Consider the following 415809-nt stretch of genomic DNA (forward strand, 5'->3'; position numbering starts at 1 on the left):
AAAGTAATACAAATGACATCAAACCAATAAAGACAACATTCATGTTTATAATATAAAATTAATGTGGTAAGGTTGATTGAACTAATTTATAGCTGAACTGCTTGTATCATAACATGTTCATTTAGTATATATGAACACTATGTGAAAGTGTAATGCCACAACATTATGTCTTGTGAAAGGAGCATGAAAATAAGATAAAAGAGATTCAGATGTGTAAAGAGTCATTTTCCACTGATCTGCTTGTGAATAAAACAGGACAGAAAATATTTATGTAATGTACACTCTGGCGCACACAACAACATACAGTGGGTTACAGCATATATACATAAACATAGATGAAGACTAGTATGTGGTATACATCACCAAACATGGTGTCAGGAAATGTTTATCTTACTCTCACATTAAAGCAATGTCGAATCCAGGATAGAATGTGACAATATAATGAAGAGGATAATTGCTACTCACCATATGGCAGAGATGCTGAGTCACAGAAAGGTAGCTTTCGAAGAACAAGGCTTTGTCAGAAATAGACAAAACACACACACACACACACACACACACACACACACACACACAGCAGCCAAACTGCCAGCAGCAGTGCATTATGGTAGAGGGAATTGTATCAGGGTAAGAAGAAGGCTATGGTGGGGAGGGGAAGAAATAGCAGGGTAGGTAAGGTGGAGGTGAAGTGCTGCTGGGAGTGTGAAAGGATGAGGTGGAGAGTAGGACAGGTAGGTGCAGTTGGTAGGTTAGATGGAGGACAGGGGAGAGAAGGGGGATAGTGGAAAAGGAAAGAAGTAAAAAGACTGAGTGTGTTAGTAGAATAGAGGACTGTGTAGTGCTGAAATGAGAACAGGATAGGGGCTAGATTGATATGGTCAATGACTCATGAAGGATGAGGCCAGGAGGGTTACGGTAATATAGGATATCTTGCAAGGAGAGCTCCCACCTGTGCAGTTCAGAAAAGCTGGTGGTGATGGGAAGGATCCAGATGGCACAGGCTGTGAAGCAGTCATTGAAATGAAGGACCATGTAGAATGCAGCACAGTGGCTGCAGCTTAGCTTGTAGATCACATGACTGGTTTCACAGGTTGCCCTGCATTTGCAGGGATTGGTGATGTTTGTGACTGGACTGGGGTAGGTGGTGGTGGGGGGAGGAAGTATGGGACAAGTCTTGCATCTAAGTCTATTACAGGGATATGAGCCATGAGGCAAGGGATTGGGAGCAGGAGTTGTGTAGGGATAAATTAGGATATTGTGTAGGTTTGGTGAGCACCAAAATACCACTGTGAGTGGGGTTGGAAGGATAGTGGGTAGGACAGTTATCATTTCAGGGCACAACAAGAGATAGTCAGAACCGTGCGAGAACGTAATTCAGTTGCTCCAGTCCTGTGTGTTGCTGTGTCATGAGGGGAATGCTGCTCTGTGGCCAGACAGTGGGACTTTGGAAGGTGTTGGGTGACTGGAAATGTACGGCATGGGAGATCTGTTTTTGTACAATGGTGGAAGGTAATTACAATCTGTAAAGGCCTCAGTGAGAATTCTAGTATATTTTGAGAGGGACGGTTCATCACTACAGATGTGATGGCCGTGGGAGGCTAGGCTGTATGGAAGGGTCTTCTTGGTGTGGATGGGTGGCAGGTGTCAAAGTGGCCGTTTTGCTGGTGGTTGGTAGATTTGATTTGGGCAGGGGTACTAACATAGCTGTCTTTGAGATGGAGGTCAAAATCGCGGCTGGTGGCTTGATGAATTGAATACTGCCAAGCGAAGCATATGGGGGCGCAGATGTTGAGGTTCTGGAGGAATGCGGATAGGATGTCCTCACTCTTGATCCAGATCATGGAGATGTCATCAATGAATCTGAACCACATGAGCGGTTTGGGATTCTGGTTGCTTCAGAAGGATTCCTCTAGATGACCCATAGCTCTGCCCCATATATATTTGCGGGTAAGTCTTCAAAGGAGAAGTAATTGTGGCTGATGATAGCGACTATAAAGGAGATGCCTGGTTTGGAATCCATCAGGTGTTGGGAAAGGTAGCATTCAATAGTGGTAAGACCATGGGCATGAGGTACATTGGTGTAGAGGGAGGTGGCATCAATAGTGAGGAGCAGGGCACTGTATGGTAAAGGAACAGGAGCTGTGAAGAGTCTGTGGAGGAAATGGTTGGAATCGTTTATGTAGCTGCGTAGGTTGCAGGTAATACGCTGAAGGTGTAGGTCTATGAGAGAAGAGATTCTCTCAGTGGTGGAACAGCAGCTGGCTTAAATGGAGCATCCAGAGTGGTTGGGTTTATGGACTTTTGGAAACATGTAAAAGGTAGGAGTGTGGAGAACGGTAGGGTTGAGAAGAGAGATAGGCTCTGTGGAGAGGCTCTGGGATGGCGCAAAGGTTTGGAGGAGAGACTGTAAATCCAGCTGTATTTCTGGAATGGGGTCACTGTGGCAGGGTTTGTGGGTGGATGACTGACAGCTGGTGGAGTCCTGTCAGGTAACCCTTGCAGTTCAAAACAAAAGTAATGGAACCTTTGTCTTCAGGTGTTATTCTAAGGTTGGCTTTAGTTTTTAGGTGGGGGTGTGAGGTTAGTTTGCATGTTGAAGGATTTTGGGAATGATGGTGAGACAAGGTTCAAGGTTAAGAAATTCTGGAAAGTTAACAGGGGGTGATTGAGGGCAGTGGGGGGTGGATCATGGTTGGAAGGAGTAGTGAACTGAGTCAGTCAGGTTTCAGCACTGGTATTTTGTTGAGTCTGGCTGGTAGGTTTGGTGGCGAAAAAATGTTTCCACTCTAGGGACTGTGAGAAGGAGAGAAAGTCTTAAGCACATCCAGCATTCAGGTTAGACGGTGAATGGGGGAGTGAGGATGGGGGGGGGGGGGGGGAGTAGCAGAAAAGGAAAGAAGTAACAAGACTGGCTACGTTGGTGGAACAGATGACTGTGTAGTGCTGGAAAAGGAACAGGGGAGGGGCTAAAAGGGTAAGGACAATGACTAACAAAGGTTCTGTGTGGTGGCTGCCACCAATTCCATACCAAGAAGCCCCTTCCATACAGCCTAGCTGCTCATGGCTGTCACATCTGTAGTGAAGAGCTACCCCTCTGGAAATATACCGAGGATCTCACTGAGGCCTTTATGGATTGTAATTACCCTCCAACCTTGTAGAAAAACAGATCTCCCATGCCTTACATTTCCAGTCACCCAACACCCCAAAGTCCCACCATCTGACCTCAGAGGAACATTCCCCTTGTGACTCAGCTTTTATCTGCCAGGAAGTTTCAAGGGACATATTGTCACCATACCTGCCTGTTTCATCTGATTTGGCTCTTTGAGAATTACTTCCATGTCTCAAGCTCAAAATTCTGTTCAAATGAAGAACTAACAATCAAAGCTGATGGGTATTGAGGAATCTGATTTTCAAGGTGGGATTAAGGCATTGGAATATCATTAGACGAAGTGCATTAATGTACAGGGAGACTCATAAAAATGTTGCACTGAGGTAAGTTTCTCACCTGAGGCCCATGTTGAACAGTGACATCAAATGGGTCTCCGATCTTTCTTGCTTCTGCCTTAGCTTTTGACTTCTGTACAAACTCATCATATATGCTCTCATGCACAAAAGTTCTTGTTCCTGCACAGCATACTTGTCCTTGATTTACAAATATAGCATCATGTGCTATTTGCACAGCTTCATCAACTGCAACAATTAATTTTTACATTTGTTTTATTATATTTAATTTACAAGTCATGCAAAAATCTGTAAATATCTAAACCAATACGTCAAATATCTCACCAGCTCACATACATCAAAATATACTGTTACCTACAAATTATGGCTCATAGGTACCCAAAACAGAGTGCATCAGAACTGTATGCTCCCTTTTTGGAGACATCTGGGAGGGTTATGTCAACAGACAGCAAGTAACGATATTTACACAACCAATAAGGCCTCTGGGCATCATGATGTGAAGGACTGGGACTCGCCAATCAAACAATACAATACAAATGACTAATACTCATCATGATGCACAATAAATTGTGCAAAATGGAAAAAGAGCTTTCTGCAGGTGAGTATCTACAGCTGTTACATAATTTGAAATAAGCATGTTTGTGACATCAATTGTACAATTGTATGTTTATTCTCTATCAGTTTTGATTATTCTAATCATCTTTGCAGGAGGAAAACACTGTGCATCACTGGATCAAACACACATTTCTGTCAAACATGACACAACTAAATGTTGAACGTATACAGGGTGTTTCAAAAGCGACTTTACAAAGTTAAAAATTCATATAAATTTAAGGAAAGAAGATATAGAGCTGGGTTTAGTGTTATTTTGTAGGGAAACACATCATGCTTTTTACCTTAAACTAAATATGTTGGGTTTGGTTTCCATTGGTTACCCAGCACACATGCCAGCAGAAGTCAATTTCTTCCCAAACTTGCTGTAACATTGCAGGTGTAACTTGCTCAGTGATGAAATCGATGAGGATGACCAAGAATGAAATGTTTACTTCAAGCAAGATGTTGCACCACCCCACTACCTGGCTGACATCCAGGATTTTGTCAGTGACCGCTTTCCAGGTCAATGGATTGCCCATAATGCGGCAATTGCATGGCCCCCAAGTTCCCCAGACACAACACCACTCGATTTTTTAAAATGTGGTTTCATCGAGGATATTGTGTTTGTACCTCCTGTGTTGGCTTCTCTACCTGAACTTAGAGCAAGAATTTACACTGTCATGTTGACAAAACATTGTCTCACTCACTCAATATTGCCAGATGAGCTTGGAGGACCTGATGATTTCCCATGTCTTACCAAGCACCCTGTTTCTACAAAACATTTATGCCATTCATAAATTTTAGGCCTACTAGGAGGATCTTTTGCATACTTGCTATGGAAATTACGCTGAACTGTTGCCACCGACTTTGATTCTGCAAATCAAAACACACAGCTGCCTTCATCGGATCAGTAAAGGCAGCCATCTTTAATGCTACTGCTGCTAACACTCATTACAGTGCAATTCAGCACTAGCAAGCTACACAAGACAAACCTTTATGTATTTCCTTACAAACTGACACTACAGTCACCTCTGTAGGCACTATGAATTAATTTATATGAATTTTCAAAATTTTAAAGTCCTTTTTGAAACACACTGTATAATTATAATAGCAACCTGTCTCAACAGTCCATATAAATGTGCTGTGCCTTGGCACAATTACAATATTGTACACTTGGTATCACCAAGTATGCACTACTGTAATTGTGCCAAGGTACAGTGTGTTTATGTGGACTGTGCTAAGAAGACTGTTGTTATTGTTGTTGCGGTCTTCAGCCCAAATACTGGTTTGACGTAGCTCTCCATGAAACTCTATTCTGTGCAAGCCCCTTCATCTCCAAAGACTACTGCAGCCCACATCTTCCTGAATCTGCTGTATCCATCTCTTGGTGCCCCTCTACAACTTTACATCCCAGACTTCCCCCCAACACTACATTGGTGATCCCCTGGTGTCTCAGAATGTGTCCTATCAACTGATTCCTTCTTTTGGTCAAATTATGCCACAAATTTCTTGTCTCCCCAATTCTGTTCAGTGCTTCTTCATTAATTACATCATCAACCCATCTAAACTTCAGTATTTTTCAGTAGCACCCCATTTTGGAAGTATCTATTCTCTTTTTATCTAAAGTGTTTATCGTCCATATTTCACTTCCATACATAGTTACACTCCAGACAAATACCTCGAGAAAAATTTTCTAATAGTTAAAACTATATTTGATGTTAACAAATTTCTCTTCTTCAGAAATGCTTTTCTTGCCACTGACAGTCTACATTTTATATCCTCTACGAAATCTTCATGGCATATCAGCCGAGTTTTCTTTGGTTCCCTTTACTGCTTGTTCAATGCACATACTTAATAACATCAGGGATAGCCCAAAGCTCTGTCTCACTTTCCTTCAACCACTGCCTCTCTTTCATACCCCTCAAGTGGTATAACTACAAGTTGTAAATAGCCTTTTGATTCCTGTATTTTACCTCCCTTACCTTCAGAATTTGAAAGAGAGTTAGCTTTCTCTAGGTTTACAAATGGTCTAAATGTAGGTTTGCCTTTCCTTAATCGAATCTTCTAAGGTAAGTAACAGGGTCAGTATTGCCTTTTGTGTTCCTACCTTTCTCCAGAGTCAAAACTGATCTTCTCTGAGTTCGGCTCCTACCAGGTTTTCCATTCTTCCATAAGGAATTTGCATTAGTATTTTGCAACCATGACTTATTAAACTGATAATTTGATAATTTTCACACCTGGCAGCAACAGCTTTCTTTGGATCGGAATTATTATGTTCTTCTTGAGTTATGAGGGTATTTCACCTGTCTCATACATTTTGCACATCAAAGAGTGTAGTTCTGTCATCGCTAGCTCTTCCAAGGCAATCAGTAGTTCTGACAGATTATCATTTGCCCCTTGTTTTGACTTAGATCTTTTCTGAGCTTTATCAAATTCTTTCACAGTATCATATCTCCCATCTCATTTTTATCTACATCCACTTCCCTTTCTATAATATTGCTTTCAAGTTCACCTCCCTTGTATAGACACTCTATACATTCCTTTGACCTATCAGCTTGCCTTCTTTGCTGAGGACTGGGTCTGAGCCCTTGATAGTCATATATCTGCTTCTCTTTTCCCCAAAGGTTTCTTTAATTTTCCTGTAGGTGATATCTATCATTCACCTCCTGCCAATCTCCTTTTTTAAATGTTTGTATTCCCTTTTACCTGCTTTATTTGCTGCATTTTTAAATTTTCTACTTTTTTCATTTAAATTCAATCTCTCTTGTGTTACCCAAGGATTTCTACTAGGCCTTGTCTTTTTATCCATTTCATTCTCTGCAGCCTTCACTATTTCATCTGTTAAAGCTATCAATTGGTCTTCTACTGTATTCCTTTCCCCTGTTCTAGTCAGCCACTGCCTAATGCTCTCTCTGAACAACCTCTTATTCTTTCAATTTATTCAGACCCCATCTCCTTAATTTTCTACCTTTTTGCAATTTCTTGAGTTTTAATACAGTTCATAAACAATAAATTGTGCACAGAGTCCAGATCTGCCCCTGGAAATGTCTTACAATTTAAAATATGGTTCGTAAATCTCTAACTGTAATCAATCCGAAACCATCTGATGTCTCTAGGTCTGTTCCATGTATACAACGCTCTTGTATGATTCTTAAATCAAGTGTTGGCCATGATTAAATTATGCTCTGTACAAATTCTACCAGATGCCTTTGTCTTTCTTTCCTATTTACCTACTATTTTCGCTCCTCTTCCTTTTCCTACTGTTGAATTCACAATTAAATTTTCATTTCTTTTAACTATCTGAATAATTTCTTTTATCTCATTGTATATTTATTCAATATCTTTATCATCTGCAGAGCTAGTTGACATGTAAAGTTGTACAACTGTGGCAGGCAAGGACTTCATGTCTATCTTGGCTATGATATTGCATTCACTATGCTATTCATAGTAGCTTTCCCTAATTCATATTTTCTTCTTGTTGTTGTGGTCTTCAGTCCTGAGACTGGTTTGATGCAGCTCTCCATGCTACTCTGTCCTGTGCAAGCCTCTTCATCTCCCAGTACCTACCGCAACCTACATCCTTTTGAATCTGCTTAGTGTATTCATCTCTTGGTCTCCCTCTACAATTTTTACCCAAATGCTGCCCTCCAAAACTAAATTTGTGATCCCTTGATGCCTCAGAACATGTCCTACCAACCGATCCCTTCTTCTAGTCAAGTTGTGCCACAAACTTCTCTTATACCCAATCCTATTCAATACTTCCTCATTAGTTATGTGATCTACCCATCTAATCTTCAGCATTCATTCATTATTAAACCTACCCCCGCATTACCGCTATTTTACTTTGTATTTTTAACCCTGTATTCACATGACCAGAAGTTCTGTTCCTTCGCCACTGAACTACACTAATTTGCAATGTATATAACTTCAAAATATCTATTTTCTGTTTTAAATTTTCTGACCTTATTATGACAATTACATATGTTCTATATTTGGTTGGGTCATATTTCACAAAAATGTATGTTCGATTTATTGATGTACACCATTTTTCTCCTGTGAGAAAAAGGGTGAACTACAGTCGTAATAGGTTGCAATACCCTTAATGAACACTTTATAATTAATGAATACTTTACACACTCTTCATTTAATACAATTACGAAACAAAGAACCAAAAAAAAATCTCTTGGTCAAAAATCACATCAAAACTATAAGTAAACTTAAAAACTCAAAAACAGAGGATTACTGTGGTGTTAGTAACAGTGTTATTAAATGCATAACCTCTGCAGTCATGATGCCACTAACATATTGCACAAATCATATTTCTGATGAAGGTGTGTTTCCCAAATGTCTGAAAACGAGTCACACTCCCAGTCTATAAGAAAGGAGTTAAAATGCATAGAGAAGAAATAAAATCTTTGAGGTTTGCCAACGACATCGTAATTCTGTCAGAGACAGCAAAGGACCTGTAAGAGCAGCTGAACAGAATGGATCGTGTCTTGAAAGGATAATATAAGATGAATGTCAACAAAAGCAAAACGAGGATAATGGAATATGGTCAAATTAAATTAGGTGTTGCTGAGGGTATAAGATTAGAAAGAGAGAAACTTAAAATACTAAATGAGTTTTGCTATTTAGGGAGTAAAATAGCTGATGATGGTCAAAGTAGAGAGGATATAAAATGTAGACTGGCTATGGCAAGGAAAGTATTTCTGAATAAGAGTAATTTGTTAACACTGAGTATAGATTGAAGTGTCAGGAAGTCTTTTCTAAAAGTGTTTGTATGGAGTGCAGCCATGTATGGAAGTGAAACATGGACAATAAATAGTTTGGACAAGAAGAGAATAGAAGCTTTCAAAATGTGGTGCTACAGAAGAATGTTGAAGATTAGGTGGGTAGATCACGTAACTAATGGGGAGGTATTGAATAGGATTGGGGAGAAGAGAAGTTTGTGGCACAACTTGACTAGAAGAAGGGATCGGTTGGTAGGACATGTCCTGGAGCATCAAGGGATCACAAATGTAGCATTGGAGGGCACCGTGGAGGGTAAAAATTGTAGAGGGAGACCAAGAGATGAATACACTAAGCAGATTCAGAAGGATGTAGGTTGCAGTAGGTATTGGGAGATGAAGGAGCTTGCACAGGATAGATTAGCACGGAGAGCGGCATCAAACCAGTCTCAGGACTGAAGACCACAACAACAACAACAACAAGCTTTCAGAGTCTGAGGCTCCTTCTTCTGGCAGAAGAGCTGAAGGGGAAGGAAGAAGGGTGAAGGAAAAGGACTGGATATATTTAGGGAAAGGGGTACAGTTCAGAAAAGTCACCCAGAACCCCGGGTCAGGGGAGATTTACTGGACTGGATGAGAAGGAAAGACTGATTGTTGGGGACAGCACCAGACAAGATTTGAAAACCTGAAAGCCTAAAGGTGGAAGACAGGGTAATATGCAAGACAGAGATTACTACAAAAACATTGTGTATGATTTAATAACAGTAAAAAGCTAAGTGCATGGTATGTAACAGAGGTGGGAGGGGAGAAGGCAGAAAACACTAATCAAAAAATGAAAGATGTAGGAAATTAAAATGGAAAGAAGAAAGGAGTAGTTACTGTGAATAAAAGCTGAGACTTAGGAGTTAATGTGCAAGGTGTGTTCAGAAAGTAAGGCGACTTTATATTATTATAAAAAGAATATTTATTTATTCATCAATATTCATGTTGTTCCCTTCAAAGTAATTCCCTCAGTTACAATACACTTGTGCCAACACTTCTTCCAATCCTTGAAGCATTTCTCATAAGCACTTTTTGGTACAGCCTTGAGTATTTCCAACAATGCAGTTTTTATTTCCTCAATTATTGAAAACCTTCATCCTTTCAAAGGTCTCTTCATATTCATATTCATATTCATATTCATATTCTTTATTCACCATTGACCACCAGAGGTGGAATAGGCAATTTACATGGATATAATATAACACTTTCCTTGAATAATATCTTAAAGCTAAATGAACATTGCAAATAGTACCCATAGATGCTAACATACACCATAACATAAGATAAATACATTCAGTGACATCACATAATGAAATACTTAAAAATTAATGTCAATTGATTTTATATTCATAAATTCTGTTATATTGTAAAAAGGATTGATTAGTAACCATTTTAGTAGCTTGCTCCTGAAGCTACTTATGTGAGCCGACCGAGAAGAAAATGTAAGTTTATTAAATATTTTTATACTATTGATTAGATGGGCATTTCCTGTTCTTGTCAGCCTGTGCCTAGGTATGTCTAATTTTGTTTTGCCTCTGGTATTATGGTGGTGTATGTTTTCTCTCATTTCGAAATCTGCTATATTATTTTTTGCATACAATACTGAGGTGTATATATAAAGATTAATAACTGTTAATATTTTCAGCTGAATGAACAGTGGCCGGCAGTGCTCTAATCTACCAGAATTGCTCATTGCCCTTATCACTTTCTTCTGAATTTTTAGAACTTCAGTGATGTGAAGAGAGTGTCCCCATATCAGCAGTCCATATTCTATATGTGACAGAAAGAGTCCAAAATAAATAACTCTTAAATATTCTTTCGTCACTAGGCTTCTCAGTTTCCACATTAAATACATAACTCGAGACAATTTTGTGCAGATATGGTTGATGTGTGTTTCCCACGTTAACTTAGAATCTACATGAATTCCTAGAATTTTAACTGCTTCACCTCTATCTCTTTTGACAATCCAAGTATAATCTGCTGGTTTTTATCAGGATTGCAAAGCAGTGTATTTGATGAGAACCAATTTAGTGCCGCTTCCAGGCCATCTCGCATCATATCTTCCAGAACTGACATGTTCTCATGCTGAGCAAGCAAAGTTGTGTCATCAGCATAACAGATAACAGTATTGGGGATACAATGGGGTAAATCATTGACTGCAATTATAAAAAGGAAGGGCCCAAGGACAGAACCTTGTGGAACTCCTGTCTTAACATCTAGCAATTGTGAGGCAAACTGCTTCCTATTGTTTAGGTATGATTCAATTACTGCCAATGCAGAGTCTTGTACACCATAGAATTTGAGTTTTGCAAGTAAGATATGATGAGAAATGCAGTCAAATGCCTTACTCAAATCGCATAAAAGAAGTGATGCTTTATTTTTATTCTCAAAGGCTGTTATTACTTCATTCACAATTGAAAGAACAGCATTGGTGGTATTTCTTCCCTTGCGGAAGCCGAATTGACTATTAGAGAGTAAGTTATGTGACTCAACAAGAAAAAGTCGCAGGGGGCCAAATCTGGTGTATATGGTGGCTGAGGCATGATTGTCATGTCATTTTTGCCCAAAAAATCTCTCACAAGCAATGATGAATGAGCAGGTGTGTTATCATGATCCAAAAGCCATGAATTGTTTTTCCACAATTCCACGTGTTTTTTGCGTATTGCTTCTTGCAAATAGTGCATAACTTCAAGGTAATACTTCTTATTGAGTGTACGACCTTGGGGAAACAATTCATGATGCACTATGCCACAGAAATTGTAAAAAAAACAGTGAGAAAAATTTCGACATTTGAATAAACTTAGCATGCTTTTTTCAGTCTTGGCTTTCCGGGATGCTTCCATTGGGAACATTGGACTTTTGTTTCAACCTCATAACCATAAACCCATGTTTTGTCCCCAGTTATGACCCTTTTGACCAAATCAGGATCATCATTGATGTCATTCAAGAGCTCCTGAGCAATGCTCATGCGACGGTTCTTGTGATCAAAATTAATAAGTTTTGGAACAAACTTCGCTGACACATGCCTCATGCCCAAAACATCTGAAATAATTGCGTGACATGAGCTGACCAACATGTCAACATCCTCAGCAACTTCTCTTACAGTAATTCAATGATTTTTCAAAACAATTTCCTTCACAGCTTCAATGTTATCATCTGTTGTTCATGTGCTGGGGCATCCAGAGCAAGGTTTGTCATTGGCATCTTCTCTGCCACCTTGGAGGAGCTTGTACCACTTGCAAACATATTTTTTTTTTTACTTAGAGCAGACTCACTGTATGACACTGTCAACAGTTCAAGTGTTTTAGAGCACTTGGTTCCATTTTTCACACAAAATTTTACACAAATTCTTTGCTCCATTTTTTACAATAATTGAAAATTGCCAAGCACACTAAAACATGTCTAACCTTTCTATCTGTCAAAAACATACAAAGTATGTTGTACACTTGAAACTGTGAACATATGTCCAGGAATGTGTACCAAGATAACGAAAAAAAAAAAGATTGATAATCGAATGTCCATTGCCCACAAAATTTGAAAAGTCAGCTTACTTTTTTGAGTAGCCCTCATAAATTGAGGCTAGGTGGGTGGTGAGAACCAGGGACATGTTGTAGTGCTAGTTCCCACTTGCAGAGTTCTGTGAAACTGGTGTCTGGGGGAAGAATTCAGATGGCATGTGTGGTGAAACAGGCACTGAGGTCATGACTCATGTTGTGCAGCATGCTCTGCAACAGGATATTGTGTATTGCCTGTATACATCCTCTGCCTATGCTCATTCATCCTGACTGTTAACTGGGTGGTAGTCATGCCGATGTAAAAAGAAAACAGTGTTTACATAGCAGCTTGTATATAATATGTGTCATAACACAGGTGGCTCACCCTTTGATAGTATATGTTTTGCCAGTTACAGGGCTGGAATAGGTGCTGGTAGGAGGGTGCATAGGACAAGTCTTGCAGTGGGGATGGTCACAGGGTAGGAGCCATAGGGTAGGGATATGTGTGCAGAAGGAGTGTAGGGCCTGACAAGGATATTGCAGAGATTATAAGGGCAAGGAAAAGCTATTCTAGGTGTGGTGGGCAAAATCTCAAACAGAATGGATCTCATTTCAGGGCTTTATGAGTTAGCTTCATGAGTATGTGCCCATAATTTTGTTAATGGTCATATTTATTGTGATATTTACAACTAGGTAACACACTGGATTAAATTCAAAAAATTCACAATGAAAAATAGGGGTTCCTATGATTTTGCATTTGGTGCATATTACACAACATGTTACTGCATATGAAATTGAGCTCTACCAGTCTCTAATCTTAGGAAAATTCATCTTATATAGCACACTCACTTGTGATCGTGAAGTACAGTGATAAAACCAGAATGACATATCCATAACATACCTCATATTTCATAAATGGTTTGAGATATCGAAATGAGATTTTGTCAAATGATTGTATGCACAGAGCAGAGTATTGCGCTGTATGGTACCTACCATGTTATTCCACTAACTACAGACATTTTCAATGAAAGAACATAGTTTTTAAGGGCCATCAATACCAGGTGAAACGAGAAATGTTGTGGGTTCTAGAAAAACGTAAATGATGACATTTCACATTTATTTTTATTTTGAGAATGTGCTTTTTTGTAAGCTATAGTTTTTTACTTGTCCTCAGTTCCTCACTTACTAAGCTAAATAAATCACAGTTTCAGAATTCTCTCACAGCTGCATCTGCACAATGTGTTAGCAATATGACATTGTGTACACTCTGCTGTGTTTTGGCAAAAGAAGCGTCCTTTACCATGACAACAAGAGAAATGTATGTTCTAAAATAATTTCACCTCTATGATACTTCTCTGAAAGTTAACAATATTAGGAAAAATATAGAATGTTAAGATGACCTGCTAAGTTTCAGACAGGCACAATGAAAAGACTTTTACAAATTAAAGCTTTCAGCCAAAGCCTTCTTCAGCAAAGAAAACACACACATATTAACACAAGCAAGCAAATGTCATGCACACATGATTGCCACTAGTCCAGTCAGAGCTGCCAGTGATAGCAGTCATGTGTGCATGTGTGGTGTGCTTGCTTGTGTCAATGTGTGGGTTTTCATTGCTGAAGAAGGCTTTGGTTGAAAGCTTTAAAGTGTAATGGTCTTAGCATTGTGCCTGTCTGCAACTCAATGGGTCATCTTTAGGATAGGTAGTAACCTATCTTTCTCAATAACATAATCAATTTTTGAAAATATAATTTAATTGGATAGTTAAAAAAATGTATTCACCAAGTGTTGGCAGGAGAACATACATACAAAAGGTATTAAAATTGCAATGCTTTTGGAGTCAATGGCTCCTTCTTCTGACAGAAGGGTTGAAGAAGAAGGACAGGTGAGATTTAGGAAAAGTTACCCAGAACCTTGGGTCAGGGGAGACTTACTGGACAGGATAAGAAGGAAAGATTGATTGTTGGGGACTGCACTGGATGAGCTTTGAAAACCTGAGAGCTTGAAAGTGGAATATAGGATAATATGCAAGGAAGAGATTACTGCCAAAACATCATGCAAGAGTTAAAAAAATAGAAAGCTAAAAGGGAGTGAAGAAAGTAATAGTTATTGTACAGAAATGCTTAGACCAAAGAAATTAATGTAAATTAAGGCCAATGGGATGGTGAGATTCAAGGACATGTTGTAGTTTCAGATCCTACCTGTAGGGTTATGAAAAACTGGAATCTGGGGAAAGAATCCAGATGGCATATGTGGCGAATCAGGCACTGTGATCACTACTGTCATGTTTTAGAGCATGTCATGCAACAGGATACTGTGAGTTGCCAGCATACACACTCTGCCTATGCAGATTCATCCTAACTGATAACTTGGTGCTGATCATGCCGCTGCAACAGGTAACAGATGGTATACATAGCATGTGTTGTTTCACAGGTGGCTCTCCCTATGATAGTATATATTTTGTCAGTTACTGGGCTGGTATAGGTTGTAGCAGGAGATTGCATAGGGCATGTCTTACTGTGAAGATGTTCACTGGGGTAGGAGCAAAGAGTGGGTGGGGGATGGGTGTAGAAGGACCACAGAGTCTGACAAGCATTATGCAGACATTGGGAGGGGAACAAAAAACTATTATAGGTGTCATAGAAAGAATGTCAGATAAAATGGCCCCCTTTTGAGGGCATGATTTTGGGAAGTCGTAGCCTAGTCAGAGTTGCTGATTAATGCATTCAGGGCCAGTATAATAGTAAGTGAAAAGTGATGTATTCCTAAACTGATTTTTGGAGGGATCAACAGTATGAGGATTGGATATGTTGGCCTGTGAAATCTGCTTTTGAATTAGGCTGGTGGGGTAATTATGCCCAGTGAAGGCTGAAGTGAGAATGGTGATGTATTGTTGTATAGAGTCTGCATCTGAACAAATACATTTTCTTCCAATACTGAAGCTGGATGGCAGGGAACATATGACATGTAAAGGATGGCCACTGTCAAAATGTAGGAACTGTTGTTTGTTAGTAGTTTTAACGTGAACAGAAGCATTTAGTTGACCTTCAGTGAGAAATGTCAAGGAATGTGGCATGTTATTTGGGATAGGATCATGTGAAATTTAATTGGGAGAATGTATTTAGAGATTCCAAGAATGTTAAAACATCAGCCTCATCATGAATTCATATGGCAAAGATGTCATCAATGTATCTAAACCAAACCAGGGGCTGAAGGCTTATAAATCCCAGGGAAGCCCCAACCAAGCATCCCATAAATAGGCTGACATAGGAAGCAACCATCCTGGTTCCCAAGGCTGTGCCCCAGATCTTTACACATGCCTGTCCTTAAATCGGTAGCACAGCCATGGGAACCAGGTTGGTTTCTTCTAATGCCAACCTTATCATGGGCTGCTTAGAGGGGCCTTGCCTGGGATCCACAAGCCTTCAGCCCCTTGTTTGGTTTATATACATTGATGACATCTGTGCTATATAGACTCATAGTGAGGCTGACCTGTTAAACATCTTGGAATCTCTAAATACATACTCCCAGTTAAATTTCACAGGGTCCTATCTGAATACAATGCTACTTTCCTTTCACTCATATCTTCCTCACCAAAGTTCAGCTACACACTTCTGTCCACATTAAACTTATTAACAAACATTATTACCCCACCAGCCTGGTTCAAAAACAAATTTCTTGGACTGGCTTTGAACGTATTAATCAGCTACTTTGACAAGGCTATGACTCCTTAAAATCATGGCAACAAATGAGGTGCATTTCATCTGACATTTTGCCCGCTAACCCCAGAATACCTTTTCATTGCCCTCCCAATTCCCACAATATACTTGTCAGGCCCTTCTGCACCCATCCCCCTACCCTACGGCTCCTACCCCCGTGAACATCTCCACTGTAGGACATGTCTTATGCACCCTCCTGCTACCACCTATACCAGACCAGTAGCTGACAAAACATATACTATCAAAGGGAGAGCCACCTGTGAAATGACATTTGCCATATATACCAGCTGTTATGTAAACACTGATCAGTCTTTTACAGCAGCATTACCACCACCATGTTATCAGTTAGGATGAATGGGCATAGACAGAGGGTATATACTGGCAACACACAACATCCTGTTGCAGAACATGTTCTACAACATGACAGTCATGACCTCTGTACCTGTTTTACCACACTTTCCATTTGGATTATTCCCCCAAGACACCAGTTTCTCAGAACTCTGCAGGTGGAAACTGGTGCTACAATATGTCCTTGATTCTTACCACCCAACTGGCCTTAACTTACATTTATTTCTTTATTCTCAGCATTTATTCACATTAACTATTCATTTCTTCACTCTTTGTTAGTTTTCTGATCTGTTTATTTTTTGTTGCCCCCTCCCATCTCTACCACATACAGTGAGGTTTTTTTTCTTATTAACTCGTGTAGAATGTTTTGCAAGTAATCTCTTTCTTGAGAACTACAGCGTCTTCCACTCTTAAGCTCTCTCTCAGGTTTTCAAATGTAGGCTGGTGCAGTCCCCAACAAATAGTCTTTCCTTCTCATCCTGCCTGGTAAGTCTCTCCTTACCTGGGGTACTGGGTGACTTTTCTGAATTCCACCCCTTTTACCTAAACCTCACCAGTCCTTTTCCTTTGCTGCTCTTCCTTCCACTTCAACCCCTCTGCCAGAAGAAGGAGCCACTGGCTCTGAAAGCTTGCAAACTGGAATACCTTTTATATGTGTTTTTTTCTACTGCCACTTGTTGAGTAGATTTTTTTATCTATCCAATTACATTAAATCAATCCTTTTCCTAATACTGTTGATATTCCAACCTGGAGTTACCATTGCTTGTTTCTCTGTAAGTTATATATGGTTAACAATTCAGGTGAAAATAATTGCTGCTTTTGTTGCATTTTTAGGAGAATTCTTTTTAGATACTAACTGAAGGAGAGGTGATCTTTTTGGATGGTCATCATGCAGTGTGGGCATTTCTCCTACAGTATCTGCTCGGAAGGCCCACAAATACCACTCTCCCCATGCTCATCCTGCTGGCTGTGTATCTACCAGCCATGTTATCCTGCACACACTTTAAATAATTTATATGTCAAGAATAAGTTGGAATAAGAACTACATATTATGGTTGTGTCAATGGTAGGAATATAATCACTACCTAGTGAGTATGTCCTGAAACCAATGTACAATATTTATCAGGCTGGCTGGCAGCTGCATGTATCCAGAACTTCAAGGGTCAAATGACTACATTAAAGGGTACTGTAGAAGTGCCACAAAGATTTTCCATTTAGTAACCAGAATTACATTGGTGAGAAGGCACACAAGACAGATAATTAAGCACATGTGTTGACGATAAGTGTTGACATAGGGCAACGAATGTTATCACAAATTTTATAGTTTGTGAGCAACATTATATAACAGTTAAGATAGTTAGGATCAGATATATTGATTAGATACAAAATGAAGAAATGTTGGGGGAAATGTTGGAGGAAACTGATAAGGGAAGATACCAGTAGGAATTGTTATCAGGAGTGTAGCCAAGAATAGTTATCCCATCTATGGATAATATTATATGAATTAAGTTAGAAAGGAGTATTCGAGTTCAATGTCCCATCAATGACGAGGCCACTAGAGATGGAGCAGAGATCATTGGTGAAGCAGAAGCTCAGGTAATAGAAGGATGTAGAAGAGAAACCTTTTCAACATACATGTTCTTGTTTTCACCTTAATTAGTTTAGAGAAAATGTAGGTAACCTATATCTGGGTGGACAATCAGGGATTTCAATTCTATTCTTCCAAAATGTTAGCACAGTGCATCAAGCACTGTCTGCTCAATGTGACTGAATGAAAGAACAAAAATGGCACAAGTGTATTTTTTACTCACCATTGACATCACCTAGAACAATAAGAGGACTTTTTCCTCCAAGCTCTAGAGATACTTTCTTCAAATTAGATTTTGCTGCTGCTTCCATAATTATCTTTCCCACCTACAAAGTAAATATAAATTAAATAAAAATTAGAAAAGTTCTGTTCTCAAATATATAGCTCCATTTGAAACTAAAAGTATATAATAATGTGTTTTTTTTAAATATTTAATACTGTCAATCTTATTAAATATCATGTAAAATATAGCTATTACAAAAATAAAATAGTCTTCAGAAGAAAGATTGAGATTATGTTAAACTTCACAAGGCTATTCTCAGCATGGTTATATTGGAAATAGTATTCCTGCAGATTCCTTGAACACAGACACATTGAACACACATCTAACATTCTATGAATTTCAAGAAGGGGAGACACTTTAATGTTATAGATTATAGATACCAGCATCTTCTGCATTCATGCATTTTATGGTTATCCCACAAAAGGCAAAAGTTCTCATAATAAAATTCTCTCAAGCTTTCAGCTGGTTCAAGTAGTTTAAAACAAACAAGCTTTGATCTGAATGCTCCTCACCCATTCTCAAGTAACTTTGTAACTATGCCCAGAGGACTGTGCAGTGCTGACAGGCTACTGTGTAGTCCTCTGTCATATGGCATCATGTAGATGCGGTATGGAGGGATATGGGGTCAGCACGCCACTTTCGGCTTTCCCCACCTTGGAGCCACTACTTCTCATTCAAGAAGATCCTTATCTGGTATCATGAGGCTGACTGTATACTGTTCTATTTCTCCCAACAAGAAAAAATCCCTGGTAGTATCATGAATAGAACCTGGGCCCTCTGTGGAGGCACACCCATTGTCAAGTTGTGACTCTCTTGTGGTTCCTGTTGCCATCCTTATATACCCATGCTAAGTCCTTTGATGTCACTGGTGCCCACTCCAGCACAAAATAAGGTAATGTTTTGACTGCATGACAGCTGCACCCACTTTAATCTTCCTATACCTGGACCCCAAGCTTTGCTTAGCTGCAGACTGCTGTCTTTTTTGGGGCTGTTGTCAGAAATTTTTATCTTCATTGCTTCATTTATAATGTGGTCCCAAAAACCATTTGTTCACTTAGTAACAGATGTTTCACTGAATACAATTCAGTGGCCGTTTTCCAGACCACATTTTTCTACTGCTGATTTCTCAGGGAAACACAGGCCAAAATGGCTCTGGTACTCTATGCAGCACTGTTCATTAGTGCAATCTGTCTGCCTAACATAAAACTTCCACACCAACACAATACGTTGTATATTCCTGGTGTTGTAAGGCCTACATCCTCTTTCTTTGGTCTCACAAGTTGTCAAATTTTTGGTAGTGGCCTGAATACAATCAATTTTATGCATCTTTAGGAGTCTGCTTTTCTTTTCCATTACCGAGCAACAGAATGGCAAAACACAATTTTCTTCATGTCCTCCTTGAGGAACCTTCTGTTTATAAGGCTTTCATGAAATAACTTCCAAAATTTGTCAGTTGTTGTAGTCATTCTGTTTGAATACTTTTCATAAGAGGGTAGTTCTTTTTGAAGTGTATGAAATGGCTTCTGTTTTATGTTTCAAGTTTCTTAGAATGCAAAATTTCTGTGCTGAGTGCTGGTAGCTGGATGCTTGCAGATACCAGTCTTTTGGCTGGGTTTTTGGTAAACACTGTTCCTGAAACATCCATTTGCTTTTCAGCAGACAAGAACATCAAGTAACAACATGACATCATCCTTCTATACCTCCATCATGAACTTGATGTGGTCATGGATGATGTTGCTGAGGTTCACGAACTCTTCCAGCTTTCCATGTCCATGAGGCTAGACAAAGAACATGTCCTTGGTATCACAATAAAAGCATCTAGATTTTGTGACAGCTGCATCCAGGACAATATCCTCAAAGTATTTCATAAGTATGTTAGCTATATTTGGAACCATGGCCTCTCCCTCGCTATGTCATCTGTGTGGTTAAAGCATTCTCCACTGTACACCAAAAAATGAAGTTAGAGTGTACATAAATAAATCCACTACAGTGTTGTCAAAAAACTTGGAGAGAGTTATATAAAGTATTTGTTGGGAAGGCATGTGAATAATAAGACTACATCAAAGCATAGCATGATATTTCATCCTCCAGGGCACAGATGTTGAATTGAGCTGATGAAGTCAGTCATATTCTTGTTATGGTAACCCATGTGCAGGATAATGAGGCTGATCAGATGTTTTCTGAGTCAGTAAACCAGAGATCCAGTGGTGCTCAGGATGGGCTGGCCATATGGCTGTGTCCTTCTTATGAGCTTTTGGCTGGTCATGAAATGTAGGTGATCAAATGACAGAGGAGAGTTTTTTAATGTTACTCTCTTCAAGTGATGTCTGCTTGAGAAGCTCTTATGTCTGCCTCATTATTCTGGATAGTATGTTTCATCCTTTAGCTTCAACAGGAAGTTCACAACATAATAGTTTGGCATAGTTGAGAAACACCTAACCAAAAGCTTATGGGCTTTAAGCAATTTGACAAGTCTGGAAGTTTGTGAACATTTTGTTGGTATATACCCCCATCAGACCATGCATTTGTACAAAAGTTCTCATCTTTTTGTATTTATACTTGTAAGACAATAACAATGTGACTATCACCCTGGATTCTCAAGGGTCACAGAATTACATCTACATCTACATGTAGATTTATAGTATTTGTACAAGGAGACTACCCCTGATTTTCTCTTCAAAATGTATTTTTGAAATATCCTATGTGTGCAACAAAATTTCATTACAATTTGCACTGATGGGGTTAGGTGTGGGATAAGGGGGAGGAAAAACATTTTCAACTTCTTACACTGCCACCACAGCTACATGACAATTTGTATTGATGCAGTAAGCAAGGGGCAACCATTGTTGATGTGTGGCTTGCCTTGATCATCTCCTTAAGAACCAATTGCCTTGTGCACTTTTAGTGTTTGTTGGCTGTTGTGCATTAATTTTTTTGTGTTACTATTGTTTTAGTTGTAAAAGAGGTCATCTGAAAAAATATTTGTGACCGTAAAAGATTTTGACACAGACAGCACTGTGTGTGAGTACTTTGAATTAGAGCTCTATAGTATGGGTCTGATTTTACACTTTCAAGAATGGTAGACAGAAGAGACACCCTACGTAACAGTCATGGGCATAAGGATGTGAGAACTGAAAAGAAAAGGAAGGAAGAGAGCTATGGTTGGGTATCAACAGATCATTCTCTCCTGGGAGGGGGGGGGGGGGGGGGGGGGGTTGTGACAGACATATGACCACAGTGGACACATTCTAGTAGAACATAGTACACAGGTGTATCCATAGTTATCATGAATGAGAGAAATACTTTATCTCAAACAAGCTTGTTTTTAGCCTCAAAGACATAAAGTTATTTGATGGAAGGAAGTCATCTGTTGTAACCCACATAGTAGCCTGGAGATACCAGTATCTGCATGGTGTGAGGAAAAATTAATTCATTGACATCATGTGCCTTGATAAGAATTTGGTCAATCTATATCACACATTAATAATAGGATGAATAGACCACACAGCTAAAGAAAGAACAAAAACACTGATAGGAAAAGGTAAGATAATCATCCATCATACTGTCTCAGGTCATGACATCATTGCAAACAATTTATTTGTATTTTTCATTCCACAAGACAAGATGATTATCATGAGATGCAAATTCCAAGGTTTTCATAGAAATTGTTCCTAGTTTGCTGTTGCAAAATATTCCCTCAAATTCGATTGTAGTAACGGGCAATGTGCCGTACCATTTTGTGTCAGACAAAGCTTCAGTAACACAATGGATGGGAGAAATTAAATATTTTCCTCCGGATACAGAGCATTTTTCTATTGCAAGAATTTAAAGGTGACATGAATAACGTGGAGTTAATCGAACTTGTAAAGCTATACAATCCAAAATCCCAACATACCAGTCTAATGAACCGGCTGCAGCAAAAGAGCATAGTGTAATCAGCTTTCTTCCATCCCATGTTCATTAAAATCCTATTGAACTTATTTTGGCCCAGGTAAAAAGTTAAATGCCAAGAAAAAAAGTTTATTTGTCAGTGAGTTGGAAAGGTGGTGTGAAAGTTACTGTGAATATTACTCCCCAGTATGGTCTCAAATTGTGAATCACATCAAAAAGGTAGTCAAATGAATATTGATGCATGAAAGGGTGCTGGAGGAACAAACAGATGGTCATTTTTGCAGCTGCTGCGTCAGCTCTGAATCTAAGGAAGAGGATAGCAATGATATCTACCACGCAATCGTGCAGCTCACACGACAGTCAAGAGTGCTTAGAAATAAAACAATGGAAACTCCAGCATCTCTGGCCCAAGATGGTGGAGTTGTCAGTCATATGTGTATGAGGTGTGCTTGCTTTTGTGTGTAAATGATGTGTGTTTCTCTTGTAATGATGAAGGCTGTGGCCAAAAGCTTTATGTGTCTTTTAACTGTGTCTCTGCAACTTAAAATGTCTTCTTTGTGGTAAATAGCAATCTGTCTTTTCCTGCACTGTTATACTTATGAGTTATTCAAAGATTTAAGTACCCTCTTCAGCACTGTCATATGTTTTGCACTGAAGAATACTTTGCAGATGGTTGGCTTTGCATGAGCTGAAAACAGATGTGGCACACTCATCTTATGGTGTCACCCTGTGTATAACCATCAAAAGTCATAAATCATTTTAATGACATGATAGGAAAGGAGAGAATATTCTCCTTGACACCAGGGTATGTGGAATTTTGGATCAATGAAATGGTGGACACAGCAGCCAAGGAGGTTTGAACAATAACTAAACATACAAAGTAAATGAAATACTTAAAAAGTGTTATATAGAAAACCAGAGCAACAGAAGGGAAAATATGCATAACTAAAGAACTATTTCTGCCATTTTAGAACTATGAGAACTTATTTCCTAATCTGAAGACTGCACACATACCAATAACAATAATTTTCCTCAAATTTCATCTGAATGAAATTGTCCACATTAATTATATGTAGAGTATGACCAAATCTGTCTAAATATTACTCAGACCATTGTTTCATGAAATTCAACTTTCGGGTGATAATTTTCAATATGCTCATTGCAGTAGTACATCTATATTTCCTGAACGACAGGTTAACGAAGAATAACTAATGATTGAAAATATTTTACAGCCTATAAGCAAGAATTTCAGCTGCGCTAATTAGTCATTATAGAAACACTGACATATAGCATTAGAAAGACCAGAATTCATACTTTACAGTAACATATTTTAATTTTTATGAAACTAATTAACTAATCAGATTACTAGTGCCGAAGTTTGCATCCAACTACAATTACTGTTGCCATTTAATTTTCATGTTTGACATTACACTTTTGTTACCCTGAATTTTCTGGACTGAATGATATTTCTTCATTAATCATTTAATCAACCGTAAGAATTTGCATAATACATCATAATTTCAAATATGGCTAATGTACTTATTAGTAGGTAATTCCCAGTGTAAACACACAAAATGGTCCTGTAACCTTTTATATTTCATTAACAATGCATTTATTACGCAAACCAAGTTATTGCTTACTGCAAAACTCAACCATTCTAATAAATTCCAACCTAGTAGTTTTATAAATAAATATGTATTTCCTGAGATTATAACAAATCCATACCTAAGTCTTTCAGAAGCCACCTAACCCAAAAATCACTACTCCCACACAAGCTAATACCCGAGCAACATCTGTGTATTGAGAAGTCCACCACTAACATTTGTACAATTAACATCTACTTTCACCCATGCACTAACATACATTATCTTTCATTAACTTCTTTGAGTGAATATGGGAAAGCCTCTGTTGCATGCATTATGCATTTTAAGCTACATGATAGATGCCTATGCATCTGTGTCTTATAGCAAGAAATTGGTGTGTAAACTGACTATGTAAACTGAAACCAATGTTGTGTTACTTTACTGTCAGAACTTTGTTATAAATGGACACTGTGAATAGGTGGAAACTGTCATACAAATGAGTAAGATAATGGGAGTGTTTGCTTGTGAATAATATTTTATTTAAGGGATGCAACTGGCAATTGTATTGTGAAATGTGACAATAAAGGTGGAACAAGTCAAATCAATGAAAATTGTTGTGTATGTTAATGGAGACACAGCAGTTAATGATCAACCATCAATGCAGAACTTGATATAAACTAGATACCACAGGTACGTACTTTTCATGCTCTCTCACTATGGAAATATGGGATAACTTTCTGAGGAAATTGTGGAGCAAGTTCAATATCCTTTAGCTTACAAAAAGGAAAGTAAGAATAATGGGCGGAGTATACCAAACATCATTTTAGAAGGTATTTAACTAAAATTAATTTCTCTTCTTACTGCTATGTACATGTTAGAAACGAAACTTGTGAAGGAAAAGGTGAACAGTAATAAATGCTGCATGTCTGGAAATGAGTTGAGACTAAAATACTTATGTACATGTATGACAGACCATAGCAATGTTTGAGAAAGGTATAATCATAAGCATAAAACCTCATAATGCACAAACCAGATCCAAAAAAATAGTAATTGACAAGACAAAAATTGTAATTCATCAATTGATGATTATTTGGTTGACCACAGCTTCTAAACTTTGACACTATTTTTTTATCTTGTCTTTAATTGCATGTAAATGCTTAAAGATGGATAAATAAATAAAACAATATAGCAACCATTTTCAGAAGTATTTAGATTTTGATCATTTGTTGTTGTTGTTGTGGTCTTCAGTCCTGAGACTGGTTTGATGCAGCTCTCCATGCTACTCTATTCTGTGCAAGCTTCTTCATCTCCCAGTACCTACTGCAACCTACATCCTTCTGACCTGCTTAGTGTATTCATCTCTTGGTCTCCCTCTATGATTTTTTCCCTCCATGCTGCCCTCCAATACTAAATTGGCGATTCCTTGATGCCTCAGACTATGTCCTACTAACCGATCCCCTCTTCTGGTCAAGTTGTGCCACAAATTTCTCTTCTCCTCAATCCTATTCAACACTTCATCATTAGTTACGTGATCTACCCATCTAGTCTTCAGCATTATTCTGTAGCACCACATTTCAAAAGCTTCTATTCTCTTCTTGCCCAAACTATTTATCATCCATGTTTCACTTCCATACATGGCTACACTCCATACAAATACTTTCAGATATGACTTCCTGACACTTAAATCTATACTCAATGTTAACAAATGTCTCTTCTTCAGAAACACTCTCCTTGCCATTGCCAGTCTACATTTTATATCCTCTCTACTTCGACCATCATCAGTTATTTTGCTCCCCAAATAGCAAAGCTCCTTTGCTACTTTAAGTGTCTCATTTCCTAATCTAATTCCCTCAGCATCACTCGACTTAATTCGACTACATTCCATTATCCTCGTTTTGCTTTTGTTGATGTTCATCTTATATCCTCCTTTCAAGACCCTATGCTTCCGTTCAACTGCTCTTCCAAGTCCTTTGCTGTCTCTGACAGAATTACAATGTCATTGGCGAATCTCAAAGTTTTTATTTCTTCTCCATGGATTTTAATACCTACTCCAAAGTTTTCTTTTGTTTCCTTCACTGCTTGCTCAATATACAGATTGAATAACATCGGGGACAGACTACAACCCTGTCTCACTCCCTTCCCAACCACTGCTTCCCTTTCATGTCACTTGACTCTTATAACTGCCATCTGGTTTCTGTACAAATTGTAAATAGCCTTTCGCTCTCTGTATTTTACCCCTGTCACTTTCAGAATTTGAAAGAGAGTATTCCAGTCAACATTGTCAAACGCTTTCTCTAATTCTACAAATGCTAGAAACATAGGTTTACCCTTCCTTAATCTAGGTTCTAAGATAAGTCGTAGGGTCAGTATTGCCTCACATGTTCCAATATTTCTATGGAATCCAAACTGATCTTCCCCGAGATCGGCTTCTAGTAGTTATTCCAGTCAACATTGTCAAACGCTTTCTCTAATTCTACAAATGCTAGAAACATAGGTTTACCCTTCCTTAATCTAGGTTCTAAGATAAGTCGTAGGGTCAGTATTGCCTCACATGTTCCAATATTTCTATGGAATCCAAACTGATCTTCCCCGAGATCGGCTTCTAGTAGTTTTTCCATTTGTCTGTAAAGAATTCGCGTTAGTATTTTGCAGCTGTGACTTATTAAACTGATAGTTTGGTAATTTTCACATCTGTCAACACCTGGTTTCTTTGGGATTGGATTTATTATATTCTTCTTGAAGTCTGAGGGTATTTCGCCTGTTTCATACATCTTGCTCACCAGATGGTAGAGTTTTGCCAGGACTGGCTCTCCCAAGGCCGTCAGTAGTTCCAATGGAATGTTGTCTACTTCGGGGGCCTTGTTTCAACTCAGATGTTTCAGGGCTCTGTCAAACTCTTCACACAGTATCGTATCTCCCATTTCTTCTTCATCTACATTCTCTTCCATTTCCATAATATTGTCCTCAAGTACGTCGCCCTTGTATAGACCCTCTATATACTCCTTCCACCTTTCTGCTTTCCCTTCTTTGCTTAGAACTGGGTTTCCATCTGAGCTCTTGATGTTCATACAAGTGGTTCTCTTATCTCCAAAGGTCTCTTTAATTTTCCTGTAGGCAGTATCTATCTTACCCCTAGTGAGATAAGCCTCTACATCCTTACATTTATTTGTCCTCTAGCCATCCCTGCTTAGCCATTTTGCACTTCCTGTTGATCTCATTTTTGAGACGTTTGTATTCCTGTTTGCCTGCTTCATTTACTGCATTTTTATATTTTCTCCTTTCATAAATTGAATTCAATATTTCTTCTGTTACCCAAGGTTTTCTACTAGCCCTCGTCTTTTTACCTACTTGATCCTCTGCTGCCTTCACTACTTCATCAATCAAAGCTGTCCATTCTTCTTCTACTGTATTTCTTTCCCCAATTCCTGTCAATTGTTCCCTTATGCTCTCCCTGAAACTCTCTACAACCTCTGGTTCTTTCAGTTTATCCAGGTCCCATCAACTTAAATTCCCACCTTTTTGCAGTTTCTTCAGTTTTAATCTACAGGTCATAACCAATAGATTGTGGTCAGAGTCCACTTCTGCCCCTGGAAATGTTTTACAATTTAAAACCTGGTTCCTAAAGCTCTGTCTTACCATTATATAATCTATATGAAACCTGTTAATATCGCCAGGCTTCTTCCATGTATACAGCCTTCTCTTACGATTCTTGAACCAAGTGTTAGCTATGATTAAGTTGTGCTCTGTGCAAAATTCTATCAGGCGGCTTCCTCTTTCATTTCTTAGCCCCAATCCATATTCACCTACTACTTTTCCTTCTCTCCCTTTTCCTACTACCGAATTCCAGTCACCCATGACTATTAAATTTTCATCACCCTTCACTATCTGAATAATTTCTTTTATTTGATCATACATTTCTTCAATTTCTTCGTTATCTGCAGAGCTAGCTGGCATATAAACTTGTACTACTGTAGTAGGCGTGGGCTTCATGTCTATCTTTGCCACAATGATACGTTCACTGTACTTACCCGCATTCCTATTTTCCTATTCATTATTAAACCTACTCCTGCATTACATCTATTTGATTTAGTGTTTATAACCCAGTAGTCACCTGACCAGAAGTCTTGTTCCTCCTGCCACCGAACTTCACTGATTCCCACTATATCTAACTTTAACCTATTCATTTCCCTTTTTAAATTTTCTAACCTACCTGCCCGATTAAGGGATCTGACATTCCACACTCCGATCCGTAGAACACCGCTTTTTCTTTCTCCTGATAACGACATCCTCTTGAGTAGTCCCCGCCCGGAGATCCGAATGGGGGACTATTTTACTTCCGGAATATTTTACCCAAGAGGACGCCATCATCATTTAATCATAGAGTAAAGCTGCATGCCCTCGGGAAAAATTACGGCCGCAGTTTCCCCTTGCTTTCAGCTGTTCACAGTACCAGCACAGCAAGGCCGTTTTGGTTATTGTTACAAGGCCAGATCAGTCAATCATCCAGACTGTTGCCTTTGCAACTACGGTACGACTATCTGTATCGCTGAGGCACGCAAGCCTCCCCACCAACGGCAAGGTCCATGGTCATGGGGGGGGGGGGGGGTTGATCATTTATTTTATCATTTCAAATTTCATTGATTCCTGTGTGAATTACTTCATGTGGTATCTTTTATTTCCTAACATATATTAGCTTTGTTGCTATACGAGGTCCATTCGAGTTCTAAGGCCTCCGATTTTTTTTCTAATTAACTACTCATTCGAAATCGATGAAACTGGCGTTACTTCTCAAAGTAATCGCACTGCAGACGTACACATTTTTCACAACGCTGACGCCATGATTCCATGGCAGTGGTAAAGGCTTCTTTAGGAGTCTGTTTTGACCACTGGAAAATCGCTGAGGCAATAGCAGCACGGCTGGTGAATGTGCGGCCACGGAGAGTGTCCTTCGTTGTTGGAAAAAAGTCACTAGGAGCCAGGTCAGGTGAATCGGGAGCATGAGGAATCACTTCAAAGTAGTTATCATGAAGAAACTGTTGCGTAACGTTAACTCGATGTGTGGGTGCGTTGTCTTGGTGAAACAGCACACGTGCAGCCCTTCCCGGGCGTTTTTGTTGCAGTGCAGGAAGGAATTTGTTCTTCAAAACATTTTCGTAGGATGCACCTGTTACCGTAGTGCCCTTTGGAACGCAATGGGTAAGGATTACGCCCTCACTGTCCCAGAACATGGACACCATCATTTTTTCAGCACTGGTGGTTACCCGAAATTTTTTTTGGTGGCGGTGAAACTGTGTGCTTTCATTGAGCTGACTGGCGCTTTGTTTCTGGATTGAAAAATGGCATCCACGTCTCATCCATTGTCACAACCGCCGAAAAGAAAGTCCCATTCATGCTGTCATTGTGCGTCAACATTGCTTGGCAACATGCCACACTGGCAGCCATGTGGTCATCTGTCAGCATTCGTGGCACACACCTGGATGACACTTTTCGCATTTTCAGGTCGTCATGCAGGATTGTGTGCACAGAAATGCCAACTCTGGAGGCGATCTGTTCAACAGTCATTCGGCGATACCCCAAAACAATTCTCTTCACTTTCTCGATCATGTCGCCAGACCGGCTTGTGCGAGCCCGAGGTTGCTTCGGTTTGTTGTCACACTATGTTCTACCTTTATTAAACTGTCACACCCACTAACGCACTTTCGACACATCCATAACTCCATCACCACATGTCTCCTTCAACTGTTGATGAATTTCAATTGGTTTCACACCATGCAAATTCAGAATATGAATGATTGCACCCTGTTCAAGTAAGGAATACGTCGCCATTTTAAGTATTTAAAACAGTTCTCATTCTCGCCTCTGGCGGTAAAATTCCATCTACCATACAGTGCTGCCATCTCTGGGATGTATTGACAATGAACGTGGCCTCATTTTAAAACAATGCGTATGTTTCTACCTCTTTCCAGTCCGGAGAAAAAAAATTGGAGTCCTTAGAACTTGAAGGCACATCGTAATTTGCTAACAAGTAAGTATACATTATGTTTAAAATGTTTAAATCAATAAGTATCAAAACAAAAATTGCAAATATTTACCTCTGTGGAGCCAGTAAAGGCTACTTTAGTAATGTCTGGGTGTGAGGAAATAGCAGCTCCTGCAGTTGGACCGTAACCAGGTATGACATTTATGACACCATCGGGAAACCCTGCCTGTGAAGATATGATTTAGCAAGCTCAGCTACAACAGTAAAGATTGTTGAGGGTGTTGGTAGCTTGCTAAGCAAGTTACCTCTTTAGTGAGGGCAGCCACATGCAGTGTTGCAAGAGGAGTCTGCTCTGCGGGTTTTAACACAATTGTACAACCAGTGGCGAGTGCTGGGCCCCACTTCCACATAGCCATTCCGAGAGGGAAGTTCCATGGAATAATTTGTCCTACTACACCAATGGGTTCCTTCCTTGTGTATGTGAAGTAAGGACCATCTGAAATAGTGTCAAGAATTAAAATGATATAGAAACCTTGGCTGAATCTACAGTAATGCTATATTTACTGATTCTCTATATTTAACACGTGTAAAATTTATGACTAAAAATTTACAGTGAAAAGCAGAAAAATCTGCAGAGGGCTGAAGTGTAATGTAGGGATTAACGGTTGATTTTCAATACGCACAAATGTAATATATTGGCATAACCACATGTGCTTCCGTGGTCAGTGCCATGAAGATTAAAATGGTGCAGTATCATGTCATTGTGTAACATACTTTGAATGTTAACTACAAAAATGTCTTTTTTCCATAATTCAATGGATGCCTAAAGGCAAGAATGGTTTTGCAGGAGGGAAGGTGGCACTATTTATTGCTGTCAATTCATGTCAATACGTAGCATTAAGGCCCAAGTTGCCAGAGTTGGCAGTCGTGTGCATGAGGTGTGCTTGCTTCTATGTATGACGCGTGTGTGTTTCTCTGTTTCTATTTTGCTGATTAAGGTTGCTGTCATAAGTTTTGTATAAGTGTCTTTTAACTGTGCCTGTCAGCAGCTTAGTCTAAACACCCATAGAGGAGCTGTCAGTACATTTATGTTCACACCTGGAAGATAACATGTCTGCCAAAAGCCACGTACTGATTTGCAGGCTATCACCAATCATAGACAAGCCAGATAGCCCAAGAATGGCTTCCCTCCTACCCTCTCCTGTCACACTAGCCTATTGTATTCTAATTCTACAAATATGACATAATGACAGTGATTATCTGCAATAAATAAGAGCACCTCTCCTCCAGCAAAACCAGTCTTGCCCTGAGGAAGGACATTGTACCATCAAAATTTTGGCTTTATAGTTTATATTCAAGTTATTATACACAATCATGCAGGACAACATTCAGAAGAGCTTTAATCATGAAATGTAATGTATTGTGCATAAATAGACAGAAAACCCTGTAGCTTTGCAATTACACAATTGCTGAAAATCACTGGAAGTAGTCACATCCATGAAATACCTGCAAGTATATGTACAGAATGACTTACAGTGGAATGAGTATAAAAAAAAAACAAGTAATTGGAGATTCATGTATGATAGAACGAGTAAAGAAATTAGCCACACTGACAAAGAATTATTTAATGGGGGCCCTCTATGTGCTCAACTGATACAATGTCTACATGACATTATGAATGAGAAGACTGTTCCAAAACTGTTTATATTTTTTACAAGTATTTTATAGTGCAGATGATTATATAACTAAATAAAGTGAGATGATCATAAAAGCAGAGAGTGACAGAGTGTAGGAGCAGATAGTGGGGGGATAAAAAGGCAGTTGACTAAATAAAGAAATTCTGACAATGTGAAAAAGAAAGGTTGTTTAACTGAGGTTACGCTCATGAGGGTAGAAAGAAGTCGGGATATGTTCAGGAAAGATGATCCATCTGACCCATGTGGTGGAAAAGATACTCAGGTCTCTTGATTTATACTGTAGAACATTGACAGCAACTGGGTAATTTGTGTCTGCAAGAGTGATAGTTGTTCTGTGTCCATTCATGCATTCAGGCAGTTTAGTGCCATCACTCTGTACAAGAAATTGTGTATTGAGCATACATTTTTGTCAGTCAATATGCATGGCTTCACATGTTTTGCTCCATTTTATGTGTTGGACTATTAAATGGGGAGTGGAGGCTCAAATGAGTGGTAGTCACAGGGTAATAGAGCAGGTTTTACTTATATATTACTTAAATTATTTCCTTTAAGTTGTACTATAGAGGCTACATATTAAGATTTCAGGGTAAGCTACTGACTGGTTTCCCATAGCAAGCACACACTCTGTGCATAATGTAATCTTATGAACCCCAATAAGATTCAGTTAATTATTCAGCTGTGTAGCTGTATATTGTTAAGTTACTTTAAATGAAAAGTTGAGAGCTAATGTGTAGAAATTACAATGGGAGGATACAACTGTTGCACAATCTGAATCTAATATTATCGGATTTTGTTTCATGTGTTACAAAATACAAAACTGAGCAATTTTTTTTTCTTTTTTTAAATAAATTGTAAGAATAAACATCTGGAATGAAGCAATGTCCTCACCTAAAAATTCTGTCCAGAGCTTACATATGTTAAGATTTCTCATCTTATCTGGTTGACATTTAGAAATAACATTATGCTTGCATTATTAGCATCTTTCAAAATGTATAGGACAAAATTTAATGTTATATGTACGAATTTATGTGATTTTATTAACATTTTCCTATATAGTCAGTCACACAGATTCATTAGTCAATGTTCTTCCTATTGATTTGAGAAAGTAGCTGCAGTTAGACTAGATTTTATCATCACACTTGAGATTATTTCGAATAATCTATTTTGCTAACATAACAGAAGAATACTGTAGATGCTAAACTTTGTTGATAAAATTAGTACTTCGCTATACAAGAATAGCAAAGTAACAGAAATCTTTTGTGACATGATAATGGCCTTCCACTAGGTAAACCACACTTTGCTAATTTACACGCTATGTTAAGTATAGGATTACAAGTTGTGTCCTACTTGAGGCATAAAATATAGAGGGAGAAAAGTAATTATTTCTTCAATAGCAGTAAAATGTTCTTAACAAGAAAGTACATGATTTGCCCAGCAATATCCACTCTTCATTAGTTCTGCTTGCCAACAATACATGTTCATTCATTGAACATTGTGAAGCAGAAAAAAAAATCCCTGAATGCACTAACACACATGATAACTTAAAACATAGTTCCAGCCATATGGTTTGACCCTCAACATTTCAAAAGCACATTTTGTACTATTTAGGATCCAACAGTCAAAATGCCAGGAAATAAAAATAAGCTTCAGAAATAAGAAGATAATGAAAGTGAATCCATCAGATATGTAGGACTAAATCCAGATAAGAATTTAAACTGGAATGTGCATCATGTGAACTTAAGTTGTGCAGCATTACATTTGTAATGCAAATATTATCCAATGTCATTGAATGGACACTTAAAGATTGGATACCAGAGATATTTTGAATCAGTAGTGAGATATGACATTGTTTTTGAGGAAGTTCTAGCAATATATGCACACAAAAAGGCAGGTCCAAGAGTTCCAGAACCTGTACAGAAAATTCGAATAGAGATCAACATAAACATCATTTCTGCCCTTTTTATTGCTCATGAAAACCACACATTGCAAGTTGTACTACCATACTGTGAGACCTTCATAGTTGGTGGTCCAGACTGTTATACACACCAGTACCTCTAATACCCAGTAGCATGCCTCTTGCATTGATGCATGCCTGTATTTGTCATGGCATAATATTCACAAGTTCATCAAGGCACTGTTGGCCCAGATTGTCCCTAGTCGAGTGATGTCATCATCCTCATGGAAGTCATTCACAAGATGTGCACTATGGGGGCGAAAACTGTCATCCATGAAGATGAATGCCTCGCCAATCTGCTGCCGATATGGTTTAACTATCGGTTGGAGGATGGCATTCATGTATTGTACAGCCATTATAGCGCCTTCCATGGCCATCAGTGGCATAGGTCAGCCCCACATAATGCCACCCGAAAACAGCAGGGAACATCCACCTTTCTGCAGTCAATGAACAGTGTGTGTAAGGCTTTCAGCCTGAACAGGTAGCCTCCAAACATGTCTCCGACGATTGTGTGTTTGAAGGCGTATGCAACAGTCATCGATGAAGAGAGCATGATGCCAATCCTGAGTGGTCCATTCAGCATGTTTTTGGGCCCATCTGTACCGCACTGCATGGTGTTGTGGTTGCAAAGATGGACCTAGCCATGGGCTTTTGGAGTGAAGTTGCACATCATGCAGCCTATTGTACACGTTTGAGTCATAACACAACATCCAGTGGCTGCATGAACACCGTTATTCAACATGGAGGTGTTGCTGTCAGGGTTCCTCTGATCCATAATCCATAGTTAGTGGTCATCCACTGCAGTAGTAGTGCTTGAGCAGTGTGAGCAAGGCATGTCATCGACAGTTCCTGTGTGTCTGTAGCTCCTCCATGTCTGAACAACATCACTTTGGTTCACTCCAAGACACCTGGACACTTCCCTCATTGAGAGCCTTTCCTGGCACAAAGTAACGATGAGGACACTATCGAACCATTGTATTGACCATCTAGGCAACGTTGAACTACAGACAACATGAGCCATGTACCTCCTTCCTGGTGGAATGACTGGAACTGATCAGCTGTCAGGCCCCCTCTGTCAAACAGGTGCTGCTCATGCATGGTTGTATACATCTTTGGGTGGGTTTAGTGATATCTCTCAACAGTCAAAGGGACTGTGTCTGTGATACAATATCCACAGTCAACATCTATCTTCAGGAGTTCTGGGAACAAGGGTGATGCTTTTTTTTTCCGATGTGTGTATCTTGTATACTTAAGCTCCGGAACAAAATGGTCAGAAACAGGTTTGCTGAAAATGTTGTTTATTATTTGAAACCTCAAACTTTCATCAGTCCCCTCCCTCTACACACACACACACACACACACACACACACACACACACACACACACATATATATATATATATATATATATATATATATATATATATATATATATATATATATATATATATATATATAATGATGTAAATAAAATAGAAAGAAACTTCCACATGGGAAAAATATATTAAAAACAAAGATTCCAAGACTTACCAAGCGGGAAAGCGCCGGCAGACAGGCACATGAACAAAACACACAAACACACACACAGAATTACTAGCTTTCGCAACCGATGGTTGCTTCTTCAGGAAGGAGAGGGAAAGACGAAAGGATGTGGGTTTTAAGGGAGAGGGTAAGGAGTCGTTCCAATCCCGGGAGCGGAAAGACTTCCCTTAGGGGAAAAAAAAGGACAGGTGTACACTCGCACACACACACACACACACACACACACACACACACACACACACACACACACACACACGGATGGATATGTGTTGCTAAGATGGTTCTGTATATGGAGTCATGTATATTGAAAAATAAGCTAATTGATACTCTAGGAAAGGGATGTTCCCACTCAGTGGAAGAACTGATAATTTAATTGGGAAGTCACTGATTATTATCATTAATATTCTGTTACTATAAGTTTGTATTCTCACTGTCATGCTGATGGAACAAAGTCTCTGAAATGCATTATAAATCAGAAAAATTTAAATTTAGTGACTGATTATGTTGCATCTTATACATATCTTAGGCAGTCACAGAAACAGCTTACCAAATATTTGCAGATGCACTGGACTGTAAAAAGAAAGTTGCAAAAACAGAGAGATCTATATCACACAGTATTAAACCTGATTGAACAGTGTGATTTAAATTGGACAATAACTGAATAGTTTTTAAGATAGGCATGTTATTAACTGAAAATTCAGAAAGTAACATAAAGCTGCACTCTCAAAGAGAACTCTTCATTATGAGCTGTTTAAGTGATATGCTCCTTATTAGAGCATATGGAATTACCTGTAGGTATGAAGTATGCAGAGCCATTTTTCTCCTCCTGCATATGAAATGTTGACAGTATTTACAAAACAGTTTGCAATTTCTTAAGCTATGGAATGAACCTATTTTACTTATCAGTTTGAAAATTTCATTGTCACAAATCCTCATCAGCTATCTACATCCACATCCACACACTGAACACCAATGTGAAATGCATGACGGTAGGTATTTCTCATTGAGCTCTGCTGGTATCTTAGACAATGTAAAAAAAAAAAAAAATATTTAAAACATTTCTCAGATCCATAAATGACAAATGGTTAAGCTGAAATAAGCCAAGAGGTTATTTAATCAAAACCTAACATTTTAGTGGCGTAGTGTAAAATATAGCTTCATCATCTTGCATTTAAATTGCATCAGTAGAGGTCAATTTGATTTTTAAAACAGTGACCTACTTATTTCTCTGAATGCTGTAAGTTCTGATTATGAAATATGATGACGTATCTCATTATAATGTCTCCCTACTTTACTGTACTTACCGGTAGGGATAGTTTTCCCAGTAATCTTGTCACACCAACCCGCATAGTATCGAAGAGTAGTAGCTGAAGAAGTTGCTTCATAAAAGGAACCATAAAAGAGTTTGCCTCCCTCCAATGTTAACAAATTTGCTATCTGTTGTGCATCTCTCTCAATTAAGTCAGCCAACTGAAATGAGAATATTATTATTTTTTCTACTGAATAATTTACTTGATAATGAAAAGCAATACAATTGCTTGAATAAGATTTGAACTCAACCATGCTTTATTTGATGCAGTTGAAATGAAAGTACTGTGCCCTTGCCTTCCTCTGATCTTAGAAATGGCTCACCATTGTAAATGGAAAATGTGGGATCGAACACATAAGGCGAACTCACAATCACATTACTAAATTTAGAAAGAAGCTTTTAACCATGATGACTGACATACACCCTTTGAAATTCTGAAGTTATGAGAAATTAAATACAGGAAGCTAAAGGTAATTTACAAACTGTAAAGAAAGTACACCACAGACCTTAATTGAGGGGAAGTGAGATAGTGAAGTAGCCCATCTCTTCTTGTCACTCAGTGCAAGCACACAGTAAGCAGTAATGGAAGCAGAAATTTATAAATGAAACTGACGAAAAGGGAGAAGAGATAATATCATTAAGGTTTGCCAATGACATCATTGTTCTGCCAGAACAGCGTATAATAAGCCTAAATAAATCACTACAATACTAACACATACTATGCGTACTGCAATACATTTTGCGTCTTCAGCTCCAATACTGTTAACTGTTGGTAGGGCCTATATATGGCAGCGATATGATAGGTGATAGGGAGGGCTGTTTCCAAGACTGTCACAGAGCATGTGTTTGGCTGCTTCTTTATATTTCTTGTTAACTGGTCAGTTATGATTTAAAAATAAATTTTAATAACTTGACAAAATCACAGTTTTAACCTTTAAAAAGCATCAGACACTTGATTAAAAAATGTTGATTTTTGAAGCCAAAAAGATGTTTGTCTAAATAATCTATAATGTTTTTAGTAGTAGATGGTTATACAAAAAAAGTCAAATTTCAAAACAAAATAACAAAAATTTATATGATCAATGCATGATTTTCACTAATCTGGTGGTATTTGAAAGGTGAAAATCTCTCCTTAGAAATTTTATAATGAACTCTTGGACAGTGTAACTTTAAGCAAGATCAGCTTCGTTACATCTTCACTAAATCCTCAAGGACAGCCATTGATAACATTTTTATAGACAAATCAAAGGAACAAAATCATATTGTAAAACCTGTAATAAATGGACTGTCAGATCATGACATGCAGCTCCTTGTTTTAGATGTAAATTCTAAGCAGATTATCAAGACTACTAAATCTGAGTACAGGACAGTATTCAATCAACCAAAAATTGAGTGTTTTAGAAAACTGCTCAAAGATATGAACTGGAAAGATGTTTATAGTGCACATGAGATGAATGAAAAATATAACACATTCATGAACAATGTCAGTACCATGTTTGAAAACTTTTCCTCTAAAAGTTACTCAAATTAAACAGAAGTCTATAATAAAACCATGGATCACACAAGGAATAAAGATTTCCTGTAAGACAAAAAGGAAAATGTATCTGTCGACCAAGAAGAGCTCCAATGCTGATGGATTAGCTAAATACAAGGAATACTGTAAAATATTAAAAAAAGTAATTCAGACATCTAAACAAATACACTACAAGAAGAAGATAGCAATGTCAGGGAACAAAATAAAAACAATATGGGATATAGTGAAAGAGAAGACTGGTAGAACCAGAAAGGAACAGGAGCTAATAGCACTAAGGGTAGATGACACATTAGTAACCGATGGGCATAGTGTGGCAAATCTATTTAACATGTCTGCTTGTGTCTGTGTATGTATGGATGGATATGTGTGTGTGTGTGTGTGTGTGTGTGTGTGTGTGTGTGTGTGTGTGTGTGTGTGTGTGTGTGTGTGCGAGCATATACCTATCCTTTTTCCCCCGAAGGTAAGTCTTTCTGCTCCCAGGATTGGAATGACTCCTTACCCTCTCCCTTAAAACCCACATCCTTTCATCTTTCCTTTTCCTTCCCTCTTTCCTGACGAAGCAGCCGCCGGTTGCGAAAGCTCAAATTCTGTGTGTGTGTTTGTGTTTTATTCATTGTGCCTATCTACCGGCGCTTTCCCACTTGGTAAGTCTTGGAATCTTTGTTTTTAACAAGTACTTTATATCCATTACTGATAGAATGGGATTGTCAGGATCAGTAAATAATGCCCTTGAATCTCTGAAACTAGCCTTTACAATTAGCTTCAGGTACATGAATATGTCACTCACTTCACCAAAAGAAATAACTTCCATAATAAAATCTTTAAAACAAAGCATTCTACTGGTTACGATGAAATATCAACAAAGTTAATTAAGGCATGTTCTTGTGAGTTTAGTACAATTGTAAGTTACTTGTGTAACCAATCAATTATAACTGGGACATTTCCTGACTGGCTGAAATATGCAGATGTTAAGCCTCTATTCAATAAAGGGGATAAAGAGATGTATTCAAACTACAGACCAATTTCACTTTTGCCAGCATTCTCAAAAATTTTAGAAAAAGTAATGTACAGGCAGCATCTCAACCATCTGACCACAAATAACATATTATCAAGAACACAGTTTGGATTTCTGAAGGGTTCTGATATCGAAAAGGCTATTTACACCTACAGTGAAAATGTACTTAATTCATTAAATAACAAGCTACAAGTAGCAGGTATTTTCTGTGATTTGTCAAAGGCATTCGATTGTGTAAACCACAACATCCTTTTAAATAAATTAGAATTCTATGGTGTCACGGGCAGCGCTGGAAAATGGTTCAAGTCATACCCTGCTATCAGGAAATAAAGGGTGTCAGTGCAAGGGACTAGTGAATTAAGTCATCATCAGAATGGAAAGAAATTACATGTAGTGTTCCACAAGGATCCATCTTAGGGCCATTGCTTTTTCTTGTGTACATTAATGATCTCTCATCAGTTACACTGCCAGAAGCGGAGTTCATTTTGTTTGCAGATGACACAAGTATTGCAATAAATAGTATGTCGAGTGTAGTTCTAGAAAAATCTGCAAATGATATTTTCATGGATATTAATGAATGGTTTAAAGCCAACTCATTGACATTAAACTTTGAAAAGACTCACTACATGCAATTCAGAACCTGTTAGAGGTTTCCACCTAGCATATCCATAAAGTATGAAGTAGAGCAGATAGAAGAGGTTGACAGTCTTAAATTCGAGTGTTAGCAGACATAGGCGACATAAAAGTGAAAAAGCTTGCATACTTTGCCTACTTTCATTCCATAATGTCATATGGTATAATATTTTGGGGTAACTCTTCAAGTCAAACAAAAGTTTTCAGAGTCCAAAAGTGTGTAATACGTATTAGTTGTGGAGTAAACTCACGGACGTCTTGTAGAAACCTCTTCAAAGAACTGGGTATACTAACTACTCCCTCTCAGTATATTTACTCCTAAATGAAATTTGCCCTAAACAACATATCTCTTTTTCCAACATACAGTTCAGTTCATACATACAATACCAGGAACAAAATTGATCTGCACAAGGACTTAAAAGCACTTACTTTAGTTCAAAAAGGGGTCCACTAGTCAGGAACACTCATCTTCAATAATCTGCCAGCAAACATAAAAAATTTAGTTACAAATAAAGATCAGTTTAAAAGGAGCCTGAGAGACTTACTAGTGGCCAACTCCTTCTACTCCATTCACGAATTTTTTAATATAAACAAATGATGTGTTGTATATATTTATACTATTAGTATTGTTATTTCAGCATAAAAAATAAAAATAAATAAATAACATGACATGTTCCACATCCACGAGGATGTCCTCAATGAATGGAATGAAAAACTAATCTAATCTAATCCAACCTAACTTTCTTTGTGGGCTTTGATAGCAATTTAATGTATATAAGAGTCTGGTATATTGTTCTTCGCAGCTAAAGCTTGTTTATTTTTCTATGTCCAATTTGCAAATGTCTTTTAGTTAACTTTTAATTTGGGAAATAGATAAAGTTAGGATAACATATAACAAAAATTTTATATTAATATTCATAACAGATTAGTTGTATTTTTCTGAACTTGCCTTATTCATTAGCTTTGCTCGTGCTGAAGCATCCATTTCTCTCCACACAGACCCTCTTTTGAAGGCAGCCTTGGCTGCAGCTACTGCCTTGTCCACATCAGCCTGTAATAGGGAGCCAACATTGTCATTTCAGGTTTACCATGTGGACGGAGCTTACAGAAAGGCTGTGTGTGTGTGTGTGTGTGTGTGTGTGTGTGTGTGTGTGTGTGCATTAATCTGTGTGCCTCCCGTGTAACATGAGTTAAATCAACATTCTGAACCAAATGTATCACTGTGTGAATTTTGTTGCAGTCATTACTTAGAGCCATGCACACGCGCACGCACGCACACACACACACACACACACACACACACAAACACACACACACACACACACACACACACACACACACACACACACACACACACACAGTTGCTACAGCAAACCATCATGTTTTAGCTGTTAAGAATAGGACCAAAATACATGACAGAATAATTACATATTAATTAGGAAAGCATTCCAGTTTGACCATTGAAAGTACACTTAAAGAGAATCTTTGGTCCAAAAAATGAATACAATCAACTACATAAAACTAACATTTTTAAGTCAGTAGAAATATTTTCTATTGATCTTAAAATAACCAACTTGTGTCCTCATCGATACTACTGTGTATTGGCTTCAAAGGTATGCAACAAAAAGAAAATGTGGCTGCCACACACAGGTAAAGTCACACATTTCCAAGCAGCAGCCTCCAGATGGTACTCATAAATCAGGACCACTTTCTGCTTCCATACCACGCCCAGCAGTATATCGTACTCATCTACTGAGGGTGTTGCCAGGTGGCATAGTGAGTGCTGTTAACTGGGGACTACATTGCTTCAACCTAGTACTAGCAGAAATGTGATCCTTCTACCAACAGGAAGAGAAGACAATATGCTGCAGACATTGTGCAGTCAGATGACAGCAGCCAGCTCTGAACAGTTCCTGCAATTATGCTACAGGGCACACTTCTATGAGTTCAAATCTGAAGACTACATTCTGATTTAGCAGTCATTGTTTACAGAGAATTAGGACAGCTGAATGAGTGTCTGCATAATACTTTGACAATATCATAGACAGCCAAGTTAATTAGATTTCACTGTATTAGGTGCCATGTATCAAACTGTTAACAAAATTACTAAGTAAATTTGTGTGATCCCAATATTAATAATTGTTATAGGTTATTTCGTATTTTGTACCCATATTTCTATTCTAGTGCAACACTATCAAGCAAGCATTGAAGTACTAGCAGTTTCCCATGTGCCATGCTTTAATACACTATACCACAAACAAGTTTTCTGTTACCAAGGATGTTTGGGCTGAATAAATAGTAACAATCAGTTAAAACACCCACCAGATAGCATGATAACTGGAGACTATAAAGTACAACATTTATTAATAGCAGTATATAATACTAATTATCCTCACCATATCTAGCTCAAGTGAGGTGAATTCCTGGACAAACAATGCTGCATTGAGGAACTGCTGAAAGTCTAACCTCCCTAGAATGTTTTGTTCATATTTTTTTACTTTTCTACAGTTTTTAAATAAGAGAATAATTCAGAAGCCAAAATAGTTTACTTAGTGTTTTTCATTTCCTTTGAACAAAAAAAACAGCTCTAGTTGTTTCCTTCTCAAGCACAATGTGGCATGATATTACCTTCTACATCATGAGAACATTACTCTCAGGTGCCATGTAAATTCTAATGGAAGGGAATGTAACCACTTACCTTATCTCCTTCTGAAACTTCAGCAATCTTCTGTCCTGTGGCAGGATTTATAACAGGAAACTTTTTTCCAGAGGCCGAATCAACAAATTCATTGTTTATAAAAAGCTGCAACAGGATAAGAATTTAGATAAGTTTTCTGCACTGTGTTAAACATACAGGAAATTCTATATAAAGAAGGACTATCCATCTAGGCAGGTAACAACAGAATATTTTACATTGTTTTCAAACTTCTATAGACAAATTCATTTCCCTGCAGCCCAGCTTGAGTATGTCCCGCACCTAATTAATGAACAGCACAGCAAAACACATGACACTCACAGTCTGCAACAGCACAGTGACAGTTTCAATTCTCCCTTGTAGCACTAGTTTTCCTGAACTTCTTATCCTTCAGTATAACCTCCCATCCCTCCACTGTCATGGATTTAGATTCTGCTAGCCTAACCTCCTCTCACTACCACTTAACTACCTCCTTGGTGTTTGCTTGATTTCCACCTTCTTACATTATTCTCCCCAAAAGACATATCCTCTGTTCTCTCAATTTATCATATTTTCTCTCTTTTCTTTGTGCTGCTATCACTCTCCTATAAATCACTTCCTATTTCCTCCCAGAAGAAGCAACCTAAGGCTCTCAAAGATAGGTATCTTGTTATCTGTTTTGTGTGTATTTCTAACAGTTGTAATGGAAGTTGCACTAGTTGACAGTAAGTAATAGCCAACATGTAAGCCTATTTGAATTTAATGACATTTTCTGAATTTAATTTTCTTTTTGATGCAGTTAACTCCCTAAATTTATTTATTCATAATGTTCCATGAACCCCATCACTAAGGACAATCATCTGGGATATGGGAGGAGTCAAGGTGTACCTCAACAAGGACTTGAGATTGTTTCAAAACTTACTCTATTTATTGTATTTGTAATAAAGCATCACTATACTACTATATACTGTTCATTGATTTTGATTTTAAATTTGATATAATAAAAATACAAAGAAGTCCACTAACTTGAACAATATTAATGCTTTCATGACTATACTAAATATCAGCTACTTTACTACTTTTGTATTTGTTTCCAATTGCTATGATATGTTGTTATAATCTGTTGTCAGCTGCTATGTGCTCTGTTTCTCTCTAAACACTGTTTTCATCCATCAAATTTACCACCTGTGTAATAAAGTGCTGTCAGAACAGAAAGTATTCCAATCACCAATAAATAAGAATTAAAAATGTGCTCTTGTGAGGTTAATATTTACACCATCCTACTGATATTTAGCAAAATTTAGGAATTACGTATAGAGTGTAAAAACAGAATCCTGTTTATTACATATAGTAATGCTTGTCATGCACTTAATAGGAATCTTCACCCATGAATCTATATAATAACTTGTAAGAGTGGCTAATAATATATGTTTTTAAAAGGATGAGGAATTTGTAGTGCTTTATAATTTACTGCTTTATGCCTGATGGGATCTAGTTACCTCCAGAATACCTTGACCCCAACACGAAGCTTGATCAAATAACATAGTCAACTGAACTTTTTTTTGTATATTGTACGTCTATTTCTTTCATCCATATAAATCTTAACAGAAGCTCAGAACATAATTTATAATCAGGTGCAAAAATTCTTAAAAAGGAAACTGAGAGTCTTCAGACATTTCTAAAAAATTAAAAGAAATATGTAGACTGCTAATACTATAGATCTCTCTGAGCTATATCTGAAACAATTTTCACGGTAAAAACAGCTCTATTTGTTTTAGAATATTATTTGAGAAATAAGAATCAATGTACTTCAAAGTATTTTGAATATTGCCACGTTCGTAACATTAGCCCATTTGTTGTTTATGAAAACTATGGTAATGCTTACAAAGCTTTCAGTGTACATCTGAGTCCATCAGGCTGATGTTATTTGTTATGTGTTGAGGAATTCCCATACATTGTAATTTATTATTATTAATTATTATTATTATTGTTATTATTGTTATTATTATTATTATTATTATTATTGTGTTTGCATCTAATATTTTTATGAACAAAATAAGTCAATTTCAGCAAGGATTTCCACTCTTATTATGTTTTCTGCATCACAAATTGATTAAATTTCTGTTCTGTACATTGAACTGACCTTCTAGATCCTATTCCTCTGATTTGCGATTACTGGGGTTTGTTTGGCCCAGTATATAAAGACAAAGGAAAATGTGTACAACTAGATAATAGGTCATTTACAATTTTCTTTTTTGAAGCAACTCTTTTTTGCTGATTATGGTTTAATAGTTTTAGTTATATTTTGAGTATACTAGGTACTGAGTATTTTGACCTCATTTATTGTTGATATACAGAGTCCAAGATTAATAATAGTTAGTTGCTAGATATTTGGTTAACAATATCTTTCTCACTGTTTTAAGATTTGTTTTGCATTGTTTAACACCTTAAAGACCCCTAACTTAGACATTACCTACAGAGTACATTAAGTGAATGAATGGTAAAGAACTAATAGTCATATGCAATCTATGTCCAAGTAAATTTATAACTACTTTAGTTCTGTAAGCTTCAAAATTCATACTCAACTTTGTTTATAAATGGTGCTATTCCCTTGTAAGATGTAGTTTTCTCTCTTGCATTTTTATTAGCCATTAATTCTGTGGTAATAGGAATCCCTCTCATAGGATAGAGACTTGATATTAGGTGTAGATAATGAAATAACTGGCCACTGTTTGTCAGTGGCAATTCTTGCGGACAGACAGTTTGTTGGTTGTCATGCCCACATAGAATGCAGCAGAGTGGTTGCAACACAGCTTGTAGATCACATGACTGATTTCACAGGTAGCCCTCACTGAAATCTTCACAGACCTAATTATCCTCCCAAACTTGTACAAAAACATATCTCCCATTCCTTATCTTTCCAGTCTCCCACCACCTCCCAAAGTCCCACCATCCGGCCACTGGGAAGCATTCCCCTTGTAACTCAGTACCACCCAGGACTGGAGCAATTGAATTACATTCTCCACCAAGGTTTCAACTATCCCTCACCATGCCCTGATCCTACCCACCCCTCCCACACTGTTATTTTGCCATCTACCAAACCTACACGATATATTCGTACATCCCTACACAACCCCTGCTGCCAACCCATTGCCTCATGGCTCATACCGCTGTAATAGACCCAGATGCAAGACCTGTCCTATACATCCTCCACCACCACCTATTCCAGTCCAGTTACAAACATCACCAATCCCAGTAAAGGCCAGTCATGTTATCTACAAGCTGAGCTACAAACAATGTGATGCATTCTATGTGGACATGACAACCAACAAGGTATCTGTACACAGGAATGGCCACTGTAAAACTGTGACCAAGAAACAAGTGGACCACACTGCTGCTGAGCACGCTGCCAAATATGACATATTTCATACCAATGACTGCTTCACAGCCTGTGCCATTTGGATGCTTCCCACCAACATCAGCGTTCCTGAATTGTGCATGTGGGAACTATCCCTGCAATACATCCTATGTTTCCATAACCCTCCTGGCCTCAACCTTTGTTAGTCACTGCCCTCACACATACAGCTGCTTCCCTGTTCCCATTCCAGCACTATGCAGCCCTCATTTCACCAACACACCACCCAGTCATTTTACTTATCTCCTTTGCCATTACCCCCCTCCCCTCCCCATCTCTCCCCTCCCCTAACCCACAGCACTTCACCGTCCACCATCTATACCCTACTATCCCTCCCCACCCCAGCCTCGTCATTACCCCCACCCAATTGCCACTCTCATCATGCACTGGTGCTGCTGTTTGCAGTGTGATTTTGGTTGCCTGAGACTACATTTGTGTATTTGAATTGGATTTGTGTGAGTGTGTGTGTGTTTTTGTGTGTGTCGTCTGCTTTTGATGAAGGCCTTACTGGCTGAAACCTTTATTTGTGACAGTCTTTTTGTTGTGCCTATCTGCGACTTAGCATCTCTGCTGTATGGTGAGTAGCAACTTTCCTTTTCATAATATTGTTACATTCCATCCTGAATTTTCCATCATTTGAATTAATGACATATCTGTTTGTTAAACACTGACTTCCAAAACTGTTATTTATAGCTTACAGAAGTAAGATGGTGGCCATCTGTGATGCACAAAATGAGTAGAGAAGAACTGCTCCATGCTAAATGTCAGTTCATTATCAAAACTATGCATAGTTACTTCCACACAAATTCTCATATTATCTACAGTTTTCAAGAAGCCACTGCACAACATTACTGCACTTTATGATAGTTGATGAACTTTCTCACATTTAAGCATTGGCTTTGACTAGCTTCTGACTGTTTCTAGTTCTATACTAATAACCAAAGCCAAACAACTGAATCCACAGGAAAGGCAACAGCTTTTAATAGCTAATGATAGTTTAACAGTATGTCCCAGGATTTGTCATGAACCCATTTGCTGTTCACAGGGAGTTCTGTTTCAATGTAATACTCAAACTTATCTCACATACAAAATTAAGCTTCAAAATGTCACCAGCTGTTCTCCACTTCTTTTGCACACTGTTAGAAACTTCCCAAGATGACTGATGACTTGGGTTATTGAAGTTACTACTATACTTCACTTAAACAGCCCCTTTGTCAAGTAAGAACTTAGTCTAAATCTAGTAGGTTTTGAATGATTTTACATATTTTATGAAATTTTTCACCAGCTGTGATTTTTAATTACTTTGTGTTTTTCCCATAAATTCTCTGTTACTGTGTCAGCTGAGTCATTAGTTATATTTATGTTTCCATACACAATGTTTTTTTATGTGAACCTAATTGACAGATAATGATTAGACACAATACATTGGTCAAATTGTATTGAACAATACAGGCCTACAATGTTTATTACTGAACTTGTATCTAAATACAATTATTTTTGGGCATAATCACAGTAACACATTTTTAATCAGTAGAGTACTAGTTTTCTACATCAACATATACATACAACCACAAGTTACCATATGGTGTATGGAAGAAGAAACCCACTACTACTAGTAATTTCCCTTTCTGTTCCACTCGCATTTTGAGTGAGGGACAAAACGATTGTGTATGTAGATGAAGTGGTGGTAATATGGCCCTGTAACATATATGGCCCCCCTTAATATCTTAACAACATTTAGCTGAACTCTAGTGGTGATAGCTGGAACTAGTCTACTAGTATCCTCACTGGCCTGTAGGAGCACTGGAAGCAGGTCAGTACAGTGGTTGAGTGACAGTGAGGTTATATTTTTCAAGCTCCTGTTCAAAACTTTGAGAGGTATGTGAATTTCACTTTATTAAAGTACCACTGTTGGTTGATACTTAGATGTAAGTGCCATGCATACAACCTAAAAAGTACTGGCAACTGTTACAAATAGATTAAAAGGTGTGGTATTATTTCGTTTAAGGTGACTGTAATACGGCCCCCAACAGTGTTTCTAATGTGGACCTTGGGGTCCATATTATGAGTAGTCCATAAAATGTTTTTATTTTTGTTTTTAGGTGCCTAGAACTAATCTGGCACCTAAACCAACCCCCAATAGGCAGGTGTGGGATAAAAACAAAATGTGATAGGCTGTGGCTGCTGTTGTATCCCAAAAACAACTCTGTGCTGGTATGTGTGTGAGGCTAATACCCCACAGGTGGTATATGTTGAAACTAAAAAGGTCAGAAGAAAACCAGCTCTACCAGCATCCCTAGAAAATGAACTAGTGGATTACTTACAGTATATGGAGGCCAAATTCTATGGTTTTACTCGTATGGGTGTTAGAAAAATGGCCTACCAACTTGCAGTTAGGAAAGGAATTGCAACAAACTTCAGAAATTAAATTGCTGGAAGGGCTTGATTGACCATTTTCTTCGATGTCATCAAGATAAGCTTTCAATTAGAAAGCCTACTGGAACATCATATGCTCGAGCAAAAGGCTTTGCCCGTGAGAGAGTTAACTCATTCTACAACTTGCTACAAGCTGAGTACCAGAAATATAAATATCCAGAAGATCATGTTGTATGTTACATCAATCAAACAGGCCTTAGTATACTTCAGACAAAGACATCGCAAGTAACAGCAAGCAGGGGTAAATGTCAAATTTGTTCTCTGACTGTTGCAGAGTGCAGGTCTCTAGTAATGGTCATCTGTTCGATAAGTGCAGGAGATTCTTATGTTCCCCCAATGTTCATATTCCTGAGAACGAATATGGCAGACGTTCTTATGAAAGGTGCTCCTCCTGGGTCAGTTGGGAGAGCCCACCCGTCTGGTTGGGTACAAGCAAACCTATTCATGGACTGGTTGAAACATTTTGTTGAAAAAATGGCTCTAAGCACTATAGGACTTAATATTTGAGGTCATCAGTCCCCTAGACTTAGAACCACTTAAACTTAGCTAACCTAAGCACATCACACACATCCATGCCTGAGGCATGATTCCAACTGTGACTGTAGCAGCAGCGTGGTCCCGGAATGAAGCGCATAGAACTGCTCAGCCACAGCGGCCAGAAATTTTGTTGAAAAAACAAAACCAACAGAGACTTCACCTATTCTACTAATCCTTAATGGTCACTTCTCCCATGTAAAGAATACTGATGTGGCAAAAAAAAACTTCATTGCCATTTCCTCACTGCCTTCACACACAACACATATGCTGCAACCCTGAATCGTACTTTTATGGGTGCATTTAAGACTCACTACAGCGAGAATATTCGTCAGTTGATGCTCCATGAAATAAAACCTGTTGGACCCTGTGACATAGCGTCTCTCTTTGGCAAGACCTACCTCCAGTGTACAACTGGCATTAATGCAGTAAGTGGGTTTAGGATAACAGGAATTTATCCCTTAGAAAGAAATATATTTCAAGATGATGAATTCATCGCTGGGGAAGAAGTCCCGATTCCTACGCCTGCCGACCAACCGAAACAACAGGAACCCAAAAAGATTGTTCAGACTTAAGGGGACCTTGATGCTATTGAAATTGATGACCATGAGCCTATTAAAATTGCTTTTAGTGTATCTCCAAGAGATATGCATCCCTGAAGAAGATGAAAACATCGTCTCGTGGGCGAAAATTGTGTGTTACAGTCTTGTGACAGGATCTCCATATAAAAACGAATTAGAAGCTTACATAGAAGAGAAAAAAGCTGCAGCTAATCTTCATGGCCGTGGACGCGGTCGACCGATATTAATAGTTATCAAAAGGAACTTGACTTATGATATATCGCAGCCAACTTGATCTGGAACCCAAACCCAAATTCATAGTAGAAGGCGTGGTGAATCTGGCTGTGGAAGAAGTGTTAGTAAGAATAGTCGACATTTGAAGAAAACTTTGATTAAGCAAGAAGAAATGGACAGCGATGACTCAGATTGTGTTGACGATGACATCATGGTGCTCTCAACTGGTTCTGGTCATCCTCCATGTGACCTTCCGGTTGGTGAACTCCAGCCAAATAAAACTGATGCTCTTTGCCTATTCTGTGACGGGAAGTTTTCAAATGATGTTCGGGGTGAATTGTGGGTGCAATGCCTAATGGGCTCACAATGAATGTGTGGGGCAGAGAAAGAGGACTATGTTTGTGACTCCTGTCGCTAGTACTGTGCTACTTTGTACTTTTATGGTTTTATACTACGTAATAAATACGTATTTTTATTAAAAACCAATTCTTTGTTTTTCTTGCAGCAAAAAATCCTTAAAATATACTGGGGGTCCATATTACAAACACCATGGGGGCCATATTAAGTGCACATCTCGTTTGTATTCAAATTTATCATCTTTCGGAAACAATAATAAATACATTCTGTCATTTTAAGGAATTTAATCAATATAATGTCTTCGTTAATTGTCAGTAGAGTATAACTATATCAATTGAGGTACTATTATTGTATTAGTGTACAATATTTTATTGAGAAACAAACTGGGGGTCATATTACCACCACTTCCTCTGCATTCGTACCACCGCAACTCTTTCTAATATTCTTTCAATGGTTCTGATGCGAAATGTGCGTTGGCGATAGTAGAATCATTCTGCAGTAGGCCGCAAGTGTCGGCTCTCTAAATTCTCTCAATAATGATCCACAAAAATAACGACATCTTCCCTCCAGTAATTCACATTTGAGTTGCCGGAATATCCCCGTAATACTTGTGTTTTGTTGGAAACTACTGGCAACAAATCTGGCAGCCCGCATATGAATTCCTTCGATTCTACCAATAAATCTAAGTTGACCATTCGCCTTCTCTACTACAGTCCTTACATGCTCATTTCAATTCATATTGCTTTGGAACGTTACGCCTATATATTTAATCGACATGACTTGGTCAAGCAACACACTTCTGTATTCGAACATTATGGGTCCGTTTTTCATGCACATCTGCATTAACTTACATATTTTGATCATACACTAACCATTTTCAAAAGCCCCACATCTTTCGCAGCAAGTAGTAAACAGAGCGTACGTGACAGGTATTCAACAACGATATCATGTGCACTTTGTTCTTCATATGATGTAAGACTTGTGGTCACAATATAAACCAAGTGCCAGTGGTTGTGTCCTTCAAACATGAACGGAATTAGATAGTTAATGTTAAACAAATTTCACCATAGATATACAACTCTTTTACTTCTAACTTAATGAAATTAGCTGGGTTCAAAAACAAGTTGTTAAAGGCAGTTGCATTGTATGTTTCACCATTGCTGGGCGCTAACTATTAGAAATAAAGCAAAGGTGGGTGTCAGTCATCTTAGGTATTCTCAATTAACGTCTTTTGGACTCAGACATTTATCTGAAGTCAGCAGTATAAGTGTAACTAGAGTCTATGATATAGCTTTCAGCTGCGAAGCACAAATATCTGCAGACGAAACAATGGTGTTCTATAGAACTGCAACAACAGTGAAGTGTCGCCATACACAATTGCAAAATCGCGTAACGTGTTTGGTTGAGGTAGATGCGCGAAGCTGTTGCACCAAGCCCTCAGTAATTGGCAATGATTTTCTTTCATCGTCTCTATTTATAGTAGCAAATACAAACACATTGCTGTTGAGCTTAAAAACTATTTTTTTTCTGTTTCTTGAATCCATCTTTAGTGATGGCCCAGGTAACATACCGTTACTACGAACTGTGTACTATATAAAGCACCAAAATTAAGAGAAATCGGGGCTCAAGTAGAAGCATAACAGGCGGCCAATCTGCTACCTCGCCATCCTTGAATGGGTTGTAGATACAATGCTAAATCCTAATCTCCCTTACTTCCTACCAAGAATGGAATGGGAAAAGTAGCTCATTATGCTGGTACATAGTGTCCTGTCTATAGGTACAATATGGCGTTTACAGAGTAAAAACGTATATGTAGCTGTAAAAAGACTGAGTTAACTAATGAAATGATTTAACATCTCTGAAGATTTTGCTACTGAAAATCCGGTTTAAAGGAGATTAAAAAAACTGAAAAGAAATAATAGTAGTAGTAGTAGTTTATTCATCCAGAGACAAAGTACATTGCATGGATTTCGTCCAAATATATATATATATATATATATATATATATATATATATATATATATATATATAGGGCGAACAATACTATACAAAATACAGATGTGCATAGTAGACTACATAACATCAGACCACATTGAAATAGCACGTACAACTCTGATTTTTTACATTGATGTATGAGAAAGACTTTTTACATAGAATACACAGTTGATATTTAGATATAACACATATAAGTAAAGCACTTTTGTACATATTATTTATTTAGATCATAGCAACAGTCAGATAAAAATTACTGTTGGCATAGCGTACATAAATATAATTGTTTAGTATGAAGCTATTCCAGGTATTCTTTTACACTATAATAGCAGTTGGTCATTAAAAATTTGAATACTGCTTCTTTAAATGAAGACAATTTTTTTATTTCTTTTATCTTTACCGGTAGTTTGTTATAAATCTGCTTCCTTGTATGTTTGTTTGTTTCTGCGCCAAAGCCTTGTTAACTCTTTTTATATGAATGTCATTGCACTTTCTTGTGTTGTAAGTATGTAGATCCGAGTTGGATTGGAAATTGTTAATATTTCTTCTTACATTAATTATACTTTTCTGTATGTAGAAGCATGGTAGGGGTAGAATATTCAGCTGTTTAAATAATTGCTTTGAAGGAGTTAGCCTAGCTAACAGCTCGTTTTTGTTGAGTGAAGATGGTTTTGAGATTTTTCTTATTATGCTCGCAGAAGGCGAGGTCATAGGTAATAACAGAATGTATATAAGCAAAGTAAACAATTCCGCTACATTCCCTACTACATACAAAACTAATAACACGCAAAGCAAAGCAAGTAGAGCTTAACTTATGCAACAGATTCAGGATATGGGATTTCCAGTCTAAATTTTCGTCTATATGTACACCTAAGAATTTTGTGGTAGCAACTCTCACATTTTCTTTATTTTGTATTCTGAGATCTAGATCAGAGTGTGACTTTGCTTTCCTGTAATGGATATAATTAGTTTTAGAGATATTTATGGTTAATTTGTTCACTTCAAACCAATTTTGCAAATATTCTATAACTCTGGTTGCAGATGTTGGCAATACCCGGTTTATGTCAGTTACTACAATGTTTGTGTCATCCGCAAACAGGGTTATATGAGTACCATTTGGTAGAATCTTGATATCATTTATGTAAAGAAGAAATAGGAGAGGTCCTAGAACACTCCACTGCGGTACCCCAACTGGCACCGTCTGAATATCCGATCTGTAAACAATACTTTGGTTTTTACTGTTTGTTGTTGCAATTTCTACTACCTGTTTCCTATTATGGAGATATGACTAAAACCACTTTTTAGCTACTCCTAGTACACTGAAATATTCTAATTTGTCTAGCAGGATATCATGTTGGACAGTATCAAATACCTTTGAGAGGTCCAAATTAATTCCTATTGTACTGTTGTTCTTATCTAGCCCCATTACAATATTTTCAATGAATTGGGTGATGGCTGACTCTGTACTCATTCCTTCGTGAAAGCCGTGTTGGTTTACAGACAATAGATTGAATTCTTTGAGGTCATTTTTAATTCTGTTTTTCATGACTTCTCTATTACTTTTGAAAATACCGATAATAAAGCAATTGGTCTATAGTTTCCCACTTCATGTATATTGCCCTTTTTATACAATGGTTTTACTTTTGCAATTTTTAATAGTTGTGGAAAGACACCTTCTGAAAATGATATGTTTATGATGTGTGTGAGTGGGTCTGATATGACACTAGCACATCTCATCATAACTGAGCAAGGTATCTCGTCAATCCCTGAGGACATTTTATTCTTCATTGTTTTTATTATTCGATTAATTTCCAATTTGTTCGTGGGAGGTAGCAATAATGAATTAACACTTTGTTCTTCTGGGATTGATGTTCTACTAACCTAAGAACAATTTTTACTGAGATTGATTGGACTATTTATGAAGTAGTCATTTGCTAAAGTAAGATTTCTGACTAGCAGACCTTGATCATTTTTTAAAACAAAGTCATCTGGATTTCTAACATTTTTGCTTGAGCCAATTTCTTTTTTTACTACATTCCATATAGCTTTCGATTTGTTTGCTGACCCAGCAATTACATTGTCATTATGCATTGTCTTGGCTTTTTTGATCACCTTCCTGTAAATTTTCTTGTATGTCTTAACATAATCTGTGAAGTGTTCATCTTTGTTATCTTTTTTCAGTTGACTGATATGTTTTAGTGTTTGACTAGATGCCCTAATAGCAGGTGTTATCCACTGGCTTATGTTCCTAGGCATGACATTGATCTTTGTTAGCTTTTTTGGGAAACACATCTCAAATAGGGACATGAATGTACTAGAAAAAGCATTGAAAGATTCCTCGGTTGTTGTTTGTGCAAAGACATCTTCCCAGGTTTCATTAGCTAACAACTGGATGAAAGTATTCACTTTTTCTGTATAGAAGTGCCTTTTGTATCCCCACTTATATTTTACTACCTTGGGGATAGAGTAATTTATGTATGTTAATAGTGTATTGTGATCCGAAAGACCTAAGTTTACGTTTAGTGGCTCAGTGATACCATTCTCCATATTTGTGAAAATATTGTCTAAAAGAGAAGATGACAGTTCTGTTATTCTGGTGGCATCTGTAAAGAGTGGTTTCATGTGGAAGCTGCTGAGTATACTCAAAAGCTGTCTTTTTTCATCACTTTCAATTAACAGGTTAATATTTAAATCTCCACATAAAAATAATTTCACTTCATTTCTATAAAAAGTGTTTAATGCTGCTTCTATTTTTTGAAGAATATGTTTTTGTCGCCCAGTAGAGATCTATATATTGTAATGACAACTAGTTTTTCACTCTTCTCCTCAGTTTTTAACTCTATGGCACATGATTCATGTTTTTCTATATTTAGATGGTCCAATTCTGTTTTCACTTTCAACTGCAGTCCTCCTCTAAAGTAAATGCATACCCCACCATTTTTAAAAACACTTCGGCAATAATGTGATGTGTTAGCAAAGCCCGAGTAGGCATTACAGGAAACCAGGGAAAATTCTCTGCTGTCTGTCCTTTCATTTGTTGCCTTCCGAACATTTCTTTTCTCTTCCGGCGTAGTGCGTTAGGATACTTGAAGATTTAACATAAATTGGACATTTGCCTCCTCAGCTTTAATTTGCTTTGATTTGTTACATTGGCCTACCCACTTAGTAATGCTTGCTGGTCGCTCATATGTCTTATTGAGCTGCTCTACCTTCGAATGTAGTAGGGCCTACAGAATGATGTGAAACAGATCCACTCCTTTCAGTTCTGTTCTCACTGATGCGTCCTCTACAATGCTTTTTGGAATATGTAGATTGGTACTGACAGTTTTCTGTTTACTCCTTGTGTTACTGTTATTGTGTGGTCGTCAGGCATTCGTAAGCATGCCGTTATAATATTGCATGTACTTATTTTCATTAAATAAAACTTCCCTTCACAAAATTTTTCATATTAATTATGCGGTATTAAAAAGTTCAACAAAAGATATGGGTCCAAGACGTTTCATAAACGTTAAAAATGGAAGTAGCACCTGGAAATCCAGAGTCAGTAAAGTTACGTGAGTGCCGAGTTTATTTTTTACTTTATTTTCTTCAGTTGATCGCTCGCACGTACAGGCCGCCATTTATTTTAACAGTCAGGCCTAAAAATGAGTGTTTACAACCTCATCTAGACTCCCAGTATTTGAAAAGTTGCTCGAGGAGGAAACATATTCGACGTGGAAATGCGACATCCATAACGAAGTGTGAGTACTTTCCTGGATATGACGAAAGTGGACGATTTTTGGAAGAAAAGAGACCAAAAATCACATTCCCTCTTTTTACTCTTCATGGACAAGACAAATTATTGCCACATACGGGTCAAGAATACGGCAGCAGAAGCTTGAACGGATTTAGCAAAAGCACTTGAAGACTCTCCCTGAGAGTGAAATGTGTTTAGGAATTTGCTCCTGGCTGGATTACCCGATCGTTATCAACCTATGATTACGGCACTTGAAAACTTGTGGCGCATATACCTCCGGAGATTCTATAAAGTTGTCTTAAGATGGCGTCTAGTACGGTTGTGTGTAGTGACAAAGTGAACAATAATTACAGTTGTGCCTTAAAAAAAGTGTCTATGGGAATTGTAGTAGTGAAATCGGGAAGCTAAAAGAACGAATTTCAAGTTTACAAAAAACTGTGGACGTTTTAAGATATGACATTTCGCGTTTAAGAAACGAAAATGCTGAGCAGCTGGAAGTCCCTCGCAACATGGCGCCAATTGTAAATAATCAGTCGATTACTCGACAAACAAGAGTAAAATTTACGAAAATACGTGTTGCGTGTGTAAAAAGTACACTTTCAGTGACAGGATGTGCTTAGCTTGCACTAAAATATCAAAAGTTGCGGAAAGGAGACATGCAGAATCGGAGAAATTCCAGTGTGTAGCAACTACATCTAACGAACAAAACGCAACGTTGAGTCGAAAAGTTTCAGGATTCTGCTACTGTGGACATCGTGTCTGTAAAGGAATTATGTGCATAAAATGTGAAACTGTGTTTCATTTCTCTTGTGTAAATGTGAACTCTTAAACAAAAGTTCTGGCTGTGTATGGACGACGAGTTAGGACTAGACTTGAATAACAAAGACTGTACTTACGATATAATCAATGTGTTCATTGATGATGAGGTTAAAGAATTAAAAAGTAAATCTGACAAGCTCCCGCGACAGAAGTTACAAAATGATGGTGAAATACTCATAGACAAAAAAAAGGTTCCAAATCATGCGAAAACGAAAACTCTATAAGCGAAATCGCTGCAAAAACCAATCAGTATATTACGCCAAAAACAACATCTAAAGCTGTGAAAAAAATTGCTAATGATTCCTCGTTATACATTACGACAAAGAACAGGTTTGATGTGCTACAAAAAGATGAAAATTGTGAACAACGAAGCACTGAGGTAAATAAAAACTTCATAGTTCAAGAAAACAGCATAAGTAGCAAGAAACATTCGTACAACAGACACAGCAGTAACATAAAAAGCTCATCTAAACACAAAAAAGAATAACAGTGTTTGCAGACAGCCATGGGCGATCACTTGCAGCTAACTTAATTCATCAAAGTCATAATAATTTCGTAATCCAAGGAAATGTTATACCATGTGCACCATTAACTTCAATACTTGAAAGCTCTTACAACTTACAGAATCTCACAATGAATGACACAGTTCTAATCTGGGGTGGCACAAATGATGTAGCCAAAAACGAAGCAGACAAGGCATTAAATGCTACAACATCAGCATTAATTAAGCTTCAGCACACAAATGTAATCATAGTAGGGATACCCCATAGATATGATTTTGAAAACTGGTCTTGTGTGAACGATGAAACCGGGTGAACAAATAGGAAAATAGTGAAATCTTTCCAAAACACTCAGTTTGTAATAGTCCCTCAGAACAGAGACTGGTACACTTCTCACGGACTACTCCTAAAAGCTAATGGCAAGGAAGAAATGGCCAGAACTTTACTTGCAGTCATCTCTCCAAAAAATCAACTAAAGCCTACAACATCACTTGAGTGGAAGGATCCAGATGGAACTGAGCAAATAATACCACAGCAAGAAAAAGTTACAGTATCAGAAATCAACCACAATGTTGTCAAGAAGACAGTAACGAACAATTGAGTAGGAAGATCAGTTTGCAGCAACAGGATATTCAAAAGTCCAGAAACACATTGTGCTCCTAGAAGATCCTCAAGACCAATAAAACCCAGAGTTCAAAGTGACATATTTTTGTGGGAAAGTAAAGCAACTAACAAATTCCCAGGAGTGGGTAAAAACAACTTGCCAAGCCAGCTAGTTAAAAGAACAGAAGCTGTGGCATCAACTGCAGACTCTTCAGCATCACTTACTCAATCAAATGTGGTGGAGTATACAACTGCAGTTACTGCAACACCAGGCCGTTCGGCCACTCCTCGGACTGTACGGAGCAAGAAGGCACCGCAACAGCTACCTTGACAACTAGACAGACAGAAGCCAGGTTGGGTAGTAGATCGAGAAATGAAAGATCGCCAAAGAACAGGAACATTTTTAATGCCTGGATCCAGAACTTATGTAAGTGAACCAACTCAGTGCATTTTAAAGGAAGATAATCAGAGTCACCAGTTAAAAATACCACTAAGGCTCATGCACCTAAACATACAGCACCTTAGAAATAAGCTTAATATATTACAGGTTTCTGTAAATGAACAGTCACCTCATATAGTGGTGTTAACTGAGCATGGATTAAAATCTGATGAAATTATTTACTGTAAACTAGAGGGCTACTCCTTAGCAAATAGTTATTGTAGACAGCAACATAAAGGTGGTGGTGTGGCAGTACACATTAGTGAGAATCTCAAGTACAAGAAAATAAACTATCTAGACCAGTACAACAATTGATTGAAGTGACAGGCATTGAAGTCCACACCAAAGAGTGTAGAGAGGTTATGAGAAAACATAAAGTTATTGGGATTTATCATCCACCAAAGGTTGATGTAGTTAGCTTCATAGACATATTTAGTACAGTAGTGGGACGTTGTGGTCCCAGTGACCTAACTATACTTGGTGATCTGAATATTGAGGCAAAATCTTCCAGTTTGTGTCATATGAGATTAATAGATACTCTTAACTCATATAATCTCATAAATGTAGTAAATAGTGATACCAGGGTAACAAAGTCCACATCTAGCAGAATTAATTACTTTATATTATGTAAACATATTAAAGACAGTGTTAGGTGCTGGAACATGGATTTTCACAAGCATCCCAAAAATGACAAAAGTTATCGAAAATAAAAGAATCCTAAAAGAGGGTAACATCCTTGGCCTAAGAAATAAATTAGCTATACAGGACTGGGATCTGGTTTACCAGACTGAAGGATCTGAAAACAAATGGGCCAAATTCTATGATACTATGCTAAGACACTTTGACAGATGCTGCCCTGTTAAGAAAATACAAATAGTGTTCACCCATAACCAAAGTGCAAAAACCAACAGACTGATACTTCCAGCAAATATGATAAAACTCAGGAAAAACATCCAGGACCTGGATGTTTTACACAAGTCAACAAACCTGCAGGTTTTTAAAGCCAAGTACAATGATGCCAAGAAAATCTTTAAGAAAGAGCTTTCAAATCTAAGAAAACAGATATACAGCAGTGAAATAGCTCAATCAGACAATATAGCCAAGACCTCATGGAGAATTGTAAATCAATTTCGCAAAGCCACACCGAAGCCAGAAACTAAAATTGTAAATATAAGACATGAAGGAAACACGACTAAAGACCCTAATGAAGTCTCCAATGTTTTCAATAAATACTTCATATCTGCAGCTGTTAGTCCAGTTAATAACACAATTGTGAGTAGTGAGGTAAAGCTCTGCACCTTTGAAGAACCACCTTTTGAATTCAAACAAGTAAGCGAAAAAGAAATAGGCAGGATAATAAATAACCTAAAGAATAAGTTTTCATCTGGATGGGAATGGTTTGAGTAGTATTGTGATTCAAAAATGTAATAAGGAATTGGTTAAAATAATCACCCACCTGGTTAACTGCAGTATCAGAGAACATACATTTCCAAATGTATTGAAATGGAGCACAGTTAAACCAGTGCATAAAAATGGATCCAAGGAAGAGGTTTCAAATTTCAGGCCCATATCATTAATACCTGTCTTCAGTATAGTATTTGAAGTCGTGCTGCTGACACAACTTAGTGACTATTTCTTGAAAAATAAGTTCCTAACAGAGACACAACATGGATTCCGAAAAGATCATAGTACTACTACAGCAATTATGGAATTTCTTCACAAAACATATGGTACCCTTGATCAAGGAATGCAAACAGCTGGCATATTTCTACACCTTACTAAAGCCTTTGACTCGGTAAACCATGAGTTACTTTTAAGTAAACTTGAGTCATACAATGTAAATGCTGCATCTGTGCAATTGCTGGGTACATATTTATTTAACCACAAGCAGTGAACAAAGCTGACTTACAAAATCAATAATCAGATCATTAATTCCCAGTCCAAACATGAGACAGTCACACAAGGTGTACCCCAGGGCTCAATTTTGGGCCCTTTCCTTTTCCTAGTGTACATAAATGATATAGAGCAACCTTTCAACTCCCAATTGGTAATCTATGCAAACGATACCTCACTGTTACTTCTTGGTAAACAAAATGATGAGTTAATGTTGGTAGCAACTGAGGGACTACGTCAAATAACTACTTATTTCCAAGGTCAAGGTTTGAAAGTTAATATCAGTAAATCTCAATTATTGCCATTTAAACTTACAAACTCACACCAAACCTTTATCAGTAACATACGTGGAATTGAAGTAGTGGACACAGAAGGCTGCAGATTTCTAGGTATTCACCTAGATGAAAATCCAAGATGGGTAAACCATATCAAATTTTTATGCAATAAAATCAGCAGTTCATTACTTCTAATCAGCCAGTTATGAAAAGTAGTTCCACATCAGACATTAAAAACAATTTATTATGGAACCATTTTTGCACACATTAATTACAGGATAGAAATATGGGGTTGTGCTGCCGACATACATATGAACTGAACATTAACCCTACAGAAAAGAGCAATCAGAATTATCCATGGATTAGGCTATAGAGATTCATGCAGGGAAATCTTTGTTCATCATAAATACCTCACAGTCTACTCACTGTATCTATACAAATTAATTTAAATTTTTGTGACACATCAAAACAAAGCAACAAAGTGCTCTGATATGCATGCCTATAATACAAGAAATGAAGACTGCTACTACAGACAAACAACAAAATTAAAAACAACAGACCATAGTCCATGCATTAGTGGTCAAATATGGTACAACAGATTACCAAGCTCTATAAGGTGCCACAAAGGGAACTCATTCAAAGTGAAACTGAAACAAGCTCTATAAGGTGCCACAAAGGGAACTCATTCAAAGTGAAACTGAAATATTTCTTGATTGACAAGTGTTTATATTCTTTAAGTGAATATTAATATTAAACTAAAATAAATTATATATATATATATATATATATATATATATATATATATATATATATATATATATATATGTGTGTGTGTGTGTGTGTGTGTGTGTGTGTGTGTGTGTGTGTGTAAAATCTGAATATTTGTAATAGGTACGATGTAACACCCAATATTGTGCCTTATTGGGTACAATGGTACATTTGTATCGTGTATATGTAATCACATATATATATGTGACTGTACTAAGCTTGTAAAAATGCTATGAAGTTCGCAAAAGACACTAGTTGGTGTATCCATGCAAAAAAATACAATAAATAAATAAATGAACAAAAATAAAACTACTACACAATTCCCAAATGTGAAGACTCAAATGGAAATGAAAAATTGGTGTTCTCTCTCAATGAACTATGTCAAACAGAACACATTATTAAATGGTCCAGAAATCATGCTGAAAAATATTGTTCCAGCAGGGAGTGGGGGGGGGGGATAAAAAGTCGGTTGACTTAATAATGAAATTCTTCTAATAGAAAAGAAGGGATATTGGTTAACTGAGGTTATGCCCAGGAGAGTAGCAAGAAGTGGGCATATGTTCAGGGAGGATGATCCATATGTCCCATGTGGGGGATAAGGCACTCAGGTCTCTTGATTTATACTGTAGAGCATTGACAGCAACTGGCTACTGGGTGTCTGCGAGAGTGATAGTTCTTTGGTGTCCATTCATGAATTCAGCCAGTTTAGTGCAGTCACTGTGTATAAAAACTGTGCATTGAACACACATTTTTGTCAGTCAATGTGCATGGCTTCAGACGATGCTGCGCATTTGATGTGTTGGACTATGAAGGGGCAAGCGTTGACTGATGGAAGTATAGTCACAAGGTAATAGATCAGGCTTTACTTGTAAATTACTTAAATTATTTCCTTTAAGTTGCACTACAGATGCTATATATTAAGATTTCAGGGTAATTAAAATTTGGTGGTCATATTTTACAACGTATGGTAATGAACAGGCTAAAAGGTCAGATGATTCTGAATGTGAAATCATGTCTATTGAAAAACAAGCTTCTTGAAAAGCTGGGAACGGGATGTTCCTACTCAGTGGCGAACTAATTGTTTAATTGGGATGTCACTGATTATCAGTATTAATATTATGTTAATATAAGTTTTTGTTCTAACAGTCACGCTGATGGAACAAAGCCTGTGAAATGCACTGTAAATCAAAAATTTAGTGACTGCTTATGTTGCATCTTAATTGGTCACAGAAACAGCCCAGCAAATGCTTGAACAGGTATACCGCCGGTTCATAAGCGTCCAACGGGCACAATATTCTGGCGATCAGACATGTCGCCATCGTCAGGTGCGCTGACGAACTGAGCTCCTGAGGGCGGCCGGCACTTTTAACCCCCCCCCCCCCCTCTCCCCGCGGACCGCTCTCTTCGCCGTCCGCGCCCGCAATCTCAGCAAGACTTGTGACCCCGCATTGAATGTAATTACGAAGACTCTCAGTAAGAAGTACGAACTGGCGACCAGGGCGGAGGAAGCAAGCACATCGACACTACGACAGATTCCGACGCCCACGTCTTCGCGACCGCCAGCGCGCGGGCGCGGACGGCGAAGAGAGCGGTCCGCGAGGGGGGGGGGGGGGGGGGGGGGAGGAGATTTAAATCGGCCGCCCGCCCTCAGGAGCTCAGTTCGTCAGCGCACCTGATGATGGCGACATGTATGACCGCCGAAATATTGTGCCCGTTGGACACTATGAACGGGCAGTATATCCGTGGACTGTTCGAGCAAAAAATACGCCGGGAGAAACTGAAGAATCACAGCCTAGCAAATATTTGTAGACAGATTCGACTGTAGAAAGAAAGTTGCAAAAACAAAGACATCAATATTTAACAGTAGTATTAAGCCTGCGTCAACAGCGTGATTGAAATTGTGCAGGAACATATTTTTCAAAAATAGATAACTGAATAGTTTTTAAGACAGACATTTTATTAATTCAAAATTCAGAAAGTAACATAAACCTGCACTTTCAAAGAGAACTCAGAATGCTTCAACTGAATGTAGGAGAACTGGTCCATGCTAAATGTCTGTTAATTATCCAAACTAAGGGTATTTACTTCTAGACAAAGTCTCATGTCTTCTACGTTTTTCAAGAAGCCTCTGCACTACATTATTGTCCCTTTGATATAGTTGTTGACTTTTCTCACATTTAAGCGTTGGCTCTGCCTAGCTTCTGACTGTTTCTAGTTCTGTACTAACAACCAAAGCCCAATAACTGAATTCGCAGGAAACGCAACAGCTTTTAATAGCTAATGATAGTTTAATAGTATGTCCCAGACTATGTTATGAACTCACACATTTGCCATTCACAGGGACACAGACAACACTAAGTTTCAAAATGTCACCAGCTAGTCTCCGCTTCTTTCGCGCACAATAAAAACCTGACCAAGATAATAACCGGCTTGGTTTGGTATTGAAGCTACTACTATAAGTCACTTAAACAGCCCCTCTGTCAAGTAAGAACTTAGTCTAACTCGAGTAGGATTCACCAACTCTAATTTTTTTATTCCTTTGTGTTTTTACCATAAATTCTCTGTTACTGTTTCCACTGAGTCATTAGTTATCTTTATGTTACAATACACAATAATTTTCTTTTGTGATGTGAACCTAATTGACAGATAATGAGAGACACAATCCATTTATTTTCAACAATACATGGTTGCACCATTTATTACCGATCTTATATGTAAATAAAATTATTTTTGGGGCATAATCACAGTAACACACTTTTAATCAGTATGGTACCAGTTTTCTGCATCAAGAGATACATACTTCACGAGTCCCCATACGATGTGTGGCAGAGGGTACCGTGTACTACTAGTATAAATTCCTTTTTCGTTCCACCCGCTATTTGACCGAGGATAAACTATTATCTACACTCCTGGAAATGGAAAAAAGAACACGTTGACACCGGTGCGTCAGACCCACCATACTTGCTCCGGACACTGCGAGAGGGCTGTACAAGCAATGATCACACGCACGGCACAGCGGACACACCAGGAACCGCGGTGTTGGCCGTCGAATGGCGCTAGTTGCGCAGCATTTGTGCACCGCTGCCGTCAGTGTCAGCCAGTTTGCCGTGGTTTACGGAGCTCCATCGCAGTCTTTAACACTGGTAGCATGCCGCGACAGCGTGGACGTGAACCGTATGTGCAGTTGACGGACTTTGAGCGAGGGCGTATAGTAGGCATGCGGGAGGCCGGGTGGACGTACCGCCGAAGTGCTCAATACGTGGGGCGTGAGGTCTCCACAGTACATCGATGTTGTCGCCAGGGGTCGGCGGAAGGTGCACGTGCCCGTCGACCTGGGACCGGACCGCAGCGACGCACGGATGCACACCAAGACCGTAGGATCCTACGCAGTGCCGTAGGGGACCGCGCCGCCACTTCCCAGCAAATTAGGGACACTGTTGCTCCTGGGGTATCGGCGAGGACCATTCGCAACCGTCTCCATGAAGCTGGGCTACGGTCCCGCACACCGTTAGGCCGTCTTCCGCTCACGCCCCAGCATCGTGCAGCCCGCCTCCAATGGTGTCGCGACAGGCGTGAATGGAGGGACGAATGGAGGTGAGCGCCACAATCAGGACTGCATACGACCGAGGCACACAGGGCCAACACCCGGCATCATGGTGTGGGGAGCAATCTCCTACACTCGCCGTACACCTCTGGTGATCGTCGAGGGGACACTGAATAGTGCACGGTGCATCCAAACCGTCATCGAACCCATCGTTCTACCATTCCTAGACCGGCAAGGGAACTTGCTGTTCCAACAGGACAATGCACGTCCGCATGTATCCCGTGCCACCCAACGTGCTCTAGAAGGTGTAAGTCAACTACCCTGGCCAGCAAGATCTCCGGATCTGTCCCCCACTGAGCATGTTTGGGACTGGATGAAGCGTCGTCTCACGCGGTCTGTACGTCCAGCACGAACGCTGGTCCAACTGAGGCGCCAGGTGGAAATGGCATGGCAAGCAGTACCACAGGACTACATCCAGCATCTCTAAGATCGTCTCCATGGGAGAATAGCAGCCTGCATTGCTGCGAAAGGTGGATATACACTGTACTAGCGCCGACATTGTGCATGCTCTGTTGCCTGTGTCTATGTGCCTGTGGTTCTGTCAGTGTGATCATGTGATGTATCTGACCCCAGGAATGTGTCAATAAAGTTTCCCCTTCCTGGGACAATGAATTCACGGTGTTCTTATTTCAATTTCCAGGAGTGTATGTTATTGGTACGACCCCTATCTCTCTAATCTTACAGCACAATCGTTCTGCAGTCAGGGTCAAATGCCAGTTCTTTAAATTTTCTCAATAACGGTCCTCAAAAAGAACGTCGTCTTTCCTCGCCTGATTTAAATTTGATGTGCCGAAGAATCTCCATAATACTTGCGTGTTGTTTGAATCTGACGGTACCAAATCTAGAAACCTAAGTCTGAATTGCTTCACTGTCTTCCTTTAATCCGACCTGATGCAAGACTTGAACAGTACCCAACAACGGGTCGCATTACTGTCCTATATGCGGTCTCCTTTACACATAAATCAAGCCCTATTATGGTCCTTCCGTCTTCATTCCATTTCATATTCCTTTGCAACGCTATGCCTCGATATTTAATCGACGTGACTTGTTCAAGCAGACTCCACGAATATTGTATTCGCACATTATGGGTTCGTTTTTCCTAGTCATCTGCATTAACTTACATATATTGGTCATACACAGGCCATTTTCAAAAGCCCCACATATTGCGCAGCAAGTAGTGAACAGAGAGTACATGACATGCATTCAACCACGATATCATCTGCACTTTGTACTTCGTATGATGTAAGACATGTAGTTGCAATAAAAACCATGTTTCTGTGATTGTATCCTTAAAAAATAAAAGGAGTTAGATAGTCAATGTTAAACACATTTCTTCAGAGATACACTACCGTTTTAATTCTATTTCAATGAAAGTAGTTGGGATCGAAAACAAGTTGTTAAAGGCAGTTGCACTAGGTCTTTAACCACTGTTGGGCGCTTCACTATGAAAAATAAAGCAAAGCTGGGTGTCAGTGACCTTACGCATTCTCAGTTAAGTCTATTGGATTCAGACCTTTATGTGAAGTCGACAGTATAGGCTTAACTAACTACAGTAGAGTCGACGAAATAGCTTTCAACTTTGAGGCTCAAATACCCGCAGGCAAAAGTTGAACAATAGTGAGGTGTTGCCATAGATTATTCCAAAATCGCGCTACATGATTGGTTGAGGTAGGCGCGCGAAGCTATACCGCCAAGCCCTCAATAACTGGCAATGATTTTCTTTCGTCGTCTCCACTTACACAGTATTTGCAAACACAGAAACATTGCCGTGAGCTTTTAAAAAAAAAAAAAAAAAAAAAAAAAAAAAAAAAAAAAAAAAAAAAAAAAAAAAAAAAAAAAAAAAAACATTTTTTTCTGTTTCTACAATCCACCTTCAGAGATGACCCAGGTGACATTCCGTTATTACAAACTGTGTATTGCACACCCCAGAAAAATTGAGAGAAATCTGGTCTCTAGCAGAAGCATAACGGGCGGTCAATCTGCTCTCTCGCCATCCTCGAATGGGTTGTACACACAATGCTAAACCCTAATATTCTTACTTCCTACCAAGAATGGAATGGCCGGCCGTTGTGGCCGAGAAGTTCTAAACGCTTCAGTCCGGAACCGCGCTGCCGCTACGGTCGCAGGTTCGAATCCTGCCTCAGGCATAGATGTCCTTAGGTTAGCTAGATTTAAGCAGTTCTAAGTCTAGGGGAGTGACGACCTCAGATGTTAAGCCCCATAGTGCTTAGAGCCATTTGAACCAAGAATGGAATGAGAAGAGTAGCTGATTATTCTGGTACATAGTGTTCTCTCTATAGGTACAATATTGCGTTTGCAGAGTAAAAAGGTATATGCAGCTGTAAAAAGACTGAGTTTACAAATACATTGACTTTAAAGGAGTTAACATATCTGAAGACTTTGCTATTGAAAATCCTGTCTAAAGGAAATGAGAAAAATAAAAATTAAAAAGAAATAATGTTAGCAAAGCCCAAGTAGTCATTACAGCAAACGAGCGAAAATTCTGTGCCGTCGGCCCTTTAATTTGTTCCTTCTGATCATTTTTATATACCAATGTTTTTTTCAGCTTCCAGAACAATTCCGGCAGAGTGCGTTAGGATACTTAAGAATTTAACATAAATTGGACATTTGCCTCCTGATCTTTAATTTGCTTTGATTTGTTGCATTAGCTTACCCACTTAGTAATGCTTGCTGGCCGCTCGTATGTCTTATTGAGCTGCTCTAATCTCAAACATAGTAGTGCCTACAGAATAATGTGAAATAGATGCACTCCTTTAAGTTCAGTTCTCACTGACGCGTCTCCTATAATGCTTTTTAGGACATCGGCAGTTTTCAGTTTACTCTTTGTGTTATATGTTATTCTGTGGTTGTCAAGAATTCATATGCGTGTAATTATAATAGTGCATGTAGTGATTTTCGTTAAATAAAATTTTATTTCACAAAATTTTTTCACGTTACTTATGCGGTACTAAAAACGCTCAACCAAATGTATGGGCCCAAGACGTCTCATAAATGTTAAACATAGAAGTAGTGCGTGGAAATCCAGAGTCAGTAAAGTTACGTAAGTGCCGACTTTCTTTTTTACTTTATTTTCGTCAGTTGATTGCTCGAACATACAGACCGCCGTTTATTTTACCGTTCAGGCCTAAAATGAGTATTACAACCTCATCTAGACTCCCAGTATTTGAAAAGTTGCTTGGAAAATTATTCGACGGAAATCTGAAGTGGAAGCGTAATTTATCCACGGCGAAGTGTGGGTTGTTAAAGAGAACCTTCCTTCGATTGCTACGAAACTGGGCGATTTTTGGAAGAAAATAAATTCGCATTCCTGGATTGTACTCTTTGTGGACAAGACAAATTATGCCCACATATGGGATACGAATACGGCAACAAAAACTTGAACAGTCCTGGAAAAGAGCGCTTAAGAGTCTAGCCTGCTTAGAACACAAAGCACAACCAAATTAGGTAATTCCAAGTAGGTAGACGAATACTGCAATAGAATCATAACGCCCGCTTTTAAATTAAATGAAATGGAGTACCCAGCGAGTGAAGAGCTCATCGGAACTTTTCTCCTGGCTGGATTACCCGATCGTTATCAACCTATGATTATGGCACTTGAAAACAGTGGCGCACGTAGCACCAGAGATTCTAATTAAGTAAAACTATTACAAGATGTCAAACCTGAAGTCATACAGAAGACATTACTAAATGGTACAAGTGCAACAAACAGAACCATACTGCAAAATCTGGTTCTGGCAAGAGCGAAAAAGGAGGGAGCTCATCAAAAAATAACGATGAAGATAACGTAACCAGGAAACAGTCTGACCACAAGAAAGCCTTTCTTGCAGCTGACCCTTAACAGTCACAAGAAAGGGAGGTGTGTTATTTAGATTATTGTACCTCGATTGTGCGACTGACGATGGAGAGGAGCTCCATAATACCAAACCACGTAAAGCTCAGCGATCAGCATATTAGGTGATGGCTTAATAGCAGAGACCTCTAGATGTTTCCATCTGGCCTATGCTGTAGAGCAGTAGAAGCAGAATCATCTGACGTTCTTTACATCTCAAAATCTACCGTTAATTTGCTCTCAGTTAGTAAAACTGTAAGCAAAGGGCAGTAAGTATTGTTTAATAAAAAGGGTCGACTTATCTGCGAGCTAGAAGGTGAACTAATTGCCAGAATATAGCCTAAGAATGTTATGTATTGTTTGAATACAGGTAAAATAAGTAAGGGAGTGATTGTACAGTTGAACTTCCCATTACGAGTCGATGTCAGTTTAAGGGGACGTGTGGGATTTGTAAATTGATATTGACAGTTTTCTGTTTGCTCCTTGTTGTTTCTGTTACCCTGTGGTCGTCAAGCATTTACATGTGTGCAGACACAGTAGTGCACGTACTGACTTTCGTTTAATAAAACATTCTGTCATAAAGTTTTCACGCTAAGTGAATTCAAAATGCTCTCGACTGAATATTGTTATTTTTGTTACTTAAAGTGATTCCAAATGGTGCACATTACCTGTGTGTATTTGAGTGCTGGAGCTTTGTCAGCCATGATGGATAATGAAGGAAGGTGGGACAAAGACTGTCACAAATCGGCACAACCTGGCAAGAGGGAGGCGTACTGACTGCAGCCAGATTTCTTGCCTATTTTATAAAACACTTGGAGTTACGTAACGCCAGTGACAAGCATCATAAAGATAAAAAGAAGTCGGTTCAAAGATAAGTAAACTCTACGTCTGATAGGCCTACAGAGAGAAGTAATAACAAGACACAATGCGTCACAGATGAAGGTCAGCTGCGACTTTTTTCGTCTTTATATGAATTCCACAAGTCACCGTACGATGCATGGCGAAGGTCATGCAGCAAGTATGGGCAACCTTAGGCGACCCGTGGACCTAATTCACAAACGTATTTAGGGGCGAGGGGGCAGTCCTCTTTGAAAACTTCAAAAATCAATTTTTTGTGCTCAGGATGTTCTCTGGGATGTCTATTGTAGAGTTCGTCCAAAGTTCTCCAGAAATTCCGTTATCGAGTGACAAGGCGATTTGTGAAGTGCATTGGCGCCGGACGGATACGCCAGATACCGACGAAACTGGTGACCCTTTTAGTTTGACATGTTATCGCTTGACTTGTCGGAACGATGCTTCGGATGTTAGACTCAAAACGCCGACGGAAGTTTTAACGGTTGCGCCTGGTCTCGGGAAACCGTTCACAGTGGGAAAAAATGTAGACATCGCGGCCATTGTGGCAGTATCTAACTTCAACGTCGGCCTAACAGGTATTTTGGAAATTATGAAAGTACAAGGACTTGTTACAGCCTGTTACAGCTTCTGCACAAATGCGAGCGAAACGCGTATCGCGCAGAGTAGCATTTAACAGTAACTGCCAAAGAGGCCCACAGGACCACCACGGCCTCGAAAAAGATGGAGGAGGTCCTCAGTTTGGATCTGGAAGGATTGCTGTATGGTCCACGGATCGCTGATTAGATGTATGACTAACCTAACTAAAAAAAAAATTAACCAAAAACTGAAAAAAACTTTTTTCTCGAAACCGTGTATTTCAGATTGGCGGGAAACATAACTTTAGAATAGTATGCACCATCTTGATCACATTTTAGTGCCGGCATTCTAAATTGAGTTCTCTGTCACCTTTCGCAGTCGTTTTGCGATATCTTCAGAAGTTTATTTTCGGTGCAAGCTTTTTTTCCTACGAAATAAATGATATTTTGTTCAATGTCTCAGCATATTAATATTTTCAGTAATTATTCTAAGTATGCTGGTAGCAAATATACTGAAAATGACTTATACATAATTATTAGGAGAGATACAGGAATTCATGTCGATGACCAATATTATGAATGCAAGGAGTCCTTCCACCCGGTACAGTGGGTACAGGGAGCGTCCGATATGGAAGCAAAAATGATATGTTAAAGATAAAAGTATAAGGAATATAACTATATCATCAGATTTAATAGGCTATTACTTTTTATTTTTAATTCAAACAAAAATTGCAAGTATCACCTGCACTACTGGCCATTAAAATTGCTACACCAAGCAGAAATGCAGATGATGAACGGGTATTCATTTGACAAATATATTATACTAGAACTGACACGTGATTACATTTTCACACAATTTGGTTGCATAGATCCTGAGAAATCAATACCCAGAACAACCACCGCTGGCCGTAATAATGGCCTGGATACACCTGAGCATTGAGTCAAACAGAGCTTGGATGGCATGTACAGGTACAGCTGCCCTTGCAGCTTCAACACGATACCACAGTTCATCAAGAGTAGTGATTGGCGTATTGTGACGAGCCAGTTGCTCGGCCACCATTGACTAGACGTTTTCAATTGGTGAGAGATCTGGAGAATGTGCTGGCCAGGGCACCAGTCGAACACTTTCTGTATCCAGAAAGACCCGTACAGGACCTGCAACATGTGGTCGTGCATTATCCTGCTGAAATGTAGGGTTTCACAGGGATCGAATGAAGGGTAGAGCCACGGGTCGTAACACATCTGAACTGAAACGTCCACTGTTCAAGATGCCGTCAATGAGAACAAGAGGTAACGGAGACGTGTAACCAATGGCACCCCATACCATCACGCCAGGTGATACGCCAGTATGGCGATGACGAATACACGCTTCCAATGTGCGTTCACCACGCTGTCGCCTAACAGGGATGCGACCATCATGATGCTGTAAACAGAATCTGGATTCTTCCGAAAAAATGACGTTTTGCCATTCGGGCACCCAGATTCGTCCTTGAGTACACCATCGCAAGCGCTCCTGTCTGTGATGCAGCGTCAAGGGTAACAGCAGCCATGGTCTCCGAACTGATAGTCTATGCTGCTGCAAACGTCGTCGAACTGTTCGTGCAGATGGCTGTTCTCTTGCAAATGTCCCCATCTGTTGGATCAGGGATCGAGACGTGGCTGCACAATCCGTTACAGCCCTGTGGATAAGATGCCTGTCATCTCGACTGTTAGTGATACGAGGCCTTTGGGATCCAGCACGGCGTTCCGTATTACCCTCCTGAACCCACTGATTCCATATTCTGCTAACAGTCATTGGATTTCGACCAACGCGAACAGCAATGTCGCGATATAATAAACCACAATCGCGATAGGCTACAATCCTACCTTCATCAAAGTTGGAAACGTGATGGTGCGCACTTCTCCTCCTTACACGAGGCATCACAACAACGAACAGCAATGTCGCGATATAATAAACCACAATCGCGATAGGCTACAATCCGACCTTCATCAAAGTTGGAAACGTGATGGTGCGCACTTCTCCTCCTTACACGAGGCATCACAACAACGTTTCACCAGGGAACGCCCGTCAACTGCTGTTTCTGTACGAGAAATCGGTTGGAAACTTTCCTCATGTGAGCACGTTGTAGGTGTCGCCACCGGCGCCAACCTTGTGTGAAGGCCCTGAAAAGCTAATCATTTGCATATCGCAGCATCTTCTTCCTGTCGGTTAAACTTCGCGTCTGTAGCACGTCATCTTCGTGGTGTAGCGATTTTAATGGCCATTAGTGTATTTTTCAGATGTTCAGAGACGAGCCCTCGCACGTCGACAGCACACTCCAAGCGTATAAAGTCAAAACTATAGGGTGCGTGACGTGGACGTCATACGGATACGCGCCGATACGAATGGCATCCATTTCCCGATCGCCACACCAACAAATTATGCCTCAAAACATGCGTTTCTGATAGCCTACTCATTTTATGTTCACCTCATCTTTAGATGTTTACACTTATACACATCGTGAGCATTGTTTCTTTATTTAAAACAAAAGCGATCTTAAAACTTCCGCTGCAAAATTGTGCAACGCCGTTAGTAAAGAAACAATGCAAACGATACGTAAATAAACGTGAACATCTGAAGATGACGTACCAGACATCCTGAAATGTCATCATGGAAATATAAACACGTATAACAGCAATTGTCTGCAGCTAATTCATAATAAATTACCTTTAATGCCAACGATGCTGTGTTCTAATATTTCCACATCTGACGGGAATTACTTACTAGCGCTAACATGAGAAAGAATAGAAAAACAAAATACGGCAATGAAATAGGCAATGCCAGTTGGCAAGCAATTTGTCATTTTTAGCCACAGGCAGGTGATTCGAGTGTTTGTGGATATTAACACATTAGATTTCAAACAATAGCAGCAAGCAACTTAAAATACTTGACAAAAATACTTTTGATGACTGGTGGCATAGGCAAGGGTTGTTTCTGTAACACTAAATAAATTAAGCCATCATTACTTTGTTCATTTTAAAAATTTTGAAGTCTAAATCGCTTGAACTTAGCATGCATCGTTTGTATTATACGTATTGTGCACAAGACAAATAATAAAAATGTGAACAACGCTCAACACGAGAATATTTTGGTCAGCGTCAGTACTGTTCAATATCTCTGGTATTGACAATACAACAATAGTCACCTTCAGACGGTCATCATATTGACGTATTGACAGTAACATTGAACGTGTGAAGGTCCGTTAACATCCGCGTAACGTTTCTACCATACTTCCTACATCGCTTAAAGGTAGTGAACGGTTTGCCCCACTCCCTACGCGCACGAGAAAAAAAGGGCCACAACTTCGAGCTCAGACTATTTCTGAAATCCAGCGACGGCGATATGGCATTATGCGTGCACGGAGTTAGCAGGTCTTTCACTGATCTGCGCCATGAGGTGTAAAACCTGAGGCGACCCGAGCGTCGGCGGAAATATCCTAAAATGCGTCCTGGGTGTGATACAATAAATTCTTTCGCGGACCCGACTGAAACCAACTGCGGGCCGGATTGCGCAACCCGTGGTATACACAGTGATTCCGTGATGATGTTACAGACTTCCAGGGATAACGGAGAAGGGCAAATGTATCAATATGAGGTAATTAGGTAAGGGACGCTGGTCGGGTTATAAGCGAAAATCGTTCTGGTACTTCTGACAGTGGACGTCTTCTACTGGAATCCTCTTGTTCTCCTTATTTTGGGAGGAAGTAATATGAACCAAAGAAGAGAAAATCGATTAGTAAAAATGGGCTCTAAAATGTGTACTTGAGAGATTTGAGCACTTGTTCAGTACAAAAGTTGTGTTTCATAGTAGAGAAGTGCTCATAGCTCTTAGGCTAAGCCCAAATTGAGACGTGTATAGCACGTGTGACATGATACGACACTACAGGGCGGCACGCACATTCCGCCAAGTCGTGCTGGCCCAGGGCATATTGCGACGCGTACACCATACTTGGCACGCGCCGACTGGCAACGGTCTGCGCTGACAGAACCGAAGCCCGCGCAACCTGTTATCTTTCTCAAACGATTTTACAGAAACTATTCACTGAAAATATTTAATTTTCGCCTTACTTGTAGCGTTATATGTCAGTTCCGTGGCGAAGTGCCCGTCATCTCACCGATGGTCTTGCTTATTGTGATGTACACATTTTAGTAAGAGACTACGCAAAATTCAAAAAGCTTGCAACGAAAATTAGATTGCGTTTAGATTTTGCGTTTAGTACGTATTAAACCATATGTTGCTGAATATGAAATTTAGCTAACATATTGAAGTTTTGTTTAGACTTGGGAGGAGGTCTCTATCTGTCCCCGATCTGAAGAAAATGTATCCTATGTAGCGCATTCACTCCAGATCTGATGCACACGGGAATGAAATATTCTTACATCCCTCGTATCTCCTAAACCGCTCGAAACGTCGAAACGAGATTTTGGCGAGTGATGGTACACAAGAAGGAAAGTACTTTGCCAGTTCGTTGTTGTTGTTGTTGTTGTGGTCTTTAGTCCCAAAAATGGTTTGATGCAGCTCTCCATGCTACCCTATCCTGTGCAAGCTTCTTCATCTCCCAGTACTTACTGCAACCTACATCCATCTGAATCTCCTTAGTGTATTCATCTCTTGGTCTCCCTCTACGATTTTTACCCGCCACGCTGCCCTCCAATGCTAAATTTGTGCTCCCTTGATGCCTCAAAACATATCCTACCAACTGGTCCCTTCTTCTTGTCAAGTTGTGCCACAAGCTCCTCTCCTCGCCAATTCTATTCAATACCTCCTCATTAGTTATGTGATCTACCGATCTAATCTTCAGCATTCTTTTGTAGCACCACATTTCGAAAGCTTCCATTCTCTTCTTGTCCAAACTATTTATCGTCCATGTTTCACTTTCATACATGGCTACACTCCATACAAATACTTTCAGAAACGACTTCCTGACACTTAAATCTATACTTCTTCAGAAACGCTTTCCTTGCCATTGCCAGTCTACATTTTGTATCTTCTCTACTTCAACCATAATGAGTTATTTTGCTCCCCAGATAGCAAAACTCCTTTACTACGTTAAGTGTCTCATTTCCTAATCTAATTCCCTCAGCATCACCCGACTTAATTCGACTACATTCCATTATGCTCGTTTTGCTTTTGTTGATGTTCCTCTTAAATCCTCCGTTCGAGACACTGTCCATTACGTTGAACTGCTTTTCCAAGTCCTTTGCTGTCGGTGACAGAATTACAATGTCATCGGCGAACCTCAGAGTTTTTATTTCTTCTCCATGGATTTTAATACCTATTTCGAATTTTTCTTTTGTTTCCTTTAGTGCTTGCTCAATATGTAGATTGAATAACATCGGGAGGTTTCGAGGTTCGAGTCCTCCCTCGAGCATGGGTGTGTGTTTGTCCTTAGGATAATTTAAGTTAAGTAGCGTGTAAGCTTAGGGACTGATGACCTTAGCAGTTAAGTCCCATAAGATTTCTCACACATTTGAACATTTTTTGAATAACATTGGGGAGAGGCTACAACCCTGTCTCACTCCCTTCCCAACCACTGCTTCCCTTTCATGTCCCTCGACTCTTATAACTGCCATCTGGTTTCTGTACAAATTGTAAATAGCCTCTCGCTCCCTGTATTTTACCGCTGCCACCTTTAGAATTTGAAACAGAGTATTCCAGTCAACAATGTCAAAAGCTTTCTCTAAGTCTACAAATGCTAGAAACGTAGGTTTGCCTTTCCTTAATCTTTCTTCTAAGATAAGTCGTAAGATCAGTATTGCCTCACGTGTTCCAATATTTCTACGGAATCCATACTGATCCTCCCCGAGGTCGGCTTCTACCAGTTTTTCCATTCGTCTGTAAACAATTCGTGTTAGTATTTTGCAGCTGTGACTTATTAAACTGATAGTCCGGTAATTTTCACATTTGTCAAGACCTGCTTTCTTTGTGATTGGAATTATTATATTCTTCTTGAAGTCTGAGGGTATTTCGCCTGTTTCATACATCTTGCTCACCAGATGGTAGAGTTTTGCCAGGACTGGCTCTCCCAAGGCCGTCAGTAGTTCCAATGGAATGTTGTCTACTTCGGGGGCCTTGTTTCAACTCAGATGTTTCAGGGCTCTGTCAAACTCTTCACACAGTATCGTATCTCCCATTTCATCTCCATGTACATTCTCTTCCATTTCCATAATATTGTCCTCAAGTACATCGTCCTTGTACAGACCCTCTATATACTCCTTCCACCTCTCTGCTTTCCCTTCTTTGCTTAGAACTGGGTTTCCATCTGAGCTCTTGATATTCATACAAGTGGCTTTCTTTCCTCCAAAGGTCCCTTTAATTTTCCTGTAGGCAGTATCTATTTTGCCCCTAGTGAGATAAGCCTCTACATCCTTACATTTGTCCTCTAGCCATCCCTGCTTAGCCATTTTGCACTTCCTGTTGATCTCATTTTTGAGACGTTTGTATTCCTTTTTGCCTGTTTCATTTACTGCATTTTTATATTTTCTCCTTTCATCAATTAAGTTCAATATTTCTTCTGTTACCCAAGGATTTCTACTAGCCCTCATCTTTTTACGTACTTGATCCTCTGCTGGCTTCACTACGTCCTCCCTCAGAGCTACCCATTCTTCTTCTACTGTATTTCTTTCCCCCATTCCTGTCAATTGTTCCCTTATACTCTCTCTGGAACTCTGTACAACCTCTGGTCCTTTCAGTTTATCCAGGTCCCATCTCCTTAACTTCCCACCTTTTTGCAGTTTCTTCAGTTTTAATCTACAGTTCATAACCAATAGATTGTGGTCAGAATCCACATCTGCCCCTAGAAATGTCTTACAATTTAGAACCTGGTTCCTAAATCTCTGTCTTACCATTATATAAGCAATCTGATACCTTCTAGTATCTCCAGGATTCTTCCTTGTATACAAACTTCTTTTATGATTCTTGAACCAAGTGTTAGGTATGATTAAGTTATGCTCTGTCCAAAATTCTACCAAACGGCTTCCTCTTTCATTTCTTACGCCCAATCCATATTCACCTACTATTTTTCCTTGTCTCCCTTTGCCTACTCTCGAATTACAGTCACCCATTACTATTAAATTTTCGTCTCCTTCACTACCTGAAAAAAAATTTTTTTTTCATCATACATTTCATCAATTTCTTCATCAACTGCAGAGCTAGTTGGCAAATAAACTTGTACTACTGTAGTAGGCGTGGGCTTCATGTCTATCTTGGCCACAATAATGCGTTCACTATGCTGTTTGTAGTAGCTTAACCGCACTCCTATTTTTTTTATTCATTATTAAACCTACTCCTTCATTACCTCCATTTGATTTTGTATTTATAGCCCTGTATTCATCTGACCAAAAGTCTTGTTTCTCCTGCCACCAAACTTCACTAATTGCCACTGTATCTAAATTTAACCTATCCATTTCCCTTTTTAAATTTTCTAACCTACCTGCCCTATTAAGGGATCTGACATTCCACGCTCCGATCCGTAGTACGCCAGTTTTCTTTCTCCTGATAACGACGTCCTCTTGAGTAGTTCCCGCCTGGAGATCCGAATGGGGGACTATTTTACCTCCGGAATATTTTACCCAAGAGGACGCCATCATCATTTAACCATACAGTAAAGCTGCATGCTCTCGGGAAAAATGACGGCTGTAGTTTCCCCTTGCTTTCAGCCGTTCGCAGTACGAGCACAGCAAGGCCGTTTTGGTTAGTGTTACAAGGTCAGATCAGTCAATCATCCAGACTGTTGCCCCTGCAACTACTGAAAAGGCTGCTGCCCCTCTTCAGGAACCACACGTTTATCAGGCCTCTCAACAGATATCCCTCTGTTGTGGTTGCACGTACGGTACGGCTATCTGTATCGCTGAGGCACGCAAGCCTCCCCACCAACGTCAAGGTCCACGGTTCATTGGGCGGGGGGGGGGGGGGGGGGGGCAGTTCGTAAACACACTGAACTTTCTTATCTACGACGATATATCAGAAGTACTTCCTGTTTTATTTTTCCATTCCAGCACTCTGGTCGCCAGTTACTTGTTTAATGAGACACTCTGTTTCAGAATTCTGTCACAATAGCTGCTGCAAAAAAGAGTTCGTGCAAAAGAAGTACTATCAAACCTGTCAACAAGAGAAATGTGGCCGTTACTAGTAAATTGTGATGCTCCTTCGAATGAAAAACGGTTAACAAACCACACAAACATACATCGCCAATTCTGTTGACATTTTGGTTGAATCTCATAACCCATCGTATTTTTTACACTGTGCGACTGGAATGCAAACTTACCAAAGGATTTTATTCATTTTCTTCTCTGAGCAGTATCAAAGTTTTGATGAACGTACTCTTCAGGCGGAATGACACGCACATACCAGATGCTGGTTACTCTCTACGTCTTGCCAAACTGACAATGCGCGATTCGCGGATAAAATAGTTGTTATTGATAGAAGTAAACAATTGGTATGTGGCACAACACAATGGTCAGTGTATCGTCAGCAGCTGAGAATAATGCCCGCAACAGGAATGCGGAAGCTAGTCAAGTGTGCTTAATCAGAAGAGGTATTCACGTCGTTCGAAAAACATTGCTCATTTTGTCAGCAATACACTTCAACAAATTAAATATATCATATCACCACACTCTTTCACGATACTCACACTTTCGTAATAATACCAGCCCCTACTTCATTTGTGTAGCCTGTTGTATAATTAGTTTATTAATGCTGATAGTGTGTATGTGACCACTGAAATGCTTTTTCACGTCGCGACGATCCGATTAAAACATTGTTATTCATGAGGGCTTCTCGACTTTTTCTAGCTTGCAGTAGAAATGTGCTGTCCACATGTACGTAGTATAATGTCTCTCATTACATCCATATCCAAATAATGATAGTGAAACTTGTGTACTTCATATATCGGACACTTTTGACCAGGAGCACAAGGGGGTCATACGTGTGAAAATTACGCCTTTTCAACTTTTTGTAACAGATTGTTGAGATACTCCAGCATAACAGGCAGCAAGTATACAGGGTGGACCATTGGTCGTGACCGGGCCAAATATCTAACGAAATAAGCGTCAAACAAAAAAACTACAAAGAACGAAACAAGTCTAGCTTGAAGGGGGAACCCAGATGGCGCTATGGTTTGCCCGCGAGATGGCGCTGTCATAGGTCAACCAGACATCAACTGCGTTTTTTTTAAAATAGGAACCCCCATTTTTTATTACATATTCGTGTCGCCCGTAAAGAAATATGAATGTTTTAGTTGGACCACTGTTTTCGCTTTGTGATAAATGACGCTGTGATAGCCACAAACATATGGTTCACAATTTTAGACGAACAGTTGGTAACAGGTAGGTTTTTTAAATTAAAATACTGAGCGTTGGTACGTTTGAACATTTTATTTCGGTTTCCCAATGTGATACATTTACCTTTGTGAACTTATCATTTCTCAGAATGCATGCTGTTACAACGTGATTAACTGTAAATACCACATTAATGTAATAAGTGCTCAAAATGATGTCCGTCAACCTCAATGCATTTGGCAATACGTGTAACGACATTCCCCTCAACAGCGAGTAGTTCGCCTTCAGTAATGTTCACACATGCATTGACAATGAGCTGACGCATGTTGTCAGACATTGTCGGTGCATCACGATAGCAAATATCCTCCAACTTTCCCCACAGAAAGAAATCCCGGGACGTCAGATCCGGTGAACGTGCGGACCATGGTATGGTGCTTCGACGACCAATCCGCCTGTCATGAAATATGCTTTTCAATACCGCTTCGACCGCACGCGGGCTATGTGCCGGACATCCATCATGTTGGAAGTACATCGCCAATCTGTCATGCAGTGAAACATCTTGTTGTAACATCGATAGAACATTACGTAGGAAATCAGCATACATTGCACCATTTAGATTGCCATCGATAAAATGGGGGTCAATTGTCCTTTCTCCCATAATGCCAGCACAATACATTAACCAACCAAGGTCGCAGCCGTCGTGAATATCCGTTGCCCAATAGTGAATATTAAGCCGGTTTACGTTACCGCTTTTGGTGAATGACGCTTCGTAGCCAAATAGAATGGGTGCAAAAAATCTGTCATCGTCCCGTAATTTCTCTTGTGCCCAGTGGCAGAATTGTACACGACGTTCAAAGTCGTCGCCGTGCAATTCCTGGTGCGTAGAAATGTGGCACATCGATGTTGATGTAGCATTCTCAACACTGACGTTTTTGATATTCCCGATTCTCGCACATTTTTTCTGCTACTGATGTGCAGATTAGCCGCGACAACAGCTAAAACACCTACTTGGGGATCATTATTTGTTACAAATCGTGGTTGACGTTTCACATGTGGCTGAACACTTCCAGTTTACTTAAATAATGTAACTATCCGGCGAACGGTCCGGACACTTGGATGATGTTGTCCAGGACACGTAGCAGCATACGCCTGTTGGGCATTTTTATCACAATAGCCATACATCAACACGATATCGTCCTTTTCCGCAATTGGTAAACGATCCATTTTAGCACGGGTAATGTATCACGAAGCAAATACCGTCCGCACTGGCGGAATGTTACGTTTATACGTTTGTGACTATTACAGCGCCATCTATCACAAAACGAAAAAAGTGGTCCGACTAAAAGATTCGTATTTCTTTTCGTACTACGCGAATATTTAATAAAAAAATGGGGGTTCTTATTTTAAAAAACGCAGTTAATATCCGTTTTACCTATGACAGCGCCATCTAGGGGGGCAACAGTAAGCGTCATCTGGTTTCCCCCTTCAAGCTAGACGAGTTTCGTTCTTTGTAGTTTTTTCGTTTGATGCTTATTTCGCGAGATATTTGACCCGGTCACTATCAATGGACCACCCTGCATAACCTTGTTTTACTTTCCTGCCTTGTTTCTAGATCACCGGTTTTTATAATATTCCTTACTTCCTTATTCAGTACCTCTTACGTTCTGAAAACATCGTGGAGGCAAAAGATATACTCCCAATAGCTAATGGTTTACCAGTTATTGAACTGTGCATTGTTCTTGACAAAAGAATAAACAGACAAAGAGTATATTGATAGGTGTAACTGATAACTAATATGTATTAACGAAAAGAAATGGAGCGCTTAAACGGCGAAAAATGAAAAGTACTCAGTGACAATAAAACTCAGTATACCGTAAGGCTGATTATTTGCAAGGGCAATACATATACATCCACTGACCATATGGCCATGCCGAAGTGAGCGTATGGCAGGACTGCCTTTACGCTCCCGCCTCCCCCCTACCGCAGTGCTCGTGTGACGAGCGGCGCGAGAAACTGTGCCTCAACCTCAACGCCGCGCGACCTGGCGTAGGCGCGTGTCGCATCCCAGTCGCGTCGCGTCGCAATTTGCGCGCCACACGCTATACGCGTCTCAATTTGCGACAAGCCTAAAATGGTAGGGCCGGCCATACTTCTATCGGGCCGAGTGTGCGTGCCCTGGTTCCGCCTGTATCTCTTTCGTTCGTTGCTTTCCGGAAGTACTCGGTACAGCGCGACACTTGATTTTCTATTGCGGTGCGAAATTTTTCGTTCGGCACAACTTTCTTCATTTCGGCAGAATCGTGGTGTCAACGGTGATTATCCATCGCTATTTGATCGTAATATGAAGGACGTTCACAGGTCCGGTGGATGTTTGGACAAAAACAGGCAGTCTGGCGATCCACCGTCACAAGTCTTTAAATGGGAATGACAGAGGAGAGGGATGAGAATTCTCAATGTTAATTATGTAGTCTCACAAGTAGTGGATACTGAAAATTCGCTACGAATCGATATTGTAATACCACGCAGAGAGACTTTAAAGATGTACACTACTGGCCATTAAAATTGCTACACCAAGAAGAAATGCAGATGATAAACGGGTACTCATTGGACAAATATATTGTACTAGAACTGACATGTGATTACATTTTCACGCAATTTGGGTGCATAGATCCTGAGAAATCAGTACCCAGAACAACCACTCTGGCCGTAACAACGGTCTTGATACACCTGGGCATTGAGCCAAACAGAGCTTGGATGGCGTGTACAGGTACAGCTGCCTATGCAACTTCAACACGATACCACAGTTCAGCAAGAGTAGTGACTGGCGTATTGTGACGAGCCAGGTGCTCGGCCACCATTGACCAGACGTTTTGAATTGGCGAGAGATCTGGAGAATGTGCTGGCCAGGGCACCAGTCGAACATTTTCTGTATCCAGAAAGGCCCGTACAGAACCTGCAACATGCGGTAGTGTATTATCCTGCCGAATTGTAGGGCTTCGCAGGGATCGAATGAAGGGTAGAGCCACGGGTCGTAACACATCTGAAATGTAACGTCCACTGTTCAAAGTGCCGTCAGTGCGAACAAGAGGTAACGGAGACGTGTAACCAATGGCATACCATACCGTCAAGCTGAGTGATACGCCAGTATGGCGGTGAACAATGTGTGTTCACCGCGATGTCGCCAGACACGGATGCGACCATCATAATGCTGTAAACAGAACCTGGATTCTTCCGAAAAAATGACGTTTTGCCATTCGTGCATCCTGGTTCGTCGTCGAGTACACCATCGCAGGCGCTCCTGTCTGTAATGCAGCGTCAAAGGTAACTGCAGCCATGGTCTCCGAGCTGATAGCCCATGCTGCTGCAAACGTTGTCGAACTGTTCGCACAGAAGGTTGTTGTCTTGCAAACGCCCCCATCTGTTGACTCAGGAATCGAGACGTGCCTGCACGATCCGTTACAGCCATGCGGATAAGATGCCTGTCATCTCGACTGCAAGTGATACGAGGCCGTTGGGATCCAGCACGGCGTTTCGTATTACCCTCCTGAACCCACCGATTCCATATTCTGCTAACAGTCATTGGATCTCGACCAACGCGCGCAGCAATGTCGCGATACGATAAACCGCAATCGCAATCCACAATCCGACCTTTATCAAAGTCGGAAACGTGATGGTACGCATTTCTCCTCCTTACACGAGGCATCACAATAACGTTTCACCAGGCAACGCCGGTCAACTGCTGTTTGTGTATGACAAATCGGTTGGAAACTTTCGTCATGTCACCACGTTGTAGGTGTCGCCACCGGCGCCAATGTTGTGTGAATGCTTTGAAAAGCTAACCATTCACATATCACAGCATCTTCTATATGTCGGTTAAATTTCGCGTCTGTAGCACGTCATCTTCGTGGTGTAGCAATTTTAATGGCCAGTAGTGTAGTTCACAATGAAAGAGCAAAAAATTGCAACAACTGACAGACGGCGTTATTCGTTCTGTAAAACATGCAGCACTTTGTGCTAAGTTTGAAGGCATGCAGCACGTGAAGATATTGGTGGAATGAACAGTAAAATGTCTGATATCGCACGCCTCGTTGCACGTCAGTTGCTACTGGTTTCAATGTACTTGAAACGTATAAAGACTTAATATATTACTGCAAATCACGTTGGCTAAGTCAAGACCGGGGACGATTTTTCTATTCAAAACTCGTTATTATTAAATGTATGAAACAAAAAGGAACGAAAACTAGAATATCCGAGATGAGTTACAGCTCTCGCATTTTAAATGGACTGGTCTACAAACTGCCCACAGTAAGACACTGCAAGAAGGGGAACAACTGAATTACAGCTCTCGCATTTTAAATGGACTTGACTGCAAACTGCCACAGTACGACAGTGCAAGAAGGGGAACAACTTCCTGATTTGATGGGGATGCATTTAGCCCTCTATTGCATGATTTTTTTTTTAGGAAACCCATAAAAACATATCTGGGGGTAGGGTCTGACACACAAAATACTTTTGGATAGGTTAAACATAGAAATTGTGATGTAATTTTGATTTATTCAATATTTTAGGTTTGGCAAAACCATGCGTATGTCAACAAACTTCCCAGAAAACTCACAACACTTTTATTTACAGATATGTATAAAATGACTTAGGGAAGATACACAAATGTGCTTCTACATACATTTATGAATAGTTTTAGGTGAAAACTGTTACTTTTCTGTTTTCAAAAATATAGTTTGTCATATTATTCAACATTAGATACCTCATTTCATCACTCAGGGTGAAATTTCAAAAAACAGTTTTATTTCCTGTGAAACATAAATGAACCTTGCGTTTCGAACACTTCGCTCTCACAATTCCATTGCTTGATGGAACTTTTCACCTTCCTTTGATATCCTTAATAGGTAAATATCCTATGCCATCTAGCCGCATATCTTTTACTGGCAATGCAGCTGTTGGTCCTTTCTTTTTCTTCACTGTATAGACTGTAGGCTCTCTCAATGGAATTGATTCTAGGTCTTCCTTGCTTTCTCGCCTCACTTTCCCCCTGGAACAACAAACCTCTACCTGTGGCCTTCTTGATTTCGCTAAAACGAGTATGCTTTTCCAATGCATTCCACTTGATAGTGCATCTCTTCTGTAAATAAAGCTATCATTCACTGCCATCAGGTCTAGAATATGAAAAAATATTCTGTAATATCCTCTTTTGGAACGTATCTGTATCCTATACAATGCTAGAACTGAATCCACAAGATCTACACCCACGAACTGATTATACTCTATTACTACCCTGGGGCAAGGCACCTTGACCGACTTCTTCAACTTCTTGTCAAATCCTTCTACTTCAGTCATTGGATTCGCTCCCACAAAATTGCTGAATAATGTCACAAATCTGTTATGCCACTTTACATCAGAATATTGCGTATTTCCATGGAACACTGTCTTTCATCTGTTGCACCTCTTCCAGATCCCTTCATTTTCTTGTCAGAGCCGAACGCACGTCCCTTTAGACGGTTGGAACAAACAGTGCCTAGGCTGTAGATTCCTCTTTCTGCCAGTTTCATTTGCAGATTTAAACTACAGAACCAGTTGTCAAAAAATATTATACAATTCTTGTGCTCAGGTATAAAACTAGCTAGCCTAGCAACATTTCCACTGACTTCTGCGTCAAAAAGCTGCTCATTTTGGTTAGTTCTGCCAGTATACAGTTCAAAGTGGTATACTACGCCATTCACATCAGATAGTACAAAAATTTTATATCTCCATATCTTTGGGTTTTTTGTTTTTTTATTTTTATTTTATTTGCACTGTTTCATTGAATGACGCCCTTTGAATGGTATAATCTGCCCGTTAAGGCTGAATTGTTCCGGCTTCTGTAGCACTTTACACTTAGAAACAGTATGGTCATTTGTATATAGGATCATACCCTGGCTCTCCTTTGAGTATTGTTCTCAAATTACCAGCATAATGTATGTTATTCTTTACTTGTTCAAAGCGATTTATACGCATTCTATCAGCTACAATGGGAACTCTAGTCTCAGGATTCCAGTAATCTCTAGTATAAGGGAGCCTGATCTAATTCTTGTCTGTCAAGTTTCAGCCCTTTTGCAGGATTTTTTTCTATGGATAGTCTGTTTGACTCCTCAACAATAATGTGCAACATTTCGCTTCCAAGAAACGTATGAAAATATTCTTTCTGACTGCAACATGAGAAGGGATGTCAAGTGTATCAGTCCATTCTGGGATAACTAGTACTTTCCGGCATTTCTTCTAACTACACGTTTGTTTAGGCCTTTTATTTGGTTTTGGAGCATTATTTTCTTCTGGCATTACAATGTCATTTCGATGCAACACATTGCTTTCGTCTTGTTATTCCTGTTCCTGTTCTTTTCCTCTTCTTCTTGTTCTCCATCACTGTCATCGTCACTCTCAGAAACAACTATAGACGAAGCTCCATGAGGAATATTGCGTCCAGCGCTTTCATCCTCTGAATCATCTGCAAATACTTCTTCACTGTCAGTGTCGCCCAATTCCCAATCGTCACTTTCTTCAGGAATATTCCTAACTGCCGCTGAATGTCTGCCACCACAGAAGCACGAAGCTGGAATTGATCCCATGTCTACAAAATAAAAGTAATAACAGTAATAAACAGCATTGTACTGAATCCGCTTGAGTTGAGAAAGGTTATGTTTACATTGGCAAGATCGTAGTGTTGCCTTAAGGCAACAAACCGAAAATTCAGAGTAATTATATATCATTCAGTTACAGAGACATTGAAACATTATCTGAGCTATCTTTATGCATCATTTTACATACCTTAAAAATATAATTTCTTTGGGTGTCATCTAAGTGGCAGAAATAATTCACTTTTTCCGCTGCTGTAGCGTGTGATTACATATAGTGGATCTCCAGCAACGATTATAGATTATCAATAGTTTCTGCCGACATAACGACGCTAAATACAGTCAAGCTTAACATTATACATAAATTTATGGTTTGTCGCCATATGGCAACAGCATGCAAAAAAGGGTTGCAAAGAAAATGGCTTTATAGAAGGGGCACATTTTGACAAAAATGTTCCAGATCCATGAGCTCACTGCCGTTAAAGATAACGTGAGATTTGAAGAATTCATTGTTGCCTTGAAAGAATAACACAGGTAGTTTCCTAAACTGTCAATCTTACATCTATTTTCGAGATGTTTTCGAGACTATTTGCCGCTTCTGTGCAGGTGTAACTGATTGATCTGTAAGGTCATTCCCGTTTTAATGGCAAATCCTTTTACGCTAAAACTGTCCAGCACGCCTACATTGTATCCCTCGCGTAGAATTTCTCCGTCCCCATAATGAGGATGCAAAAGTGCTTAATATTCAGAGCAACATATTTGTGTGAAAGACCTTTCTTCGATTACGAAACTAAATAAGTCACGATTATGAGGCAACTTGCGGCGAAAATCTGTGAAATTGTCCTCGTGTGTCCGTGTGCCAACGGTTTGTACCAGGTGAAAATTGATGATAATCAAATAATACCGAAAATTGGTTTTGTTTGAGATCTTTGATGTTGAAAAATATTAAATATCAAACCAAGTCGTATCAGTGCGACTGCGTAGCCATTTAAATGCGGTACGTTCGCAGTTTCCCCCTCTTTCCGCCTCCTCACTGCCAGACAACATGGTGTGATGGAGGGGAAATGTGCCACGAAGCTGAGCCCTAAGGCACTGGCGCCACAGGACGGCCCGCGGAGCGAAACCCTGTCTCATGGTATGCCCCTTACAACCCACGTTTACTGGACAGGTTTTTTCTTGAAACTTCCTGGCAGATTAAAACTGTGTGCCGGACCGAGACTCGAAATTGGGACCTAGGCAAAGGTCCCTAGTTCGAGTCTCGGTCCGGCACACAGTTTTAGTCTGCCAGGAAGTTTCATATCAGCGCACACTCCGCTGTAGAGTGAAAAATTCATTCTAGGTTTTTTCTTGTTCTAGTCTGCCCTATCTCCTCCCAAAAGTCTGCAGAACAAGAAGTCCACTATCAGAAATTTCATAACGATTTTCGTCTATAGCTTCCGACTCGTTTGTTTTCTGCTGACCAGTGTCTCTTACTTCAGATTGATACAGTTACATTTCTCCATCATTCCTGAGCGTTTGTAATATTAACCCAGGATGTCCCAGTTTAGTGATTGTACCAAAGTTTTCACCATCGTCCCCTACTGCCCCCTCCCCCCCCCCCCCCCCGCCCTCCCCTTCTCAATGCACAATCCTACTCCATTCGCATATTGTGTGTGGGAATCGAACTTTATGTGGAATCGAATTTCTTTCATCTTAGCATTACGCTCATTTCGTGAGAGCCGGCCGCGGTGGTCTCGCGGTTCTAGGCGCGTCGTCCGGAACCGTGCGACTGCTACGGTCGCAGGTTCGAATCCTGCCTCGGGCATGGATGTGTGTGATGTCCTTAGGTTAGTTAGGTTTAAGTAGTTCTAAGTTCTAGGGGACTGATGACCACAGCAGTTGAGTCCCATAGTGCTCAGAGCCATTTGAACCATTTGAAACATCACTGCGTGAGACATACTTTGGAGGAAGTAAGAAGCTTCTTGAACCGTTCTCAGAATTTTGCGTAAAAACACAAATCTAGGCAGATGGGCTTGATATTGCAAGGCGGGCCACTTGCAACAGTGCGCTGATCAAGCGTTGCACTACAGTGATTGTCGAACATCGCTGTCTGCCTGCCGAGAGATTAGTGAAGCCAGGGGCATTTCGGCATGCGGCGTTCGTGACTTTAGCAGCCACAACACCGTCCGCTTTTGCGTGGATAAACACTGGACATCTGGCCAGGTACGTAATCGGAGCAACAGTCAGTCGAATCGGGAAGTGATCGAGCCGGCGTTCGTCAGCTTCCACCGCGAGGCTGCTCCGGTGCAGCGTCATCCTGACACGGGCTGGTTCTAAATGGCTCTGAGAGCTATGGGACTTTACTGCTGAGGTCATCAGTCCCCTAGAACTTAGAACTACTTAAACCTAACTAAGCCAAGGACATCACACACATTCATGCCAGAGACAGGATTCGAACCTGCGACCGTAGCGGTCGCGCGGTTCCAGACTGCAGCGCCTAGAACCGCTCGGCCACATCGGCCGGCTGACACGGGGTGGAGTCGGTGCTGGATGGACCAAGCGTCGAATTGAGACTGTCCTAGGCACCTAGCCACCAGCCAGACTCAAGTCCAGGGTTCGTATATAGGAGCCTCCGTCGCCTCGCTAAGGGCCGACCGCCAGCAAACCTCGCCTGCAGCCAAGCCCAGCCGTGCCACTGTGTCCCGTAGGTGAGGGAGGATCGTTGGCCATCTCGAAAACGAATCTGATGTGGGCGCAGGACCCACGCTTCCCGGGATCAGAAAAAAAGGACCCACTGTCAAAAAAAAAAAGTAGGATCCACGCTCAGGTCTGGGAAAAAGCATCCACGCCTCTAGCGAACAGGGAAAGGAGTCAGCGCTTCCAGTCAAAGAAGGTAGTAACATTTATATGGTACTTCTAATCAAAACAGTAAAACGTTAGTCTGTCGTAAGTCAATAGGAAAAATGGCTCTGATTATCCGGTACGTTGAGAGCAGAAGAAAATGGACCTCTGATTCCATTCGTCTCGCTTTTTTCCGAAATATCCCGAAAGTTTTTTGTTTGAGACATTCACAATTTCTCAACAGGCTATTTCTCCTATTTCTCGTATTTCTAATGGAAATGTGAAGGACATCCTTCTGTACAGCAGTGGAAGTTGGAAAGTAGATAAAAAGATAACATCACAGTTACAGAGCTTCATAAGTAGGTGTCTACGGCGCATAAACAGTGTCTGGTGGTCAGAAAAAATAAGTAATGAGGATCTCTGGAGAAAAACAAATCGGACACCAATAGAAGAACAGATACGTGAGAGAAAGTGGAGACGGCTTGGACAAAAATCGAGAAAGCCATATGGACTAATCGAAAAGGGAGGCATTGGAATGGAATCCCCAAGGGACAAGGAAGAGAGGCAGGCCTAGAGGTACGTGGAAAAGGTCGTTGAAAGGGGAAGAAAGGATAATTGACGAGAGCTTGGCAAAATTGAGAGAAATGGCAAAAGGCAAAGGTCCTGCTTTTTTTGTGATTACACTTGGCTAAAGCATTTTAGGCTACTGGATGCATGATTCGAAATTTACTGCTCGTTGCACAAGAATAATATACCCCAGGAAGCACGATTTGTGCAACTTCCTCTACAATTTTTGCTTATTTACAGTTAATGTTTTGCACTGTTAGTAGTATTGATTCATGTCCACTATTTTATCATGCCAACACGAAGGTACACTTTTAACAGAAATATAAAAGGTGAGTTTACCTTTATCACTGGCAACAGAGAAGATGTAGAATTTGCAAATCAAACTTTGCTATAGGACATGGTGGAATGTATGACTTTGTGAATCATGGTAAGATGAAGAAAGATCGCCTGAATGTTCAAACAAAAATGCACTTCCTAATAAAACACATAAAAGTGAGAATTACGGTGACAGGGCAGCAGAATTAACTACGGGGTGTTCAAAAAGTCTCTCCGCAGTGCCTTATGATTGTTTGCAGCGCGTTCCGTGTGATTGTTCGCCCTTCAAGTGGACTCTCCCAACATTCCACTGTTTCGTTTATCTCAGCCAGCGTCAGTAGTATCTTTGTTGCGTGTCGTTACGTGTTGACGTGAACGTTTAATTTCTTTGTTCGTTTGTTACGTTTTTGTCACTGTTAAAATGCTAGCCATCGAAGAACGTGTGTTTTTAACCGAACAAGTGTTCAAAGCTGGCGGTATATACACAGTTTCAGTTCGTCAACATTTAGTTCAGTTTCCCCGGAGACAGCACTCCCACATGCGATACTGTGCGAGATTTGACTAACAAATTTCAAAGTACGGTTCAGCGACAGATTCACCGAGAAGTGGTCGTCCTAGCGTTTTGTCTGAGGATAAACTACTCGATACTTCCGATAAAACGTCCATGAGTCCGAACAAGTCTGCAAGAAAACTCTCCCAGGAAATCGATATTAGTGTCGGAGTGACCCACACAGCTGTAAGGAAAAAATTAGAGCTTTTCCCATACAAAGTGACAGTCGTGCAAGAACTGTGAAATACTGACAGTGGCGAGAGACTGCATTATTGTTAATGGTTCGAAAATTTCGTTCAGCAAAATGGAAGGAATTTTCTTAAAGAAACGTTTTTACTGATGAGGCGAGGTTTCATTTATACGGGTACATGAACTATGTAGAGTACTGCAAATCCACTGTGTATTCATGAGGAACCATTTCATTCTGTGAAAACAGAAGTTTGGATTGCAATTTCTAGACGACGGATTGTAGGTCCCATATTTTCCAACGAATCAATAAACGCACAACGATACTGCAGTGGTATTCTGTACCCATTCATAGGAGAACTTGTCTTAAGTGAAATACTGAACGGTTATTTTCAACAAGATGGTGCAACCGCGCATACAGCTCGCGTTTCAATGTCACTGCTTGCTGATGTTTCTGGTGATCGCATAATTTCACAGGGACTTTGGCCTCCACGATCGCCTGACCTAACACCACCTGACGTTTTCTTCTGGGGTGCAGCGAAAGCAACTCTCTATAAAAACCGTCCAAAATCCATCGATGAATTGAAAACTGCAATATCCACTTTCGCTGCTTCTGTTACGAAGAAATGTTACAACTTGTGTTTGGAAACATGATTAGACGAATTGAATTGTGTGTTCAACAACAGGGGGGACACTTTCAACATTTAATGTGAAAATTTGTAAGTAAACGTGAATATTCAATAAATTAATAACTTGCATTTCAGTGAGTTTCAGTTCGGTATATTCACTGCAGCACGCGCGGTTAACACTCATACGGCAGTGTGGAGAGACTTTTTGAACACCCCGTATAAGAAGTTATTTTGGGATCATCTGAATGCATTACCCAAAGGTAAACTCGTAAGTCCATTAAATTTTGTCAGTACAATTTGTGTCCCGTTTTCGGCCTCAATAGTGACAAGTTTTTTTCTATACTTTTTAGTTATGGGAATAACAATGAAAACAATCGATTCACGCAGTTGTTGGAAAACAACCGACTCATTCGGTTGCAGCTTTACGTATCGACTGAATTATTCATTCATTCTTTTGCGTGAAACTAATCTGTGGGTGCAACCGAATGCAAACGGTCGTACAGTTGGTCGGACTACTGATTCATTCTTCTGAATGAAACCAGTCCCTGAGAGCAACTCAGTGATAACAGTCGAGTCAATCTGTTGTAGTTTCAAGTGCCGGTTGGATTTTTGTTCGTTCATTTATTTATTTTTCGAGTGAAAGCAGTCTATGAAAGCAATCACACAGAAACATGCGACACTGCTCTAGCTTTGCAATTGACTGAACTATTCATTAGTTCTTCTTATTTTTGTGCAACTGAAAAGTCAGTAATTGTTTTTCTGTTGGATAACCACGTATTCATTCTTTCAAGTGAAATCTCTCTTTAGTGTTTTAGCCGTCTGAGCTATCCACCCATTCTTCTGACTGAAACCAGCCTACAGCTGACTGCAGACTTTAGACTTTCCTCGTGACGCTTCATAAACTGCAGAAAAGAGAGGCCGTTGACGTCGCTATTGACATTTCTTTGCAGAACGCACCACAAACATGACACAGTATTACTTGGAAACACATGATTACACTTTGGAGTTTGTACTTCGTGCTACTTACAGAAATTCTTATGAACTGATGAGAAATATTTTTACATTTACGCACCTGATTATGACAAGTGTCTTTCTATAAGAGTTGAAAGAATTTTTACTGACTTATGAAATGCCATATGGCTGCTGAATGATGTTTCCATGTTTTACTCTGTATATATTTGCTTATTTTATTTGCTATGTAGTTTCTAGCTGCGCTGTAGCATTGGTTTTGTAACATAAAATTTAATACATATGCTAATGTGAACACTTTCTGTCAACAGATCCATTAATTAATAATTTTATGATCCACATTCTTAAAAAAAAGAGCACGAGGAAAGGAAAGAAGCATAACCAAGAGAAGTGACTAGTAACAGGAACTTTTCAAAGACTTCTTAATTTTTTTGGCTAGAATAAGTTGTAGTGCTCTACTTTAGTGATAAGATGTAACATTGACATTAAGATGTGAATAGACATTTACCTTATTTGCGTTGCTGTCTGCTTGTGAATTCTCATGTTTAGGTATAAGTTATTGCATTTGCTGCTGCTATTTGTAAGGCATTGTCCTACTGAATTTTACGTGGTATTACTCTGGTAAGCCGGTTTACCACTGATTTATTTCTCTTGTTTGGTGCATATTTCCTTATATTAGTTGTAATGTTGCATTTGCTTTACTAATGTAGATTTACTGCTGCTTTCTTTGCCAATTTGCATTTTTTTGCCATTTCTGCTTGTGTTAATTGTTTTGTGCGGCTGCATTGCCTCGTTCTCTAGTTTTTGTATCTGAGCTCAGTAGATTTAAGTTAGTTTAAAAAGTGGTATATAACCAGGGAACAGAGACAACAGGTTTAGGTAGGATTTTCTTGGAAACAAATGATGAGGTGAGAAATATGTGAAAGCATAACTCCAGAAAGCATGCTTAGATAGAACATTTTTTTGGGAACAATGTTAAACTAAGGGAGATCTCCGAGAAAAAATGAAGTTTTGGTTGGAAAGGAAGTACCTTGTCCTTTCCTTTTTGTGTTACTCTGCTATGTTTTTATGTACCCTTGTGTGTCTGTGTTTTCCCTGTCTCTGTGTGTTTACCTGTCAAGATAAATTTGGTAGAATTTTTTTTTCTAATACTGAGCTGCATTCCTTACGATGAGGAATACTGTTATCCTCAAACGTAATCTGTTTTTTACTTTGAAAAGATATTCATACATTATTTATTCTGTTCTGTTTTCCTTTAATGCTCATGTGTCAAGTTAATGTTCATAGGATATTCTCATTTTTTCATTTATTTACTTGTCACAATTCCTGTAATACTCATGTTATCCCTTATTCCTATTCTTTTTTTAAAGTCTGTATTACTACAAATGTTGTCGGTATTATCTTGTTTCTGACTGTAATGATGTTTTCTGTGCTTTTGTAATTGTATTCTTATGCTGTAAAATTGTAATTGTATATACACCAGTCCTTTAAGTTAAGTAAATAATAGGGATTCATTTTACTGCACACATTTCTGTTGGTCATATTACATGTATAAAATGTCAGAGGTTATATGACTGTGTTAATGCTTGCACGTGTGTTGATATTCAGCAAGGGACTGGTTAACAGCATTGCTGGTTCAAAGGATATTGCAAAAAGTTAGTGAGTGCACAAGTGTTGGCTTATGGACTTGCTATATTATCCGCAAGACTCTTCAAATGTGATAGTGCACCCGCACAGTCGCAATGGATGGCTGCTGGCCATCTCTTCAAGGACTACAGTGGGTCTGCAAAAAAATGGCTCTGAGCACTATGGGACTTAACTGCTGTGGTCATCAATCCCCTAGAATTTACAACTACTTAAACCTAACTAACCTAAGGACATCACACACATTTATGCCCGAGGCAGGATTCGAATCTGCGACCGTAGCGGTCGCGCGGCTCCAGACTGTAGCGCCTAGAACCGCCCGGCCACTTCGGCCGGCAGTGGGTCTGCACCTTTGGGTGACCCATTACTATCATAATCTCAACAAGAAATACTGTGGGTCTGCTCTGTGGTGACCTACTAATTCTACCAATATTCTTCAAGACTTCGACTGACTCTGCGGTGGGTTTGCTCTGTTATGGCCCATTACCAATCTTCATGTCAAGAGTCAGCACTGTTTTTCCATTGAGAGGACAACTCTACTTCTTCAAGGCTGCATGGAGGTCCACTACTTGTGTGTGCATTTTCTTTTACTGCTCAGACTTTGTGCATAAAACTGTCATAGACTACTCTTCTAATGAATGATTAGCACTGTCTGTAGGGACTGTGAGGACAATTTTTGCTTTTGACCAACAGTATATCACTAACAGTATGCATTTGATCTATTTGATATTGTTAATTTCAAAAAGAATTAACAAATTAGAATTGACCACTGCCAAAAACAAGTTGCAGATTTTTTTGAAAGGAACAGAGGGGCTATGTAAGCAGGGCTGTTTATGTGTTTGTATGTTGTTAGCGCTATGTAGCGCTCTGTATTAAACCTCTGACTGCGCTGTGTGCACTCTGTAAGAGACACTCTGTGGCTGGTCGGACTTGCAGTTGGAGGTGTACAGCCAGCAGTGATGGAGTGGTTGTGAGTCGTCGCCACTGATGGAGGTTAGAAGTTTGAAGTGTTAGCGAAAGCAGACGATCTGGACGTGTCTGACATGGAGATTGAATATTATTCAGCATTATGTAATTTTTGGTATTGGATGTCACGAACGATTATATATTTGTTTTGAACTGGATGTCATATTATTAAGGTAAAAATACGTTGTCTGATTTGAAACAAAATCTTCCCTTTGCTAACCGCATGCCTGTCAGTAGTTAGAGCCTTCAGTAGTTAGAATCTTTTATGTAGCTGACAGTATTGGTGCTTGCGGCATTGCTGTAGTTCGGGTAATGAAGATTTTTGTGAGGTAAGTGACTTATGTAATGTATAGGTTTTTGTCAGAATTTCTTCTTAGTCAGGGCCTTTATTTTGAGTTAATCTGAAAGCAGTCAGATCGCGTTACCGTTGAATATTGTGAGTAATTAATGAAATGGAAAAGTTTGAGTTCTGTTTGTCAGGGCAAATTCAGTAGGTCAGTGTTGTAATGATAAAGACTAGCAAAGTGTCACCTGTATTCACTTTCAGTTTAAGTAAATATTTTATTAAGAAGTTTCATTTGGTAATGGCATATTGAAGAATGCAGTAGGGCAGTGCACATTTTCCATTACATTTTTCTGCGTTTATAATCTGATTATAAAGGATACCAGGGAGATAGGAAATGAAGATCTGAATGCTTTAATCTTTGCTGATGAGCTAGCTGTCTGGGAAGAAATAGAACTAGAGGTACAGGGAAGATTAGATGAATGGAACTTCAAGTTTAAAGAGTATCAACTGACAGTAAGCAAGAGAAAAACTGTAGCAATGGTCAATAGCTATGAGCAGGACGTCAGCCCAGGGCAATATGATGCTAGATGCAGAGAAAATTGAATGTGTGGAAACTTTCAATTACCTTGGAAGTACAATATCAAAGAATGGAACTGGCTAACTAGAAGTGTGGAACAGAGTAAGAAATGGATGTAAATTTTTTCAACTTTTGAATCTTATGTGGGACCAAGGATATCCTGCGAGAGCCAAACAGACCAAGTTTAAAACGTATCTTCTGTCGATTACGATATACAGCTTAGAGTGCTGCGTAAATAACGAGACAGAACTGAGCAAGTTACAAGCATGAGAAATGAAGCTTGTGCGATCGACCTTGCAGAAGAGTAAACGAGATAAAATTAAGAATGAAGCCATCAGAGGAGAGATCCAGGTGGATCTGTCAGTGACTGAGAGGCGGAGTAATAGACAGCTCAAGTGGTATGGGCGTGTGAAGAGACTGAAGGATGACTGCCTGCCAAAACAATACTTGAATAGAAATACTCAGGAGAAAAGAACATTTGGACGGCCCAGAAAGAGACGGCTACGTTAGATTCAAGAAGATTTGAAAACTTGAGGAAAAAACTGTGAAAGAAAATCGAGACAAGAAGAATCTCAAAGCAAAATGGAGGCAAACTGTTCACGAACACCCCACCTGGCTGGCTTGAAGAATACAAAGGTGATGATGATGATGATGAATGCAAATAGGAAAGAAATGTGATTGACACTTGAAATCAGTAGTTGGGAAGGTGAATGGAAAACTTAGTTTTGTTGTGTGAATTGCCTCTGGCACAGTACGGTGCATTTGTAAAGCACCACTTACAAAATACTAATGTGAGCTGTTTCATTCCTGGTGATGACAGGAGTGATATATTTCTCGCAAAGGACCTATCGCTAATTTAGCTGCTCATGAATACATGTACTCCCATTTATGATATTAGAATGAATTTTATATGACACTCTGTGGCACATCTTTCTGATCTCCATGCGGTTTTGACCAGTGGATTCATTTGCAGTGTATACGCTCGAAAAAGTGAAAGACTAGCGTTTCACGTCTCGTGGACAGAGTTTTAGCTAGGATACGACAAGGATGGAGAAGCTGTAATAACATTCACTTTAATGGAATTTTAAACCACACTCCTCTAAAATATGAGCGCAGTGAATGCACCACATCATGTTTCTCTCGGTCAAATATTGGAGTTTCGCCTCAAGCACTGTACTACAAATTTATCCATTTATTATTCAAATGAGACTTTCTTAGAGTAACACCAAAGCGGTTTTTTGTGCGAATGGTATTATCTGCGACAATCCAATACCGGAAATCACGTAGCCATCAACGTCCTTGATATGATCTTTGTACTGTTCTCTTGTCATCTGACATGCCTATGTCATATCCGCAGCTGCCGGTGTCACGTACCTGATAATGCGATGAGCTGGCTTCTTTCTGTAGAGAAACACTCATATCCTCCATAAATCATGCGAGAGAGGGCTGCATATTGCGCCATAGTTTTTTTATCACCTAGCCTCTAGAAACGTTTCCGTTAAAGAAGTTTGAAAGGTTAAACGAAAACACACAGAAACATTGTTTCCTTATGTTGCTTGTAATTAAACTCAACCATCAGTCTCCATAAAATTCCTTTTGGAATACACTGTCAGAAAAATAAAATGTGATGTACATCTAAAGACAAACAAATGATGACACAGGCCAACGAAAATTTGTTTTTGAAATTTTTTTTTGCTTTGATAGCTGATCTTTATAGATTTTTATGAGCTGAATCCATATCTATCCTTAGAATTTTTTGTATCACCCATAAGTTTCGAGTAAAATGCTTTTATTATATAGTATAAAAATCCTATGCTATATGGTAAACGGGGAAATTATTGAAACGATTTCTTACAACATAAGCATGGTTTGTATTTACAGTAAGATACTTAAAACAATGATTTGTGTTAGTAGAGGTTTCACTTGTCAGCCGGAATTGGTTTGTATTTTCTTTCTCTTTTTTCTTTTAAGCTTCTTGTGTGGCTTTTTCTACGATGAGTCGCTTGCTGAACTTCTCAGTGAAGTGGCCAACAGTAGCCCCCCCATCACGTACATCAGAAAATACTTCTGTTGGAATAGAATTTAAATCATCTGGTGGTTCAGGAACCGGCAAATTTACACCATGCCCTACTGGTGGGATGGCGGATGGAAGGTTGTTTTTCGAATTATGACCAGTAATATCAACACTGCAAAAGTAGCAATCATCAGAATGATTTCTCAGCTCCCTCCATATCACAGGAACAGCAAATCTAAAGTCTTTTTTTCTCCTTTTTGGACCATTTTCTCAGATCTTCGAGACACACATAACATACCTTATGCGGCGCCCTAGATTTATCTTGATCACCAAGCTTAGATCCAAAATATGACAGATAAACCTTTTTCACAAAGTCTGTAATGTTTCTTTGGTGTTTCTTAATCACAAGTTCACCACAAATATAACAAAAACTGTCAGCAGAGTTTCTACAATCACAATTAGACATTGTACTGAGCACATGTACAGGAAATGGGAAAGTGAGGTTAGGATGACAGTAAACAAAACACTATCTGTTAACACAAAAGTAGAATCGACCTTTCTTTGCCAGCATTGCTACCAATGTGATCTACATTCATTACACATCCTTTTAAAATTATTTTAACTATATAATAGCTCCTAAATTCTTTAAAAAATCGCTTAATTTAATAAATTTGACTGTAAAATATGAAGAAATGGTGGGTCATATAGTTTTTTAAGTATCATATTTGAATTTCCCACCATAAAAATCTAAGAATAAGGTATTTTCAGCAAAAAAGTTTTTCCATTGCTGGCCTGTGTAATCATTTCAGAAAAACTGGATAAATTATTCATGAGAAGAAACTTAACAAATCGAAGGAGAGTAAATAACGAGTCGGTCCACCTCTGGTCCTTATGCAAACAAATATTCAGACTGGCACTGAGTGGCAGCGTTGTCAGATGACCTCCTGTGGCATATTTTGGCAAATGTGGTAGGTCGCCAAAATCCCGAGCAGGTTGGAGGGCCCAGCCCATAATACTCCAAACGTTCTTAGATGGGGAGAGATCCAGTGGCCTCGCTGGCCAAGGTAGGGTTTGGCAAGCACAAAGACAAGCACTGTCTCGCTGAAGTGTACACCCAGGATGGCTTTTAATGAAGGGCAACAAAACGGGGCATAGAATATTGTCGACATATCACTGTGGTGTAAGGGTGCCTTGATGACAACAAGTAGCACCCCACTCTATCACTCCTGATTGGTTGTCGAGCTGTACGGCGAGCGATAACCAGGTCAGTATCCGACCGTTGTCCGAGGAGTCTCCAGAAACGTCTTCGATGGTAATCGGGACTCAGTTCGAAACGGGACTCATCACTGAAGACAATTCTACTCCAGTCAGTAAGATTAAAGGCCTCAGACGCGTCTGGAGACGCCCTGGACAGCGGATGGATACCAGCCTGAGTGTCGCCCGCCTTATGGCCAAACAACAGGAGTGACAGTCTGGGGCGCCAATTATGTTCACAGCAACACCCCTTAGGTTATCATACAGCGCATCCTTACAACGCAGCGGTACGTCGACAATACTCTACGCCCCTTTTCGTTGCCGTTCATGGCAAGCCATCCTGGACTTACATTTCAGAAAGATAATGTCCGCCCACAGACCGCTTGCCTTCGTGCTTGCCAAATCCTACCTTGGCCAGCTAGATCGCCGGATCTCTCCCCAGTTATGAACGTCTTGATCATTATGGACCAAGTCTTCCAACCAGCTCGTGATTTTGACGATCTAACGCACCAATTGGACGGAATTTGCCACAATATCCAACAAATCTGCCAATCAATGCAAAGCCAAAACTGCTCATTTACAGGCCAGAGGTGGATCAAAGTATTACTGACTTACTCAGTTTGTGAAGCTCTTTCTCTTGCATATTTCATCAAGTCTCTCTCAAAGTGTAATCATTTGTTTGTATGAAGATGTACATTACATCTACCGATTTCCGCACCATTCAGATTATTCCTTCGTGGCGCATCTGTTTTTTTTTCTTTTTTTTCTTACTTCAGTAGGTGTCCTAAGCTAAAAATGTATGAACTACAACTTAGTTGTGTCTTGGCTTTAAAATAAGGCATAGTTTGCATAAAAGATACCTGTTTAAATGCATTTCATAGGTCGTACTTGCAAGTACATCCTCAGAACAGGATGAAAGACAAACAAATACAAAAGTAAACAAGAACGTTTAAAAGAAATCACTACAGTGACTCAGGAACTCAAAATTACTTGTAAGGCAAATGACTGGTTCATGAACGCGCTGGAGAAAGCACGTTCCACGAGAATTGAAAGGATAACAATACATCACCCTCGCAATAAACAACCTAAAATGTAGTGGAACACGAAATGCTCTTGGGGTATTACTTTAGAACTCAGTATTACGAGAATTTAAACTGCAGCGCACAAAGTAACTGTACCGAAAAACACGTCGATGTCAGGGGGACAAGATTCTTATTAACAAAGCTTGGGAGAGTCTCTCTGCTCTTCGCTGTCAGGCGATGCTAACTGTTGCGTTTCGGAATTCGTTTCTTGGCTTGGAAATTAATTAAGCCTGGCGCAGCTTCGCCAAACTCAGCACGAGAAGAAGGATAACTGTTAAGAGAACATTCAGGGGGAGCAGCAGAGCACGAAAAAAAAAAAAAAAAAAAAAATCTCCACGTAATAAAATCTGCCGTCCGATCTCTCCAATAACAGTAGTGCCAAGTAAGCACAGAGAATATACAGGGTGGTCCATTGATAGTGACCGGGCCAAATATCTCACGAAATAAGAATCAAACGAAAAAACTACAAAGAACGAAACTCGTCTAGCTTGAAGGGGAAAACCAGATGGCGTTATGGTTGGCCCGCTAGATGACGCTGCCACACGTGAAACGTATGTCAACTGCGATTTTTAAATAGGAAACCCCATTTTTATTACATATTCATGTAGTACGTAAAGAAATATGAATGTTTTAGTTGGACCACTTTTTTCGCTTTGTGATAGATGGTGATGTAATAGTCACAAACGTATGAGTACGTGGTAGCACGTAACATTCCGCCAGTGCGGACAGTATTTGCTTCATGATACATTACCCGTGTTAAAATGGACCGTTTACCAATTGTGGTAAAGGTCGATATCGTGTTGATGCATGGCTATCGTGATCAAAATGCCCAACGGCCGTGTGCTATGCATGCTGCTCGGTATCCTGGACGACATCATCCAAGTGTCCGGACCATTCGCCGGATAGTTACGTTATTTAAGGAAACAGGAAGTGTTTAGCCACATGTGAAACGTCAGCCACGACCTGCAACAAATGATGATGCCCAAGTAGGTGTTTTAGCTGCTGTCGCGGCTAATCCACACATCAGTAGCAGACAAATTGCGCGAGAATCGGGAATCTCAAAAATGTTGGTGTTGAGAATGCTATATCAACATCGACAGCACCCGTACCATATTTCTATTCACCAGGAACGTCGTGTCCAGTTCTGCCACTGGACACAAAAGAAATTACAGTACGATGACAGATATTTTGCACGCGTTTTATTTAGCGACGACACGTCATTCACCAACAGCGGTAGCGTAAACCGGAATAATATGCACTGTTGGGCAACGGAAAATCCATGATGGCTGCGACAAGTGGAACATCAGCGACCTTGGCAGGTTAATGTAGGGGCGCGGCATTATGGGAGGAAGGATAATTGGCCCCCATTTTGTTGATGGCAATCTAAATGGTGCAGTGTATGCTGATTTCCTATGTAATGTTGTACAGATGTTACCACAAAATATTTCACTACATGACAGAATGGCGATGTACTTCCAACATGATGGATGTCCGGCACATAGCTTGCGTACGGTCGAAGCGGTATTGAATAGCATATTTCATGTCAGGTGGATTGGTCGTCGAAGCACCATACCATGGTGCGCACGTTCACCGGATCTGACGTCCCCGGATTTCTTTCTGTGGGAAAGTTGCAGGATATTTGCTATCGTGATCCACCGACAACGCCTGACAAAATGCGTCTGCGTATTGTCAATGCATATGCGAACATTACGGAAGACGAACTACTCGCTATTGAGAGGAATGTCTTTACACGTATTGCCAAATGCATTGAGGTTGACGGACATTATTTTGAGCATTTATTGCAATAATGTGGTATTTACAGGTTCAAAAATGGTTCAAATGGCTCTGAGCACTATGGGACTCAACTGCTGTGGTCATTAGTCCCCTAGAACTTAGAACTACTTAAACCTAACTAACCTAAGGACATCACATACATCCATGCCCGAGGCAGGATTCGAACCTGCGACCGTAGCAGTCGCACGGTTCCGGACTGTGCGCCTAGAACCGCGAGACCAGGTATTTACAGGTAATCACGCTGTAACAGCATGCGCTCTCAGAAATGATAAGTTCACAAAGGTACATGTATCACATTGGAACAACCGAAATAAAATGTTCAAACGTACCTACGTTCTGTGTTTTAATTTAAAAAACCTACCTGTTACGAACTGTTCGTCTAAAATTGTGATCCGTATGTTTGTGACTATTACAGTGCCATCTATCACAAAGCGAAGAAAGTGGTCCAACTAAAACATTCATATTTCTTTACGTACTACACGAATATTAAACAAAAAATGGGGGTTTCTTTTATAAAAAATGCAGTTGATATCCGTTTGACGTATGGCAGCGCCATCTAAAGGGCCAACCATAGCGCTATCTGGTTTCCCGCTTCAAGTTTCGTTCTTTGTAGTTTTTATCGTTTGACGCTTATTTCGCGAGATATTTGCCCTGGTCAAGATCAATGGACCACCCTGTATATAAACTAAAATAAAAAATCTTGAACTTCTCTGACGACGATAATTTTCTTATTATTTCATGTAATAAAAACAGCTACAGTTATTCTTTTCCCAAAGTACTCATTTCGATCAGCTTCAGTCGACGTTGGAAAACTAGAACAAATCTGAAACCACCCTCAGTAGCCTGAAGGCAGATGACTTCAAGAACCCATGATGTTTCAGTATACTGCAATGAGAACTCGGTGACTATAGTTTATACAACTACTTATTGCACGCTATTTACACGCAGGAGATTTTTCCACCAGAGATGTGACAAGGAATAATTTTCGAAATCTAGCACTCCTAGGTCACCCATCCAGCCTCACCGTAATGGTATGGGCACATTTAGTTTTGCCAGTACCAAAAAACTCTGAGTAAAATAGAACTCTGTTGACGTGGTATTTGAAAGTATCCAATACAAAACTAAGAATTCTGACCTTTGTCTCTGACTCATGTTTCAGCGATTTACACTCTTAAATAAGTGATGTTACATTTTAGTTCAAATCATCGTGCATATTCAGAGTTAAACTTACATTTTCTACGATTACTTTGCCGACCAGACTGTTTGCCCGTTTTGCATCCATTTCCATAAGCTGACGACTTGAACTATTAGCCCGTTGGTGAAATCTACTATTGAAATAATGTCTAAGTTGTTGCAGCAATTCTGTTAGTGATTTATTAAAACCTTCCTCCACGTGATGTATAAATGTTATCTTACTACAGGGTGGAGCAAAATAGATGTTAGAAAGTATTCATTAACTGTGATTTAATTATAGGTCGTTAATGATTCTCCTTGCGATATTGTTGCACTGCAGATCTGAAAATTATGTGGCTCACTCACCAATGTTTCAGTTAACATTTCAGAACGGAAGTACTAACATAGCAGTATTTGTTGATCGTATTGACATTTTACGCACATTCTATACATATGGCTGTAGTGAGACGCTCATTCAACAGTGCATTGATCCAAGAGCAGTACCATCCGAAATGACCATTTTCAGTGAAATTACGGTACAGAACTGAAGTCAAATTGTGATGACAGAATTAAAGAATCTGCGATACAGATTTTTTTTTGGTACAGGTTAATGAATTTTTTGAAAAGACCAGATCCATACGCAATTCCAGAAACGACCAGTTAGGACTACCAGCCTCAAATGTAATTCTGAAGAATGTGGGACGCGTGCGAATCTTATTCGGTACAGAGTCCACTACATCAAATGCTGCACAGCAACTAGAATATCACGACGGGCTCTCCAGAGGATAATTAGAGACAAACGTAACACTTTCCGTCGCAAAATTCAACAGTGCCAATCGTTGAAGGACAAGCAAGCGGAGTGGCGATATTCTATGAGATAACTGGAGCCTTTGGATATCGAAAGCCAGCACGGATCAGATCTGGTTTAGTGATCAGGCACACTTCCATCTCCAAGTGTACGTCGACATACACGACTAGCGCAACTGGGCTACTGAGAATTCGCACATTCAAGCTGCTGCTACACCTCGTCAACAAAAAGTCAGTATTTGGTGCGTAGTCAATGCACAACGCATTTTTGGGCTCATTTTTATGGAAGAACCTGTGCCAACAGACGAATACACACAGTTACTGGAACACGAATTGTTACCGGTTGTACGACGCGACCGAATGTTCGGAAACTACTGGCTGGTGGAGTAAACAGCAAGTCCATATCGTACTGCGGACATCTTGGATTTCTGTCAGGAGACATTCAAAGATCAGACCTGTGGCCTGAACACCTAAGAATTCACTGGAGATGATGTGGAATGGCGCCTTTATAGCCCTACTCTAAACCCGTGTGATTATTTCTAATTGGGGGTATCTGAAGGACACAGTCTTCAAAGAGACATCTTCAACACTCCAAGCTCTTGGTATTGCATTTTTCCAGAGAGGTTTATGCTGTATCAAATAATGTTCTTCGGAAACTCATCACAGAATTAAATTCGAGGTCCTACGCACTCACTGCTGCAGAAGGAATGCACTTCTGTATTAAATTTCACGCTGTCTGCTACAGCGTAACATGATAGCAAGAATCTGTCACCTCATGCCATGTTGTATTGGTCTTTCTGACACCTAATTTGTTCCAACCGGTATACAAAGAGGTAAAAAAAGTCATGAGATAACTTCTAGTCGCCGGCCGGTGTGGCCGAGCGGTTCTAGGCGCTTCAGTTTGGAACCGCGTGACCGCTACGGTCGCAGGTTCGAATCCTGCTTCGGGCATGGATGTGTGTGGTTTCCTTAGGTTAGTTAGGCTTAAGTAGTTCTAAGTTCTAGGGGACTGATGACCTCAGATGTTGAGTCCCATAGTGCTTAGAGCCCTTTGAACCATAACTTCTAGTCGGAAATCCTTTTGCCCAAAGTAGTGCAGCAGCTGGACTTGGCGTAGACTCAACAAGTCGCTGAAAGTCCCTTGCAGAAAAACTGAGTCATGCTGCCTCTGTAGTCGTTCATAATTGCAGAAGGTGCAGAAGTGGTGCCGGTGAAGGGTTTTGTGCACGAACTGACCTCTCCATTTTGTTCCATTAATGTTCGATGTGATTCATGTGGGGCGATATTGGTGGTCAAATCTTTCGCCTGAATTGTCGCGAATGTTCTTCAAACCAGTCACAATGGCCTGATGATATAGCGCATTGTCATCCATAAAATTCCATCGTATCTTGGGAACATGAAGTCCATGATTGATGTAGATGGTCTTCAGGTAGCCGAACATAGCAATTTCCAGTAAATGATTGGTTCAGGTGTACCAGAGAACACTTTCCGTTACATATAAACGCATCCCACAACATTATGGAGCCACCATCAGCTTGCACACTGCCCTGTTGACAATATGGATGCATAGCTTCGACCGTATCAGACGCGCGGTTACAGACTAAAGCGCCTAGAACCGCTCGTCCACATCGGCTGGCCGTTGAGCTCAGGCCGTCGGACACTGCGTTGCCCATGGTAAGAGATGATATCTGAAATTTAGTTTTATCGGCACACTCTTGATATTGTGGATCTTGGAACGCTTAATTTCTCTAACGATTTCCGATATGGAATGTCCCATGCGTCTAGCTCCAACTACCTTTCTGCGTTCAAAGTCTGTTAATCGGTGAGACCATAATAACATCGGAAACTGTTTCAAGTCAATCACCTGTGTACAAAAGACATCTTCGCGAATGCACCGCCCTGTTATACCTTGAGCACGCGATGCTACCGACATCTGTATATACCCATATCGCTATACCATACTATACTAGTACAGGGTGAAAATTATTGAACTATATGAAAAAAACATAAATTAGTTACAAACTACGTCGTGGACACACTTTATTCAACATGTAAAAGTCAGTACAATTAGTTGGATTTAGTCCGCAGCTCGTGGTCGTGCGGTAGCGTTCTCGCTTCCCACACCAGGGTTCCCGGGTTCGGTTCCGGGTGGGGTCGGGAATTTTCTCTGGCTCGTGATGACTGGGTGTTGTGTGCTGTCCTTAGGTTAGTAAGGTTTAAGTAGTTATAAGTTCAAGGGGACTGATGACCATAGAGGTTAAGTCCCATAGTGCTCAGAGCCATATGAACCATTTTTTTTATTCGGATTTAGGTTATGACGTGTTCCATATGCCTGCCATCATTGGCGATGATGGGACGCGGACGAATTGCGAAATTCTTCATTACCCACTGAACTGTTGGAAAATAGATGCCTCCTGAATAGCTGTTTGCAGCTCAGCAATGGTTTTGGGGCTATTGCTGTACTCCTTGTCTTTAATATAGCCCAACAAAAAGCAGTCGCATATGTTCAGATTCGGAGAATATGGCGGCCAATAGAGGCCCATGCCAGTGATTTCGGGGTACCCCGAGCCAGAATACGACCCCCAAAGTGCTCCTCCAGGACATAGTCTCCTGCTACTATGGGGTCGAGCTCCGTCTTGCATAACCACATCTTGTGGAAATCAGGGTCACTTTGAATAATTGGGATGAAATCATGTTATAAAGCCCTCACGTACTGTTCGGTATCATTGTGCCCTTAAGGAATGTCGCACCAATTATTCTGTGACTGGACATTGCACACCACACAATCACCTGTTGAGGGCGAAGAGACTTCTCGATCGCGAAATGCGGATTGTCAGTCCTCCAAATGCGCCAGTTTTGATTATTGACGAACCCATTCAAATGAAAGTGGGCTTCGTCGCTAAATCACACCATACTAACCACACTAATTCCCATCATGCCCTGCGGCCGATCGTGCAGTTTTAACGTCCTAACGCAAACCATTCAGAAGTTATGATGATTTTATTTCATGTAGTTCAACAATTGTCACCCTGTATTAACCCGGTTGCGTCCACTTTTCTTCCACACAGTGGCATGTAGTACATTACGTTAACACTTTTCAGACATGCTTACGTCTGACACTGAAGATGGATGCAGTTCACCAGATTAGTAAGTAGTTGCTGGTGCCTGCATTCGGCTACACGCCGTGGTGGCGGCGGTATCGTCCGATGTTGCTGCTAAGTCTGTGGCTACACCGAGAAGTGCGACGGCAGCCAGGGGAGCAGCAGCAGCAGCAGGTAGGGGTAAAAACAGCTAACGAAGCAAGATCAGTTTCTAGTATTGAGCATACACCTCTAACGCAACTCCCAGGCTTCTCTTTTAGTTACTGAAGTCTTCCCCCAAGTGTTCACTGTACATTTGCACCATTCTCGTGACCCTAGTCACAGGGAGCCACGTATATCGTTTTCCGGACTTTCTCGGCTTGAGTGGTAATTGAACGTGGCGCATGTTCGACGTTTTCAGCATAAGTAGGAAAATCGCTCAGGGAAGATGCAGGGAGGGCTCAGAACAGAAAAAAAACTTCCACTAATAAAATCTGCCTCCCGATCTCTCAGCCAACAGAAGTGCCAAGGAAGCAGAGAAAATGCATACAATAAAAATAAAAAAATAAAAAAAAAATAGCAGTGAACTTCTCAGACGGTGGGAGTCTTATTTCGTGTAATAATAACAGCCTCATTCACTCTTCTCCAAATGGAATCACCTAATCAGCTTCAGCCGGTACAGCAAATTAGACCAAATCTACAACTACCCTCAATGACTTGAAAATAAATCACTATAAGTAACTCTAATTCTGCAACGTTAACTCGACGAATGTAGTTCACACAAATATTTATTTCATGCCATTTACTTATCTGTTGACAAAATCAAATTTCCCCTTAACAATTAATAAACTTTCCATAAATAAGTAGCTTCTGCGAGGTCTATGGTCTACGCAGTTACGTGCTGAATTTGTGATGACCATGGTCACGTCTTATTTTGTCCCCATTACCCAGCGACGTGAAACACAAATAAAAACCACTTATGCAGAACTATTCAAACAAACAATCGTCGGAGACGTGTCTGGAGGCAATCTGGTCAGGATGAACGTTTTAGACACACTGTCCAGCAAGTGCAGCAAAGTGGAGGTTGCCTGCTGTTTCGGGGTGGCATTATGTGGGGGGCGACGTACGCCGTTGGTTTCATGGAAGGCGCCGTGACGGCTGTATGATACGTGAATGCCATCCGCCAAATAATAAAATATGATAACAAACACGGAGTACGTACACGTTCTTCTGTTAAACCATCCAACAAACCAAAGTGTACTGTAAGTCGACTGTGGCAGTAAGGTGGGGAACGCTACATAATATAACGGACATACACTGAGGTGACATAAGTCATGGTACAGAGATATGCACATATACAGATGGCGGTCGTGTCGAGTATACAAGGAATAAAAGAGCAGTGCATTGACGGAACTGTCATCTGCACTCAGGTGATTCACGTGAATAGGCGTCCGACCTGATTGTGGCTGCACGACGGGGATTAATAGACTTTAAACGCGAAATGGTAGCTAGAGCCAGAAGCATGGGACATTCTATTTCGATATCCACAGTGTCAAAAGTGTGTCGAGAATACCAAATTGCAGGCAGTATCTCTCACTATGGACAACGCAGTGGCCGACGGCCTTCACTTAACGACAGAGAGCACCAGCATTTGCGTAGAGTTGTAATTGCTAAGAGACATGCAAAACTGCATGAAATAACCGCAGAAATCAATGTGGGACGTACGACGGAAGTATCCGTTAGGACAGTGGGGCGAAATTTGGCATTAATGGGGCTATGGCACCAGACGACAGTCGCGAGTGCCTTTACTAACAGTACGACAACGCCTGCAGCATCTCTCCTGGGCTCGTGACCATATCGGTTGGACCATAGACGGCTGGGAAACCGTGCCCTGGTCAGATGAGTCCCAATTTCCGAACGGTAAGAACTGATGGTAGGGTTCGAGTATGGCGCAGACCTCACGAAGCCATGGACCTAAGTTGTCAACAAGGCACTGTGCTGGCTGGTGTTGGCTCCATAACGTTGTGGGCTGCGCTTATGTGGAATGGACAGGGTCCTCTGGTGCAATTGAACCGATCATTGACTAGAAATGGTTATGTTCGGCTACCTGGAGACCATTTTCAGCCATTCATGGACTTCATGTTCCCAAGCAACGATGGAATCTTTATGGATGACGACGCGCGATGGCTCCGAGCCACAGTTGCTCGAGATTGGTTTCAGGAACACTCTGGACAATTCAGAATGATTTGGCCACCCAGATCGCCCGATATGAGTACCATCGAACATTAATGAGACAAAATCGAGAGATCAGTTCATCCACAAAATCCTGCACTGGCCACACTTTCGCAATTATGGACGGCTACAGAGGCAGCATAGCTCAATATTTCTGCAGGGGATTCCCAGCGACTTGTCGAGTCCATGCCACGTCGAGCTGCTGCGCTATCCCGGGCATAAGGAGGAGGAGGGGGAGGATCTTAGTGTTTAACGTCCCGTCGACAACGTCATTAGAGACGGAACGCAAGCTTGGGTATTGGAAGGATGGGGAAGGAAATCGGCCCTTTCAAAGGAACCATCCCGGTATTTGACTGAAGCGATTTAGGAAAATCACGGAAAACCTAAATCAGGATGGCCGGAGACGGGATTGAACCGTCGTCCTCCCGAATTCGAGTCCAGTGTGCTAACCACTGCGCCACCGCGCTCGGTGGCAAAAGGAGGCCCGACACGATATTAGGAGGTACCCCATGACTTGTCACCTCAACGAAAACATTTTTGTACTATTAAGTGAACTTCCTCCTTGGGTTGGTGGGACTTCATTGTGCAGATCACGAAGCATGCTTCTCAAATTCAATGGCATTTTTCAGTCACGTTCCTTATGAGATTTTTTGGGTATGAACTCTTTTTGCAAGAGTTCCTACACAAATTTAAAACTTACTATTTTACTCAGTGCTGTGTGCCATTTCTGAACTGATAATACAGTTAAGTTAGAGTTCAGCAAGTAACAAGATATCTAGAAAAGATGAGCAGTTGACATCACACCTGTTGGTTTACTGTTAATTCATCAAATGATTGTAGATTCATTCAAAAATAAATAATCTACTTTCATCTTCTCGTAAGTCTAAATGCGGTGTCACGAGAGCTCCTTTCGGTAGTCGTGTACTAACAACTGGATGAGTCCAAAACCTCATGTCACGTTCCCAATCTATTGATAAACGAAATAAGCAAACACTGCCGTCTTTATTCCGCCTGCGTGCATACTGGTTGGCTTCCAATCTAATACTGCTGCGCAATTGTCGCTGCGATAAATAAATGTCGTGTGACTAGGGCCTCCCGTCGGCTAGACCGTACGCCGGGTGCAACTCGATTTGACGCCACTCCGGCCATTTGCGCGTCGATGGGGATGAAATGATGATGGTAATGAGAACAGAATACCCAGTCCCTGAGCGGAGAAAATCTCCGACCCATCCGGGAATCGAAGCCGGGCCTTTTTTTTCTAATCTCATTTTGTTCTATATTGTTCGTTGACTTTGTTCGTGGCGGACATTCGACGACACTCTTTCAGGTTGTTCGTTGATCCGTTCACTCAGTTTTTTATTACAAAGGGTAGCTAAACCCTCTGACCGAAGAAAACCCTGAGCTATCGTGCCGGTTTTTTTGTTTTTTGTTTTGTTTTCGTTGCGTTTGGTCTGGGCGGACGTCACATGCCATCCGTTCAAATTGATTCCTTTACTCAGTTTTTTTTTATTATTATTATTACAGGGGACCACGAACACGCTGAGCTACCGTGCCGGCTGACGCGCGGTTGTTCCTCGCTCGTGTTTATGGAGCCTTGTTAGGCGTTTGAGCCAAGACAAGTGTACTGTCACGTGTACTTATCTTCAGGCTTCTGGTGCCGAGCCAACCCCACTCACGCACTGCAGTGCACTTGTTATCTGCACACAGCAGCAAAACTGAATCTGCTGGACGTCTGGGACAAGCTCTCTTTTTTGGCAATGTGTCACTCTTGTTGCGCAACGGTCTTAGCGTTGGACGACGTGTGTAATTTACGTCCTGATGGTGCTACGAATAAATAATCTGGTTGATAACGCAGGAAGCTCAGTGAAGTTGTTCGCTTACTACACTGTTGCGTATGGAAAAGTAGGGACACAATAAAACGGCAGTTGGCAGTCAATATAGGTGAATGTAATGTACTGTTCAGAAATATGAGAAAGGATCCTTTATTGTGATTCCGTAAATTTTCCCGGCGTCATACATGTTTACGTTCTTCACGGGTATGCTGCCGGTTAAGATTGTCTTCACTACACGCTATTTCGGCGATCCATATGGCCGCAGTCTTCGGGTGACATAGCTGAGTATACAATCACGCCAGAACTGATTGAACAGTAGAAACGGCGTCCGCTTTGTATCCTGGGTACAGGCCACTGACAAGGCGAAGGCCTCAGACACGGCCAAACGATTCGGCGCAGATTTGATACGTCGCTTGTGTACAACCTAAAACGAAGGAGTCTAAGATATTTTGGATCAACACCCACGCGTTTTTGAGAAAAACACCCCTAAAGGTTATGACGAGCGATCGACTCAAAGTTGGCGGCATCGATAGATAATTGTAAATAGAGCATTTTTCATCACCAGGTATGGGGTCCGAAAACGCATACTTTTTCCAGAGATCGAGGTAAGAAACTTTTACAACTGCCGCTTCTAAACACCTATGGTCAACGCTTTTCGCCGACAGCGCCGATAGCGCAACGGCCAAGGTTGTTGTTGAAGTCTTCAGTCCTCAGAATGGTTTGATGCAGCTCTGCATGCTACTCTACACTGTGCAACCTTCTTCATCTCCCAGTACTTACTGCAACCTACATCCTTCTAAATCTGCTTAGTGTATTCATCTCTTGGTCTGCCTCTACGATTTTTACCCTCCACACTGCCCTCCAATGGTAAATTTGAGATCCCCTGATGCCTCAGAACATGTCCTACCAACCGGTACCTTCTTCTTGTCAAGTTGTGCCACGAACTCCTCTTCTCCCCAATTCTATTCAATACCTCCTCATTAGTTATGTGATCTACCCATCTAATCTTCAGCATTCTTCTGTAGCACCACATTTCGAAAGCTTCTATTCTCTTCTTGTCCAAACTACTTATCGTCCATGTTTCACTTCCATATATGGCTACACTCCATACAAATACTTTCAGAAACGACTTCTTGACACTTAAATCTATACTCGATGTTAACAAATTTCTCTTTTTCAGAAACGCATTCCTTGCCATTGCTAGTCTACATTTTATATCCTCTCTACTTCGACCATCATCAGTTATTTTGCTCCCCAAATAGCAAAACTACTTTAGTACTTCAAGTGTGTCATTTCCTAATCTATTTCCCTCAGCATCACCCAACTTAATTCGACTACATTCCATTATCCTCGGTTTACTTTTGTTGATGTTCATCTTATATCCTCCTTTCAAGACACTGTCCATTCCGTTCAACTGCTCTTCCAAGTCCTATGCTGTCTCTGACAGAATTACAATGTCACCGCAAACGTCAAAGTTTTTATTTCTTCTCCATGGGTTTTAATACCTACACCAAATTTTTCTTTTGTTTCCTTTACTGCTTGCTCAATATACATATTGAATAACATTGGGGAGAGGCTACAACCCTGTCTCACTCCCTTCCCAACCACTGCTTCCCTTTCATGTCCCTCGACTCTTATAACTGCCATCTGGTTTCTGTAAAAATTGTGAATAGCCTTTCGCTCCCTGTATTTTACCCCTGCCATCTTTAGAATTTGAAAGAGAGTATTCCAGTCAACATTGTCAAAAGCTTTCTCTTAGTCTACAAATGCTATAAATGTAGGTTTCCCTTTCCTTAATCTTTCTTCTAAGATAAGTCATAAGGTCAGTACTGCCTCACGTGTTCCATCATTTCTACGGAACCCAAACCGATCATCCCCGAGGTTGGCTTCTATCAGTGTTTCCATTCGTCTGTAAAGAATTCGTGTTAGTGTTTTGCAGCTGTGACTTATTAAACTGATAGTTCGGTAATTTTCGCATCTGTCAACACCTGCTTTCTTTGGGATTGGAATTATTATATTCTTCTTGAAGTCTGAGGGTATTTCGCCCGTCTCATACATCTTGCACACCAGCTGGTAGAGTTTTGTCAGGACTGGCTCTCCCAAGGCCGTCAGTAGTTCTAATGGAATGTTGTCTACTCCCGGGTCCTTGCTTCGACTTCGTTCTTTCAGAGCTCTGTCAAACTCATCACGCAGTATCGTATCTCCCATTCCATCTTCATCTACATCCTCTTCCATTTCTATAATATTGTCCTCAAGTACATCGCCCTTGTATAGACCCTCCATATACTCCTTCCACCTTTCTGCTTTCCCTTCTTTGCTTAGAACTGGTTTTCCATCTGAGCTCTTGATATTCATACAAGTGGCTTTCTTTTCTCCAAAGGTCTCTTTAATTTTCCTGTAGGCAGTATCTATTTTGCCCCTAGTGAGATAAGCCTCTACATCCTTACATTTGTCCTCTAGCCATCCGTGCTTAGCCATTTTGCACTTCCTGTTGATCTCATTTTTGAGACGTTATGTATTCCTTTTTGCCTGTTTCATTTACCGCATTTTTATATTTTCTCCTTTCATCAATTAAATTCTATATTTCTTCTGTTACCCAAGGATTTCTACCAGCCCTCGTCTTTTTACCTACTTGATCTTCTGCTGACTTCACTACTTCATCCCTCAAAGCTACCCATTCTTCTTCTACTGTATTTCTTTCCCCCATTCTTATCAATTGTTCCCTTATGCTCTCCCTGAAACTCTGCACAACCTCTGGTTTAGTCAGTTTATCCAGGTCCCATCTCCTTAAATTCCCACTTTTTTGCAGTTTCTTCAGTTTTTATGTACAGTTCATAACCAACAGATTGTGGTCAGAGTCCACATCTGCCCCTGGAAATGTCTTGCAATTTAAAACCTGGTCCCTAAATCTCTGTCTTACCATTATGTAATTTATCTGATACCTTTTAGTATCTCCAGGCTTCTTCCATGTATACAGCATTCTTTCATGATTCTTGAACCAAGTGTTAACTATGATTAAGTTATGCTCTGTGCAAAATTCTACCAGGCAGCTTCCTCTTTTATTTATTTTCTTAACCCCAATCCATATTCACCTACTACGTTTCCTTCTCTCCCTTTTCCTACTCTCGAATTCCAGTCACCCATGACTATTTAATTTTCAACTCCCTTCACTACCTGAATAATTTCTTTTATCTCATCATACATTTCATCGCCGGTTGCGGTGGTCTCGCGGTTCTAGGCGCGCAGTCTGGAACCGTGCGATTGCTACGGTCGCAGGTTCGAATCCTGCCTCGGGCATGGATGTGTGTGATGTCCTTAGGTTAGTTAGGTTTAAGTAGTTCTAAGTTCTAGGGGACGAATGACCACAGCAGTTGGGTCCCATAGTGCTCAGAGCCATTTGAACCATAGATTTCATCAATTTCTTGATCCTGTGCAGAGCTAGTTGGCATATAAACTTGTACTACTGTAGTAGGCATGGGCTTCGTGTCTATCTTAGCCACAATAATGCGTTCACTATGCTGTTTGTAGTAGCTTACCCGCACACCTATCTTTTTATTCATTATTGAACCTACTCCTGCATTACCCCTATTTGATTTTGTATTTATAACCCTGTATTCACCTGACCAAAAGTCTTGTTCCGAAAAATTACGGCTGTAGTTTCCCCTTGCTTTCAGCCGTTCGCAGTACCAGCACAGCAAGGCTGTTTTGGTTAGTGCTACAAGGCCAGATCAGTCAATCATCCAGACTGTCGCCCCTGCAACTACTGCAAAGGCTGCTGCCCCTCTTTAGGAACCACATGTTTGTCTGTCCTCTCAACAGATACCCCTCCGTTGTGGTTGCACCTACGGTACGGCCATCTGTATCGCTGAGGCACGCAAGCCTGCCCACCAACGGCAAGGTCCATGGTTCATGGGGGGGACGGTCAAGGTAACTGGCTGCGAATCTGGAAGAAACGTAGTGAATGTTTTTGGTTTGTATTTTTCCATATCTCAATTGATAGGGATAGGATAGTTAATAAGCTAAGTAAATCAACAAGGAATGATAATAAGGTAGGCAAATAAATTTCTCAAACCTCTTGCGATAGTAAACAACTAAAATGTTACTCCATGTCACTTTACAATGGCTCTTTCAGTCACTGTTACGTGTCCTGACTGTTCTTCGAACAACTACATGGATAGTACTTGTCATATCAACATTCGAAACAAATATACTCAAGGCACCGAGAGCATCTAATGAATGCAATCTTTCGACAGCTACACTGTTCCTTCCCTATGATGTGACGAAGACGCAACCGGGACAACATAACTCTACCCGCGTGCATTGTATCCCGTGCCTCGCTGTAAACAAGCGTCGCACGGTTGGCTATCTGTGATCCCTCGTAAGGAGGTAGCAGCACTTTTACTCGGAGTTGTTTTCATATGACAAGGCTTAAAAGTTTAATAGTTTACTAACTCACGGCGTCTGGGAAATTAGTTTGCGTACCTTATTATTATCATTCCTTATTGATTTACTTACCTTGTTAACCCTCCTATCCCTATCAATTGAGATATGGAAAAATACAAACCAAAAGAATAACATCCGCTAGGTTTCTTCGAGATTCGAAACCGGGTTTTGCGATCTAGGCCGTTGCGCTATCGGCGCTGTCGGCGACGGGCGTTAACCATGTGGGTACAGACGCGGCAGTTGTAAAAGTTTCTTACCTCGATTTCTGGAAAAGTATGCGTTTTCGGACCCCATACCTGACGATGAAAAATGCTCTATTTACAATTATCTATCGTTCCCGCCAATTTTGAGTCGATCGCTCGTCATAACCTTCAGGGGTGATTTTCTCAAAAAACGTGGGGGTGTTGACCCAAATATCTTAGATTCCTTCGTTTTAGGTTGTACAAAAGCGACCTGCCAAATTTGAGCCGAATCTGTTGGCCGTCTCTGAGGCCTTCCCCTTGTGAGCTGCGCGAGAAGCGGAAGAGCTGCCCCCTGAGAAGGGAAGAATTGCTGCGCCGCCGGCGGTAGAAACTGGCGAAAGTGATAAATCGCAAATTAAGATGTAGCGGACCGAAAACCAGACCGTTGTTGTTTCGTATCAGATAAAATAGTGTTCCATATCTTGCTTAAAGAAAAACCTTTATCTCTAAACTACATGTTATGGCCTTCAGTGGGACAATGTTCGGCGACAGCAGATTTTTCGTGCTGGAGCAAACGTATGTGACGCTGATGTTTCACACATCGATCGTGAACAGTGCGAATAGTCTGTTCAACATAGGCCTTTCCACAATGACAGGAAGTTTTATTAACTCCAAGCTTTCTCAATCCCAAATTATCTTTAACAGATCCAAACACGGCTCTAGTCTTGGCCAAAGGTTAAAGAATATTTTTCATATCATATTTGCTGAGAATACTAGAAATTTTTGAAGAAATACTTCCAGCAAACGGCAGAAAAGCAACTCATTTACTAGTGTCCGGCGCTGGTTCATTTGATGGTCCAAACTGATAAACACGATTAATTTGATGATCGCTATATCCGTTGAGCTTGAAGACAGTCTTAAGATGATCCAGTTCCTTTGTCAAATTTTCGGTATCAGAAATTGAATAAGCTCTCTTGACCAATGAATTTAGAATCCCATGCGATGATGTGGTGGACGAAACTCGTAGACTGAAGATAGCGATCCGTATGTGCGGGTTTATGGTATACGCCATGTCCAAAGGTACCATTTTCTTGTTTGTGTACTAGAACATCCAAAAAAGGTAATTTGCAATCTTTTTCAATTTCGATCGAAAATTTTATGCGCGGATGAAGCCACTTAAAAAGATCTAAGAGTATGGAAGCCTATTTTATTTGATCGGCCGTTTCTTGAGTACTTCCTGTCAATACAGGTAGAGAAGACCCAAAGCAGTGCTAGTATGAAAACAACAATAAAAGATTCCGAATTTCGATAAACTGCTGCTGTAAGAGGACTAAGTTCATGTACGAGAGTCATTCTGAAAGTAACGCCTCCTACTTTGTGTGGTGACTTTGGATGTCTGCGTCAGATGTCGATGGTGTAGTGCTAATGCTTGAACCTTCCTCTTTCATTTGCAGATGATTCCGTTGTTCTGCTGTAGTTGGCGCCAGCAGAGTCTGATATGGACGCGTATAAACCAGCGATGTGTGCCTGAATTCCTCACTGCCGAAGAAATTGCGCCGATTGAAATCCATTAACGCTTGCTAAAGGTGTATGGAGACGGTACAATAGACATGAGTAATGTGAGGCGATGGGTACGGCATTTGCAAGAGTGTGGGAAGGGTATGCATGACAAGCCGCTGCTCGGTCGACCCTGCAGAGGTGTTATCCCTCGCAGTGAAGAGCGTCTCCATCAATTCATCCATGCTGATCGACGGACAGAATTGTGCGCGAAGCTAAATGTCGTCTGTAATGACTTGGAAACAATGTTGGAACATCTTGGTTATCACAAAGTATGTGCGAAATGGGTCCTGCGGATGCCTACAGAGGAACAAGAAAGCCGTCGAATGGAAATTTGTTGCGGCCTGCTGGACCGATATTAAGTTGAAGGTGACAATTTTCTGAATAGCATCGTCACCTGAGATGAGACATGTCAGCACTACGAGCCGGAATCCAAAAGACAGTCCATGGAATGGCGACGTGCGAATTCTCCTCAAGGAAGAAATTGCAGATACAGCTGTCTGCGGGCAAAGTGATGTGCACAGTCTTCTGGGACAGCCAGACCGTGGTTCTTTTGGATGTCCTGGAGACTGGAGAAACTTTCAATTCAGTATGCTACAACACGACACTGGCTAAGCTGAAAGCCCGAATTTCTAGGGTAAGGCCAGAGAAGAAGACCAGCTTACAACTGTATTACGATGTCGCCAGGCCCCACACTAGTTTTGCGACCACGCAACTCGTTGCAAAATTCGGCTGGACTGTCTTACCGCATCCACCATATGGTCCCGATTCCATCTACTTGGGCCTCTGGAACATGGACTACGAGGCGAACATTTTCAGCATTCGGATGCTGTTCTCAAAGCTGTAAGGAAATGGTTAGCCTCCGAGTTTTACAAGCGCGACATGTAGGCTCTGCTTCATCGTTGTAAAACCGGATAACGAATGATGGTGACTGTGTGGAAAAACGACAATCTGTAGCTGAAATATTCCTCTGTTTAGTTGTGCTGGTGTGATTTATGTATCTCCCGTAGTTTCCATGAATAAAAATAGGTGACATTACTTTCGGAACGATGCTCATAGTCAGGGCGAGAGGTTTATAAAGATCGTCATCAAACACCGAGAGATAGGTTGTGAATGACAGGAGGCTTTACTAGAAAAAAAAAAAAATGCGAGAGCCTACATTCCAAGAAGAGACAGGCAACATAGTATGTGTGGACTTCAATAAGTAATGCAGCACATTTTTTTCTGAAAGCAGATTGATTTTATTCAAGATTCCACTACACCACATTACTCCCCACTCTTTTCGCTCGAAAACCCTGTTTTTCAATATAACATCCGTTCAATGCGACTGCCTTACGCTGTCTTTCTGGTACGACCTTATGCCCGCATGGTACCACTCTACAGGCCGACGTCAGAGCCAACGTCTTGTTGGATCAATAACCTCCCCATCATTCATGTACTGCACCCTTCATTCAGCCAAACAGACGGAAGTCGGAAGTTGCGAGACCTGGGCTGTGGAATGGACGAGGAAGAATAGTCCGCCGCGCGGGATTAGCCAAGCGGTCTCAGGCGCTGTAGTCATGGACTGTGCGGCTGGTCCCGGCGGAGGTTGGAGTCCTCCCTCGGGCATGGGTGTGTGTGTGTGTTTGTCCTTAGGATAATTTAGGTTAAGTAGCGTGTAAGCTTAGGGACTGATGACCTTAACAGTTAAGTCCCACAAGATTTCACACACATTTTGAAGAACAGTCCAAGGAAGATTCGCGAATTCCTCCCAATTGCACAGACGTGTGTGAGGCAGTGTGCCGACGAACGCGCTGAAGTTGTTTTTTTAAATATTTTTTTCAGTTTAGTGAGGGTGGCACAATACACTTCCAAGTTGATCGTTGTACCGCGAGGGAGGACATTAAAGTCCCAGGAGACCATGAGAGGGTCCGCAGGTTCCAACATTGCATGAGTCACAGCTGTGCGTCGTCCGCCGGCATGTGGGACTTTGAAGTCTGTGCGACCTTGTTGCGATGATGACAGACGCCTCGCCCAACGACTCGCCATGCTTTTGCTTACTACCAGGTCTGCCTAGACATTCTGCAAGCGCCTACGAATATCTGCGATACTCTTGTTTTCCGCCAAAAGAAACTCAGTGACAGCTCTGTGCCTTGAATGCACCTCCGTTAACAGACGCCATTTTGAAGGCGACATACAGCGTCGCCGCCTTCCGGAGCTTTATGAAACTGTAGGGGCCGAAGCGGGAATATTCCACTATGTCCCACAAGAAGTCCGCATTTTTTCAACCGAAACTGGCAGAGAAAAAAATGCGATGCATTACGTAATGAACGCCTCTTGCAGTTCCCCAAGACGAAGACACAAGTTGTGAGACTCGGACTGGTAGACAGTGATGGAAGCTTTATTCGGCGCACAGAACTGTATGGTGTGAATGGCTCTTAATGCTGAAGGTGACCAGGAAGCGAGATACTCACGTCGGAACCAGTGTCGATGTGAAAATAGTGTTGATAGATGTAGCTGAAGATACAGAATCTGTTGCCATGTGGTGACGGTGTGGAAGATGCTACGTTGACGCGACGTAAAATGAGGCGACTTGAATGGCCTTTGCGATTCGGAGCACTTGTTGCAAATCGCACATCACGTCTGGGTAGTCGCACAGTAGTGGGGGTTTCGTGTAGTAGCGCCGAACTTCTTGTGGAACCAGCAAAACCGTCTCCTTACCGGCACACCAGTGATGATCTTAAGGTCACTGCAAACTGAAAAGCTCGTTAAACAAATGCGATTTACATTTTTGGATCATTTCCAGTCGTTATACTATAAATGTAATGAGTAATGAACACGTCTCTTGATCATTATGGATGTAGAAAATGGTTTTCTAAAGAATGTTGCCATTGTCACTATCGCCAAAACAGAGTTTCACAAATCAGGAAACAACACAGCATTGGTTACAAAACGTGTACATTCTGCAGAGACTTTGCAATTTACGAATAAGGCAAAGTTACGAATAAAGAAAGTACGATGTACCAAGAAACCACACTCAAAGACAGAAAACGCGGCTCAAAAGCCGTGAAGAAAATTGAACCAGAGGATATGTGCAGTGCATGATCGATTCCTACTTGTGCTCACGTGAAACAAGAAGCAAATGTTATGAGAACGTGGAATAAGGAACACAAAACGGTGACAATAATGTCTGCAATAAGTCGTCTTTAAGCAAAATTGGCATTAGGTATATAATTAATATAGGGACAAAGAGTACCATCTACAACTGGAAGGTAGACAATTTCTCAATCAGCATCTCGTTATTTTACAAAATCTTTATTTACGATGACCGGTTATGGTAAAGCAGGGTTACCGTCATCTGATCTGTGAACAGTGTACAAAAAGTATACAGCACATTAAATTAGGAAAAACAGCGTACAGTGTCATAAATATAATACATAGAGTGAATCATTATTGCACACACCTCGGTAAAGATACACTATGTGGTCAAAAGCACCCAGACACCTGGCTGAAAATGACTTACAACTTCGTGGCGCCTTCATTCGGTAATGCTGGAATTCAATATGGCGTTGGCCCACCCTTACCTTTAATGACAGCTTCCACTCTCGGAGGCATACGTTCAATCAGGTGCTGGTAGGTTTCTTGGTGAATGTCAGCCCATTCTTCATGGAGTGCTGCGCTGAGGAGAGGTATTGATGTCGGTCGGTGAGGCCTGGCACGATGTCGGCGTTCCAAAACATCCCAAAGGTGTTCTGTAGGCTTCAGGTCAGGATTCTGTGCAGGCCAGTCCATTACAGGGTTGTTATTGTCGTGTAACTACTCCGCCACAGGCCGTGCATTATGAACGGGTGCTCAAACGTGCGAAAGATGCAATCGCCATCCGCAAATTGCTCTTCAACAGTTGGAAGCAAGAAGGTACTTAAAACATCAATGTAGGCCTGTGCTGCGATAATGCCACGCAAAACAATAAGGGGTGCAAGCCCCCTCCATGAAAAACACGACAACACCATGAAACCACGGCCTCCGAATTTTACTGTTGGTACTACAAGTGCTGGCAGATGATGTTCCACGGGCATTCGCATTACCCACACCCTGCCATCGGATCGCCACATTGTGTACCGTGATTCGACACTCCACACAACGTTTTTCCACTGTTCAGTCGTCCAGTGTTTACGCTCCTTACATCAAGCGAGGCGTCGTTTGGCATTTACCGGCGTAATGTGTGGCTTATGAGCAGCCGCTCGACCATGAAATCCGTTTTCTCACCTCCCGCGTAACTGTCGTAGTACTTGCAGTGGTTCCTGATGTAGTTTGGAATTACTGTGTGATGATCTGGATAGATGTCTGCATATTACACATTACGACCATCTTCAACTGTTGGCGGTCTCTGTCAGTCAACTATATGCAAGATCCAGAACTGATGATTTTGTACGGTAGAGGATAAGACTTGTGTTTACTACCACATTAATATGGTATGTGGTTATACAACAAATTGGACATCAGTTTTACAGCAGAGAACTGTAATTGAGGATGTGCCTTTGTGTATTTCATGATGTGTAGACCACATTTGCAGGGTTTAACTGCCAGTGCAATAAGATTCCTGTATGTTTTTTCGGTCTGTACAAAATAGCTTTGCTGTTGAAAGCCTCGTCTGCAGAAAATGGTGGACAGTGCTACCACACTGGCAGCAGCAGCACTTTAGCAGGTAAATTTAAGAACAACCAGTCAGAATGCTCCATTCACAGGACAGCCTTTGTGTCTGGCATAGCAACCTCTACAGACAGGTTCGAAAAAGTTGGGGGTAAAGTGTCTACTGAATGTTCCATGATATCTGAGAGTAATGTGATGCCTTGTTCGAGTTTTCAGAGACATGTCCAAGCAGACCTCTGGCGGGATGCTGTCCCTCATATGCCATTGTGATTTTAGAGCATCTCCAGACTAGCAGCTGTAGGACACCAAAAATTCCAGCCATTTTTTCTCGTCTGTATGACAGTGCTTCGAATTCTGTTTGTGTAATTGTCCCGATTTTCCCATCTGTGCTTAGAGAAGTGAGGAAAAAATAACTTCAATGACTCCAGCAGCGGCAAATATAAAACTAAACCCACTCACCATTTTAGAAACGCGAGGAACACCACAGCAGCTGAGGGAACTTAGAAATTTTTCTCCCTCTCTCCTGTAGTGCATTCAAACAAGCAGCTAAAACACGAAAACTGTTGAGTGTCCTGTTTCGAGTTGCAAACATATTTATTTCAATTTCATAATATCATTGTTTTGGTGTATGAAATCAGATACTGCAGCTGATATCGGTTTTCCCACAAAAGCGTGTCTCAGGGAGCTTTCACAAATCTGCAGCGATATTTTTAGAGTCGGTGTTCAAGTGTGGTGGTGGTGATATTGAACGGAATAAAACGTGTAATTATTTAAATATTGCCGTGTAATCTGCAAATCTCTCTCTCTCTCTCTCTCTCTCTCTCTGTCTGTCTATGTGCAGTCTTACACTTAGTTCTTGTGATATCTTCAAGTTACGTAAGCGACAAAATTCTGCAAAACCATATGTAATAACTCCTGAAGCAGTTCGTGTTCTTATGACAAAAGGTATCCGTGCACCAGGGATGGGGAGAAGGTAGGCCACAGGTATTTCCAAGACGACAGGAAGTGCTCAGCGGCTACGATGTGACCGTGCCACAGGCCGGCGCGCTCCCTGACTGTACTGTAAGCTGGTGCATTGACTCTCTTCCAGCAGGATGCAGAGACCCTGGGGTGGACGTCTTGCCTCTTGTGATTCGGAAGACTGTCTGACTGGACTTTTATCGAATGATTTGCAGTTACAGCACATGCATTTATCAGCATGAGTTGCGAAGTGTAACTTAGCCCCATCTTCATTATTTCGTGAAGCATATTCGTGTTCACCAAATATCAATGCTATTGACACAGTCGTCAAATGGCAATATACTCCTCCTTCTCCAGCACACACATCTCGTCCACTGAACACAGTACACAATTATGTCCGTCCTCGCAGTCCAGTAGCTAGACACGAACAGGGTCCTTTTCCCACGATTTCTTCCCACACTGCCATCTTGTATTTTGTCACAGGAGGGGAGAGTGGGAAGGGCGAAAGCACTGTCTGGTGGCAATGTTGTGAACTAGGGCATCTGAACTCCGGACCTCATGGGGAACGCACTGGATGGAGCTACGGCCTATGACAACTCAAATTATTTAAATAAACAATGCATACTTACATCCATCCTATCTGGGAGCCCAGCACAGACTGATTCCTTTTCCTGCCAATTTCCAAATGGGGGAGGGGAGGGGAGCAATGCATACAAATTAAAGACTTACATGTGTACTATCCGGTAGCTCAGCATAGACTGAGTCCTTTTCCCGTCAATTTCAACATAGGGGAAGGGGGAGAGGGGAGGAGGGGGGGAGGTGGTGGAGGGGAGGGGATAGGTAAGTGGAGGTAGCCCAATTGACCTATATTCTCGACAAAATTTGAACTTCCCACCATGACGTCACTGTGACATTTCCACATCTACAGCCGCCATAGTGAATAAATTTTTTAACAATGCAGTGTGTGGTGATGCTCTCTTTGTCCCACTACTACTGCAAAGTCACACACTTTTCAGGGAGGGATAGATTGCTCTAAAGGATTATAATTTTTAAATGCAGACAACGAATCAAGCTAAAACTTATTTTGACCAGCTACTGGTCAAAAGCAGTGTTAACACCATAGCTGCAGTTGTCTTATGTTTCTTTTCCCACTCTTTGCCTTTCGAGATCGCACACACGAGAAAGGATCGTAGGAAGCAGAGCGCCTCAAACTTTCTACAGCACAATAAATAAATTTTCTGCCAATTTACCATCTACGCCTAGATTACCAGTCGACAAACTGCAGACGGATGTGTCAAGCATTGATGTTAGTTGATCCTGAGTCAACTCTCTGGCATAACTAATTTTCAAGGTTCCTTTCATATACATTTCCTCTTCGTATCTCGACTGGTCGGAGCTGAAAACCAATTCATTACTGAACGATGAGACAATTTTGTTTACCACATCCAAAAATTTTCGGGATGATTCCGCAGTTTTCTGTTCATTGTCAAGTTTACACTTTGTCTTCCAATTTTGTAGCATTGTTTGAAGTTATATAATCAGCCAGTGCTTCCCTTGAAATCACTGAAATCTATGTCGCATGCAGTTTGATGTGCTGTGTGGATCACTATCATGCACATCCTGTAAATTGCATTGATCAACCTTGAAATGCAGGTTTTGTAACATGTGCCTTGTCCTCCCTTGAATATCTGCAGTTTTTGCTACGCACTACACTGTCGTATTGCTGCATATTTATACGAAATATATTCATAATTGTTTCTTTACTGTGCTGCGGGTAATCTTCCATATATGTAATTATGTTTAGTACCCGCTCATCGACAAACGATTGTCCTTTACCGCGTTTCTCTGGAGATAGGATTTGTGGCTCCCTATCCAACAAGGATGATGACTTGGCTTGACACCTGTTTCAGTATCACTTTCATTTGTTAAACACGTATTGTCGTCATTGTACTCTCGATATACACTGTCCACACAGTTGAACATATATGACACCACACATTCCACTGACTCATCTTGCATGAATGCTAATATTTCATCTGTCACTTCTTTTCACTCTGCGAACTTCCCTGGGTTCCTTTCTGACTAAATGTCAACTTTGGCAACTGTTGCGGTATATATAAAGCAATATTCGCTTTGTATCAACACCACTAGCACTTTAGTGAAGTTATGATTCAGCCGTAGGTTAAGCAGTTCAACTACGCTCGATAGCATCATGCTGTGCTCACCATTGGACACCTCCAGTCCCGACCCCTCTTTCCACTAGCAGTCAATATTGTGATTCCATGGTAGATGGTTCAAATGGCTCTGAGCACTATGGGACTTAACTTCTGAGGTCATCAGTCCCCTAGAACTTAGAACTACATAAACCTAACTAACCTAAGGACACCACACACATCCATGCCCGAGGCAGGATTCGAAACTGCGACCGTAGCGTGCATGGTAGACAATATGTAGAATTCCATAAACATCATTGGCTTTTTCCGACCTCGACTCAAGAGGTTCCTTGTAAGATGCTGTGTTGGAGTCTGTGGGAGCAGATAAATGAGAAATTTGCGTCACAGTGGAGGCCAGATGGCGGTGTGTGGTAGCGATCTCATCCAACACCATGCAAATGGTTTGTAGTATCATTTCAGTTTCATTCCGTAGGTGTAATGACTCTAACCTGTGTCGAAGGGGGAATCTTTGCAGCTGGGGCAGTGATATGACACAGTATTGTTGACATTCGTCACTTATGTTGTGATACTCCATACCTTCTAAGAGAGAGGTAGTGGAAGGTACCATGGGACAGGTGCCCTTGACCGACGACACCAGACATGGAGCGACTGCTGTCTTGCTATAGTCTGCCACATGCTAAATCTGGCGATGTACGAAAGTGTCGGAGGCAGTCAGGCCCGATCACCTGTGCAGTGACGTCTGAAATAAGAAATTGTGATGAAAACTACTCCCTGAAGCCTAGATCTAAGGTGCAAGATGCTGATCGGTAGACGGCAATAGGGGAGTCATTCGCCATGCAGAGGTGGATGGCAGGTATGTTGCTCGTCACTGGAGAATGTCCTTGGGGTGGGGTACTCCTATCAGGAAATGAGTTGTGAAAAAATGTTCTGTATGTGATCAAAGATACAGCCTCGTTGTAGTCTGCTGAAGAAGTGGCACACAAAACTTTTCGTCGATATTGCAAGATGAGGTCACTTGAAGTGTGACTGCAATCCAGTGTGCCTGTTGTGGACCGCACTTTGGTTTTGGGTAATCACATAGTGGCTGGCCGGTGTGTGCTGAATCATCTGAAACGTCCCCTTTGAACAATTTTTACACGACTGTGCTTAAACTGACACACAATAATTTTTGGCGCAACGCAATCTGACTATCAAAAATCCCTACAAAAGAATGGCCCTGACTAACATTAACCTATACCTTTCACAAATCACTTACCTCACAAAAATCTTCGTTACTCGAGCTACTGCAATACAGCGAGCGCCACTACTGCCAGCTAAATAAAAGATTCAAACTACGGAAGTCACTAACTACTGATAGGCACAATTAGCAAATGAAAGGTTTTGATAGAGAACAAACAATGTATTTACCTTAATAGTCATAATATATATATCAGTTCATGACACCAATTCTTACAAATTTCAAAACTCCGCCATCTCTCTCCCCACGTCCACCACTGCTGGCGGCTCACCTCCAACTGCGCAACGCTACGCGCTGTTAGCATCCAGCTGCCGCTGCCCAACACTACAATGGCAGACAACAATGCAAACCAGCCACAGACTGCACACAGCACAGCCAGTGATTTTCATACAGAGCGCTACGTGGCGTTACCAATAAGAAAACGAAACAGCCTACTTACACATCGAACTGTGTATGGAGACAGCTGAGCTGTCCCTGCACAGCAACGTCAGTGCACGAGTTATGGCTGCTGATTGTGTGAATGTTTGTTGTGGTCAGGAGAAGATCATTGTCTTCTGTGTTGGAGTTCGTGTCACATGGTTCAGCCGCGCCTAGATGTTTAGCACAGTGTAGCTGTTGTGAGTCATGGTTGGAGGCTTTGTTATCTGCGGTGTTTACACATTCTTGGTGCTGCAAAACAGTAAAAAACCCTGTCTGCTAATAATAAATTTCCCTTCTGGTCATTCACAGTCATGCGACAACATTTCCTAATTAAGATGAGGTTAATGTCCACCAGAGTATATAACTGGCGCCAAAGTTGTTAAGGCGTCCTGTTCGCGAAAGAGGTGGCTGTAGTGTACACTTCGCAGCGTGTTTGAGCAAAGAGACGAATTTTGCAGTGTCGTCTGAGAGGCCGTGGATCGCCAGAAAGCACTAAGCGATCATGAGGCACTACAGATCTGTTGAGAATACCCATATGCTGTGCGGGTGTAAGTTAAGTAGCAGTGTCTGAAAATTTTCCAACTGCTTGGATCATGTGACGCTGTGCAAAAAGGTTGATCGAGGTTAGATGCTGTGGAGTAGACACATCAACATCGGCGACCATTCGAGAATTTGCATGTCAAGAAGCTGGTGCATAGTTTTAGAATGCCATGCATGCTAAGTAAAATCTGAAACGAAATCATCCAATACATTGTATACAGGGATACATTGTTCGGCACCGTATATAGCATAATCAGCACCAGTGATACTGCACTGAGAGTGATTGTTTCCCTGCTTGAACTGCGTCAGTTGTCGAATATTTCCCAGCGAGGCAGTAAAACACATCCGTGCTAATGTAATTGTTTTGTCATAGGAATTTCGATGCTCAGTACCTGCAAGATGGCTCCATTGACGCCGTGATGTATCTGAGCTGGGAACATAGAAGCGTCGAACTGAGCTGTACATGGTCATTGCGGATCACCTATATATAATGCAACCCAGCATGGGATAATGGTAATGTGTTGTAACAACACAGTTACATATACCATGATGCACTTTACACTGAGATGACAATGGGATACCGACATGCACATATACCGATGGCGGTAGCATCACATACACAAGGTTTAAAAGGGCAGTGGATTGGTTCAAATGGCTCTGAGCACGAGGGGACTTAACTTCTGAGGTCATCAGTCCCGTAGAACTTAGAACTACTTAAACCTAACTAACCTAAGGACATCACACACATCAATGCCCGAGGCAGGATTCGAACCTGCAACCGTAGCGGTATCGCGGTTCCAGACTGTAGCGCCTAGAATCGCTCGGCCGCCCCGGCCGGCAGTGGATTGGTGAAACTGTCATTTGTACTTAGGTGATTCATGTAAAGATTTGTCCGACGTGATTATGGCCGCACGACGGGAATTAACAGACTTTGAACGCCGAAAGATAGCTGGAGCTGGACGCAGGGGACAATCCATTTCGAAAATCGTTAGAGAATTCAATATTCCGAGATCCACAGTGTCAAGAGTGTGTCGAGAATACCAAATTTCAGGCATTACCCCTCAGCTCGGACAACGCAGTGCCCAACAGCCTTTACTTAGCGACCGAATGCATCGGCTTTTGTGTAGAGTTGTCAGTGCTAGCAGACATGCAATACTGCCTGATCATAATCAATGTGGGACCTATGACAAACATATCCGTTCGGACAGTACTGAGAAATTTGACGTTAATGGGTTACGGCAGCAGATAGCCGACGTGAGAACCTTTGTCAACAGCACGACATCGTCTGTAGCGCCTCTCCTGGGCTCATGATCATATCGGTTGGATCTGAGACGAGAGGAAAACCCTGGCCTGGCCAGATGAGTCCCAATTTCAGTAGGTAAGAGCTGATGGTAGGGTTCGAGTGTGCCGGAGACTCTAAGAACCCATTGACCCAAGTTGTCAACAACGCACTGCGCAAGCTGGTGGTGGTTCCATAACAATGGGCTATGTTTACATAGTGTAGACTGAGTCCCCTGGGCCAACTGAACCGACCATTGACTGGAAATGGTTATGTTCGGCTACTTGGAGATCATTGCAACCATTAATGTACTTCATGTTCCCAAGCAACGACGAAATTTTTATGGATAGCAATGCATCACGTCACAGGGCAACAATTGTTCACAACTTCTTAGAAGAACATTGTGGACAGTTAGAGTGAGTGAACGATTTGGCCAAGCAGATTGTCCGACATGAATCCCATCGGACATTTATGGGACCTAATCGAGAGGACAATTCGTGTACAAAATCCTGCACCGGCAACACTTTCGCAATTATGGACAGCTACAGAGGCTGCATGGTTCATTGTTTCTGCAGGTGACTTCCAACGACTTGAGTCCATTCCACGTGAAGTTGCTGCAAAACAGCAGGCAAAAGGAGGTCCAACGAGATATCAGGATGTATTCCATGACGTTTGTCACCTGAGTGCACTCTTTAATAGACAAAGCGCGTACATGTCTAAGTTCCTGCAGGCATTACGTGCACTGAATTGTCGTTCCTCATTCACTCCACACCAGGCTGCTGTAACTAATTAGGAAGTTTCCTCTCTGCGGCAGCTGCAGTCGCTAGTGGAGTCCCCAAAACCACTAACAATATTGCGTAGGAATGCCCAATGAGCGAAATGATGACATTAAAACAAAAATGCAGTAACAATCATCTCTTTGACTTATGTTACTTTGAATTAGGGCGGGCAGTACATCTGCACCTGACTTCTGAACCTTGCTTATTGGATGCAAAGGTCACACAATGGTTAAATGCTCACAGTTCACCTCATATGACTATGTTCAAGACTTCCTGAATAGGGAAAATCATTTTTGCCAGAACAATCTTTTTTGAAAGAATAAAATCTTTTCTGATATTATTTGACCGGCAGCACTCGCCTCACACCCGACGCGAATATTTCGAGCTTCTTCTGCTGCCTTCGCCCTTCTATTAAACCCACAAGCAATTTGGCACAAATGTTAGATACTGTCTATTTGAGACTCTGCTTTATAATGCTTAAACAACGTTCATAAGATTCAAATATGCCAAATCGTATTCGTGACTGCAAGACAAGTACTATAACTTCAAATTACAAAACGATTTGCGAAAGGATTTAGATAAGATATCTGTATGGTGCGAAAAGTGGCAATTGACTCTGAATAAGAAAAAGTGTGAAGTTATTCACATGAGTACAAAAATAAATCTGCTAAATTTCGATTAAGCCTTAAGTCACATAAATATGAAGGCTGTAAATTCAACTAAATACTTAGGGATTACAATTACAAATAACATAAATTGTAACGATCACATAGATAATATTATGGGTAGAGCAAACCAAAGACTGCGATTCATTGGCAGAACACTTAGAAGGTGCAACAGCTCTAATAAAGAGACTGATTACACCACGCTTGTCCACCCTATTCTGGAGTATTGTTGTGCGGTGTGGGATCCGCATCAGGTGGGACTGACGGATGACATCGAAAAAGTACAAAGAAGGGCAGCTCGTTTTGCTCTATCGCGAAATAGGGAAGATAGTCTTACAGACATGGTACGTGAATTGGAGTGTCAATCATTAAAACAAAGGCGTTTTTCGTTGCGACGGGATCTTCTACTGAAATTTAAATCACCAGTTTTCTCCTTCGATTGTGAAAACATTCTGTTGGTACCCACCTACATAGCGAGAAATAAGAGAAATCAGGGCTCGCACAGAAAAATTTACGTGCTCGTTTTTCCCGCGTGCCGTTCGAGAGTGGAAAGGTAGAGAGACAGCTTGAAAGTGGTTCATTGAACCCTCTGCCAGGCACATTATTGTGAATAGCAGAGTAATCACGTAGATGTAGATGTAGATAAGTATAGTCATAGTAACAAAGGCATGTTGTGTAACTGCAAGACGTTCACCCGGTTTACGGAGGTTATTCCGTGCGGAAAATCAAACTACAATAAGAAAGAATTTTATGCTTACGAATGCGAGAGCAGAAATGTGCCCAAGCTACTTTCTCTTGGCCTGTAGCGGGTGACCTGTTGGTGCTCTAGGAGGAGCATAAACTGTCCCGGTATTGACGCAGCCACGAGGTTTCTCGTAGGAGATTTTGCTATTACTGGTGAATTACAAAGTGAAGAAAATTGTCTTTAAGGTTCCATCAGACTGGTACCTGTACCAGATAGCTGAAATACGGTTAATAAATAAAGGAATAAGTGGAGTAGAACACAGTCCTTTGCGTTTACATTGTAGGGCGTTTACCACTAGACCACGAACAGACATGGCACTGTAACAACTCACGCGGAGGACAACAATCCTCCAGACACTTCCACATTCTACAATGTTGCCAGATGATGCAGATGGTCGGACTTAGCTTTCTGTATGACACCAATTTTTTTTTTTTTTCTGTCAGATATTCCAATCCACGTCTCGGGTACGCAGCTCCATTTTTTTCAGAAAGGAGATGGGTCAGTCATGGTTTGGGCGTCAACAATGTACGAATATCAGACGCCACTCATCACGATAAAGGATAATTTGACGACTGCGCCGTGTGGGTACCAGATGCTCCAACATACTGTCCTGCTCTACAGTCAACATAAAGGCGACGAGTTCGTCTTTCGACACCATAATGCACGGGCACACGGTGCATATATAGTGAACACCTTGCTCAGAAGTCAGCAATTAATCGGATGGCATAGCCTGCGGTACTTGCTTGTATGAAACTAATTAAACATGCTTGGGAGCGGCTAAAACTTGCGATGGTCGAAGCAAGAAGCCTCCTCACATTCTTGATCGTCCCAAGAAGGCAATTGTCAAAGCCATCTTGTGGGTAGTATATCAATGGGAATCCAAGCATTTTAAAACGCACAGGGTGGAGCAACAAGCTGTTGAATATTACCGAGCAGTAGATTTTGACTTCACAGATGTGCGTTTTCGAGCAAACTGTGTTTATTTTGGTAATTATATTGTTTTAAATTAAAAGTAAACTGGTGATAGAATGAAGGCTTTCACGACCGTATGACATTGCTGCTGGTAAAGCTTTCAGGAGTCAACAAGACTCAACGGCGGAACAACGCCTCTGAAGATGTCTGGAGCAGTTCTGGACGAAACGATGGGAACAGCTGTTTCATGGGCCACGACTTTATACCCCGGAAAGTTTACCAGCAGTATAAGCAAAACATTTTTGCTTTCATGAGGTTTGTCATTTCATTCTCTGTTCCCCTGGAATCTACTTCTACACACCGTCGCACATACGAAGATTGGGCAAACGTTTGTTGATAGTTTATGTAGGCATTATGATGATAACAAGTGAGACTAATTTTCGGATTTTACCATGGAGACTCTTGCATTTAACTAATGCTAAATAGACACTCTCTTTCAAATCTGCAATACAGGGTGGTCCATTGATCGTGACCGGGCCAAATATCTCAGTAAATAAGCGTCAAACGAAAAAAACTACAAAGAACGAAACTTATCTAGCTTTAAGGGGGAAACCAGAATGCGCTATGGTTGGCCCGCTAGATGGCGCTGCCGTAGGTTTAGTTAGACCACTTTTTTCCCTTTGTGATAGATGGCGCTGTAATAGTCACAAACATATGGCTCACAATTTTAGGCGAACAGTTGGTAACAGGTAGGTTTTTTAAATTAAAATACAGAACGTAGGTACGTTTGAACATTTTATTTCGTTTGTTGCAATGTGATACATGTACCTTTGTGAACTTATCATTTCTGAGAATGCATACTGTTACAGCGTGATTAACTGTAAATACTACATTAATGTAATAAATGTTCAAAATGTTGCCCGTCGACCTCAATGCATTTGGCAATACGTGTAAAGACATTCCTCTCAACAGCGAGTAGTTCGCCTTCCGTAATGTTCGCACAAGCATTGACAATGCGCTGACGCATGTTGTCGGGCGTTGTCGGTGGATCACGATAGCAAATATCCTGCAACTTTCCCCACAGAAAGAAATCCGGGGACGTCAGATCCGGTGAACGTGCGGGCCTGTCATGAAATATGCTATTCAGTACCGCTTCGACCGTACGCAAGCTATGTGCCGGACATCCATCATGTTGGAAGTACATCACCATTCTGTTATGCAGTGAAACATCTTGTAGTAATGTAGGTAGAACATTACGTAGGAAATCACCATACATTGCTCCATTTAGATTGCCATCGAGAAAATGGGGGCCAATTATCCTTCCTCCCATAATGCCGCACAATACATTAACCCGCCAAGGTCACTGACGTTCCACTTGTCGCAGCCATCGTGGATTTTCATATTATGCCAGTTCTCGTTACCGCTGTTCGTGAATGACGCTTCGCCGCTAAATAGAACGGGTGCATAAAAATCTGTCGTCGTCCCACAATTTCTCTTGTGCCCAGTGACAGAACTGTACACGACGTTCAAAGTCGTCCCCACGCAATTCCTGGCGCATAGAAATATGGTAAGGGTGCAGTCGATGTTGATATAGCATTCTCAACACGGACGTTTCTGAGATTCCCGATTCTCGCGCAATATGTCTGCTACTGATGTGCGGATTAGCAGCGAGGGCAGCTAAAACACCTACTTGGGCATCACCATTTGTTGCAGGTCGTGGTTGACGTTTCACATTTGGCTGAACGCTTCCTGTTTCCTTAAATAACGTAACTATCCGGCGAACGGTCCGGACACTTGGATGATGTCGTCCAGAATACCGAGCAGCATACATAGCACACGGCCCTTGGGCATTTTGATCACAATAGCCATGCATCAACACGATATCGACCTTTACCGCAATTGGTAAACGGTCCATTTTAACACGGGTAATGTATCACGAAGCAAATACCGTCCGCACTGGTGGAATATTACGTGTTAAAACGTACTTATACGTTTGTGACTATTAGAGCGCCATCTATCACAAAACGAAAAAAGTGGTGCAACTAAAACATTCATATTTCTTTACATACTACATGCATATGTAATGAAAAGTGGGGGTTTCTATTTAAAACAACGCAGTTGATATCCGTTTGACAGCTCTATCGGGCCAACCATAGCGCCATCTGGTTTCCCCCTTCAAGCTAGACGAGTTTCGTTCTCTGTAGTTTTTTCGTTTGATGCTTATTTCGTGAGATATTTGGTCCGGTCACTATCAATGGACCACCCTGTATATACCGTCTGATCAGAAGTATTTGGACGCCGCTTTGTATTTTGGAAATGACCAGTATATGTCACGAGGGTCACGCTCGCCAGTATAGAAGAAGGTGGGCAGCACTGCGTTGGCAGTACTGAAGCAGTAATAACAGAACGAATCGATGGGGAGAGCTTAGGGACTTCCAACGTGCGCTAGTCACTGGCAGTCGCCTGAGTAACAAATCCATTAGGGACATTTCAACACTTCGAAAGCTGCCCTTATCGACTGTTGATGTAGTGATTGTTAAGTGAAAATGTGGAGGAAGAACCACAGCTAAAAAAGGTCAGGCAGACTTCATGATGTTGAGACCGAGGTTCAGTATTCACAATGTTTCTGGAGAGGTTCTGCAAGACAAAAGAAAGCTCGTTAGGTTATGTTAAACTTCAGAGCCATGCTGTTAGTTTCCCCTTACTTTGAAGGATAAGTTCATTATTAATTGTTTCCACAAGGACGAACTGTATTCGTTGGCACTATCTGGACGTGTGCGACACCTGCAAGAAAATGTGAGAAGAAACCGGCCGGAAATGTGGCGATACAATTCGCAGCTCTTGCATCAGGAAAATACACCGTCACATTCCCATCTGTTGATGAGTGACTGTTGCACAAAAAACGAAATCACTGTGCTGCTTCATCCTCTCCAGACTTGGCCCCAGCGGACTTTTTTTTATTTGCGAAGTTGAAAACCCCGTTGAAAGCACAAAGATTCGGAACGATAGACGAAACAAAAGAAAATTCGCAGACGGCGCTTCGCGCGATCCAGCAAAAAGTACACAAAGACTGCTTCCGAAAGCGGTGTATCAGTTGTGGAGAAGAGTGTTTTGAAGGAGACGAAGCGTTATAAGTACAAAGTAAGCGTAGACAAAAATTTGTGGATAACGTTATCGGAATTTTTTGAACAGACCTCGTATGTCGGTTATTCTGATGATATAATGTATTTTTTTCCCTGTCTTTAACGTAAGAGAACTACACTCGTCGTCGATTACGGCACGTAATTCAACATGAAGCCCATTCAGGGATTCCCGTTACTTAAAAAATACCCACATGCACGTCTCACGCGATTACCTTTTGAGGCGACTGGAAGCTCGAGAATATTTTATTGTTTCATGTTGCCGCTAGACGATGCTTTCGTACAAGGACCATTCGTGCCCTAGTATTTAGTATCGAATGTAAACGGCGTTCTTGTGTATATAAAGAGTCTCAACTAGGTACTACATATTAACTCCCAGAATTACAAACACAACGCTTTACTTCATTCACAACTGGACTACCTAGCACCAAAACTGAAGGAAAATGACGAAGAAACTATAACAAGGGCTGCTGCAACGTAACAATACACTACCTTGCGCAGTTAGACGATGAAAACATCTATTAAGGAAAGATACCATGTCTTGTATTTTCCTGATTTTCTTTCTCTGCCCAGAAACAATCGAATGAGCTCCTTCGATAACTGAGGTGACTGTTAACTTAGTAGAATGACTACATGAACTACAAATGAATTTGCAAGCGAGAATACAAATCTAGTACAAGGGGTAGCGGTAAATGAAACTGGGAGGGGAGTCATAGATAATAGAGAAGTTTATGCTGCCTGATCAATTTCTGTGTGCTGTTAATCCCAAGTGAAAATTCGTCGCAGCGAGAAGAAGCACGGTATTTCACATGTTTCCAATAAAGTAGTCATTAAAATGAGAATGGAGACTAAACAAGATTCAGGATATACTATCTACACGTAAAAAGAGAAAGAGAGAGACAGAAGACCGATTACGTGAGTGTTAGTCACTCACATTTCCGTTATTACCAAAATAAATATCTGCTCTAACGATCTACATTTTGCGCTCAAATATTACAGCTTATCGGTGAATATACTTGTCCTTCCAGGATCAACATACTTGGTAATGTGTGAATCATTGTATGAGACGTTCCAGATAGCCAAACGGACGAGGTTGGTGATGCTTTGCTAGACAGAAACTTCGACGAGCTGCAACTACGCAGCAGTTAACTGAAAGCCAAGGCAGCGTCATTTAGTATCGCGATACATTCAAACTCGTTCTAGGATTCAGTCACAAAAAAAAACAGCCCAGATGTTGTAGGGGGCCTTCACCAGTTCGATTTTTAAAAAAACTATCATCTTAATCTAGGCGAAAATTCGCATTACGATTACGGTGCACTGGTTACCCCATATGTTTATCACAGAGCGTAAATGACAGTTCTCACCGAGCGGTTCTAGGCGCTTTCGTCCGGAACCGCACAGCTGCTACGGTCACAGGTTCGAATCCTGCTTCGGTCATGGAGGTGCGTGATGTCCATAGGTTAGTTAGGTTTAAGTAGTTTTAAGTCTAGGTGACTGACGACCTCAGATGTTGAGTCCCATAGTGCTTAGAGCCATTTGAACCATTTGACAATTCTCAGAACGTGTAACATATTTAGCTGATGCTTTAGGGTTTCGGGGCCCATTTCAAACATAATGTTCCTCATCAACCATTGTATATCATTTCAAATGGGATGGTTTCTTCATGGGACCGCTCAAGACACCGCTTCAACCAATTCTGTCTTAACTTACGAAACACACAGGATGAGAGAGCTAAGAATGCCGACCTCAAATACATTCAGAAGGAGTAAATGCACTGAGGTATGGTTTCCGCTGAGTTATGGGGAGAATGTGGTGATTTTTCTGGCATACGTAAGTATTTTTTCAAAGTTATCAGCGTCTGAATTACGGCACGTACTTTTTTAAAGGGAACTTTACGGTATGTAGAGTTTTTCTGTGGGATAGGAGCACTTCAACGACTTAGCACGTATATGGAACTTGATGAAGAGTAACATGAAAATGTCGCCATCAGGGGAAAATATGTCACAAACGTCTATCACACTGTACCAAATGTAGGGCCGTAGTTATGATTGAGTAGTTGGGAGGAGGGTGGGAGGAGGAAGGGAGGGAGGAGGGGAGAGGATCTGACTTGAGCATACTTTTCGGTTACTTCATCAGGGTGTAGACGAATGGTGAGGCTCTTACAAACAGACAACAGTGCTACAGCAGACAGCATTATTTCCAGTGCTGTTGCACAAATAGTTCTTTCGTCTTTTTAATGTTGAGAATGTCCTCTGTTGTTGCTGTGGGTACTGTAACAGTAGCCAAAAATTTCAGGGTATGATTTCTATTAGGTAGAAAATATCCATTGCAATGACCTAAAGCTCCGAGAGCACCTTCAGGTCGATTGGCCTTTGGTATTTTATTCCATATGCAGTTCCGCAATTACATTTCTGACTTAAACCCACTTTCACCAACATGTAGTGTGCGAAAACTTGTAGCAATGGATTATATGTCGGAAAAAATGTTCCTCAGTGCTCTGTTTTGGCAAAACTGAAGTTAATGCGCAATTCAGTGACGTATTATTCACAAATCTTTCGCTAAGCTGCGGTGTTATGTTGTCGAATAATGGAATGTGTATATTTCATGTGAAATAAACCTCTGCAATAGTGGCCTCACGAGGTAATCCCATATTTGATCCGTGTCTTTGTTGTGAAGTAATACGACGGAGCAGTAGCTTGATTCTGACTTCTCCTGCTACAACCTTTATTTCAGGCAATAGTCTTTTGCATTTGGAATCCGCAGTTTCTTATATGTCACTCAAGACGTCACAAACATGTTATAGGTATTTAGTTGCCTGCGAGAGATCAAGTCCAGTTTTCAAAGTGCTGTAGTTATAAGCAAAGTTATTGTGAACATTTCGAGCAAAAAGTGAGACTAAGAATTCACTCTTGTCTAATACACAAAAAACCTGGCTGGTCTTAGCCGATGTGTCTAGATTCTGGTTCTCTTTCAGCATTCCCAGAATTTACAAGATTGGAATGTAAGTATTATTAGTGAATCGAGTCTTTCAGCCCTTCTCATACGCTCATCACAAAACCCCGCAAACTTTTTCTTGTAGAATGTTTCTATTTTGTAAGGCACACTTAACGAAATTTATGACTGAGGACACTGTACCTATGCAGTTTCGAAGTAGTTGAACAGAGAAAGCATAAGACAGAGTCAGATTAATATCGTGCCTGTAGTGCACTTATTTAGCTTGAGGAAACTTTTCATACATTACTGCTCGCGCCCCTGGAAGCAGACACGGACGCCCTATCACAGCCCCACTCACACAAATACAATGTGTCAAGTTTGTCCGTGGTCACTGTCGGTAACCTTCGATCTGTTCGGTCACGGGACTGGAACAAAATCTAATAAAACTTCCCTAAAAACATAGCTGTCGACCTCAAATGATCTTTCAGCATAGCATAGACACAGTGACGTTTGCTCTGTCCCTGATATATCGCCTGATATATCGCGGGTTTCATCTGCCAAAATACAAAAAAAATTCTGTGACCTATTTATTTTACTGATTAATCTTTCTTGAATTAAAGATCCATAAATGGATATTATTTCCTTCTGGGTACTCGACCATGTGTAAAGTGCATTTAATGATGAGGCTTTTGTGTGCTTTCTGAGAGTCTCGTCCCCATATTTCACACGCATTCTCTGTATCGCTCTGAATTGCCGTCATTACAGTCTGGTTCGGTGCTATCCAGTTGTATAGATCCTGAAACATTTGTCCCCAGAAATGGTATTTCCTGTCTTGCCAACAGCAGGACGGTTTCAGTGTGGGCACAAGTCTTTGTCTACTCTTTTGTAATTTTATTTTAAGTGTGGACTTCATCAGAGTGATGACGTCTTCCCATTTGTGAGTAACGTTGGCAACAAAATTGTCTAATAACAAAACATTCATTTTATGTTTAAGACCTTTGTTCTTGAAATTTCCTGGAAGATTAAAACTGTGTGCCGGACCGAGACTATAATTCGGGACCTTTGTTCCTGTTTCCTGAACACTTAACGTGCATCTTTCCGTTTTGTAAATACCCTCCGTGCAAACGTACTGAGGTACTGGTTACTACCCTGTCCAGCTCGTTCTTTACCAAACATAACACAATACTTTTACAGGGCTCCATTTAGTTTTAATGAGCGCACCAATCAAGCATAGTCTTTTAGCCACTGACGCTGGCAACGCAACTTTTTTTTAGGCTCCGTGAGAAGAAAGGCAAAATCTGTAGATGGTATCCAAGATTCGGTAACAAGCTTCGTCGTCAATTTCCAGGATGCTACTCCAGGCGGGTCTAAAATGCATGCGCGCAACGGAAAATATTGAACGCTAAAATGATTATTTGTTCCTGTCTGACTATCCCCTGGAGCAGATCTTAGGATCTCTTAATGCTCTTTAACATATAAATTACAACCTCAACATAAATGAATGATTAAGGCAACTAATACTACTATATGATAAACGTTGTTTCTTATTGTACATTTATTGTAGATTAAAAAACAATCCTTTATATTTCAATTGTCTATATTTCCTGACAAAAATTGCTGATCAATTGCCCACCTCTGTCCCCTTTTAATGGCCACGCGATCTAACGTAAATAACGCGAAATGACTGACATCGTCTACGTACCAAACACCAGAAGACACTACTTTCAAAGCTGATCTACGGTGGTGTGGAGCCTCAGTGGAAATAAACTAGCGTGATCACAGCTGTTTAGCTTTATAGCCCTAATAAGCCGAAGCAATTAGCAATAGAACTCCAGCCACAAAATAAAACTCTTTCAAACACTAGGAGGGCAGAAGGCACTCATCTCACTACTGTCTTCTCCTCTCTGTGTTCTACAGACGAGAAACGCGAACTCCCAGCCACAAGAACAGAGTTCAATTAACGTCTCAACGTAAGTATAGGCAGAAGAAGTGCTCTCAGTCACTGAACGCTGTGCGATGGCAATGGAAATACCCGGAGGCGAAGTCCAGAATCGTGTAAGTTCGTAACAGTACAGTGCCTAAGCGTTCTAACTATAAACTCTCCTGAGAGCAAAGACAGCAAGTCCTACTGTACAAACAAAGCTGATACTAAGCCAGCGTCACACACTGGCGTTCAAAAACGGAAGACCTCTTCCTCTCCACTGCTGGCTTCCCAGCAAGACTTGGTTCCCCTCCCTCGTAACTGGAGAAGACGAATCATCTTCACGAAACCACGGAATATTCTACGTCTCTACAGATTCTTCAGAACGCCGACTAACCATATTTTAGTCTTTTGTCGTCTACCGCGGAAAGTTTGCAAGGAAATACCTATACTCATACAATGGTACGCTTCTGACTAAAAATCCTTGGAAATAACCCAGCCTGCGTGATTTCCGGGGTGACGCTTCCTCATTCCTCTCAGCTGCGTCCACGATTTGCAGAGTTCCCGGGTATCCTTCCGGCCTAGCTACAATATCGGCCAGCCGCCGCTGTATGTTTTTCCGCGCCCTGGTGTCCAGACTCTCCGTCTTCGCATTTTCTGTGTCAGGGAGGACCAACACACCTGTGTGGGCTTTTTCCACCCAGGGCTTGAGTTCTGCCTGCCGTTTCACTTCCACTGGCGTTCCAATCTCTACTAGTATAGGCAATATTCATTACGCCATTTTGATAATAAAGACACTTCGTCACCTTTTATGCAAAAACGTTAGCAATTATTTACAAGGCATATGTGACAATGTCCGACTTCTTTAAATATTCATATATACGATGACAACCTATCAAATGATACTTAATTGTGGTTGTAGATAATGGAGAAGTATGTGGATGAGTGCTTGTGAGGTGCGAAATTATAGTCACCTTACAAATTCACGATCGACAGGTCTGTGTTTTATGTAAGCGCCAACACCTTACACATCAAAAGTTGAATCAAGAGAGGAAGACGTACGTGGAACTTCCACAGATTCTGGACTTTTTACTTCAAATGGTTTAAATGGCTCCAAGCACTATGGGATTTAACATCTGAGGTCATCAGTCCCCTAGACTTAAAACTACTTAAACCTAACTAACCTAAGGCCATCACACACATCCATGACCGAGGCAGTATTAGAACTGCGACCGTAGCAGCCGCGTCGTTCCGGACTGAAGCGCCTAGAACCACGCGGGCACATCGGCCGGCGGACTTCATACCTTGGGTTCTCTGTTGTTAATTCAGAAGCAGTACCCTTAATACAAATAGTTGTTGATTTTATTGATTCACCAGTATGATCTAGACGTACATGTTTCCTTGTAACTAAGTTCCATATTGTACTGTCGTCGGTTGATTTTACAAGGGAAGATGCTTGCAAACATCACCTCCAGAGTCCATCCCAACAGGTAGGTCTAGAATGAGATAAAACATTCCGCTTGATTAGCTCAATGAAGCATAGCACGACAAGATTCTCTCCTGCTTGTTTCAGGAGAGCTGGAAAGATTCTATCTGGCCCAGATGACTTGAACAGTTGGAATGTTCCCACCGCCCATTGGATTTTCTGAAGTCGACACATTCCTTGGCCGCTTCTCAGTCCTCTCTTCGAATGCCTGAGAACCATTGTCTCTCATGGATTGCATTCTGGTCTGTGTTATCCCTCAGAGCATATTGAGGGAAGTGAATTTTGAGGAGCAATTCCTGTGTCTCATGTACTGTCTTTGTATATTCCCCATCCTCCTTCCTCAACGTACCTCCTGGATTAGAAAGTACTCTAGTAAGGATTTTGTGAAGTCTCTCTTGAGCAGCTGTGTCCTCCACTTTCTCACATAAAGCATTCGAGGACGCCTCCTTTGCTTGTCTAATTGCAAGGTTGTAGTTGGCGAGGGCCTCACAATATTATGCCCATTGTCCTTCACGTTTCGCAAAGTTAAAGGGTCTTTGCACCTGTCTTCTTTGCATTTCCAAGTTGTTGTTCCACCAAAGCACACTCCTATTTGTGACTCAGCAGTTGTCCTGGTATGAGGTCACTATGGCAGAGGTTACAGCCTCTGCTACTTCCTCAAACTCTACTGGACTTCTTATCGAGGTTTTAATTTCCGATAAGCTTAAGTCAAGGTTCCTCCTGTACGTCTGACAGTCTGTGTTTCTGGGATTCCTATAGGCTGTGGTCTGTCTGATTCCCATTTCAACCTTGAATTTAATATACATGTGGTCTGATGAGGATGGCTCTAACACCATATGCCACTGTTTGATGTAGCTGCCCATCATCATGGAACCAAAGGCTATGTCAATTACTTCTTCCCTTCTGCTGTTCCTGAATGTAGGTTCGTCACCCCTATTCAGGACCTCCAAGTTGTTAGACAGGAGAAATTCAAGAAGGTACTCACCTCTACTGTTGGTGTCCTTGCTGCCCCACACTATGTTGTGGGCACTGGCATCGCATCCAACCCACCATCTGTCTCCTCACCTCCAAAGGAGAAGGAGAGCTGTCTTCGTAAGGAAGGTATGCTGAGGCCAAAACAGTTTCCCTCATGATACCTTCCTCACGTTGCTGCATCCTGATGGTCACCATGTACCTGGAACAGAAATCCACCTTTGACATGACAGAAATTCCATTTCTCACATAATTGCATGTTCTGGAGTTTCTTAGATTTCTAGCATAAATCAACCTATCTCCAGTTCCACTGAGGCATGATACATCCCCTTTATATAAGTAGGGTTGTTGTATTAGGACCACGTCCACTTCCTGTCACCCCAGGTGATGGCTCAGGGAAGCAGTATCCCCTTTACTGTGCTGCAGGTTAATCTGCAGCACCTCAGTTCTCCATCTCGCTGCTATCATTGCTTTTGAAGTTCTTGATTACACTGACGGCGACCTGCGAGAACCTTAAAAACAATTTCAGGTCTTGCTCTCGCATCGCCTTCAGGGACTTCTCCCCAACCTCTAATAATAGGGTTCGTTCTTCCGGTACAGCCATCTGGTTGATTACTCTCCAATCCTTTGTCGAGACTTTAGGGTTCTGGACCCCTATTTTCTCGAACAGAATCTTTTGAGAGACATCCTTAAGGATTTTTGGTACCCATATTGATACCTTTGCGGTCTTATGAAGCTCAGCTGTCACCTTGGCCAGCATCTTCACATCCTCCCATGGGGATATTATGGGCACCTTATCCTTGAGCCATTCCATGGTATGCACCCCCTCACAGGCGAAAGTTAGGCCCTCCTGAATTTGGGGCCTGGAGCAGAGCCCCCCCCCCCCCCCCACCAAACTTTTCAGAGAGGGCCATCTGCACGAGCTCCTCCTGCTGCGAGGTGATGCTTACCAGTGGATAGCCTTCTTGGATAACCACCATACTAAAAACCGAGACTGCAGTACTACAGGTCTGATTCCCTATTTCTTGCCTCGACTTTTTCTGGACTCACTTATCCTGAGAGGAGGGAGTCTTAGATTCCTCCCTTATCCTCTTGTTACCTGTCTTTGACGTTGAGGGGGCTGTGTATCCCCTTTGACCAGAGACAGTTTTTTCTTGGGGGTCTTGGGCTCAAGCCCTTTTAATTCCCTCCACTGTTGTTTGAGAAGCCATTCTTTTCCTTCCTTTTCTTCCTGTTCTCTGAGAAGTTCCCTCCTCTGGACCCCAGACAAGGCTTTAATCTTGATCTGGTCCAATTTCTCAGTTACAGTTCTCACTTCTTCCTCAGGCCTAGACCCTGATTTAGTAGTGGGAGTGCATTCCATCGGTCCTGACCCCGATGTTTGGTTGTCTAAGGTCTCAGTTTACCCCCAGCTTGTTTTAAATTATTTTCATCAGTCGTGTCCATCTTGGTCCCACGAGATTTGGGGATCTACATGGTCCACACCACGGAAACCCCACACGGTGTAAGGCTACTTACTCAGGGAGATCGCCTGGTATCCCTGAGGCTCCATTTGTGACACATCTACTCATGTGCCACACACCCCTGGGCATGGACCGCATCACACCTTGGGTTGGGGATGGGAACTGGGTAAGGACTCAGAATGGATAAGGAAGACAGAATGTTGTGGGATACTCTTAGTCTGGTCCATTAGCTAAGGCCTATCCGATAGTAGGTCCTCTACCTTTGGCATAGCCCTCAGCTTCATGGAGATATGCAATCCTCTCTACCCACATGGACAGTGATTCATCATGGTGGTGTCCCCTGGAGAAGACAATGCAGTGCCCGATGGCCTTCACTTAACGACTGAGACAGGAGCGATTGCGTAGCATTGTCAATGATAACAGTCTGCAGCTCGTGGTCTCACATTCGCGTTCTCGCTTCCTGAGCACGAGGTCCCGAGTTCAATTCCCAGCGGGGTCAGGGATTTTCATCTTCCTCAAGACGACTGGGTGTTTGTCTTGTCCTCATCATTTGATCACCATTCATGAAAGTGGCGAGAATGGATTGAGAAAAGTTTGAGAATTTGTACGGGCGCTGATGACCACACAGTTGAGCGCCCCACAAACCAAACATCATCATCATCAGCGCTAACAGACAAACAACTTTGTGTGAAATAATCGCAGAAATCAGTGTCGGACGTACAACGAATGTATCCATTAGGACAGTTAGCGACATTTGGCTAATTGGTTATGGCAGCAGGTAACCAACGCGAGTGCCTTTTCTAACTACAGAACATCAACTGCGCCATCTTTCCTGGGCTCGTGACCCTGTCTGTTCGACCCTATACGACTGGAAAACCGTAGCCTGGTCAGATGAGTACCAATTTCAGTTGGGAACAGCTGATGGTAGGGTGTAGGGTTCGAGTGCGGCGCAGATGCCACGAAGCCACGAACCCAAGTTGTCAACAAGGCACTGTGCAAACTGGTGGTGGCTTTATAACGGTGTGGGCTGTGTTTACAGGGAATGGACTTGGTTCTCTGGTCCAACTGAACCGATCATTAAATGATTATGTTTGGCTGTTTGGATACCATTTGCAGCCATTCGTTTATTTCATGTTCCCAAACAACGATGGAATTATCACGGGGCCACTTACTGTTCACGACTGGTTTGAAGAAAATTCTGGACAATTCGAGCGAATGATTTGGTCACCTAGATCGCACGACATGAATCTCATCTAACAATTATGGGACGTAATCGAGAGGTCAGTTCCTACAATACTTTCACAATTGTAACAGCTGTAGAGGCACTGTGACTTAGTATTTCTGCAAAGGATTTCCAAGGACTTGTTGGGTCCATGCATGCTACATCGAGATGCTGCTCTAGGCTGGGCACATGGAGATTCGACACGATATTGGGAGGTATCCCATAACTTCAGTCACATCGATGTAGATTTCCTGTTAGTTCTAATTTCAGTTGACAATGAATATTGATTTTATACCATAAAAAACTATCGGCGACTTTTCCATCTCTTGCAACGTGGAATCTCTCATTCCTAGACAAAAAATTAACACGAATTTTATTGCTGAAAACTTAATGTAGTTTAATTTTGTGGAGGAAAACATTTGCGCTACAAACTGTGGTTTTTATGTTATTCAGTAGAAATATAAAAAAATTACCATTAAACGTCCCCACATCCTAACGCTCACACACCAGGATTTTTAGTACGTTGTTCAGAACAGTTACTCTTAGCACTGTAAAAAATTTGCGACTACCCGACTTCTTTCCCCTTATTTTCCTTCGTTGACTGGGTTGTTCCGTGAACTGTTTGTTCAGTTCTAGCTGTGAAATGCTGTCCAATGAAACTACAAGGTAGTGGAAATGAAATTCATGTCATTTACGTCAATTATACATTTTTTACATGAGTAATTTGTGAGTTAGAAACACACGCACAGTAATGAACGAGAACAGTCAATTGTCACCCAGTTACAAGCAGAGTTCCAGCATAGTACTTTGCAAACATAAAACCTCCCTGCATACTGCTAATTTCGTATAGGCTACTCAGAGGACTTGAAAGCGTTTCTGGAAAGCAAACCCGATCAACTGCAGGACAAAAGATAAATAGCTCATTGATCGTACCTCTATTTGTTGACACTTACTCTGTGTTTAGGGAAGGGTATTTCTGAATGCAAACAAATCTTATAATGTCTGCTACTCTACTGGCACCTGTATTAACGTTGCATAGAGACGCAATGCTGTAGCAACGTACACTTTACTTAATTATGTGTTCAAAACAGCAGCTGAATCACACTGATATTCCGATAAGTTCTTTAAGTACCGGTAGTGAGATATATTACACTTGACAGCTGTGTCCAAAAGTAGTTTTCAAAGTCCAGAGGATGAAACACTCCAAAAAGCCGATAAGAGAAGAGATACGAAACTCTAAATACATAAACATCTTGAGGACATGACTCACGAGTCGAACTGAACAGTGAGAAACATGTGATGCAAATATTAGATTATATAAGATTAGATGTACTGTCAGTTCCGTAGAACCTTAGTGAGGAGATCCTCAGAGATGTGGAACATGTTAGAACTGATTTTGCGTTCCGCTTTTCGTCTCTTAGAAACCACAATAGCACGAAGCTTATTGCTGAGTTACTAAAACAGCTGCATGCAGCATCTAACACACAGACGAAAACCGTAACAAACACACATATTTCTGCCCGTCAAACAAAAAATTCGTTTTCAAAGCTAACACTCGCAATGCCTTCAACTGGATGTGGCACCTTCTGTGAACTACGTCACTTCCCGTGTTTCGCTGTCGCCAGAGTCTGGTTGTCACGAAACGCATCCTATAAAAATTGTTCTTTTCCTTCACGTCTTCATCTACAATCTCTCCGTCACGTATAAGTACGACTTAATCTTTGAAAGCTGCAGTGATTTTCTTCGACATGCATAGTCCCAACACTAAACAAATTCTTTTTGATACCTGGTACATACCAAATATTTTCGAGACGTGCCTCACTCCATTTGCCGCTAACTTACATCTACATCTACATACATACTCCGCAATCCACCAAACGGTGCCTGGCGGAGGGTACCTCGTACCACAACTAGCATCTTCTCTCCCTGTTCCACTCCAAAACAGAACGAGGGAAAAATGACTGCCTATATGCCTCTGTACATGCCCTAATCTCTCTTATCTTATGTTTGTAGTCTTTCCGCGAAATGTAAGTTGGCGGTAGTAAAATTGTACTGCAGTCAGCCTCAAATTCTGGTTCTCTAAATTTCCTCAGTAGCGATTCACGAAAAGAACGCCTCCTGTCCTCTAGAGACTCCCACCCGAGTTCCTGAAGCATTTCCGTAGCACTCGCGTGATGATCAAACCTAACAGTAACAAATCTAGCAGCCCGCCTTTGAATTGCTTCTAAGTCCTCCCTCAATCCGTCCTGATGGGGATCCCAAACGCTCGAGCAGTACTCAAGAATAGGTCGTATTAGTGTTTTATAAGCGGTCTCCTTTACAGATGAACCACATCTTCCCAAAATTCTACCAATGAACCGAAGACGACTATCTGCTTTCCCCACAACTGCCATTACATGCTTGTCCCACTTAATGTCGCTCTGCAATGTTACGCCCAAATATTTAATCGACGTGACTGTGTCAAGCGCTGCTCTACTAATGGAGTATTCAAACGTTACAGGATTCTTTTTCCTATTCATCTGCATTAATTTACATTTATCTATTTTTATAGTTAGCTGCCATTCTTTACACCAATCACAAATCCTGTGCAAGTCTTTGTTGACAATAACAGTATCAACCTGGCGACTAGCCATTCTTTATCATTACCCAGTAACACATGCTCCCCAGTCACTAGACACAGCTTTGAAAACCATTCCCATCGAAAAGTCATATGACGCGATGCACCACTGTCCAACAGCCGTACATCTGACTGATCATGTTGAAACCACATAGCATATGTCTCTCTTGACTTTCTGACAACACGACGGATGTTATCTGATGACACAAAAAATGCACACCCGGATTTATTTTCTCCACTCTTACGTTTCTCTGTCTCTCGCTTTTTCTTACGGGACTCGTGAGCTATATGCTCACACTTCTTGCAGTAAAAACACTCGTCATCTGATTTTGTTTTTCGTTCTTGTGAACTTTTGGTTTTATCAGGATATCTTGCTTTTTCCTTTTGTCTGTTGATGGACATCACTGCAAATGCACCAATTTCTTCATCACTCATGTTCAACTGGGACTCTTCTTTGATGAGACGTTTCGTCAAAGTTTCTGCGGTATTTATAGCTACGATGCCACAACGTAGGTGCGCTCTGCTAGGTTGGCACTACGACACCGACACCGACGACAGCGCCCTCTAGCCGGCGCTGTGCAGCTCTACGAGCGCCGCTCCAGATTCTACCCATTTGATGCCGAGCAGACGACCAAGCAACATTGTTTGTATTTCATAGTGGGCGAGCCACTACAGAGAGGTACTTTTGCGAGCTTTGATACGTCCAGCTTCGCACCTACGTGCTCCTCAGTGCAAAACTATGTATTCATATTCTTCCTATAGTAAAGATGATTTAAATTTACCCGCAGTACAGAAGCATTTCATCTTTTCCTGCTCCTACTCACTGTATGCCATTGTTAAACCACTGCATAAAAAAGGGGATACGCGTGATGTCAACAACTACCACCCAATCTCTCTTCTGACTGCCTCATCCAAAATTCTTGAAAAAGTAATGTGTTGTAGAGTAGCTTCACACCTTTGTGAAAATGAAGTTTTAACAAAATGTCAGTTTGGTTTCCAGAAGGGTTTTTCAACGGAAAATGCTATATATACTTTCACTAATGAAATATGAAATGCTCTGAGTAACCGGAAGTCACCCATTGGGATTTTTTGTGCTCTATCAAAGGCTTTTGACTCTGTAAATCATGGGATACTTCTACATAAGCTCAAGTACTGTGGTATGAATGGGACAGTGCTCAAATGGTTTAAATCATACCTAACTGGAAGAGTGCAGAAAGTTGAAATAAGTAGTTCACATAATATGCAAAAAACTAATGATTTCTCAAACTGGGGAACAATCAAGAATGGGGTGCCGCAAAGATCGGTCTTGGATCCTCTGCTGTTCTTAATATATATTAATGACTTGCGATTCTATATTCACGAAGATGCAAAGCTGGTACTTTTTGCCGATGAGACAAGTATTGCTATCGCACCCAACAGACAAGAATTAACTGGTGAAATTGTAAACGATATTTTTCAGAAAATCATTAAGTGGGATCTAATTAAACTTTGACAAAACACAGTATATACAGTTCCACACAGTAAATGGAATGACACTATTAATAAAAATAGACTTCGATCATAAATCGGTAGCTAAGGTAAAATCCCCCCCATGAACCATGGGCCTTGCCGTTGGTGGGGAGGCTTGCGTGCCTCAGCGATACAGATGGCCGTACCGTAGGTGCAACCACAACGGAGGGGTATCTGTTGAGAGGTCAGACAAACGTGTGGTTCCTGAAGAGGGGCAGCAGCCTTTTCAGTAGTTCCAGGGGCAACGGTCTGGATGACTGACTGATCTGGCCTTGCAACATTAACCAAAACGGCCTTGCTGTGCTGGTACTGCGAACGGCTGAAAGCAAGGGGAAACTACGGCCGTAATTTTTCCCGAGGGCATGCAGCTTTACAGTATGATTAAATGATGATATCGTCCTCTTGGGTAAAATATTCCGGAGGTAAAATAGTCCCCCATTCGTATCTCTGGGCGGGGACTACCCAAGAGGACGTCGTTATCAGGAGAAAGAAAACTGGCGTTCTACGGATCGGAGAGTGGAATGTCAGATCCCTTAATCGGGCAGGTAGGTTAGAAACTTTAAAAAGGGAAATGAATAGTTTAAAGTTAGATATAGTGGGAATTAGTGAAGTTCGGTGGCAGGAGGAACAAGACTTTTGGTCAGGTGAATACAGGGTAATAAATACAAAATCAAATAGGGGTAATGCAGGAGTAAGTTTAATGATGAAAAAAAATAGGAGTGCGGGTAAGCTACTACAAACAGCATAGTGAACGCATTATTGTGGCCAAGATAGACACAAAGCCCACGCCTACTACAATAGTACAAGTTTATATGCCAACTAGATCTGCAGATGATGAACACATTGAGGAAATGTATGATGAGATAAAAGAAATTATTCAAGTAGTGAAGGGAGACGAAAATTTAATAGTCATGGGTGACTGGAATTCGTCAGTAGGAAAAGGAAGAGGAGAAAACATAGTAGGTGAATATGGATTGGGGGGAAGAATTGAGAGAGGAAGCCGTCTGGTAGAATTTTGCACAGAGCATAACTTAATCGTAGCTAATACTTGGTTCAAGAATCATAAAAGAAGGTTGTATACATGGAAGAATCCTGGAGATACTAAAAGGTATCAGATAGATTATATAATGGTAAGACAGAGATTTAGTAATCAGGTTTTAAATTGTAAGACATTTCCAGGGGCAGATGTGGATTATGACCACAATCTACTGGTTATGAACTGTAGATTAAAACTGAAGAAACTACAAAAAGGTGCTAATTTAAGGAGATGGGACCTGGATAAACTGAAAGAACCAGAGAGAGAATTACAGGGAGAGCATAAGGGAACAATTTACAAGGATGGGGGAAAGAAATACAGTAGAAGAAGAATGGGTAGCTCTGAGGGATGAAGTAGTGAAGGCAGCAGAAGATCAAGTAGGTAAAAAGACGAGGGCTAATAGAAATCCGTGCGTAACAGAAGAAATATTGAATTTAATTGATGAAAGGAGAAAATATAAATGTGCAGTACATGAAGCAGGCAAAAAGGAATACAAACGTCTCAAAAATGAGATCGACAGGAAGTGCAAAATGGCTAAGCAGGGATGGCTAGAGGACAAATGTAGGGATGTAGAGGCTTATCTCAGTAGGGGTAAGATAGATACTGCCTACAGGAAAATTAAAGAGACCTTTGGAGAAAAGAGAGCCACTTATATGAATATCAAGAGCTCAGATGTAAACCCAGTTCTAAGCAAAGAAGGGAAGGCGGAAAGGTGGAAGGAGTATGTAGAGGGTTTATACAATGGCGATGTGCTTGAGGACAATGTTCTGGAAATGGAAGAGGATGCAGATGAAGATGAAATGGGAGATACGATACTGCAGGAAGAGTTTGACAGAGCACTGAAAGACCTGAGTCGAAACAAGGCCCCCGGAGTAGACAACATTCCATTAGAACTACTGACGGCCTTGGGAGAGCCAGTCATGACAAAACTCTACCATCTGGTGAGCAAGATGTATGAGACAGGTGAAATACCATCAGACTTCAAGAAGAATATAATAATTCCAATCCCAAAGAAAGCAGGTGCTGACAGATGTGAAAATTACCGAACTATCAGTGTAATAGGTCACAGCTGCAAAATACTAACGCGAATTCTTTATAGACAAATGGAAACACTGATAGAAGTGGACCTTGGGGAAGATCAGTTTGGATTCCGTAGAAATGTTGGAACACGTGAGGCAATACTGACCTTACGACTTATTTTAGAAGAAAGATTAAGGAAAGGCAAACCTACGTTTCTTGCATTTGTAGACTTAGAGAAAACTTTTGACAATGTTGTCTGGAATACTCTCTTTGAAATCATGAAGATGGCAGGAATAAAATACAGGGAGCGAAAGGCTATTTACAATTTGTACAGAAACCAGATGGCAGTTATAAGGGTCGAGGGGCATGAAAGGGAAGCAGTGGTTGGGAAGGGAGTGAGACAGGGTTGTAGCCTCTCCTCGATGTTATTCAATCTGTATATTGAGCAAGCAGTAAAGGAAACAAAAGAAAAATTTGGAGTAGGTATTAAAATCCATGGAGAAGAAATAAAAACTTTGAGGTTCGCCGATGACATTGTAATTCTGTCAGAGACAGCAAAGGACTTGGAAGAGCAGTTGAACGGAATGGACAGTGTCTTAAAAGGAGGATATAAGATGAACATCAACAAAAGAAAAACGAGGATAATGTAATGTAGTCAAATTAAATCGGGTGATGCTGAGGGAATTAGATTAGGAAATGAGACACTTAAAGTAGTAAAGGAGTTTTGCTATTTAGGGAGTAAAATAACTGATGATGGTCGAAGTAGAGAGGATATAAAATGTAGACTGGCAATGGCAAGGAAAGCTTTTCTGAAGAAGAGAAATTTGTTAACATCGAGTATAGATTTAAGTGTCAGGAAGTCGTTTCTGAAAGTATTTGTATGGAGTGTAGCCATGTATGGAAGTGAAACATGGATGATAAATAGTTTGGACAAGAAGAGAATAGAAGCTTTCGAAATGCGATGCTACAGAAGAATGCTGAAGATTAGATGGGTAGATCACATAACTAATGAGGAGGTATTGAATAGAATTGGGGAGAAGAGGAGTTTGTGGCACAACTTGACAAAAGGAAGGGACCGGTTGGTAGGACATGTTTTGAGGCATCAAGGGATCACAAATTTAGCATTGGAGGGCAGCGTAGAGGGTAAAAATCGTAGAGGGATACCAAGAGATGAATACACTAAGCAGATTTAGAAGGATGTAGGTTGCAGTAAGTACTGGGAGATAGAGTAGCACGGAGAGCTGCATCAAACCAGTCTCAGAACTGAAGACCACAACAACAACAAGGTAGAATATTCAAAATTTCTAGTTGTATGCATTGATGAGGGGTTGAACTGGAAAAAAACACACTGAGGATCTGCTGAAACGTTTGAGTTCAGCTACTTATGCTATTAGGGTCATTACAAATTTTGCCGATATACATCCGAGTAAATTAACTTACCAAGCCTATTTTCAGTCTGTGCTTTCGTATGGCATCATATTCTGGGGTAACTCATCATTGAATCAAAGAGTATTCATTGCACAAAAGCGTGTAATCCGAATAATTGCTAGAGCTCATCCAAGATCATCTTGCAGATCATCTTGCAGATCTTCACTGTAGCCTCACAATATATATATTCACCTATGAAATTTGTTATTAACAATCCGAACGAATTCAAAAGTAATAGCAGTGTACGTGGCTACAACACTAGGAGAAAGGATGATCTTCACTACTCAAGGTTAAATCTAACTGTGGCTCAGAAGAGGGTAAATTATGCTGCCACAAAAGTCTTTGGTCACTTAAATAATAGCATCAAAAGTATGACAGATAGCGATACAGCATTTAAAAGCAAATTGAAAGAATTTCTTAATGGCAACTCCTTCTACTCATTAGATGAATTTTTGGATATAGTAAGTGGGTAATTTCTCCAACCCCCACAAAAAAAATATTAAGTGTTATGTAATATTTTGTGTAATGTAATATCTTGTATAGACAGCTTTTATTAACCTGATACGTTCCACATCATTACGAAGTGTCGTATTCATGTTCTATGGAACAAGTACTAATCTAAACTTCCCACACTCGACCTACCCTTCAGGTTACAGGAGCAGACCCACGCGTCACCTTCCAGGCGGGATACAAAAGCTGGCGGCGAGGATGGGATTATTTTCTCTGCTTTTACCTATGTTATTGCTCGGTACTGCTTTAGCTTTTGTGTGATATCCCCGTATGACTTTGTGAGTGTATGACTGCTTCCCCTAGTTGTTATAAGGTTTTCTTTTCTGTAAACCATGGGGTCGCCACAGAAACAGGCGTCACTCTCCGATCTTGTACATGTTCAGCCTCAGCAAATGACGCAGCTCCTTGCAGCCATAAATGGACTGGTAACACTACAAACTGCAGCTACTACGGCGCCTCCGACGCCACCGCCTGTACCGACGCCTTCATCGCCGCCATTTCGTGCCTTCAATCCTGACGATGAACGCTGGCCAGAATACATCGCCCAGCTCAAGTCACACTTCGCAGCATACAACATACGAGGTACAGAGCGGCTTGCCATTTTCATTTCCAATGCCGGTGTTGCGTAATACCGTGTGTTCATAAAATTGTATCCCATCATCCGCCCAGAAACTAAAACTTACAACGAAGTGACTGATGCTTTGAACTCCCACTTCTGTGGCAGTGTAAATGTGGTAGCTTCCCGCCTCAAATTCTTTCGCCTCCAGCGTGGCCCTACTCAGTCCAATAAATCATGGTTAGCGGACCGTCAGGGACTAACTTCTGATTGTGACTTTAATTGCTCATGTGGACGCTGATAAGTGGATATAATGATTAAAGACGCTTTTGTGCAGAATGTGGCGGATCATTGTATCTGCAAACAAATCCTAAAATTTAAAAGGTCGTCTTTGCAGGAAGTAATGGACTTGCTAGACAGAGAAGATACATTAGACGTGGTTACTTATGCGTTCGACGTGACCCCGGGTGTGTGTACTGCCCCAGCACAGCCAGCCACGCGCATGAAAACAAGTTTCACGCCGGGCACCTACTACGAAACTGAAATCATGTCCGAACTGCTTTTGTGCCCACCCATGGGACATTTGCCTACCCCGTCAACGACAGTGTTATTTTTGTAATAAGAAAGGATATGTGCAAGCTATGTGTTGTAAGAGAAACTCTCATTCCCAATTTGTCTCCCATTCGCGTGACTCGCTTGGGCGTCACCGCAACGGCAACCGCCGTGATCGTAATTCACGTCAGCCTATGGACGTTAATGCCATTTATTCAAAGCCTACTGCTTCACGTGCGTCAACAGCTCGTCGTGTGAATCAAGTTTTACCAGACACTTCCTCTCGCATTCAGCGCAATGCGAGGAAGTATCTTGTGGCTTTGAACATTTGTGAACATCCTGTTCACATGCAGCTGGACACTGTTGCGTGAGTTTCTTTACTGAACAGATCGACGTTATGCCTTGCTTGGTTCGTCGTTCACATTCCACACTGACTGCATTTACTGGACAGGAGATATCAGTGCTCGGCATGTGTAGTTTGCAAGCCACGTATGGTGCAATGACACGTATAGTGTCTTTCCATGTGCTCCGCTCTAGTGATGCTACGAACATTTTTGCCGTGGACGCATTTGAACTTTTTGGCCCCACAATTCAGGACAATGCTAGTGACCATGCAGACGGTGTTTCCGCACTGGACCATGATTTTGCTGGACTCTTTCCTGATGGCCTTGGTTGTGCCACGGACTTGGCAGTGCATGTTGTAGTTAAAGACAATGACATGCCTTTTTTCCGGCGCGCACGCCCGACACCGCATGCACTGCGCGACGCCGTAGCTGTTGCACTTCAGCTTTTGCAAGACAGTGGTGTCATTGAACCTGTTCCTGCTTCGCCATGGGCGTCGCCTATAGTGTGTGTGAAGAAACCAAATGGTCGTCTCCATACTTGTGCTGACTTTAAGTCTACAGTAAATCCCCAGACACTGGTAGCTACGTTTCCCTTACTCCATCCTGAAGACAGTTTTGATAAGCTTGGTGCAGGGAAATTCTTTTCCACGATTGACCTGCAGCACGCATACTTCCAGATTTCTTTTGACGAACAGTCGCAGCGCTATTTAGTTATCAACACCTACCTTGAATTGTCCAAGTTTCGCCGCCTTCCGTTCGGTTGTGCTTCGGCTCCTGCTATTTTTCAGTCTTACTTGCAGCACTTGTGTGCCACTGTCCCTGGTTGCTCAAATTATGTGGACGACATTGTTGTATCAGATCGCACCTCTGACGAACATTTGCAGAATTTGCGTGCCTTATTTACTGTACTTTTGCAGGCAGGACTAAAGTGTAACAGACAAGTGCAATTTTTTTCAAACTGAGATTCAGTATTTAGGACATATGATTAATGGACAGGATATCCATCCCTCCCCGTCACATCTCAGTGCGATTAGAGACTTGCCAGCATCCAGGAACTTGACAGAACTTCAGTCTGTTGGGCAAAATTATATATTATATTCGGTTTATAACAAATGCAGTACAGACTGGAGCGCCTTCGCATCGCCTTCAGCGTAAGAACGCTCCTTTCGTTTGGTCTTCAGAATGTGATGCTGCTTTCCACAAGTTCAAATCTGCTTTATTGCGTGATCACTGTTTGATTTCTTTCGATCCCTCCAAAGCAGTTGTTTTGGCTGTCGATTCATCTTCCCACGGCATCGGAGCGGTCCTCTTGCGGCGCATTAATTCTGTCGATCGCCCTGTGCTTTTGCGCCCAAGTTGCTCAGTTCTGCCCAGAAAAACTATTCTCAAATCGAGAAAGAAGCTATAGCTATTGTATATGGAGTGACTAGGTTTCACGATTTTTTTTTGTTTGGCCGCAAGTGTCGCAAGTTCTATTTGTTCACCGGCCATAAGCCTTTGACGTCGTTGTTCCTTCCATCAAAGCCAGTTCTGGCCCGTACTGCACAAAAGCTGCAATGTTGGTCTTTGTTTTTGTCTGACTACAATTGTTTCGGCCTACAGCCCAGCATGGCAATGCTGATGTTTTGTCTCGTCTGCCTATCGGTCCTGACAGTGTTTGATTCTTCCGAACTGTCCTGCATGTTTATTGATGCATGATAAGGAATTAGCTGATGGTTTCCTGGTGGATTTTCGTCGCATTGCTTCCGCGATAGTCGCCGACACTTCTTTGCAGATTCTTTTGCAATGCTGATGTTTTGTCTCGTCTGTCTATCGGTCCTGACAAAGTGTTTGATTCTTCCGAACTGTCCTGCATGTTTATTGATGCATGATAAGGAATTAGCTGACGGTTTTCCGGTGGATTTTCGTCGCATTGCTTCCGCGATAGTCGCCGACACTTCTTTGCAGATTCTTTTGCAATATATTCGTACTCAATGGCCCACATCTGCTACCAAGATTAGTGATCCCCTTGTACCGCGTTACTTTGCGAAACGTCACAACTTGTCTGTACAGCACGGTGTTATCTTGTTACGAACTGACAATGATCAGTCTCGTGTGGTTGTACCTTGTTCGTTGCAGTCGGAAATCCTCCGATTGCTGCATGGTGGTCATTGGGGTATAGTGTGGACGAAACAATTAGCGAGTCATCACTGCACCTGGGTCGGTACTGATAAACAAATTGAAAATTTGCTTGCTAATTGTCTCTCGTGCGCGAACACGGCGACAGTGACCAACCGCGGCTGCAGAAGACAGATGGCAACGCTGCCGCCTGCAGTCGGTGCGTTGCGGAACGCAGCGACAGACAAGGTATGCAGTTGCCGGGAACAACTGCGCGAGGCGAGATGTCTGTTAACACCACCGCTGTTATTGCGCTGTTGTTGGAAGTGGAAGACGATGACATTTTATTGTTGCATTCCAGAAAAAGATGAAGCTTGTAATGCCTTTATACACTCCTGGAAAAGGAAAAAAGAACACATTGACACCGGTGTGTCAGACCCACCATACTTGCTCCGGACACTGCGAGAGGGCTGTACAAGCAATGATCACACGCACGGCACAGCGGACACACCAGGAACTGCGGTGTTCGCCGTCGAATGGCGCTAGCTGCGCAGCATTTGTGCACCGCCGCCGTCAGTGTCAGCCAGTTTGCCGTGGCATACGGAGCTCCATCGCAGTCTTTAACACTGGTAGCATGCCGCGACAGTGTGGACATGAACCGTATGTGCAGCTGACGGACTTTGACCGAGGGCGTATAGTGGGCATGCGGGAGGCCGGGTGGACGTACTGCCGAATTGCTCAACACGTGGGGCGTGAGGTCTCCACAGTACATCGATGTTGTCGCCAGTGGTCGGCGGAAGGTGCACGTGCCCGTCGACCTGGGACCGGACCGCAGCGACGCACGGATGCACGCCAAGACCGTAGGATCCTACGCAGTGCCGTAGGGGACCGCACCGCCACTTCCCAGCAAATTAGGGACACTGTTGCTCCTGGGGTATCGGCGAGGACCATTCGCAACCGTCTCCATGAAGCTGGACTACGGTCCCGCACACCGTTAGGCCGTCTTCCGCTCACGCTCCAACATCGTGCAGCCCGCCTCCAGTGGTGTCGCGACAGGCGTGAATGGAGGGACAAATGGAGACGTGTCGTCTTCAGCGATGAGAGACGCTTCTGCCTTGGTGCCAATGATGGTCGTATGCGTGTTTGGCACCGTGCAGGTGAGCGCCATAATCAGGACTGCATACGACCGAGGCACACAGGGCCAACACCCCGTATCATGGTGTGGGGAGCGATCTCCTACACTGGCCGTACACCTCTGGTGATCGTCGAGAGGACACTGAATAGTGTACGGTGCATCCAAAACGTCATCGAACCCATCGTTCTACCATTCCTAGACCGCCAAGGGAACTTGCTGTTCCAACAGGACAATGCACGTCCGCATGTATCCCGTGCCACCCAACGTGCTCTAGAAGGAGTAAGTCAACTACCCTGGCCAGCAAGATCTCCGGATCTGTCCCCCATTGAGCATGTTTGGGACTGGATGAAGCGTCGTCTCACGCGGTCTGCACGTCCAGCAGCACGAACGCTGGTCCAACTGAGGCGCCAGGTGGAAATGGCATGGCAAGCCGTTCCACAGGACTACATCCAGCATCTCTACGATCGTCTCCATGGGAGAATAGCAGCCTGCATAGCTGCGAAAGGTGGATATACACTGTACTAGTGCCGACATTGTGCATGTTCTGTTGCCTGTGTCTATGTGCCTGTGGTTCTGTCAGTGTGATCATGTGATGTATCTGACCCCAGGAATGTGTCAATAAAGTTTCCCCTTCCTGGGACAATGAATTCACTTTGTTCTTATTTCAATTTCCAGGAGTGTATAGAAGTAGAACTGCAGAAGGTAGTTACACAGCACTGATAAAAAGACATTTGTTAGGTGATGAAAATATCTTCAGGAGCTACTGTCGTTTGAATAAAAGACAGTTTAATTTCGTGCTCAGTTTTATTAAAGATGACATAATGCCACAGTGCCTAAGAAACGCAATAAGTGCAGAAGAAAAATTATATTTGACGCTGAGGTAAGTCCACAAAACGTTATACATTATTAGATTACGCTGCAGTTCCAAGACTTCGTTAGAGAGTTGTGGAGGTTGAAGGGCTGCTGTTATCACTTGGCTGATGTGTATTGCACTGTGCAGCCATTATTTCATAATCAGAAACGATCATACTAATTTTTCTTATGGCTTCTGCCTTATAAACTGTAGGTAAACTCCTTACAACTGTGGTGACGTGGTGGAAAAATAAGTCAATATCATCATCTTTGTGTTCCATAAACGTTTTTAGTAAATGTTGCCTAATTTCATCCCTTTCTTTCCACATTTGTAATATTGTATCATAATTACTACGAACTTGACTGCGTTTTCTTTGCCGTGCTGGCACATAACGTTCATCGTTTGTTACCACAGATGTTTCACCACTATTTCCTATTGCATGTGTTTCTGCCGTATCTTCTTCCTGTGATGCCGAAAGGTCCAGTTGACGAGTTCGATCTCCACTGTCTTCTTGGCTTTCTTGTATTGTTGTCTGTGATGATGTCAATGTAATATTTGTTCCTCCAGATCTGTGTTGTGCAACACTGTCAAGGAACGATAGCTGTTTGTGTCTTTTTGTTTTAGAATTTTTTGAGGCAGCAGAGCCCGTTCCTAATTTGCTTTTCTTCTTGAACCTCTGGTAACCGTTCCTTAAAAATTTCCACTTCTTCTTACAGTCATCACCTGCAAATGGAATTTAAATTAGCTGTATGTTTTCGTTTGTTTCAGATTCTTGGCCACAGGCAAAAGTTACCGGTCTTTATCATTTGCCTATCGTATATCACCATCTTACATATCAAGAGTTGTTAAAAATGTTTTGAAGATATTAAGAATAAGGCTGCTGCCTATGTTGTGCCACCTTCTACTGAAGCAGATTTCAGACTATTGAAGAAGAATTTTGGCTTAAATGCAATATACCTAATTGTGTAGGCGCTATAGATGGATGTTCGCATAAGGGCACCAGAGAAAAGTGGATCTCTGTTTTTTAATTACAAACTTTATTTTTCAATTGTTCTGCTGGCTATTGTGGACGCAAATTGTAAATTCATTAGCGTTGATGTCGGCGCTTACGGAAAGGGGTCTGATAACGGTATATTTCAGAAATCAGCTATGGGCAAGAAAATAGCCGCAAAGGAGTTTAATACACCTCCACCAAAATGTTTGGCAGGCACAAATGTGGGTATATTCGGCCAGTAAAAGCAGTCTGCGGTCGCTATGCGGTTCGGCGGCAGCGGCACTACTGCTCCCTGACCGGATGTGCGCCCGCATCTCGTGGTCGTGCGCTAGCGTTCTCGCTTCCCGCGCCCGGGTTCGATTCCCGGCGGGGTCAGGGATTTTCTCTGCCTCGTGATGGCTGGGTGTTGTGTGTTGTCCTTAGGTCAGTTAGGTTTACGTAGTTCTAAGTTCTAGGGGGCTGATGACCATAGATGGTAAGTCCCATAGTGCTCAGAGCTATTTGAACCATTTTGACCGGATGTGCGATCTGCCGCCGAAGCAGGTATACGGCGGCAGACGAAGCTGCCGCCGCGTTCAGCACGCCTCACATTGCAGACAATGGCAACCAGTGGTGCAGCCTGCAGCCGGTCGGTGCGGTCTGCGGTCGTGTTCTCAGTCGCACCTTCTGCTCGCCGCCAGCGCTTCTTTGCATGGCCGAGTCCTATTGCGCCTTGGCAGTGTGTTCAAATTGATTTTGCGGGTCCTTTCTGGAACACCCGTAGTTTGATAGTTATTGATGCGTACAGCAACTTTCCTTTTGTTGTACCTATGACTTCCACTACATCTGCCAATACTGTTCTTGCTTTTACGGCTATTTTTTGCATTGAGGGCCTTCCTGAAGTTATTGTCTCCGACAGTGGCCCCCAATTTGTGTTTTCCGAGTTTGAAGCGTTCTGTGCTGCTAATGGCATCGCCACCTGACCTCAGCCCCGTTCCACCCCCAGTCGAACGGCGAGGCAGAACACTTTGTGCGTAAGAACCTTCAACATCGCAGCGCGTCAGCAATCGTTGGTTAATGTATTAAAAAAACTAAAAACCTGCCTCGATTGCGAAAAAAGCACCTATTGTTGAGTGTTAACCCAGGTTTCGGCGTAGATAACTACACCTTCTTCAGAACAACACTAAAACCCACAAGTGCCTAAGAAGACCTTTGCCAATGATTAAAAGAACACCATAGCTAAACATTTATAAATGAAAAAGAAAAGGAAAACACAAACAGCACACACGTACAAAGTCAAAACCACTACTTAAAGGTGTACGCTCCACCTCACACCGGCCTATGTACGATGGGCCATGACCCGCCATAAACTACAGCTACAAACGGTCGCTCACTTACTAGCCTGACCCGCTATCTATGCACATGCGCAAGACAAGGGAAGTTGCTTGAATGCGCATGCGCTTACGAATACAAGAAAGTTTATACATGGGTCGGGGCTAAATAGCCCATATATTACCAACCGTGGATCAACGTGTATCAAAAAATGAAATGGATAGAACAAGAGACGATCTAAATAGGAGATGAAACCTAAGGATAACCACACACGGTAGATTACGCTAGTAAAGAAACTTATATATGAAGCTACCTATGAAAACAAGAGGAACTCTTAAAAACTCTACCTAAAGTCAGTAGTTAGCCTAGGGGGGGGGGGGGGGGGCTGAGGGGACGTAATCTAAAGACGTCGTGGTAATAAAGAAAATAGGGATAAAACGTGAGGTGTTTAACGGGGTAAAATCACCTTCATCATAAAAGGAAAATGAGGATAAAAAGAAAAAAGATGTGCGCTCGCCAGTCAACGCGTGCATGTGATAATCCCCAGGTCATCAGATTTACAAGTATTAGTAGGAGTTGGTCATTGAGGATATTGTCTTTAACATGTTGCAGATGCTTAAAGATCTGCATTTCTTCCGAAACATCCAGTTTTAAGCCCTTAACCTCGGCATGGAGTAACTCGATATTAATTGGAGGGCTCGGCCGATGAGCCGTTTGCACAAGGTGTTCCGCATAAGTAGAGCCCTTAGTACCATCACTGCTTCTAGTAGGAATATGCTCTTTATAGCTGAGACCCAGAGCTCGCCCCGTTTGCTGGATGTGAAGTTTTGGACGATCCCCGCATGTAATTTTATATACTCCTGGTTGGGAAAGTTTATCGCTCTTACTCTGCAAGGAGTGAATTAAATTCCTATGTAAACTATTATTAGTAGAATAGGCGACTCTGAAGTTATGAGCTCTGAGTAAACGCCCCAATTTGTAACTTATATTGCCTATTTAAGGGATAGATATCGTTGCCACCTGTTTGTCATCTAACGCATCCCCTAAGATGGAAGACGTAATATTATTTTTATTTATTTTCTTGCTATACATCTGTCTTGCCAACTGAGGCCTATAGCCATTATTTATAGCAATATTCTCAAGTGTGACCAGTTCAGTTTCTGCCGCATCTGGTGCAAGAGGGATAGCTGTAACTCGATGAATATTAGAAAGAAAAAAGGCCATCTGATGGGCGTATGGATGGACCGAGTCTGTAGGTATAATATTGTCTGAAAACGTGTTTTTCCGAAAAATATTAAATTCAATGCGGTTGTCAACCACAGTTAAAGTGAGGTCCAAAAAATTTAAAGACCTAGTATCGGATTCTCGCTCAATTGTAAAACTGATATTACGCTGAAGCTCATTAAAAATCGAAAAAAATATGGTCTACATCATTTTGAGAACCATCAATGATTAATAGAATGTCGTCAACATATCTTTTGTAAAATTTTATTTTTCTAAGAATCTCTCTGTCACTGGTAAAAAAATCAGACTCTGGGTAGTTCATAAAAATTTCTGATAAAATGCATGCGCATTCCAGTAATTTCCCTTGTCTTGTGCATGTGCATAGATAGCAGGTCAGGCTTGTAAGTGAGTGACCGTTTGTAGCTGCAGCTTGTGGCGGGTCATGGCCCATCAAACATAGGCTGGTGTGAGGTGGAGCGTACACCATTAAGTAGTGGTTTTATCTTTGTACATATGTACTTTTTGTGTTTTCCTTTTATTTTTCGTTTATAAATGTATAGACATGGTGTTCTGTTAATCATTGACAAACGTCTTCTTAGGCACTTGTGGGTTTTATTGTTGTTTTGAAGAAGGTGTAGTTATCTACGCTGAAACCTGGGTTAACACTCAACAATAGGTGATTTTTTCGCAATCGTGGCAGGTTTTTAGTTTTTTAATATGTTAACCAACGATTGCTGATGCACTGTGATGTTAGAGGTTCTTAAATTCATACCAGCCGAGGTGTCAGATGCAGCAAGTGGATACTTAGATGTTATTCTGAAAAGAGCTAAGGCAAGCATGGCCATTGACTTTATTAAACGGTGTAGAGTGCTCAACCTCTCCTCAAGTTTTATTGATGGTCATAGGTAAATCCTGCCGTAAAATGCCAATCCTTAGATAAGAATCACAGAATAGGATGAAAAAGGACACTTTTAATGACAACACAATAATAATCACATACATGGAACAAAATTTGACCTGATATTCCATGCATATAATGCCCATCAACATAGGCCACTTATTTATGTATCTATGTAATTTTTAATTCAAACAACACACCACAATTTTTAAAAATAGGGAGGGGTGGGGTGAACTGGGACATGATATAGCTTAACATATTATTTTATACACTGTTCCATCACATTACATAGGAGGATGAAAAGGGATGCCGGAGAAGATTTTAAAATAATTTGTAAATGCATCAAGCAGTGTAAAGTTAACAGTACCTTATGACAATGAATTAAATTACATTTTACAAAATGAACAGGAAACTGAAAAAAGTTAATCACTAAAATTCAGGAAATATGAAGTAAGTACACAAACTTATTGCTCACTGTCATTCATGGAGATTAACATTGAACTTCATTAGAACTCTTTGAAGGAGTTATGGATGAAGTAGACCATTCTACATCTCAATGTCTCTCAATTAGGCCATGGTCTTTTGCCTCTGACCTCTTAAGTTGATTCTGAGTTGATTTTGATTCCAGTGAATTTGACAAATGATGTTCCGTTGTATTTCTCATTTCTTACATCTGTCATGATGCCTATGAACCATGTGTGAGAGACCTTTTTAGATGAAGTAGCACAACATTCACTAAAGTTCACCACAATCCAGTCATTTTCCCCCATCTGGAGTCCATCTAACCTATAAATTCTATTTCAAATTAGTACTGGTTTTGTATTAAGTAATATAAGATGAATAATAAATAAGGGCAGGTGTTTAACTGTCCTTTTTACCTTGACTAATAACAAAAAGTACCTTAAACATGACTTTCAATTTATTAAAATAAATAATGAGGATATAGTGAAAGAAACATTGTAGAAATAAAGTATCTTATCATACTTTAAAAGTACCAATAAATGTAAGGGTATGAAATTAATATTTACCTTTTATTGCAATACAAGTTTCTAGCTACACCAATGACTATGCACTAGATGGCCAATAGAAAATAAAAAAAAAAGCTAGGAAATGACACCAGCAGTGTGACTACTAATTGAGTCTAATCAGCTGCTAAATGTGTCTGTGTTAAAAATTATAATAATAATACATTTTATACATAAACGTAATTTTACTGAATTTTGTACCTACTCATGCTAGTGTCCCTTATCACCCCATTCTATGGTATGTATTCACTTGGCAGCCATTCACTGTTTGTGATGGCCAATTAACCTGAGGTATCCATCTCATCAACTGGCAAGATAAGCCCTGGTCTTCAGACATTCAAGGTCACAGTGAAATACAAAAGTGGACACAAACACAATGTTGTCAACTGCCTTTTAGGGAATCCTTCTGCAGAATGCAGCAGCTGGATGAAATCTCAGACATTGCTGGATTAAATACATCACTGCTGAACAGACGCAATAACCAGCACTGCTGAAAACCATACAAGCCTCGAAGAGAGAGCAACCAAGCAAATAATAATTCCATTTAAAAAACAAAGCATTCTATAAGCAGAACTATGATCCATTGACACAGAAATGATTTCTCATTACCCCATCTCATCTGCGACCAGCTATCCTCACAAAGTCACATCCTGACACAGTGTCAGTGATTAAATATCTATGTGTAACATTTCAAAATGATATGGAATGGAAACAGCACACCAGGTTGATGGGTTGGAAGTCAAATGCTTCACTTTATATTGTGGGGAGAATTTTGAGAAAGTGTAGCTTATCCATAAAGGAGACAGTGCTACAATGCTAGTGCAACACATTCTTGAGTACTGATTGAGTATTTGGGATCCCTCCCAAGTTGGATTAAAAGAAGGTATTGAAGCAGATCAGGGGCATGCTGCTAGATTTATCACCAGTGGGTTTGAATAGCATGCAAGTACTACAAAAATGCTTCATAAACTCAAATGGTAATGACTGGAGGGAAGACAACTGACTTTCTGCAATGCACTGTGGTGGAAATTTAGAGAACTGACATTTGAGGCCAACTGCAGGTCGACTGTACTGCCACCAACATACATTTCATGCAAGGACCATGAAGATAAGATACGACAAATTATGGCTCATATGGAGGTTTAATAATGAATAAAAAAATAGGAGCGTGAATAACCTACTATAAACAGCATAGTGAATGCATTGTTGTAGCCAAGATAGACATGAAGCCCACACCTACTACAGTAGTAAAATTTTATATGCCAACTAGCTCCACAGGTGACGAAGAGATTGAAGAAATGTATGATGAGATAAAAGAAATCGTTTAGATAGTGAGAGGAGACCAAAATTTAATAATTATGGAGGGGGGGGGGGGGGGAGACTGGAATTCGATAGTAGAAAAAATAAGATAAGGAAAAGTAGTAGCTGAATATGGAATGGGAGTAAGGAATGAAAGAAGAAGCTGCCTGGTAGAATTTTGCACAGAGTGTAACTTAATCATAGCTAACACATGGTTTAAGAATCATGAAAGAAGGTTGTATACATGGAAGAGACTGTAGACACTGGAAGGTTTCAGGCACATAATATAGTGGTAATACAGAGATTTAGAAATCAGGTTTTAAGTTGTAAGACATGTCGAGGGTCAGATGTGGACTTTGACCATAATTTTTTGGTTATGAACTGTAGATTAAAACTGAAGAAACTGCAAAAATGTAGGAATTTAAGGAGAAGGGGCCTGGATAAACTGAAAGAACCAGAGGTTGTAGAGAGTTTCAGAGAGAGCATTAGGGAACAATTGACAAGAACAAGGGAAAGAGATACAGTAGAAGAAGAATGGGTAGCTTTAAGAGATGAAATAGTGAAGGATGCACAGGATCATGTAGGCAAAGAGAAGAAGGCTAGTAGAAATCGTTGGATAACAGAAAAGATATTTAATTTAATTCATGAAAGGAGAAAATTTAAAAATGCGGTAAATGAAGCAGGCAAAAAGGAATACAAACATCTCAAAAATGAGATTGACAGGGAGTGCAAAATGGACAAGCACGGATGGCTTGAGTACAGATGTAAGAATGTAGAAGCATATATCTCTAGAGGTAAGATAGATACTGCCTACAGGAAAATGAAAGGGACCTTTGGAGAAAAGAGAACCACTTGTATGAATATCAAGAGCTCAGATGGAAAACCAGTTCTAAGCAAAGAAGGGAAAGCAGGATATAGAGGGTCTATACAAGGGCTATGTACTTGAAGGCAATATTATGGAAATGGAAAAGGACGTAGATGAAGATGAAATGGGAGATATGATAACTGCATAATGAGTTTGACACAGCTCTGAAAGACCTGAGTTGAAACAAGGCCCTGGGAGTAGACAACATTCGATTAGAACTACTGATAGCCATGGGAGAGCCGGTCCTGACAAAACTCTACCATATGGTGAGCAAGATGTATGTGACAGGCAAGATACCTTCAGACTTCAAGAAGAATATGCAGTAATAATTCCAATCCCAAAGAAAGCAGGTGTTGACAGCAAACTATCAGTTTAATAAGTCACAGCTGCAAAATACTAACGCGATATCTATACAGATGAATGGAAAATCTGGTAGAAACTGACCTTGGGGAAGATAAGTTTGTGTTCCATAGAAATGTTGGAACATGTGAGGCAATACTGACCCTATGACTTATCTTAGAAGACAGATTAAGGAAAAGCAAACCTATATTTCTAGCATTTGTAGACTTAGAGAAAGCTTTTGACAATGTTGATTGGAATACTCTCTTTCACATTCTGAAGGTGGCAGGGATCAAATACAGTGAATGAAACGCTATTTACAATTTGTACAGAAAGCAGATGTCAGTTATAAGAGTCAAGGGACATGAAAGGGAAGCAGTGGTTGGGAAGGGAATGAGACAGGGTTGTAGCCTCTCCCTGATGCTGTTCAATCTGTATATTGAGCACACAAGCAGTAAAGAAAACAAAAGAAAAGTTGGGGTACGGCATTAAAAAATTTTATGGACTTAAATAAGAAGCACTTTTGTGTTTTTTTATACATGTATAATTGGGGGAAGGGTAGATATCACTTGTAGGAAAATTAGAGGCCTGTAGAAAAAGAGAGTCAACTGCTTGAATATCTAGAGTCCAGAGTGTAAGCAGTACATTGCAAAGAAGAGAAAGTTGATAGGTGGAGAAATATATAGGAGGACAATACAAGGGAAATAAAGTTGAAGGCAACGTTATAGAACTGGAAAGAGGAAGTAGATGAAGATGAGGCAGGAGATATCACACTGGAAGAAGAATCGACAGAGCATGAAAGCCTTAAGTCAAAAAAAAGGCTTCTGGAGTAGACAACATTCCATCATGGCTACTGATATCGTGGGGAGAGCCAGCCATGACAGAACTATGTCACCTGATGTACAAATATTTGACAGGCAAATACCCTCAGACTTCAAGAAAAATTCAATAATTCCAACTCAAAAAGGAGCAGAAGCTGACAGGTGTGTATAATAATAACTCATAGTTGCAAAATACTGGCATGAGTTATTTACAGAAGCATGGAAAACTGATAGAAGCTGACCTCAGGGAAGATTAATTTGCTTTCTGTAGAAATGAGGGCAAATAAAGTTGATAATGACCCTATAACGTCTCTTAGAAGATAGGTTAAAGGAAGGCAAATCTACACATATAGTATCAAGAAAGGTTTTGACTGTCTTGACTGGAATACACTCTTTGAAATCTGAAGGCAGCAGGGTTAAAATACAGGAAGCAACTTGTAAAGTAACTAGACACCATTTATAAGAGAGGGCATGAAAGGGTAGCTCTAGCCAAGTAGAGACTGAGACAGCATTATAGCCTGTCCATGATGTAATGCAATCTGTATATAGAACAAGCAGTAAAGGGAACCGAAGAAAAATTTGGAGAAGGAATTAAAGTTTGGTTCAGTTCTATCCTCACTTCAATCCAAACTTTTGCACAATTCTATGCTTACAGATTTCAGCACTGTATTTGACTCTAGGAGCCATAGGATTCTGCTAAAAAGTTATATTTATATGGTTTTTTTTATCAAATGTCATCTTAATAGTATATGTGACCAATATTTGATCTGATTTTATTTGGCTTTTTATTTGGTCCTATTGATTACATGATATACAAAGGGTGTACTAATAATATGGAACAAATCAAGTAAAATAATACAAAATTGTGTGTGCATAATGTTTAAAACAGCAGAATAAATGGAAAACACAGTTTTATCCCAGTGACACAAATAAATAAACTTACTTTCTATCATTATGATTTAAATTAAAATACAAAATTTTTGATCTTCATTGCAAAAGTAAGTTCAGGTGATTACTTGATAGAGTGGAATAAATGGAAGCACACATTTTAACCTATGAAACCTATGATGTAAATAAATTTACATTTTATCATTATAATTTATGTTAAGAATACACAATTTGGTCTTCATGACATAAGTAAAGATTTTATTATAACAATGTTTTAATGTTTTTTTACTGAGGTGGTTTCCTCCATTTTTATTCTGTATTCGAACATTATGAAGTACCTTGAAGAAAATGATTTATTGACACTTAGTCAGCACAGATTAAGAAAATATCATTCTTATGAAACACAACTAGCTCTTTATACCCATGAAGTAAGGAGTGCTGTTGACGGGGATGACAAATTGTCTCCATATTTTTAGATTTCCAGAAGGCTTTTGACACCATTCCTCACAAGTGTCTTCTAACCAAAATGCATGCCTATTAAATATAGCCTTAGTTGTGTGACTGGATTCATGATTCCCTATCAGAAAGGTCACAGTTTGTAGTAATAGACAGAAATTCATTGAGTAAAACAGAAGTTATATCCGGCATTCCTCAAAGAAGTGTTATAGGTCCTCTACTGTTCCTGATCTATATTAACAACATAGGAGACAAACTCAGTAGCCATCTTAGATTGTTTGCAGATGATGCTGTCATTTACCACCTTGTAAAGTCATCAGATAACCAAAAAGAATTGCAAAATGATTTAGATAAGATATATGTATGGTGCAAAAAGTGGCATTTGACCCTGAATAAAGAAAAGTATGAAGTGATATTAAAAACAAAGATTCCAAGACTTACCAAGCGGGAAAGCACCGGTAGACAGGCACAATAAAATAACACACAAACACACCCACACAAAATTTCGAGCTTTCGCAACCGGCGGCTGCTTCATCAGGAAAGAGGGAAGGAAAAGGAAAGATGAAAGGATGTGGGTTTTAAGGGGAGGGTAAGGAGTCATTCCAATCCCGGGAGCGGAAAGACTTACCTTATGGGGAGAAAAGGATAGGTATATACTCGCGCACACACACACACACACACACACACATATACATACATACATACACAGACACAAGCAGACATATTTAAAGGCAAAGAGTTTGGGCAGAGATGTCAGTCGAGGCGGGAGTGTGGAGGCAAAGATGATGTTGAATGACAGGTGAGGTATGAGTGGCGGCAACTTGAAATTTGCGGAAATTGAGGCCTGGTGGATAACAAGAAGAGAGGATATATTGAAGGGCAAGTTCCCATCTCCGGAGTTCGGATAGGTTGGTGTTGCTGGGAAGTATCCAGATAACCCGGACAGTGTAACACTGTGCCAAGATGTGCTGGCCATGCACCAAGGCATGTTTAGCCACAGGGTGATCCTCTTTACCAGCAAACACTGTCATGCGAATGGACAGTTTGTTGCTGGTCATTCCCACATAGAAAGCGTCACAGTGTAGGCAGGTCAGTTGGTAAATCATGTGGGTGCTTACACACATGGCTCTGCCTTTGATCGTGTACACCTTCCGGGTTACAGGACTGGAGTAGGTGGTGGTAGGAGGGTGCATAGGACAGGTTTTACACCGGGCGCGGTTACAAGGGTAGGAGCCAGAGGGTAGGGAAGGTGGTTTGGGGATTTCATAGGGATGAACCATCCACCTAACCTTCGTAACCTCCACACTTCCGCCTCGACTGACATCTCTGCCCAAACTCTTTGCCTTTAAATATGTCTGCTTGCATCTGTGTATGTACGTATGGATATGTGTGTGTGTGTGTGTGCATGCGCGTGAGTATATACCTATCCTTTTTACCCCCTAAGGTAAGTCTTTCCGCTCCCGGGATTGGAATGACTCCTTACCCTCTCCCTTAAAACCCACATCCTTTCATCTTTCCTTTTCCTTCCCTCTTTCCTGACGAAGCAGCTGCCGGTTGCGAAAGCTCGAAATTTTGTGTGTGTGTTATTTTATTGTGCCTGTCTACCGGTGCTTTCCCACTTGGTAAGTCTTGGAATCTTTGTTTTTAATATATTTTTCCCATGTGGAAGTTTCTTTCTATTTTATTTACAAAGTATGAAGTTATTCACATGAGTACTAAAAGAAATCCACAAAATTTTGATTACATGATAAATCACACAAATCTGATTGCTGTAAATTCAACTAAATACTTAGGGATTACAAATACCCTGAATTGGAATGATCACATAGATAATGTTGTGAATAGAGCCAACCAAAGACTGTGATTCATTGGCAGAACACTTAGAAGGTGCAACAGGTCTACTAAAGAGACTGCTTACACCATGCTTGTCCGCCCTAGTCTGGAGTATTGCTGTGCAGTGTGGGGTCCACATCAGATGGGATTGACAGATGACATTGAAAAAGTACAAAGAAGGGCAGCTCATTTTGTATTATTGTGAAGTAGGGGAGATAGTGCCACAGACATGATATGTGAATTAGAGTGGTATTCATTAAAACAAAGGCATTTTTCTTTGCAATGGAATCTTCGCATGAAATTTCAATCACCAGTTTTCTCCTCCGATTGTGAAAATATTCTGTTGGCACCCACCTACATAAGGAGAAATGATTATCATGATAAAATAGGAGAAATCAGGGCTTGCATAGAAAAATTTAAGTGCTCATTTTTCCTGCGTGCCATTTGAGAGTGGAATGGTAGAGAGACAGCTTGAAGGTGGTTCATTGAACCCTCTGACAGGCACTTTATTGTGAATAGCAGAGTAATTACGTAGATGTAGACTACTTGGAGTTCTATGAATTTGGAAGGATGGTCTCCATAAAATGAGTTTGTTTATAAAACATTACTGCTTAGTGAAATATTTTAATCACACACAGAAGAAGCAAGCATAGGTCTGATGATATGTTAATTCTCTGGGTGCAAAGGCGTGGTGCAATTACCAAGTTTATGATTTTGGATGATTTTAATCCATTGTATTAGTTTTAATAGAAGAGAAAAAACTTGTCTTAATTTGGATTATCCAATGAACAAAGGTGTATCTGGAGAACAATGGTTTGTTTTGGCTCCAATACAATTAATTTATATCATTTATAGACAATAGAAATCAACTATACTAGATTAAAGACTGAATTTTTGATATCCTGTAAACTTGAAACATGCACTTTGTACTGTGTAACAACTCTCTAAGTACCCTGTCAATATCAAGCCATTAGCTACTTGTTAAGAAGTCACATAAACATTACTCTGATGCAATTAAGCACCACCAGCTTTACACTGTCAAGCGAAATTAACAAAGGTGTTGTGCCATTTCTAAAAGATCTGCATATTTTTGATTCCTGCTCCGAAGCGCCAGATCATAAGCAGTCATATTTTCATTGTCTTGTGCACTAGCATCAGCACCTGCATGAAGCAAAATGTGTGGAACTGATGATTTCATTAGGAGCCAATTGTCACTTGCAGCCACTAGAATGAGGGATGTCCTCCCTTTTGCATCTGTTTGATCCACAGGAGTTTGTAACTCCTCTAAAAAATATTTGATGACCGCACAATTTCCAGATAGAACTGCACGATGAAAGGCAGAGTACCCTTCATTATCAAAGGTGTCTACACTTTTCCCCATGTTCAATACCTGCTTCAACATTTCCACACTGGTTTCAGCTGCAACATGTAGCAGGGTTGTCTTGTGTTCAGGGTCCCACCAACAGTCCAATAGGTCCATCCCCATGGAAATCAGGTGCTCCAGTATCTGTTTACAGTGTAACACAAAGAATGAAAAAAATTAATTCTAGAAACAATAGGTTCATCTAGTTACAAATTTGTACATGTAGTATTGTTAAGAATATTGAAATGTGTAAATAAATAAAAAAGATATGACAAGTGATATTTTTAGTAATATTGAGTACAAGTTGAAAAATCTCCTTGATCAATTTCATTTGAAAACCAAATTTGAATCGCATACTATATTGACACTTTTAATATTGCCAATTAGTACAGAAATTCCACATTGTGTTGTTGGCCATACACAAATTTACTAAGCTAATCAGAGGAGATACTGACCATGTGATGCGCAATGCTGTAGCATGTGTGGTAGTACCCTCAAAAATGTGCATCGTATAGTGGTATTGATGGAGAGATTTACTGCTTAGTCTTAGACAAATGTACTGCAGAAAAATGACAGTGAGACTGAAGACATTGTATTTAATCTCAATGCTCCCAATCATGATAAAAAACTTCCAAACTATTAGCATGTGGTAATTTCTTCCCCTTGCAGTAGATGAGGAAATAGTAGCACCAACACACATTAACTTATTGAACACAACTTTAATTGCAAATATTGAAAACACAAAAACACAGAATTCAAACCAACCTGTGCATGAAAACAAAAATTAAGTTGAACCAAAGAGTCTGTTCATTCAAAGCACAAAGGTGCTGTATGAGTGGTTGATAGTCATCACAAGCATTTCATTTAGACATGGTGATGCCCACAGAGGTAAAATATATGGCATATAGGCACATGCCATCTATCTGATATACTAGCATCTATCTGATATACTAGCTGCTGAGCAGTTCAATGAAGTACATCTATTACATTCATCTTTTGCATTCTTACACTCCCATCTGAGTTATGGACTGCTACTATGGGATAATTACGTAGCCTCAAAATTAGTGTTTAAATCGCAAAATGAAGTTATCAGGTGCATTTCAGGGCTTAACCAGTGTGAATCACATAGAGATTATTTCAAACAACTAAATATAATAAAAGTACCTAGCCTGTAGCCTATATCCATAACTGTCTTGTTTTTGTTAAAGAAAACTTAAGTAAGTATAACCTGAGGACAATCCAACACCATAACAAAAGAAATGGGCATACAACTAATGTGCCATATGTCAGGCTGGAATAGACCCATAACAGTTACAAATATCTTGGTCTTGTCTACTTAAAAAAAAAAAAAAAAACTGGCTGAAAATGTCTGCACAGTATCAGTAAATAGATTTAAAACTAGTATTGTGAAATGGATGAAAAGTAAATTGTTTCACTCTTCTCAAGCATTTTTTAAGTGTGTGGTAAATGATTTTAATTTCATTAACATATAAATAAACAGCAGACTTTATTTTATAACCATTTTTATTTCATGTATCTATTTTATTACTGTCTAATATTTATTGTGAATTACCTTTTAATTACTGATCATCTTTGTCGTATATTTACCTATGTAGAGAATTTTTCTTGCAATTGCTCTAATCTGTAATCGTTTGTTGGTATGGTCATTTACTTAATTATACAGTGCATCTATCTTGTAGTTACTGACATATTCTGGCACCTGACAATGTACTTAAGGGGGAAGCATTTCTATTTCAGACAATTGAAACTCCAGGTAGGAATATCAACAATGTAGGAAACGATAGACTGCTAGATATTGCAAAGATGACACAGTAAAGTACAAGACACCATCACTTAGTTTTGAGCCACCACCTTTGCCAGAAAAAGAGAAACACGTGCCATTCATCCACACAAGCAAGCATAGCTCATGCATATGTAAATTCCAAATCCATCAGGTCAGGCCAGACTGCAACTATCATGTGGAATGGAAGCAGCAATCTGGAGGGGGCACAGAAGAGGAAGGGATAGCAGTGTAAGGGTGGGGGGGAAAAGGAGCACTGTCTGGAACAGTGTGCAGGGGCGAAAATTCCAACAGCTGCAGTGTCAGGAGGCTGTAGGGCAAGGAGGTGGGAAAAATGGAGGGAACATGGAGAGGAATGGGGAAAAATGAGTGGGTGCATTGGCAGAGGATGCAAACAAAGAGGGTGGGAGATGAGAATGGGGAGGAGGTGATAGGACAGAGTGGGTTGTAAGTGTTGGGTGGAGGGTGTGGGAACAGTGTGTTATCATAGGCTGAGGCTGGGGTAATTACAGGAGCAAAGAATGTGTTATAATGATAACTGACATCTGCAGAGTTCAGAAAAGCTGGAAGTGGAGGGGAGGATCCAGATGGCTTCGATAGTGAAGCAGCCATTGAAATCAAGAACGTTATGTTCAGTTGGATGTTGTGCCACAGGGTAGACTACTTCCCTCTTGGCCACAGTTTGATAGTGTCCTTTCATGTTGGTGGTCAGCTGCTTGGTAGTCATACCAACATAAAAAGCTGTGCAAGGATTTCAGCAGTCTGACAAATGACATGGCTGGTTTCACAGGTGGCCCAGCCTCTTATGGCATAGGATAAACCAGAGAAAGGACTGGAACAGGAAAAGCTGGGTGTGTGGATCAGCCAGGTATTGTTGCACCTGCATCTTCCACTTGGATGTTATGCTTCTGTCAAGGGGTTGGAACTGGGAGTGGCATAGGGGTGGACTAGTATGTCGCAGAGTTTTGATTGGCTATGGAACACCACTTTTGTATGGCTGGGAAGGGCCTCTCGTGACATCCCTCATTTCAGTGCATGATGATACTTAATCAAAGCCCTGGTGAAGGATATGGTTTAATTGTTCCAGTCTGGGGTGATATTGGGTGTTGAAGAAAACACTCCTTTATGGCTGGTTGTTTGGGGTGGTTGGAGGATTGGGGGTGCCAGGGGTGTCATGGGAGATCTGTCTGCACACTACATTTGAGGGATAGTCCTATCTGTGAAGGCCTTAATGAGACTGTCAGCATATTTGGTAAGAGTGTTCTTGTCACTGCCAATATGCTGTCCTCGGGTGGCTAGGATGTATGGGAGGGATTTTTTGGTGTGAAAGGGATGACAGCTGTGGAAATGCAGATACTGTTGGTGGTTGACAGGTTTAATGTGGTCGCAGGTACAGATAGTGCCCCCTAAGAAGGTGGAACTCTGGGTTGAGGAGGACCAGATGAAGTGGAAGGGAGAGAACATGTTGAGGTTGTGAAGGAATGACAATTGGGTGTCTTGGCCCTGAGTTCAGATCATGAGGATATCGTCAATGAACCTGAAGCAGACTAGGGGTTTGGCATTTTGGGAGGCAAAGGAAGGTCTCCTTTAGATGGTCCATAAACTGGTTGGCATACAAGGGTGCCATGCGGACCCATGGCTGTGCTGTGGATATGTTTGTATACATTCCCTTCAAAGGAGAAGTATTTGTGGGTTAGTATAAAGTTAGTAAGATGTATAATGAATGAGGTAGTGTGTTTGGAGTCTGAAGGATGTTTAGGAAGGTAGTATTCAATAGGGTTACAACCATGATCATTAGGGATGTAGATGTATAGGGATGTGGTGTCAACAGTGATGAGTAGGGATTCAGATTAGTTGAACTATAGGAATGGGATCACTCTGGTAGAGGTTATAGGTAAAAAGAGTCAGATAATTAGCAGTGTCCTACTGCCAGGTAGTCACTGCAATTCACAACAACAGTGGCAAAAGCTTTATGTACAGGTAGGATGGTTAGGTCAGGATTTGTTTTAAGGCTATGTATTGCACCAAACGAACCAGATCTTTCAGCGGGGCTTTAATTTCATATCACCATGCCCTGAAATAAGGGACATCTACAGAGTTCCTTCCTACCCCTCTTAAAGTGGAGTTCCATGGCCAACCCAACCTCCACAACATTCTAGTCCATCCATATGCCATGTCCAATCCCAAACCCCTGTTACAATTATCATATCCCTATGGAAGACGCAGGTGCAACAAGAACTGACCAATCCATGCACCCAGGTCTCCCTGTTCCAGTCCTTTAGTCCTGTCTTGGGTTTATCCCACCCCATCAGAGGCTAGGCCACCTGTGAAAGCAACCATGTCATTTGCCAGGTCTGCTGAAATCCTTGCACAGCTTTTTATATTGGTATGACTACCAACCAGCTGTCCACCAGCATGAAAGGCCACAATCAAACTGTGGCCAAGAGCAAAGTAGTCTACCCTGTGGCACAACATGCAGCTGAACATAACATTCTTGATTTCAATGGCTACTTCACTATCCAAGCCATCTGGATCTTCCCCTCCAACACCAGGTTTTCTGAACTTTGCAGATGTCAGTTATCATTACAACACAGTCTCTGTTCTCGTAATTATTCCAGCCTCAGCCTGTGGTAAAACATTGTTCCCACACCCTCCACCCAACAGTTTTGACCTGCTGTGTCCTATCACCACCTCCCTCTTCTCATCTCTCGCCCCCTTCATTTGCCAACTTCTGCCAATGCACTTACAAATCTTTCCCCACTTCTCTCCTTTTTCACCCCACTTTGCCCACCTCTCTGCCCCACAACCTCCTGATGCTGTGCCTGTTGGCATTATAGTTCCTGCACACTCTGCCAGAGAAACTCCTCACTCCCCCCATCCGCACATTGCTATTCCTTCCCCTTCTGTGCCCCCTCCAGATTACTGCTTCCATCCCACAAAATAGTTACATTCTGGCCAGAACTGACGGATTTGGCAGTCATGTGTGTGTGTGAGCATGTTTTCTTGGGTGAATGAATGGTGTGTGATTCTCTTTTGCTGACAAATGTTGTGGTTGTAAGCTTATATGTGAGTGTCTTTTAATTGTGCCAATCTGCAACTTAATGTGTTACCTTTCAAGCATTTGTATTTTGTATTTACCTGTAAAAACATTTCATTCAGATACAAAAAGTGGGATGAGAGATTAATTTGTATCAGAAAAATAACAAGTTTGCCACCTGGTTGTGTTATAGGCCTTATCCACACAAATCAGTACAAATCTTAAAACACCTCAATTTTATGGAGTAGTATAGTGACACTAGCGTGCAATATAACTTGTTCAAAGTCTTTAATGACCAGAGCACTGACATAATGTAAAACCTCTTCGTATTTCTTTAACTTGGTAATTTTTTTTGGTGCTGTTTAGAGTTTGTAAGATATCCCAAAATAATGACAAAACTGTGGTCTTAGTAAAATAATCCAAGACATCATTTACATTGTAAATTAAGTTTTTGTGTGACCTTTCCATTAGTCAAAGCCGTGCACTATCTTCTCACACATTATTACACACCAACATAACCTTTACCAGAAAAAAAACTGCCTGAATGCTTAAATGCAGATTGTGGAGAAATGCAGGAACCAACAACCCTACTCCTTTTATTTACATTGAAAGATAGGTTGAAGAAAGGCAAACTCACAGTCATAGAATTTGTAATTTTAGAAAAAAAAAACGCTTGACAATATTGAATGAAATACAGTCTTTTTAATCTCAAGTCATGATAGATAAAAATAATGTGTGGTGTTGGTAGGTCACATCAACCATTTAAAGCATGATCTTTGAACTCTAACTGCTCTGATGAGCTGCCATGTTAATGTTCCAGTCAGCCTTTGTACCTTGTACAGTGTACACGCGTATCTTTCTTTGTGCGGAAATATATGTATGTATAAATATTTATGGGAACAGTTTGTTGCAGATACAGTTATCCGTATTCCCATTTCCCATATTGGTGACGCCAAAGTTTCTACGTCTTCTGTGACTTCTGCGCCGGCTGTGTGGAATCAACAGGTTTTATGTTTGTCGCCATGGCTGCCTCACCCAACATTTTATACGAGGATTTGGAGGCCCAGATACTACTACCAGGCCACTCCTATCCCCTGCCAACAGTTGTTTTGCTGCTAATGGACAGTGATTTGTGATCTCCGACAAAGTTAACCTCAAACTTTGCAGTTCTACAATGGCCAACTGTTACGCTGTTACCTCAAACAATGGACTCAGGTTTCATGTCGCCAGACTGTGCACGCCAACATGTGGAAGGTGAAGTGGACGATTTCCAGAATCGTGTAATGTTTGATCACTCGTGTAGTGTTCAAAGAGACCCAAATTCACACACGTGCTTTGATCCACTACGAGCTGCAACCTCGGATACAGTAGTGTCGTGTGCAATGCCGCCATTCGTGCAAAATGCACACACAGTTAACTGCTATCAAGCTATGCCAGCTTTGCCTTTCTCACAATTTAGTAATGGAAATTTTTATACACTTCTGGAAATTGAAATAAGAACACTGTGAATTCATTGTCCCAAGAAGGGGAAACTTTATTGACACATTCCTGGGGTCAGATACATCACATGATCACACTGACAGAACCACAGGCACATAGACACAGGCAACAGAGCATGCACAATGTCGGCACTAGTACAGTGTATATCCACCTTTCGCAGCTATGCAGGCTGCTATTCTCCCATGGAGACGATCGTAGAGATGCTGGATGTAGTCCTGTGGAACGCCATTTCCACCTGGCGCCTCAGTTGGACCAGCGTTCGTGCTGGACGTGCAGACCGCGTGAGACGACGCTTCATCCAGTCCCAAACATGCTCAATGGTGGACAGATCCGGAGATCTTGCTGGCCAGGGTAGTTGACTTACACCTTCTAGAGCACGTTGGGTGGCACGGGATACATGCGGACGTGCATTGTCCTGTTGGAACAGCAAGTTCCCTTGCCGCTCTAGGAATGGTAGAATGATGGGTTCGATGACGGTTTGGATGTACCGTGCACTATTCAGTGTCCCCTCGACGATCACCAGAGGTGTACGGCCAGTGTAGGAGATCGCTCCCCACACCATGATGCTCGGTGTTGGCCCTGTGTGCCTCGGTCGTATGCAGTCCTGATTGTGGCGCTCACCTGCACGGCGCCAAACACGCATACGACCATCATTGGCACCAAGGCAGAAGCGACTCTCATCGCTGAAGACGACACGTCTCCATTCGTCCCTCCATTCACGCCTGTCGCGACACCACTGGAGGCGGGCTGCACGATGTTGGAGCGTGAGCAGAAGACGGCCTAACGGTGTGCGGGACCGTAGCCCAGCTTCATGGAGACGGTTGCGAATGGTCCTCGCCGATACCCCAGGAGCAACAGTGTCCCTAATTTGCTGGGAAGTGGCGGTGCGGTCCCCTACGGCACTGCGTAGGATCCTACGGTCTTGGCGTGCATCCGTGTGTCGCTGCGGTCCGGTCCCAGGTCGACGGGCACGTGCACCTTCCGCCGACCACTGGCGACAACATCGATGTACTGTGGAGACCTCACGCCCCACATGTTGAGCAATTCGGCGGTACGTTCACCCGGCCTCCCACATGCCCACTATACGCCCTCGCTCAAAGTCCGTCAACTGCACATACGGATCACATCCACGCTGTCGCGGCATGCTACCAGTGTTAAAGACTGCAATGGAGCTCCGTATGCCACGGCAAACTGGCTGACACTGACGGCGGCAGTGCACAAATGCTGCGCAGCTAGCGCCATTCGATGGCCAACACCGTGGTTCCTGGTGTGTCCGCTGTGCCGTGCGTGTGATCATTGCTTGTGCAGCCCTCCCGTAGTGTCCGGAGCAAGTATGGTGGGTCTGACACACCGGTGTCAATGTGTTCTTTTTTCCATTTCCAGGAGAGGTACATCAAGTTCGCCAGGCTCAACCACTACATCTGTCACCCAGTTTCTCGACCACATGGGCTCGAGCTCACCCAGCAGCACTTCGCCTTCCAGGAACAATGTGACTGCTAGCAGGTTTCACCAGTGTTTTATGGTCCTACCTCACAGGGCGCATTTCCAATGTGCACAGAAAACTCTCACTTTTGACATACCTAGTATGTCCCCCCCCCCCCCCCCCCCCCCGCACTCACGAGCGCCATATTACCGCTTGCTCCTTCTGCAGTACCGTCTGTGCCTGCCACGCCAGCCTTCCACGTCATTTCCGAGATGGACAATTTAAGTACTGTGCCTTTAACCTCTGGTCCAGTTTATGGGCCTACCTCAAGTGCTGCTCACCCGTTAATTCCCATGGTACCAATTGTGCCTGCCGCGTCACACTTACATGATTCATCTGGGACATTGCAACCGGCTGTTGTTTGGGACGTGTTTGATAGTAACGTGCCCACGCCAGTAGTGCTGGGTTACAGAACAGCCTATCCTACCACAGGACAACAGGCCTTCCAAGATACGCCGTAGCCACCCCCCCTCCCCCCCCCCACCCCAACCCCCGCTCCTTTCCCTTTCCCCCTGGTTGTCTGCTAAAGCTACCTCCTTTATATGAGGAATACCCCGTTTCATGGTTTGCACTTGTGGAGCACGTTTTCAAGTTACATCAGGTGACTAACGATGACTCTAAATTCCTATGTCTCGTCATGCACCTCCATGACCACTCAGATTTAATTTGTGACCTCCTCCTTTCGCCACCGCTACCACCAAAATACGAGTTCACCAAGAAGACAATATTGTACCAACTCACCCGCTCAGGACAGGAATTAATAATCTAGATCCTGTTCAAGGAACAGCCGGCGGACCGCACTCTGTCACAACTCTGGTGCCGCCTTTTTCTACTTGTGAATAAACACATGATGCCGGACGTTACCCAGTGCGTGGTATGGTCTGCCAAGTTACCTACTGACCTGCAGATAGACCTGCTACCACACTCCTTCGAGTCTATCGGCTCTCACCTTCGCATCACAAATCAGCTGTTTGCACTACTGTGACAAAAGCAACCAGCACACCTCTCACCGCTGGTTGGCACTACGACGCCTGTTTACTGGCTGTCTGCTGGCAGAGGCAGGGCTCGTTCCACCTCCACATCATCTACACCCACTGGGTAATACTTGTTTGCTCTCTCCTTTTTCCGAGCACTCAAGAATTGCACATCCACCATACGTCCCAGTTTACATTCTCGAAAGACAACGAGGAGAAACCTCCTCCACTGTCACAATCACCGTCACCTCCACATCCGGCTCACCCATACTGTTGGTGCCGCAAGATTTTCGGGGATGAGGCCAAGAACTGTAGATTACCTTGCCAGCATCCAAACACCGAGCACAGGATCTAAAAGATGTCAAGTCCTGCTGGGAACTTCACAGGTGTCCTCAAACATGGCACTCCGTCCACTCATCCTCTTGGCCAAGCGGTCATTTGTACAGGACCGACATTATGTTGTGGCTTGTTTTCCTTGCCAACACAGGTGCTGATATGACCATCATACCTACATCGTTGGCTCCTCCTGTTTTTTCACCAACGAAGTCGCTTTTACGCGCTGCCAACGAATCAACATTACAAACTGTCGGCTCTGCTAAAGTTAAGGTGCATCTATATCTTTCTCTACATTTCCCGTGGACCTTTTACATTGCCGACATTCACAAACCAATTCTCAGTATGGATTTATTGTCCCATTACGAACTCTCCTTGAACATACGAACATAGTCCAAGGCTCAGTGCTACACCACCCTTCGGACATTCAGATACCATGCTCAGGCACTTATGCTCATCATTCCGTTTCTGTCGCAACATGTGATTTGGTTCATGAGTGCTCCATCCTTGTTGACAAAATTGTGACCTGCATCATTAATCTACTGTCAGAGTATGATGCAGTGGTGCAATTCTGTCGACAAAATGACAAGTTGAAACAACATATTACTCACACTTTCGACGAGCTCACTGTGGCTCATACCTCGCTGCTGCAACTGCAATACACAGTTCCTTCACCTGATCAACCTTCATCAGCAGACACCAGCAAGGACGCTCAACAGGTTAGTTCAAAAATGTTCATTGCATGTGATGATTCGCGTTCAGTGATCTCTGCACCCACCACACACCCGCTATGTGCAGTGCCATGTGTTTCAAATGGTGTTTCTAATGACAGTCGCATGCATGATGTAAACATGCCCACCATGCAGGCAGCTGCCCCACTTGTTGGTAAACATTCCCCCTCTCTCATGTGCCAACCATGTGATTCGGTGGCCATCGCCATTCCCCACGTGACGCCAATGCCTCTCTCGCCCGTGACAGTTACCCAAGCAAAGCTAACAACAGACAGTCAATGCGTGCCCCGATTCTCTCTGTGCTGCGAGCACAACTGACCTCTCCAAACAAGCGCATGCCGCACTTACATTATAGGCATGTGACTTTCGTGCTGCCTTTTCTCACTCACGCTAATGGCTACACCTCATTGCGCCCCACCCGTCCCAAAAGTTCATGTCAGGACATTACTCAGCCTCGTGTGCAGTTCTCAGTCTCTTCTGTCACTGACGGAATGACACACAAGATAATTACCACTGCTGGCCCTCCTATTGGGCACAAGGTTAGATGCCTCAACTCCATTATGTTGTGCATGGCCTGGTTTTACTCCTTCATTTCTTCTCTAAAAAACTGTCTACAGCACAAAAGAAATATTCTGCTTTTGATAGAAAACTTCTGTGGTCTCTGAAGTCGTCAAACACTTTCACACTGACATTGAGGGTCATTCTTTCTTCACCCTTACTGACCACAAACCACTGGTGGACTCTTCTGCAACCCTCCCGAGGACCTACCCCCTTGGTGTTTCCGCTACTTTGACCTGGTCTCTCAATTCACTACGACATGCACTACATCAAAGGCATGAAAAACATCCCCACTGATTTCTTTTCGGGGATCAATACTGTCTCACACATCATCAATTTATCTGACCTCACCACTCTCCAGGCCTCTAACAAGAAATCTCATGCTCTTCTCATGGATCCTCCAACATTGCTTGTGTTTACCAAAGCCAAGTTCCCCGGCGTTTCAGAAAAAGTGTGATGTGACTCTTCTACCATCACTCTGTGGCCATTGCTCCCTTCCATGTTGCACCGACAAGCCTTCGACACCTTGCATAACCTCGCCCACCCTGGCATTCGCACCGTCACACGCCTCATCATCGAGCATTTCGTTTGAAAAAAGGTTAAGCAGGACTGTCAAACCTGGACATGCAGCTGCAATTCCTGCCAACGCAACAAAATTGGACATCACATCTCTGCCCCCCTTGGTGAGTTTGACATTCCGCAAGGACGTTTTTGTGATGTACATATCAACCTTATTGGCCCTCTGCCACCGTCAGAGGGCCATAGATATATCTTCTCCACAATCGACCGCATTCATGTTGGGTAGAAGCTGTTCCTTTACCCAGCATCACAGCAGAAACCTTGGCCAAGGGATTTGTCTCATCACGGATCTCTAGGTTCAGTTGCCTGTCCACTATCACCACCGACCAGGGTCGACAGTTCGAGTCTGCACTTTTCATGATTCTATGTAACTTTTGCAGTATTAAAAAAGTTTTTAAACAGTCTACCACCTGCAAAGCAATGGTTTAGTGGAACAAAGGCACCGCACCCTTAAAATAGCACTCAGTTGCCATGACTGCCTCTGGTCTGAGGCACTTCCTTGTGTGATACTCGGTCTTCATTCGACCTTTACACCTGACTTACTTGGAACCATCTCCAAATTCATTTTCAGCAAGAACCCGGTTCTACCTGGGAAACTTATCCTGCCTCAAGTACCCGAGGATTTCCCCACCTCCCCAGACTTTATTATACTAATAATGCACACCCACTTTAGACACGCACGGCTACACCCACATGTCAGTCATTCCACACTGCACACTTATGCCAACCGCACTCAACACATGCACCCACATTATGCTCAGGGACGATTCTTACAGACAACCCCTGCAATCCCCGTACCTCGGCCCCTTGGAAGTACTCTGGAAGGGTGTGGCAACATTGACATTACGGTTAAAGATAGCCCACAGACCGTTTCGCTACACAGGATAAAGCCTGCTTTCATGGACCCTGATGCCCCTCTGCTGTTCCAGTCGGACCGCCTGGACAAATTTTCCATTGCTGAGCCCGATAATGAGTTAGCTCATCCCATGGTAGGGTCTTCTCCATCTGATGATTCATCACTTCAAATCGTGGGTTTTCCAAGCATGTCATCATCAACCCCATGCACAGGTTTTGATGATGTTTCATTTAGTGGAGATACTTGCTCCTCCGACTTTCAACTTGTGCTGCAATGTACCACCCAACCACATTGACGACATGTCGATTGTCGCTTTCAACGACAGTGTGCTTGTGCTCCTTACAGACACTGCAGACTCGACATTCAGCAAGGAACTAGATGTCAAGATAGTGCATAGCCTGTCCCTCCACCGAGTGTGTTATCCATCAAGAGCTTGTGCATTCATCTCCTTGGACAGCTTGATCTGCATTAGGGGCAGGCATGCTCCCATGCTGCACCCCTCCCCACACCTCTACTCCCGGGCCAGCTGACGCATCGTCCACCCCCGCTGGTTGTCTGATTATGATGTGGACCTGCAGCCCATCACCGCGCCTTTGCATACTGTCCTGAGATGCAGCTGCAGTCATGCACTTGCCCACCGAAGGCCGACGCTCACACGACCTCCCCTCAAGCCCTCACAGGTCACTGCAATCTGTACTGCAGGGGTGGGGGGGGGGGGGGGGGGGGGGGGGGGGGAGCTGTGTGGCATTAATAGGTCACATCGTCCAGGTAAAGCATGATCTTGGGACCCTAACTGCTCTGACAAGCTGCCATGTTAATGTTCCAGTCAGCCTTTGTACCTTGTACAGTGTACACATATATCTTTCTTTGTGCTGAAATATATGTATGTATAAACATTTATGGGAACAGTTTGTTGCGTATACAGTTATCCATATTTCTGTTTCCCATAAGAGCAACAAAAGGTTGTCTAAATGAATAAATAAAAGCTTCACTGTCTGCTGATGTAACAAGAATTTTTTCAGAAATACCAAATAGAAGGTGAACTGAATTGAATGAGTAGTTGTCTTGAAAGGAGGTTATAAAAAGGGACACAAATAAAACAAGAATAAAGGTGTGTGATTGAATTATGGAATGTGATGCTGGGGAGGGGGGATGTGAGTGGTTTAGAAAATTAGGAACTGAAAGTTGTACACAGAGATTTGAGTCCACACAAAGGCTTACCAGCAATCAGTCTTCCCACACACCATCTGTGATTGGAACAAAGAAATAAGGAAAGTGACAGTGATATAAAAAGTACCTCCCCCCCCCCCCCAAACCATATATAATAAGGTGACTTGTGTAATATAGATTACAGATGCAAATATAGAGTATAAAAATAAATATAAGAATAAGCATGTGGCTCCATAAACTTTTCCAGTGCAGTGTAATAATTTGTTGAATTCATTTCGGATCTCCAGCTGGAACATCTCATCATTTGGACACAATATTTCAGCAGTCTACTTGGCTGCCATCTTCAGGTGAGTAGGCCATCACACTATCTCACCGGAACAGAAATCAAACATGCCATAGCAGCTCCTTGATACACTGACTGTGGGTGCACCACATATGCACAAAAATAACTGTGCTCTAGCAATAAGCACAACATCACACCTATGGTGAAAGCTCGCAGGAATGATAAATCGGTATCAAACACTACTGACAGTTTTTGAAGACCAAGACAAGGACCATTGTTTCTTAATGTCAAACAGAACAGGCGTCCAACTCTAACTTAAAGGATACCCCTTATCTCTGTTTATAACATTGCCAGATAGCCATATTTCAATGGCTTCTTTCACTACACAGTTACAATACCGTGATGCAGGGGCAACCACTTGTGTCTCATAGTACAATATTTTGTGTCCTTCTGTAATACAATGTTCCACCACTGCAGATTTTTCTGGCTAAAATAAACACATGTGGTGATGATGCTCCACACAACCATCCTGGACTGTACGAATTGTTTGTCCAATATAGACTTGCCCACAGTGGCAGGGAATGGAATATGCTTTTAGTATTAAATTTCTTTAAAATTCTACCTATTTTTCAACATGTGCTCTCCGCAAAAGGTAGGAAAGCTACCGATTTGCTTGTATCTTCTGTTGGTTCCTGCAAAGGTAAAATCTTGGAGCCTGATGGATATGATGGTCAGTGTAACCATTCTGCTTGAACACAGCTTTTAGACAGTCCAGTTCAAGTGTCAAACTATCTGCATCTGAGATGGCGTAAGCTCTTTTTACCAATGTAAATAGGACCCCTTTGCATTGGTACGATGGATGACAACTTGATGCATGAAGATATCAGTCCACATACATGAGCTTACGATAAACACTATGTCCTAATGTCCCCTCATTCCTCCCATAGACCAAGACATCTAAAAATGGAAGTTTTCCATCCTTTTCAACTTCCATCATGGACTTCATATTGGGATGCAGGCAATTAAAATGATCTAGGAAATAATCTAGACATCCCTCCCATGTGGCCATACTACAAATGTATGACATTTCTCCAGAAGCAAGTTGGTTTTAAGAATGCGATCTTCAGCGGCATGTCATCAAAATCTTCTGTAAACAAATTGGTGACTATGGGGGATAATGGACTCCCTACCCTTTTTTTTTGGGGATAGTCTATATTAGACAAACAATTTGCATGGTCCAGGATCATTGCGTGGAGCATCATCGCCACATGCATTTATTTCAGCCAGAAAAAGCTGTGGTTCTGGAACATTGTCTTACGGAAGGACATAAAATGTTGTACGATGAGACACTAGTGGTTGCTCTTGCGTCGCCGTGTTGGGCTGTGTAGTGAAAGAAGCCATTGAAATATGGATGTCGTACAGTGTTATAAACAGAGATAAGGGGTATCCTTTAAGTAAGAGTTGGAACCCTGTGCTGTCTGACATTAAGAAATGACAGTCATTGTCTCAGTCTTCAAAAACGGTCAATAGTGTTTGATATTGATTTATCATTTTCACGAGCTTTAACCAGTGGTGCACTGTTGTGCCTGTTGCTTGAGTGCAGTTATTTTTGTGCATACTTGGTGGACCCACGGTCAGTGTATAAAGGAGTCACTGTGGCATGTTTGATTTCTCTTCTGTTGAGATAGTGTGATGGCCTACTCCCCTGAAGATGGTGGCCAGGTGGACTGCTGACATATTGTGTCCATATGATGAGATGTTCTGGCTAGAGACCCAATATTAATACAACATAAGAATAAGCAATCAGTCATCTATATTTCATTAATGCATGGCACACATAAACTCATAATAATGCAGCTTATTTCAGTAGCATTCGACCTACCGTTCTTTTACCCATTTAAGTACATACACACAAAAACAGATCTACATAAGTGAAGCCACATTGTTACTAAATGTTTGAGTGGTTGACCAGGGAGGTTCAGTGTTGTGGAGAGAGAAAATAGCTTGACCATGTGCAGGGCATCGTAAGTAATGGGAGACAGGGAAGGGCAGAAGGGCACTCTCAGTGACAGTCCAGAATGATGACTGAACAAGACAACGCACGTGTGTGTGTGTGTGTGTGTGTGTTTGTGTGTGTGTGTGTGTGTGTGTGTGTTGTGTGTGTGTGCGCGCACGCGCGCGCCCATTTGCACGTGTGATTGTGTGTGTATTTAACCTGGAAAACTAGCTGTAAGTCAAACACCATTACATCAGTCAGGCAAAAGATACCAGCTGCCGATCCTCATTTTTTTATTACAATTTCTATCATGAACTTTACAATTTCATAAAATATGAATTTAACATCTGACATATTATGAATGCTTCACAAAACAAATATCATATGAAAACAATGAAAATGAAACATAGTCTTGTGGAATCACTGTTGCAGGACTGTACTGCCTTGTTTCAAAAAGCAGCTCTATGGTAACACAAGATACATATATATAATTTGTATTAGCATACCTTATTATCCCCTGCTGCAACAGCCAAATGGATTGCTCTAACATGATACTCCCTCTGAGCAGGTAAGAAATCTGCTCCCGCAACCAGCAGTAGCTTCATTGCCTGCATCAGAGAGCCAAGTTACATTTTTATTCCTTTTCATCATAAGAATTGTATGGGCTGATTACATATTAGTTTTTAAAGGATAATAAATTTTTGCTTCGGATATAAAACCACTGTGTACATTATACAGCTGATTTTTGCTATGGTTTCTGTATGCTTAATTAGAATGTACATTTCTGTGCCTGCAGCCTGTCATGAGGGAATATGTAACAAATCCAGGTATGGATTCATGTACACATTATGTTTCATAGATCCCACCATAAAAGTTTCCCTTCATGGATGTGGAGCAATAACAGTTATACAGTAACATGTAGAAGTAACTACTCAAGCTACTTCTGTGAAGTGTCTTAACAACAAATTATGATTAATGATAATCTACTCACACTGAAAATTGGGAAATCACTTGTAGCTTATCTTATATATGTTAGTGTATGTATATCCAGACATAAACAGCTACTGCTCCTCCTCTTAAACTGCACAGTTGCTGTTTTTCTCTCATACTTTAAACAAAGCATTTATGAAACTTCATACAGAACACTATCAGCTGCCTATATACCGGCAAAGCTAAGATCATTTTAATAAAAGCATTACAGTAAAGCAGGACTTACAATCCTGTGTTTCAATATTCTGATAAACTGCAGGAGGAGTGGCTAATAAAGCATTCTTTCACTTTCTTTTTGAATAGTTGATGATTTTCAATTTTTTCCCTGGTGTCTACTACCAACCTGTCACAGACTATTGCACTTGATTATGAAACTCCTTTCTGAACTTTACATGAGGGTGCATAATCAAATTACTGTGGTTGTGAATTACACAATTCATCCTAAATTTACTCTTATTATTAACCACAAATACTAATAAGAAAAAAATGATTTGGCACACAAGTGTAAGATTTCTGAGGACCTAGAAAATTTTTCCAAAGGTTGTTTGTGTGTCAACTGTACATAATGTCAAGTGTACACAATTCTGATAAACAAATACATTTTTCCAGTCAGCTGGTCTGAAAAAGATTTTTAAGCACAAAAGATTCAGGGATACATGTAACCTGTGAACCAGCTGTCAGCTTGTTCCACTACTCTCCTATCAGTTTGTAAGCATCCAGTCTGTACTACTTCTCAACATGGAGACACAAAGACAAAAAGCATTGGCTTAATTAAGTTTGAAGCCTCCTGTGGTCAAATGTACATAGACAACAATGTGATTTCTACAGTAGTGCATGTGAAGCACCTGATCTGAATACTGCTGGTGACAACCACAAACAGAAATTTCAAACTGAAAGTTTTGTGATTGTCCCAGACAATAAATGATTTTCAAAATACCATTTATTGTAGTTATTTGAAGTTGTAGATGAAATATGGGAATGATGTGGATTGCATTTATGAAAATATTCCCTTAAATCAAACTGTTAAATTATTGCCTAAGGTACTGAGGATGCAGCGTGAGCAGCTTTTAATTAATTATTTAGGCTAGAATCATCATAGAAACTAGTATATAAAAACGTGAAAAGTGCCAGATCTTTAGCTTTCAGCTTCTTCACCTCACCACATTAGTTGTGTGGCAGTAGTTATTATAGTTGTGAAGATATGAGAGTTTGTCATGGTCTCCATCACATTGTAGTGATCACCAAGATCTCTTGTCTCTTTTATATTAATCTATTTTTCAAGAGAAAAAATCAAGGTCACTGCATAATGTTTTTGAGCTTTCACAAATATTCTTGAACATTTACAAATAACATTTTGGGTATACTAGAATACTCTTGAATGATCTAACATACAAACTGGAAATTACACATATTACATTGATCCACAATCTGGTGAAATCACCTTAACTGATGAGTTGAGCAACATGGTAAAAACAGAGGAACGACTCACTGAAAAAATTTATCTGCTTATAGAGCAAAACTACCTAAATGAAGAACAGTTGTGTGAGCAAATAATTTTAGTGAGAAACATACTCATGAATACTGGAATTCTGTAATTAAAGAGGCTGTAGAAATAAGAATGTTTGAGAAGAACTTGATCCGTGATAGCTTATATAATCTTAGCAGTGCATGGAAGTGAGCTCTTGGAGTGGAGAAAATACAGAGATATTCATCACAATGTGCACGCTACTACAGGAGTGGGGCATCAGCATCACAGCTGTTGACACCATTTTCAACAACATTATGCAATTTCCAACCAATTGGAACCCATCTACAGGCTACATAAGGCAACCACAGCAGCAGCTTTGATGGTCAGTTGCTTCTGATCAAGACAATGGAGGTAATCATCAAAAGCTTAAGGTTTTAACTTGAACTGACACAGGAAGAAGTCCAAGTAAGTTTTGTACAACAGTGCCATCATGATAGACTTTGTTCTGAAAAATTATGTCTTTTAACAAATAAATCATTAAGTACAAAACATGATACCACAGGAAGAAAAGTATTTAAATCCACTGAACCAAGACAAAGCTTAACTTTCCAGAAGAATTTCTAATGTCACTTAATGTTCTTAGTAGGCCATCACAAAAGCACTCCTAAACAGCATCACAGAAGTGGAAATACTAACTGGAACACAAAAATAATTATTCATGCCAACAGAATGACTATCAGTGCTGTGGAGTAAATTTAAAAGACTTGTGTTTTTTTAAACATGTGTTGTTCACATGTGAAACAGCCACAAAACTGTTCACCTTTGCATCTATAGGCAATGTAGCAATGTAGTTCATAACAACATACAATGAGTAAGTTAAAAGCTACACAAATGAAATGATTAATCAAACTGCTTTCAATTACAAAAACAAATTGAAAAATTAAGTGGGTTCTTTGCTTGTTTTAGAACTAAAAGTAATACTGACCCTGTCTGTTGGGTTCATTACAGTAGTCTGTGCTACTATCTTTAACATGTTGATGGCAGACATCAGGCAAAAAATTAGAAATTAACTAACATTCAAAAACAAAGGAATGCCTGTAATACGACAAAATATTTAAACCCAGGGATATAAATTCCAGTTAACACCTGCAGTTACACTTTACAGGTTTTAAATTTTTTGAGTATCTTAATAAGTGATAGAATATATCTAAAAACAAAGATGATGTGACTTACCAAATAAAAGCGCTGGCAGGTTGATAGACACACAAACAAACACAAACATACACACAGAATTCGAGCTTTCGGAACCAGTGGTTGCTTCTTCAGGAAAGAGGGAAGGTGAGGGAAAGATGAAAGGATGTGGGTTTTAAGGGAGAGGGTAAGGAGTCATTCCAATCCCGGGAGCGGAAAGACTTACCTTAGCGGGAAAAAAGGATAGGTATACACTTGCAGACACACACATGTCCATCCGCACATACACAGAGACAAGTAGACATTTGTAAAGAAGTGATAAGATTAATAAGTGACAGCATATAGTGAAGTCAGAGAAGTTACATATTTGCAGAAACAAATTTCTTATATTTTAAATAGTTCAGTGTTGTGGAAGGTTTAGTCCTCAATTTAATAAACAGATGTTTCAAAATTGGTACATGACTTATCTTGCAAGTTATTCACAATGAAGCAGCACTGGAAGTTGTAAACAAGAGATATAGTAGCACAATAAACTAAAAAATAGACAACTTTAAAACTGCTAACTAATACTAATAAATCTACAAAACTAATTATAAGATGAAGTTCACAAAAGTTAGTTTAAACACACAAGCTGTTAAAGTTACTGAGGACTATTCCAACACTGATCTTCACACAAAAATGTTTGAATTTTATTAGTGCAAGTCTTGAAATATGCTATGCTGGCGAATGGGAATAATGGATACTCTAACCATCTTCCTGATCCAAGGTTAGGATAGACATTTTCTTTCAATAATCGAATCAATGAGGAGACTGCTGACTAAAAAAAAAAATAAATAAATAAATAAATAAATAAATAAATAAATAAAATAAAAAATAAAAAAATAAAAAAACTGTGTTATTCTTTTGTCTTGTTAGCTATTTCTTGCTTTGATTATTGCTGTTAAGACCATTGGTGAGAAGGTCCTCTTTCTCTCATTCTCTATGTCTCCCTAACTGTAATATTCTGGAACTCCTATGTTTTAAATGTCAGGCAAATATTTTTCCAAGTGTGTTTATTCCCAAGTAATTACAATGACACAGGTTCTCATTTAATATTGAAATTAATAAAACTAAGTTCAGAAAAATAAATTCGGTGTCTAACTTCCAGATTATATGTAAATCACTGAGATTTAGATGAACTGTTCTTGTCAAATATTATGCCATCAGCAAAATATATCCCCCTTTCATAAATCCTTATTTATATTATTCACAATGAAATATTCTGTCTACCAATATGCTCACTAATATTTACTCAAATACTGAACAAATTGACATCCATGTAATAATGAGCATCACAAAAAATTTGAATAAACAAAGATGCAAGATTAAATGATTCAGTGCATCATAACAACAAAACAATTTGTTGTGTTGCACAGTGGTTTAAAGTAAGTAAGCATGTATGAAAAAAATCTGAGGTAATTACTTACATCAAAATTTTTGCATTCAATTGCTGCTTGGAGTGCTGTTCTTCCAGCACAATCCTGCGTATTAACATTGGCACCTTGTTTTAGCAATAACTTTACAGACTGTTTTTCTTTGACAGCAAGCATCAATGGTGTCTGCCCACCATTGTCCTGTTGATTGATCCCCATTTCATGCTGCTCTTTTCTCTCATTCAGCAGTAATTCCACTGCCTCAGCACGGTGGGACTGAGCTGCCCAGTGCAGAGGCATCCGACCATTTAAATCCCTCTCTGTTACATCTGCTCCAGCAGCAATCAGAGTTTCCATCGTCTGAAAAAAATTTCCTTTGAAATGTTTATAATGTGGTGATTGATATGAAAAATTACCCTTGTCACTGTTCGAATTAATGTGAAGAGATCATGTTCTGTTCAACTGAATAGCAAATCTCAATCAATAAAATTCTTCTTTTGCTACAAATATCTTACAAGCAAGTCCCAAATGCACCAATTGTAATCTGACTTCATATTTATGTGGGAAAAAGCAAATGACAATTAAAAATAAAATGTAAGGAAAATCCCAATCATGTTATATTACATAATTAAAGGTAATGCAAATCTAGTATATCACCATGTTCATTCAACTTGTAGGGAAAAAAGATTACATCAATGGAAAACCCAGGGAGTAATAAAACATGTATATGAGCGGAAATAGGAAAGGTACTGAGCAACACATGGAAAGTATGATAAATCATGTATATTGAAGTCCTTTTTCACAGCTAAGGCACACACACACACACACACACACACACACACACACACACACACACACACACACACACACATTGTCTCAAAATGCTGCAGCCTGGCGGTAGTAATTTTGCATGTGCTGAATGGCTGCTGGGGGAATAGAAGTAATATGAAGTGGGATGAGTGAGGAACAAAAAGAGAGTAGAAACATCATGTCAGTACAGAACATGTAGTTGCATGCAGAAGTGTGGCAAATAACTAGGTAGAGGGCAGAGTATGGGGCTGCTGAAAGCAATGCCAAGACAAAAGTGCAAAGGGACAGTGAAGGATACAGAGATGGAGAGAGACAACGTCAGGGTTTGGTGACTCTCCTTCAAAAACAATTTCCTCCACTTCCAACCGCTGCTTAAATTTTCTATGCTTTGTCAATATCATAGTGCAGAAACCTCTAAACAGAAAGTTCCAAACATATACAAACCACATCTTAAAAAAATAATTTTCTTGGTAGGAAGATTTAACAAGTGAGAGGTCTTAACTTGCTTTTAGGACATACCTGCACATCAGTAACATTTAGTACACAGGTAATTTCCTTATGAACAAGCATTATTATTTTTATATTCAACTACACATGTCATATTCCACCAATCATCTGGTGGAAAGAAGGAAAAAAATTGATCCCAATTAAAGGGCAATATAACAAAATGACATAAAGGTACTAATTATTATAATACCAGTAGCCTGCCATGGCCTCACTTTGGTAACTCTAAATATCTACACTCGACGAAGTGTCCATAATATGTAGTGGTATACACAAACCTTCCTCAAGAAATTCTCTGTCTATTACTAGAAGTCATCGAGACTCCATTACTTCATGAAATTAGCCTTCACAAACAGACAGACAAACATGGTGGAGGACTTTAATTAATAATATATTTGGCTACAGTATACAAAAACACTGCGCGAAGTGGTGGTGCGGTTAGAGGCACGATGTTACTAATTGCGCGGCCCCTCCTGCCAGAGGTTCGAGTCCTCCCTCAGGCATGGTTATACGTGCTGTCTTTAGCATAAGTTCGTGTAAGTAGTGTGTAAGTCTAGGGACTGATGTCCTTAGCAGTTTGGTCCCTTAGAAATTCACACACATTTGAACATTTATACACAAACCATCACTCTGTCTATTAGTGAGAACCATTTCAAAATCTGTGCATTAGTTACTGGGTTAGCAATTACATACAGACAGAAATACACTGTGGGGGATTTTAATCTGTACTTCTATACTAACATATTAAGCCAAGATGTTTAACTTCATTCCTGTAAATCTCAAAAGGTTCTTAACCAATTTACTTCAAATTTTTATGCAATTCTTATAAATGTTCAGACGAACATAGGCTTATAAATGTTCAGACGAACATAGGCTACGTTGAAAGAAACATTCCACATGGTAAAAATATATTACAAACAAAGATTCCATGACTAACCAAACAGGAAAGCGCTGGTAGATATACACAATAAAAAAACACACAAACACACACACAAAATTTCAAGCTTTCACAACCAATGGTTGCTTCGTCAGAAAAGAGGGAAGGAGAGGGAAAGACAAAAGGATGTGGGTTTAAGGGAGAGGGTAAGGAGTCATTCCAATCCCAGGAGCGGAAAGACTTACCTTAAGGGGGAAAAAAGGACACATATACACTCGCACACACACGCATATCCATCCACACGTATACAGACACAAGCAGACATATTTAAAGGCAAAGAGTTTGGGCAGAGATGTCAGTCGAGGTGGAAGTGCAGAGGCAAAGATGTTGTTGAATGACAGGTGAGGTATGAGTGGTGGCAACTTGAAATTTGCGGAAGTTGAGGCCTGGTGGATGACGGGAAGAGAGGATATATTGAAGTGCAAGTTCCCATCTCCGGAGTTCTGATAGGTTGGTGTTAGTTGGAAGTATCCAGATAACTTGGACAGTGTAACACTGTGCCAAGATGTGCTAGCCGTGCACCACGGCATGTTTAGCCACAGGGTGATCCTCATTACCAACAAACACAGTCTGCCTGTGTCCATTCATGTGAATGGACAGTTTGTTGCTGGTCATTCCTACATAGAAAGCTGCACAGTGTAGGCAGGTCAGTTGGTAAATCACGTGCGTGCTTTCACACATGGCTCAGCCTTTGATCGTGTACACCTTCTGGGTGTCTATCTACCAGCGCTTTCCTATGTTCCTAGAGAAATAGTGTTCACTGAAAAAAATGTGTTTTTTTGGTTCAGTTCTTTTCCTTTTTGTTTGACAGTTTGGTATTAAAGTTTGTAAGTAGGAGATAAATAAGTGGTTCTCCCTGAAAATCAGATCCATTTTTTCTACAAATTTGGGGGCTTCCAGGGGGCAACTGAACAAGTGATGATGCAGATTTACCACCTACCTATCACATTTTTGATGGACTTCTCTGAGTGCCATTTTGCCTGCAATATTGTACTTACATGTAATTGTGTTGATTTTGGATCTAAGACAAGGATTCACACTTAAAAATGATCAGCAGTGGCAGAGCAATACAAGGAATAATTTTAACTGTGATAAAAGCAGAAACAGCTGACCAAAACAATAATAAATAAATACATTAACATAGAAACGGTAACATTAGGTGAAATTGCAAAAGTGAATGGAAATATAGCCTCTGCACTGGTTAATACCATTAAATCTCTACATGAGTTAATTTTCAGAACAGTTACAGATGATATAAGAAATCAGAAATGCTTGAGAGAATTTTCTGGCTTTACTTTTCAATCAATACCAACATGTCATGAACCTGAAGCTAAGAAGTCATTCATTGAAGTATCTTCAGAAGCAGAGTTAGAAGCAATCTGAAATACATCATGTGATCAAAAATATCTGGACATCTCCAAAAACATATATTTCTCATGTCAGGTGCATTGTGATGCCACCTACTGGCAGGTACTTTATATCAGAGACCTCAGCAGTCATTAGACTTCATGAGAGAGCAGAATGGGGCACTCTGCAGAACTCAAGGACTTTGAACATGGTCAGGTGATTGGGTGTCACTTGTGTCATAAGTCTGTATGTGACATTTCCTAAAGATCCCTAGGTCCACTGTTTCTGACGTGATAGTGAAGTAGAAACTATGAAGGGGCACATACAGCACAAAAGTGTACAGGCCAAACTTCTCTGTTGATTGACAGAGCCCACCGACAGTTGAAGAGGGTTGTAATGTGTAATAGAGAGACATCTATCCAGACCATCACTCAGGAATTCCAAACTGCATCAGGATCCATTGCAAGTACTATGACAGTTAGGCAGGAGGTGAGAAAACTTGGATTTCATGGTTGAGAGGCTGCTCATAAGCCATACATCACACTGGTAAATGCCAAACGATGCTTTGCTTGGTGTAAGGAGTGTAAACATTGAATGAGTGAACACTGGAAAAATGTTGTGTGGAGTGATGAATCACAGTATGCAATGTGGTGACCTGTGGGTGTGGTGAATGCCCAGTGAATGTCATCTGCCCCTGTGTGTAGTGTCAACAGCAAAATTTGGAGGTGATGGTGTTAGAGTGTGGTCATGTTTTCCATGGAGGGGGCTTGAACCCCTTGTTTTTTGCATGGCACTATCACAGCACAGGCCTACATTGGTATTTTAAGCACCTTCTTGCTTCTCACTGTTGAAGAGCAATTAAGGATGGTGATTGCATCAGTCAAGCATGATTGAGCACATGTTCATCACATGTTCAAAATGTATGGCATGTGGTGGAGAGGTTACATGACAATAACATCCCTGTAATGGACTGGCCTGCACAGAGTCCTGACCTGAATCATTCTTGCCAGGCCTCACTGACCAACATCAATACCTCTCCTCAGTGCAACACTCCATAAAGAATGGGCTGCTATTCCCCAAGAAATCTTCCAGCACTGGAGTGAACATATGCCTGCAAAAGTGGAAGCTGTCATCAAGGCTAAAGTTAGGCCAACACCATACTGAATTATAGTATTACCGATGACTTGAAAGTCATTTTCAGCCAGGTGTCTGGGTATGTTTGATCACATAGTGTATACTGTGTATAGACAATGGGACAAAAATATGAAATTACTACTGAGATTTGTTATTATTTACCCAACATTCATGGACTTGTGGTGAAAATTCAAGACGATATACAATCTGAAGATGATTGTGATGATACTGACGATGATAAGAGGATGCAGATGGGTAGTGATAGAAGACTGAGTTTATTTGAAAAGATTATGACAAAAGTATCTGATTTAGAAACAGGTGATAAAAGTGATTCTCAACACATTCACAAGATCAATGTAAATTTTCTCTGTCATTCATGACTTGCAAATTCTTGTTTTCACAAAAACGAAAATATTACTTGAAAGTTTGGCTATGCTTTTTATTCTGGGTAATAAGGTTATCACTTCATGAACTGCACTGAAAGAAGCTTTGCAGGAAGAATTTTACATAGGAACAAGTGCTGTGGAGCTCTACCAACTGTTGTCTTGATGAAAGAAGAAGTGAGAAGAGTCTCTTAGAGGATATTTTCTCATTGTGAAGGAAATTGCTTGCTGTGCCGATACAGATAATGACTCACTCTTTCAATATGTGACTGATGAGCTAGGATGTGACTCAGGCATAAAACTACTACTTTATGGCACTGGAAGTGTGAAAGTGTTTAAGAGAAAAAAGGCATTATGAAAGAGCTGTGAAGTCACTGCTGTAAAGAAATGCTGGTAACAAAGGTTAAGCAATGAAAGTTTAAACTCCATTAAGAAAGATGGCAAGGATTCAAGTATCAGAAATACTAAAACAAATAATGAAACAAAAAGTGTTTCAGTTGTGGTGCCAGTGGTCACAGGTTAAGTGATTGCAACCACAAGAGCAAGGGAAAGAGATGCTTCAGTTGCAGTGACTTTGGCCATATTTCTTATGAATCCATGAAGGAGAAGAATAACCAAATGGTGAAAATGAACGTATGAATTGTTAAGGAGAGTATTAACAACTGTAAGTTTAAATGTGTCCAAAGAGATGAAGATGTTGGATGACTGTGGCAGTCAACACAGTTCATCAAGACAGGATGTTTGTTTGTAAGGTTATAAATGCTTCAAAATTGCAATAAATAGATATGGTCTTGGCAGAAGTTGGGAGAAACTTCATCTCTCACAAGCGCATTTTACAGGCATTGTTGAGATAGATTATGTGAAAATTGAAACAGAAATTTACGTGGTTTCTAGAGACACTACAAATTTAAAAATGGTAGTTGGGGAACAATTTTCTAGACCAAATTGAAGCTTGAATAAACAAGGGTGGAGTTACTATTATTAAGCCAGAAGGGGAAGCTCGTTTTATGTGTATCCACACAGCAAACAAACTAGAATTAGACACTGGAAGGTCTGTGAATGGTGAAACAAAGGAACACATCAAAGATTTAGTGACCAACTACAGCTAAACTAAGGCAAAGTCTACTAATGTTGGGATATTGACTGTTGTGCAAGAACAGCAAGCAATGTTAAGTAGCCCCTGAAGATTGCCACCAGGAGAGAAAGATATTGTTGACAACCAAGCCCAGATGTAGCTTGATTAAGAAATAATACAACCAAATTCATCTAAATATGCTAGCCATGTTTTAGTTGTAAAAAAGAAAAATGGAGAATATTATGTTCTACAGACTGCAGAAAATTAAACAATATCATAGTGGAAGATCATTACCCATCACTCGTTGTAGAAGACCTTTTACATAAACTGTAGATGCCTGCATCTTTTTCACATGAGACCTCAAGAATAATTCTTATTACTATTATTGTTATTTATTTGTAAAAGAATTTGTTATTTTTTTATTTGTTTTATTTATTTATTTATTTTAAAAGGAAAGCTGAAAATACACCTTGTTAGTGAGACTCAGAGCACTTCCAATTCAGGGAAATTCCATTTGGATTATCAAATTTATCTGCAGTGTTCCAGTAATTTACAAACACTGGCTCAAAAGAACATCATTTTTATTTAGATAGACAATATTAAAACACCAATAAAGAGTGATGATGAATCAGTTCAACAGCTTGGTTTAGCGTTAAAAACTGCAGCAGAATATGACTTGGAAATTAATTTTGCAAAATGTCAGTTCTTGAGGAGAGCTGTTGACTTTCTTGGTTATATTATACAATGAGGACTAATCACATCTTCTTCTGAGAAAACAATAGCTGTTCAAAACTTCCCAGAAATGAAATCTACTGCAACAACACAAAGTTTCCTAGGTTAAATAGGACACTTTGGAAAGTTTATCTCAAATTACTCTGCAAATGCAAAACTATGAGAGATTTAATGAGGAATAATCAAGAATGTAAGTTTGAAGAAGAGCAGAGGCAAGAATTCAAAATGCTCAAAATATTCTTTCATTGGATCCAGTTTTGAAAAACTACATTCAAACCTCAAATCTGAACTACACACAAATGAAAGAAAACTTTTTTAACCATGTTGTTACAAAAATCTCCAGATGATGACAATTTCCATCCAGCCTCGTATGTGAGTGAAAAACAACACCTCAAGAGGAAAATTACAGTCATTATGAGCTTGTAGTTTTAGTCACTGTTAATACCTTACAGAAATTCCAGGTTTATTTACTAGGAACATATTTCGAAATTGTAATGGACTATGATGCATTCCAAAAGACTGTGGATAAAAGTGACTTGTAGCCAAGAATAGCTAGAGGGGCTTTAGTCTTGGTGGAGTATTCCTACTCCATAGAATGCCAATCTGGTTCTAGGATGAAACTTGTAGGTGCCTTTAGTCATTCTGTGAATGTACTGTTTGGTTTCACAGGTGGCTTAGTAGCTGGAATCAAGAAAACAATAATGATTTAGCACCAAAAAAGAGCATTCTCAAAGAACTGCCTTAAGAAAACTTTTTAATGAGAGACAGAAATTTTTTAAGTTCTATGACAGACCAGAGACTTTAGTGAATTCACAGATTATGCAGTGTGAAATCATCAATCTTTTGCATGAGAAAGGTCATTATGCAGTTAAGCAAACTGAAAAGGAAATAAATCAAGATGGTTGTATACCAGATTTGACAGAAAAGGTGAAAAGTGTGGTCTCCATTTTTATAAAATGTTTAACTTTGAATAATAAATCAAAAAAGAATTAAGGTTTCCTTCATCCATTATTAAGGAAAAGTGAGCCATTATATACTTATCACATGGATCATACTGGACCACTTCAATCAACATACAATGGATACATCACCATTCTAATTGCTATTGATGTGTTAACCACGTGTACATGGCTATATCATGTAAAAACTACACAATCGACAGATGCAATTAGTATGACAAAATTACAAAAAATTAATTTTCGGAATCCAGTCCAAATAATTACCAATAGAGGGATTTGCTTTACTACTCAAAAGTTCAAGGAGTTTTGCATTGCAGAAGGAACAGAGCATATTTTAATAACAACAGCACTTCCTAGAGCCAATGGACAGGTTGATAAAATCAATTCTACTTTGGCTAAAATCATTGCTAAGCTTAATACTGGTAGCCCTGAAATGAAATGAAATGTCGTGTGGCTAGGGCCCCCCGTCGGGTAGGTCTTTCGATTTGACGCCACTTCAGCGACCTGCGCGTCGATGAGGATGAAATGATGATGATTAGGACAAAACAACACCCAGTCCCTGAGCGGAGAAAATCTCCGACCCAGCCAGGAATCGAACCCGGGCCTTAGGATTGACAGTCTGTCACGCTGACCACTCAGCTACCGGGGGCGGACCTGGTAGCCCTAATGAATGGTACAAGGGGATACCATCAATTCAATGTACCATGAATTGAATGTACCACAGAAGAGTTGTGTAAAAACCATTTGAACTTTTGTTAAGAGCTGAGATGTACATAAAGAGTGATCTTCACATCGCAAAATTATTAGAAGAAGAACGTATTAATTAATTTGAAAAGAAATGCAGGAAACTCAAAGAAGAGGCTAAGCTACAAATCAGCAAGATGCAACAAGCAAACTGTACTAGCTTCAACTAGCATTGGAAGAAAGCCTCCAAGTACAAAATTGGTGACAATAAAATGAACACAAACTGGGTGATGAATCTACAGCCCTATAAGTTACAAAAGTTAAAATAAATTACACCCATGGTGTATACCGAGAAGGTGTTAACCGCAACAGTCCAAGAACTACAACAACATTTGGTGAATTTATGCAACCCTGGCCAGGTGACTACTCATCATCTGAGTCAGATGATTGGCAAGATGAACGAATGTGGGATTTGGATGGGGGATTTATTGGTTTCCAACGTCTCAAAAATGAGATCGACAGGAAGTGCAAAATGCCTAAGCAGGGATGGCTAGAGGACAAATGTAAGGATGTGGAGGCTTAACTCACTAGGGGTAAGATAGATAGAGCATACAAGAAAATTAAAGAGACTTTTGGAGAAAAGAGAGCCACTTGTATGAATATCAAGAGCTCAGATGGAAACCCAGTTCTAAGCAAAGAGGGGAAAGCAGAAAGGTGGAAGGAGTGTATAGAGGATCTATACAAGAGCGATTTACTTGAGGTCAATATTATGGAAATGGAAGAGGACGTAGATGAAGAAGAAATGGGAGATACAATACTACGTGATGAGTTTGACAGAGCACTGAAAGACCTGAGTCGAAATAAGGCCCCGGGAGTAGACAACATTCCATTAGAACTACTGACGGCCTTGGGAGAGCCAGTCCTGACAAAACTCTACCATCTGGTGAGCAAGATGTACGAGACAGGCGAAATACCCTCAGACTTCAAGAACAATATAATAATTCCAATCCCAAAGAAAGCAGGTGTTGACAGATGTGAAAATTACCAAACAATCAGTTTAATAAGTCACAACTACAAAATACTAACACGAATTATTTACAGACGAATGGAAAAACTGGTAGAAGCTGACCTCAGGGAACACCAGTTTTGATTCCGTAAAAATGTTGGAACACGTGAGGCAATACTGACCTTACGACTTATCTTAGAAGAAAGATTAAGGAAAGGCAAACCTATGTTTCTTGCATTTGTAGACTTAGAGAAAGCTTTTAACAATGTTGACTGGAATACTCTCTTTGAAATCATGAAGATGGCAGGGGTAAAATACAGGGAGCAAAAGGCTATTTACAATTTGTACAGAAACCAGATGGCAGTTATAAGGGTCGAGGGGCATGAAAGGGAAGCAGTGGTTGGGAAGGGAGTGAGACAGGGTTGTAGCCTCTCCTTGATGTTATTCAATCTGTATATTGAGCAAGCAGTAAAGGAAACAAAAGAAAAATTTGGAGTAGGTATTAAAATCCAGGGAGAAGAAATAAAAACTTTGAGGTTCGCCGATGACATAGCATTTCTTTGAGGTGGATCAGGGGAACCAACCTGGTATGCACCTACTGGATTGTGGGAAACTGCCTAAAAACCATGTCCAGGTATGCTGACACACCAGTCCTTCATCATCAGTCCACTGGGCAGAGTTGATCTGGGGCTGCCATGCCTCCCTATCCTGGAATCGGTCTGGGTGGATAACAAAAATAAACCAGGCTCAAGGTCAGAGAGAAGGAGAAGAGGAGATGGACAGAGAGGGAGGGAGGAACTTCCAACAAATAATTATCAATTTCGAAACAATGCTGGGTTTGCTGATGTATAATATGTACACATTAAATTGTTACCTAAACATATATTTCATTGTATCCCTCATAAAGAATTAATATACTAGGCAGGATATTGAATACATGTGTACTCATGTGTCTAATCTCTTCCCATCCTAATGTTGAGCCCCTTAAGTCACTTTATAATTACTAACAATTTCTTCTATTGTTTTCTCACTGAAATTGTTAATTATAATACAAACATCACTTTCAAATAAGTAGCAGCTCCACTTAATAGGCATAAATGCTTTGGTGACCACATCCAAGCATAGCTCAGGCCACAACATTCTGTTGAATACCATTAGGTGGCAATTTTCTGAATGCACAAGCCACCTAGCACACAAAAATTGGACTCTTGTTACTTGTCCCTTGACAGAGGCTGCTTTCTGTTGTCAATTTCTAGAATTTTTTAGAAAGAAACAGTAGTGAACATAACACCTGTTGTCACGACTGGTCGAGAAAATGTGTGATTGCATGGTCATTAGTTTTGCCCATGCACTCATTAGCTTTTACAGTTATTATTCTAAAAATATTTCTTGTCTGTTGAGTCAGCAAGAAATTTTGGAAACTCAGAGGAAGAATTTGATGATTCTCGATTGGAGAGAGAAATATCAGAATGGAAGATTCATATTCAGGTAAACTGCAGTGTGCTACAATTTTTCATCAGTAATACTGTTGCTATGGGTTGTGCTGCTGTAATTACAATTCAGTTCCTTTTTATCCTTTCTTATTTTTCTTTTGTCTGAGTCTCATCCATTTTATAGATAAATTTCGTGTTCAAGCATCCAACACAAGTTTACAAGATTTGGTTGGAGAAGACAATCTACTGGCAAAACAAGCAGGGAAGAAACACACTCGTATTGCCTTGTTTGGACATACCTTCTCTGCAAGCCAGAATACTTCAGATGTTTCCATATAAAAGTGAATTACGTATGTAATTGCCCAATAACTTACCTCACACCAGATTTTTTTCCTTTTTTTTAAGGATAATTATACTTTCTGTTACAATACCATTATTTATCAATTATTTTAGTACATATTACCCTTTGATATGTATCAAACACATATGTGCCAGTAATACTTCAAATAATGGCATGAATGGCTGATCTTCTAGGTCCAAAATTTTCCGAAGTGGCTGGACTCCAAGGTATTGGGTGGATGGTTATTCACTTCTACACTAGTATAGGCATGCATATTTAAATACAGAGATATGTAAACAGCCAGAATACAGCACTGCAGTCAGCAATAGGATAGTATCTCCAAGGTAGTGATGAACTGGAGATTTTCCCATACAACCATTTCATGTGAGTGCTATGAATACCAGGAATCTGGTAAAACATCAATTCTCTGACATGATGACTGGAAACATGCTTACTGGTCAGATGAGTCTCATTTCAAACTACATCGAGGGGATGAATGTGTACAGGTATGAAGACAACCTCATGGATCCATGAACCCTGCATGACAGCAGGGATTCTTCAAGCTAGTGGAGGCTCTGTAATGGTGTGGGGCATCTGCAGTTGGATTGATATGGGATTGCTGGTATGTCTAGATGTGACTCTGACAGGTGACACATATGTTAGTGTTGTGGTTGGCAGGAGAGCCAACCGTGTTTTTCTAAAGGAGGCCGAAATGCACGCATCTCAGCTCACGCAGGCTGGCATGAGGTCTGGAACATGACAAGGGAATTAGAATTGAGAGAAACGGATGTAGCTGGTGGAATACTTAACTTTAATCCATTCATGGAGAACGTCGCTCTTTATGGTACATGATTCACAATATCAATAGTACGAATACTGGCGCCATGCTAGGTTGTAGCAAATAACGTAGCTGAAGGCTATGCTAACTATCGTCTCGGCAAATGAGAGCCTAATTTGTCAGTGAACCATCGCTAGCAAAGTCAGCTGTACAACTGGGACGAGTGCTAGGAAGTCTCTCCAGACCTGCCGTGTGGCGGCGCTTGGTCTGCAATCACTGATAATGGCGACACGCGAGTCCGACGTATACTACCGGACTGCGGCCGATTTAAAGCCTACCACCTAGCAAGTGTGGTGTCTGGTGGTGACACCACAGTTAGCATCCTGTCTGATCACCTGCATCCATTCACGTTCATTGTACATTCCGCCGGATTTTGGCAATTCCTGCAGGACAAAGTGACACCCCATAAGTCCAGCATTGCTACAGATTGGCTCCAGGAACACTTCTCTGAGTTTAAACACTTCTGCTGGCCACCAAACTCCCCAGATATGAACATTATAGAGCATATCCAGGACGTCTTGCAACATCCTGTTCAGAATAGATCTCCATTCTCCATCCCCTCCAATATTCTCACAGGTTTATGGACAGCCCTGCAGCATTCAAGATGTCAGTTCGCTCCAGCACTACTTCAGGCATTAGACAAGTCCATGACACATCATGTTGTGGCACTTCTGCATGCTCGTGGGGCCACTAATTAATATCACGCTGGTGTACCAGCTTCTTTGGCTCTGTAGAGCACAACAAATAGGATTGGAGCTTGTGGATCTCCATTGGAAATTTCTTCTCAGCCAGAGTCTGTTCTCTTGAGTTGCATTGCTCGACCTATCGTCTTTTTTATCCCACCAATCTTCTGACTGGTTAGATGTGACCACCCACGAATTTCTCTCCTGTGCCAAACTCTCCATCTCGGAGTAGCACTTGCAGCCTACCCCCTCAATTATTTGATGGATGTATTACAATCTCTGTCTTCCTCTACAATTTTTATCCATTACCACTCCCTCTAATACCATGCAAGTTATTCCCAATGTCTTAACCGACATTCTACTATCCTGTTCCTTCTCCTTGTCAGTGTTTTCGGTATATTGCTTTCCTCTCCAATTCTGCAGAGAACATCCTCATTCCTTATCTTATCTGTCTACCTAATTTCCAACATTCTTCTGCAGCACCACATCTAAAATGCTTCGAGTCTCTTCTTCTCCAGTTTTCCCACAATCCATATTTCACTACCATACAATCCTGTGCTCCAAATGTACATTCTCAGAAATTTCTTTCTCGTATTAAGGTCTACATTTGATGCTAGTAGAATTCTCTTAGTCAGGAATGTCCTTTTTGCCAGTGCTGGACTGCTTTTTATGTACTCCTTGCTTTATGTCTCATGGTTATTTTGCTGCCTACATACAGAATTCCTTGACTTCATCTACTTCATTATCACCAATCGTAATGTTTAGTTTCTCACTGTTCTCATTTCTGCTACTTCTCATTACTTTCATCTTTCTTGGATTTACTATCAGTCCATATTTTGTACTTATTAGATTGTTCTTTCCATTCAGCAGATGTGTAATTCTTCTTTACTCAAACTGAGGATAGCAATGTCTTCAGCAAATCTTATCATTGAAATCCTTTCACTTTGAATTTTAACTCCACTCTTGGACCTCTCTTTTATTTTCATCATTGCTTCTTTGATGTACAGATTGAACAGTAGGGGTGAAAGACTACATCCCTCACTTACACCCGTTTTAATCTGAGCACTTGATACTTGATCACTTTTATTATTCCCTCTTGGTTCTTGTACATATTGCACAGTACCCGTCTTTCCTATAGCTTACCCTTGTTTTTCTCAGAATTTCGAAAATCTTGCACCATTTTACATTGTCAAATGATTTTTCCAGGCTAACAAATTCTACAAAAATGTCTTGAGTTTTCTTTAGTCTTCCTTACATTATCAACAGCATGTCATAATTACCTCTATGGTGACTTTTCCTTTGATAACACCATCATCTAACACATCATCTAACACATCCTCAATTCTCTTTTCCATTCTTCTACTTATTATTGTCAGCAACTTGGATTTATGAGTCGTTAAGCTTATTGTGTGATAATTCTTGTACTTGTCAGCTCTTGCAATCTTTGAAAATATGTGGATGATATTTTTCCAATAGACAGATGGTATATTGCCAGAGTAATACACTCTACATTCTACATTGTTGCACTTCTCCCAATGGTTTTAGAAATTCTGATAGAATGTTATCTATCCCTTCTGCCTTATTTGACTGTAGGTCTTCCAAAGCTCTTTCAAATTCTGATTCTAATACTAGAGCCCTTGTCTCTTCAGTATCGACACGTTTCTTCTTCTGTCAAGTAATCAGACAAGTCCTCCCCCCCCCATAGAGGTCTTCAATGTATTCTTTAAACCTGTCCACTCTCTCCTCTGCATTTAACATCGGTATTCCAGTTGCACTCTTATTGTTACCATCCTTGCTTTTAGTTTCAGGGAAGGCTGTTTTGACTTTCCTGTATACTGAGTTAGTAATTTCACATTTTTCATGCAACCATTTCACCTTAGCTTCCCTGCACTTCCTATTTGTTTCATTCCTACGTGACTTGTATTTCTGTATTCCATAATTTCCTTGAACATTTTTGTACTTCCTTCTTTCATTGATCAGCTGAAGTATTTCTTCTATTACCTACAATTTCTTTGCATTCACCTTCTTTGTACTGACTGTTTTCTTTCCAGCTTCTGAGATAATTCTTTTTAGAGTTACCCACCCCTTTTCAACTGAACTGCCTACTGAGCTATTCCTAATCACAGTATCTACAGCCTCAGAGAACTTCAAGCATACCTCTTCATTCCTTAGTACTTCCATATCTCACTTCTTTGCACACTGATTCTTTCTGACTAATCTCTTAAACTTCAGCCTACTCTTCATCACTACTAAATTGTGATCTGAGTCTATATCTGCTCCTGGGTACACCTTAGAATCCAACATCTGATTTTGGAATCTCTGCCTGACCATGATGTAATCTAACTGAAATCTTCCGATATCTCCTGACCTTTTCCGTAAATACCTCCTCCTTTTGTGATTCTTGGACAGAACATTCACTATTACTACCTGAAATGTATTGCAGAACTCAATTAATCTTTCTCCCGTAACCCTTTCTTCTACTCCTTCCCCTATGTAGCAAACCATTTTTAGATTCTTTTTCTGCTATCAGTGTTATAAATCAGTGATTTGCAACACCGTCAATTCCAAAAAATGTGATGCATTCTGAGCAAGTATCATGTCCTGTACGATCACAAAATATACCAAATGGTGATATTTTTTAATGTATCACATGCACTACTTGGTAAGTTCTGAGGGGAGCAATCTTTCTGGAGAAAAAATTGTAGAGGCCTAAGTAATTTTTTTTCCAAATATGATACAACTCTTGAGTATGTTATACTCATCTCCAGCTACATTTACATGGGTACTCTGAATTCACACTCAAGTGCCTGGCAGAGGGTTCATCGAACCATTTTCATATTACTTCTCTACCGTTCCACTTTCGAATGGCACGTGGAAAAAAGAAACACCTAAATCTTTCCGTTAGAGCTCTGATTTTCCTTGTTTTATTATGATGATCATTTTTCCCTATGTAGGAGGGTGTCAGCAAAATATTTTTGCATTCAGAAGAGAAAGTATGACTGCCATACTAAACTCGCATATCATATCAGTGACACTCTCATCCCTATTGTGCGATAACTTGAAACAAGCTCTCCTCTATCAATCCACCTGGTAAGGATCCCATACCTCGCACCAATATTCCAGCAGAGGACAGACAAGTGTAATGTAGGCTATCTCTTTAGTGGGTTTGTCACATCTTCTAATTGTTCTACCAGCAAAGCGCAGTCTTTGTTTTGTCTTCCCCACAATGTTATCTATGTGGTCTTTCCAATATAAGTTGCTCGTAATTGTAATTCCTAGGTATTTAGTCAATTTGACAGCCCTTAGATTTGTGTGATTTATCGTATACCCAAAATTTATTGGATTTCTTTTAGTACCCATGTAGATGACCTCACACTTTTCTTTGTTTAATGCTAATTGCCACTTTTCGCACCATACAGAAATTCTCTCTAGATCATTTTGTAATTGGAATTGATAATCTGATGATTTTACTACATGGAAAATTAGAGCATCATCTGCAAACAGTCTAAGGGGGCTGCTCAGATTATCACCTAGATCATTTATATAAATCAGGAACAGCAGAGGGCCTATGACACTACCTTGCTGAATGCCAGATATCACTTCTATTCTACTTGATGATTTACCATCTATCACTATGAACTGTGACCTCTCTAATAGGACATCATAGATCCAGTCACACAATTGAGATGATACTCCATATGCATGCAATTTGATTAATAGTAACTTGTGAGGAACGGTATCAAAAGCCTTTGGAAACCTAGGAATATGGAATTGATCTGAGATCCCTTGCCGACAGCACTCATTACTTCAAGGGAATAAAGAGCTAGCTGTGTTGCACAAGAACAATATTTTATGAATGCGTGTTGGTTAAGTATCAATAAGTCATTTTCTTCAAGGTGATTCATAATGTTTGAGTACAGTATATGCTCCAAAATCCTATTGCAAATTGGGGTCAGTGATATGGGTCTGTAATTCAATGGGTTACTCCTATTTCCTTCCTTGAATATTGGTGTCACCTGTGCTGCTGTCTTTAGGTACAGACCTTTCATCAAGTGAGCCCTTGTATAAGATTGCTAAGAAAGGCGCTATTGTGTCTGCATACTCTGAAAGAAACCTGATTAGTATACCATCTGAACTGGAAGACTTGCCTTTTTTAAGTGATTTGAGTCGTTTCACAACACCTACGATATCTACTTTTTACGTCACTCATGCTAACAGCTATTGTGGTTTCAAATTCTGTAATATTTACTTCACCTTCTTTCATGAAGAAATTATGGAAAACTGTATTTAGTAGCTCCACTTTAGTGGCACCATCTTTGGTAACATTTCCATCGCTATCGCACAGTTACGGTATTGACTGTTTTTTGCCACTGGTGTACTTTACATATGACCAGAATCTCTGTGGGTTTTCTACCATATTTTGAGACAATGTTTCATTGTGAAAACTATTAAAAGCATCTTGCATTGATGTCTGCACTAAATTTCGAGCTTCTGTGGAACTTAGCCAGTCTTGGGGATTTTGTGTTCTTCTGAATTTGGCATGCTTTTTTCATTGCTTCTGCAACAGTGTTCAGATGTGTTTTGTGTACCATGGTGGATCAGTCCTGTCTCTTATTAACTTATGCGGCTTGAATCTATCTATTGATGTTGATATTGTATCTTTGAATTTGAGCCATATCTGGTCTACACTTACATAATTAGCTTGCTTATTTTGGAAACTGTGTAAAATACTCTTATTGGACATGATTTCGTCCAAAAACGTGCATCATTGTTCATACTAGGCTGATGAACCCACTCACTTGTGAACTGGAATGAAGTAATTGTGAACAATTAATGAGAGATGTCTTTTTTGAATTCAACAGTTTGCATTTATTTGACCAGTAGCATATGCTTCATGTGTTTTGTGTACCATGGTGGATCAGTCCTGTCTCTTATTAACTTATGCGGCTTGAATCTATCTATTGATGTTGATATTGTATCTTTGAATTTGAGCCATATCTGGTCTACACTTACATAATTAGCTTGCTTATTTTGGAAACTGTGTAAAATACTCTTATTGGACATGATTTCGTCCAAAAACGTGCATCATTGTTCATACTAGGCTGATGAACCCACTCACTTGTGAACTGGAATGAAGTAATTGTGAACAATTAATGAGAGATGTCTTTTTTGAATTCAACAGTTTGCATTTATTTGACCAGTAGCATATGCTTCATAACTACAACTATGTCTACTTCACTCAAAGACAGAGAATGAAATCTTACATTCAAATTTTTATCATTTTTTTCATCAGAGAATGTAAAGGACCACAGTTTCTCTGGATAAAAATTGTCCACATGACTCACTGATTGTACCTAACTTTCAGTAACAAATATATAAATTCTTCTAAAATAGTAATAACAATAAAAATAATAATCAATCAACTCCTGACACTGAGGGCGATGATGTACGTGATATTACAACAGGAATAAAAATATTTACAGTACCCCCGTAACCTTTCCCATAAAGAGGGCTAGTAATGGCATACTTTATATGGTGGAAAACATTCCATATGGTAGTGTAGCACTACCTATGTCACTATGAACATAACTACCAGCTCAAAACAACTATTCAGGGTTCCATTCAAACTCCCATCATAATTATTATTTTAAACATTTAGAATGTTGCATGTTTTAGAAAAGGATATCAGTCCTGGCTGTAATTGATTAAATTATTGCAAAATGATAGTTCCAATATAATTAATCACTTCTTAAACTCATATAAAAGAAGCAGTCATCAGGTTTTAATTATCACTTAATACATGTCCTCAGTCTTGGTACTATACACACAGTCAAACTTGACACTTTGTGATGAAGGTGCTGGAATAGGCAGAATCTCTTAGAGTCACTCCCAGAATCTCATATGCATAATGTCAAGTTAGTTGACATTGAAGTCCTTGCACCACAGTACCACAGCTCACCACTAGTGGAGCACTTTATCAATGTGGTGTTAATTTTTTTCTCCTCTAATGGTTGACTTCTCTACAACAACAACTGGTGAGCTATGATATTGTGGCACAGTGATGTCAATGTGACCAGGACTGTGAACTTATGTTTGCTAATAAACAAAAAATAATTATGGAACTTATGGAACTTCATTTCTTAGATGCAATAATCAAAACTGTATCAAGAAACTTTTAAAAACAAAGATAACATTTAATACTTTTTATTCCTGATGGTCAGTTTCAACAGTTAATATTATCATCTTCTGATCTTCAAAAAACTTTCTGTTATACAGCCTGTTCCATTATGACTGTATCACACATTCCATGTTTATGTCATAGTAGTAGTATGTAGTATATACAGTCATAATGGAACAGGGCATATAACAACAAGTTTTTTGAATATCTGATGATGACAGTATTAACACTTTAAACTGGTTATCAGGAATAGAGAGCATTGAATGGGATCTTGGCTATAAAAAGTTTCTTAAAAACAAGTACACATCACACTTCCTAACACTAGTCATGAGAAATTTCAAAACTTTATGACTAGCCTTATACTTATTTCATGTAATCCATACTTTTAGCCATCCTATATGTACACACACACACACACACACACACACACACACACACACACACACACACACACACAGGGTGCCCCTTCTACAGATCATCAGACACATTTTCTCTGGTGTTTTGTCAGATATCTGTAATTTAGTTTTCACAGCATGTAGTTGGAGTCAGCCCAAACAAATGTTGCTCATCAAGTCTTTCATGCAATGACCAGTGCAAACAGAAAGCATTGGTTTGTTTTCCATCATGGGCAAAATGATTTGTAACATGTAATTTTATGTGCTCAATAAATTAACAGTCCCAATGTAGTCTAGTGCAATATTTGTAGCAGCAGTTACCAAGCATCATTGCTGTGTGGCACACCACTCAACATGGGCCAGGGCAGTGCTGTCACTGCTGTAATACTGGCTACTCTTCCTCTTTTACTGTCCCTGCTAATATGTATCAATAAAACAAATACTGCGCTACACCAATTTGGGACTGCTTAATCAAGTTAGCACATGAAACTGTGGTTTAAACATCATTTTACTTGTAGTGTAAAACAACTGACACTTGCTATTAGCACTGGGCATTGCATGAAAGACTTGATGAGCAGTATCTGTTTGGGCTGACTCCAGCTTCACATTACAAAAAAGAACTTAGAGGTATCTGCTGAAATGACAGAGAAAAAGAAAATGCACCTGACCACACTTATGGAAGACACCCTGTGTGTGTGTGTGTGTGTGTGTGTGTGTGTGTGTGTGTGTGTGTGTGTGTGTGTGTGTGTGTGTGTGTATTATCTTTCAGCAATCAGCTACCTTTCCATCAGCTACTCACCAAACAGTAAACTGTCACATTTACAAACTTACATCATACTGCAGATGAAAAATAGGTCGGCATCTTGTTTTATAACTGAAATAAAATGTTGTAACTTCGTCAAAGGTTGCACTGAGAAGTGTCCTCCTTTATTTCCTGATGGAGACTAGGTTCTCTAATGTCTGTCCTATGTTGTCTATTTACTGTTTTTGAGTTGGCTGCAATGCCACTTTGATCATGACTGCAGGGTCACTTTTTGTACACAGGCTATCACTTGCATTTGTCACATAATACAGATAGTTTGAAAATGGACACAGGTGTCTGAACCTAGTCACCATCAAGAAATAAAAAAAGATACTTCCCAATGCAACTTATGATGGAATTAGAATCATTTATTTCAAATGGTCACAATGACATAAATGTTTGACTACCTCTGAATGTGATCCATGAGCTCGTCTGTCTTCTTTTTTTCATTATTTTATTTATTTATTTTTATTCAAGAATCAAGTTCCACAGGAACAAATTGAGGAGCCAATGTGCATGGTAACAGAACAGCTCATGACATGAGATTACACCAGAAAAGTTAATAAAAAGTAATGTAAAATTTATACTTATTGTATACAGATCACAAGTTGCTGAATACATACTAGCATAATCAATAATTTAACACAAAAATTTGCTTAATTTTTTTACAGGAGTCCCTGACGAAATAGAATGGTTTAGCCATAAGGAAATTCTTCAATTCAGACTTGAAAGTTTCAGGATTAGTGCTATGATTTTTTAAAGTCTTGTGGTAGCTTTTGGGAAATTGATGCAGCAAAATACTGTACACCTTTCTGCACAAGTCAAAGAGGTGCATTCCAAATGCAGACTGGATTTCTGCCAAGTATTATCTAAGTGAAAGCTGCTAATTGTAATTGTTAGCAACAAATGACATTAAAGAAAATACATATATATAGAGGGAGAGAGGCCGATACCAGAATTCCCAAAGTCCTGGACAGCGGCCAACAACAGGTTAATGAACTTACACCATATATTGTTCAAATTGCCCATTTACGAGCAAAAAATACTCTTTGTGAATAGGAAGAAGTATGCCAGAACATAATTCTATGTGCTGTAGATGAATGCAAATAAACAATGTAAGCTAATTTTTGTGTTGGACTACCACTTATTGCAGATACTGTTCTAATGGTAAATATAGCAACATGTGGTTTTTTAACTATATTCTGAACATGATATTTCCATAACAGCTTACCATCTATCTGAACAGATAGGAATTTTGACTGTTCAGACTTACTATTCATATGCCCATTGTGTGAGAACTCACCACAAGCAGAGACTCAAGGCTGAGACTGCAGTGGTCACCTCATTACTATCCAGAATAATCACTAACTGCCTCATAATTAACTTCTTAATTTCTTCCCTCATAAAACTATAGGATAGACACTGTTTTTCACAATGGTTATGGGATGATGTAGCAGCATCTGCATGATCCAGTGAGGAAACTCTTTGGCCAGTGATACAGCTCTAGCAGAGCAACAATCTCTAGCTGAGTTCATTACTGACTACTGTTATGTACACCTGCGTTCAGATATGTCTCCATCTTGCAACAAAGTGTAGGTCATTGGTATTTGTGCCATTCATTATTCTGTCTGAAGCATACTAACCTATACCTACTCTACAGTGCTAACACAGCAAAAAATGATGCTATCAGCTGCGAACTATTTCACATTCATCAACTAAGATCACTCGCTACAATAATGGAGCCTCTCACAACCTTAGTGTTGAAGACATGCAGTTGTAAGACAGTGACTTCACAGTATTGAGTTCAGTGCTCCACAGCACCAGCAACAACCCTGGCCTTCAGACAAATGTGAAAATGACACTTTCGTTTGCAGTGCCAGTGGTATCAACAATGACCTGTATGCAGAAGAACAATGTGTATCAATTAATATCCTCCTGTATGTCATGAGCTATGAATACCATTCATCTTCTCGTGATGAGTTAGTGCTTAAGGAGACCAAAGAGCAAAGGTCATCGGTCTCCTATTCACGGCTCAGAACATAATCAGTGTACCCACTCTGTCTGCGTATACATTACCTACTGTGTGTAGGTATGAGAAAGTGTTCTAAATGTTTTGTACAGCTGTATCTGAAACAGAACGTAGGAACCAGTCCAGTATTTACCAGTGGGAAACTGCCTAAAAATGCCATCCAGACTTAGGAGGGAGGGGGGGGGGGGGAGGGGGAGGCCTCACCAACCCCTCATTGTTAATCTGCTGGGCAGATTCGATCCAGGGTCAGCATACGTCCCCATCCAAGGAGTGGTTACATTAACAAGTGCAGCTTTCCAGATGGGTACCATTCTTCTACAATCAAACAAGACACTCCTCAGAAAATCACTATGCATAGATAGAGACTGATGTTGTTGAAACACATGGTACCTTCCACGTTGCAGAGCTTTGAGCTCTGTGCTGTAGCTTTCACATTACAGTTTGACTGTTGTCATTCTCTGACCAAATTTAGTGCTACATGAACCACATAATTTTCACAGCAGCACTGTGCATCTTCATTCATTAGCTTTTCACCCCAAACAACATGACATGTCATTTGCTATCACTGAGTGTATTTTTCACTGTTATGATATTTCTGACGTAAATAACCTTACTGTGTCACTCAGTGAACATGCATATCTCAACAGTGGTATTACATTGTCATCCCTGGCTATCAAACAAAACATACAGTGTGGAGAAGACGGCACTCATTCAGCCTCTTGCCTGAACACCGGAACAGCAAATATGTCAAGGTATCTATGATGTGCATTAGGACACAAAAACACATTCTCAACTCAGGAGATGCTTGTGCCATTTAACTGATATGGTACTGATGCCAGATCACACTTTTTAGACGCTGTGGATTGTGAAATTACCCTCTAAGCTACAATTAGCAACTACCTCAAATGAGCATGAACCAGTGGATAGAAGATTAATTGTAGCAGACAGACTTCTCACAGTATTACAGCATCAACATAGCATCAATTCAGCTGACAAAAATGACCAGCCATGCACTCTCCAGGGTACAAGCAATGACATGCAGCAATAATCAGCCAAACAATTCCAAGTGTGTGCGAACCTCACCAAAGATGACGTCACTCCCACTCATTTGGGTGCGACCTTCAGCCAGCCAAAGTAAATAGAGTGGCTGGAAAGCACACACTATGTGCTGATAAAAAGATGTGACCACACCTCTGGTGGTTCCATGCACATTTTGGTGATAAAGCTCACAATTGCATGGCATTCTGCAACTCACCATATGGAAAGAATGATATGCAATAGGCGTTCCAGATCACTTCACCATTTTCAACTTGCCTAGCATCTTCATATGTGAGCCAATCTCCTTATATATCATCTTCATGTGGCACACTCTACCTCCTGGACTACACATACAACCAACATTTTCTCATTTGGGGTCTGTGGAGAGCATAATTTCATGTGAATTACCACTGACAGAAAAGAATTTGTGTCTTTCAGCTCCATGAGGCAAATGATTTACACATTGCAGAGTATGGAACCACACCCCTAACCTTGCTCTTTGGATTAGAAGACACTTTCTCTTGGGAACTTTGCATTTCTAAGACATTTTCATCTCTCCCCCAATTTGGCTCTTGGAATTCTTCCACATGACAGCGGCAAATGTTCTGTGGCCAAAATTACTGGTGCTTCACTGTCACTCATCCAACCAATGACTACAATCCTCAACTCAAAAACTGTCAGTTTTTTTGACACATACAAATTCTATCACCAGGTGCAAGAAAACAGCCAGTCATCAGCTCTGGAATTACAACAAACTACCCAGCAATACTTCAATATAAAGAAAGGAACATTTTGCCTATATGAAGAGAACCACTCTATACATGGCAAAATTCACACATCAGCAGACAAGCCAAGTGCTTGAAACAGCTTTCTCTGAAGAAACCTCATTATTTCGTTTTTACCATCACGAATGCGTCAAACGACATAGGGCAGATGGCAGCAGATATTCACATGTCACCAGAGCAACCAGCAACAAATCCACCAGCATCTGTACAGGTTCATCAAGTGCATTTCTCTTCCAGTATCTGTGCACTTGCAGTGTGTGTTTCCCCACCTTCCCTAACCCTTGTGTGCAGTTCAAACAGTGTGCTGTCATCAGTGGTACAGTCTATAAGATAAACACCATGTCGGGTCTGCCAGACTGACACAAGGTGCGCAGGCTATCTTCGGAGAGACTGTGCAGCCAAGATGGTCATAAAGGACTTATTGCAAACTTGGACTGTTAGACAGTAGAATAGTGATTGGGCCTCACTCTTTCAGGATATACCAAAGAAAGATGGCGCCAATGACTATGTGGCCTTTGGTTCCTTTAACGCAACAGAAACCCTATCGTAGTTTTATATTATCTTCCTAGTTTGATTCTTTGTCCATTATATCTTCTAGTATCTCTTACTTGCTAGTACAATTCCATTCCCTAGGAATTTCATGAATAGTTGCTTTTTTGCATGAGTGATTTCTTGTCTTAGACAAAAGTAAACTGCCAAAATAAATTACAATTTACCATTCTGTCATCTGCATTTTTCCAGTTTGGCTTCTCTGCAATACAGTCAATATACACTAAGTTCAGACAATTTAGACTTCTAGCCTTTTTTAAAAATGAATGAAGAAATCATTTATTAATTTATTTAGTGTTACAGAAACAATCAATGACTATACGACCAGTCATCAAAAGTATTTTTGGAGAAATATTTCAGAAATGCTTGCTAATAATGTTTGTGGATATTAACACACTAAATTTTAAACACTCAAATGACCTGCCTGTGTCCAAAAATTGTAAAGTTACTCCTAATTGCCTGTCGACTGAGACTGCTTATGCCATTGCCATATTTTGTTTTATTATTCTTCCTCATGTTAACATTAGTAAATAGTACTTGACCATTGTGGTCATATTTTAACACTATATTTGTGCAATCTGAGGGTAATTTATAGTGAATTAGCTGCAACCAATTACCTTTATAGGTTTTTAGTCTTCCAAGATGACATTTCAAGACGTCTGGCATCCCAACTTTAGATGTTTACATTTATTTAAGTGTTGTGAACATTTTCTTTACGAGCAGCAATACAGAATTTTGCAATTAAATTTTTTAAGACAGAAGCATCATAAGTAAACATTGTTCAAATTCTGTAAATAAATTTAAACATCTGAAGATGTGTTGAACATATTTTGAACATAAAATAAATGTACTATCGAAAACATGTTTCGAACCATACTCTGTTGGTGTGGCGTCTTGAGAAAGGAGCACCATTCACATCAATGCTTTACCCCATAAACATCAACAACACAGATGCTATAGGTTTTACTTTATACGCTGTGAATACTACTGTCACATGACGTGGTTAAGTGGCCTGAGAGCTTAAGCAACTATGTGAATCAGGCCCACAGATCGCCACAGGATGCCCATGCCTGCCCTAAGGTAAGATAGCTCTCCAAAATGTGACCAGTGAGATGACTTAGAACATTTGTATTGTAATACAAATTTACAGGTATTGCTTTTTATATTTTTGAAGTACAATTCCTTTGCACTTCAATTTATACTGATTTTACAACTTAATAAATGTGATTTTACACTCTGTTAGTTCTAAAAAAGACATATATTTTCAGTTTCTGTACTTTTCACACTGAGCAGGGTAGTGCAGCGGTAAGCACACTGGACTCTCGCATTCAGGAGGATGACAGTTCATACCTGTGTCTGGCCATCCTGATTTTGGTTCCATCACTTCGCCACATCTCTTAAGGCAAGTGCCACAAAGGTTCCTTCAAAAGGATATGTGTTTTTATTCTTCATCCTTACCTAGTACAAGTTTGTACTCTGTCTCTAATGACTTCAGTGTTGATGGGACATTCAACACTGATCTCCTGTCCTCTTGCTGTACTTTTCAGATGATCTTTGACAACTACAGTACTTCAACATACATACCTTCAGGCTTCTCACATTCTTGGGCTGATATGAAAATGCATGCAAACTGACAAAGAGATTTTTTGGTTTGAATAAGGTATAATAACACTGAATTTATTTGTTGTATTTTTTTGCATGTTGCTGACTACTCACTCAACTGATATTATGGTAATGGGACTCTGATCCCAAAGAAACTTTTGATTTTCAAAACTGTACCATAATTGTTTTCTGAATGCCTTATTTCTTGTTATATGGTTATCTTTAATAGGCTCATCCTATATGAAAATACATCAGTGTCCTCTACTATTGCCTGCATTGTAATATTTATGATTTATACTGTTTTTATGTAAATAAAAATCTCTGCTTAAAAGTTACCCTTTCTATCACTAAAGCTAACACTTTTAATAAAATTCTCAGAAATCAAGACTTACAGACCCAACAGATACCAGATTTATGTTTGTAATGAACAACTATTATCTGTTTATCATCACACAACACTTTTCATAACTGCATCACCTTTTTAGTTTCTCCTTAATATCTGTACCACCAAAGTAAAAATCTAAATTTCACTATCACTCGTATAATATGTGGGACTTTCTAACAGGCAACAGGTAGCTTTACTTATTTGTAGGATTTTAAAGTAACTTATTCCTAACAGTAACATATTTTCCAATGCCTCTCTCTGAGACTCAGCCATACCTTTGCATCTCCTTCTGCAGCTGCAATATGGAGAGGAGTCTTCCCTTGTTTGTCTTTAGCATTGAGGCTAGCACCTGATGTCAATAGTATCTGAACAAGAGTCTGTTTTATTGTGTGAAATGAAGGCAACTGTACAGCATACATTAGAGCTGTCTCTCCATTTTCATTCTTTTCTTCAATTGTAGTAAGTTTTTTATTCAGTATATACTTCACTTTGTCAAGTGTATCTCTTCGAGCTCTGACTGCACAATGCAGAATATTATTACCATTATTATCACAACCAATCTCTTGTTGATGCTTCTCCATAAGAAATTTAGTGATTTCAAAGTTATCAATCTCAAATGATGTATGTAAGGCTGTCTTGCCATTTTTATCTCTTACTGTTAAGTCAGCTCCAGCATTAATCAGTAGCTCTTTCACCTGTAAAGGAAAATACCAAAATAATTTCATGCATAAGAGACTACAAGAAAACAACAGTTATATACGATTCATCTGATAGATGTGGGAGTTTCAAACAATAGTCAGTCCAGAATGGAACAAAAACAATATTATGAAAAGGCTAGATTGCTTATCACCAAATAGAGGAGTCACTGAATCACAGTCAAGCACAATGAAAGGGCCAGAGTGGCCATCACAAATTTAGACACCTGCTGCCTGCAATCCATAGTGAATTGCCCACTTCATAGCTTTGTTGCCACATACTCACTGTTAATAGAACACCACCAGCTGAATTTTTAGTGTTTCTGTGTGATATTGTGTGTTCTTGTGTAGTTTCAGTCTTCCATGGAATAGTGCATTGACATGTAATTGGCAGTGAGCAAAATGTAGGGGCAAGGGTAGTGATTCTCCATTTGGTGTGTGTAAAGGGTGAAAAGACATTTAAAAACAATTAAGGTGTTATATCAAATGTACTGACATTTTTTACTGATCAAGCTGACAGCCAAGAAGCCACAAATAATTTAAATTCAACACAAATTCATAAAATGTATAATTTTCCACATTAACAGTGCAGTAACATCAGCAGAATCTGTAGATGCAAGCACATATTTTGATTCTCCATATAAATAAAAATGGAAATCTATGGAATTTGATGATTTTGACACAAAATTAGTGCATACAACTGTACTGATGGCTAGAAAAATACAGGGAGGTCACCATGAAGAAATTAACTATTGTTGCTCAAAGGTCTGTGTTGCTTATCTTCCCTACTCATTTGATTTTAGGTTTAGGTAGTGTAATGATGAATGAAAATTTTTAATGGAATGCAGAGACATTGTAACAGGAAGAATAAAGTTTTGTGTACACTTATTGTAATATACTTTGATGAAACCTGGATTCCACAAAACCATATGGACAAATGTATTTTGGTGGGTTTCAATGGGCCTGCAAGTACCTACAGTTCTTTTATATAGCATATATTGACAATTTAGGTGATGGTGAAGTGACAAAATGTCAGTAAGAGATGCAAATAAAATATTTTCAGGATGTAGGGAATATTATCAGTCGTATTGACATGAGCCATCGAAACAAAAATACTGGCAGGGGGACACAAGTACTTGCACACTTTCGCACATGGAATCTATCATAAATAAAATGCATTCATGAGTCACATAATACAATAATGATGTTTCAGATGTTAGCAAAATTAATTTTATAGTTTTCTTAACAATTTTCTCAGTAGAAGTTTCTAAAGGTCCAAGACGACATAAATTCATCAGCAACACCATTTTTTGTTACAAAGGCAGAACAGTTTCATACCTTTACATTATTTAATTTTTTATCTTGGAATGCTTTTATGGTTTCATGACAAAACATGTATTATACATGTCTATAAACTCTTAGCATGCTCATATTTTTTTTCAGTCTAAATATGTTCTGTATTTTCAACATGTTGAAGTCAAGGATTACTTTCTTCAAAATTTCTTGTAACATTAGTTTTTGTTTTCCTTCATAGCAGCTGGCAAGAATTTTCTGTTGGAAAGTACTCTATCTTATTCTAGACTAAAAATATAGATGTATCTTTTTTCATAGTTTTTACTAACATATGAAATTATCACCAACTGGCAATGCAGCAAAGTCGTGAGATGACCTTGAAATGCCTATTTTCATGATGGCAGCTATACTAAACATTTATAACCTTTCAACCAAAAGGCTGTTTTCAGAAATAGTAGGAACACACACATTTACACAAGCACAACTCTTATACACTCGGCCATAGTATCTGGGTGTTGTGGTCGACTGTGGACTGGAACTACATCTGAGCAGCAATCTGGGATAGGTGGTGGAGGTAAGCTGGAGGTTATGGGGGTGGAGAGAAGGAGAGGATAGGATAGGGCTCTGAGGTGCAGAGTCACGAGGTTGTGCTGAGGGTTTGGGAAGGGGAGAGGTGAGAGGAGAAAGGTAGAGAAAGGAAACAGACTAGTAGGTGCACTTGCAAAATGAAGGCAAGTATATTGCTGGAGTTGGAGCAGGGCAAGGGATAGATAGGTGGAGGACTGGGACTGGCAAAGTTTGAGTGGGAGTTTGTTAGAATGAAGGATATGCTGAAGGGAGAGTTCCCATCAGCCCAATTCGGAAAGGGTGGTATTGGCAGGAAGGACCCAGGTGTTGCATGTTGTGAATCAGTCATTGAAGTGAAGACACGCTCTTGCATACCATATTCAGCAACTGGGTGGTCCAGCTGTCTCTGGGCCACAGTCTGCCAATGGCCATTCTTGTGGAGAGACACACTCTTGCGTACCATGTTCAGCAACTGGGTGGTCCAGCAGTCTCTGGGCCACAGTCTGCCAATGGCCATTCTTGTGGAGAGACAGCTTGTTAGGTGTCATGCCCACATAGAAAGAAGCACAGCTGCTGTTGCTTAGTTTGTAGATCATGTGGTTGCAATCATGGGTAGCTCAGCCTTTGATGGGATAGGATATGACAATGACATGACTGGAGCAGATGGCAGTCAGGGGATGTATAGGACAGGTCTTGGAGTAGGGATGGACAAGGATATTGTGCAGGTTCTGTGGTTGGCGGAATACCACTGTGGGAAGGGTGGGAAGGATAGTGGTTAGGATATTTCTCATTTCAGGGAATGACAATAGGTAGTCAAAACCCTGACAGACAATGTAATTCAGTTGCTCCAATCCTGGGTGGTACTGAGTCACATGAGAAGTGCTGTTTTGTGGCTGAACAGTGGGTATGTAGGATGTGGTAGGGGACTGGAGAGACAAAGCACAGGAGATTTGTTACTGAACAATGTTTTGAGAATAATTTTGATCTGTGAAAACCTTGGTATATTTGGAGAGGGACCATAGATGTGATAACCACTAATGCCTAGGCTGTATGAAAGGGACTTCTTATGTTTGATATGGATGGTGATACTTAAGTAGCCATCAACAAGATTGAGGTCAATATTGAGGGAGATGGCTTATCATGTTGAGGAGGACCAGGTGAAGTGAATGGGAAAGAAGGTGTTCACCCTCAGTCTAAATCATGAAGACATCATCAATGAATTTGAATCAAGTAGGAGGCTTGGGACTCTGGGTGGTTAGGAAGGATTCCTCTAGATGGCCCATGAACAGATCGGCATATAATGTGCCACAAAGGTGCCAATTGCTGTACGACGGTTTTTCTTTTTTTTTTTTTTATTTTTTATTTTTTGTAAGCGACTCCTTCAAAGAAGAATGAATTATGGGTGAGGATATAATTGGACATGATTGCAAGAAAGGAAGTTGTCAGTTTGTACCCAATTGAGCTATCGAAAAGTTACTTTTCAAAAGCGGCAAGTCCATTGAGGATGGTAGTGTGGTCGGTGGCATCAACAATGACAAGAAGGATACCAGGTGATAAGGAACAGTAACTGTGGATAGCTAGTGGAGGAAATTGTTGGTGTCTTTCATATAGGATCTTAAATGGGTGACAGGCTGAAGGTGTTGGTCCTTAGCCAGAACCCAGTCCCCCACACTGTTCCTGCATTAGTGCCTACCTCATGGAATCCCCTGCAGATGGCCTGACCATCACATTATGTATCTCCAGCTGCAACTACTGCTTCCACAATGACCTCTACCTGTTGAGATTCCATCAGACCACCACCAATTCAGTCCTGCAAAACCATATAAATCAGGCCTAAACCCCTTCCCAATAGCTCTCCTCCGTCTACAAAATTCTGCTGCTCTGAAATCCAAAATTCCAACACCCCAGTTTCAACTTCCAGATAGAAACTTAGCAGCATGCACAATGCCACCTCAAAAATCTTTACAACCTGTTCATCTCCTACTGCCACCTTGGGCAACTGCTATTCACCAACTATACAAGAGCCTCCAAGCCTCTCCCCACATCCTCTCACAGCCATCAAACTATGCCTTGCAGACTTAATACATTTACCTCAACCTCAGAAACTCTCTCTAATCACCACATAAAATGTAGGACCCAAACAGACCCAAAACACAGTCATGAATCTGTCTTCCTAAAGCTTCAGTCCAGTGGAAGTATCAAACCTTTCCAAAGGCCTTACCTTTTGCCCACTCCTAAATTTAACCATGCTACACTTGCTAAACCCCTTCTCTCCTTCTCCCAGTACGTACAGTGGAAACTCTTTTTCACCACAAACCCTATCAATCATACTCAAACAAAAACCAATATTGAAACCTGCCTGACTCAGTTCACTCTTCCATCCTACCATGATTCACATCCAACTGCCCACAGACCACCCCCTGTTAAGTTTCCAGAAATTCTTAACCATGAGGTTTGTTTCATTGTCATTCCAAAAATCCCTCAATATGGAAACCAATCTTACATCTGCAGAAAGAGGCACAATTGCTTATCTAAAAACTAATCCTTACCTTATAATCCTTCTTGACAGCAATGTTTCCATAACTGTTGTTATTAACTGCAGAAATTATTTGGCAGAGGGACTCGGTCAGCTGTCAGATACATCCATCTACATGTCCTGCCACTGTGACCATATTCAAAAAATCCAGAAGGATCTCCATACCCACCTCAAATCCTTGGGACCATTCCAGCCCCCCCCCCTCCCCCCCCCCCCCCCCCCCACGTGCCTCCTTCTCTGCTCAACCCTACAACTCCCACATTCCTACCTCCTATATGCTTCTTAAAGTCCATAAGCCCAACCACCCAGGCCACCCCAATGGGGTTGTTTACTGTACCCTCACTGAAAGAAACTCTGTTCTCATGAACCAACACCTTGAGCTTGTTACCCATGATCTACTGCCCTATCTACCTCTGTCGACTCTCCACAGTTACTTTTCCTTCACCATACCGTATCCTGCTCATCACTGTTGATTCCACCTTACCTCTACAAAATGCACATGGTATTGCTGCTATTAAACACTACCTTTCACAGTGCCCAACTGACTTCAAACCTACAAGCTCTTTCCTGGTCACCTTAACAAAATATAACCTCACCCTCAGTTACCTATCCTTTGAAGGGATCATCTACAAACAGATCCATGGTACAGCAATGGCCACCTGCATGACACCATCCTATCCAAAACTGTTCACGGGCCATCTAGAGGAATCCTTTCTAACCATCAAGAATCATAAACCACTCACCTGGTTGAGATTCATTGATGGCATCTTTGTGATCTGTACTGAGGGTGAGAGAATCCTATCCACATTCTTCCAGAACTGCAACATCTTCTTTTCCAGTTTCTTCATCTGGTCTTCCTCAACCCAACAAGCCACCTTACTCAATGTTGACCTCCATCTCAATGGCAGTTCCATTATACCATTGTGCACATCAAACCTATCAACACCACCAACAAAATCTACACTTCAACATCTGACACACTTTCCAAACCAAGAAGTCTACATCTACATCTACATATATACTCTACTAGCCACCAAGTGGTGTGTGGCAGAGGGCACAATTCATGACAAAAATCATATTTCCCTCCCTCTCTTCCACTCGCAGATTGTGTGAGGGCTAAACGACTGTCTGAATGCCTCATTATGAGATCTAATTTCCCTTATCTTTGAATGGTCTCTTCCAAAAAGCATAGGCATCAGTGGTCAGTGCATTTGTAGTGACAAGCAGTTCCTCTCCAAATATGCAAAGAATCCCACTGAGGTTTTCAGAGACCAAAATTATTCTCAAGACATTTTTTAGAAACAAATATCCCACACTCTATTATTCCAGGCCCCTAATGCCTCCTACATACACACTGTCCAGCCACAAAGGAGCTCTTCTCTTGTGACTCAGAGCCACCCATGATTGGAGCAACTTAATTATGTTCTCCATTAGGTCTTTAGCTACCTCTTGTCATTCCTTGAAATGATAAATATCCTAACCACTATCCTCACTACCACTCCCATACTGGAATTCTGCCACCAACCAAATCCATGCAATATCAAATGGTTCAAATGGCTCTGAGCACTATGGGACTTAACTTCTGAGGTCATCAGTCCCCTAGAATTTAAAACTACTTTAATCTAACTAACCTAAGGACATCACACAAATCCATGCCCGAGGCAGTATTCGAACCTGCAACTGTAGTGGTCGTGCGGTTCCAGGCTGTAGTGCCCAGAACCGCTCGGCCACTCCCGCCAGCTATGCAATATCATTTTGCATCTATACTTCAAGAGCTGTCCCACAGATCCTCCAATCACCACCTACTCCAGCCCTGTATCATGCATCTCCTATCCATCAAAGGCCAGACTACCTGTGAAAAAAGCCATATGATACACAAACTAAGCTGCAACCACAGTGCTCCATTCTATGTGGGCATGACACCTAACAGGATGTTTGTCCACATGAATAGTAACTGCCAGACTGTGGCCCAGTAACAACTGGACCATCCAGTCACAGAACATGTTGCCCAATATGATGTGCTTGAGTTCAGTAACAGCTCCACAGCCTGAAACACCTGGATCTTTCCTAGCATCACCACCTTTTCTGAACTGCGCAAGTGTGAACTCTCTTTTCAGCATATCATTCATTCCCACAAACCTCTATCCTCAACCTTTGTTAGTCTCAGTCCTCCATCTACCTATTCCCTTCCTTTTTCCCACCCCAACACTATATATACCTTCATTCTGCCAGAGTACCTCCTGGTCTTCTCACTTTCTCTACTTATTTCCTCTCCCCTGTCCCTTCCTTGCTCCTCCTCCATCCCCTCCCCCAAGTAGAGTGTCCTTACTCTGCACCTAGTAGCCCCCTCGCCCCATCCTGTCCCCACTATCTCCCTGCATGCTCTCACTCTCACAGGCAGCACAACCTTTTCCCTCACCTGTACCCTGCCAGCCCTCCTTCTCCATGCTGCATACCTCTTCCTGTCCCCCACTGTCTACCTTGTATTGCAGCTCACATCAGATGCAGTTCCAGCTGCCCAGCCCACAGTCAGACAACAGTAGCCAGAGACAGAGGCTGTGTGTGTGTGTGTGTGTGTGTGTGGGTGGGTGGGTGTGTGCACGTGTGCGTACGTTTGTGCTTCCTATTTACAAAGGATGCCTTTTGGCCGAATGTTTAACTGTTTGGTAGTCTTTTCATTGTGCCTGTCTCTGACTCAGTGTCTACTCTGCAACAGCTAGTGACAAGTCTACATAATGCATCACTTCAGACAGTGCTGCCTAGCAGTGAACATTTGGCAGTTTTCAGACTGGATAAAAATTAATACTCTTACAAGTGACATAACATATGAATAGCCAGATTGTATTTTCATGAAAGCAGCATTGCAAATTAATACTGTATCACAATAAACAAAATACATGCCCACTCGCAACTAGTTTCCCAATTCTGATGCTGTTAATTAGGATTCAAAGCTAGGATTTTTTTAATAACACAGAACAAATCAGAATGCTTATCAGACTCATAGTCAAAACCAAACATTATAGGGAATGCAATGCAAGTTCACTCTCAGTGAATGACAGGAGATAGAGCAAATTTACAGGTAAAGGCTGTGTCTAAATCAACTGGGTGAGAGGGATACGGATGAATAACATAAAACAAAAGTTAACTTAGTAAAAATATTGAAAAATTATGAACTACATATGTAGAAAAGAGATAAAGTATAACAGATAAGTCAGCCACTTACCAACCTACAGTCCTTACGTGAATGTATGGCTAGCATGACAATGGGAGTCTTTCCATAGACATCTACAGCATTTACATTGGCTCCCAAACTGATGAGGAGTTTCATAACCTGTCAAACAATTACACAGGTATTTCAACCGTAAGGAAACATTTTGATTAAGTACATCAACTTCACGTAACTTGATCAACTTCATACACTGTTCTTAAAAAATAATATCATAGATAAAAATCTCTGTAATATATTCTGTAATGGATAACCCATGACTTGTGATATATCAGCAGGGGACCTGTCACAAATTGGAGGCACTTCAGAGTGCATTGTTTCTAACCAAACTGATCAATTCTTGGAAACAGGAATCTTGTGGTCCACTCAACAAAAATAATAAAAAAGACAGTAAATCTTCAAACATATCACAAATGTAGGGTCATATGCACTAATGTGATAACCCACTTCTAGATCAACAGTTCCCATAAGTTTCTGGTTCCACTAGCTGTCAGCCATCACCTTCATACATGCAGCAGCCATTTGGATGCCCCATTAGCATGGCCATCATCACATAGCCACTGCTACCCCTGCTCGTCAAGCTTGTGATGTCTCTGGCGCAGAGCGCCCTATCTTTGGGAACCTTTTCCCTTGGACTAGCGAGTGTGGTGTGAACTTTCTGCTCCTGATATGTGTAAGAGCCATAATCGTCATATGTACAGGTGTTTGATAAATGCATATTTCATACCGAAGTTAGTTATCTCTCAACTAATCTCCCATAATGACCATAGTGGTGCCCCTGATACCATTGACGTGTCATCCAGTGTTATTTGTGCTTGTTTTCATCATTCACTCACATCACATACCAGACTTCATTGTTTACGCCACAGCGCATCTACCTGTGACTTTCAGTGTATGTGTAATGGGCCCCATTGACTCTGCTGATTGCGACCATGAGTGGACAAGTGTATCTCCTTCGAACTTGGTTAAAAGCGATCAGCTATAAACACTGGCCATGCCAGCGGCCACCTAACCTTAATAGTGGGAGGTCATCTCGAGGTGTGGCAGGGGGCAAAAGACATTCCGGAGGGCTGAACGGAAGGCCTCTCCGGTTTGTCTGATGAACCAGTTTCAGGCTCTGTCTCTGGCTGATACTGATCTTCGGCTGGACATGGCTGCTTCTCCTGTTCCAGAGGCTGCCCCTCGGTCTGCAAGATCCAGGCAGTCACATAGGGTGGGCTTACTGGTAGTTGGGAGCTCCAACGTCAGGTGTGTAATGAGGCCCTTAGGGATATGGCAGCAGAGGGGAAGAAAACCAATGTGCACTCCATGTGCATACTGGGGGGAGCCATTCCAGATGTGGAAAGGGTCCTTCCGGATGCCATGAAGGGTACAGGGTGCACCTATCTGCAGGTGGTCGCTCACGTCGGCACCAATGATGTGTGTCGTTATGGCTCAGAGGAAATCCTCTCTGGCTTCTGGCAGCTATCTGATTTGGTGAAGACTATCAGCCTCGCTAGCAGGATGAAAGCAGAGCTCACCATCTGCAGCATTGTTGACAGGACTGACTGTGGACCTTTGATACAGAGCTGAGTGGAGAGTCTGAATCAGAGGCTGAGATGGTTCTGCGACCGTGTGGGCTGCAGATTCCTTGACTTGCCCCATAGTTTGGTGGGGTTTCGTGTTCTGCTGGATAGGTCAGGAGTCCACTACATGCAGAAGGTGGCTACATGGGTAGCAGGGGTTGTGTGGTGTGGACTGGATGGTTTTTTGGGTTAGATGGCCTTGGGCAAGTACATAAAGGGTAACAGCCTCAAAGGGTGCGGGGCAAAGTCAGGACATACAGGGACCAAGCAGCAGTCGGTATTGTAATTGTAAACTGTTGAAGCTGCATTGGTTAAGTACAGGAACTTCAAGCGCTGATAGAAAGCACCGAAGCTGAAATCATTACAGGTACGGAAAGCTGGCTGAAGCCAGAGATAAATTCTGCCGAAATTTTTACAGAGGTACAGACAGTGTTTAGAAAGGATAGATTGCATGCTACCGGTGGTGGCGTGTTTGTCACTGTTAGTAGTAGTTTATCCTGTAGTGAATTAGAAGTGGATCGTTCCTATGAATTATTATTGGTGGAGGTTACACTCAACAACTGAGCTACGTTAATAATTGGCTCCTTTCATCAACCTCCTGACTCAGCAGCATTGGTGGCAGAACAACTGAGAGAAAATCTGGAATATATTTCACATAAATTTTCTCAGCCTGTTATAGCCTTAGGTGAAGATTTCAATTTACCAGATATAAACTGGGATGCTCAGATGTTTAGAATGGGTGCTAGGGACAGAGCATTGAGTGACATCGTGCTGAGTGCACTATCCGAAAATTATGTTGAGCAATTAAACAGAGAACTGACTCATGGAGATAACATCTTGGACCTACTGATAACAAACAGATCCAAACTTTTTGACTCTGTAAGTGCAGAATAGGGAATCAGTGATCATAAGGCCATTGGAACGTCCCTGAATATGGAAGTAAATAGGAATATAAAAAAAGGGAGGATGATTTATCTGTTTAGCAAGAGTAATAGAAGCCAGATTTCAGCCTATCTAACAGATCAAAACAAAAATTTCTGTTCTGACACTGACAATGTTTAGTGTTTATGGAAAAAGTTCAAGGCAAACGTAAAATGCATTTTAGACAGGTACGTGCCGAGTAAAACTGTGAGGGACAGTAAAAACCCACCGTGGTTCAACAACAAATTTAGGAAACTACTGCGAAAGCAAAGAGAGCTTTACTGCAAGTTTAAACGCAGCCAAAACCTCTCAGACAAACGTAAGCTAAACGATGTCAAAGTTAGTGTATGGAGAGCTATGCGTGAAGCGTTCAGTGAATTTGAAAGTAAAATTCTATTTACCAACTTGACAGAAAATCCTAGGAAATTCTGGTCTTACGTTAAATCAGTAAGTGGCTCAAAACAGCATATCCAGACACACCAGGATGATGATGGCATTGAAACAGAGGATGATACGCGTAAAGCTGAAATACTAAACACCTTTTTGCAAAGCTGTTTCACAGAGGAAGACCGCACTGCAGTTCTTTCTCTAAATCCTCGCACAAATGAAAAAATGGCTGACATCAAAATAAGTGTCCAAGGAATAGAAAAGCAACTGGAATCACTCAACAGAGGAAAGTCCACTGGACCTGATGGGATACCAATTCGATTCTACACAGAGTACGCAAAAGAACTTGCCCCCCTTCTAACAGCTGTGTACCGCAAGTCTCTAGGGGAATGGAATTTTCCAAATGATTGGAAAAGAGCACAGGTAGTCCCAGTCTTCAAGAAGGGTTGTTGAGTAGATGCGCAAAACTATAGACCTATGTCTCTGACGTCAATCTGTTGTAGAATTTTAGAACATGTTTTTTGCTCGAGTATCATGTCGTTTCAGGAAACCCAGTATCTACTCTGTAGGAATCAACATGGATTCCTGAAACAGAGATTGTGTGAGACCAAACTTGCTTTATTTGTTCATGAGACTCAGAAAATATTAGATAGAGGCTCCCAGGTAGATGCTATTTTCCTTGACTTCCGGAAGGCATTCGATACAGTTCAGCAGTGTCGCTTGATAAACAAAGTAAGAACCTATGGAATATCAGACCAGCTGTGTGGCTGGATTGAAGAGTTTTTAGCAAACAGAACAAAGCATGTTGTTCTCAATGGAGAGATGTCTACAGACGTTAAAGTAACCTCTGACGTCCCACAGGGGATTGTTATGGGACCATTGCTTTTCACAATATATGTAAATGACCTAGTAGATAGTGTCGGAAGTTCCATGAGGCTTTTGCGGATGATGCTGTAGTATACAGAGAAGTTGCAGCCTTTGAAAACTGTAACGAAATGCAGGAAGATCTGCAGCAGATAGGCACTTGGTGCAGGGAGTGGCAACTGACCCTTAACATAGACAAATGTAATGTATTGTTAGTACATAGAAAGAAGGATCCTTTATTGTATGATTATATGATAGCAGAACAAACACTGGTAGCAGTTACTTCTGTAAAATATCTGGGAGTATTCGTTCAGAACGATTTGAAGTGGAATGATCATATAAAATTAACTGTTTGTAAGGCAGGTACCAGGTTGAGATTCATTGGGAGAGTCCTTAGAAAATGTAGTCCATCAACAAAGGAGGTGGCTTACAAAACACTCGTTTGACCTATACTTCAGTATTGCCCATCAGTGTGGGATCTGTACCAGATCGGGTTGACAGAGGAGATAGAGAAGATCCAAAGAAGAGTGGCGCGTTTCGTCACAGGGTTATTTGGTAAGCATGATAGCATTACAGAGATGTTTAGCAAACTCAAGTGGCAGACTCTGCAAGAGAGGCACTCTGCATCGCAGTGTAACTTGCTGTTCAGGTTTCAAGAGGGTGTGTTTCTGGATGAGGTATCGAATATATTGCTTCCCCCTACTTATACCTCCCTAGGAGATCATGAATGTATGATTAGAGAGATTTGAGCACGCACACAGGCTTTCCGGCAGTCATTCTTCCCACGAAACATATGCGACTGGAACAGGAAAGGGAGGTAATGACAATGGCATGTAAAGTGCCCTCTGCCACACACCATTGGGTGGCTTGCGGAGTATAAATGTAGATGTAGATGTAGAACATGGAAAGTGCCCATCACTTAATCACAACATGGAGGACGTTCCAGTTAAAGGCATTGCGGTCTGTCCTTCATGTACATGGTCACGTTTGGGATGGCTTGGCACATCAGCAAATTTCCAGGATGGTGAATTGAATATTACAATGCACAGGGTAGCACATTCTCATTTACATAGTGTTGCAGCACCCTCCGCGCATGCCGTTTCGGCAATGCCAGTCACCTCGACTGCGTCAGTTTTCACAATCATTGCACCATGGTCCCACCGTGCACCTTTCACTAGCTTTCATAATGCCACTGGCTGTTCGGCCCACGCAGGTTCCTGCGTCTGCCGCCCCATGGCTCCACCACGACCACCCCACACCCGCTGTTGCAACGGCACCAGCCTTTACATCCAAGCTGCTTTCTTCAACAGGTTTGCCGACTGAACACACCTTACCGGCTTATACACCCACCGACACCTCTGCTCCCTCTCTACCATGTGCTGCATTCACCCAATTCCCCACCCAGACCTTGGGTGACGCACCATTCACTGCTAATGCTGTTTCAGCATTGGAGGTGTCCTGCTCCATCCACACCGATCTCCAGCTGTTGGTGCAGACCTAACATGTGATATCAGGCAGGTTCCCTAAGCTACCTGCTTGCAAAAAGACAACCCAAAAACTTGGTTCGTCTTAGCGGATCACCTCTTGGACATCCACAGAATTTCTGGCAATGGTGCCCATTTTGTCTGCCTGATGAGCCATCCCCACATACATAAGGATCTCATCTGCAACTTGCTCCTTTCACCACCCACCTCACACAAATATTCAATGGCCAAATCACTGCTCATCAAGTGCCTTTCCTGCCCTCTGGTGGAGGCTGTCCATCACACTATACACGAGGAGCATTTTGATGATCACACCCATTCACAACTTTGGTGGCATCTACATGCTCTAATCAATGACCGTGCATTGCCTGATGCCGTCTTTGGACATTGTGGATGGTCAAAATGCCTTCAGATCTGCAGATTCATCTCCTGTCTCATGTTGCTCACTCATTCGAGGCTCAATTACTTTGGAGGATAAGGCTTAAGCCATCATTTATCACCGATACCACCTGTCATGAACAACATCTCTACCATCCTAGTCAGTTGGCACACCTGTGCTTTTAATCTTCATCTATGAGGGAATGGGAGTAAGCGAATTGGCCCAGGAATATGGTGCCCAATACATCTCCACAGGAGGAGGCAAACACGCTGGTCAAGATAGCAATGGAACTCTTCAATACCATGAAGATGTCTGTTTGGCTATCAAAATTTCTTAAGGCTTTTCCCCCAAAGATTTTGAGAAACTTTGGGTAGCAGAACCAGAAAGTCTTCACAGAAGACTGGATGGTAATTGACTGGAGATTTGCATCTGACAGCCAAAACCTTTGTGGTGGAGGTCAGTGAGGAAATCTGAGGGCAATGCAAGAGCAGGACCTAAGAGTTTATTTAGGGCTCTCACAGACTACTGTCAGGGTAATTGAGGGCATTAGAAGTGACAGTGTCACCAAGCTGGTGGTCGAAAGTGTTGCAGATAAACCCTCAATACAGTAAGGTTACAAATTCTGCCTTGAGTTGCCTCCTGTGCAGACAGGGAAATGGCCTTGGTGGAACTGGAGGTTAGCCGATTTATGTTTTATAAAAAGTAATACATTTATGTCAAGAATGGTATTTCATACACCCCAATGGTTAACTTCTGTTCCTGGGACTTAGTGACCATCAGGATGAAACTGCATGAGGAAGGGAGCACAAGGGAATTTGTATTGGCCTCAGCTTATCTCCCTTGTTAGCATATGCTCCTTCTACCCAGGAAGCATCTGGTAGACTGCTCTTTGAAGCTGATAAACAACTGCTGATTGGTTGTGATGCCAATGCCCACAGCTTGCTGTGGGTAAGCTGTGGGTAAGCAGCAAAACCAAATGCAGAAGTGAACAGCTACTTGAATATCTATTGGTGAGCTATTTAGAGATCTTGAATAAGTGCAGGGGAACCATCTTCAGGAACAGAAGAAGGGAAGAAGTAACACACATAACTTCTGGGGCCATCTTTATGGGTAGTTGTATCAAACAGTGACATGATGCGATGGGGCCATCCTCATCAGATAACCCGTCTATTATTAAAATGGGTGTTAAGAACACCTTGGCCTACAGGGACCCTTAAACAACAGAGTGGAGCTCACATAGGAAACATGTAAACTCACGTTCATCTGAAGTCAAAACTTCAATAAGAAATCTTGTAGATTTAGAGGAAAATGGAAGATGACATGACGTGTACCATCAAGATTTCATACGTAGAAAATTACTCATTTACCAAAAAATGCACCATGAGGCATGTATCTAGGTGGAACAATAATCTGAAAATGCAAAGGAAGCAGAGAAAAAAAGTTATCAGCTTTGCAAGAAGCAACTGCTGGTTGCGAAAGCTCGAAATTTTGTGTGTGTGTTCGTGTGTTATTTTATTGTGCCTGTCTATAGGCAGTTTCCCACTTGGTAAGTCTTGGAATCTTTGTTTTTAATATAAATATTAAAATGCCTGCATAACTAAACATTAAGTTCTTTAAACCGTGTTATAGTCTATGATCGAGCCTATAAATGAATACATTAGTGAAAAATTAAAATATTGTACTCTGTGATTTCCAGTCAGTGCAGCATAATGAAGAGGTGTCCTGCCCTGATGATCCATGATGTCTGGTCTCATACCATGTTCGATCTGTTCTTTAGCAAATGCTATGACACGAGGTGGTACCTGCAATGAAACAATAAATGAGTACAATTTTCTTGGGTCATGAGTGATAATGAATTTCTCTCTCTCTCTCAACTTTTTACCAAATAATAAAGAAAGTTTAGAAACCCTACAGGGTTTGACACACCTAAACCACTACCTAATTGCTTTATTTTATTTATGGCATACTTGTTCTGCATACCTACATGTCTGAGGAAGTTGCTTGGATGTGGAATGAGTCAATACATGGAATATAAATATCAATCCTAAACAGTAATGCCTACAACAGTAACAATCCAGTAGTGGTAATGAACTTTACAAATAGTAGTATGTTCAACATCTTCTCTCTCTCTCTCTCTCTCTCTCTCTCTCTCTCTCTCTCTCTCTTTTTTTTTTTTTTTTTTTTTTGTAGCCCCTTAGATTCAAATACCGATTATCATGGATTATTATAGTTATTTATTTATTGCTTATTTAGCCTGGCCAGATTATGGTCTTAATGCACTCTCTTGCATTTGACCAGGAACAACACTTACCAAAGATAATAAAAAAAAAACACTTACAATAACAATGACAGTAATAACCATAATTATAATAATTGTCATTTATCATAATAGTAGTAGGAATAATAATAATACTAACATAAACGGAATTTATAATGATATAGCTTAGTTTACCACATTTGAAGCCATGTTTACTACTACCAGAAGTGGAGGGGATAAAGAAAGAACAGAAGATTGAAATGATTGTGACAGTGGCTGTTAGGGAAGAAAAGGATATAAACAGAGAGCTCTGCTGACATAGGGTAGGGAAAAGTTGTTGGGGAGCAGACTGACAAGACTGAGCTATGTAGACTATCCGATAGACAGCTGTTGTGACTGAAGGTAGAGAATTAGCTGTCTTTTGAAGTTAGAAAGGAATTTAATATCTCTGATATGTTGATGAAGATTGAACTAAAGCTGTGTTCATGACACAGAAAATGATTTAGAGAACATGGCAGTGTTATGTGATGATACAGACAGGATTTTACTTTGTTGAGAACAAGTATTTCTGCTATGCTTTTCAGATAGTGGTGGAAGAGTTGAAGACTAAAGAGGGAGTGCAATGATTCAGAAATAAACAGAGTATGATAGTCTCTATGCTTATTGGCATTCAGCCATGATAACTGTTAGTAGAGTGATATGGCTGAAAAAGCGCACATCACAAATATATTGTATACAAGCATTCATTACCAGTTCCAGACTGCATGAGCTTTCATACAAAAGTCCTTAGAGAATAGCATCACCATAGTCAAGTATTGGGGATAGTAGTTTCTTTATAAGCTCAAAAGGAAATACTTTTTTTATATTTCTGTAATGAGGGAAGTGACACTGACACCTTCTTACAGACTGCAGTCATCTTTTCAGACCACTATAAGTGATGGGGCAGAATTATCCCAAGAAGAAGAAAATGTTATTTCTGAGCTATTTAGGATTAATGGTGGAAGAGATTCTCTGATCTGGGGGGGAATAAGTCTCCTGTGAGTGACTAAGTTTTTGCACATTCAGATAGGGCAAGTAAAACAGAATTTACACATTGGATGGCTGTGAACATTTTCGTTGGATTTGCACTTAGATATAACTGAAGGTCATCAGCTTACAGGCAATATTTGCAGTGGGAAAGAATAGTTGACAGATCATTAACATAATATATTATAATGAGAAGATTAATGGGCTCAATACTGATCCTTCTGTTCCTTGTGGACCCCTAATACTGCATCCCTCCATTGCAATCTTTTTGTTCCAATCATTACACACTATTGGACAGATGTAATGTATGATTAGAACCTTCTGTACAACACCTGCAGAAAAATTTTGACTTACAAGATAGCAGGTAGAATGTCCAAGTCAACAGCTTCAATGGAAGAAGACATTGCAACAATGAGTTCTCTGACACCAGTTATGTGGACACAGTGTCACCTCTGGCAGAGCTCTCACTTTTTCCACAAGCCAGACAACCCTGTCAACAACTACACCAGCAGTGATGGGCCACATCAGTGGCAGCACCATTTCCTATCTTCCTTCACCACACATGCATTATGTGCCCTCATAGTCTTGCAATGTACCACAAATGCAAAAGGGAACTCTTAAAGCAAGTATGTTTTAGCAGATCCACTGCAAATGTGCCCATGGAAGGGAACCCAGTGAGCAATAAAACTGTAGAAGTGCAAACTTCTGAGAATGCAACCTAGCAAATATACTTCATAAGCAAATATCACTGAAAGTACCCCTTGACAATGGTGCTTCTGTTTACATGCTAAACCAGCTTACTTACTTAAGTTTAGGATAGCTGCCCTTGCAAGCAGTCAACTAATTTTTGGGCCTATGGACTATATAATGTGCAATTGTTAAGAAAACTTTCAGTATTACTCATTTACAACAACATCACCCATCTAGTAAATATCTTTGTGGTTGCTGACTCCAAAGTGGATTTACAGTTCATGAAACACTACATGCCACGAAATTGAAGCGAAACAGTATGATAATAACACTAATAATACATGCATATGTTACCGTTGGTTGAAGCCTTTGATTTGACTCTGCATAGTAGATTTTGTGGTCACATGGGTTGCTTTATTAATAAAGAATTAAATTAATTTCACCTGATACACAAAGTCAGAATAAAATATCTGTTACGTTCGACAACAGGTGCAACATGTAAATGATGTTTCCCAACAATGACTTTAAAGTTCAAAATAGTCTCTTTTTATTCACTCCCCCACAAAATAAACAGCAGACTCATGGAACCTAATTGTGGTGTTAATTAGTTTTATAAGTGATTTGAGCTCCCATATAGAGTTTAGAAACCGACTATAAATTTTGATTAAATTCACTGCAAAATTATTTCAAGTACAAGTGTTCACCAGAGGACAGTGCTCTTAGGCCAAACCAGGGCTACTTGCAAGAACATAAGTGCAACTGACACTGAACAAATTTATTAGTCGACAGACACAAAATATTTAAGGGTTCACACTGAACAGAGTCCAATTCATTATGAAATTATTCTTCATTCTGACTGGCTCTACTCACAAGGACACATATCCAATTGATGCTTGATGTAATTATTCTAAGTTCATGTGACCATATAAGTGAACTGAAATCTATAAATTCCACGAATTTACATCATTCAACTAATAGGAGATTTCACCAGTCCAAAATACAGCTTTTGATTTATACATGCTTATTAGAACTAGAGGTGTCAGAAATGCACACTAAAATGCTGATTAAAGTAATACATTACAAGACATTTTTGGTTAAGATGTACACCGATAATCTTAATTAAAGTGATTACACATTTCATATCATGACAACAGTGTTAATTTTTGTTAACTGAGCATCAAACATTTACAATATATACAAATATTCACATTGGTAAAAATATCTGAGCCCAGTGGTACAATGAAGCTTAGTGATGACTTTTATCTACATACTCCACAAGCCACCATATGGTGCATGCCAGAGGGCATCATGTACCACTATTAGTGATTTCCTTCCCTATTCCACCCACAAATGGAGGAAGAGAAAAACAAGTGTTCTTATGCCTAAGTACAAGCACCAATTTCTCCTGTTTTGACTTTGTAGGCCCTATATGAATTGTACAATTGTGGCAGTAGTAATTCTGCAGTCTGTTCTTTAATCTTTATCAAAAGCGTTTCACAAAAAGAACATCATCCTCCATCCAGGGTCTCCCATTCAAATTCACAAAGCATCTCCATAAGACTTGCATGTTACCTCGATCTGCTGGTAGTAAATCTAGCAGCATGCTTCTAAGTTGCTTCAGTGTCTTCCTTTAATCTGACCTAGTGGAGATCCCAGAATCTCAAGCAGTGAAGAAAGGGTTGGAAAAGTGTTCTCTCTCTCCCAATAAATTGAAGTCAACCATTTGCCTTCCTACTCCTGCCCTTAGAAGTTCATTCCATTTCATGAGATGATAAATGTACAACCTGAAATGGAACCGAGAAGTACTCTTTGCAAAATTGGGCTGTGGCACCTTATTCAGTAAAATCAAGCTACCAGAGGGATATTTTCAAATTCCCTCAGACACAGCATCACCTACCCTCCCTCATGCTCAAGACATCACACGACCTCAACTATTACAATCAGTTAGCTTTTGGAATCTCATGAGCCCTTACCATTTTCCAGCATTTTGTACATAAATGACTACATGTTACTGTTAAGTGTGTTGCTTACCACAATGAGATCTTGGTTACACATTTTATGGACCAATTACTTCAAGGCATTCAAAGCTGTGCTGCACATCATGAAAATATCTTGGTTCAGGTAAGACTCCAGAGGGCCACCTTCACAACCTCAAACTCTTTTTGCAGAGACTGGTGAAAAAAGGACTCAAATGCAACCTGCACAAGTTTTCTTTCAGGTAACCATCCTTCACATATTTGGGGTTCACACATTCCGCCATAATGTACGCAGACAAATGGAAAATTATTTCACAGTGATCAGACTGCATGCAGCCACCCATGAAAGTAAAATATCTATAAGAATTCTGAGTAAGGTCAACTATTATGACCACTTCACTGCAAATGTAGCTAAAATCTCTTACAAAATAAAACAGCTTTGACTACAAGGTGTATTTTGAATGATCACCAAGATGTCAGCAAGATTTCAGGCTTTGAAAGATTACCACAAGCAGGCACCACACTTGACAGCAAGCACCCCTTGCCCGCCACTGGTAGTAGGAACTGATAGATCCCCCTATGGTATAGGTACAGTACTGTCCCATATGCCGATGAGCCAAAATATTAAGACCACCTGCTTAATAGATTGTTTGCCCATCTTTGGAATGAAATATATCACTGCTTCTGTGTATCAGGGATCTGATAGTCTGTTGGTAGGTTTGAGGATGTATGTGGCTTTAGATACCTACACACAGGTCATGCAATTTGCATAAATAATGGGCCACTGATTTGTGTATGCAGTGATGGCACCCGACAGGGCCCCAGGTGGGTCCACAGGATTTCCATCAGGTGAATTTTGTCTTTGAGGCATCAACATGAGTTCACTATAAAGCTCCTCAAACCACTGTCACATGGTTCTGGCTCAAAGCCTGAACAGTTATACTGCTGTAAGATGATTTCGCCATCGGGCAAGACGTCAAGCATGGAGGGATGCAGGTGATTCACAGCTGTCACCATTTCTTCGATTACCTTTGTTACCATGTCACGTGCTCACACCACCAGGCAGCATCTATGATTGTGGTGGTCAGTGGACATAATGTTTTGGATTATCAGCATACAAGGTGCTATACAAAATTTTCTCGACTGGTGCTGCCATCGGTTGAAAACCTTACCTTTGGAGTAATGGTCACCATCACCCTTGAAGTAGTTCCCACCCACACATACACACTAATCCCAGCACTTCTCCCACTGGTCAAACATTTTCTGGAAGTACTGGTCTTTGAGGGTTTTTATCACCACCAGTGATACTTCTTGAATCCTCACTAGAGTGTCGAACTGACGGCCTTTCTACTTGAGTTTCAGTTTTGGGAATAGAGCGAAGTCTCAAAGTGCCAAATCTGATAAGTACGGTGGGTGGGGTACAACTGCATGTTGTTTTTGGCAAAATGATCCTGGTGAGCAAGGACGTGTGACAGGGTGCATTGTCGTGATGCAGCTGCTATTCCATTGATGCCTAACTTTGGGCTGTTGTCGCCACATGTTTTCACAGAACCATTGCAAAACGTCACAATAGTACATGGAATTCACTGTTTGGTTGGGTGGAATGAATTCTTTGAGCACAATTACACTGGTATCAAAGAAAATGATGATGATGCCCTTCACTTTGCTCTTCACCTGTCTCACTTTTTTGGGTCTTGGGGAGCCCAGGCTCTTGGATGATTGTTGCTTTGTCTCTGTGTCATGCTCTGTGCCCCAAACACTTATTGAATCACTCCAAGGGTCTCTGTAGCACTTTTCCTGAGATTTGCACAGAATTTGATACACATGCACTGTTCTGTTCACAAATCCATCATAAAATTGCCACACACCAAACACAGAGTGTTACGGAAATCACTGTGGACACACAGCACTTCCTCCCAGCTGAATGTCACTCCGCATGCTGACTCATCAGATATATAGCTCTCGCCACCTTTCGGTGCAAGACCTACTATTTCTAGTTTCCAGATGGCAGCAGTCCTGAAAATTTTGGATCCCACCTTGTAAATACCCCAAGGGGACACAGCAATCTGATTCATGTGCTTCTAAGGCTTTTTCTGCCTCCCAGCAACACTTGTAAACAGAATGAGAGACCCTCACTGTCATCTACACTCTCTGTACAATAACAGCTGACAGTGTTGCATAATAACATGAATATCACAGATACAGCACCCTGTCATCTGTTGAACATGTGTCCTGTGTGGAATTTTGCCAAGAATTTTCTGACAAGAAGAGAGGAAACTGATTTGGAATACGAGTATAAGCACCAATGCAATATATTGCCGATGCTATTAAACGAATTTTACAACCATTTTGAATGGAGTGAAAGAATAGTTAAGTATTTATGCTAACTGATTTTCAATGGATATATTTAAAATGTTAAGCATAAATGCCTGTTTGTAATGAAATGTAGTTGGCCGTATATGGACTCTGAATAGAGCAGCTGGGCTCACTGAGAGCATGGAGAGGATTTTTTGGGTGTCTTTTGCTGGTGGATGCTATAACATGACTACACATGAATGAGTCTGGAGTGTAGTAGATGGGAAAACAGCTGTAATGAACCATACAATATGATACATCTTTTGCCCTTTTAATATTTTCTAATACTGATAATGCATTTTTTCTCAATGTCAATACACTGGTTTATTTTGATGTTTGTGGACTCATAATTTTTATATCTAGCTTATTTATCTTCTTCCACTATAAAAAAATATCCAAAAGTAATTGATCATTTAAATCTCAACAAAATGTAAAATATTCTACTTAGTTTTTCTGAATTTTGCATACCTTGCTCTCCCCACTCCACCCCCCACCACCCACCCTAATCTAACCTCACAACTGCACTTAGCTGCCTGACCCTCTCTCCACCTCAACCCTGTTCACACTCCCACAGCTACACCAGCACTTTACTGTCCCCATCCCCTACACTGCCAGCCTCGGGCATGGATGTGTGTGATGTCCTTAGGTTAGTTAGGTTTAAGTAGTTTTAAGTTCTAGGGGACTGATGACCTCAGAAGTTAAGACCCATAGTGCTCAGAGCCATTTAAACCATTTTTGCATGTGTGCGTGTGTGTTGCCTATTTTTGACAATGGCCTTGTGATGAAGCAAGCTGGGATCTTTTTAATTCCTCTCTTGTTTTGCCATCTGACTCCTAAAAATTCATTTTTATTATTCTTGACTAATTAGTATTAACATATATGAGTATAATCTGCATTTTCATAAAAGAGAAAGATTGGCCCTCAGTTTTAAAGAATATAGCACCAGCTCTAGTTTTGTGCTTAGTTTTATGTATGTAATTGATTTTCTAATTTATTTTGACTATTCCTAGTTAGTATCTTTTGTTATAGGATGAAATCAGTATTGTTTTTTAAGTCAAAGTCTTTTGCAGAGTTATAAACAAATATAAATTCTGTACTAATTATAAACATTTGGAAGACGAAACACTGGCATTCTTTAAGTACTTATTTGGCTCTATTTGTAAACATGTTAGAAAAGCCAGCAGTTAATTAATTCTAAAGTAATTACCAGTTTTGTCAAAAGTATTGTTTGCATAACTATATCTGTTAACTTCATGATTAAACAAATAATTCAGCATATCCCTCATGGTAGGAGAAACTGTTTAAAAGATTGAATTTTTTTTATGTATTACTTAATTGAATGAGGTACGTTTTAATTGCAATTTCTGTAAATTAAACATTAAACAATATGTAGTTTCAATGCCTATTATTGTCATGATATATAAGGTCCCGATTTTTGGTTCCGAGACAGTCAGTCCATGGTGGATTTTCAGACAAGAAACCTGTATTAGTTAGAACACCAACAATGAGTCAACTTAACTGTGAAAGTGTAACCCAAATAGGCCTTGTGTTAAAAAATTGATAGTTTCAGTTCAATTTATTTGAAAGACTGTGAACTGTGTGGTAAGTTTTTACTGCTCATAGATGTTCAACTGTAAACTGTTGTAGCAGTATGCTGCTGTATGCCTGCAAAATTTAATGAGGCTTATCAAAATTTGCCAATAGTTAACTGGCCACATAACTGTGTAATATCGTGAGGAGGGGTGGGGGGTGGGGGTGGGGGGGGGGGGGTGAGGGGGGCGGGGTTCGTGAACAATAAAAGTAAAGAACTCTGAAATACAACTGTGCACCTGTTGGCTACGTCATTTATAGTAGTCAGTGTTGAGCCCCCCCTCCGCTCTACCCCTGTTTTTCAACCAGTATGACAACACAATACGTCATCACTGAGGAAAATCAATGAAGAAATAAAGCAGGTGAATGTGTCACAGCTTTGTTGGCCTAAATCTCATTTTGTGACAGTTCTCTTGTTGTGCTTATCGGAGACTCAGCATCTCTGCAATGTTGTAATTTTTGTGTATTTTCTTTTTCATGTTCAACCAATCTGGAGGACTAATGGAAAGTAGCTCTTTAGATGATGACTCATGAGTTTCCTGCAACTGAATACACATGGCTGCAAAAAGTAAGGTGATTGCTTTTGAAATTTTGTATTTCATGCACTGCATTTCAGAAAGTGAAGATAAATGATCCTAATTTCATATTAATAGTGGATGAAAGTGTTGCATAACTGGTTTAAGTTCTGAAATACAATGTGTGAACAATGAGGTGAATGGTGAATGGTGGACCCAATTTCTTCATGAACATAGCAACTAAAGCAGAATAATTTATCATGATAAAAGCCATTTTCATAAGTTGAAATTTGATAAAATATCAGTGTTATAAAGGGTGTTACAAAAATCTACGGCTAAATTTTCAGGAAACGTTCCTCACACACAAAGAAAGAAAAATGTTATGTGAACATGTGTCTGGAAACACTTACTTTCCACGTTAGAGCTCATTTTATTACTTCTCTTCAAATCACATTAATCATGGAATGGAAACACACAGCAACAGAACATACAAGTGTGACTTCAAACACTTTGTTACAGGAAATGTTCAAAATGTCCTCCGTTAGTGAGGATACATGCATCCACCCTCTGTCGCATGGAATCCCTGATGTGCTGATGCAGCCCTGGAGAATGGCGTATTGTATCACAGCCATCCACAATACGAGCATGAAGAGTCTCTGCATTTCGTACCAGGGTTGCATAGACAAGAGCTTTCAAATGACCCCATAAATGAAAGTCAAGAGGGTTGAGGTCAGGAGAGTGTGGAGGCCATGGAATTGGTCCACCTCTACCAATCCATTGATCACTGAATCTATTGTTGAGAAGCGTATGAACGACTGAAATGTGCAGGAGCTCCATCATGCATGAACCACATGTTGTGTCGTACTTGTAAAGGCACATGTTCTAGCAGCACAGGTAGAGTATCCCAAATTGATAGTACTTTGAAAAAATTTCCTGAAAACCTGATAGAACGAGCTATTGGTCACGATGAGCGAATCGATACCACATTAAAATCATTCACAGAACAGCAGTCAAAGCAGATTGTGAATACACTTGATAAATTTTCTGAACATTTCAGATCCGAGCTCAATGAGCTAAAATAAAGATTTGGTCAATTTCAACAAGACTAACAAAAATTATCTGAAAAGGTAACACAGATTGGTACTGATCTGCTTGATGTGCAGACAGCCCAGTCAACTTTAGAGAAAACAGTTAGTCAAATTTCAGAAAGAGTTTAGAATTTGCCACTACAGAGTGCAGAAGAGATTCAGACGCATTTTGTTAACCAAGAAGAGAAAATAGTTACAGAAGCTAATCAATGGTTAGAACAAAAAGATAAAGAGATTGTCGAAAACTTAAATAATGAATTGCTATTGGGTGATAAAGCAGGCAGGTGTTATAGTATCATCTGGTTCTATTGATAAAGTAGAGAATTTTAATTCTGAATTTCAACAAATGTCAGATAAAGTAAAAAAATTACAGGAGATGCAGGAGATTAAAAATTTCAATCAGGATAACCTTCCTGCTTCTCAGGAAAGAGATACATGTTACGGCAATAATCACATAGTTTCATCATACAGAGAATATGTACAAAACAAAACACACTAAGCAATATTTTGCCAGGCACAAATAACATAATGCTACAGACTACAAATATATTAGCAGAGGAAAGCTTAATTGAGCACAGACAACTGTCAATCTTCATTCAAGACAGCAAAACACCTCATCTAATGATGTTTATAAAATCATTTAGAGATGTGCTTCTGAGATTGTGGTATGAACAGAAAGATTGCATTTATACTACTCTTCATAAAAGGAGATGCTGCTCTCTGGGCAACAGAGGCTGCAGAACAATGTCATACCTTTGACAATTTGAAAAAGCTTTTTTATAATAATACTGTTCAACCAGCATGCAAGAAAGGCTTAGGAAAGAAGTGTACAATCTCAAACCATATACTTGCAAATTAGGTTCTCACAGGGAGTACTTCAAAAAGTATATAAATAAAACAAAGTACTGGGATGAGATAGTGTCATACAAAAATGCAATAAGAATTTTAAAACTGAAACTTCCTTTGAGTATCCGAGACAAATTGATCAGTGTAAGGGAAACTGGCCTAGAAAAATTTCTGTCAGTTAGATTCAATTGACCTTATGCAGGAAGGCATCAAAATGAATTGGTAACCAACACATGCATGATTCACACTGCACAAATACTAATACCCATAATGGAAATGGAAAATGGAATCATGACACGCGGAACAGTGGAGTAAACCCACAAGAGAGACGCAATAATTCTAATGATCACTGATGATACAATAATAACAGGGTGAACGACAATGGATATTTTTCTAACTTTAACTATAATAATAATCAATCCTATGACAACAATAAGAGGTGTAGGAGTAAGAATAACTTCCAGCAGAGATACCAACAAAATACAAACCAGAATGTGATTATTATTGTAATTTCAATGAAAATTACTGGCATAGTAACCAACCAGGTTGGTGTCAACAAAAGATGGACCACCTCCTGGAATAAATCAAAATCAGAGTGATGTATGAAGTAATCAACCACATCAGAACCACACCAGTTGCACACCCCAGCAGACAAATGATATTTGGATACTGTAAGAACAACAGGAACCACATACAAACACAAAAAAACTAAAAGCGATCTCATTACACTCTCCAGTGTTGGTCACATATCTGAATGGGGGCTACACAAAAAACACAAATAATGCAACACAAAATACTCATATTATTAATTATTCTATTGACAATAATTATAATGGTAATGACATTATGCAGATCATGGTTAATGCAAACTGATCTGAAACAATTAAACTGCTTAGAGATAATGACAAAAAAGACGTTAAGGAAGAATTGTGCACTTAAGTAAAAAAATGTAAACCAACTCAGAATGAGACAGTCCACATTTTTTTTACTTCAGTGCACAATTCTTCTTTAATGTCATTTTCGTCATTTTATCTAAGCAGTTTAATCATATTTCAATGGACAGGGAGAGGGTGGACAAGGAGCTGGACAGAGAGAGAAGGAGCAGGAGCTGTACAGGGATGGGAAGGGGGGAGGTAAGGAGACGGACAGAGGTAGGGAAAGGAGGAAATGGACAGAAACTTAAGGAGTGGAGGAGCTGTACAGAAGGAGGAGGAAGGAGGAGACGCAATAATAGAAAACTGGAATGAGTACATACCTGGGCAAAACTGAATACTCAGCAAGTATTTAATCATTAACAACAAAATGTGTTGTCTATAACACTGATAAAAAGAGGCTCTCACTATAACAATCATGAACTAATATATAAAATATGTGGATTCAAAAGTCATGAGTTCCAGTACTTCCATACATTAGATTTATTCATTCACAACTCTGTGGAAAAGGTGGCCAGTAAGTATGGAGGGGATGGGGACAACAGGAATAAACTGAGTAAGAAATTCATGGTGTCAACAGAGACTAGAACAAGTCCAGTAGAGAAACAGTTAACAGAAAATTCAAGTTCTAATTTAGCTACAGAAAAAATAGTCCTTTTATTATTACAAAACATTCTGACAGCAGTTCATTAAGTGTATCAATAACCATTATATACACTGTATGAGAACAATAGTACCATACTGCTTTGAAAGACAAGAATGTATGATTAACTGAATTTACCTTTCGACAGCTGGCAGCCAAGTGAAGAGCTGTCACACCACAGTTATCCATCACATTTCGATCAGCACCAGCCTTCAGCAAAAGGTCCAGTGCCTACAAATGACAGATCACACAGGATAAAGCATTATTGTGCATAAGTGGTAGAGAGATACATCTAAATTTATGGATGTGGAATCATAGGAACAAACTGTGCTATAATTGACAATTACTGATGTTCATGCACCATATTTAACAAAACTATATGAGTATTTTAAATATTGATATGATTCTGGTAAGTTTTGGATGGAATACATCTAATTTAAAGAGTAAAGGTAGTTACTCACTGTAGAGCTGAAATGCTGAACCGCCAGCTGCTTTATGAACAAGACTTAAAACATAGTTGAGCTCTCAGACGATGTTCTTACTTGGAGCTAACTGACAGCATGGAGTGGGAAGAGGGGTACATCATACATCCACACTTAATCTTGAAATCACTCTCCATGAACCAGCTATGAAGAAGCACTCCACCCCCCTTCATCACACATTCAAACATCTTAACCAAATCCTGCACCAGAATACCAACTATTTAGCATCATGTATGGAAATGATCATCATTCCTACAATATCTCTCCATCCCCTGCCATCCAAGGTTGTATTCTGCTACCCAACCAATCTCTAAAATATCAACATGGGTTACATTCCTGTGGAACATCTAAGAAAAAGATTTGTCCTGTTCACCATCCAGCAAATCCTATTCCAATTTTGACACAAGTGTATCTTACACTATCAAAGGCAGGGCTACCTGTGAAAGCAGTCACAACAGTTATGAACTCTGCTGTAACTTTTGAGCAGCTTTATAAATAGGCATCACTACCAACCAGCCATCTAGTTGAAAGAATTGACATAGTCAAACTGTGCCAAAAGCAAAGTTCACCATTCAGTGGCAGAGTGTGCTGCTGAGCATAACATGCTCAGTATCCAAAGTTATTTCACAATGCACACCATCTGGATCTTTGATCATCACTCCTGTTCTCTCCCACATACCAGCTTGTATGTATTACATACATGGGATTACCTTTGAAACATTCCTTTGATCCTGTAATCCTCCTGTCCCAGTCTTGACTAGCCTGTCCCACAACCAACTCTATTTCTGCTCCCATGTTTCCCATTTCACCCTATTAATTTACACTGACACCTTTCTTTCTACAATCCTTGTCTTCCAAGTTCTGTGTCTCCCTCCCTCACATCCTCACTAACCACTCCTCCACTTCATCATACGATACACTCACATAGTGCCAGAGTGAGCTAGATCACCAGTGCCATATTTCTGTCACATCTCTCACAATCTCTGCATTCCAGCCATTAGCTCCTCTTTGCTCCACTGTTCCCTCCACAGTGCTGCAACCTTTCTTCATTTACCCTTTCTATCCAACAAAACCCTAACCTCCAACAATTCGGCTGCAGCACCAGATGATGTAATCAGCTTGGACAATATGTGTGTGTGTGTGTGTGTGTGTGTGTGTGTGTGTGTGTGTGTGTGTTTTGTATCACTTTGTTTCCAAAGAAGGAAATCATAAATATCTTGAACAATTCTTGTATTTAGCCCTACACATCTCCAGAAATGAAATACAACTCTGGAATTTTGTAATGTGTATTAATATCTTCAGCCTAAGATATTCATTTCTTATGACAAAACATTAATCCTTCGATAAAATGACAACACAAGAAAATGTAAAAATCAATCATAGTCTACAAAAATGAACATATTATTAATGATCAAAAAATGAAAGATTGAAAAACTTCAGGCATTTAGTCAGTAATTTGCAACTAAAAAAAGATAAATACTCTACCAATTAAAAATTGTAATAACTCACTAATTCAGAGGAAACTGAAGCAGTGGATATGAAAGGATACCTTAATTTAATAACAAAAGTAAGAAACAATAAATTCTAACACACAATGGTTACCTCCAATGGAATAAAAGCTAACATATACACAAGAACAAAAATATGTATTTTTGACATTATGAAAACAGCAAAAATAGTGAAAACATATAACACAACATACATAATTATTTAAATGACACTAAAGCAATCCTTATCTTAATTCTGTGGCCACACTGTACTGTTGGATAAAATTTATTTCAAATATGGCAGTATTTAGATTTAAACAAGCAGACAAGAGCTCCTTTCTTTATTCTATTACTGTGACATAACTGGATTATCTTTGATATTTTTAAAAAGACAATCAGAGTTTATCCTCTTAAAATAGAAGTTTAGTTTTTTCTGCTATGATGGTGTATACAGTTTTTTTCTGTCAATACATATTACTGTGTTTGATACAACAATTTTATTCTACTCCTACAATGGTTATGGGTCCAAGCATCCTAATAAGGAAATCAGAAAACTGTGTTTCTGTCTGTTAGCTGATCTAAAACCTAGCAAAGACACAAAACAGCTTCCCAATTGTGGCCCTAAAATTGTTTAATGCTCTGCCTCATCACATTCAGTCTTTACCATGGGAGCAGTTTAAAACTACTATTTTGTGCAAGCTAAAAGAGCAACCCTTCTACAAAATTGAAGAATTCTTCTCTAGTAATATAATAGTGTTTACTTGAGCTGCAGCTCAGTTCCATGACTCCAACAGCAACTGTTATATTTAATTTCATTATATACTTGTATCTATTTTATAGTTGTGATATTATTGTAATCTAATTTATAACTTAAATATGTCTTGTGGTATTAAATTACTATCACAGTAGAGTTGCATTCATGTACCTACATCTAAATCTACAAACATACTCCGCAATCCACCAAACGGTGTGTGGCGGAAGTTACCTCGTACCACAACTAGCATCTTGTCTCCCTGTTCCACTCCCAAACAGAACAAAGGAAAAATACTGCCAATATGCCTCTGTACGAGCCTTAATCTCTCTTATCTTATCTTTGTGGTCTTTCCGCAAAATGTAAGTTGGAGGCAGTAAAATTGTACTGCAGTCAGCCTCAAATGCTGGTTCTCTAAATTTCCTCAGTAGCAATTCACAAAAAGAATGCCTCCTTTCCTCTAGAGACTCTTACCCGAGTTCCTGAACCATTTCCATAACACTCGCGTGATGATCAAACCTACCAGTAACAAATCTAGCAGCCCACCTCTGAATTGCTTCTATGTCCTCCCTCAATCCGACATGATACGGATCCCAAATGCACAAGCAGTACTCAAGAATAGGTCGTATTAGTGTTTTATAAGTGGTCTCCTTTACAGATGAACCACATCTTCCCAAAATTCTACCAATGAACCGAAGACGACTATCCGCCTTCCCTACAGCTGCCATTACATGCTTGTCCCAATTCATATCGCTCTACAATGTTACGCCCAAATATTTAATCGACATGACTGTGTCAAGTGCTACACAACTAATGGAGTATTCAAACATTACGGGATTCTTTTTCCTATTAATCTGCATTCATTTACATTTATCTATATTTACAGTTAGCTGCCATTCTTTACACCAGTCACAAATCCTGTCCAAGTCATCTTGTATCCTCCTACAGTCACTCAACGATGACACCTTCCCATACACCACAGCATCATCAGCAAACAGCCGCACATTGCTATCCACCCTATCCAAAAGATCATTTATGTAGATAGAAAACAACAGTGGACCTACCACACTTCCCTGGGGCACTCCAGATGATACCCTCACCTCCAATGAACACTCACCATTGAGGACACTGTACTGGGTTCTATTACTTAAGAAGTCTTCGAACCACTCACATACTTGGGAACCAATCTCATATGCTCGTATCTTAGTTAGGAATCTTCAGTGTGGCACCATGTCCAAAGCTTTCTGGAAGTCAAGGAATATGGCATCCATCTGATACCCTTCATCCATGGTTCGCAAGATATCATGTGAAAAAAGGGCGAGTTGCATTTCACAGGAGCGATGCTTTCTAAAGCCGTGCTGACACATGGACAGCAACTTCTCTGTCTCAAGGAAATTCAATATATTTGAACTTAGAATATGTTCAAGAATCCTGCAACAAACTAATGTTAAGGATATTGGTCTGTAATTTTGAGGATCTGTCCTTCTACCCTACTTATATACAGGCGTCACCTGTGCTTTTTTCCAAACACTCAGGACTTTACATTGGGCAAGAGATTTGTGATAAATGCAAGCTAAGTAAGGAGCCAATGCAGTAGAGTAGTTTCTGTAAAACCGAATTGGAATCCCATCGGGACCTGGGGATTTATTTATTTTCAACCCATTCAGCTGCTTCACAACCCCAGAGATGTCTAACACTATGTCCTCCAATCGGGAATCTGTATGAGACTCAAACAGCAGTATGTTTGTACAATCCTCCTGTGTGAAAGATTTCTCAAATTCTAAATTTAAAGTTTCAGCTTTCATTTTGCTGTCTTCTGTTGCCAGGCCAGACTGATCAGTGAGTGATTGGGTGGAAGCCTTCGAACCACTTACTGATTTTATGTAAGACCAGAATTTCCTTGGTTTTTCAGCAAGATCTTTTGCTATTTTTACAGAAGCATGAATCTCTACTAACTTTTGCCTGTCCTCATTCTCCCAATCTTTCTTGTACAATGAGTGCAACTGCCTTTGCTTCCTGAGCATTCTCCGAATTACGCTGTTAAACCATGATGGTTCTTTTTCATCCGTAACCCACTTTTTCGGCACATACTTGTTGAATGCATGATTTACAATGTGTTTAAAATTTGCCTATAATTCTTCCACATCCATCGTACCAGACGTAGATGAAGTTGATTCATTTACATTTTGATAATGTTGTATCTTGAGGCTGTCTGTCCAGTTGTGCCTGGTGAATGACATAGCACTGGTAATAAAGATATGTGTGACAAAGGTAAAACATTTGCCAATAACTACTGTATATTTCTGGTGCAACGCATTTGGAAAACATTAACTGACACCGAGCTGAGTTCATGAACACATAGAAAAGAAAACATGTTCTCTTAACAACAGTAAGTCAATTAAAGAAATTGACAGGTATGATGGAGAACAGGCACAGCACAGAGAAACTAAACTTTGTGAATTATACTTCCTTGTCAAACCAAATGCAAATGATTTAAACAGATTCTGATTTGTGGACTGTAATTGAGCTTGTCAAGATGGAACCTGGTAAAGGTGCATCATTTGCTGACAAAGAGACATACATTAGTATATCATTTCAAGGTAAGGCACAAACAAAAATTGTAGTCTCCAATTGTAATGAACAGTAGTAGCATATCCTAAAATTTGACAAACCCAAAAACAGTATGGTTAGACCTTAGAAAATGGTATGCCCCAAAGAACAGCATATTTCACACCACATAACTGAGATGGAAATTATACCCACTAAAACTGAAGAATTCTGAATCTATGGGAAATTATCTAGGACTGATAAACAAAACTTTAGCATATCTAAAGAACATTGCTTACAAAACTGAAAATGGAGCTTGTAACAGAATTGCTGAACACATTTCATTTTCATGAAGTGTCAATATAGCCAAGGCACTATAATTTAAAGTTAAGAATATTAAAATTGATTATTATAACCATACTTATTGCTGTACATAATCATTCAAAAATTAAAATTGACAGAGAAATGCTTTTATCTGTTGTTGTTGTTGTTGTGCTCTTCAGTCCAGAGACTGGTTTGATGCAGCTCTCCTTGCTACTCTATACTGAGCAAGCCTCTTCATCTATGAATAACTACTGCAACCTATATCCTTCTGAATCTGCTTACTGTATTCATCTCTTGGTCTCCCTCTATGATTTTTACCCTCCACACATCCCTTCAGTACTAAACTGGTGATCCTTTGATGCCCTCAGAATGTGTCCTACCAACCGATTCCTTCTTCCAGCCAAGTTGTGTGAAACATTCCTCTTCTCCCCAAATGTATTCAGTACCGCCTCTTTAGTTATGTGATCTACCCATTTAATCTTCAGAAATTCAAAAGCTTCTGTTCTCTTCTTGTCTAAACTAGTCATCATCCATGTTTTACTTACATACATGGCTACTCTCCATACAAATACTTTCAGAAAAGACTTCCTGATGCTTAAATCTATATTTGATGTTAGGAAATTTCTCTTCTTCAGAAATGCTTTCCTTGCCATGGCCTGTCTACATTTTATATCCTCTCTACTTCAACCATCATCACTTATTTTGCTTCCCAAATAGCAAAACTAATTTTCTTCTTTAACTGTCTCATTTTCTAATGTAATTCCCTCAGCAATACCTGATTTCATTTGACTACAATCCATTATCCTTGTTTTGCTTTTGTTGATATTCATCTTATATGCTTCTTTCAAGACACTGTCCATTACGTTTAGCTGCTCTTCCATGTCCTTTGCTGTCCCTACAAAAATTGTACTGTCCTTGGCAAACCTCAAAGTTTTTATTTCTTCTCCCTGGATGTTCATTCCTATTCCAAATTTTTCTTTTGCTTCTTTTACTGCTTGCTCAATATACAGATTGAATAACATTGTAGATTGGCTACAACCCTGTCTCACTCCCTTCTCAACCACTGCTTCCATTTCATGCCCCTCCACTCTTATAAGTGCCATTTTGTTTCTGTAGAAATTGTAAATAGCCTTTTGATCCCTGTATATTGTCCCTGTCACCATCAGAATTTGAAAGAGTGTATTCCAGTCAACATTGTCAAAAGCTTTGTCTAAGTCCACAAATGCTAGAAATGTGGGTTTGCCTTTCCTGAACTTATTTTCTAAGATAATTGGGTCAATATTGCCTCACATTCCAACATTTACACAGAATCCGAGCAAATCTTCAGTGAGGTCGACATTTATCACATTTCCATTCGTCTGTAAAGAATTTGTGTTAGTATTTTGCAACTGTGACTTATTAAACTGATAGTTTGGTAATTTTCACTTCTGACAGCACCTACTTTCTTTGGGATTGGATCAACCTTGTGTAGACCCTCTATATACTCCTTACACCTTTCTGTTTTCCCTTCTCTGCTTAGGACTGGGTTTCCATTTGAGCTCTTGATATTCATACAGGCGGTTCACTTTTCTTCAAAGGTCTCTTTAATTTTCCTGTAGGCAGTGTCCATCTTACTTGTAGTGCAATATGTTTCTACACCCTTACATTTGTCCTTTTGCCAGCCCTGCTGGGCCATTTTTGCCCTTCCTGTTGATCTCATTTTCCAGACTTTTGTATTCCTTTTTGCCTACTTCATTTACTGCATTTTTATATTTTCTCCTTTCATCAATTAAATCCAATATCTCTTCTGTTACCCATGGGTTTCTACTAGCCCTTGTCTTTTTACCTACTTGATCCTCTGCTGCCTTCACTATTGCATCTCTCAAAGCTACCCATTCTTCTTCTACTGTACATCATTCCCCTGTTCTTGTCAATTGTTCCCTAATGCTCTCTCTGAAACTCTCTTCAGCCTCTAGTTCTTTCAGTTTATCCAAGTCCATCTCCTTAAATTCCTACCTTTTTGTGGTTTCTTCAGCTTTAGTCTGCAGTTCATAACCAATAAACTGTAGTCAGAGTCCACATCTGCCCCTGGAAATATCTTACAATTTGAAACCTGGTTCCTAAATCACTGTCTTACCATTATATAATCTATCTGAAACCTTCCAGTGTCTCCAGGCCTCTTCCGTGTATACAACCTTCTTTCATGATTCTTAAACCAAGTGTTGGTTATGATCAAGTTATGTCCTGTGCAAAGTTCTGCCAAGGGGTTTCCTCTTTCATTCCTTACCCCGAGTCCATATTCACCTACTACTTTTCCTTCTCTTCATTTTGCTACTATTGAATTCTAGTCCCCCATGTCTATTAAATTTTCATCTCCCTTAACTATCTGAATAATTTCTTTTTTGCATCAATCTCTTCATCATCTGCAGAGCTATTTGGCATATAAACTTGTACTACTGTGGCAGGCATGGGCTTTGTGTCTATCTTGGCTACAATAATGCATTTACTATGCTGCGCATAGTAGCTTATCCAAGTTCCTGTCCTTTTATTCATTATTAAACCTACTCCTGCATTACCCTTATTTGATTTTTTATTTATATACCTGTATTCACCTGACCACAAGTCTTGTTCCTCCTGCCACTGAATTTCACTAAATCTAACTTATTCTATACATTTCCCTTTTTAAATTATCTAACCCACATGCCTGATTAAGGGATCTGATATTCCACTTTCCGAACTGTAGAACAGCAGTTTTGTTTCTGCTGATAATGATGTCCTCCTGAGTAGTCCCCACCTGGAAGTCCAAATCGGTGACTATTTTACTTCTGGAATATTTTACCCAAGAGGATTCCATCATCATTTAACCATATAGTAAAGCATGTCCTTGGGAAAAATTATGGCTCTAATTTCAACTTGCTTTCAGCCAGTACCAGCACAGTAAGGCCATTTTGGTTGATGTTACAAGGCCACATCAGTCAGTCATCCAGAATGTTGCTCCTGCAACTATTGAAAAGGATGTTGCCCCTCTTCAGGAACCACACATTTGTCTGGCCTCTCTACAACTACCCCTCCATTGTAGTTGCACCTACAGCACGGCTATCTTAATCACCGGGACACAGAAGCCTCCCCATCTACAGCAAGGTCCATGGTTTATGGGGTTGAGTTATTATCTATAAAATATACAGGGTGCCCAAACAGTCTTTCCCTGATTACATAAATTGATAACAGGCTAGAAGTAATATACAAATATGAAACTTATGTCTAATTGTTTACAAACTATCAATGTTTTTTTCACACATCAGTAAACTTCCACATGAGCACCCTTGGTAGCACATAGCACATCTAGGTGATATTTAATTTCCACCCACACATTAGCCAACACCGCTGGAGGGATCGATTCAATGACTGTGGTTATCCGATGCCGCAGGGTTTCAAGATCTGCTACACGTGTTCAATAGACCTCGTCCTTGACATAACCCCAGAAAAAGAAGTCTAATGGGGTTATGTCAGGAGAGCATGGAGGCCAAACTGTTAGCCCATCACGACCAATCCATCGCCCAGGAAAGGTCAAAACGAGATAGGCATGGACGTCCAAATCCCAATGAGGCTGTGCACCGTCTTGCTGAAACAAGACATCGGGGTGATACTGAAGCAGCTGAGAAACAGCATACAGTTGCAACATGTCCAGACACACTGCAGATGTGACGGTAGCCTCAGCAAAGAAGAATGGCCCGATAATTCAATTATGCAATAGCGTGCACAAACATTCACCTTTGGACTGCCTCTGGTGCACTCCATGACCTCGCCAGGGAGTTGTGAACCCCAAATGTGCACATTATGGCGATTCACTACTCCACTGACAAAAAAGGTCGCTTTGTCGGAAAAGGCAATTCATCTGAGATAACCATCATCGTCCTCAATACGTGATAGCATTTCGACTGCAAAGTCATATCGACATGTACTGTCATTGGGCAACAATGGAAGTGGAAGTTTACTGATGTGTGAAAAAAACTTTGATAGTTTGTAAACAATTAGATACCAGTTTCATATTTGTATCTTACTTCTAGTCTGAGTTATCAATTTATGTAATCAGGGAAGACTTTTCGGACACCCTGTAATTAGTTGGCTGTATCTCTTCGGTTACAAAAATTGACTATATCAACTTCACATATATGTCATTGTATGTAAACTTTGTATATCTTTGTAAGAGTCAACAAATAGTTGCAGTGATGGACTAAGCTGCTTTCGGTCTGTCTGGTGTGGTTGGTCTCTGGAGCTAGAATGTTTAGTCTATGAACTGAAAATATTATAAAAGCTGCAGTGTGTGTTACTTAGTGTTAAAACGAATTGAACATTCATTAAAAAGTAGAGGTGAAGTAAGTAACCTCCACCATAATATTATTTCAATGTAGATATTGTCAAGTTATAACCTAACTATATATCACAGGAAGGGGAATCTACTATCTAGACAAACAGCCAAATAACAATTTCAACATAAATGAGCATAAATTTAAGTATAAATAATAAACTTTGATTATTCTGCCTGCATTTGTTCATATCAATATGTATTTATTGCGCAAATGCATACATCAGTAGTTCATGAAGGGATTGAGTAATTGCAGCTTTTTGTAAGTGTGCTACAATTAAAAGGTATCTGCTTGCTGCAGCTACTAGATTTTATAAATATAATGCAGATAAACATTCTGTAAAGTCCTTGAAAGCTAATACCAAAAAAACAACAGCTACAGAACAATGTATCAAAGGACATCAAAAAAACAAGCAAAGAGTCAACACATAAAGATACTTGTGTTATTCATAATTGTCACAAAGTTGGGTCACATATCCATAAATTGTCCAGGAAAGAAGAAATTTAAATGAGAGCAAAACGAACAAGATGCTGTTAGTACGAGTGCTTCATGTGGCACAGTCACAATAATAACTGGATAGTTGATTGTAGGGCAACTCACCACATGGTCCTAAATAAAATTAATTTTTCAGTTGTTTGTAAAAGTATTTTAGCTGAGTTCATAACTTGCTAATGGCAGAAAAACATAAGCCATGGGGAAAGATACAGTTAAGGACACTGTTATTTAAACATGAAGATTTGGCCACAGTCTAATACATGTTGAGAAATAAAGAAATTAACACAAAATCGTTATACTTATGATGTCATCAAATTATGCATGTCAGTAAGACACAATCAATAAGACAGAAAAGGAAGCAGTTCTGGGATTAGACTGTGTAAAAGGTGAAATAAAACTATCTGATGATTTTCTGAAAACTATATTTAGAGATTCTATGGAAGAAACCACTTTAGAATTTGTTCATAGTAATATTATGATTCCTATTGATCTTCCAACTTTGGGAGCCAATAAAAAATGGAAAAGAGGGTTTGGCATCATTGGCCAGGAGGCCCCGTTGCGGGGCAGGTCCGACTGCCTTGGTTCAGGTCTTATTACATTAGATGCCACTTTGAGTGAACTGCATGCCGGATGGGAATGAAATGATGATGAATAGAACACAATACCCAGTCCCTGAGTGGAGAATATCTCCAACCCAGCTGGGAATCGAACCTGGACCTAAGGGACAGCAATCTGTCATGCTGACCACTCAGCTGTTGGGGTGGACAGGGAGTCAATAGATATTTAACTAGTGTTTTGGGTGATGTAGACAGATAGATATTTGTATGTATCTTTAAAAAAAGATGATTTATTTAAAGAATTCAAGAAATGAAAAATTCAAACAGAAAAAACAATAAATACTTGAAGAGAATCTGCACTGACAGTGGCCTAGAATGTTATTTGTGCAAATGGTTGCAGTGCTGTGAATCTCAAGGAATTTGTCATGAAAAAACTATGACTTATACACTGCAGCAAAATGGTGTTAATGGATATGGCAAGGTCACAGTTGCTAGGAAGAAATTTTCCAAAATGTTCTTGAGCTGAGCTAGTGTCCTCTGCAGCATACCTAAGAAAACATGTTACAAACAGACACAACAATGAAAAAAGTCTTATGAACTGTGGACGGGTAGAAAGCCTAGTGTGTAAAATTAACATTGAATAAGATGCTTATTATCCAGTCATATACTGTAATGGAACTGGTCAGTGCACCACTTCCTCCCCCCCCCCCCCCCCCCTTGACGGAGTTGAATCTGATACACATTAGTTTACAATACTATACAATGAGATTGAAGCTGTAATTCTCCATTTATTTGGCTGTTACAATCAAAATGATCACACATTTTATAAACAAAAAGGAAGGACAACATTAACATAAGATTAATTATCTTATGAGAAACAATGATTTTTATATTTTCACTGTATTTCAGTCATTTCTAAATCTGAAGTCATGAATACAGGGTGTCTCAAACCTTTTGGGTCAAACTGAAACAGATTATATAATGAATTATATTGAGATAGGGAACCAGTGTTCGGAAATGCATATTCATTGTGTTGCAGACATACACAGCTTAGTAACAACGAACCTCATAGTAACTGTTTAAAGTGATGACTGCCAGTCTTAATACATGCATGTCAGGGGTGCATGAAGTTCTGCTGCACTCTCTAATGGTCCCCAGTGTCTGTTGTACCAGGAGACAGGTAGCTTGGGCCATAGCAAGAAGATCTTTATTTATTTTCTAGAGGGTTTCATCAACCAATGTCTTGACATAACCCCAGAGGGAAAAGTCCTTAGGTGTGAAATTCAGTGATCCCTTCCAATCCAACAATGAGTGTACATGTTGTTCGAGCACTCTACATGGTAACACACCTCACAACAGACACATCACAAGCTGTCTGAGGCAATGGACAACTGGCACCAGGGATAGTGGTGTGCATGTGGCACAGGTTAATGTGCTAGTGTAACACATGCAGTCATCACATGAGACACTTGCCACAAGATAAGCTGTGTACAGTATGTCTGTTTGTAGGTCAGGGCTGTATACTGTTTATCACCCATTGCCTGTTACAGTATACAACAGACATTTGGGATATTTGCGAGACTGCAGCAGAACTGCATGTTCCATTGCAATACATGCATTGATACTGGCAGTTGTCACTTTGAACAATTACTGTGAACAGTGTTGTTGTTAAGCAATGTATGCTGTGTATGTACATAACACAATATAACTGTGTATGTACATAACACAATATATTTGCATTTATTGGATAACAACTGGTTCCCTATCTCCACATATCCATTTGTGGACACTCTATCAATTGCTTCCATTTGGCCCAAAAGGCTTGAGAAACCCTATATTTAAAATTCAAATTATGATCATACTAATTGTCTCCATAATCATTGCAAAAGATAAATTAATAGGTATATGTTTTTCTCAATGAAATATTAACAAAGTGTAATTCTTTTATTATACTAATTCTGTTGAATGTACTCATATCTTTGCACTACAATTGATATACATCTGTTCTTGTTAAAAAAGCAGCATAAGCAAGGTTTTGGTCTGAGGGAGTTGCAATTGTTGTTTGTAAGTCATCAGTTTTTGTGGTGAGTTGGAAGGGCTGTATTATGTTAAATACACAATTAATAACTTGAATGCAAAATGTTAATGTTCCATAATAATATTTATTAATTTGTTATGAACCAGTTTTCAGCTTCTTAGACAATTGTCAGATAACTAAATGTTGAACAGATAGTCCACACAACTCCAGCAAGAACTCATAACTCTACAAAGATATGTGACATTTTAAGACTATATTGATACAAAACACAAGCTTCTTGTAATACCTAAAGAGACACTGTACCAATAAATCTTACATTACAGTACATTCAGATATTTAAACTATGTGAGTGTATAAAATGGAAATGTTCTACAAGTGAGTAAAAGCACAGGTTATTATGTCATATGGACAAATTGGTGAATGTGATGAACTGAGCAAATAAAGGGAGCGGAAAAAAGATGTCTCTGGGCTGTGGGTGTGGAGCAGTTATAACAAACTTATTAGCTAATGGTGAGAGGAATAACAAATGGCTGCTATTTGAAGAAGGGTGAGTAGTGGAACTGTGTTTGATCATTAAGGACAAGGTCAAGATTCTCTGATTGGTATTTATCAATGGCCAGAGAATCAACTAAAGTTAGTTTTCTCTCTTTAGTTCCTTTCTGGAGGCCACCTCATTTTACATCATATCAATGACTTTCATTCAGAGCATGTTCAGCAAAGGTGGAATCTTTAATTCTCAGCCTCCAACTCTTTTCATGCTCAGTCAGTGTAGTGGTTATAGCCCAAACTGATTGATCTACATATAATTTGCCACACAGATTCCAGGAAATTCTATAAATTCCACTCTGCTCTATAGGTGGAATCTTCTTTTTGCCACTGAACAGAATATGGGCAACAGTATTCCTAGTGTAAAAAGTTGCAGTACACTTCCTGGAATTTAGTTTCCCGGTGACAACCTGTGAAGTCCTACCCACATATAGCATTGGGGCCCATTTGCTATCAGTGTGTTTTTGTGCTATCTGAGGTGGATAAAGTAGAGCTGTTATTCTCTGTCTCTTCTTTTTGCTGAGTTATTTGTCAATCAGTTTAAGACTAAAGCCACTACTGAATGCTAGATCTTCAACTATTTTCAACTCATTTTCAAAATCTGGTTTGGTTTGGGGTACAGATGGTAGGTGCTGCACCATGGAGTGGAAGGCTGCATGTTTATGTGTTGTGGGATGCTGGGAACTGGCTGGTATTAATGTGTCTGTTGAGGTTACATTCCTGTATAACTTAAATAAATGCTGTTGGTTACTGATGTCAATTATGAGGTCTAAAAAGTTGATGGAGTCACCTCCCAACACCATTGTAAACTTGGTGTGAATTCAAATACTGAAACAATTTATTTTATTGTCTGGTGGTACCTGCCCAAAAGCACATTACATCATCTATATACCTAGTCCAATATTGTCTTTTAGAACTTAGAGGTTCTTTATCTAAAAATGACTGCTCAAAATTATTCACAAACATTTTAGCTAATAAGGGACTGAGTGGGGACCCCATTGCTAACCCATCTGACTGAGTGTAAAGAGATTGTTGGAACTGGAAATAATTCTACTTTAAGCACGTTTCAGTTGCCATCCTGGTATCTTCTGTCTCCACTGGATTTGTTCCACATTTCTGTAACCATTCTGTTAAAATTTCCATTGCCTCTGCAACAGGAAACAGGCTGGTAACATCAAATGAGACTAGTTTTGTGCTAGGTGGAATGGTTACATCCTTTAGATTTTCACTAATGCAAGTGAATTGGGTATTCCAAATCCTGGCTGAAATTATTTTTTCTTTAATTAGTGAATCTGGCTCTTTTGCTAATTTATGACGAAGTGCTCAAACTGAAGACATTACAGGCCTTACTGGAACACTTTCTTTGTGAAGTTTAGGTAACCCATATAACCTGGGTGCTATTGGATTCATGTTTGTGAGGTTTTTGCCATCACTCTCAGTAAATATGAGTTTGCAGTTTTTAATAAGGTTCTTCACTTACACAACATATTTCATTGTGGGATCATTAGGTGCCAACCGCAGTGGCCGAGTGGTTCTAGGTGCTTCAGTCTGGAACCGCGCAACCAGTGCGGTTGCAGGTTCGAATACTGCCTCGGACATTGATGTGTGTGATGTCCTTAGGTTAGCTAGGTTTAAGTAGTTCTAAGTTCAAGGGGACTGATGACCTTAGATGTTAGGTCCCATAGTGCTCAGAGCCATTTGAACCATTTGATCGTTAGCTAACAAAGGGAACTCTACAGGGTTGATGAAGGTAAACACTTTTTCAATATATTCTTATTTATTAAGTACCACTAAATTGTTGCCCTGTGTGGCAATCACATCTTGAGAAGACAGCTTTTCTTTAATATGTACAACACTTTTTACTTCCTACAACTAGTGTTGAACATATCTGTATTTGCAGTTTTAGGTTTTGAGCACTAGAATGACTGAGTATGAAAGGAGTTGGAGACAGAGAAAGAAAGATTCCACCTTTGCTGAACATGCTCTGAATGAGTGTCATTCATGTGATGTTCTCCATAAAGGAACTAAAGGCAGGAAACTAACATTTCTAGAAATTCTGGCCATTAATAAACACCAATCAAAGAATCCTGACCTGATCCTTAATGACAAAACACGGTTGCACTACTAACCCGTTCCGTTCATCACATTTATCAGTTTGTCCATATGACATAATAGCCTGTGCCATTACTGACTTGTAGAGCATTTCTGTTTTATACACTCACATAGTTTTAATATTTGAATACACTGTAATGTGAGATTTATTAGTTCAGTGTCTCCTCAGGTATTACAACATGCTTGTGTTTTGTACCAATATAGTCATAAAATGTCACATATCTTTGTACAGCTAAGAATTCTTCCTGAAGTTGTGTGGACTATCTGTTCAACATTAAATTACCTGACAATGATCTGAGAAGCTGAAAGCCAGTTCACAACAAACTAATAAATATTATTGTGAAACATTAATATGTTGTATTCAAGTTATTAACCTGTCTAATCTCCTCCAAGAACCAACGGAATATTCCATACATACAATATACAAACATTCAATGACTTATTGTTTGCCTAATATATGCAGATAGAAAGTCTGCAGATATTTTTTGTAGCCATTGCAGGAAGGAATTATCCACTAAGACTAATGTGCTAAAAACAAGAATGAGAAGAATCTAGAATTATCATCAACAAACAAGCAATATTAAGCACATTTTTTTAGTAAAATCACAGAAGAGAATTAACTGTCCTAAACCCTCTCAGGTTCGTGGTTAACATAACAGAACATTTTCTGATTCCAACATATACACACTTGTTGCATATATTGGATCAGTTCATATAAATAATAATTTTCAAACATTTTTTAAATATATTAATGAGGGAGAGTAGGTCAGAACACCCAAAAAAAGAAATAATTCTAAATTATCTACAAGAGCAAAAAATGGCATTCTTATAGGAAATTCTCTTTATGGCCATTGATAAAGGACCTGGATGCCATAAATGAAACAGGTTATAGAATCTAGGGTTTGTATATGCAAAGAATTTTGGCATGGCAGGTACTCAACTGAAAATAAGAAAGAGAAAGAATTTATTGATCTGTGCAATGAAGGAGCATTACCATTTTCAAGAACTGAAGAGGGAATATGAAATGTAAAAGAAAATTCAAATACTAAACAAAAATTTTGTTGTTCCTTAGACCAGGAGAAAAATTTGAAGGAAATTGAAGGCAATCAGAAACTTGTGGAATGAACTGAAGCTTCACAAAATTGATCCAGTCCAAGAACGAACATAACAAGAGAAAATGTGTTTCAGCAAATGTCATCCAATGACACTTCATTCCAAAGGAATGGCTTAAACCAGAGAAGCAGAAGTAAACAGTGTGCAAGGGAAGGACAATGATGAACCACTATTGTATCATGAAGCAGTTAATTCTTTCTGATGAAAATGCAGAATGGATCCTTGAAGAATAATTATGCTTGAAAATTGGTTAAGGTACCATCCCATGTAATTCCAGTAAAGAACAGATAGGGATTTAAAAAGAAGACAACTGGTGACAATTTTTTTTTAAAGCTTGTTAAGTTGAAAATGGATTAAATCAAGTACAGGGTGTAGACTGTAATGAGATTTAAACTCCTGTTACAAATTTTTATACAAATCCTCTATTGATAGCAGCCAGTGTTGAGAAAAATTGGCATATTGATGAATATGATGTGAAGAATGTACATCTGCATTGCAAATTAAAGGAAAATGTATATATTCTCCAAGCACAAGGTTTCATTAAGAAGGACCAAGAAAGTTTGGTCTGCATGTTAAACAAGACAATATACGGACTGAAACGCAGTGGCATATGTTGGAACAATCATTTAAATAAGTCACTACAAAAACAGGGATTTATTCAAAATGATATAGATCCAAGTGTGCAAAGGAAGAGAAAGGTATTCTGTCAGTATATGTGGATGACATACATATAGTTGCACAGAATGAAGAGATGAGTCAAAAGGTGGAAACTTTTCTGGAAAACTGCTTTGAAATCAAGCACATGGGCATAATGTCACACATTCTAGGACTGAAATTTAAAAACTGCAAAGATGGAACAATTAGTCTTTCTCAGAGGGAATATATTAATCAACTACTTGACAGATTCAAACTTCAAAATGATAAAGCAGCCAAGACCCCAGTCAAAAGGAAACCAAATTTCCTTGATGAGAAGTGTAATGATGAAGTTAAAAATCTCCTAGATCTTGAGCTTATAAGCAGAATCCTTTACCTGTCACAGAGGATTCAACTAGACATAGCTTTCTTGGTGGCAAAGTTGTCACAATATTGTTAAAAATTTAACATGAATCACTGGAATGCAGTGTAAAGCTGGCAGAGGCCTTCTGCCAGGTAGTCACAGAGACTCATTACAACAATGGGGAAGCCTTTGCCTGCAGGTTGTATTATTTGGTAAGGATTTGTTTTCAGGTAGCGTGTGATGTACTTTCTTCCATCAGAAGGTTAGTGTTCTCACAGAGGGATCTGGGGAAGGATGGTGAGGCCAAGTGAAGGTAAGGAATTCCTGGGAGGTAACTAGTAATCACCTCTGTGTCTATGCTGTTCATTTTTGGAACACAACCTACAAATAGCTTAAAGACAGAAGTGATGACACTTTCTGCAGGACCTGATCATCATTTTGCAGGATAATGCTCAAGCACATACAGTGCAAGTTGTTACTGATTTGTTTCACTGATGGGGCTGCTAAGTGCTATACCATCTACTGCACTCCCCTGACTGAATCCCTCATGAGTTCAAGTTGATTTCTAAACCGAAGGAAATACTTCACGGCATTCACTGCAGAATTGTTACAAATTCGTCAGGCAATAGACTGCGCTGCTTGAACTGTCAACACAGTTGGTACTGCTGAGAGGTTCCTACAACTTGCACATTGCTGTCAATGGGTTATACACAATGCTGGTGACTACATTGAAGGTCAGTAAAACTATGAAACACTTATCAATTTTGTAGAAGCAGTAAATAAATAGTTACCACTATTAAAGTTCAAACCCTTATATAAAACAGAAAGAAACTTCCACGTGGGAAAAATATATTAAAAACAAAGATTCCAAGACTTACCAAGCGGTAAAGCGCCGGCAGACAGGCACATGAACAAAACACACAAACACACACACAGAATTACGAGCTTTCGCAACTGGCAGTTGCTTACCAAGCGGGAAAGCGCCGGCAGACAGGCATTGTTCATGTGCCTGTCTGCCGGCGCTTTCCCGCTTGGTAAGTCTTGGAATCTTTGTTTTTAATATATTTTTCCCATGTGGAAGTTTCTTTCTATTATATATATATATATATATATATATATATATATATATATATATATATATATATATATATATATTAAAAATAAAGATTCCAAGACTTACCAAGCGGGAAAGCGCCGGCAGACAGGCACATGAACAAAACACACAAACACACACACAGAATTACTAGCTTCTTCAGGAAGGAGAGGGAAAGACGAAAGGATGTGGGTTTTAAGGGAGAGGGTAAGGAGTCATTCCAATCCCGGGAGCGGAAAGACTTCCCTTAGGGGAAAAAAAGGACAGGTGTACACTCGCACACACACACACACACATATCCATCCGCACATACACAGACACAAGCAGACATATTTAAAGGCAAAGAGTTAAGGGCAGAGATGTCAGTCGAGGCGGAAGTACAGAGGCAAAGAAGTTGTTGAAAGACAGGTGAGGTATGAGCGGCGGCAACTTGAAATTAGCGGAGGTTGAGGCCTGGCGGATATCGAGAAGAGAGGATATACTGAAGGGCGAGTTCCCATCTCCGGAGTTCGGATAGGTAGGTGTTGGTGGGAAGTATCCAGATAACTCGGACGGTGTAACACTGTGCCAAGATGTGCTGGCCGTGCATCAAGGCATGTTTAGCCACAGGGTGATCCTCATTACCAACAAACACTGTCTGCCTGTGTCCATTCATGCGAATGGACAGTTTGTTGCTGGTCATTCCCACATAGAAAGCATCACAGTGCAGGCAGGTCAGTTGGTAAATCACGTGGGTGCTTTCACATGTGGCTCTCCCTTTGATTGTGTACACCTTCCGGGTTACAGGACTGGAGTAGGTGGTGGTGGGAGGGTGCATAGGACAGGTTTTACACCGGGGGCGGTTGCAAGGGTAGGAGCCAGAGGGTAGGGGAGGTGGTTTGGGGATTTCATAGGGATGAACCAAGAGGTTACGAAGGTTAGGTGGACGGCGGAAAGACACTCTTGGTGGAGTGGGGAGGATTTCATGAAGGATGGATCTCATTTCGGGGCAGGATTTTAGGAAGTCGTATCCCTGCTGGAGAGCCACATTCAAGGTCTGATCCAGTCCTGGGAAGTATTCTGTTACAAGTGGGGCACTTTTGGGGTTCTTCTGTGAGAGGTTCTGGGTTTGAGGGGATGAGGAAGTGGCTCTGGTTATCTGCTTCTGTACCAGGTTGGGAGGGTAGTTGCGGGATGCGAAAGCTGTTTTCAGGTTGTTGGTGTAATGGTCGAGGGATTCAGGACTGGAGCAGATTCGTTTGCCACGAAGGCCTAGGCTGTAGGGAAGGGACCGTTTGATATGGAATGGGTGGCAGCTGTCATAATGGAGGTACTGTTGCTTGTTGGTGGGTTTGATGTGGACGGATGTGTGCAGCTGGCCATTGGACAGATGGAGGTCAACATCTAGGAAAGTGGCATGGGATTTGGAGTAGGACCAGGTGAATCTGATGGAACCAAAGGAGTTGAGGTTGGAGAGGAAATTCTGGAGTTGTTCTTCACTGTGAGTCCAGATCATGAAGATGTCATCAATAAATCTGTACCAAACTTTGGGTTGGCAGGCTTGGGTAACCAAGAAGGCTTCCTCTAAGCGACCCATAAATAGGTTGGCATACGAGGGGGCCATCCTGGTACCCATGGCTGTTCCCTTTAATTGTTGGTATGTCTGGCCTTCAAAAGTGAAGAAGTTGTGGGTCAGGATGAAGCTGGCTAAGGTGACGAGGAAAGAGGTTTTAGGTAGGGTGGCAGGTGATCGGCGTGAAAGGAAGTGCTCCATTGCAGCGAGGCCCTGGACGTGCGGGATATTTGTGTATAGGGAAGTGGCATCAATGGTTACCAGGATGGTTTCTGGGGGTAACAGACTGGGTACGGATTCCAGGCGTTCGAGAAAGTGGTTGGTGTCTTTGATGAAGGATGGGAGACTGCATGTAATGGGTTGAAGGTGTTGATCTACGAAGGCAGAGATGCGTTCTGTGGGGGCTTGGTAACCAGCTACAATGGGGCGGCCAGGATGTTTGGGTTTGTGAATTTTAGGAAGTAGGTAGAAGGTAGGAGTGCGAGGTGACGGTGGGGTGAGGAGTTTGATGGAGTCAGGTGAAAGGTTTTGTAGGGGGCCTAAGGTTCTGAGGATTCCTTGAAGCTCCGCCTGGACATCAGGAATGGGATTACTTCGGCAAACTTTGTATGTAGAGTTGTCTGAAAGCTGACGCAGTCCCTCAGCCACATACTCCCGACGATCAAGTACCACAGTCGTGGAACCCTTGTCAGCCGGAAGAATGATGATGGATCGGTCAGCTTTCAGATCACGGATAGCCTGGGATTCGGCTGTGGTGATGTTGGGAGTAGGATTAAGGTTTTTCAAGAAAGATTGAGAGGCAAGGCTGGAAGTGAGAAATTCCTGGAAGGTTTGGAGAGGGTGATTTTGAGGAAGAGGAGGTGGGTCCCGCTGTGATGGAGGACGGAACTGTTGCAGGCAGGGTTCAATTTGGATAGTGTCTTGGGGAGTTGGATCATTAGGAGTGGGATCAGGATTGTTTTTCTTCGTGGCAAAGTGATATTTCCAGCAGAGACTACGAGTGTAGGACAGTAAATCCTTGACAAGGGCAGTTTGGTTGAACCTGGGAGTGGGGCTGAAGGTGAGGCCTTTGGATAGGACAGAGGTTTCGGATTGGGAGAGGGGTTTGGAGGAAAGGTTAACTACTGAATTGGGGTGTTGTGGTTCCAGATTGTGTTGACTAGAATTTTGAGGTGTTGGGGGGAGTGGAGCTGGAAGTGGGAGATTGAGTAGATGGGATATATATATATAAAGAAACTTCCACATGGGAAAAATATATTAAAAACAAAGATTCCAAGACTTACCAAGCGGGAAAGCACCGGTAGACTGGCACAATAAAATAACACACAAAATTTCTAGCTTTCGCAACCAACGGTTGCTTCTCCAGGAAAGAGGGAAGGAGAGGGAAAGGCGAAAAGATGTGGGTTTTAAGGGAGAGGGTAAGGAGTCATTCCAATCCCAGGAGCGGAAAGATATACCTTAGGGGGAAAAAAGGATAGGTATATACTCGCGCGCACACACACACATGCAGACATTTTGTCTGCTTGTGTCTGTGTATGTGCCGATGGATATGTGTGTGTGTGTGTGTGTGTGTGTGTGTGTGTGTGTGTGTGTGTGTGTGTGTGCGAGTGTATACCTATCCTTTTTTCCCCCTAAGGTAAGTCTTTCCGCTCCCGGGATTGGAATGACTCCTTAGCCTCTCCCTTAAAACCCACATCCTATCATCTTTCCCTCTCCTTCCCTCTTTCCTGAAGAAGCAACCATTGGTTGCGAAAGCTAGTAATTTTGTGTGTGTGTTTGTGTGTTATTTTATTATGCCTTTCTACCGGCGCTTTCCCGCTTGGTAAGTCTTGGAATCTTTGTTTTTAATTTTTCCCATGTGGAAGTTTCTTTGTTGTCTGGTGAAACCAATCAGCTTTACCCAGAAACCGGACTCTTGAATCAGATCAATAGCTTGTGTTGATATGTTTGATTCACTTGCTGCATCTATGTTGAAAACAGCAGCAATAAACACTTTTTCTTTCATTTGCTTTTAAGTTCCTCAAAATCACATTGCAGTTTGGTTAAAAATAATTTGATTATTTCAGCACTGATAACCTATATGTACAACACTTTTTCTTAATTTTAAACTGCTATTTTCTAATATAAGTCCTTCATTCAAAGTCCTCAAACCAGGGATACTCTAACATATTTTCAACAGGTATACAGGGGTTTCAGCAACTTCTGCTGCATCTATAAGAGATGCTAGCTCCTACGAAATCCCCCATTTATATAGAATTGTGATAGAGTATTTGAAAGGCAGTGTTCATTCACTTTGATTACTTTCAAATTTCTTATTTCTGAAAAGATAATGTTGGCATGGTTGATTGCTTCACTATCTTTGCCCAATTAGAGAATATGAATGAAAAAGATCTCAAAAAGTTCTTGATTTCAAATTAGTACAAAATACTCAAATCATTCAAGCTAACAAAAATGAGGAGAGCAATGTGCTGACCCTATGGCTCCCACATCCAAATGGTGCAATTGGCAGAGGACCTTAATTCATCGACCCCAATTAACCCACCAGGGCCAGAATGCAGAGCTTTACTTCACAACTAAATACTTGGGCAGACAAAGGCTATGCATTTTTTAAGCAACAATGTATGGAATTTCTTTGAAAATCAACTATGAGAAAGAAAATGATGTGCTGTACTGTGCTATGAAAATGTGCACTTTCATTTTTGTTTCTCACGTTTGGTTTTAACTATGAAGGCAGGGAATTTAAACCATAATATATATTGTTCTCCCACACATTTTGTTTCTCTGTATATATATTTTTTTAAGAACAAAATTGAATGCACATCACGTCCTCTTTTGTTTTTTCCTTGCACTCAGTTTTAACAGAAAACCTGTATTCTAGGAAAGCTTACCAGCTTATGATTAGAATATTATTACCCAATCTGACAATGAAAACCCCAGGTTGGAATATCAACTGTACAAGGAAATTATAGATTGCAACTCACTGTAAAGGTGACACGCTGAGTTGTAAATAGGCAAAATGAAATGACATTTACGCATTAGATTTCGGTCAAAGCATTCTTCAGAAAAGGAAACTCACACATATTCATTCACACAAGCAAACACATCTCACACATACACTTGACTGCCATTTCTCGCTCTGGTCTGAGATGCTGGGGACGATGGTCATTTCTGCGTGAGCTGTGCTTGCTTGTGTGAATGAATGAGTGTGTGTGTGTTTTGTTTTGTGGAGAAAACTTTGCTGAAAACAAATGTGTGAGTGTCTTTTCATTGTGCCTCTCTGCAACTCAACATGTCATGTTTATGGTTTAGATTAGATTAGATTAGTTATTCGTTCCATAGATCTGTGCTGAGGAGATCCTCATGGATGTGGAACATGTTCATTTTTTTAAAAAAAAATTTTAAGCTGAAATAAGAATACTAATAGTATGAATATATACAATACATCAATTCTTTCTATTATGAACTAAAGTAAGTGCTTTTAAGTACTTGTGCAGATCTTTTTTGTACCTGGTATTGTATGTATGAACTGAGCTGTTTGTTGGAAAAACAGATATATTATTTAGGACAAATTTCATTAAGGAGTAAATATACTGAGAGGCAGTAGTTAGTATAACCAGTTCTTTGAAGAGGTTTCTACAGGACGTCCGTGAATTTACGCCACAAATAATAATATATTACATGCTTTTGGACTCTGAAAACTTTTGTTTGACTTGAAGAGTTACCCCAAAATATTACACCATATGACATTATGGAATGAAAGTAGTCAAAGTATGCAAGCTTTTTCATTTTTATGTCGCCTATGTCTGCTAACACTTAAATTGCAAATACAGATTTGTTAAGGTGTTTCTGCAGTTCTGTGGTGTGCTCCTCCCAACTGAATTTATTATCAAGTTGTAATCCCAGGAATTTAAGACTGTCAACCTCTTCTATCTGCTCTTCTTCTTACTTTATGCATATGCTGGGTGGAAACCTCTTAAAGTTCTGAATTGCAGATAGTGAGCCTTTTCGAAGTTTAATGTCAGTGAGTTGCCTTTAAACCATTTATTAATATCCATGAAAATATCATTAGCAGATCTTTCTAGAACTACACTCGACACACTATTTATTGCAATACTTGTGTCATCTGCAAATAAAATGAACTCTGCTTCTGGCAGTGTAACTGATGAGAGATCATTAATGTACACAAGAAAAAGCAATGGCCCTAAGATGGATTCTTGTGGGACACCACATGTAATTTCTTCCTATTCTGATGATGACTGATGACTTAATTCACTAGTCCCTTGCACTGACACCCTTTGTTTCCTCTTAGTGAGGTATGACTTGAGCCATTTTGTAGCACTGCCTGTGACACCATAGAATTTTAATTTATTTAAAAGGATATTGTGGTTTACACAGTTGAATGTCTTTGACAAATCACAGAAAATACCTGCTGCTTGTAACTTGTTATTTAATGAATTAAGTACATTTTCACTGTAGGTGTAAATAGCCTTTTTGATTTGATATCAGAACCCTTTAGAAATCCAAACTGTGTTCTTGATAATATGTTATTTGTGGTCAGATGTTTGAGAAGCTGCCTGTACATTACTTTTTCTAAAATTTTTGAGAATGCCGGCAAAAGTGAAATCGGTCTGTAGTTTGAATACATCTTTATCCCCTTTCTTGAATAGGGGCTTAACATCTGCATATTTCAGACAATCAGGAAATGTCCCAGTTATAATTGACTGGTTACACAAGTAACTTAGAATTGTACTAAACTCACAAGAAGATGCCTTAATTAACTTTGTTGATATTTCATCGTAACCACTAGAATGCTTTGTTTTTAAAGATTTTATTATGGGAGTTATTTCTTTTGGTGAAGTGAGTGACATATTCATGTACCTGAAGCTATTTGTAAAGGCTAGCTTCAGTTATTCAAGGGCATTATTTACTGATCCGAACAATCCCATTCTATCAGTAACGGATATAAAGTACTTGTTAAATAGATTTGCTACACTATGCCCATCGGTTACTAATGTGTCATCTACCCTTAATGCTATTTGCTCCTGTTCCTTTCTGGTTCTACCCGTCTCCTCTATCACTATATCCCATATTGTTTATTATTTTGTTCCCTGACATTGCTATCTTCTTCTCGTAGTGCATTTGTTTAGATGTCTGAATTACATTTTTTTAATATTTTACAGTGGTTCATGGTGTAGGTTCCTGTAGTCATGTCCTAGTTCATGAACCACGGGCAATGTATGAGTGGCCAAGTAAGTGGTCCCGACAGTTGGGAAGTTACTTTGGAAGAAGGCTGGGCATCTTGGACATATTTTGAGTTGTGGTCACCTTTGTGCTCATACGGCAAAGGCTACCAAATCCACTGGTTAGTCCCTCAACCATTAGGGGTAAAACACAATGGGACTCGCGGCAAGCAAGGCTAGCAACCTGCTTCCCTGGTACTTTAAATATGATGCTGGCAACAATCAGAGCAAAATGCCTTGGACCTTTGGAGGTGACGGAGTCCCACCTCTAACTGACACACCAGGGACATATAAGATACGACTTGGCAAACAAATGGTAATGAGATGGGGAGCTATTAATATCAATGGGGGTTACTCAGGGAAGAAGGTAGAGCTGGCAGAGGCTGCAAGTAAGATGGGGCTGGACGTTTTAGCTGTAAGTGACGTTCGGGTAAGGGGTGAGAAAGAAGAGGAAATGGGAGAATACATGGTCTACCTGTCAGGAGTCAAAGCAGGAATAACACAATGGGGTGTAGGGATTTGCATAAGGAAAGAAATGGAACCCAACGTAGTTGCAATAAGGTATGTAAACGAACAAATGATGTGGATGATTTGACAGTGTCTAGCAAGAAAATTAGGATTGTGTCAGTATATTTGCATTGTGAAGGGACAGATCAAGATAAGATGGATAGTTTTTATGAGGCACTCAGTGATGTAGTTGTTAGATTAAACGACAAGGACAGTGTTCTGCTTATGGAGGATTTTAATGCCCGGATTGGAAATCGAACAGAAGGGTATGAAAAGGTTATGGGTAAATTTTGAGAGTATATGGAGGCCAACAGGAATGGGAAACAACTCCTGGATTTCTGTTCAAGTATGGAATGGCTGTGAGGGACACACGTGTATTCAGGGGATTCTTTGATGACACTGATCATTATTTAATCTGCAATGAAATTGGGATTGTGAGGCCGAAAGTGCAGGAGGTCAGGTCCATATGTAGGAGGATAAGAGTGGAGAAACTTCAGGATAAGGAAATCAGGCACAAGTACATGACAGCGATCTCAGAAAGGTACCAGTTAGTTGAATGTAGTCAATTACAGTCATTGGAAAAGGAATGGACAAGGTACAGGGACACAGTACTAGAAGTGGCTAAAGACTGTCTTGGAACAGTAGTGTGTAAAAGTAGGATGAAGCAAACAGCTTGGTGGAATGACACAGTCAAGGAAGCCTATAAAAGGAAAAAGAAGACGTATCAAAAATGGCTACATACTTAAACTCAGGTAGACAGAGAAAGCATGTTGAAGAAAGAAACAAACCAAACAGATAATTGCAGCATCCAAGAAGAAATCTTGGGAAGACTTTGGAAACAGGTTGGAGACTATGGGTTAAGCTGCTGGAAAACCATTCTGGACTGTAATTAGCAGTCTTCGAAAGGGAGGTAAGAAGGAAATGACAAGTATTTTGGAGGGGTCAGGAAACCTGCTGGTGAATTCTGTGGATGCCTTGGGCAGATGGAGGGAATATGTTGAAGAGTTGCTCAATGTAGGTGAAAATACGATTAGTAATGTTTCAGATTTCAAGGTAGAATGTGATAGGAATGATGATGGAAATAGGATAATATTTGAGGAAGTGGAGAAAATGGTCAATAGATTGCAATGCAATAAAGCAGCTGGTGAGGATGAAATTAAGTCAGAACTCATCAAATACAGTGGAATGGCAGGTCTTAAATGGCTACACAGGATAATTGAAATGGCCAGGGAGTTGGGACAGGTTCCATTAGACTGGACAAAAGCAGTAATCACCCCAATCTTTAAACATGGAAACAGAGAAGATTGTAACAACTACAGAGATATATCTTTAATCAGCGTTGTGGGTAAAATCTTCTCAGGTATTGTTGAAAGGAAAGTGCGAGTATTAGTTGAGGACCAACTGGATTAAAATCAGTGTGGGTTTAGGCCTCTTAGAGGTTGTCAGGACCAGATCTTTAGCTTACGGCAAATGATGGAGAAGTGTTATGAGTGGAACAGGGAATGGTATCTATGCTTTATAGATCTAGAAAAGGCATATGACCGGGTTCTTAGGAGGAAGTTATTGTCTGTTCTATGAGATTATGGAACAGGAGGCAAACTTTTGCAAGCAATTAAGGGTCTTTACATGGGTAGTCAGGCAGCAGTTAGAGTTGACGGTAAATTGAGTTCATGGTTCAGAGTAGTTTCAGGGGTAAGGCAAGGCTGCAACCTGTCTCCACTGTTGTTCATATTATTTATGGATCATATGTTGTAAACAATAGACTGGCTGGGTGAGATTAAGATATGTGAACGCAAAATAAGCAGTTTTGCATATGCGGATGACTTAGTTGTTATGGCACATTCAATTGAAAGTTTGCAAAGTAATATTTCAGAGCTAGATCAGAAATGTAAGGACTATGGTATGAAGATTAGCATCTCCAAAACGAAAGTAATGTCAGTGGGAAAGAAATATAAACGGATTGAGTGCCAAATAGGAGGAACAAAGTTAGAACAGGTGGACGGTTTCAAGTACTTACGATGCATATTCTCACAGGATGGCAACATAGTGAAAGAACTGGAAGCAAGGTGTAGCAAAGCCAATGCAGTGAGCGCTCAGCTATGATCTACTCTCTTCTGCAAGAAGGAAGGCAGTACCAAGACTAAGTTATCTGTGCACTGTTCAATCGTTGGACCAACTTTGTTGTATGGGAGCGAAAGCTAGGTGGATTCAGGTTACCTTATCAACAAGATTGAGGTCACAGATATGAAAGTAGCTAGGATGATTGCAGGTACTTGTAGATGGGAACAATGGCAGGAGGGTGTCCACAATGAGGAAATCAGAGAAAAACTGGGAATGAACTCTACAGATGTAGCAGTCAGGGCAAACAGGCTTAAATGATGGGGTCATGTTACACGCATGGGAGAAGCAAGGTTACCCAAGAGACTCAGGGGTTCAGCAGTAGAGGGTAGGAGGAGTTGGGGCAGACCAAGGAGAAGGTACCTGGATTCGGTTAAGAATGATTTTGAAGTAATAGTTTTAACATCAGAAGAGGCACCAATGTTAGCACTGAATAGGGGAACATGGAGGAATTTTATAAGGGGGCTATACTCCAGACTGAACGCTGAAAGGCATAATCAGTATTAAATGATGATGATGATAATATTTTACATTATTCCTTGTATTTAGCTAAATCATCAGCATTGGAGCTATTCTTGGTTGACAGATACATTTTCCTTTTTGTCTTTCAGTAAATCTTTATTCCTTGTGTCATCCATAGTTTTATTATAGAGTTCTGTTTAATTTGGGTAACGTTTGGAGGAAAACAGTTTTCAAACACGGTACTGACATTGTTAATAAATGTGTTATATTTTTCATTCATGTCATGAGCACTATAAACATCTTTCCAGTTCTTGAGCAGTTTTCTAAAACACTGAATTTTTGGTTGATTGACTACTCTCCTATACTCAGATTTAGCAGTCTTGATAATCTGCTGAGAATTTACATCTAGAACAAGGAGCTGCATGTCATGTTATGATACATTTATTACAGGTTTTATGATATGATTTTGTTCCTTTGATTTGTCTATAAAAATGTTATCAATGGCTGTCCTTGAGGATTTAGTGATCCTAGTTGGAAAGTTTACAGTGAGAGTTAGATTGAAAAACAACATTACTAATTGCAGTAAATGTTTACTGGAAGATTGCTTAGAAAATCTGCATTAAAGTCACCAGCAATCAAAATTTGTTTGTTTCTTCCTGTTAAATAACCCAAAAGAGCTTCTAGATGATTTATGAATAGATTACAATTTCCTGCAGGTGTTCAGTAAATAGCTACTATTATATAGGATCTGTTATTGAACTCTACTTCTGGGCCACATGCATCTAGATGCTGCTCTAAACACAATTTATTAATGTCAATGTTCTTGAATTTATGGCAGTTTTTAATAAATGTGGCAATTCCTCCTCCATCCATATCAACTCTGCAGAAGTAGGAAGCTAGCTTAAATCCTGAAATGTTTAACATATCTATACCAGTGGTCACCTTATGTTCAGAGAGGCAGATTATGTCAATTTGGTTAGATGAATTCATTTCATCAATACAAATGAGTAGTTCATCAACTTTATTTCTGAGTCCTAGAATGTTCTGGTGTAATAAAGATAACTGATTAGATTAGATTAGATTAGTTATTCATTCCGTAGGTCTGTGCTGAGGAGATCCTCATGGATGTGGAACATGTTAATTTTTTTTATTCACATAGATTACTTTCAAATTTCTTATGTCTGAAAAGATAATGTTGGCATGGTTGATCACTTCACTATCTTTGCCCAATTAGAGAATATGAATGAAAAAGATCTCAAAAAGTTCTTGACTTCAAATTTGTACAAAATACTCAAATCATTCAAGCTAACAAAAATGAGGAGAGCAATGTGCTGACCCTATGGCTCCCACATCCAAATGGTGCAATTGGCAGAGGACCACAACTGAAAATGAATAGCGTTTTTTCAAATAATGTCAACAACAAACACAGGTCATCAGGGAAAAAGAGTAATGTACTATTACTAACAGACAGTCATGGCAGGAATCTATCCAGCATGCTCCGTGAGAAAAATCGCGACATAGCAGTGACTAGTGTAGTGAAACCGGGAGCGGGATGTAAAAATGTTGCAGACATTAACTCTCAGACGAAATTAATGCAAGAAAATGTCTTTATCGTCTGTATGATGGGTTCAAACGATGTGGCAAAAAATGAAGCAGAGGTTTGCGTGAAAACGCTACAGAATTTTTTACAAGCTAATAAATGCAGAAACACAGTAGTTTCCACACTTCCTCATAGGCATGATCTGATTTATAGTTCGTGTGTAAACAAAGAAATTCGGAAAACAAACATTAAAATAAGGAAATTGTGTTCTCAACACACAAAGTGCGATGTACTGGATATAAGCAAGCTGCATCGAAATCTGCACACGAAGCATGGAATGCATTTGAACTATGAAGGGAAAAGATTTGTTTGTGATTGTGTTAGTGAAATAATTAAAGAAAGACTTGTAAGGGATAGAACAATTTATCAGCTTCCTGAACATCCTTCCAAAAGTGAGGAAAACAAAATAAACAAGAAAGAAGAACGGAAATACAACACTGCTGACGTTCCTAATTTAAACTAGAGGTATGTGATGCTGTAAATATGATTCCCAATTACCAAACCGTGAATACGCCCGAACTAAAAATTTATCACCATAATGTGCAATCCCTGCGTAATAAGATTGATGAAATTAACGTTCTATTAACACACGAACTTAATGATATCTCAGTGTTATGCATTTCTGAGCACTGGCTTAACCCAGACTTAATCCAGAATTCAAAAATAAACAAATTTGTCTTGGCTACTTACTACTGCAGGAAAAACAGCAAGCAGGGCGGGGTAGCAATTTACACAAAGGATAATGTAGATTTTATTACACTACCTGACTTAACTAGGGCAAATGTCGAAAAGGATTATGAAATTGCAGCTATAAATATTACTCAGTTTAACCTGGTTATTGCTACAGTTTACCGATCATCGTCCAGGAATTTTGAACTTTTCTTAAACAAAATGGAGACACTACTAAATAAAGTAAATAAAATGGATTGTGAATTGATAATCTGTGGGGACTTCAATATTGACTTCCTCACGAATAGTGGAAATAGGGAGACCATTTTGAATCTTGCAACGTCCTACAATTTAAAGGCTGAAGTAAAAGCAGCTACCCGAGTATCATAAACTTGCCAAACAGCTCTTGATCAGTTTCTAGTCAAGAAGAGTTTACACAACACCTCACTAAGAATTTTCAATGAAGGTTTTAGTGATCATCTTGCTCAAATATTAAGCATAAAAGTACAAGGCAGTATTATTAACAACATGCCTTTCAGAACAGCATATCATAGTTATAATCAGCATTATGTGAACTACTTCAACAACTTATTACAGAAAGAAAAATGGCTAGGAGTGTACAAAATGAACGATATAAATGAAAAATTCAACACTTTCATTGATGTATTAACCCATTTCTTTGAACTTGCGTTCCCACTGAAAACATTAACCATACGGGGAAACTCTAGAACAAACAGCTGGATCACAAAGGGAATAAGAGTCTCATGCCAGAAGAAAAGACTACTTAATGAAATATGTAACTCAAAAAATTCCTCACCTGTAGTATGCGCATACTACAAAAAATACTCCAAAATATTAAGAAATGTAATAAAAGCAGCAAAAATAATGCATAATGATGAAATCATTTATAATTCAGCTAATAAATCAAAGGCTATGTGGAGTGTTATAAAAAAAGAATGCGGAGAATACAGACAACCTTGGAAAAATATAACACTATCACATAAAAATAAAAAAGTAAGAAACCCCTTAGAAGTAGCCAACACATTTAACAACTTGTTGCTGAAAATATGTTACAGTCAAACTTTAAGAGCACCCAGGCAAATGAATATAAAATAAGTGCATGTAGAGGATCAATGTACATCAGTTCTGTTTCACAAGATGAAGTAGCTAAAGCAATAAAAGGACAAAAAAATTCCAAATCGGCAGGTATTGATGGTATACCTGCAACAATGTTAAAGAAGAGCGCATCAAACCTGATTGAAGTACTCACACATTTATGCAACTGCTCACTTCAGGCAGGCACTTTCCCTGATGTGTTGAAAACATCAAAAGTTATTCCTGTATTTAAAAAAGGGGATAAAGACAATGTAAATAACTACAGACCCATCACAATTTCCTCCTGCATCTCTAAAGTACTGGAAAAAGTGATGTATGAGAAACTTATGAAATTTATTAATAAAAACAGCATCCTATGTAATGAACAACATGGATTCAGAAATAAGAGGTCAACAACAACTGCTATCTATGAGTGCATCAATTCCATTCTAAACCTGATGGACAAAAAACAGGAAACAATAGGAGTCTTTATTGACTTGTCAAAAGCTTTTGACATGGTGGACCATAAAATTCTGCTAGCAAAGCTAGAAAGAGATGGTATTTGAGGTCTGTCCAACAAGTGGATCAGTTCCTTCCTGACAAATCGTATGCAGGCAGTGTGTGTCAAGCACACAAATATTGAACTAAAAACTGTATCTAATCACTTATCTGACTACAAACAAATAAAATGTGATGTACCCCAAGGATCCGTATTGGGACCCCTTCTGTTTCTTCTGTACATAAATGATCTAAGCTTAAATATTGATGCACACAAAACAATCATATTTGCAGATGACACCAGGATTCTACTAAAAGGAGGCGACGATGAACAGTTACAGCAGACAGTAAACACGGTCATGAAACAACTTAGTAACTGGGCACAGAGTAATCAGCTTGTAATAAACAGTAAGAAAACCGTTGCTCTAAAATTCCACAATGTTCCTAACAAGGACATGTTTATCCCATCAGTCTCTATCAATGATGAGCCAGTTGGTAACAGTACTGAAACCAAATTCTTAGGACTTTGGCTGCAGAGTAACATCAGATGGAATAAGCATATTGAATATCTCAATGCTGAACTGAGCAAAACATGTTATCTTCTTTGTTCATTAAAATCATGCTGTAGTGAGAAAACAGTATTGAATGCATATCATGCGTACTTTCATTCTCATCTTAGATATGGGGTCACCTTCTGGGGAAACTCTAAAACATCTAATAGCACTTTTAAACTACAAAAAAGGGCCATTAGAATCTTGTTTGGGTGCAAGCCTAGAGACTCTTGTAAACCCCTGTTTAAGAAATCTGGTATTCCCCCATTACCATGTGTATACATTATGGAAACCCTTTTGTTCTTTAAATTAAATGATATACATGAGCACTTTACCAGACAAAACAGAAACATACATATGACTCAAATCAGCACTGCACTGTGCCAAAAAGGTACTTTTCACATGGGAGTTAAGCTTTATAACAAACTTCCTGAAAACATAAAAGCTATCACTGAGGTCAATACATTTGGAAAATCTCTAAAATCATATTTACAGCATCACTGCTTTTACTCCATTGAAGAATATTTAAATTTATGAAATGTGTTATATAAATACTTACTTATGTGTAAAGTGTATTATTGTAAGCTTACATATGTATGCCTTTAAATTACTTTCAGACTGTATATTTATAACTTGACTTGTCCAATGTCTTATGCATAAGCTCCTATGTAGACAACAGGACCAATAAAATACAATCTACAATCTAAAATCTACAAACCCCAATTAACCCACCATGGCCAGAATGCAGAGCTTTACTTCACAACTAAATACTTGGGCAGACAAAGGCTATGCATTTTTTAAACAACAATGTATGGAATTTCTTTGAAAATCAACTATGAGAAAGAAAATGATGTGCTGTACTGTGCTATGAAAATATGAACTTTCATTTTTGTTTCTCACGTTTGGTTTTAACTATGATGGCAGGGAATTTAAACCATAATATAAATTGTTCTCCCACACATTTTGTTTCTCTGTATATATATTTTTTAGGAACAAAATTGAATGCACTTAATGTGCTCTTTTGTTTTTTCCTTGCACTCAGTTTTAACAGAAAACCTGTATTCTAGGAAAGCTTACCAGCTTATGATTAGAATATAATTACCCAATCTGACAATGAAAACTCCAGGTTGGAATATCAACTGTACAAGGAAATTATAGATTGCAACTCACTGTAAAGGTGACACGCTGAGTTGTAGATAGGCACAATGAAATGACATTTACGCATTAGCTTTTGGTCAAAGCATTCTTCAGAAAAGGAAACTCACACATATTCATTCACACAAGCAAACACATCTCACACATACACTTGACTGCCATTTCTCGCTCTGGTCTGAGATGCTGGGGACGATGGTCATTGCTGCGTGAGCTGTGCTTGCTTGTGTGAATGAATGAGTGTGTGTGTGTTTTGTTTTGTGGAGAAAACTTTGCTGAAAACAAATGTGTGAGTGTCTTTTCATTGTGCCTCTCTGCAACTCAACATGTCATGTTTATGGTTTAGATTAGATTAGATTAGTTATTCGTTCCATAGATCTGTGCTGAGGAGATCCTCATGGATGTGGAACATGTTCATTTTTTTAAAAAAATGTTTTAAGCTGAAGTAAGAATACTAATAGTATGAATATATACAATACATCATTTCTTTCTATTAAAAAATTTGTCAATGGAGTAGAAGGAGTTGGCCACTAGTAAGTCTTTCAGGCTCCTTTTAAACTGATCTTTACTTGTAACTAAATTTTTAATGTTTGCTGGTAAATTATTGAAGATGAGTGTTCCTGAGTAGTGGACCCCTTTATGAACTAAAGTAAGTGCTTTTAAGTCCTTGTGCAGACCATTTTTGTACCTGGTATTGTATGTATGAACTGAGCTGTTTGTTGGAAAAACAGATATATTATTTAGGAAAATTTTTATTAAGGAGTAAATATACTGATAGGCAGTAGTTAGTATACCCAGTTCTTTGAAGAGGTTTCTACAAGACGTCCGTGAGTTTACTCCACAAATAATACATATTACACGCTTTTGGACTCTGAAAACTTTTGTTTGACTTGAAGAGTTACCCCAAAATATTATACCATATGACATTATGGAATGAAAGTAGTCAAAGTATGCAAGCTTTTTCACTTTTATGTCCCCTATGTCTGCTAACACTTGAATTGCAAATACAGATTTGTTAAGGCGTTTCTGCAGTTCTGTGGTGTGCTCCTCCCAACTGAATTTATTATCAAGTTGTAATCCCAGACTGTCAACCCCTTCTATCTGCTCTTCTTCGTACTTTATGCATTTGCTGGGTGGAAACCTCTTACAGGTTCTGAATTGCAGATATTGAGTCTTTTCGAAGTTTAATGTCAGTGAGTTGGCTTTAAAACATTTATTAATATCCATGAAAATATCATTAGCAGATCTTTCTAGAACTACACTCGACATACTATTTATTGCAATACTCATGTCATCTGCAAACAAAACGAACTCTGCTTCTGGCAGTGTAACTGATGAGAGATCATTAATGTACACAAGAAAAAGCAATGGCCCTAAGATGGATCCTTGTGGGACACCACATGTAATTTCTTCCCATTCTGATGATGACTTAATTCACTAGTCCCTTGCACTGACACCCTTTGTTTCCTCTTAGTGAGGTATGACTTGAGCCATTTTATAGCACTGCCTGTGACACCATAGAATTCTAATTTATTTTAAAGGATGGTGTGGTTTACACAATCGAATGCCTTTGACAAATCACAGAAAATACCTGCTGCTTGTAACTTTTTATTTAATGAATTAAGTACATTTTCACTGTAGGTGTAAAAAGCCTTTTCGATATCAGAACCCTTCAGAAACCCAAACTGTGTTCTTGACAATATGTTATTTGTGGTCAGGTGGTTGAGAAGCTGCCTGTAGCTGCAAACTAATGGGAATATAATTGCTTTGGTGAAGATGAACTGGTAGTTTCTGATTACTTTCTGTTAAACATTGTTTAAATGGAGGCTGTATGCTAAAATCTGACTCCTGTTCATCTGTTTTCTCAAACTGAGTGCGTCTGCCAATCTCTCTTAAAACTCGTTTTCTTTCCCCCTTCCCTATCCTAAAAAAGGCATCTCTCTGACACCTGTGACCACTGTTATTTTACCATTTGTGACAGTGTCACCCCTTAAGTTTTCTGCTATCAACCCAGACAGTTTTCCCTTCCCTTTCCTATTGAGATGAAGGCCATGCCTAGTGTAGTCCCACCTATTGACAGCATCCACAGGAATCAAACCAATATGGTACCCTATATCCGTCCTAAGCAGTCACACCAACTCCAAGTTCATCCTCCCGAGATAAGAGTTCAAATGAGGCCGATCATGGCGTCTCAACACAGACACAAATCCCGCACTCGTATGCTATCTTCACCAGGTCACTCTGTATGGAATATTCAGAGTCTCTGTCAATGCTATTTCCTGGACCGACCACTATAACCATGGCACCCTCCATTGTGAAATCCTTGCATAAAGAACCTACATCCTCTGTTACCTGACCCACATCTGCACAGGGCTTGAAAAAGTTAGTGACCTGGCACTCTGGAACTAGATTTTCCTGCAATAGTTGGCCAACACCTCTACAATGGGAACTACCTAACAAAAGTAACTACACAATCTCAGTCATCCAAAACTTTGTAATAGTCCCCATTTACAGAATCAAACTATGTGAAATAATGTCACTGAATTTATGGACCTCTCAGATTCAGCACCTGGAGAGGCCTCACTCATACCTTGTATACTAATGGTCCCTACCAATTTACCCATTCTGTTTAAGCTATCATGGTAGAAACAGACTGCGAGGAGAAAGACACTGAAACTGCACATTTTCACAGCACAGCATTTTCTTTCTTGCTCTTAGTTTTAAGAGAACACCTGTAGACTGCTGCTTAAAAACATATGTAGACTATGACCATCTGAATATTTATTCAAGTACTGTATAAGAATTTAAAGTAAAATGGTCAAGAATTTTTGAGATTTTTGCAAAACCTTCAGGCAGTTTAATTCGTTGCTCCAACCCATCAACTTATAGCGTTGCATAATGTTACAAAATATTTTAATGGAGAACAACTGGTAGAGCACTGTGTCATTGTGATGTCATAGTTATTGTTACTTTATTAATTACTTACATTCTTTTGTATTTGGGAAAAAAAACATACCTCAAAATGCTCCCTATGAATAGCTGCAAGCAGTGGTGTACAGCCGTTGTCATCCTTGAAATTCACATCTGCACCAGCAGCAATCAAATGAGTGACTATCTATTGTATCAGAAACAAGAAGAGTTAATCATTCATATTAATTAGAAATTATATAAAGATACAAATTTTACTTAACAAAGAAATGAAATGAAAAGAACATATCTTGTCCCTAGGTTTCCACTGTATATTGACAATGTTTGACACATTGAAACAACAACTAATGAGGGTTACAGGAACATACGATATATTGCAGGGAGGGTTCCTACCTGTGAAGCTGGTATTGGTGGGAAGGATCCAGGTGGCACAGGCTGTGCAGCAGTCATTGAAATGAAGAACACTGTGTTTGGAGATATGCTGAGCAACAGGATGGTCCAGCTTTTTTTTTGGCCACAATGTGTCAGTGGCCGATCATGCAGACATACAGCTTATTGGTTGTCATGCCCATGTAGAATTCAGCACAATGGCTGCAGCTTAGCTTGTAGAACACATTACTGATTTCACAGGTAGCCCTTCCTTTCTTAGGAAAGGTGGTGCTTGTGACTGTAATGGAGTAAGTGGTGGTGAGAAGTTGTATGGGACAGGTTTCCCATCTAGCTCTATTACAGGGATATGAACCATGACACAAGGGGTTGGGAACAGGGGTTGTGTAGGGATGGACAAGGATATTGTGTAGGTTTGTTGGGCAGAGGAATACCACTGTAGGAGAGGATACTGGGTAGGGCTTTCCTGATTTCAGAGCACATTGAGAAGTATTCGAAACACTGGCAGAGAATATGATTCAGTTGCTCCAGTACTGGGTGGTACTGAATCAGGTGAGGAACGCTCCTCTGTGTCCAAATGATGGGACTTTGGTAGTGGTGGGTGTCTGGAGAGATAAGGCATGGGAGATGTGTTGTTGTTAAAGGTTGGGAGGGAAATTATGGTCTGTGAAGGCTTCAGTGAGACTTTTTTTTATATTTCAAGAGGGACCGCTAGTCACTAGTGATATGACAGCTATGGGTGGCTACGCTATATGGAAGGGACTTCTTGGTATGGAATGAGTGGTAGCTCTTGAGGTCGAGATATTGCTGGTAGCTGTCATGTTTGATATGGACAGAGGACTGATGTAGCAATCTCTGACGTGGAGGTCAATATCAAGGGAAGTGACTTAATGGGTTGAGTAGGAACAGATGGAGTGAATGGGAGAGAAGGTGCTGAGTTTCTGGAGGAATGTGGGTAGGGTGTCCTCAACTGTGATCCAAATCACAAAAATTTCATCAATTAATCTGTACAAGGTGAGGCGTTTGGGAATCTGGGTGGTTAGGAAGGAATCTGTCATATGTTGACAACATAAAGACTTGTACATTGTTATGCTTAAAACTATATGGAGCCATCAAGGGCACTCTGAGGTAAGCAATCGGAGACACAATGCAGAGAGGAGGCAAAAGTGGTAACATTTAGATTACCATACATAAATAGTAACACTAGAGCCATGCAAATTGCAGACACTCTGGGCAGCTGTCCCAGGGGAGAAATTTCACTTCAGAGAACTCCATCCACTGCCTAGATGCTGTTGCAAGGCTTCACTGTAGAAGATAGCCATGAAGAAACAATTCTTAGCAGATGCAGCAAGCTTGATACTTTCTCCTGAGAACTGCAGCGTCAGTGGGTTTACACAGGTTAGAGTGCTACCACAGAAGTCTACCCATAGAAGGATGGAGTGTGGGGCCAAGTGACATAAAACAATGTTGTTGATAGCCATAATGGGAGTGGCAGTGATGTTTAGCTTTCAGATGAATGCTGTTGATACCAAACTTGGAGTTTGTTGATGTAAAATCCAGAAGCATCCCTACCTACCGAATAGGAGTAGGGAAGGAATTTGATCATGCTCGATCAGAACAACTCAGCTGATTGGTTGAAGCTTGTTAAGTGCCAGTGGAGTGGTGGATTGACTATAGAGTGGTGGAAATGGTGCACCATAATGATTAATTAAAAACCCATGTTTTTTGTATTCAGCAGGAGTTCACAGTCATATTGCTGGGGCACTCACTCCATATCACTCATGGCCAGCCTCAGTAAGCTCTAACATGTCTGTTTTCCTCACTTGGAGTGGTACTTTCAATTTTTAATTTGTTTCTGTTAGTGTTTGCTGTTTCAGTTAGCACCCACTCCCATGGCTTCAGACACTGTCTTCTGCTGTGTGGCCAGTTGCCTCCCTTGCTTTTTATAATCTTTAGAATTAGCCTTCAGTGTATCAGTTATCCAGATGGCAAATAAACATTGTTAACCGGACTCCTGAATTCCACGAGTCTCCTGCTGCAAGCATCGTGTTGAGTCCCAAGATCTGCATCTTTCATAGATGCCTTGTGACAGTGTTTGGCACTAATCCAAGTCATCTACCTGCCATCACTGGAAATTTGTCTTTCTGCATTACCTCCTCGCCGCATGGAAATTGTAGGCTTGCTTCTACCCTGTGTCTGGTCATGACAGTTCCTCCAGATGGATCATGAATAGGTTGGTGAAGGATGGTGCTATGTTGGTGCCCATAGCCGTACCCCAGATTTGTTTGTAGGTGATGCTGACAAAGTGGAAGTAATGGTGGGTGAGGGTACAGTTGATCATGGTGAGAAGAAGGGAGGTTGTGGGTTTGGAAGCCATCGGGCATTGCAAAAGGAAGTGTTCAATGGTGATAAGGAGATGGACATTAGGTGTGTAAGTGTAAAGTGAGGTGGCATCAATAGTGACAAGCAGGGGACCATGTAGTGAAGAAACAGGAACTGTGGGGAGTAACTGGAGGAAATGGTTGGTATGTTTTATATGGGAGAGTAGGTTGTGGGTAATAGGCTGAAGGTGTTGGTCTTTGAATGTAGGGATCCTCTCAGTGGGGGCACAGAAATCAGCCACAACAGGGCATCCTGGGTAGTTGGGTTATAGATATCAGGGAGCATGTAGAACATAGGAGTTCAGGGAGTGATAGGTGTGAGGAGAGAGATGGACTCTGGGAAGAGGTTCTGGGATGGGCCTAAGTAATTTGAAGAGAGATGGAGATCTAGCTGGATTTCTGGAATGGGGTCACCATGACAGGGTTTGTAGGTAGATGAATCTGACAGCTGGTGGAGTCCTTCTGCCGGGTAATCCTTACAGTTCAAAATGACAGCCTTTTCCAGCAGATGGGATTATACAGGGTGATTCAAAAAGAATACCACAACTTTAGGAATTTAAAACTCTGCAATGACAAAAGGCAGAGCTAAGCACTATCTGTCGGCGAATTAAGGGAGCTATAAAGTTTCATTTAGTTGTACATTTGTTTGCTTGAGGCGCTGTTGACTAGGCGTCAGCGTCAGTTGATGCTAAGATGGCGACCACTCAACAGAAAGCTTTTTGTGTTATTGAGTACGGCAGAAGTGAATCGACGACAGTTGTTCAGCGTGCATTTCGAACGAAGTATGGTGTTAAACCTCCTGATAGGTGGTGTATTAAACGTTGCTATACACAGTTTACAGAGAATGGGTGTTTGTGCAAAGGGAAAAGTTCTGGACGGCCGAGAACGAGTGATGAAAATGTAGCACGCATCCAGCAAGCATTTGTTCGCAGCCCAGGAAAATCGACTCACAGAGCTAGCAGAGAGCAGCAAATTCCACAATCAACTGTATGGAGAGTCCACATTGGCACTTATCTGTCCGTAACTACCTGAACGTCAACTACCCGAGGCGATGGATCGGCCGCTAGGCAGCCCGTGACAGAGCACTTCATCACTGGCCTCCAAGAAGCCCTGATCTTACCCCCTGCAATTTTTTCTTATGGGGGTATGTTAAGGATATGGTGTTTCGGCCACCTCTCCCAGCCACCATTGATGATTTGAAACGAGAAATAACAGCAGCTATCCAAACTGTTACGCCTGATATGCTACGGAGAGTGTGGAACGAGTTGGAGTATCGGGTTGATATTGCTCGAGTGTCTGGAGGCGGCCATATTGAACATCGCTGAACTTGTTTTTGAGTGAAAAAAAACCTTTTTAAATACTCTTTGTAATGATGTATAACAGAAGGTTATATTATGTTTCTTTCATTAAATACACATTTTTAAAGTTGTGTTATTCTTTTTGAATCACCCTGTATGTTTAGGATCAGTTTTAAGGTGGTGGATCATGGTTCTTTCTGCAGATGTAAGCTTAGTTTGCACATTGAGTGATTTTGGTCTTACGAAATTCTGGAGTTAACGTAGGGACATTTGGAGGCAGTGTGGGTGGATCACGGTTGGGTAGAGTAGTGAACTGAGTCAGCAGGGTTCAACACTGGACTTTGGTTGTGTCTGATTGGTAGAGTTGGTGGGAGAGGAAAAGAAAAAAGTTTCCACTGTAGGAGCATGTCATGCCCACATAGAATACATCAGAAGGTGGCAAGAAAGTGTTACCACTGTAGAGACCAGTTGAAGGAGAGAAGGTCTTTAACAAGTTCTGCATGACTGAATCTGGGAGTGGGGCAAAAGGTGAGATCTTTGGAATTGTTTGATACTTCTGTGGGACTAAAGCTTTTGGAGGAAATGTTCATGAGTGTGTTTTGGGTCTGTTTAGGTTCTGAATTCTGTACGGTTGTGGGAGGTAGTTTTTGAGGATGGGACAAATGTAGTAGTTCCATGGGGCAAAGTTTGTCAGATATGGGGGGATTTGGGGGAGGTTTGAAGGTTGCTGCAATGATGGTGGATAGTGGTAGTCCAAGGTGGGAGTAGGAAGTGAACAGATTGGAAAGTTTTTTCAGGTGGTGTCCCTATAGAGTGTGAGTGTGTGTATGTGTTTGTGTTTTTTGTTTATTTCCAACGAAGACCTTGTTGACCAAAAGCTTATTTTCTGACAGTCTTCTTGTTGTTCCTATCTGTGACTCAGCATCTCTGCTGCATGATGAGTAGCAACTACTCTTTTCATATACACTCATTCTGTATTTAAGATCACAACACATTACATCTGTAAACAACACACTCCAGTAAAATTTCTTACTATAACGTTTTTCACATCTTCAAACAAGGGAAAATCCAGGTTGGAATGATGACAATATTAGGAAAAGTGTCGATGGTTACTCACCATACAGACTGCTAATTAAGTAACCTTTTGGCAAAAAACAATCTTCTTAATTAGACAACACAGACACACACATACACACAAGCAAAACTCACTCACATATAACCACTGTTTCTGGCTTCTGAAGCAGACAGCAAGCAACAGCACATGAAGGGAGAAGCAATCTTGGTGGTGGGGTAATGAAAAGGTTGGGGAGGGAGGGGGAGGATAGCAAGGTAGGGTTGGAGGACAGTAAAGTGCTGCTTGTGGGAGCAAGCAGAGATGACGTAGACAGAGGGTAGAGCAACTAGTTATAGTTGTGAGTTTAAATGGAGGGCAGGAAGGGAGGGGGGCAAAACAGAAGAGAGACAAAAAGAGTGTGGGTTACATTGGTGGAACAGAAGGCTGTGTAGTGCTGGAGTGGGAACAGGGAAGATGATAGGCAGGTGAATGAAAGTGACAAACTAATGCTGATTTCAGGAGGGTTCTGAGAATGTAGGATATATTGCAATACCCTGTGTTCCCATAACCCTCCTGACCTCAGCCTTCATTAGTCACTGCCATTCACCCACCTATCCTCTTCTATGTTCCCACACCAGCACTACACAGACTCGCAGTATTTTTATTTCTCTCTATTTCTGCACCCCCACCCCCCAATCTCCATCTAACCTCTCGACTATACCTAGCTGCTCTATCCTCTCTCCTCCTCATCCAGCTTTATGGTCCCACAAGCAGCACTTTACCATCCCCCACCACTTCCCTGCTATCCCCCCCATCCCCAACCACACCTCCTCCTTACCCACAGCACTCAAACTGCTTCTTTCATTGTGTGCTATTGCTCACAGACTGGCCTTGGCAGTAAGAGACACTGGGCAGGTGTGTGCAAGTTGTGTTTGTGTGAATGAGCTTGCATATGTTGCGTATTTCAGAAGAAGGCCTTCTTTTGGCCAAAAGCTTACTTGTTTACCAGACTGAAATGTAACAATACATCAAAAAGGAAAGTTGCTACTCACCATATAGCAGAGATGCTGAGTCATGATAAGCACAACAAATGACTGTCATAAATGTAGCTCCCAGCCAGTAAGGTCTTCATCAAAATTAAATGACAAACACACACATTAGCAATCTCTTTGTTGTGCCTGTCTGCGACTCAATGTCTCCATTATATAGACAACAGCAATCTAACCTTTTCAAATCATTAAGAATATTTTGTTTTTAAGAGTGTAACTGGTTACAATGGAAATTATCTTTATAGTTATTATTATTATTATCCTTTTCTCAGATGTTATTTCTGGTTGAAAATGGAAAGTGGCGCGGACCTTGATCAAGCGTCACTTCCTTTTAACTGTACGGTATATGTTACATTGCATTTAGGAACTTTCTGGTAATTGAACATGTATCAATAATTACAGATTTCTGTAGTTGTATATATAAGTCTGGATGTAGCTGTATTGCGTTGATGTATTGGTGGATATTGCGTGGTATGACTCCTGTAGTTGAAAGTATAATTGGTATGTCAACTTTATCCTGATGCCACATGTCCTTGACTTCCTCAGCCAGTTGGATGTATTTTTCAATTTTTTCACCTGTTTTCTTCTGTATACTTGCTGTATTGGGTATGGATATTTCGATTAGTGTGTTAATTTCTTTTTTTTATTGGTGAGTATGATGTCAGGTTTGTTATGTGGTGTTGTTTTATCTGTTATAATGGTTCTGTTCCAGTATAATTGGTATGTCAACTTTATCCTGATGCCACATGTCCTTGACTTCCTCAGCCAGTTGGATGTATTTTTCAATTTTTTCACCTGTTTTCTTCTGTATACTTGCTGTATTGAGTATGGATATTTCGATTAGTGTGTTAATTTCTTTTTTTTATTGGTGAGTATGATGTCAGGTTTGTTATGTGGTGTTGTTTTATCTGTTATAATGGTTCTGTTCCAGTATAATTTGTATTCATCATTCTCCAGTACATTTTGTGGTGCATACTTGTATGTGGGAACGTGTTGTTTTATTAGTTTATATTGTATGGCAAGTTGTTGATGTATTATTTTTGCTACATTGTCATGTCTTCTGGGGTGTTCTGTATTTGCTAGTATTGTACATCTGCTTGTGATATGATCTACTGTTTCTATTTGTTGTTTGCAAAGTCTGCATTTATCTGTTGTGGTATTGGGATCTTTAATAATATGCTTGCTGTAATATCTGGTCTTTATTGTTTGATCCTGTATTGCAATCATGAATCCTTCCATCTCACTGTATATATTGCCTTTTCTTAGCCAAGTGTTCAATGCGTCTTCATCAATGTGTGGCTGTGTTAGATGATACGAGTGCTTGCCATGTAGTGTTTCCTTTTTCCAATTTACTTTCTTCGTATCTGTTGATGTTATGTGATCTAAAGGGCTGTAGAAGTGGTTATGAAATTGCAGTGGTGTAGCAGATGTATTTATATGAGTAATTGCTTTTGTGTATTTTGCTTAGTTTCTGCTCGTTCTATAAGAATTTTCTTAAATTGTCTACCTGTCCATAATGTAGATTTTTATGTTGATAAATCCCCTTCCTCCTTCCTTTCTGCTTAATGTGAATCTTACTGTTGCTGAGTGTATGTGATGTATTCTATATTTGTGGCATTGTGATCATGTAAGTGTATTGAGTGCTTCTATGTCTGTGTTACTCCATTATTATTATTATTATTATTATTATTGTTACTATTATTTTAGTAGTAGTTGTTTTAGTAGTAGAAGCAGTAGTATTAATATTGGTTACTGAAATAACTGGAAATGGTAAATTAAAAATGAGTTTTACAAAAATCTTTTATGAAAAAAGTTGATGTTGAAACCGCTGGAATAATATTATAATATAACATCTGTAAGATAATTAACATAATTTGCCTGTCAGGATGTAGTTTGAGAAGAAAAATATTGGAAGTGTCAATAAATGTCGTATGTCAGCTAAAGGCCTCTATCATTTCTGTTATTGGCATACATAAATATTTACAAAACAAGGAACCAATTTTGCAAGCAGGAATATCACCCCTTCAGACAAAAAACACTGCCAATAATAACATCAAGGTGTAATGGACAACAAACAGAAAATGAGTAGAAAATCACTTTTAATTCATGGTTATTGGCTGTCAAAATATGACAAAATACGAGGTGCTACCCAAAATTTTCCGGACTGGTGCTGCAATCTGTTGAATACCATACCTTTGGACTATTGGTCACCATCACCCTCAAAGTAGTTCCCATCCACATGTACACAGCAGTCCCAGCGCTTCTGCCACTGGTCAAATGTTTTCTTTATGTCCTGTTCTTTGAGGTGTTTATCACCGCCAGTGATGCTTCTTCAATCCTCTCTAGAGTGTCGAACTGACGGCCTTTCAACTTGAGTTTCAGTTTTGGGAATAGTACGAAGTTGCAAGGTGCCAAATCTGGCAAGTACAGAGGGTGGGGTACAACTGTCATGTTGTTTTTTGCCAAATATGTCCTGGTGAGAAGGACGTGTGACAGGGCGCATTGTCATGATGCAGCAGCCAGTTCCCTTGATGTCAAAGTTCGGGCCATCGTCGCCGCTTGTTTTCACGGAGCCATTGCAAAATGTCATAGTAGTACATGATATTCACTTTTTGGTGGGGTGGGAGGAATTCTTTGTACACAATTTGCTTAGTATCAAAGAAAATGATGATCATGCTCTTCACTTTGCTCTTCACCTGTCTCGCTTTCTTTGGCCTTGGAGAGCCCAGGCTCTTTCACAGGGATGGCTCATGCTCTGTCCCCTAAACACTTGTTGAATCATTGCAAGGGGTAGACTGGGAGGATGTTTATCGGGAACCTGATGCAAATGTTAAATTTAACTTATTCCATGATAGACTTGTGGGTATATTTGAAAGCAGTTTTCCTAAGAAATTAGTGAATCATAATTCAAATAAACTTGATAAAAAAACATGGCTGACTAAAGGGATTAAAATTTCTTGTAGCCGGAAATGGGAACTATACCAAGAGAGATGAAGAAAAGCTCAACCATTATAAGAAATATTGTAATATACTAAGGAAAGTTATAAAAAAATCCAGAAGTATGTGTATCAAGTCTGAGATTAGCACCTCTGATGACAAAGTTAAAACAATATGGAATATCATTAAAAGGGAAACAGGGCAACCAAGGTCACAGGACAACAGTATTACTGTTAAGCACAATGAAAAGCTTATAAATGCAAAATCACAGGTTGAAAATATTTTTAATAATCATTTTATAAATGTAGTGGAAAATATAGGCACTAGCTGCTCACCAGATAGGGCAGAACTCTATATGAAAGAGGCATTCCCGGTGCAAACAAATGAAATTGAAATCCTACCCACCTCACCGTCTGAAATTAAGAAAATAATAAATTCACTTAAGAATAAAAACTCACATGGAACTGATGGTATCTCCAATAAAATACTAAAATCTTGTCCACATCTGATAAGTCGAGTTCTTAGCCACATATGTAATAGCTCATTGAATCAGGGCATATTTCCTGACAGATTGAAATATGCCATAGTTAAACTCTTGTATAAAAAAGGTGACAAGACAGACGTCAACAATTATCGTCCTATTTCACTTCTGACATCCTTCTCAAAAGTGTTTGAAAAAGTAATGTACTCAAGAGTAACTTTACACATCAGTGGGAATAACGTTTTAACAAAATGTCAGTTCGGTTTTCAGAAAGGTGTTTCAACAGATAGTGCTATACATGCTTTCACTGATCAAATTTTAAATGCTCTGGATAGTAGAACATCACCAATTGGGATTTTCTGTGATCTCTCTAAGGCTTTTGATTGTGTGGATCATGAAATCCTCTTAGATAAGCTGAAGTCCTATGGAATGAATGGTTCAGTACACAGATGGTTCACTTCATATTTAACTGGTAGAATGCAGAAGGTTGAAACAGTAAACCCACATAGTACACAAAGGGCATCAGATTTTTCAGACTGGGGATGTATCAAGAATGGGGTACCACAGGGTTCTGTCTTGGGGCCTTTATTGTTTTTAATATATGTTAATGACTTGCCTAATTATATTCATGAAGATGCAAACTTGGTTCTCTTTGCAGATGACACAAGTATTGTAATCAAGCCTAAAAAGCAAGAATCAGCTGAGGAAAATGCAAATAATGTTTTTCAAAGAGTTATTAGGTGGTTTTCCGCAAATGGACTTTCATTGAACTTTGAAAAAACACTGTACATACAGTTCAGTACAGGGAAAGGCATAACACCGGAAATAAATATAGAGTGTGGAGGAAAATCTTTAGCTAAAGCAGATTGTTCAAAATTTCTGGGTGTCTTTATTGATCAGAATTTAAACTGGAAGACACACATTGACAATCTACTGAAACGATTGAGCTCAGCTACCTATGCTATTAGTGTCATTGCAAATTTTGGAGACAAGCATATCAGTAAGTTAGCTTACCATGCATATTTTCATTCTTTGCTCTCTTACGGAATCATCTTTTGGGGCAATTCATCACTAAGAAAGAACGTATTTATTGCACAAAAACGTGTTATCAGAATAATGTCTGGGGCTCATCCAAGATCATCTTGTAGACAATTATTTAAAGAATTAGGGATATTGCCAGTAGCTGCACAATATATATACAGCCTAATGAAATTTGTTGTTAGTAACCCAGATCACTTCAGAGTTAATAGCACAGTCCACAGCTACAATACTAGGAGACAGGGTGACCTTCACTACCGTTCATTGAATTTGACATTGGCACAAAAGGGGGCGAATTATACTGCCACAAAGATTTTTGGTCACTTGCCAAACAATATCAAAAGTCTGACAGACAACCAATCGGCATTCAAAAGTAAGTTGAGGGAATTCCTGAATGACAACTCCTTCTACTCCATAGATGAATTTTTAGACATAGGCTAAAGAAATACAGTAAGTATTAACAATTGTACCGTATATAAGACTAACAAAGATTATTTGGGATAAATGAATCTTTTGTACTTTGACACGTTCCACATCATTACGAAAGAATCGTGTTCATGATCCATGGAACAAGTAATATAACTAACTAACTAACTAACTAGCAAGGGTCTCCATAGCACCTTTCCCAAGATTCATACAGAATCTGGTACACAAGTACTGTTACTGTTCGTGGGTTCATCGTAAATTCGCCACACACCAGATATTACGGAAATCACTGTAGACACACAACAAATCCTCCCAGCTGAATGCCACTCCGCACATTGACTCATCAGATATACAGCTCTTGCCACCTAGCAGTGCAACTTTACAGATGGCAGCACCAATCCTGAAAATTAACTGGAATGGCTTCTGTGGTAATTTAGTGAATTATATGGATTTCTTTGAAATGTTTCATTCCAATAAGAAAATTTGCAATTTCTACATGCCAGTAACATTAAGGGAAAGGGTTATTAATGGACAGTGGAATTATAGGAGAGAGTGACTGTAGATTGTAAAAACAACATTGTGTATGGGACTGGAACTGAAAAGGAAAATGTACCACAGGATATATTAGTTATGAGAATTATAAAACCACCACATAGGTTAATGTATGTGATAACAAAAACAACAGTGATGTCTAAGGAGAGTTGTAAAAGTTTTTCGCCATTTTATTGTTGTAAATGAAATTCTTATCTTGCTGTGTTGTGCTTTATGTATGGGTTTAACTTAAATTCGTGAATATTCTAATCTTTTTACTCTTATTTGTTGACGAGGTATGACAAAATATGTAGCAAACAAATATCACAGAAGATATTTGTGAATTTTACTATCTAAAATAATTTCACTAAATCATAATTTTTCCAGGTAGGACAAAAAGGGGGGGGGGGGGGGGAGAGAGAGAGAGAGAGAGAGAGAGAGAGAGAGAGAGAGAGAGAGAGAGAGAGAGAAAGGCTGGTTAGAACAAAAACAACGAAGTGTTAATTGGGTTCAATTACAGGCACACATAACCCCAGCTTAAGATACTCATTTAATAATGATAGACAGCTCTAATACACAAAAATGAATAATGGAATTTGACATACTCATCCATCTCTTTATATATATATCATGTCAATGACCAATGGAATATATAACCAATTAAATTATTTTTTTTCCTTTCCTGACATGATAAATGAGTAAACATTAATTTATTGTTATAAATAAAGAAGAATTACTTTACCTTCTCTGACTTAAGAGATTTGAACAGTGGGGAATGACCAGCAAATTCTGTATCAATCAAACCTTCTCCTCTATGTGACAATACATTCAATTCCTGTGAAGAAATTTCAACATTAACATTTAATAATAACCTCAACAAAATTAATTATGAGCTATAAGTGTTTCAACATACCAAACATCGAGCTGTGTGCCCTTGTAATGTTGACTTCTCAGCTTCCCCTCTTTCTTTGCTATTGACATCTGCTCCTGCAGCAATCAATCTTGTGACTAACTATAAAAAGGAAGAAACATAAAGTATACATTAATGAAATAGCATAAACGCATGACTTAGAAATATATTAAAAACAAAGATTCCAAGACTTACCAAGCGGGAAAACGATAGCAGACAGGCACAAGAACAAAACACACAAACACACACACAGAATTACTAGCTTTCGCAACCGATGGTTGCTTCTTCAGGAAGGAGAGGGAAAGACGAAAGGATGTGGGTTTTAAGGGAGAGGGTAAGGAGTCATTCCAACCCCGGGAGCGGAAAGACTTCCCTTAGGAGGAAAAAAAGGACAGGTGTACACTCGCGCACACACACACACGCACACATATCCATCCGCACATACACAGACACAAGCAGACATATTTAGGCAAAGAGTAAGGGCAGAGATGTCAGTCGAGGTGGAAGTACAGAGGCAAAGAAGTTGTTGAAAGACAGGTGAGGTATGAGCGGCGGCAACTTGAAATTAGCGGAGGTTGAGGCCTGGCAGATATCGAGAAGAGAGGATATACTGAAGGGCGAGTTCCCATCTCCCGAGTTCGGATAGGTTGGTGTTGGTGGGAAGTATCCAGATAACTCGGACGGTGTAACACTGTGCCAAGATGTGCTGGCCGTGCACGAAGGCATGTTTAGCCACAGGGTGATCCTCATTACCAACAAACACTGTCTGCCTGTGTCCATTCATGTGACTGGACAGTTTGTTGCTGGTCATTCCCACATAGAAAACGTCACAGTGCAGGCAGGTCAGTTGGTAAATCATGTGGGTGCTTTCACACATGGCTCTCCCTTTGATCGTGTACACCTTCCGGGTTACAGGACTGGAGTAGGTGGTGGTGGGAGTGTGCATAGGACAGGTTTTACACCGGCGGCAGTTGCAAGGGTAGGAGCCAGAGGGTAGGGAAGGTGGTTTGGGGATTTCATAGGGATGAACCAAGAGGTTACGAAGGTTAGGTGGACGGCGGAAAGACACTCTTGGTGGAGTGGGGAGGATTTCATGAAGGATGGATCTCATTTCGGGGCAGGATTTTAGGAAGTCGTATCCCTGCTGGAGAGCCACATTCAAGGTCTGATCCAGTCCCGGGAAGTATTCTGTCACAAGTGGGGCACTTTTGGGGTTCTTCTGTGAGAGGTTCTGAGTTTGAGGGGATGAGGAAGTGGCTCTGGTTATCTGATTCTGTACCAGGTCGGGAGGGTAGTTGCGGGATGCGAAAGCTGTTTTCAGGTTGTTGGTGTAATGGTCGAAGGATTCAGGACTGGAGCAGATTCGTTTGCCACGAAGGCCTAGGCTGTAGGGAAGGGACCCTTTGATATGGAATGGGTGGCAGCTGTCATAATGGAGGTACTGTTGCTTGTCGGTGGGTTTGATGTGGACGGATGTGTGAAGCTGGCCATTGGACAGATGGAGGTCAACGTCTAGGAAAGTGGCATGGGATTTGGAGTAGGACCAGGTGAATCTGATGGAACCAAAGGAGTTGAGGTTGGAGAGGAAATTCTGGAGTTGTTCTTCACTGTAAGTCCAGATCATGAAGATGTCATCAATAAATCTGTACCAAACTTTGGACTGGCAGGCTTGGGTAACCAAGAAGGCTTCCTCTAAGCGACCCATAAATAGGTTGGCATACGAGGGGGCCATCCTGGTACCCATGGCTGTTCCCTTTAATTGTTGGTATGTCTGGCCTTCAAAAGTGAAGAAGTTGTGGGTCAGGATGAAGCTGGCTCGTTTTCCCACTTGGTAAGTCTTGGAATCTTTGTTTTTAATATATTTTTCCCATGTGGAAGTTTCTTTCTATTTTATTTACATCATCATTGACTTAGAAATATATTTCACACTTGATTTTCCTTGTTAGTTTTTACATAAAATACTTTACAAACAACAAAATTTAAAATTAAAATAATTCTAATGGTAAAGTAAGATGCATAGTACATGATGAACAAAATAAAGGGATCACATCCACTATTAAAAAATAACACGCACTTGAAAATCTATGTTAACCTATGTTTCCCCTTGCATGTCAGTGTTAAGTTACCAAATACAAGAAACAAAATACTGTCAAAGGTTTGCATTAAACACTAGTCACATGTTGACAGCTGTATCTGTTTTATGAAAATTTTGTAGTTTGTAGGACAAACCATATTTTTTTTAAATACTAAATTTATACCTCCTCTCATTTTTCAAATCATTGTCTGATCATCTTATCAATAACACAACTAAAGAGCATACAGAAACGATCCATCTTGCTGCCTGGTTCCAGTTCTGATTTTGAAGGGCTGTGACAGTGTTCCTCTGAACTTGGCCTCATGTTGATTATGGTTTGTTTGATCAGCTCACTGGACTTTTATTCCATTTCATCTTGTTTGAGAAATCTGTGGATCCTGATATTTTAGACCATTGCCCAACCATCTTTGTTCCTTTCTCAATTTTTTTTTTTTTTTTTTTCAGTTCTAATTCTGTCTTGAAAACCTGGGGCAACCTTAATTTCTTTGTATCTTGTATTTCCTCACAACATTAAGGCTTTTGTTCAGATTTGGCTCAAAAGATGAACATTTGGCTTGCATTAAGTGTCACCTATGTGCAGTATTTGCTGGATTAATATAAGTGTGAGATTTTCTTAACAGAAACAATAGTTCTAAATATGAATGCAGGAAGCAAGCAGCGGTACATTTAATTATTTCCAAATTAGTTATCAGTCATTAGAGGTAGTAGTCTTTCCTTAATTTTTATAGTCCATTAAAAAAATTAAGTATATAAAACTGTTTGTTACCCTGATAACAAGAAGATAAAAAATAGAATTGAGACATTGATAAATTGATCAAAACACTTATTTCAGCCAGGTTTTGACACTGATAATGACCTGCCACTACCCTAACTTCCAGAAAAAAGTTGCACAGTTTCTTGCAAATGTTCTTAACCTGCCATATTATGAGATAATCTCCCAGACCTGAGCATCTAAATGTAGTAATGTATCTGAACAATATGGATATCATGTATAACAGTAAACAGAAGACTTTAGAGAGGACCTTATATTTACATGGAATTTTCTATATTTACATCCATATTCTACAAATCACTGTTATTGTAAGGAGTGTGAGAAGTTTGCTTAAATGCCCTCATATGTATGATAATTAGAGTAAACTTGTCTTCATTGTCTCTACTAGAGCGGTAAGTAGAAGACAGTAGTATATTCCTCTCTGACTACTGTTTCATATGCGGGGTTTCATGGGATAGTTGCCAGCTATCCTTAAGGGTTTGTCAAATTCAGGTTTTCCTGAATTTATGTAACACACCCCTGTCAACATTTGCGCAGCTACTGCCAGTAGATTTATTTATTAATTTCCCTCACAGTAAACAACCTTACTCATTTATTATGAACTTTGAAATGCATTACCCCAATAAAATATGTAAATGCAATATTCATGTAGATTTCCAGTGCCTTCCTAATACACAGCCTAGATTCCATTATTCTAGTGACAAAGGGAATTACAAAGTTGCCCACAGAAACAGACAAAAGATAGGGACATTAATACATTATAAATTAAATCAAAAGCCTATCTCAATAGGGACCGATAGACCATAGCAGTCTGGTCCCTTTAATCCCACAAACCAACCAACCAACCTATCTCATTAGACCCTCCTTCAATAATTATTAGGACTTTTGGATTCCAGGTTCAGAGGCTCCTATTACCAACCACTGCAGAAACAAACATAGTCTTCCAGAAGCATTAATTATAATCAGAGCACTTTTTGTCAGATCCTTGTGACTTCCAGTATTTTCCCTGGCCTTCTTGTGTTAAGAGTTAATGTCTTTGAAAGGCAGACCTACTGAACTGTTCAAGATATAGCTGCAAAAATCACTAGAGGAGCCTAAAAACGGCAGCTTGGCATCAGAAAGGGCAACAAATGTAACAGATTTGTACTTTCTCATCATAATGTGAGGAGCTTGATAAATATGAAAAATAAACCTTTGTTATCATTACAGGAAACTGAAGAACCTTAAAATTATTTCTACAGATGAGCTAGGCACAACAGAACATCGTTAGAAACTCAAAGAAACTCGACACACCACATATATGGATGCAAGTGTGTATCCCATTATTGTTGGCATAATATCAGGAAAAAGCCTTATGTTGATGTTGTTCTGAGGCTGTAATTCGGAAGACTAATTTTATGCAGCTCTCCATGCTAGTCTATCCTATGCAAGTCTCTTCACCTCTGCATAACTACTACAGCCTACAACCATTTGAGTCTGCTTACTGTATTTGAGCCAAAATCTACCTCTGCAATTTATATCCCCCACATTATCACCATCATCATCATCATCATTTCTCATCTGGGGTTTCTGCAGTGTGGTGTACAAGTGCTTGCCATCTCATCCTGTCTTTATAGATTTTCTGTTTCTGGAGATCTTTCCACTGGAATTCCCTCTTGCCCATGCATGATTGCACTGTGTCTTTTCCACATTTTCTCAGCCTTCTGCACAGTCTTTTGTGTTGGCCATTTATTTCAAAATATTTTATGTCTATTCTTGTCCATTCTCATAAAGAACCCACACCACTGCAGTTTGTGTTCCTTTATTAAACTAATAAGAGGACCTTCGATGATGAGTACATTCTTATTCACCTCATCAATGATTTTGTTCTTCTTAGTAGTTTGGTTTATACTTTTTTGTAATTCTTATTTCTGTCATTTGATTTCAGTGAAGTCTTTCTCCACAGGTTACATGTCTCTAAACCATAATGGCAATTGGCACAAGGTAGTGAGGTGTATGGTTGTTTTTGTTTTTGTGGTTTATTATGGTCACATAGAAGGTTTTCTGATATGATTGTAAAAACTGGATGCTTTCTGTGTCCAACTGATTAACAGTGTTGTTTTTGGAAGTTGTACTGAGATATTTGAAATGGGAAACTGATTCTAATTTCACTCTCTCCAAATATAATTTTGACAATAATGGAATTTCCTGTATGGAGAAAAATGTAACATGATGGAAAGGCAACCACTCACCTATAGCATACTGATGCAAAGAGAAACAGTACACAAATTCACACACACAACCACACAGACACCCAAATGCATACTCCCAAGGCCAGGGCAAGATTAATTATTGATATTCAACTATTGAAATCAGTTGCCTGAGCTGATGAAGGTGGAGACAGGGTAAGGTAAGATGCTAGGAGGGGGTAGAGGGAAAGAGTCAAATCTTTAAATAGATGATGTTGTGCCTGCACAAGAAGATGAAAAGAGTATACAGAATATAAAAAAAAGACATTATGTAGAAAGATGGAGTGGTGAGTGGGACTGAGGGGGGGGGGGGGGGGGGGGGACAAAGGGGGAAGGGGGAGAACACGAACATGTTAAAGATGAGGGAGAACGGGCGGCGAGAGAGAAGGGTAGGAAGGGTATGAGATAGAAAAAGGAGAGAGTGGCGGAAAAAGAGTGCCCACATGGTGTTGCAGCGGTGAGGAAAAGTGGTAGGAGAACTTATTCCATGATCTGGATGGAGAAGGAATGGTGTGGACAGAAGAGAGAAAGGAAAAGGCAAGGTGAGGCAGTGGGTACAGGTGGATAGAGAGAGCATGGGATGTGTTGGAGAGACAATTCCCATCTGCACAGTTCTGAGACACTTGTGCTGGAAGGGGGTATGCAGTGGCTCATGTAGTGAAGAAGCTGTACAAGAAGTAAATCTCATGGAGACTCCTGCTTTCTCTTAGATTCTTTGATAAGTTATAAAGTACAATAATTTTTTAATTATTTAAATGAAAAGAGTGTATTCAAGAGTTGCCCTACAGATTTAAGTGATCTAAAGTCAGTGATTGTATCAATCTATAGAATTTCTGGAATGCTGTAACAAAGGTGTTGTTAGCTAAATTTTTATATTTCCAAGAAAAAACTTCATAAATAAAGTAAGAAATAGTTTCTGATCAGAACAGACCTCAGTTTAAGTGTTTTAGTTGAAAACAGGTAATCCATGAAATAACATGACCTAACTCAGAAATTAGGTTTCACATCAAATTTTTGTGAAGCTGCTAGATAGAGAACAGTAGGTTAGTTACCTGCATTGACAATATTATTACAATCTATGAATTTGACAATCCAAAAAGTACTGTGTAGATGTACGTACTCCATATAATTCAGTTTTTTTGTTGAGCTGCCACAAACAGATAAATTTAAGCCTCCAGAAAATCTATATAAAAAGAATTTCAGCAAAATAATATGGATTTTTTCTGCAGTAAACTAAGTGTTGTAAGCTGGCCTGTAAAACACAGCAGTTCAAACACCAGAAACTACAACAAGTACTTAAATTGTTTCTTAAATGCATTCAATGGATTTTTTTTCTCCCAGGACTTAGTAAAAGAAAGTAAACAGTTAACATAAGTGAATTAAACCAGTATTAAAAGAGACAGCTCCACAAAGAGTTAAAATTAAAAAGAAATCCAGATTTTGTTATAGAGTTGTACATTCATGCTATAATGCTGAATCCATGAATATTGTACAGGCAGCTAAAAAAATTCATAAATATTCATCCTAAAACATTGTAGCATTTGATACAGGCAATCTGGCCCACTCCATTTACGTATGAGATGTCACACTATAATGGAACTGATCAGTGCTCCTATTTCTCTCTCTTGTATCATAGAATATGATACTCACCTTGAATTTATGACACAGTCCAAGGTAAATTATTTCTGCTATTTCTGCAGTTAATTGTATGAGACACTTAGGATGTAAAAGACTGAACTGCATCTTCATGTATTTTTGTTGTTGATTTGTGTGTAACAAGTACTGTAGAGTCTGCAAGTAATGGAGGAGTCAGTTGTTTGACACATTATGGTGTGAGCTGCTTGGCTGTAAACTTGATTGGTTTTGTCTGAAAAAAATCTGGTTACTGTTTATCTCCTGTGGAAGTTTAATTAGTGGAAAATGAAGAAAATAAAAGAGCTGTTGAAAAACAAGTGGAAGCAGTGTGCAAATTATACAATTGAAAATAATCACACCTAGCACATATGTACATCATTTTTTACCATGAAACACAAGACTTTACGAGCAAGATATTCATTAAGGAACATCAAGAAAAAGCTAGTGATCTCATATCCTTCATTCCATAAATAGTTGCACATACGTACACAAGTAAGCTAAAAAAGTTTACAAGTTTTGAACATAGTTTCTTGTCAGTAGTTTATGTGGTGTAAGAGAGGAGGGTGTCTCAGTATTGCCCAGGTTATTGATCTAATTGACCTACTTATGGTCGAACTGGCCCTGCCCCTATTTCTCCCTCCCACTTTTAGCTCCCCTTGCCGCATCCCACCCTATCCCCCTCACACCTTCTCAAGTCATTCACAGCATTCCATTAAAATGAAGCAGTCAGTCACTGCTTAGTAATTTACAGACACTTAAATTCAAAAACCCAGTTGTAATGCATCCATCTTGATCGTGCTCAAAAGTATCTGCACGCTCTGAATTCTTTGCATCATCTTAAAAAAATTACATTTCATCTGAGCTCCATAAATTTGTGACTTGTCAGATTTCTTTCTTCTTCTTCTTCTTCTTTTTCTTCCTCTTTTTTATCAATATTCAGCAGAAGTTATCCAAATAATTACATAAATGATATAACTTGCAGTATTCTTGGCTGCGCGTAGTAGTACCAAAACACTCTGAAATATGTATTTTACTTAATTTTTTTGTGCCACATTCAACCAAAAACAGTATAAATGGTGTAACTTGCAGTATTTCAAAGTACTTTACAGGATGCTTGAGAGTATCCAAATGCTCTGAACTTTTTGCTCCATATCCAAAAGTACTTATCCAAAAATTACATAAAGCAGCACTTGTTTATGTGCAAAGTTTCATTTCTAGTCAAGTCACAACAAAATCTCAGTTTTATTATATTCAACATCTAAAGGCTTGTGAAGCATCACAAGACAAGCAGGCAGGCAGGCATAAGTGAGACTGAACTCACTCACCGAGTGTTTTGCTAGTTCTAAAACATCCTGTCTCACTGATATGCAAGCATCGTAATATGAGCTGCATTCAGTATTATAATACAAACATGCCAATCTAACTTCAAACTCACAGAAGACTTGTTGGCAAGAGTAAACAATTTAATCCCCACACCAAAAATTTGTCTCTAAAACTGATATCAAAGTCAGTCAAACATTATAGTGACCACCATCCCTGAATTAATTATTTTCCGCATCTGTAATGTCTGTCAAGGGTCACAATGTTAATTCAACATTTAAAATGTTTGAAAAAATATGTCAGCAGTGAAAAATAACAATATTTGCATCAAGTACCTGTACCACATTGTTATTGTGGGTGAGGTCTGTTGGCATTCTACTCCTTGCACACTCCACCAGACAGCATTCATCTCTCTCCCCACCCAAACACTTCTATCCCTTCCTCTTCCCTGTCCCCTCCAAAATGCTGCTTGCATATCACATGATAGCTGCATCCCAGCCTGAGATGCTGGGGTTGGCAGTTGTGTGTGCATGAGGTGTACCTGCGTGTGTGTGAATGGTGTGTGTCTCTTTTTACTGATGAAGGCTGTGGCTGAAAGCTCTATGTAAGTGTTTTTAAGAGTACCTGTCAGCTGTTTAACAAGTTTTCTTTACAGTAAGTAGCAATCTGTCTTTTCCTATATTGTTGATATTAAATTCATTTGAATGTGCAAAAATTGTTTGCACAACACACACTACAAATCTAACTTACAGCCTAAAGTGCACATGTCAAAGAGAATTAGCAAAGTAAGCAACATTATACCCATGTCAAAAACTTGCCCAATATCAAAGTGAGTCAAACATTACAGCGATCCCATGCTGAAGAATAAACTTCTTCTTGCAGTTCAAAACGTTTTTAAAATACTGTTAGACAGTGGAAACTTAGGGGGAAAGCAGGAAAGTGTGAAGATTTTTGATTCCATTGGAAAAAAAGTTTTTTAGTTTCACCTGTAATCAATTTAGCACTGCATCAATGACTTCTGCATTGGTTGCAAATCTTCTTCCCTTGAGCGCTTCCTTTAATTGTCCAAACATATGGAAATTGCTTGGGACCAGGTCTGGACTTTATGGCATGTGTTCCAGCATACAAATTCCAACTCCTTTATTCTTTTGGTCGTCTGTGCTGCAGAATATGGCCAAATGTTATCTTGTAGTGGGATGACACTTTTCCACAGTTTTCTATAATGTGTCGATCTGATTGCAGGTTTCAGTTCAGTTCACAACATATCACAATAGTTCTCACTGTTCACAATTTTGCCTCTTGGAATGAAATGAACAGCTGCCACGCCTTCTATGTCCCAGAATAGTGTTTGCATTATCTCACCAGCTGATGGTTGATGTTTAAATTTCTTAACTTTTGCTATTGATGGGTGTTTTCGTACCATGCTAACAGCCTTATTTTCTAGTTCATGATGATGCACCGACATTTCATCTGCAGTTACGATTTTCTGTAAAAATCCAGCTCTCTCGCAATGATGAAGGGCCAAATGTTTACAGGAGATGTCCATCCTTTGTGCCTTATACTGCACTGACAATTCTTTTGGTACACATGTTCCTCATATTTTCTGAAGATTTAGATTGTCATGTAAGATAGAATATGCTGAACCATGACTGATAGGTAAATTCTTGGGGATTTTGTCAACTGCGATTCATCAGCTTTCCATCACCTTACCGTCAATGACTTCAAAATTGTCCTGGTTGTTGACATCAATGGTCTGCTGATTGCTCCTCATCACAAAGAAAAGTTTTTTCCACTTTGAAGTTCTCTATCCATTTGCAGATCATAATCCCCATAGGTTTAATACCTTTTAATACCACAAAATGCAAATCACTACCCTCATTTCCTTCTCGGCACTGATCGATAATGGAGCTGTCTGCTACAATACAGTGACTAACTCAGTCACATCAGACAGAATTGTTGCAGACAACAATATTTCAGCCCTGGATACTAGCAATGTTACCAAGCCCTGGGGGACTGATAACCTCAGAAGTTAAGTCCCATAGTGCTCAGAGCTTTTTGAACCAAGCCCTGCAACAAAAAACTGCAAAAGTCCCATTACTTTTTGACTTCCCCTCATGTATGTGGGCTTTCCAAAAAGCATCACACCTTATTCTTTATTGTTGAAATCAGCAGTCACATCAGGGTGTACATGCTCTTGATGTTTATAGGAATATGTCGTACACATACGCGATTTTTTTTTTTTTTTTTTCATGAATGCAGAAACAACCAGCCACTGAATTATTTTATTTCCTCAATCTACATAAATGGAAATTATCACTGTAACATGGTTTAAGTAAGTATCATAAGGGTCATATAGTACTGCCATGTTAAACCATTCAAAATGTAAATGCAAATCTGCAATCTTTCAACAATGCTGAAGACAAGTGTTTTGTGATGAAACACACGTAATATGTTATGATATTTTATTTCTCTCATTTCTGTTACAGTTCTATTTTCTTATAAGCAGATGTAATGCCCATTACATCTATACAGTCTTTGAAAATGAAGCTATAATCCAAAACATGTTGAACAGCAATTGTAAAATAAATATATTGCAAAGGTGCTGTGCAAATCAGTACTGTGCAACTGACTGTGACATGAACCCAGCTTTACTTACACCACTACCTCATCTCCCACTTTCAAAATTTTATCTAAGTTGTCCTGCACAACTTGTGGGACTAGTATTCCTATAAGAAAGAACACTGTGGAGAGATGGTTTAGCCACAGCCTGAGGATTACTTCCAGATTAGAGTTTCACTCTGTACTGGAGTGTGTGCTGATATAAAACTTCCTGGTGAATTAAAAGTAAGTGCTATGTAAGGACTCAAACCAGGGACATTAGCCTTTTGCAGGAAAGGTCCAGGTCCCAGTCCCAACCTGGCATACAATTTTAATCTGCCAGGAAGTTCCATATCAGTGCACACGCTGCTGCAGAATCAAGGTTCATTCTGGGAAAATATTATTACTGAAGACACAATATTATTAGTTAATACTGCCCTAATATGTAAGTTACAATCACAGACAGGCCATTATATGATGTCTGTTAATAATTTTAGAGTAATTTTGCCAGTACACATCTACATCTATATTCTGCAAATCATCATCAGATACATGGAAGATGGTACATCACATTGTACCAGTTATAATGGTTTCTTCCTGTTCCATTCACATATGGAGCACAGAAAGATTGATTGTTTAAATGTCTCTGTGTGTGCACAAATTATTCTAATCTTATTCTGATGACCCTCATGTAAGCAATATGAAGGGGGTTTTAGTATAATCCTAGAGTAATCATTTAAAGTAAGTTCTTGAAACATTGTCAACAGATGTTCTTGGGATTGCTTACGTCTATCTTTAAAAGTCTTCCAGTTCACTTCCTTCAGTATCTCTGTATCACTCTCTCACAGATTAAACAAAGCTGTGACCATTTGTGCTGCCGTTCTCTGGGTACCTTCAATATCTTCTGTTAGTTCTATCTGGTACGGGTCTCACACACTAGAACAATATTCTAGAACCAGTCACAAGAGTAATTTGTAAGCAATCTCGTTTGTTGAGTGACTGCATTTCCCCAGTATTCTACCAGTAAACTGAAGTCTACCACCTGCTTTGCCCATGACTGGGCCTGTGCAATCATTTCATTTCATATCCCTACAAAGTGTTACACCCAGGTATTTGTAAGAGTTATCCAACTCCAACAGTGACTAACTGATACTATAGTCATAGGATACTATGTTTTTTCATTTTGTGAAGTACAGAATTTTATATTTCTGAACATTTAGGGCAAATTGCCAATCTCTGCACCACATTGATATCTTATCAAGATCTGACTGAATATTTATACAGTTTCTTTCAGATAACAAATCAGTATAGATAACTGCATCAACTGCAAAAAGCCTGGTTATACTATTAATATTGTCTGCAAAGTTTGAAGGTAGCCAGAAGATTCTGTACTGAAATATTAAGGCAGTAAGTTATTGACATCCTGCATTTCACCCAAAATTTTGTGGAACAACATACCTATCACCAATCAAAATGTTAGCTTTGCCACACTGGATCACATCAATGACATGCGGTATGAGGGCACAAGAAACGTCTGTACCTTACAGTCATATATTCTGTGAAAGTACATCCCTTTTTTCGAAATAAAGTAGACAAAAGACCATCAGTGCAGATGATTCTTTCCCTGCCTATTGATCCAGGGTAATTTTTCCATGGTTAAACACCCATTATCATATTAAGCATGACTCCATTTAGTGAAGAGACAAATTATAAAACTTCTAAAAGCTAAATACTCAAAGTAATTCACTAAACTACCAGAAAAATACAACAATGAATAACTATTTAGAAAACTTTATTGATGCAAAGATCAAACAACAGCAATGCCAGGTACAAATATCAACAATGTAGGAAAAGATAGATTGCTGCTTACCATAAAGAAAACACTTCAAGTTGCAGACAGGCACGATTAAAAGAGACTCTTGGTGTCTCTTAATCTTGCCTGTCTGCAACTTGACATGTCTTCATTGTGGTAAGCAGCAATCTATCTTTTCCTACATTGTTGTTATTTATGCAAAGATTTCATCCAGTTTTTAACCCATCTGTAGTTGGCATAGTACAGCTTTTATCTTCATCATCAATATATTTATGTTGACTGTATTTTGAAAGTTTTAGTTGCCTATACCCTGTACTTCCTTGTTCCAAAATTAAGTACATATCATACACACTTTCATATACATTGATATTTGGATGCAGTGCAGCCTTCACAATGTGTCAGACTTCACCAAAATGTAGCTAATCAGCCCTTCTCCAATTGTTCATGTTATATCCAATATTAAGCAGACACCGTTCTGCTAAATATAATTAATACACATTTCTGACTCTTACTATGAGCAAAACTTTATGATCTATAACACTTATTTCTACCAAATTACCTCATCTTGATGGCGCCACAGAGCCATGTGGAGAATATCTGAAAGCTCATCCTTTCTGCAAGATGATAAAGTGACTCCACCCTCTACTAGTTCTTTCAGTGCCTAAAAAATCATAAACATTATCAAGATATAAGTAAAGTATAAGTAAAATACTTGTCTGCTTTAGTAATTCATTCACATATAATGTTCCATAAATTCCATAATGAATGACAGCCTGCAGGACTGTGGATAAGGTCAGTTTATACATTAACAGGCAAAAGCTTACAGCCTTTATCAGAAAAAGAGAAATATACACCATTCATACACACAAGCAAGCACACCTCACCACCAACTCCAGCAGCTAGAGCCAGACTGCAGTAAGTAGCAATCTGTCTTCTCCTACATCCTTAAAATGTTGGTCTTTATCATTGCTACTCACAGAGGTCATAGAAAAATTCTTCCCACCTGTATTCAAATTTAATTCAACATGTTTTCCAAGTCATGTTATCATAGCTTTCCATTGAGGTAGCTGCTGCATTTTATGTTCGTTTGTGTTGTAAAAACAAGTCAGTGACAAACATTTACAAGAGACTGCAGAACTTTACATTGATGATGCTGTTGACTCCAGTACTATTAGTCATTGGACAAGCAGATTATCAGGTGAATATTCAAGACCTCCTGCATGATAACAGACCAAGCACTGCACAGATTCCTGAGAATGTGTAGCATATTCACAACGTGATTTTGGCTGACAAATGCATAATAGTGACTGAACTGGCAATATGAGTGGGACTACGAGAAGCAGGACGAGATATGATGATGCTGTGAAGGCTGCTAAACAGTAACTCAAATGTGCTTCTTCTGACTTCTACCATGCCAGTATATAGGCCTTAGTTCCAGCATGTTAAAAATATCAAAGACATGGAAAATAAATTGGATGTTTAAAAAAAACATTTTGCATTTCTTTTGGAGTGACCCTCACATGATGAGTGTGAACTGACTCACACTGACAGCTAAGGAATTATGCATAGGGTACTTTATATGTTTATATGTAATTAGGACAAAAACAGTTACATTAAAAAAAGCCAGTGCTCCTCCTTTTAACCTATTCAGATGGTGTTTTTGTATGATATTGAAAAAAAAAAAATACTTTAAGTAACTTGACACAGATTGCTATTACATGTCTGTAAGCTTGCAAAACCCATAAAATACTAACTTTAGAATTAAGTGAAATTTACATAACTGAATCCAAATGTAATGATACATTGTACAAGGGGGCGAGGCTTGTAATTTATGCTGTTACTCTGTTTTTCAATGTGTATGATTATATAACTATAATACCGTATGTTTGTAATTAAGTACAGTTCATCTGTAATTACATATGTATGTAATAACATATAAAAGGCAATGTCTATTCTGGTGTCAATGGAAAATAAATGTACTGATTCTTCTACTGTGTTGATTTTCAGTTTTCAGCCTGACATATCTTGGCAAACTGTTATAGACTGCTGCAACAGGTTATAAAACTTCACTGTGAATCCAGGATAATTATGCATAGTCTATATGGAATACTTGGACATAAGTTTTTACTTGTAGTGTTGTATTTACTCTGTTTTTCAATGTGTATGATTATATAACTATAATACCGTATGTTTGTAATTAAGTACAGTACATCTGCAATTACATATGTGTGTAATAACATATAAAAGGCAATGTCTATTCTGGTGTCAATGGAAAATAAATGTACTGATTCTTCTACTGTGTTGATTTTCAGTTTTCAGCCTGACATATCTTGGCAAACTGTTATAGACTGCTGCACCAGGTTATAAAACTTCACTGTGAATCCAGGATAGTTATGCATAGTCTATATGGAATACTTGGACATAAGTTTTTACTTGTAGTGTTGTATTTGTGAATTCTACAGTTCCTAAATTCTCTTGTTTTACTAACCATAAACACAGCCAGTGAGGATATGTATTGGCTTGCAAGTGTAACAATCTTTAGGTGCCTGGAGAGGCTTCTGCATAACGTGGTCAGCGGTTGTATGGGACAGGTCTTGAATGAAGGTCAAGTAAGTCCATCCCACTTATCCTCCCAGCACCACCTACTCCAGTCCAGTACAAGCGTCATCCATCCCATCGAAGGCAGGGTTACCTGTGAAACCTGTCAAGTGACCTACAAGCTAGTAGCAACCACTGTGCTGCAATCTACATGGGCACCATGGCCAAAAAGATGTCTGTTCATGTGAGTGACCACTGGCAAACTGTGGCCAAGGACAGCTGAATCATCCAATTGCTGAGCATGCTGCGAACACAATGTTCATCAATTCAATGATTGCTTCACAGCCTGCACCATCTGGATCCTTCCTATCAACACCAGCTTTTCTGAACTGCACAGGTGGGAACTCTCCAAGCAATATATCCTATGTTCTTGCAACCACCCTGGCCTCAACCTTCATTAGTCACTGTCCTTAACCTACCTATCCTGTTCCCTGCTCCCACTCAAGCACTACACAACTTTCTATTCCACCATCACACTCACAGTCATTTTACTTCTCTTCTTCCTGCCCTCCCACAACCACCCCATCTAACCTCTCAATCATACCTAGCTGCCCTACCCTGTCTTCACCACATCCCTGTATACTCCCACTAACAACACTTTACCAACTGCCACTCCTAATCTGCTATTCCTCCCCTTCCTTGCTCCAGCCTCCTCCTTACCTCCACTAACCAGATGGCTTCTCCCATCATACGCAGTGCAGTTGCCTGCAGTCCGGCCTCAGCAGCCAGAAACAGTCGTCATATGCATGTGGCCAGAGACAGTCATCATGTGTGTGTGTGTTGCTCTTGTGTTGTCTGTTTTAGATGAAGGCATTTTGGCTGATAGCTCACTTCTTTAGCAGTCTTTTTGTTGTGCCTTTCTGCATCTCAACATCCCCACTATATGGCAAGTAGCAAAGTATCTTTTTTCATAATACTGTCACAATTCCATCCTGAATTTTCCATTGTTTAAAATACCCAAATGGAAGATTAAAATTTGGGTGTATAACAAAAGGCATAAGAATGTCATGTAATACTAAGAGGAAACCATATGAGCAAAGAATTATCACCAGTGTTTCAAAATTCCACAACTGCTTTAAGCTGTAACACACTGTCCTAAGGAAAGTAATTTATAGGGTTAAACAATGTGGAACATTGAAAACCGAAAACGAATAACGATCAGATGCAACTTGAATACCTATGCTACAGTGATGATCCTGTTGCAGATACATCAGAAATATGGAATACATGTATCTGCACTTGAGCTTTGCTAGCAGCCTATCTTCTGGGTGCCCATTCCCTTCTAAAACATTGACAATAAAAGGCACAGCATTCACAAAACCATTTTTTTTTTTAAAAATTCCATATACAAACATGAAGTTATGAAAATTATCAGCCTAATGAAAGAGTCCTATGCTTTCGGCACAGATGGATTATTCATCCTCATAATAAAAATGGTTGACCTCCGAATTTCTGAATCACTATATGACATTATCAACAACTTCCTCTATACTGGGATTTTCCCTAAAGCTTTCAAGATAGCCAAGATAGCTCACAAACTCAAAGAGACAGGTGAAATTAACAATTGTCTGCCTATTACCACCACAAAAAGCTTCTTTAAAATACTTGAAAAAGTACATTCAATCACATTCCTTGAAAGCAACTACTTATTACCTGAAAATCAGTTTGGCTTTAGGAGAAACAAATCAATAAGTGAAGTGATTTTCATTTTTGCATACTATAATATAAGTGTGTTTGATGAGGAATACTATTTCTCTTGGTTCATTATACATCTCATAAAAGCATTTCATTTGTAGATCACTCATTGCTGTTACATAAGCCAGAAGGTGTCTGCAGTGAGTGGTTCTGCTCATATCTATCCAACAGGAAGCAGCTGGTTAAATTAATGACACAAGAAGCAAGGGAAATGCGTTCAGAGGAAGCATTAGTAACCTGCAGTATCTGACAGAGCCCTAGAGCCTCTCCTCTTTTTTCCTGTACATCAATGAACTATCCAAAAACTTACTATCCACAGTTCCTGTCTTGTTTGCTGGTGATACAAATCTGTTCTTCCAGAACACCTCACTGGTGCTTATCAGAAGTGACACTAGTGACAGCAGTGTACTTGATATACACCAATAAACCATTGCCCATCAAAAGTAAAGCAGTGCTCATGGAACAATGGAAGCCACACAGAGCCAATATCTCTTCATTATGAAGTAAAAGAGTAGGTACATGAAATAAAATTTCTTGGACTGTGGATAGAAAGCTCAGTACTATGGATTTTGAGCAAAGATAACCTACTTAAAGAAAGTGTGGCTTTTGTTATGCCTTATGAGTATTCCATCAAAGCTGTGACTTAATTACTGCAGATCAGTCTATTTTACTATAGTGCATCCAGTTATAGTTTGTAACACACCTTTCAGAAGCTAATCAAACACAAATACTTCTCTGATACAGAAAAGAACCTTAAAGATAATGGGGACGGTAGCACTTCACACAGTAACCATACCAATTTTTAAGGCATTAAGTGGGGGAAGGGTGGGGGGTGGGGGGGGGGGGGGGGGGCACATTGTAATGACGTAATGCAATCAAACCCAAAATAATACATTTCAACATTTGAAATCTACAATGTACCTGAAAAGATGAGGAATTATCCACCTATTAACAACTATTATACACTCATCCTCATAAATTAAAAATAATGCTGATAAATCGAGAAACAATGCTCTGGTGGGCGGTTTGTGGGTTTAAATCACCTTGGTGTATGACCATACAGTGTATTTGGCCTGTGGTCATCGCACGGCGGTGCTGGAAGCAGTCCACATACACAGAGGTGTGTAGGTGAATATTAGAGTACAGTGCAGTGAGTAAGTGTGCAGACATTTTCAGACATGCTAATGGTGACTGTGTGTTGAAAATGGCTGGTTATGGTAGCTAACCGTTTGATATCACAATACTGAATTTGTTGATGAATTTGTACATTACAGATGGATATAACAGGAAATTGTGCTCAAATTGTTCGAATGCAAAGCGACTAAAGGTTTATCATGTCATGTCATGTCATCTAAATATTTTATTGTTAATATGTCGGACCTACAGATCTATTTCCACACAGCTTGAATGAATATTCATTACTATCTTTCACATCAAAGCCACAATAGTATTTTACAGTCAATGAGACTTCAAACAAAGTCAGTGCTCACGAGCTACCAGAGCCTGATTTGTTGAAGAAATATAATCATCAATAGCACAAAAATCTAAAACAACAGTGACAGAGTAGTCTAAAAAGATTGAATACATATATTGATCTGTGTTAAATTGCTAACCACATTGTGCCATTGCTTTTGTATCTCTTGTTCATGCAAAACATATTTTTTCTTAAATTAAATGTTTCTCTCTCTTTTACCTGTTCCTATGAAAAGATATAAACCACACTGAGAAGGAAGGAACAAAATCAGGAATATTTATTTACATTTACTGAAAGAAAAGGAAAATTATGTTACATTACTACTAAATTACTCTGGTCATCACAGCAAAAACACACAGTAAGCACGTCTTTGTTTTATTGCTTGCCAGCAGATGTCATGGATCTCGCAGTTCACTAGGGTATATGTATCATATAATCATTAATTTTTTTAACTGGCGATTCTAAGAATTTTAATTATGGTAACTGTTAGGTTTTTAGGGACTGCGGGGTTATGGTAGCCACTACTGTACAATGCTAAGTTAAAATGTTGGTGTAATGTTGTCTTGACTAGTAATGTTGCATGCCTCTTCTTGAAAGTTGGGGAAGAATTTCAGTGTTGCTAACCACATTACTTATATGTATGCAAATGTAAGTGAAGTGAATAATATTATTTCTCAAAATTACTAACTGCATTAGGACAAAAACTGGCTGAGTATGAAATATGGATCACACAGACGAAATACAAAATTAGGAAATTGTTGAAAATGGCAATGTGGGAGAGTCAACCACTGAAAATGTAAATGTGGCCACCACTGAGACAGATATGCAAGTACATCCACGCACAATCAAAACAGTTCTACAAACTTTTAGCATAGCAGATCCATTCACAGTGCTATATCAGAAGCCAGAGGCTATGATGAACAGTGAGCATTCAGCACAAGGCTTACAGATGTGGATGGAAGACAATTTTCATAAAGTTTCAAAAGAACAATTAGATCAAATAAAATCAATGTCCAGTCAGATCACCATGAATTTCTAGGCAATATGTTCTGAAAATTGTAGAGGGAGACCAAGAGAAGAACACAGTAAGCAGATTCAGAAGGATGTAGGTTGCAGCTACAAATTAATGAATTGCTCAACACTGAATTTAATCCTGTTGCACAAAGTGTGAGTCAAGGAGGATGGGTAAGTACAGTGGCTCTCATGTTTTAGTGAAAAATGATTTGATGCAGATTAATATTGAGTTAAAGCATGACATCCTGCAGTGATGTGAGCAAATATGTACTCAGGTCAAGCCCTGCAACTGCAGATAGCAGTGGTGAAATGTGCTGTGCATGAACTATCATCAGTAAGCACACATGATGGCGACCCATTAAGAAATACACATTTATATGATCAACAGTATAAAGAGGAGACTGTACTGTTCAGTCACTTGACAGAGACTTCGTTCGATCAGGTGAATATGCATGCTTCCTTAAAGTATGTAAAGCAGTGGTCTGTCTTTATTCCAATTTTTCTTCCACTATGTTCCGTTGGATTTCAACACAGTCTTAAAAGAATTTACAACCCACCTATCAAGTGAAAGTACTATGTGATGTCTGTTACATTCTTGTAATAATGAACAGACTTTCATATAACAAATTAAAATTATAAAAAATTAATTGTAAAAATGTGTATCAACAAAAATAATCAATTATTTAAAATATAATGTATCATAGTTTATATTTATAGCTTTAAATAGCTTTATATGTATGTTCTCCTGCTGCCATTTGGTGAGTAGATTTTTTTATCTATCCAGTTATATTGTAAAAATTTACACGTGACCTGTCCAATATCACTGTACAAATTGTATAACATTGAGATTTCTTGGATCAATAAAATATAACAAAGTACAAAATCCAATAAAGGGATTGTCTACACTATGCTGGTCTGTTCTTTGCAAGAGTATTTCTCTGTGGTATGTAATTCTTACCACATAGGACTGACAGAGGACATCAAAAAGATTAAAAAAGGGGATATGATACTAGAGTTGTGGTGGATATCATTAAAATGAAGACTTTTTGTTGTGACAACATTTTTTCATGAAATTTCAATCTCCAACCTTCTCCTCCAAATTCAAAAATATTTTGTTGAGATCCACCAATTAGAGGAAAATGACCATCATAATAAAATAATGCATATAATTGTGCATATAAAAAGATTTTAGAGTGCGTTTTCCATATGCCCTCTTCGAGAACGAATTAGTAGAGAAATCAGACACTTGAACATGAATTGCAGAGTAGTGATGTAAATATAGATGTAAATGTAGTTGTAGCTGTATACATACTAAGGTGGGATATTTCCAGAAAGAGTGAAGATTTTATTTTGGAAATAGATTAGTACACAGCTCTTGAACTGAAAGAGAAAAATAGTTATATGTCACGAACAAGAAAGAAAAAATAACCAAATGAAATTCTAGAAGAAGGGAAAGAAAGATGCTTGTGAAAGCATGAACAACTTGTCATTTGTGAGAGAGGAATATTATTTAGTAGAGGACAGTCAAGAAAATGGAAGATGAAGAAGAGAAATCAATGAATAATGTAGGTCTGAATGATGAACAAAAGAATGTGTTAAAGGGTTTGTGATGGGAGTATGGGGATGCGTTCAGCAATACAGCAGGAAGTTTAAGGAATTTTGAATGTGTACTATATAGAGACTAAACCAGAGGTTGTACAGAGTTTCAGGGAGAGCATAAGGTAACAATTGACAGGAATGGGGGAAAGAAATACAGTAGAAGAAGAATGGGTAGCTTTGAGGGATGAAGTAGTGAGGGCAGCTGAGGATCAAGTAGGTAAAAAGATGAGGTCTAGTAGAAATCCTTGGGTAACAGAAGAAATATTGAATTTAATTGATGAAAGGAGAAAATATAAAAATGCAGCAAATGAAGCAGGCAAAAAGGAACACAAACGTCTCAAAAATGAGATCGACAGGAAGTGCAAAATGGCTAAGCAGGGATAGCTAGAGGATAAATGTAAGGATGAAGAGGCTTATCTCACTAGGGGTAAGAAAGATACTGCCTACAGGAAAATTAAAGAGACCTTTGGAGAAAAGAGAACCACTTGTATGAGTATTAAGAGCTCAGTTGGAAACCCAGTTCTAAGCAAAGAAGGGAAAGTAGAAAGGTGGAAGGAGTATATAGAGGGTCTATACAAGGGTGATGTGTTTGAGGACAATATTATGGAAATGGAAGAGGTTGTAGATGAAAATGAAATGGGAGATACGATACTGCGTGAACAGTTTGACAGAGCACTGAAAGACCTGTGTCGAAACAAGGCCCCGGGAGTAGACAACATTCCATTAGAACTACTGACGGCCTTGGGAGAGCCAGTCCTGACAAAACTCTACCATCTGGTGAGCAAAATGTATGAGACTGCCGAAATACCCTCAGACTTCAAGAAGAATATAATAATTCCAATCCCAAAGAAAGCAGGTGTTGACAGATGTGAAAATTACTGAACTATCAGTTTAATAAGTCACGGCTCCAAAATAATAACTCAAATTCTTTACAAACGAATGGAAAAACTAGTAGAAGTTGACCTAGGGGAAGATCAGTTTGGATTCCATAGAAATATTGGAACACGTGAGGCAATACTGACCCTACGACTTATCTTAGAAGAAAGATTAAGGAAAGGCAAACCTACGTTCCTAGCATTTGTAGACTTAGAGAAAGCTTTTGAAAATGTTGACTGGGATACTCTCTTTCAAATTCTGAAGGTGGCAGGTGTAAAATACAGGGAGCAAAATGCTATTTACAATTTGTACAGAAACCAGATGGCAGTTGTAAGAGTTGAGGAGCATGAAAGGGAAGTAGTGGTGGGGAAGGGAGTGAAGACAGGGTTGTAGCCTCTCCCCGATGTCATTCAATCTGTATATAAAGCAAGCAGTGAAGGAAACAAAAGAAAAATTTGGAGTAGTTATTAAAATCCATGGAGAAGAAATAAAAATGTTGAGGTTTGCCGATGACATTGTAATTCTGTCAGAGACAGCAAAGGACTTGGAAGAGCAGGTGAACGGAATGGATAGTGTCTTGAGAGGAGTATATAAGATGAACATCAACAAAAGCAAAACGAGGATAATGGAATGTAGTTGAATTAAATCGTGTGATGCTGACGGAATTAGATTAGGAAATGAGAGACTTATAGTAGTAAAGGAGTTTTGCTATTTGGGGAGCAAAATAACTGATGATGGTCGAAGTAGAGAGGATATAAAATGTAGACTCTGGCAATGACAAGGAAAGCATTTCTGAAGAAGATAAATTTGTTAACATTGAGTATAGATTTAAGTGTCAGGAAGTCGTTTCTGAAAGTATTTGTATGGAGTGTAGCCATGTATGGAAGTGAAACGTGGACGATAAATAGTTTAGACAAGAAGAGAATAGAAGCTTTCGAAATGTGGTGCTACAGAAGAATGCTGAAGATTAGATGGGTAGATCACATAACTAATGAGGAGGTGTTGACTAGAATTGCAGAGAAGAGAAGTTTGTGGCACAACTTGACTAGAAGAAGGGATCGGTTGGTAGGACATGTTCTGAGGCATCAAGGGATCACCAATTTAGTATTGGAGGGCAGCGTGGAGGGTATAAATCGTAGAGGGAGACCAAGAGATGAATACACCAAGCAGATTCAGAAGGATGTCGGTTGCAATAGGTACTGGGAGATGAAGAAGCTTGCACACGATAGAGTAGCATAGAAAGGTGCATCAAACCAGTCTCAGGACTGAAGACCAAAAGACCAACTACAACCTAATCCTTATGAGCAATTTTTTATAATGCAATATAATGTACCAAGAGCAAGGAGAACAGTTGCTGAAAATGAGTTGCAAAAGATAGAAATTTATGGTATATTTGTGAGAAACAGCAACAATTATAATAACCTTCTAGTAGTAGTGGCAAAATGTGCTGGAGGTGCTAGATTTGTTTTAGACTCCAGACAACTGAGCAAATTTGAGAAATTGACGTTCCTGAGGATGCAAATGAGTTATCACTTAAGTTAGAGTGTATTAAATTGATGACAAGCTTAGGTTTAATGTCTGGACCTCCATCAGGTTCCATTTGCTCCAGAATCTTAAAATACACAACATTTTTATACAGTGGTAAATGTTACAAGTGTTGCATTTACCATTTGGTTTAAATGTTTCTGTAGCTAAATTTATCAGAGCTTTGTATCATATTTAGGTTAGGAACTGTCTTCTAAATTAAGTTTGTGTTGATGACATTTAGCTTTGCAGTCAGAAGTGCGATGAACATTGTTACTAAAAGGAGTGTTTGACAAATTTAAATCAGGAGGAATGACATTAAAATCAGAAAAATGTAAAGTTGTCATTAATGACCTGAAATTTTTGGGATGTTGCGTTGCCAAGAGAGGTAAACTTCTGGATTCTGATAAGGGTAAAGTCTGTGGTCAATTTCTACAGACAAAAATTAGAAACAATTGAAATCATTTTTTGCAATATGTAGATATTATAGGAAGTACCTAGTTTGAGAGCATAAATGCACTATACCTGCATAATTTATTTTTAAAAAAATTTCATTTGGTCATGGGACAAAGAATGTCAGGAATCTTAAGATGCTATAAAAAGTGCTCTGTGTAACTGCAACATCTTGTAGAGGAGAGAGTTACCCTTACCATTTTGTGTAAAATATGATGCTACTGATTAAGGAATGCAGAAGATAAACACTAGACAATTGCTTTTATGAATAGGATACTCCAAAAACACGAATGAATCTACATTCTAACCAAGAAAGATCTGTTAGCTGTACACTTGGCATTACTAAATTTAAAAACTACTTTTCGAGGCATATAACTATTGTGTCTTCAGACCAAAAGGCCATAAGGAGTGCAAATTGTATCACAGGATATTAACAAGATCAGCCAAGTTCTTAGGACTACTGACTATGAAATTATGTAACGCGATCTGAAAATCTAATTGCAGATACAATATCTCAGTGCCAATAGGAGCATACGAAAATATCATGAGGAAGAGAAAGACAAAGAGCACAGGATTGTGCATTTGAAAGGGATTAAATATGAGAAAGTAATTCAGAACATCTGTCATTACATTTGCAGAAACCAGAATTGTGATGATAATGGGAAACTAGTGAAAAGTAACTTTGAGAAAAAGAGTTGTGAGAAAGTTAACCAATGTTATAAAATATACTAGTGAAATCCATTTAGAATAACAAATTTTGACTCAAAGCACTGGAGACTGTGTTGGCCAAAACAGTATATTGACAAACTTATGATGTACACTCATAAAAGTTGTGGACATTCTGGAGCTCAAAAATGCTTAAGCAAGCAACAGAAGAATGTATACTTTTACCACAGGCAAAAAGGGTGAGAAAAGAAATTTCAACTTGTAATAGACACCAGTTTGTCATCTTTCATTAACACAATAATAACAATTCCACATACTTTACTTGACAAATACCCATTTTATTATAACATGTATTTACTTGCCACATTTATATAACAATTTATGGTAAACGCTGTCAACAATGTCAGAATAACAAAACAAGCTCCATCTTAGAGATCGGTCACAGCTTTTCATCTCTTCCTGTGGATGTCTTACTAAATGATATAAATAGTGATAACTGGTGCTTTAAAAATATAGTCTCACCCAGAAAGCATCTTTCTCTATTGCCAAGCACAAAGCTGTCTTTCCATCTCCGTCACATAAATTGACATCTGCACCTCCCTGCACTAGGAGTTTTATCACCTGGGGCACATCATAGTTGTACTGAAATGCAGAAATGGCTCTCATTATGGCTGACTGCCCATTTTTGTCAAGACCATCCTTGAAATTGGGATGTATTTTCTGAAGGTACTGGAAATTCTCCTTACATCCAAGTGCTCTGTGGAGTGCTGTTCTACCAACAACATCTTTTGCTGTAGGGTCTGCTCCAGCACCTACAATAAGCTTGAGAGCCTGAAAAAGTCAGAATGCAACATCAGATATCATGCAACATGATCTTACAAATTATTTTAAAGAGAAATATTCAAACTATTTACAAAAATCCAAATTCAGAATGCTGATTCACATTTATTGCCATTTTCTGCCCCATCCAAATTCTGGGGCAAAGGTTGATATTTTATGTCATTTCATTTTTTTTAGTCTGAAAGTTTATAATAAATGATGAGCTGATGGAATGTCGCTAAACTACAGAAACCTACAATACCACCTGGTTTTTGGCCATTTTCGAAATTATTTTCATTTTTACAATATTGAATTCATGATTTTGGATGTAAAACTACTTTACAATACTGTCATTTTCATAATATTGATTGCTCATACTACCAACCGTGTCATGTATAGCAATGGCAAAGAATTTACACATTAAAATATATGCATTAAACTGAAATGATGAAAAACTTGAAAATGGAAGTAGACTAGGTGCTTGAAAGCTCCTGGAACAATACATATGGTATATAATACTCTTTCTTGATGCCAAATATGTCAGTTATGCTGTGCATGTTATGAAGAACAGTTTGTTAAGTTTGTGGGAACTCCATACAAAATAAAAGGTAATAAGTGATCCCATTTCACAGTGTATAGTTTTTGACCCTGTCATGCAAGAAGACATTAAGTTCTATGCCCTGTTGTAACATGGACATGTTTTGCCACTGTGCATCAGCTGCACAAAATAAAGTGTTGTTACTCCATCACACACTGTTGTGTCCCTAGCGTACTGTTCCTTGTATTGTATGAGACTATATCGCTGACCCACAATGACCACAAATTGTGGAAGATATCTCCTCAACTGGGTATTCCATAACAGCAATGCAGCCAACATGCTACCACTGTGTGTCACAAATTACAATGTTCATCCATGTGTGCAATGCTACATCATCCAGTGTTCTGCATCCAACCTTTCAATGAAGTGTTCTAGTAAAAAATGATGGTGACACTCCACTGTGAAACAAATCAACAAACAATGCCAAATAATGGTGTCCTACTGTATTCTTATTGTGCAAGCTTGCCACCATCATCCCTTCACATGTGGCACATACCAACCAATTACCTCACAATCTTTCATATTCACAAAGACCTACTGTGACCAATGATTCTACCATGCCATGTGAGCCAAATTTTGAATCAGTGCTGCCATAGCTGCCCAAGCATTCACATGGTTTGCTTGTCCTACCAATTGCCTTGGATGCAGCAATGGGACATTCAACTGCATTATTGCCAAACATGCCTCCATGGCAACAGGTACACCTAACGAATGATTTCAACCTTTCATGATTTGGTTTTCAGCCAAAGCTTCTACAATTTCCTACTGATAAGCCTTCCATATGGTTTGCGTAAGTGGACAGCATCCTTACCAACTATAACATCATGGACACACAACTAAAGTCATTACTCTTCTGCCAACCTGGAGGAACTCGATGACATGATTAGTAACATCATCATGGTACCAATGCCTGATTGCACATTCTGGCTGTTGTAGGTAGCAAAGTTCCTACCCCACGTTCAAGTTGCCACAATCAGCAATGAATCGGAGCCACCTGATCATAAACTTAAACTGGCAGACAGAATTTTTGCCGTTATCCAACACAGGCATGCATGAATTTAGCTAGTAACAATGCCACCATGCACAGCCACCAGCACCAGCCTTGCCACATGCCACTTTCTGCCCTCGCTGAACTGATCCAACTTCACTAGACGGCTGATAAACTGCAATGTCACAGCCTCTGTGCAGAACAGTGAGCTCTATCCAGCCAAGACAACACAACAAACAACTTTCAATGATGCTCCGCTGGGTACTGCACTGCACTACTACTGGTATCACACACAGTTCAGTGATTCTGTACATAACTGTTGTCTGTCCTGTGACCACCCAAAAGACCCACATGGTAAGCAACAGGTGCACTGAGCTGTGACACCCACACAAGTCACATCATTTTGTGCATTGAGGATTCAGCACAAGCTCCTCCTACAAGGAATAGCAACAGGCTCTACATCCTCGACCTAATTCAACAGCAATACTGTTTGACCAACTCTGGCACAGACATTAGTGTGGCACCCCTGACTGGCAACACCACAGCCTATGGATCAACAGCCATTCAACTTCATGCAATGAACAATTTGAATGTTACTGTTTATGGCATCAAAATATGCACCTTGAACCTTGTACTCAAAATGGCCTCATGGGAATTTTCAAATTTCAGAAGTTACTGAACCCACCCTCAGAGCAGATTTTCTCTGTCATTACAAGATCCTACCTGACTGAGTCAAAGGCATGGGCATCTAATATGAAACTGACCATGTAGTCTCTGGTGTCATCAGCCACTATCTCCTTCAGAAGTAGCACTTACTTGAACATCTCTAACAACGAATGACACAGTATTGATACTGATAAACATTACTGCTGTCTCCTCCACTGTCACCCCACTTAAACAAATTCCATGAAAGCAATTTCGTTATGTTGAAGAATGCTTACAATCACAACATGTTTCAATAGGAGATACAAATTACATCCAATGAGCTCGCTGCAGCATGTCTTTGTCTTTACGACATGCGACAAACTCCAGCCATCGATGACGACAGCACTATGCACGCATCACACAGCATTGCCACACCTCTGCCCACCTTGCAGCAAGCACCACTGCCTATACTACCTTCACATACCAACAAAGTAAGTAATGTGCTTCTTGTGCATGTGCAGTCCATTTCTCCCATACCCACTCTGCATCTGCAACCTCTCAAAGTCTCTCTATGTGTGACTTTCTCCCTATGTGCAATCACAAATGGTACAGTGCACCAAATGCTTACCATACCAGGGTCCCAGTTCAGCACAGACCACAACAGCCACCATTCAATAAACTTTGCATGCCAAAAACAACAGTCAAGGAACTTTTAAAAGCTAGAATAGTTCAATCCTCAGACAGCCCATGGGCTTCACTCATGAAGCTAGCACAAAAAATGATGATACTATGCTCTTATATGTCAATTATAGAATCCTTAACACATGTATTATCATTGACAGTTACCCAATACTCAGCATACAGGATTTTACCTACTATATCACAGGCACATTTGTCTTTAGCATGTTAGACTGTAAACAGGCTTATCACCAAATAATCATCTATGCAGAGCATATTCAGAAGATGGCTGTCGTTACACTGTTTTGCCTGTTTGAATATTTCTTTATGCTTTGCAGCCCCAAAATGCAGCCCATAGTGGTGATGATTCTTAGATAGCATCTTTTCTGAGCTGCCCTTCTGTTATACTTGGATGACATTCTCATTTTCTTGTCAGGAAAACTACACCTACAAATCTCATGTCATACAAGTTTTCAATGTCCTTTCTGTGAAGGGTGTCATTATCAAGGACAAAAATGTCAGCTATGACAAACTGCAATTTCTTTTCTGGGTCACACAGTTTCCACCTCTGGCACCTGCCCACTGGCACAATGAATGGAACTCATCTGTCAGCTACCTCTTCCCCAAGGCTAACATGAATTATGTTGTTTCCTAGGCATGATAAATTTTTACCTGTACCACTTGCTGCAAGCAGCCACTTTTCAGGCCTCTCTGATGGAAGTACTACTATGGCAAAACACCAATGGCAAATGAAAGATACAGTGGAATACTGGCATGCAGACAGTCATCTAAAAACTGCCTTACTCAGGTGAAAATCTGGCACAGCTGATTCCTATGCGCAATTATCAACAACCATGGATGCAAGTGACTTTTCAGTTGACACTGTCCTCCAATAAGAAGTGACAGGCATGCAATGACCCTTCAGATTCCTTTTTTTGGAAGCTCACTGCCTCACAGCACAATTGGTCAATTTACAATCATGAATCCTTGGAGCATATCAGGCAATCTGCCACATTAAAGATGGTGCTGAAGGACAATCATTTATCATCTACATGGACCTTATAGGGGCACTAGTAGACTCACCATCAAAAGACTTGCCACCAAGGCATTTCCAGCACATTGATTACATTGTTCATTTCTCGACAGACATATGTCATCTGAAAGGTGCACAGACATCATCATCAGTTATTGGTCATGCATCAGATCAGTGTCATCTCCTAACACATTAACTATGATGAGTTTGAGTAAGCTCAACTACAACATAGTAAAGAATATTATGGGCAGTTTCTTTTTTTTTTTTTTTTTTTTTTTATTTTTTTTTACTGAAGACATTGTTATTCCAACATCATCAATGAGAGGTGTTCCAGTTTTCATTTGAGATACTTGGTTAAATCATGAGCTATCATCGACTTCAAAAAGCTACTCAGGCTCACAAAAGAAATCTACATGCCAGCAACAATGATAAGCATTGTAGGTGGTCAAGGAAAACTTTGGATCAATTATTGTAATGAGCAGCCACAACTCATCTGTGAAGGAGTGTGTGTACCAACAGCCAAACCAGTCCAAGAAAGGCTGTTTAGTATCATTGATGAAGAATTGTGCTTCACAGCTACTACAGACAACCCATGGGAGGAAGCTACTACTGAGCTCCCAGCTCCCAGTAGGATCTGGTCTGACTGAGGGACAGAAAAGACAGTCCAAGCAGCCCATGGTAAAACATCATATCACTACTGGAGATCATTCTCCAATTAGATTGCACATATGTAGAGTGTCACCATCTCAACACAAGTTAATGTAGGATGCAGGGGAGAAGATGCTGCAACATGACATCATTGAACCTTCGGAGAGTCCTTCGTACTCTCTTGCGGCCTTGTGAGGCAATGGCATGTCTGTGTTGACTGCTAATGGCTGAACAAAATAATGAAGTTTGATGCCTAACCATTGCTGTGCATTCATGACACCCTGGACTGCATGACAGAAGCAAACTATTTCTCAACTATAGACATGCAAAAGAGCTACTGGCAAACATAGGTTGATGAGGCTGAGTGACTGATGAGGCTGACTGGAAAAAGCCTGCCATCATAACTGCTGATGACCTCTATGAGTTCAAAATTATACCATTTGGACTGTGTAATGCTTCAATCTTATGATGGCTAATCTGCTTCAAACCTGTTAAATGGATAACATATCTTTGCTATCTGAATCATACTGTCATTTTTTCTAAGATGTTAGAAGAACATTTAAGCCTCCTAACAGTCATGGTGAAATGTGTTTAGACTGGAGGTCTCCACCTGAATCCAAAAAAGTGCCTCTTCATCACACAGGAAATAAAATATCTTAGGCCACCGAGTAAATGGAGATGGGGTCAATCCTGATCCGGAGAAAATAAGAACAGTTACAAATTTTGCAACTCTCACATTCATAATGTGAGAATTTTTCTCAGAATGTGCTTTTCCTACCAGCAATTCAAGAAGGATTTCTGTATCAAGGCACACCCTTGCAAGAACTACTGCAAGGAGCCACCAAATTTTCCTGGAATGAGGCACAAGAAAGAGCTTTCCTTGTCCTCAAGAAGGTGCTAACATATTTTTTATCTCTAGCATTGTATGACAAGAGTGTTGAGACAGACCCTCAGCCCAATATTAGACATTTTGGAATAGGGGCACCTCTAGCACAAATTAAGGAAAGAGCTCAAAAGGTGACAGCCCGTGCTTTCAGAGTACTCTCCAAGTCTGAGATTAATTATTCTACAGATGAGAAAGAGTGCATTGGGCCATCAACAATTTTCAGCTGTATTTATTTGGTGAACCATTCACTGCTCTGATGGATCACCACTCTCTATGTTGGCTGACTAATCAGAAGAATTTGTGAAGTCAACTGTGATACGGGCACTAAGGCTTCAGGGGCACAGACGCCAACTCCAGGGGCATGAGGTGGTCTGAGCCCCTTCAAAAATTCATTTGTGTGTTGGTGGAGGGGGGGGGGGGGGCAGAGACTTCCCAATAATTTAAGAAAATTATTAGTTATATGCTTTGTAAAATCACAAAATTATGTTGGAATTTTTTCTTTTCTTTGTATGAAGATGGTTACCTTTCAAAACACATTCAGTAATGAGTGAAAACAAATAATTTTTATGGTAGTAAGTAGGTTAACTCAAAACAAGTAATGTGAATCATGACAGTGTTATTGTGCTGTGAGCACACTTAGAATTTGTCCTGGTGTGCGAACCTTTGGGTAAAGCCTGGCACTGGTGGGCCAGTGCTACAGCCGCGGCAACATCAAAAGGACTGGAGCAGAAGTGCGTGGGACCCTCCGCCTAGTGTCACCTTGATGCTTCAATACATTATGAGATCGTGGCTACATAAAGCCCACCCTGCTGTTACAGTCATTCAGTGTGGATATTTTCATAGCAGATGTGTTTAATGTTTCGACTATAGTGTCTAGTGGACTATTTTATATGACTATATTTTATTTGTTTACTGTAGTGCCTTCCTGTATTGTGAATTAAGTTTGAAATGGATAAATCTGTTACCAAAAAGGCATGCTTGAAAGTTGATGATACTGCAAGTCAACCTCCAACAATTATTATGTCGTCAATTGCTTTGTTGTCTTCAGGCGGGAACCGTTCATGACAAGAACCTGGACACTCATGTAAGGGAAGATCATTTCAGAAGTCTTGGTTGATCAAATACACATGGCTAGAATATAAAGCATTTACTGAAAGAGGTTTGTGGAAAACCTGCAAAGAGGCAGATGCTAAAAATCTATTACAATTTTCTTCAAAAAAAAAAAAAAAAAGAAGAAGAAGCTGTATTTCCTTCTGTAGGGTTTTCTAACTGGAAAAAGGCTTTGGAAAAATTCTATCTTCATGAAAATACATTTATGCATAAAGAAGGTGTTCTGAAAATAAATTCTATCACTAATTGAAGTGTGGCCTCCCACTTGAATGAACAGTTATATAGTGATATGATGAAAGGCCGTTTAGCTCTTGAGACAATTTTTACTATTGTGCAGTTTCTATGCCTACAAGGACTAGCAATTAGAGGGCACAAAGATGTAAACTCAATTCTTTTTCAATTGTGGGAACTCCAAAAGAATGACATACCCGAGTTTAAAAATTCATTAGGGCATTCAGGGTATAAGTGGATGTCCCACAATATTCAAAATGAGATCATTGATCTACTAGGAAAGTCTGTGTTGAGAAAAATATTGGCTTCAATCAAGAAGACTGAACATTTCTCTGTTATGATTTATGAAACCAGTGATTCTTCAATTCATGAACAAGTGTCATTTTGAATTTATACTGTTGATGATTCCTTAGTCTTCAACGAAGACTTTATTGGCTTATATGAGACCCCCAAGTCTGAATCACAAACTCTGTTTAGTATTTTAAAAGATGTTTTTGCTCATCTTGATTTGTCAATGGGTAACTTAAGAGGACAGTGCTGTGATGGTGCCTCGAATATGAGAGGTAAATTCAAAGGGCTAAGAAAGTTAGTTTTGGATATACAACGAAAAGCACCTTATGTGCACTGCACTGCTCACAGTTTAGACTTGGCAGTTGTAGAGAGTCTCTGCCATCTTACGTCTATGAGGGATATTAAGGCTTTAACCAAGAACTTAATAAACACTGTAAGGGAATCCAACAAAAGGATGGGACTTTTCAGAAGCATACACTGTTAGAGTGCCAATGACCAAGCTGGTCTACAACCACTTTGCCTCACTCGATGGACTGTGCGAGCTTCTAGTATCTTGAGAATATTGAAAAACTTTGAAGAACTTCTAGACTTTTTTGAAACATTTTCTGCAGAGGACAAAATAGAGTCTCCCTTGGAGATATTTGGTTTTGACAGCTAAGCTTAGACAAGAATACCCACACGTCATTGTCAGACTTTCTAGATCCAACTGGAGGCATACTTTCACCAATTTAGAGACGTCTTCTTTCAGGATGCAAAGAGAAGTTGATCCTCTAATCCAGATGTATACAATGGGGGTCTCTGAGCCTGCTGTAGAGAAATCTAGTCATCATTTACAACAGACTGAACTACGGTTTGGATCTTTCAGTTTTCTGCTGAAAACTGAAGTTGTAGAGTTTGATGGGCAACACATGATCATGATTAAAGCATTCAACTGACTTCAACTACACTTTTAAAGTGGCAGTGCATATTGCCCGCAGACCTTACGGTCAGTGACATTGCTATTCACAAGTGAGCGAATAAAAAAGACAGTGAACACTGTATGGGCACAGGTTGTCCTGTCATATGTAATCTCATGCAGCAATATTTATAAAAGAAACTTTTTCACTTTGCACTGCTGCACTGAAGTGCAATCTTTTATGTCACCTCCTATAACCACACAATTACTTCAATGAGCAGCTTGCAGTCACTTCTCAACATAAAAGAAAACAGGCCATCAGATGGTACACTTTGTAACGATTTCAACAAGAAGCTCATCAATACTGATCAATACCTGTATTGTATATACCACTGCCAGACCATACTTTGCCCTAATAAATGTAACTATTCCACAAAAATATTATTCTTCTTCATTTTACCCTGGAAGTGAATAATGAACGTACAGGATGCCAGTGCACTATTAAGATCCCCAGATATTAAATGTTAGTAGCAGAATATTTGAAATAACTGCAGAGAGTAAAAGACTTTTAAGAACATATGTAAGTGACTATAATGTATTGCAGGATGATGTGAAATGATATTTCACGAGTCTTTTACGAGTCTTTGGCCCTACCTTATGAGATGGACTTAAAAATTTTCTTTAAACAAATAAAAAAAAATATAAACAGGAACTGCTGTAGTGTCTGGCCACTCACTTGGCCACATACCACCACAGAACACACCTGTGTCTCATTGATTGCAAAATCCCTAGGCCTCCTCTACTGATGTCAGAGACATGCAGCAGTCCCAACTTTGGCTGTACACACTACACTGTGTACATGCTAGACTACAAAAAGAACATCTCCCACTGTGTACACATGAGAGGATAACAATATAAAAATTCCCATATCATCATCCGTCAGCAGTGCATGCAGCAGTCCTTGACACTGCAAATCATCACAGCACAGGCTCAATACTGGCTGCTCCTGCAGCTCTTCTGTTGGTGGCAATATTTATCTGGACACTGGCCGTGTATGGTCCACAACACCAACCAACACATTTACGTACCTGCTTCTGATCGAGCCAACCAGGACACCAGTGACATGACCAACCAGAACCTCAACCAGACATCGACCAACACTCATCTAGGAGACCAGTTTGGACTATCATGACAAATCTAGTATTTTCTGCTTTAATATCAGACCTGTGAATTATTTATTTTTGTTGTTATGAATAAAAGTGTTCTTCCACTGTAACCTGTGCACCAACTTATTTATTTACTGTCCTTGGCATCTCACTAAACAAAGACATAAATACTGCATGGAAGAAAAATGTAATGTCATTTTGGTATTATAACTATGAAAATTATTTTACGGTGTTAACAATATTTAAATGTGCATCTCTGAGCAAACACTGGTACATTATAGTACTATGCAAACTGAAATCTGACTTCCTTTTTACAGTATTCTTGCTGAGTGCACGAGTTTGACAAACAAAATACCAATCAGTAGCCATTTATAAGCTTATATGCACACATGGGTAGTATATGAATGTACAAACAAAACAATGGAAAATCCAGGGTGGAAAAATAATAATATTATGAAAAGGACAGATTGCTACTCATCATATAGGAGAGATGTTGAGTCCCAGACAAGCACAATAATATGACTGCCATGCCTTTTGGCCAAAAGGTCTTCTTCTAAAGTAGAAAACACACACACATTCACACGTGCACAAGTCACACACTCAGCACCATTGTCTTTGGTCACTGATGTCGAACTCTTTACTGCAGCTGTACCTGATGTGAGAAGCACTCTGTACGTGGTGGGTGTGAGGAGGATGTTGGGGAAGGATATCAGGGTAGAGGTGGGGGAAGGTCTAGTGCTGCTTGTGTGAGCACAGTTTGAGGATGGAGGAAAGGGGAACAGAAAAAGAGAGAAGTAAAGGAATGGAAAAGACTAGTGGGTGCCATGTGCAGAGACTACCGTCAACTAAACACACAAACAATCATGGATACCTACCCAACAGTGCCGACTTTAGCAGTTCCCTCGCAGGTGCGACCACGTTCTCTGTCACTGATTGCAAACGGGCCAACCACCAGATCCCCATGGCTCCTGAATACATCGAGAAGACAGCAATCACCATCCTAATCGGGTTATTTCAGTTTCGATTCATGCCCTTCAGTCTGAAAAACGCAACCCAGACCTGGCAACACTTCATCAATGAAGTGCAATTGGAACTAAAATTCTGCTTTGCATATCTTGATCACACTCTTGTGTTCAGCTCCTCCATCAAGGACAACATTCGACTTGTACAAACTGTTATGGACACTCTTGCAACAACAGGCATCGAGACCATCCAGGACAAATTGAAGCAACATCAACCAGCTGTCACTTTTCTTGGTTTTTGGGTCTCTGCCGACAGCATTTCACTGCCCCCTGACAAAGTACAATCAATACTAAACCTACCCAGACCTTCATCGTTCAAAGAGCTCTGGTTCTTTCTGGGGATGGTTAATTATTATTGCTCTCATCTACCACGAGCTGCAGAGATTCAGGCTCCACTGATGGACACCTTGGCAGGCACCAAGACTTCTGGATCTCGGCCCGTTCTATGGACCCCTGCTATGACTGACTCTTTCACTGCCTTCAAAAATCTTCTTGCCGAGGCCTGCACCACTGCCCATCCTCATCCCAATGCACAGCTTTTCATCACCACAGATGTGAGCGATACTGCCATCGGTGCTGTCCGTAGCCAGACAGTCGGTGGTCAAACTTCGCCTCTGCAGTTCTTCTCGTGTAAGCTCACCAATGCACAACGGAAATATTCCATGTTTGGCAGGGATTTGCTCATGGTTCACAAAGTGATCAAGCATTTTAAGACCGATGTTGAGGGATGCCCTTTCTATGTTTTAACAGACCACAAGCCCCTGGCTGCAGCCATATCAAACCCACCATCTGACACGCCTCCTCGCCATTTCAGATACATGGACTTCATATCTCAGTTCACCACCGATGTCAGACACATAAAGGGTGACGAAAATATAGTTGCTGATTTCCTTTCATGAGTCAACGCTGTTCATTCACTGTTAGATCTTTCTGAACTGCCTAACCTCCAACCCGCTGATGAGGACACACAAAAACTGATTTCAGACTCTACCTCTTCACTACACTTCATCCACACCACCTTCCCTGGCATTTCTGTTGAGATCTGGTGCGACGGCATCATGGGCACATTACACCCCCTCATCCCAACCATGCTCTTTTGAGCTGTCTTCAATGCACTGCATAATTTAGCCCACCCCAGTGTTCGTGCGTCCGCCCGACTCATAACAGAGCACTTTGTGTGGAGAAACATCAATAAGGACTGTCAGCAATGGGCATGCTCCTGTGTGGCGTGCCAATGCTGCAAAGTACACTAGCACACTTCACCCCATCCCCCCCCCCCCCCCTCGGCGCTTATTAGATCCCTCCTCGGCCTTGCTAGCATATTCACATTGATATTGTCAGCCCTCACCCCCCTCTAACAGCTTTCGTTTCGTTGTCACGTCTATCAACCGAACAACTCACTGGGTCGAGGCTGTCCCCCTCCCCAATATCACAGCAGAAACTGTTGCTTGAGCATTCGTCGTGTCATGGGTATCACGTTTTGGACGTCTAGTTATCATCAAGACTGACCAGGGCAGACAATTTGAGTTGGCCCTCTTCAACGAGATCTGTAACATTTGTGGCATCTGGAGCATCTATACCACAGCATATAACCCTCAAAGTAACAGGGTAGATGAGCGTTGGCACCACACTTTCAAAGCAGCTTTTCAATGCCATGACTCTCTTTGGATGGAGGCCCTCCCCTTGTGCTACTCAGCATTCATGTGATCTATAAGGAAGACCTCAAAGGCACAATAGCCGAGATCGTATACGGCCAGAACATTGTTCTCCCTGGTGAACTTGTGAGCCCTACAGCTTCTCTCCCTCAGTCTGACTTACCTTTCTTCGTGGACTGCGTCAGATGCTACTTCGTCAACCTCCACATCCCTCCACATGCCAGCCATTCCCGCCCTAAGGTTCACATCCCGAAGTCTCTGAACAATTGTGAGTACGTCATGCTCCGAAATCTAAACTGTGATTTACTAAGTATCCCATTACTGTTGAGATGACTAACTACTCTTGAGTACATTATTTTCTCAATGATTTTTGAAAATGCTGAAGCAAGGATACTGACAGTAATTATTGACATCTGTGATGTCCCCTTTTTCGCAGGGAGGCTTGACAGTGGCATATTTTAAACTTTCTGGGAAAATACCTTGAGTCAGTGGTGCATTAGATACGTGACAGAACACCAGCTGTAACTGCTTCACATTGTTTTAATATCTTGTTAGAGATCTCATCTATTCAAAGACAACATTTCATTTTCAAAGATTTAATGATTTTCCTTATTTCACAAGAGATTGTTAGGTGAAAATTAAACTGACTAAGATTTCTCAAAACTGACTCTTCCATGTACTTCTTGGTTTTTTATTTTGAACTATTCTCACCAATTTTTTCACCTACACTTAAGAAATGGTTGTTAAATACATTAGATACTTGTGTACTGTTGGTTAAGATGGTATCATTCTGTAATACTACCTACCCCAGTGGTTACTTTTCCTGTCTCCCTTCTAAAAACATTCCATATTGATTTGATTTTATTGCCCGAGTTGGTAATTTCACCTCTAACAAACAAACTTCTTGATTTTCTGAGAACGTTTCTCATCTTGAACAACCACAGACAGTTTCAAGGAATAATTACTAGTTTTGGCCATTGCCAGCCATCTTCAGATTGACACGACATGCTGTTCTTTCTCAAATGTGGCCACTCTATTTCTTAGAACTAAATGAGAATTAATTTATTATTTCTGATAATGATAATGGCACCTGTTTCTGCTCCTATGCATTATTTTTCTCCTCTCCCTTGATTGAGAAACATTTATAGAGATATTTGAAATAGACTTTTCATTATAAACATCATATGTATAATGTCTAAATGACTTACTGCTGTTTCTAATAGTTTCATACTAACCTTATTGACATAATCTGTATGGTCAATCCATTCCCCATGTCTCACAGGATCTTGCTGGAATAAAAAGAAATGTGAGATTACATGGTCTAGATTTCACATTACAATCAAGTTTTACATGACAACTGAAGTGATAAGTGAAACAGAAAACACCATAAAACCAAAACATATTAAACAGAAAACAAATATTATGTTTCAGGAAGTTACTACTCTTTATTGTTTTCTGTAGAATAATTTCAAACAGGTCTGAATGAGACTGTAAAGCATTTTAATGGAGGTACAGACCAGTATGAAAATCTAGAATTGAAACAAATTAGTTTCAAGGTGGGAAGTGGAGGAGCTATAGCAGTTATTTGTGTGATTCAATATTAATTGGTAATCTATGTAAAAAAGACGTTAGAGAAAGTCATGACAAGCAAGGACAAAAAAGATAGTGTTAGCTAATATGCATGATAATTGTTAAGTTTAAAGAATGCTTAGAATGAAAAGAAGAATAATAAGAAGCAGACAAGGGCAAGAAGAGAAGGGGTGGAGGGTAAATAATAACTGAATAATAGTTGCAGCTTACAAGATCCATTTACATATCATTACAAGCAGACAATTATTTCAGATAAGTAGAGGAGAAAAAGCATTAGGAAAATGAGGACAGAGTAGGCAGAAAAGATTGGAAGAACTTTTAAGCTAAAAACTGAAAACAAAATAAGTCACAACAGAGCATTTAGGGTAAGGTCCCAAAATTACTTTCACTTATTAATGATGATAGTTATCCCCTTTATCCAGTAACAGGTCAGCTTGGGAAGTTTATGATACATCCCTACTTTCCCCAATTTTTCACCATTCTCCTTCTATCTTCTATAACTGTTTGTTTGACTCCAAGTTTCTTCTTCTTAAACTGGTCTTGATGAAGTCAGTCTCCCTTGTGTGGGTCTTCTTCTTGTCCTCAATGTAGGCCTCCATAACTTATTTTCATAATTGTCCACCATCCATTCTCTGTAAACATCCTAACAATTTTAATCCATTCTTTTCATTTCTTTCATTCCAATTTTCTTCCTAACATCTTCTTTCCTCACTCTGTGTTTCCTAATTTTTCCTAACATACTCATACTTCTTAGGAATTTCTCTTCTTCTCATTGTCCAGCTCTTTGATGCATATGTCAATATAGATGTAAAGTAAGTCTTGTATGCCACTTCCCTGCACTTCACTGTCACCTCCATTCCACAGACTAAGCACCTTACCCCATGGTAAAATGCATTTCTCTGTTGCACTCTTTTACTAATTTCTGCCTTCATCCTGACACACTGTATTATCACTCTTTCTTGATGACTCTAGGAATATACTACAATCCCCTACAAATCACTCACACAGGGATCATGAGGACAAGACTAGAATAATTAAAGCACACACAGAGGCATTCGACAATCATTGTTATCACATCCCATATGTGAGTTGAACAGTTAGAAAGTCTAATAAATGGTACAATGGGACGTACCTTCTGCCATACACTTCACATGGGTAGCAGAACATGGATGTAGATGTAGATGTAGACCACACTCTTACTTTTCTCCATACTGCATTTCATGCCATATTTCTCAATTTTTTTCGTTTAAAATATCTAGTTGTTCGTGTATGTCCTTACCGTTGGTTCCCTATCACACAATATCACCATCAAATAACACTAACTCCATCTCCCTTCCTCCATGAGTTTATTATGTCTCTTTCACAATTTCATCCATCACCACTGTAAATAATAATGGTGGCACCACTTTTTTATGGTCTCAACCCTGTAACATTGCTAAACCAATCAGTTCTTCCAACTTGAAAATGGACACAGCTGAAGCTTTTGTCATACATTGCCTTCAATATTTTATAGTATGTTTTTCATCTCACATTCATTCTGAAGTTCCCTCCACATTTTCTCTGGGAAAACTATTGGTATATCTTCACTAACAAGGAGACCATATGAACTTCCTCTCACAAATCTGATTCGTATTGACAGGGTGTGTAAGGCATGCCCAGCATCCAACATGTGTGAATAAGAGGACACAACTCTCAACCATTTTTGAGAAAACTGAGTTTGAAAATTTTAGGTGTACTTACATATTTTATATGATCACCAGTAAACAATGTGTCCACAGATGAGTGAGTAAGTGTTTAGTGTCATAAGAATGAGGTTTCTGGATTCAATCTTGCTGCTGGTACTACTTTTTTAGGTGAGTTATCTGCATCAATATTCAGTGCTATAATACAATATGCATGATATACCACAAAATTGTGTGACATCCAAGAACCATTTATCAATGTAAAACAATTTTGTTTTGCAATAGACACACTGAAAAAACCATTGGCATGCAAAAATTTTGTGTTTCTTCCAACTGCTGTATGTCACAATAATTATTGTTTCCCATATTCCTACAACCATTATCATCCTGATTCATGCAGTGCTGCATAGGTTACCCATTATACATGTCACAAATGTAAATACAATGATATAAATAAAATAACTACACTGATTTGTTTATAAGTTATCATATACCCTTTTTCCATTTCCAATATCCTTAAGAAAAAACTTTCTCTTTTTTTGTATTAAAGATTAGGAAATTAGTAAATGAATGACTATATATCGATACTTTTCACAAGTCATAATAAATCTTCGTTCATGTGCCTGTCTGCCGGCGCTTTCCCGCTTGGTAAGTCTTGGAATCTTTGTTTTTAATATATTTTTCCCATGTGGAAGTTTCTTTCTATTTTATTTAAATCTGTTGTTAGTATTATGTGGGAATGAAAAATAAACTACAGGCAGTGAGGTTTGATCCACAGACCTCACCGATATGAAACTAAGTGCTTACTCCTATCGCTGTGGATTCCGTGAACAGAGCTTGCAGCATAAGCATGTCTGTAATTCTCAAACTTGATTTTCTCAAAAACAATTGAAAGTTGCTTCTTCAAGTTTACATATGTTTAAGTCCTAATAATTCCCTAAACACCTTATCAAATGAATCAGATCAGTCAGGGAAGTCTGTACTGTCCCCTTGAAAGTCAAGAAATGTCATCACAAGATCTTTCCTCTACTCCAAATACCTTTCCATCAACTGTCTCATAATAAAGATTGAATCCACTGTTGTTCTTCTGTACTGAAAGCTGTACATTTTGTTAATCTTACCCACCCACACATCACCAGTAAATTTTCAGTCTCTTCATAAAGATTAATTTGTTTCAAAAACTTCAATACGTGTAAGAAGTTTTCAAAAATTACTTTTCTAATACAGCACAGCATTTAATAAATACACACCTTGAAAAACAGCCAGCCAATCACTCAGATCAAAAAATTCATCCAAAAACATTATTCATGTATCCAACAACACCTGAGGAACTGTCAAGAATCCTAAAAGAATTACCTAATAAATATTCAGTGTGTGTTGATGAGATACCAGATGCTACTATCAAAGTTAGCATAACATTTATTGTGGAACCACAAATAGACATAGTAAATTCATCTTTTGAGAGTGGTGTGTTTCCAAGTAGTCTAAAAACTGCAAAAGTAACATCTTTGCATAATAAGGGTGCGAAACATGATATAGTTAATTATAGGCTAGTTAGAGTATTGTCAGGCTTCAGCAAAATTATGGAAAAAATGTTCCTTAGAAGATTAAAAGTTTTCTTACATAAAGTGAGGTAAATAAGTGACTCCCAACTTGGGTTCATAGCTGGAATGTCAACTCAGACAGCAAATTTTACCTTCTTAAATGAAGTATTCAAAGAAGTGGATGATAAGCAACATGTATCTCGTATATTTCTGGATCTAAGTAAAGCCTTCAATGTTGTTGCATAAATTAAGTAATAATGGAATTAGAGGCCAGTCTCAAAGGTGGCGCCAGTCATACCTCAGTAATCAACAGCAGATAACAGAAATAAAACACAAAGATAGTGAAAGACGAAAAATTCCTAGTTTTTACACTGATGAGGAGAATATCAAGTATAAAGTCTCACAAGGGTCAGTTCTGGGACATGTCCTATTTCTGCTGTATATAAATGACTTGGGTAGTAAAATACATGATGGATCCACTGTAATCTTTGAAGAGGACACGAACATTCTAATTAAATTAATTACTTCCAAACTTTTCATCAAGGACGAATTCAGCAACAAGATAAAAATAGGGTAAGTGTAAAAATATTATCTTTCATAATCTATTACCAATGGGAGATAATTGTTTTTCCTTATTCTTTCTTTAAACAGACATGTTTTACTTTTTGTAAACTTCATCTAAAAACTAGTTTTTCAGGGCTACTTTATATCAGGCCTAATTTGGACTAAAGTAGCCCCATCAATTTAAAAACATGATTTTTATTGCCAAATTAGAAACAAAAATAGTGTTACTAACATTGTTGCATATGTTGTGCAATATTAATTTTGTGTTTTTGTTCCAATTGCTAATTGTAGAATGACGAGAACCTACGAGAGAAAGCCAGGTCCAAGAAAGTACATTGATTATAATGCTGAGACCTTGGAAGGTTGGTTGATGAACATATGAAGTGGAGTAAGAACACAACAGAAGTGCAAGTCCGTATTACAATGTACACAGAAGCACAATAATAAATAACAGGGGTGTATAGTAAAGAGTTTTAAAAACAACTTTCCAGGTCCCCACTAGGCAGCGTCATTTAGAAAATGTCACCCTGAGTTAACGATGCATACAGCAAGCAACATTAAACGAGTAGGGACTGCTATTGATGAATTGGTAGTCAATGTTTATTTTGACAACATACAAACTATTCTCAGTAACATTCCAGATAAGAACATATGGAATTATGATGAGATGAACCTGCAAGATGACCCTGGAGCAAGCAAGATCATTTGGAGAAGGGGGCAGAAGTCTATTGAACACAAAATATAGTCAACAGAGTCTTGTATTTCTTTGGTGTTTTGTGGAAGACGCTGTGGAGGAATGTTACCACTCTATGTGGTGTCTATAACTGAGCACTCATGGTCTACATAGACCGAAGGTGGTCCTGTGAGATGCAGGTACAACAGAACAAAAAGTGCTTGGTTTGATTCGGGGACATTCAAAAAGTGGTTTGTGACCACCTTACTTCCTTGGTTGAAAAAGCTGCCTGGTGTAAAGGTTGTGTTTTGGGACTACTTAAGTTCCCATATCAACTTAGAAATTGTAAAAGCTTGTGAAGATAATGATGTGAAGTTTGTGTGTCTGCCACCGAACTTGACTCGTATCACCCAACTGCTGGATGTCACCTACTGTGACCTATGAAAAGGGAGTGGCATAAGATATTGATTTTGTGGAAGGAAAAAAAAAACAAGTCAATGACAGGCTTGCCCAAGGATCAGTTTCCTAAACTGCTAAAACAGCTGGTCGATTGTATGCATATTGCAACCTGCAGCCCTGCAGCCAGGCGACTAGCGCGAGTTTTGGTGTTCTTGTAAAGATAAGTCATTTTAAATTATAAAAACACATATTTTAGTACAGATTATGTGGTAAATAGGTGTATTAGTGTGCCTTTTAAGCTTACCATTAAAGGTTTCATTTTTTTTAATGTAATGTAGCAGAAAACGCAAAAAGATCGTATAGTCATATTTTCTGTTTACGTTTTGCCGCATCAAATCTACAGAATTTCATTTAGTTGTTCTTTGCTTTCTCCAGCAATTTAACTGTAGCATACCCCTTCATTATTTAACTCGCATTTCCGGAAAGTCACGTAAACTTTAAGTTGTTATTTCAGAAACAGTGGACTGTTATTTTTGTTTACACACAATTGCAAATAGGCCAAATATGTGGAAACATATTTTCATATTTATCTGTAATTTAACTGACTTAGTCTTAGTAAATTATTACGTTTATCAGGAGTGAAAAGTGCTTGACTTGCCATAGAATTGTTAGGTCGGGGCTTTGGTGTGACGGGTGCTATAGTTTTTTTTCCATGTGGGTGACTGTAGTGGTGTGGGAATAGGGGAAGTAAATGAGACTCATAAATGGTTTTGTAGGATATGTAGTAGAGCTAGGAAGATACTAGAACAGGAGGGGAAAATTTCCACCCTTCAGTCTGAGTTAGACAAGGCCAGGGAGGATCTTGACAGGTTAAGGAGGGAGAAAGGTAAAGAGAGGTGGGAAGTGGCAGCAGGCAATAGGAGGAAAAGGCCTAGAACTTTGTCTGACAGCTTCATGGTGAATGTGGAAAATAGATTTGACCTGTTGCTTCAGTTAGAAGCTGGTGAGCCACAAGCAGTTGCAGGTGTAGACAGGGCACAACAAATTTTGAGCAGCAAATTGAAAAGTAAGAATGTAGGGAAATCAGTAAAGAGAAAGAAAGTGTTGTTGTTGGGCAGTTTCCATGGAAGAGGTGTTGGCCAACTTTTACAGGATGAACTAGGATCAGAACACCAGGTTACCAGTTTTTTTAAACCTAGTGCTGGTCTGGAGCAGGTGACTGAGGATTTTCGCTAAGGAAGACACTGTGGTTATAGTGGGTGGGGCAGGTAATAGTATTGACAGAGATCCTGGGTACAGTATAGAGTGTGGCCTGGCAAAGATTGTATCAGAATCAAAGCATACTAATGTTGAGTTTGTATCTGTTCTTGGGTGCCACGACCAACCTCATTTGAACTCTTCTGTTAAGACAGTTAATTTGGAGCTGGAACGGCTGCTTATTCTGGGTGCAGGGTCACACATTGGTGTGGTTCCTGTTGATTCTCTCAATAGGTAGGATTATAACTAGGTGTGCCTTCACCCCAACAGGAAAGGGAAGGGTAAAACTGGCTGGGAAAATAGCTGGAAAGTTAAAGGGGGGAGGCACTGCCATGAGTGATAAAATACCAGTGTTTATAGGGTTCAGAAAAGACCCTTTTTAGGGTAGGGAGGACAGAAAGAAACCAAATTTTAAGAGAGGTTAGGACCAAGACAAACCTTCAGTTTGAGGGGGGGGGGGGGACACAAGTCTAGCTTATTACATCAGCATAAACAGCTATTGGTTAAGAATTTTCAACAGTCAGCAAATATTTCAACTCTACCCAATTTTAAGTCAGTCAGTGTGAAATGTCAGCTATCTTTATAGCATCAAAATATCAGAGGACTGAGGAATAAAATTAATGGATTAATTATGTGCATAGATGAATTAGAGTCTTCAAACCCAGCTGACATCATCTGTCTCTCTGAACACCATGTGGCCACTGGTATAGAACTTTTAAATGTTACATGGTTTAGATTAGCATCTCACTTTTGTAGAGCAGAAATGGAGAAAGGAAGAGTTGCTACATTCATCAGGAACTGTCATAAATTTAAGAACATAGCCATTCATAAATTTTGCTTAGAACAGCATATGGAAGCATGTGCAACAGAAGTAGAATTTCATAAAAAATCCTTTATAATATTAAGTGAATATCAAGCACCTGCAGGTAACTTTAGTCTGTTCATAAACCACCTTGAAACTGTACTGGTACATTTAACAACCAAAAACAAAGAAATAGTGGTTGCTGGTGATTTCAATGTAGATTTCCTTAAAGACTCTCCCAATGAGGACTTATTTGAGTTAGTAACACTATCACTCAATTTAATTCCCACTGTGAATCACCCCACTAGGGTAGCCAATTGCTCACAAACAGCCATTGATAATATCTTTATAGAAAAGTCCAATGAACAAAGTTAAATTACAAGACCAATAGTCAATGGCCTCTCAGACCATGACATGCACTTCCTTCTGTTAAAAGTTAATACTGAACAGGATATAAAATCTGTTAAATCTGGGCTCAAGAGGGTAATCAATAAGCCAAAAATTGACTATTTTAGGACATTCCTCAGAGACATTCACTGGACTGGTGTTACAGTGCTCATGGCATAAATGAAAAATATAACAGCTTTGCTAATAAAGTGATTACCTTATTTGAACACTGTTTTCCCTCAAAACTAACCAAGGTTAGAGCAGAGTCGACAGAGAAGCTATAGATTTCTCAAGGAATAGGGATATCTCCTACAACAAAAAGAAAACTGTATCTGTCAATCCAAAACACTTCTGATGTAGATGCTATAGCACATTACAAGAAATAATGCAAAATATTAAAGACTGTAATACGGAAATCAAAGCAAATATATTGCAAGGAAAAGATAGTCACATCAGATAGCAAAATAAAGACAATATGGGATATAGTGAAGGAGGAGACAGGTAAAACCAGACATGAAGAGGGACAAATAGCATTAAGAGTAAATGATACACTGGTGACAGATGTGTGTAGTGTTGTAGAACTTTTTAACAAACATTTTATACCTGTTACTGAAAAGATGGTGTTGCCAGATTCTATAGATGCTACTGTGGAATACCTCAGACCAGACATTTCAAGTGACTTCCATAACATGAATTTGACACTAGCTACCCCAGCAGAAGTAATGTCCACCATAAAATCTAATCAAAAACATCTAGCGGGTAAGATGAAATATCAACAAAGTTAATTAGATAATGTAATTCTGAGTTAAGTAACATATTAAGCTATCTGTGTAACCAGTCGTTTACCAGTGGAATATATCCTGAACGGTTGAAAAATGCTGAAGTTAAGCCACTGTTTAAGAAGGGAGATAAAGAAATAGCATCAAGTTTCTGTTCAATTTCACTTTTGCCAGCATTCTCAAAAATTTTAGAAAAAGGAATGTACAGTCAGCTTCTTGTCTCAAATAACATACTGTCAAAGTTGCAGTTTGGATTTCTAAAGGGTTCTGATATTGAGAAGGCTATCTACACTTACAGTGAAAATGTGCTTAATTCATTAGACAAAAAATTGCAGGCAACTGGTATATTTTGCGATATGTCAAAGGCATTTGACTGTGTAAATCACAATATCCTTTAAGGTAAATGAGAATATTATGGTGTAACAGCAAATGCTGCAAAATGGTTCAAACCTTATATCTCTGGCAGCAAACAAAGGGTGTTGTTAGGAAAGAGACATGTACCACACTATCAGGCATCATCCAACTGGAAACTAATTACATGTAGGGTCCTACAAGGTTCCAATTTAGGGCCCTTACTTTTTCTTGTGTATATCAATGACCTTTCAACAGTAACATTACCAGATACCAAGTTCATTTTGTTTGCCGATGATACAAACATTGCAATAAATAGCAAATCAAGTATAGTCTTAGAAAGATCAGCTAGTAAAATATTTGTGGACATTAATCACTGGTTCCTAGCCAATCCCTTGACACTAAACTTTGAAAAAACACACTACATGTAGTTCCCACGAGTATATGCCTGCCATATGATGACAAGCAGATAGAAGAAGTGGACAGTGTTAAATTACAGCTTGATAATAAATTCAACTGGGAAAAGCATACCACAGAACTGCTGAAGGGTCATAACAAATCTTTATTTGCACTGCAAATTGAGTCAGACATAGGGGATATAAAAATGAAAAAGCTTGCATACTATGCTTACTTTCATTCCATAATGTCGTATGGGATTATTTTTTGGGGTAATTCATCAAGCCAAGTTAAAGTTTTCCAGGCACATATACGTGCAATAAGAGTTGTATGTGGTGTGAAATCAAGAACATCCTGTTTAGGGGACTAGGGATACTAACTACTGCTTCCCTGTATATTTATTCCTTAATGAAATTTGTCATTAAAAACATATCACTTTTTCAAACCAACAGCTCAATTCACAGAATCAATACTAGAAATAAGAATAATCTTCACAAGGATTTTAAGTCACTTATTCTTGTACAAAAACGTGTGTATTATTCAGCAACACACATTTTCAATAACTTGCCAGCAGCCATAAAAAGCTTAACAATCAATGAAATTCAGTTTATTGGTGGCCACCTCCTACTTCATTGATGAATTTCGCAGTAGAACCAACTGATTTCTGTTCATTGAAAATAAGTGTGTGTGTGTGTGTAAATCTAACTTTTTTTTACATTTTTATTACCTTAAAAATAAATTTTTTTTTTATTTTCAGTTCAGTACATTAATGTTTGTAAAATGATTCTTTCATATAGGTTCATTTAAAAATGACAATCATTCTACTTGGGATCTGTGGAAGGTACATTAGCTTATTTGTTTCAGTTGTAAATATTTGTCATGTGTTATTGTTTTTCTGACATGTTCTACATCCTGGAGGACATCCTCACTACAGATCAGTTGGTATGAAAGTAAATCTAATCTAATCTCTAAGCTAATCTAGAGAAGAAGGAAAATATGATGTCTGGATTTAAGAAACAGGTATCATGCCTTTTGGCAGAAATAAAGTACAGGGGTGCTTGCATCAACGTGGTAAACAGCCCTATAAAAAGTGTAATTGCAGCAAGTTTCATGCAACACCTACCAGAAAATGGAAGAATATGACAAAATGTACTAGGTCAACTCAGAAATGTAAGAAGTTGGATGTTCCAGCTGGAAAAAGCTTTCGTTCAAAGTTGTTTGATGGGCCAAGCACAAGGCACATCAACTTCTACACCTAAGCCGAAGAAAAGAGGCCCATCAAAGAAAGCAAGAACAAGCAAGCCAGTCAGATAACTCTAGTTCTTACAGTCTTCATGATGACAGTGCTTCTGGTGATGGCTCACACCTTTCTTTAACTGAAAGTGAATCTGAAGATTTTGATGAAGAATTTGGTACCATCAAGCCTATCAAGGAAGCACCACCAGACCAGACATAGAACCATTCAAAAGTAACTTGGTAACTTGAAAGAAGGTGACTTTGTTACTGTCATGCATAAAGGAAAGTACTATCTAAGTTCAATAACAAAACTTCCTGATTGGGGAGGGGGAGGGGGAATTAGGCCCTACAGTGGACTGTGGGAGCGAGGAAAAAAGACCTGGAAGTGGCCTGAAGATAAGGATATTCTTGTTTTTGAGTCGACTGACATGCTCATGAAACAAGGACACTTTAATATTCCTGGGATGGCACATTTTGCGTTGGTATAAGAAATTAGCATTAAAAAAGTCTGTAGAATAAAAATATTGGTTTTCCATGTTTTTCATACCAAATCTGAAATTTTGTTTTCTTTATAGGCATTTTTTTTTTCTACTTTGTATAGTCTTTTCATTACCTGACCATTGTGCAAGGGGTTACAATAGTCCAACATGTGATTTGTATTCAATTTGTATTAAAATAAGTGAGTGGTCCAAAGTAGCCCCAAGCAGGGGTTACATTAAAAATAAAAATAAAAAATAAAAATAAAAATAGAAAAAAGATCATTTCTTCAAAAAAAAGTTTATACAGTTACATATTCATACTTTGGTAATTGGTTAAAACTCAATTTTGACACTGATATTCCATTTATTATACTTTTATTAATTAATATGCAAGTGAAAACATGAAAAGCTGGCCCAAAATACTAAAATAATGCTTGGACAATTAAATAAATAACTTTTTTCTTATCTTCATTTTTTGTTGTTGGCTGTACCTCTAAGGTTAGATTCTTGAGGCTGAATTTTTTTTTAACTTTGTGAGTTCAGGTGATGCGATAAATATTAAGTAAAGTTGTTGCGATTTAGAAAGTGTTGTTCTTATGAAACACAATTAACTTTTTTCTCACATGAAGTTTTGATGGCTATCAACAAAGGATTTCAAATTGATTCCATATTTTTAGTTTTCTAGGAAGTGTTTGACACCACACCTCAAAAGTGGCTTATAATCAAATTTGCGTGCAAATAAAGTATCGGCTCAGATATGTGACTGGATTCATGAATTTCTGTCAGAGAGGTCCCAGTCCATAGTAACTGATGGAATTTCATCAAGTAAAACAGAAATGATTTCTGGATGGATAAAAAATCTACACACTAAGAAGGAGCAGAAAACATACATAAATGAAGGTTGTAATTAGGCAAGCTTTCAGAGCCAATGGCTCCTTCTTCAGGCAAAAGGGTTGAAGGAGAAGGAAGAGGGGTGAAGGAAAAGGACTGGAGAGGTCTAAGAAAAGGGGAAGATTTTGGGAAAGTCACCCGGAACTACCAGTCAGGGGAGACTTACCACACAGGATGAGAAGGAATGGCGATTGTTGGGGACTGCATCAGACGAGATTTGAAAACTGAGATTTTAAAGATGGAAGATAGGGTAATGTGCAAGACAGTACTGTTTAAACATCATGCATGAGTTAATAAGAGTGAAAAGCTAAGTGCAGTGTGCATAACACGGGTGGGAAGGGGGCACCTCACACCTCTGTACATACAAGGCACTTAGCTTTTCACTCTTATTAACTCATGCATGATGTTTAAACAGTATTCTCTGTCTTGCATATTACCCTGCCTTCCAACTTTAAGCTCTCAGGTTTTCAAATATTGTCCAGTGCAGTCAGTCCTTCCTTCTCATCCAGTCTCCCCTGACCCAGGGTTCTTGGTGAATTTCCCAAAATCTACCCCTTTTCCGAGACCTTTCCAGTGCTTTTTCTTCACCGCTCCTCCTTCCCCTTCAATCCTTCTGCCTGGAGAAGGAGCCACTGGCTCTGACAGCTTCATAATGAAACCTTCTTTTATGTACGTGGTCTGCCACTGCTAGTTGAGTAGATTTTTTATCCATCCAATTACATTATTTTGTCAAAAAAAGATTTTTTTCATTGTTATATTACACGTGATTTCTGTCATTCCACAAGGTAGTGTTAGAGGCCCTCTGTTCTTCATTATCCATATAAACAATTTAGGAAACAATCTGAGCAGCCATATTAGGTTGTTTGCAGATGATGACTGTCATTTATAGTCTAGTAAAGTCATCAGAAGATCAAAACTAATTGCAAAAAGATTTAGATAAGACATATGTATGGTGCAAAAATTTGCAATTGATACTAAATAATGAAAAGTGTGAGATCATCCACACAAGTGCTAAAAGGAATCTATTAAATTTGGTTACATGATAAATCAATCAAATCTAAAGGCCACAAATTCAACTAAAAACTTAGTAATTTCAATTATGAATGACTTAAATTACGAATAACATATAGTAAATGTTGTGGGGAAGGCAAAACAAAGACTGCATTTTATTGGCTGAACACTTAGAAAATGCAACAGAGCTACTAAAGAGACTGCCTACACTACACTTGTCCATCCTCTCCTTATGAAACTGCAATCACCAACTTTCTCCTCCAAATGTGAAAATACTTTGTTGATGCTGACCTACACAGGGAGAAACCAATCATCATAATAAAATAAGGGACTCTGAGTTCTCCCAGAATGATATAAGTGTTCATTTTTTTCATATGTTGTTTGAGAGTGGAACGATAGAGAATTATCACGAAAGTTTTAAAGGCATATTTGCAGGATGGGTATGGACATATAGCAAACACATAGATATTAGTTCAGAATATAAATATAGAATTACATAAGATATTAATTAGTATAAGCAGTTGTATTGATTGTGGCATGCAATGCAGTTCTGTTGACTTGCCGAGAAGACAGCACCTTTTTTGTTCTGTAAGCCATCCTGGCCAGATGCCTTTCTGCCATTGCTGTAGATAATTATTTGGCACACCACCATCATTCTAGGCGATGCAGTCTCACTAGGCGTACTCATAGTTGCACACAGCAATGGAATTAATGTGTCTATATGGTTTAATTTAATATAATATTTTGTGACTATATTGATATTAATTAATCTTGTGTTTCATTAATGTGGCAATCTTTTGTTCCAGTTAAGCAGCATCTTGGCAAGGCTAAAGGTCCTGTGTTACAAATTATATCAAGGTCCAGTATGAACCAAAGTTTTGGAATTATTCAAATTATGAAGTCTGTTTTTTCCAGAATTTCACGGTCAATTTACAATGATCGGGCCTTATGCAAAAAGCCATTGTCAAGCATGCAAAGTTTGTATAAACTGATCACATATCATTATCATTAATTATTATTATTTGCTTGTTCTTCAATATTCTCAAACCAGACTGGAAAAGCCACGGAAAATCAAAAGATGGTGTGATAAAGGCCCTGCCAGGCACTCAAGTGTGATTTGCAGAGTGGCTTTGTAGATGCAGATGTAAATGTAATGCCAAAATTAAGATGAACGGGATTTTCTGGAAAGTAATAAAAGATGCAGTAAAGAGGTGAGAAAGGACGTTTAAGGCAAAATAAGGGAGAAAGAGAACAGAAGTGGGAAAAGGATATTTAAAAAATTAAGAAGAAGTAAAAATGGGAATCAAGGGTACAAGAGGAATATGAAATTATAAGTGAAAATGTTAGAATCCATGATCATATCAGCAGATAGAAATAGAGCTGGTTTGTAGAGATGAAATAAACAGTAATGAAGTAGTGGATGTTCCACAGGCAAAAGAAAAATGGAGTCACTAAGGACAACTTTCATAATGGTGTTGCATACTGTCAAACTTGTACAATTTTACAAAATATACTCAAGAGAGTACACTGAATCTTTCAATATCATCTTTTCCTATGAATAATAGGATGCAACATTTGGTCAAATTTGTGCAATACTCGATTTTTGTAAGAGGGCTTGGTATTTTTATTTTATATGCTCAGAATGCAAGAATATGAAAACTCTGGATAGGTAGTCATCCTGATAATTTTATGTTCAGTTTTAGCAAAAACAAATAAAAACATAATGATGAAAGTTATGCAAATATTATTTCACAGTAACACATAAATTCCTATTTTCTATTGCATGCAATAGACATCACAGCTTTTATCTAAATCTTTGTAAATGCTTTGAAATCCTTCTTTGCTGTATTAATATCTTTGGTCAAGTGCTGTGGATATTCTGTTCTGAGTCAGCCATATTGTAGAAAGAGTTATGTCTGCTGCTTTATGTAACTATTGTAAGACTGAGTCTATATTGAAGTACAGCATATATGGACTTCTCTTTAGGACTCCAAAACTGATCTGTAAATGTGGTCATGCAAGAAAACAGTGTAATAAATCAAAAAGTCAAGAGTAAAAATTTAGAATCTATTTTACAACATGCTTACATCTTACTGCTAGGAAAGGTAAGTTTTCATTACTGTTAGCAAAGTCCACATCCCAGGATAAACAATTACATTGTTATTGTTTATGTTATGTTGTGTTTAGTTTAAAGTTTCGACTCATCTTTACAGGTGTCTGATGACTGATTACATTCTAACTAAGTTAGCTATCAGTATCTCATTTATGGCTAGGCATGATGCAACAATTGAGCAGATTGGCACCGTATGCAGAATGATTTCTAGAGAGGAGTTTACTAAATAATGTCAGATTTAAATAGTTGATGGGTGTCTTTATGAAACAGTGATTGGAAAACCATGGCTCATGAGCGACATGCAGCTCTTTGACCCCTAGAGTGTGGCTCTTCCTCAAAATACCATGTGTGTGTGCGCGTGCATATATTGCATCACTGAAACTTCGTTGCCCATGTTGAAACACTGGAATTGTATTTTAAAATCTGCATACTTATTAATGGAAATTTCACCCCCTCTGTCTGAAGCAATTTGTCTCCTTTCCAAGGCTCCCCCACCAGCACCACGTTTCCCTCCAGTTGTTGCCGATCTGCACATTAAGATTGCACAAAATTTCATTTGGCCTTAGCATATGGGAGAGGTGCACATGATTCACGCATGAATTGAGTGAACCAGTCAGTCAGTCACAAGTCTCACTGTGTAATGATTAGTGCTAATAGTCACCCCCCCCCCTCCCCCAAATTCAGCACAAGTGACGAATGTACCTCCTTGTAGCATGAAGTTACTTATATTTGTCCAACCAGCAGCAAATACTACAGGTATTTTTGACATCAATTTTTAATTATTTTGTGTTGGTGGCTTTATTACTACAAAATGAAACATTTTAGGAGCCTTATTAGAGATGGAACACGTGAGGCAATACTGACCTTACGACTTATCTTAGAAGAAAGATTAAGAAAAGGCAAACCTACGTTTCTAGCATTTGTAGACTTAGAGAAAGCTTTTGACAATGTTGACTGGAATACTCTCTTTCAAATTCTAAAGGTGGCAGGGGTAAAATACAGGGAGCGAAAGGCTATTTACAATTTGTACAGAAACCAGATGGCAGTCATAAAAGTCGAGGGGCATGAAAGGGAAGCAGTGGTTGGGAAAGGAGTGAGACAGGGTTGTAGCCTCTCCCCGATGTTATTCAATCTGTATATTGAGCAAGCAGTAAACGAAACAAAATAAAAATTTGGAGTAGGTATTAAAATTCATGGAGACGAAGTAAAAACTTTGAGGTTCGCCGATGACATTGTAATTCTGTCAGAGACGGCAAAGGACTTGGAAGAGCAGTTGAACGGAATGGACAGTGTCTTGAAAGGAGGATATAAGATGAACATCAACAAAAGCAAAACGAGGATAATGGAATGTAGTCAAATTAAATCGGGTGATGCTGAGGGAATTAGATTAGGAAATGAGACACTTAAAGTAGTAAAGGAGTTTTGCTATTTAGGAAGTAAAATAACTGATGATGGTCGAAGTAGAGAGGATATAAAATGTAGACTGGCAATGGCAAGGAAAGCGTTTCTGAAGAAGAGAAATTTGTTAACATCGAATATAGATTTATGTATCAGGAAGTCGTTTCTGATAGTATTTGTTTGGAGTGTAGCCATGTATGGAAGTGAAACATGGACGATTACTAGTTTGGACAAGAAGAGAATAGAAGCTTTCAAAATGTGGTGCTACAGAAGAATACTGAAGATAAGGTGGATAGATCACGTAACTAATGAGGAGGTATTGAATAGGATTGGGAGAAGAGAAGTTTGTGGCACAACTTGACTAGAAGAAGGGATCAGTTGGTAGGACATGTTTTGAGGCATCAAGGGATCACAAATTTAGCGTTGGAGGGCAGCGTGGAGGGTAAAAATCGTAGAGGGAGACCGAGAGATGAGTACACTAAGCAGATTCAAAAGGATGTAGGTTGCAGTAGGTACTGGGAGATGAAGCAGCTTGCACAGGATAGAGTAGCATGGAGAGCTGCATCAAACCAGTCTCAGGACTGAAGACAACAACAACAACAACAACACTAGAGATGGCTACAAAAAAGAAGTAAACAAAACTGGAAGATGAAAACCTTGAATTTAAAGCAGAATGAACCAAGACTTCTGTGTTAAAATTTAAATGGCCTTCCCACCTGTCTTATTTGTCAAGAAAAACTTGCTCACAACAAGAAATCAAATTTGGTGCATCATGTTACAACTAAAAATGTGTCTTTTAGTACTACATATCCTGTTAGTGATGCAAGGGAAAAAGCTGGTGAGGAACTTCAGTTGAAAAATCAATTTCTGTATTTAATTACTACAATCTAACAATATCTAGTTACTACAGTCTTCCAGCAGTATTAATGTTGCAAGTTTTGGGGATAGTCAAGAGATTTATAACACAGAAAACCATATATACACGGTAATTACATGAAAAGTTGTTTTATTAATGCATCCAAAAAGATTTTAAGAACAAATCAGATATACTAAATGAAGCTAAAAAGAGTTACCATTGCTAAAACAGTGACAGATACAACAGTCAAAAGTCTTTGAATATAATCAACCAACAAGTTGAAGATCTTAAATTGGCTTCACTTTATCCAGTTGACAGCTCTTTTGACATAAACAATGCAGAGCAAATACCACTTTTTGTACAGTTTATTTCACCTTATTTCACCTGCAGATGTTGAACAACTTATAGGGTTATTGTCACTCAAAAGTCAAACATGTGGAGAGGAAGCAGGAAATGCTGTAATTGGGTGCATTTAAAAAGATCATATTCTAGTCTATGAAACTGTCTCATTGTCAGTTTCCACAGATGATACAAAAAGTATGATCAGTGCAAGAAATGCGTATGTTACAATTTTGAAAGAAAAAATTAATTATTAGATATTTACTTACCATCACATGATTTATAAAGAACAACTTTGTGGGTAGATATTTCCAGAAGAAATTTTTAAAGTTATGGAATTATGGATTTAGATTCCTGCTTCATTATAGCCAAAGCTCTTAATAATGGAAATTTAAAAAAAAACTGTTAAAATGGAAAATGACTATGCCGGTCTTTACTTACATAATAAGGTAGGTTGCTTATCAGAATCTTTTTTAAAGTTTTCACTTCCTCATTGATATAAGGAGCATAAAATGCACCCACCACAATAGGACGATGGAATGGTTCAATTCAAAATTAATCAGCACATGTGTCAGACATTTATCCACTGGGAGATGAGACAATCAATACCTGTTACATATGCAGGTCTTTACTTACATAATAAGGTAGGTTACTCATCAGAATCTTTTTTAAAGTTTTCACTTCCTCATTGATATAAGGAGCATAAAATGCACCCACTACAGTAGGACGATGGAATGGTTCCATTCAAAATTAATCAGCACATGTGTCAGACATTTATCCACTGGGAGATGAGACAATCAATACCTGTTACATAGAATGCAATTGATGTCTGATGGATCTTCAATCATCCCACTCTTGCACTTCCTCACCCAACTGAAACTGAAGTCCATGCAGGCCTTTTCTCAGGTTGTCATAGATTTTTAAATCACACAGACAGAGATTCAGGCTGTACAAAGGATGTTGCTGTGTTTCCTAAGAAAACTGCTGAAGTGTAGCCGTTGCAGGGTCAGCAGTGTCGAGGCAGGTGTTATTGTGCAACAGGATAATCTTGCTGGAGCTTGAAGATCAGTTTTGGATTTATTTGCTGGGGGAGATGTGGGGTGTTTCCACTGTTTGATTTGCTGTTTGCCCTTAGATTGTCAGAATTCTGTTGGAGAGGATCATCCTGTTACACAATAATGCCCACACACACACTGTCAATCAGCTGAAGGCTATGCTTCAGCAATTTGGTAGAGAAACACTGCAACATCCTCCATGCAGGCTGGATCTTTCACCATGTGAGTTTCACATATTTGTGAACATCAGTTTCAGTTTGATGAGGAAGTGCAAGAATGGGTGTGGTTGTGGATTCTATAGTGGCCGATTGTGTTCTGTGCAACTGTAATTGTACGTCTCATCTCTCAGTCTTAATGTATGTGATGACTGCTTTTGAATGGAACAATTCTGTGGTCCCATTGTAGTATTTCTCCTTAAAAAGTGTCTTCATTATCGAGAACTAACAAACAATAGGGGGATTCAAAAACTTTATTTCATTGTAAACAATGTATTTCATCTAAATCAGGTTAATTGTAAACTACAGGTAAACTAAAACACAATTTTCTCATCTGGAAACAAATTATGTCTTTTTGCTCAAGATTTTGAAAGAAAAACATTGCTGCACTTTCCAGTTTTGTTGAAACATTGCCATCAACGTAATTCTGATATTGAGATTTGATATTTCAGAACAACAGTTTCCAATACACTGGAAAATTTTCTTGAAAGGTTTCATAAATTCAGAAACAGAAATGCAACATTAGTATTTGATAAAAAAAGCCTCTTAATGTTACCATAACAGAATTAATTTTTTCTCCCTTTGATGCTGACATTGGCAACTATGAAATGCAATTGCTGTATTTAAAAAACAAAGAATTCTTGAACCCAAAATTTGAATATATTTATGCTGATATAGAATTATTGGAGAAAAACAAATGTCAACATACTTAACAGCACAAGTAGCCATTTGAAAGACTAGAGAAGTAAGATCTGTTGATTTTTAACACCTGAAATACTATTCCTGACTCATAGAATCAGATGAAAAACATTTTTTTTGTTTTGTTTATTATGACAAAAAGTTTTAATCAATATTGTAACAAAGACTTAAAACTTTAAGTAAAGTTTATTAAGTTAATTTTAGGTAATATTGTGGCATGGAAGAAGATTTAGTGCCAAGTGCCTGGAAAGGTATGCTGAGATGGTTTGGACATCATGTATAGAGAGGATGAATGAAAGGAGATTAGCAAAACAAGAATAAAAGAATAAGGTATATGGGCGAGTTGGGAAGGGTGAACCTCAGCAAACAAACATCAATAACTTTGAGGATGTTTTTCTCAAAGCCCTGCTTTGTAGTTTGTATGTTAATAACAGTGTGCCTAACTATATAGCTTGAATTTTAAAAAATTGGCTCTTACAAGAAATTTCAAGGTTTATTCTTTTGACATTTGGCTTTTTTTGACTAACGAGTTTGCTGAAGACTGCCTTAGACCATTCTGAGCAGAAACTGGTAGACCTTGCAGTGTGCAAACGGCTCAATTTGGGATAGCTGTGTTACAGCACATTGACAAAAATCCCAACACCTAGCATACAAACCATAGCCAAGGAACTAAACACCCCAACAGCAATGTGTAAAATATCCTGCATGAGATGTGCAAGCACCCATTCAAGTATCGGAATTTACAAGACCTATCCAACTGGTGACTTTCCCTTGTACGTAGAATTCCACCAATGGTTTCAGCACCAAATTGCAAAGATCCCATATGTCCAATTGTGTGTTTTCTTTACTGCTGAGGGTGTCTTCACAGGAAAAGGAATAATCAACAGTCACAATGGTTATGTCTGTAAGTTGAAAAATAGTCAGGCCACTTATATCTTCCACCATCAACAGAGATTTACCACAAATGTGTGGGCTGGTATAACTCACAACCATCTGATTGGGCCTTATCAACTGCCTAACACACTTGGTGTAGGAAATTACTGATTTAGAAAATGTTTTCCCAGTTGTGTCCTGAGGGTAGTCCCATACTATGGCCACCAGTTCTCCTGATTCCATTCCTATGGATTTCTTTTTGTGATGGGATATGAAGCATGTAATGTGCAAGACGCTGACAGACACTCCATAAGAATTAATTGCCCATTGTTTGTAAAACACCTGATCATTTTCAGTGTGTTAGACAATTATTAGCATGCAGATACCAGATATGGATTAATGAAAATTGGTGGGGCACATATCATCTCCATACAGATGTCCCAGGTTTAAAATCCCCACCAGGAAAATAAAGTAGACTCAAATACTGTAGCTGTACACAAACAAGCTGACTTAAATGAAAGGAAAGAAACCTCTGAGAGCATGCACGTGAGCTATCTGTCAATTTAAAGATTGTACTCTACTCTCTTTTATTTATTTGCATGGGTACTATCAAGTTGTAATATTTAAATTTAGTATTATAATTATGTTAATCGCTCTCCATAATTATTCAAAAAGATAAATTTGATATAAAATGTGTCTGTGTACAAAATATTATCTGACTGTATCTCTTTGATTACAAAACTTCAATTATATCAACTTTACATGTATATCTTTGTAAGCAAACTTTATATATCTTTGTAATTCTCAACAAGCAATAGGAATCAGTCTGTTATGTAGTAATGGAGTAAGTTGTTGTCATCTGTCATGATTGGTCTGTGGAGCTAGAATGTTCAGTCTGTAAACTGAAAATGTTGTAAAGTTATTGTGTGTTATACAGGGTGTTACAAAAAGATACGGCCAAACTTTCAGGAAACATTCCTCACACACAAAGAAAGAAAATATGTTATGTGGACATGTGTCCGGAAACACTTACTTTCCATGTTAGAGCTCATTTTATTACTTCTCTTCAAATCACATTAATCATGGAATGGAAACACACAGCAACAGAACGTACCAGCATGACTTCAAACACTTTGTTACAGTAAATGTTCAAAATGTCCTCCATTAGCAAGGATACATGCATCCACCCTCTGTCGCATGGAATCCCTGATGCACTGATGTAGCCCTGGAGAATGGCGTATTGTATCACAGCCATCCACAACATGAGCACAAAGAGTCTCTACATTTGGTACCGGCGTTGCATAGACAAGAGCCTTCAAATGCCCCCATAAATGAAAGTCAAGAGGGTTGAGGTCAGGAGAGTGTGGAGGCCATGGAATTGATCCGCTTCTACCAATCCATCAGTCACCGAATCTGTTGTTGAGAAGCATACTAACACTTTGACGGGAATGTGCAGGAGCTCCATTGTGCATGAACCACATGTTGTGTTGTACTTGTAAAGGCACATGTTCTAGCAGCACAGGTAGAGTATCTCACATGAAATCATGATAACGTGCTCCATTGAGTGTAGGTGGAAGAACATGAGGCCCAATCAAGACATCAGCAACAATGCCTGCCCAAACCTTCACAAAAAATCTGTGCTGATGGCGTGATTGCACAATTGCTACATTACCTTCCTTCAATTGGGCCAACTGGCAGTGAATTGAGGAAGTACAGTACGTACTGATGAAACTAAAATGAGCTCTAACATGGAAATTTAGCATTTTCGGACACATGTCCACATAACATCTTTTCTTTATTTGTGTGTGAGGAATGTTTCCTGAAAGTTTGGCCGTACCTTTTTGTAACACCCTGTGTAGTGTTAAAACAAGTTTGACATTTATTACAGAGTTGATTTGAAGAAAGTAACCTACATCATAATGTTATTTCAATATACATATTTTCAAATTCTTTCACAGAAAGAAGAATCTACAACCTACACAAACAGCCAAACAGAAATAAATGTGGACGTGTACTGAAACAATATCTACATTGCAGGCAATTAAGGAAAATGATGTTTTGTTAACTGAAGTAAAAAGAATTTTTTTCCAGACAAAGGTTGATAATTATGATAAACAGTTAAGGAGTTGTCCTCACCAACAACAGCAATACAGATGGAGATGTGTATTTAAGTAGTGATTTTCAGTTTCTTTTTAATTTTTTACCTTGTGTGCATGTGAAGAATAATTAGCAAAAATGACAGTTTCTGAGATAATAAACATTACTGAAATAGTAGGAAGTAGTGAAGAAGTGCAAAGACAAGGAACTCTTTAACATAAAAGTTAAGGGGGAGGAAAAATCATCTGAACAATTAATGGCAGAATTTTGTGAAAGGATCCTGGTACTATGGAACAACAGTCTAATAAATCCTTAAAGCAGTTGGTAGCCAAATTTGATGAAAAATACAGTAATGAGCAGTTGAAATTTGCTGATGCTGGAGCAGAATAGATAATGTTCCTAAAAAACAGGATGTGGAGATTAAATAAGCAACTAATTCATTAAATGAAACAGGAATTGTTAATGGCTTGAATTAAATAATAAACAATAATGAAGAACATAACTGTTTTTGTGTTTTGAAAGATAACTTAATGATCAAAGAGAGAGAAAAAAGTTTAATTTTTGTTGATTGCACTGATGATGAAATAAAATCTGTGCCCATTGCAGCATGACATTACCTGAGCTTTGCAATGAAGTATTATGAATTTAATATCTCAGAGTCAATAAAATTCTTCTGGGTTTGAGGCCGCATTGTCAACTACATAGTTCTGATGTTCCGGTGACTATTGCAAGATGCCTTCCTCAGGGCATATTTCAGTTCAATACACCCTGATGAAGGCGTCTTGCAATATTTGCAGAAACTTTGCAATTTTATAGTTGACAATGTGGCCTCAAACCCAGAAGAATTTTATTAACTGTGACAATCGCTGCGGAAGAGTCCATTTACATATCTCAGGACTGTTTGGACTACCTAGCAAACAAGCTGTGTGGGCAGAAGTGTGTGAAATTTTCAAAATCATATATATATATATACATGAAAATTTATAATTTAAACACACAAATTTCAGTGTCTGATCAAACATTAAGCAGGGATGCTCCTGCATTAAATATGCACTAAATTAACTTGAGGTTATGTTAAATAACTTTTAATCTCATAGTAATCACATTTTTTAGGAATATTTTGGTTTTAGAAAGAGAGGATTGATGTTTAAGCCATATAAGTGTAATTTGAAAACCATGTCATAATATGGAAGTGAGGAACACTATGAACAGATACTGAATGATTCTAATTTGAATAATGTCATGTGAAATGGTCAGAATATTTTCGTTTATTTTGCAATGTGGAGGAGATTGCTGTGGGAACATTTCTATGTATTCTGAGAAATGAAGTGATTAAAGTGATTATAAATATATGTTGTCAGATGATGATGAAGTTTAAGTTAGGGAACTAATTTTGATTTATGCTGTACCATTGTCAATTGAAAAAATGAAGTAAGTGTTTACATCAAGGGATGAGCTCGAAGTTTATTACATACTTACTGTGAACCAGATAACACTGAGAAAAATACTAATGGCATTAAATGATTATGGAAGTAAAAAGGTCTAATGGGATAGTAAAAAATACTGAAATCATGGAAAATAACTCTAATAGAGTGAAGTATGCTAATGCATACATTCCACCATCTCTTTGGTAAGACAAGTCTGGTTATTTAGAAAAGGAAAAAGATAGAGATGGTTCATTAAGAATTTGGAGATGGAAGAAAAAGGTTTTTCATTAGAAAAAGAATAGAATATTTCCTTGCACTAATAAAATATTGAAAGATGCATTTACAAATTGTCAGATTTACATACATGTATGCAGTTACTGTTATTTTGATTAATTTGTCTACAATGTGTCAACTTTGTATTATGATAGAAATGAATCCCCCAGAGGAATATACATTACATTAATACTTGTTCCATAGATTGTGAATAAAAGATTTCATAGGGATGTGGAATGTGTCAATTTAACATAAGTTTTCATTACACAATATAATAATAATAATTATTATTATTTTATAGTTATTACTTCATATTTAAAAATTCAACTATTGAGTAGAAGGTGTTGTCATTCAAAAATTCTTTAAATTTATTTTTAAATGTTGGTTGGTTACCTGTCAGACTTTTAATACTATTTGGTAAATGACCGAAGACTTTTGTGGCAACATAATTCACCCCTTTCTGTGCCAAAGTCAGATTTAACCCAGAAAAGTAAAGGTCATCCTTTCTTCTAGTGTTGTAGCTATGCACTTTGCTATTATTTTTGTACTGGGATGGGTTATAAATAACAAATTTCATAAGTGAACATATCTATTGCAAAGGTACTGTGAATATCCTGAGTTCCTTAAATAAATATCTGTAAGGTGATCTTGGGTGGGCTCCAGGTATCATTCTGGTCACATGCTTTTGTGCAGTGAATACTTTTTCTCTTAATGATGAATTACCCAAAAACATGAAGTCAAACAAAAGCAGTAAATGAAAATAGGCATAGTAGGCTAATTTACTGAAATTTTTATCACCAAAATTTGTAAAACCTCTAATGACATAACAAGCTGAACCTAACCATTTCGGCAGATCATCAATGTGCTTCTTCCAGTACAATATCTCATCAATGTACAAACCCATAAATTTTGAAAATTCTGCCTTAACAATAGGTTACTGTTCAAAGTCTATATTTTTCAGTAGTGTTATTCTGCTTGCTGTACAGAATTGTGTATACCATTTTTTTCTCAAATTTTAGGTACCGTCTACTTGCAGAGACCAACTCAATAATTTTCTGAAAGACATTATTTACAACTCTTGTTTTTCAGGTGTGATAACAATACTTGTATCACCAGCAAAAAGAAATAACTACACTTCTTCATGAATATAGAGTGGCGAGTCATTAATATATATTAAGAACAACAAGGGACTGAAAACTGAACCCTATGTGACACCACTCTTGATATCTCCCCATTTACAGGACTCTGCTGATTTTTGCAGGCTATGTGTACTTCTGCATTCCTCAAGTTAAATATAAATTAAATCATTCATGCACTGTCCCACTCATACCACAACTCTTAAGCTTATCTAGAAGAATTTCATCTTTGCCACAGTCAAAAGCCTTTGAAAGATCACAAAATGTCCCAATAGGTGGTGTTTGGTTATTAAGAGCATTTAATATTTAATCAATGAAAGCAACATACAGCTCATTTGTACCTGATATGCTTAGAGTTCAAAGGGCCCCAAGCTTCTGTAGCAATGTTTCCTGCTTATTTTCTGAGCTACATCTTCTTTCTCTATCTTTAAATCTATCAATGTTATCTCTTTCTACCCATACTATCTCTCTCCCAAACGACGTTTCTTTTGTAAACAATACACTGTAAACTTATGTGATTACTTAGAGTGAAATGAAAGTCTCCTTTTGGAGACTTCGGACCCCTTGTGTAACTCTTTATTTGATGCCACTTTGATGATTCCATGTCAATGATTATGAAATGAAAAGGACAACACAACACCCAGTCCTGGAGTGGAGAAAGTATCTGACCCAGCCAGGAATCAAACTCAGGGGCTTCACATGGCATTCAGCCTTGCTGACCACTCGATTTCACAGGCAGGCACACACAGTTAAACGATCTTCTCTTTGAAAGTTAAATTAATATTTTATGACTGATATCAAAATTACCATTTAACAACGTACATTTGATAAATATTTTTGATCCTAATTAGATAAAACATATCTGAATACTAACATTTATGTGTGCTGTTATAAGAAAGTTATTTTGTCATCTTGAAGGTGGGTCAGACTTGGTGCATTGTCATCACATAGTGAGCACTTGTATTACGGATGAAGAACTAAAATCTCATTATAAACTAAAGCTTTTGAGATGAAATTTTGTGAATGATAGTTACTTTAAAATTATTTTCCTAATGATGTTATTTAATAAAAGCTTTATAAGCAAGGAAACTGATTTTTCAGAAGACACAAATGAGATAAGCACTGATAATGATAGTAATATTTTCTGAAGGAATAGTTAGAGACTGTACGCACTGAAACTGATTGTCGTTTAACTATATCTTATATTGTGCAGGGCCCACCACAAGCATGCAGAAGTACCACAACATGATGTGGCATGGACTTGATTAATCTGTGAAATAGTGCTGAAGGGAACTGACACCATGAATCTTGCAGGGCTCTCCTTAAATCTGTAAGAATATGAGATGGTGGAGATTTCTTCTGAACAGCACATTGCAAGGCATCCAAGATATGCTTAACAATGTCTGGGGAGTTTAGTGGTCAGCAGAAGTCGTTGAACTCAAGTTGGGTGTCACAGTGTCCTGCTGGAACTGCCCAAGACTGTCAGAATGCAAAATGGATATGACTGGATGCAGGTGATCAGACAGGATGCTTGAATAAGTTTCCCGTGTGAGAGTCTCATCTGGATGTATCAGAGGTCCTATATCACTCCAACAGGCACATGCCCCACACCATTAGAGATCCTCCACCAGCTTGAACAGTCCCCTGCTGACATGCAAGGTCCACGGACTCATCAGGTTGTCTCCATACTCATGCACATCCATCTGCTAGATACAATTTGAAATGAGACTGGTCTGACCAGGCAATAAGTTCCCAATCATCAACAGTCCAATGTCAGTCCAGGTGAGCAATGAAGCTTTGGCAAGCATCATCAAGGGGACATGAGTGGACCTTCAACTCCAAAAGCTAATATCAATGATGTTTTGTTGAATGGTTTGCGCGCTGACACTTGTTGATGCACCACTATTGAAATCTGCAGCAATTTGTAGAAGTGTTGCACTTCTGTCACATTGCACGATTGTCTTCAGTTGTCACTGATCCCATTTTCACAGGATCTGTTTTGGCTGCAGCGATGTCGGATGTTTGAAGTTTTACCGGATTCCTGATATTTATGGTACGCTCGTGAAATGGTCGTACAGGAAAATCTCCACTTAATTGTTACCTCAGAGGTGCTGTGTCTCATCACTTGTGTGCTGGATTATAACACCACATTCAAACTCACTTAAATCTTGATAACATGCCTGTGTAGCAGCAGTAACCAATCTCACAACTGCACCAGACACTTGTTGCATTATACAGGCATTGCCGACTGCTGTGCCGTATTCTGCCTGTTTACACAGTGGTGTCTGTTATGTGAGGATGGATATGTGTGTGTGTGTGTGTGTGTGTGTGTGTGTGTGTGTGTGTGTGTGTGTGTGTGTGTGTGTGTGTGCGAGTGTATACCTGTCCCTTTTTCCCCCCAAGGTAAGTCTTTGCGCTCTCAGGATTGGAATGACTCCTTACCCTCTCCCTTAAAACCCACATCCTTTCGTCTTTCCCTTCCCTTCCCTCTTTCCTGATGAAGCAACCGTGGGTTGCGAAAGCTTGAAATTTGTGTGTGTGTTTGTGTTTGTTATTGTTTCTATCAATGTACCAACGCTTCCGTTTGGTAAGTTACAGAATATTTGTTTCTTTTTATATTATGGCATTGCACGCCAAATACAAAGAACATTTTTTACATCAAGCACCAATGCTAAATGTATTTATGTGAACTGTTTAATTGGTTAACTAATCATTTTTTTATGCTACTGGCAAATGTCTGTTTTGTATAACTGTGTTTAAAATAATAATTAATCACCTTAAAGTCTATACATACCACACACATTTCAGTTTTTAAAAAAGTCAATTGTGTCTCTCATATTTGCTAAAATAGCCTTGAGCAGTTACATAATTTTTGTTTAGTATTATAATCATAGTCATTGCCCTCCATAATTATTCAAAAAGATGAAACTGATAAAAAATGCATTTGTTTGTTAACTATAAATTGACTGTTATCTCTTTGATTAAGAGACATTGAATATATCAACTTTATTGGTATATTTTTGTAAGTAAACTCCTTATACCTTTGTAATTGTCAACAAGTAATAGGATTCAGTCTGTCATGCACTGATGGAGAAGCTGTTGTCTGTCTGTCATGGTTGCTCTAAAGAGCTAGATCATTTACTCCATGGACTAAAAATGTTTTAAAGCTACATTGTGTGTGACCTAGTGTTAAAACAAATTCAACTTTTATTATAGAGATGATGTGAAGAAAGTAACCTGCATCATAATATTACTTCAACTTTGATTATTCTATCTGCTCTTGCTCATACCAATATGTATTTATTGAGCAAATGTGTGCAACATCAGCAGTTTGTGAATTTTGCTAAATTTCTTTATTATTATTATAATGGATCATATTATTTTTTCTTTCATTGTTCTTTTCCTTTTATACATGTAACCTACATATACACTAATCCAAAGGTAAATTAAAATGTTGTTTTGTGGCAGAGATAATATTTTGATACAAAAAAGAATAGAGATATGGATGTATGAGGAGATCTGTCATATGAGTATTGTTCAAAAATGTGTATTTCAAGTGTACATACAAAGTGTTAGAAAAGTTATTAGGAAAGCACAGTTTTATTCATTTAATAACATCAAGCACAACTGTCAGTTCATCGTTTTGCCCACACCAAGAATCCTGTATCAGGAAGTTCGGAGCAGACAAGAGGAATTTGCTTGAGCAGTGGAGGAACAAACCTGCATTGAGATTGTTATAATCAGGACCATGCACAATGGAATTAATGTGAAGAAGTACGTGATTTAAGTGATGAATATTGATCTTAAATGTACTGACATTGAAAGTCTGCTGATTTTAGTACCAGTTAAAGATTACCTCAGATACGTGTACCTTCCAGTTTCTTTCAGTCATTCTTTGCAATTAATTTTTTTAATTATTCAAGCAGAAATTATTATTCAGTTTCCATTATTTATCTCCCTGCCTATTCTGCCACTATTCAATTGTGACCTTTTGAAGGATGGCACTGAGTGAAATATGAACAGACCTTTCAATTGATGGGAAAATTTTTTTTCAGATAAATGATTCATTTCATTGTTACAAGAAACTAATGAAACTTTCATTGTATTTGTTAGATGTCTGCAAGATTGGGAATCATAAAAAAATTGAAAGTGCAAATTAAAATTAAATTCTGCCAACAAACAAGACGCACTGGAAATATTGATTTCCGTGGTAAAGGAAGGAAGCTGCTACACTGAATGCTTATATGGCTGTGCTTGGCGCCATCTCTCTGGCAATAGATAATCTCTTATTCTTCAGATAAGTATCTGTTACAGAATGGCCCTTGCAATAATTTTGAACAAGAGGACAATGATGGAGGTAACATTAGAAGTTTCATATCTTATGGTATAATGTTCTAGATGCAAAGCTCTCTAACAACATGATAAGTGACACTGAGATAATCACGAAACACTCGTCCCATCCAAATGACAATGCATTGGCAGTGAGAATGTTATTGTTGCATACGAATTTCTTACAGTGCAGCCAACCTAAAGGTGAATAAGTAAAATATCCATTCTAATCGTAACAGACTGAATGGTAGCTTTGAATGCCCAGACTTATAAATCTGATGTCTCTTCACGTGCTTTGCATCCATACATGGCAGGGCGACAGCCATGCCTATAGGGGCATTTAGTGGGCTTTGCACCAAAGACAACATGTAGTTAGCTGCTTTTGAAACCAAACACAGTTTTTGACTGTTTATAGCCAGTTTTGCAACCTGATACATATGCCATCATGTAGGTGCTGAAAAAATCTATATGGCCATGTGCACATAGAATTGATTAATGGCATTTTGATCTGGGCTACTCAGATGTACGTTTTTCACTAGTCTTTCTTTTCCCAATAGCATTTTTTATTATAGGTTCTGGATATCCCATTACCATCAGAATTAGGTATCCTAAAAATAAGACCCTTGATTTGCTTCATTTTAGGGCAAGTGTGGTGAAAGTATTGACAAAAATAGATAAGCCAGCTGTCAGGAGAAGGTAGCATCACACTAGTGAGAGTCCAATGCCATCTCCAAATACTTCAAAACGAGCCAATGTGGAAGTTTGTCCAGAAGCTGATATTTGTTTGGACAATGTTGGGTATCTTCCAGTGATCAGTAACAAAAAATCATTTGAGAGGTGCAAAAAACCAGGTTGCAAATGCAAAACCAAACTTTATTGTGTAAAATGTAACATTCACTGATGTCTGGATAGAAAAAAATTGTTTCTTTCATTACCATTCTTTAAAAGTGTAAAACAATAGTTTATGTGTATAATCAGTAAGTAAGCTTTGCATATGTTATGTATTTTGGTGAAATAAAATCAAATAAAATACTTTGACTTTTCGACTAATACTGCACCCACTTGAACACAATGTCTTTATTTGGGGAGGTGTTGTATCCCACCTTGGGAGGCATCTTGGAATATTTTATACATCTGAAAAATCATAATTTAATTTGAAGAACTGGACAGCAAAGATGTGTCATTTTATTTATTTACTTTTTTCAGGAAAAGAAACAATTCATGACTGAAAGGGGAGCAAGATAAATCATCAAATTCTTTAAGACTGTATCAGATAATAATTAGGTTTATTAGTGAATATGCAGCAAAATCTGCTTTAATTGAAAAGTACTGATACAGACAAAATCTCATTTTTTTTAACTGAGAAGAAGGTCAATTTCTAGCTAAAATAGATTCAGGTTTAAAGGAAGCAGAAGGAAGACTACGAGGTGGCATTGCTAAAACTACTGACATTCCAAAACAGTATTTGACATAAAACAAACCTGTGGTTTTAGAGAAGTTTGATACTTTCGCTGGTTACCCCCAACACATGGCTAGCCTGTTGAAGGAAAATAGTGAAGATTGCAGAATGCAACAACACTTGCTGGCAGCTGTATCTGTTGTGCAAGTGCAGTTGCCATGCGCTATGCCACAAGCAAAGAAAAACATGCCTGTCACTGATAGCACAGCGTGTTTGTCAAGATTACTTGCAAATGAGGGATTCCTTAGGCACTGTCAATTTCCATTATTGACCTCTGAAGGGAAAAGAACAAACCCCATAGTCTTCATCATAGTCTTATCAAAATGTTTTACCTTGTACCTGGACTGAAGCCCAGAAAATCAGATTTGTTGTTGGATACACACAGGGTGATGTTCTGCTATGGGCTATGGACATAACGGAATGTTGCCACTACTATGAACAGTTTGAGAGAGCCTTTTGTGGATAAATATTGGTCTGAGGCCATACAAGAGACATTCAGATGTGAAATATTCTACCCAGCTCCATTCAGTAGCAAACATGGAAGCTTAAGGGGCTATTTTGAGAAATATTTGAAAAAAAAAAACAAGATACTGGATGAACTCAGTATCTCAAGTAGACATGCTGTAAATTTTAAAGAGCCATCTTCCTTCCCACAAGGAGGGAAAACTCATTACCATCCTGGAACATAACATTGAATAATTTCTATCTGTACTGAACTCAATAGATTCGATATACGAAGAGACACCAGTACAACACAGGTTTGTTAATACACAGCTGGTGCCACAGAGATTTACAGACAAACAAGTGAACAACTGATTCATAGTACAACACAGCTGGTAACATTACCCCACACTGACCTATGGTAATGGTAACGGTAATCACAACGGCAATGGAGGAAGCCATTAATTCACAGGCAAATATAAAAGAAATGGGCAAAAACGTAGCAAAAACAACTACAATGTGCAAGTAGTGTATGACTAGTCCATACAATATGTACAGACACAAGCAACCAGAAATAATCAGCCAATTGCTTGGCAAACACAAAACAATAGCAGGCAGCCAAATAATCCACAGATAGCAGGATTTGGCCAGAAAAGTAACACATATATGGTGAATAATGTGCAAAGGCAATGAGAATTTCAGTTGAGAGCCTCACAGGATACTAGCTGGTGTAATCAAACACCAACAGTCCATATAGTGCATGGGTTGATGCATGTGAAACCCAGCTTGCGCTATTCGTCCACGAGACTCAGAGGGCCATAGACACGGGTTCCCAGGTAGATGCCATAGATATCAGACCAATTGTGTCATTGGGTTGAAGAGTTCCTAGATAACAGAATGCAGCATGTCATTCTCCATGGAGAGAAGTCTTCCAAAGTAAGAGTGATTTCAGGTATGCCGCAGGGGAGTGTTGTAGGACCATTGCTATTCACAATATATATAAATGACATTGTGGATAACATCAAAAGTTCACTGAGGCTTTCTGCAGATAATGCTGTAGTATATCGAGAGGTTGTAACAATGGAAAACTGTACTGAAATGCAGGAGGATCAGCAACGAATTGACTCATGGTACCGGGAATGGCAATTGAATCTCAATGTAGACAAGTGTCATGTGCTGCAAATACATAGACAGAAAGATCCTTTATCATTTAGGTACAATATAGCAGGTCAGCAACTGGAAGCTGTTAATTCCATAAATTATCTGGGAGTAGGGATTAGGAGTGATCTAAAATGGAATGTCTATATAAAATTAATTGTTGGTAAAGCAGATGCCAGACTGAGATTCATTGGAAGAACCCTAAGGAAATGCAGTCTGAAAACAAAGGAAGTAGGGAAGTAGGTTACAGTACACTTGTTAGCCCACTGCTTGCATACTTCTCACAGGTGTGGGATCCATACCAGATAGGGTTGATAGAAGAGATAGAGAAGATCCAACAGAGAGCAGCGCACTTCATTATAGGATCATTTAGAAATCACAAAAGTGTTACGGAGATGATAGATTGACTCCTGTGGAAGACTCTGCTAGAGGGACGCTCAGTAGCTTGGTACAGGCTTTTGTTGAAGTTTTGAGAACATACCTTCCTCCAAGGAGTCAAGCAGTATATTGCTCCCTCCTACGCATATCTTGCAAAGAGACCATGACGATAAAATCAGAGAGATTAGAGTCCACACAGAGGCATACCGACAATCTTTCTTTCCATGAACAATACAAGACTGGAATAGAAGGGAAAACCAATAGAGGTACTGAAGGTACCCTCCGCCACACATCAGCAGGTGGCTTGCAGAGTATAGATGTAAATTTAGATACTGGAAGTTGCGCCTAACCCAGAGACCAATGCCACTGCAATACCAGAAAACCTGAACCAGTCACGGTAGGCTCCCGTTCTGTGCTCTTGGAGTAGAGTGGGGCCACAAGCTTGATCATCACTTGCTACATCAGATACGATCAAGGTAGTGATGTGAAAGATGATCTGCATCTAAGTAATGAGGCTACACAGAAAAACTTGACAGAGAGGAGGATACAAGCTACTAGTAAAGCCAAAATATTTGACCTTGGCGTACCCACTGCACTTGACACAGGGGCTATGCCTAATTTGATTCTTTTAAGAACTGCAGAAATGTGCAAATATAGCCATATTGCCAGTGCAAAATTGCAAGATACAAACTGCCACTGGTCAGAAATAGAAAGGAGTCAAAATACAAGCCTTAATTCCCGTACAGTTTTCTGTACAATTCAATTTTTTGATAGTAGAGAAATTAATAGTTGAGTGTTTAATCAGTATGGATACATTTAGGACATACCAAGTACAAATTGATGTAGGAAAGGGACAAAGTTATTTCGCTGTAAATAACCAATTATTTGTAAGAGACCTAATCAGGGGAAGTATTAATAAACGTAAAATTGAAGTTACTCATAATATTGAGGTTCAAGTGGTAAATCCCTTAGTTATGTTTGTCAACACAAACGATAATGAACAGTCAGCAGCAGAAGAAGTAAATGTCAACACAATAAACACAAAGGTAAGTGAATCAAAGTAATTGTCTCAAGAACATCAAGTGGAACTTAGGGAACTGATACTTGTTTGTGTACATGTATTTGAGGGGGAAAAAACAGGTATCATTAAGGATTTTGGTACAAAATGGATGTATATTCTCACAAAACTTTTTGTTCTACTTCATACCCTACACCATGGACAAAGAGGGAAGCAGCAAGTAAACAGTTTAACAGGATGCTTAAATGGGGCATAATACAACCATCATTTTCCCCTTATTGTAGTCCTATTTTGGCTGTGGGTAAGCCAGATGGCAAGGTGCGCTTGGTCCTTGTCCAGTTCAAACACATCCAGACAATTTAGAGGAACAGCTTATGAAATTCCATGACACTAAATTTCTTACTATGATAGACCTCTGGTCCTTATATTGGCAAATAAAACTACATGAAGAAAGTCGGAAACATATCGCCTTCATATATGGGGCCTGGAGCTTCGAATTTCAAGTGTCACCATTTGGATTTCATGTATGTGCAGGTGTATTTATATCTGGACAGGTCAAAGTACTAGGGCCCAAATTTTGAGTAAGGTAACAGTATACATGGATGACCTTTTAGTTACTACACCCACTTGGGTAGAATACTTAAGATTTATTGAACAAGTATTGAGTCACTTTTCCAAATCTGGAGTAATAGCAAATTTCAAGAAATCTAATTTCGGGCAAGAAAAGGTAAAATTTTTAGCACACATTATCTCTTCAGAAGGCATACTGCCAGACCCTAAAAAACTTGATGTCATTAGGAACTGCCCTTTTCCTCAAAACAGGAGGCAGTTAAAAGCATACTTAGGCCTAGTTTCCTTTTTTCAGGAAATTCATTCCCAACCAACTTATGAGCAGTGATGCTTTACTCAATCTTCTCCGCAAAAACAGGCCTTGATTATGGAACAAGCAATGTTAAACCAATTTCAAGAATATCAAGCAAGCCTTATTAAATGATAATATCTCAACCAGACATGATGACAATTTTTTGCTTATGCACCAACGCGTCTTCTCGAGGTCTGGGTGCATGCCTTTTTCAAATGGTAAACACACAAAAGTATACTGTTACCATGAGTCCTTATCGCTTTTGTTAACTTGTAAATTGCTACACTGACAGAGAGCCATGTGGTGTGTGTATCTTCAAGAAATCAATTTTGAAACAGTATACATAAAAGGAATCCAAAACGTAATAGCTTATGTTCTTTCTTGATTACCACAAGGCTTAGAGGAATTCAATGGTCTTTTAAAGCTGGAAGGTGAAATAAGAGCCATGCTGATGGAAGACAAAACACTGACCATACAATGTCCACATGAGTAAGCAAATGGAGCAATTACAGCAGGAACACAAATTCTGGAGTAATGTAAGAGGAAAACTTACACAAAATGGTGATAAAAAGTTAAAAAGGTTTTTCACTAATCAAAAAGGTGTTCTGTTCCATAGGGACCATCCCGAACAAGAACAAAGGCATGTGTGTTTGCCACAGGAATATGTGCATGATTTTATTTTATATACACACAATACTTGGGGCCATTATGACACTGCAAAATGTACTGACAAAATATGTAAATATTATTATTTCCCCAACCTTAGGAAAAGAAAGGTTATTGTTTGCCAGAAAGCAAAACAATCTAACATCTTCAGAGAGTTAGAACTAGACCCCATTGTGGCTAAAAACCTCTAGAAAAGGTATCATTAGATATGACTGGACCCTTTCTCAGAAGTAAGGGGGGAGTAAAACAGAAAGGGTGTTTAAGGAATCCTACAGGGGTGGTGAGGACCTATATACCTCATAAACGTACCAAGTGGATTGAAAATGTCACTCCCTTCTCACAAGTTGTTAACAATCTTCCCCATACATCAATTGAGTTTACACCGAATGAGCTGATGTTCAACTGCAAGCAGGTAGACGAGTGGGAAAAACCTTTGCCGAAGATACCAATACCGGATGTTATCACTAGATGATAAAATATGACAAGCAGTAATCAACCTTGAAAGCTGGGCTAAATAGAGGAAAGGAATTTATGACAGAAAGCTGCAACATACAACGCAATTTTACACAGGACAAAAGTTGTTACTTAGAACACATCACAAATCCACAAAAAATTGGAAAACTGAACCATAAGTGACAAATACTATACACCAGACCATACATAATTACAGACACAAGTCTGTATATGTATGGATGGATATGTGTGTGTGTGTGTGTGTGTGTGTGTGTGTGTGTGTGTGTGTGTGTGTGTGCTCGAGTATATACCTATCCTTTTTTCCCCCTAAGGTAAGTCTTTCCACTCCCGGGATTGGAACGACTCCTTACCCTCTCCCTTAAAACCCACATCCTTTAGTCTTTCCCTCTCCTTCCCTCTTTCCTGAAGAAGCAACCATTGGTTGCGAAAGCTAGAAATTTTGTGTGTGTGTTTGTGTGTTATTTTATTGTGCCTGTCTGCTGGCGCTTTCCCACTTGGTAAGTCTTGGAATCTTTGTTTTTAATATATATAGGGAAATATTCCACGTGGGAAAAATATATTTAAAAACAAAGATGATGTGACTTACCAAACAAAAGTGCTGGCAGGTCGATAGACACACAACCAAACACAAACATACACGCAAAATTCTAGCTTTCGCAACCAACGGTTGCTTCTTCAGGAAGGAGGGAAGGAGAGGGAAAGACGAAAGGATGTGGGTTTTAAGGGAGAGAGTAAGGAGTCATTCCAATCCCGGGAGCAGAAAGACTTACCTTAGGGGGAAAAAAGGACATATGTACACTCGCACACACTCACATATCTATCCGCACATACACAGACACCGTATATGTCACATCATCTTTCTTTTTAGATATATTTTTCCCACGTGGAATGTTTCCCTATGTTGTTGTTGTTGTTGTTGTCTTCAGTCCTGTGACTGGTTTGATGCAGCTCTCCATGCTACTCTATCCTGTGCAAGCTTCTTCATCTCCCAGTACCTACTGCAACCTACATCCTTCTGAATCTGCTTAGTGTATTCATCTCTTGGTCTCCCTCTACGATTTTACCCTCCACGCTGCCCTCCAATACTAAATTGGTGATCCCTTGATGCCTCAGAACAAGTCCTACCAACCGATCCCTTCTTCTGGTCAAGTTGTGCCACAAACTTCTCTTCTCCCCAATCCTATTCAATACTTCCTCATTAGTTATGTGATCTACCCATCTAATCTTCAGCATTCTTCTGTAGCACCACATTTCGAAAGCTTCTATTCCCTTCTTGTCCATACCATTTATTGTCCATGTTTCACTTCCATACATGGCTACACTCCATACAAATACTTTCAGAGATGACTTCCTGATACTTAAATCTATACTCGATATTAACAAATTTCTCTTCTTCAGAAACGCTTTCCTTGTCATTGCCAGTCTACATTTTATATCCTCTCTACTTTGACCATCATCAGTTATTTTTTTCTCCCCAAATAGCAAATCTGCTTTACTACTTTAAGTGTCTCATTTCCTAATCTAATTCCCTCAGCATCTCCCGACTTAATTAGACTACATTCCATTATTCTCGTTTTGCTTTTGTTGATGTTCACCTTATATCCTCCTTTCAAGACACTGTCCATTCCGTTCAACTGCTCTTCCAAGTCCTTTGCCGTCTCTGACAGAATTATAATGTCATCGGCGAACCTCAAAGTTTTTACTTCTCCTCCATGAATTTTAATACCCACTGCGAATTTTTATTTTGTTTCCTTTACTGCTTGCTCAATATACAGATTGAATAACATCAAAGAGAGGCTACAACCCTGTCTCACTCCCTTCCCAAACACTGCTTCCCTTTCATGCCCCTCGAACCTTATAACTGCCATCTGGTTTCTGTACAAATTGTAAATAGCCTTTTGCTCCCTGTATTTTACCCTTGCCACCTTCAGAATTTGAAAGAGAGTATTCCAGTCAACATTGTCAAAAGCTTTCTCTAAGTCTATAAATGCTAGAAACGTAGGTTTGCCTTTCCTTAATCTTTCTTCTAAGATAAGTCATAAGTTCAGTATTGCCTCATGTGTTCCAGTATTTCTACGGAATCCAAACTGATCTTCCCCGACGTCGGCTTCTACTAGTTTTTCCATTTGTCTGTAAAGAGTTCGAGTTAGTATTTTGCAGCTGTGGCTTATTAAACTGATTGTTCGGTAATTTTCACATCTGTCAACACCTGCTTTCTTTGGGATTGGAATTATTATATTCTTCTTGAAGTCTCAGGGTATTTCGCCTGTTTCATACATCTTGCTCACCAGATGGTACAGTTTTGTCAGGACTGGCTCTCCGAAGGCCGTCAGCAGTTCCAATGGAATGTTGTCTACTCCGGGGGCCTTGTTTCGACTTAGGTCTTTCAGTGCTCTGTCAAACTCTTCACGCAGTATCATATCTCCCATTTCATCTTCATCTACATCCTGTTCCATTTCCATAATATTGTCCTCAAGTACATCGCCCTTGTATAGACCCTCTATATACTCCTTACACCTTTCTTCTTTCCCTTCTTTGCTTAGAACTGGGTTTCCATCTGAGCTCTTGATATTCATACAAGTGGCTCTCTTTTCTCCAGAGGTCTCTTTAATTTTCCTGTAGGCAGTATCTATCTTACCCCTAGTGAGATAAACCTCTACTTCCTTACATTTGTCCTCTAGCCAACCTTGCTTAGCCATTTTGCACTTCCTGTTGATCTCATTTTTGAGACGTTTGTATTCCTTTTTGCCTGCTTCATTTACTGCATTTTTATATTTTCTCCTTTCATCAAATAAATTCAATATTTCTTCTGTTACCCAACGATTTCTACTAGCCCTCGTCTTTTTACCTACTTGATCCTCTGCTGCCTTCACTACTTCATCCCTCAAAGCTACCCATTCTTCTTCTACAGTATTTCTTCCCTCCGTTTCTGTCAATTGTTCCCTTATGCTCTCCCTGAAACTCTGTAAAACCTCTGGTTATTTCCGTTTATCCAGGTGCCATCTCCTTAAATTCCCACCTTTTTGCAGTTTCTTCAGTTTTAAACTACAGTTCATAACCAAGAGATTGTGGTCAGAGTCCACATCTGCCCCTGGAAATGTCTTACAGTTTAAAACCTAGTTCCTAAATCTCTGTCTTACCATTACACACTCCTGGGAATTGAAATAAGAACACCGTGAATTCATTGTCCCAGGAAGGGGAAACTTTATTGACACATCCCTGGGGTCAGATACGTCACACGATCACACTGACAGAACCACAGGCACATAGACACAGGCAACAGAGCGTGCACAATGTTGGCACTAGTACAGTGTATATTCACCTTTCGCAGCAATGCAGGCTGCTATTCTCCCATGGAGACGATCGTAGAGATGCTGGATGTAGTCCTGTGGAACGGCTTGCCATGCCATTTCCACCTGGCGCCTCAATTGGACCAGCGTTCGTGCTGGACGTGCAGACCGCGTGACACGACGCTTTATCCAGTCCCAAACATGCTCAATGGGGGACAGATCCGGAGATCTTTCTGGCCAGGGTAGTTGACTTACACCTTCTAGAGCACGTCGGGTGGCACGGGATACATGCGGACGTGCATTGTCCTGTTGGAACAGCAAGTTCCCTTGCCGGTCTAGGAATGGTAGAACGATGGGTTCGATGATGGTTTGGATGTACCGTGCACTATTCAGTGTCCTCTCGACGATCACCAGAGGTGTACGGCCAGTGTAGGAGATCGCTCCCCACACCATGATGCCGGGTGTTGGCCCTGTGTGCCTCGGTCGTATGCAGCCCTGATTGTGGCGCTCACCTGCACGGCGCCAAACACGCATACGACCATCATTGGCACCAAGGCAGAAGCGACTCTCATCGCTGAAGATGACATGTCTCCATTCGTCCCTCCATTCACGCCTGTCACGACACCACTGGAGGTGGGCTGCACGATGTTGGGGCATGAGCGGAAGACGGCCTAACAGTGTGCGGGACCGTAGCCCAGCTTCATGGAGACGGTTCCGAATGGTCCTCGCCGATACCCCAGGAGCAACAGTGTCCCTAATTTGCTGGGAAGTGGCGGTGCGGTCCCCTACGGCACTGCGTAGGATTCCTACGGTCTTGGCGTGCATCCGTGCATCGCTGCGGTCTGGTCCCAGGTCGACGGGCACATGCACCTTCCACCGACCACTGGCGACAACATCGATGTACTGTGGAGACCTCACGCCCCACATGTTGAGCAATTCTGGCGGTACGTCCACCCGGCCTCCCGCATGCCCACTATACGCCCTCGCTCAAAGTCTGTCAACTGCACATACGGTTCATGTCCACGCTGTCGCGGCATGCTACCAGTGTTAAAGACTGCGATGGAGCTCCGTATGCCACGGCAAACTGGCTGACACTGACGGCGGCGGTGCACAAATGCTGCACAGCTAGCGTCATTCGACGGCCAACACCGCGGTTCCTGGTGTGTCCGCTGTGCCGTGCGTGTGATCACTGCTTGTACAGCACTCTCACAGTGTCCGGAGCAAGTATGGTGGGTCTGACCCACTGGTGTCAATGTGTTCTTTTTTCCATTTCCCGGAGTGTATAATCTATCTGATACCTTTTAGTATATCCAGGGTTCTTCCATGTATACAACCTCCTTTCATGATTCTGAAATCAAGTGTTAGCTATGATTAAGTTGTGTTCTGTGCAAAATTCTACGAGGCGGCTTGCTCTTTCATTTCTTAGCCCCAATCCATGTTCACCGACTACGTTTCCTTCTCTCCCTTTTCCTACACTTGAATTCCAGTCACCGATGACTATTAAATTTTTGTCTCCCATCACTATCTGAATAATTTCTTTTATTTCATCATACATTTCTTCAATTTCTTCGTCATCTGCAGAGCTAGTTGGCATATAAACTTGTACTACTGTAGTAGGTGTGGGCTTTGTATCTATCTTAGCCATAATAATGCGTTCACTATGCTGTTTGTAGTAGCCGACCTGCATTCCTATTTTCCTATTCATTATTAAACCTACTCCTGCATTACCCCTATTTGATTTTGTATTTATAACCCTGTAGTCACCTGACCAGAAGTCTTGTTCCTCCTGCCACCGAACTTCACTAATTCCCACTATATCTAACTTTAACCTATCCATTTCCCTTTTTAAATTTTCTAATCTACCTGCCCGATTAAGGGATCTGACATTCCACGCTCCGATCCGTAGAACGCCAGTTTTCTTTCTGCTGATAACGGCATCCTCTTTAGTAGTCCCCGCACGGAGATCCGAATGGGGGACTAATTTTGCTCCGGAATATTTTACCCAAGAGGACGCCATCATCATTTAATCATACAGTAAAGCTGCATGCCCTCGGGAAAAATTACGGCCGTAGTTTCCCCTTGCTTTCAGCCGTTCGCAGTATCAGCACAGCAAGGCCGTTTTGGTTAGTGTTACAAGGCCAGGTCAGTCAATCATCCAGACTGTTGCCCTTGCAACTACTGAAAAGGCTGCTGCCCCTCTTCAGGAACCACACGTTTGTCTGGCCTCTGAACAGATACCCCTCCGTTGTGGTTGTACCAACGGTATGGCTATCTGTATCGCTGAGGCACGCAAGCCTCCCCACCAACAACAAGGTCCATGGTTCATGGGGGGGGGGGGGGTTTAAAAAGAAAGATTCCAAGACTTACCAAGCGGGAAAGCGCCAGTAGACAGGCACAACAAAATAACACAAAAACACACACACAAAATTTCAAGCTTTCGCAACTTACGGGTGCTTTGTCAGGAAAGAGGGAAGGAGAGGAAAAGATGAAAGGATGTGTGTTTGAAGGGAGAGGGTAAGGAGTCATTCCAACCCAGGGAGTGGAAAGACTTACCTTAGGGGAAAAAAAGGACGGGTACACACTCGCACACACACACACATCCATCCACACATACACAGACACAAGCAGACATGGCCAACCACAAATTAGAACAGCATCCCACCCTCAAGTTCAAAAAACTATCCAGTCTCCTGGTTTCCCACCTCCGGAAAGGCAACTCACTCACCTTCCACAATCTTTCCAACAAACCTCAACCTACTCTCATTGCACACAGACCCAGTCTCTCCCATCTACTCAATCTCCCACTTCCAGCTCCACTCCCCCCAACACCTCAAAATTCTAGACAACACAATCTGGAACCACAACACCCCAATTCAGTAGTTAACCTTTCCTCCAAACCTCTCTCCCAATCCGAAACCTCTGTCCTAACCAAAGACGTCACCTTCAGCCCCACTCCCAGATTCTACCAAACTGCCCTTGTCAAAGATTTACTGCCCTACACTCGTAGGCTCTGCTGGAAATATCACTTTGCCATGAAGAAAAATAATCCTGATCCCACTCCTAATGATCCAACTCCCCAAGACACTATCCAAATTGAACCCTGCCTGGAACAGTTCCGTCCATCACACTGGGACCCACCTCCTCTTCCTCAAAATCACCCTCTCATAACCTTCCAGGAATTTCTCACTTCCAGCCTTGCCTCTCAATCTTTCTTGAAAAACCTTAATCCTACTCCCAACATCACCACAGCAGAAGCCCAGGCTATCCGTGATCTGAAAGCTGACCGATCCATCATCATTCTTCCGGCTGACAAGGTTTCCACGACCGTGGTGCTTGACCGTCGGGAGTATGTGGCTGAGGGACTGCGTCAGCTTTCAGACAACTCTACATACAAAGTTTGCCAAGGTAATCCCATTCCTGATGTCCAGGAGGAGCTTCAAGGAATCCTCAAAACCTTAGGCCCCCTACAAAACCTTTCACCTGACTCCATCAAACTCCTGACCCCACCGACACTTCGCACTCCTACCTTCTACCTACTTCCTAAAATTCACAAACCGAAATATCCCGGCCGCCACATTGTAGCTGGTTACCAAGCCCCCACAGGACGTGTCTCTGCCTACGTAGATCAACACCTTCAACACATTACATGCAGTCTCCCATCCTTCATCAAAGACACCAACCACTTTCTCGAACGCCTGGAATCCTTACCCAGTCTGTTACCCCCAGAATTCATCCTTGTAACCATTGATGCCACTTCCCTACACACAAATATCCCGCACGTCCAGGGCCTTGCTGCAATGGAGCATTTCCTTTCACACCGATCACCTGCCACCCTACGTAAAACCTCTTTCCTCATTACCATAGCCAGCTTCATCCTGAACCACAACTCCTTCACTTTTGAAGGCCAGACATACCAACAATTAAAGGGAACAGCCATGGATACCAGGATGGTCCCCTCAAATGCCAACCTATTTATGGGTCGCTTAGAGGAAGCCTTCTTGGTTACCCAAGCCTGCCAACCCAAAGTTTGGTACAGATTTATTGATGACGTCTTCATGATCTGGACTCACAGTGAAGAACAACTCCAGAATTTCCTCGCCAACTTCAACTCCTTTGGTTCCATGAGATTCACTTGGTCCTACTCCAAATCCCATGCCACTTTCCTTGACGTTGACCTCCATCTGTCCAATGCCCAGCTTCACACATCCATCCACATCAAACCCACCAACAAGCAACAGTACCTCCATTGTGACAGCTGCCACCCATTCCATATCAAACGTTCCCCTCCCTACAGCCTAGGCTTTTGTGGCAGACGAATCTGCTCTAGTCCTGAATCCTTGAAACTTTACACCAACAACCTAAAAACACCTTTCGCATTCCGCAACTACCCTCCCGACCTGGTACAGAAGCAAATAACCAGAGCCACTTCCTCATCCCCTCGAACGCAGAACCTCTCACAGAAGAACCCCAAAAGTGCCCCACTTGTGACAGGATACTTCCCGGGACTGGATCAGACTCTGAATGTGGCTCTCCAGCAGGGATACGACTTCCTAAAACCCTGCCCCGAAATGAGATCCATCATTCATGAAATCCTCCCCACTCCACCAAGAGTGTCTTTCCGCCGTCCACCTAACCTTCGTAACCTCTTGGTTCATCCCTATGAAATCCCCAAACCACCTTCCCTACCCTCTGGCTCCTACCCTTGTAACCGCCCCCTGTGTAAAACCTGTCCTATGCACCCTCCCACCACCACCTACTCCAGTCCTGTAACCCGGAAGGTGTACACGATCAAAGGCAGAGCTACATGTGAAAGCACCCACGTGATTTACCATTTGACCTGCCTACACTGTGACGCTTTCTTTGTGGGAATGACCAGCAACAAACTGTCCATTCGCATGAATGGACACAGGCAGACAATGTTTGTTGGTAATGAGGATCACCCTGTGGCTAAACATGCCTTGGTGCATGGCCAGCACATCTTGTCACAGTGTTACACCATCTGGGTTATCTGGATACTTGCCACCAACACCAACCTATCCGAACTCCGGTGATGGGAACTCGCCCTTCCGTATATCCTCTCTTCTCGATATCCACCAGGCCTCAACCTCCGCTAATTTAAAGTTGCCGCCGCTCATACCTCACCTGTCATTGAACAACTTCTTTGCCTTTGTACTTCCGCCTCGACTGACATCTTTGCCCAAACTCTTTGCCTTTACAAATGTTTGCTTGTGTCTGTGTATGTTCGGATGGATATGTGTGTGTGTGTGCGTGCGAGTGTACACCTGTCCTTTTTTCCCCCTACGGTGGGGCTTTCCGCTCCCGGGATTGGAGTGGCTCCTTGCCCTCTGCCTTGGAACCCGCATCCTTTCGTGTTTCCCTCTCCTTCCCTCTTTCCTGGAGGGGCGGCCGTTGATTGCGAGGGCTGGGGATTTTGTGTGTGTGTTTCTGTGTTGTTTTATTGTGCCTGTCTACCGGTGCTTTCGCGCTTGGTAAGTCTTGGAATCTTTGTTTTTAATATATTTTTCCCATAAGACTTACCAAGCAGGAAAGCGCCGGTAGATAGGCACAATAAATAAAATGCCCAAACACACACACACAGAATTTCGAGCTTTCGCAACCGGCGGCTGCTTCCTCAGGAAAGAGGGAAGACTAAGCCAAAGGTAAAGTAACAAGTAAAGTAACAAGTTGCTTTGAAGCAGAGATAATGTTTTGATACAAAAAAGAGAAGAGATATGGTCTTCAATTGATTAATTTCTGTATATTCCCCTGTTCATTTTTATAAGTGGTAGTGGTGGCATATGGCAAGATCTGTCATACAAGTATTGTTTAAAAATATGTATTTCAAGTGTGCATTAAAAATGTTAGAAAAAATTATTGGAAAAGCAAAGTTTTATTCATACGTTCACATAGACTGCAGCTGCCTGTTCATCATTTTACCTGTACCCAGTATCCTGCATCAGGAGGCTCAGACCAGACAAGAGGAATTTGCAAAAGCAGCAGAGGAGCAACCCTACATCATTATTATCAGGACTACACACAATGGAATTAATGTGAAGAAGTACATAACATAAATGATGAATAGTGATCTTAAATGTATTGACATTGAAGGTCTGTTGATATTAGTACCAGTTTAAGTTTACACAGGATATGTGTACCTTCCAATTTCTTTCAGTAATTCTTTGCAATTAATTTGTTTAATTATTCAAGCAGCAGTAATTAATCAGTTTTGATTTTTTATATGCCCACCTTTTCTGCCAGTATTCACTGTGATTACTGTAGCTAACAGATCAAGGGGTGGGCTAGAAACTGTCAAGAAGAACAAATTTTCACAAACTTTTTGTGTTAGAAACTAATAATACCAAGTCATTGGAAGTGTTTTATAACACAAAACCAACACTATGGATAACAAACTTACAACTCAGTCCATTTGGGTTCACTCTAAAAGGGTAAGTGCTTCTGGCTCCATTCGCTTGATGATAAGCAACAGCAGCAGCAGCAGCAGCAGCAGCAGCTTCTTCTCTTTCATCTAGGCATTTCCTATTTTTTTTTTACTTCTGTATTTTTTCCAGTGTACTCCTTCTGATTTTGCTTATTAATCATTATTGTTTCATATCCGCTCTTCTTTAGAAAACACATACTTTTATCAAGTGTGTGTTAACCATTCCTTAGCAGGGAATGAGACAAAGTGGCACACTACTTGCATATTTATGCAATATGTTCACTGACAAGGCCATATGCAAATTTAAGCAAAAGATCAGCATTATCAAATAATCAACAAGAAATCCATTGTAAAGGTTTGCAGTTGATACTGCATTAACTGCAGATTTGGAGATGGAACTAAAACAAAATGCTGTGAGTTCTTTTTATCAGCGCTAAAGAAAGTATACCTGTAAGTCGATACTTCAAAAAACCAAAGTAATAACCGTCAAAAAATCCAAGAGAGACAAATAAATATCCAAATAAATGCTGAAGTCATATAATAATGCAGTCAGTTGTGCTACTTAGGAAGCATTGTCAGTCAAGACAATAGTTGCACCATGTAAATCAAAAGGAGAACTGTCTTCAGTAAACAGCTTTCATTAACAAGAAACAGCTTCATCCCAGTAGGCACATAAATATTGAGATTGTGAAAGAATTTATAGAATCATTTGTCTAAAGTGTTTTGATATATTGCAGTGACACATGGTTTCTAATGAAAGAGAGACTAAAGTGCCTGGACACAGTTGAAATGCAGAAATAGAGAAGGATGCTGAAAATAAGCTGGAGAGAGAAAGTGAGATGAGAAGTCCTCAAGGAAATAGATAAAACAGTGATATTGATCAATATGATAGAAAAGAGAAAAACAAAATTCATTGGTGGCATGATTTGTCACAATGCGTTCTTGACCACCATATTCGAATGAAAGAAAGGAAAAGGATGACAGTGGATGAATCATGTAGATTTAGTGATGGATGGACTTAAACTCAAACAGGGTGCTGAATTGAAAAACTCAGCAGAAATGTAACAAATATGGTTGCAGTGGCAAGGCATAGCCTTTAAAAGTTGATGATAATGTCTTATGTTCCCACCTACAGCATACAATTTCTTCGGAAGTTTTAATTCTAATCTTTGATAAGTCCCTTGCCCATTTGATTTTTAGCACTGAATATTAGCTCCAAGGGCCATACCAATTTTTGTTTCCATATGGTTTCCGGATGGTATTCTCTCCACTCATCAAGGTTTGCAGTTACCTTTTCAATCACCAACCTGTACTTTCTTAGGTAAAATAGTCACCCGTTTGGATCTCTAAAAGGGGGATTGCACATTAGGTGCCACCAGCCAAAGAGACAAACCTTATTAGAATAAGCTCATGAAAGATTCCAGTGCTAAGTCAGTAAAGGAAATTATAAAATCTTAAAGTATAAATTAAAAGGATATAGGCTGATATTTTATGAATCAGTGACACAAAATGTGGAGGAAAAGGAAGTTCTTGTAGTGGAGATCTTGGCATTGTTCCTACCTGGTCACATAATGATACAGTTTGAATAACTCAGTTGGCAGAGTGCTTTCCCACAAAAGGCAAAGCTTCTGGGTTTGGGTCACAGAGTAGCACACTTTTTAATTTGCCAGTAAGTTTCAAGAAACACACATTAAACAGCAGAATTAAAATCCATCTATCAACCCCCAAGCCATTTCTGCACAATTTGCTCTCATCCAGTAGTTCAAATTCTGCAAGGTATGCAGGAGAACTTCTGTGAACTTTGGAAAATTGGAGGGAGGAAATGGTGGAAGTTAATCTGTGAGGGAGAATGGGGGATAGTTGTGAATTTTGTCTGGATAGCTAAGTTGGTAGACCATTGTTCCATGAAAGGCAAAGCTTCCAGGTTGAACCCTGATACAGAACACATTTGAATCTATCAGTAAGTTTCAACTCAACTCACACTCCATGGCAAAGTAAACATACATTCTGGAAAGGAATGGCAACAATAAGGAATAGGTTAAAGGATTATCTGCAGAAAAATGACAGAGTGCTGATGGTGAAATTGAATGGGTATCCAACAGACATTGTAAATATACAAGCATATTTCAATACTAAAGATGTGGATGATGGTGAAACTGAAGAATCCTATGACTGCATTAATCAACTCACAAAATATTTCAGTGGTGATGAAAATGTATTCATAACAGAAGATAAGATTGCAGCCATTTTTGAAAGAAGGGAACAGAAAACAAACAGAAAACTTGCGATCTATGAGTAAAATAATAGAATGTTGTTGTTGTTGTTGTGGTCTTCAGTCCTGAGACCAGTTTGATGCAGCTCTCCATGCTACTCTATCCTGTGCAAGCTTCTTCATCTTCCAGTACCTACTGCAGCCTACATCCCTCTGAATCTGCTTTATGTATTCACCACTTGGTCTCCCTCTACGATTTTTACACTCCACCCTGCCCTCCAATACTAAATTGGTGATCCCTTGATGCCTCAGAACATGTCCTACCAACCGATCACCTCTTCTAGTCAAGTTGTGTCACAAACTCCTCTTCTCCCCAACTCTATTCAATACCCCCTCATTAGTTATGTGATCTACCCATCTAATCTTCAGCATTCTCCTGTAGCACCACATTTCAAAAGCTTCTATTCTCTTCCTGTCTAAACTATTTATTGTCCATGTTTCACTTCCATACATGGCTATACTCCATAAAAATACTTTCAGAAACGACTTCCTGACACTTAAACCAATACTTGATACTAACAAATTTCTCTTCTTCAGAAACGCTTTCCTTGCCATTGCCAGTCTACATTTTATATCCTCTCTACTTTGACCATCTTCAGTTATTTTGCTCCCCAAACAGCAAAACTCCTTTACTACTTTAAGTGTCTAATTTCCTAATCTAATTCCCTCTGCATCACCCAACTTAATTTGACTACATTTCATTATCCTCGTTTTGCTTTTGCTGATGTTGATCTTATACCCTCCCTTCAACTCACTGTCCATTCCGGTCAACTGCTCTTCGAAGTCCTTTGCTGCCTCTGACAGAATTACAATGTCAACCAGCGAAACTCAAAGTTTTTATTTCTTCTCCATAGATTTTAATACCTACTCTGAACTTTTCTTTTGTTTCCTTTACTGCTTACACAATATACAGATTGAATAGCATTGGGGAGACACTACAACCCTGTCTCACTCCCTTCCCAACAACTGCTTCCCTTTCATGTCCCTCGATTCTTATAACTGCCATCTGGTTTCTGTACAAATTGTAAATAGCCTTTCGGTCCCTGTATTTTACCCTTGCCACCTTCAGAATTTCAAAGAGAGTATTCCAGTCAACATTGTCAAAAGCTTTCTCTAAGTCTACAAATGCTAGAAATGTAGGTTTGCCTTCCCTTAATCTATTTTCTAAGATAAGTCGTAGGGTCAGTATTGCCTCACGTGTTCCCATATTTCTATGGAATCCAAACTGATCTTCCCCAAGGTCAGCTTCTACCAGTTTTCCCATTCATCTGTAAAGAATTCACGATAGTATTCTGCAGCTGTGACTTATTAAACTGATAGTTCGGTAATTTTCACATCTGCCAACACCTGCTTTCTTATTATATTCTTCATGAAGTCTGAGGGAATTTCGCCTGTCTCTTACATCTTGCTCACCAGATGGTAGAGTTTTGTCAGGACTGGACTCTCCCAAGGCTATCAGTAGTCCTAATGGAATATTGTCTACTCCCAGGGCCTTGTTTCAACCTAGGTCTTTCAGTGCGCTGTCAAACTCTTCATGCAGTATTGTAGCTCCCATTTTATCTTCATCTACATCCTCTTCCATTTCCATAATATTGTCCTCAAGAACATTGCCCCTGTATAGACCTTCTATATACTCCTTCCACCTTTCTGCTTTCCCTTCTTAGAATAGTAAGATTAAATGAATTAAGTGCTCCACATAAAGTCCATCATTTTCAAAACACATTTCAAGAACACATTGTGTAAGAAGTTATCATGACTTATGCAATGTAATTATGGAAGATATCAAATAGACTACATTTTGTTAAAACACTAGTTTCAGGAAAACAGTCAGTGAATGCAAGACTTACCCGGTTACTGATTCTGATCATAACCATAACCTAGTATCAGTGAAACGCCAGTTGGAATTAAAAAGTTAAGGAGTATGTAGTTGAAATGTCTGAACCTAGACAAGTTGAATGGACTAAAATCTCAAGACTGCCATGGAAACCATATGAAAACAAAATGAATAACGAGTCATGAAGGAGTGGAAAACAAATGAAATTGCCTTAAAACAGGTGCAACAAAAGCAGCAGAAGGACTAGGATTGAAAAGCATACAACAGACATAGGTATGAATAAGAGATCAGTTAGTGATATTAATAAAGAAATGAGGAAGATTTAAAAATGTTGGAAGTGAACAGCAACACTCAGGATGTAGGAATGATAAAAAAGAATGTAGAAGCTGCACAAAGACCAACAAATAAGTGCCTTGATACAATTTTGTAGGAAAGTTCTGGTAGAACATAAAAACACACACACCTATGTCCCTACATGGCGCCAGCTGGAAGCCTCACCAAGCACATCCCCCATACCAATCTAGTCCACCTGCCAAAATGCAGCACTGGCACTGTGCATCCAACCAGTTTCTGTACCTGTTGGTTTTCTAGCCCAAAAAATGATTACTCTGAAAGCTAGCAAGTTTTATCCTTTTCTTGTGTGCACCTGTCTATGACTCAAAACTTCAGCCTTTTTGGTGAGTGCTCTCTTTTACTCCTAAAGTATTTACAAATAACCACCTTAGGTAGTACAGACCAAAGAACACAGTGATTAGAGGGGAGAAAGGGATCCTCCTACCCAGTACCAGTTTCCCTGAACTCCAACACAGGAAAATTCTTCCTCCAACATATCCTTACATTCTGCCACCTACTCGTACTCAGTCTCATGAATGTATTCCCCAGTGTTCTTTGTAATATTTGTTTCGTATATAATTATGTGCATTTATAGTGTTTTTGCAGTACTTTGTTATTTAGTTACTCAGCTTCACTTTTGTGATATTTTATGTGTTTTATCTTCATATTTCCCAGTCTCTACATTGTACTTTTGTTATCTCTTGACTGTAGTTGGCAGAGAGCATCTCACTGTACATTGTACATTTTCAACTGCTTTCTCTCTCTAATGCATCCTCCTTCTTCATCCTTGTCTTCCTTTGGTACCACATAAGGAAGGTTGCTCCCAACATGGTGTCTGAGGGGCCAACTTATCCCTCTTTCCTCTCTCTGGAAGGAACAAACTGTTTAAAATACTTTTATTTGTGTTTACCAATAGTAATTATAATTTAGCTTCTAGAAGGTAAGTACTGTTTCCTCGAGGAATTTTTTTTTCTTTTTATACAAATCAGATACTTTATTTCCATTTTTAATGAACATGTAAACTTTTCTCCACTGTTCCCTCCTTCCTCCCCCATCACAACACCTTATATTATGATTACTACTGTTGTTGCAAAACAAGTTTAAAACACTTTCATCATTGGAAGGGCAATTTTCAGGGAAAATATTCAAACAAAATCTATATGGAGAAGCAGACACACAGATCAAAAAAAGTTTTGTGTCACCCCGGTTCCTGGAACTCCTGAAGACAGACAATGACTGTGGATATTGTATCAGAGACACAGTCCCTTTGACTGTTCAGAGATGTCACTAAACCCGCCCAGAGATGTAAACAACCATGCATGAGCAGCACCTACTAGATGGAGGGAGTCCAACAGGTGATCAATTCCAGTCATTTCACCAGGACGGAGGAACACGGCTCGTGTTGTCTATAGTTCAACCATGCCTAGACAGTCAATGCCGTGGTTCGATCGCATCTACATTGTTACTTTGTGCCAGGAAAGGCTCTCAAAGTGAACCAAACCGATGTTGTTCGGACGTGGAGGACATACAGAGAGACAGAAAGTGTCAATGTCATGCCTCACTCAGGCTGCCCAAGGGCTATTATTGCATTGGATGATCACTACCTATGGATTATGGTTTGGAAGAACCCTGACAACAATGCCACCACACTGAATAATTCTTTTTGTGCAGCTGCAGGACATTTTGTTATGACTCAAACTATGAACAGTAGGGTGCATGATGTGCAACATCACTGCCGACATCCATGGCAACGGTCATCTTTGTAAATACAACACCAAGCAGCATGGTAAAGAGGGGCCCAACAACATGCCGGATGGACCGCTCAGGCTTGGCATCAAATTCTCTTCACCGATGAGTGTCGCATATGTCTTCAACCAGACAATCATCGGAGACGTGTTTGGAGGCAACCCAGTCAGGCTGAATGCCTTAGACACACTGTCCAGCAAGCGCAGCAAGTTGGAGGTTCCCTGCTGTTTTGGGGCGGCATTACGTTGGGCCGACGTATACCACTGGTGGTCATGGAAGGTGCCATAATCATTGTACAATAAGTGAATGCCATCCTCTGACCAATAGTGCAACCATATTGGTAGCATATTAGCAAGGCATTTATCTTCATGGACTACAATTTGTGCCCCATGATGCACATCTTGTGAATGACTTCCTTCAGGATAACAACATCGCTTGACTAGCATGGCCAACATGTGCTCCAGACATGAAACCTATTGAATATTCCTGGGATGGATTGAAAAGGGCTTTTTGTGGCTGACATGACCCACCAACCACTCTAAGGGATCTATGCCGAATTGCCATTTAGCAGGGGGACAATCTGGACCAACAGTGCCTTGATGAAATTTCGGATGGTATGCCACGATGAATACAGGCATGCATCAATGCAAGAAGACATGGTACTGGGTATTAGAGGTACCAGTGTGTACAGAAATCTGAACCACAACCTCTGAAGGTCTTGCTGTATGGTGGTAGAACATGTAATGTGTGGTTTTCATGAGCAATAAAAAGGGCGGAGATGGTATTTATGTTGATTTCCATTCCAATTTTCTGTACAGCTTCTGGAACTCTCAGAACCAAGGTGATGCAATTTTTTTTTAATGTATGTATTTATATAACAACATACAAGCCATGTTTCCCTTCACAGGAACAGAGACCTTCAAATCAAACACAACGGAAAACATAGATGCATGCATCAAACATGGCATCAAAAATCCCACTAGTTTCGTATAAAATACACGATATAAATGATTCATTCACATTCATCAAATATTTTCTTAAGTTCTTCTTCAGGATTTAAAGATATGGCAATAGCACAAATAAGAAGCAGTGTGTGCTATAATCCATTGGATAGTGAATCAATGAATGTTTCCAATTCATTTAATATGGTAACTGTGCAAGCCAGCAATACTTTAATTGTTTTGAGTAATTTACTTTGTTACAGATGCAATTCACAATCATATTATTATAGGAATACTGTGTGTATATACATGTTACATTATTCAACTCACAAGATTCTGCAACATGAGTTTGTATAACAGTGATGTCAATGCGCGAGTTCTAGCAAATGTGTTGTAAACATATATTGTCATTGTTATTACTTCAACTTACTTAACGTTTTAACAGTGTGGACCTACTTAGCTGTTTCTTCACTTTTCAGGGAAATAAACACTTTGCAAAAAATGCAGAACCTTGCATCATCGAAACTTAATATGAAAATCTAAAGCCTCAGCCCTTGGAAATTACAAAAGGTCACTGAAGCATGCTGTAGTTAGTACCATAAGTTAGCAAATACAAAGAAGCTGTTAATATACAGGGTAGTCCATCTGAAGTTTTGGATGAGATTATCTTGGAAACTATAGACCGGGTAAAAATAGTGGGTAACACAAGCTTGTAAACTCAAAGGGGGACATCAAATTATACTACACATGACCACTAGCCTCCGCCCCCTTGGGTAGTGCAGAGGGCAACTTTTAACTCTTAAATGGAAACCCCCATTTTTTATTGCAGATTCGGATTCCCCACAAAAAGTAATCAAATTTTGTCTGAAACATTTTTTTAAACCATTGACAGGTGACACTGAAATCGAGAAAAATTAAAATTGGGAAAGAACTTTAATTTATGTAGAATGATCTGAGAGGACGCACTAAATCAATACAAAGTGTGCACCAATTCTTTCATTACACCAAATAAAGCTATTTATTTTTTTTACACAATGTATACTACCTGCCTCAGGTTTTGATGGAGGGAGGCGGAATGGTATTAAAATATCATTAGGGAACTAGTCATAATTGCATTACTCACCAAACTGTGGAACTACTGTGGCCAAACTGCGAACTATGGCTTGGTATAAAGGTCGGTGCAATGCGATCAGACGTCACTTCACTTTCAGATTGTGAACCGTAAACATCAACTGACAAAAGTAAATTATTCTTTAGCAAAACATGGCTAACTATCCTCCTACAGAGATTGTTGATATGATGTTAATTTTAGGTGAACTCCATAACAATTACACTGGAATGCACAATTTTTTGTTGATCATTGCCCAAAAAGACAACATCCAAGAGAAAACATTATTCGAAATTGCACTCAACGAGATCAAAATGGATACATGCACTGTCCATCTCGTTATCACAAATACAATGAAAATGATGCTCGTACCCTTACTGTTCTTGCCTGTGTTCAACTGAATTTCAAAATTAGTAGTTGTGCAATTCAGAGACAAACTGGAATACTGAAATCAACTCTTTTGAGGATTTTGAAGGCATATAAATATCATGTGTATCATATCACACTGATACAGGCATTAAACCCGGAAGATATGCAAATAGCATGCATTTCTGCCAATGAGCCTTGGAAATGATAAGAGGTGACAATGATTTTTTTAGATAGATTATGTTCACCGATGAAGCCACATTCAAAAACAATGCAAATTAAATCATCAAGATTGTCATTATTGGTCCCCTGTCAATCCACACTGTCACAGACCCATTGACAATCAACACAAATGGTCGTTAATGGTCTGGTATGGAATTTTAAATGGTTACTTGATAGGTCCATATTTTTTTGACCGAAATGTTACTGGGGAATCTTATTTACAACTCCTTTGTGAAGATTTGTTGTAGCTGATGGAAGATGTTGTTTTCGAAACTAGGCAATGAATGTGGTTCCAAAAGGACAGAGCAGATCCCCATTATGCTAAAAATGTGCAGAATGTTTTAAATTTACGGTACCCTGTTCGGTCGATAGGACACAGCGGACCAATTCAGTGGCCTCCACGTTCACCAGACCTAACATCTCCTGATTTTTTCTTGTGGGGTTATTTAAAAAATATTGTTTATGAAAGACACCCTATAACCAGAAACAATATGGAGCAATGCATTCGAAGAGCATGTGCAGCCATACCACGGGATGTGGTGCTCAAAACTGTGGACAACTTTCGCAGACGATTGACTTTATTCACTGAAGCAAATAGGGATAATTTTGAGCAATTTCTTCATGGATAATTTCATTAATTAAGCACCCCAAATTGTGAGAGGCAAGGGGATCCACACTAATGAAGCACCCAAACATCTGAGAGGCAAGAGGACTCACACTAATGAAGCACTCGATGGGAACATCATTCTACTATGTCCATGTAGTCATTCATGAGTAATGCTAAAAGTAGGATATAGTACATTTTGTACAAAACTAGCTTAATTTGGCATAATGATAGAATTGGTCATATTTTTTATCGATTTCATGTGTCTTTCTCTGATAATTCTAAATAAATCAGAGTTCTTCTCCAATTTTGATTTTTCTCGATTTCAGCGCCATCTGTCAATGGTTTTAAAAAATGTTTCAGACAAAACTAGATTAATTTTTTATGGAGAATCCGAATCTGCAATAAAAAACTGGAGTTTCCATTTAAGATTTAAAAGTTGCCCCCCACCCCACACAAGGGGGCGGCAGTTGGGGGTCACATGTAGTATCAATTGATGTCCTCCTTTGAGCTTATGAACTTGTCTTACTCACTATTTTTACCTGATGTATAATTTTCAAGATAATCTCATCTGAAACTTCAGATAGACCAACCTGTATATTGTTTATTCTTATGAGAAGTGATCTACAGCAATAATAGTATCATCAACATACACACCTCACTTCTTGGAAACTCTGCTGTTAACATTAATGGAGTCTGACCATACTTGTCTCTGCAGTCAACAGGGAGACATTTCTGATCTAGTAGATATTTCACCATTTGAGCATCCCCAAGTTCAGCAGCATGATGCAGAACAGTTTTTCCTTGGAGGTCCTGAGAGTCAATTGGAATACCTGACTGCTGCAGAAATTTAAAAGTTTCCAGGGACTGAGAGCGAGAAGCAATGTGCAGTGCAGTCTCACCCATTAAATTTCTAGCCTGGAGATCAGCTCCAGATGAGACCAGGTACTGCAAAACCTATATGTAAAAAGTAATGTTTCGCTTATGAATTAGGTAGAGGTCACATGATATATTTATCTAAAAATAACTATAACACAAAGAAACTATAAGATTCTGGACAAAATTTTTGTTAAGTTGTGATTCCCTTTTTTCCAATTATATTTTTAATTGAATTAAACCCAAGGTGACTGTTTAAATCATAACAAAATATGTCAAGATGTAAATAAAATAGAAAGAAACTTCCACATGGGAAAAATATATTAAAAACAAAGATTCCAAGACTTACCAAGTGGGAAAGCGCTGGTAGTTAGGCACAAGGGGTAAGAGTCTTTCCGCTCCCGGGATTGGAATGACTCCTTACCCTCTCCCTTAAAACCCACTTCCTTTCATCTTTCCTTTTCCTTCCCTCTTTCCTGATGAAGCAGCCGCAGGTTGCGAAAGCTCAAATTCTGTGTATGTGTTTGTGTTTTATACATTGTGCCTATCTACCGGCACTTTCCCGCTTGGTAAGTCTTGGAATCTTTGTTTTTAATATAAAATATGTCAAGAGTTATATCAATCAACCAATAATCTGAAAGTAGAAGGGTACTACTAAAAATATTTTCACATAATATTTTAAGTTAGTCTCTTTGTGCAATATATTTTACAATAATAGAAAATTACTAATGAACAGAATAAATTGGTTAATAGATTCACATAAATTATAAGACCATGGAAATTTAATTCGAGAATTGAGCCTGGACTGAGCTATTATAAGATAGTGCATATTCCAGAAAAATGAGTGGGCATTTATTTACATTTCTGTTACATGTTAGATTTTCATTTTAACTGATGCTAACCTAGTATAATATTACAGAACAAACATTTGACCACTGATAGCACAAATACAAATTGAGGTTGTGCAATGATTAACACTTTATATGAACTTTAGGGAGGAGTAGGGTTCAAATCACCATCCAGCAATGCAGATTTATGTTTTCTCTAAAGTGATTAAGAAGAACTGCATGACGATTACTCATTACATTATATTGCATTACATTAATATTTGTTCCATAGCTCATGAATACGACATTTCATAATGATGTGGGATGTGTAAGTTTAACATGCCGTAAGTTTTCTTTACATGATATAATAATAATTATTATTATTATTAATATTATTTTTATTACCATCATCATCAACATTTTACAGTTTTTACTTCATATCTAAAAATTCATCTATTGAGTAGAAGAAGTTGTCATTCAGAAATTCCTTCAATTTGTTTTTAAATGCTGGTTGGCTATCTGTCAGACCTTTAGTGCTATTTGCTAAATGAACAAAGATTTTTGTGGCAGCATAATTCACCCCTTTCTGAATAGTGAAATCACCCTTTCTTCTAGTGTTGTACCTATGCAATTTGCTATTAGTTTTAAACTGGGGTGGGTTATGAATATCAAATTTCACAAGTGAATATATGTATTCCAAAGGTACCGTGAATATCCCACGTACCTTAAGTAAATGTCTGCAAGGTGACCTTGGGTGAGATGCAGCTATTATTCTGACTACATGCTTTTGTGCAATGAATACTTTTTCTCTTAATGATGAATTACTCCATAACATGATGCCATATGAAAGCAGTGAATGAAAAGAGACATAGTAGGCTAATTTACTGATATGTTTATCACCAAAATTTGCAATAACCCTTGTAGAATAAGTCGCTGAACCAAACCGTTTCAGCAGATCATCAATGTGTTTCTTCCAATTCAATTTCTCATCAATGCGCATACCCAGACATTTTGAATATTCTGCCTTAGCAACAGACCTCTTTTTAGGCTCTATATTTATCAATTGTGTTATGCCATTTAGTGCACAGAATTTTATCATTTACTGCACAGAATTTTATATGTTGTATTTTCTCAACATTTAGTGAGAGTCCATTTGCAGAGAACCATTTAATAATTTTCTGAAGCACATTATTTACAACTTCCTCAGCGAATTTTTTTTTTTTTTTTTTTTTTTTTTTTTTTTTTTTTTTTTTTTTTTGATTACAATACTCATATCACCAGCAAAAAGACATAGCTTTGCACCTCCATAAATATAGAGTGTACATATTAAGACCAAGCGAGGTGGCACAGTGATTAACACATTGGACTCAAATTCGGGAGGACAGCGGTTCAAACTCATGTCTGGCCATCCTGATTTAGGTTTTCCATGATTTCCCTAAATTTCTTCAGGCAAATCCATTCTTCCCTTTAAATACGAATTAACCATATGTGCAATGTTGTTAAATAATTAATTTAATGCACTATTTTGAAGGACTGTTTGACATTGCTGTATGCAACTATTTCATATACTGTAACTAGCTTTGCAGCATGACCAGACTGACCATTCTTAACAGGAAAAGTTTTTGTTTGATTAAATTTATCTTTGTCTAAAAAAATATTATTTATCAGTACACTGCTTTCCTGTTTTACCTGAGTAGGAAAATCAAATTGATGTCAAATTGAAAAAAAACAAACAACACTTCAAGGTCAAGGTTTCCATCAGAATCTTCCAGAAAATCTACATTTAAATCCCCACAAAAAATAATTTGCACCCCTCCCTCTGACAGATATCATAACAAAAAATGCAAGTTTTTCAGAAATAGCTGAACATTTCCTAATGGGGACCTATACACAGCTACAATTATAAACGTACCATTACTTAGATTAAGATCACATGCACATGCTTCTCCTTGTTTCTCTAATCAATTTTTTTTAGTTTCTAAATTTTTCACACTATGATAAATTTTAACATATATGGCAACTCCTCCTCTCTCCATAGGGTCTCTACTTATACGTGCTGAAGGCCTATATCCACGTACATTTACCTTTTCCACATCTGTGACTATACAATGTTCAGACAGGCATAGTACATCCATTCCACCCTCAGTTTCTAAATCTTTGAATCAAATTAGAAGCTCATCCACATTTTTTTAATCCCCTGATATTCTGATGCAGTATACTAACATTATTTTTCACTGTGTTTTTATGAGAATCTTATGACATACTAACATTATTCTTTATTGTAATTTTATGAGAATCTTGTGATACTTTAACATCTCTAGAACCTTCCTGTCTGTGCTTCTTATTAAGCTTAATTTCAATATATGTTGAATCACTGGAGACTTTTCTTAGCCTAAAAAAGAGGTACTCTCATGAGTTTCAGTGATGCCCCTACTTCCCCCCCCCCCCCCCCCCTCCCTCCTCTTAAAGATTTTGCTATCATCCCAGCCAGTTTACTCTGAAATGATACACGGCTTATTCACTTCACAATATTGACCAATGCAGGATTGTGCTCTGTCTCTAAATGTGAATTAATATGTGCCATATTCTAGAGATTTATAATTTCAGTAAAGCTGCCATTGGTATTTCTGTAATAATTGTATTTTTCAAGCTTACGTCCATAGCCACATTCAGTTTCAGGAAAAAACCTTCTCTCAAGAAACTGCTGCAATAAATGGTACTGTGAGCAAAATATGTACAAATGGATGACCATTTCTGTGAAATAATGAATTGTTGTACTTAGTTTCCTGTATTGTCCAAATGGAATGAAGACTTTTCCATATGGCTAAGCCAAACCTGCCCATCTCTTTGCCACCTTTGCACCAAGTTACTTCACCATGACAACTATGTGAACTCAGATGTTGAATACAAAAAGAAGAAAATTCATTCATTCATTCACAAATTATGTTCTGTAAATCTCACCATGAAGTTAAGAATCTTCAGGGATGAGTAAGAAGTCTAGTTATACATTAACAGACAGAAGCAACAACTGCACACTATAACTTTAAAGTATGAAGTGCTTGAAATTGAGTCCAAAAAGTTGCCTAAAATTACGGCAAATTTAGTCGAAGTTGAGGGAGGAAGTAAGTGTTACTTTTATGAAAGCCTCCCTAGTAATTGAACTGCTACAGTTTAAAGTTTTTGTGGTTTTAAAGATTACTTGCTTAAATGCTGGCTATCAATGACTGTGCTGATGACGAACAGTTAACAAGTTATGTTGAGGTTAGTTAAAGTAAATGTTTTCAAGGGTAGATTTGAAATTCAGTATCTGTTAAAAATATCTGCTCCATTAACTGTTGAAAAGGCATATAAGGTGAGTTCAAATTTAGGAAAGAGTGTTACCAAAGTTTACTGATTTTGATTTACTTCAGAAAGTGTGTCCAGTTAGCTTTATAATAGCAGTCAAGATTAAGGGCCACCCCCATTGCAAGTTGTTCAAAATGCATAAAGTTACTTGATTAATAAATATACCAACTGCTTTTAAAGTTTATGTTGAGTTTTGTGCACATTGTGTGATAAAAAGTGTAATATCAGATTGGGAGCCCCCTACTTACTGTTTTTATTATTGAAGGTTCACAAAAACAGTTACAACATTGCTTACTAAGGAATGTGTGAATCTTAATGCAAGTTGAGACATCAAGAGTTAATGTGTGATAACATTCGTTGCTATACAGCCCGCAGTATTGGAGCCAGAGATTCTGAAAGAAACCGCCACTTGTGTCTTAACCAATGAGTCACGTACACCTGCTACTACGGCAGAGTGAGAATGGTTCCTATATCACTTCTTAGTGACTGTACATTCACCACCTATAAGAACCTAAATAAATTATATTAAATATTATTCAATCATTTTCAAAATTGGTACCCTACCTTTTGACATTCAGGAGAAGATTATACCCAAATTTCAGTTTCATAACTGTTATAGCTTCAGAGATAGAAAAAATTTCCAAAACTGACACTTAGGGAACTGAATTCAGTTTGGGAATATAATAATTTATCTTTTGGTATTATCTAAAAACATAATCAGAACTCTCAGTGTGCACAATTAATTAATTGAGATTTTCATATTAAAACTTCAATTATTTTTCATTTTCATAATATAACAAACAGACACAACTATTATTGGTGTCTAATATTGTTGTGGTATAAACGTGAGTGAATAAGAGAGTGAACGTGGCACATTCATAAAATTTTAATGTTGCATTATATACCTGCAAGAGTTACACAAGCCAGTAGTGGGAAAATATTCATAGGGAAATTACCCTCATTGCTGATGATGTGTGTCTAGGTGTGATTGATATTGTAACAGAGCAGCCAGAAAGTCAGCTGGAGTAAAATCTGTACCTAAAGAATATTTTCAGAATTATTGTCTTTTAGTTTCCGTTTATTAAACATTACATTAATATTTGTATGTCAGAATGATGCAAATGCGTGTGTGTATAAGGATTGATGCATGCCAGTTTTGGCATGAGTGTGATCATGAGTGTGTATTCTGATTGGCAGTCAGCATGATAAGCCAATCAGAATTGAGATGGTTCCCGCTCATTACCTGATAGTTACACTGGGATGAGGCTGCAAGGAGAGAGCCACTCGCCAGAATTCTTGGAAGGAAATGTTAAATGTGATATTTCTAATTATGTGTAAAATGAAGGAATTTTGAGTTCCTCACATTTGATACATGGCGTGACTAGTGCTGATATATAGTTACAGACAGATTTGTGAAAATTGGAAGTTTTGGAATTGTTTTGTTGGAATGATATTCGTGTGTGAAAATTTAGCCTTCATAGTATCTGTGTGGCATGTTTCAGTATCCAACTACTGAGTTTTTTTGGTGAGCAGTTTCTTTCTTTTAGAAATCCACAAGAAGGACCAAATATGATAACTCAAATTAGTGGTGAAATTAATAACTGTGAAAATGTTGTTTAATTCGGGTCGGATCTGGACAGATTTCTGGCTGCTGTGCATGTGAAATGTGTGTATGAGTTGTGAACGGGGAGGTAATAGCCACTAGTTTAAATGTGGTCTGAATAGTACCACTTCTTTGGCTATATGGACAAAATAAACCTTTTGTGTGGAAATTTTGGACATTATTTTCCAAAAGCACATCTATTTTCTTACTTTGCAATTCATTTTTTAATGACAGTTTTTCTATAGAACTTTATTTCATTACTAGAGTTTGCGACCTCAGTAATTGTAGGTAATAGATGGTGTTTTTTAACAATGCTGCTTATACACCATCTTGTAAGTATCTACATTGCCGAGAGGAGGGACATCAAGCAGATGTCATTCTGAGGTAGGTGATTTCTAATATGCAGCCTGCTCAGAAGAGTAAAACCCCACCATGCTGCAATTGGTGCATCGATTGCTGGGAAAAACAATAGTGAAGTTAAGGTGTGTAGCAGTTTTTAAATGAACTCATAAAGTATTCACACGCGAGTGATAAAGGGTCTATTGTGGGACAATATACAAGTGTGTTAATGACTGGTAGTTGGAACGCAGTAGTAAAGAATTCAAGTGCTTAAGTTACTAGTGAAGCATACAAGGCAGCTAGAACAACTGACGGTCCACAGTAGCAGACTACGTGCCAACAGCTGAAGATCGATAGGTGCCACACTGCAGCTGCAAACTGGTGGATGGAGCAGTTGGCAGCTGTGTATGGAGTGCTGACTCGTAAACTGGATTCCTCTAAATAAGTATTTTTTTATCACTAAATGCTGAAGCTTATTCTTTAAAGTGTTTAAATTAACTGTCTTAATGCCAGATGGAAGTCTATTATAAAAGATTATTCTTGTTGTATGTGGATTACAGTCTGCAGCCTTTTCTGTACTTGTAATTCTGCAAAAATTTTTGCTTCCACTTGTATTTTACCTATATACGTTTGTTACATTATATTTTGGAGTTTGTTTCACAAACATTAATGCCTGCAGGACATACATAGAGTAGATGGTTAGTATTTCAAATTTTCTGAAGATTTCTCTACAAGGCTCTCTCCTGTTTGCCTTAGCTACCACTCTTAGTGCATTTTCTTAAAAAATTAAAAAATTTAAAAAAATCTCTCAAGCTATCAAGGCAATTAATAAAGAATCTGTATAAATTATCACAAATTAATATAAGTTTAAATATGGCTGCTGTAATTACGGAATTCACAGTGTAGACTCTTCAGCAGTCATGTTTTCTTTTTGCTGTATTAGATGGCTACATATTTTGTAAACCAAATTATTGTGGAAACGTATACCTCAGACAAATTCGAAAAATCTAACCTTGCAGCTTTTTAAAACCTTATGTAGTTTTCAAAATACTACAATGTTTCTATGTCACTCTTTGTAAGCTCACCCCAAAATATTCAGAGTCTGTGTGAAGTAAGCACTCAGCCCAGAACTATGTCACAAGTCCTGAAAGTTCACACACCACTCTTAACAAGCTAACGTCTCCTTGAAAGTCTGGGTTCCAAAATCTTAACAGTAACATCCATATAACATGTTCACAAAATAAGTACATGTCTGTAGCCTGTATTCACAAGCTAACGTCTCCTTGAAAGTCTGGGTTCCAAAATCTTAACAGTAACATCCATATAACATGTTCACAAAATAAGTACATGTCTGTAGCCTGTATTCACAAGCTCAGTGTATCCGTGTAACATAGTTAATATCTCAAATTCAACTAGTGACTGTTATTAACTTTTAAGAGCTTTTCCCTTCAGACAATGTGTGAATAATTCAGACTTCGGCTGTCTATTGTTTTGACATAAACATACATTTATTTGCACTATTTTATCAAGAAGTGTAATGTTTTCACTGCCAATATAAACTGAAGCCAATGTCATGATATTATGTGGTCAGAATTCATATGTTAAAGTGCACTGTGTTTAACTTCCCACTGTCATACTGTTTTTTAGGATTGTGAAAGTGACTAGCTGTAACCAGTCTTTAATGTGAAGACTGAAACAGGTTATCATACTGCCGAAAGTGGCAATAAATGTGGGAAAAGTCATGTTATTTAAAAGCTGTGTAATGTATATTACTGCAATATTTCCCCTAACACTGATATTCAATGAACTTTCTTCAATAAGACACTGAGGGCAGGTGCCTATTACTTGCCCAAGCAATAAGACATTTTCTCTCCATCATGAGTAATATATCAAATTCAGATAGCTTTGCACCATTATAACTAGCTTTGAAATGAGCAAGGGGGATGGGGAATACTTTACTGAATGCTGAAAGAATCCACTAGACAAAATGAAACATGAATAAGTAAAAAAGTTTTTTTTTCCAGAACTTACCTCAAGATTGGGGCACATTGATAATGAAGCACACAAGAGGGTTGTGTTTCCATTCCTATCACATTCTTCCAGTGGAATGCAAACCTCCTCTACCAAGAACTTAACCATTTCCAAATGTCCATGGCATGCTCCATCCATTAAAATGGATTTACCTTCATCATCTTTAATTCTTGGATCAGCACCATTGGAAATCATTTCCCTCAGAGTCTAAAAACAAACTAAATTATAGTCTGGGACAGCCACTGGCTGTAAGTAAGGAAATTAATGTACGTGCCAAATTTCTGTAATGATAACAGTCATCAATAATAAAATACAAAAGTGAAGACACCAGTTGCTCATCATTTGACAATATTCAAAGCGATATTTTAAAAACAGTCAACTGAGCCATTTCACTAATCCTGTAAATGCTGTAGTTTAATTACAATGATCGCCATAAAAAGAGCTGCACTCAGAAGAGCAAGACAGATTGCAATCACTGGCATGCAGATAGATGGTACCTCAAACACAAAATGATTCCACTTTCATCTTTGAAGCACCAATATTTATTGCGCTACATGGCTACAAAATGTTTGTGTTAGTATAACGTTGGACCCCCCCTGTTTGTGAATATAAGGGCTCAGATTTCACAGCATGGAGTTGTACAGGTCTCACATATAGTCCTGTCATGGTCTATCCCATGCCGCTTGCACCTGAGTGTGTAGTTCCTGCAGATTGGTGAGTGAAGTTGGAGGTCTGAAGGCATGCGACATGGTACCTGACACATTCTCACTCAGGGAGATGCAATTGGCTATGGCAGTGAATCCACAGCTGCAAGGTAAGTTTAGGAGGTGGCAGTGGTATAAAGTTGAGTGGTGTTCTGTTGAAATAGACCATGGACATGGGCATTCACAAATGCCAAAGCTAACAGTTCCAGGACCTCCTTCACATACTATGCAGCTGTCACAGGGCAGATTAGGAATACTAATAGTGAATGGGCATCACTAGATATCGTTCCTAAGACCATCACACTAGGCTGGTGGGATGTGTACTAGGAGACCACAAACTGCTCCTTGTGGCACCCTCCACTGTGCCTCCAGAAAGAGACCCAATGATCACCACCTACAAGGCAGATGCGGAACTTGTCACTAAAGATGACCCACTGTAAACCTGCAGGGCTCCATGTCAGTCTTCACTGACACCAAGTGAGTTGGGCATAATGTCTTGGGGGATGTGAGTGGGTAACCATTTTAGCAGTCAGAATGAGGCAAGCCCTGCATGATGTGATTGTCAGCCAGAGGTACGAGGGCTATTCAGAAAGTTGGGAACATTTCCATCTGATGCTGCTAGGTGTGCACCAATTACGTATATTTTGGTTTATGCATGCTCGGCTGCTCAGACAGCATCCATCTGTGACAGCGGGAATGTCCCTGCATGTCTGGTTTTTTTTTTTTATATATTCGAATTTGAAATGTGTGCTGCAATCAGAAATCCCGCCAGTTGTGAGGTGCGGTTTGTGATACGGTTTTTGTTGGCAAAAAACCTGAAACCTATAGAAATTTATTGTGAACTGTGCAAAGTGTATGGAAACAATGTAATGAGTGAATGTTCCATGTAGAAGTGGTGCATTTGGTTTAAAAATGGCTGATGGTGACAGTGTTTTGTAATAGGCAAGGTGTGCTTCTTGCTGATTTTCTTGAACGTGGAGCAACCATAAATTCTGCCCGGTACTGTCAAACTTTGCACAGCCTTAGAAGAGCAGTTAAAAAGAAATGCCGAAGAAAGCTGTCATCCAAGTTTTTTGTTTTTGCACAACCATTCCCGATCCCACATGGCAAACCACACTAAAGAACTCCTTAATTCTTTCAAATTTCTCATCTGCCCTACAGTGCTAATCTTGCACCAAGCAACTTCCACTTGTTTCCCAAGATGAAGAACTGGCTTGCAACGCAGTGCTTTGATGACGATGTGGAACTGCAGGCAGGTGTGACTCACTGGCAGAAGTCTCCAGCGGCAGAATTTTATGACGAATGTCTTTCGTAGCTTTTCCACCGCTACGATAAGTGCCTCAATGTGTTTGGTGATTATGTGGAAAAGTAGTATGTCAGGTCTCTCTTTCAGATGTATATAATAAAATGTTTTCCTTGTACTTAGTTTTTTTTTAATGCCACAATGTTCTCTACTTTCTGAATAGGCCTCATACAACACTTAGAGGATGTTCCATAGAAGGCAGGTCAGCTCACTGAAGGGTTCCTATCATTGTGCTGGATCTGCGCATGTGCAGCGGAAATCCATTGGCCCATTCTTTTGTGTGATGCATGTCAGTTGTCCAGAACCTACAGCGTGTGCATGTGTGCTTTCCTTCATCCACTGCTGCCATTAACATGCAATGGGAATGCCTTACATCAAATGTGGTGCACAACACGGTGATGGAGCCATTCACCCTCCTGCAGCACCACAATCGATCCTCTCTTGAACTTATATAGCTGAACAGTCTACTGTCTAACATGTTGTCTGGGCATAGTGCAGATTCAGGTGATACTCTAGTGATTCTATCTGCCGTCATAGTGGCTGGTATAGCCACTTGGGTCCCCCTTATGTAAACTACAGGTATGACCTCACAGCCCCACCGAAGGTCCCCAAGTGCATGGCCAACCATGCAAATGTAACCACTGTCATAGCTGATGGTATGCAACATATCCACCCAGTCTGCAGTGGACCAGTCAGGTACTTCTGGGTGCAGCTCTTCTTATGATGACCAGTGAACAAGACACTTTTATCTGCTCACCTTGATATCTCCATTGTATGCTGCCTGTCTCAAATGCCAATCATCTTCCATCACTCCCATTTTATGTTTTAAGACAAAATGTGCCTAAAATACAAAAATTGGACACTTTCAAATTTACTGTAATTAGTTTTTATATCTGTATATCATTGACACAATATCAAATGCATGAGATAGGAACATCATAAAGTGAATCGAGCTATCAAATAATCTGCTGTGTCAGTTTCTTAAAAATGTAAATCATTCTTGTAACTCAATAATGTTTGTGCTAACTTGAGCACAATCAAACAATTATCATAAATTAATTAAATTGAGTTCAGACAAAGAAATAATTAAATGTATATTGCTTATGCGAGTACTTAGTCAAGTGAAATTCATGAGGTACTAGTTCTGGAAGAATGAGATTTAACTGTCTAATATTTAACTAGGGATCGATATTCCCGTGTATGCTCTACAAAAGCATAACAAGCTACAGTGTAGATACTTTGTCTGTGACCAGTTCATTTGAAGAAGGATGTGAAGAATATTACTGTAGCTCTGCAGTGATGTATGCTGAGCATTTTATTTACTCTTTGTGAGTTCACATCTGAAAGAGTGTGAAGTTTTTCAATAATCAAAAAATGGAAAATCCAGGATGGAATGTAACAATATTGTGATATGTGAAGATGCTTCTCATCATACAATGGAGAAACTGAGTAGCAGATAGGCACAATAAAAACACTGTCACAAATAATAGCTTTCAGCCAGTAAGGTTTTCATCAGAATTAGATGACAAACACACACATATACACCCACACAAACACACCTCACACACACACACACACACACACACACACACACACACACACACACACACACACACACACACATGGCTGCAGGTTCAGGCAACTGAGGCCACACTGAGAGCAGCAGCACTGGTGCATGATGGATGTGGTGACTCGGTGGGGGTAAGGAAGAGGCTGGGGTGGGGAGGGGGAGGGATCGTAGTGCAGGGGTGGTGGACAGTGACGTGCTGTTGGGGAGAGCACAGGGACAAGGTGGAGAGAGGGTAGGGCAGCTACATGCAGTCAGGTTGATGGAGGGAGTGGAGAGGGGGACAGGGGGGGGAGGGGGGAGAGCAGAAAATGAGAGAATTAAAAAGACTGGGTGCAATGGAGGAATGAGGACTGTGTAGTGCTGGAATGGGAATAGAGAAGGGGCTGCATGGGAGAGGACACTGACTAACAAAGGTTGAGGCCAAGAGGGTTATGGTAATGTAGGATATATTGCAAGGAGCGACTGAATTACATTTTCTGCCAGGGTTTTGGCTACCTCTCGTCATGCCCCGAAATGAGAAATTTCCTGCCCACTATCCTTCCCACCCACCCCACAGTGCATTACCACCATCCACCAAACCTACACAATATACTCATCCATCCCTACACAATACCTGCTCCCAACCTCTTACCTCATGGCTCATACCCCTGGAATAGACCTAGATGCCAGACCTTCCCAATACATCCTCCCACCACCACCTACTCCAGTCCGGTCACAAATAGCACTTATCCCATCAAAGGTAGGGCTACCTATGAAACCAGTCATGTGATCTACAAGCTAAGCTGTGACAACTGTGCATTCTATGTGGAAATGACAATCAACAAACTGTCCGTCTGCATGAATGGCCACTGACAAACTGTGGCCAAGAAACAAGTAGACCACATTGTTGCTGAGTATGCTGCCAAACACAATATCCTTCATTTCAATGACTGCTTCACAGACTGCTGTCATATTGATCCTTCCCACTACCATCAGCTTTTCTGAATTGTGCAGGTTGGAACTTTCGTTGCAATATATCATACATTCCGTCATTAGTAATATCCTCTCTCATCCAGTCCCTTCTCTGTTTCCATTCCAGCACTACACAGCCCTCATTCCTCCATGGTGCCCATTCTTTTTGATTCTCTCCTTTTCTGCTATCCTCCCTCCCCACATCTCCGCTCCCTTTGTCATCCTCCCAACATAGCTGCCCTACTGTCTTTCCACCTCGTCCCCGTGTGCTCCCCAACAGCACATCACTGTCTGCCAACCCTACCCTACTATCCCTCCCCCTTCCTGCCCCTGCCTCCTCCTTACCCCCACCCAATCACCACACCCATCATGCACTGGTGGTGCTGCTTGCAGTGTGGCCTAAGATGCCTAGACTGCAGTCATGTGTGTGTGAATTGTGTTTGCGTGAGTGTGTATGTGTCTGTTGGCTGTCTAGTTCTGATGAAGGCCTTACTGGCTGAAAGCTATTATTTCTGACAGTGTTTTTGTTGTGCCTATCTGTGACTCAGCATCTCTCTTTTCATAATGAAGTTAGTCAATAATTACTTATCTTGCAGTGATTTTGATTTGTTTGATTTGCTAAATGGCAAAATACCTATTTCATGCTATCAATCTTCTGCAGGTATCTACAAATAGCTGGATGTTCATTATCTTTCATGACAATGATAATTATGAGTATGGGGCCTTGTTACCTTTACTTTTGAATGACCAACAGCTTACTTCGAAATATTTAAAGTTTCACTTCATGTCTGAATTCACATAGTCAGATTTTTGCATTAGGAAACCTACTAACTCATTTTCAGATTTTATTATACTGTGATCTAAAGGTTCTAAAATGGAATCAAATTAATTTGAAAAAATAAAGTAATTTTTGCATAACAACCTACAAACGCCATACCAGAAGTTCCTATTTGTAAGGGTGATTATATGGTTTTTCTGCAATGTTAAATATAAAATTAAGGTCATTTATCATAGTCATACTATACACTGGATTACAGTCAACAATGGACAACAATGGACAATATGCATTCCTATATGCTTTGTCCTCAGTTCAAATAAATAATTGTCAAGTTTGATATAGTAAGAAATTAAAATAAAAATAGAGACAATCTATCAGATAACTATATCTAAAATACTACATGTCTTTTACAGAAATGGAAACTAAATTTCTGATAATACTGCTAGTGAAGACTTAAAAAATGTAAAAGTTTTACAGGTTATTTTTATATGTTTACTCTCCTGCTAGAGTAAAAGAATAATGTAGTGCTTGTACAATCCATTAATTTACTCCAACAGACAGGTGAAAGAATGGCCCATTGTAGTAATAGTGGCTTACTGATAAAAGACAGCAAATAGAAAGAAGGAAAGTATACAGTGTTATTGAGTACATGGTGTATCAGGTAATCTTGATTTAATAGTCTTAGTGTTTAATGGTAAAATAACACATTATAAATCAAAACCTTTGTAATTAGATCTCCATTTGCTCCATATTTTCTGCCTTCTTCATACTTTCACCTCAACAAATGACTTCTGTATAACAAAAATTCCAAGCTGCACTGACATCTAAATTCTACTGCATACTGTAATTCCATTATGAATGATACACTCACAACACTGGTATAATATCTACAGTTAATTCATAATGTATAAATTATTCTACAAAGAACCAACAAAACAGTCAAACAATACTGCAATTCCATCTGTAAGTGGCAGGGTCAACCATTTCACAGATCAGAGGAAGGCAAAGGCACACTATCGCTAATGCACCATGTCAAGTAAAGCACTGTGGTAATCAAATCCACTTACAGATTAATGCCTGCTTTGCTCTCATCAAACACATTTCAATTTTCTTCAAGATATGTTCCACATGTCTTCTGTCAGAAAAATTAACACAAATAATAGGCTCCAAATATACTAACTACATCTGTCACATTCCACATTGGTATTTTCACTTCCTATGACTGAGTAACTTCAGCAAGTTTGCTTCCCAAGTACATTCTTGTTAGTTATTTTCATTATACATTTGTCATCAACTATTATTCACTGTTAGAATCATAGTGAAGTATTAAAGCTGTAATGCAATTCTGGAAGACTATTAAATGAAACCCTCCATTTGGAACCTACTACCAACAACAAAAGAACTGCAATAAAATTTCTAATTTATGAGAAGGTCTGCATGGGCATTCCAGTGATAGCAAAAGACTGAATGACCTGCAAAGAAAGTAATGTTGCAGGAAGACTTTCTCCAAACCTCCCTATGCATTACATTCTTTCAGCGATAGGAATCCTTGTTGTACCTACATATTTTCTACAACTACGTACACAGCTACATGATTGCTCTCTGCAGTTCACGATTAAGTGCCTGGCAGAGGGTTCATCGAACCACCTTCAAGCTAATTCTCTACTGTACCTCTCTCATCAAAGGCACTGGAAAAATAAACACTTTAATCTTTCCGTGCCCTCTCTATTTCTCTTATTTTATTATGATGATCATTTCTCCCTATGTAGGTGGGTGCTAACAAAATATTTTCACACTCTGAGGAGAAAGTTAGTGATTGAAATCATACCTGTGGAACTGTCTCCCCTAATTTGTAATAATACAAAATGAGCTTCCTTTCTATGAACTTTTTTGCTGCACTCTGTCAGTCCTATCTTATGTGGATCCCACACTGCACACCAATACTCCATAAAAGGGCAGACAAGCATAGCATAAGCACCCTCTTTAGCACACCCATTACAGTTTCTAAGTGTTCTACCAATCTCAGTCTTTGGTTTGATTTCCCCACAACATTATCTACGTGATCATTCCAATTTAAGTTATTCATAATTGTAATACCTAAGTATTTAGTTGTGTTTACAGACTTTAGATTTATGTGACTTATCATGTAACTGAAATTTAGAGGATTCTTTTTAGTGCTCATGTGGATGACTTCACACTTTTTATGATTTAGAGTCAATTGCCACTTCTTGCACAATACAGGTATTTTGTCTAAATCATTTTGCAATTCGTTTTGATCATCAGATAACTTTACAAGATAGTAAATGACAGCATCATCTGCAAACAGTCTGAGAAGGTTGCTCAGTCTGTCACCAAAATCATTTATGTAGATCACGAACAACAGAAGTCCTATAACACTTTCTTGGGGAATGTCAGATATTACTTCTGTTTAACTCAATAACTTTCTTCAGTTATCATGAACTGTGACCTTTCTGATATGAAATCACAAATCCAGTCACACAACTGAGACAATACTCCAAAAATATGGAATTAATTTCATGTTCTCTGTCAATAGCACACATTACTTTCTGACAATAGAGACTAGTTCTGTTTCATAAGAGCAATATTTTCTGAATCCGTGTTGGCTACTTGGTGATAAATTGTTTTCTTTGAGATGATTCATAATGTTCAAGCATGCCAGAATCAACGTTAGTGATGTGGGTCTGTCATTCAGTGGACTACTCCTAATTTCTATTTCTTGGATATTGGTGTAGCTTGTACAACTTCCCAGCCTTTGGATATGGAACATTCTAAGAGTGAATGGTTCTATATGGTTGCTAAGTATGGAGCTATTGCATCAGCATACACTGAAAGGAACCTAACTGGTGCACAATCTGGACTGGAAGCCTTGCTACACCAAGGATATATGCTTATAAGTTACTCATATTGCCAGTTGTTCTGGATTTGATTTCTGGAGTATTTACTTTGTCTTCTTTTGTGTAGGAATTTCAGAAAACTATGTTTCGTAATACTGCTTTCCTGGCACTGACATCAATATCATGACCATTGTTATCATGCAGTGAAGGTATTGATTATGTCTTGCCACTAATGTACTTCACATTCAACCAGAACCTCTTGGGATTTTTCGCCAGATTTTGAGACAGAGATTTGTTGTGGAAACTATTAAAACATCTTGCACTGAAATTTGCACTAAATTTTGAGCTTCTGTAAAACTTTTGCAATCTTGGGGATTTTACATTCTTTTAAATTTGGCATGCTTCCTTTGTTGTTTCTGCAATAGCTTTCTGACCTGTTTTGCATACCGTGGAGGACCAGCACAATCTGCCGTGCGGGATTAGCCGAGTGGTCTAAGGGGCTGCAGTCATGGACTGTGCGGCTGGTCCCGGAGGAGGTTTGAGTCCTCCCTCAGGCATGGGTGTGTGTGTTTGTCCTTAGGATAATTTAGGTTAAGTAGTGTGTAAGCTTAGGGACTGATGACCCTAGCAGTTAAGTCCCATAAGATTTCACACACATTTGGACATTTTTGAACCAGCACAATCTCTTATTAATTTATTTCGTATATATCTCTTTGTTGCCATCAATACTATTTCTCTGAATTTAAACATCTGGTCTATGCTTACATAGTCATGCCATATAACTACCTACCATTAGCTCATCATCTCTTGGCATACAGAAAATATTTCCATTTACCATTCCTTAACATAGCTATGCGAAATACAACTTCATTTTATTTTTGTTACAACAATAGTATGAAAAGGCAAGTCGCCACTCACCATATAGCGGAGATGCTGAGTCACAGACAGGCACAATGAAAAGACAGTCACAATAAGCTTTCGGCCAATGAGGTCTTGGTTGATAAAAGCCTCATTGGCCAAAAGCTCATTTGTGACAGTCTTTTTGTTGTGCCTACCTGCGTCTCAGCATCTCTGCTATATGGTGAGTGGCAACTTTCCTTTTCATAATATTATTACATTCCATTTGGATTTTCCACTGTTTGATTATTTTCATTATAGAGATAATTACTCTCCCAGTAATTTCAAAACTGCTTTTTCTCTTTTGATTACAGAGAAACCCTCCGTCTTTTAGTGCTTGCTGAATCAAAAGTCTATTTCTCACTGCCACAATTCAGTCTCATAACACAGACAGACTGTTAAAATTTCATTTTGGGCACTTAGACATTCTGTAACTTAGATCTGAAAACTCTCTTTCATTTGCCAAAATTATTCCAGACCATTTCTACTCCTCTCTTTATTTCATTCTTGTCCATCTATGTGTATCTTCAACTGCAATAAATACAATGAAATGTGAAGCAGTTCTAAGGTATCATAGTTAATTTGCACTATTTTGTTTTCAACATGTGCATTGTTGTGTTTTTGATGTTATGTACAGCGCAAAAACTGGTGCCAGTCCCTTCATAACAATATAACTATTGCAACTTACATCAACCTGAACCTGCTTACTGTAGTCAAGACTTGGTGTCCCTCTTTGTACTCCCACACTTTGTACTCCCGAAAAAATCCACTCGAGTTTGCAGTTTACGGAGAGTGAGACGATGTGGGAAGTTGAACCCGAGCATTGTAGTTGAGTTGAATTCATTGCCTGCAGTGAAGTATGGTGAGGGCAGATGTTCGATGACACTAAAGATGTAGACAGCAGCGAAACATCGGTGCCTGTGTCCACTAGGAAATGGTATCCCGACAAAATGTCTTTAATGTAAAGTCGTCTGCAATTATCTGGTTGTTCGTGGACAGAATGGAGCACTGTCATGTTGTGCGCAGGAGGCAGCACCTGGACCTACCTGCGATTGGCGTTTGGGAAGTGGCAGGGTGGTCTGCAGTTCCATGCCGCCTCGCCAAACCATGTGTGGAAGTAACAGTACGTGTAATGCAGTTGCATTTCCTGCGGAAAGTTCGTTGCCAGGGAGGTGGCCAGGTTCGATGGCTGCAGCTGTTTTGGTTGCAGGAGGGGGCATGACCGTGGGTGGAGCCGGTGATGTCCCAGTTTCTTGTTTACTGCTTCTCGGAGCCAGCAGAACGATTGACACAGTACAGCCCCGGCCGCACCCAGCCGCAGGGCGATGATCCTGAACCTGAGACTTGTCAGATAGGCAGTGGCTGGTGAAATGGAGCAGTGATGCATCATGTAGCTTGTCAGCATTTGCTCAACAGGTTCGGGAGACCTTTGATCCAGAGCAAAGAGGATGTGAGGAGATACTTTATCTGACCAGATGGCAAGGAGAGCTGTGTCAGAGAATAGATCAGTGCTGACCAGGGCACGTAGCCATCTCCAGAGCTGGGAAGGTTTGTCATTGCCTAGTTGCTCGACGTGGAGCACTTGCCATATTGCTGCCTCAGTTGAGAGTGCAAGCCGACGTAGAACTGTCTTTTTGGCTAGAGTGTACAGGGTAGACAAGTCCGGGGCGTCGACCAGGTCAGCAATCAAGTCCTCCTGGTCATACAGGTGGGTGATGAGGCACAGAAACCTGGTTGACTCATCAAGTTTGTGATGGTTGAACACTTTGTCCACAATTTTGAACCAGGTTGTAGCTCTGTCAGGATTGAATGGTGGCAGTGACAGTAAGCATTGTAGAATGTTTGGAAGAACAGTTTGAATTGAGTTTATCAGGGCACTGAATCAAGCTGTTGTTGCTGTGGTATTCCAGGAGAGTGTGCCTCCAGGGAATGTGGCAATGATGGCTGTTCAAGTGGCAGAGTGAAGGTGACATGTTGTGGTAGAGCGCGATCCGTCACGACGTGGAAGGCCGATGCAGGTGAGACACCGTAATGTGTCGATTGCAGCTGCGGAAGCTCAACACATTGCGGGTGTGTTCAGATTGACGTGTGGCGGGAGACCGACGTGGATGAGGCACTGAGATGTGCCGAGAACGGTAGCGGAAGCTCGACTGGTGCCGGTGTGGGAGCAACAGGTGAGAAAATGTTCAAAGTTTGAGAATGCATGTTAGTCGACGGAAAGCTTGGCATATGATCAGAGCTGGAGCCACCTGTGTTGGAGGGAGGCTGCAGAGGTGCGGGCTGTCTGGAAGCACAGTGTGGGAAATGATGTCGAATGTGGGATGGAATGTGTGAATGTTCACAGTTCACAGTCACACAACTCAAAACGGTGTGTGGATGAGGTGAATGTCATGGCACAAAACACTGAGGCATAACACTGGGACAGAGGTGGAGGTCAGGCACAGATAACAAGTTATTGTTCCTGTTGCAGGCCGAGGTATCGAAGTAGGAAGGCATGCGCTGATGTTGAACCGAGGCAGACGCAGGCGTGGTCATATGCTGAGGAGGTTGACCTGTGAAGAAAGCAGTTCTGGCTACGTGACAGGTATACGTGTGGTACTGCATGGATTGCGGTATAGCAAATCGTTGTCCTGGCGGTGGTAGGTTGCCCAACGAAGCATTTGCAAAAATCAGCATTGATCTCCCACTGCACGGAGATCCATAAGAGGTAACTGCACAGTCTATGAGGGAGGGCACATGTGCTGGGAACAAAGATGTTTGATAGCCAAAGTCATGAACGCTCCTAACCTCACTTATAGTTGCAGGCTCGAAAATGTCCAGCAAAATCAGCGTAATTGTCGAGTGAGAGGCATCGTGTTGCGGTCCTGGTGGGTGTACATCGACCGCAACATGATGCATGTCGATCATAAAATCTGGTGTTAGGTGCTGGGCCGAAGTCATTGTTTCAATGCTGTCTTGATGTAATACACGCAAAAATAACAGACGCATAGGTCGCAGGCACAGTAAAATGGTGGAAACGGAAGACTTTACAACTCGGAGTCACCAGTGAGGGGGAAGTTCGGTTCAGTTACACCAAACACTCCCATTTTGCAGTAGTTCCTTTATTCACCTAAACACATCAAAGGCTCACAAAAAAACAGCCCAAAGACAATGCTCAGCGGCCAAAGACGATGCTCGGAGTCTAGAGACAAACGTATATCAATGCTGGTGTCGACCTCATCGGCACCATAAGTGTTTTACAAAGATGTGGCACAATACCTAAAATTATTTTATGCAAAATTACACTGGCCTTGGAAGCCTACAAACATATTCTAAAAATAGGTTAATGCTGCCATTATTTTTCCATGGTGCATTGCTTATAACTTGTGGCTTTCTTTTGGTCTGCACAGATGACTTCCCATCAGGTTCATTGATGAGTCATATGACTGTAGATAGACTACGTTTCTATTACTATTACCCTTAGCAAAGTAACCTTAGATTTAAGTCCATATCATTCAGTTGGGTTTAAGTGGCAGTGATTGGCAGACTAATGGCCCAGAATCAGAATTCTCTCCCATAACATACAGAGTTAAATCACAAGATTTCTACAGGAGACTTGTCAATACGGCAATTACAATTTATGTGTATTACAGAAACAATAATTATTAATTTATAATTTACAGAGACTGTGTGTAGCCTAACAAAAGTATTACTGTAAAAAGAGAGAATAATTATTACAGTCATTTAATAGACATAAAACTTCTAAGCTTAATTAACAAAACATTTCAGCCACTTGCTTTCATATTCAGATTTTCATATTATCATTAAGAAATTCTTCTATGGAATAATAAAATTTCTGTACTAACAATTGTTGTAGTTTTTGCTTTAGTTGTCCATATACATGCTGAGGATTTGTTTCTTTTTTAGTATGTTGAAAATGATCATGCCCATGCATTCTAGGGTTAGTACAAACAGCTTTAATCTATGAGTGGGAAGCATGAAATTCTCATTGTTCCTAGTACTGTATATTCATGTTTGAAAGTTATTGTCTATGAATAACTTGGAGTTACTGTAAAAAAAAAAAATAATCATTTTATAAATGTACAAACGCGGAGCACTCGATATTTTTAAATTTCTTAACAGTGGAAGAAAGGATACTTATGGTTTTGTATTAGGCATATTTCTAGCAATTGCTTTTTGTAATTTTAAGATTCTAGTCATTTTGCATGTGCCATACTTTATGACTGATTCAGAGTAGCTGTGGTAAACTATTTTTCTTATCTCCATGCTACTTGAATATGACAGAATCTTCATTGCAAAAGTCAGACTGTTAAATTTACTTGCTAAATACTTTATGTGTGAAGATCAGGATAGATTTTGGTCCAAATGCAGGGCTAAACATTTAACACAGTCTGCTTCTTTCAGTTCTTGGTTTCTACAACTAATGTGGAATTCTTTTGCCTTGGAGTTTTTAGCTTTAAACTGCAGCAAATGTGTTTTCCCAATATTCAGTTTTAGCCCATTTAGTTGGAACCAGTTTTCCAAACTGTCTAATAGTTTTGTGACTGCTGAAGGAATTTGTTTTGCTTTCGGCAATGGCGGAAGTATCATCAGTGAATGAAACTGAGTGTGAATTTATGTTCAGGGACACAACATTTACACAAAGTAAAAACAAAATTGGGCCCAGAATTGAGCCTCTTGGATTGCCTTGTGACATAATCATCAATTCAGGGAAGGAATTTCCCTTACTTGACAATATAACTACCCTTTGTTTTCTGTTCATGAGGTATGACCTAAACCACTTTAAAACACAACCCCCAATTCTGTGTCTTTCCATTTTATACAGGAGCAAGTGATGGTTTACACTATCAAATGCTTTTGTGAGGTCACAGAATAATCCTGCAACTTTTCTCATCTTGTTTAATGTGAAACTGATTTTTTTCACAAACTCATTAATGGCCTCTATTATACTCATCTTTTTGAAGGCCATATTGATTATCTGAAATTAAGTTTGATTTCCCAACAAATTTTTTAATTTGTGTTACCACCACTTTTTCAAATATTTTTGAAAAAATCGGGAGAACAGCTATCTTGAGCGTTTTTTAAACAAAGGTTTTACCTCCACATACTTTAGGACACCCAGAAAGTGGCATTCTTCAAGTGATTTATTAATTATTGAACATTCCTGGAAGCTGCTTTAATTACTTTGGTGGGAATGCCATCCCACTCAGCAGAATTTTTGTTCTTTAGTTGTAGTATAGTTTTCTCTACATCTTTAACTGAAATTTCTCAAATTTGTTAAAGTATGCCTCTGCCCTGTGTCTTAAATGTACTTTTTCTGCATAATCTTGTACATTTACATTTGATTTAGATGCATTTATTAAAAAAATTTGAATGACTCTGACATCTAACGAAAGTTTCTTACAATTTTACTCCCCACCTTAATTTTTGAAATATCTTTGCTGTCAGTTCTAATGCCCAGTTATGATATTACGATGGCCATGCTGCCTTTGATTTGTTTCCATGAGCAGAGATGTTTTTATTATTAACATTTTCTTTTGCTGCTTTCACTCTGCTTTTAAATATGTTTTTATACTGTTTAACATAGTTAATGGAAACAGGGTCTTTGTTGTATTTCAGTTCCTTGTGCAGTTGTCTTTTTTTCACTGGACATTTTTATTCCAGCAGTGAGCCATTTTAGCTTATTAAACACTTTTGTCTGGCACACTCTAAGTGGAAATATTTCATTAAATACATGTAAAAAAAATTTCAAAAAATATGTGGAAGTGTACAGAGATTGGAATCTCGTCTTTGAGTTTCCGCTCCATATCTTCTAATTTAGAGAAGAACAATTTTACGTTTTTAACAGTAAAATGTCTTTTGTTGCAAGTTTTTCTCATACTTTGCTCATTTGTATTTGTCATTTCAGTAAACAAAGCAGAATAGTCCGAAGGTCCTAAATTACACATAGCTTTCTTGCATCATTAAATTTATAATTTGTTAGAATATTATCAATGCAGGTTTCTGTATTCTCATTTTTTCTTGTGAATTCTGTGAAGTTCGCCTTGACTCAAATTTTTGGATTAAGTCCATAAACTGTATTGAGACACTGGTTTCACTTGATAAATTTATGTTGAAATCAGTGGCTATTGAAACCCTTTTCTTTTTGTCATTACTGACTTTCTGTAAAAGACCCATTAACTTTGGCTAAAACATATTTGTTACTACATCTGGAATACTGTACACTGATATAATGACAATATTTTGTTTTTCTATTTCAACTGAGGAGCTTTCAAATGCACATATGTTTTTGCCAACTAATAGAATCTATCTGGAGAACCATGGTTTATGAAGAGGTATTATTTCAAAAAGCTTCAACTTTCTAAGATTCTCACTTAGTTCAACCTTGTGAATCTGAAGCAAATCAGTCATCTCCTCCCAGCACTTTACCATGGTAGGTGGCCTGTCATCAGAATGGTTAGAAGCATCATCAATAATACGCCTTAGGTTCTCTGTGATTTACCTCGCTCTGAATGCAAGTGCCAGAACGTCTCTTTAAAAAGCAAGAGATCAATTTGTTAATGGAGCTTATTCTCTCTCTCTGACGGCTTTGCTGTACAAAGGCCTGGAAAAGCAAACTGGCTTGATCCTCCAGAAAAGTTAAGGGCTTTTTATTATTGCGTCATTTTACTTATTACATGGAATTAATTCTGGAGCTGTGAACACTTTGACCACTCATTTGTTTGTGATGCGCGGAATTTTTTTAAAAAGAAAAGAACAGCTGTGTTCGTCACTGAAGACCGCGGAGTATATTTTATGCTCCATGCTGAAGACCCAAGACCATTCATTCCACAAATATACGTATTACATACATATGAATTAATATACCGTATGTTTCATAACATAACGAAATTTTCTGGTTTGCCTTAAAACGTAAAACTTTTCGTCCTGGTTTCGATAATTTTATACAGTAAACATGCTCCCAATAACAGCAGCTAGTAAAGTGAACGTTATGACCCAGATACGCCAATATATCTATCGGAGAGCTAGTAATCACTGCATACCTGCCGCAGTACTCACCAGATGTCGTTGTCTGTCCTGTGGCGCCAGCGGTGTGCGAGGCAGGACGTAAACTGACCTTCACAACGTGAGAATCGTTTTCATATAGGAGTTCTTCCGTGACTTCGCGTGGTGTAATTTGAGTTGCAAGCGTTGCTGTAATCCACGCGGTACGTCGATACAGACTTGTCTTATCTTTAGATACATCGCCGAAAGCACTGAATATCAGTAACCCGTTGATCGTGAAAACTCTAATCACGCGCAACACTTCCGGAAATATCATGAAGCAGAAAGATCCATTGTATAAAAATTAATGTAGTTGCCACAATTCCTGTTATTATTGTCTGAATGGAAAGTAGGTGCCCAAGCATATAAGACTGCATACTCTTTATTAATATTAGAAGTGACGAAGAGAAGGAACCAGGTGTCGCACTGTTAAAGCTATTGTTGAAGGAGCAACCATCCCACCATTCGTCTGAGGCGATTTAGCAAAAACTATCACATTGTCCGGAGGAGGAAATGAGCCTTGCTACTCCCAAATGCAAGTATGTAAGTCCACTGCATCCTCTCTCGGCCACGTGGCTTCGAGCTGCAGTCGAAAATATTTTTGCAACGGAAGAACGCGTTTCCTGAAGATAATGAAATCTATTGGCTATTCATTCTTGCTTCAGAAATTTGTGACAAATACTTGTTCTATACTTATGCTACATTTCAAGGTTACAGAATGTAGTCTGACAAAGGAGATTACGAAGGAAAAAATATGTTAACAGTGATCTCTCTCTCTCTCTCTCTCTCTCTCTCTCTCTCTCTCTCTCTCTCTCTTTCACGCAGCCTCCTTTATGTAGGAGTGGACTGCAAAAAGTAAGTTGCACATTATTATGGCAGTCCAAGTAATTTTTAATGAATGCTGCCCTAAACGTCATAGTGAAGCAGATGCATGACACTATTTTTCAACGTAGTCACTAAATACAGTATCTGTAAGCAACGCCCGGAACGTTCTACCAACCGTTCAATAACTCAACGAAAGAAATCCGCTCCTTCATCATGGGGGCATTCGAGAACTGCTGTGTGAACATTCTGATCGTCAAAAAATATCTTTCTCCACGTATTTCCTTGCCGCTTGCCCTAAAGATAGAAATTTCATAGTGTAAAATCTGGGCTTCCCGATCAGCATCACAGATGTCTGTGTTGCTTCAGCCATACAGTTATCATCATTTCGCTATGGATGGACGCGACATTGCATTATGGTCCATATATCGCCAGATTTCACGCTGAATAGATGTGGAATTTAAATTTTTTGCTCAGAAGAATCGTAGTTGCCCGCGTACTTTCTAGTACCTTTCCAGCAGTGGCGTAGCTAGGTAGGTTGGTTGACACCTAGGGCGAAGTTTTATTTATAAACTTTCTAAGGCCCCAAACAAAGTCACACATGATAAACTGTTGCACAGAATGAGAGAATGGTTTGGATAGGATACAAACAGTGCATTACCATTAAGTTCACACATTCGTGCTTGAGCTCCAGTACGCACATCAGCCAGTACGTTGTAAGAATAACTTGGTTTACACGCTATTTTAGCGGTAAAATGCCCGAATGCATGAACAAAGCTCAGGCCCAGTCGATAAACTCTCTAGTTGCCCTCCAGCATCCCCCAGGAATAAAGCAACGAGAAAACCAAGTTTTAGCAACACGTGTGGAATTTAGCAAGTTTCGTCATGGAGCTGGTACCCAGTACCCGCACCGCAGCACAACTGTCGCTGCAGAAAAC

The 415809-nt window shown here is 39.7% G+C and overlaps 2 protein-coding genes across 2 annotated transcripts in view; both read right to left on the reverse strand.

The window, feature by feature from the left end:
- Positions 1-68857, reverse strand: part of LOC126281049 (retinal dehydrogenase 2-like) — a 76112-nt gene extending 7255 nt beyond the window's left edge. The window contains exons 1-8 of the mRNA XM_049979812.1: positions 68750-68857; positions 42091-42195; positions 40342-40443; positions 36206-36371; positions 30015-30205; positions 29822-29935; positions 18196-18298; positions 3506-3690 (exon numbers count right to left, since the gene is read on the reverse strand). Coding sequence (XP_049835769.1) covers positions 3506-3690; positions 18196-18298; positions 29822-29935; positions 30015-30205; positions 36206-36371; positions 40342-40443; positions 42091-42195; positions 68750-68785 — 1002 coding nt within the window. The 5' untranslated portion in view covers positions 68786-68857. The remainder of the gene's footprint in view (positions 1-3505; positions 3691-18195; positions 18299-29821; positions 29936-30014; positions 30206-36205; positions 36372-40341; positions 40444-42090; positions 42196-68749) is intronic.
- Positions 68858-170409: 101552 nt separating this feature from the next.
- LOC126281081 (serine/threonine-protein phosphatase 6 regulatory ankyrin repeat subunit B-like) lies at positions 170410-414113 on the reverse strand. The gene is made up of 17 exons (XM_049979814.1): positions 414065-414113; positions 400712-400795; positions 397948-398154; positions 389584-389883; positions 333700-333753; positions 320322-320630; positions 308460-308561; positions 295443-295541; positions 295272-295364; positions 283036-283134; positions 245826-245918; positions 233452-233571; positions 226167-226274; positions 218128-218547; positions 191279-191584; positions 186670-186771; positions 170410-171006 (listed from the first exon to the last, which is right to left on the reverse strand). The coding sequence occupies exons 2-17, from the start codon at positions 400769-400771 to the stop codon at positions 170548-170550; spliced, it is 2931 nt and encodes a 976-aa protein (XP_049835771.1). The 5' UTR covers positions 400772-400795; positions 414065-414113; the 3' UTR covers positions 170410-170547.
- Between the last annotated feature and the right edge of the window lie 1696 nt (positions 414114-415809).

The sequence above is a fragment of the Schistocerca gregaria genome, chromosome 1 (genome assembly GCF_023897955.1).
Source record: "Schistocerca gregaria isolate iqSchGreg1 chromosome 1, iqSchGreg1.2, whole genome shotgun sequence".
Lineage (NCBI taxonomy): Eukaryota > Metazoa > Arthropoda > Insecta > Orthoptera > Acrididae > Schistocerca > Schistocerca gregaria.

Excerpts from the sequence above, each read along its gene's own strand:
- LOC126281081 (XM_049979814.1), bottom strand. The coding sequence starts at position 400,771 with ATGGGAGTGATGGAAGATGATTGGCATTTGAGACAGGCAGCATACAAT. Across the intron at positions 320,631-333,699 it reads ATACAGATTATGTCAATAAG|GCTCTCAAGCTTATTGTAGG; the intron begins GTTAGTATGAAA and ends TGACTTTTTCAG. Across the intron at positions 308,562-320,321 it reads TAGAGAAAGATGCTTTCTGG|GCACTGAAAGAACTAGTAGA; the intron begins GTGAGACTATAT and ends ATGATTTTTTAG.